At 45.3% G+C, this 570,289-nt stretch overlaps 7 protein-coding genes and 2 long non-coding RNA genes across 21 annotated transcripts; 5 read left to right on the forward strand and 4 right to left on the reverse strand.

Annotated features, from left to right (window-relative positions):
• Window positions 1–250: 250 nt before the first annotated feature.
• Window positions 251–38,453, forward strand: CRY2 (cryptochrome circadian regulator 2). The gene is made up of 12 exons (XM_074955339.1): window positions 251–456; window positions 7,131–7,239; window positions 12,579–12,721; window positions 17,075–17,259; window positions 28,009–28,097; window positions 31,533–31,673; window positions 32,278–32,589; window positions 33,429–33,580; window positions 33,741–33,943; window positions 34,463–34,552; window positions 35,668–35,809; window positions 36,371–38,453. The coding sequence occupies exons 1-11, from the start codon at window positions 272–274 to the stop codon at window positions 35,805–35,807; spliced, it is 1,749 nt and encodes a 582-aa protein (XP_074811440.1). The 5' UTR covers window positions 251–271; the 3' UTR covers window positions 35,808–35,809; window positions 36,371–38,453.
• Window positions 38,454–46,196: 7,743 nt separating this feature from the next.
• Window positions 46,197–93,633, forward strand: MAPK8IP1 (mitogen-activated protein kinase 8 interacting protein 1). Of its 3 annotated transcripts, XM_074955340.1 has the most exons (13): window positions 46,197–46,564; window positions 59,609–59,714; window positions 61,768–61,839; window positions 72,362–72,595; window positions 81,968–82,049; window positions 82,735–83,610; window positions 85,734–85,809; window positions 86,927–87,099; window positions 87,512–87,621; window positions 87,831–87,950; window positions 90,134–90,204; window positions 90,916–91,014; window positions 92,267–93,633. In XM_074955340.1, exons 1-13 carry the CDS (start codon window positions 46,479–46,481, stop codon window positions 92,337–92,339), a joined length of 2,178 nt encoding a protein of 725 aa, XP_074811441.1. In that variant the 5' UTR covers window positions 46,197–46,478; the 3' UTR covers window positions 92,340–93,633. The 3 variants fall into 3 exon arrangements, with proteins under 3 accessions (XP_074811441.1, XP_074811443.1, XP_074811442.1); XM_074955341.1 differs by lacking the exon at window positions 61,768–61,839 and having other exon boundaries at window positions 46,200–46,564; XM_074955342.1 differs by lacking the exons at window positions 59,609–59,714; window positions 61,768–61,839 and having other exon boundaries at window positions 46,199–46,564.
• A 389-nt stretch (window positions 93,634–94,022) lies between these two features.
• Window positions 94,023–97,522, reverse strand: FREY1 (Frey regulator of sperm-oocyte fusion 1). Its single transcript, XM_074955343.1, has 4 exons — window positions 96,858–97,522; window positions 96,030–96,193; window positions 95,345–95,418; window positions 94,023–94,307 (listed from the first exon to the last, which is right to left on the reverse strand). Exons 2-4 carry the CDS (start codon window positions 96,092–96,094, stop codon window positions 94,171–94,173), a joined length of 276 nt encoding a protein of 91 aa, XP_074811444.1. The 5' UTR covers window positions 96,095–96,193; window positions 96,858–97,522; the 3' UTR covers window positions 94,023–94,170.
• A 946-nt stretch (window positions 97,523–98,468) lies between these two features.
• On the reverse strand, window positions 98,469–107,411 carry PEX16 (peroxisomal biogenesis factor 16). 2 transcript variants are annotated; one of them, XM_074955354.1, is made up of 11 exons: window positions 107,210–107,411; window positions 106,285–106,320; window positions 105,035–105,111; window positions 103,977–104,110; window positions 103,427–103,530; window positions 102,666–102,746; window positions 101,941–102,093; window positions 101,556–101,628; window positions 101,024–101,143; window positions 100,286–100,350; window positions 98,606–98,986 (listed from the first exon to the last, which is right to left on the reverse strand). In XM_074955354.1, the coding sequence occupies exons 1-11, from the start codon at window positions 107,337–107,339 to the stop codon at window positions 98,928–98,930; spliced, it is 1,032 nt and encodes a 343-aa protein (XP_074811455.1). In that variant the 5' UTR covers window positions 107,340–107,411; the 3' UTR covers window positions 98,606–98,927. The 2 variants fall into 2 exon arrangements, with proteins under 2 accessions (XP_074811456.1, XP_074811455.1); XM_074955355.1 differs by lacking the exon at window positions 101,941–102,093 and having other exon boundaries at window positions 98,469–98,986.
• Window positions 107,412–107,515: 104 nt separating this feature from the next.
• On the forward strand, window positions 107,516–160,455 carry LARGE2 (LARGE xylosyl- and glucuronyltransferase 2). 3 transcript variants are annotated; one of them, XM_074955345.1, is made up of 17 exons: window positions 107,516–107,655; window positions 116,021–116,228; window positions 138,097–138,277; window positions 139,633–139,904; window positions 140,665–140,747; window positions 141,317–141,440; window positions 143,382–143,553; window positions 143,777–143,881; window positions 144,922–145,034; window positions 145,385–145,597; window positions 145,831–145,986; window positions 146,221–146,384; window positions 147,516–147,794; window positions 148,348–148,494; window positions 148,820–149,015; window positions 149,204–149,352; window positions 159,888–160,455. In XM_074955345.1, exons 3-17 carry the CDS (start codon window positions 138,178–138,180, stop codon window positions 159,916–159,918), a joined length of 2,304 nt encoding a protein of 767 aa, XP_074811446.1. In that variant the 5' UTR covers window positions 107,516–107,655; window positions 116,021–116,228; window positions 138,097–138,177; the 3' UTR covers window positions 159,919–160,455. The 3 variants fall into 3 exon arrangements, with proteins under 3 accessions (XP_074811446.1, XP_074811445.1, XP_074811447.1); XM_074955344.1 differs by lacking the exon at window positions 159,888–160,455 and having other exon boundaries at window positions 107,517–107,655; window positions 149,204–151,129; XM_074955346.1 differs by lacking the exon at window positions 159,888–160,455 and having other exon boundaries at window positions 107,517–107,655; window positions 145,472–145,597; window positions 149,204–151,129.
• Window positions 160,456–161,793: 1,338 nt separating this feature from the next.
• PHF21A (PHD finger protein 21A) lies at window positions 161,794–398,412 on the reverse strand. Of its 7 annotated transcripts, none has more exons than XM_074955348.1 (18): window positions 397,994–398,411; window positions 348,783–348,826; window positions 328,025–328,179; window positions 322,894–322,926; window positions 320,468–320,533; window positions 201,416–201,598; window positions 191,755–192,006; window positions 189,029–189,112; window positions 187,326–187,622; window positions 185,219–185,317; window positions 182,895–182,946; window positions 181,524–181,603; window positions 181,016–181,076; window positions 177,293–177,456; window positions 166,897–167,052; window positions 165,151–165,226; window positions 164,737–164,840; window positions 161,794–162,559 (listed from the first exon to the last, which is right to left on the reverse strand). In XM_074955348.1, the coding sequence occupies exons 3-18, from the start codon at window positions 328,076–328,078 to the stop codon at window positions 162,305–162,307; spliced, it is 2,016 nt and encodes a 671-aa protein (XP_074811449.1). In that variant the 5' UTR covers window positions 328,079–328,179; window positions 348,783–348,826; window positions 397,994–398,411; the 3' UTR covers window positions 161,794–162,304. The 7 variants fall into 7 exon arrangements, with proteins under 7 accessions (XP_074811449.1, XP_074811453.1, XP_074811448.1 ...); XM_074955352.1 differs by lacking the exon at window positions 177,293–177,456 and adding an exon at window positions 177,513–177,535; XM_074955347.1 differs by having other exon boundaries at window positions 189,029–189,115; window positions 397,994–398,410.
• Window positions 193,532–200,100, forward strand: LOC141989091 (uncharacterized). The gene is made up of 4 exons (XR_012639913.1): window positions 193,532–193,675; window positions 194,070–194,132; window positions 197,284–197,364; window positions 198,131–200,100. It is a non-coding gene; the product is annotated as an uncharacterized LOC141989091 (long non-coding RNA).
• A 31,078-nt stretch (window positions 398,413–429,490) lies between the features above and the next one.
• LOC141990060 (uncharacterized) lies at window positions 429,491–454,088 on the reverse strand. Its single transcript, XR_012640066.1, has 3 exons — window positions 453,958–454,088; window positions 451,531–451,685; window positions 429,491–429,948 (listed from the first exon to the last, which is right to left on the reverse strand). It is a non-coding gene; the product is annotated as an uncharacterized LOC141990060 (long non-coding RNA).
• Window positions 454,089–486,844: 32,756 nt separating this feature from the next.
• CREB3L1 (cAMP responsive element binding protein 3 like 1) lies at window positions 486,845–557,965 on the forward strand. 2 transcript variants are annotated; one of them, XM_074957020.1, is made up of 12 exons: window positions 486,845–487,170; window positions 530,911–531,139; window positions 535,702–535,862; window positions 537,738–537,816; window positions 540,927–541,084; window positions 542,505–542,654; window positions 543,394–543,452; window positions 546,992–547,060; window positions 550,128–550,227; window positions 554,195–554,315; window positions 554,850–555,114; window positions 555,935–557,965. In XM_074957020.1, exons 1-12 carry the CDS (start codon window positions 487,063–487,065, stop codon window positions 555,969–555,971), a joined length of 1,536 nt encoding a protein of 511 aa, XP_074813121.1. In that variant the 5' UTR covers window positions 486,845–487,062; the 3' UTR covers window positions 555,972–557,965. The 2 variants fall into 2 exon arrangements, with proteins under 2 accessions (XP_074813121.1, XP_074813122.1); XM_074957021.1 differs by having other exon boundaries at window positions 554,195–554,309.
• Window positions 557,966–570,289: the final 12,324 nt, after the last annotated feature.

Raw genomic sequence — 570,289 nt, forward strand, 5'->3', positions numbered from 1 at the left:
AGTAACAGACACCGGTCCTGCGCGGGACCAGCCCCGCCCCAACCGGCCCCCGTAGGCCTGTTCTCCCCCCTCGCCCTCTTCCTCCTGACCCATCGGCGCAACCCACGACTCGCCGCAGCCACGCCCCCTCGGCACGCGGCAGGAACGTGCCGCTGAGGGTTTGCCCAATGGACTCCCCGGCCAATGACGGGCGATGTGGGCGGGGCGCCGGAGGCGGCCCGGGCGAGCGGGTGGGGCGGGAGTCAGGGTCGGGAGAAGCCGCGCGGCGGAGATGGCGGCTGCTGGCTCGAGTCCGCTCGGCCTGGCCCGCTCCGTCCACTGGTTCCGCCGGGGGCTCCGGCTCCACGACAACCCGGCGCTGCAGGCCGCGCTGCGGGACGCCAGCTCCGTCCGATGTATCTACATCCTGGACCCCTGGTTCGCCGCCTCCTCCGCCGTAGGCATCAACCGCTGGCGGTAAGCGGGCGGGGGCGGGCGCCCCGGCTCGCGGGCTGCCTCCCGCCCTGGCCTCCCTTCCTTCCCGGCTCCCGAGGGGGAGACGGAGGCTCCCGGGCTGGGCGCCCCGGGCAGCGGCCCCAGGGGGGCGGGGAGTCCGATGCATTAGCGACGCGGCTGGTGCCTCCAAGAGGAGCCCCTCCCCTGCGGCACGTGTGCTGCCCGTACCCGCGAGGGTGGGCTCGGGAGGGGCTGGTAGCGGCCCCCACCCCCAGACCCGCCAGTCTTCCCGCTGCCGTTTGGGGAACGGTTCCCGATTTTGTTGCCCCTTCCCGGCTACGTTGAGTCTCGACTGCTGCTGCCTTTGCTAGGCTGCAGGGCCCTGGTCCCCAGGGCACGGGCGTTAGGTAAGAGAGGCCTGGCTGCGTGTACTTTTGGTCGCTGTCTTCTGCTGCTCTGGGATCGGTGCGTCTGGGTTGCCGGTCACCAGTCTGCCCGGGTGCCCTGCGCGAGTGAGTAGTGAGACACATCTTAGCCCCCTTACATGGATATTTGGGTCATTCTGAGACCAGAACCGGTGAAAACAGCACAGGCTTCCCTTTAACGTCGTCACATGTCAGCAAGAAGCGTGATCTGCTTCTTGTTATGTCAGTGAACTGGGGATGGTTGCGCAATGTGCTGTTTAACACATGGGCTGAGTATATTTTGTTCTGGGTATGTACTTCATTGCTGTAGAGACCAAGCTGTGCTTACCTTTTACGTCATTCTGCTTCAGTAGGGGTGGACTCTTCCCAAACTTTAGTGGTCCACAAACAACGTGTGTTACAGCAGCAGAGAAGTGCACCACCTCATGTGTTTCATCTCCGTGGTTATATATTCTACCTGATGGTAGTTAGAACAAGCAGTGGGGTGCTGACAAGCAGTGGGGTACTTGCAATAGTAAACAAGCCTTTTCTCTACTCTGAGTCATGATGTCTCTGAATAGGAAGTGAAAAGAGGAATTCTTCACCTTAGGCACTTATGAGTTTTGTGTATGGTGGTTTTAAGTGCTGTCTTAGTTTTCTCTAAGTCATTGGCCATTTACTGTGTTTTGTGTTTTGACCGGTTTTGTGATCCATTCTGAAATGAGGGCAGTTGAAACAGTATATAAATGTCTACTTTTCCACATAATTGAAGGGCATGCCCTGTGCTCCCCACTATACAAACTACAGACCAACTTCTAAAGACTGTTTATAGTCTGAAAAAACTGGAAAAGCTTGGATCATGCCGGGAAGCCTACATATGGACGTAATCTTGTTGTTGATGTCTGGCTCAGCTTTTGAAAGGTGTTGGTATGTAATGCCAGTGCTGCACCTCTTTTAATTAGAAATCCATTCCTGTTCCACTGGTCTGGAAATGCTTCAAATTTGTAGCTGGCCTTAGACCCGGCATATAGAATCCTAGGTGTTAGAGATGGGAAAGACCTCTTATGTCATAGCTAGTTAATCATCAGGGGCCAGTGCAGGATTCTTTTAATGCTTAATCTGTGAGAAACTGGGTGCCCTCAAACATCACTCAGCTGTGTTAAAAAGCAGCTGGTAAAGGACAGATCTTGGCCCTGAAAAACTGTCTTCCAATATTCTGTGCTCCAGTGGAGAATAATGGTAAAAGTATCAGCCCCAAATTAATTCGCCCTTCCGTTGAAAGTAGCATTTATCACATACTTTAAAGATATGTTGCTTTAAGGATGGGTGGGGGAGGGAGAGAGTTTCTTCCTAAGTGCTAGAAGATTTTTGAGGTATTACTTTATTTGTGTGGGTCTAGCTGATCTTGCTACTCCAAATGTTTCTGCACAGTAAAAATTCTGTATGCTACCCCTAAGCCTGGACTTTCAATTCTTCTAACTTTGCTCAAAACCAGTTCCGTGCAGAAGTTACCTTGTTCATGTCACCAGCTCAGTTGCAGCCTTTGGAATCTCATTTCTGACCATGTGAGAAGGTGCTATGGGTTTTAGAAAAATCTCATAACATACAGGATGCCAGATTATGTAAAGCAGCTGTGGCTGGTGCATGTTTCACTTTGGGAAACTCCTTTTTCCCAGTTACTCTGTACAAGTCCCTGAAATCTCAGAGCTATATGACAGCAATAATCAACACCCTGTCTCTAGCTTTCAGCCATTCTGTGTGCGTGCACTTATACACAAACCCTTATCCTCTTCCTGTCGTTCCCCCCCCCCCCCCCCCGAGTCTTAGGGAAATATACTTTGCCTGCCTCTTGGAGGACAGGGACTGGGGTGGACAGATTTTTGTTGTGGGGGGCAGGGGTTCCTCAGTTATGGAACTGAAGGAATGTGCTGGGTGTGCAGTGTCTGTGCAGGGAGGGAGCAGGATTTTTAACCTAGTAGGCATCCAAGTTGTGTTCTCCTAACATTATATAATACTGATCTTACAGTCTTGGCTGCCTGCATATTTGGACAGCTAAGTGGGGATTTACCTTAACAATGCTGCTGTGCGCCCAAGCAGGAGTTCTACACCAAGGCAAGAGCAGGCATAACCTAATCTTCTTTGCACCCCTTCAGAATTTGTGTCCAGTTGCAAGGTTTTAATGAGGGAACAGTCGCTTGGTTAAAAATCCTCTGCATGCTCTTTGGAAAGTATTTGGGAAATTGTAGGACTAACTCATCAGTCACTTATGTTGTGCATCACCACTTAGTCTTTGAGTGGCAAGATTATTGCTAAATTCTGGATTCTGGTAATGGTTTTTAAAAGCACTACATAGCACAACTCAAAAGTTCTAAAAGTACCAAAACAACTAGAAATGCAGAAATCCGGGTATTCAAAATTTTCTGTGAAGTTTATTCTGGCTTAACTTTAGTTTTTAGGGCTGCAATCTAGTCACAAAACAGGAGCAGCTTGGGTAGAAGGGAGGATTACGCTGCTGCACCAGTGACTCACTCCTGGTCTGGGGGGACCACAGCTCTGTGTGAGAGGGGTTAGTTAATCTCTGACCCATTCAATCCTTGGTTTTTCCACTGACACAGTGAATTGGGAGCAACTGTGGTGGTTCTGCTTCTACTGCAGAAGTGCCTATAGGATCCAGTCAGGGCCCCATTGACCTAGGCACTATTCTTAGTGATACGGGCATCGTTCACAATGAAATGAACAGGCTGCTTGTGATCCTTTTCACATGGGCCATCAAACAGCCATTGGTAGGTGAGACTTCGTCACTTCCAACTTAAACTGAAGTAGAAAGACTCCCTATCCCATTAATGTCCCCCACTCCAAGCTGTCTGGTCCCCTGGATCAAGGATTCCCAAACTTTTTTCCCTGAGGCCCACCAGTGCCGTTGCAATAGGCACTGCGGCCCACTACTAACACTTCTTGAGGAAAATTATTAATTTTAATTATTACCTACATATAAACTATAACACTGTAAATAACCAGTGTACATGTTTCCTTTTCATTTTAGTGTAAACAATTGTAATGATAGAAATCTCTAGCAGTATGCACTGAAATAAATGCTTCAGGATCTTTGAAACAAAACAGTTGTAGTGAAACTACAATTTTAAAAAACGTTGAGGGCAAAATGTGGTGGTCAAAAAGGGAAAAAAGTTTTGTGTAAAACTCAACAATAAGCAACAACAATGTTAACAAAATTGTTTAAAAAGTGTGTGGTGTTGATTCTAAAACAAAATAGTTGTCCAACTTTGAACACTATATTTTCAATTTTTTTAGAAATCTGAATTTATGTGCTGTGTAAGTAAAGACCCCACCCTACTCTCTACTAGTTAGAAAATAATCATATATAAAAATATAAAATAAGTTATAATATAACACACTAATGCAACAGGTATTCATCCAATCCGGTAAATGAGAATCCAAGCTTCGTGTGTGTCGTCACATGTTCTTACCACTTTATTTTTTTTGGCCGGTTCATTTTGTGTAGTTGTAGATGGTTCAGGACTTTCATTTTCTTCTCCTCTAGTGCACCCTTCTCATTTTTGAAAAATAAAGTGATCCATGTCAGATTGCAGTACTGCTTGCCATTTTTTTTAGAGTTGTAAATGGCGGACTGCATATATGCTGCTAGGGTATCTTGCAGTGAAATGCACCGTTGTACTCTTGAGAATTAAACTTGTTGCAGCTTCTTTTTTTTTTAAATAGTTTTTTTCTATATTCTGTCTAACATATACAGCTCAAAACATTACGTTTATATAGCTTGTACTTAAATTACACAGGTCACATGGAGTTAAAGAATGCAGTTGTGCCAGAGGATCACCTGAAGCTGTGTCATGATCCATCTTTGGGCACCTCTGCCCTGGATAACCTATTATGAGAATACATTTTAAGTTACACAGGAATTTATTAGGAATCCCATGTTCTCCCTACAGTTACATCCCCAGAGCCACAGTTCTCAATGTATGAGATCATTACACCTGATTGTTAGGCAGAAAGGTGCTGTGTAAATATATAATATTAATCGGGGACTCAGATTGCCTCTGTATAGGAGAGGTTTGTATTTTGCTTACTTTTCTGCCACTTGCGTTCACTGGTGACCTATATTAGGAGTCGGACCACAGAGCTGCATCATAAGGCAGATATGTTAACCCATGTTTTACTTAACTCTGTGAAACTGGTCATGTTGGAAATTACATATTGTCTTAGTGCCCATACATGTGTTACGAATTTAATACCTGCATTTATTATTAACCCCCTCAATACCTTACTGAGGTAGGTGGGGTAAGTATTTCCATTTTACAGATGGGGAAACCAAGAAAGAGGGGAACTGGGATGCTCAAGATAGCACAGTGAGTAAGCAGCAGAGCTGAGTGTGGAACCCTGGAACTCCTGTTCTTGAGTCCAGTGCCCCTTTCTTTAAACACTGTCTTCCTGCTTCACAGGAAATGCATAGACAAGTCCCTACCACAAAGAGCTTGCAGTTTAAATGATGTACTAGATAGACAAGTGAGGATCCAACAGACCCCAGCAGATCAGAGGAGGAGTGAGGAAGTTCCTGGCTTATGCGATATAATTGTTTAGCCATACGCCCACTGTCAGGCCTAGGTGTATGAAGGCTTCTTAAATGATCTGCCGCATTACCCACAAAACACTAGTGCCTGCAAAGTGGGCTTTTAGGAGTAAATTGAATGAGGTGAGGTAGACATTTGGCAAATAAATTTTGGAAGGAATTCCAAGTGTCATGGCATTGAGAAGCTGCCAGTGAACAGATGAAAAGTTTATTAAGGCTGGCAGCATCACAAAAAACCCATTGATTATGCAAAAGCAGAACACAGCAGAGATGTAGATGGGGAGTTGCTTTTTGTAGGGCCTTGAAAACAACATAAAGAAACTTGAAGTTGATATGCAGCACAGAGGGAGCAGTGAAGTAGGGTGGCTTGATTTAAATCATGATTTAATTGAGGAAGCTGGGAAACTTGATTTAAGTAATTTTAATCTTGTTTTGCATTTGTTCTTAGTTTTTTTTCTTAAGTTTGATTCTCATTGGCTGTTGACTGTAAAACATGTTGATTTCCTACTATGTATAGCCTTTACACTAAATTAGGTACTACTGTTTGGTAACCAGGAGGTTACATTGTATCTATGCACATTAATTTAAGTAGTTGTATAACTTACTTTTTATTCAGATTTTTATTTTTTGTCAGAAAATGGTGACTCTCATATTTCCTATTTATTTGATTGATTTTTACTTGTGATTTGTATCAAGCTGGAAATTTAGAATTCAATTTAAAAATGCACAAAAACAGCATTTTAAAATAATTTTATTTAACTAATAGAACAACCTTAACTGTGCTGGATACACAAGAATGAAAAGTGTATCCCATCATGTTTTGTATTTAAAACTGGCCTATTAAACAAAGGAAGCATTACTTATAGTTAGTGATGTGTGTGAAACATAAGGTCAAAACACTGTGAGAGACCATTTTTGGCAGCAGCTTTTGGGGCTGAGTCAGGAGTGAAGTTAGTATCCCAGGTAAGAAAGGAGATGCAGTGTGGACAAGTGACCTAGTTGTCAAGGTCACAGTGGAATACAAATTTATAGCACAGTTGCAGCTGTCCTAGGTACTGATGCTGCATCTCTGAAGTCTTGGCTGTATGTTTGGCCTCTGTTACTGATGGGATAGAAATGTTTGTGTCACTTTGTGCTGTGCATGGCCTGTACCTACCCAGAACTGTCATCTTTGGGGTAATCCGTGGCTTTCTGTGGAACACTGCTTTGAAATAGGAGCCTGGAGGAGAGAGGCCATATTATTTCACATCTAAAATCTCTCCAGCAGAGGATTATTCTCTACAATATATTCTGCCAGATGCTCTATTGTCTGAAGTTCTCCACATAGATATTACCGTGTCTGGGAAGTATCAGTTTGAAGGACGCTCTAACTGCCAGATGGGCATTAAAAGCCCAGAGAGTAACTATCATAAGTAGATGGGATTACAAGAGCAAGGAGGACCTGGAGAGCTCTTGCACATCTTGCATTTGTCTGTGCAGTGTTGGTGTGGTTGGTAGGGAATTGGCTGGCACAGCAGTCTCTCTGTTCTGTGTCTGCCAACTGTTGGACTGAGCAGAATTCTTGGAAGTCATATTTCCTGGCTTAACATTTAGCTCACGGAGTTGAATTGAATCTTAGGTTTACTGGCTGTGTGATCTTAGCACTAGTCCTTGAGCTATACTGCTAACTAGGTTTTTCTCCTCCACAGATTCCTACTCCAGTCCCTGGAAGACTTGGACAACAGTTTAAGAAAACTCGGCTCCTGCTTGTTTGTGGTACGAGGGCAGCCAACAGATGTCTTCCCAAGACTTTTCAAAGTAAGAGGCTAAACGTGTCTTCTGACATAAGATCCCATTTTGGGATTCTCGTTTTTACTCCTTATGTCCTTGTACCCTAGTCACTGATGGTCCTCAGGTTGCTCTACAGCCCTGTTTTAAATCAGCATGCATGATGCCTTCATTTAAATAATTGATTCTAATCTTGTTCTACATATTTGTTACTGTAGCTCTTTTCCTAGAGAGGTTCAATCTTATTGGTTGGTATAACTGTTAAAATATGTTGACTTGCAAAAAAGTAGCCTTTAAATGGAATTTGGTTTGTTTTTTTTTGCTAACCAGGAAGATAACTATACACATTTATTTAAGCAATAATTTAGTATAACATATATTTATTCAGATTGTTTTGCTTTTTTTATTGTGTTAAAAATAGTAAATGTCTCATACTTATTTACTGTATAATTTTTATTTGGGATTTGTGTCTAGCTCCATTTGGATGGAAATTGAAAATTAATGTACAAAAATACCATTTTAAAATTTGTTTTTATACAATATAGTTTTATTTAATGTGCTGGATTTTTTTTTTCAGTTTATCAAACATGTTATGTATTTAAAACTTCTTTATTAAACAAAGGAAGTATTAACCTGCTCTGGCTTCTATGAGTTAGCCTTTCAGAAGTTATTTAGGCAACTAAAGTTGCAGATAGGTAATTAGTGGAATTTATAACAATGCTTAAGCAGGTTAGGTGTCTGACTCGCATTGAAATGAGCCAGAATTAAGTGCCTAACATTCTTAGGTGCTTTGTAAATCCCACTAGGCACCTAACTACTTTTAAAAATCTGGCCTCATGTCCATCATGTGTTTTTAATTAGTAGATCTCCTCCTCTCCTGCTTGTTTTATCTTTGACTGGAAAAAGAAAACAAGCATTCTTGCTTTCTCAACTCTGAATCTGTATCTCAGCTTTGAATGAACTAGTCCAAATGAGAAAATAGTTTCTCTGCACCTGCTAACTGAATTGAGACCAAAAGTCATTAAGGTAAAAGCTTTTCTGCACAACAGAAACCAAAACTACTTATGTGTGGAAAAGTGTAAATAGCAGCTTTTGTTCTATAGTAAAGACCAAAAATAATGTAGATAATGTAATAAATGATATTGTGACATATTTATATGGCCTGAGTGGACTTCAGAAGTTAAAGATGTTCCCCATGATTCAATATATAATTTAAAAAGCAGCATCTTTAATTCATTAAAATTTGAGGACCTTTTGATGCAGCATTTTTTAGTTATACGATTTTAATAGATTATAATAAATTTAGGTCTTAACATAGGTGGTTGTAATTTCATAGTTTAAACAGACTTTTTTAAAGAAAAATGTATTAATTTTAAATAAAAAATCATTGATTTGTATCTGCCCTGCTTCTCAAAGCTTGCCATAGATGATGAGGATAAGGGAAGAATATGCAGTTCAAGTGAGTCTGAATGAGCTTTGTCAGGGCACAGTAAGCAGTCATAGCTGTCCACTTGGCAAGAGAGGCAGGGGGAATCCAATTACCAGGGTCAGAAGGTTTGTTGCTATTCTTTCTGGAACTGTGTTTTAGCACGTTACAAAAATATCCTCTATACTGCTTTTAGCCTTTCCTGAATCCAGGTTATTTTTATCTAGTAGGCTGCAAATAAATTCTGGCTATTTACAGTCCATGTCCTCTCCTTATTTTAGTTAAGGACTATATATAATTCCAGGATTATTAAAAATAAAGGAAACCTACTGACTTGTTTCATGGAACTCAGCCAGCTGCTTTATATTTTAAATTTAAAGAGCAGTAGTTGTAATTGACTTGCCCAAAGAGGAGTCAGCCTAAACTTCACTGTAGCCCATGGTTCCTAGTTAGGTTTGGTTGTTAGACACTGTCAGGTATTTTAGGCATAAAGTACTGCATATGAATACAAATGTTCATGAAGCTTTTTAAACTTGAGCTTAAAGAGTTTTGTTGGGATTTAGATCTTTTTCTGTAGAGCTAGTGTCCCAAACAGTGCAGTACTGAGCTGGCATATAATAGAAGGACATATGGTTACATTTGGTTTCTTTGAGGGGTGTTCTTAGATGGTCTTAAAATTAGAGATTGTCTAGTGGTGTGTTTTGTAAGGGTAATTAGAGCATGGGGGTGAATGCCTGTTTATAAATAGTGCAAATGACAACCGCTGGGGTAGAAAGGAAGATGCAGTGGGTTTAGAAAGAGGGCAGGTGAAGCTTGCAGAGCATGCTCTTGAGCCTTGTCTGCAATAGCAGACTTCATACCTGTAGTTTATTTCAAGCATGCAGCTCCAACAGCAGTAGCAACCAAGGAAGCAGTATAAACAAGGCTCAAGGGTTCATGCCATGTTGTCTAATGCTACTCAGAGCAGGGGTAGATGGCACAATAGTATGCAACAGCAGTGTCTATTCTACTGCTGGTAGAGATGCACTTGTGGAGAACTAGGCTACAAAGGATGTTTGCTTCAATGGGAGATGGCATGTGCAGCTTGCTCTGCTGCTTTGTCACTGCCACAAGGTGTATTAAGAAAAAAAAATTCCCTCTTTCCTCTTAACCAGTCATTTGGAGTTTAACCTTCTGTACTGAACCAAACTCTATGGTCACTGCCACTCTGTGATAGGTCACAGATAATTAAAAGCCCCCACTGTGCTTGTGTGCTGTAGAGTGTTAAGTCTGTAGTTTATTTTTGTATGTGTGGATTTGGCTTCAGTCTGTACCATATTCAGAAACCAAAGGTAGTGGTTGATTGCATGTACTTAAATTGTCTTCTGGAGTTGAATATTTTGGGGAAAATAGTCCTGCCAGGCATTCAAGGCAGCAAAATGGCTTGTGGTGACTTTTTTTAATAGAAATACTGTGTAATATAAATCTTAAATGCTTCCTTGCTACTCACTCACATGGAGGATGAAAACTGCATTTGAAACTTCTAACTTACTTTTTGTGTATTTTGAAATTTATCAGACAGTTTCTCGGTTTCTAGTCATTTATGTTCTGTTGCCTTTTACTAGCCCGATGCCATGGTTTTCAGCTTTCCAACACTATAAAGAAATATCTGAATTTTGAGAGGTTTTTAACTTTTATCATGATAAAATGTGTTCCTTCCTTCTCTATGCATGGATGTTCTTTTAAACCAAACCTGTATTTTGTGTGTGACCCGGTGGCATTGTCCCTTGTTAATCTATCATATAATTAAAACTAATACGACAAATCAAATTCCAGTATGGGGAGAGGACTGGCTTTGAAAGACATCTAAACACTTGGGTAGTAGGTTTTGTTAATGCTGTCCTTCCTAGTTTGGGGAAAGGCAAATGATAGCCAGGCAATGTGAAGCTAGAAGGGGTGGATATTGACTTTGAAATACTCTGCCCCATTGCATATATAAGACTGGGGTTTATAATGTTATCCCTGAAAACCTGCTTTTGCCTCTATTTTTGATGAGAGGACTGACTTTAGAATTGAGTTTCCAGGGGGAGCGGGAAACATGGGAGACAAGTGGGGAGTTGTTTCCCGCTATGAACTTTCCCAGTACCACCCCCCACCTCAGCATCATTGTGTCTCTGTAATTTATGCAAAATGGCAAAACTTCTGCTGTCGCATTTTGCTTGTGTTACTGGCTGCGCTAAACCCTCAGTTCCTGTTCAGGAAAAGGCAAAGCCTCCCGCACAGCTATTCAGAGGAGACTGGGCCTCTGGGGTAGTGGGGAGAGGGTGTCCCATGCCTTTTCAGTTGGAAAATGTGACCCCATGTTAATTGTGTCACTTCCTATTTGTGCCTTTTTAAAGCCCCTCCCCCATCCCCCCTTGGCTCTCTGGGTGTGCTCAGCAGAGTGTTTGCCGCAGCCCATAGATGTGGTTAGCTCTGTGTTTGACAGTGACTTCAGGAGTGTCACTGTGGAAACCATTAACTCCCTTCTCATAGCACTCATTTGCTGAGAAAACTAGGCCATGGATTTAGAGAGCAAATCATGTTCTGCAAAGGGCTGAAAGAGACAGCGCAGCTGCCCAGCTCTTCTCAGGCCTTTGTGTTTCAGAACCAAGTCCATGTAGTCTACAATGTGTTCTAGAGGGTATTATCTGATATCTTGCCAGGTTCGTAGCTTGGATAAGGCAAAAGCAGTACTGCTATTTGGAGGATGAATGCCCCAGGTCTGGATTCCAGCATCTTCCTGTAGAAAATCACTTTGCAAAGTGTTGCTGGTTGCTTGACAGTCATGCCGACAGAGTGGGGGCCAGGCCAAATTCAAGTGACATTGCTGACTGAGAAGCAACTGGGACAAATTTGAGTGGCATTGCAATCTGGCACACAGCGTCGCAGTGCCACTCAAATTTGAGCCGGCTGCATTTCAGTCCTTGGACCACCACTGAAAGTTGCCCCTTCCATTGAAATCTGAAATGGCACCCGTGCTGATCTGTAGCAAAGTCTCCTTCAAATACTGCCTTCCTTCAGTCCACACCCATTCTTTCAGGCCCCACTTCTGATGCAATATAGTGCTGCAGCTGGCAGAGATCAGCAACTTCAGGCACCAGGAGCTGAGTTGGAGGTGAACAGGAGCTGCTGCCTGGCCTAGCACCTGCAAATCCGAAAGCGTGAGAATCTCTAGGAAGGAGGGTAGAGGAGAAGGGACTTGCCCCCAGAGGGGATGTCTGAGGTCTGGCCTGTATTTTTGAAATACAAAGTTGACAGCCATACTAGTTCTCCTTAGGGTCATTCCTTATTCTGGTTTCCTCTCTCCCTCACTTCTGGCTTCCAGGGTTGGACAGAAGTTCTCTTGTGTGGTGGCCTTCAAGGGATCTTGGAAAACTTTACTTCAGAACCTACATTTTTGGCTTAAACTTCTTGATAGTTTCTCTGTATAAAAACATAAGTTATAAGCAGTTTGCATTGAAAATTTCCCCTGCACTTTGTAGCCTTAATATTTCAGTATTGGAGTGGTGTCAGAGAACTGGGAAATGAACCATGCCATTACAGTCTTACTGGCAATGCAGACAAAGGGAGAATATGTATTGCGGGAGGAGGGAGGAATGAGGTTCTTAAAGTTCTGCAATCTTGGAGTTCAGTAACATGGATGAGCGTTAGTATAATGCTAAGATTCTTACCCTGACCTTTCATAGTGGTGATAAAACAGAATACGCCACTGATTCTCTATTCCATGTCTGTTGTTACCACATCTGTCCACAGGGCTCCCTCCATGGTTTCTCTCATCACGTCCTAGCTTCCTGTAAAGCAAAAGATTCCAGGACTTCATTGGCATCACCTTAAGGAACCTTGGTCACTCTCTTCAGTGATCATGCTAGCTGCTGGGAGGTCTGGTATCTGTAATGACAACTTTGTTTTGTGTTCTTCACAGGAATGGGGAGTGACCCGTCTCACCTTTGAGTATGACTCCGAACCATTTGGGAAGGAGAGAGATGCAGCTATCATCAAACTAGCAAAGGAAGCTGGCGTGGAGGTGGTGATAGAAAACTCTCACACACTCTATGACCTGGACAGGTAAGAGGTAGAGGAGAGGCAGTTATACTGCTTAGACAGGGCTGATACTGTGCTGTCTGAGGAGGACTGTAGGAGAGTTCTAGTCTGGGGAAGGTTTCAGTCTCCTGATCCACATAACTTGGCAATTATTTAAAGCATGATTTGCATGTGAGCGCAGATGGGGGGTTGTAGGGATTATATTTCACTGAGTCATTCCTTTTACAAGAGAATCTCAAAGTGCTCATGGTGATGAGAATGTTGGGATAGATGTTGCCTCAGTCCCATTGAACTGTTTTCTTATGTGGTCATTGAGTACTTCTGGTGTGTCCTGCTCTCTGCAGCCCTGCCTGTGATGCTCCCTTATTGTGCCCTTTCTGACTGAAGAGCCTGAGATAGGTTACCCTTTAGATATGTTTCCGTTAATACTTAGAAATTGAAGGCTTTTTGTTTCTTTGGGCTGGCCTGCACAAACTCGCCAAGCAGGAATTGATTGTAGAAAAATAATCATGTTCAGCATAAATGGTGTAACCCATTTTTAGAACTGACAATCCCCAGTGAACACTAACTACAGTCAGATTGAATTCAAATTGAAAAGATAAGAGCTTAAATGTTGGCTCAGTGTGGCCCAAGTCCTTGTCTCTCAATTGCTCTGTCTGACAGTTCCCTTCTGGTTGATGGTAGATCATTTTCTTCCTCCAGTTGGGTCTCCCTGCTTTCTGTTCCCTGGGATCTAAATCCTTCATAGTCCAGACTTGCTGATGGCCATTGTGAGAGTTTCTCCCTAATTCCAGGCCAGGCAGGTCTGGCCTTAAAATAAGTAAATTAATAAATAAATAAATAAAAATCTATAAAGTGTTCTGTTAGGGAGCATTATGATCTTGTTTGACCCCCTATAATAGCACAGGCCATAAATTTTAACCTGGCAGCTCCTGCATCAAACAAATAACAAGTGGCTGAGCTAGAATATTCCACTGAATGCATCCGATGAAGTGAGCTGTAGCTCACGAAAGCTTATGCTCAAATAGATTGGTTAGTCTCTAAGGTGCCACAAGTACTCCTTTTCTTTTTTGCGAATACAGACTAACACGGCTGCGACTCTGAAACCTGAGCTAGAATAGATGTGATTTTTTTGTTTTTTTTTTAAAGACATAATCTTGATTTGAGGACACCAAGTGATGGAGAATTTCACATCCCTTGGCAACATATTATAACCCTCAATGTCAAAATTGCATTTTATTCCAATTTGAATTTTTCTGACTTGAGCCTTCAGCCTTCGGAGTTTAAGCTTGCCTGCTTGATTAAAGCCTTCTGGTATCAGATATCTTCTTCCTATGTAGGTACTTACAGTTTGATCAAGGCACCTCTTAACCTTTGATAGTCTTATATAATGTTTGCCTTGGTGCTGTGTGGAGGAATGGAATAGTCTGTCCTTTGTACACTGTCTGTACATTGCAGTTACTTTCCAGTTTCCTCTCTGAACCTGAAGAAACCCAGTGAGGGTCCCATTGTACTAGGCACTGTACATATAAATAATGCACAGTCCATACCTTAGAGAGCTCATCCAGCATTAGTATCACAGTAGTTGAATAAATTGACATGGGGAGACTGAACAGTAGACAGCTTCATTTGCTCAAGCTAGCTATCCAGTTGTCCAAGCAGTCACAGATGGCTTGCCAACCTATCCAAACCTGTGTTGCCAGTTGAGCAGCATGATCCTCAAGCGTTGGCTGAGGACATCCTCACAAACAGCAAATGCTTGAACGTGTCCTTTTCCATCATACACAAGAAGGGTTCCTGTGTGCAAGCCAGCCAGTGGAATGATGCCACTAAAGAAGGTGAACCCAGCAAAATGGCTTTTGTGGGTGATTGACTCAGAAGCAAAGTCTGTGGGGCTATAGTACTCAAATCTGCTGCTGTAAAAAGAGATCTGGGAAAGCCCTTGCATGGGCTACGACAAACTGCCTATGATAACCTATTCACCAAACTGTCATAAATGTGCTTCTTCAGGCCTGTTTTGCCCTCCTCCCTGAGGCAAAGTAGCACTGTGGACAAGGGACAGTGCCAGACACTAATAGCCTCTGGAGGCCCCAACCATTGTGCTAGGTGCTGTAAAAATATATACAAGATGACATCCATGCCTCATCTATTAGGAAGGCTTCTGTTCCTAAGCCTGCCCCAGTAACTTGCTTGGTTGAGAGAAGAGAAGGCACAGAAGGTTTTCATCCTTGTTTAAATTCTAGTGAAAGGAGGGCTCATCACAAAAGCCACAGTTTGGTCCAAATTGCAGTTTCTGGTCAAGGCAGACCCTGTGACTAGAGGATTGCTACTGTCATGATTAAAGGGCGTTGCCAGAGCTGTGGGTGGGAATCCTAGGACTGGATAGTAATGGGGACTGCAGACTGAGTGCATCAACACATATATGAAAGAGGACTGGGTAGTGTGATAAGGCATGGCTGAGGTACCTCTGTAGAGCAGGAGTTGGCGAAGAGGGGAAACTTGCACAGCATTATCAGATTAGTACTCCTGAGAGTGACAAACTGTACTCTGGCACAAACTTGTTGAAGGAGCAGTTGCTGTACTTGCAATTGGGAGCATGAGGCGTTGACATCAGTGATGTAGATGTACTGGGAAGCTTCTTGCAACGTATTGGAGGGACAGATGTGAAGGTTTCAGGTTTCTTTTTCTCCTGCCTCTTTCCAGTGTGGAGTCCCAGGGGGCAAGTGGCATAGTGCAAAAAATGGGGAAGACTGTAGGAGATGAGGGTGTATTCATAAGGGTGGAAGTTTCTGAATTACTTTTTGAAGAGTGCAGGGAAGCAAACAGCTTCCTTCAAGCTGCACAGGGCTTGTTTGGGTGACTTTGCTATATACCAGCAAAAGCTTCCTCCTTTTCAGTGTTTCCTACCCTGTGTCTTACATTTCTTTATCTACATGAAGGAATGTGGTGGGAGTCTCTGTTGAAAATCTTTCTTTAACATGACCATGCTCTGTTTTTAAAAGGCTCCCTGTCCCTCCCAGTGTGCACGAGAGGTCCTGGCATTTATGACCTAGATCTGAGCAGCAGCAGCAGCTATGATAGATTTGTTAGAGAGCAGCCTCCTTCCTTCTGGCTTTTGTATAGAGCTGGGAAGACCTGTCACACAGTATCACATGTGACCAGCTGCTCTGTGAAGGCCCCAGGCGAGCATGGAGCTCCTCCCCTCTACACGTGCAGCTGACGAGGCGGAGGGGGAGGAAGGGAGGCACATGGCATCTCCTGAAACACTAGGCTCCAAGCTCAGTCCTTGCATAAGTTGTTGACTGTCGGGATGGGGAGGGGTGGAGCTTCTGCAAGTGCTCTTGTAGGAGTGCTGGCTCGGCTGTTTCAGCTTTACGTAAACCTGGCACTGTGAGCTCTCCCTGTTTTCCTGTTAACTCTTCTGCTCCTGGCAGTGTGCTGGGGACAGTGCTGAGGAAAAATGCCCCTGTTTCTACTCATGGAGACTCTGCCAAGCGGTCTTCTCCAAATTCTTTTTAGCTCTGGGGAGGGAGACAGCTGTTCTGGGAAGCATCACATATTATTCCCCAGTAGAGACTTGGGCAGGCTGTGGGCACTTAGGAAGGTAGAAGGGAGCTGTGGCTACCTTGCAGCCTGTGCTCTTGGTTTGAGCTGAAATGGGTTAGAACACTAAAAAATAAATGAGATACTGAGTATGTAACAGAATTGCTTGTGATCAGATGGGGTGGGGGAGGGATGGAGATTTTTCTACTCCCAGGAAAGGAGAGGAGTGAGGCACACTGGGCTTTCTTTCCTCTGAGGGGGTAGAGGAGGGGAGAGTGACAGATGGACTGAGGCTTGGTTTTTTTTTTGCTTTTTAGTGTGGAGGAAACAGGAACAAGCACAGGCTGGGATTTCTCTAGTGCAGGGTGGGGGCTGGATGCAGGCTGGGATTTCTCAAAGATGGGTGGGGAGCACATGAAATAATGGAAGCTTGGATTTTGCTGATCTAGAGAGTGAGGGGTGGGACAAATAAACTAGTATTTTTCATCTGGGGGAGCAATAGAAAAGAGGGTGACTGTTGTAGGTTGGTTTTCTCACTTTGGGTGGGGGCACAGATTGTCGCAGGCTTGGGTTTTTCTGGGAGCAGGCCATGGCGTGGGGACTGGTGTAGGCTGAGATGTCTTTTCCTGGAAATGGGGTTAGCCTGGAGTTTCTTTAATACCTCGCTGAGGGGACAGATCCAAATGGAGGAGGGTGAATCTGTCTGGGATTTCTCTATCCAGAGAAAAGAGTGTCCCTGAGTCCAAGGGGGCTAGTGCTTGAGTGGTCTTCCCCACCTCTCCCATGAGAATAAAGCTGTTTTCCAACTCTTGTCTCCTGGGCCTGTGTGTCTAGAATAATCGAGCTGAATGGCCACAAACCACCTCTCACATACAAGCGTTTCCAGACCATCATTAGCCGCATGGAGCTTCCCAAGAAGCCAGTGAACAGCATAACAAGCCAGCAGATGGAGAAGTGCAAGTCAGAGATCCAGGAGAATCATGATGACACGTATGGAGTCCCATCTCTGGAGGAGCTGGGTATGTGTCTAGGGCTGAGGGGGCTTAACTGCCAACCAAACACACTCTGTTAGAATGTTTCTGCTGGCAGGAATGCTTCCAAAATGCTTTCACTGTTTTCATCTGATCTGGGCAGGCTACAGCCTTGGGAGCAGCACACTCAATGAGTCATGGAATTTGGGAAAATGAGCCACTGATTGTCCATCTGTCTGTGTTATGCTTGATTCTAAGTGCAAACTCCCCTCCTTCCTTCCCACATCTTTGTTGATACTTCTCAGGTGTGAGCTGCAATCCTTTGCCTGCTTTTTCAGCCCTGGGGCCCTCACAGTGCTGCTCAGTCCTGACCCACTGCATCCTCTGCTATTCTGGTCCCTGACAGGCTGCTTGTGACAGATCCGGGAGTGTTAATCATGCTAAGCTGAGACTATTACACTTGCTTCTCTGTGACTAAAAAGGATTAATTTGGAGACTCGCAGAGACAAAAGTTTTTGTTGAAACTGCTACCATCCACCCTTAGGTACCCATTGGTGTTGAGGGAATCGTTGTTTGCTTCCAAGCTGTGTAAGTGCTTGGATTTGATTTGGAGGAGAGAAATTGATGGTAGAGAGGGGAGGGAGAGAATATGTATGAATAGTTCCTGTCAGACCGTCTGGAGTAGTTCACAAGCATGCGTGCCAACCTCAGGACAGACTTTCAAGAAGCAGGGTACTCACTCAAATAGGTTGAGAGTTCTGTACTTAAATTTCACCAGCCAAGCAACAAGTGTGATCTCCTCAAGCATTATAGCAGCTTAACCATGAAGTCAGACAGTCCTCTTAGGTACTGTCTATCCTGCCACCCAGGCAAACTTGCCTTTGTCATAGATGATCCTTTACACCAAAAATCACAACAGTATTCAAGTTACTCCCAGGCCTAAAGGTCCAGTTGCTTTTCTCAGGTCAATTACTTCTTAGGTCTCACACCAATGACAACACTTGTAGCCAATCCTATAATTTATTAACTAAGAAAAAGGAATGGGTTATTTACACAGTTAAAGTAGGTAAACCTATACACACATGAGTTCCAGCAATGAGACTGAGGCTCAGGAGTCGCAAGTGGCTCTTTGCAACACATGGTATTAAAACACTGATTTAATTAACAACCAATCAGGGTGCTTTTATTATGCTAATCAATTGTAATTGACAAAATAATACTTGGTCAGTCATTTTGCCGTGAGAATTTTTAATATATAGTAAATAATGAATTCACACTACTGTGGCTCTTTTGCATAATGTTAATCTCAAATTTGGCTCCTGAACCACTGACGTCAGAGTATCACTGAGTTAGTCTTTGGGTATGTCTACACTACGAAATTAAGTCGAATTTATAGAAGTCAGTTTTGTAGAAAGCGTTTTTATACAGTCGATTGTGTGTCCCCACACAAATGCTCTAAGTGCATGTAGTCGGCAGAGTGTATCCACAGTATCGAGGCAACCATCAGCTTCAGGAGCGTTGCACTGTGGGTAGCTATCCCATGGTTCCCGCAGTCTCCGCCACCCATTTGAATTCTGGGTAGAAATCCCAGTGCCTGATGGGGCTAAAACATTGTCGTGGGTGGTTCTGGGTACATATCGTCAGGCCCCCCTTCCCTCCCTCCTTCCATGAAAGCAAGGGCAGACAATCATTTTGCACCTTTTTTCTTGAGTTACCTGTGCAGATGCCATACCACGGCAAGCATGGAGCCCGCTCAGCTAACCGTCACCGTATGTCTCCTGGGTGCTGGCAGACGCAGTACTGCATTGCTACACAGCAGCAGTTTATTGCCTTTTGGCAGCAGACAGTGCAGTATGACTGGTAGCCGTCATCGACGTAGTCCTGGGTGCTCTTTTAACCGACCTCGATGAGGTCAGGGGCACCTGGGCAAACATGGGAGTGACTCAGCCAGGTCATTTCCCTTTTAAGTTTCGTCTCATGGCGATTGAGTTCTACCGGCAGTGCACTGTCTTTTAATCAGCAGCCAGAAGATGATGGCCAGGAGTCATACTGCACCGTCTTCTGCCGAGCACCCAGGAGATGACGATGGCTAGCAGTCGTACTGCACAGTCTGCTGCCAGCAAGATGTATAAAGATAGATGAAGTGGCTCAAAACAAGAAATAGACCAGATTTGTTTTGTATTCATTTTCTCCTCCCTCCCTCCGTGAAATCAACGGCCTGCTAAACCCAGTTTTGAGTTCTATCCTTCTGGTTTTGAGTTCTGTCCTTGAGGGGGCCATTCTGTTTCTCGCAAAGCCACCCCCTTTGTTGATTTTAATTCCCTGTAAGCCAACCCTGTAAGCCATGTCGTCAGTCGCCCCTTCCTCCGTCAAGGCAACGGCAGACAATTGTTCCGCACCTTTTTTCTGTACAGACGCCATACCACGGCAAGCATGGAGCCCACTCAGATCACTTTGGCAATTAGGAGCACATTAAACACCACATGCATTATCCAGCAGTATATGCAGCACCAGAACCTGGCAAAGCGAACCGGGCGAGTAGGCGACGTCAGCACGGTGACGAGAGTGATGAGGACATGGACACAGACTTCTCTCAAAGCACAGGCCCTGGCAATGTGGGCATCATGGTGCTAATGGGGCAGGTTCATGCGGTGGAACGCTGATTCTGTGCCCGGGAAACAAGCACAGACTGGTGGGACCGCATAGTGTTGCAGGTCTGAGACGATTCCCAGCGGCTGCGAAACTTTTGCATGCTTAAGGGTACTTTCATGGAACTTTGTGACTTGCTTTCCCCTGCCCTGAGGCGCAAGAATACCAAGATGAGAGCAGCCCTCACAGTTGAGAAGCGAGTGGCAATAGCCCTGTGGAAGCTTGCAATGCCAGACAGCTACCGGTCAGTCAGGAATCAATTTGGAGTGGGCAAATCTACTGTGGGGCTGCTGTGATGCAAGTAGCCAACGCAATCAAAGATCTGCTGATATCAAGGGTAGTGACCCTGGGAAATGTGCAGGTCATAGTGGATGGCTTTGCTGCAATGGGATTCCCTAACTGTGGTGGGGCCATAGACAGAACCCATATCCTTATTTTGGCACCGGAGCACCAAGCCAGCGAGTACATAAACCGCAAGGGGTACTTTTCAGTAGTGCTGCAAGCACTGGTGGATCACAAGGGACGTTTCACCAACATCAACGTGGGATGGCCGGGAAAGGTACATGACGCTCGCATTTTCAGGAACTCTGGTCTGTTTCAAAAGCTGCAGGAAGGGACTTTCTTCCCAGACCAGAAAATAACTGTTGGGGATGTTGAAATACCTATAGTTATCCTTGGGGACCCAGCCTACCCCTTAATGCTATGGCTCATGAAGCCATACACAGGCAGCCTGGACAGTAGTCAGGAGCTGTTCAACTACAGGCTGAGCAAGTGCAGAATGGTGGTAGAATGTGCATTTGGACGTTTAAAAGCGCGCTGGCGCAGTTTACTGACTCAGACCTCAGCGAACCCAGTATTCCCACTGTTATTACTGCTTGCTGTGCGCTCCACAGTATCTGTGAGAGTAAGGGGGAGACGTTTATGGCGGGGTGGGAGGTTGAGGCAAATCGCCTGGCTGCTGGTTACGCACAGCCAGACACCAGGGTGGTTAGAAGAGCACAGGAAGGCGCGGTGCGCATCAGAGAAGCTTTGAAAACCAGTTTGATGACTGGCCAGGCTACAGTGTGAAAGTTCTGTTTGTTTCTCCTTGATGAAACCCCACCGCCCCTTGGTTCACTCTACTTCCATGTAAGCTAACCAACTTCCCCTCCTCCCTTCAGTCACCGCTTGCAGAGGCAATAAAGTCATTGTTGCTTCACATTCATGCATTCTTTATTAATTCATCACACAAATAGGGGGATAACTACCAAGGCAGCCCAGTAGGGGTGGTGGAGGAGGGAAGGACAAGGCCACACAGCACTTTAAAAGTTTAAAACTTTAAAACTTATTGAGTGCCAGCCTTCTGTTGCTTGGACAATCCTCTGGGGTGCAGTGGCTGGGTGGCCGGAGGCCCCCCCCCACCGCATTCTTGAGCGTCTGGGTGAGGAGGCTATGGAACTTGGGGAGGAGGGCGGTTGGTTACACAGGGGCTGTAGCGGTGGTCTGTGCTCCAGCTGCCTTTCCTGCAGCTCAACCATACGCTGGAGTGTATTAGTTTGATCCTCCAGCAGCCTCAGCATTGAATCCTGCCTCCTCTCATCATGCTGCCACCATCTTTCAGCTTCAGCCCTCTCTTCAGCCCACCACCTCTCCTCCTGGTCATTTTGTGCTTTCCTGCACTCTGACGTTGTCTGCTTCCACGCATTCGTGTCTGCTCTGTCAGTGTGGGAGGACAGCATGAGCTCAAAGAACATTTCAGCGCGAGTGCGTTTTTTCCACCTTCTAATCTTCGCTAGCCTCTGGGAAGGAGAAGATCCTGTGATCCTTGAAACACATGCAGCTGGTGGAGGGGAAAAAAAGGGACAGTTTTATTTAAAAAGACACATTTTATAGAACAATGGGTACACTTTCACAGTAAACCTTGCTGTTAACATTACATACATAGCACATGTGCTTTTGTTCCAAGGTCACATTTTGCCTCCCCCCAGCGCGTGGCTAGCCCCTCTGCCCTTCTCCCTCCCCATGGCTAACAGCGGGGAACATTTCTGTTCAGCCACAGGCAAACAGCCCAGCAGGAACGGACACCTCTGAATGTTCCCTTAAGTAAAGCACCCTATTTCAACCAGGTGACCATGAATGATATCACTCTCCTGAGGTAACACAGAGAGATAAAGAACAGATGTTTGAACGCCAGCAAACATACACTGCAGTGCTTTGTTCTACAATGATTCCTGAGTATGTGCTACTGGCCTGGAGTGGTAAAGTGTCCTACCATGGTGGATGGAATAAGGCTGCCCTCCCCAGAAACCTTTTGCAAAGGCTTTGGGAGTACATCCAGGAGAGCTGCGAATGCCAGGGCAAATTAATCATTAAACATGCTTGCTTTTAAACCATGTGTAGTATTTTAAAAGGTACACTCACCAGAGGTCCCTTCTCCACCCAGCAGGTCCAGGAGGCAGCCTTGAGTGGGTTCAGGGGATACTGGCTCCAGGTCCAGGGTGAGAAACAGTTCCTGGCTGTCGGGAAAACTGGTTTCTCCGCTTGCTTTCTGTGAGCTGTCTACAAACCTCATCATCTTCCTCGTCCCCAAAAGCTGCTTCTGTGTTGCCTCCATCTCCATTGAAGGAGTCAAACAACACGGCTGGGGTAGTGGTAGCTGAACCCCCTAAAATGGCATGCAGCTCTTCATCATAGAAGCAGCATATTTTTGGGCTCTGACCTGGAGCGGCCGTTCGCCTCTCTGGTTTTCTGGTAGGCTTGCCTCAGCTCTTTAAGTTTCATGCGGCACTGCTTCGGGTTCCTGTTATGGCCTCTGTCCTTCATGCCCTGGGAGATTTTGACAAATCTTGTGGCATTTCGAAAACTGGAATGTAGTTCTGATAGCACGGATTCCTCTCCCCATACAGCGATCAGATCCCGTACCTCCCGTTCGGTCCATGCTGGAGCTCTTTTACGATTCTGGGATTCCATCATGATCACCTCTGCTGATGAGCTCTGCATGGTCACCTGCAGCTTGCCACGCTGGCCAAACAGGAAATTGAAATTCAAAAGTTCACGAGCCTTTTCCTGTCTACCTGGCCAGTGCATCTGAGTTGAGAGTGCTGTCCAGAGCGGTCACAATGGAGCACTGTGGGATATCTCCCGGAGGCCAATACTGTCTAATTGTGTCCACAGTACCCCAAATTCAACCCAGCAAGGCCGATTTCAGCGCTAATCCCCTTGTCGGGGGTGGAGTAATGAAATAGATTTTAAGAGCCCTTTAAGTCGGAAAAAGGGCTTTGTTGGATGGACAGGTGCAGGGTTAAATTGATTTAATGCTGCTAAATTCGACCAACTCCTAGTGTAGACTGGGGCTTTGATTCCAAAAGGTGATAGAAAATGTTGATATGCAAGCTTTTATGTCCTCTAAAGCTAACCCAAGCCTAGCAGCTTAGGGATCCCTTGCTTATGCTTAAAAATATTTTCCTCTCCAAATTTCAAGCAGCATAATGATCCAGTTCCTTCTGATCAGGGATTTGTATTCTCTTCCCTTAGAGCCCAAACTGATGGGACTGTTTGTGCCATCTCCTCTTCGTCGTTTGGGGTGGTGGTGGGAAGAAAGTCTTTTGTCCTTTGTTTCAAATGGTTCATTTGGTTTCAATGCAGGCCCAGCACTTTACATTAATTTAATGCTTCTTTCCTGTTTCTTGTGTTACACAGCAAGAGGTTTACAATGAAAACACTCAATATAACTTTATACTGAGAGGTACAGATGTTGTAAGTCAGATCAGTACATGCAGCATCCTATAAACATTTCATCAAGTCTAACCACTAAACGCATTCGTATAAACTTAACATCTATTTTAACAATGCTAACGCTCAGATAAGCCAGGCTGGTTTCTAGCTATGAATTTGTCAGTGCTCAGTGAGGCCTAGTGGCCTTGGCATGAGCTGCCACCTGTTCTGCCAGCTTCACAGTTCCATGCTTGTCAGCTTCAGTCTCATCAGCTGCTGATGGCTCTACTCAAAAAAGAATGCCCAAGGCAGAGGATGATGCACAAATCCCCACCCCAGATCAAGGATCTGAACCTAAACGTAAGCAAAGGGCAAGGTTATTGATTACGTTTGGAGTATTGTTCATATGTAGATAACAGTGCAGCTGTCAGCCTTCCAGTAGTATCTGGGTACTGTGGGACAATGCCTCCGTAGGCTGGGAAGGGGAGAGCTGTGTGAAAAGTTTGTAGGACTCGGCAGAAGCCCTTATGTATGAAAATAATGGGGGATTTGGCTCTTGAGGATAGTCACATTCTTCATTTTGATCTGAATCTGAACTCCCCAATGGTTTTGTAAACAGGGAGCAGCATAGGAAAACTGCATTGCTGCTGCCCATACTGTACTTGTTCTGGGGATTAATATGACATAGGTGCTCAGTGCTGTTTAGTCCTGTATCTTCACTAGTACTAGATTGAGAAACTAAGAGTCTCCCTTGATTTGCTGGCTATGTGATGGGATACTTCTGGGTTGGCTGGAAGATATTTCCTAGATTAGCAAATCTGATAGAGCAGAGGTGCCTGTTGTAATAATTGGGCCTCCAGATTTACCCTAATTGTGAGCTCAACTGTAAAAAGTGTGAGTGTGCGTTCATAAGATGTCATGCTAACATATAACAACAAATGGTGGTCGGAAAAGGTGCAAAAGCCAGACAGACTGAATTAGTCCAAACAAAAAGGCCTACTGATACAACTCAAGAACTGTGCTAAGATCATGCTTGGTACACAAGAAAAGTGTGGAACCAGAAAACTAATAATCCAGAATTGGTATATTGGCTATTGGACCTAACTGGTGGACTAAACAATGAGGGGGTAGGCTGTTCCACCCATCACTCCTTTTTGGGTTCCTAAAGAATGAGACTTTGGGAAGGAAAATTGGCTACTGGAGCGTGTTTCATCATCATGGCTGCTACTCCCACCTGGGCATCGTGATCCTGAGAGATGTCCTGATGAGGGAGGGACTGAGATGACACAGCCACTTCCTCCAGCTGAATCCCAAACACCAGCCGGGATGTGAGACTTTGTCTCCACCACACTCCCCCATCTGTCCTTTTCCTTTCCTACCTTCTTTTTCTTATCACTCTCCTTCATCCTTCTCTCTTACAAGAGTCTGGCTTAGCCAGCGAAGACTGTATTTTGTAATGCTGCTGTAAGCCTGTGACCAGAAAGAGCCAACTAAATGCAATGTCTTAAACAGCCTAATGCTGGTACAACTTTGCCAGGTCTTGGAGTGGCTGATAAGACCGGGTGCCGTGTCTGTATTTTTATCGGCAGTGAGGGTGCAAGAGTCTACATAAGATATAGAAGCTGCATTTTCTATCTTTGCTATTCTTTTCTCTCTTGTTTTGTGTAAGTTTGTGTTTAGTCTTCTAGAAAACAGGATCTGACTTTAACAGCAGCAGCTTTGGTCCATCTCCCCAAAAGGACAGTTATTACCATCTTTAGTACAATCTAAAACACTGTCAAACAAGGAGAGTTTTTAGAAGGAAAATCCCCCAGCTCAAGTGAACAAGGGATGTTAAAATGAAAACCTTACTCAATACTTACTTTTCAAATGCTTTAACTGTTTGTTTTTTCCTTTTTTCTCTTGTATCTTTAATAAAAGGTTAGAGGGATTTCTAATAGTGTGTTTGCCATGGTGCTAAGCAGGGTGTGGTTTCTGTACAACAAATCCCTAAACTTGTTTAAAATTCTTTAATGTTGGAGAGTGACTGGGTTATGAAATCATAGAAATGTAGGGCTGGAAGGGACTTTGAGAAGTCAAGTCCAGCCCTCTGTGCTGTGGCAGGACCAAGTAAAGCTAGACTGTCCCTGACAGGTGTTCGTCCAACCTGTTCTTAAAAACATCCAGTGATAAGGATTCCCCAGCCCCCCTTGGAAGCCTAGTCCAGAGCTTAATTACCCTTATAGTTAGAAAGTTTTTCCTAACATGTAACCTAATTCTCCCTTGCTGCAGATTAAGCCCATTACTACTTGAACTACCTTCAGTGGACATGGAGAATAATTGATCACAGTCCTCTTTTATAACAGCCCTTAACATATATGAAGACTGTTTTCAGTCTCCTTTTCTCAAGGCTAAAAGTGCCCAGTTTCTTAACCTTTCCTCATAGGTCAGGTTTTCTATATCTCTGATCATTTTTCGTCGTTCTCTTCTAGAGTCTTTCCAGTTTGTGCACATCTTTCCTAAAGTATGGCACCCAGAATTGAACACAGTACTGCAGCTGAGGCCTAACCAGTGCCAAATAGAGCAGGAAAGTTACTTCCAATGTCTTACATATAGCACTCCTCTTACTACACCCCACAATGATATTAGCCTTTTTCATGGCAGCATCACATTGACTCATATTCAGTTTGTGATCCACTATAATCCCACAATCCTTTCAGCAGTGCCACCACCTAGCCAATTATTTTCCAGTTTGTGCATTTGATTTTTTCCTGCCTAAGTGAAGTACTTTGCACTTGTCTTTATTGAATGTCATTTTGTTGATTTCAGGGCAATTTGCAAAAAAAGGGTTGCTGTGAATTCTCCTGCTGTCTTCCAAAGTGCTTGCAAGCCTTCCCAGCTTGGTGGTGTCTGCAAATTTTATAAGCATACTCCCCACTCCATTATCCGAGTCATTAATGAAAACATTGAATAATGACGGACTGCTGTGGGATCCCACTAGATGTGCTCTCGCAGTTTGACAGTGAACCACTGATAACTGCTCTTCAAGTATGGTCTTTCAACCAGCTGTGAACCCACCTTATAGTAATTTCATCTAGACCATATTTCCTTACTTCGTTTATGACAATATCTTATGGGACTGTCAAAAGTCTTACAAAAATAAAGATACATCACATCCGCTGCTTCCGTGCTATCCACTAAGCAAGTAACCCTGTCTAAGAAGGAAATTAGGTTGGTTTGGCATGATTTGTTCTTGACAACTTCATGCTACCTATTCCTTATAATGGTAGTATCCTCTAGGTGCTTACAAATTGATTGTTTAATAATTTGTTCCAGTATCTTTCCACGTAACAAAGTTCGGCTGACTGACCTATAATTCCTCAAGTCCTCTTTGTTCCTCTTTTTAAAGACAGGTAACTATGTTTGCCCTTCTCCAGTCTTCGGGGACCTCACCCGTCCTGCAGGAGTTCTGAAAGATAATTGCTAATGGTTCTGAGATTGCTTCAGCTAGTTCCTTTAAGTACCAAGATGAATTTCATCAGGTCCTGCCAACTTGAATGCATCTAACTTATCTCAATATTCTTTAACCTGTTCTTCCCTATTCTGGCTTACGTTTCTTTCCCCTTGTTGTTAATATTAATTGTGTTGAGTTATATGTTCACCATTAATCTTTTTAGTGAAGACTAAAGCAAAATAGGCATTAAACTGTTCAGCTTTCTTGATGTCAGCAATTGTTTGCTCTCCTTCCCTGCTAAGTAGAGGACCTACGCTTGGTCTGTCTCTTGCTCTTTACTGTATTTAAAGAACTTCATCTTGTTGCATTTTATGATCCTTGCTAGATTTAACTCGTTGTATGCCTTAGCTTTTGTAATTATGATTATGTCAACACCTTCAACTGTTTGGACCCATATAATCCGTCTGAATTAATACAGCATGCCCCCTGCTGGCTGTTTGGTTTATCATTGATACTGAGCCTGATGGAGGATGCAGTAGATCAGTGGTCTCCAAACTGGGGTGCACGCACCCCCGCAAAGGGTGTGCAGGAGCACCGCTGGATGGCACTGCGCCGTTTTTTTCTTCAGCGGTAGCGCTGCACGTCCACGGCTGGTGTTCCCCTCCGGCGGCACGTCTGTGACAGGTCTTCCGGTCTTTACCCTGGCATGCATGAGCCAAAAAGTTTGGAGACCACTGCAGTAGATGACCACCGTACATTGTTAGGGTTTGTGTATGAATGATGGTGGGGTGCCCCAAGAATGCTGACTGAGGAACTTAATTTGGGGACAGGCTTCTGTACTGAGGTGTCAGAGCAGTCATGCTTGCTTTGCTGTAGAAGGATCAGAGCATCAACAATAAACCAAATGTTCAGAGAACTCAGGAGCTGTCTTTTTCAAGTCTGATACTGTTGCTGCTGGAGCCCTGCTGGGCTCTTTGCATAGTGTTGGCTTCCAGCCTTACCACCCTGTTTGTTCCTCTCAGGTTTCCCCACGGATGGTCTTGCCCCAGCAGTTTGGAAAGGAGGGGAGACAGAGGCCTTGGCCCGGCTGGATAAGCATTTGGAAAGAAAGGTAACCAACCCACTTTCACTCAGAAAATGGTACTTTCTGCATGCTGAGGCCTCTGGCTAAGAAATATTAATGCTGGTTGTCACCCTTGTTTCTGCTGCTTGTAGCAGCAGGCGCAGCTTTGTGTAGATGGGAATGCCTCTGTAGGACCCAGGCTGTGTGGGGCATAGGGAATGTGCCCTCCCCGCTTCTAGGCTTCAGAGGACCCAAACCGTAGTGGAAGTTCACTGATATATGTGCATTTAGGGGTGGAATTCACTCACTAAGCAATGCTGGTGTTGCTGTGCCCTTGGAGCATGAAGGGTGTTGAGCCCCGTTCTCTCTGGGGTAGCAAAGATGAAGAGAGCCTTCCACCAAGATACAGTGCTGGCTGCAGACTGCCTTCCACCTCCTTTTTAATCTTCACTTGGAGACATTTGTGCAGGTGCACTAACAGGACAAGTGCAAACAGCCGGGCTTTTCCCAGGCAGGGCATGTGAGGACTGTTAATACAACATGCCACGTTATACCTTGAGCCACTCATTGTAATATCTAGACACTTTTTGTTGACCCAGTTCTCTTTATTGCTTCACACAATGTAAATAAATTGAAACAATAAGAACAGGAGTATTAGGTGTTACTAATAACAATACAAGACAAAATTACTCAGACAGAGATGACTGAGTTCTCTTTAATGCTAGCCTTTCTTGATGGAAAGTTGTGAACTGCACAATCATCCCCAATGCAGCATGGCAGGATGCAAGTAAAACTTCAGCGTAATACGCAGGTAGTGCTGAATCTCAGCTTTATGTAATTGCAGGCTGCCATGTTCAATGATAGTCTTTCCTCCTGGAGTCACCTGCTGCATATGTCAGGGCGACAGTTAAGATCTCTCTTCATGCAGCTCAGAGTTGGATGTACCTGAAGTACTAGGATGTACCTTTGGGAGGTCCTAGGCCCAGACCTACGCTGCAGACAAGAGCTAATAGCTCCCTCCTAGATCAGCATGACTAGATCAAATCCCCTTTGAATGGGAAGTGATTTGTGGGCCTCTCACTGCTGTGGGAGTGCTGGAATGATCAGCTTGAAACATCGCCAACAAATGGATGAAGCCAGTTCAGTAGGGATACTGTCAGAGAAATGGAGGACTTGTGGCACCTTCAAGACTAACAAATTTATTTGAGCATAAGCTTTCGTGAGCTACAGCTCACTTCATCGGATGCATTCAGTGGAAAATACAGTGAGGAGATTTATATACGCAGAACATGAAACAATGGGTGTTACCATACGCATTGTAACGAGAGTGATCAGGTAAGGTGAGCTATTACCAGCCCCGGGGGGGGGAACCTTTTGTAGTGATGATCTCCCTGAGGGTTACCAAAAGAAACTACAGCATTTGCTCAGGAAACTCCCTGAAAAAGCACAAGAACAAATCCGCACAGACACACCCCTGGAACCCCAACCAGGGGTATTCTATCTGCTAACCAAGATCCATAAACCTAGAAATCCTGGGTGCCCCATCATCTCAGGCATTGGCACCCTGACAGCAGGATTGTCTGGCAATGTGGACTCCCTCCTCAGGCCCTGCACTACCAGCACTCCCAGCTATCTTCGAGACACCACTGACTTCCTGAGGAAACTACAATCCATCGGTGATCTTCCTGATAACACCATCCTGGCCACTATGGATGTAGAAGCCCTCTACACCAACATTCCACACAAAGATGGACTACAAGCTGTCAGGAACAGTATCCCCGATAATGTCACAGCAAACCTGGTGGCTGAACTTTGTGACTTTGTCCTCACCCCTAACTAGTTCACATTTGGGGACAATGTATACCTTCAAATCAGCGTCACTGCCTTGGGTACCCACATGGCCCCACAGTATGCCAACATTTTTATGGCTGACTTAGAATAACGCTTCCTCAGCTCTCATCCCCTAATGGCCCTACTCTACTTGTGCTACATTGATGACATCTTCATCATCTGGACCCATGGAAAAGCCACCCTTGAGGAATTCCACCATGATTTCAACAATTTACATTCCCACCATCAACCTCAGCCTGGACCAGTCCACACAAGAGATCCACTTCCTGGACGCTACGGTGCGAATAAGCGATGGTCACACAGCCATCACTCTATACTGGAAACCTATTGACCTCTATGCTTATCTACATGCCTCCAGCTTTCATCCAGACCGTACCACACGATCCATTGTCTACAGCCAAGCTGTTCGATACAACCGCGTTTGCTCCAACCCCTCAGACAGAGGCAAACCCCTACAAGATCTCTATCAAGCGTTCTTACAACTACAATACCTTCCTGCTGAAGTGAAGAAACAGATTGACAGAGCCAGAAGAGTACCCAGAAGTTACCTACTACAGGACAGGCCCAACAAAGAAAATAACAGAACGTCACTAGCCATCATCTTCAGCCCCCAACTGAGGACGACCCATCACTCTCACAGAACTTGGGAGACAGGCCAGTCCTTGCTTACAGACAGCCCCCCAACCTGAAGCTAATACTCACCAGCAACCACACACCAAAAAACACTAATCCAGGAACCTATCCTTGCAAGAAAGCCTGTTGCCAACTGTGTCCACATATCTATTCAGGGGACACCATCATAGGGCCTAATCACATCAGCCACATTATCAGAGCCTCATTCACCTGCACATCTACCAATGTGCTCTATGCCATTGTGCCAGCAATGCTCCTCTGCCATGTACATTGGCCAAACTGGACAGTCTTTATGTAAAAGAATAAATGGACACAAATCGGACATCAAGAATTATAACGTTCAAAAACCAGTCGGAGAACACTTCAATCTCTTTGGTCACTCGATTAGACCTAAAAGTGGCAATTCTTCAACAAAAAAAACTTCAAAAACAGACTCTAAGGAGAGACTGCTGCATTGGAATTAATTTGCAAACTGGATACAATTAACTTAGGCTTGAATGAATAAAGACTGGGAGTGGATGGGTCATTACACAAAGTAAAACTGTTTCCCATGTTTATCTCCCTCCCCCGCCCCCCCCAACTGCTGGAAATGGCCCACCTTGATTATCACTACAAAAGGTCCCCGCCCCTCCTGCTCTCCTGCTGGTAATAGCTCACCTTACCTGATCACTCTCCTTACAGTGTGTATGGTAACACCCATTGTTTCATGTTCTCTGTGTATATAAATCTCCCCACTGTATTTTCCATTGAACGTATCCAATGAAGTGAGCTGTAGCTCACAAAAGCTTATGCTCAAATAAATTGGTTAGTCTCTAAGGTGCCACAAGTACTCCTTTTCTTTTTGCGGATACAGACTAACACGGCTGCTACTCTGAAACCTGTCAGAGAAATGTAAGGGGCTTTAATGAACCTACTGGAGATAGTTGTGTCCCTGCCCAGCAGGCTGCTCCTTGGACTGCTGCATTTCTGAAACCCATTCTCTTTCCCAAATGCTCTTAGGCTTGGGTTGCAAATTATGAAAGGCCAAGGATGAACGCTAACTCGCTGCTGGCGAGCCCCACTGGGCTCAGTCCCTATCTGCGTTTCGGCTGCTTGTCCTGCCGCTTGTTCTACTACCGCCTCTGGGAGCTGTATAAAAAGGTGAGAAAAGGGGGATGGGAGGGTGGGGGGTTCCTCCAGAGCCAGCAGGCCTGGGACCAGGCTGGTTCCTAGGACGGGTTGTGTTAATTCCCTTGCAGTTCTGTCCTATTCCATTGTTTCTGGCCCAAGAAGCTGTAGGTTGACATTCCCCCCTCCCCCCTGCCTCTAACTCTTCTGGCTATGAAGCAGTGCTTAGCTCTTTAAATATAGTTGCCCCTACTGGGGGAAACTTACAAAAATGGCAAGACTCTTGTAGACATAGCTACTTTTAAAATATAGTAATTATCTGGATTCTCAAGCCTGAGCCCTCATAATCATTAGCTCTAGGTTGGCTCTAGTGCCTGTCCTCTTGTTCTGGAGAGATCAGTTCCTTCAGAATATCAGACTAGATTAAAGAGAGGTGCTTTCTGCCCCAATGAGTCTGGTGTCTGGTAAAGGGCTGTTCAGAGGATAGCTCCACAGCTCCAAATGTTGCTAGCAGTCTTGGTCTCTGAGTGGGAATTGCCTGTAGTGATGGGGCAGAGGGAGGGTTGAGCTGAGCTGCCCAGGTACAGGAGCTGGGAAAGGCTAATATCTCTTTGTCCCTGTTTCTCCTCTTCCACAGGTGAAGCGTAACAATACACCACCGCTCTCACTATATGGGCAGCTTCTCTGGCGGGAATTTTTCTACACGGCAGCCACCAACAATCCCAAATTTGACCGCATGGAGGGGAACCCAATCTGCATCCAGATCCCCTGGGACAGGAATCCTGAAGCCTTGGCAAAATGGGCAGAGGGCAAAACAGGCTTCCCTTGGATTGATGCTATCATGACCCAACTGAAACAAGAAGGCTGGATCCACCACCTGGCTAGGCATGCAGTGGCCTGCTTCCTGACCAGGGGTGACCTCTGGATCAGCTGGGAGTCTGGAGTCAGGGTAAGTCTGGCATTTCCAGAATTAGGAAACAGAGCATGGGGAGGGCAAAATCCTGTTGGCACATTCTGCTGGGATGGCAGTACTGTCATGGCAATCATTTGGCATGTAGAGTAGTGTGGAAGAGAGGATGATCTAGCTGGCTTTGCTTCATCACAAGCCTGGCTGTTTCTGCCTAGTTCAATTAAGTCCTAAAAGTGATGATGAGAGAGTCTGCAGTTACCTAAGTAAATGTAAATGGGACCCATTGGTTAATATGGGCTGTTGTCTAAAAAGTGCCCCCAGCCCAAGTGGAGGCAGAGCCATCCCTGCCCTAACGGGCTGAAAACACTAATAGACAGTGGAAATTGGAATACACAACTCCTAGGAACTAAACTGGACAGGAATTCAGTGGGTTATTAGTAATATCCTGCTTCCACTCAGAGTGGGGGATGGATAATGTGAGACTTAGAAGGAAAAGCCCTTATTCACTTTTGATTGTTCTGCTGCACAGAACTGCTGTGCTCCTTCAGGGTCTATTCTGCATACTTACATTACACTTCCAAGGCTAGGATTGATGTCCAAATCTTGCAGTAAAACCGTACAGCAAAGTCCAAAGCAGCAGGAGCTAACTGGTAGTGTTCGAAAACATGACCAGACAAGGCTTCTCATTGGAAATGATTAAGATGTAAGGAACTATGGTAGATTAATTGATCAGGTGTCTGCTTTTTGTTCCAGTTACCGAGATCTGTTTCCTGACTGCCTCAACTTCATACTTAGCATCTATCTTCTAGTGTTGCCTGTTGCTGGGTCTTTCCCTTCGAGGTTGGTTCCCTCACCAACTTTCCCTCTTATTACTGCAGGTGTTTGATGAGCTACTGCTGGATGCAGATTTCAGTGTGAACGCCGGCAGCTGGATGTGGCTTTCATGCAGTGCTTTTTTCCAGCAGTTCTTCCACTGCTACTGCCCCGTCGGTTTTGGGCGCCGCACAGATCCCAGTGGTGACTATGTTAGGTGAGTAATGTGGATGGGTGCTTCTCAGACATCCTAGCATGGCAGTGACACACAGCTTCACAGTCTGCCTGCCTGGGTAGCTGACTTGTTGCTTATCCCATACTTGTGAACTCTTTGTGGCTGTACTCTGAATAAGGTGTCATCTCTTTATGTGCTGCAGGCGGTATTTGCCCAAGTTAAAGGGCTTCCCCTCACGGTACATCTACGAGCCATGGAATGCCCCTGAGTCGGTGCAGAAGGCAGCCAAGTGCATCATTGGGGTGGACTACCCCAAACCCATGGTGAACCATGCAGAGACCAGCCGGCTAAACATTGAACGCATGAAACAGATCTACCAGCAGCTGTCACGCTACAGGGGCCTCTGTAAGTACGAGGTGCTGTGAGACACTTGCTGCAGTTTGCACTTTAACCCTGTATCAGCTGAAGTAGAGAAGATGGTTGGGATGGGAGGGGAATTCACAATACAGCAAATGGCAGCTGTGCTCCTGACCAGCCCTTTGCAGGAGGAAGTGGCTTCTGCCAAAAGTTTCTCTAAGGGTACATGCATTCCCTGGGAATGCAGACAAGACCGTGAGCACTTCAGTATGGCAAGCTGTGAAGGTTGGGAGTAGCTGTCAGGTAACTGAAATTGGGAAGGTGTCTACTGGAGATGAGAAACCCTGTGCTTCACTCCTAAAGCCCGTGCATAAGATCCCAATGAGAAGGGATCATGGGGGCCAGGACCTGTGTCCCCAGCAAGCACTGAGCCAACTGAGCTTTAAACCTAGCTCGTCTTTCATTGACACGTGCACCACTACGTGTTCGCACTTCGGCTGGTCTGAGCTCCCTATGAAAAGCAAGAGCCTGTTCCTCAGTGGAAGTCAGTGATCATTCTCTTCCCAGGTTTGTTGGCCTCTGTCCCTTCCTGTGTGGAAGATCTCAGTAGCCCGGTCACAGACACAACGTCAGGCCAGGGCAGCAGCACCAGTACAGGTGAGCAGGAGTTGTTGGTAAATTACCTAGACAAGTTAATGGGCACTTGGAGCCCATAACTGGATAGAACGTTACTTCAGCAAGGAACAGGTGTGTGGGGGTAAAATGGTATAGATCGGGGTGGGCAATTTTCGCAGGGGGGCCACTCCACGAATTTTGGCAAGTAGTTAAGGGCCACACATTTCTACTGTATTAATGGAGGGGGTGCAGGGGTCTGGGAGGGAGTTTGGGTGCAGGAGGGAGCTCTGGGCTGGTGCAGAATGTTGGGGTGCATGAGGGGGTGCAAGGTGCAGACACTGGCCGGAAGGCGCTTACCACAGGCGGCTGCTGGCTGGCAGTGCAGCAGGGTGCTCAGGCAGGCTGCCTGCATGCCGTGGCCCCCACACTGTTCCCAGAAGTGTCTGTGGCCAGCTGCTGCTGGCACGTCTCTGCACACCCCTTGCAGGGAGGGGGGCAGCGCATGGAGCCGCCTCTCCCACCTCTGTGCAGAGATGTGCCAGCAGCAGCTGGCCGCTTCTGGGGGCAGCCTGGGGCCACAGCAGGCAGGCAGCATGCCTGAGCACCCCACTGTGTCGCGGGACGTTTAGAGGCCCGGACTCGGAGATCACGAGGGAGCAGAGGAGGCCGGACAGAAATGTTAGACTGGCCGGATCTGGCCCATGGGCTGTGTTTTGCCTGGTATAGATCTTATTCACTTTAATTTAGACTTGCTGGGAGTTCCCAAGAGAGCTCTTCCTAAAAGGCCCACAAAACTCTAGTACATGATGCCAGAAAGAATCACTGATTACAGTTCTATGGAACCTGTCTGGACATGGAGGGGTGGGGAGTTGGAAATAATTTTTCTATAAAACCTAGCTCTTTACTAGAGTAGGAAGACTCTGGTGATTGTCCTGGGCTGGAGTTGCTGAGATTCAGTATCCTGTCTATGCTAACATTTGTGTGTCCAAAAAAAAAAAAAAAAGTGGGGGGAGGTTGTGGCTGCACTTCCCGTTGCTTTGGCATTGTAGGCTCTCCTTTTCCCCTGCTGTCTCGGCACATAGATGCCTAAAGCAGTAAATGTGAGAAGCCACAGGGCCAGAGGAAACTTTGCAGTGACTCTCCTCTCCCAATTGTAGTGCAGAGGCTGTTGCATTGTGGCCAGACCTCTCCAAAGCGTAAACATGAGGGAGTAGAGGAGCTGTGCACTGAAGAGTTGTACAAACGAGCCAAAGTGATGGGTCTGCACATTTCAGAGATCCCCAGCAAGAACTTGTGAACGTGAGTAGCCCCATGATCTTGCTCTGGGATAATTGGAGGACTGTGGCCTTCCTCAGTCTTGTTTCTTGACGTTGGTGCCCAACTTTAAATGCTGTTAGTAGTTTAAAAATCTAAAACTGTCTTACTGTGGTTTTGATGGCCCCACAATTCTACCAAGTAACTTCTAGTGGGTCTCCTGTCTCTTATAGTCATGTCACTATATTGCTTGGCAAGGTTTTAGCTTAGCTGGCCATCAGAGGGCAGCAGCATTGTTAATTTAGCAAACACAGACTGCTTTTAACCTATGGACCTGTTCTGCAGGGTGTTGCTCCCTTCTCACAGGAACCAGCTGTCCCACATAATCAGACTTCACAGCCTGGTCCCAATCTGCTTCAAATGTTGCAGGCTGGGGGGGAGAGCAGCACATCTTTGTGGGGGCAAGATGCTGTTCCTCATACTCCACTTGAAATGCTCCCGACAGTCCTGTTGGAGAGAAGCTGACTGTGTTCTGTTCTAGCTCTAGTTCTGTAAAGGGGACTGATACCTAAATGCTCCTTTCTCTCTCTTTTTTTTTCCCTGCAGCCAGAGATGGGAGAATCACAAGGGAAGAGTTGGGGTGCTGGAGTGTTCGCCACAGCAGTGGAGGGGTGCTGCTTCCAGAGGGGTCAGAGCTTTTGACCAACAGCTGAAAATGTGGGGTGTCAGTGTGAATGTGTAATTCTGGTGGATGCCACACAGATATTGCATCACTTGTGCTTGAGTACATTTTGGCTCACTGGCATACAGAAGCCCTGGGACCTAAACCTGTCTCTTCTCGGCCAAACCTGGAATCTGCCCAGATTGGAAGAGAAGTTTTTTTTTCCATTCACTCCCAGGTGTATCTTTCCTTCCCATTTGTCTCATGCACTGGTCCATTTGCTGCCTAATTACAGGGAGCAGTATCTGCATGTCAGAAAAAAATATTCACCCTTCCTATTAAGTGGCAGGTAGTGAAATGTCTGTCACCCCCAAAACAGGCCAATTCTCCTGTCTGCATGACTCTCCAAGCATCAAGGGGGTGTCTGTTTGAACAACTCCAGTCTCAAAGCATGTTGAAATATCCACCTGTATGAGACAGTCAGCAAAGTAGGGGGATTGGGAAAAAGATGAAGCTGTAGTAATGGGACATCAGTATGGCAGTAACCATGACGACCCTTCATGGACCAGGAGCCCTTTAAGATTCATTGAGCAAATAACATTCATACTGGTGCCTAATCATGACCCTGGCCAGTCTCCAAATGGGGGAAGATGTCTAGAATAGGCAGTTGAAAGCAGGCTTTTGCTTCTAGGGGTCATCTTGGGGGGGAAATTTCAAGAGAAGGCTGACTCTTCTGAGAATAAGCCTATAACTTGACCATAAGTGAAGCTTTCTCCCAGAAATTTGCTCCTCTAAGTAGCAGAGAAAGCTACACCTGGTGGGGAAAACCATTCTGGCCATACTGGGCTCTGGACTCTACCCTTCTTGCACTTTTTCCTTAAGAAGACCTTTCAAACAAAAAGTGAGCAATGTCCAGTGTGGAACCTGTGCAGTGTCTGATGTGGAGTGAATGTACCATTAGAATGATGCTGCGCTGTTGGGCAACTTCTATAAGCGAGTCTTCCTTGGGCTCCATAGCCCATTCTTTGTGGGTGTCCGCTCCCCTTCCTGTAGGTTGCAGTGCATTTGCACCTGTGTTTTTGGTTTCTGCATTGTGTAACCCTGTGACCATGTACCCTGCACAACATCCTTTTCCCCCCACACCTGCATTCAGTGCTTTGTATTCTAACCTGACAGCTTTGTAGGACATACAGGCTGTTAACCATACATCCCCTGGTCTTGTTCTGTATTTCATGCTCTGTTTCAATAGGGTGTTCGCAGGCCCTCAGGCTGCATCCCCAGATGATGCGTGGAATAGAGTAGAGGAGCCTCTGTTCCTGCAGCCTTCATAAGGAATTGTCTCCAGTAGCTGTTCTTGGCACTACGTGGTTATTCAGTCTGAAACCCCTACTTGGCACAGACCTAGCCCCTAGCCAAAACAGCTGGTTAGGTTCACATATAGCTTCACCTACTAATAACCTGCTCCCTTACCATGACAGTGGAAGACCATAGTTTCCCATCTTGAATAGATTTGGATTCAATTTTGGGACCCAGACTTTGAAGTCATAAATGATGCTGGGGTTACAACTAGAAACTGATTCAGGGGCATCTGAAAGGTTTACAATATGGGGAGGTGGGACAGTTGTTTAAGAACCAAGAGTTAGTTTATTAAACAGCGGCTAAATAATCTTTCCCTCCTACTAACAACACTAGGGCATTGACCCCCCATTTCCTTTTCCAGTGGAATCTATTGACCAGATTTTCCAAGCAAACACTAAGTCACCCCTCCTGACCTTGTTTTGGTGTCTATTTTTCCAGACTAATGTTCTCTAGAGAGGATTTAGAAATAATGCAGTAATTCAGCATAGCTGGGGTTTTGTCTCCAAATCTTTACCCCGAGGGGCCCCTATAGTCTAGTAGCTGTAGGGGCTAGGGGAAGGAGACACCACTGTCCTCTGCTGCAGAGAGAAGGGGAAAGAAATGCACTTTGTACACTTAGAATTTAGAAATTGTGACTTCTGTCATATGGAAGATTTCATGCTTATACAACCATTTATCTGTAAATATGACATTGTTTTATAAATGTCTTTAACCCTCTACTTGCTGTGTTTTCACTTATTTCAAGTGAGTCAGGTGTAGGTTGGAGGGACTTTCTGTACTGGGGCAAAAAGTCTTCAAGTAGCCTGTTGCAAAGCTTTGTGGATGTCAGGGGAGGGGAATATGTGCAATTCTCCTCTCCATAATCCTCAGTATTTGTATTCTGGCAGCTGTTGCACCCACAGTTGGCTAGGTGCGGTCCATACAAGACATACAACCTGCATTAAAGAGCTCTCAATCTGAGAAAACATAAATGTGAAGGGAGGAGAGAGCCAAAGTACACGGTTTATTTTAGGTCTTGATGAGAGTGTAGTGACTTTCAGACAGTCTTAGAGGGTATTGCATGTAGAGAGAGTGGCATGGGAAGAATAGAGACTACGCACTTCAACTGATGGGGTGGGGTGAGACCACCATCATTGGAGCAGAGAGGATGAGTGACACTAGTGTTCACAAACCTGACCATTCACCAGCTCTGCTGGGCTGGACATTGTGAATGCCAGACTCTCGCCTCCCAAAACAAGCCCTCTACTCTCACCCATGGTGAGAGATCCTGTGGTGGTCAGACGAAAAGCTACAAAGACCTACTGAAAGCGTATCTCATGAAAACTGATGTGGACATTGCAAGCTGGGAGGACCAAGCCACCAACTGACCTCAGTGGTGCCACATCCTCCATCAGGCAGTGGCCTGCTTTGAGGAGAAGCACCTTGCCCTCGAAGCTGAAAAAAGAGAGAAGGAAAGAGAAACAACCCACAGGCAGCTGACCCACCAGGAAAAGTTGGTACCTACTGTGGACGGATCTGTGGTTCCAGGATCAGACTCCTGAGTCATCTCAGGACCCATATGTAAATCTGTGGTAGAGATCCTCAAATTGAGGGATTGCCGATGGTGATGACAGTTCTGCCTATATTTTTAATTAAGGTGGGAGATGAGGGTCTTGTCGAATTTTAGCTGTGTGGGTGGAGAAACTGTTAAATCCTAGATGTTACGGAGGAAGTGGTGGAATGTGGACACTGCCTGGGAGGGACAAATGAGTGCTGGGGGCGGTCCCCTCCTACCCCAAAGCCTGGGGAGGAGATGGAGCAGTGGGGAAGGGGTATGGGATGGGGAAGAGAAGGGGCGGGGGGGAAGAAGGGGCTGAGGGAAAGAGGCAGTGGGGAGGCAGAGGGTGGGGTGGGGAGGAGATGGGGCAGGGGCATGGGATGGAGGAAGCGGGGGCAGGGGAGAAGAGGCATGCAGATGAAAGGGGTGGGGTGTGGAGGAGATGGGGAGGGGCATGGGGGAAGCAGGGGAAGGAAGGGGCATGGGATGGGGAGGAGATGGAGCAGTGTGGAAGGGGCATGGGATGGGGAAGCGGGGGTGGGAGGGGAAGAGGCCGTGGGGATGAAGGTGGTGGGGTGGGCAGGAGATGGGGAAGCTGGAGCCCCCTTGGCAGAAGCATGTGGCATCCCCTTGGAAGAAGCTGGGGCTCCCCTGTTACGCAAGCCCATCAAACCCTCACCCTGACCAGCCCCACCTCCCCTGCATCTGTACCACCCTGATGAGCCCCCCCCGACACCCTCCTCACTGAACCCCAACCACTTGCACCTGGACCCCCACCCAAATGAACCCCACCTCTCCTGCATCTAGACCCCCACAACCATGCTGAGCCCCAAACACCTTCACCTGGATCCCCTGCAGATGCCCATTGCCCCTGCACCTGGTACCCCACAATGAGCTTCTGTGCATCCAGATCTCCCACTGAGCTGCCCGCACCCAGATTGCCCCACAGAGAACTCTCTTACCCCCATCTAGATCCCCCCCACTAAGTTCCTCTGCACTTGGATCCTGCTGCCGGGCTGAGCCTGCTCACCCACACCTGGTGTGCCTGGCACAGGGGGGCAGGGCCCCAGGGTGTTTCTGGCACAGGCCTGGCCCTTGTACTGTGTCAGGGTCAGGTGCAACCTCACTGCTGAGTCCCTGTCCCCGGGTGGGGTAGGGGGAGGCTGCAGGGTAATCTCCCACCTCCATGCAACCAGTGGCCTGTACTCCCTACTACCATGTTGGAGCCTCCACATTTATTTATTGACAAATAAAATTTGCTGAATTTTAAAATATTGTGCGCAGAATTTTTAATTTTTTGGTGCAGAATCCCCTCAGGAATATGGGGTGCTGTGCAGCTGTGATGGTGGGACTGTGAGGAAGGTGGTGCGCAGTGGGGAGGTCTATGGGCGGGGGGTGCTGGGCGAGTGGTGTGGTGTGCAGGGTGCTGTGCAGTTGTGGTGGGAGGCCAGCAGGGGAGGTTTGTAGGAGCAGTGGAGGCTGGCATAGAGATCTGTAGTGGAGGTCTCTGGGACAGGGGGCACTGGGCATAAGGGTGGGGCACTGGGCAGGGGGGCAGTGTGGTGTGGGCCCGCCCTCAAGGGGAAGGGGCATGCTGGCAGCACAGGGCAGGGCAGTGTGCGTCTGGCAGCTGCAGGTTCATAAAAAGTGCTCTCCTGCTGGGCTGCGCAGAGCAGGGCTGCTCCCACTGCGCTGTGCCTCATTACCCCTGGCCTGCCCTTCACTCTGGAGACTGACCATCCCGCCCCCCTGCACCTTGCCCCATGGTGGCCCACAAATATGTTTGGTGCTGGGCCCACAAAAAGTTAATCCGGCCCTGTTCACAGCCATCAAAAGGCCTGTTGCGATTTATCCAGTCATTAGTGCCTCTCCCTTTAACAATACAAGGCAGTAGAAGGAAACTGGGCTTTTTTGAGGAGGAGAGGTGCTGTAATGCAAACACCTCAAATAACCCCATTTCTAGATTACTGCCGCTACTCCATACCCCCATGAGGCACACCAAATTTCAAAGCAATGTGATTTTAGAGCACTTACAGGGGTCAAGCTTTAAAGCCTATAAAATAGTGGGAATGGAAACGGTCTAGCTGTTTTTCCTGTGTTGTTGCATGTGCAGTGTAAAAATGTACACCGTCTTAAAAATTGTTCCCAGTTTGGGTCCCCCAAATATTTAGTGGATGGCAAGTACTACCTGGGGTAAAATTTGACAGATTGAGACCATTTTTGGCCTGCGTTACATCAATAGTTTGATCTCTAGATCTGTGCAAAGAAAAGAAAAAATTCTAGAAACTTTTTTTTTTTTTAAATTGCTCCATCCAGTGACTGGGAGGGGATTTCCTCAAACCAAGAGCATCAGTTTTGTCTCGCCATGAGCTAATTCTAGTCACTACAGGTCTACAGGAGTTGCCCTTACCTTCAGGCCCAATCTTTAATCTTATCTTCCCAAGCAGCAACCCGTTCTGTAAGTGGGCAGCTGCCTTGGCTCTGGCTATTCTCAAGCACCAAGATGCAGTGAAGAATTGCTTTGACTGTGGCTTCAGAAGAGACTGGCTTCAAGATGACAGGTTTCAGAGTAGCAGCCGTGTTAGTCTGTATTTATCCGATGAAGTGAGCTGTAGCTCATGAAAGCTTATGCTCAAATAAATTTGTTAGTCTCTAAGGTGCCACAAGTACTCCTTTTCTTTCTGGCTTCAAGATGTGAAGGTAGGAAATCTGTACTGGGTGTGAAAAAAGGGGAGGGAACCAGACAAAAGCTGTTAAGATAGGGCAGGGTGAAAGATGCAGTGTTGCGGTGGATGGTGTGAGTACGGTGAGTGAAAATTACCAGAAGCACTGAGTGCGAATCGGAGTGTTAATTAAATATAGCTGTGAGCATTCTAGTCCAGAGGTCAGGGTTAAAATTGCGTGGCTGTATTTTAGGTCTGTCATTTTCTGTGAATTTTGAAGTCAGGCTGACCTATGACTTTTTGTCTTAAATAGTAATCTCCCCCCAGATGACAGACAGGCCTACACTCCCTTGCTTTTGCAGATTTTTCTATAGGTTTCTATTAGAACAAGTATACCTACTGGGATGCATTAATCTCTGAGCTGTTGCTTTGGTATTCAGTTAGTTTCTCTGGAGTTTCTCTTTCTTAGGGAGACAGTGGCTGAAACTGTTGAGTTTGAAAGCAAAGCTCCTGAACCAATGCACCAGAACAAATTAATGTAAAATCTAAATGGTGTGTGATAGGGAAGAATTATATAGAGAGAAGAGTGTGTGAAAGCTGATGTGAGCACAATAGTGGGAACAGGTCTTGTTTAACTAGTATTCCATCTACTACCTCAGGAGCCGCCTCTGTAGCAGGAAACATTGAAACAGGGACCACTATTAATTTTGCAGCAAGAAACTTTGTCAGTTTTAGTTCAGTTCTGGTCACTCATATATATATATATATATATATATATATATATATATATATATATAATATAAGCTTAAAAGGCAGAAATAGGAGGGGTCCAGAGATGAGTGATGAAAATGATTAGAGGCAGAAAGTGAAACATTTAGTACTGTCTAGAGAGAAGATGAGAGGATATGACAGAGATATACAGAAGGTGGCATGATATAAAACAGGGGCGGCAACCTTTCAGAAGTGGTGTGCCGACTCGTCATTTGTTCACTCTAATTTAAGGTTTCGCGTGCCAGTAATGCATTTTAACGTTTTTAGAAGGTCTGTTTCTACAAGTCTATAATATATAACTAAAATATTGTTGTATGTAAAGTAAATAAGGTTTTTAAAATGTTTAAGATGCTTCATTTAAAATTAAATTAAAATGCAGAGCCCTCCGGACCGGTGGCCAGGGCCCGGGCAGAGTGAGTGCCACTGAAAATCAGCTTGCGTGTCTCCTTTGGCACACATGCCATAGGTTGCCTACCCGGTATAAAGATTAGCATATAGTACAAGTGTGAGCACCCTAAGACCATGGGATCAAAAACTCAAAGCTGGCAAAAGGAAAAACCCTTCCATACAATGCATGAGAGACATGTGGAACTCAGTGAGCCTAGGAGGAGTGTTTTAAAGCAAGACTCGATGTTGATATGGATAATGTGAACATCCATGGCTACAACAGAGAATTAAATATATCTTACTTTCTGTTTCAGGCTATATCCCAAATTGTATCTCCATAACTGTCCCCCACGGTGCTCCTTGCATCTTTCCTGCTTCAGAGCCTAGTCAGGCATTTTCTGAGACACATTTCTAAGTATATTTATCACTATCTGGTTCAAGTACTTGACTAGCCCAGGGGACTGGTGGTGATAGAAATATTACCCACAAGGTGGGTGAGGATTGTAATAACTTTTATTAGACCAACTTCTGTTTATGAAAGAGAGATGCTTTTGAGCTTACACAGAGCTCTTCATAGGAATAAAAAGACAATTCCAGTGCCCTAATGTACCCTATAGTATCCTAATGTCCTATAGAGTGCCTCATAAGGGCAGAGGCTAAGTGGGAGCCTCTATCTGATTCCACCTTGAACCGCACATTTGCCAATTTTCACACAGCAAATAAGCACCCGAACTTTCACAATAAGCCAAAAATCAAGCTAATACCATTTCAAAACAAGGCAATCCCTAAGAACCCCAACACTCTATGTGACTAGATCCCCTTGGCGTGCAGTCTGGGACTGTGGTGGGCCTGCTGTGCACTCCGACTCTCCCCCCCTTGCCCCTGCTTGCCGGGAGTAGATCCAAAAAAAGAAGCTACAAGCCAAAAACTAGTCAACAAACAACTCACAAGCCAATTAAGCCAAAAATGAGCCCAATTTCTGCATTTTTTGGGGTTTGGCATGTCTGCTTGAACAGCAAATCTCCTCTACTGAAAACATGATTAATCAATACCATAGCTGTGGTTCCGGCTGTATCACTGTGAGCAGGTAGTCTCTACCCATTTTGTAAACAGGCAGGTCCCTGTGTGAATGTACTGGCTCTCTTGGGAGGAGAATGGACTCACTGGGCCCACTTAATCAATTTGAATATCAGATCGGAAATGGTGATCCCTTTGCTCTGAAGCAGTTCTCAGAACCTGACCCATGAAGGCTGGAATATGTTACAAGTGAGGCTCTCTGCACCTTTGCTCAGGTTGGGAGTAGGAGGTCTGTTTAGGATTTTCAAAGGAAAAAAAGTCTAGTTCTCTAAATATCCTAATCTTTCTTCAGGAGGAAACAGTCTGTTTGTGGAGGCAAAGTTAAAAGACAACACAATAATGAAGCTGTATAATTTCATAACTCATTCCATCTCGCCAAAGTTGGTCAGTGATGAACCAAAGCAAAGGCCCATGACTCCAAACCAGTCCATGAATGTTATCCTTTTTGAACTCATATCTGGCAGGAGATCAAAACCCCTGGGACCATTCTGGGACTCTCAACTCTGAAGAAACAGATGATACTCTGAATTTTAGCCATGAAGTAAATTGTCTTCAAATCTTGGAAAGGAGCTATGATACCTACTGTTCCGCAGAGATTGAAATGGCCAGTTCAGTGCCATCTACTTATAGTATCCCAGGGCACAGCTGTCACACATACATATAGTAAATTGATAATAGTGGGTATGGCTACACTTAGCAGCATGTTAAAAGTCCCACTGGAGGATTAGAAATACTACCTCAAGCAACCAAAACTGTGTAAGTTGTATGCTTCTGAACACCGTGCAGCTTAATGGGATACCTAGGAGTAGATTGGGGAGGACATGCTAAACCTGGTACTGTGGCTTCATGTATGTTATTTCCTTAAGCAGCGCTACAAATGTTCTGGGAATGATTTAAATACCATTTCAGTGCAGAATCAGCATGGGATTCTTTCTGGACCTGGTGAGATGGTTAAAGTAGAGGAGGTAGTTTTGGCCTGCTGTTTAAAGGGCAGCGAGTGGACGGAGTGGGTTGGTAGATCCTGCCATTCATAGAAATGGTGCCACCTCTTTAACTCAGTTAAAATGGTTTGAAATCTGGCTTTAATCCTCCCCTTGCTTTGACCATAACGCAGACATGGTGGCCTTGGCCGTGGGCCTGAGATGCAGGACAGAACAATCCCTGGGGAAAGTAGTGCTGCAGGAGAGGAAACTCCTTATCATCAATTTCTGAAAGGACCCTTGGAAAAATATTTGCATTCTAAACTGGAGAAAGGACCCACCATCCCCATTTGGGGTTAGGGTGCTGATGAACTGCTGATGGGGCATTGCCTCGGCGGTGGGGGAGGGCATGGGAAATTAAAATACCCACCCTCTCCAGAGCCCTTGGAGGCTGCTGCCTAGTACCTTTAGCACCAGCCTGCCCCCTCTCTGCTGGCCCAGGCCCAGGCCCAGGCTGTATTTGCTGGACTCCCCTCAGCTGCTTGGCTGCCAAATGGCATGGGTTGGGGCAGGGTTCTGCTGCCCTGCCTGCAATCCTAAACGCTGTGCTGAGACATCCCTGTGGGGCTGGGGGGGAGGGGGGACCTGCTGCTACCCTGGGGGTCTCCAAGGTGGAAAGGAGGTGCCTGGCTTTGTGGGGGAGGGTCAGTAGTTCCTTGTTCCCCTCTCACTCCTTAGATCCTCAATGTTAGACATGGCCCCTGCTTTTTCTGTCAATGAGCTATCATTACTTCAAAGGAGCCACCTCCCCAGGAGCCTTTCACAGAGAGTATCAGAGCACTTCATCCCATGTCAACCTCCCTTCCTCAGCTCCGGCTACCCCTCTTCCTCACCCTCTGCCAGTCCCCCACACCCATCTCCCTGCCAATCCCCCTCTTTGCCCTCTGCCAGTCCAATCCCCTCCCACCCCTCCCTGCCAGCTCTGCTCGCTCCTGCTTCAGCCTTCACCCCGCCACCTCCCGTCTGTCCCGGGCGCTCCCCGAGGAGCAGGACGCTCCCGGCAGCTGCCCCACCCCGTGGGACCCCTGGGCACCCTCCACCTGCTGCAGCTCGCCCGGCGGGAGGGGAAGCCAGGCTGCAGCACCCAGCTCGGGGGCATTTCTCCCTGCAGTTGCCACCCCCGGGGGCTTCCTCGGCTTTGGCTTTCAGAAGCGCCCTTCCCTGCCAGCCCCGGTGCCCCCCAAGTGAATTCCTGCCTGGCGGCCCTGCTCTCCCCTCCCCTGCCAGCATCAGCAGCATCCATCTCCCCTCCCTCCCTCCGCCTGCATGGAGAGAGAGAATGGCGGAGAGAGAGAAAGGAGCCACGTCCCCGGCCGGATCGTCTCCGTTCCTGGGGCTGCACCTGGCCTCGCCCCCCAATTTCAGGTACCGGAGCCTCCCCCACCCCAAACCCCTCAGTCCCTTTCCCGGGGGGCGGGGGGGGGGGGTTCGCTGCCGATCGCGTTGGCCCTGCCCCTTCCCCCACCTATCCCCGTTCTGCAGAGCCGGGCTGGGCACAGGCTGCTGCTGCATCCTCTGCTCCCCCCGCTTGCGGGCTACTTCCCTCCGAGGCTGGGAACCAGGCGGCGGTGCCCGCTCCCCACCGAGGCTGGGCGAGGGAAGGGGTAGGCCCCCCCTTTCCTCTCATCCGAGCGGGCACGCACAGGCTGCATTGCCCTGGGCGGGGGCCGGGGTGGAACAATGCCCGCCTGGGGCTTCAGCCGGCCAGGTCCCCTCGCCCCGCCGCAGGCTCGAGGCAGTGTCACCCTCCCCCCAGGCCAGGGGGTCAAACCCGCTGTCCCCGCCCGCAGCTGCGAAGGAGCTGCCTGCCCGGGAAGAGGTGGTGGTGTCTGCCGCGGGAGGTGCTCTGCTCTCTGGAGGGGGCGGGGGTATGGGGAACGGTGCCTCCGGGGGGCTTGTGCCTGTCTCCCTGCAGCCCAGTGGGGAGGGCTGGGCTCTGGGCCCTGTTTTCCCTGCTGGCTTTGTCCCTCCACAGCCTCCTCTAGCACCCTCCTGTCCCCCAGAACCCTCTCTTCATATCCCCCTCAGATGTCTCACATACGCTTCCCCCAAATACCCCCACCTCCTACCCAACTCTTCACACCTCACACACCTACCTCCAGTCCTCTCACCCCCCCAAATCCTTCCTACTTCCCACCCAAGCTCCAACGCCTCCCCCATCTTCTCCCCTTCTCCCCCCCTCCATACACACCCCTCTCAAAAGCCTTCCTCCAACCCCCCAAAACACCCTTCCTCCCCAGGAAATACTTCCTTCCTCTCAAACAACCCCTTTCTTATGTCCCCTCAGAGACCCCTACCCCAGGTACAGACCTGAAACAGAAAACAAACCCAGATGGGTGCTGCAGATTTAGAACTGATCCTCTCAGAAATACTGAGCACCCCCATCGATCTGGGACAAGGAGCCCTTTAATCTGAAGGCTGTGAAACTGTTCACAGTATGGCCTGACAGCCCCAGGCAGAAGCAGGGACAGGAGCGGAGGTGGATTGAAGAACCTACAGCTGCCTAGCTCAGATAAGGGTACAGGTGGGCTTGGAGGGCAGGATGCTTGCCAATGACTTTCGGAGAGCAGGATTCGGAAAGCAGTGCACTGGGGGCAGGGGCAGCGCCTGGCATTTGGCCATATATAGGCCCTGTCACTATTTTTTCCTCTGATTTGGTGGGCTTGATGTCATTTGTTTTTCTGAAATTCTGAGCAGTTGTTCTCTGATTGTCAGATGTGTGTGTCTTGAATGGTGGGGCACTAAGCCTAGAATTGGGTCTGAGCTGGGCAGGGAGGTGAGACCTGTTCTGAGTTGTTTATGCTGAGAGATTCTGGGGGGCAGGAGAGATGCTCTACACCTGAGATCAGAGGTAAATGTTTTACATTTGACTCTGTCAGGGGTCCAGGGATCTGACAGTTGAGGAAAGACATTATCTGCCATCGTTTTGGAGGGGAAGCTGATGTGGTGTTTGTGCATTGTGAGGCTGGGTGATTTACCTGTAAGGGCCCTGCCCCTGCCTGTGCAGACTGTCATTTGATTCTGGAGTTTCCTCTGCTAAACAGTTTTGTGGGGCTCTGTAAACAGCAGTCCACTCTCTTCCTTTTAGTTCTAATGCTGCCTGTTTGATTTGTTTGAAACCATTGCATGCAACATGGCTGCATAAACCATGCAAATTAAGCAATTAAAGCTGCCTCTGGAAAGGTCCACCATGGAGAAGAGGCTCAGCCACAGAGCTGGGTAATGTGAGCCGAGCAGCAGAGCTCAGCTCAGCCTGGTCCCGTGACAGTCTCAGGCTTGCTGTGTGCTGCTGTCCTAGATACAACGTTTGTCTCCTGGGCTCTGTCCTCTCCAATGTAAACAGCAACACCCAGGGAAGGAAGAGCAAGGTGCCAGCTCTTTCTCTTGTCCAGGTCTCCAGAAGTGGAGTCCAAATTCTCAGGAAGCAGCTTTTAATGGGAAAGGGAGCAGGGAATAGTCATACCTTGTATGGGGAGGTGTCAGAGCCCTGAGATTTAATGGAGAGAACTCAGAGGTCTCTGAAGTTAGGGCAAATCATTCCAGGAGTCTGGAGTTTGGGATGAGGATCTTGGGATTGAAGGAAACAGTTTTGAGGTCTCTGAATTTGGGGGTGAATTTTGAAGACCCAGAGATAATATTGAAATATTTAGGGGTGTGAGGGGGAGTTGGACACCCCCCACACACACTTGCTTCCATGCCAGGGTGTGTTATCTGGCAGGTGTAAGCATTGGGGAGTGTGAAGCTGTGTAAACAGAGAGTATCTGGGGTGACAGAGTCCAAAAGTCACTGGCAAGCATCCTGCCCCCCAAACCCATCCTTTCTACTGTAGCCAACTCAGCTCCAGCACCTGTGAGAGGAGAGACCTCCCACTCTTGGGTTGCCTTAGGGCTTCCATTGTTCTGGGCTGAAAAGGGCAGCAGAGACTTCAGTCAAGGGTGAAATGAGGTGCTGAATGAACCATGAGGACATGTGAACGCTGTGTTCCTGGCGCAAGGGGAATCCCACCCACATTTGCTGCTGCTATTCCTACCCCTTCTGAATGGCAACACACAGGCTCCCAGCAAAGGACAGCAGTGCCATGAGGTGCTGTGTCCCCTTTAACATGGAAGAGAATCAGCACTGCCAGATAGCCCCCAAATGGAGGCGATGAGTGGGGACGAGAAGTTTGGATCAGTTATCTAATATGAAGGCCTCACACCATCTGAAAAGGGTCTGGGAAGCAACAGTGTGGGGAGAGTGTGGGATGAGGCCCTTCTTTTCTAGGGCAGCCTCCTTGGGTGGTCACCTTGTCTCAGTGAGGGGAATTCTAGATGTTAGAGATGGAAAAGTCCCATTAGGTTCCATCTAGTCCATTTGTCCCCTGGGCCAAAGGCTGGATTGGTCCCTACAATCTAGTCTCCAGGGTTGTGCCCCCATCAGCTTTAAATATCCCAAGCAATGAGGCTCCCTTCCCTTTCTTTGGGAGGCAATCCCATAGCCTCACGTACCGCACTGCCAAGAACCTCCTGAGATTCAGCCCAAGTTTTTCTTTGCACTGTCTCATCCTCTAATTCCTACTTCTACCCTGTAATAGGGTGGCTTGCCCCCTTAAGGGCTAGAGCCCTGGGGGCCAGTCAACCCTAGTTACTAAGGAGACACCCGACCAGGCAGCAGGATACCTTTCTTTGAAGTGTTAATGTCAGAAATTTTTCCTGCCACTCATTGGACTTTCTAACTCTAAATTACCTGTCAGCTGGAGGAAGAGGCCTCTGTGTGGCTGCTAATAGTTCTGTAGTCTGGTTGTGGCCATGTCAGGGATGACCAGTTGTGCAGGCCAGAGTAGAGTGTGTCAGGGCTGTCTGAGCCAGGGTGAGGGCCCAGCAGGATGAGTTTCACAGAAGGTTTTTCACTAGAGCTGTTTGCCAGCCCTCTGGGGAAGGATTGTCCACTGCTCATCCTTGAGCTGGGACAGGAGTCAGGCTGTTCCAGCTGTGTTAGTGTTTCCTAGTCTGTGCCCAGGGAGGAGGGGATAGGGATGGGGACAAGTGAGAGATGCTTCACCTGAAATTCTGTTCCTAAAGGAGCTCTCGATAGTTGATGTAGGAGCTTCACTTTTAAAGCAGCCATGGGGTGCAAAGCATTATGCAAAGCTTGCAGCTGCTAGTGGCCCCAGGCCCAGTTCTACACAATCCTACACCTTGTGTAGTCATTGACACCACCGGGTAAGCATTCTGACTTGGTGGTGTTTTACACTTACTTTACACTGGTGTAAATGACTACATAAGGTGCAGAGCACCAATGAATCTGTACCCTGTCCGTAGCAGTGACCAGGTCTGAGAAGGAAGAAAGTGTGTGTGTGTGGGGGGGGGGGAGAGCTCCCTTTAGCAGCCTGCGGACAAATCACTCTGTACTGAGTCTGAGAAGAACTTGGAAGGTAACCAGTATTCGGAAGGGAGCCATCCAGAGAAAACCTGGAAGAGATGCTGCAGGAAGTGGTGTTAGGATGTAACAGAAGGGGGTGGTGAGTGGCAGAGATGTTTTGGGGGCATCTTTTGGCCCTGAGGCACACCCATTTCCAGCTTTTCTAATGAAGAGCCATAGCATCAGTCTAGATGCTGGACAGCAGGGCTCCTGGGAAAGCTACCCCCTAGAGGAGCTATTTGCATGGTTCAGGGAAGTTGAGTGACAATACCTGAATCCCTCTGGGAGTCTGACTATAACAAAGGGAGCTGGGCAGCATTCCTATTAGAAGGGCTTCTAAAGAGAGGGCAGTCTCTAGGAAAAGGGAATGAACCTCTTTGTATTTCCCCAGGAAGCTCAGGGGAGTCTAGGCTGAGGTGGAAATCAAGCCCTGCGCTGCAGGTTGGTTTGTCTGTTGTATGTGTTGGGGTGGCTGAGTAGTCAGCTCAGAGGCAATGGGCAGGGCATTTGTTTTAATGTTATACAAAATTAGGCTTCTCTGAGGATGTTTCTCTTTGGGTTAAGCAAAAGACCCTCTGATTCCTGTGGGGGGGAACAGGAACTGGAGTCCAGCCACAAAGGTGTTTCCCTCTAAACTAGTGCTGTACTGAATGCCCCAGTACGGTGCTGACTTGCAGATGGAATATCAGAACAAAGTCCTGACTGCTTCTGTTCATCAAAGATCTCTTTGCAATTTCGTAAGTCAGGGTGCTAGCCTTGCTATCCTGGCCAAATTCCAGCTCAGGTGATTCTGTTCTGTGATCCTACATTCCCTCCACAGGTTAGGATGGACACAGAATTATTCTTCACTTCCTTTCCTGAACTGTTGCATACATGGCTGTGTCTGTTAATCAGCTGCCAGCTCCTACCCTAGAGGTGGCTGCATTGAAGTGGCAGGTAAAGTGACTTCTGTATGTTAGTGCCCTGGAGAAACATAAGTTATTAAAATGCAACTTTTACCACTGGCTTTGGCAACTGGGGACTGCAGCTTTTTGCTGATAGAGGCAAGATGTGTCACCTGCAAAGACACATTTGTGATTTGCCTTGCCTATGTTAAGTCACCTGGGTAGGAAACTCTTGCTACACATAGTGTCACAGGTAACAAGGAGACTGGCCTGCTGGGTAATAAGGAGATCTCTCCATGCTCTGGGACCTGGTGCATTTTGCAGGAAGTGACCTGGCTGTCTGCTTGTTGCTCATGCAGCATGTGAGCTGTTGCTAGGAAGAGTTTGAGCACCTAGAGGGGATTCTAATGACTTCTTCCAAGCCAGTGTGGATCCCTGCAGGAGCAGGAATGAAGAAGAACAGCTGGTGTCCAGTTTTTAATGCAAAAGCACCATGGACAGCTCTGTCAATGCACCTCCATTTTGAGTTGCAGCATTCCTTGCTATTCTACCTTGGGCCTTTCAAGGAGTGAAGGCTAATTTCATAACACACACATACCTACTAAAGTGAGGCATGGTTGGACAAGAGCAGCTAGGGACGTGACAACTGAATCTTTTGCTGACAAGATTTGGGTGGGTGCAGTCTTGGTCCGTGAAATAATACAAAGAATTATGACTCTGATGATGGTAAAATTAATGGAAAGGAACATGTTTTAATATGTAAAAGCGGCAAAGAGTCCTGTGGCACCTTCTAGACTAACAGACGTATTGGAGCATAGGCTTTTGTGGGTGAATACCCACTTCATCAGACCCACAAAAGCTTATGCTCCAATACGTCTGTTAGTCTAGAAGGTGCCACAGGACTCTTTGCCGCTTTTACAGATCCAGACTAACACGGATACCCCTCTGATGTTTTAATATGGCAATTTACCATGCTGCCCACATCAGCCTGCATAAGCGCTCATCTTGTGGAGTGGGACGGTGTCATGGACTGCCTTATATTCTCCCTCCTCCTCCCCTCTCCAAAGAATGGTGGGTAGATGGGACAACTATGAAAGAGTTACCTTATAAAGCCAGCAGCCATCATGCGTACTACCCTCATGCACTGCACAAAGTCTAGATCTACTTCCTTGTTCTCTTCAGAATGAGGAGGCAGAGAGACTGTGTGACCTAGTGCAGTGTTTCTCCATGGCCGGTCTGTGGACCAGCACCAGTCCTTGAGATCTCCCAGACACAGTTTAGGAAGGCAGCAAGCCAGTCCCTGGTATCAAAAAGGATGAGAAACACTGGTCTAGTGGACTGAGCCTGCGCGGACTTTGGGTCCTATTCCTGGTTCTGAAAGGGAGTGTGGTTTAGCAGGCTGAGCATGGGACTGGGAGACAGGACTGTCATGGGCTTTGTTCCTGGCTCTGCCACTGGCTTGCTGTTGTGACCTTGGACAAGTCCCTTCTACTCTCTCTGCCTCAGTTTCACAACCTGTAACATGCAGATGATATTTCCTTTCTTTTAAGGGGGCTGTATGTGTGAGCACCAGAGAGGTGAAACATGCTATGTAAATGTTAATCATTATTATTATTATTGTTAGCATGGCTTGAAAAATCCCCTCACCTAGGGTGAATAGGAAGCTTCTCCAGGTGAATGCCTTCAACTTATACAGAATCTGAACTTTCATTAAAAAACAAATTTTTTAGCTTGTATGGTTGTGAGGAAAATCTTCAAGTCACCTAGGTATAATTGATGCAACTACATCTGCCTGAGCCTGCAGACTGATGACTCCATTGCTTCTGCCAGTGCTCACAGTGAAAACTGACCAGAGCCTTATTGGGTCTGACAGCAGTTATTCAGATTTTTACAGACAGCAGTGAAACTGATCGAAATGAGGGTTGTTTCATTCTGCTATTGCTTGGGGAAGCTCTGAGCAGCAGCAGAGGCAAGTATAGGAGCTAGTCACTGAGGAGGAGGATCAAAAATGGAGGTGGGCAAATGGAGACCTACACTTGCAGCAGCCAGGAAGTTTCTGAGTGGGAGGGGCAGGGGGAAATAGGTAGAGAGAGCTCTTTCTCCCTTCCATCAGCTGAGGGACTTAAAATGTATCAGACACCTACTAGCTGATATAAAAGATGGAGCCTGTGAGCCCTTGATAATCTTTATCAATGATCTGCCAGAAAATATAAAATCATTGCTGATAAAGTTTGCAGATGACACAAAAATTGGTGGAGTAGTAAATGATAAGGACAGGTCAGTTACAGAGCACTCTGGATCACTTGTTGTTCAAGTGAGTCCAATTTACCATGAGTTTTAATATAGTCAAATGTATTTCTAGGAACCAGGACTGTAAATCATAGTTGTAAGAAGGGTAACTATAAGTTGGAAAACAGAGTCTGGAAAGGATTTTGGGGTGATGGTGGATAGTCAAGTGATCATGAGCTTCCAGTGTGGTGCTGTGGCACAGCAAATGCAATCTTTGGATATATTATGCAAAAGAATAGTGGTAGAAATATGGAGGTGTTATTACCTCTGTATGTGGCATTGGAATGACCAATACTGGAGTACTGTGTCCAGTTCTGGTGTCCACACTTTAACAATGACGCTGACAAACTAGAAAGGGTTCAGACAAGAATGATTGGAGATCTGGAAAACCTGCCTTACAGAGAGTGAGAGTAAAGAAGCTCCCCTCTAATTAGCTTTAACTTAAAGAGAAAGCTAAGAGGTTACTTGATCATGGTCTACAAGTACCTACTTGGGGAAAAGACTGCTTATAGCAGAAGGCTCTTTAATCTAACAGACAAAGGTATAATTACATCCAATGGCTGGAAGCTGAGGCTAGGCAAATTCAGACTAGAAATAAGGTGCACATTTTTAACAGTGTGGTAAACTGTTCCCATGGTGAATTACCCTATGGATGAGGTAGATTCTCCATCTTTTGAAATCTCTAAATCATGACTGAATCTCTTTCTAAACCATCTGCTCTAGTTTGACCACAAGTTATGAATCTGATGCAGCAGGAATCACTTGGTGAAGTTACATGACCTGTGTTATGCAGGAGGTCAGACTCTAGAAGAACATAATGGTCCCTTGTGGTCTTAAAATCTATGACAAGCAGAATCCAGGGACAGCTCCATGGCAGAGGTTCCAGCACCTCCCATTTCCCAGCAGCTGGAATGGAGTTGATTTTTACTGGACGGTGAGCTGTCCACATCTTCCCATCGATCTTTAGCTTAGCATGTTTAGTCCTCTGACTCCTAAGGCTTGGAATGTTACCGGACACCTCAGTGTGAGGGAGTGGGCGGGAGAGAGAGGGAGAGATGGGAAAACAAATTAGAGAGAAATTGAAGGGGAGGATATAGAGAAGAAAATATAGGGAAAGGAAGAGAGAGGAGGAAAAGAGGAAATAGACACCAAAAACAATACAGGAAAAGATGCCTCGTGATTTATTATAGGAAAGAAAGAAGATGGGGGAAGTGGAATTAAAGCCAGGAAGATTACATAAGTTACACTTTTTAAAGGATATTAAATAGAAAGTTCATTGGTGACACTTTACATTTCAGTGCAGCACCCACTAAAAAGTACACATAGTTAATTTGTTTAACTCACAAGGGGTGTGGTTTGGGGGTGTTACAACACAGGGACTCTGCCCTGTCTGGTAAGATTAGTCCTTGGGGCTAGTATGTTTTGGGTATGTGTTTCAAGCCCTGATCATTGCACTCCCTGTGTCAGGGCTCAAGAGCAGCAAGAGGTCTGTCTATTATGATGCTGTCATTGGGCAGATCTCGCTTGTTCCTGTTAAACTTGTGGAATTGAATGCTTGATTACCAGAGTAGCTGTTGATGTTGTTCTAACTCCCCTCCACTCTCTTAAAAGCTTGAAATGAACCCAACCTTAGCACCTGACCCAGGGGAGCTGGCTGTGCTCACTGCTGTCCTGGACCACAACATTGCCAGACCCTGGGCAGAGAGACTGTACCCAGAATGGGCCAGCAGAGGGATGTGGGGGTGGGGGGGAGAAGATTTAGATCATTTCTGAAAGCACATGAAACATGAGCAGCCCCACCTTGTCCTTGGCAGGAACTTTCATGTGTGTCTAAATACTGTGCTGCCCCTTTAAATTGCTTTTTGTAGATGAAATGATGGTTCTCTCATTGACAAGTAAAAGCCGCAAACTGCCCATTTCCACCTGGAACTGTGGTCCATGCAGTGGCTGACTAGACCAAGTAGGGGCCTTGCAAGGGCAGGAGAAGGTGTCTCTGCAGAGCTGGTATCAGTGATGTGGTAACTCAATGCCCCCTACCATGTCTGCTGGTGATAAGGACGGGGCGGGGGGAGGGGGAGCAGGAGCTGCTATTGAGCAGGAGCCTGGCTGGCTGGCTGAGAGACTCAGCGGCCCAGGCAGAGCACAGGGCCTGGCACCATCTCAGCTCAGTGGGTTATTTTTTTTTCCAAGACAGCTGATTCAATCTATTTTTAATGAGCTCCCCTAGATTGCGCAGTGGGGAGGCAGAAAGTGGCGCAGGAAGCAACGGACTCTGAGCTGGGGCAAGCGGAGGGGCAGCACACACAGAGTTCAGCTCCTTTGAGCCTGGCTCCTCTCCCTGGGGAGAACTTCCTTGGACTGTGGCCCTGAAACAACAAGAAAGGGGTTCCTCTTAAATGCAGCTGGCCTTGAGAATGGAGTCGAGCACAGAAGAGGAGAGCTGGCTGGAGGATCAGTGGGAGAAATGGTAGGGAACTGTGGGAAGGGAGGGCTGGGAAGCAGTCAAGCACCTCTGGGTGCATCCCCTCCTTCTGCATGTGATGCTTGCAGAGCAGGAGTGAACTTGGTAGATACTTGGCCCATAGTTTATTTGCTGCATATGGGGCTGCATGGTAGCTGGGTACAGAGGAGACCAGAGCAGCCAAGACTGCTGGGTCCTCCCCATCAGAGCAGTCATAGGCTCACACGCAGGGAGCCCCTCAGTGCCTGAGGCAGGAGCAGTTGCTGGAAATGTGTTTATTTTAGCAGCAGGTGGAGGGGGTGAGAGCAGGGGAACCTCCTTAGGAAAGAGGAGTGTTAACGCAGGTGATTCATGGAGAGGGAGGGCTGACAGGGATTGGAGATCTTGGTGCCCCCAGGTGATTCGTCCAAGCTCTGGCCTGGCATATCTGCTTCCCGTGGCTGGCTATAAACCTGTGGGCTCCCCAGTGCTTACTGCAGCAAGCAGCCCTCGGATAAAGTTCTAGCCTGCATGGCTGCGCCTTGTCCCAGAGAGAGAGCTGAGCGCTATCTGCTCTCCAGCCATCCCACTGGGAGAGCCTGGAGCTGCCACCCCAAGAGGTCAGTTCTGCAGCATTTGGAGTGCGGGCAGCCATAGCTTTTTGAGAGGCCTTTCTGAGAAGTCGTGGATCTTGTAAGGGCCCCGTTTTGCTCAGCTATATGGGGGTCTCTCTCTGTCTGCCTGTGTCCCAGGGCCCTGACTCTCAGCAGTGCATGAGAGAATGAGCATTAGTGGCAGAACCTGTCTGACCCTGTGTAACTGGAGAGGGAATCGATTCATGCTTTGATGGTTCATTGCTAGACCTTCTCTCCCCACTTCCTACAGAAAAGCAGTCTGAGGGGGAAGCAGCTGGGGAACATGGGGTCTGGTTTCCCCCTCACTTGGCACCTTGTGTCAAAGTGTGTGTCAGTGTGTGTCAAACTCCCCCAAATCAGAATGCCAGCATTTCACGCTCATTTTGTCCCAGTGTAATAAGTGACACCAGGTGGCTGTAAGCCAGAGGAGGCTCAGGCCTGTGAAGAGAAAGCCGAGAGGGGGTGTTTGTTGAGAGCAGCTGACGAAGCAGTGCAAATGCCGACCCCTGCAATAAAGATCAGCCGAAGGGAGCACTCTGCTGCAGGCTCTCTTTCCCCCAGGTCCTGTCTGCTCTGTGCAGATAGTAAAAGTCCCAGAGGTTTGCCCCAATGCCCTTGCCCAAAATGGCCTCTTCCCCACTGCTGGACGCTGTCAGGAGGCTGCATGCGAGAGGGACCCTCGGAGGGGAGCTAGATCCTTAGAAATATCTAGGAGACAAGATTACCCTCCCTACCCGTTTTCTTCTCTGTCTCTCTAGGAGCGGACAGGTTGACGTGCTCTTCTCTAGATGTAATGTCATCTATTCCCTTGAGGTTCTTACCAGCAGGAGGGAAGGATGTTTCTTGCTGCTGCCTTGGTGTCTCAGGAGGATTCAGCAAGGACATGATTAGGGGGTAGGGTGGGGCGGGTTCCTGCTTTCTGGCACAATAACTCTGCTGTCTTGGCATCCAGGACCGATGGGGATCTAAACAAACCTGAAGAGTGAGATAGGCCAAGGGTCTTTGAAAGGTCATTCTGAGAAGCAGTGGATTATGTAAATTATTCCACCTGCCCTTCCTCACTTGTATCACCTGGAACCCTGACCCATTCCCCTTCCTGCTCTTCCAGATCCCAGCGTGACCTTACCTCTGTTCCTCTATTGGGGCCTTCTCTTCTCCATGGACCATGTTAGCCATTGCGGTTTTCTGGACAAAATCTCTGCTCCAGCTAGATTCGGACACTGGTGATGAAAATGCTCTTCTGTATGAGTAGAGAAAATAGCCTGCAACCTTATCTACACACAAAACTTGCACTAGTTTAACTAAACTGGCTTAAAAACTGATTTAAATTTAAACAGGTGCAAACCCCTGTGTAGCCACTCTGATTTCAGTTTAAGAGTAGCGTATTTTGGTTTACCATAATCTGTTTTTAAACATATTATTCTGAACAAAAAGAAGCCACTTGTAAACTGAAATAACAGTCTCTACAACAAAGTTCCACTAAATCAGTTTAAAACCACATCTCTAGTTAAAATGGTGCAAATTTGTATGTAGACGAGACTAGAGACTGTTCAGTTTACAGACATGCTAAATGAGAGATGTATGAGGGAGGTATATAAAATAACTAATGTTTGGACATGGGAAATTGGGTGCTCCTATTCACATGCTCTCCGAATACAAGAACAAGGGGGTGTGCAGTGAAACTGCTAAAAGGAAATGCATTTGTAAACAAGGCACAATTAGCCCGTGGAAATCACTACCACAAAGTACCACTGAAAGCCAAGAGCTTAGATGGATTCAAAAAAGAATTGAGTATTTTTATGGATAATGATAGACAGTAAATGTAAAAAAGGAAAATATATACATCTCCTGTGTTTTAGAGCATAAACCAGCCACTAACTGCCAGGGGTTGTTTCACATAATGTGTTGATTCACATAATTGTCCACTCTGGGGATTTCTTGTACCTTCCTCTGAAGCATCTGCCATTGACTCCTGTCAGAGTAGGTTACGTGATTAGATGGATCCTAGTCCATCTCAGTTGGGCTGACACTTCCTGTGTTCCTAATATAGGATCTTGTTCCTAAAAGGTTAATTCTCTGGTTCCACTCAGCTATGCGTTGTTGGTGGGAATAGGGGCAGGAGAATGCAGATTCTTCCTGCCCCCTCTACTTCCTTCCCCAGCCCTTTCCTACTTTGGGACCCCTTGTATTTTCCTTTGTGTGCAGTAGCTGGTATTCTTTGAGCCCAGGACAAGCAGCAATAGGTACAGTAGCATTCTTCTCCCTGGAAGCCACAAGGCCCTGCCTGGAGAGCATCAGACCCCAGCACAGCACTATCCAGACCAGTACACATGCTGATCTTCCCAGAAGGGGTTTGTCCACTGTCTCCCCACCAACACACTTTGAGAGACAGCTTTCTGGGCCTTGTTGATGAAGAGCAATGCTGAAGACACCTCGACAGCAGGCATCCAGCAGGGTCACCACAGACTGTATCCAAACCTGGCACTGTGGGAGGAGCAGAGCTGGTGGGGAGCTCTACCCCTATTCAAGAGGTAGATCTCACATGTCTTCCCAATATAGACTGGAGAAACTACCCCCAATCCCTCTTTTCTAGCCCAGGTACAATGCTCCCACTGGTATGCACCCCATTTAACAATGCATCTTGTAAGTTTCACGCTCCTTCCCACCTTTCCTGATGGGCCCAGTGCTGGGAGCCTGATGCTGCCCAGACAGCTCTGTGGGCATTTCCTAGCAGTAACTGCATGGTCTTTGCCTCCACCAGGCTCACCCATGACATCAGCCTTGAGGAGTTTGAGGATGAAGACCTCTCTGAAATCACCGATGAGTGTGGAATCAGCCTGCACTGTAAGGACAGCCTGGCCTCCCGGGTAAGGATGCCAATAGCCCTTGGGGATGTGGTGGAGTGGGGAGCCAGGGACCTGGGCAGGAGGGACAAAGTTGTCTGATTTAATTCAGAATACACTGGTGTGGCTCGTGGAAATTGCAGGTCCCACCTTGTGGCCTGGCTGCTTGGATCAATATGGAGCCTGGCAGCTGGGCTCTGCAGTATCCATCAGCTGCATCTGTATGAATGATAAGGCGGCATCAGGCCATGCTGTCAAATTCTGTGGACCACACTGTGACCAGCATGGATCCTTTTAACCCCAGCCCAATGGAAGTCTCTCCCCATCTGACCCTGGCACAGAACCTATTAACTTCCCACCTTCCGTCTTGATGGCCTTCTTGTCCCTTTTGATGCCAGTGCAAAACTCCATTATCCCTACTCGCACCCTGACGAGCTATCTCCCCATCTGACACTGGCACAGATTCTATTACTCCCAGCCCAAGGGAGAGCTCTTTCAGTCTGACCCCATTGCAGGCCCTGGTACCTAAGGAACTGCGTGTGAAACCATCTCAGGTAAATCTGTAAGTTTCCTGCTGATGTCCTTATGATTCCAAGGCACCAAGTTCTGGCAGTTCCTGTCAGCAACACCATGACTGGGCCACCATTAGAGTGGTTCTCTCTCACTGTGGGAGGGGGCTGAAGTGAAAGGTGAAAGCCCTTTGAGCAATTGGAAGCAGGCCAGGGGATTTGCTATGTCTGTGCCTTTTCTCTGTTTTATTCATGGAGCAAGGTACTAATGAGCTAGCCTTCTGCAGCTAGAATAAATCCCTCAGAGAACAAGCGAAAGACATGCCCCTGTCCCCAGGGAGCTCCATGCTGATCCAGGCAGGAGCTCAGGGGAGGAGCATTTCTGGAGAAGATCTTAGGGGGATTTGAATGAGGAGAGAGAATTGGACAGACAATGGAAGATAGGACATGCCATACCAGATGAGACCAGTGGTTCTTGTAGTACAGTATCCTGTCTCTGATAATGGCTAGTACCAGACATTTCAGAGGAAGGTGCAAGAAACCTTGAAATGGACAATCAAAGAGGCCCCTGTTCCTGGGGGAAGCTTCTTCTCTACCTCATCAGTTAGTGGCTGGTTCGACTGAAGCAGGAGGATTTATATTCCTTGTATGTTTCTAACCTTAGCTAATGTAACTCTGGGTGTTCCCATTATCCATTTAAATGCTGAATCCTTTTTGAATCTGATGAAGTTCCAAGCATAAAGGGCACACCGCAAGTGAAGAAGCAAATCCAAGACAGCGAAAGGGCTAGGGTGAGTGTAGGGTAGTGGCAGAAATGTAGGTTCTGGGTGAAGTGTGATGTTCTGTAAGGCATTGTAGGTGGGTGAGAAGCTGGAATCTGATGGGATAGGGAGCAGTTGGAATGTTTTTGCCCAGCCTGATTTCCAGTTTCATAGTGGGCTGTCATACCTCCTTGAGGAGGTGTGGGTACACAGACAGTCAGCTCTGGATCTCTGTTTGTCTGGCAATACAGCAAACTTATCAAATCTGAGGGCAAAGTTGCCTGAAAATCAGCCAAGTTTTTCTGTGGGCCAGTGGAAGCAATAGCAGAAGGTATATCAACCCCCTCCTTGACTAAGGGTCATTCCTGCCATTAAGATCCCAGTGGCTCCTGGATACCCAGGCAGCAGCTGTGGCTAAGAGCACTCTTTCTTGGGCATACTCTGTATAAAGAGTGCACAGATCTTTTGCCCGTGGCATCCTGAGGTGATACTGCTGCAGTGCACTGCGCATGGGCTGCCCCTTGGGAGCATGTGGGACCTGGTGTTGCTGGTGACAGATAAAACGGTAAGGCAAGACTTGGGAATTTCCCCCTTTGTTTGTATGTTAGAACTAAAAATTTTATCAGCTCCCTAGCACCAGCAGGCTAGGTGCTCTATAAATGTTGTGTTAACCCTCTTCTTGCTGCTGGAATCTAGTGATGTGTCAGCTGTGCGATAATGAGTTTAACTTCAGCAAGGAGTTTTAAGTTGCAACATTCAGTGCTGCATGTCCTGTTGACTTGCACAGATTCTCTCTCTCAAGTGCAGGTGAATGAAGGGAAAGAGGACGCAGATTGGAAATGTGTGATAAAAGGGACGCTGACTACAGTGAAGAGACAGGTGAAATAAAAATGGTTGCTCTGAAACCTGTGGATGTGTAACATGTAAATCCCTCACCAGCCTTAAACATTCTGGGGAATACTGAGGAGACCTGAAAAAGGTTCAAACTGCCATTTGAACTGACTGTGAGCCACAGAGGCTAATAAAATGGAGGATGAGTGAAAAATTGCATGGGTTGAGCAGTAACAGAAACATGGGATGTTTACGATGTCTTCCATATTAAAGAAGAAAGCTTTGATGAAGTAATATACAGGTGTGAGAATCGTTGTGTCTTTAGAAAAAAATGTTCCATATGAAAAATGAATTTTCTGGATAAGGAGCCACAAAGAAGGGGAAATGTTAAGAATTCACCCCAGACTTAAAATGAAAAAGCCAATTTTGTGAATTTAGATTATCAGGACTCCTGCATTACGGACTGAAGGGTTTTGGGGTCCAACAGTAAAGAGGTACGTGAAAGGAAAGAAGGACATAGACCTGATACTTGGAAAGGCAGGGATCAAGACTTTCTAAAGTACCCAAAGTTTTTGGGTAGCCAACCTGAGACACCTTAATGAGGCCTGTTTTACAGAGGATGGGTGTCTTCTGAAAATCAAGCCACTTCAAGGTGTTTCAAATTGGGAACCCAAAAATGCAGGGCACTTTAGAGAATCTTGACACCAATGCAGTTCTTGGCTATTGTGCATCTGCCATGCAGTGAAATAACTAGAAATGTAAAGACAGACCAGCAAGGCTCAGTGCACCTGGTAGGTAGGTAGACAGGTAGGTAGGAAGGAAAAGCTTTCAAAAATAAAAGGGTAAGAGGAAACCAAACAAGGAAGGATGTAAGCAATGTAGCAGCTGAAGTTAGCATAGAGAGGATATCCAGTATTGAGAAAATATCCAGGATATTAAAAGGGGTGCAGATAGTGACACCTGTGAGTAAGAAGAAAAGGAGTACTTGTGGCACCTTAGAGACTAACCAATTTATTTGAGCATAAGCTTTCGTGAGCTACAGCACATCCGATGAAGTGAGCTGTAGCTCACGAAAGCTTATGCTCAAATAAATTGGTTAGTCTCTAAAGTGCCACAAGTACTCCTTTTCTTTTTGTGAATACAGACTAACATGGCTGCTACTCTGAAACCTGTGAGTAAGGGTGCCCAACATTTGCCATTATAAGACCCTATTTGCAGTCGGTTATAACTTTGCTAAACTTTAACCATCTGGGTTAAAATTTCTCATGTTGGATATCAGTCTCAGGTTGAAATTTTCCAAAAAATGTCAGCAAAGACAGTTCACTGGTTTCTTGGAACAAGATTAGGGAAAAATACATTGTTTTGCCCATTTATAAAAAATTCTTACAACCATTTTGTTGAGGAGATCTAGTGCCTCTATACTTTGATCCAGAGACCTGAAATTTGGCATGAGGAATGTGGCTTTTGTTGTCCCCATGAAGATCCACCCAAATTTGGCCAAGTTGTAAGCCTCTGGAAATCAGTTAGCACAAACTCAATAGAGACATGCTAGAGTTTGGCAGCTAAATTCTCTGGAGATTCTGTGCATCCTGAGAATGATCCAGCCCCTCAATGCTCATGTATGCCAACTGTCTCATGCATGTTCCAGCCCAGGACTACAGGGGCTGAGCAGCACTTTCCCTGCAGCCAGGGGCCGTGGTGTCTCAGGACTTGAGAAGTGAGAGCAGAGAGACACTTTTCTGTGCTCTCAGTGCTTCCTTCACTGGTACCAAGGCAGCATGGATGATGATGAGGAAAGAGCCTGATGTGAATGCAGAAGAATGAGATGCTGGAGGTGGGGAGGGAGGCAGGAGTATAAACTGGGATGTAGAGCAAAGAGAGGGTCCAAGGGAGAGACTAGGGACAAGGGGCCGAGATGGTGTGGAGGCACTGGGACACTGACTTGGGATCCTGTGCACTGAAGGAGGCAGGGGACCTGTGGAAATAAATAGTATATGATCATGTAATTAAAGTCTGTGTCATCAGACATATGCACCAGGGGGCCAAATTTAGGTTGCACTGACAATTCCTAACTTCTGAGTGCTGTGCTTGACTTTGCAGCCATAACATTTTCTCAGTGTAGTGTTTTGTATGTCATGTAATGTATACACACATGTAAAATCTGTAATAACCACTTTGCAAAAACGTGCAGGTTAAAAGTGGAGTTTGAGGATTCCTCTAGGGCAGTGTTTTTCAACCAACAGCCCAATCAGCACAGAGCTGCGGCCCATGTGACATCCTCAGGGCCATACAGATAGTATTGGATGCTGCCCACAATGGTAAATAGGTGGAGAATGAGAATGAGTTATTCATAAATACAACTAAGAAAGGAACCTTGCACATGGAAGAATGGCTACTAAAAATATGCACAAATGGCCTACTTGGAATGTACAAAATCACCCCAGGAGCATAAGTGAAAGCAATGATAGAAATGGCAATAGAGAGGTTTAAAGGAAGTGTACAGCTTGAAAAGTCAAAGGTGACATAGAGCTGTCAGCTCCAGTTCCAGTCCTGGGGGAGTTCAGAGGCAAGGCAGTAAAACAAGAGTTTGTAGTAGCTCGTTGAAGAAAGCAACCAGGCGTTTATTTCTGCACATGAGATGCTTGGCTTGACCAAGGGTGTATGCCACAGGGAATCAGAATAACAGATATTAATCTTGAACCATATATGAAAGCACTAGCTGCATCAAATGAAGATGTGATCCCAGATGTGATCCTGGTGACATAGATAGTTACAGGTGGTCAGGAGTCTGTTTTACGTGCCAGCAGATGAGTTCCTACAGAAACCAGAGAAAAAGTTGCAAAACATGACAGACGGCATCATTCATAGAGCAGGAGAATCAACAGTCAGGATTCACTCCTTAGTAACTGTTGAGTGAAAGGGGAGGCAGACTCAGAACTTGGTGCTGACCCAAGGAGCTGAACAAGAACATCACAAGGGGAGGTTACATTTGCCACAAGGAGAAAAACATTTGCTGAGATGGCAGGAGCCAAATTCTTTAGCAAATTGGATGCATCAGCAGGGTTTTGGCAGATACTCTGGACATAAAGCTTTGAGATTTACACTTTCAATGCACCATTTGGCTGCCTTGTGAGGTTGCCTTTCAGAACATATTTGGCACCAGGAAGTATTTCTCTGCACAGTGTCCCAGATGCAGGAATGTCTCTCAGGAGAAAAAATGTACATTTATGCTATCATAATTTGGGGCAGCTCCACAACTGAACTTCAGGGACAACTGCAGAAGTGATTGGAAACCACAAGAAGAAACAACCAACAGGGTCGAAGTGTCCATTTTGAGTTACTGAAATCACCTACTGAGCAGAGAAGTGGACCACAAAAAGTGACAGATTCTCAAGATTCAAGCACTAGTGAATATGCAGAGACCCAAAGATAAAGGCATTCTGAGTCTGCAAGGCATCTTGACTTAGAACTGTAAGTTTTTACCCACCTATGCAGCTCAAACAACTCACCTAAGATAATGCCGTCACATAGATACAGAATGGATCTGGATGTTGGAGTATGACAGAGTTAAAGGATTCATAATATGTACTGACTTCAGCACTAGTGCTGTAATGCTTCAACACACAGAGTTCAAACACTCAACAGATGTTTCAAAAGGAGCCATGGGACTGAATGTCTGCCTGTCACATATGCTGCAAGAGCTGTGACAGTGTCAGAGAATTTGCAAATCAAAAGATGCTAGGCCTTGTGTATGGCTGTACAAAGTCTCATGTCTTTCTATGGCTGTACCTTTCAAACCTGAAATGGACCATAAAGCAATGACTGTGATACATAAAAGGAGGTGGAGAAGCACAGTCAAGAATATAGCAATTACTGGCATTGTCAAATAGCGGCATATGCACTATCAAGACCACATGCTCCACTTGCTGACCCATGAGGTGACCTGGAACAAGCCATGACAATCCATGTGAACCTGATGATAAAAGCCTCATGTGGTATCACTAAGAATATGGGATGAATTAGAAAGAGGAAAACAGACTAAGGATGAAATACTATGAGGAGTAATACAAGCTATAGGTAATGGATGGAGAAATCCACACCTCTCTCACCCTCCCATTCCCAATATACAGGTGAGCCTGCAAAGAAAGGTACAGATATAGTCATTTCCACAAGTCATTCCCCCAGTGGTGGGAGGGAAAAGTTGGAAAAAATAGAGGAAGTACTCCTGGGAATGACTAAACCAAGAAGAACGGGAGAAGTCATATTCTGTCCATAGAGAACAGTGACGTTGACAAAATGGTGAGTGTGTGTGAAACCTGATGAAAGTACAGAGATGTACAACAGAGAGAACAGAGGACACAGTCTGAATTAGATTTGTTTGTTCTGGAAAAAAACATGATGACCTTATTGTAGACTATTTTAGCAACTTTCCCAAAGCTCGACACTTAAATGTATCACAACTTCAAGGCAATCCGGCTCAGGCCCATTAAATCAATGTCTGTGTAGCAGGGGATTCCATAAAATGTCATGGTCTGAAGTAGTGGACAGGGGACCACACCTCAAGAATAGGGAATTCGTGTTGAAATTCAGAAGTTTCTGCAAACATAGGGATGGATTAGCAGATTGTAGAGTATAGTGAAGGACTGGCTCAGAAAAGCAATTGATGCAAGAGCAGAGCCATTTTTAGCTCTGCTCAGCTACAGAGCAGCACCTCTGCAATGTGAAAAACTACCAGCAAAACTTCTGTATAATAGACATGGCCTATTACCAGACACAAGGCATAACCAAAGGATGGCAAATAACTGATTTTCAGCAAAGAGGTCAGACAAGTTAAAACCGATAGAAAATTATTAAAGAGGAGGAAGACCCTTACCATAGTTCTTTTGTTTTTAAATACTCAAAGACTATGTTTGAATTTTAAAATATAGTGGCCACTAAAGACTGCAGTGATTAAAGGTATGTCATCTTATTCATATTTCATGATCAACAGAAAGTGAAAGCATTTTGCTCAGATGTCTTCTAAAGTATCTGAGAATGTGGCTGAGAGAGCAAACGAGCAGCCAGCAGAGTGAGAGCAGATACACTGGCTGTACAATAACCAGCATGGATCAGTCCTGTTCTGGACTGCAGGAAAAAGACTGAACAAGCCACTGAAGACATGGAAGGACATTTTGCTTTATGGTACTTCTGGAAGACTCTTGAAATTGTCAAAAAGATTGTCTGAGACCTGTTGATAGCATAACAATATGTAAAAAAGTTGATAATCCCTCTAGTTGTTAGAATTTGTTCAAGCAGGAAATTTAGCACAAAACTGTAAAGGGCAGGCCTCCTACAAAGGGTTAAGCTTCAGCAAGGAGTATTATAATTGCCATCCCTCCTGCAGAATACTGTCCAGAGCCACATGGCCTGTTGACTCATGCACAGAGATGGGGAACCAGTTGCAGAGGCTGAGGCAGGAAATATAGCCAGGCTAGAGTACAGTAACAGAAATTCCGTTTACTGCATATGGGTTTTGATTTGTTTGTTAAATAAATATATTGCCCTAAACCTGCCTCAGTCATCGCTGAATACCAGGTCCCTCTGTCTCGGAGACGGGCATCTCTGGGTCTAAGTGGTGGCCCAGTGTTTGAAAAATTTTGGGCAAACTATGCATCCGATGAAGTGAGCTGTAGCTCACGAAAGCTTATGCTCAAATAAATTGGTTAGTCTCTAAGGTGCCACAAGTACTCCTTTTCTTTTTGCTTCAACTAAGGTTGCCAATCCTCCCAGTTTTGCCAGGAGTCTCCCGGAATCAGGCTCTATCTCCTGGAGACTACTGAAGCCAATCTGGGAGATTTTATGTGCTAAAAATCTGGCGGTGCAGTGGAGCTAAAGCAGGCTCCCTATCTGCATCACTCTGCACCACTCCCAGAAGCAGATTGCATGTCCCTGCAGCCCCGGGAGGGGGGAGGGGCGGTGGGTCTCCGCGGCACTGCCCACACCCCGAACGCCACCTCCGCAGCTCCCATTGGCTGGGAATTGAGGCCAATGGGAGCTGCAGGGGCGGTGTCTGCAGGCAGGGGCAGTGCTTGGAGACCCCCTGCACCCCTGCCTAGGAGCTGCTGTCAGAGGGATGTGCCAGTCGCTTTCAGGAGCTGCCCAAGGTAAGTGCCACCTGGACGGAGCCTGCATCCTTCACACTCTCCCACACCCCAACCCCCTGCCCCAGCCAGGGTGGGGGAAAGCGAGCGACAGAGGGAGGGGTGTTGGAGTGAGCAGGGACAGGGCCTCAAAGAAGGGGTGGGACAGGAGCGGGGCCTCGGGGAAGGGGTGGGGCAAGGATGTTTGGGTTTGTGCAATGAGACAGTTGGCAACCCTAGCTTCAAGGTGGCCACTAATTTTGGGTGCCTCGGTGTTCAGGTGCGGAGCTTGAGCCACACGGGTCTGATTTTCAGAAGTGCTGAGCAGCTACAGCTGCCCTTGACTTCAGCCGCAGTTGAAAGTGTTGCCCTTTTGTTTCTATCATAATGTCTTCGAGAAGCAAAACTCTACTCCCCTGTGTCCCACCATTCTTCTCCTTATGATAACGTAGTTCTTAGAAATGCCCTGCAGGTGGCAGCGGAGGCCAGGAGCAACAGGTCTAAGGGGATACTGGAGTATCTCAGCAGGCCCAGGATAGGGCTGGTTAGTACTGCCAGCAGCATTCACAGCGCCACTGTGCTAGTACAGCAGATGCTGAGGTGGTGAGTACAGCGTGCAGTTGCCTTTCTCAGGCTGCTGGGGATTACACAGGGGGAGGGATCAGGGGCAAAGCCTGGCTTAATATATTAGAAGGAATTACAGCTCTGCCATTTTGGAGCTGCTCAGCATTTCCTGCATAAATCCCATTTTATATAAAAATAAGCTGGAAAAATTGGCGCAGCTGCAGGCTTTGTCCCTGTTTTTTCCAGTATACCCCAGCCCCTTCCAAATTGCAGGGCCAGAGGTCACAGCTACCATCCTTATGGCCTGGAAGAAGCAAGCAACAGCCCAGGACTGGGGGATGTGGACACCTACTCACAAGGTTGCAGCATAGGGGCGTTTACTGTTTTACAGACCAGTTAGCTATGGGACCTGTCTTTGTGCAGCACCCTACTAATTTACACTACTCCACTTCACTTGCAAGAACCCCTCTCTCTGAGGTTGCAAGCAGCAGCATCACCTGTCTGTCTCCCCTGCTGCCTTAGGCCCCAAGCCAGTAGTGATCACCATGACTGCACAGAGTCCCACGGACATCAGCGGGGCACCACACAGGTGCATCTGTCTGTGTGGATCCAGTTGCAGAATTGGGGCCTTAGTCTTGATGGACACTGGCTCTCTCATATGTGCTTGCTCACACACCCATATGCTCTTGGTTGGACTCAGTGTTCTCATGATCCATGCTGCTCCTCACCAGTTCAGAGGCGAATCCCTCTGTACGTGGGAGTGAGGTAGTGGAAAGGCCAAGCCTAGAGTACAGTTCAAGGATCAGTGATGCTCTCCTGTTTGCAGTGTTATGGGGAGGAATCTTGAATGGCTGGGGGAGCAGAGTACTCCCAGTGACTCTTGGTATAGTTTGTGCCAATGCTGTACTTGACCTTGTAGATTAGGACTGAAACTTTGCATGTAGGCTGGTTTTCAGTGGGAGGCCAGAGTGATGTGCTGTCTGCAGGTGCTCACATACTCCCTGCCAGGACCTGATTACAGGAGACTGGGTTTCTCTGGTAACAGCTACGAGTACCAACAGCACAGACACTGGGGCCAAAGGCTCATTTTAGGTGTGTGTGATGGCAGCAGCTACTGCAGCCAGAATTTTATGGGCGGCAGTATTTGGATCCTGACAGAGATGTGAAAGGCAAAAGGGATTGATATATGAAGAAAGATGGAGTTGATGTTCATGGGGAGATGGAAGCAGATCAAAATATCCACTGCCACCATCATGCCTCCTTGTATCCCATGCAGCTGCTCTGAGGATGTCAGGTCTGCCTACAGCCTTGGAGTCCTGCTGGATTCACGGCTGGCACTCTTTGTGTAAAATGCTCTCTCCTACTTCTGCCTGTTCGGGAGACTTCAGCCCATCCTGCTGGCCACAGGGACCCACCAATGTCTGACCTCAAGGCTTGATTATTGCAACACACACTATAGGAATTAAACCATTTATCTTTGAACCACTTGGTTCAAAATGCAGCCACCTGCTTACCCAGCAGCACAGGCCACTGAGAACTCATCATTTCAGTGCCCTAACCCTACACAGAATCATAGAATATTAGGGTTGGAAGAGACCTCAGGAGGTCATCTAGTCCAATCCCCTACACTGACGCCCCATTGGATGCTGAGTTCAGTTCAAGGTTTCAATCCAGTTCAGACTAGCCCTCACCTCCTGAGATCATGCTTGTACGTGGCAGCTATGGTCCTCTGGAGAGTGGAATTGTCTATCCCAAGGGTGAGACGTGCAGTTGCAGGGGTCAGAGCTCTTTCTGCAGCTGTGGGACTTGCTCCTGGAAGGGATCAGAAGAACCATGAGTCTTGGTGCCTTCTGCGCAGAACGAACTTGGCATCTGCTAAAATAAAGGATGATTAAAAAGAGAATCCAACCAACTGGGACAGAGAAACCAAGACAGACTGTATTTATAGTTCTGGGGTGTTCTAAGGCACTCTGCTGCCCTGATGATTGGCACCAATGTTGATACCAAGAAAGAAAACAAGAACAAGCTCAATCTGTCCAATTTGACTATATAACAACCAGGAGAGCGGGAAGCTGATAGTTTACACGTGCTTTGAAGGGTGTTAGCATCCAGGAAGGAGAGTGTCACAGGGTGACTGGCCCCAGTAAATGAAGTATATCCAGTGCCCCCGTGCCAGTACAGGTGCTCCCACGGCCAGTTAAGATGGTGGGGCAGCACCTGGGGGCTATAATGGACTGAGGGAATACCCAGTGATGAAGGGAGATCTAGCAAAAGAGAGACCTGGCAGGGGGTGGAGTCCCAATGAGTCAGAGCAGACTGGCTAAGTCAAGAAGGGCAGGGGAGAGCAATCAGGGGACTGGAGGAGTCCTGGAAAGAAGCAGGTGTTTCCTGGGAGAAGGCTGAAGTCAGGAGAGCAGTGAGAGGGGTGTGCTAGCTGGCATCCCCAAGCCAGAGCCAGAAGGCTGACGGCAGAGGAGCGGCAGAGGAACTGTTTAGCTGTTGGCATCTCCTGGGCCAGAGAGCTGGACCCAGAGGAACCATGGGAAGGCCGGGGGAGTGAGGGATGCTCCCAGCAGAGAGGCTGGGGGGGTTCATGCTGGGAAGCGGGGGGTTGCACTCCAGTTGGAAGGGCTGGAGTGGCTGTCCTGGTACGAGGACAGGAGAGGACTGCCCTGGAGAGCTGGGGTGTGGTAAGGGATGCTGGGACTGTGCTGGAGACCCATGGTTTGGGGAAGGAGGTGAGGACTGCATGTTGCTGGGGGAGATGTGCACTGTGGCTGTGGGACTTTCTGTACATGGGACTTCCGTACTAAATGAACCTCACAGGGGCAATGTTTATACTTGGGAAGACTGGGCAGCTTCATTTCTGGGGACTCAGAAGGAGGGAAACTGAGGCAGGTGCACTTATTGTGCTGTGGCCTACAGCATGAGGGTGCTCAGGGCAGGGCTGCCCTTCTGACAGAGAGGAACTATTTCTATATCAATGTATGCACAATAGATGTAGGTATCTACCCTGGGCCAAGCTACTCGTACTAATATTTAAAGTCCAATTCTTATCACGTACAACCCCATCGGTTTCAGCAAAGAGACAATGGAGAAATTCTACCACTTACAGTCCAAGAGCTGGAAACAAGCTCTGCTGCATCCCGTGCAGATTTGGGCTCTTTAACAGGATAAGTAAAGGTATAGCTGGCAGAATGGGGTGAAATGGAGAAGGGAAACTCTCAGGAGATACGCCCTGGCAGTGAAATGCATGAGTCTGTGGAACAGTCTCCCAGGGGAAGGGCTGGCAGTGCGATCACCTGGGACTTTTAAAGCTAGACTGGGACAGTCTTGGAGAATTGACTGTAGGAACCCGTCCTGCCTGGGCCCTGGGAGGAGGAGCTGCTGCTGGACTAACAGGATCTTTCTGCTGCCTGTGATTCTGTGGAGTGACTGAGGGACTGCATTTCAAACTGTGTTTCTGGTGTAACCTAATGTGTTTCTCATGGTATGAGCCAGTGCAATCTTAGTGCCCCGTGTCCCTCCCTCCCTGCCGATGGCACTTACAATGTCGCCGCTTGTTATGAACCAGAGAATAGCCATGTTGCTGCAATTGTAGCTGCAGTGTCTGGGCAGGGAGCTGAAGCGGTTGTATTAATAAAGAAGCTGTGTCGGTGCCCCGTGCCTGCGGTGCGGGAACATGGAAACCTTTGCTTTTAGCTGCTCTTGGAGACTTGGATATTTTTTCCTGTCCCCTTGAAAATAAAAGGCAGCTCAGCACAGCCTTGCTGCTGCTGCAGCCCAGCTCTGGCTCCCTCCCTCCTTCCCTCAGGGGCTGATGTGATGCGACGCGACTGCCCGACCTTCCCTCCCAGTCTCATGATTCTGTCTCTTAATCCTCCCAGAGCCATGTGAGCCTGCAGCCCAATAGCTGCCTGGGGGTGGGCAGCGGGGAGGCGAGCCGGCTCCAGGCAGAGATGCTTCAGCTGGACCTGATCGATGCTGCCGGGGAGACCTCTGCCGAAGAGGAAACCGCCCCAGAGCCGCTCAAGAAGGAGCCCCCGCCAGTAACCATGGACACCTACAGACCCAAGCGGCCCACAACTCTCAACCTCTTCCCACAGGTGCCTCGGACCCAGGTACGTCTGGATTGGAGCATGTCCAGGGGACGAGGGGCCTAGCACCTAGGGTGGCGATGGGTGCATTTCAAATCCCCCTCTCTCTTTGCCTGTCCCCTGGGTTCCTAGGGAGGATTCCCAACCTCCCGATGGCCCCAGATGCCAGTTATCTCCTTGGGGCCTCAAGCGAGCTCGGCAGTGGCAGTAGCAATTGGGGAGGTGAGAGCTGCTGGGTGGTATTGGGCCAAGCTCCAGCCTATGTAACTCAGCCTCTGGTGCGGGGTGAGGAGGGGGTTAATCCCTTTTCCAGAGGCTTTTGTTTGGGATGACACAGCTCGGCTGGTGAATGGAAGCGGCTGAAACCATGAGAGTGACGGGGAGGCAGAAAGTGGGCGTGGGGGGGTTGAAATCTTCTCCCTTGCTTTTGGGTTGGAGCCGTTGAATGGCAGGGGAGTCACGTGTCCCTCTCCTCTGAGATCACTTGTTAACACCCAGATAATTAGGTGAGGCTTGGAGGGTTATGGTGTCCCCTGCCGAGATTCCCAGTGAGCAATCCAAGGAGGCAGCACCAGGATGCTGGCCTGGCAGAGATGCTGAGCCAGGGCCTTCTGCCCTGAGTACTGCGGGGTTGTCCAGGGTCACGTTGTCCTACTGACCCCTAGAAATCATTGTCTGGAGGGCGGGAGGCAGTGATGGGTCTGGGTGAGTCACCACAGGACAATGACAGAGGCCTGGTGGGGCACTGGTCAGGCAGGGAGTGGAGGGGCAGGAGCAAAGAGTCAGCCTCCAGGGGGGATGAGGAGTCTGAAAGGAGGTAGATAGGGGCATAGCCATGGCAGGTCAGTCTGGTGGTGGAGAAGCGATTGTGGGGTTTGGGGGCTGGATTTCAGGTGGAGCAGCTTTGGGAGGCCACAGGGGAGAGCTTCAGTAAATGAGTCACGAAGTGACAAATTTATGAATGAGCCATTGAGCAGAGTGTGCTGGGCCAGAGGCGGGAGGGGAAGTCATCCAGGAGGACATGCAGGGAAAAGCAGTGTGATGGGTACTGGAAAGCTTCGGGCTATAGCAAGGGGCTGGATGGTTCAGCTGGAGGCTGTAGTCAGTCTATCTCAGCCGTCTGCTCTCAGAGGAAAAGGCAGGTCAGCCTGGTCAGGATGCGGATGGGAGAGCTCCTAAGTCTGAACATGCAGGGGCTGCTGCAGGTAGTGCGGGTGACTTGGTAGGGGATGCTTGCTGACCCCCATGTCCCAGCACAGTCAGTGCTAGAGGGTACGGTGCTGGTGCTCTCTTCTGAGTAAGATAGGAGCCCAATGTCCTGACTGGTGGTGCTTCGGGTGATTCCATTCTGTTGCCCTAAATTCCCCCTGCAGTTTCAGCTAGACAGAAGATGCTTCTTCACTTTCTCTCCTAAGCAACTGTGCAGCATTGCTGTTCTATCTGCAAGGGGGCTGCATTTCAGTGTTGTGTGCAGTGGCAGGAATCCCTTCGCTCGGCTGTCTCCTGCAGAGTTTGCAAAGCAGTGCTTGGTGCGATACATACAAAAGGCTATTTTTATCATTCTCTGTTATTGAGAGGTGGCTTCTCTTGTCAAGTAAGAGGATTTTCATCCTGGTGACGTTCAGCTGAGGAGAAAGAAATGAGAGGCAGGTGTTTCTGTGTATGACAGATGGGGAGGAGTTGGTGGGTATGGCGTTGGATTGCATCAACCTAAAACTGGCAGCCGATTTAAAATTTCCAATTGAGACACTGGGAAGAGGGGAACATGGGAGAGGAGAATGGGGCCAAGGATAGAGCCCCCCAGCCATAGGGTGGGACAGTTAGGAGCTATCAATGATGGCAGAGGCTGACATGAGATGGCATGGGTCTCAGGAAGGTGAGAAACTTTTGCAGGGCAGGTGATGCCAGTGTGGGCAGAAGTGTTGGAAATTGGGGGGAGGAGGGGCTATGCAGGAGGGAGGGAGGCTTGGAGGAAGTAGGAAGAGGAGGTTTGGCAGCCAGAGAATTACAGCAGCTGCCTGCCATTCTGGAGAGAGAGCAAGTAACAAACCCTTGGCAGAGAGGAAGGGGAGCCAAGGTAGAGATGGAGCAAGCAGAGGGCATCAGAGGGGGAGCGAGGAGATGAAGTCTGGTCTTAGCAGATCAGAGGAGAGGGCTAGGTCTCTGGAGGGGAATGCCCTGCTGTCCTGTTAGCTTAGGGCTGGAGGTTCTGTTCTGTCCTCTGAATCAGGAAGTGTGATCCAGGAAGCAAGTCCCTGGCGAAATTCCAGGGCAATGGCTTTGGGGAGAGACACAGTGGGGATGTCTGAGGGGGGGTGTCTGTCTGATTTTCTGTGCTTTGGGGAGAACGGACAGGTGCGGAGGAGGGTCGGAACCAGAGGGGTGGGAGAGTATGGGGAAAGATGGGTTGGGTGCAGAAGCTGAGTGGGTTGGTGGGAATGTGCAGTGGGAGAAGATGGTGCATGGGGGTGGAAGGGAGAGTGGGAGGAGGATGGATAGGACTGGGGGTTAGGATGGGTGTGTGCAGTGGGGCAGGGGTTGGCTGGGTTGGGGAGTGTCCATGTGGCTGAAAGGCCCTATCGAGCTGGCTGACCTCGCTGGCTGCTGAATCCTTTATGATGCTGTTTCTCTTCATTGTGCTGCAAAGAGTCACCAGGGCTGAGTCATCTCCCCCAGAATATGGGTTGAAACTTGCCCCAGTTATGTTCCTGTTCCCCCTCTTCATTGGTACCTATAGGCAGCTGTGCCTGGTGCCCCCAGTGAGGCTGTGGAGACTGTACTGTTGGGGAGCCTTTGTCCAGGAAGGGTCTTCACACCTAGCTGGGGGTTGGGGTCTGCCTCCTGGGCTTTTCACTGAGGGAAGACTAACTGGAGCCATCTGGGGCTGGATCTCTGGGGGCTGGAAACCTCTTCTCATTTTGGTCTTGTGCAGGAGCAATGTTGGTCTCAGACCTGCCTGGCCAGCATGCTCCCCACCCCCCTTGGGACAGAACTAGGGGAGAGGGGGGTCTCCAGGCCAGTCACGTTTTCAAGCAGACTCCTTTCCAAGCAGCTCTTGCTGTCTTTTAAATCAACTGCTCGTGGTCCTGTGCACGTGGAGCTGCCAGATGGACAGACAAGTGCAGAGCCCGAGGTGCCTGGCAGTGACAGCTGGGGCCTGCTGTAATCCTTTCAGGCCCTGAGTCCGCAGAACAGGCTTGGGAGAGTAGGAATCTGAGCGTCACATACTGGTTAATGCTGCTGGTGCAGGGCAGCCTGGATAGGCACTGACATGGTGGGGCATTGCTGGCTTCTTGTGATGGCAAAAGGAAAATAAATGTAGAGAGAGCACTCTAGTGAAGAGGGGGTGAAATGTTGGTGCCAGACAGGAGGGCTGCTGGATGGAAGAGAGAAACAGCTGAATGGCAGGGGAGCCTCTTTTTTGTGGAGCGTCTGCCTCTAACGCCAGGATAATACTTCTTCTCAGCTTCTGCTGTTATGTAGAGTAGAGCAAGTGGAAGAGTCCTCCAAACAGAGTGCAGCGAGAGTTACTGTTGGAAGGAGAGATTTCTTCTTTACTTTCACTTCCTCCTCCTTGGATTTGCCATTATAACCTCTTTGTAAGGGGGCAGCAGCCAGCCTTTGCCCTGAAAATACTATATTATCAGATTAGCGACTCTAGTCGATGCTTCAGGTCTTCCCCTGGATTTGGATGGGGCTGGGGGCTGCAGTATCACTCAGAGACTCGGTAGCTTGATTGGGTCAGGAATCCAAACACAAGTTCTGAGTAGTTCTAGTCTGGAAAGGGACTAGGGGTCATTCTACATTGCAATCACAGAGTGTGATTGCAGCTCATGTAGACACACCCAAGCTAGCTTTTATCTTACTAACTTGGATCCTGGAGCAGTGAAGCCATGGTAGCGCAGGCTTCAGCATAGGCTAGCTACCCGAATAATTGTCCAGGTGGCTTGTATAGCCTATGCTGAAGCCCGTGGTGCCACAGCTTCACTGGTCTAGGACCCAAGCTAGCTAGAGTATGTCTACTGCAATCGCAGGGTGTGACTGCAGGTTCGGTATAGACATACCCTCTGTACCAATGGCCCTTTCTTTCCCCACAGCCCTGCTCCCCTGCACATGTATGTGTATTAGAGTCAGAATTGCTCACTTCAGAGACTAACACACATTCTTACTGCTCTTTCCTCTTGTTAGCCCTGCAGAACCTCCCTGGCTCCGAGAGGGTGGGAGAGTCGATCCCCTATGCATCAGCAGCATTTTTGTTCTGTTCTGGTGGCAGAACCTGTATTATGAGTTGCTGTGTGTGACATGGAGAGAGCCCCACTTGGCTCCCAGATCCCAAGAGGAGTGTGTGGCATAGGCAGTTAGGAAGAAAGCCGTTCTTTGCAGTCTCGGCCCATGTGATCTGGAGTCGCTATCATGGAATCCAATTATGTCATTTATTTAGAGTCACTTTTGGGAGCCGAACTGCCCCTGGAGCCATTCCAGATAAGGGATTGCTATTGTAAAAGCACATGGCTTCACTGTCAATGATGAGTGGCTGCAGGTCCCAGTGAGAGAGTTACACTGGGGAGCCAGAAGGCCTGCAGGCAAATAGCACTGTTCACAACCTCCTCAGCTGCTGTCCATCCTTCAAGCGGCACGAGGCTGTCCTCTCTCTTCATTTCCTCCTTGTCATAGGTTTGATGGGTATGGCCAGCAGCACTCCTCCTGCAGCCTGGTACCCTCCTGCAGCTGGTCTTCTCTCCTTTTTTTGAGCAGAGCTGATCTCTTGATGTGGGAAGGCTCTTACTGTGACTCATGTTGCAAACAGGGCAGGAGCTGAAACTGGGCCCCTTGGTGCAGTGTCTCTACCTCTGGGCCTGAAGTGGATCCTGCTAATGGTGAGGCTGGGCAAATTCAGCCTCTGGCAGCCTCTGCTTTTCCCTACGTCCCCAACGATCTTCCTCCAAGCGGGTCTCTCACAGATGCTCGTGGTCCCTGTTGACTTGCCTATGGCTCTCCTTTGCAGTGCTGCCCCTCCCTGGGACACCACCCACTCTGTCTAGTCTGCGGTGCTGTAGGCATGGACTTGGTCCTGTCTGAAAAGAGTTTGTCTGTCTTAGATCCCCATTACCATAGGATCTGAGCACCCCACACTCCTTAGTGTGTTTACCCTCACCATGCCCAAGGGTGATGGGAAAGCACTCTTCTCCCCCACTGTACTGGTACTAGAGAGATGTGACTTCCCCAGTGCTACACAGGAAGCCTGTGGAGGAGTCAGGCATTGAACACAGCTCTCCCAAGTTCTAGGCGAGTGTCCTAACCACTAGGCCATCCTTTGGGACTGTTGGACACTTGGATGAGGAACTAGGAGGAAGGGGCACTGACTGGCTTCTCTGAAGTCATGTCAGGTGGTGACAGCAGCAAGATGAGCGGGGTAGGGGCCGGAGGTTGGGAACTACATTTAATCCCTTTCCTTATAGCATCTGGCAATAGCTTCCTTTGTGTCCCATTTGGGGCTGATGGCTCTCAACTGATGCCCAGTTCTGCTGCTTCCAGACCCTTCCCCTCACAGTCAAGCTCCCTCTTCCATTTGGGTAGGAAAAGGGGGTTGTGTTTCCTGTTTAAAATCAGTGTTCCTCCCCTGCTCCCACTGTAGAGACTACAGCCAGGATCTGCTCAGAGCCCTCCTTTAGCATCCCCACCATTAGGGCAGGAAGGAGGCAAAGCCTCATGTCTTCTTCCAAAGGCAGGGGCTAAGACCGTCCGCTGGCTTCAGTCGTAGGCATCCCCCACAAACTCAGTTGCACTCACCACCTTATGGCCCCAGGAACCAGCCTGCTGCTGCTGTTTGGGGAACTGTCCTACCACTTTTCAAGCTGCTACTTCCCTCTCCATGGGAATCCTCCCAGATAGATGCTCCAGCTCACTAGAGCACATGAGGGCATTCCCATTTACACTGCTCTGTTCTGCGGTGTGGGATGGACTCCCAGAGCACCTTGTTTGTTAGTGTCGTGGAGTGGCTGGCATCGCCCTAACTACCACCCAGCCCAGGTGCCCATACTTTTCCCCCTCCATGGCCTGCTGTCCCCTCCTTCTCTCTGTGGCTAAGTACTGGGCACATCTGGGTGTGTGCTGGGCCCCAATGAGCTGACATAAGCTCTGGTGTATGACGGAGTGCAGGGCCCCTCAGATCTCCCTTTGGTGCTGCCCAACAGTGCTCAGTGATGGGGGTGCTTCTGACTCCATTTCCCATCATTCTGGGGGAGGATGCTCTGGGGAAGCCTTGCTGTGGGGCTGAGCTCAGATGCAGATACCCTGAGATCTGAGGCACTCCAAGGGTCAGGGGAGGGAGGGAAATCAATCTGCTGGCTGCTGGGACCAAACACCTGCTTGATCAGACTCTGTGGGGGCACGAGAGTATCTGGTCATCCCCCATTCAAGCCCTTTGTGGCTCTCTCTCCATTTCCACGATAGTAACCTCAATACATCCTATCCCTGGGCCACAGTGCAAGCTGCCTGCATTCTCCATGCTGGGTTTGCTGCATCCGATGCCTACCACGAGGGGCCCTGCACATTCTTATAGTCCCCTGGCCAGCTCATGCGCTGACGGAGAGGGGGCTGGGCGCTGCTACCTCCTCTGCAGCCAGGGCTGCCCCTCTGGGCACAGTGTGCAGAGCCCTGGCAGAGGTGGTCACTATGGCAGCCTGGCTGGCTGCGATCCCGTTCTGACAAGTGACTGGGAGCTGCAATGAGGCAAATGGGGACACTTAGTTCTTTGCACTGGCATGAGCAGGGCTTTTGGGGGCTATGTTGGCAGCCTGCACCAGCCCTTCTGGTGCGGGGGTTCTCCCCCTTCCTGGGCAGAGGGAGGGAACTGGTAGTCTCTCTATACAGCATGTGCCTTCTCAGAGGCTGCCCTTGGCTCTGCACTTGGAAAGGGGAACAAGGTGACTATTAGGCAGCTCAGACTCTCGGAGCTAGAAATTCCCTAGCAGATCTGAATCCCTCTCTTTGGGGAAGGCATAGGAGTGTTAGGAGGATCTGCAAACCCTGCTGACAGCAGAGAAAATCCAAAGGGCCCCAGAGACATGACACACACGCTGGAAACAGCTAAGTGAGACTCAGCCTGGGGCAATATACATCCTGCAGCTGGGGAAAAATAACCCACAAGCTCGATCCTCAATGGGAGGGGAACCCAGAGAGCAGATTACTTCCCCCTAGGCTGAGAGAGACTCTGCAGGGATGGGGGGTTGGGGGGGAGGGAGCAAACAGGACAGGAGTTTACAGTGAGATGGTTGCAAAACATCAGTGATATTTTGGGGGCTGGGTATGCAAAATCCTCAGTCCCAGACTGGGGACTTTGGAGAGATCTCACCTCAGATCCCGCACTCAGTGCTGGGGCCCTCAGTCCCAGACAGCTCACATCCTGGGACTGGAGGGGTCAATTTATGAGGAGAGATTAATAAGGCTCTGTTTAGGCTGGCTCGGTGATCACTAAACATGAAGGGGGAAGGTGATGTTTGCAGATGTCTGAAGGATGTAAACCCCAAGGAGGGGAAGGAATCTTTAGGGCAGTATACTGAGGTGTAACTAGAGGGGTGGGATGAGACTAATAGGGGATATTTTGATTTAACCTCAGGAGATGTCTTGTGTCTGAGACATGGATGAGTCTACAGAGGACGGGGTGGGGGACACAATGCTAGATTGGGACAGAGCCCTAGAGAATGTGATGGAGGGATTAGATGGGCCCAGGGTTAGACGGGCCATGGATCTGCTCTAGCACAGAAGGGAGAGGGATACCAGACGGAATGGTCCATCTCCCTGTTGTGGACCCTGTTCACTGGGAATATGTCCACACTGCAGCTGGGAGCAAGCCTCCTAACTGGGCAGACAGACTCATGGGTCCTAAAAATAGCAGTGTGGACACACGTTACCGACAGAGGCTTGGGCTAGCCACCCAAGCTTGGACCTAGGTTACAGGGTAGCTTGAGCTCTAGTGGCTAGCCCGAGCTTCTGTCGGTGCTGCACCATGCACACTGCTGTTTTTAGCATGCTAGCTCAGGCCCTGCTAGTGTGCTTCTGTCAGCCCAGGCTGGCAGGCTTGCTCCTACCTGCAGTGTAGACCTACCCCAGTGCCCACCCCTCAGAATTTGTCAGCTAATTCCTGGAAGCAGCTGGTGGGGGTTGTGGGATCTTGCTGCACTCATGGTTTCTCTAACTTTGCCAGGAACACTCAGGAGTAGCACCTGCGGGATGCTTGATGCCCCATACCAGCTTGATTCTCTGAATGGCATCTCACCGAGGCCATGTCTGAACTGGGAAAATGCATCAAGTCCCCCTTAGGATTAACTATGACCAGCTAACGTTTTTTAAACACGCCTGCCTTATCCACAGTAAGGGCAAAATTGGGTTGAACATCACATTAGTTAAGACATCATAGTTATGGTGTTTTCTAAAAAGATGCAGTTTCCCAGTGCAGACAAGGCCAGAAAGAGCAGGTCCTGGGGCAGGAACCGAACAGAGTGACCTTTGTGGCCCTCATGCCCAGGGTGGCATAGGCAGTGGGACAGCTATGTTGCCCATGGGGGAAATGTTGGTCCTGGTGGTAACACATCATTTTTCTCTTTCCTGGCATTGCTGTGTTGGGAGCAGATCATATGTACACAGTGCTGGCTGTGCCCTGCAGCGGTGTGGGACACAGCAGAGGCCCAGGAGCAGAGGAACAACCAGTGTGTGTCCATGCTGCCTGCCATGCTCACAAGTATTTCTCTTGGCGCTCTGTGCCCAGTGACACTGAAGGGCCTGTACTTCCTGTGCCACATACCCAGTGTCTAGAGCTTCTCACGCCAAGCATTGCCAGGTGCATGATCTGGCCCCTGCTGCTCCCCAGCCAGGGAGTTAATGTGTCTCTCATTGGTGGTTCTAGTGTGCTAGAATTCATTAGCTCCTCTGGTAACATGGACAGTGAAGATCAGAAAGTGAATGTTGGGGGGGAAAGAGCATGCAGGTGAGAGGCCACGCGCACAATGTGTAGATGACAAATCCTAGGTAGGTGCAAGGTTTGCTCAGGATTTTCCTGCCAAAGGAAAACAAAATCTGTGTGGGTCCTTGGGGTGGTGCCCTGAGTGCCACTCTAGGGTTGGGGTACAAAAATTCAGATCAGGTTCTTTCTCATCGTTTGTGGCTCATTCCCTCCTGTGCCTTGGGTTAGCTCCCAAGCTACTGCCCAGGCTTTCCCAGCAGCAGCTGCAGATCTGGGATTAGCTTGTGGATCCCCCAATGCACATGGACAATATGTTGGCTGATGTGGAGGGAAGCTGGGGCAGTGGAGTGGTGGGCTGGGGGAGGGACAGGGCATCTTTGTGCCATGCACTGTTTACTGTTCCAGCTACAAGGCAGCTTTGTTCTTCTCTGCAGGACACTCTGAATAACAACTCTCTAGGGAAAAAGCACAGTTGGCAGGAGCGGGTGTCCCGGTCGTCATCCCCCCTGAAAACTGGTGAGTCCCAGGTTCTCAGCAGGAGGCTGCTTCTCTCACTCTTTCCCCTTCTGTCTCCTGGCAGTTCCTCCAGTGCCTGGATCTCAGAGGAGCAACCACAGTGCTGCATCCTCCCAGTGCCCCTTCCCTCTGGCCTGTGTCCAGTGAGGTGGGTGCTGTGCTTATCCACAGGCTGATGGAGGCACATTCGGTCAGCTGGGAGTTGATTCCCCTCTGCCTGCCCCCTTTTACTGCGTACCTGTCCCCAGCTGGTAAGGTCCTTCCTTTCCTGGTGTCCTGGGAGCTGGTAGCATTCCAGCTTGGACCAAAAGTGAGAGATGGGTTGTCCTCAGATGTTTTTGTAGCAACCCTGGAGCATGAATAGCGCTTCTGGGGGTAGCATTCAGGAGGCAGAGCTCAGGATAAGCTTCTGTTCCTACTGTGGCCTATGGATATGCAGGAAGATAATCTGAATATTGTCCAGCTGGCATGGGATATAGGCTCAGCAGGGAACTCTTCTTGGGCCCATAACCTCAGTCCCAGCCCCTGGGTAGGGTGGGGGGCCTGGCAGCAGCTGTCATTGCTGATGTTTTGGGTGTGTCCTCACTGTGTATCCCAGCACAGAGTGCTCCTAGGCTGCTTGTGCTCTGGATTTGATGGGTGGATGTTGCTCTCTTTTTCTCTCTCTCTCTTGCCCACCCCCCAGGTGAGCAGACCCCTCCCCATGACCACGTTTGCCTAAGTGATGAGGTCAATCACCAAAATAGCACAACCTCCACCAAAGATCGGGGCACGTCCACGGAGAGCCCGTGCCGGCGCACGGCTGCCACACAGATTGCCCCTGCCTGTGTTGTCTCCTCCCGGGTGCCTGAGAAGCACCAGGCTGCCAGCCGGCTCCCACCCCACAACCCCAGTGTGGTGGTGGTGACAAGGGGGCCGGAAGCCCACCGGGACCGCATCCGCTACCAGACGGACGTGAGGCTAGAAGCCACCGAGGAGATCTACCTGACACCTGTGCAGAAGAACTCGGACCCACTGGAGCCTGAGAAGCCCTTCCTGTCGCAGTCCAGTGAGAACCGCATGTCCATCAGTTCTGACATTGACACCTCCAGCTACCCCCCACTGACGGGGAAGCCCAACCCCTCCATCAGCGAGGAGGACGAGGTGCTGGACTACATGTCCTCGCCCGAGAAGATGAGCCTGCCCAGGACCTCATGCAGCAGCAGCAGCAACGGTGGCTACCGGCATGGGCACAGCCTCCAGAGGGCGTCCGTGAGCTCAGACACCAGTGCCCTCTCTTACGACTCAGTCAAGTACACGCTGGTGGTAGATGAGAACGTGCAGCTGGAACTCGTCAGCCTGAAGCAGTGCTACTCGGGCTACAGCGACGAGAGTGACTCAGCAACCGTCTACGACAACTGCGTCTCCTCACCCTATGAGTCGGCCATCGGCGAGGAGTATGAGGAGGATGCGCTGAAGCGGGATTCAGTCTGCCTGTCTGAGGACTCCACCCCCGAGGCTGACATCCACTTCTCCAAGAAGTTCCTCAACGTCTTCATGAGTGGCCGGTCGCGTTCCTCTAGTGAGTCCTGGGCTGAGTGGGGAAGGAGTGGTACGAGATGGGGCTCAGCGTAGATTGGGCTCCTCCAGTGAGTGCTGAGGGTGGGGGTGGCAGAGGGCTTTGTAACTGTATTGTAAAGTGATCCCGGTTCCCCCCGACTTCTCCCCCCAGCCTGTGGTAACGGACTTTTAGTGTCCAGTCAGTACATCTGACTGGATACTGCCAGGTCTGCTTTTTGACTGGACTTCCCAGTCGAAAACTGGACACTTGGCAACCCTACCCATGACTCACAAATTGCAGCAACCTCTAGTCACTCAGTCCAAGACTCCTTTCGTCTTAGGTGGGGGCTTGTAATTAACTTATTCTTAGTTATGTTAATAGAAGGATGGGTTCACAGTCATCAGGAGGCCTGTTGTGATTTGCCCACCCAGTCATTAGTGCCTCGCTGTTTAACAGTACAAGGCAGCAGAAGGAAACCCGTGGTTTTTTGGGGGAGACCTGTAATTTGGGAACCCCCCGTCAAATGGCCTCAAATGTGGTTCACTAACGCTACCCTGCACCCTGATGAGGCACACCAAATTTCAAAGCAATGCGAGTAACCATTCAGATTTTAGAGCACTTACAAGAGTGGAGTTTTAAAGCCTATAAAATGGTGGGACTGGAAACAATCTAGCTGTTTTTCTACATTGACGCACGCATAGTGTAAAAAATGTACATTGTCTTGAATACCATTCTCAGTTTGGATCCCCCAGGGCACCATGCAGTACCTTGGAGTGAAACTCGACAGACTCCCATTTTGATCCCTAGATGTGTGCAAAAAAAAAAAAAAAAAAAAAAAAAAAAAATTAAAAAGCTACCTGCACAGTATATCCTGCTTCAAATAGGATATGCAGCCATGTCTCTCTCCGTGTCCCCTAGAAATACCCCTTTGGTCTCTATCAGGTCCTCCTGCCTATGTCCTCAGCTGGTGAACCATCTGTGGTTTGCTGGCTGAGAATAGTATACTAGGAAAAGGGTGGGGCTTGTGTAAGCCCCCACTGGCCACCAGTAATGTCCCCCTAGCTTGAATTTCCCCCCCTTGGCTGTGCTGCTCATATTATCCCTCCCCCAGAAATACACCCTGTCTACCCTAATGCCCTGTTCATATCCTCTGCCTTCCTGGAGTTCGCTGGACACAAGTGCCGTTCTGATGAACCACAGCTGGTTTGTCAAACAGGGACTTGGAAGCAGGAAGCCTCTACTGGTTCTCCAGCTCTCGGGGACATTAATGGAGACCAGGGTCATTTCTGGGGGGTAGGGCTGGGGTGAGGAATGAGATTACTCCCACCTCATTTCTGGTCTTTGAGATGCCTGAGGAAATTGCCCACCTTTACCCCACTACAGTTCTGCTGTCCAGTTCACTCTCTGGGACTCTGAGTCTGAGTCCAACTGGGACCAAGCCCACTTTATGGAGGCCAAACTCTGGTCACTTAATTCTCCTGTGACCTATTCTGCTCCTGTGAGTTCTGTGCGGGCGCCCTGGGCAGAGTCCGCCTGCCAGCCAGCAGTTCCTGCGTGACTGGTTCCATAGCGCTCCCCACCTGCCCCATGCAGAAGCTACAAAGGGTTTCCCTTCTCCACTTGACAGTTGCTCTATGGCACCTATGCAAAAGCAGCTCGTGAGTCTCAGTCCTTTTGTACACAAAGCCACCAGCTCATCTGTCTCTGATTTGGCCTCCTTGAGCAGCCCGAGATGGAATGGGCCCAGGAGAATTGAACTCTCAGTATCGCCCAGAGGGGTCGCTGCAAGGCTGGGGTGTGCTGTGAGGAAGTTGGCTTTGCTTCCTGGGCTGTGCCTGTTTCTAGAGGCCTTTGGGAGCAAATGCCTTTCACTAGTGTCACATTGAAGGGCTTTCTGGAGCTTTGTGCAAGGCTGAGTTCTCTGGTCCTCAGCTGGGCGTGAGGAGAGATGCAGTTCTACCAGACAGCCCGCTCCCGCAGCTGGCATTGACATGCCAGTCCTGAACGCCCCCCCCCCCCCACGATACCACATAAGGAAACCCTGAAGTACATGTCAGGGCACAGCTGCTCCAAGAGTGGGTCCTGAGAACAGTCTCCCTCATTCATCCCCCTAGAGACTGTAACGTTCCCCTTTGCAAACACAGGTGCAGAATCGTTTGGGCTGTTCTCCTGTACGATCAATGGGGAGGAGCAGGAACAGACTCACCGCGCTGTCTTTAGGTGAGTGTAGACACACCCTACACACCCCAGTCCAGTCAGCCTTTCCTCCCAGAATGCTTGTTCTGCCTCTAGCCCAGAAGATGGGGGAAGGGAGGACTTCCTCACAACAGCTGCTGCTCTGTGCCTGGCTGTACTGAGCCCAGTCCAAACCTCTGCTTCCCTCTCACCAGCACGCTTCTGGGGGGAGGGGGAGCACTAGTGGCCGAACTCTTGTAATTGGCCTGGTATGGTTAGTGTGTGTTTAAATCGCTTTGTTGTTTTTATTATGTTTTCTCTGTAATGCTTTTAGTGTAAGAATAAATGGGCTTGCTTAGAAAGAGCTGTGTGGTAACTTGTAGCTGCTGGCGATGCACTGCTCACAGCCCTCGGGGAGAGACAGCAACGCACAGGCGCTGGCCGTTAGACAGACTGGCTTGCTGGGGATATCACAGTGTGCGGCCGGGAGCTGTGCGGCCTTAAAATCCCTGGGCAGAAGGGAGTGGGACAAGGGCCCTGCCTAGAGACCGGTGATGGCAGGGGTGAAAGTAAGCCGGTGGGGCTGGTATGGCGTCCCCGTAAAAAGCGGCCGTTAGTACTGGCCCTTACACAGCCGACGTTAACGTGCTGCTGCGGCGGCGCTTTAAGCAGGGTCCTTTGCTGCGGCAGTGCTTAACGTCGCTGCCCTTTTTGCGCCCCCGTCAGCTGCCCTGCTGGGTTTCCATACCGGCCGGGCCGCTGACAGGGTGGGCAAAAGGAGCAGCTGCCCCAGGGCCGGCAATTTAAAAGGGCCCGGGGCTCCAACCGCCGCTGCTGCTACTGCGGATGGGCTGGCTGGGGGATGCTGACCCCAGTCCCGCCCCTTCTGACCGAGGCCCTGCCCCTTCCAGGGGTCGGAGCAGGCCCCAGCACTGGTAAGTGTTGAATGTTACTTTCACCCCTGGGGTGATGGCTGGAGAGCTGACTGGGCATTCTGGAGTGGACCATGGATGGGGGTTGGGGGGAGATACAGTAGCAATTACCCTGAAACTGTGGCACAGAGGATTCTCCGTCTCTCCCTGTCCCTAGCTGCTAGGCAGTGTTATAGCTGCTAGGCAACCAGTGCTCCTGGTTGGAAAAGTGCTGCTGACTCCCCCCTCAGGTTTGTGCCTCGTCATGCGGATGAGCTGGAGTTGGAGGTGGACGACCCTCTGCTGGTGGAGGTGCAGGCAGAAGATTATTGGTATGAGGCCTACAACATGAGGACAGGCGACCGGGGCATCTTCCCTGCTTACTATGCGATTGAGGTCACCAAGGATCCTGACCACATTACAGGTACTGGGCCCCCCTCTACAGCTCGCATGTTGCCTCCCAATCCTGACCTACAGCATGCCCCTTGCTATTCCAGCCTATGGCCTCTCCTGAGCAGAGGCTGCCAGTCTTGCTGGGGTGGAGAGAGGATTATGTTGTGCACAAACTTCAGCTAAGAAGCAAGTAGAGACCTAGCCAATTCTGTTCATAGCTCTGTGTCCCAGGACCTCTGCCTGTTCAGAACTTTAGGAAGGGTGCATCCCAAGGCCTGGGATGCTATGGGTGTGTACATGTTGTGTGGACGCACACTGATGCCATGGTGGGGTGTGGGGGGGTGCATGTGCTTGCCCTGATGCTGTGTGTGGGAGGAGGACATTATGCACTGATATGGGGAGGGGATTGCACATTCTCATCTGCTTTGTGCTTTATCTTCCAGCCCTGACCAAGAACAGTGACTGGATGGATCAGTTCCGGGTGAAGTTCCTTGGCTCAGTCCAGGTTCCATATCACAAAGGCAACGATGTGCTGTGTGCGGCTATGCAGAAGGTACAGCAGCCCTCAAGTCCTGGTCTCCCAAGGGGGCAAAGAACCTGTATTCCTGCCTGCAGAGCAAAGTGCTTTCTGAGAAGATCTGGAAGCAAGGCGACCATTTCCCTGGGGATGGGAGGGGGCTGAGACCTCATTTGGCGGAACGAGGGTGGTAAGTACTCATGTGGTTTGGGTTTGTCATAGTCTGTCCCTTTGTCTCCTCCCAGATCGCCACCACCCGCCGCCTCACTGTGCACTTTAACCCACCCTCCAGCTGCATCCTGGAGATCAATGTGCGAGGAGTCAAGATTGCTGTGAAATCTGATGATTCCAAGGAGCAGAACAAGGTAACAAACCCCCTGACCCTCAGCTCTGCTCACATACATGTCCGGGCTATCCCTGCTCCACCTGATCACATTCCTAATGCACAGCATATCGCCCTTCAATCACAGCTCCACATTAGCTCATGCCCACTAAAATAAGGACAATATTCTTACAGAAGCAATGAGATATCCCTGATTTGCACCTCTCCCTGATTGGCTGTTCCTGGACCCCAGAAATGCACCCTGAGGGGTTGGAATGTGCATAGTAGGACCCACCCCTCCCAAACACAACGGGATCTTCCCTCCCAGGGCCCTAGCATCAAATCCAGCCTCCCAGCCCCTTAGGGGAGCAGGATCCCCCTGCACACCAGGCCCTAACACTGAGGTCCACCCTCCCAGCCACTGGGTGCACTACTTCACTGGAATGTTAGTGAGCTGAGCCGCTTTGATAATTTGTGAGCTGTTTCTAAACCCTTCTGCTGCTATTTTGAGTGCTGCTCTTGGATCTGAACAGCAAAGCTCTTTAGATGGACATTGGAGGCTTCTGATTAGCGTTCTGCATAAGTACCCTATGCAGAGCCTACAAGAGGCAGGTGCAGAGCCACATGGGGCCTTTAGGCAAAACCATTCAGAAACCCTTCCCCAGGGGTGATGCAATTTCCCTGCTGGAGTAATTCAATGGTGCCAGGTACTAGCAGCTTGGATTTTACTCAGATTGTATTTCAGGGACACTATTAACTTGATTATTTTTAAAACTAATATTTAAAAATTCCAATTTCTGAAAGGACCCCTTTAAACAGTTGGGCCTGAGTGATGGATTTAATTCCTGTTGTTATTATTTTGCATTCCCATTGTGCCTAGGAGCCCTATTCAGGGACCAGGAACCCTTTATGCTAGGCGCTGTACAAAGAGAACAAAAAGATGGTCTCTGCCCCAAAGAGTTTACAGGCTAAGTATAAGATGAGACCTCAGTTGGACACAGACAGGGGAATACAGGGAAACAATGAGACAACATTCGTTGGCATGATAGGCAGTGGTCTCAGCACACCAGGAGCATAACTGTTGTCAGGTTTTTAGTAGGTGTCACAGCAGAGGAGCTTTAAGGTACATAATGACTTGTTAGTTTTGCGGGTGTTCACAAGGAGCTCCTCCCAGTCAGGTGGGGCAGCATGGGAGAAAGTGCAAAGGTGCTTGTTTGAAAATGTAACAGGCGGGCAATGCAGCATTCTGAATGGATGTGAGCAGGGCAAGGTTGCATTTGTCAAGGCCAGCATGAGAGCCTGGAGGAGAGTTTTAGCAGTGGGGATGGATGGGAAAGGCCATAGCTTAGATATGTTAAATTATTTTCTGCTCCCTGGCTGGGGTTTATAAAGGTCTTTTCAGCAAGGGAAAAACTGACTATACAGGGCAAACAGTGACACTGATGCTAAAAGTGCTCTCAAATGCACAAAGGAAACACAAAGGAACTGAGCAAGAGCTCTGTGTAAGCTCAAAGCTTGTATCTCGACTCTAACCAGAAGTTGGTCCAGTGTAAGATATGACCTCACCCACCTTGTCTGTCAAAAGAAACACACGCGCACACACACACACAAGAAAATGCTATGCCCGCTGTGAACGCTAATAGCTGTCAGTGATGGGAATCATGAGCCTAACCTGTAACAAGAGTAGCTATAGTCCTTCCCAGAAGAGATGTGATTTCACACGTAGACAGTGCCTCTTGCAAGCTCATGCCAGGGAGAGGTTCAAGCTACGAGCTAGAGCCAGGAATTGTGCCTGCAAATGCTGAGCAAGCTTCCCTCAGCTCTCACAAGGCACCTCAGCCCTCGCTCACAACACCCCCTGAAATTCCAGTCCCAGGCTCCACGCACAGCCCTGCTCATGCACCTCAGTCCTGATATGTTATCCCCGTCCTGGACCCACCCCCACTCCCCGCAGCCCTGGCCATGCCTCCCCAGTCCTGACCTGCAGCACCTCACTATATTACAGTCCAGACCTCTGCAAAGCAGTCACCAATTGTGTCCATTTGTATGGAGGTTTATGATGGCAACAAATGGGGTCAGGCCAAGAGACACTTTCATGTGGAACCTGATTCTGGATCTCCACGGGTGAGATGGGCAGTGTGTTACCCTCCTCTGCCCCATAGAGGCAGCACCGTATCACCCTAGCAGTGCAGGCTGAGTCTGACAGCTCTTTTCTCTGTCCCACAGGGTAATAAATGTAGCCACTTTTTCCAGCTGAAGAACATTTCCTTCTGTGGATACCATCCAAAAAACAACAAGTGAGTGCCCAAGGGGTCAAGGGCCTCCATGATCCTGATCCTGGGGGAGAGGCCCCTTTTCCTTTTCAGCCTGCTCTCTACTTATAGACTTAGTTGTGTTCCCTGGGAGCAAGGGTGGGAGAGGGGGGCTTTCCAGCTGTCATAATCTTTCTCTTTCTCCTCCTCCTCCTTCCTATGGGTTTCCCTTCCCTGTAAATGCCACCCACTTTTCCCCGCAGTTGCAGGCATGGACCAGCCCTGGGAGTTGGATGCTTTCTGCCCCAGGGTGTTGTGAGGGTTAAAAGGTATTTGCAGTGGGTTCCAAAGATGGGGCTAGGAAGGTGCAGTGAGTGATTATCGGACCAAAGCTGAGTCACTGGACAGTGGAAGGGTTTTTCCGGTTGGGAATTTTCCCCGTTTCACCGTGCCCAGGGCTGGGCATTTGCACAAGCGCCACAAGTGACTCTTTGGAGTCCTTCTTTCTTGGTGCTCCCCAACCCAATTTTGTCCCCCTGCCACCGGAAGTAGAGTGGCTCGATCCCAGTTTCCATGCCCTTCCTACCCCTCCCCACTTCCCAAAGGGTAAGTCAGGCCTTGCTGTGAATAATTCCTGTCTCCTGGGCTGTTGCTCTAATGGGGCATACAGCCTGGGCAGTGGGCAGACCCCTTCCTCCGCAGCGCAGCCCTGTGCATGGCCTCTGCTCCAGCCTCACCTGCTCTCTTCTCTCCCAGATATTTTGGGTTTATCACCAAGCACCCAGCTGACCACAGATTTGCCTGTCACGTCTTCGTCTCAGAGGAGTCAACCAAGCCGCTTGCGGAGTCTGTAGGGTGAGTCCGGGGGGGGCTATTGCCTTGCCTTGAATTGTGGTGCTCTCACCTGCCATGGGCTAAGACTGGAGCCGCCCAGCTGAGCTGGGAGTGGGGAGCTCTGGTTGGGGCGGCCGGAGAGAGTGAGGATTAGGGTACTTAAACTCTCAAGTATTTTCCATGGCAGTTTGGTGCTGTGTAGAGAAGATCTGGGGGCTGACGTCCTCTAGAAATAGGGGCCAGTTAGAGCAAGACTGCTGTGCTGTGGCTTTGTGACTTGGACACTGGACCGAGAGCCAACAACTGATTTCATAGGAGGCCCCAACCAGCTGAGGCATTGTATGGTGATAACTGTTGCCTTGGGCTGGGCTGAAGCAGGTGCCCTGGAGGTGAAAGGCTCTGGATCCCAGTCCCCTGAGCCACCCCAGAATGGAGCAATTGCCAAGAAAGGTTTGGAACTGCTGCTGTGTGCCACTCTGTGTCCCCGAGTGCCACATAAATGCTCTCAATAGCGACACCACGTGGCTGACCTGAGTCCTTCTAGCTACTCAGTGGTGAGGCCTATGGATCTGTGTCCCTGCCATTTCCCCACTGCTGTGCCATGTCAGGTGAATGGTTCAAGGATGGATTTGGCCTCTGTGCCTCCATTCACATACCACTGCTGCAGGGGGAGGAGCAAAGGATGGAGGGTTTGCAGGACTGCCAGGAGCTGAGACCTTTGTCCTCTTATTGCCCAAGAGCTTTACAGCCCCCTGGAATCCTGGGAGTGCCCAGCAAGAATAGGCTGCTTCCGTAACCCTCTATGACAGGAACGGGGGCCAGCAACAAGCCTGTGCTTGGTTAAAGGGAACCAAACCCCAACAGCATTGAAACAAACCCCAGGGCCTCTTGGGGACAAGATGTGCAAACTTCACAGAGGAGTAGACTGGGATGTATAGGAGACTGAGGGATTGCCCCCAAAAGGAAAGACCGAAGACTGGCACTGGAGACATTCCGGGGGGGCTGACAGAACCGTGGGAGATAGACAGTAGCAGCCAATCGTGCCCTAGGCCCCAGGGGATAGACTAGAAAGCACCTAATGGAGTCTTTCCAGCTCGTTTCTAGAACTCTATGAAAACAAATCCCTGAATTCTGATAGGGGCTGAAGGCCCGTTCAGAATCCCCGACCAAAGGGGGGATGTGCATGCAAGGTACACACGGCTTGGATGGGGGAGCTGCCAGTGCACTGAGTGGCAACCGCACCTCAGCCTGCTCTCTGATCTGTCTGTTGCAGGAGGGCTTTCCAGCAGTTCTACAAGGAATATGTAGAGTACACCTGCCCCACAGAGGACATCTACCTGGAGTAGGGACTGGGCCAGGTGCCCTTCTGTACAGACAGGACCAGCGAACTCGCCCATTCCCCATCATGCATGGACAAGCTGCTTTGACACTGGAGGAGGAACAGAGCTGGGATGGCTCCCTTGGTGCATGGAGGACTGCCTCTTTTCAGGACTCTCCTTCCTTGGGCTGGGGATTGGGGGATGCGACGGGGAGAGATGAAAAATGGGGTTTATTGTAAAATACTCCTTTAGTTTATTATATTGAAGAAGACACACAGCTGTGGACTCTGAAGGGGGAACAGGCAGCCTGGGGCAGGAATGCAGCTGTGGCACTGGAGCTGGCCTAGGACAGAGCAGCCCTGTCACTGTGTAAGTGAGAGGGCTGGCCTGGTGTGATGAGCGAGCACTCATCCTCCCAGCTCCTGGCCTGGCTTGCAGCTTTAGCCAGCTTTCTACAGCTCCCTCAGGCTGATTTTTAACTCCAGGGCAGCATTGGCCTCGCACTGTGAAGCCCCATCAGCTGCTGAGAACTGGAGCTGATAGGAACAGGTCAGCCCAAGTCCTGACTGAGAGGGAAGGGGGTAACTCCACCCCACCCCCTGAGGGGCAGGGTGGCATGGGCATGGCAGAGAGAGGCAACTGCTAAAAGCCTTGGAACCACTTGAGGGGTACCACATGGAAGATAGTCTCATCCCAGGAGGGAAGAGCAGCCTGGTTTGTAGCCTCCCTGCCATTCCCACCCAGACAGCCTGAGAGAACCCCCTGCTTTCCAGGGGTGAATATTAGCCTGGGCTGAGACTATGGGGCCCTATTTCTCCTCCCTGTAGAGGAGTGAGTTTGAGGAGGAGGAGCGGGGAGCAGAAGAGTCAATGCCCTCTCATCCTGTATGGGTGGGAGGGGAACAGTTCCTCCGGGGGCCCCTGTCCTTCAGTCTCCAGGTGGGGGGAACTCCTCTGCTCCTCACCCCACCAGCTGCAGGTGCCAGTGGCTGTGGGCTACTTGCATACTGGGATGCAAGTTTGAAAGTGAGAGGCAGTGGGTCTAGTCCATCCACAGTGGGATGAGCACAACAAGAATTCCTTCCCAGCCTCCACGATGGCAGTGGCCCCACTGAGGGGGAGAGGCACCAGGAACCTGAGAGACAAGCTGGGACCCTGAGACAAGAGAGGGAGCAGCAAGGGGCTCAGGACTGCAGTGAGGTGTGCTAATATCTAGGGGATGACACTTCTCCCCTCCAGTCAAGGTCTCTGGCCTTCAGCTGGATCTGCTGTGGTGGTAAAACTATTAAACATAAAATTTCATGGAGCTGCTCTACATGTCTGTGTGTCACACCAGAGCACTGGGCAAGGCCTGCAGCTCCTCTGTCACAGCCTTGTTACATGGGCATCCTGCCCATTTTCTCCTTCCCAGGGGCCTCTTCAGAGAGCCCCACCCAGCACCTCAAGCCCAAGGGAGATTTAGCATCATGGCAGAGCAGCTTACCTGGCAGCCGGGGGGCTGCATAGAATGGCTTTCTATGGACGAGTGACCTCAGTTCTCTCTGCCTGGGATCCCCACCTCTACACTCAGGTGGAGACAGGCAGCCTTCATTAGAGGGGAGAAGTAATTTTAGGGGCTTCATCTTCAGCTACACCATCTTCAGCAGCTGAAGAAACATCCATGGGACGAAGGGAACTAGTCTGGAGCAGGGGCAGCCCTCTGCCTTCACCTTCCGCCCCACCCCAACAGGTATCACTGAGCAGCCCCTCAGTCTGTCTTGCTGTACAGCGCACCTTTATAAAGCAACTAGTGCACAGGGCCAGAGCTGGAGTCCTTAGGGCTCATGGAGACCCCCCACTGCAACAAGTCCCTGGGCAGCTCACAGGACATTGTCATAATAATACTCTGCCAAGTCTGGCTCATCCCGCTTGCTCTTGTGTGCTTGGTGCAGGCCTGCTGGCTGCTTCCGGGGTGCTCGAGTCTGGAACTGGGGGTACTTCGGTTTAATACCATAATCTATGGAAGGACAGAGAGCTGGTGATGGAGAGGGAGAGAAACACAGGGCCCAAAACAGCCTGTGTTGTGGGGAAAATGCCTGCAGCCACTAATGAACCAAGTTTGGATCCAGCACTCACACGTACACCCCCCACTCTGGAGGTGGTGTGTGCTTTTGGGAACTACGAAAAGTAAGCCTGGGCTGTAGCAGCACCTAGAGCAGTGCAGCCATCACCCTGCAGTAGCAGCAACTTCTGCGCCATGCACAATGAACAGCACGTGCCTGTTAAGTGTCCATGCACAGGGAGGGAAAATCACTGCAAATGAGGTGCAATTGGCACTGGCTGGCTTCTCAGGGGCTTTCCCCACAGCCTGGCCAGCTGAACTGTGGCATGGGGTGGGGCAGTCGGGACTCATGGCCAGCTGGCTATACAGAGACAGGCTGCTAAGGAGGGGGCTTGGCTGCTGGGTGAGCCATAGCTGCAGGTAATGGGAGATCCTGCTGGCTAAGTGAGGCTGTCTCTCACTTGAATTAGCCTTTAAAATAGTAATTGCCTACCAATCCAGGGCTTGCAGTGACATTAGGCCTGCTTTCCTCAGCTGAAACTTGCTCCTATATTCTAGTGTTTGGGGAAATAATCCTTCCTTGGCCTCTGGGGAGGGTGAGCTGAGGCTTTGAAGTGGATCCCTTATGCAGTAAACCAGGCTCTTCCATGCTCACTGCAGGGGGAAGGGGGAAAGCCTGCTTGCCCCTGGAAGCAGGAGCCTTGCACAGGGCAAATCTTGAGAATCAGGCTTACAACCTTAAGTGGCAGCGCCTGGCCCCCCACAGACCTGTGACTGGGAAACAGTGAGGTGTGTGCCCCTGAGGAAGCCACTGCCTTGCCCCAACCCCACCTCATCGTAACCCTTCCTCTTGCATTCCCTGGCTGTGGGGACTTGGCTTTGATGGTGCAGGAGGCAGTGCACCTGCTGTGCACCTGCTGTGCACTGGGGAGGCTGAAGGGGAACTGTCCATGCCCCCCATGACAGCATGTTAGAGCAGAGTAAGTTGGTACCGTCCACCAGGCCGAAGTGCTGCTGTGGGAGCTCCAGGGGAGCAGAGAAATCCTCAGGGACTAAGTCGCTGAGCCTGCAATAGAAATGCATGGTCAGGGGAGCAGGAAGCTCCCAGGGCGGATGCATTCACTAGTCTCCTCCCAGCAGCAGGCCTGGGGCTGCTGGCGCATTTCCAGTTCAAGCTCAACCTGGGTTCTAGCCACAGGTCTTAGGGTGCTGGGCATAAAAGACAGCAGCAGAGCTGGAATGAGATGGTGGGTAATTGCATTTGGCCTAGGAGGCACTTAGCCTACTGTTAGAGCTTAAATGGTGGAGCTCCAGGAAACAGGCTGACTTGGCCAGGTTACATGCATTTGACGGTTGTCCTTAATGTGGACAGGGTGACTTGTGCATTGGCTTCCCTCAGTAAGGACAGGTGCATTTTACAGCTTGCAGAGGCAGGCTCTGAAGGGAAAGGTGCCCCCTGCTGGAATGGAGGTGGGGGAAGGTTTAAGGTGCAGCAACTAGGCTCTTCTGCATGGTTCAAACAGGGCAATTCCCACTGCTTTGGCCTAAGCTCTGATCCCCACCCTTCAGGATCCAGCTCCCAGCTCAGCTCATGCCTGAGTCTCCTGCATGTGTTCTAGGGCAGGCACCTGGGGGCAGAGGAAGGAGTGGGCACAAACTTTGCAGGGGCCATGTTACCTTTGGGGAAGTGGCACAGGGAGCACAGCCCCCAGTAGGAGTGTCAGCAGCAGGTGCAGCTTCATGAAGCCCAGCCCAACTATACTGTGTCCTTGCAGAAGCAGGCTGGACTCCGCCTATCCTCCTTTTCTTTCATTGGTGGAACATAATGACATCATGAGTCCCTACAGTGACATCACAAAAGGAGCAAACACATGAAGTATCACTTGCATTGGTAGCAGGAGTGCTGGGTAACACATCAGGAGATGCTAGCAGAGGCAAGGCCTGGAGCTAGAGCAGCAGAGAAGCATGGCCCCGAGTAGCAAGCTGGGGATAATGCAGGTGTTAGGGCAACAACGTAGGTGTCTGGACAATATTAGCCCCTTTGAATGTAATTGTGATGGCAAGATAGCCATCTACCCCCTTCAGCCTCCTCAATGCACCTACCACCTCACATCACAGCAGCCCACAGAGGCTTTGAGAGCCTCTCTCCAAACTGGGTGGGGCCCAGCACAGAGCCAGCCCCATAAGCTAATTTAAAAAGGGTATCTGCAGGATACCTGCAGGAGCAGCTTAGGCCACTACTCGTCACATGCAGCCCAGGATCCGGAAGCTCTTCCTGACACAGAGTGATCCGTTACCTCCACTCCTGACCTAAGCATCCTCCTGGACTCTCCTCAGGCTGCCGCTCTAACTGGAGTGTGACATTAGCAGTCACAAACACACAGCTCATGCTGTGTAGTCTCCACTGGATCCCCCATCATTTTGATAGCGTTCAGAATTGCCCTCCTCATGTTTAACTCTCTAAATGTTTGCCTCAAAGCCTTTGGCTCTTCCCGCAAGCCTCACCACTTCCTGCAATCTGCATCTTCTCTGCAGTTTCCCGATCTCCATCCATCTCATTGCAGATGTCTGCCTACGCTGGGTGAAGTCCTCCTTTCTCTCCCTTCACTAGGCGCCTCTGGACTGAATGAAGCATATTCCCCAGCTCATGGCTCCATGCTGCTGCAGCCTGGACCATATGCTGTCACTGCCTGCTGCCGGGTAGTACTTGAAGTATACTGCATGAATGATACCATCCAAACTGGCTGTCCTGTGCTGGAGTGGCCATGAGGCCCACGTTTTCTCTCGCTGGTTGATCTGATAGCCCTGCAGGGAATACAGCAACTTCTGCTCCATTACAGGCTCTACTCCAAGCACTCCAGTGAGAAGTCCCTCTGTACGTGTTGCACACCCACCACTGTAGTATCTGGGGCCCCCAAGCCAGTTTATGTAGGGGCATTATCATCACCCTATTCTGTGCCCCCCTCTGTGAAACGACTTCTTGCTGAGGTGTCATTCTGGGTGTTGATAACCAGCGGGGAACTGCTCAGGGACTCCTGTTCAGTGAAAGTTGCCACAAAGGGAAGAGCTGGTGAGACTAGAAGATGGTTACGATACACTGAGCTCAGTGAGAGAAATATGGGAGCTGCTCAGACTGCAACAAGCCCACGGTTCCTCTGTTGTAAAGGTATTCCCTGGAGAGAGAGAACAAAGGGGCATTGGCAAGGCAGGCCTGGAAGAGCAGCAGGGTGGCTGGGCATGACTGAGACTGCATCATCAGAGCTGAGCATGGGAAACCCGGGCCTAGAACACACCTCACACTCCAGGGCCAAATGTTCTGTAGCTCCGTGAATGAGAGTCTGCCCCACCCCTGGCTGCTCCATGCATAGTTCTGGCAAAACAGTGCTGTGTTTCCCTCTACCATTCCTCAGCCAGCAAAGAGACTAACCACCCCCATTTCTTTAGTTGCTATAGGGCTCAGCTGGGCCCTGGCCATTAAGCTTTGCACATAGGTAAATGTTTGTTGAACTGATTTGTCTGCACTCCCCGCATTGGCCAGCCACAGCCTCCTTGGCATTGCTTTCCAGCCCCCACTCGGGCTGGCAGCGGCTCAGCAAGCCCTTTTAGCGTACATTAGCTGCTAGAAAAGCAATGTACAAACTGTGGCATGCAATACCCACAGGATAGCTGTATGAAATTAAACAGCCTGAACCAACCACCAGAAGTCCCAGCTGTGGGCAAGGCAGACGCCAACTGAGGAGCACGTGGGCATGATGGAGCCCTGCATTCTCCAGGGGAAAGAGCACTGAAGGGAGTGCTTGAGAGATAGATGGTGGCCACGGCAATAAGTGAGAGTCCCTGCAACAGGGAACTGCAGAGGTGGGCCTTGCTGCAAGAGCTAGCTATGGTGGAGTCAGCTGCCAAGCAGCCTGAGATACCCCCAAACCAGTAGCTGCGGGGAGGAAAGAATGTTCCTGCCTTGCAGAGCTCCCCAGCAAACATCTGTGTTACTGGACTAGCTGCCCTGTATGGGAAGAACACCCCTGAATGAGCCTGAGAAAGCAGGGGTTATCCTGGGGGGAAGGGAGCTGTAGCCCAGGGCAGAGAACTCAGACTGGGGGGAGAAATCCTGGGAGGAAAGAGGCTCTTAGTCTGCCTCTTCAGCACAGCCAGCTTCCTCAGCAGGAAGAAGCCTCCAATAGTTTGGGCAAGGAGGGAAAGGCCTTGTTAACACAAGCTGGGCACAGGATCTGTCCCTGCATCCAGAGCAGACAGACTGTCCCAAAAGCACTGGTGCCACTGTCTGACTTTATTACTGTGCAGCCATACAAAAGCTAAATGCTTAAAAAAAGAGGTCCTGGACCAGCACTGAAGCCACCGTATTGTACAGGCTAGGGGGCGGCAAAGGTCTCTCACCCCATATAGTGTCCATTGTTCACAGCTATGTAAAAAAAGTTACAAGCCCCCCTGGAGAATGGGAGTCTCTAATCAATGGTTTAACTGAAAAATAGATACGACAGAAACATCCCTCCACAGAGACATCCTGTCACCACTCTGAGTCAGCCCCGGTCACAGCAGCAAAGGGGCACTTCCCCATCAGCCCCAGTTATAGAAATAGATTTTCTGCCAAGCTGGCAGGTAATTCATCATTGGTCCTGAAATGAGAGAACGAGAGACCAGGTGAGCCACAGTGGGGAACAACAGTTTAAAGATGTACACTATGAGCATGGATTTCCCACATACATCTCTGCTGATGCTCCTTAATCCCAGCCCACAGCCTCCTGTTATGCCATTCCTAGCTTTTCCCCAAGCAAAATCACCGACTGTGCCCTGCTGGGTGGTGGCGCTGATGTGCCCACTGGGAGTAGAGCAGGACAAGACTCATATGACCAGCGACAGGCCTTGAAACTTGGACAACAGAGGCAACAGGTGAGGCACTGACACCTGTGCACTGGCAAAGAGGTTTCCCCTCTGCCCCAGGACTGCAGCTCCCCAGGCTGGAAGAAACCTGTGGATAGGAGAGCACCAGCCAAACTATAGGGAAGGGGCAGTAACCCAACTCAGCACCAAAGATCAGCTGCAAAGACACAGTCTCCCTCACTTCCTGGCTAAACTCATGTAGCGTTGCTATGCAGTGTTACACTGCTCCCGTGGTCCGCTCCAGAGAGGGCTGTGTTTCAGCAGGAGGTGGAAGAAGAGGGAAGACTCTGGTTTGTAGATTGTAAAGTGCTTTGCGATCCTTTTGGAAGAGGTGCTAGAGAAATCATAGAATCATAGAATATTGGAAGGGACCTCAGGAGGTCATCTAGTCCAACCCCCTGCTCAAAGCAGGACCAATCCCCAATTTTTGCCCCATATTCATAAATGGCCTCCTCAAGGATTGAACTCACAACCCTGGGTTTAGCAGGCCAAAGCTCAAACCACTGAGCTATCCCTCCCTTCCACCCAATGCAAGATTGTTTCCATTCTTTAATTCACAGTCCATCCAAAACTACCTTGGAGTAACTGTCCCTGGAGAGGGTTACTGCTCACTCTGTGTTCTGCTTTACACAGCTCAGTGCTTATGAGGTGGGTGAAGATGGGACGAAGGGGCATCAGCAGAGCTGTGTATGGGGAGCATAGCAGGATCAGCACAGCAGAGTGCACTGGAGGTCAGGACTGAGGTGCACTGGCAGAACTGTGCAGGGAACCCAGGACTGAAATCCAGCCAACTCTGACTGGGGCAGGTGGGGGGTATTTGAATGATTAAAATCGTGGCGCTTAAGTCTCTACAATATTTAACCCCTTGCTGTTTGGATTTAAACCAGCACATGAGTGTTAATGGTAGGTATTCTGGTGGCAAATATCCCAGGGGTTTTTCCTCACTCCTTTGCCAGTCAGACTCTAGCCTGTGACATAAGCCCCAACTCCAGCCCCTCCCAGTGGAAATGCAGCCACTACAGCTGCCTACTTACGTGTGACTAACCCGACTCCAGGGACATAATCAGCCAGCAGGCGGAGCAGGAAGAGGATCCGGCCCCTAGGGGAACACAAAGAGTGTGGATGAAGCCAGTGCAATGACCTCATGTTCCAGTCTGCCGAACGCGCTAGAAGAGGCCTCCTCATTTGGTAATGAGAACTGGATTTCTCTCAGCTCAGCTGCTTTGCTGCCCTTGAATATCCTGCACCCCCAAACTGCCAGCTCCCCACAACTTCCCATGTTAGGATTTTAATGCAAACAACAGTGATGCAGGTGAAGCAGGTCAGAGTGAAAGACGCTTGAGATCTTCAATACAGCCTGAGCCCACTCTGGCTTCCTAGCTAGGTAGAGGCACCAAAGCACCTTAATGAAGGCCCAAAGTATAATTGTGTTAAAAAAAGAATTAGATAAGTTCATGGAGGACAGGTCCATCAATGGCTATTAGCCAGGATGGGCAGGGACACAAATCCCTGCTCTTCATGTCCCTAAACCTCCGACTGACAGCAGAGACTGGATGATGGGGATGGATCACTCAAAATTACCTCTGTTCATTCCCTCTGAAGCACCTGGCATTGGCCACTGTTGGAAGACATGATACTGGGCTAGATGGACTTTTGGTCTGACCCAGTATGGCCACTGTTATATTCTTAGAGCACCTTGCTCATCAAATATCCTGTTGGGGGATGGCTCCTTTATAGGGGGTACATTCAGAACAGCCAGCAGGCCCCCTTACTCTGAGTATCGGTCATAAAAAGGAGATCTCAGCAGGTAGTACAGCAGCAGGATGGTTCGGCGTCTCAGCTCCAAGCGTTCTCGCTTATTCAGGTCTTTCATATCACTCAGTAAACTTAGGCTGGAAAGAGAAGGGCAGGGAGTTAACTCAGAGATCCATGGCCAGAGCAGGGGAGTTTTAGCATCTAGTCCCTGCTGCTCTCAGCTTCACGTGAAGTGGAGCACTGAGCAGGCCTCCCTGCTCCTCTTCAGAGGAAAGGCTAACCACCGAACTAGGGACAGCGCAGCGTGAAGGTGCTGCAGGGGTGGATCCTGAGAATCTTGGTGTGGGACTTTTTGCTGTCACAAATAACTGCTCCCACCTGCAGCTCCACCCCCTGTCCCCCACTGCTGCTTCTACCTGAAGGGCTTACGCAGCACGGAACAGCAGGACACCAGTGGGATCAAATGGGGACAATCGAGAAAAACAGGACTGGGAGTTCAACCCCAAAACACCCAACGCTGAAGCCGTAGGTGGCCTCCCTCCAACTGACCTTGTGATATCCAGGATTCCCGAGAGAAGCCAGGGCTTCCATGATCTCTGGCCCCATATGCCTAAACTCAACACTGGGAACAGAAGAGTCAAGGAAAGGAGAGAACAGACATGGTTGGGAGCAGCTGGGTAGGCAAAATGACCCTCCAGGCAGCCCTACAAGATTAAGCTCTAACACGTTAGTACTGTAAGTGCCCCATGGAAGAGGCTGGTATGACCTGCTCTTCTAGTCCAAATGGCTGAGCGCACACAGGGCCCCTGGCTAGAGCGCCTTCTGTGTCTGTTCATTCATGAACAGCTGCATGGAAGGCTGCGCACTGAGGCTGCAGTACTCCGGTGGGGTACAAGGCACACTACAGCCACTAACAAAAGCCAAGTCAGGATACAGTGGAACAGAGGCCGAGTGATGTAGACAGATTCTGCAATGGTTTCCTGAAGCCCCAGAGAGGTGGGAGCCTGGTTCATCTCCTCTGCTCGTCGGTTCTGTTTTCCCTCCCTCTCTTGGGGAGACCCCCAGTGCCTGGATTGCAAGGCTGGGGCTGAAACAGAGTTGCAGACAAGATTTCTAATGCAAACTGTGCCTTTCTCAAGCATCCAGCGCACAAACACTGGCCTTTCAGTGACGCCCAGGGGAGGGGTTGGAATAGGAGAACTCTGAGGACTACAGTCACATGGCAGAGGCTGCAGCTCTGGCTTTCCCCAAGCATGGAGAAGAAGCTGGTTATAGCCAACACAGAGGGAGCTCCCCTAGGAGCTGGGGCAGATAGTCAGAGAAGGCTTCCCTGGTATCTGGCTACTTCAAAGCACGGGGAGCTGAATAGTCATGCTGAAGACTTATCCCATGACACAGGTAAGCCTAGGCTGAAATAATCCTGAGGCCAGGCCCAGCACAAGCACCGATCCTGTTGCTCTCGGGGGGAGGTGCGGGGGGGAAGAGAGAGAGAAACAGGCCAGTGGTGGGAACAGCCCCCGCTTGGGTAAGCCAGCGAGCTCCCACAGGTTACACTCCAACACTCCAAAAGAATCTGTAGCCTGGCCACAGAGTCAAGGCAGACACAGCTAGTGTCGGGGTTTATGCCGGGGCACAAGCTGACCAGGGAGAGGTACTTACTGCTTTCGAGGGACCTCACAACGCGGCTGGAGCGCCTCCCAACATATGTCTGTTCCTTTCCTGCTGAGCTGCCCTCCTTGTCTGCCAGGAAAGAGGCATGACAGCGAGATCAAGGATGTAACTCTGAGTTAAACTTCCCTGCAGCTCTCTGTTAACACTGCTCTGAGGTGGCATAGGAGCACCTTCTCCCAGGACAAAGTTCTCATTGTAGCCCCTTCTCCTCCCTCTAGAGTACTAACTTCAGGAGGCCAGGGAGTCCGAGTGCTTTATGTCCGACGGCTTTACGTTTCAGCTGTTAAGTCTAGCTTTTCTGAAACTGCTAACACTGAGCACAGCCAAGCAAAGTGCAGGAAGGTACATGGTTCCACATGCAGCCTGCTACTCCAATCCTGCCACCCCTTCCCACAGCTCTGCTAATGCACCTCTAGCCAGTCTTGCAGCCTTCTTTTCTATTCCAGATTTAGGCCCATTATCCCACTAGGGCTGACAGTCTAAGGGAGCAGTACCGTTAAGTTAACCAAGGTGTGTGTAGGTGCATGCTGTGGAGAAGGCTGGGACTGGAGAGTAGCACCGTTCCAGCTGCTTGGCTTATGGAATTCTTACAGCTTCCCTGCTGCCCAAACCACTCGGCTACTGAGGACTTTCAAGCAGGGCTAACTGGATGACATTCCCACTCCACTGTGCCCCACAAAGTCTCCAAACTACCCCAAATGTCTGGTAAGCAGCAAGAAGCTGAGGCAATCCTAGTGCAATGGACTCACCTTCTGATTGGAGCTGCTGCTGCTCCCTGTCCAGTGGCATGATGGGAGGAGATGTCTGGATACCAGCTTTGTACCATAGCAAGAGCAGGAGGCGCAGGATGGCTCTATGGGGCACAGACAAGCCAGGAGGTGTAAGCATCAGGCACACACTACAGAAACCCAGCTTCATGGTGAGGCAGCAGCCATAGGAGACAGGGAACACACAACCTCTGCTTTGCATTGAGCGAATGGGGCCAACAGCCACTCTGCACATGGCAACAGGACCCAACACTGCTCATCATTGGCCGTCCCTTCTTCACCCTTACTCTGAACACTGCCTTACCACAGCCAGGAGCACCACCACAAAGATGAGAATCTCCAGCAGCAGGAAATCTAATGTCCTGTGCAGCCCCAAACGTGCACAGCCTCATGGAACAGGCTTGCACCATCTTCTTCCATGAGCTCAGATCTGCTGGATGCTCTCTAGGTAACATCTCACTCATTAGCCCGTGGTAACAAGCCCTCCCTTTCTGTACAAACACACCCTCCTCCCTCCACCTGGAGCACTCACTTAGCCAGCTGGATGAGGATTATGATGCTCCATCGGCCCATCTCACTCCACACCTTGGCAGCCCCCATCTCCGCAAACACTTCCACACACTCGAGCACACTCAGCCATGTCAGCAACTTCTGCTGGGGTAGTGACTGAAAACACAAAGAGGGGGAGAGAGTGAGAAGCAGCAGACTCTGGCTGTGTGTCACTCAGGGTGTAAGTCCAGCCCAGTCTGAAAGTTCTACTTCCAGGGTGAACCGAGGAAGGGTTAGATGGGGGCTCCTGGGAGTAAATGGCAGATATCCTTTCAGACGCTGTGTAGCCCACTGATGAAGAGGACTGGCTGAGATCCCACTCATTTCACATGTGGCCTTCAGCAGTGAAAAGCCAGTTAGGCTCATCCAGTTCAACATTCTTGTTCACTAGACAGCTGAGATCCTGGCTATAGACTTGCATTCTTCAGCTGGCACGGGGCCTGACACATCCAAGCCCACAGAATAGGCAGGTTATCAGAACAGAGGCCTTTCTAATGGAACCTCTAACACAGTGATCGCTGAAGGCTGGCTTGGGGTATGGAGAGATTCTTACAAGAAAGAAGCAGTCAGGGTTGGGCTTGGATTTTTTTGTTTTGTTTTACTGTACATAGAATGGCATAAGGGGCCTGATTCTGTGTTGCACCAGTCAGGAGATGCAGTCCAGGAGAGGGGAAGGGCAAAGGTGGCTTTATACCTCCTTTGTGAATCCCAGATTGTGAGCTTCTCAGTGACTGGTGTGGTCCAGAGCATAAGTTAGAGGCTGCTCTAATTTATTGCAGCCTTACATGGGCTGCCTACGGACTTCTGCACAGCCCAGAATTGCCAAAGTGCAGAGCGCTCTGGTCGCTCCTCCATGCCAGGGCTGGCAAGCCGGGACAGCACAGCACTAGTGCATGCCACATATTCAGAGGGCTGTTCTGGCCTCTTTATGCCACCAGAGGGGAATAGTGTAAAGGGGCTGCAGCAGGGACTGGAATCTGGCCCAGTAGGTTCTACAGAAATGCATGTGCCAATTCCGCCCCCTGTGCACAAGAGCCTCACCACAGGCAGGGTCCGCTGTAGCTCCTTTCGGAGGATCCAGTCATTTAACAGCACCAGGAGATTGGAGGCAGAGTACACTGGGAAAGAAGAGAGTGAGTCACATGGGATTTGTGCTGGAAATGGCCCAACTTGATTATCATACACATTGTAAGGAGAGTGATCACTTTAGATAAGCTATTACCAGCAGGAGAGTGGGGTGGGGGGAGGTATTTTTTCATGCTGTGTGTGTGTATATAAAAAGATCTTCTACACTTTCCACAGAATGCATCCGATGAAGTGAGCTGTAGCTCACGAAAGCTTATGCTCAAATAAATTGGTTAGTCTCTAAGGTGCCACAAGTACTCCTTTTCTTTTCACATGGGAAAGAGATCCAGCCACTGACTGAACCCTCTCCTCACCCAGTCATAGGATATGGCAGAAGCTGAGTGCTCAGGAGAAAAATCTTTCCACTGAGGCAAATGAATGGGTGGGACTAGGGTTGCCAACCCTCCAGGATTGTCCTGGAGTTTCCAGGAATTAAAGAGTAATCTTTAATTTAAAAAAGTCATGTGATGAAACCTCCAGGAATTCATCCAACCAAAGCTGGCAACCCTAGATGGGACGGACAGACTCCTGATAGCTCAGAGAGGCAATGCAGCCAACAGCAAAGTTAAGTGAATGATGATTTTTAGCGAGGACTATGTTCCAGGAATTTGACCCCAGACAGAGTGGGAGATAGTGGGAGATAGACTGAGCTTGCTGTGGGGCAGGGTCTCTGGCCAACTCCAAGTTAGTAACGTAGCCACTCTTTCTGGTTTTATTCAAACAGCAGCTGGTAGAGAGCTTCAGATCACCAGGTTCCTACAACACAGTGAAAAGAGTACTCACCTGTTAGTAAGTTCAGGAAGGCAAAGTTAACAAATTTAACAAAACCAATGGCCAAATAGCAGCCACTAGCATCAGAGGGAACAGGGAGCCCCATGAAAGCCTAGACTAGCAGCTGGCAAAGAAACAAACATTCCCATCAGACCCAAGGGAACACCTCGCCTCACCTCACCCTGCCCCAACTGAAGCGACACTTGCAGGAGCATTAGGGAACAACAGCCACTGAATAATCCCAGCCATGCAGCAGCAGCACTCCAGTTTCAGACCTGCACCTTTTTCCCTGGTACAATGCTCAGCCCTCCCTCCCCAAAGTCTGCCGGTTATCTACACAACATTTGCAGATGGCACCGTTCTGGTGCCGCATATCAGTTCACCAGCATACGTACCAAGCTCAGAAAGTTCATGGGAATCAGAAAAGCGACCTGGGAAATAAAGGAGCGATGTTAGAGGAGGGTCTGTCATGCTGCTGAAAACCACCACAATCACTGCTTCAGAGAGAAACAATTACTTTAATCAATGCTGATAGGGAATTCTTAGCTAAAGGGTTTCAAGTATCCATCAAGGATGTCTCTCAAGGAGCCCAGAGATTAACATTCTCCTGCCCTCAAAATAATAAATAATAATAATATCAGGTTACTTCCTCCCCTTCCCATTGCTCTGCCTCTTTCTGGCCAAGTACTAGATGAAGTTTTATTATTTTTTCTTCAACCTTCCAATATCTGTGCAAGTCCAGCAGGTGAGGGTGGGTGTCCTGCAGGCTGATGCTCCCTCATTTCTTGGCATGTTACAGGCCAAAGGTGATGTGCCAAAATATTTTAACCATGCGTTCAGGTTTGTTTGTTTTTTTTACTTTGTTAAACGACCAACCACAGTGTAGGCTACACCTGGAGCACAGGCTTCATTATCTTCTCCACCACATGCCTGAGTTCAGAGCAGGCTGATCCTGCTGGCCCAGCAGCGTGTGAATCGCAGGGATACACGTCCATCTTTATCTGAACCGTAGTAACTCGAGGCAATGCAGATGGACCTGATTTACAATGGTTATGATGTAGTGGGGCCCTGTCAATGCAACTCGTGACAAATCAACAAAAAAACTCCACTGTGTAATGGGCGGGACTGGCTAACAGAGGCGGTGGGGCAGATACTCCCAGAGTTCTCGTCCGACGGAGTCTGGACACCTGGGGTCCCGCCCGCCCGGGGAGCGGGGTCTCTGGGCGGGGCAGGACGCCTGGGTTCCTGCCCCAGCTACCCGTAGAGGCGGTCGTTAAGCGCCCGGACTCCTGGGTCCCCCCAGCTCGCTCGCCCCGGTACCTGGCAGCAGGTAGGAGAGGCCCCGCACGGTGCCCTCCAGCTGCGCAGTGGCGGCCGGGTGCTGCCTCACGTACTCCTGGTAGCGGTGACAGAGGCGCCGCAGCCTCCCGAGGGGCCCGGCGGCGGCCATGGCTCCCTGGGAACACTTAGTTCCACCGCCGCCCGGCGCACGCTTCCGGGTAGGAAACTCTGCGCCTGCGCACTGAGCTGCTCACACGCCGGACTCTCCCCTCTGCGCTTGCGCACCGAGGGCAGTCAAGCGCAATCTGCCAAGACCCGCTAACCTCTTGAATCGAGCGCGGAGCAGCAAGGAGGATGAATCGAGCGCGGAGCGGCTGGGTCCGTAGCCGGGACGGGGCGGAGGTGATTTAAAGGGCTGCGCGGGAGCGAGCGCGGCGGCGGCAGCCGGGCCACCTACACCGACGGCGGGGGCGCGCTGGCCTCAGGTACGGGGCGGTGCCCGGGGAGAAAGACCCCTGCAGGGCGGCCCCGCGGGGCAGAGAGTCCGGGTGCCCGAGGGGGGCTTCCCGCCTTCCCGGCCCCCGCCAGCGCTGAGGGGGTGGCCGGGCGCCCCCTGCTCCCCTCCCGTTCAGGCCACTCTTCTCTTGCGGCGCCCCCGGAGCCTTCCTCCTGCTCCCGCCGGGCTCGGGGCCGTTGCCGGGCGGGGCTCCCCGTCGGGCTCGGCTCTGCACAGCGCTGAACAGCGAGGCGCCCCGCCAACCCTTCGGGGTGTGAGGCAGCGCCGGGCTCTGCCCCGTCCCGCGCCCTGCGAGCCGCCCCGCAGGAACCGGGGACCGCCCTCCCGCGCCAGCCCCGCTGCCCTGCGGTTCCCGCCTCGCTCCGTCGGCCCCGGGAGCGAGTGGGCGGAGCGGGGAAAGCAGGAGGCAGGTTTCCCTTGAACACCCTGAACAGCCCGTAACAGAGATGCAGGTTCGGGCAGTGATGGCCGGACCAAACCTTGCCCCTTGAGGTTGCTGGATTTACTCTAGGCTGGGTGGGTACTGTCCCACCTTGTGGCTGTTCAGTGCCCATTGTGAGATGAGTTGGTAGGTCTCATTCATTTCCCAGCAGGAAGATGTCCACGTTGTTTTGATGCAGCTTTAACTGGCCTCTTTGTTGTCAGACTCAGTAGAGAAGCTAAGTATTAATAAGTCATGGAGTCTGAGCTCCTCTTTTCACCCTTCATTTCTCTTTTCCCAGAGGCGGGAGTCAGATTCTCTAGGGCAGGTGTGAGGTCTGATGGCATGATTTGTGAAGTGCTCTGTGCCTTATGAGAGCACTCTAATCATAATACTGCAGAGCGGTAGGGCGGTGCTGGGGTGCTTGCTTTCCTACTGTCTATATGTTACAAATATATGGGGGCTCTTCATTTTTAGGGCTATCAGTTTGGCACCTTTTCAGCAGCCCTAAACTCTTACACATCCTGCGTGTATGAGGAGGATGAGTGTAAAGGCAAAAATAGTCAGTGTGGGGGTGGAGAGTGAGTAAAAGCTTCTGAAATCATTGTAGAAAAGACTTAATGAAGTTAAGAGGGATGGAATTGAAGAACATGGGTGGGATTAAAAATGTGTGATGCGGCCATTACCCTTTAAGGCTTGTGGTAAAGCTGGGGAGAGGGGTGGGACCTGGAAGTGGGGAGGTCTTTCACATAAATGAATAGGTTTGAAACCTCCAGTACAACTCTGCAGGGAACCTTAATTTAGGGCTGTGAGCCCTGCTGATGGGCTAACCAGCTGTCAGTGGAAGGCAGAGAGGCTTTGAGTATCTCTAGAAGGAGGGGACACTAGCTGGAATTTCCTGGAAGTCTAGGGCATTTGTGCCATCATACGTTGGATGTGACTGTTGCTTTTCATAACCAGTGAGGGGAAGGGAAGGAAGAGCCCCATTTACACTAACACAATCCACAGGTCCCTGGTATTTGGGGGAATCTGTCTCTGGTACCCACCTCTGAAATTAATGTGGGAAAGTTAATTTCATTCCCTACAGTGAAATATGGATGTGTAAACATCAGCTAAAATCTGACCCCGGAGGAGAGCTGTGAGATTTCACATCAAAGAACTAAAATCCCTTTGTTCAGACCAAATAAACTTTGGGGCCTCAAAGAATGCTCCATGATATACAGTAGAACCTGAGAGTTACGAACACCTCGGGAGTGGAGCTTGTTCATAACTCTGAACAAAACATTATGGTTCTTCCAAAAGTTTACAACTGAACATTGACTTAATACACCTTTGAAACTTTATTATGCAGAAGAAAAATGCTACTTTTAACCATCTTAATTTAAACAAAACAAGCACAGAAACAGTTACCATACCTTGTCAAATCTTTTTAAACTTTCCTTTTATTTTTTTAGTAGTTTACGTTGAACACAGTCCTGAACGGTATTTACCCTTTTTTGGTCTCTGCTGCCTGATTGCGTACTTCTGGTTCCCAATGAGACGTAAGGTTGACCAGTCAGTTTGTAACTCTTGTGTTCATAACTTTGAGGTTCTACCATACCTTTGTAAACTCTGTGGGGTCTCCATGCCCTGCCCCACCATCTGCTCCCCACAAGGTCCTTGGGCAGGCCCTGGTGTGTTGTGAGGGGACCCTGGTATACACTGGGGACTCACCTGCAGACTTGGTGCGATTTTTTCCTTTCCTCCACTTGTTTTTGAACTGGCAGATGCTGTGTGACTATATGGCAAGAAAACATGTGCAGGTCACACACAGACAGGAGATTGGAAGCTAGGACTTCTCAGTGTGTTGCAGTTGGCTTATCTGCCAAGGAATATGGGATGTGTTACAGTTCCTGCTCCCTTTAAAAGTACAGTGTAGAAGGATCTCACAAGGATCAGAAGCCCTACTGCTAGGGCATATTTAAAACTAGTTTGGGACAAAGCCCTGGAGAATAGACAGCAGCGGACAGTCTTGCCCCAGTTTGGAGTAGATGGGATCTAATAGTCATTTTCCATCTCCTAATCATAGGAGTTGGGCCCAGTTTCTCATTACGTGCAGCAGCGCCTCTGGGTTCTCCTGTACAGAACATTTGGAGATGGGGTATTGCGCATAAGGAACATCTAGTGTCAGAAGAGACGTGCATTAAAAATAATTCAACTTATGTTTGAGAGGTGCTGAGCACGACTTCATGTCAGGAACGTGCTGACCCTGGCTCTGGGGACATGCAGCAACAGCATTCAAGCCACCGTGATCTCCACTGCAGACTATCTGAGCTGCTGTAACATAATTTTTCAATGAAATACCCAGGCCCTGCCAGACAGCAGCTTGAGATCTGTCTCCCCAACAGCTTGTCTTCAATCAGATGGTTGGAATCCTCTGGCTTCTCTTGGGCATATGACCAGACTGTGCTAATCTGTCACTAAGCAGGGGACATTGTGACAGAGGATTTACCCAGGGTGCAAACCTCCCTGCTCTCCTTTTTGGCTAAATCACTTCTGTTCTCCACCCCAGCCTGTCCAGGAAAGTGACTCAGCATGTCAGCCAGTCTGGCCCCCTAGTGCTTTCATAATGAAGATGGAAAAGGTGAAAGCTCTATGGACATCGCTACTCAAAGCAAGTGAAATTACCCTGCCTGGGAGGTTAGGCTCTCAGGCTTCCTTAGTTTATGAGACTTATTGGGGGATAAGAATTCCTGGCTCCTGTCTTTGCTAGGCTCAGATAAAGTCACTCAGAGACCCTCAGGTTCTGAAACCACTGGGGCTTTTATTTACAAGTTTGTGCACCCACCACCTTCTCACTGTACAATATACACAGCTCTGGGTTCCTTGTGTCTGAACCCAGGAGGGAAGGGCTTTCTCCCTGCCTGCACTCCCTCACCCTCCTCCATCCCACCAGCCTGCTTCTTCTTCTCAGATGCTTATATAGCCCTGGGACAATTGGGCTGGCAGCTCTCTCTCATTCACCAGTTAGGGCAGGTTCTTTCCAGCCAGCTCCACTTTATTCACTTAAATGGGGCTGGTGTGGCAGGGGCTGGTTCTGCAATCTTCCTGCTCAGCACCCTGTCGTATGGGATATGTGGGAAATGGCCCATGGTTGGGGTAAGGGTGAGGGGTTCCACTGTGCAAATCAGAGTTCAGGCTTCTCAGCAATTTACTGTTAAAAATCATCTGGGGAATGGACATGGTAGGGTCAGGTGGTTAGTCAGCAGTAAGGAGGAGAGTGCAGACTCAGCACTAGTCTTGGTATGACAATAAAACCAAAAGTAAGCTGACTGTGCAAGTCCAATCAGTGCTCTATCCTCTCAGTTCCTCCAACTTGCTCTGCTGCCAGTAACTTGCACTCTAGCTGGCTAAAGTCTGTCAGATTAGACTGTACTTGGGGAGACTGACTCCTGTAGAGTTGGGCACAGAACCTTATAGTTACCTCAGCAATGCTGCTCCTAGACCAGAAGCGCCTGAAATGACATTAAGTATCAGAGGGGTAGCTGTGCTTGTCTGGATCTGTCAAAGCGGCAAAGAATCCTGTGGCACCTTATAGACGAACAGACATATTGGAGCATAAGCTTTCATGGGGGAATACGAAAGAAGGGGTATTCACCCACGAAAGCTTATGCTCCAATACGTCTGTTCGTCTATAAGGTGCCACAGGATTCTTGAAATGACATTGTGGCACAACTTCCAGGAGCCTGAAAGGAGGCTTCCAGGAGCCCTTTGGCATATGCAATTCTACAGCACCCACCAGGGGGTTAGACAGCTATAGAAAGTGGTGTTTAGGTAGTGAAACATTTAGGTGTGCATTTAAATGTTAATGGAAATACATCGGGGGGGGGGGGACCCAGACTTTGTGGGTTTATCTATGCTGGGAGGAACTGCCTCCTTAATGCTTGTAACACGTGGAGAAGTGGCCAATTTAAATTGTACCAATTTATATCTAGGGTGCAGGCACTCCCTGTAGCGTATTAGCAGAGGTGTGATATTCCTGTGAGGCCTGAGGGTACGCTCTCTTCAGTTGCTACGCCGGGTGTTTGGCTGTTCAGTTAGTAGTGAGATGATCTCCCAGTAGTGTGGGACTATGCCTCTCCACACTAGTTTTCTGATTGTCCGATTGGGGCGGCTGAAGAAAGGGGCCCTGAGTCTTGTATGGATCTGCTTCCTGGCTTAGCTATGCCACTTGCTGTGTCACTGACATTCTTTATTTATTCCACCACTTTGTGAGTTCACCGCACACCCCCGGGAATAAATTACAAGCCGCAGATAATCTGTGGACAGACGGACATACGGAGCGTACTTTAGTTCATGACACATGAGCCCTACCTAAAATGGGAGGCCTGATTCACTGTGGCATCTCGTGGGGAGCAAGGCCTGATAGGTAACTTTCTAACCCAGATCTAAATGAAGAAGCCAGTCTGAGCTAGACCCAGGAATCTGTGCTGAGAAGTGCTTTGGACAGCAATGCTGGTGACATGAACAAGCCTGTCAGAACCTGCATGGTCCTTCTGGGGTCTGGAAAGCATCCCTTTGGCAGTCTTTTGCAGTTCATAGGGGGCAGTTCAGTGCTGGGTAACATACAATAATCCAGTTTGAAATGCTGCTGCCTGCCCCATCTTTACTCTTAGTGGGAGCTAGATGACAAAAGCACCAGACCCATTGCATGGCGCGCACACCCCGAGTGACTTTAGAAATGGGAGGGAAGCCCAGGGGTTTGGCTGAAACATGCTGAGGATGCTGTGGGGTTGGAATATTCCACAAACTGAATTGGGACTCTCCCTGCTGACCCAAACACTACACCTTTTTCTGTTAGCATGCATTAGTACTAGAGCTGGGTAGACTGTTACAAGCCTCTCTCCCCATCTGGTAGCATGGAACATGCAGTCATTCAAGGTGTATGAACCAACAGCCTCCTGGAGAGGGCTGGTAGCAAGGTCTGGCTTTGATGAACTTTGGAATGCTGTAAGACTGGCCTGTTCTCCCAGGTTTATTCACCATGATGAGGAGATGGAGTTTAATGGAAGGGAGCCATCTTGGGGCTTGGGCACATGGTAGGGCTATTTAAGGCTTGGTTTGTTTTGTTAAAGGGGACCTCCAAAATCTGCTAGTGAGAAACTAGGTTTGTGCCTTTGTTAGTTTATGGTGGATGAAGGGGGCCTGAGAGCCTCCTCACCATTCCCTCCAAAAAACTATTTGCACTTTCCCTTAGAAACAATAACGTCAAGTGTGGTCTTCCCTTTCTTTACTGGAAGTCTCCGTGAGGGGCTGAGTGAGGTGAAATAGGAGCTTTTTCCAGCTCTCGACTGAAAAGGATGGAGGGAGGTGTTTGACTCTTCACTAGTGAAAGCTTTCTTTTCCAACTGTTTGGGTTGGTAAAAACATGCCCAAAACAATCTTTAAAAATTCCACAGCCTGGTTCCTTTGTCTGGTTTCTTTTGCATGATACTGTTAGTTCTCCAGTTGGTCATAGTCTTTTAGGAGAAGTAGGGAAGATGAGACCTGAATTTACAATGTAAAAATATGTAACCTGTCCAGGTTAAATATTTACATAAATTCTGTACTTGGTAAAGAGCCCCCAAAGGGTACAAAAGGGATGCTTTTTCTGTGTAGGTCTATGTAATGAGCCTAGAGTTTGCTCAGGGAAGGTGGTCAATCCTTGCATCTCCTGAAGGGCAGAAAAATTAGTCTGACAAGGCTTCCAATTTCATTAACTCAGGATCAACTCTGCTGGCATGAAGACCTTCCCTTCCTATACTCCCCCTCAACTTTGTGGGAGGTGCTTCTCCTGCTAGGGAGGAAAAATTTCAACTAAGGGAACATCTTATCTCCTCCTGGCTTCACTGTTGCAGCTCTGCCAGCAGGAATCCTCACAGCAGGGTTGTGACAACTGCACCACAACTTTATTAATTAATCATTCGTTCACCCTGAAGTCTCATTTGGAAGATGAAGAATTGGGTTGGAGATTGAAGGCAGTGTCCTCCGTGGCTCACTGCCTGAGCTTCTGACATCAGTGGGGTCCAAAGTCTCAGTGATAAGAAAAAAAGAAAAGTACTGTGTCTCTTCTCTACTGCACCTGCCAGAGAATCCTGGGCCTCTCCTGGTCAGGGAAATAGCCAACTGGCTGGTTCCAGGCCTACTGGGACTGTGAAAACTTCCCCACACAGCCCTGCCAAAGCATCTCAGTCATGCTCTGCAGCGCGCTCTGCTATTCCATAGCTCCTGTTCTTCTAGAAGGAGGGAATGGTGTCTAGCTGTTAGAACAGGGGTGGCGGGAGATGACTTGGAATCAGAACCCTAGGATTCTCTTTAAGGCTGGGCTTCAAATTTCTTGTGTGGCTGTGGGCAAATTACTTCACCAGGCTGTGCGTCCATTTCGCTGTCTGTGATGATACTTTGCTATCTCATAGTGGCATGTGAGGAATAAATTTTGCAAAGTGTTGCCATGAGGTGCTCACGTGAAATGCACAAGAGAAGGGAAATACAATAGAAAATATTTTCTCCTATTTTGGGGCCCAGTATGAATGCATTTTGTGTGACTCTAGTGTGAGAAGTCAGAGGCTAAAGGAGCCTGAAAGGGGATGTCGAATCTTGGGAACCATAGAATACAGCTGGAGGTCAGAGCCCTGCATCTGTCTCCAGTCAAGAAGCTAGGCAGCAGTCTGACTGTGGCTTGGAGAAAGGAGATGTGCCATCCTTCATGCCATACTGTCCATCCATTCATACTGCAGTGTTTGCACATGGCAGCTCACTCTCTCCTCTAGTACCTCTGGGGCTAAGCAAGTGAATCTGTGTGACCTAGGAGCCTCAGGGAGGGGGAGGTACTGCTGAAACAGATCTCAGCCTGGGGGATGTGGGTGTCACCTAAACTGGATGGAAAAGACCTTTTAAGGAACCAATGTCTGCTTAATCCCAGAATGTTACGATTCCTTCCTCCATGTAATTCCTGCCCTACTGCTGCTTAATATTGGAATGTCCCTGTATAGATACTCCTGACTTTCTCATCTGTGTCACTGGGGCTCAGGTTGCTAATTTGGGATGCTCACCAGGCAGAGAAATGGTTAAATGTTGTTCAGTGCCGTTTCTGTCCATTTCTTATACATACGCTGTATGAAGGGAAAAGCCAGGGAGTCCTGCACTAGGGAGAACTCACAACAGGCAACAACTGTCTTAATCACACTCTGGTATCCCCAAAGTTTCTGGTCCAGTTTGACATAGTACACTTAGCATTTACTGTATAGAGATCAAAGCACTTCACTGGGGTGGAAGACGTTTCCTTATCCCCGTGTTACAGATGGGGAAACTGATGCACTGATAGGGGAAGGGATTCTCTCAAGGCCACATAGAGTCAGTGGCAGAGTAAGAAACAGAACCCAGGAGTCCTGGTTCCACCCCAGTGCTCTCTCCACAGGACCATGCTGCTTCATAACAACCTCAACCTTTAGACCAGCAGTATTGGGAGACCAAATGTTGCTGGTCAACTGAGAGTTTGGTTAAGACCGATTTGACCAGAGATACAAGGATCCTGAAGGGATAAACTTTCATCGGGATGCAGTACTTGGAGCTTGGGGGTGTGTGCAGCTCTGAGTTGCAGCTCTGAGCCTATTTACTATAGTGGCCTAATGCCTAGATTTGGAGAGTCTGCTCAAGTGAGATTGTCCCCTTGCTGGGACTCATAGGGGACTGAGCTGGTGAAGGTGCAGGGTCCTTTATGCATGTGTCCCTAGACTCCTTCTGCAGGATGGCTTCACACTGAGGAGTTTCCACCTCACCCGCTGCACCTCTGGGGCTGTTCCTGGGGCCTAGCCCTGATCTCTCTCCCAGTCTCCTTTTGTTTTGTAACCTGATAATTAATTAATTTAGCAGTTTTTGTCTTTTGGGTTTCCAGGTGATGGTGAGATGGGACGACCCCAAATTTAGCTGGAACCAGAAGTCTCTGTGATACTGGTGCTACCCCTGCTCTCTGCCCGCAGAAGCCATGAACCTGTAATTGGGGAAGCTTCTCCTCAACCAATGTGTTACCACCAGATCTCCAGTACAGGAGCCAGCTGCTCCTAGTGTCCCTGATAGCCCTGTCACCTCAGCATCCTCCAAAGGTTGGTTTTCTTGCTCCTCTTATAGAGAAGTTAAAGATACTCAGTTTCCTGCTATCCCAGTCTCTTCTTGCGCAGACCAGTGAGGTTAGGGTAGAAGGTAAGATGGGGAAGGACGTTGGGATTTCTGGCTCCCTCTCTGTTCAATGGCGCATTCTACTCAGTCACTTATTGCCAGGCACCACTCCTCATCGCTGGTTAGGGGGTGTGCTAAGTCCACAGGACAGCCCCTGAGATTCCTGTTAGCCTCCCACAGCACCTGCCTTGTAAAAGGAGAAGGAAGAACATTTGTCCTTTTTTGTCCACCTAAACCCTGGTGAGCAAAGGATCTTCCTTTGTGTCTGTTACAGAGAGATGTCCCTTTAATGCACATTTGGAGATTCCCCTCCTCAAATCCTCTTGTTTCCAGAGAACCTTTGATCTCTAAATTTCAAGCTCAGCTGGACACAGTGGCAGAGTCCTGGGCTGCTTCACTTGAGAATTAAAGTATTGGAAGGGAAAAGTCCATTTTAGGGTGGAGGACCAGAAGGGACCCCTCAGCAATTTATTTGAGCAGACTGGGGACCTGCTCCTTGTGGCTCTTGGCCCTGTTTGGCATGAATCCCTCTCCTTCTGTGCACCAAGCATTTTTGGGGGCTGCCATTCTTCTCTGCTGCCTCCCCCGCCCCTCATTAGTGCATGGCCTGGCTTGTCTAAACCTTGATCGGATTTGTCAAGGCTCCTTCCCTTTTCTTCCTGTTCATTGAAGATTGAAACAAAGGAAATGGGAGAAGAAAGGGCCTAAGAATAGGCGGGAGGGAAATGAGTGACAGGCTGCCCCCTGCACCCACCCCTTCCAGCTCTCATGGGGCAAAGCTAAAGCCAGTACACTTCATTTCAGAAGGCCGTGCCTTCCCCCTGCCACTAGCCTGAGTCAGGGCTTCTGCATTCTGTCCCCAGCTCTGCTGCTAGCTGACTTCATGGTTCACCTGCTCCCTTGGTCATGTCCCTATGGAACTGCTGCCTGCACTGGCTGTGTGCTGCCGCCAAGGCTATTCCCTCCACTACTGACCTCATAACCCGGACAGTTCTCGTCTAAATGGCCAGGCTGCAGCATTGCCTACTAAAATACCCACACCAGTGGGAGGAGGCTCCTTCTCCCCCAGCAGGGACCCTGTGGCGTGGGGACTCAAATGAATCTCACATATAAGTGGGCTGTTATTTTTACTGCTTTATTTTTAACATGCCCTGTGCTGAGATGTTTCCCTCATTACCTGCACTAGCAAAGTGCTGCTCCTGCCAGCCAGCCAGCCCCTAATGAACCCAATGCAGAGCTCTGACGGCTCCTGGCATCTGTACAGGACATTAAGCAGCAGGACTTTCCGGCTCCTCCCCATCCTGAGCCAGATAAGGACTCTGAACAAGGGCCTTTTGTGCAGCCAGGTCTGTGAGGAGGAGGCTAACCTGGTTTGGGGGAAACAGCATTGATAGTTTGGCAGCTGATAGTCAAGGTCAGACTTTCCTGTGAGGCAGGAGACTTCAGTGTGAAGGGAGACATGCTGGTCTCAGCACTTTTCTGGTTGATGTTAATCCCAACCCTGGCATTCTCCTCAAGCCCTTCAAACTTCCTTCCCCCACCTTGTCTCTTGATCTCTTCTGCCCTCTGCTCACAGCCTCAGTATTAGTCTGCCAGGAGAAATTAAAAAACATGAAGTCCCAGCATAGTGATGCAGCCATTACAGTGTGAAATGCGTCCTCATCTGTCCATTCCTAATTGTCAGTCTCTAGGAAGCTTTTTCCTGGGGCTCAGCCTATATTTTCCTTTCATCCCCTTCTTTCTCATTCTCCCCAATTGTAACCCCCAAATAATCAGCACTCTCGGGGCTTTAATTAGAGAGCTCTGTAAAATGTTTAGGCTATGAAGTGTGTGGATTTGGTGTTACTAATCTCTCTCCTTGCTTGGTAATCATTCATGCCCTTCAGGTATTTGCATTCTCTTACCATGTCCCTCTCCTCAGGGAGGTCACTTAGCCAAACTCCAAAGCTTCACTTATTTCCCCACATCTCTGTCCATTCCCTGGGCACAGAGTCAGTGGGAGAGGGAACTCCCAGTTCCCACCCCCACTCCCAGCATACACACTGTCCAGAGGGGTGATCTAGATAAGCCACGCAGGTGTGGGGAGTTTGTTCTTTTAATTCCCTGGGTGGGCTTGCAGGGCAAGTTAGTTTTCTGTGACTACTCCTCACTGATGATCTTCTTGGTACAGAAGAACCCAGACAGATTTTGCTATTTTCAGGTGCATTATACAGAGGGACTGTCCTTGCCTGCTCCACGATGCAATGCCTCTGTTGCTGCAGCCCAGACAGGTCAAGTTCCACTGCAGGGTTATTGACCAGCAAAACCTTTGTGTTAAAGTGACTGTAGTGAAAGTTTATGCCTTTGAAGTCAAATAAATAATGTTCAGTCAAAGCAAGCACATGTTTCCCCTTCTGTATTTTACAGGGTAATTGCTGGGTTGGTGGGCTCTGCACAGGTATAAATAAGCCATGCAGTTCAGTTGGGTTGCAAAGTGCTTGAGCTAGAAAGCTCCGGTCATTGCCAGTGAGTCCATCACATGCTTGCAATTTGATGACCTTCATATAATGCTCATCTCCCCCCATGTTATTTATCTCTCTTGCAGAGACCCCATCCCCTGGTATTCCAGTGCAGTGCATGTCCCAGAGTGTGCAGACTATCTTGTGTTCCAGCATCAGTTACTGCACTCTTTTTACACTACTCACCTGCTCTGGGCACTGTGGTTAGATTGGAGGCAGGTGTAAGCTGCAGGGGGAGAGGTGTCTGGCTCAGTGGTGCCCTCCCCAGGCTAGCAGTAAATTCAAGCTACCCAAACCTTGGGTTTCATATGGAAAATAAAATCCCTTCTCCTCACAAATGTCAGTAGTAGGAAGGGGAAGGCAGATATCTTCTCTCCCTGGTGCCCCCTGCCAGACAGATACAGTGCAGAGTGGGAGGCTTGAGCCAGCCCTGGTGTTACCAGTCTGTGCTGTCTCCTTTGGGCAGCGAGGGCTTATGTGTAGTAAGAAGGAGAGACATGGTTCTTCCTCCTCCTGAAATTGCCCTTCAAAGAGTTATCATAGCAAAAGCTAGTGGGGCAAGGGAATTAATCTATCAACCAAGTTGGAAGGCAGAATCTCCTGAGCATGAGCTTGAATTCCCCATGATGCCGTTCGGTTCCAACTGCATGGCAGGCTTTCAGATAGGGGTCTAGTCAGCAGAACACTGGCCTGGGAGACTGGAGACCTGGGGTTCTGTTCCTAGCTCTGCCACCAACCTGCTGGATGACGCTGGGCAAGTCACCACCCCTCTGTGCCTCTCTTCCCACCCTTCAGCTGTCTTGTCTATTTAGATGGTAAACTCTCCAAGGCAGGGCCTGTGTTTCACTATGCACTGGTCTGTACTCCAAAGTTACATCAGCATAGCTGTGTCTCAAAAGTGTGAAAACTTTTACACTCCTAAGCAACGCAGTTAAACTGATCTAATCCTTGGTGTAGACAGCACTAAATTGATGGAATAATTCTTTGTCCTAGCTGTAATGCTGCCTGCAGTGACTTAAGAGCATGAGTACCAACTCAGGGCAGACTGTTAAGAACCACAACTCAAATTGGTTGTGACTTTTATACTTAGATTTCACCTACCAATTATCAAGTGTAAACTCCTCAGGCACCAGAACAGCCTGAACATGGAGTCAGACAGTCTCCTTGGGTACTCTATCTTGCCATCCAGGTGAACATATCCTTGTGACAGATGGGCCCTTACACCAAGAATCACACCAATATTCAAGTTACTCCCACTCCCAAAGGACCAGTCACTTACCCAGGTCAATTGCACTTAGATTTCATACCAAAGACAATGTTTGTAGCCAAGCCTATAATAAACTATATAAATATTTGTTAAGTAGGAAAAAGAAACAAGAGTTTTTTACAAGGTTCAAGCAGGGAAACATGTACACAAATGAGTTATTATCTTAAATTTTAAAAAGTAATAAAGAAGGTTGCTTATTACAGAAGCTTCATGTCCTTTAGGGCTAACCCAGGCTAAGCAGTGGGGTTCTCTTGCTTGTGGCACTGTATCCCTAAACCTGGTGTAGTTCTGTTCAGGGCCCAGATGCTGCAGGGCATTGCTTTTAGCTGCCTCTTTCAGATCACAGGCCTACAGCAGTGTTGCAAAATATGCAGTCTTGGCTGGCTAGGCTACACTCTCACTAGAGAGAAGTGGAGAGATAGGAAAGAGAAGAAATAAGATAGGGAAGGAAAAGGACACGGGGAGGTGGTAAGGGGAGATGTCTCACATCCCATGTGGGGGTTGGGATTCAGCCAGAGCTGGTGGAGGTGGAAATGTTGTCGGATCTTTCATCACATGACATAATCTTTAATTCCTGAAGACTCCAGGACAGTCCTGGAGGGTTGGCAACCCTAATGCCGTTTGGCTCCCTTTTTGGCTCTGTCTGGTCAGGATGTCCCTCAGGATTAGGATCACAAAGGCCCAGGGTCCCAAGAGACAGTGAGGATGGCAGTGGCAGCCATGATGGTGAAGCTTGTTCCAGCAGCCAGTTTTTCTCCCCAGAGTTTTTCTTCGAGGACTCCAGAAGGGATGTGATGGACCAAATAGCTCATCCCCTCATTATTTTGCTCACCAGTTAGGCCTAGTATTCAACACGCTGATTTTTGGTGCACTGGTTTATGGTTCCACACTTTTTTTTTTTTTTTTTGGTTTACAAAGCATGATCTTAACACAGTCCTTGAGTTATATCAATAGGCCCTTTTGTTTGGACTAATTCAGTCTTTGTCTCACTTTTGCACCTTTCCTTGTCAACATTTGTTGTTTGAGATTGTGACAGTTTATAAACTTTCACGCCTTACAGTTGAGCAGGTCTGGATGCAGCAGATGCAGGCCTGGATCAGAGGTACCCATAGTTGCCTGCTTGCAAGAGTTGTAATCCACTGAATGGGATGGATTCCTGGCTTCAGCGTAGGCTTTCAAAGCCTTGGATGGGCTGGAAGCAGCAGTTCACATCTCAGATGGTTCAGATCAGTCTTGTATCCTTGTCACTGTAGCTAACCTGGCTTCACGTGCTTTGCTGTATGTGTGGTGTTCAGATGGGGCCTTGAAAGCAGAGACCCCGTGAACTGTGCAGAAGCATGAAACATCCCAGGGCATTTCTGTAAGAGTTGGATTTGTTTGCCCCAGTGTCCTTGGCCAAAATCCCTTCTGGCCCACAATGTGGTGCAAGATGTTGTCCACCTGTGTTCTTCTGCTCCAGAAATGGCTACATTTCAATAGAGTTGTGTGAAGAGCTGTGAGATCCTTTGGGATCTCTCAGGTATATTTGTAACCTGCTTTTCACTATAATGAATAGGAGGGAAGATGTTGGACTTCTGGGAACAGGTGATTGGCTGGGAAATTTGTAACATTACCTAATGACTCTTCCATAGGGCCCTTCCCCTTCCGAGGGCCACCACAAGTTATTACCAGCTCCCTTTAGGTCTCCTAAATCCAAGAGTTTTCTAACAGTGTATCCCATTAAACAAGTCAGACACGTTTTTTGAGTCAAGGGACCTAGTTGCTTAGCTAATGCCTACTTTTCACTGTCAGTTAATGGGCGAGTTGTCTCTTCCAATACATAGCCTGGGGATTTAGGTATTTGAACCACCAATCCTGGCTGCTTTTCCGCTTCGTCTCCTGATTCAACAGGCTCATCCTCTTCATCCAGGAGTTTGAACACCAAGCTCCCTTCTTGATCCTTCACCATTGTACCATCAGTTTTGTATTTAGCTCTATATCTCTGTTTTTAATCACTTGTGGATGCCTTACGGGTATATCAATGTTATGGTATATAGGCTGACTTGCTGCTTCACTCCCACGCTTTTTGCCAGACCGTAATGACACACACACCCTTTTGCCATTCTTTTCCTCTTTCACACATTCATATGGAGGTGGAGTGGCACTTGGCTTTACATATTCCTCCTCCTTGTCTTGTGCTTTTGCCCTCTGCCACTCCTTCACAACATTTTCCCAAGCCTCATCATTTGAGGGATTATGATGAAAAGCCATGCTACAAATAGTTTTCCTAGCCACCAAAGCAGACTCCAGTTTATTAGTCACTTCAGTGCATTTCTTATGATTCTCTTTTCCAGGTGGCTTTGTAGCTTGTTCAGTTAAAACTGACACAGCCCCTTTATATCATTTTGCCTCCAATTTATACTTCTGTTTTTCCTGCATTTGTGCATCCATATCACATTCCAATTCCTGACAAGTTTGAGTTAAAGCAACCATCTGCTGGACATTAGGTACATTTTGCGTTTTGCAAATCTCTTTTCATCCCTTCTTTTTGTAATCTCAGCTTCTTCCGCTCCTGTTGCAAACTTTCCTTCTCCTGTTTTCAAATCTCATGTTCCTCTGCAAACTTATTCACAGCCTGATACATAATCCAAACAGCAGCATTTGTCCAAATGCTGTCCAAACATTGTCATTTGTTCCTTTTTAGGAGTAGGAGTGCCACATGTCTGATACTTTAACAGCATTTCATCCAAACACCCTTCCTTGTCTGGGACAGGAACAGTGTTAGGCAACCATGGATCAGAGCCAAGATCTTCACATTCCTGTCTCAGTAAGCACCTCTCAACCATACCCAGGGGCTTCAGGGCATCCCCCTTGCCCCCGGTACGATGACCCTTCCCTGTCTGCGTTTGCAAAACATCATCGACTCCAGGAACAACCAATACAAACCCCCTCACCAGTATATTTCCCTCTCTTCATACTGTAACCAAATCTGGCCCCCGAGCTATAATTAATGTCAGAACTGATTCAGAACAATATTCAAATTAGTCAGTTAACACCAATGATTCAAGATACCAAGCTCTTAATGGGCAACCAGATCATACACAGTTTGATTCATTTTAAAGACCTTTTCACTTAAACACAACAGTAAACCATCCTCTGCTACCAAACGTTGACAAGAGGGGATGCTACTACCCCGAAATGGATGTTTAGTGGCTCCCAGTGGTGCAGATTACTGTCATACCAGTGGAAAAGGTCCACAGTAATTATCTTCAATACACAGCCGTTTATTGAGAAGGAATTACACAAGTGGTAAAGGGTTATATTAAGCACATAATTCCTACGTTAGACATTAAGAGCTATGCATTCCTCTTAACGAGTCTCTCTTTCACAAATATACACAAACAGGCCCTGTACAAGCCTCACGCAGTTCCTGCTTGGCAAATGGAGGTGGTTACCAATTTTATAGATGGCTTCTTTCTTCCTGGTCTGTTTTTCTCAGCCCTCTGGTCTGTCTTGGCTTCCCTCGAGGCAAGGCCTTGGTTGCCTTGAGACCTCTCTGGTTCATAGTCCTACTTGAGCCCGCGGAGCAGAATTTTGGCTACTCTGTCTAGCAGTGTTGTTTCTTCAGTCATTAATTAAGGAGTCGCAACCATAGTAATTTACTTTGCTTGATTCTTATACTTTTTCCTCAAAGGAGTTACATGTCTTAAAAGCATGCCCAGTGGGCATGTCGTTACTAATTTTTACCTGATTAGTATTTTACAACGGGCTGGGAGGGTGGTACTGAACGAAGATCACCCCACGTTTATTCACTCAGCAATCATTTGCTCTATCTCTCTGCGTGACGGTCCTGCTGTAAGGTCACTATAACCAGGTCGACCTGTGCTCCAGGCTGGAACTTTATACATGTGATATTTACTTTTGCATGGGCCCATATTTGCCGACCAATAGGTTCAATATCGATCATACATGCAGACTTTGCCAGTTCTTTATCAAATTTGCTTCTGCTTAAAGGGAACCTGCTCCCAGGATCCTCTACAGCCAATCAGCCACGTTTGTCATGTCAAGTTATGCTCACACCATTCATTCAGTATGGCCACACCAATTTGGCACCATCCCAACACCAGGTGTCCTGGTGGCTCCAGAAGATAGGTACCTTGCCTTTGCATCGAATTGGTTCTCCCTTCTCCAGGCTGGTGCTGTTGTTGTGTCCCTCATTGCTGCAGTGCCTTGGTGAAGGATGGTACCTGTGTTGTGCAGTCCTTCCCCTGCTCTGCAAAGTGGCTGTTTACTATTAGTCAGTTGCCCAAGGCAGGTGGGGAGCAATGCTGCTTTCTGAGCTCCAGACAGCAGGGAGGGAGAGGGCTCAACACTTTCTTGCTTAAGCCCATGGAGGAGCTGGATGTTGGTGCTGGTGTTCGGAGATCTCATGTAGGCCAGGTCTGTACTAGGAGGGACTGCTGGTGGAACTATACTGGCAAAAGTGTTCATGCAGCTTATACCGCCAAAAAGTGCTTTTGCTGGTACACTGGTCCAGCAAGCGAAAAACCTACACCTCCAAAAGCCCTTTTTTGCTGGTATAACTGTGGCACACTAGGGCTTTTGCTGCAGAAATGTCACCAAAAAATCACACCCCTAACTGACATTGCTATACTAGCAAAAGTCTCTAGTGTAGACCTGGCCTTGGGCTCTGACAGGTGTGACACACAGGCTCTTTCAAGGTCTGCTCAGATATGGCTTGTTACCAGACTAAATTATCCCAGGTGTATCATTTACCACGCCAGAAAGGATCCCTGCTGAACTGTGTGTGTGAAACTGCCACAAGGTGCCTGGAGACCAGCCAAGGAGCAGCTGCTGCTGCTGTTACTGGACTGGCTCTGACAGGTGGGACTGGTGTCAGCCGGTGTCTGATGCATGTCTTTGTGCTGCTGGCTTCTTCTGTGGCATGGGAGGAAGCTGATTTTATGCTCCTGCCTTCCAGGTTGTTGCACTTGAGTTCAGCCCAGCACATCGTTTCTTGCTGCCAGTGTATCCCCACAAACCAGTCTGTCTGAAGGGTGAAATTGGGTGAATACTCCTAGTTTCTCCATAGGTGAGGCAGATGTGGATGGGGTGTGTGTTCCATCAGCCAGGGGACTCTTCCTTTTCCCCTCTCTTGCTGGACTGCAGGTAGAGGTAGGGCTGTTCAGTGTGTCCCATCAGAGGGTGTATCCTGTCAGAGAGAAGAGGGAAAGCATTAACTCAGACATGGCATAGCTGTGACACTGACATTTAGACGGAAAATCTCTCTCCAAGTGTGGTGAGTCTATACAATGATGGGGACAACAACTCTGCTATTGTCCCAGTGGCTTAGATGGACTCTTCACCCTCTAAATTTCCATAGTACCTGTACCTATGGCTGCAGTGTTATGGAAAAGCCTGAGATTCTGGCAGCATTACTGATGACTAGATTCTAATATCTGTACTCCATAGACTTATGAAGCAAGCTGCTATACAACATGAGTGTGTGGGGAAATCTGTCCCTCTTCCTTATCTGAGCACTATAATTCTGTCTGAGAATAGAGGATGTGTTATTTTTCTATTAATTTATGGAATATGTACTTAGGTGCTGGAGTCTTAGAACTGTGTGTAATAATGAGCCAACTGGCTGGAGAGGGGTTTGACACATGGGCATGACTAAGAAAAATGTGATACAGGCTGTCTGCAGACTCAGGAAAACATCACTGCATCAGTTACATTACATTAAACTTTTCAGGGGTTTCTTTGCAGCCAGGGAGATCAGACTATTTTTTTTTTAATGAAGACTCATATTCTGGAGCACTGTTCTATGACTGTGGAATACATTGGCTATTCTGCCAGAGGTTGTTATCTTTCTGATGAGATGTTGAAGCAAGATCCTGCCACCTGGTAAAGGTCCCACTTGTCATAAAACCAGGGGACAGTAATCCTGAGCGTAGAGGTGTTAATTCTGCTTTCCTGGCTGAATTCCATTCTCCCTCTGTAAATTCCTTCTGCAGTTTCACTTTTGTTCTTCCCCACTTCCTTTGCTCCTCTGAACTGCTGTGTAGTTTTCAGCTGCTGTCCTACTCCCTCCCAGACGTGTTTGCATTTCAGCAGTATGTGAAATGATCCCTATGTTACCTCTGTCACTGTGGTGGTGTGATGAGATTTAAAGGTAACCTGTAAAAGGGAAAAAACTAATGGGGCCTTTTAAAAATTTATTTAAAATTTTGATGGAGAAAGAAGCCAGGGAGGAATTTAAAAAATTGCGGACCTTCTCCCTCCCTCCACTTCCCCTGCATGGGGTTCTTGCCTTAGCAATTTAGGCCTTCCACTCACCAAAACTAGTGTGATATCCCATGAGGCAAGGCAGTAAATGCTGGACACCTCCCAGGGAAAAGATTTTTGTGTGGCTGTCAAACCGTGGCAGGCCAGGACATTTTTAATAAGGCACGCAACAATTTTTAGCGAACAAGTTTTGCACTAAACTTTCCATCCTGACGAAGGCGTCACACCATTCAGTCTGTTCTGTCATGGATAATTCAGTTCTACACTTGGATGCCTTAAGTGGCACAACCATTTTAGTGACATTCCACAAAAGGGCATCCTCCATGCAGCAGGACCTCACATGTACAATGTGTGTGAGGTCACACTATGCAGAGGATGCAATTTTGTTCTACAATGTGGGGGGGGGGCTGGATGGAATCCCCCAGTGACTGGATCTGACCTGTGGGATGCCAGTTGGGCCATGGGTTTTTTAATGAATTCTGTGGCATCTAGTGCATGTGTTGCATACATAGGTGACACACCATTGCTGTCCAAACCTATTGATAACATACACCTAATTCCAACAACGGAGAGAGATTCACTTTCTCTAAAATGTTAAACACATCCTGCCACCCTACTGCTTTCAATGAATGGGAGATGGCTAACGCTATGAAGAGTCTAAGACAGCCCCACCTCCTCACAGTCTGCCACTGTCAGGGAAGAACAGATTTAACATTTCTAATAGTAGAAAATGAGCAAGACACTTCCCCCCGCCCCTTTTTTTTTATGTTGTAATGGTTAGAGGAGGAGATGTCTCAAGCCCTGAATCTCCTTTGCTGGTCCCCTTAATGGCTGCTGTTACCACCTGCAGTTGCAAACATGTTGAGGAAGTTCTGACACATACCCCTCCTGTGTAGTGTCCAGCTGTGTGTTATGATGGGAGATAAGGGATTAGCAGCAGCCTCAGAAGAGCTGCTGGGGAAAAACATTGAACCTAGGAGCTAGGATGGTCTTGTTACTAACTGAACGGCTTCTTTAATCGTTTTTGGATAGATTTGTTATAAGGAAGTGACCTCAAATCCTAGTATGGTGCTGCCACTTTGTGTATGAGATTCTTATTGAGGAGACCAATATATAGTCCTCTTGCTGTGCTCTTGTACAACACCCTGGCATGCACCTTTGGGGGGGAAATGGCACAAATCAAGGAAGAAATTCCCTGCACCGGCATTCCATAAACTAATTGTTCACCTGACAATAGTCTGAATAGGGAAAGGGCAGCCAGGCTGGGGCCCTGAATGGGTCCTATTGTAATGGCCCTGCATGGGCTGAGCTGCTCATGCAAAGGTAAGCCCTTAGGCTAGGGGAAGGGAAAAGGCTCTTCCTGGGAGCAGCCAGTACCAGAACTGCTCAAGCAGGCAGGGGGTGACTTTAAAGAAAGCAGCAGGAATGAATCAGTTGTTAACCAAAGAATGGGGAGATTGCTGGGCTGGGAGCTGCAGAAGAGTAATATAGATGGCTCCTGTGGTGAGCAGAGTTCTGTGCTCTGGGAAAGCCAGAACAACACCTCGCTATAAGCCGCACTCATTGCTCTGCACCCTTCTAATAGAGAGGGGTGGCGGAGAAAGGCATTAGTGGGAAACCTCTCATCTTACCACTGGCAGCATGTGTCTGCACAGAGCAAGGGAGCCAGCGAGGAGCATTTGGCTGGAGAGGGAAGGGGGGAGGGAGCCCTGCTAAAATGGTGAGGGAAGCATAAAGACAGCCAGAAGAATACAACAAGTGGTGTGTGTAGATACTAGCATGCATGAACCCGTCTGTGGCACATGTGCCCTCATGCACATACCTTCATGTGTGCAAAGGCCCCTGTGGGAGCCTGCATGTGGAGGCCTGAGTGTACCAGGTGCGTGCAGGCAGAGACATAGGCATTTTTATTTCAGGGTCAGCCAGACTGGCTCTAGCAGTGGGCAATACCTAATTCTCACCTTTCCCGGAATCCTTTCCTACTCCTGTTGTTCATTCACTGCTGCTGCTCCTGTGAGGCCCTGGCGATTGCTTCCTGTCCAGGTCACACACCTGCAGCTGGAGCTGTGATCTCCCTGATTGTTATCTCAGCTGCAGAGCTACAAATGTCATAAAATGCCCCAGCTCTGATTATGCCCCAGGCAATCTTCCATCACACAGCTGTAAATTCCATCTGCCCTAGAGCAGTTTCTTCCAGCTGGTTAATTCCAGCAGCAGGGGAGCTCTGGTTCTTTTGTTATAGGACTGAGTCAAAAGAAAGGCCCTTACAGGCCTGGGAGTGGAGTTGGGTCCCTTGCTCACTAAGGGCAGGAGCTCAGTATTCTACAGAGGCCAAGTGGACTGTGTGTGTATGGGTCGGGGAAGGGACAGAGTCCTCTGTCTGACCTAATGGCAGAACTTGCCTACCCAGACTAGTGCTTGGAGCACTCTACTGAACTCTGGAAGAAGCCATATTCACTCAGCTGGAAGCCAGGACTCATGAGGCTGAATGATGAGTGTAGTGAAGGAGGGAGGGTAACTTTGCCCCATCCCAGTTTTTCAGCTGGACTCTTGCTCTGCTTGCAATCCCTGTTGTCCTTCTTTTCTGCTGGGCAGTGAGCTTCTCACATGCAGACTGACCAGTGATGACGCAAGGCTTGCTGTCCTGGTTTTGCACCTGCTACCTAAGCTCTGGAGGCTGAAGGCAGGAGCTTTGCTGGTATGGGATGGATACTGCCATAGCTAATGCTAGGGAGTAACTAGTCCTCTGGCCCCCCAGCCAATGAGATGGGGAGGTTCCAATATAGGTAGCCAATAGGGGCTTCTGGGCTGAGCTGCCCTAGTCAGCCCATACAAGCTGCTCGGTCAAGGCAGAGGTCTCTCATATAGGCATCCTAGCTTCACCAACTGCTGCAGAGGTGCTGGGAGGTGGGGTGGGAGTTGTGCTCTCTCTCAATTGAAAGGAGCAGGAGTGAGCGGGGGCCCTTCTGTGGTGTCTCTTTCCATGGGAGGATCTCAAAGATCCTCACACATATTAAATATGGAAACTTCACAACCCCCCTGGCTGTTATAGCCAGTTATGTGTGAGTAAACTGGTATCCAGAGGTGAAGTAGCTCACCCTGGGACCCAAACTGGGCCAGTGGCAGAGCCAGGAGTCCTGAATCTCAGCGCCTTATTCTGACCACTATTCCAGGGAGGGGGCTAAAAGGCCAGACAGCCAACTCACTTGTCCATGTTTTAACCTCTAGATAACACTTCCTTCTCAAAGGTGGGGGGGAGCCGAGATAGTCTGACTCCTCTTTATGGTGAGGGTAATGCTCAGCTGGAGGCCAGTTTGAGACTGGAATGAACTCCCACAGGACCTAGAGACCATCACAAACCTCACCACCTTTTGCTCCAAATTCAAGGTGCCTTTTGTTGACCTTGCCTTCTCTAACATAAATACAGAACAACAGGGATACTAAAGAAAATAAACCCTTCCAAAACAAAACACTCCATTATAGATGCATCTCCCCCAAGGATAGGATGAGAGAACAAACTACACATGACAGGCTCATGCTCCACATAGCACTTAATGCACTACTGGAAGGTGCTCAGATACTGTGGTGATGAGTGCAACATAGGAACCTATACGGCAAAGACTTCAGGCTCTCTGCTCTAATCAGTAGCTAATGCGCCCTGTGCCCCCATATGTTGCTGAAGACCTGCGGCAAGGAAAGAGGCCCTGCTGGTGTCTGCAAGGTAGAGTGCTGCTCCTTTCTCAGCCCAGAAAGATGCAGCAGCTCATGTATGATGTGAGGGTAGGACAGCCCTAGCCCTCTCCCTCGTGCCCAGGAATGGGCTGCACATAAAGAAGCTATTGAGGAGCAATTGCATGTTTGAATGGGGATTTCATAAGGACAAGAAAGAGCCGGTTGGGCTGGAGGTAAATGTCTTTCCTGGGGCAGTGTCTGTGCACATGTGGAGGCCCAGCCCGGCAGGTATGCATTGCACTTGGAGATTATATCTTTCTGGCTGGCAGGTCTGTGCTTGCTGGCTATGGTTTTACTAGTGCCTCTTACTTTTGGGGGTGGGTGGCAATTTACTTTGACTGTCACTCCCCTTCCTACCACACCCTGTGCATCCTCCCAGCTGCTCTTCTGAAATGCAAAGTGGGGAGAGGGGCAGGTAGTGTTCGTGCATCCTGGAGAGAGATGCAAGCCTGCCTTTCTTTCTGTAACCCTTGAGGCGGAGCGGGAGAGAAGTTGCAGGTACAGGCAGCCTCCGCATAGCTAGCATTCTGTTCCAAGCCTGGGCTATTCAGATGGGCCCCTCTTTCCTCTGCTGCACCAGGAAAACCCTGATCACTTCATGTTCCCCATGCAGTTTTGTGTGGCAGGTTTCCCCACTGTATTCCTGGGCTCTCCGGGAGCTATTCTGCCTTCCTAGGGGTGTTTGGGGCGTGCTGCTTTTTGCGCATTCAATTTAGAATATAGAACTGGAGGCTCTACAGGAGCTTAAGACTCTGCCCTGCACCCTCTTCCCCCGTCTTCCCTGTCTCCCCATGCTCCACACCCGAGCTCAGCCCCCCCCCCCCCCCGAGGCACTGCAGGTGCTCCTCTGCCTGGTTCCCCTGTGCCCCTTCCAGCTGCGGGTCTCGAAGCCCTTTGTAAATGCTCATTTAATGAACCTCCCCCTTCCCATGAGAAGTGGGTAACATGAGCCCTATAGTGCGGAAGGGGAAATGGAGGTAACAGCGACAGAGCTGGGAACAGAGCTTAGGCAGCCTGATGCCCCCAGTCCCCTGCTCTAGCCACTAGCCCGCGCTGCCTTTCCGAGCCTGGTGCAGCCTGGCCCGGGCGCCGATCAGCGCGCCAGCGGGACTCCGGCGCAGGCGGTGCCGTCTCAGATAACCTGGCCCGGCCCCGGTGGGCTGCGCTCCCCGCTCATTGGATCTTCGGGGCTGTCCCAGCCTTCTCCTCTGCAAACATTTGCTCCAGCCAGGTGTTTGGGGGGGTGATTTTTCCCTGCCCGCTCCCCCTGCGGAGAGGGAGGAGACGTTTGAGTCAAGGCGGTGGGTGGGGCTTGGAAGGCAGAGAACTACCTTTGGGCAAGTCCGGCTGCGCAGCAGGGCTCGTGAAGCAGAAAGTGAACTTAATCTCTTGCTTGGTTTGTTCTCTTCCCGCCCCCATTAGGGCGGGAGAGCCTGGGCTGCAGGAACCGGGGGGGGGGGGGGGGGGAGTGGCTGGTCTGAAAGGGAGGAGTGGGAAAGGAAGCCCCAGAAAGGAGTCGCAGCCGCCCCAGACTGCACGCTAGGCTGGGAGCCGCTCTGGGATGACGAGAGGGGAAAGCCAGGTAAGGAGATCTGTGCCAGTGGGGAGCCGCAGCAGGGGTGTGTGTGTGGGGGCTCTGTGGGAGGAGGCGATGGTGATGTGACGATGGGGGTTGGGGGGGGGGAGAGTGTGAGAGCGAGCGGAGAATGGGGCATGGCATGGCGTGGCGTCGGGGGAGGGAATTAGTGGAGGCGATGGAGTGATAGTGGTTGCCTGTGGAGGGAGCTGTGTGAGCCGGGAACATTTCTGGCTAGAAGGGTAACTTGGAAGAGAAGTTGCAGGACTCTTCTTTGCCATGCTCCGTGGTTGGACCCTGTGCTGTCTGTCCCCAGGGTCTCTCTCTAGCAGACTCCCCTCCCCACCCCACCTTCCATTTCACCTTCACGATAAAGACAGCCAGCTGGAGATCACTGAGTGGGAATGGGAGTAGGTAAAGCTTCTCTCCTTAGTCTGGCCAGCCTCCCACTTGGCCTCATCCCCTGGGTGTCTCATAGCTCTTTCTCCTCTGCCACCAGTCTCCGCTGTGCCTTTCTGGTACACTTGCCAAACTGTTAATCCCAACTGGGACTACATTTGTTTCTTTGAACAGCCCCATTTATCAGACCATTAAGGACACAGCCACATAGTCTGCATCTGCCTGCTTGCTGTCACTGACCATTAAACTTGGTGAGCACTGATCTGCCATCTGGTGCCTAACACAATGGAGCTTGGGTGAAGCATCCCCCTGGTCCCAGGCCAGACAAAAGAGAAGGAAGGGAGAATCATGGCATTGGAACAGAACACAGTAAAGGTGACCAAAGGGCAGCCCACAGACCTGTAGTATGTAGGAATTAGGTTGTATATCTTTAAATAGTTTGTGAGCCCTCTAGTGGTCCTCACTGTCTCCTGTGTTTCACATCCTTGGGGTGTGTGTGTGTGTGTGTGTAAACACAGAATCCTAGGAATGTAGGGCTGGAATGGAGCTCAAGAGGTCATCTAGTGATTCTAGTCCAGCCCCCTGCCAAATAGATATAGACTATCCCTGACCAGTGTTTGTCCAACCTGTTCTTAAAAACTTCCAATGATGAGGATTCCACAACCTCCCTTGGAAGTCTAGTCCAGACCTTAGCTACCCCATGGTTAAATTTCCCCCCTAATTATCTAACCTAAATTTCTCTTGCTGCAGATTAAGCCCGTTACTTCTTGCCCTACCCTCAGTGGACATGAGGAACAATTTACTTCAGCTCTCTTAGCAACACTTCTTAACATATTTGAAGACTATCAGTTTCACCTCCCCCACATACCCACTTTATTTAACCTTTCCTCATAGTCAGGTTTTCTAAACTTTTCATCATTTTTGTTATTCTACAATGGGCTGCCTCTGATTTGTCCACAGGAAAAATGTGGCACCCAGAGCTGTACACAGCACTCCAGCTGCGGCCTCACCAGCACCAAGTAGAGCAGGACAGTTACCTCCTGTGTGTTACATGGTGACACTCCTGTTAATACACCCCAGAATATGGTTATTCGATCTCTATTGTGCCTGTGTAGTTCTTTCATATTGTGTTACGTAGAGAGCAAAAGACACAATAAGGCCAGACGAGGCCCTCAGAGATCTGCAGTGCAGCTGGTGTCCCTCTCTGTGTTTTGAGGGTACAGCCTCCTAGAAACTACAGGTCTGAGCATGTCATGCACCCTCTTGCTCTGAGTGGTTGGCTGCAGGGCACTCTGGGGAGCCTAGTCTCTGTGGGCTACACATGAGGACATCTGCAATCTGCTCTATTATATGCCCAGTAGATTCAGCCCTTGGTCTGCTTGCACAGTCGTTGGCAAGGCAGAGTCTGATGTCCTTGGAAGAGAACCTAGAGCAGTGGTGGACAGCCTGCGGGCTGCACACGGCCTGTCAGGGTAATCCGCTGGCGGGACGCAAGACAGTATTTACATTGACCATCCACAGGCACGGCTGGTTGCAGTTTGCCGTTCCAATCCAATGGGAGCTGCAGGAAGCAGCACAGGCCGCAGGGACATGCTGGCCGCTGCTTCCTGCAGCTCCCATTGGCTGGGAATTGGCCGGAGAAGCCACCAAGATGTTGGCTACCCTTGAGGCAGAGGCAGACTTGCTGTAGCCAAGTCGCCGTGCTCCAAGTGGTTCTGTGGAAAGCTCCTCATTGCATATGCTTGTGCCTAGTGGATATGTGATTGCCTCCCCAATGCCTGGAGGAATGGGCGACCTGCAGGAAAGGCCTTCAGCCTTCACACTGATCACCTGCTATCTGTTGGGTTTAATTGTTTGGGCTGTGTCGCTGGGTGCCCATCACTGTCCAGTGGAAGGAAGGAAAACAGCCCACTGCCCCACAGGAACTAAAGGCTCATCTGAAGCATCTGCACATCAATAGGCTTGGGTCTTTGCATAGGAAGGAAGTTCCCAATCCAGGCCCATTTAGTCGACTGGCAGGAGGGAGGCTACTGTTTGAATGGTCTCCAGATGTTGTGTAGAGAGGGCAGGGATCAGTTCTCAGTTATTTGCCAGCAAAGACAGAGATGAAAAGTGGGCTGGGCCTGTGAGAGGGTCTGGTTGGGCCAGCCTAATTGGGGGAGAGGGGTCAGCTTGGGCTTGTGTAGACAGGACCTGGAGGGGAGTATGGCAGGGGGGCCTGGCCAGGCCTGTGGGATCTGAGCCTTTCTTGCATATTTCATCTTTGCTCTGGAATTGAAATGTCTATTCTAAAAGCAAAAGGTCTCTGCCCCTTGTTGCTGTGAGGAACTGGGGGGCTGAACCTGTTCTCCTTCATGGAGTGAACAACTGTCTCTTTGCTGCTCTCCTTTCCTCTTCTTGGATGAGAGGAGCATCCTCGGCAGCAGCTCCATGCCTCTCTGGGGAGTGTCCAGAGCTGGAAGCTTTTATGCTGGAGGAGGCTGGGATCTTAGGCAGCCATCGCACAGGTGTCAATGACCACACAAAGTGCAAGGCAGAGGAGAACTTGGTCCCTGGGGTTCTGTAGGGAAAATGTTGGGAGGAGTAATGAGCGTTGACGTTTCAGTGCTCTAGGGATCAAGCAGGGAAATGAGGGAAAGAAGAGGAACCAGCCACAGGTAGCTGTGGTGTTTGTCATGACGTTTGACCTGTGGCCCTTGAGCCTAAGCAGAGGCCCCATCTAGTAGGTAACTGTCCCACAAGTCTGAAGAATGAAGCATGCATCATTGGAGGCAGCAAGGCTTGGAGATTAGCTGAGCGAACAGTCGGGAGCTAAAATGGGGGGAGAGGTGGGAGAGTCACATGAGAATCTCTGCCTCCTTCTAATACCTGCCAGTCATGGGTCAGAGGCGGGAGGGGGAGGGGGGCATGTGCTGCCAGAAGATCACTGGTGGAGGCAGGGAGTGTGTGTTGGGGGGAGGAAATTCCCTCTTTTATGGTCTCCCTGCTAGCAGCTGAATTTTCATTGTTTGGCTCCTTTTGATGTGTCCGTCCTCTCTCCTGAAGTGGGGATGTCTCTTGGCTTTTCTCCATTTTTTTTTCTTCTCTTGACTAACTCTCTCATTCCCATGTTTCTCATGACTGATTTGCTTCCTGAGTAATACCTCTGTAGTGATGCCAGTGCTACTGGGGAGGCAGGGTAGTTTGATGCAATACATGGCCAATCTTTTATTTCTGACTATCCCAATCGTGACTCCCCTGAGGGCTTGGGCAGGGCTGGCGTGCAGCAACTGTCTGTAGCGCTTCCAGTTGCAAAGGTAACATTAAAAACATGACTTGAGTATAACTGATGCTGTGACATTTGCTTAAGACTTCAGACAGCCCGAAACAATAGCTCTGAGAGGCATGAACTCAAGGGACTGTTAACTCTGAAACCCAACAATGACCATTTAACTCACCATTGTCAGCTGTTCCACTGTTGAGCAAAGCACTGAAAAAGGGATTCGCCAGATGTATTGTGATTTGCACAGTATACTGAGCGTGGTGCCCCATTTTGCTCTCTCAAGTGGGTGGAGCTTTCCCCAAACCTCTGGTTTCCCCCGGCTTGAAGCTGTTGTAAGGTGGGTCACTGTCACATTTTGACCTAGCGAGTGCCTGTTTATCTGTGCCTCTGCCCTGGCACAGGCACTAAGGTAAATGCAGCTCACTGACCAGGGGGAGGACTCTGGGGTGCTGGGGGTTAAAGTGTGCTGTGGTCACCTCTGCAGAGGGCTGATGTGATGAATGTGATGCCCCCCTCCCCCAATTCATTTCACTCTAGTCCCCAGAGAACATTTCTCTGCATCACCTACCTCCTCTCCCCACAGTGCAGCCCCGAGCTTCTCTGTGCACGAGGCCAGGGGCTCCCTTTGGATCATGGCAGCGCAGTGAGAAGCTGTCTGGGTGGTGCAGTGAGCTGTTAAGGGCTCTGCTCTCTTCCCCACAAGGGCTGAACAGGCTGCTCCCCACAGGATTTCTAGACCTGGGGACAGGACACTCAGGGAACTGAAGCTGGATCCACTGCTTGGGCCTGGAACACAGCTCCCTGGGCTTGGACAAGCCTTCTCTGGCTCAGGAACGTAAAGGGGCTGCATGTCCCTTTAAGGTAGGAGCAATTGGCCTGTGACTCCCAGTCAAGCAGTCAGGATCTTTACTCCACATAATGCCAAACTTTGTTAGAGCAGGTAATCATCCACAGCCAGCAAGGGGAGGAGGGAGGCGGGAGGCGTCTGGCTGTGAGTCCAGTCCCTATGTGGCCAGCTGGGAGCCAACCCAGGGATTGTCATGGTTTTGTTCCTCAGGAGCAGGTCAGCTAGGTGGAGGAGGAGGTTGGGAAGGGAGCCAGAGTGCTGAGTTTTGCTTCTCTCTGGTTGGGTAAGGATCCCAGGGCAGTGTGGCCTCGGGTGCCTTGTCCTTGAGTCCGGTATCTCGGGAACAGTTCTGGCCCCTCCAGACGGAGTGGGGGAGGGGAAATTTGTTCTTTAACTCAAGGGCAGGTTTAATTAAACATCAGGTGACCTGGCAGTGGCTCAGAGCTCTATGAGAGCAACTTACTAAACACCATCTTGTGCTCAACAGCTGGCTGGAGGCCAAGCCTTGGGCCTGGGATCCTGTGGGAGCCACAGGTTTAGGTCTCTGTGCTGCCTGCTGAGATTACTGAGGTGCAGTTGCTGGAAGTGCCCCAGCAGTAGGGCATTGGTTTACCGCTTTCTGTAGGGACCAGTCTGTGTGACTGCAAAGCTGGGAGGCAGTTTCTCTCTGGTCAGATCTAGCCACTTTCCAGTGACAGCTGTGGCCAAGAGGAGTGACACAAGGGGTGTAAGACATCATCCCACCTCTTCCTGCACACCTTTCTCAGGCCACCTCCTCACTGGCTTTGCAAGGTTGTTAGGGTGAGTGGATTCTCACTGGTGTCCCCATGTAGTAGCCCAATTTGTGGCATTCCAAGTGCCCACCGGAGTGGGGTTCTGTAGGGCAGTGCACCCCCTCTTCCCTGGCAGACTCCCAGCTTGGGTCCCTGGAATTCTGATGCCAGGTGTTGGGACTAGCCTGCTCTGCACATGCCCACTGACAGCTTCTCTCCAGAGTTTCGGGGCTCCCCCTTGTTTCCTGGAGGGTCCCTGGAGGCCTCTCCAGCACAGCATGGACACTGGGCCATTCTGTGTCTGGAGGGATTTCAAGCTGTGGAATGTTACCTGTCAATCTCTAAGTTGGCCTGGGGGTCTGAGATCCCTCTCCCTGTGCCCTGTTGGAGCGGTTCATCCTAGCTGGTGGCCCCCAGGTCAAACTCGTGGGAGCGTGTGGCAGAGTATTTCCAGGGGAGGGTCCTCTGCTTTGAACTGCCATCAGCGTGCTGAGCAGCCTGAGGAAGAGGAGGGAGCATAGCCTAGTGATTAGAAGAGGGCACCGGGTCAGGAGTCAGATCTCAACTTGGCCAGCAACTCACTGCCTGTGCCTTCCCCTGTGAGTGCCTTCCCCGCTGTGTGCCATGGGGCTGATGATACTGATGAACTGCTTGGGCGCTGAGAGGTTGAAAATTTGTTGAGGTGCATTCATGGGGTGCTGGGAGCTGGAGCTGGATGTGGTCTGCAGGCTGGCTTCTCCTTAGCTAGGTCAGATTGTTGACAGCTTTGGGGTAGCATCTTTGGGTCTCTGCTTAGTAATTGGTACTCACTCAGCTCCTGCAGGGACAGCCACAGTCTAATAATAATCAGGGACCAGGCAGGGTGCTGCATTGAACAGTAACAAGGGGTAAAGCCAGCAATGCTGGAGCCTTCATCAGTGGGTACAGGAGGCAGCGTCTCCAGACTCCCCAAGTCAGCTTCACAGTTATCCCTGAGTGGGGCGAAGGGTGCCCTCTCAGCATGCCTGGGAGAGCTCTGCTGGAGCTGAGCTGCCATCGTGGTTACACAACTGCTTCATCCAGAGACTCTGAGCTAGTGCCATCCTCTGTGCTCAGATGTTGGACTGAGTTGGGCAGAGCCCTGCAGGCTTGTGCCTTGGCTGTGTCACTTCCACGTGCTTCTCCTCCGTTGCAGGCTCTAGGATGCTGGGGCCAGCTAGGCTGAACCTGCCCACGTGATCCTCACTGCTTCCAGACCTCGCCCTGCCTGCCCACCATGCTGCGCTCCTGGCGTGGAAAGCTGAAGCTGCTGCTCGCCACTGTAACACTGGTGATCCTTCTCTCGTGGCTCTGTGTCTTTGTGGGCAGTTCAGAATGTGAGTGTGGCCTGGCTCTGGGTTGAGGTACTGCCCAGGACAGGGGAATGAGCGACAGCAGACAGCTGCCAGCCAGGGTTCTTGGCTTCTTCTGGTTCTGCCACTAACTCGTTGTGGGCCCAGTCCCTCTGCCTCAATTTCCTCATCTGCTGTAACATGGGGTGATGCCCCTGCCCTGTCTCTGGGGGGGCTTGTGGACAAGTACATTACTGTATATAAAGCATTATGGGTGGAGATGTAGCTAGGAGAGGGGCTTAGAGATGAACATGGGGGCTGGGATCCAAAAAGGTTGCAAGGCTGAGCATCACAGGTGCTTAACTTCTAGATTTGTAGAAAATCACAGGAACAACACTGTGATCTACAAAGCCTGGGCTAGGCGCCTAGGCTCCCTATGCAAGGACTGGGGAGAGCTGGGTGCCTCGCAATGGGATCCACAAAAGCCAGTATGCTAGGCTGGGAGCCACCTCAGCTAATCAGTGGGAGATGCTGATGAGAGAGGTGCACTAAGCTCCAACCTCCCAGCCCAGGCACTTATCTCTGTGGGCTGCGGGGAGGTCCTGTCTCAGCTAGCGATCCAAACCGGGGGAAGATAGGTGCTCCTGTGCCTCACTGGTGTGTGGGGCCAGATCCGATAGGCCTGCTCAGAGGCTACCTAATTCCACTTAAAACAGCGAGGGGGAGGGAGTGGAGGAGGCGCTCCCTCATAACCTGGTTGAGTGCTCATCTGGAATGTGGGAGACCCCTGGTTCAAAACCCCGCTCTGCCTGAAGAGGAGAAGGGATTTGGACAGGGATCTGCCACTTCTCGGCTGAATGCTCTAACCAGTGAGATATAAGTGATTCTCACTCTCTCTGTCCCAATTAATGTTTAATTGAAGTGGAATAACTTCAATAGCAGAGATTGAGGGAGACGCACATCAGAATATTGCCCACCCCACGCAAGCTGTTGACTGGAGTTAGGCAACCTCTGAGCCTCCACTGGATTGGGCTGTGCATGTGATGCAGGTGGCCCAGTGCCTGGTTTGTGAATAGTAAGGGCTTAGGTGGGAGACAGGTGTCTGGAGCCTAGAGGAAGGCAGCTATGCACATGCCTCTGTGGGGATTTGGGGCATTCTTTCTTCACAAATGGTTGTCCCCAGCCACCAGTGCCACTCCCATGTTATCCCCCTCCCTCCCCATGCCCTACACTCACTGTGACTTTGGGGTGCTCTCTCCCCATGCATGGCCAACTGTTATCTCTTCTCCCTCCCCTTTTCCATGGTCAGGGGGCAGTGCATGGTGTGCTGTCCCACCCGTGACTCCTACCATGTCCCGGGGTGTGAACTCACAGTGATTTGGGGGGCTCTCTCTCCACAGATGGCCGTTCCCTCCTATTGTCTCCTTGCCTTGGGGACCGGCCGAGCCAGGACCTGGAGCGAGAGGCCTTGGCATCTCAGGTGCGCAAGGTGGAAGAGGAAAACCTGCAACTGCGCCTGCAGCTCAGCCAGTCTCGGGCGCAAGCTGGGGCTGTGGAGGGGAGTGATGGCAGCCAGCAGTGGGCAGCCTCCTTTGAGGATGGGGATGCCCCAGGGGATGACAGGAGCAACCGCACAGGCTGCCCCAAGCAGCAGATGGTGCAGAAGTGTGAGGTGAGCGACTGTAGCTGGCTTCATGGCGCTGTCCTTGGGGAGGGCAGGCACCCTGAGGGGCCTGCACATATGGCCAATGACACTGGGTGCTGAGGGTCCCCATGGCCTAGGGTGATGGCCTGGCCTAGCAGCGAGTCCCTAGATTCAACCGCCTCTGTATAGCTGCCCGATTGCACTGGCCGTGCCAGGGCCTCCCCCTTGTGTCTGCTTTGTTCATGCCTCAGATACGTGGGCATTTTATTTGCAGTTAAGAGTGTGATGCTGACAGCCAAAAGAATGACCCCTTCTTACCTCCCACTGGGAGATGTTAGTGCCCCTCCTCAGTGCCTCAAAGTGTGTGAGCATACAGGTGGTGAGGCAGCACCAGGACTCCTGGGTTCTCTTCCCAGCTCTGCCACTGACCTGTTGTGTGATCTGGGGCAAGTCCTTCCTCGCTCTCTGCCTCAGTTTACCCACCTATCACCTGTGGGTAATGACCCTGACCTGTGTCCCTAGGGGACTGGGTTGCTGAGGCTGTTTCTGTATGAGATATGCTGTGTGAGGTGAGATGGGCAGATAGGAGAACTGCCTGACCAGAACGTTATGCAGCAGCTATCGCCATCTGCCTTGGGAGGAGAGGACTCTAATCAGTGCCAAGATCTTGGGGTGGGGAATGATACTACGAAGTGTTACTGACCCAGAGGCTGCTGCATGCTGGACAACCCTTGCCCCAGGGGTGCTGCTTTGGGCAGGGCTCATGGTGCCTTCTGTCTCTGGGCAGCTCCTGCACGTAGCGATTGTGTGTGCTGGTCACAATGCGAGCCGAGACGTGGTCACCCTGGTGAAATCCATCCTCTTCCACAGGTAACCCAGACAGCAGTGTGGGGGGAGCCTCTGCTATGCTATGCTAATTTATAGAGGTTCTTACACAGCACTTACCCTGTCTTCAGGGGCTGGTGGGCTTCCATCTCCATTTCAGACCCATTTGCTTTGGGGGTTCAGGTAAAATGGGGATCAGATATGAACCAGTCCTGCAGCTTGGCTCCCCAGACATAGGGCAGTGTGGGAAGGGGAGGTGCGCAGCTGGGAAGCCCAGGCTGTGGTGGTGGAGAACTTAACCTGTCCCTCTTCCTGTCCCTCTTAACCAGTCACAACTCCCAGGATCCTGTGTTACTGTGACCAGTGTTTGAGGGTCCCATGCGAAGGGGCTGTGCTGTCTGGGTAGGGATTGAGTGAGGTGCGGGGTGGTGAAGGCTCTCTGGGTCCCACCTGTCATCTGCTGGGGGGTGTGGATGGGTCTGTCCCAGGTGGACCCTGGCTCAGGATGGGGCAACTTCTCCCAGATGCCACCCGCTTTGGTGGTGGAGGAAGCTGTCCTGGGCTCAGTGGCTCAGGAAGGATCTCTGACAGCTGCTTGTGTTTCCTCCTGGCAGGAAGAACCCTCTCCATTTCCACCTCATCACGGACTCGGTGGCTCAACAGATCCTGCAGACTCTCTTCCAGTCCTGGATAGTGCCCTCCGTCTACGTTAGCTTCTACAACGCAGACGATTTGAAGGCAGGAGCCCCAGATCCCCTTCTCCCCTCACCGTCCCTCTTCCCCCCACTTTCTCGGCTTCTCTTTCCAGTCTCGGTTTTCCAGTGAAGTGATCAGCCACTCAGGGAGGCAGGGGTGGTGGTGAGGAGAGTTCGCCAGACTATTAACTCTCTTGCTGCTGGCCCCTCTCTCATCTGCTCTCCTCCTGGTGTCTGTTACCATTTGACTGATAAGGGGGCACTTGGTTGGCTTGGGAGTTGTGAAGGGGCCTTTCTCCTCCACTTTGGCTCTGGTCTGTAGTAGCTGAAAGCTGCTCCCTTCTGCGAGTTCCCAGGTGGCTCCTGTATGAAGGAGCTGGCGAGTCTCAGACCCATTCCTAGCAAGCGCATGTCAAAATGACACAACCACTAGCCCAGGTGACACTAACTAGTCCCCTGGTTGGCAGCCTCCTCAGAGAGCCAGATGTAACTGGGCCATGCACTCTCACCTAGAGAGGGCCCCACCAAAGCAAGATGGGACTCATTGGCTTGGATATGAAACAGCCAGAGTCAAAACCATCCACAGAAGCAACGGGGCATGCTATAGGGCAGTGGGAAGCCTAGGCATCAGAGTTCAGTCTGGTCACAAAATCTGAGAGCAGCTGTACAAGTCATGCCCAGATGATGGGGAACAGGGAGGAACTGTGGACAGCACAGAGAAATATCCCAAAGGGCCCAAAGGAGAACAGGCACATGGGCAGGAGTCAAGTGAGACTCAGCCTCAGGAAACACTGCTAATACATCAGGGGAAACCCAGATCCTCGATGAGAGGGGCTGGGAGAGCCTGGGGAGAGTGGGGCTCTGATGGGACAGAGCTGCACAAAGGCCACTGTATCTGGGGGCTGTGTACTTGAGGGCTTGTGTCCCAAAGCTGGGAGGGGATAGCTGCTCTTTGTAAGGCTCTGGGTACCTCAGTCCCTGGGGTCTCTCCTCATGGAGCAGGGAGGAGACACTCAGCAGGTGACATTGGTCCTGAGGGGCCCAGAGCAGACACACAGACTGGAGGGAGTACAGGGAAGGGCAACAAGAATGAACGGGGTTGTGGGGAGCCATTAAAGAATGGCATCCGTCCAATTTGGCTAGTGACTGTAAGGAGGGGCGGGAGAATGTGGTGGCTGGGGATATCTGGATGTGTAAACCCCAAGTCGGGGAGGGGGAGATTTTTCAGGCTGATACATAAGGTGCAGTGTGGGGCGGGGCAGAAGAAATCTTGGCTGAGTATCAGGATGGAGACACTTGCTGGGGGGAGGAGCCCATTGCTCAGATGTTGATCACTAACTGGAACAGACTGGAGAATGAGCTGTAGGGGTCAGTCCTCTGTAGGGGTCAGCCCTGGGAGAGTGACTGGCTGCTCTCCTGGGCCTTTTCCATCTTTGCTGCCTGTGGAGACATTGAGTGAGTGGGTGGTAGGGGTGAGGATAAGATCCGTGGAAGTCTCTGATTCCCATCTGCCTTAAACACTTCAAATGGAAAATACTTTAGCACTAAGCTTGGAATCTGTGCGCCCCCTGGTGGCAGCTGCCATAGTGGATGTAATCTGTGGAACAGGCTCTGTGCGAAGGCCTGAACAGCTGGAATATTGTACAGTGCATCAGTAAAATCCCCCTATGTTCTATCCCCTGAGATCCAGGGAGTGTGCCTCCCACCCACACGTGGAATGCAGTCTCCTTGCCTTGCTAGGACTCACTCATGCCTCCTCATTAGCCCCCTGAGGGCTTTGAAGCTCTGTAGCACAGTTATGCTGCTTCGTTAGCCTCTGGGGCAGTGGGGGTTGGATTTGGGGAAGAGCCATGCCATTTTACACCTCTGTTTCCGGGGGAAGTGTTGGATTTGTGGTACAGACTGGGTGCCGTGTGTCTAGTCCCGGGGAGATTTGAGAATGGCTATATCCTGGCCCTGAGGGCTTCTTCCCTCCCTGTTGCAGGCAGAGGTGTCGTGGATTCCCAACAAGCATTACTCTGGGATTTACGGGCTGATGAAGCTGACGCTCACTAAGGCGCTGCCCTCCAACCTCTCCAAGGTCATTGTCCTGGACACAGACATCACCTTTGCCACCGACATCGCTGAGCTGTGGGCTGTCTTCGGGAAGTTCTCCGGTGAGGGGGAGTTGTGGAGAGGAGGAGCCTTGGGACCAGCCCACTGCCCTGGCTCCTCTGAAAACCTGCGACCCCTTGGCACTGGGTGGAGTTTAGGAGTCTGTTCTGCTTGGCTCTCCCTGTCTGTCCTTATCAGCCACTTGTGGGCAGCGGGGGAGGAGGGGGCATGAATTTGTGGTGGGCACATACTCCTCTGGTGAGGTGGATCTGTCTCGCTTTCCAGACAAGCAGGTGATTGGGCTGGTGGAGAACCAGAGTGACTGGTACCTGGGAAACCTCTGGAAGAACCACAAGCCATGGCCAGCGCTTGGACGTGGCTTCAACACAGGTGAGCCCAGAGCATGCACAGGTCAGCTCCTGTTGGGCAGGGGTTTATCCTGTCTCTGCCAGTGGTGAGGTTGGTGCAGGGCAAGGCCGCCAGAATATCTGGGGGGACAGGGCTGGGATGAGGAAGCGCCTCCTTCTGCTCATTCCTGTTAGTGTTGCTGGTAGTGAGGAGCTGTTGCTGTGACTCCCATCCTGTCCCAGAGAAAAGCTGCTGCTGTCCTCTGTGACTTGGGGAGCAAACTGTCAGCTCAGGCCCTGCCAGCAAATCCACTGGGAATTGAACTGTGCGTGGCCTTGGCCACAAGAGGCTGATGGCAGGTCTCCCCAGTGGCTCTGCCTATGCCTCTCAGTCATGACTGGCCACCATTTCCTGCTGTTCCAGCACAGAGGCTCTCTTACAGTCTGCCACTCTTTGATTTTATAATAGGAATAAGTGGTCCCAGGGAGCTGCACTGAGACCCTCTAAACTCACTCAATGTATCTCTCGAGTCTGAACTAGAGCCATATGCGCCAGCCTTGCTCCTTGGCTGCCAGTGAGGTACTGCACTCTGCTGCTTCCCCAAGGGTGGTTTCTTAGGGTCACTCAGTGGCACCCCCCGGAGGTGACTGCTCCCCTAGGCCCTTCCTTTAGTGAGTGTGAGTGGCCTGGGCAGCTCTGTCAATCAGAAAGCTTGTGGGGTGAGCCCCCCCCACACTCCCTGTACTCTGGGAATCCTCTCAGAGGTGAGTTCCCAGGCCTCCTCCAGCAGTAGACACTGTTGTTGAGAGGGGTGTGGGACACAGGGATGCCATGTCCAGGCTAGCCAGCAAGCCTAGAATCCAGTCCCTGGCTGGGACACCCAGCAAAGGGCCTTGCTGTTAGAGAACTTGCTATGGGGATGGCATCCCAGACCATTGACCTAGTATGCTCCAGAAGGGACTGGCTGGAGCTGAGCTCAGGGGTGGCATAAGGTTGGATCGACTGCATCAAACACAGTGCTGGGCTGGCTGGTACCTGTGTGATGTGGGGACACCTATGACCTCTCTTTCCCCGCTTCCCAGGGGTGATCCTGCTGCTGCTGGAGCGCCTGCGCCGGATTGGCTGGGAGCAGATGTGGCGGCTGAGGGCGGAGCAGGAGCTCATGAGCATGCTGTCCACCTCGCTGGCAGATCAGGTATGGAGCCAAGCTGAGCCCCAGCCTGCAGGCTCTTCTTTGACCCCGGTTCCTACTCTTGGGCAAACTATAGATGTAGGAAGCTGCAGGTGGGGGAGTAAATGCTGGGGCCATGGGATGCTGCTAACACTACAGACAACACTGGCTGTGAGTGGGTACCCTGGGACCCATGCTTGAGATCTGTAACCTTCCACTCCATCAGCTCAGTCTTGGTCCTGACCTGTAGCATTCCTTGCATTTCAGTCCTGGACACCACCTGAGCAGGGTCTGGTTACCGTGCCCACCTGTAGGGTGGTTGTATGATATGGATGATACAGAGATCCCTAGTCTGACCTCTCTTGTCCCCTCAGGGTTTCCCCTCCAACTCTTGGGGGCGGGAAGGAAGGTCCTCCAGAGGTGTCCAGTTCTCCATGTGCTCACCGGTGATTCTCTTCCAGGACATCTTTAATGCAGTGATTAAGCAGAGCCCAGTGCTGGTGTACAAGCTCCCCTGCTTCTGGAATGTGCAGCTGTCTGACCATACCCTCTCAGAGCAGTGTTACTCAGATGTCTCTGATCTTAAGGTGGGTCTCCCGGCCCCTGGCTGGGGCCTTTCCCCCCCATTCCCAGGAGGAGCTGCACTGGGCCCAGGAGCCTCACATCTCCACAGCTGCAGGCACTGAACCCTCCTGGCCTGGAGGATGGGGTGTTGGGTCCTGTGGTGTAGGTTGCACCCCAGGCCTGGTGGATGGGTGGTGGTAGAACCTAAGGGGTGGGGGAATACTGTGTCCCTGATGCTCCAGCCCATCTTTTTCAGGTGATCCACTGGAACTCGCCCAAGAAGCTGCGGGTGAAGAACAAGCATGTGGAGTTCTTCCGGAACCTCTACCTGACCTTCCTAGAGTACGATGGGAACCTGCTGCGCAGGGAGCTCTTTGGTTGTGCCAGCCTGCTAAGCCCACCCAGAAACCAAGTGAGCCCTTGCTGGTGGCTAGCCCCACCCCTGATCCTCACCTGTCCTTAACATGTGGGAATGGGACATTCCATCCATGCCATCTCCTGGGACTCTGTGAGGGCTCTGTCCAGTCTAGGTGAAAGCATCCCATGTGTTCTAGCTGCAGCACCTGCCAGCTCCTGCCTCACCCCTGCCCCTGGGTGTTTTCTAGCACCAGTCTGGCTCCTGCCCCACTTCATTCTTATGTTCTAGCTGCAGCAAGCCCTGGAGGACCTCGATGAGGATGACCCCTGCTATGATTTCCGCCGGCAGCACCTTATGCTGCACCGCATCCACCTGTTCTTCCTGCAGTATGAGGTCCTGGCCTCACCTGACCCTGCTGATGTCACCCTGGTGGCCCAGCTCTCCATGGACAGGTACCTGGAAGGGGCTGGGATGGAAGGAGGGGCGGCTCCCACTGCTGAGGACTGAGGAGCTGTGGGCTCTGTAAGCAAGTTCATCAGCCCTGGAACTTTTGTACGCAGACAGATGCTGTCAAACTGACCCAAGGTTAGATCTGCACTAATAGAAACATTACGTCTGTCAGGGGGTGCAGGGCACTCTCCTTGTAGAGACTGGGGCTGAAATGGGAGTCTTGCCACAAATGAAATGTTTGTATTTTGATTCTGGGATTGCAAAATCACTCTTCACCCCAGAATCATGACCCAGAACTTGAACCTTATATTTTAAAAAAAATGTTTCTAGCCCTCACGGCTGCAAAGAAAACCTTGTAGCCATGAACCTAGTGTTCCTGATGCAGCAGCATCTGCCTGAGTTTGCAGAGAGCCTGAAACACCAGCTGCAAGAGGTATGAACTACTCCTTCATCTTAGTGGGGTGTTAACTGTGAAATCTAAACATGAAATTACCAGGGTTAACAGTGTTAATTATTCAATTGATGACCACAGTAGCAGAAATAGGCAGTGAATGTGCTTATCCCACAATTCCAGACTCCCTCCCAACATGCCAAAAGCCCTATAGATAGCTGTTTAACTCTCCAACTCCCCTAATTTCTATAGTGCAGTTACATGCTAACACACACATCTGTGGTATGTCAAAACCAAAAAGGTGGACAGAGTAAAATAAATTGAATTCAATATTAAAACCACCACCACAAGGGACTGCCACACTGATGCGATGAGTCATTTTCATGCTTAATTAAATAAAAACCTGCACTGTGGAACATGTCTGGAGCTGCCACAGCATTTCCAGCAAAGGCCACAGAATGTAAGGAACTTGCTATAGAATCCAGGTTGTTTGCTGTGGAGTATGTGGCAGGGCCTTGGACGTTACATTCTGTGGTAGCTTGTGGAGGGGAGGAAAAAAGCAGGGGGCAGTGGCAGTAGGGCAAGATTGAGTGGCATCAGCACTGCAGAGTGGCAGGCTTGCTCAGTCTCTTCTGCTTGGCTGTGTCCACTGCTGTTTCCTGCCTGCTCAGATATCTGGAGCTCTCCCCATGTGTCGGGGTCTGGCACGGCCAGTCTCATGCCGGTTCCTTTCGGCTTACAGGTTACAGATGCTGGAGGCAATCTGCAAACACTGGGCAGGCCCCATCAGCCTGGCGCTGTACATGTCGGACGCAGAGGCCCAGCAGTTCCTGCGCTATGCCCAGGGCTCGGAGGTGTTGAGCAACCGCAGGAACGTCGCCTACCACATTGTGTACAAGGAGGGGCAGTTCTACCCTGTCAACCTACTGCGCAACGTTGCGCTGACCAACGCACAGACACCCTATGTCTTTCTGACGGACATCGACTTCCTGCCCATGTATGGGCTCTACGATTACCTCAGGTGTGGCCCCCTCCATCCAGCCCAAGCTAGTCGTTCACCCCCAGGGGCCCTGGTGGGCTGGTTCCTTCCAGGTTGTCACCTAAGGTTCAGTCTAGTTCAACTGTGTCCCAAACAATGGGGCTCCCAGCCCTTCCCTCGGGAGGTGTTTCCCCAGCTTGGGAGCTCTTGCTGTCAGGAAGTTTCTCATTCTGTAGGCACAGGCTGGGCTCGAGTCCTCTGGGAGGGTCCTGCTATCACATGGGAGAGAGAACCCTTGGTTGGGGAAGGAGATGCCCTTTCTGTACCACTGGTGGGTGGGGGTGCTGCATCCTTTCCCTGCATGGTGGATCCCAAGGGCCTTTAGACTCTCCTGCCACCAACCTCACACTTAGCAAAGATAGGATCCTCTAGAGCCTGCCGATGCCCTTGCAGCGTCTGCTAAGGGGGCCCAGGAACACAGCTGTGCGTAGGGCTTCTAGCTCCTACTGGGTGACCAGTGGTATGCACTGCAGTCACCTCTTGCTGGCTCCACACGTCCTAGCGAGGCCTCACGCTCTCCCCTACCCTGCTGCAGGAACTCCATCCGGCAGCTGGAGCTGCCCCAGCGGAAGGCAGCGCTCATCGTGCCAGCGTTTGAGACTCTGCACTACCGTCTTACCTTCCCCAAGTCCAAAGCAGAGCTGCTCTCCATGCTGGACATGGGCTCCCTCTACACCTTCAGGTAGGTGCTGGAGCTGCTCTCCTCCACCCCGCAGGGCCCAGACCACAGGCAGCAGGAGGCTCTCTGGTCCCACCCCATTCCTAGGCGCTGTGGTGCAGCCCAGACCCAAGCACCTCTCGCGTTGTCCCCCACCCCCTCAGTCTGTGCCTGTGTCTGGATCTGTGTTCTGAAGCTGCTGCCCTATAGGTAATGAGAGGAGTGTGCGTCTCCCTGTAGCCCCAGGGTTCACTGCACCGCTGGCCTCCCTTTGCAGTTTGTCTCTGGGACCTGAGGGGCCTCGGTGTGTCACATCTATTTGGTGCCTTATTTCTTTCTCTCTCTGAAGGTACCATGTGTGGCCAAAGGGCCATGCCCCAACTGACTATGCCAAGTGGCGAACAGCCACGGTGCCGTACCGTGTGGAGTGGCAGCCGGACTTTGAGCCTTACGTTGTAGTGAGGCGTGACTGCCCCCAGTATGACCAGAGATTCGTGGGCTTTGGTTGGAACAAGGTGTCCCATATCATGGAGCTTGATGCCCAGGTGAGTGAGGAGCCAGTGGAATTTCCTGGGCCCAGACTCTTTGTCCCTAGGGACCCCATACTGCTCTCTCCCAGCACAAGGCTTCCTTTGGACTAAGCTTTGCTGCCCCTGAGTAGGTGATCTGGCCCCCATGGGTGTGGGCAGAGCCCTGCTTTGTGCCTGCTTGCTGACCACCTGCTTCTTTCCAGGAGTACGAGCTGCTGGTCCTGCCCAATGCCTTCATGATCCACATGCCTCACGCCCCCAGCTTTGACATCTCCAAGTTCCGCTTGAGCGCTGGCTACCGGGGCTGCCTGCAGACACTGCGGGAGGAGTTCCACCAGGACCTGTCGCGTAGGTATGGCGCTGCCGCACTCAAATACCTCACTGCCGAGAGGAGCCTGTGATGCTGAGGGACAGCGTGGCAGTGGGCTGGAGGGGGAAGGGGACAGACCACTTCCTTCCTACGTGACTCACTGCCTGAAAGGGATCAAACCTGCAGCACTGTTTCCCCAGCACAGGAACAGTAGCTCCCACTAGGGATGGAATGGAACGAGTCAAGAGAAAGGGGCTTTTAGTTCTTAAACTGCTCCTGAGTGGCTGAGGGTTTCCTCACAGAAAACTGAAAGCCTCACCCAGAGACAGGCCAACATTGCTAATCTCCCAGCAAGTGGGCTACCTGGAGCCTATTTCCCACTTCAAGGGCTGGGGTGGGAGGCACCTACCGTTCATTTTCCAGAGGTTTGGCCAAAATGTGAATGACACCAGTGATGAGGCTCCCACGCAGTCCCCTGGGGCACTTGTTTCCCAGCCTCACTAGTGTCCTTGCTAGAAAGCTTTACCTGACGTTCTGCAAGATGCTCCCTTGCTTGGTTTCATCAGGTCCTCCCATTTGCACCCTCTGTGCTTTGCCTCCTTCGGGGCCCTGCACAGTTACCACTGTCGGTGTAGCTTAGCCCTGCAAGACAGGCTGAACTTTAGTTCTTAATTTCTTCTGATGAACCTCTTTCTTTCTGTTTCCTCCTTTCCTGTGCCTAGAGGGAGCTGAAGCACCCCCATGTTTCCCCAAGGGGAAAGTGGCTTACAGAATTGGTCTCTTAGGGTATGCCTACACTGCTGTGAAAACAGGTGACCTGGAGCAGCGTGCAGGGCTATAAAACTGCAGTGTAGACGTTAGGGCTCAGGCTGGAGCTGAGGCTCTGTGACCCTTCCTGCTTGTTTGCAGGTGGTTGTATGCGCACAAGTGTGCCCATCTTTTGCTGGCTGAGGGTCTGTACACAAAAACACCTGCCAGCTAAGATCCCTGCATAGGTACTGCCTCTGGCCAGCCTATACCACTAACCTTCATGGCCATCTTCCCACAGAGGATGGGAAGTCCTGTCCCTCTTCCCCACGCAGTCTGGGCGGAATCTCAGGCTGCTGCCCCTTGGTGTCGCATCCCTGGATTCTCCCGCACATGGCTAATGAGGGTTGGTGCGGCAGGTCTGGGGCCCACAGCATGTTTGGTTCTGGTCTGTGCCTTGGAGCTGAGCCACTATTGGATCTATTGCCAAATCATGGTGCCTGTTATGATAAAACCATCCAGTCCCTGCCGCTCTGGCACTAGGTAAAACTGTCCCCTGGTAGGCCACCACCTGCTTAGAGAAACCTCTCTAGGGGTCATTTCCAAGTCTCAGAGGGAAAGATCCTGAATCTCAGTAATACTGACATTGACAATCAGGGACATGGTTGACATTGTAGCTGGGTGCTATGGGCAGAGACCTGTGCTGGGAGCAGCTTTGGCCAGGCGCTGTTCCACAGTCATCACACGCTGGAGCATAGAGGCACAGTTGCTTTCCTCACTCTCTATTTAAGTTATTTAAGATGATTTCTCACAGGGTATAAATGATTAGGAGGGTCTGGGGTTTTTAGCCTCTCTCTTCCTTGCTGATGGTTCTGAAGTATCTTCAGGACTGTCAGTGCTGGACTCTCTGCTCTTCGCTTCCTGGTAATCAGAGCCGCTACTGTGCTGGGAGCAAAACATTCCGGCCAGGGTGGGGCAGGCCCGGGGCCACTGTTCTACACTCTTTGTATGGAAAGGGCACAAGTGTCTCCTCTATTTTTTAATTAAAGCTTTTTTAAAATTCTTTTTCAAATCCTTGGAGAGCCATGTGGTTATTTTGTCACAGTCTGTCTGATGCTGGGGGTGGGGCAGGGCTTATAGGCAGGTAGGAAATTAGGGCAAGTTCACTTCCCCAGGAGCGAGGGTTGTGTGTGGAGCTGATACTGTGTCACAAGGTTGTGAAGGGATGGCAACTACAGTGTGTACAGCGTGGGGGGTGGCAGTGACAAGATGATGTAGAAATGTCAGCTCCACCAAGCAAGAGAGAACTCATCCCCTACCCAGAACCGGACCCTCTGGTATTTACTGACACCAGGAAGATCAGGCCATTGTCTACCAAACTGTTGTGGCAGTGGGTGGCTGCAGTTATGCTCGCAAAAAGTGACTGGACAAAGGGCATTGCAGGATTCCATGGGGGTTGGCCCTTGCTAACTTAAGGTCAAACAGATAAAAAGATGTATTGTTTTCTCTGCCAGTGGGCCCCTACCCAGCTCTAACAGGCAAGCTAGGCTCTTTCTATCTCACAAGTCATCCCCTTTAACAAACATGCTACAGGGCAAATTCTACCCTCAGTGTCACTTCTGCAGCCCTGTTGCCTTCCTCAAGTGCAACCACTCAGAACCTAGTATCCAGTTCTATTGCTGGTGCACAAGAGGGAATGGAGTGCAGCTCTGTGTGCTGAGCTGGTGCTATGGGGCTAACAGCACTAAGGCCATGTTTAGTCCCTAGAGGTAGCAGCTGAGACATTCAGAGAGCACTCTGAAGGGTAAGAGAGGCCCATTTGTACAGTTACATCAGACCAAACCCACACTTTGAGCCTATTTGTGAATTGGCTGGGAAGCTTTTCCTGTACTATTAACAAGGGTTCCGTCTTCCTGCCATCTTCACAACAAAAGATAAGACCAGCAGTAACCACCTGCCCATAGCAGCATGTGCCTAGACTAGAGCTTAACTAAAATCAAGCTAATGTTGTTACCTAGCATCTGTGCTAGGAGAAATAGTGATGTTAGGTCAGGTTGAGCTAGCGCTGGTTAGTTAAGCCTGCCTATACTTGATCAATTTTCTTAGGCCAGGTCTAGACTAGAAATTTTTGCTAGTGTAAAGGCCTGCTACAGGTGGGAGCATTTTGGTGACATTTCTCTAGCCCCAAAAGCCCTAGTCAAGATGCAGTTCTATCCTGGCTTAAAAGTGATAGCTTATTTTGTTTGGGGAGGTGAATAAACTATACTGCCAAAAACACTTTTTTGCCAATATAAGCTGTGTCTATGTTAAGAGAGTTTGCCACTACAGCTGTACCAGGAAATCTTTTCTAGTATAGACCTGGCCTTAGTCAAGCCAAACCACACCCTGTGGCCCATACGTTGAAAAAAGACTTAAGAGCCACTGACCCAAAGTAAAATTGGGTCCAGTCTGAGTTCCTAGTGCTCCTTCTGGGTTTGTGATCTTGATGGAACCACTGACGTGTGTGGTGAACATCCTGCAACATCAAAGCATCAGGAGTTATGGCCCTGCTTTGTTCTCACCCCTGAACACAAACAATGAACAAAATTGCAGCTTTGGTGCATAAGGGGGAGCTAGTGAAAGCAGAAATGAGATCTGGCTGCATAGGCTAGTGGCCCTTTTGCCTTGTGGAAAGTATAGCTGTTTGACAAAGCTATGCTTTCAACCTCTACCTGAACATATTCACCCACTGATGGAAATGAAGCCTGAGCTCCCAGTAGACTGAGATTAGTTCTGGGCTCTGTATCACTTTCTCATGAGCTCTTACAGTAGAAAGCTCTTCCAGGCCCAGGTGCCCCATGTAGTGATGGGAAATGCTTCCCTCACCTGGTAAACATGGCTACAGAGACAAGTGATTTTATTGTGTTTTATTTAGTAAAATGTTAAAATAAATAAATACAAATTGATCAGATGCTCTGTATCCCTCTCCCCCTCCCTCCCCTCACTTTAATTTGCTAAAATCTAAACACAGTTGTACCAAAACTGAAACCACAAGGGACTTGAAGGCTACAGAGAGAAGGCAGCAAAGAGACTGCAATTCACTATTAGCATCAGGCTAAAAAAAATAGAGATATTTAAAAAAAACAAACCAGCTCACGAGTCAGTATTATTCTCATTATGCAATTCTGTGAAAATAAAGTGGTACCATTCAAAAAAGGGTATTTTACACCAAGGCCTGCAATGATATGGGATTCTTAGGGATGGGAGGGACCACAAGAGATGTTGGGTTTGTCTGGCATGAATGACAAATGAGACAGAGGTGAGGAGAGGTTGGATGGTATCTGGATATTAAGGTTCTTCATTCCTGTGCATGACTAAATATGTCACACACAGCTGTGGAAATCTATTCAACCAAAGACAAAACTAGCTACTTTTTCTGGTAGTGCCCTGGAGCACTAAGGACTTATGCTGCTGATCTTTTACATGCACTTGCACTGAAGATGCTAGTTTCAAGTGTAACCACTCAATCCTGCCACAGGTATATGGGATGTTGGGGCCACTGCCTTGTTACAGAAATTAAGGACCCCTCAAAAACAGCTGCTTTCCTGTTTCTTTATCTAGAACCCAGTGCCCAAATTATTATTAGCCTCTTTGATATTTTCCCCTTCTACAGTGACTTGGAATTAGCTCACAGGTAGGTGTAACACAGCCAGGGGCTGAAGGCACAGGCAGGGGGTGTGGGATCTGTTACTAAAGAGCATTTCAAGAAAATCAGGTGGGTGGGAGAGGATAAGATGGCTCAGGTGATGGGAACTAAGCTATGGAGTCCTTCACCTCTAGCTCAATGGCTTCAATATGAACCATGACAATTTTAAAGCTGGTTAGGGCCTATAAGTGGAGACAAGGCACTTGTGGTGAGATAAACTAGGCAAGATCAACACTATACCCCCACCTGTAACTGACCCTGCCTAGGTTACCTCCATGTAAAACTACAGGTGCCTCGTCTTCCCTAGTTTTTTCCAGCATGACAACACACACACATTAATTAGCCCGTTGTAAAAACATGTTTTTGTCAGTGAAGCCATAGCCTGAATGTGGGAGCTCATAGCAGACTCTCCAGCAGCACATGCCTGGATGAGGCTGGTGGGTTCAGGCTGGGAAGCAGGCATTGTTCTTAGAAGATTACATTTTAAATCGCCCTAAGGAGCCCTGGCTGCCTGTCTACAGGGAGTGACCCAGAGGCAAAGTAAATTTTGAAAGGGAAAGGTCCATGTTAAATTCTGCTCTCAGCCTTAGAGTCAGTCAACTATTTCAAGACAATGATCATTAAAATGAGGAACCATATGAAAACGTGTTTCAGAATTACAGACTAGCCCAGAGCAAGCAATAACATGTAGCCTGCTGCTCTGTTCATCTATTACTGTTAATATACCCATTCGCTCAGTGGTGTCAGTTCCTGATGACCAAAGAATGAGAGAAACACTTGGCCCTTATACAGCAAGTGTAGAATTACTACCCCATTACTATTTAATAGAGGGGGAAACGGAGACACATAAGGGGTTTGTTTTTTTCAAAAGTGGCAGCTGATTTTTTTGGGTGCCCAACTTAGACGCCTTCATTTTGATTTTCAGAGGTACTGAGCCCTGGCAGCTTCACATGCTATAACTGGAACTGTGGGTGCTCAGTACAGGACTTCTGAAAAATCTGGCCCTTGCTCTTACACTGGCTAACTAAAAATCAGAGGCAACTGTTGAAAAATTTCCCCTAGAGACTTACCCAAGGCCACACAAGAAACGCATAGCAGAGCTGGGATTATAACTCAGGAGTTACTGGGCCCTAGCCTTGTGCTCAACCCACTGTGCAACTCTGCTTGTTTAGTGAAAATAGAATCTCTTTTCTGGCTCAGAGGCACCAGCCAATTCTTCATTTTTTCCCGCAACACGGCTAAAGGAAGCTTTCTGAATGCCAGAGAACAAAGGAGTAGGAAGTGGCTGAGTTTATGCTGCCTGCATTGTAATAAGTAAATAAAAGTAATTTCAAAACAAAGCAAAAACCAAAAGTGATAAAAACACTGCTAAAATGACAGGAGACTGGCATCAACATAACAACCTGGACCAGTTAGCAGCCTTTTCTTGCCCTTTGTCCACTTTGGGTCTCTGTTTTTGAAGTACCACTACACATTTGGGCACTACAGAACTAGTAAAAATAGTAACAACGGAGCAATTGTTCCCTTACCTGCGCACTGAATTTGTGTGAGAAGTATCCCCAGTCTGGTACCAATGCGCTGCTTCTTAACTTAGATCGATGCTCCAAGAGATTCTGGCAATGGGCCCACCCAAGATACGTGGGTGCTTCCTAAAACACTTGCCTTTTGTCTTTTGAAGTGCTTGCCTAAATTAAGGGAATTCCTCTTGTGGAAAAAGAAACCAAGTCACAGGAGAGGTCAAGATAGGAAAAGAGAGTATCTGCCCCTCTGGGTCCTAGGCCCAGCCCCTTTACCTTCAACCCTATAACTGCAGCACTGCTCCCCCTCGTTTCTGTGCTCCTTTGGGATATTTTCCTATGCTTTTCTTTTACCTTTCCCCACCCCCGTGTCATTTCTCCTTTCCCTCCCATCTATTCTCCCTTTCCTCTTCCTACCCATGCTCTTCCCCTCTGTTCCTCCCCTTACTCTCTCTGCACCACACATTGACTCTCACGCCCTTACATGCCCCTGCTCTGAGAAAAAGGCTCCCTTTTGTTTCCGCTGTGCCCATCCAGTGTTCCCCTCCAGAACAGGGAGGTGAGGAGAAGCACAGATGCTGGTCGAGGCAGGTCAGTAGCTCCTGTACATGGTGGCAGTATGGCTGAACATATGTGCCTTCAGGCTGATCATTCGCTGCACTGCCCAGAATCACAGGCTGTGTTTACACTAGCACTTTTTCCTCTAAAAATATCCTACTGTTGCTACCACTGCTCCAACTTCACCCATTAAAGCACCAGTGTAGACCAGCTGCCTGTCATTTAACCTTAGCAATGTAGGTTCAGGCAACATAGCAGTTAGAAAACCAGAGAGTCATCAGAACCTTGCCTACATTAGAGCTCCTGCTGTTGCTGCCTTTAGTGGAACTTTAGTGGTGGGGAAACATAGGGGGAAAAAGGCCTGTCGTTTTATTGATCTATTAATACCATGCACACCAATGCAATGTATAAATAATTATACTTTATTGTGTAGTTTCCAAATATGTGCTCATATATGCTCATCCTGTACAGGACACAAAACTACAGTCCTTGTCCCAGTATACAAGATGAAATGGGAAAGATGGGATACACTGGATAGCCCACAGGAGGGAATACCAGAGAAGGATTTAGGAAGTATCATCACATCCCCTCTTGCGGATGTTATCAAAGGAGTAAGCCTTTATATGAGGGATCTGAATGAAAAGGGTGGAAGCTTGGAGATATATAGGAGCAGGAGTTCCAGAGCTAATTCCTTGGGCATTTCCTGTTCTACATCTGATGGCCAACAGTATGGATCTGAGGCAACATGCTGAAGCTGCTCAGCCAAGGTGCATTTACAGATTTAGCTTTCTGTTGCAGAGGCCTTAAGAGACATCATGTCTTCTAAATAGAGAAGACTGCAGAGCCCACTTCTGGCTGGTGATACAGCTTGTGAATGGCCTTGGGTACGGCAGTTTGCTGATCAAGTGAGCCCAGGACTCCTTGATAATGCCAAGCAAGTCAGGTGCAGGGGAAGACATTTATCCTTTCTCTCTGGGTTGAAAAAGCCATCTATGCAAATCCTCTTCTGTACAGAAAAATCCAGGAGGAAGCAGTCTTGGCACTAAGCCTTCTGTGGCAACCTGGCAAGCCTGAACTTGCCTTGAATCCTCAGTGTTCAAGAACCCCTTAAAGCCTGATTGCTAGACTGTAATTGCTATTTCCAGCAGGACAAGGAGAGGGGAAGAAGGGACTGAGGGAGCTTTATAGTGGATGTGGCTAGGGAATCCCCCTTTTGGTGGGAAGAATGTAGTACGATCATAAGGGCGGGGGAGCAGCAGAGCTCATCGTGGCTGGGCTGCTGAGGGAGTATTTAGCATGTTCCCCCACATGGATGTGGGAGGCAGAGCCAAGAGGCTGGTGGTAAAATTATTTATGGTGCAGGAACAAGGAACCGCTGCCCTTGAGGCTCCTCTTGCTATGATGGAGCACAGAGAAGAGGCTGCTCTAACTGTAGTTCAGGCATGCTGGACTTCTTAGTAGACCACATGTAGTGCCAAGGATTGAGTCTTATCAAACTAGCCCTGGTCTGGGTCCTGGAAGGTGGCCAAAGGAGAGTTGGGCCCACTGCTCACCTCAGACCCCATATCAGCCAAAATTCTTGTCTGTGCCCTGAACAGGGATGGGGATAGAGCTGACAGATAAAGTGCCTAGTGGCAGGTGCAACAAAACATCCTACCCTATGCCTGGTCATGTCATCACTACTCTTCTGTCCTTTGAGAAGGCTGGACCAGGGAAGCCTCCAGCAAAAACAGTTTCGGTTTTGGCATCTGAATATTCCGTATTTTAAAAACGGGTTTAATTTTCACGCTGTATTAAGCTGGTGTGAGAGCAAATCAGACATGGTTCAGCCTTGCTAGGGAGTATACCTGCAGTGCAAATTCATTGATGATGTTTTGCTACATCTGTATTATAAGGACACCTCCATTTATTCCAAGTACCTCAGGCAGCCACAAGAGAAGGATTTCACTCTGGGCCTTTGTGAATGCTGGCCGGGCTCGGAGTACAAGGGCTGGGCCTGGAACAGTCCCTGGAAGAAGCTGATTTGAAGTTGAGGAGGTCAGGATTAATCTTCAAATCTCCAGACAGTTTGGATATGGATTTGCTTTCTGAAGCCTTGTCGTACTGTCAATAAAATACATCACTGACTTCCTGTCAACAACTAAACTAATAGATCTGCCCACAAAATCTCCACAACCTTTTAACTCTAGGTAGGCAGATGTAAATTATCATTACCAACAGAGTCATATTTGCAACTACAGGCGAATAAGATTCTTGAGTTGCTCATATAACAGACCCTGTTACCCAGGATTCTCCAGGTGCAAAGCATTTTATCCTACCACTGATAATTACCTGCCAGTGATGCACTCACAGAACCATTAAGTTTCCTACACTGTCCACCAATAAACCACACCAGTACTACTTTGTGACTGTCTGTTTTGTACAGCACTGAGCACACTGCTGGCTCTAAACAAATAATAACTCATCATCATACTAAGTATTCTGTCAAGTATTCTGTCTGCATGACATCCCACAAATGTACCTTCCAGACATTTTAAGAATAGATTGCAAGGATAAGGGAAAAGCTATTTCTAAAATTCACTTCTTCTTTTTCTGAGCAGTGAGAGAGGCAGCATGACTTAGTGAACTGAGCATTGGGCTGGGAGCCGGAAATGCATCGGCTACCAACTCCCTTTGTGGCCTCATTTTAGCTCCCTGCCTCAGTTTTCCAATCTTTAAATGGGAATAAGTCGTCACCTACTCCTGGCAGTGATATAAGGATTAGCTAAATGTCCATATGCTGCTTAGGAAATACAAAATACTAAGTATTATTATATGTCGCTTTCCATATGGCCTCAGTTCAGAGAAATTTAGAACTGGAGAGGTTTCAACACCATCAGACCATACCAAATATGACAGGAAAGAAAAGGCAGCAGATATTAGAGAAAGATAAAAGCTAACTACCAAACAGTTGTAATTTCTGCATTGTTTGGGACTCCTTTGAGCAGCTAAATCTATATATATATTATTTTCTATTTAGTAAATCATAGAATATCAGGGTTGGAAGGGACCTCAGGAGATCATCTAGTCCAACCCCCTGCTCAAAGCAGGACTAATCCCCAATTTTTTGCCTCAGATCCCTAAATGATTGAATTTACAACCCTGGGTTTAGCAGGCCAATGCTCAAACCACTGAGCTATCTCCCCCCCTGTCAATTCCCTCACTGCCCAGTGTTTCCAGCTGGACAGCAGTGGCTCCTGTTTACTTAATGTCTGTGCAGCAGCATTGCTAATGTCAGCACAGCTCATGGAATGGTACTTGTCTATTAACTGATGTTGCTGCAGAGCCAATAGGGGAAGCATACCAAAAAGAGTCAGAGAGAAGGAAACAATCTACCAGAGACAAAAACTCTAACCTAAGACCATTTCTCTGCCAGGTCATAGTGGAACTTACGGTAGGCTTTTGTAGTCTGGAGGATTTTTTCTAACAAAAATTTTAACATGAATAGAAATTAGACCTAAGTAAATTGATGTACCTCTTCAGAGCCTAGAGACAAGCAGACACCTTCAGAAAGGGGCAGTGGGTGTGTTTACAGGGGTGGCATGGAAAGGACAAGGTATTAACATCTCCTGGTGCTGCACTGCCTTTCAAAACAAGTAAGACTACCACTGAATTCCAGCCTCAGCCCCTTCCAGTAACTGGCAGAGGAGAAATCAAACCAGTGCTCAGCCTTCAAATGCACTGTGACCCCCAATGGCACAATGCTCCAAACAGCACTGTGAAGGTAACACTGGGGGAATCACAGGAATATGGGAATTGCCATGCCAGTAAGACTGGGGGTCCATCTAGTCCAGTAGCCTGTCTCTGACATAGTATCTTCAGAGAGAGGTGGAAGAAACCCCTCTACAGTGGCTGGCATATGCCCTAAAGAAAGAGGGCATATATCCCTAGTTTATTTTCTCTCATTGTCCCTATAAATATTGGATCCTTTTAAAAATCCTACTAAGCAACTGGCCCCAATGAGTTACACAGGTTAATTGTGTTGTTACAAAAAAAGTATTTCCTTTGATCAGTTTTAAATTTGTTTCAAGGGCTGTGTTCCTGCTTTGCCACTCCTGCTAACTGATCTTTGCTGCTTAACTGGCTTCAGACCAGAACACAGACATTTGAAGATAAAGTCTAGTTTATCATAGGGCAAGCTGAGAAGAGCACACAAGAATTCCTCCTCCAAATCTACTGACAAGTGTAAGAACTGAGGATCAACTCCTGGGCTCAGAACTGAAAAAAGTGTGTGTTCACTTCACTGGAAAAGGGGAAGTGTCCCTGAGGAACAAAGTGTTAGTGAAAACAGACACTAAAGGAGAGCGAAGAAAACAGCGCCAAGGATCTCCAAGGAGCATATGCAGCTATGGCTGCAGTGATATTCTCAGGCTATGCCAGGGTCAGGGTATTCACTCTGCTTTGCCCAGAACATAGTAGGCAAAATGCAAAGCTTTTCAGTGTTGCATTGCCATCCCCAGAGCAGGTCTACCTGGCTATTAAAATACATGCACCCTCATCACCACACAAGGAGCTCTGCCTGAGTTCATCTGCATAGTGGGCCAAACATTGCTCTCACTGAAGCCAGAGGGAGTTTGGCCATTGATTTCAACGGGAACAGGCTTTGGCCCAATACATTCATATGCATTAGCACAACTGATAGCCACTGCATGTCCAGCACACTTAACTGACAGAAACAATCCCTATAATAATGGAACTCACCAGACATGCTCTGCTACCCACAGTCACACTATAATATGAAAGAGATGGAATTCTGAAATAAGGTGATATGACAAAAGGAGATTTCAGGTGTAACAAATCCACTGTCTTTCATCCCCATTAATTCTACACCTGTGGTCTAATCAGTCCATATTTAAATATTACAAAAGCATAAAGGCTTTAACAATCAAGCTGCCAGTGCTCTTTTCTGGGCTACTAACACACAAAAGAATGGGTAGATGTGATAAAAGGAGACAACACAGAGAGCTCCTCCCGATGGAGAGTGAGTTGCAGCACTTAGATTTCAGCCAGTGGCATGTATGATATAACCTATGGAAACCTGCCCCATGGGATTTTAAAACACAAACACAGCAGAATGTCATCATAATAGGCAAAGTCTGTGTCAAAAAATTCTAAGCACACAGCATTTTCTCCAGTTCTGACACCTTTTTAATAGAAATCACTTGTTTAGGAAACAAATAGCACTTTTATAATTTTTACAATGTTTCTTACCTTGATCTTATTTTAAGTAACACTAGGAAGACCTCAATATCTTTTATTTTCCTTTTTAATTTTAAAAAAGTTGTTTTTTCCCAGATACAAAGATTTTGCCCTTGCATAAAAAAACAGTGCCCAAAACGATGACACAAGGACTCACAAAGACTCACTGTATCTCACTGACACTATTACTTCTAATCTATACCATGCAAGGTCCCATCTACCTCTTTAATTAGACTGTCAGCCTGAATAACAGCTTTTCTATTCCTTATTTATTTTTTGTTACCAAAAGAAAGAGAGGAAATGAAAGAAAAGGACATTTCTCTGTTCAGTGCACACATCTGGGTCATGTGCTGCTTTGTTCAGGATATTTTTGTTGTTTTATAAATATAGAAAAGGGTTGGAACCTCATTTTCAAGTAAAATCATTGATGCACATTTTCCCTTGAGACACCCCCTTTCAATGCTTCAACTCAACCATTTTGGTCCCCTCTCCCAACAAAGGCTTCCTGGATCAACTTGAAGATCCAAACCAATCCAATTCTCCAATGCATTTCATTTGTCTAGTGTGAAGAAACAGGGTTAACCCAAAGCTGCCAGGACAGAAAATCCCCAGCCTGCACATGTGCTCGTTACTCGGTGAAAAATCCATCCCCATTTTGTTTTGTACATCTCCTGTCTAACCAATAGTAAATACTGCTTATTTGATATACTTGTCCCCTCTGGGCACTGGGATTTGTTAATTTATACTTCTGTTTTTTGGTTTAATAGTGCTGAGAGTTTAGAAACAGGAAAAGCCCACAGGCTCTTTGGACTTATTTTTTCCCTACCTAAACAAACTGTTCTGCAAATAAGGATTTGAAACCTGCTCTCCTCCCTCATCCCTGCTCCTCACCCCAAACAAAAATAAAACAAACCTATAGTGGCTGTGGAGGCTGCTGCAGGCACACACTGGTGTAAAATATAGAGAGAGTAAATATATTATTTCACTTGGCATGGTGCTGGCAAAGAACCCCCAGCTGGCACTATTCATGTAACATGATCCAAACTTTGCATGTACACACAGAATAAGAAGGATCAATTGGCAAACTCCGGTGCCGCCTGGCACAAGCATCTTCACGCTCTCTCTGGAACCAAAGAACTAAAGAATTCTGCACTTTCCAGAAGAAATCCGGTTTTGCTTTTCTAGAGTTTCATTATTTTGCTGCTCCTCCTCGCCGCCACCTCCCTTGGCTCCTTCTTACTCCACTGTGTTATTTAGTCTCATCGCCTTTGTTACAGTTCACCATGCAGCTCTGGGAAGGGGCTGGGGCTGGGGTGGAGGCGGCAGCATTAGCATTGTTAGTCGAGTCCATGCCATTGGAGATGGCTACTGAATTGACCTCAGAGTTTATGGATTTTGAAAGGTCAATGCCTTGGATGAGGCGGACCAGCTGTTTTACCTTCTCCAAGGAGCTGTGCATCTCCTTCTGTTTTGCCAGAATGGTATTCTTCATTTCCATACATTTCTGCAGCAAATTAGAACAACAAAAAGCTCAACCATTACACCCATAAGGATAATTAGCGGAATGGAAGAGGCTAAGGAAAGGAATTTAGATGTCCATCAATCGAAATATAGGCATCTAGCAAGGAGGAGAGTTCCAGAAACGGCTGCACCTGGAAGTTCACTTTCCCAGCTTGGAGGAACCTCAAAGCTGCACACACAAATTACTTAATATTTACAGACAGATAAGTTAAATTGCCAGCAGGTAACTACCACCTGCTCTGCCTCCATTTAAGTCATTTCCCTTATAGATTAGGAAATCACCAGAGATGCCTCCATCCTATTGTGTTTCTTCTGGAGGAAAATATGGGGTTAATGTCCAGCTGAAACTAGCAAGTTTTTATTATTTTCTATTAGTATTTCATTTCTGAAATTCCTCCGACTCAGATCTGAAAATGCAGGCATCCTGTAGGAGCTGACTTTGTGGAGAGCATATATGTCCTGCTTATGGGATAGAGCCTTGCTTTCACATACAGTTTTGCCTATATTAGCAGAACCATCATTCCCTCCCCATAAATAAAAAGGGGGACTTGAAGAGAAAGATGCAGTGCCCTCTTCATTTAAAAATCTCATTTTGTGGCCATTTTTTTCTTGCATGTTACAAAAAAAATCAAGACGCTCTGACAACAGGCAAGGCAAATTAGCTTAACCACTTTATGTCAGGAGCCCATGGTTGAAACTCTCTAAAAGAAAAAGGAGAAGGCAGCCAATACCTTCTCTACAGATGTGGTTCAATTTAATGATGTATAAACCACATAGGCCCCAACAGATGTCCTGCAGGAAGATGGTATCTTTTTTAAAAAAGTTTTGAAGCCTTTTGTCTACATTGATCTTCAAACCCTCCTGGTCTGAGTCCAACTTTTAACATATATATGACAGCAGCAGAAAAACCACCACCATAACTGGAACTAATTGGCCCCATGTTGGCAGTGTGAGTTAAGAGGTAAATAATGAGTCATCCATGGAGAGTGAACTGCCTTCTTCACCTATAGATAGTCCTTCTAGGTCAGGGCTGAAGCACATCAGTGAGTGGGTGCTGCCCATACACGTCGCTTGAGAACACATGCACTGCTGCTTGCCAGGCCAGGCCAGCCTAGCCTTCTGGTGATAAAGAGAACATTCTAGTCCCCATAGCTGTTAATCCAGCACCTTTCACCACTATGATATTTACTTTCTTAAAAGGATACATGTAGCCTTTTCATATATATTACTTATCTGAGTTATTCTACTGTGTTCAGTATTAGATGTCTTTGGACATCAGACACCTTATAAATACTTTTTTAAAATAGAAAAAAAAAACAAATCCCAAAGTGTGTGAGGGTGAGTACAGTGAAATACACTAGAACTGTATGATGTCATAAATGTTGGCTATGGAACAGAACTTAGCATTTCCAGTTCTCTGATATTATCATGGGACCTCCTGAGGGGCTCATGTTTGTTTATATGTGGTGACTTAGGAGTCCAGCATGTGTGTTATGGTGAGAGAAAGTTACATGCTAACACATAGGTTCTAGTTATTATGGTTACAAAACAAGGTGGAAAACATGGTTTCTGGTTAGGGGGAAAAAGTGTGGCAAGGTGTAATTAACATTAGGCGGGGCACCCAAAGTTTGCCCAAATGAAGACTGTCTTGGAAACTCGTCAGGAACCTGAGGGCCAAACCTGTGAGTAACATGGAGACCACGGCAGTTGCTTTCATTTTAGATATGACGGGGCCGTGCACCAAGGCTGTAAGTCCCACCATGCAATTTGGCCTACTGAGTGAGAATAAAATGAAGCATCAGATATTAGGACCTGTAGCTACTTAGGTTGCTCCTCTGTAATAAAAATAAGAGTCATAGAGTCCATATAAATCTCCATGGGTTGTGTTTGTCAACTGTTGGTATTATGGGTTACTGTACATCTGCAAGATACAGCTAGCATAAGTTCATTTAGCTGTACTTTAAACATCCAAAATATCCAAAGGGCAGGAGAAAGAGCAAAGCTCAAATGGAAGCTTACCCAACTCCTACTGACTTATATGGAAATTGGATCAGGCCTACAGTAGCAGTCTCCAGACTTATGCTCCGCCAGCTTGCATGGTGCTAGTATGAAAGGACTACAGAGAACAAGTGTAGCATTACAGCTGAGAAAAATACTTACTGTTATGGAATTGCTGAGCTGTTTGACCTTCTGCTCTAGTTGTTCTCTTTCTTGTTTTAAATCTGAACTCCATTTAAGTAGCTTCTGTTTCTCCTCTTCTTTTGCTGTAAAAGGGAATAATAATCCTCTCAGTGATGAATATTTAAAGAGTCCCTGTTATGCCCTTCAGATGGAGTCTCTAAGCTACTTCACACAATGGACACATTGGATCATACTGAAATTGTACCTGCATAAAGTGAAGAGTCACATGAAGCTTTCACAAAGTAGTTGGACTGCCCTTTTCACATTATTACTTGGGTTATCAAGGGTTTTCCCCCTTAATTTCCTTTTTAAAACAAGTCCTACCCAATACCATTCCCAAAATAACATTTTACAAACATGAAAGCAATGCAAAGGTGTTCTCTCTTTTCCTACCTGCTTTGTATGCAATATATGAATGAACAATTGCTAAAGTCCCTGGCCATGGGATTGCTTCTTCCTTCTTCAGCATCTGAAAGAAAAGAGTGTGTACATTTAACTGGCACACATTTTACCTCTGGGAAAGGAAGAAAGAAAAAGGGAAGAGACAAAAAGAGAGGGTGAGACAAAAGAATTTATTTCATGGCTATCATTAGACACAACCTGTTAACATAATGCCTTGCAATCCTGTTCCGAGGTTCAACAGAGGGAATTATTTGCATCTATATTATAGCCTCCACAACAGAGGCTGATTTATCACAAATGTCAGCATTTTCTCACTCCCTCATAACCACAAACATCTTCTGCTCATGACACGTAACAGGTTAAAGAGGAATTAAAAGACAACGTATCTGATCTCAAACTTGCCAGGGGACTGGAACATGGCTTCATGGCTCAGACAAACTGCTGATCTAAGTTGTTCCTAGAAGAAATCCTCTGATGGCACAGAACAGCCTCTGCACCACACATATGAACTTCACACTTTCGAACAGATAAGACATGACACTTTCCCATCTCCACCTGCTCTCAGGATCACATTACTGGTGTTGCCAAACCCTCCTCATAAGGATAAGCATCATACTTATCTTTAAGAGGATAAACAGATTCCCTCTTAATATACCTTATTTAGGGAGGAAGAATGAAGCTTGGTAGCTCACCAGAGGAATGACCCAGGGGACTGAGGCTGGAGTCACGCTAAAGCAAAATGTCTCTGACACTTGTAAATTTATTTTCTGGTAACTTTTCAGTAAAACAAACCGGTGGGGGTGGGCGGGTGGGAGGTGTGTGAGAGAAAGGACGGCTATGCCCCCTCCTCCTTCAGCTACAACCATGTTGAGTAATTTAATCTACTGGGATTTTTTGTTTGGTTTTTTGTTGTTGCATTATGTAACATGCATGTGGAAATGCCAGGTTGTTTTCTTATGTTATCATCTGGTTAACAGAGGCTCACATGGACTACTAAGGCACTCTCTTAGGTCAGACAGTATTTTAATAGCTTTTGGCTGCTGGCTTAACAGCAATCCATTGTAATTCTTGAAGTTCCAAAATAGGGGAAATGAAAACAGCAATTTATTTCTTTATCTTGTAATCTTTATGCCATTAATGGATGAAATATCATCTCATTATTCCAATCCATTTGTATACTTTTACAGAGAGATTTTGAGGGAAGAAGGTCCAAGTCATTCATCGATAGTCATTATTCTGATACCGAATGTATCACGAAAGAGAACAGGAATGACAACCTCTCTAATGTTTGGGTTTTACCAGGAAGCACTGGCTCAGTATTTTCTCTCTCTATTTAGGGTAGGCTTGTGCAAATATCCTATTCACTTTGGACAAAGAACTACCACCTTTCAGAGAAATTCTGAGTAAAAAAATCTACAGGAAAATCCTTATGGGTCATAGAGAACCTTTCCCAAAAGTTTGTGTGCTTTGCCCCAGAAAAGCAGAGTTAAAACACAAGGGTAACACAAAAGGACCCTGAGCCTGGGAGCACAAAAGTAAGACTTAAAGGCTTAGTATTTGTGAGCATTCGAACAGTGGCAATTTGATGAAATTCACACAAGCCTAATTACAGATCAAATAGATTTGCTCAATGTCAGGCTGTTCCAATCTAACTAAGCCAAGTGATCAGGTTATTTTCTTTAACTCGGAAAATCTTTGTAGTGCACTGTGTGTAACTCCCTGTCTTTCAAACAATACCTGGTCTTGACATTTGGGACAGATCCACATGCCCTTGGGAATGGTTTTCAGAGGTGGGTCCAGACAGTCCAGGTGATACACACGTGAACATGTGTCACACATCAGCAACTGCCCGCTTTTCCTGCAAACACTGCAAAAATCCTCATGGATATCGCCCTATAAAATTGAGGGAAGGGGGTGAGAAAGAAGAAGGCAAAAAGTGAACTTTGACCTTTGACATCTACATCCTAGTTGAATGTAAACTCTTCCGCACAAGCTACAGCTATGGGATTCCATATGGCTAAGTTCTTTTTAGGAGGTGTAACCGGAAAACCGCGAAGATGACAGAAGTACAACTCCCTCTGCCCTCCCCAGGTCAGAGGCCCTAGTGAACATTTGTTACCACAGCCTCTAGTAACAATCCCTACCCCACCATCCATCTTAGTTAGGAAGATTTTCAGTGGTTTTAGCCTGCACTGGTAAGATACCCACTTTCCTTGGTCCTTCTAATCTTTGGATGTAAGCACAGCTCCATGTGGGGAGCATACAAATGAGGTTGCCTCGTGTCCACAGTCTTTCCTAAAAAACCCACAGAGGGCAATATTGAACTTTAAAACAACACCAGCAAGTATTTAGAGCACATATGTGACATCTTTTCAAACTGTTACACTGAAAGAGAAAAGTGCTCTGATTTGTAAATTAAAAAGAATGGACCCAATTCATCCCTGAGGTAACTCCTTTAACTTCACTGAAGTTACATCAGGATACATTTAGCCCATTATATTTTAACAATCCATTGCCCCAGCGTCACAATGACTACTGATTTCTACTTCATCATTAGCCCAGGGCTGTGAGGAGCAGAACGAGGGGATATCAAGAGTTCACACAACCAAGAGGGAAAAATGTTATTTTCAGCCATAAGAGGCTTTCACAAGGAACTGAAAAGTTAGTAGATAGTGTCCTTTTAAAAATCTATGTTTTACTGTTTTTGCATTATTAGTGGAGGCACTTCCTTTCCCCAACTATTCACGCCCCAAAGACCCTCCCCCACAATGCAAAATTCATGGCAAGGTTAGGTTTGTTTTTCTCTCTTTATTCCCCTCTCTCTTTCCTCCCATCATTCCCATCTCATGCTTTTGTGATTTTTAATAAGTAGATGTTTGAACAGAAGAACACACAAGGAAAACACCCAAACTCTACCCTTTATCCACCTGCGGGCTGCTCTGGCAACTTGCCACACCTAAGACCCAATGTCTCAAGCCCTCGGCACACGCAATTTCCATTGACTTCAATGATGTTTCGTACACACAACGCTTATAGGATCTTAACCCTAATTTGTCTAAAATGAAGCAAATTGTAGCTGCATGCCTCTTTAGTATGAAATATTGGGGCATGCAATGTTCCATTTTGACTTGAGTAGCCTGTTCACATGTTGGAGGAGTTTTGCCATTTTAGAATCATGCTAGACTTTGCCTCGCTCCTATATAGTATGTGGCTGGGCAAGAAAAAGTGGATTTTTTCTTTATTAGCGATAATTAGGGCCCTACCAAATTCACAATCCATTTTGGTTAATTTCACAGTCATAGGATTTTAAAAATCATAGATTTCATGATTTCAGCTATTTAATCTGAAATTTCATGGTGTTGTAATTGTAGGGATCCTGACCCAAAAAGTAATTGTGGGTGGAGGGGGGTTGCAAGGCTATTATGGATGGGAGGGGGTTGCAAGGCTATTATGGATGGGAGGGGGTTGCAGTACTGCTACCCTTACTTCTGCGCTGGTGCTGGCGGCAGTGCTGCCTTCAGAGCCAGGCAGGTGGAAAGTGGTGGCTGCTGGCTGGGAGCCCAACCCTGAAGGCAGAGCCACTGCTAGCACCAGCACAGAAGTGAGGAAGGTATGGTATGGCCACCCTTACTTCTGCGCTGCTCCCTGCAGAGCTGAGCCCTCAGCCAACAGCCGCCACTCTCCAGCTGCCCAGCTCTGAAGGCAGCGCAGAAGTAAGGGTGACAATACCACAACCCTCCTAAAATATCCTTGTGACCTCCGCTGCAACTCCCTTTTGGGTCAGGACTCCCAATTTGAGAACCGCTGGTCTGCCCTATGAAATCTGTATAGTATAGGGTAAAAGCACAAAAAAGACCAGAGTTCACGGGGAGAGACCAGATTTCACGATCTATGACACATTTTTCATGGCTGTGAATTTGGTAGGGCCCTAGGGATAATGTATTAAATGTATGCAGCAAGAGATACACCATATTTTCAAAGAAAATCACACACAAATACAGTCTGCTGAGGTTTAACTTTCAGACTCCATGACAGATAAGTCTCACTCTATTGGGAGCTGCTTTTCGTCTCTTAACTCCCAAGGCTAACACTGCTGTCCTGTTTTCTAAAGGGTCAATCTTTCTTGAAGCTCAGTGTCATGTTTTGATTCCATAACTTCCATGAATCAAATGAGTGTTGGGTTCTGAGATCATTTAATCTTTAATACTAAAGAGAGTTCTTAAATGTTAATTGAAGAAGCAAATTAGTGAGATTTCATGCCTCCCTTGAAATGAAATTTGTGTTGCTGGGAAGAGCTTCCTTTTCCTCTTTCCTGCATTGTGTGAATGCATAGAAGGAAAAGAAGGCAGACAGGAAACAAGATAAAGGCAAAGAGAAAATCCTCTGCAATCCAGTCTTCAAAGGAAACTCATCCTAGAGCCTTTTGAAGTTCTATGTTAATGCATGTCCCAATCTTGTGAGGCACTGAACATCCTCAACTACCACTGAACACAATGGCAATTGAGAGCACTCTGCATGTTGCTGGGGCGATCAGTATCTTTCAGGATGAGACCCATTAAACACTGGGGCATCTGATATCCTGGAGAATCAGATCTAAGCAGGTGATTTCCTTAATCTCTCAGGCACGTATCAGTTGCTTAACAATTCAGGTTTAGAACTTCTAAATTCAATGGAATGTTGAGTGATGATTCATGTAACAAGATGGGTTAATGTGCAAGGTATTAATTTTCTAGTACTACTCCATATGTACCAACTGGAATGGATACACACACACACAAATCCATAGCTCTATTTTCATCTTATCAAGACAATAACGCAATAGTGCAGAGCATTTTGTCGGAATTAATAACTGGCGGTGGATGGTTCCTGAACTTCCCCTCAACCAGGATTTAATTCCTAGGAACTATCCCATGTCTTATTTGTTGTTAATAAATATATGTATAATATGGGCCAGATTGTTGTGATATGTCCCCTCTACATTGCTACACTCTGGCTACAGGCTTCTGAAACAGCTCTGAGTGGCCATAAGCAGCCAAGTGTAATGCATGCTGGAGGCTGAGAAGGCCTGAAGCTGGCCCCAGAATAGGGGAAGCACAAAAGGTAACAAAGTCACTTTTGGCCTCACCTCCTCTGTTCCTACTGTAGCCTAGACAGAACAAAAAATCAACCCTAAGCTCTTCAGGGCAGAGACTGGGTCTTTTTTATGTTTGTACAGTATCTGGTACAATGGGGCCCCGGAATTTAGGTATCACTGTCAAAAAAAATAAATATAACAACCAGCACTATATGTACATGTGTGTGTGTAATCTCTATATTTAGATATATCTATATCTATCTATCTAGACAGAAGATAGATATTACATCATAAAAAGCCTGTGGGGAAAAAAGAGTAGGTGACCATGTATTTAAAGACAGCATCATTATGCCTATGCACAAAAGGGCTGAATTAAGGTTGTACTGGCAACCTTAATTCTTACGTCCCCTAACATTTGAGGGCTTGCCTTTGCAAATTGAATGAACATTGTTGTTTGGATGTAATTTCCCAAGTTTTTAAAAAACGTAAAAACTGAAAGATATAATTGTCATCCTGTGGTACCATACTGACTCCCACACGTGGGTCATCACCATGATTGGGATATTTAGATCCACAGCACAGCCCTCTATCACTTCAGCTAACAGTAACTGGTAGCAATAGATGGCTGTTTTCTTCTAAGCAGACCTGACACTAGAGTGGCATGGAGACACATGCGTTGCCAGTGGATTTTAGAGCTATTTACTAGACATCATAGGAATGTCGAGACTCCAGAATAATGGGATTAATTCCAGGTTCTTTAGGAGAGTGCACTCAAGTGATTACAGATCTCTCTGTCCCTTCCGCTCCTTTCTCCTTCTGCCTCAATCTTGCTCCAGCCCATCTTGCCCTCCCCCAGCCCAGCTTCTGCCTCTCTCTCCTACCTCTTGTTCCTACTCCCATGACCCTCATCGTTGCCCCTCCTTCCCCCGCTCTTGTGCCTGTACCCTCTCTCCTGGCTCCTGCTCCTAACTCTGTTCCTTCCTAGGCTCTTATCCATCCTCCCAGGCAGAGGTCCTGCCCTTGTCTCCACCCTCTGCATCTCTTCCCCTCCAGCACCCTATTCCTTACCCTGCTGCACTCAAGTCAGTTTGTCTCCTTCCTCTCCTCCAACCTGCCTGTGTGCCAGCAGAGATAGCATGAACAGCACAGGAGAGTCTCACTGCCCTCAGTTCTGGTGCCTGGTATCACAGGTACTCCTGGAACCTGGGAGCAGCAATCGCAGTAAAAGTCCTGCTTAGCCTCGGGATGGAGCATGACTAGTCACTCTACATGTGCAGTCTAGTCAGCTTGTAGAAGATGTGAGGGGATGGGAGCATGCTCAGTGGAGCTGGATTCATCAGAGAATTTTGCTGCCAAACTGTAACAAGCCTCTACTGAGAATGTGCAAACAGATTTTTCACAGGCATATAGTGTGGCCAAATTTGGGGGGATTTTCACACAGATGTCAAAAGGCAAATCCCTGACTCAAAGGCCATACCCATGCTAAATTTCAAGACCCTGCTCCAAAACATGGATGCAACAAAACAGTTATCAAAATTTTTTTTAACTTGGGCAAAACAAGTTATTTTCCTTAATTTTGTTTTGTTAAATAGCTGAACTGTTTTATGTGAAACTTTCAAAAAAAATTCAACTTGAGTTAGACACCCATCATGGAAAGTTTCAGCCCAAGTGGTTTAAATTTGGCAAAACTGTCAGCAACTGAAAACAGAGTCTTAAAATGGAAAGCATTGGGCAACCTGCACCACTTATAATAAATATAGATCTTTATAAGCTAGCACCATTCTCCGAGTATCCAAGTATATCTTGTGTTGAATATCTAATTAGTAGGGCCCTACCAAATTCATGGCTGTGAAAACACATCATGAACCATGAAATCTGATCTACCCTGTGAAATCAGGCATGGAGCCAAGGGCTCCTACCCTGCGCAGAGCTCCAGCTCCTAGTCCAAGCTGGGGATGGGGAGGGATGAGACTTCTTCTTCCCCTGCAGGAGCGACTCCCGGGGTGGGTCAGACCCATCTCTGGAAATTTCCCCCTGCTGTAGGAAGCTTGGCGGTTCAAGCTGTCACCGCCCCCCTCCACGCGGAGAGGCTGCGGCTTGCGCTGTCACCTCCCAACGTGGAGAGTCTGAGGCTGCAACTGTCACACACACCCTTGTGCAAGAGGCTGCGGCTCCAGCTATCATCCCCTGCATGGAGAGACTGTGGCTCCAGCTGTCACCTCCCACCCACTCAGGCAGGAGACTGCCAGGAAAACCAGACCTATGGTAACCCACTCTCCATACCCCGTGACTCTCACTTCTGCGCTGCTGCTAGCGCTGGCTTTAGAGCTAGGCACTCAGCCAGCAGCCTTCCTCTCTGATTGCCCAGCTCTGAAGGCAGCGCCCCTGCCAGCAGCAGGGCGGAAGTAGGGTGGCAATCCCATAACCCACCTACAATAGCCTTGTGACCCTTGCACCCTGACCGCCTTTTGGGACAGTACCCCCACAGTTACAAGCATGTAAAATTTCAGATGTAAACATGAAACAATAATTTTACCCCCTGGCCGTGAAATTGACCAAAACAGACCATGAATTTGGTAGGGCCCTACTAATTAGATTGTACGCTCCTTGATTAAAAGGGCCATATCTTTCTCTTCATATATAACACCAATATATTACTGGTGCTTAAATAATTAATATTTTGTATTTCTATAGTCAAGAATTTTGAAGTGTTTTACAAACGTTAAGTCTCAGCACCCATGTGAACTAAGGAAGTACCATTATCCCATTTTACAGAAGGGGAAACTGAGTCACAAAAATGATTTGACTTTCTCAAGGATACACTGTGAGTTTGTGGAAGACTATGAATAGAACACAGATCTCCTTACTTTCAGCGCTGTTTTTACATGAAAACACCATTTTTCCTTATAGTAGTTATTAGGGCTGTCAAGCGATTAAAAAAATTAATCGCAATTAATCACACTGTTAAACAATAATAGAATACCATTTATTTACATATTTTTGGATGTTTACTACATTTTTAAATATATTCATTTCAATTATAACAGAATACAAAGTGTACAGTGCTCACTTTATATTTATTTTTATTACAAATATTTGCACTGTAAAAAGCAAAGGAAATAGTATTTTTCAATTCACCTAATATAAGTGCTCTCATACAATCTCTTTACATTAAATTTGAACTTACAAATGTAGAATTATGTACAAAAAAACCACACACCTGCATTCAAAAATAAAACAATGCAAAACTTTCGAGCCTGCAAGTCCACTCCGTCCTATTTCTTGTTCAGCCAATCACTCAGACAAACAAACTTGTTTATATTTACAGGAGATAAGGCTGCCCGCTTCTTGTTTATGTCACCTGAAAGTGAGAACTCAAAACTGAGATGTTCTCATGGCATTGTTATATCCAGCATTGCAAGATATTTATGTGCCAGATGTGCTAAAGAGTCATATGTCCCTTCATGCTACAACCACTATTCCAGAGGACATGCGTCCATGCTGATGACGGGTTCTGCTTGATAACAACCCAAAACAGTGCGGACCGACGCATGTTCATTTTCATCATCATGAGTCAGATGCCATCAGTAGAAGACTGATTTTCTTTTTTGGTGGTTTGGGTTCTGTAGTTTCCACATCAGAGTGTTGCTCTTTTAAGATTTCTGAAAGCATGCTCCACACCTCACCCCTCTCAGATTTTGGAAGGCACTTCAGATTCTTAAACCTTTGGTTGAGTGCTGTAGCTATTTTTAGAAATCTCACATTGGTACCTTCTTTGCATTTTGTCAAATCTGCTGTGAAAGTGTTCTTAAAATAAACAGCATGTGCTGAGTCATCATCCAAGACTGCTATAACATGAAATATTTGGCAGAATGTGGGTAAAATAGAGCCAGAGACATATAATTCTCCACCAAGGAGTTCAGTCACAAATTTAATTAACATATTATTTTCTTTAATGAGTATCATCAGCATAGAAGCATAGTGTCCTCTGAAATAGTGGCCGAAGCTGGAAGGGCCATACAAATGTTTAGCAGATCTGGCAAGTAAATACCTTGCAATGTCCGCTAAAAAAGTCCCATGCGAACACCTGTTCTCACTTTCTGTTGACAATGTAAATAAGACGTGGGCAGCATTATCTCCCATAAATGTAAACAAACTTGTTTGTCTTAGCAATTTGCTGAACGAGAAGTAGAACTGAGTGGACTTGTAGGCTCTAAAGTTTTGCATTGTTTTGTTTTTGAGTGCAGTTATGTAACAAAAAAAAAATCTACATTTGTAAGTCGCACTTTCACAATAAAGAGATTGCACTACGGTACTTGTGCGAGGTTAATTGAAAAATACTGTTTCTTTTATCATTTTTACAGTGAAAATATGTGTAATAAAAAATAATACAGAGTGAGCAGTGTACGTTTTGTATTCTATGTTGCAATTGAAATCAGTATATTTGAAAATGTAGAAAAACATCCAAAAATATTTAATAAATTTCAATCGGTATTCTATTGTTTAACAATGTGATTAAAACTGAGATTAATCACAATTAATTTTTTTATCACTATTTTTTGAGTTAATTGCATGAGTTAACTGCGATTAATTGATTGCCCTAGTAATTATAGTTACTAAGAAATATGCCATGCAACAACCATATATTGAATAGCTGTCACTATTCTGGTGAGTGTAAATGTGAAAGTACAGATTTTTAACAAATTCATGGAGGTGTTTTTAAGATAAAGGACTCGCGATACATTTATCGTGATTTTTGATACATCTTCTGCTCCTAGAATTCATAGGTCGTAGATATTTCAAAAGGCATCTATCACTGTGGTATCTGTTTCCTTTTAAAATCAAAGTTGTCTAGCTCAATTGTTGGAAAATGAGTCTTTGGAACTGCATCCTTTTTAAAAATTAAAACAGCAATATTAATGTTTTAATGTTGCCTTTGTGCACAAACGGGGTAACCTGTCTGTAAGTGTTTTAGTATACAGATTTGTATTACTCCAGGGGGAATGCTGTGCTAACTTGCTGACACAGTACATCACGCTGAACTGAGAGATAATTTTAACAAGTTATCCAAGTGTATGCATATGTGTTATATATTTTAACCACCTATTGTGTCAACTTGCATGTTTCCTCTAGAGTCTTTGTATTTTTAAAAACTATCATTTAATTTAAAAAGTATGTTAAATCACAGAGAACTGAGCTTCAATATTAAGCAATTTCACCTAAGGCAAGAAATTCAGAATCAGGCTGGGAACACTAGAATAATACGCTGTCCTTATCTTAGCCTGTGGTAAGTAGAATTATGTACAAAATGAGTAGAATTGCAATACATGTGATAACACACCACACTGTTCTGAGAACCATTGTGCTCTGGTCACAAAGCATGGTAAAAAAAAAATCACTGAAATCAGAGCTGGAAGAGACCTAGTATGTTACCCAGTCCATCTCTTGGAGCCAGCACAGGCTTGTTCTCTACAGCATAATTTCCAGTGGTTTGTACATTTTCGTCCCAAACGATGGAGATGCTGCACCTTTCCTTCAGAAGTCTGTTCCACAGACTCATTCACCTGACTGTCAGGAATTTTTTCTTGATATTCAAATACTGTTCCACTCTGAAAAGTGACTATTTAAAAAGGGCCCCAGCTTATTCCACAGATGTGCTCCCTGTGTATCGAGGTCACATTTCCCAACTTTAGTGACTAAAGTATGTTTTGACTGTTAGCCCTGCAGAGCTGGTAGAGTTCAGAGGGAGGGAGCTGAATTCTATTCCATCTTGTGCACAGTCAGTAGAATTGGCTACTCACAGTTCCAGGCAGTTACATCAGTGCATAAGAGGCAATGGGGCAGCACAGGAATTACTGAGGACCAATGTTGGACTTTAGAACCTTTATTACAGCTGATGATGTATGAAAAGGAAAGAGTCCACCATGACTCTCAAATCCCAAGGGTAGTTTGCAGCACTGGCAATTGAAAAAAAAAAAAAAGCATCTTTTTACATATAAACTGAGCCCATATGACAGGAGTACCTGAAAGACAAACTTTTACAGAGTAACTTTTCAGAGTAGAAGTGCACTTTGACTGCTGAGCATTCTTGTGTATTTAGTTGTCTCACTCCCCTATTCCCAGTATAGTCCTACTACAGTATTTCCTTTATATTGAGATCTTTAAGCAGACCCAGGTGAAGTTACATTGGCCTACTCTTATTTCTTGCAGTCACCTTTTTCAGAGAAATTGTACTTTATTGTGATAGTGTCACTTAGGGTAATGAAGGATAGATCAGTGGCCTGGGAGGAAACTCAACTTTACTTCATTTATTTGCTTTCTAGGGTTTAGATCTGACCTTCACAATTCTGTCACCATATTTTTTGCAAGGAACAAGAAGAATGAGACAATCTGAAGACTCTCAGAAAATTATTCAAAAGAGGCTGTGCTGTGAAGGGGAAATCTTTGCATTTTGACAGATAAAATATTTTTATCTCCTGCTTTAGAAATGATAACAGAATAACCAGATTTTATTCAAGAAAAGTCTCATGAGTGGGGAGTGCAGAGGCAGTGTACTCAATCACACCAGGACACGAGAACCTCTTGTGATCAGTGCTCTGAACACGGTTCCCAGCTATCTGGGCGATCCGAGAAGTTCCTTCTCTTCCTCCTCTTGTTACAGAAACACCAGCAACTTACTGCTACTATGGTCTCTCTAAATAATAGGACCCATTCTCCCCTTCCCAGTTCCTCACTGGAATACAGATTTAATTCAGTCACACAAGATCTCAGACACTACACACTGAGAAAACATACTCATCTAAGCATGCCCAATGTATCCCAACATTCCAGTCAGTGACTGAATGTCACAGGAAATATCTGCAGTACTATAACACAGGCACAAGAAGGTAAAAGTGAAAGGTTGGGGAGTAAAAGAACATTGGCCTGTTTCACTGCACTGAACCATGACAAACAGTGTTCAAGGAATGAATGCTAAAGAAACAAAATCTGAAGCCGTTTCCAGTGTGGCTCATTCTACACATCTTTCCAAAAGCCAACCCGTCCCCAAGAATTACTTACGTCTGTGGAGCTGGGGCTAGGCAGGGACACAGGCTGAACAGATGCGGGGAAAGTAAATGTGGTCTCTGTCTTTTCATTTTCAGGGGAGTCAGGATGACTGGATAGAGGGGATGTTGGGGTCAGAGCCCCAAATCCCAGCACCGTGTTGTATTTAGGTGGACGACCTACACATTAACAAAAGGGAACAAAAAGAAGGGGGGGGGGAAATGATCTTACATACCTTTGGCCAGTGGTCCTCATTGGCTAGCATGAAAAAGGAAATGATGTAGCACAGAGAGGAAGTTAATATAGGAGTCACAAGTGGAAGAAGAGAAGCAAAGAGATTTTAACATTTTTTTTTTAGAAACGTACAAGTGGAATTTTTCAAGAAATGAATGCTTGAAGAAAAATGCATATCAGAGGAATGTGAAAACAGGCTCTGCTAAGGGTCAAAGAGTCACGCTGCCAAGTGCAGAGTGGGGCCTTTTTTCATTCCTAGCAATGAGACTGTCCAGGTATCAGGAAATTGTGCTGGCACCAAACCCACAGACAAGCTGCAATGATTTCTGTTAGTTCAATTTGTCTACTGTTATTCCACCTCTCCCTATCTATCCTATGCCAGCATATACCTACCCAAAAGTCCTTCTTTCAGAGCCAGCATTCACCATTTCAAGTCTCCTTTTCTTCCCTACATCTCCTATAGGTCAGCACCTCCCATCTCAGACCTATGCCCACTATCTCAACGGCAGGTACTACTGTACTTCCCATGACCCCAAGCACCTTCCAAACTAACTCTACCAAGCTGAAGTTTCCCAATTCTTAGATTCTTTCCTAAGCTTCTATAGTCAAGCACCCACTGCCCCAATCATATATATCTATTGTAGACTCCTTTAGAAAAGAACTAAGTGCAAAATCTGCTAAGAACAGCCTTCATACAACTGAGATATTAGCTATGTACTGTATGACTATGTAAAACTGTATGTGCTTAGCACTCTCCCCATCTTTCCACATCCCAAGTTACTTTATGGATCTGGAAAGATCATAAGGAATAAAAATCTAGGAATAATTACCCAGCTCTTATCATTAGGGCCCTATCAAATTCATGGTCCATTTTGGTCATTTTCACAACCACAGGATTTTAAAATGGTAAATTTCATTTCAGCTATTTAAACCTTAAATTTCATGGTGTTGTAATTGTAGGGGTCCTGACCCAAAAAGGAGTTTTTTTTGGGGGGGGGGGGTTGTGGTACTGCCACCCTTACTTCTGCGCTGCTGCCTGCAGAGCTGGGCCCTCAGTTAGCAGCTGCCACACTCTGGCCACCCAGCTCTGAAGGCAAAAGCACAGAAGTAAGGGTGGTATGGTATGGTATGGCCACCCTTACTTCTGCGCTGCTGCTAGTGGGGTGCCGCCTTCAGAGCTGGGCACCCAGCCACCAGCCGCCGCTCACTGGCAACCCAGCTCTGAAGGCAGCGCAGAAGTAAGGGTGGCAATACCGCGCCCCCCCTAAAATAATCTTGTGACCCTCCCTACAACTCCCTTTTGGGTCAGAACCTCCAATTTGAGAAATGCTGGTCTCCCCCATGAAATCTGTATAGTATAGGTTAAAAGCACACAAAAAGATTTCATAGTGGGAGACCAGATTTCATGGTCTGTGATGCATTTTTCATGACCGTGAATTTTGTAGGGCCCTACTTATAACAGTATTTACAGACTGTCAGGCTATACCCAGTACATGCTGCACCTTGCACTTGAGTTCTAGATACTTTCCAGAAAGATGTACATCCTTGGAAAGAATCTCTGATGGTGATGTCCACAGCTGAAATTTCTGACATGGCCTACAGCATCTAGAAATAAACCAAAGCCCTAAAGGGCACAGGGGTGCACAAACTAGCCTCCTAATATACTGCTATATTAATTCAAATAATAAAACTACTGTAGGCCCCAAATCTTGTCCATCCCATTTGAAAATATGTTACTAATCTGGTGCTGATGAGGGGTGTACACTCACAACAGAGAGTGAAAATAAGGACAGGAAGACAGCATTGTGCAAAAACAGTCTAAGAAAATACCATGTATACATATATGTAATCTTTTGCATTTAAAAATCTATAAGTAATTCTTCACACAATGTTATATAATGGATTTAAAAGTCATTGAAAACATTACTATATGAAGGAACATAGCCTTATGTACAGTGCACATATATTATTTCACACACACACACTCTCACTCACTCACTCGTTTTCTTGTCTTTCTTTTTTGAAAACATATTTAAAGTAATGGAAGGTGGCACTGGAAACTGATGTCCTTTATTTACTCAGAGACAGCATGCCAGCAGAAGTGCAAATTTATCTATACTGCCCCACCTATGTGCTTCCATCCTGCACTGAAGAGGCTGCCTCAAGGAGAGCAAAGGTCATTCGAATACCTGACCTCTTGGCCAAGAATACCAACTTTGGAAATGATCACTACTAGTTATTATCATGGTTTGTGTCATGTAGGCACCTGTTCAATATAGACTGGACTGGGATCATCAGCTCATCTAGCCCACCAAACAATTAAAGATTTTCAGTCACTACTATCCTCGGACAGATTCAGATCAATAACTTGGAGGTGAAATGTTACGTATTCCATCACTAATATCCTGAGCCATCTAGTCTGTTACACACACACACACACACACACACACACACACACACACACACACACACACACACACACACACACACACACACACACACACACACACACACACACACACACACACACTGCTTCATACACAGTCTCAGGTTCATCACCCCACATATAAAATACACAGACCTCCGACTTTAATCACAAACTATACAGCATTCTTGCTCTTTTCTTGGGTGGTCATGATGTTAGATTGCTTGGTCATTTGTTTTTGGACAGCAAACCAAAGAGCAGAGAAGCTGTGTTGGAAACCATTAAGAGCCATTAAAGGCGAGCATCAGAAGTTAGGGAAAGATTTTCTTTTCAGATCTGCTTGGCAGATCTCAGCTCTGATATTCAGCACCACACACAGAAAGAGAACAAAACAGTTAAGCTCCATTGTAATGTTCCAAGAGATAAATTTTATCCTTAAAAGTAAGAGTTTTAAAATGTGATCTGCTCTGCACAAGAACTGCTGCTCTGCAGGTGAATTCCACTAAATAACATTTAGTAGCTATAAGAAAGACCCTCCTTTTTCGCAGGACAGGTGGCATTTTAAGGTTCCAAGACGGTAGTTGTTTCTGAAGAGTGCCTAAGGTAAGTGGGTAGCTTTCCCCGTGAAAGTGAAAATGCTTTGGGGATCCTTCCCTTAGAAAAGCAACACACTGTGGGGAATGAGCTCTTCACACTCTGAATTTCCCTTCCTGTAAGATTAAATACACTTTCCCCATAATGTTCTGCTTTCCTGGCAGTAACACTGCAGTTTAGGCAGTATTAAGAGCACCTTGGCAGCAACTCTCTTCCATTAAATGGTGTTCCAACACCTTACCTTACACTCTGTTCTGTATATTGTCTCACTTCTGTAGAGTGAGACTGAAATGCTGCCTTGAGCTGCCCCATAAAGCCAGCTACGCTAACCCCAGAAATGTTGGTTGTTTACCATTGGAATTTATTGTGCAAATTCAGTATCACAAAATCCTTCACTTTCACTTTCTTTCCATCCTCAAGGGGACTGCTGATGGCAGACAGAGAAATAATCATACAGCAAGATGGCATTGTTGAAAATGACTCACCTCTTTTACGTGTCCCAGGATGCATTGTGCTGTTCAGGTATGTGACTGCACTCTTCTTACGCTTTAAAGAGGAGGAAAACAACTTTAGCTGGCTAATATTTTGTAATAATTAAATCTGTAAGAGCTCAGGCAGAGCAGTACAGTACAAACTGGGCTTAATGTCTGTCCTGTTCTTGGGAACGTATCTTTGGAAATGTTAGCCTTCCATTCTGCTTCTGACATCTGGACTACTGCAGGCCAGTGCACAAGCTGACCTCCTAATGGCAGGACCAATACTCACTGCCATTTAATGCCAGGTTTATAATGCAGGTGGTGTGGAGGGGGAGAGAAGTATTAAGCAGAAATAACTGTATTTACTATATAAAACCCTGAGGATCACATCACTACATTGGTCTCTCAAACTATAATGACAGCCTGTTTAGCTGGGCTTCAGAGATCTCAGTAGGCAGCAACATGGCAGCAGTACAGAATGAAATTGCCAGCTTCCCCCCCAGTAAGAGACTGATACCTCAGGCTCAAAAACGGCTCCACTGTACACTGGATTTGCTGTTGTTCTTCTTTTCCTCTCTTGTCTCTTACTTTGGATTTCTTGTGAAAAGAAAGGTTCAGGTTAGAAACCATGGATTCAGAAAGCATATAACAATGTCTGCGTTATATAGTCTGCAAGCAAGTTCTAACTGTGAGGCTCTCCATGGGAAGCCAACAAAGCTGAAGACAGCCATCTCTACTACACTCCTGGGTTTGAAAACGAATACATAATGGTAAAAATAAATACACTGCCAGCTTGGTTTATGAAATGGTTGGCTGCCCCTCCCAAATGAGAGCATCTGAACACAAATATTTTATAGTGAAGTTCAACATAATTGGGAACCTAAATACAGTAGCATGGGAGGAAACCTCATTGCTATTTAAGGCAAATATAGTTAGGCTTTGAAGGATTTGATTTTTAATCAGTAAATGTCAAAAACATCTATACTACACACAAATTGACAAAAAGGAAATTTCCATTGATAATCAAAATTTATAGATAGCCAAAGTAAGAAAAATGCTGTTTGAAAACTTATTAGAGTTTGACTAAAGGATATTTACTTTGTATACTTTGATGTGATGTTGAGAATTTGTGTTTTAATGGTTATAAAGCTTTAAATTTTTGAATCTCAACTTCTACTGTCATTAATTACTAGCTGTCTGACCCACAATTTTCCACAATTGTGAAAATTCAAATAGATAAAAATGGAAAAAAATTGCTTAGAACCCATAATTTTGTGCAACTATGAAAATTTAAATAAATAAAAATAGAAAAAAATGCTTTAAAATAAGCATTTATATTATTTGTTGAAATTATAAAAATAAAAATTGATTTCTGCTGAGCCTAAATTTAGTACAGTGATGTGCAAGTCCTTGAATTTCTGCAGATTTAGGCTTGATTTCATTGTAGGTCAGGACTAAAGAAATTATCAGAACTACTGAAATCCAGTAACCCAGCATGTTCACCAATTTACAGAATTGAGAAATCCAGAGAAGGGGTTAAGGTACACTGACCTATTAGGTAACTTCTTCACACATAAGGGCTACACAACAGTCAATTAGTTTTTTCATAATTTCCTCTCAGACAGCAGAGCATGCACTGCCTCCCCAACCATTGATCTCAGATAACTAAGCAATTGCTTTGTTTCCATGTAACAAGGGAAAAGGGGCTGAGGGGGCAGGGACAAGTTGCACCCAGTGCTATATGAGCATAGCCCAACTGTGATCTTTTCCTTGGTGCAAGGAAAAAAAAAGAGTGCACTTCACACAAGAACATTTGGGACTTTTACTCCCAATCTAGAATTGCTGAGGAACAGGAGAGCTCAGGAACATTCTCAGTTACTTTTCTTACCTTCCAGATGGTCATGTGTAACCAGTCCCAAAGATACCATGAAGGCAAGTTTCTGTGTCAGAGAGAGAGAACAGAGTTCATTCTAGTTACAGTCATTATCAGGAGCAATTTCATTTAGCCCAAAGTCAGTTGGTAGCCAACCAAATAAGGAAAATATTACTAATTCTTTGTTCTTATATAGCACTTTTCATCTGTAGATCTCAAATTGCTTTCCAAAGGAGAGACACTAGCCCTATTTTACAGATGTGGAGAAAAAGTCAGAGACAGGGAGAAGCAACTTCCACAATGTCATACAAGAAGTCACTGGCAGACTGAACAAACTCAAGGTCTCAACTCCCAAACCATCACTGGCCCTTAGTAGATGCCAGCACAATTCAATTGCCAACTAAACATTGCTGGTTACACAGCAACAAAATCCTCATTGTTTGATTCCCAAAGTATTTAACATTGTGAGCCACCAGGTAGGGGCTCTGGAAACCACTGGTACTCTGAGGACCACAGTTCAAGAACTACTACTCTAACACCACCAAAAGAAGGTTTCAACAACTCTGCCAATTTTGGCAGTCAGAATCAATTCAAATAGTTGGTGCTATAAGGTGGCAAAGATAACCCAATAAATCTGGGGCTATTCCTTGGATCCTCAGCTGTACTTAGATCTATAGGGTCAGCCCTCACTGAGAAAGGTAGAGCTTCTCCTTGAGCATCTCATAGGGCCTCTTTTTGTACCAACCTGCCTTTGGATCTGAGCCCTGTCCAGGAGCTTGAATTGAAACTAGGTGAACGATAGTGAAAAGGATAGCAACAGACCTCTGTCCTTGATCTTACTTAGTTTCCAGGCCCTCTCAAGGTGTGTGGTCTGGTGGATCTGGACTTCAGCTTGTCCCATGGGAGAAAAGAAGGACTGGGTACCAATTCAGAAGCAGCACCTGAAAGGTGCTGTTTGAGAGGCCTTTAGTGCCTTTTCTATGAGGAAAGACTGGAGAAAGAATTCAGTCTTATGAACACAGGAAAGAGGAAGGGGTGCAAAATAATACAGAAATTGACCACCACCATGACAAGTGACTCACCCCAAGGAACCTCAGACACCAGGAGTTAGGATTGACAACATCTTTCCACAGCAAGATGAGCACCATTTGAACCCGTTTTATCTTTTTGTTTTAAAGTTTTGGCCATGTCTTTGTTATAGCAATGGACTTAACATGGCACTGATAGAACAGGAAATAATAGGTCCAGTAATAATGCCCCATGATACAATCCTACATATTTCAACTAGTAATAGATTCACTCGTAAATAGCTTTTCAAGATTAACCAGAAAGACTGTTTAGAAAGAATTTGGCTAAGAGGGCAAAAACAACAAATGATGGAGCAAAGAATCGGAAGGACACAGATTAACAACCACACTGCTACTGCAGTTGAAAGGAATCGACAACATTCAGAGCCATGGCTCCTATTATCACTTCAGTTCTAAACATGCACTTCTCTAACGATCACAGCTTTTTAGAGGGTCCTTATTATGGTGCAGTTGCACCCAAGAATAGAAATCTGTACTGGCAATACTCAAAGATGAAACCGATGGCCACTATGAACCTAGCTACACTACAAAATACAGATGAGTTAGGGAACCTGGTTGCAACATGATTAGATACCCACTACACAACACATTTTAACTGTAACCAGGCCCAATGTTTTGTAGTGTAGACAGGAACTAAGAAATGCCCATTCAGAAAAAGGGATCAGACCATCTGGACTTAAGTTGGGATAAGTTTATAACCTGTCTGTCTTACGATCAAAAGAAGTACCAACAGCAGAGGCTCTATGGCAAAAACGTTCCTTTCTTTCCTGTTTACTAGAATAAAGTTGTCAGGACAGTAAAAGCTTTTCAAGCAAGATAAAGATAACTCTCTAGTCTAGGGAATGATTCTACAAGTCTGAGATCTCAAAGGTATGGAAATCAAAAGATGTACTGTATGCTGGGTGAACTGTTTGAAGGGTATTCTGAACATTTAGGAGTAAAAAGCTCAAGAGTCCACAATTCTGCCAGTCCTGAACAATTTTATGCGCTATTTACATTTAGATTTATTATTCCCCATCCTTATTTCTCAGTCCTCTCCAGCAAGAATACTGAAAGGAAAGCAAATGAGTCTTCAAAAGGGAACAGGATAAAAAAGAGATTGTGTGTGAGAAAGAGTGTGTCTGTGTAGGGTGAGGGGGAAATGAGGAAACAAATAGATATGCTATATTCCATCCTGGTTTATGGCGTTTTTTGAAAGATAGAATGCCTCCTTTTTCTCCTAGGGAGAGAACACCGAATTTGCTCTGATACCTGTGGATTTTCTTCTCGTTTTGGCTTGGGTGCAGCTGGTGGAGTAATGGTACGACTCTCTGTTTGCTTCTCCTCTGCTTCCACATGGGGTTTAATAGTCTGAAAAGAAACAAGTACAACTCAATACTAAGAGAGCATTTTTTAGTTAGAGAAAAACTAAGTGAAATGAGTAATTTCAGTTTAGTAGAACAACGGAAAAACAGTTGTAGAACAAACTGGCAGTACCCCAAAAAGACATTTGCTCCAGGAATGTGAGGGAAGTTTAAATAATGTGTCCTGCTTTGGCAAAGAAACAGAACAGGCCCAAACCCAAGAACGTGCAGCATCACAGCAACTCAGGCAACCCAATCAAACAACCACACAAGTGATAAAGGTCATCCTGCAGTTAACATTTTTGGTAGAAATATTTATAAAGCTGCATGAAAAGTGGATTGATTAAAGACCAGCTGAAGCCTTATGGAAAATCATTCTATGAAAAGCCCCTGTTCAGAACCCATTCTGAATGGTATATACATTCTCCATTTCTTTCCCTTCATTTGTCATTATGAGTAACATTTGCCTGAAAACTGGCACTGTGACTCCTGAGAGCTCAGATATTCCTGTGGCTTATTTCCTCCCTGAAGTCAGAATCCTTGGCTCTCAACATCACAATCACCAGCATGGTGACCCTCAGTCTGTGGCACGGCTGTGATGTCACAAACTCAAGAGTGAGGAGATGAATGAAGTCTTTAAACCATGATTTGAGGACTTCAATAGCTCAGACACAGGTGAGAAGTTTATCGCAGGAGTGGGTGGGTGAGATTCTGTGGCCTGCATTGTGCAGGTCAGACTAGATGATCATAATGGTCCTTTCTGACCTTAATATCTATGAATCTATGAATGCTGAAGAGAGACAAATTTTGTTTTGTGTAAATATCCTTAATCATAAAGATTAAGAAAATCATACCAAAAGACTGTACACAGATAATTAAATCATTGTTACTTGTCTCGGAATGTTTTTCAAAGTTTTCCTGACTGTCAGCAGTTCTTTAAATAATAAACAAATAGTGTTGACATCAAAGAAATATCAGCATCAAAGATGCAACATTGTGGACATGCAGCACAGGGATTCATCTAGCTCATAGGTAACAGGCATGCACTGTTGCAGAGCACAGTTTGTAAATCTGCCTTAAAAGATACGCAACAACCTACCCCTGTGAATTTAGTGAAGTGATAGTGCATCTTTTATGCACAAAATTGTCCATAGTGGACAACTCCAAGGTACATTAATTGACAAGGAAGTGTCTGAAGTGAAACCAAAGATTTCACATGAACTGAATTGGAAAAGTCTATAGTTATGACCCAATTAAATCATTTTATTTGAAGTTGCGTATTATTTTTTAGGACTCCTTCCCCATTTGCTCTTTCCTGAAGTGAGATTTAATAACTAAATATCTAGAAACTCTATTTTTGAGGCATTTCTTCCATCCATTCAAGCTCAGGTCACTCATGGGAGTCTTAACCAACCTCAAGAAGCTGACTGGCCATTCTGTTTCCCTGCAATTTAAAGGGGGATTCAGAGGAGAATACAAATCAACAGGCTCCAGCATCAAAGCAAATGCGGCCGGATTCTCTTACTAAACAGGCCTTGTTAAATATTTTGAATAGTTTTTATTCCTCTACTCTCCATTGTTTATAATTTAAAGAAGTTTAGAAATAAAAAAATATTTTGTTCCTGTGTTTCTAAAGGACTGGACATGAACATGGCTTTTGGTTTACTGTGACCTAATATTGTCTGTGTGTCAGCATCATCAGAGATATCAGCACACCTCAGATGAACATTTGCTGCTGATCCAGTAGGGGGAGCACCAAATTACTAAAGAACTGTAATGATTCCGACGGACCTTTGAAAGAACACCAAACTTTCTGTCCAATGAACTGGAGTTGTCTCTCTTAATCCTGTCTCCAAAGTCATTATATTATTAATATTAGGTCACTATTAGTGGGACTCTGATATTTCATTTTCCATTGAAAATTCCCCCCATGGCTGTTAGTCCTCTCCATCTTGGCAGCATTAACCCACAAAAGTAGAACTGAAGCATTTAGTCGATGCATTGCCCATCTGTACCTGTTTTTCAAGGTTTGGTTTGCTGATCTGTAGAGTCTGAGGTCCAGCGAGCCTGGTACCTGGGGCTGCTATCACAATGCTGGTGAGCTGTGCCATAGGGAAAGTTTTGGCTATGGTTGCTGTCTGCCCATTAACAACACGAACTGGGTGTATGGAGTTCTGTGAGGTGGGTAAAGAGCTGGGTGTGAACTTTGTTGTCAGCATCACAGGCCTTTGAATAAGCTGAGGAGCTGCAAGCATCGGAGGTGGTGCTGGGGCAATAGGAATGTTATTCTGGGCAACTGGTTTGGGTCGAACCTACAAGGAAAAAAACCCAGACACATAGAAATATATTTAAAATGAATTTATTGAATATATTTCTCTGTTTTAAATCTTTTGATTCAGCTTGTCTAAATTCTGCAGAACTATCTATCATTTCTTACAGAACACATTTTTATAATAGTGTCATAAATGTGCAATGACAATAAAGAACCACATTTTCAATTTGCTTGCATAAAACCCATCCATAACACTTGCACACACTGCACACATTTGCATGCCCAAATACTCATCTGCATGTTTAACTGTTTTGTATGTACAAATCTACTTTTTGGTTTTGTGAGGACAACAGATGCCCATGCAATATTTGCAGGAGCAACTTAGGCAATCGGTTTTGAAAGTATGTTTCAAAAGCTTTACACAGCTTTCAATATTGTAGCACTTTTTACATTGGCCAAGAGATCAATATCTAAACAGCTGACCCAAGAGCTAAGAGAAAGTCTTCAGAGATGTCCAATAAGTCACCATGGCCTGTGTTGACTTCATGCATTATGCAGATACATTGTGCAACCTTTTACACCAGGAAACTGGTTCTGCTAAACTATGAACAAACTGTCCCCTCACTGAAAATATCAAAGCCTCTACTGGTAAATACAGCCATATTGCCACTTGCTCTTTTCTTTCTCTGATGCTATAATAAAGCATAATATTTGAGAAGATATCCATAGGTATGAAGCTAGGAAACATCTCTACAAAATTCAGGGGATCCAACATATTTTCTGGGCCTGTACCATCATTATCTTTAGCTATACATACCCGGCATATTCCCCATTACACAAATATCTCATAGTTACAGAAAACACAAGTAGAAACAAAATCCATTAGGTCATCTAATCTATCTCCCTACCGATAAAAGATTGTTTCCCATCATATATTTTCTGGTATCTTGTCCATTTTACCTTTAATGTCTCAAAATACAGGGTGTAGCCTTCATTTATGCCTGGAAACTATGTCACAGATTAACAGATTTTACTGTCCCAATGTCTTGTTCTGATCATCAGCCTAAATTTTTCCTTTCTTAATTTCATCCCCAGTACTCCCAGTTATACCCCCTTGCTCATTCTCTAAGAAGCTTCATCAAAAAATGCAAAGAAGCAACCAGTGTCTTTTCTAAAAACAGTGCAAAGTAAAACAATTTAATGCTGTATTGCTCAGCTGCAAATGGTATAAAGAATGAAAAGACTTCAGCTATTTCTCTTCTCCTGCTCTTGAATACTGAGCAATGATGATTGCAGAGATTTTGCAGCCTTCGGTGACTGATTCTGCTCCTACACTTTCTGTAGTTTCATTTCACACATCTTGAAGGTAAGAAATGAAAAGAAAACATCCCTTATTTACTTTATGGCCAACTTCCCTCCTATTTTTCTTGTTCTTGGTACACTCACCTGTGGAAGAAAATTTGGACGAGGAGTGAGTCTGGGAGGAGGGATGAACTGTGGCACTTTGATGGGCTGAGGTGTAGCCTGAACCTGCTATACAAACATTAGAGAGAGTTCAACAAGAGGAAAATAGCTTTGAAGGAATTCATCAAAACCAAGCACACTGATAGTATTTTCAGTCCTGATGCTCCTCAGTTTAGGCTGGTTTCCCCCACTGTAAATAAATTCCCACAGCAACAGTTTCTGTTTTAGAATTACATTAAAGAAAGAGCTGGCCTTACCCTTTGGTTCCTGAACATCCTGTAAATTGCAAATTGAAGCTAACCATCCCTTTGTTTCATCTAAAAGTATGTAATACTAGGCTCTGCCTCTAAAACAATTTCATTTGAACGTAATGAACTTTCACAATTGTTTTACAAGTCAAAACTGCCTTCACAAAAGATAGAAAGTAAAACCAGATTTGGCTGCCCCACCAGATAGACCTTCACATGGTAAAAGCACTTCTGTCTTCTCATGTGGAATGATATGCAATGTCTCTAGTAGTTAGAACAAGGTCTGGGAGCCAGAACCCATCTTCTATTTCTAGCATTGTAAATGACACAGTACTTGACCCTGAATTAATAACTTTGGCCTGAATTTTCAAAAGTGGCTTTTAATTTTGAATATATGGCTTGAGGCACCTCAGCCGTGATTTTTAGAGGGGCTAAGCTAAGCACTTCCAACTCTAACTGAAATCAGTGGAAGCTACTGTGGCCCAACACTCTGAAAAGTTGATCCTAGTTGTCTTCAGTGGAGCACCCAAAATTGAGACACGCAAATTTAGTTTACACTTGAAAATGTTGGCTCTTTCTTCTCTGTAGCTCTGTTCAACAATGTAAAATAGCAATACTAATACTTCACCAGCATGCTGTAAGTCTTAATTATATGGGAAAATGTTTTGAGATCCTTGATAGAAACACTATAGAAACACATACAATTAGTAAACCTGCGAGTCTTTCATGGAGGTCACGAAAGTCACAGATTCTGTGACTTTCTGGGACATCTGTGACTTCGGCAGTGGGTGGGGCGGCTGACCCCAGGGCCACCTGAGCAGCTGGGATGGCCCCGGGGCCACCCGCATTGGCTGATGCTCCGGTGGCCCTGGGGCAGGCCACCCTGGCAGCTGCTACTGTGGTCCCAGGCAGCTGGTCCCAGGTGCTGCCCTGGAGCAGCAGTCTGGGAGCAGCAGCAGTGCCCTGGGCCACCTCCCAGCAGCAGCACCAGTGCTCCAGGCCACCCCCGCCCTGAGCAACAGCAGCAGTGGGGCCTCAAGCCGCCACCACCGCCACCCTCCTTGCCCTGGAGGTGCGGTGGTGGGATCCTAGGCCGCCCCCGACCTGGAGCAGCAGTGGTGTGGCTATGGGCCATCCCCTGCCCAGAGACGCAATGGGGGTGGCGGCGGTGGGGCTCAGGGCTGCACTTCCCCCACCCCAGGAGCTGCAGCGACCGCCAGAGCACGTTTCCCCCAGAGCGGCAGCATCCACTGGAGCGCCGTCCATCGCCCAGCACCTAAGATTTAGTTAGGAGTATTTTTAGTAAAAGTCATGGACAGGTCACTGGCAGTGACTTCTTGTTTATTGCCCGTGACCTGTCCGTGACTTTTACTAAAAATACCCATGACTAAATTGTAGCCTTAATCATTAGTGACAATTAAAAGAAGGGTCAGCTCTGTGGACCAGGTAAGTTATTCAGCAAGGACTAAGCCTGAGCAGATATTTATCAATCCTTCTGGGAGATAATCACAACAGTGGGGATGGTGAAAAAAGACTCCACCTAAAGAGGTTTCTCCACCACAAATACAACTATTTGCCTCATTCAGAAGCAAAACACTGGCTATTTACATCCATCAAAGCTGTATTATCTTATAAAGGAAAATTTACGATATAAATTGGCCTGACTGTTGATGAAGCCCTGGATCAGCCTTTAGCCACAAAGTAAAACTTCCCTGTAATGGCTCTGTTCAATTGCCTGGTCTCTAGTCGCAGAAACCCAAATGCCCACATTGCTATTGTTTACATTTTTAAACAAAATTCTGTGCAGCTGATCAGTTACACAGCAGCTGCTAAGCACTCTCTGAAAGCCTGATATAATCAAAAGTGAGACACTTTCCAAAATGTGGGCTTATGATGGCTGGATCCTGGTAAGAGGATGTGGTAAATGAAGACCTGATAGGATGGGAGGTGTATCCTAACCCTATGTAAATTCAGTGAGCAAAGAAAACAAGAGAAGTTTGACACATTAGATAAGATGAGGATCTATACCAACCAAATAAATAAAGTCCACAAAGCTTCCAAAACCAGAACTACAGAACAATATTTTTTCACAACAGAGCTCTGCAGATGAGGTAACAAGAACTTCATACTAGTAACAGTATCTTTCCAAAGACCCAGCTTCTAGGGCAAGCTTTACACAGAGTGACTACAATAATGACTTAATTCAATAAAAATATTAACATACATAAATAATAAATATTTTTCCCTTAGGCTTTCAAAGCATTTCAACTAATTAAACCTCACAATATCAATGAGGTACTGCATGTTCCTATGTGTAAGAGTTCATTTTTCCTTCTGTGGGGCAAAACCAGCCTGTTTATAAGTAGTATTTTAAGTAGTCCCCCTTGGTGAATACACACAGCTCAACAGGTGCACACAGTCCCACATTCACACACACACAGACTATTTCTTCTGGCTTACCAAAGTAACTGTGTTTTTTGCCACTATTTGGACTGCCTCTGCTCCTGGACCAGTAACTTTATTTGTTGTCTGGAGGTTGACTGGCGTATTCTGTGCATCGGTGCTGAGGACCGCTTTCTGACTGTTGATTGCAGTAACCATGGCAATGGTAGGTCTTTGACCCACAACAGAGGCAGGCATGGTTGCAGTTGCTGCTTTCAAGACGAGAGGTAGTGTCTTAGTGGTGATCATAGACGTTGTAGTCACAGTTTTCTAAGGGAAACAGAAAACACAGCTTAAGAGTTTAGAACGTTACATATTGGACAGGATGTTGCTTATACTTGAGCTCAGTCAGTCAGAAATTATAGGTAAAAATGGGAGAAAAAACAGCATTGATTCTGTCTGCTCTCTAATATACACACACTTTACCCTATGCCTGCAAAAACTGGAGAAATGGAAAAAATTCTTAATCTGACAAAGCCCTGAGATAAATCTTTACTAAAACTTGCAATCATACAGAAAGTATTGTGAACAATGCAAATATAGTATGCATGTACAATGGGAAAACACATTGTGAGATTAATCAGGTGTTAGTAGAGGCATAGCACCTACTTCTCTTACATCTTTTAGCTTTGTATTATTGCCACATGAATATTGTCATGAGTGTCAGTTTCAGTTTCAATCCTTTAAATGTGAAAATTTATGGAGCACATCTAGTAAAGATACAGTCCCAGCATCTCTCTCATCAGCAGAGATCCAAACCTTTAGAGGAAAGTTTTCTATTTTTCAGATAATTTAGTTATCCAAAATGATCATTTTATTAGAGGAAGGAGGAGGAAACATTTCAACATTGACATCTTTAAGGACAAAGCTAGACCTCAATTTTGGATATCCATTTTTTTGTTTTTAGTTATATGTACAGTAATTTAGCAATCTGGACTCTTCCCTTCCCTGAGAAGGGCAGGAGGCCAACTAGCTAACTGCGGCTACAGAAGGAAACTAGAAAAATAATAAGCTTGGTGGAAAAATCCTCCATCACTATTTCTGTGTTACAAGGAAACTGATATGGGAGGCAGCCAGTTTTTAGTTTCAGCCTCAGGCTGGATACATCCTGGAGTTTTAAGTGTTGACTTTTAGTTTGTCCAACAGGCAGTAACCAATTAAATTTCACTTGTTCATACTGGAATTTTCCTTGTCCTAGGTTGCTGGACAATGTGATTTCTCTTGGCCTCACCTGAAGACAGCAATTTTGGAGCCTCTAGTCCCAGCACAAATATGAAATGCCTAAATCTACTACAGCTGCAAATATCAATTCTCAAGATTAATATGTTAAGTCCCAGATTTTTAAATATATTTCGGTATTGCTGTGCTTACAGCTGCAACACCTAACTGGTTTAGGAACCTACATCTCATTTTCAAAAGTAATTTAGGCAATTTATCTAAAACCCATTGACGTTAAATAGGAGTTTGTCTCCTAAGTGCCTAAATCCCATTAGAAAATGAGATTTAGGCTCCTAAATCAGTTAGGCTTTGCAACACTGAGCAAAGCAATGCTTAAGTACCTTTAAAAATCTGGGTTAAAGAGACTGACTACCCCTGCAATATTTTCCTTTAAATTTTACTGTTTACTGAAATGTTTGTTAAGGAGAGATGGGAAAGGAGAAATAATCACGCAGAAGAGAACAAGGCAACTATTTCCACATGATGCCAGATCAAAATATACATTTTTAAAAAAATAAAGACAAATGGCAGCTAAAGGAACTGGTGAATGAACTTGCTTTCTTCTTCATCAGATCTACTATACTGATGTCACTGCATCTTTCCAGACTTCTTGGTGGAATGATCAGATGTTCCCAGTACAAAATGAGAACCATGGCCTGCATCTCTCTGATGCAAGTGCTACTATGCCCTAGAACAGAAGAAATGTTGGGCCAGGTATCAGGTGACACTTTTTTCTGGTGCTAACATGCCTGCTTTATGTCAGCTTATTTTAATTTCACCATTCTTTCCCCTCCTTAAAAAACAAATCCATGTGTAATTTCAATTGTTTTCCCAGGTAACTTTTTCAGTATATTTATTACATTATTTGGGAATTTATTTTGCCTTAATTACCAGTATTCTTCTAATTTCCTACTGTTTAGACGATATACTCTAGTTTTTGAACCCCTCACATGTGAACTATTTTCACGAGCAGTGAATTTGACCCTTTATAAATTTTATCAATCCCATTTATAACGTTGTCTTCTGTATCACAAGAATAAGAATAACTCCCTTAACCTTTCTTTATATCTTCGATTCATGAGTTTCTTTATTGACCTCTGCTGTACTCTCTCCAGGACAAGCAACCTCCTTCCTGTTGTGCAGTGGCATTGAACAAAGTGTTCCAGTGAGATATAACAGTAAGAGGATCATTTTCATTAATACTACATTCACCCACATACATTTTAAAGAAAAATGTAATCAATCATGTAATACAAGACATGACTCTATCAAGGGCTTCTAGTGAGATCGTATATAACGAAAGCAAACCTCTAATCAGCAGAGCCCAGATAATGAATTTCCCTCTGTCACGTTGCTGCATGTTAATTATTTTTTGGCAGCTAAAGATGGAATATTTCTATGTGAATATCTCTATATTTCAGTTTATGTATTAATACTGATGTAACATCAGCAGTAAGACCATAAAATTTCACATCCATAGCAATGTGATTTTTTAAAAACAGGTTTGCTGCTTTTTACAAATCATACAATATTGGATTATAGTAAAATGTTACCATTAGGGCAGTATATTTACCTCTAATTAGGTTGTCTCTAGTCCTAACTTGAATTGCAATTGAACTTTCACCTAAAAAATTCATTCTGCTGAAGTGCCTTGGAAGATATGTTAGTTACAAAACTTTAAAAAATCAGGAAACTTTAAAAAGAGGCAAATATTTTACTTTTCCTAATAGGTACATAGGCTTTTCTCTTCTAGGAGAGAAGGCACGTTTTGTTAGTCAGTAGAAACACGGCAGAGTGTGAATGGTAGCGAGCAGAGGTTCTCCAGATTTATATCAGTGTAACTGAGATTAGAATAGTTTTTAGGATGCAACACTGTTCATTCATTCTGTTCCAATGGCAGTGTCCCTTGCCCTTCAGCTTATTGATGTTGTCCAAGTGCCATTGTTCTTATTCATAGAATCCAACCCCAAAAGGGACCATTATAACCTCCTGTGCAACAAAGTCTGACCTCCTGTGCAACAAAGACCATAGAACTTCCCCAAGATAATTCCTAGAGCAGAGCTTCTAGAAAAAACATCCAATCTTGATTTAAAAATGGCCAATGATGGAGCATTCACTACAACCCTTAGTAAATTGTTCCAGTGGTTAATTACCCTCACTGCTAAAAATGTACATCTTATTTCTAGTCTGAATTTGTCTAGCTTCAACTTCTAGCCATTGTATCAAGTTATAACTTTCTCTGCTGTCTTGAAGAGCCCACTACCAAATATTTGTTCTCCATGTAGGGCACTTAAGGACTGTGATCAAGACACCCCTTAACTTTCTTTGTTAAACTAAATAGATTGAGCTCCTTGAATCTATCGCTGTAAGGCAGGTTTTCTAATCCTTCAACATCCTTCCAATCCTGGCTCTTCTCTGAACCCTCTCCAATTTATCAACATCCTTCTTGAATTCTAGACACTAGAACTGGGCACAGTAAGCCAGCAGTGGTCACACCAACACAAAATACAGAGGTAAAATAATGTCTCTGCTCCTACTTGAGATTCACCATGACAGATATGACAGTATCTTCCAATAACCTGGGAAAACCTTATTCAGGTCCCACGGAGGGACGGGGTCCCGGACATGGGGTAGAGGCACTTCAGGCCCTTGAGGAACCTGACCTTCATGTCCTGAGTGAAAATCGACCTGCCCTGGAGCGGTGGATGGAAGGCTGAAATAGCAGCCAAGTGGACCTTAATGGAAGAAAGAGACAGGCCGTGGAGCTTGAGGATACAGAAGATAGTCCAGGATTAACTGCAGTGAGGCTTGCTCAGGCTGAATACCTTTATTCGAGGTCAAGCATGTGAACTACTCCCATTTGGCCAGGTACAGGGCTTTCTGCTGCACAACACGACCTGTTGGACACCAGTCGAGCATCTTGCTCCTCTGCATTTAACCATGCAGCAGCCAAGCTGTCAGGTACAGAGCTGTGAGGTTTGGGTGCAGATAACTGCCATGGTTCTGGGACAGCAGGTCCGGCTGGAGGAGCAGCAGCTGTAATGGGGTGGCCACCAAAAGGTCCAGCAGCGTGCCGAACCAGTGCTGGTGCAGCCAAGCCGGTGCTATGAGAATCACCTTTGCCCTGTGCTGCTTGATCTTCATGAGGACTCTATGGATTAACAGCAGTGGAGTGAAGGCATACATGAGGGCCCCCAACCACGGGAGCAGAAAGGTGTCTGACAGGGAACCCCTGTTGATCCCCTGAATCGAGTAGAAAATGTGGCACTTCCTGTTCTGCCTGGAGGCAAACAAGTCCACTCGGGGAGTCCCCCACCTCTGGAAGATGATGCTGACCACCTCCGGATGGAGCAAACCATTCGCATCCCTGGCCCCGGGGAGGTGTGCAGCTAAGGGATGAATGGCATGCTGAACACAAAAGTTCCACAGCCTGAGAGCTTCTTGGCAAAGGACTGACGATCGGGATCCGCCTTGCTTGTCAATATAGAACATTGTGGCAGTGTTGTCTGTCAGGATCTGAACCAACCTGCCCTTTATATGAGGAAAGAAAGCTTGGCAGGCCAAGCAAACCGCTCTGAGCTCTGACATTTATGTGTAGGAAGCAATTGTTACTCAACCAACAACCTTGCATGCTGAGATTTCCCAGATGGGCTCCCCACCCCAGACAGGGTGACAAGATGACAAGAACAAAATATCGGGACACATGGGGTGGCAGCCACAGACTCAAGCCCGCCACCAGGGCTGGCTCTAGGTTTTTTGCTGCCCCAAGGGGAAAAAAAAAAAAAAAGCCGGAGTGCCGCCGAAGCAGAATATCGGGACAAATGGCGTCCCGACCGTACATCGGTCAGGACGCGGGACAAACAACTAAATATCGGGACGTCTGCTCACCCTAACCCCAGATCTGAGGCATTGTAGACTAGGGTAACCGAAGGGGCCAGAGCCGCAAAGGGGACTCCCTCCAACACTGATATGAGATTCAAACACCATGTGAGTGATGACAGTATGTGGTTCGGTACCTAGACTACAAGGTCTATGTTGTGTCTGTTGGGGATACAGACCAACCCCAGCTAAGCCTGTAGGGGCCTGAGGCGAATCCATGCGTACCGGACCACGTAAGTACAGGCTGCCATGTGACCCAACAACCTCAGGCATGTGTGAGCGATGGTGAGAGGGTGGCCTCGCATGCATGAGATCAGGTCTGTCATGGCTCGGAATCGGGCTCCAGAGAGGAAGGCTCTGGACCAAGTAGAGTCGAGGACTGCTCCAATGAACTCTATGCGCTGCACCAGAACTAAAGTTGATTTTTTTCTCGTTTATTAATGGACCTAGATCATGACAGGTGGAGCGAACCAGACTGAGGTGCAGCTGCACCTGATTCCAGGATTGGCCTTTGATGAACCAGTCACTGAGGTACAGATAAGTCTGAATACCCCAATGCCTTAGGTAAATGGCCACTGATGGCATGCATTTTGTAAACACTTTCGGGGCTGACAAGAGACCAAAGGGTAGTGCTGAGAACTGAAAACAGCACTGGCCCAGCATAAAACGGAGGAACTTTCTGTGTCCTTGGAAGATGGAGATATGGAAATATGCATCCTTTAAGTTGAGGGCAGCATACCAGTCTCCCAGATCCAGGGAGGGAATAATGGAGGCCAAGGAAACCATGTGGAACTTCAACTTTTTGAGATGCTTGTTGAGGTGTCGCAGGTCTAGGATGGGTCGCAGGCCCCCTTTTGCCTTCAGGATTAGGAAATAATGGAAGTATAACCCTTTTCCCCGCATTTCCCAAGGGACCTCCTCTACTGCCCCCATTTTGAGGAGGCGGTCTACCTCCTGGGAGAGGAGTTGCTCATGAGAAGGGTCCTTGAAGAGGAACGGGAAAGGGGGACGGAGGGAGGGGAGGCTAAGAACTGTAGGGTGTAGCTTGAAGATATTACGTTGAGCACCCAACAGTCCGAGGTTATTTGCGACCAGGTTGACTGGAAGGGCCGCGACGGCTGAGGAAAAAATAGGAGGGTGGATCTTGGAATATGACTGGGGTGCAATCCTTGAGCACACCCTCAGAATGCCTGTCTTTGGCTCCCATGGTGTCTTGAAGGGCTGGGCTAAGCAAGCGAATGGGAGGACGAGGGGCATTGTCATTTAAACCCCTTGTCTCTGTCCTTTCTCCTATAAGTGCCCTTCTGGGGAGGCTCCCAGGACCTAGGAGGAGAGAGAGGAGAGAACTGCTTCCTAGCCTGCTGTGGAGCATGAAGGCCCAGGGAGTGGAGGGTGGCATGGGAGTTTAAGGTCATGCAGCCTTGCATCCATGAGCTCAGAGAAGAGCCCCTGCTCCCTCATACGGGAGGTCCTGGAGAGTGGGCTGCATCTCCTCGGATAAACCCAAGGACTGCAGCCAAGAGCTGCGCCTCATCACCACTGCAGAGGGAACAATGCTGGTCACCAAGCCCCTTGCGTCCTAGGCCATCTCGAGGGTGCCCCTCACCATTGATTTGCCCTCCTCCACTATTGTGGCCAACTCCTGGGTGCGGTCCTGTGGGAGGGCCTCCTCGAACTTGCCAAGGGAGTTCCACAGATTAAAACTGTACCTGCTCAACAGGGCCTGGTGGTTCGACACCCGAAATTGCAGATTGGCCATCGAATAAATCTTTCTGTTAAAAAGGTCCAGTCTCTTGGAGTCTTTATTCTTAGGTGTGCTGCTCACCTGTCCCTGCCTGTCCCTCTTGTTGACTGTGGACACAACCAGAAACCCAGCAGGTGGGTGCGTATAGAGGTATTCACACCCCTCTGTGGGGACATAATACTTCTTTTCTGCACTTTTGGAACTGGGCAGAATGGAAGAGGTCTGCCACAACTCCTTAGTGATCCCGAGGACCCTTGGGTGGACTGGCAGCATGATGCGGGCCGAGGCAGTGGAAGATATGACATTGAAAAGGTCACCCACTTGCCGCCAACTCCTTAATTTTCAGGTTTAAGTTGTCAGCCACTCTCTTAAGGAGAGCGTGGTGCTCTTTAAAGTCATTGGGGGGAGACTATCAGTCTGGGAGAGCCCTGCCACCGCTTTATCCAGCAACAAAGACAATGAGAGCATTGCAGGTGGAGGGGTGGGTTCCCCTTCCCCTTCTGGGGACGGCTCCCTAGGCATTGGCGCCTGTTGTGCTGTCCCCATGTCAGATTCCGCACTGTGCTCCGAACCCAGTGCTAGGAGTCGTTTGTCCGAGGCGGTTAGGGGGGAGTGGTGGGAGTATGCAACCGGCATCATTCGTATACCCCAAGGATTCCAACAAGGCCATTAAGCCGGCCACTGGCCCTGCTGCCATGCCGCCACCGCAGATGTTGTGCAGATCTCTGGTGCCGACTGAAAGCCATACTTCCTTGGTGAGGGACTGAATTCTGGCTCCGACTCGGACCAATCCCCTTCCAGTGACCAAGGTGGGGCTCTGGAGGCCTGCGTCTGCTGGCTGACCCTTGCTGAAGACCGATGCCTAGAGGATGGGGATCAGCATCTGTCCATTGAGCGGTACTGGAACAGCGGAGACCAGTGCTGCGATGGTGAGCGGTCCCACGCTGGTGGGGATCGATGCCTGGGAGATCATCTAGGTGATAGGGATCTGCGCCGGGGTGATCTCTGGTGAGAGGCTGGCCGATACTGAGAGAACGGAGATCAGTGCCTCGATTCCAGTGTTCCATGCCTTGTAAAAGGAGGGCATGGTGCTGGAGAACTGGGTCTTCTGGCTGGAGACTGAGGTTGCAGGGCTGGGGTCCTAGGTCATGGAGATGCTTTTCAGGCACCACCAAGGGGGAATGGTACCAGGCGGAGTGCTCCACACCAATGCTGCGGTGCTGGAAGCGGAGTCCGATCGTGAGGCTTCCGACGCAGGACGAAGTGCAGCCTCCATGAGAAGGGCTTTCAAACGGATATTCCACTCCTTCTGGGTTTTGAGACAAAAGTTCTTGCAAATCCTACACTTGTTTTTTATATTGAATTCTCCCAAGCACTTCAAACAGCTGCTGTGGGGGTCACTAACAGACATCGGCCTGTTGCATGACGAACACGGTTTGAAGCCTGGGGAATGGGGCATGCCCTACTCTGGGGCAAAGTCCCAGTGAGGACTTTCAGAGTAACAGCCGTGTTAGTCTGTATTCGCAAAAAGAAAAGGAATACTTGTGGCACCTTAGAGACTAACCAATTTATTTGAGCATGAGCTTTCGTGAGCTACAGCTCACTTCATCGGATGCATACTGTGGAAAGTGTAGATCTTATATATAATAAGATCTTCTACACTTTCCACAGTATGCATCCGATGAAGTGAGCTGTAGCTCGCGAAAGTTTATGCTCAAATAAATTGGTTAGTCTCTAAGGTGCCACGAGTACTCCTTTTCTTTTAGCGAGGACTTTAGCAACTAAACTAACATTTAAGTTAATGGCTAACTAACTACCTAAGAACTATATACAAAGATGACAGACAATGGGCTATTAAGAACCGCTAACACTCTTGCAATGCAAGATAAGGTGCTCTGACCAACTATCAGGGATGGTAAGAAGGAACTGAGAGGGCACAGGGTCAGTAGTGCCTAATATACCGATGCATGAACATGGCACTCCAATGTGCCACTGCCGACCCTATGGATACCGCTAAGGCAAAAATCTCCGACGACGGTGCACATAGGCATGCACACACCTAGAATGGATCGACATGAGCAAGCACTCGAAGAAGAATTATTACTCTGATTCATCAAAACACTAAAGCATATACTTAACTTCAAGTACTTCAGTATTTTATTGAACTGAGACTTATGTGATCACAGAACACCTAGTTCTAAGTATAAGTTTTACATGAAGAGTAGACCTTGAAGGTTAAAAAAAAGAATCGTATACTTCAGGGAACTCCAAGAGTGAATTCTACCATACTCCTATGTAAACATGACCTGCTCTACAGTGCATTGTGTTTTAACCTCTGCTCTTCTGTGCAACTGTACTAGAAAACTGTTCCACTGTATGGGGTGAGTCATACTGATATAATAGACCTTAACTGCTTCTTCAGACTCACTATGTATAGATGCCTTATGGGCTACAATTCTTGCCCTTGCATACTAGAAGAAATACTGGTTAACATTTACTTTTAGAAAGGTGGTACTTCCTCCATTCCTGAACTTGGAGGTTCTGAACCCGCTTTTAACAGAAATAACAAAAATCATAAACTGCAATTTATTTTGACTTTGGTTAGAAGTGACAGCAAAAGAAGGGACCAGGAACAGAACCCCACTTGTATGTGAACAAAGGGGCAAATCCATTTGCGCAGAGGGCCACCACAAGGCCTACACACCATTTAAGTCCCACTTGAACTCTGTTTCAAGGACTTAAATTAGCCTTTATGCTCATCCCTCTGCACAGAGATGAATTTCACCCTAAATAAACAACATGCCCTGCATATCACAGAAAGGCTTCCAGTGTTTTTACCTGTGATCCAATCAGGTTTGGAGAGGGTGCAGTAGACTGCTGCTGCTGAAGTTGTTGTAGTGGTTGCTGTTGTGGATTTTGTAGTTTGTTTTCTGACTGTACCAATGGCTGTATTTGAAACTTATTATCTGGCTGTTCCTGCTTTACAATCAGATTCTTCCGCAGCTGTTCCACCACTCTCTTCTACCAGATGAACAGAAACACAAACAGAAATGGTTATAGAATTTAGTTGCACATATATATAAGTAAATAAAATAAATAAATAAATAAATAAGAGGATAATGCTTTAGGACCTTTTTTACTGGATTATGGAGGCAAAACGCAAAGGATTCATATTGTCACTCTGGTAAGAGAAATGCGTCATATGTTTAGAAATAAAAGAAATCCTGACCCCACCACTGCCTAAAATAAATCCTTTTCTCCCACACGGCTTAAGAAGAAAGAGTAAAGTGTTTACTGAAAAAGTCTTGTTCAGAAGTTCCAGCAGGATTTCTTTTTTTAGGATTTGGGAACCAGCGTGGTCTAGTAGATGGAACACTGGATTGGGACTCATGAGACGGGGGTTTTATTCCCAACTCTGCCATTGGCCTAATGGGTGACTTGCCTCCATGCTTTTGGAACAAGTTTAGCAGGGGTGTTGCCCTAGTGATAGAGATGGGCTTTTTGCTGTCCCTATGAAAACCACCAAAATCTGGCCAATTCATAAGCTTCTGAAAATCGCAGTTGGCACATGATCAATACAGACTTATTAAGAGTCTCAGAGTTGACACTGATTGCTCCTCTGTCCCAGTCTCATCCTGCACTGAGAACTGGATGAGACATGGATCCCTCAGAAGAAGCAGGCAAGCCTTCTTAACTAGTCTGCTAGCTCCTGATTGGTCACTTTCTCCAGGCCCATCTCGGCCTCTGGAGGACTAAATCTTGTTGGTAGCCTGGTCTGCACAGGTTTACTTTTAGCTGGGAGTGTCAGGGCACTGACACTTCCAGCAGGAGTGCAGAGAAGGCCTGATAGACCCCATCACACACCTCCCCCTGCAGAACGAGCTTTGGGCCCAATCTCCCCCTTCTGCAATAACCCCACTATCTTGGGGAAAGGAAACTGCACCTTGGTGATGTGAACTCCTTTGGTTTTGCACATGAAAGGCACATTGTTGCAGCACCAAATACCACTGAGTAACACCAGGATTATTGTCCTTCATCGTCTGCAACCATTTAATTGATGCATGATCCATTATTAGGTCAAAGGGAACACCTAAAAGATAATAATGTTAAGGCCCTACAGCCAATCTGATGGCCAAGCACTCCTGCTTGATGGTGGAGTATCTAATCTCTCCTCACTGCAGTTTCCAATTTAGGTATAATACTGGATGTTCCACACCTTGAAAACTATATGACAACACTGTTCCCAAAGCAACTGGGGAAGTCTGAATTTGCAGTAAAAACGAGCATGAGTAGTCCAGGCACCGAAGGAAGTTGACATAGGATAATGAGGTTACCTACCTGTAACTGAAGGTTCTTTGAGATGTGTGGTCCCTATCTGTATTCCACTGAGCATTATGCCCATGCACCATGCGCCCGGAGCCGGACCTTTTGAAAGTAGTACTGTTCAGCTGTCCGTGTATGCGCCATGGTCTTGCCTGAGGTGATAAAGGGACGGTTGGGCCACCGGCGTCTCCAGTTCCTTCTCTACCACAGAGCTGTTGAATCCGCAGCAGAGGGAAGGAGGAGGATAGGTTTGCAATACAAATAGGGACCACACATCTCAAAGAACCTCCAGTTATGGGTAAGTAATCTCGTTTTCTTCTTCAAGCCATGGTCCCTATGCTATTCCACTGAGGGTGAGTAACAAATAACCAAGCGTCCATTGCAGAATCATGCACTAGAGTGTAGTGTGTGGAAAAGGTGTGTACTGAACTTCATGTGGCTGCCTTGCATATATCTGTGAAGGGCACATTGTGGAGTGCGGCTGTAGTTGATGCTTGTGATCTCATGGAATGGGCCCGAATCCCTCGAGGTGGGGATCATCCTGATAACTGATAGCAGTGCATAATGCACCCCGAGACCCACTTGGAGATTCTCTGGGTGGAAATGACTTGCCCTTTCATTCTCTCCACCATGGCAATGAAAAACCCAAGGGATTTCCTGTACAGCTTTGTCTGCTCAACGTAAAAAGCCAATGCCCTTCGAATGAGTGAAGCCTTCTTTTCTCATTCGAGGCTTGAGTAAGAAGGTAGGTAATTGAGGTGGAATTGGGAAGCCACCCTGGGTAGGAACTTGGGGTGAAGGCATAAAGAGATCTTGTCTTTATGGAAAGTAGTAAAGGAGGGGTTAGCCATCATGGCTCCCAGTTTGCCAATCAGCCTAGCCATAACCCATGGACGGCCATAACCCATGGACGGTGCAGAGTACTTCTGAGACTTGGAGGAAGACTTACTGCCATTGTTATGTGCATCCTTCCTTGGTTCATGGCTAAGCCCCAGTGTGGGGTTCTTAGCACTGGTACCAACGAAGCCTGATGGAGGTTCTGCGGCAGAAGGGGCACGCTTCGCCTATTCAGGCTGATGTACTGGGGGGGAAAAGGGGAGGGGGTTCCCCATCCAAGATCTAATACTGCTCCCATGGCAGCCTCCATAAGGTCTTTCCTGAAACGGAGACTCTGGTTCTCCCAAGTATGGGCAGGAGAGGCACATACTTCACCTGGACGCAATATGGGCTTCCCCCAAGCAGTACAAACAGCGCTGGTGCTCGTTGCTGATGGAAAACTAGTGAGGGCAGGAAGGACAGCCAGCGTTTGAAACCCAGCGTCTTCAGCATAATCCAGTACCCAGGCCCACATTACGGAGGTGGAAGTGGGGGTGTAAGGTTGGGGGAAACACTGTCGAAGTGGCGTCCCAAGTTCTAAATCAGGTACGAAAGGAAGAATCGAAGAAAAACCAAAAAATAAATGCAGAACAGATAAGAAATTTAAACTACAAACAGCACTAACGATAGTTTTGAAAGTTTTGGAAAGTTCATCACGAGGATGATAGGAGTAGAAGCTCCGACTTGGATCATGTGGCCTTGAGAAGGAACTGGAGACGCTGGCAGCCTGTCGCACCGTTTATCACCACTGGTGAGACAAGGCAGACTAGGGCACATGCTCAGACCACAGAACAGTACTACTTTCAAAAGCTTTGGCTCCAGGCACATGGTGCATGTGCTTAACCCTCAGCGGAATACAGACAGGGACCATCACTTGAAGAAGAAAGTCTTTATTTTGGTAAAGGGCTTGTTACATTCAGTTATCCACTGGATTGCTCTGGTTGCAGTGGCTTTCATGAGATCTGCCAAAAGAGCTGCAAAATGGGACATGAACCTTCAGTAACAGCTTGTCAATCCCAAGAAAACCTGTACCTGTTTCTTGGGTGTGAGAACACAGGCCGTCAGTCTTATCTTGTAGGGGTTGAATCCATCCATTTCCTATGAGACAGCCTACGCCTGAGACCACCACTGCTTCAGGAAAACCCAGGCAACCAAAAAAGGCCTGATAGATCCCATCACAGGCCCCTGTCTTTGTATGCATTATGACGGTCTTAATTAAATGATTTCACACTATATTTTCCACAGACCCCTATCTCATTCAGAGTACAGAATGGACAGTGCTCAGTGAGTGTATTGTTACTCAATATTCTTTTTATCCTCCTCATTCAAAGTGTGGCTTCAGGTCTTATCTATTATACATCATCCAACCCATGGGCAGCGGGTCACATAGGCAGGGGGAGGCGTTGCCGCCCCAAACAACCAGGCATGACCCCACCCCCTGCTGTGACGCTGCAGCTCCAGTAGTCCTCCTGGCTCCCAATCCAGCCCCCCAGTACTCTGGGTCTGGGGCCGTGCCTTCCCACGCTCCGGAGCTGGGGAGGCTTGGCCACGTGCTGCCCTCCCTCCCACGCTCCAGGACTGGGGCTGCACGCTGCCCGCCCTCCTGAGCTGTGGAGGATGGGGCCACGCACCGCTTGCCTTCCTGCTCCCCCGGGTTGAGAGGATGGGGCCGTGCGCTGCCCACCCTCCCAGTGTGCCTTTGGGGCTGGGGTGCTAGCTGTGGAACTGGGCCAGCGGCTGTGGGGGGGAGGGGGGCAGCGGCTCTGATGGAGGTGGGGCTTGGCTCCAGCGGGGCCTTGGCCGGAAAGGGCAGGGCTGGGGTTTAGCCTCCCCCAGCCAGCGGTTCACGTGCCACCCATGATCCAACCCCTGTACTGAATGCAAAACTATTAATTTCCTCATGGGCATTTCCAAGGTGCATTCACTGTACTATCCAAGTATTTCACAAACATCAATGAATTTATTTTCAAAACACCCTTATGCAGAGGAGGTGGCATTATTACCCCCATTTTACAAATTGGGAACAGAGGCATAGAGAAATAAGGTAAAAAATGTCTACTAATTTGGGTGGGACACCTAGGGCCTGATTTTTCAGACTACTTAGCATTTTTAATCATTGTATGCATTCAAAATACAGCCCCAGTCAAGGAGTACTCAGAAGTTCTGCAAATATTGCCCCTGTTGTTTGGGCACCCAGAAAATTCATTATACATCTTTCAACATCTAAAACAAATGAGGATGGGATTGTACAGACAACAGCTTCGTGCACTACACAACCCTGATTCATTCCCAGAATATACAGTATTCTGTGGACTGAACGAGACAGTGGAAAAAATAGTATGTGATCATGTAATTAAATACTGGATACCTCAAAAAACTCACAGTTAAACAGTAAGCGAATCTCAGTTTTAACTACAGTAGAACTCCTGCTCTACTTAAGGGGTCCAAATGAAGGCTGCACAGGCACCCTTAATTCTGACATTTCCTAACTTCTGATTCCTTGACTTTGCAACTTCAACATTTTTTCATGTATTTTTAAAAAATTTAATTATTACCACCACCACCACCACCACAAAGAAGGTCTAGTGGGGGGGGGGGGAGAAATCATGGCACAGGCATTTTTTGCAGGGGGAGGGTAAAGATTTCCTACTACTTTATAGATTTTATGAAAGGCAAGGATGACTTAATATAAAAGTTCCCTCTCCTGATAGCTTTTCTTCATCCTCAGAGGATCACTTTACAGGCTGAAGGACTGATTAGCTGCCTCACATGGGCAACCTGGGCTCAAGGATAAGCTCAGCTTCACACTCGCACCTTAGGGCAGGCTAGGGTTGGGAACAACATGAATGGGATACTTTCAGTCTTTTGGGTGGCACAGGAAAAGGCTATCTTGCTTTCCACATACCCCCTCCCACGGTCAATTTAGGGCAGATTCAAAGTCTCAGGAGAAACAAGTAAATCCCTCTTGACTATGAGGTCATACGCTCCAATCCAACTCTACAGTGTGCCCGCCTCAAGAGCAATGAAATAAATGGGAAGAATGGTGGCCTAGTAGAAAGGGCTCAGCTAAAATTGGAATGGAGTAGATAAATTTTAATGGAATTAAATTCCATTGGATATGCAATGCCATCAAAATCAAATCGCTTTGTGAAACTGAATTGATTTTGCTGGAATTTTGTTTTTTAAAACCAAGAAAGAAAAGTTCTAACAATGTCAAAAATATCCTGTTTTGATATTTTTGGAATGAATCATTTTGATTTTTTGATTTGAAACTAATTTTTACTTTCTGTTATGGTATACTATAATACAAAATTCTAAAAAGTAAAAATTGAAATAAAACATTTTGAATTACCTGAAACAATTTTTTGGAAGGGGAGAAGGGGGAAATTTTCCTTTGTGGAGAACTTTGAAATTTTTGGTTTTTGCACCAATTTGGAACTAAGCTAAATTTTGCAAACTGAAATTCTTTTGCAAAACAGAACTTCTGTCCTCTACACAACTCTAGCTGTAATAATCCATGCTTTTGATTCCAAATTCCCTGCCTAAGGGAAATTAAGACTACGCTCGCACCTACTAACCTCCCAGAGAAAGAAAGCAGTCGGTGTGGGATGCCAAATTGGAGGGTTTCATATCTGTAACTTTAAAAAGTAGATCAGAGAGACTGCCCACTAGAAAGGAAATTCAACTCTTGTTAAGTACACAATGAAACTTGTGAATTCACATTATTGACCTTTTTGCAAATGACTGAATTCAGCAACTATCAAGTGTATCAAGCAAAAGCTATTTGGCTGCTAAAAATGCTCTTTGATATTCTGAGGAGAGTCAGCTGACAACTCTCTCCACAGTTGTATGCCAGATACTTGAGATTAAAAGAAAAGCAGATCCAAAGTCACAGAAAAATTGGGAGTTTGAAAATGACCAAAGTGAAAATTAACAACTTCCTATTGTATTCACAAAAGTGCCAAAAACTGCCAAGGACTAACAATGCCTGAATCTGTTTCTTCCTACTGCACACAGTAAAGACAGTAGTGTAAAAATATTTTTTTAATTCAAGAATTTTATATGGAGACTTAACTGGTCTGTGTCTGTCAGCCCATTCATAATTTAACAATTTAACAATAATCTAAAATTGCTTTCTGAAAACATCAACCATGGTAACAAGCTAAAGTGCCATGTCAGCAAGCAGAGACAGGAACTGAGAGAACAAATTTCCAGAAAGTAACCCGAATTGAGGGGGAGGAGAGGAGAACACAGCAGAGGACAAAATATAAACGCAAATTTGTAATACCTGCCAAAAATGAACTCCACATAAAAACTGCACAGGAAACTAAAGAATTACTGTACCCGACACAAACAGGTCCATAAGAAGCCATCCATAAGAAATTCAGTGATAATGGTGTTCTTCTACTGATTTCCTAACTCAAGGAAACCAGCAGCAACCATGCAAGAACTCGTTCCCACAGTGTTCTTTACAACAGAAGGGAACAGTAGGAAAAGGAGAAAAAAAAGGCAGTCAGGCTTGAGTACTCCTAAACCATACAGTTACAGCAAGGTGACAGCCAATCAGAAAGGGATTTCGGAGAGTAGGAGTCAAGTGAGTCACATCACATTCACAACTGATCCTCCCCCAGGTCCTGAAACAAAGCCCAGGAGATCTGGGGAGGAAAAAAAGGAGCGAAACACTTGCAAACTTTCATTATTACCCTGCAGGAAAAAGATGACTGCATACTTGGCACAGGACAGATAGCATAAGCAGAAAAAACTTGTTTTGTTGGAAGTCTACTCTGGCTTTTTAGAGCATGCTGAGAGCTGCTTGATAGCCTCATTTTCTACCATCCATAATTATTATAAGGATATTCAGTTGGGAGGAACCACCAGTAAAACTGAAGTTTGTAGGAGAGACCAATAACTTCTGTCAGTTAAATTCCTTCTGTCAATAAAAATACACCTGCATTGAAGCTACAAAATTACTCCACAGCCAGAGAGCCACAGGACAGTGTGTTCATTATTCATTACCAAGGACAGCTGTGAATTGTACATACACAAATAATTTAGTTTCACCTGCAAAATCAGACAGTTTATTACACAACTCCTAAGGCACCTGTCCATATTAGAGCTCACAGCCATGTCTGAAACAGTTTTCAAACTTTGCTACAATGGGGCCAATTTGTACTACACTGAAAACAATTACATTCTATGCAGTCAGATCCGTGAGGGCAAATCTTTGCACACTCATGGAGCCTATTGAAGTCAGTGGTGATCTACCAGCCAGGTGCAAGTGTAATGCTGACAGATACCAGTCATCAACAGGCGGGATCAAACCTAGGACTCCTGAAGCTCAGGTGTATGAGCCATTACTGCATGAGCTAAAAGCCACATGCCTTTTCAGGGCCGCCCAGAGGATTCAGGGGGCCTGGAGTCTTTGGCAGCGGGGGTTCTTCTGCTCCGGGTCTTCGCCGAAGACATGGAGCGGAAGGACCCCCCACCGCCGAATTGCCGCTGAAGACCCAGAGTGGAAGAAGCGGCGGCAGGTCCTTCACTCTGGGTGTGTTCGGCAGCACTGAAAGACACCCCCCCCCCCCGCTGCCAAACTGCCACCAAAAACTCTTGTGGGGACCCCTGAAAACTCTCATGGGGGCCCCTGAGGGGCCCAGGGCCTGGGGCAAATTGCCCCACTTGCCCCCCCCTCTGGGCGGCTCTGTGTCTTTTAGCTAAGGCTGTAACAGACTCATCCATCTCTAGCTGGGCTAGGTGACAACAGAGGGGGACACAGAGCCACACCAAGCAGGCCTGGGTTACACAAGGGTCCACCCACACAGCTCTGTTTGCAGGACTGGGGACTATATTCAACAATTGCAGTGGAACCTTGCTAGAGCTGGATTTGACAGCATAGTGGTTTGAAAAAAATCCCTGTCCACTCTGGGGCATTAAATCATGCTAGAAGTGTGGTAAAAAAATAGTTCTCAAACATGATGTTGCCAGGACTATGCTTAATCAGCTTTGAATCAGTTTGTGCTCCAGTACATACAAGTCTTCAGGGTAAATTTGCAATGACCACATGTTTCCTATTAAAATCAACACGAATTACATATCTAAAACCCTGCACAACCCTTTGAAAATATCTCCTTAAGGTCTGGAAGCCTAGACATTTGCAACTCTTTTGTCCCCGTTCTTACCTCTTTATTAACAGTTTCTTCACATTTTTAAACTCAGATAAACTATCAAACACAATTTGATAGCTTTTTCTGCATCAGACACACATAAGGAAAGGTTTCAAATATGTCCAAGTTCCCCTGTAGTTGCTTTTTCTCAATACTGGACATTTATGAAAAGTTGCCTGCCTCTCATCATTTTAAAATTGGTTGACTCCATCTGAAGCCAACCACCCCTTTCCACCCATAAGAAAAGGGAAAATAATGGCTAGTCTACACTAGAAGCATTACAGCGGTGCAGCTGCATTGTATCTGGTGAAGACACTATATGCTTATTCATACCCCTGAGTGACATAAGTTATACCAACATAACCTGTAGTGTAGACAAGCACTTCCTTCACTTTATTTCTTTACTGTATTCTATCCAAAGAAGACCTGCCAGTCCTCTGCAGTGGCTACTATCAGACCACTTCAAAACCCATTTGTCAAACACTGCTTATTAAGTCTACTGCATAATTTCAGGGCTCCTAGACCCTTGATGTCATCAGGAGGTTTCACTAAGCCCTGTTCATACTGAAGAGTTCAAAGAGTCCTTGGCATCTTACCTGAGTGTTTCTTACACATTGTAATTGTTACCAATATTGATACATTCAGTGATGCTATTGTCTCATTCATGTAGCAAGCCTGTTCCAAGAATTTTCAGGTCTCAGGCTGCAGAATTTTTCCTGGCTTCCATGATGCATAGGCCAGAATTTTCTGGGCCACTATGGCCCTCCAGAAACACAAAAATATATTTTTTAAAACTGGGTCCACTCATTGTCCTCATCCAGATAATTCGGATGCAAAGGTTTTCATAAGATGCCTGTCAGGAATGCTCTCTGAAGCAGAACTATATTTTCCTCACTTTTAAAGTGCAACTTTATTAGATAAGGGTTATTTAAATTTTTAACCAATATTACACACACACACACACACACACACACACACACACACACACACAGTTCAAGGGATTTAACAACTTTTGCACCATGTCCCAAAATTCCCTTTGGTGATTTTGTATTTTCTTTTTAGAACACCCACCAAAAACTATTCCTATAAAAAAAGACATCCCATTTTTATTGTTTAAACATCAGAAACAGAGACGGAGAATATTACAAGGCTATCCATTTTATAGCTTTTTCTACCATGGAAACAAAGCTAGCTCTGTTTCAATGTACCAGTTGCCTGCTAGCGAGTTGCTGTAACTTTCCACCACATTCAGGAAGTGGACTATTAAGTCTACTCTACTACATTTTCACAATGCACTAGGAACATTCTCTATGATTTAAGATTTGCCAACTGCTGAGAATGAAACAGCAAGAGAAAACAACAATTTCAAATAATACCTGAACTCTTGTCTGGGAAAAAAAAAAAGTATTTGCTGGCTATGCCAGAATTTATTAAAGACAATCTCCTCTTCCTCCATTCCCTTCAAAACAATCCTGCTGTTACCGAATGGGAAATAGAATAGCTATGCTTTTAAATAAAACAGAAAGATACCAAAATGTACACTGTAGACAACAGAGCCGATTAAGGAACACTGCCACATATTTATTCTTTAAACTGGAAAATATTTACTAAAGCCATAATTTAGGAGTAGCAAAGCTAAATGCACATATATTTAATAAGGAGGACAAATGTACAACTATCAATAGTAAAAAACAGTAATACAGTAAAAAATGAAGAACTGTATCAGTGAATATGACTGAGGATACAGAGATATAATGCAGGACTCTAGGCCAGAGGGGACAGAAATTATTCCACTGACAGAATGATTCAAGGTTTATAGAAATCTCTGAAATATTTGAATGGCTAGTCTGCACTTTTAGGAAACAATGCAGCAACTACTGTGTTGGTTTTAGCCTATAACCTTTTGTTAACAAAACTCAAGCCCACTCATTTAGAAAGCACTTGATTCTCTGAATACATATTTAGCAGGAAGTCAAGATTCCATGTATTATAGTATTGATTAAACCAGTGCTTATAGTTTATAGATTAATACCACTGCCGCCTTGTGCCTGCATACCTTGAACAGGACCTTGTGTACCAAGGGGAGCGGGGGAAAAGCATACATCAAGCCCCCTCCCCACGGGATCGCAAATGCATCTGTGGCCCTGGAATGAGCAGAGCCACGGGTGCTGGGCATTGGCCCTGGTGGCAAACAGGTCTACCTGGGGAAACCCCCACCTGCAGAAGAGCAAAAGCACAACGTCCGCTCTGAGCGTCCACTCGTGCATGCGATACGACCTGATGAGGTAGTCCGCCAGCTCGTTTTGCACCCCCGGGAGATATGATGCCTTGAGGTGAATGGCGTGGGCTATACAAAAGTACCAGAGGAGGAGAGCCTCATGACAGAGTGGCGAGGAACGGGCCCCGCCCTGCTTGTTTATATAAAACATGGCAGTAGCGTTTTCTGTCAGAACGGTCACGCTGTGATCACTCAGAGTGGCGTGAAAGGTCTGGCAGGCTAGACGAACAGCCCTGAGCTCCCTCACATTGATATGGAGCGACTGCTCTGCTCCAGACTACAAGCCCTGAGTCCTGAGGTCCCCCAGGTGAGCCCCCCCATACGTGGTCTGACGTGTCCATCACCAGCATCATGTCCAGTTGTGGGGCTGCAAAGAGGATGCCTTCGCAAGGCTGGGACTGCCACCACAGCAGGGAGTCCAGCATGTCCCTTGGGGCTGTCACTACCAAGTCCAGGGGCCCCTGCCTGGGCGGTACACCCGAGTGAGCCACGCCTGCAGAGTCCTGAGTCTCAGTCTGGCATCCCTGACCACGTGCGTGCACGCTGCCATGTGGCCCAGCAGCCGCAGGCAGCACCTGGCCGTTGTCGTTGGAAACTGGCGAAGGGAGGCCACCGCTTGCTGGATAGCCCGGAATTAGGATACTGGAAGGCTTACCCTGGCCTGCACCACGTCCAGGACCGCCCCTATGAATTCCACTTTGTGCATGGACACGAGTGTGGACTTGGGGACGTTGACCAGGAGCCCCAGCTCGCGGAACAATCTCCGGGCCACCTCCACATGGCCCCGCACTTCAGCTTCAGATCGACCTGCCAGGAGCCAGTCGTTGAGGTATGGGTAAACCCAGATCCTCTGTCTCCGTAAGAAGGCTGCCACCACCGCCATGCATTTTGTGAACACCCACAGGTCTGCGGCTAGACCGAATAGGAGAACTGCAAACTGGTAATGTTTTTGGCCCACGGTGAAGCGAAGGAACCTCCGATGTGCTGGGTGGATGGCGATATGGAAGTACGCATCCTTCATGTCGAGGTCAGCATACCAGCCTCCCAGATCCAGGGAAGGGATGATGGTGCCCAGAGAGACTATGCGGAACCTGGCCTTGACCAGGAACTTGTTGAGCCTGTGCAGGTCTAAAATGGGACGAAGGCCCCCTCTGGCCTTGGGGATGAGGAAGTACCGGGAGTAGAAACCTTTCCCCCTTAGTCCATGCGGCACCGCCTCTACCAACCCCGCCTCCAGCAGCGAGCGAACCTCCTTCTCTAGGAGACGCTCATGAGAGGGGTCCCTGAAGAGGGATGGGGAAGGGGGGTGGGAGGGAGGGAGGAAAGAGAATTGCAGCGAGTACCCGTTCCATACGATGCGTAAGACCCAACGGTCCAACATAATGCTGGACCACGCACGGGAGAAACGGGTCAGGCGGTTCAGGAAACAAGGGGACGGATCCGGTGGCTGGTCTGGTACACTGTCCTCAAGCGCACCTTCAAAAGCCTGGCTTAGTGCCCGGCTGGGATCTGTGCTGACCTTGGTTCTGACCTAGTGCATTGTTGTTGTTATTATTGCGCCGTCGCCTGTTATCCCTGCCTCGCCTACGGTAAGGTTCATGCCCTTGACAAGGCTGGTACTGGCACTGAGGGGGAGGCTGTGGCTTAAAGGGCTTCCTTTGCGTTACCGGGGTGTGCATACCCAGTGACTTAAGTGTAGCCTTTGAGTCCCCGAGGCTATGCACCCTCGCGTCTGTCTGGTCCGAAAAGAGCCTGGACCCTTCAAAGGGGAGGTCCTGAACGTACTGTGGACCTCAGACGGCAGGCCTGACTCCTGTAGCCACGCTGAGCGCCTCATGACCACCCCCGACGCGATTGTTCTGGCCGCCGCTTCTGCTGAATCCAGGGAGGCCTGGAGAGAGGTCTTAGCTACTGCCTTGCCCTCGTCCACCGGGGCCGTAAACGCCTGTTGGGAACCTTGCGGGAGGCTGTCCTTAAACTTCCCCACTGCTGACCAGGAGTTAAAATTATGCCTGTTGAGGATGGCCTGCTGGTTAGCAATCCTCAACTGAAGGCCCCCTGACAAGTACACCTTTCTGCCAAAAAGGTCCAGGCGTTTTGCCTCCTTGGCCTTAGGTGCCAGGGCTTGTTGTCCATGGCGCTCCCTTTCGTTCACTGCCAAGACCACCAGGGAGCACGGACTTGGGTGGCAGAACAAGAATTCATAGCCTTTTGATGGGGCAAAGTACTTGCGCTCCACACCTTTGGAACGCTGGAGGCCGGGGTCTGCCATATAGTATTATAATTCGATTGGACGGTCTTAATGAGCAGGAGCGCTATTCTAGATGGACCTTTGGGGCTCAAAATGTCCATCACGGGGTCCTCCTGCTCAACTGTCAACCTTCCCACTCTTATCGGTGCTCGAAGCCTTGGAAGACGCTGGCTTCCAAAGTGGGGAACATCCGCGCCTTCCTTTTGACTGTGCCGTGGGCTGCACCGGGGAGGACGAGCAGTGCTGGGGCCTAGTCTGGAGCCAACAGCTTTCAGTGTTTAGCCGGTGCCGTGTCTCCCGATGGCTCCGGGGCACTACGCACCGAGGAAGCCGGAGCTGATGTCGGATGCTCCGGGCCAGTGGCTGCAATGCGGCTTCCATCAACAACTGCTTCAAATGAAAGTCTCTTTCTTTCTTTGTTCTTGGCTTGAACGCCTTGCAAATCTTACACCGCTCAGTATGATGTTCTTCCCCCAGGCAACGTAGACAACGTGGGGGTCACTAACTGGCATAGGCTTGCGGCATGTGGCACAAGCCTTAAACCTGTGGGCCTGCGGCATGTCCCGCAGCCCAGGGTGGGTGCTGGAAGCCTCCAAGCACCTAATCACTTAAGTGTCCACAACAAAGGTATGCTAACTAACTGATAACAGCTATCTATGAGAAAGACTAAGGGACGGCTCTCATCCAAGAGAGAGGTTGTTCCAAAGCCGCCATGGACAGTAAGAAGGCACTGGAGGGGGTCGGGCGGCAGGGGTATATATGCACGGCGCAGTGGCGCCACTCAGGGGGCTGCGCCGGCCCAACGGGAACCGCTAAGGGGAAAAGTTTCCGACGCTCGTGCAAGCAACGCGCACACACCTAATGTGGAATGGATGTGAACACTCGAAGAAGAACTTTTGGTTCAAATGGTTGTTCTAAGAGACGCATACAAGAACTGATCTGGAGAGACAAGGGGATGCAGACCTGAGTTGTCTGTCTGTCAAGAAATGCGCCATCAATCCAAAACGCAACCCTACACCAACTGTTGCTGCTGTTTCTTTGAAAGGGCATGTCTGATGTACTGTCTGAGAGGCTCAATTATTTCAGAAATGGAGTGTCTTAACCTAAGTCAGCATTTTTCATGTGACTTTGAGGTAAAATTGTCAAATAAGTTGTCCTGATAGTTGGCTGCATGCAGTAATAAGGCCAGGGCCCTGCCTTTATGTTTAATTGCTGGAGGAGCAATGCCAGCCAGAACCAGAAGGTTCAAAACTGGAGTTGTCCTGGATGCTTTCATATCATCACTGTTGTAAGTCACTGAATCCAATTTGCCATAATAACGATCACAGTCCCATGCTGTCATACAGTATTTGACAGGTGCAATAATTAGGGCATTGATAGATGGTTGCCAAACTGGTTTCACAAACTGAATTAAGGACAAATTGAAGGAGAACAAAACAAAAAATCCTTGGAGTAATTTTTCCAACAGCTAATTTGAAACTGTGTAGCAGGAGATTTGGTGAGTGAGGTAATATCTTTTATTGGACCAACTTTTGTTGGTGAGAGAAACAAGCTTTGAGCGACATAGAGCTCTTCTTTGAGGCTGGGAAAGGAACTCAGATGTCACAGCTAAATACTAGATTGAACAGATAGTTAAGCATAAGTAGTTAGCACATATACTTTTGGTCCCTTAGAATAGCTTGTCTCTTTCACCAACAGAAGTTGGACCAATAAAAGATATTACCTCACCCTCCTTGTCTCTCTAATATCCTGGGACTGAAATGGCTACAACAATGTTGCATATAACAGCAGATTTGCCAGTCTGCATGAAACTGTTGGACAGTGGTGGATTAGCCACTGGGCCAAAGGGGCCCTTGTCCAGGGGCCCTGGAAAAATGGGTATCCCTCTGCCTCAACCCGCTCCGCCTGACGATACCATGCCCCGGCAGGAGGCAAGCCCCTGACCTCACCCTGCTCCCCGGCAGGAGTCAGAGGCAAGCCCCTGCAACCCAGCCCCATTTCCCTGGCAGGAGTGCACGGGGAGCGTGGGGGGTGGGGAGGCGGTGGGGACTGCAGGTGGAAGGGGTGGGGAGGGGCCCCATCCAGGGCCCCCCAAAACCCTAATCCGCTTCTGCTGTTGGAGGCACAAACAAAATGGTGGCTGTTCCAGAGAAGGAGCATACATGCTGAAGGACCCCTGTAAAATATGCAGATCTTACTTTACTAAAGAAACTGAGCTGTAAGTACTATACACATGGAATACACACATGTATATAAAAAAATTCTATGATGTGGTAGTCAAAGCCATGACGATGTTTACATTATACACCTCCCTGCAAGCTAAAAGGCTAAAGGATTTGAATTTTGAGAACCTCCGTTTTATTGCATTGTTCCACTCTCACTAAAGTCAGGAAAGTATCATTCCCTGCATTTTCCTGAAGGTGTAACTGAGAGGTTAAACAAGGTCATTTCTGGCAGAGCTGATAATGCAGTCCTGCCTCTAATATTGTATTGCAGACCTATTTCACAGCCACAGTCTCAGTGATTGCGAGAATTAATGTGCCAAATTTATGTGCTTGGCTGTGCTGTCTATGTCCACTAAATGGCTTTCTTCTGCAGCCTGTGGATTCTCAACATTCCTCTGAAGTTTAGCAAATAGTTATGTAAAACACTGGCAAAGTGTGTGTTCTATCTAAAGTGCCACAAGTACTCCTTTTCTTTTTATCTCACTCTAGTGGCTGATCCATGTAGAGCAATGGTTTACAAAGCGATGGTGTAGAGCAAGGCCGATCTGCCGCTTGTTCAGAGAAAGCCTGGCGGGCTGGGCTGGTTTGTTCACCTGCCGCGTCCGCGGGTTCGGCCAATCGCGGCTCCCACTGGCCACGGTTTGCTGCTCCAAGCCAATGGGGGCTGCAGGAAGGGCAGCCAGCACATCCCTCAGTCTGCACCGCTTCCCGCAGCCCCCATGGAGCCCCCATAAATTCATGGAGGATAGGTCCATCAATGGGATGGGCAGGAATGGTGCCCCTAGCCTCCGTTTGCCAGAAGCTGGGATTGGGCGACAGGGTTCACTTGGGATCACAGAATATCAGAGCTGGAAGGGACCTCAAGAGGTCATGTAGTCCAACCCGCTGCTCAAAGCAGGACCAACCCTCAATTTTTGTCCCAGATCCCTAAATGGTCCTCTCAAGGACTGAACTCACCACCTTGGATTTAGTAGGCCAATGCTCAAACCACTGAGCTACTTGATGATTACCTGTTCTGTTCATTCCTTCTGAAGCACCTGGCATTGGCCACTGTCGGAAGACAGTATACTGGGCTAGACAGACCTTTGATCTGATCCAGTATGGCCATTCTTATATTATGTTCTTATCATGCATATGCACCAGGGAGATGAATTAAGTTTGAACAGGCAATTTTAATTCTGGCATTTCTTAAATTTTGAGTTCTTGGTTTTGCATCTTTAACATTCTTTTAACACATTATAAAGTGGGGTATATATGATTCTACATTCAACTGCTTAGAAATCTTCATTAACATTTAACCTGTGTAATCTTATTACCGAATATTGAGATGAGGTCATGTGAATAGCACTTCTGTCATTATTATGTGCTGCTAAAATGAAAAAGACTGGAGCTCGTATGTTATGTGAATGATGACACTCCACTATATTTTACAGTTAGATTATTTACTCAAAACTCCAGCTGCACAATTCAGGAATTTACAAGAAGTTCCTGGGTTAACATTCTTTGTTTTTAGACAGAATGTGAAATTTCTTTCCTTTGGAAAAGAAACAAAAATTTAAATTCTAAAATATTTTGCAAAACCACTAGAAATTCTTTATAAGATCAGCAGGTCATTTAAACCCTCAGACTACTGTAGGTCTTTCATTCTTAATCAAAATGTGCTTATCAATTTTTTTTATTTAGTTTAAAAATAGAGGTAGTCACAAAAGTGACTGTGAAGATAGCATCTTGGTGCTGCCCGTATCTGCTCTGTATTTGTCTTTCTGCTTACATTACTTGCAAAACCAAGTCTTTATCATTGCCACACCACTGAACCAATTCGTCTGTGGAAGATCAAGCAACATCAACAGAATTAAACAGCTAGTGCTGACTCAATCGTTATTGTTGCTGGTGGTAATGAGTGGAGACCGAATCTGCAGTCCTGATAAGTTTTGCTTCTGATCCACAAATTGAGCAAATTTAGAAACTCTATCTACTTTACATATAAAATATTTATTAAGTGGAGGGAATTCAGATAAGAGCAACTAAAATTACTAAGGGTTGGAGGGATTCACGAGGAAAAATTAAAACACCTTAATATGAGTAGCTTGGTCAGTATACAAATATGACATTAAGCATGGGGGTGGGGGAGTGGGAAGAATTCCTGAAAAATAGGACATGGGTATAATTAAATGGGATGAAACTAAACAAAACAAATAGCCTTACCATCAGGAAAAATTCCTAACCGTATAATGTTTAAAAAAATGTAAATATTCTCCCTGTACAACAGCAAGGCAGGTGGCAAACTAAAACTGTTGACTACTATCAAAACATTCTTATTTTACTATTACTTTGTCCTCCCACTCCTTCCCCCTCTCCTCCCATTTCTCAGTTTCACCTACCTGTCACATTTTTCATAAAACCAACCTGCAATCTCTTTGAAGCAAGGACTGTTTTGTTACTAGTGTGTAAAGTGCCTGGTATAGTGCCTAATCCCTGACTGGAACACTTATAAATAACAATATTAAAAATACAAAAGCAGTTGATATTCCATGACTTGAGTATTTAAAAGCAGTTTGGACAAAGCACTAGAAAATATTCTGTGGAAAACTATATTGCACTGGTCCTAAAAGAGATGTGACTTCATGGGTCTAAACTAAATCTAATTTATATGATTGTATGATTCAAAGATGAATAAACTAAAGCCTATTCTGTGCATAAAGAAGGTTTTGATATTTTCAAGATATTATTGCAATATTATAGTTAAAGTGGTGTCAGTGGTTCCAATGAACCTGGTTTTACAAAGGTGTATAACATGGCCCTATAAAATGTGTTATGGGCTGGAGCTTGGTATATAAAGTCTTAGCTCAAGATTTATCATTATTTATTCTAATGCATGGGAACCCACAGGGAAGCAGCTAATATACATGCATGGTAGCCACTGGTCTAAGCTAAACATCACTAAACAACTATTTCTTCCTCTCTCATTTGTGATTTAACTCATATTATGTACAACTACCCATATGTGTCAAGTGACAGCTTTAAAACTGAGGTGATAATGTGAGTTATACAGGAACAGTGAAGCAATTTAAATTAGTTAACTTCCTGTTTAACAAATAAACCTTAAATGAAGCAACCTACTTTATAATCTGGTGAACCTTAACACTTCTGAATAACGCAAGTGGAAGGGATTATAAATCAAATCATTATACTATGTACTACTATATACAGTGACCCAGTCCCTTGAATGTGAAATGAAACCACTTTCACCTTGAGCAGTACACTGGTGCAACCTATAGCCACTTCTCATGACTGAATCACACATTCTCCCCAGCAGTTGTGAGGGGAAAAGTACATACAGTTCATATTTATGCATTTCATGCACAGTCAAAGGCAAAAGTATTAATTGCAAGATCCCTAGTTTCATTTTACAGTAAAAGTAATAAATAGATATAGAAATAAAAGGATTGGTCTCCATAACATGTTGTACAATGATCTACAATAAATTAACCCTGATGTTCTTGTCAATATCACTTAGCATTTAACATCTAAAAATGCTTTACAGACATCAAACACTGATTGAAAAGTCTGAGACTATTTAGATTAGAGAGAGGATGAATAAGAAGGGATATAATAAAGGACTACAGAATAACATGATATAGAGGATGTAAATGAGGCACTCCTATTTACTCTCTCTCAGTACAAAAACAAAGGAAATATTCAATTAAATTGAACAGGAACAAATTTAAAACTTATAAAAAGGACATTCTCTTTTACACAGTGCATAATAAACTTGTTACCAAGATCACCCCAGTTCTGTCCTGTTGAATTTTCATCAGTACTCTGGGGATAACAAGAAATAGAGGAAAGGTGTGAAGGTCTCATCAGGGATTAAACAAGTTGCTGAAACAGTATAGGACATGTTTATCATTGTTTACACTTACAGCTAAATAGCATTCAGCACCGGTTCAGCTGAACAGCTTGCTGACAGCCATATTAGTAATGGTTCTACTTCACAGTGTAGACACGTGTCAGACCACAGGATCATGATCTGGCTCATCACCAAGTTTAATTTTCATTCATTCGAACTGTAGCATGAATAAGTATATTATATCCAAGGAAACTCAAGCTACATTGTTGTTTTTCTCTTCAGTATTAAATGTGTCAGAAGACGGTGCATCATCAAAAATTTATCTAATATGGCAAAGGAAAAAATTTTGCATTACAAAACAAAATTAAACTTAAATCACCTCTTTCCCGTTCCAGTGGTGGTCACTGCAAGTCTCAACTGCCCTCCTTTAATCATACCACGGATCAGGGCAGGATCAGTCAAAAATGCATCTCTGAAAGCAACAAAGCCATCAGTTCTGCTTCTGCTCCATGGGCCTAGTGTATATCACATTGTGTTAATTTATCTCAGTACGAAGTGGGGTTATGTTTTAGACTTGATAAGAACAAGTCAGGATTTTCACTGTTGTTGCCATCACTCTTTTCAATCCCGTGTGGATATGGCAAAAACTCTAAAATCAACATAGCTTTGCTTACCCTTCAGATATTTCAGAGGCAGGAAAAGGTGCACATACTCAAACACCCCATTACCAAGATTTGGTCAAGTCATCCAATCTCCCTTAACATCTCCCTTCTATTTCATGATTACATTTTCAAAACTAAAGTGTTCTAGCATTATTTTAAAGCAAAAAGACATCTATGTTCCAGAAGTCATGGCCAGAGGACCCTCTAAACATGATGAATTAAGTAGACATACATAATGACTAACAAAATACTAGGATCAGGCCACAGCATGTAACCTCAAACCATGTTTAGCTCATGGGAGGTGGATACTGTGACTGTGCTTGCCCCTGCTGAAGTGCAATCTATCAGGTGGTTGGGGCACCGTGCCTTGAAAGAGGTAATCACTTCCTCCACAGCAGGAAATAAACAGTCATGATAACAGTGATCTGAAGAGTAGGGATGAAGAAGCCACTTGTGGAACATGCAGGCCTTTTGGGTGTTGATGGACACCTGAGAGGAAACTGCACTCTGTTTCATCAAGACACTACCCAATGAGGATAAAGTACCTTTGGTAAAAGAAAAATGGACAAACTGATTGGAAAGTGGAGGCAATATAAAAGAATTATGTTTTACATGTAGCGTATCTTGGTGGCTGAAGGTATGTTATTCCTAACAGAGATCACACACATAAGGGAATGTAAACATTCCTATCATTAAGTTCATACCTATACTTCACATGGTGTTTGTTTGACAGTTATACTGTCATAATTTTAGACGGTTAAACCTCTGCTCCTGGGTTTATAAAAGATCAGAGCACTTGTCACTCTCAGTGCAGGTAGAATGAGATAGAGTGGTTGTGCAGTTCATTTTCTTTATAATTACACTCCATTAACCTTCCACATGAGAGCTCCCCTATGCTTTCTACCAGCAGCACTAACTGGCTGTGTTTGATAAGGCTCAACAGCGTCTGCAAGTCCAGCATGTGTAACAAAAGGAACGCTTTAATACCGCAGACTTAAGCAAAAATCATATGTAGCTCTATTATACACACACACCCATCCCCTCGTAAACTATGGAATACACGATCTTGACCCTACATGCCAAATGCAATTCTACAAAACAGAAAAATTGTTTACTATATTAAACTGAATATTACTATGCTTTTCCTTCATTGCAGAGTCTTCCCAAGAAAAACTTGTTTAGAGTATTAAAGCATATGGAGCAATATAAAAAAGGTGACATTACATTATAATTAGATCATATTAGTGTCTGCAACTAGAGTACAGCAAAAGGGAAATTACTTTCTAAAATTAAATCTCTCCATGTACTTCTCAGCATCTTTTTTTAAAGAAACCAGCATGGTTAACAAACAACACTAGATCTATCTATAGCCTTCTCAACAGTGACCACATAAATGATAGGTCTTTCTGAAATAGAGACTTATCCTATTAATAATGTATTCTCTGGGAGTTTTTAATTCAGTGCCAGGAATGCTGTTTTCCATGTGCACAAAAGTAGATTAGCGTTTGTGTACACTGAGCAGTGCTGCTGGCACATGCTTTTGCAGATAAAGCGGAAACCAATTTGGGAAGGAGGGACTATGGGCAATTAATCTGGAATAGAATCTGAATTATTTGAAAAACCAAATAGTGCTATCAAACCTGCTCTTAACAATGGCATTTTATAATATCCACTGGCATCTTTAAAGAAATGTTTTTAAAATACTTTCAAATAATTTGGAACCAACAAGTTGTGTACACAGCTGGTATATGTAAGTGGGTAATAATATTCTTGTAATTAACCTGCTTCTCCCTCACCAGTCTCCCTCTACTGTTTCTTACACTGTGCTACTCTACTGTCTGTTACACTGCTACTGGCACCTGTATCCATCTTCATAGACAGAAACATAATCAGGCAATATTTCTTTTTAAAGATAAATTTTGGTAACCTTTAGCTAAGTTTTTTTTTTTATTGCTAGGTTTTTTGTTTTTGTGGGTTTTTTTAAATCTTGGTAACTTTGGAGTGCCTGAAACAGGACATGCTAGCCCTTTAAAACAGGCAATGAGCCCAGCACTGCCTTTGATCTTAGTATCAGCCAAGAAGCAGTAGAATCCAGGCAGATTTCACAAGGCTGATGGGAATTGTAAAGGCCTCAAACAATGCATGTTGGGAAAGGGGACAGTAATATAAAGATCTCACTTTACTGAGAGGAAAACTGAGACAGAACTGCTTTATGAGAAGAGAGGTAAGACTCCTTAGAGAGTACACTCAGCACTCTGAACATCAGATTCCTCTAATATCTCGAATCGGGCACCCAAAATGACTAGCTGCTTTTGAAGATCTTGCACTTCCTTTCTCAGATTGTACTGAATTTAATAATGCCAATTCAGACTTTAGTACAACCTAGCCTAACCTAACCTTATAGTCAAAGTCTTTATGGCATAGCAAGCTCAATCAAAGGTCACATTGTAATCCAATACTCTGGTTCCAAAACTGAGAGGTTACAGAGCACTTACTGCTGGACTGCTGAGAGCTGACCAGTTGCAAGGTGCTGGTTCTCTTCCTCATTTATAGTTTCTGAATAGCTTTTACAAGAAGCTAGAAATATATAAATACGTTTGTAAGATTACTTTCTGGGGTAAACAATGACTGTAGTTGCAGGGATGTTATTTTATCACAAATGGAGGATATGTAGAATCTGTATGATCACAAATAGGAGGGGGTGCTCATGTCAGATACAATCTTTCTATTAAACAGTGGTTCACCCAGAGAACGTATCTAATACATACGAAGCAAAATGTCTTAAGACTTTGGGTAACATTTTCAAAAGCATCTAAGTGACTTAGGAGACTTCAGGCTTATCAACACAGTGCGGTAATGTACTCTACCATGGTGTGATTTCTAATGCACGCTATGAGTTGCATGTTAACTGATCCATATATGCTGCTGCTGCATTGTAATGTGATGTTGTTTGAAACAGTACTGCATTGAAGCGTACTAGAGAACCTTTAGGCCACACCAGGAGGGTTTCCATGGACCAATTAACACACAAGATATTAGTGCGTTTTAGAAATAATACCCTCATAGGATGCATAACCCCATTGTGTAGACAAGACCCATTTTTAAAAGTGAGATTTATCCATTATCTGCACTACAGATTTCTACCAGTATATCGATGTCGGTCAGTGATGTGAAGAGGGGGTGGGGGGATTACTGACCGACAGCTGTGTTGATTCTTGAGGAGATTCAGTTATGCCACAAAAGTGCAATTTAATCAGTATAGCTTGTTTCACTTGTAGGAGGTGGTTTTACTATACCAATATAGAGCAAAGCTTTGTCTGTTTGGTATCCATTCTAGGAGCACTTTGATGATATACTCCTATGCTAATGAAGTGCTCCGAGAATAGATATAGCCTTAAGCTCCTAAATCATTTAGGTACTTTTGAAAATTTCATCCATTGTCTCTTAATGCTACATTGCAACTAAATCCTTTGGAGATGTAAGGATGCTTAGGATTTCTTGAGTGTTTTGGAGGGCTAATATATCACTTTTTCAGAAGACGATCATATTTTAGAATTGCATTGCACTTTTATTTCTGCAAGCAGAGAGATTTTGAATTTGCATACATCTTAATTTCACTTGATACTGCTACAACTTTTTACTCTCTCAGAGCATGTATTAGAGTCATGTCTGAAAACTCCTGAGTCCATGATTTCTAAGACTTCATCATTGAAGTTACTTTTAGAGCAAAGGATTTCAAAGGTGTTGAGTACCAAAATCTCTGAAAATTATGAGTCACTGTAAAATGCAGTTGGAAAACTATGTACTGACAGTTGGAGCAAGCACGCCTCTCTCAAGAACATCACGCTGCAGCTGAAGGGGTCAATCTCTTATCATCAGAGATATGTTGCTGCTTCTTAAATTTTCTATGACATTTCTCCTATTTCCAACACTTTTTACTGTATTACAAAAAACTCACAAGGAATTTTCTTCTATAATTGCTTAACTTTATGCTTTACAGGTAACCTGCAATGAAAAAAATTTGTTTGCACATTGTTTTGATTGTTTGATATATAAAGAAGGCTTAATGGGGTTTTTGGTTTTATATGTTATTTAAACACACATGCATAATGTGTTTGTTTTTCAGATTAGAAATATCATGTCTTTTTCTAATCTTTCTTGCAGGAGAACTCCTTGGAGGACCAGAGAAATTATGACATCACAAGTGACAAGAGTGAAAGTTGTGCAGCTGAGAAAGGGCAAGGATTTTTAGTCAGATTGTCTAGGACGTGCGCGTGTGTGTACGCGTGTTAAGAACTACTTAATTCAAACTCCTCGACAAAAACATTTTGGAGAGAAACTCTCACTATACAGATTTAAAATAAGGTCTGAAAAAGCCCTCAATTCAATTCTCTAGTTCTCCAAAGAGTTCTGCACCAAAATGAAAGACAAGACATGGCATTCCTATTATTCTACTGTAAAAAACAGTGGACAATAAAAACTCATAAAATTAGCTTTTAAGGCCTTCCTTATACATCATAAAGAAACAAAAAGAGACAAAGTATGTGTGGGGGTCCAGGCCAGCATTAAAAACAAAGTTAAAATTTAATTTGCACTTAATGCTGGTGTAAGAATTGGGCAAAACTCACTGTACCTTTTCAAACTGTTGTTTTGGCTGTATGTTTATGCTGGCTGCCTGTTGTGGAGCACATCAACACACTGCTGGGTAAACATGTTTCATGCTGCAAACCAGTTCCAGCAGCTCAACCTGCTCTTACAGACAACAGATAATCTTAGTTAAACTCAGAATTGTTACTTCGTTGGACCTAAATCCAATGACAATTCAACTGTGAATGTGCGGAGAAGCATTAGTCCCAGGTTTAGCATACAAGGGATACTGAGGAGAATGAAAACACAATTTGTCTTCCTCCAGAGCATTCTAAAAACATTAGCTATCAATCGTCTGTCTTAGGTATTTCAAACACACCTGTCTTGGTACCCAACTGCTGAAAAACATGAAATAGTTCTCCTCCCTAGATTTTGTTTGTGTTTTTGAGTGAGTGAGTGGGTGTCTTAAAGACTGGCAACACTCATAGCTGGGTTTCCACATCTGTCATTAACCTAGAGTTAAAGAACCTCTGGAGCCAAGTCTTTCGAATCAGTCAAACTATAAAATCTGCTTTGTATTTGTTCAAGATGCAAACATTCCCATCTTATCTTACCACTGAACTGGAGTGGAATAGGAGGAAAGGATTCAGGGCTTTTGGAAAAATCAGTCATCTATCTAATCTATCTCAACTACAGCAGCAAGGTGCTAAAGCGCAGCTGAATAATTGAGACCAGTTACTTTAAAGCTACAAAAAGAGAAATGTTATCATCAAAATCTCTCAAAAACTGGTCATGAATGGAAATAAAAGTGTCAGTGTTGCTAAGTGTGAAAGATGTCCTATCAACATGAACAGATAGAATGGTGCAAAAATACATTCTGGGATTTTGCCCTTTCTACATACTATTTTATCATTAGCAGAGTGGGGATTTTCATGGAACTTGTTTGAAGGACTACGTAACATGCCTATTACCAGCACTCTTCATCTAAAATGAGTTTCTTGGTCTACACTGGGGATATAGTCAAACTGTCACTGGTTGTGTGGACCTGGGAAAGAAAAGAAAACAAGCTACAAAAAAACCCAGAGAAAATAGAAAAGGAGGAGAAATAGGTACAAGGGAGCAAAGAACATTTATGATCAATGTATAAGCATTTCTGAAAAGAAAGGCATATAAGAAAGGCCCTACCAAATTTATGGTCCATTTTGATCAATTTCACAGTCATAGGATTTTAAAAATCATAAATTTTATCATTTCAGCTATTTAAATCTGAAATTTTACGGTGTGGTAATTGTAGGGACCCTGACCCAGAAAGGAGTTGTGGGGTGATTGCAAGGTTATTGTAGGGGGTGTTGAGGTACTGCTACCCTTACTTCTGGGTTGCTGCTGGTGGTGCTGCCTTCAGAGCTGGGCAGCTGGAGAGTGGTGGCTGCTGGCCGGGAGCCCAGCTCTGAAGGTACAGTCACCACCAGTAGCAGCAGAAGTTAGGATGGCATGGGATGGCATTGCCACCCTTACTTCTGTGCTGCTACCTGCAGAACTGGGCCCTCATTTATCAGCTGCCACTCTCTGGCCGCCCAGCTCTGAAAGCAGCAGTGCAGAAGTAAGGATGGCATGGTATGGTATTGCCACCCTTACTTCTGTTCTGCTGCTGGCATGGCGCTGCCTTCAGAGCTGGGCACCTGACCAATAGCTGCCATTCTCTGGCCACCCAGCTCTGAAGGCAGCACAGAAGTAAGGATGACAATACTGCGACCCCCCCCCCTTAAAATAAACTTGCAACCCCCCTGCAACTCCCTTTTGGGTCAGGACCCCCAGTTTGAGAAACACTGGTCTCCCCAGTGAAATCTGTATAGTATAGTGTAAAAGCACAAAAGACCAGATTTCACAGGGGGAGACTAGATTTCACAGTACATGAAGCATTTTTCGTGGCCATGAATTTGGTAGGGCCCTACATATAAGTATGACACGCACAAAAGCATTTCATAGACTCATAGACTTTAAGGTCAGAAGGGACTGTTATGATCATCTAGTCTGACCTCCTGCACAATGCAGGCCACAGAATCTCACCCACTCACTCTTGTAACAAACCACTGACCTATGTCTGAGCTATTGAAGTCCTCAACTTGTGGCTTAAAGACTTCAAGGTGCAGACAATCCTCCAGCAAGTGACCTGTGCCTCACGCTGCAGAGGAAGGCAAAAAAACCCCAGGGCCTCTGCCAATCTGCCCTGCAGGAAAATTCCTTCCCGACCCCAAATATGGCAATCAGCTAAACCCTGAGCATGTGGGCAAGACTCACCAGCCAGACATCCAGGAAAGAATTCTCTGTAGTAACTCAGATGCCACCCTATCTAGTGTCCCATCACAGGCCATTGGGCATATTTACCACTAATAGTCAAAGATCAATTAATTGCCAAAATTAGGCTATCCCATCATACCATCCCCTCCATAAACTTATCAAACTTAGTCTTGAAGCCAGATATGTCTTTTGTCTCCACTGCTCCCCTTGGAAGACTATTCCAGAAATTTAATCCTCTGATGGTTAGAAACCTTTGTCTAATTTCAAGTCTAAACTTCCTGATGGCCAGTTTATATCCATTTGTTCTCGTGTGTCCACATTGGTACTGAGCTTAAATAATTCCTCTCCCTCCCTGGTATCCCTCTGATATATTTATAGAGAGCAATCATATCTCCCCTCAGCCTTCTTTTGGTTAGGCTAAACAAGCCAAGCTCTTTCAGTCTCCTTTCATAAGACAGGTTTTCCATTCCTCGGATCATCCTAGTAATCCTTCTCTGTACCTGTTCCAGTTTGAATTCATCCTTCTTAAATATGGGAGACCAGAACTGCACACAATATTCCAGGCGAGGTCTCACCAGTGCCTTGTATAACAGTACTAAAACTTCCTTATCTCTACTGGAAATACCTCGCCTGATGCATACCAAGACCGCATTAGCTTTTTTCATGGCCATATCACATTGGCGGCTCATAGTCATCCTGTGATCAACCAATACTACGAGGTCCTTCTCCTCTTCTGTTACTACCAAGTGATGCATCCCCAGTTTATATCAAAAATTCTTGTTATTAAGGCCTAAATGCATGACCTTGCACTTTTCACTATTAAATTTCATCCTATTACTATTACTCCAGTTTACAAGGTCATCCAGATCTTCCTCTACGATATCCCGGTCCCTCTCTGTATTGGCAATACCTCCCAGCTTCATGTCATCCGCAAACTTTATTAGCACATTCCCGCTTTTTGTGCCAAGGTCAGTAATAAAAAGATTAAATAAGATTGGTCCCAAAACCAATCCCTGAGGAACTCCACTAGTTACCTCCTTCCAGCCTGACAGTTCACCTTTCAGTGTGACCCGTTGTAGTCTCCCCTTTAACTAGTTCCTTATGCACCTTTCAATTTGCATATTGATCCCCATCTTTTCCAATTTAGCTAATAATTCCCCATGTGGAACTGTATCAAATGCCTTACTGAAATCAAGGTAAATTAGATCCACTGCATTTCCTTTGTCTAAAAAAATCTGTTACTTTCTCAAAGAAGGAGATCAGGTTGGTTTGGCACGATCTACCTTTTGTAAAACCATGTTGTATTTTGTCCCAATTACCACTGACCTCAATGTCCTTAAATACTTCTTCAAAATTTTTTCCAAGACTTTGCTTACTACAGATGTCAACCTAACAGGCCTGTAGTTACCCAGATCACTTTTTTTCCCTTTCTTAAAAATAGGAACTATGTTAGTAATTCTCCAGTCATACGGTACAATCCCTGAGTTTACAGATTCATTTAAAATTTTTGCTAATGGGCTTGCAATTTCATGTGCCAGTTCCTTTAATATTCTTGGATGAAGATTACCTGGGCCCCCCGATTTAGTCCCATTAAGCTGTTCGAGTTTGGCTTTTACCTCGGATGTGGTAATATCTATCTCCATATCCTCATTTCCATTTGTCGTCCTACCATTATCCCTAAGCTCCTCATTAGCCTCATTAAAGACTGAGGCAAAGTATTTGTTTAGATATTGGGCCATGCCTAAATTATCCTTAACCTCCACTCCATCCTCAGTGTTTAGCGGTCCCACTTTCTTTGTTTTCTTCTTATTTATATGGCTATAGAACCTTTTACTATTGGTTTTAATTCCCTTTGCAAGGTCCAACTCTACATGGCTTTTGGTCTTTCTCACTTTATCCCTACGTGTTCTGACCTCAATCAGGTTGCTTTCCTTACTGATCCCTCCCATCTTCCACTCCTTGTAGGCTTTCTGCTTTTTCTTAGTCTCCTCTCTGAGATGCGTGCTCATCCAGCTTGGTCTAAAACTCCTGCCTATGAGTTTTTTCCCTTTCTTGGGATGCAGGCTTCTGATAGCTTCTGCAACTTTGACTTGAAGTAATTCGAGGCCTCCTCCGCCTTTAGATCCACACGTTCTTCAGTCCAATCCACTTCCCTAACTAGTTTCCTTAATTTTTTTAAGTTAGCCCTTTTGAATTAAAAAACCCTAGTCACAGATCTATTTTTGTTTATCCTTCCATTTAGTTTGAACTGAATTAGCTCATGATCACTCGAACGGTAGTGTACTCCAGTCATGACTACTATTCCACCATGTTTCTGTTATCCCTATAAAATCTGGTTTCACTTCCTGCACCAATAGCTCTAGTTCCCCCATTTTGTTACCTAGGCTTCTCACATTAGTGTACAAATATCTTAATTTTTGCTGTTTGGCTTCTCTCACATTCTTTACCTGATTAGGCACAGACATTCTACCACCAGTATCACCTATTAGACTGATATCTACATTACCCTTCCTCATGTCCATTATCCTACTCACAGCTGTATCCTTTCTTACTTTGTTTTCTTCCCTCTCAATGTTAAAATCCGGCATGGAGATTACCTGGACATCTCCCAACCATCTCCCCCAAATTCCTAGTTTAAAGCTCTCTTAATCAGTTGTGCCAGCCTCCATCCTAGAAGTCTATTTCCTTCCCTACTCAGGTGAAGTCCATCCCAAGAGAACAGTCCTCTGTCCATGAATGCTTCCCAGTGGCCATACATCCCAAAGACCTCCTTATAGCACCACTGCCTGAGCCATCTGTTGATAGTCATAATCTTATCACACCTTTGTTGTCCTTCTTTAGGAACAGGCAGAATCCCACTGAAGATCAGCTGAGCCTCAATTTCCTTAAGCGTCTTCCCCAGCCTGGCATAGTCTCCCTTGATACGTTCCAGCGAGAATCTAGCTGTATCATTTGTTCCCACATGAAGGGCAATCAGTGGATTGTTTCCCGCTCCCGTTAGGACCCTCTTCAGCCTCAGGTTCACATCCCATATCTTAGGACCTGGCAGACAGCACACCCTTCTGTTCTCTGGATCAGCTCTGGTTACAGGCCTGTTTATTCTTCTCATTAAGGAGTGCCCAATCACGTAGACCTGCTTTTTCCTGGTGATAGATTCTCCGGTCTATCCCCTGTTCCCTCTGGCTGCAAGTCCCCTCGATTCCTATTGTCCCTTGCAATCCTCTGCAATCCATCCCGTATCCTCCTGGGGCTCATATTTGGTGGTTTCTCCATTGACTCTTGCCCTCTTCCTATAGGAGGACTAGCTGCTCTTCTCTTCTTCCTTGCCCTCTCACCTTCAGTGACCACCTGCTGTGCCCCTTCTTCATTTTCCAACTCCGCAAACCCGTTCCTGAGCTCTATTTCTTCTTCACTAGCCCGTCTTTCCTCTGCCTGGTTCTCTTGGTCACATGCTTCCACTGTCCACTTTCCTCACCCAGCAGTCTCTCCTCAGAGTTCTTTGGTCCTCCTTCCATCTGCAAGTCTGAGGTTTTCCCTTCAGCCTACTCATATCTTTGCTCCATCATCCACTCGAACCCCCTTCTAAACTCAGCCAGAGTTTCCACCTGCATCTCCAATCCTCGGATCTTTTCTTCCATCAGCTCTATCAGGCGGCACTTCATGCAAACGAAACTCTTTTCAGGTACCCCCTCCAGGATTATGTTACATGCTGCAGCTTTCACATCCAGTCTTCTTCATTGTGTCTTCTACTGCTTGGGTCACTACCACTGCTGCCTTTGTATATGTCATAGCCTAGTCCTGTTAGTCCAGGAAACACAGACCAAACCAAAGCACCACCACCCACAGCAAAACAAACCCCAAACGATCACTAAAACACTGCCAGACCATCACACACTCCCTTCACTAGCCTGTCTGTTCCTCTGCCTGGCTCTCTTAGTCTTCCCCCCAAACTCCCTTGCAAACTCCACTGTTTACAGCTCTGTTTGCTGGCTTCTATGCCGCTGCGTGACTGGCTGGCTACCTTTATAGGACGCCTAGTCAGAGAAGCCCCGCCCCCACTCAGGGCTCAGCTTCTCTCCCAGCACTCTGCCCCTACCAGCCTAAATACCTTCTCCTCCAACAGAACTCCCACTCAAAGTCCCGTTTACAGCTCTGTTTGCTGTCTCTCATTGATGTGATGCTGTCTCTCCTGCCTCTCATTGATGTGATGAGAGCAATCCTGTCTCTTATTGATGTGACGCTTGTGACCCGCAAGTAGCCCAAGTGGATGCTGGAAGTGCAGGGCAGTATCACTACAAAATGCTCTAACCAGGATTGCTTCAACAAGCATAACTATCCTACTACATATCAGAGGGGTAGCCGTGTTAGTCTGTATCCACAAAAGCAATGAAGAGTCCAGTAGCACCTTAAAGACTAACAGATTTATTTGGGCATAAACTTACGTGGGTAAAAAACCCACTTCTTCAGATGCATGGAGTGAAAATTACAGAAACAGGCATAAATATATATTGGCACATGAAGAGAAGGGAATTACCTTACAAGTGGAGAACCAATTTGAAGGCCAATTTAGTTAGGGTGGATGTGGTACACTCCCAATAATTGATGAGGAGGTGTCAATACCAAGAGAGAGAAAATTTCTTTTGTAGTGAACCAACCACTCCCAGTCCCTGTTCAAGCCCAAAGTGATGGTGTTAAGTTTGCAAATGAATTGTAGCTCAGCAGCTTTTCTTTGAAGTCTGTTTTTGAAGGTTTTTTTTGTTGAAGTATGGCTACTTTTAAATCCGTTATTGAGTGTCCAGGGAAATTGAAGTGTTTGCCTACTGGCTTTTGTATGTTACCATTCCTGATGTCTGATTTGTGTCCATTTATCCTTTTACATAGAGACTGTCTGGTTTGGCCAATGTAAATGGCAGAGCAGCGTTGCTGGCACATGATGGCAAATATCACATTAGTAAATGTGCAGGTGAATGAGCCTCTAATGGTGTGGCTGCTGTGGTTGGGTCCTATGATGGTGTCACTAGAGCAGATATGGGGACAGAGAAGGCAACGGGGCTTGTTACAGGGACTGGTTCCTGGGTTAGTGTTTCTTGTGGTGTGGTGTGTAGTTGCTGGCGAGTATTTGCTTCAGGTTGGGGGACTATCTGTAAGCAAGGATTGGCCTGCCTCCCAAGGCCTGTGAGAGTGCAGGATTGTTTTCCAGGATAGGTTGTAGATCGTTGATGATGCACTGGAGAGGTTTTAGCTGGGGGCTGTACGTGATGGCCAGTGGTTCTCTGTTGTTTTCCTTGTTGGGCTTGTCCTGTAGTAGGTGACTTCTGGGTGCCTGTCTTGCTCTGTCAATCTGTTTCCTCATTTCCCCGGGTGGGTACTGTAGTTTTAAGAATGCTTGATAGAAATCCTGTAGGTGTTTGTCTCTGTCTGAGTGATTGGAGCAAATGCGGTTGTACGTTAGGGCTTGGCTGTAGACAACGGATCGTGTGATGTGTCCTGGATGGAAGCTGGAGGCATGTAGGTAAGTACAGCAGTCAGTAGGTTTCTGGTATAGGGTGGTATTTATGTGACCATCACTTATTTGTACTGTAGTGTCCAGGAAGTGGATCTTTTGTGTGGACTGGTCCAGGCTGAGGTTGATGGTGGTGTGGAAATTTTTGAAATCCAGGTGGAAATCTTCAAGGAGGTTTTTTACCCACGAAAGCTTATGCCCAAATAAATCTGTTAGTCTTTAAGGTGCCACTGGACTCCTTGTCGTTTTTATCCTACTACATATTACACACACAGACACGTAGACCAGGTGCCTGTCACGTAATTATATTTTAAGCTCTACAGGGCATAGACCCAGTCTTCAAAAATCTGTCTGCAAAGCATCTAGCACACTTTAGAACTATACAAACAGTAAAACTAATAATTCATCAGACATTCTTATTCTGGTCCACACTGTGAATATATTTATTATGTGCAAGACAAACAATAAAGGATTATATCCTTCTGTTTGAGTTCCCCAAATTTTCCTATTCCAGTTTAGCAGAGCAATGATAAAGGTAAGCTTTTTCCCCAAATCCTGAATACCTTTGTTCAGCTTCTAGATTTCAGTCTGCACCAGGGGTTCCATTTTTTGCGTAGGGGGCAGAGACTGATTTTCTTCATCTTGGCCAAAGAAGACCACAAACCTGGCCAGTGACCCACATTGCTTGAGAAATTGCACCAATAGCAGAAGCTATAAAGGCAACCGCTTTTAGGCCAGCAACAGTATATTCAGAATGAACAGACTGCACTAAAAGATTTTTCTCCCACACACAAAACCAAACTGTTCCTGTGCCCCTTAGCTCTGACGGAGCCTGCCTCTTAGTTGATGAGCAAGTTGTTATTTAGAAAAGAATTTTCTTAGCCCATACTGGAAATTCACTCTCAAGCACAATCAGCTGTATTGGTCAGTATTCAGTGGATTTCAGAGATTCTTTGGCATGGAGACCAGATGCTAACATATTCTGAAATACTGCTGAACACATGGCTGAAACATACTTAGGGAGGGGAAAAAGGTATATATTTCTGTAAACGTATCTATTAGATACATACACTTCTGAATGATCAGTGCTGATTATTCCTGGTTGTTATAGTTGAAGATTCACATCAGTGTTTTTTTTTTTTATTTGTTAGTAGCGTAGGAGTCTAGTTATGAGTAAAAATATTAAGACATAGATATGTGCTACATAACTGGTTCTTTCAGCCACTCGCAGAGCAGCTTACCTGGAACAACTTAAGCAGTTCAACCATCCTCCCCCTTCTCCTGGGCACACATTAGTTAGCAGTGCAGTCCGAGACAGAGAGAGAGAGAGAGTGTGTGTGTGTGTGTATATATATATATATATATATATATATATATATATAAATTTATTTTAAAGACAGAAAAGAAGAAAGCATGAACAACTTTAACCGAACATTTTTCATGATGCTTACCTTTTTTCTATTACACAGTTGCCAGACTTTCAAGAGAAAACTGGATACATTATAATAACTGTGACAACAGGCCATGAGAGAATAAAACCAATAAGAAACCTTTCCGTTCAGTTCTTCACAAGGCTGTCACTTGTACTAGAAAAATGTCACTTTGATGCCCTGTTTGCATTCCAATTCTAACAACAAGGAGAAGGATGGAGGTCTCTGGTTTCTATGACAACCCAGATGGGCCACAATACAAGATACTTACAAATGTTCAATTGCAGGGATGCCAAATCAAATTAAGCCAGAGTTTGCACTACTTCATAAAAACTAAAATGAAAAAAAAACCCACCACAACAAAAAATACAAATGTCAAAAAAGGATGACATTTCAGCCACAGGCTCAAAGATTTAGGAAACAAAGGATAGAGAAAGAAGTCACATTTCTCTATAAAAATAAATAAAGTCAACACCAAAAAACTGAAATCCTAATTTACGTGAGTAAATGTTTTCATTAAAAACTAGACTACTGGAAAATTACTAGCAGACATCAAGAGTGAAAAACAGGACCCAAAAATAACATGGATTTTATTAACTTACTTAAATCACTATAAACAGGCACATTTGTCATCACGCTGTATTTTCATGACTAGTTTAGCTCTATGAGTTACTTCTCGATCTTTTTCTCAGTGTCTGCCTCTGCATTAGTCCTCCTTGACCCTTCTGCAGAAGGCACATATAACGACATTAATTTCAACTGAAGAAGTTAGATTAACAATAGCGTAGAAGTGAAATGCTTTGGTAACACTAACAGAGATGCTGCAAAAACATTAATGTAGGTTTTTAAATGTATTAACTGGCCAACTGTTAAAGCCGGATACAGTTATTTCTCATCAATGGCAGAAACTTCACTACAGAACAGAATGGTGACTGAGTGTTCTGGAAACACAGATAGCTGTCACAGGCAAGCTTGTTTAGCTTACATTAGTCAATGTCCCTTAAGCAAGAATTTTAAGTGTTTTTTCTATTGTTTTCAAATGTGGAGTTCAACATATACAGTTCCCCCAGTTAAGGATTCCTTAATGAATATAGGTTTTAAATGCACAATACATTATTTTGCAACTTGATATATTTGCAACGTCTGACATATTATAGAGATTATTTCCCCCATCAGTCATTGCCCCTGTTAAATTTATTCTGCTTCTTCTTTCAATCCAAACACAAGGTAGTGGACAGTCTTTGTTAAATGTAGGATAGCTAACATGGTTCATAGCAAGATTGATCACTACATAGTTTTAGGAGGTTTATCTTCTTTGGGGAGAGGAGAAGAGGGAGGGGACGGAAAGGATTAACAGCTGTGCCTAGTCAAAATAATCCAAAATTAGAGGGACTGTAGCATTTAAAATTGGAACAGAGTACCTTAAAATCTGGGCCTGTGCAAATGCCTTTAAAATGTTCTATTAAAATCTGCAGACACTTGCCCTTCATAATATATTCCGCTTTTGAGTGTTGCTATTCCGTACTATTCCTCCAAGCACTCTCAGAACTATCCTGGAAAGATGCAATCTTTATCTAACACCCATGTTATTTCAACCTTAAACATGTATCATTATGCAAATACACCTCCCTAAAATAAAAATTATTTATATGTTAAGTTTCATCTGCAATTGATTCTTTTAGAAAAGCACTTCCAATATCTACCTAAAAAAAGAGAAGATAAATTATTTCAGATTTACAAAGATTGGAAGAATGGAGTATTAAAAAGGAACATGGTCAAACAGACCCATAACATGTTTAACTGTACTTTGCCTTAAGGCTTTTGTTTCTTCTTAATTTTACATATTTGTATTTTTAAAAGTTTACTTTTCTGTCAATAAGAAATTAAAAGAAAAGTTAGTGAAACATTGTCATACCACCTGTACAGAAAGACAAGGAAACATGATCTGCAACAACAGTTAATGCTAATTTTAGAATTGTGCCAGCACCATCACTAATGATGGTGCATAAACAAGAAAGTCAACCAAAAGAGCTCTGCCAATTTCACCTCCACAAAAAACACAGCAAATACATCAAGATTTGCCACATGGAAAAGGATAGCACTGGTGGAAAATAAATACTTTTCAAGTTTCTAAGAGGCTTTTTACAAACAATCAAAAGGGGGAAAAATGATATTAGAAGCTATAAAAAAAAAGTAGTTGACAGCATGCTTTTAAATGTCCAACCATTTCAAGTTGTTGCCTCTAAAATACATCCTTTTACTGGAAAAGATATTCTTCAGAGATTCTATTCTTTGCTCTCTTATTAAACTGACATTAATATTTTCAGGTATAGCATACCTACACAACATGGAGTAAGTAATTATCTCTTAAAGGCAGATAAATACTGTGTTGCAATTGTTTTGCTACATCTTGTCATGAAGAATCAAACTTTGTTGTTCAAACCTTTAGTGTACTGCACCAGATTACTTTCTCATCACCACAGTAATTGGTTTGGTCTCTCTCACCATTGTCTTTTTTCCCCCTAAAATGAGTTTAAATTAAAACCTACTTCAAACTGATATGCATATGATCATATTGCATACAGGAAAATATGTATCCTCAGAAACATTCCTCTGCAAGTGTTTCTCTATTAGTTATAAATGAATGAGGATAGAAACAGCCTTTGTATTGCAAAACTTGAATGCCAACAAACTAGCAACTACAAAACGAGCATTAAAGACAGCATCAGCACCAATCAGGTTTTCCCACATGCACCAAAAAGCTTACTGTGTGCTGCACAATTAAGTCTCCACAGTTCAAAGTACTGACTGCCACACTAGTCTAGAAGTAATCTCACTATTCAAAAGTGTGTGCATCTGATTTGACTCAAATCACTTCCAACAGGATATGGAAATTGGTTTGGGGAAAAGGGGGGTTTGTAGGCCATCAGTGCACCTTGAAATTATTAACTGATGGTCTCTGAAAAATAACAACTTGTTAAAAAAAAAAGCTATGTACAAATAATACACTTTAATTATTTAAATGCCCACAATGGCTTGTAAAAACACCTGTTTTCCTTTTTGAAAACTGCGTGATTTTTAAAAACATTCTATATAGACTATAAATAATACATATCACAAGGAGAAATAAAAAAACAACTGAGAAGTTACTTTTCTATTTCACATGTCTGGTGTCTGAACAGCCAAAATGCCCAACAACTGGGTTTGTTGTTAATCCTATTTGTTGTAAATTACATTGTTATAAATAAAATATATACAAAAATTTTCAAACCAGTGACAAGAGGCGTGTTTCAAGAGGTAAATGCCAACTTTAAATTTTAAACAGCTTTCTAGGGTATTTATAAATAAAAACTAGTAGAAGGTTAGAGATTAAACAAATAATTATTATATTCTAAAATAGAAGTCTCTAATACTCAGTATTATAAACCTGTTCTTACTTTTGAGTTTTTAATGCCCAGGATCAGTGAGTCAATCTTCTTCTCACAAAAGAAGAAAGACTGCACCAGCGGAATATTTGCCTATCTGAGGGCTCAACACCTTTTTATTTGCCTTGTACTTATCACTGTGTGACTGTCAGACCTATAGGATGGTTACTTTGGATTACCTATTGTGACCTCAGAGCTAAGAATCCCAAATGAATTTATTTCCATGAACTGTTGCCTTCCTGAGATGACATGGAAAAAGTGTCGCTTAATGAATTAATGCCATCTAGTGGGACTGAGGGGATTTCAGTTTAAACTAGTTTACAGCCACCTATTACCAATTGGCTAAAACTTACTGGTAAAAATTGGGTACAGTAGTTATTATTTACACTACTGGGAGTGTGTTCTGATTAGACATTTAATTAAAGAATGGGGAAGTTCCTATTCACAGAAGAAAATATCGTTATTTTAATTCCTGACAGATCTCTCAACCCTCTGAAAATGTTCTAAATTTGCACTTGCAATGAAAGCTCTGAAATATTTCAATCATGGTGTAAGGATATTTCATTCATGTCAATCTTCAAACTATAAACAGTCAATAAAATTACTGCTAGCCTTAACTCCACATTCAATGTTAGATCTCTCCTGCATGACATTGCTTAGTGTTAAAACACAATACATTACTTTATTTACAAAGGTTCTAACTGAAAACAAAATCTCCAATCCAACTCCTGCTGCTTTGCACTGCTCCAGCAGTTTAAAGCAGTTGGAAACCAAGTATAATCAGCAACCCAAAGATTCCCTCAATGCAGGGAAACCCCAAAGGGCACAGAAACTCATACACCACTTACTGCAGGAACTTAGCATAAGGACTCTGCCCAGAGCTTCCATACACCCTCACTTTCCATACCTCCCCAACTGCTGTAATGGGCTGGGAGAAACCAGATGAAAGACACAGCAGCCCTCAGGTTGCTTTAACTAACAATGGATATCAGCCTGGTCTCCAGTCAGTCCTAGGATCAAAAGAGCAGAAAAGATCATTTAAAGCAATCTTTGCTCCTCTCCACATTTCTCTAGTCCTGTGTGAACTGCAAATTGACTTGATCAAATACTCTGGCTCATTGTTTGATTTTAAAAAAAGCATTCATCCATCTCTTTATTTCCATTTTCTTCTCTTTCCCCCTCTCTCCATCACCATCTTATTTATCCCCATCTTTCTTTCATTGGATTATGGACAACTAAAAAAAATGAACCAAAGCTGATTACCATATCCATAATCACGAGACAAAAAAAATTACGAAAACATTACTTAAATATAAAATAGCCAAATTCTGTACTGGTGTAACTCTGTTATCTTCAATAGATTGAAGCCAACAGAGAATCTGGCCCACAATTATACAGGTAATACAAATATTACAGCTATAAAAGAATCACTAACGCTCCCACTATTTCCCTCCCATAACGACCTCTCAAGTGTTCTAAATTTCAAGGTACATTCCATTTTTTGCGTGAATCAACCTACCTGCCATGCATCACCACCAAGCTGAAGTTGGGAAGGAACAGAGCATACACTGTGTGTCTAATAAAATACTCTGTACCCTTGGGGAAGGTGCACTAAACTACAAGCCAAGAGACCATGGATGCTAAGTTTACCTCTTCCACTTACTATTGTTTATGTTTCTGGGCACTTCATTATTACTGAACATAGTCTCTCACCCCTTACTCTAGGAGGGAAGTAAGTATTACTCCTCCCATTTTACAAATGAGTTTATCGAGAGATTGCACAAGGGCACGTTTGGCAAACCTGAAAATAGAGCACAGGTTTCCAACCAGACAGAAACAAGTGTCATCCATACAGCCCCACTGCTTTTCCGATTTTTGCACCAAATACAAGTACTTGACTGTACTGTCCGAAACTGCTGCTCTAAACACTGGACCACATGGGGGTTGCCAGGTGTCCAGTTTTTGACTGGAATGCCCAGTCAAAAAGGGACTCTGGCGACTCTGGTCAGCATCACTGACCGGGCCATTAAAAGCCCAATCAGCGACACAGAGGAGCTAAGGCAGGATCCCTGCCTGCCCTGGCTCCCTGTGGCTCCCGGAAGCAGCCAGCATGTCTGGCTCCTAGGTGGAGGGGCCAGGGGGCTCTGTGTACTGCCCCGAGCACCGGGAACTGAGACCAATGGGAATGGTGGGGGCAGCACCTGCGGGAGTTGGAAGAGTGCAGAGCCCCCTGGCCCCTCAGCCTAGGAGCTGGACATGCCTTAGCCCTGCTGTGCAGCCAACCAGGAGCCACCTGAGGTAAGCGCCACCTGGCCACAGCCCGCACCCCCTCCCACACCCCAACCCCCTGCCCCAGGTCGAAACCCCATCCTGCACCCTAACTCCCTCCCAGACCATTCACCCCAAGCCTCTGCCCCCTTCCACATGCCAACCCCCGCTCCAGCCCTGAACCCCCTCCTGTACCCGAAACCCCTCATCCCTGGCCCCACCCCAGATTCCACCCCCCCCAGCCTGAGCGCACACCCCCTCCTGCATCCCAACCCCCTACCCCAGCCCTGAGCCCCCTCCCGCACTCTGAACCCCTCTGCCCCAGCCCGGAGCCACCTCCCGCACCCTGAACACCTCATTTCTGGCCCCACCCCAGAGCCTGCACCCCCAGCCAGAGCCCTCACCCCCTCTCACACCCCAACCCCCTGGTGAAGCCCAGTGAAAGTGAGTGAGGGTGGGGGAAATCGAGCGACGGAGGGAGGGGGCGGATGGAGTGAGCAGAGGTGGGGCCTCAGATAAGGGGCTGGGCCTGGGGAGGGGCAGGGCAAGGGTGTTTGGTTTTGTGCGATTAGAAAGTTGGCAACCCTAGGCCACACTCCCTTCCAAAGTAAGAAACAAAACCCAGGAATCCTGATACTCAAAACTCTACTGCTGTCGAGCAAATCATCGAATCATAGAATATCAGGGTTGGAAGGGACCTCAGGAGGTCATCTAGTCTAACCCCCTGCTCAAAGCAGGACCAATCCCCAACTAAATCATCCCAACCAGGGCTTTGTCAAGCCTGACCTTAAAAACCTCTAAGGAAGGAGATTCCACCACCTCCCTAGGTAACGCATTCCAGTGTTTCACCACCCTCCTAGTGAAAAAGTTTTTCCTAATATCCAACCTAAACCTCCCCTGCTGCAACTTGAGACCATTACTCCTTGTTCTGTCATCAGCTACCACTGAGAACAGTCTAGATCCATCCTCTTTGGAACCCCCTTTCAGGTAGGTGAAAGCAGCTATCAAATCCCCCCTTATTCTTCTCTTCCGCAGACTAAACAATCCCAGTTCCCTCAGCCTCGCCTCATAAGTCATGTGTTCCAGTCCCCTAATCATTTTTGCTGCCCTCCGCTGGACTCTTTCCAATTTTTCCATATCCTTCTTGTAGTGTGGGGCCCAAAACTGGACACAGTACTCCAGATGAGGCCTCATCAATGTCGAATAGAGGGGAACGATCACGTCCCTCGATCAGCTGGCAATGCCCCTACATATACATCCCAAAATGCCATTGGCCTTCTTGGCAACAAGGGCACACCGTTAACTCATATCCAGCTTCTCGTCCACTGTCACCCCTAGGTCCTTTTCCGCAGAACTGCTGCCTAGCCATTCGGTCCCTAGTCTATAGTGGTGCATGGGGTTCTTCCGTCCTAAGTGCAGGACTCTGCACTTGTCCTTGTTGAACCTCATCAGATTTCTTTTGGCCTTATCCTCTAATTTGTCTAGGGCCCTCTATATCCTATCCCTACCCTCCAGCGTATCTATCTCTCCTCCCAGTTTAGTGTCATCTGAAAACTTGCTGAGGGTGCAATCCACACCATCCTCCAGATCATTTATGAAGATATTGAACAAAACCAGCCTGAGGACCGACCCTTGGGGCAGTCCACTTGATACTGGCTGCCAACTAGACATGGAGCCATTGATCACCACCCGTTGAGCCCGACAATCTAGCCAACTTTCTATCCACCTTATAGTCCATAGCTGCTGTCTAAGCCACTAGCAAAGCAATTAACACTTTGCCCCATACTTGCTGTTCCACATGGAGGATAGCACTAAACTGAGGAACTGAAGGTCCTTGATTCAAATTCTACTCCTAAACTACATGTGGGGTGTCTATATATGTGTGTTATGATTGTGGTTGCCCATGGTAGAATTTGTTTTCCAATTTTCTTTTCAAAGAGCTAGCTTATTTAATTCATACCATCTCATTGTACAAATCAACATATTGCTAGTTCTCATTGGGGATCACTAATTCAGTTTTGTACCACTGAACATTCTTAGCTTCATTTCTTCTTTGCCTTTTTTTTTTTTTGGCAAATCTCTAAAAATAGTTAACAATGTCAACAAAAAGAGGATTTTTCCCACTAAAGTCACAATTTATTAATCCTGTGCTGCTTGATTGCAGAAGACTGTGTTTCTTTAACACATCAGAGCACAAAATGAGGAACACTATTGCAATGTAAGCTGCATTCAGTTGTCAAATGCTATTCAACTGAGTCTCATTGCATATTTCCTTATTAAACATTCTTTTTCCCAGCTGCCTCACAAAAAGAAAAATGTGGTGTTATTTGGGTAAGTCAATATGCTAATTCTATTTAAAATCTTCCTTTTTTGTTTTCTCTCGCTACAGAGAAAAAACAAAAAATATACTTCACAAAAGAAGATCGTTTCAAGTACACTTGTAAGAACTGCATTATCAGCTCTGCTCAATGGGCCATCTAGTCTAGTATTCTGCTTGCAGCAGTGGCCTATGCTCAGTAATGCAGGGAAAAGCAATGCCTCACACACAAGTTTGTACAGGTTATTTGGCAAAAATTCCTCTTCCCAAATACTGCAAGAAATTACTGGGTAAAATGTTATGGCTTTTATATGTAGGATGTCAGACTAGATTGTCATAATGGTCCCTTCTGGCCTTACAATCTGTTGTCCCTTGTCAATTTGGACTGAGCTTCTATCATGGTGTATACCATATTTATTAAAAGAAAAGGAGTATTTGTGGCACCTTAGAGACTAACAAATTTATTTGAGCATAAGCTCACAAAAGCTTGTGCTCAAATAAATTTGTTAGTCTCTAAGGTGCCACAAGTACTCCTGTTCTTTTTGCAGATACAGACTAACACAGATGCTACTCTGAAACCATATTTATTAATATTTCATTTGATCTTCTTTTAAAACGGTCTTTGGACTAATTTTCTTACCAAAATCAATTCTATAAAATTACAACTATAAAAGGTTTGGTCGTGATTCCATTTAAGTCTGCGGCAAAACCTCCACAGACTTCAATAGAGATTAAAAAATTAGGCTAATATTGTAAACTGTATCATTTACAATAATAATATTTGCAAAGAAATTAATGGTAATAAGACATCAAACCATATGGGTCTAATCTTGTAGTCAATTCAGACAAAACTGACATTTATTCCAATGAAATGTTTGCATGGGTAAACACTGCAAGAGGAGATCACAAAGAGAAGAAATCTGCACCACTACATTCAGTTGCTGGAGAAATTACTGTGATGCCACAAAATACACACACACACACACACCTTCAAGTAGATAATACAAAAGAGAAATGTTAAGCACAAATTATGGCTTAATACAATGCATTTATTTGTATCTCTGCAAGTTCTTGCATGCATGTACACCTGTCTCTTAAGGAGACAACACTCCCCAGCCTGGTTCAAGATGCTGGCAAAAGATATACCACATCTCATGACAACTGCAAAATTAATGCAGGCCACTAGCATAAGCAGCAAGAACACACAAATAATTTTCATTAAAGCAGGATCTTAGTTTAAGTTGTAATGAATAATGGGAGGAATGTATGAAAATAATACAGAAACAGATTTTCAAAAGTACTCATCATCTAGCAGTTCTTATTTGAAAATCTGGCCATTTCATTTCAACGCCTAACAGGAATTGAATTGTTTTGAAAATCCAGTCCCAAAAGTGGATACTGAGCACTTTTGAAAATTTGGCCCATGGTCTATAAAGCAGAATGGTTTCTAAAAAGAATTTTTTAAAAGAATTTTTTATGCACCTTCATCAGGTCTTTAATGGGCTCAAATTAAATATTAATATCTTCTCATCATTGCAAAGGCTCTGTGAGTTGCAGACTACATTGTCCAAACTTTTGCAGCTCTCATTTTAAACACAGAAGGAAGGAGCTAGTTTTAACACTTTCCAGATGACAGAAATAAGCATCAGCGTTTTAAATTGCCACTAGAAGCACTTTCTGATACTCTCAGAACTTGCGTTTCAAATAAAGTTACATCAAATCAAATCAACTGAATATTACTCATTTTATCATTCAAGAACAAGTGTGATGAAACCATGTTATAACTAAATAAGCAAAATTCATAATTCATACTATATCAGAAAGCAAGCTGCATTTTAAGTCCCTCCAACAGAAAAAGGAAATGGAAAGAGATACAAACATAGTGAAATGACTGAATCGCTTTCTGAAATAAATAGCACACTTTAGAATCACCCTTAACTAAAAAATGAAATGTCTACTTGGTCAGTTTAAATTGAACATTTAAGGCAATATGAATATCTGACATAATGACACTAAAATCTTGTATCAATAACAGACTGCCTACAATAAAACAAGAGCATGGTTTTGGCAACCTCCTGCTTCCTGCACACCTCTCTCCTCATATGCCCAGGCAAAGAAGACGGCCAACATGGATAGTGCATTACGGACAGAACTGAGCATGTGCCAAGAAAACTGATGAACACATACAGGGAAAAGCTCTCAGACATCATTAGTGCACTGTGTGGCTCCTAAAGGAAACCACGGCTTTGCAGTTATACCTACATTACCAGGTGCATATGCATTAAATGGCATTTCCAGTGATATGCTAACTACATACAGGATTCATTTAATCCACCACTGACAGATTATTCAACTGCCTTTGGAAAATGTTTAATACCACATAGCAATACTATTACTAATATTCAGCAAATTATCTTTCATATGGTTTAAAAACATTAATTGATTAATCCTCACAAAGTCCTTGTGACATAGGGAAGTAGGCAAGTATCTTTTATTCCTTAATTTTACAGATGGGGAAACTGTAACAGAGAAATTAATAAGAAAATTACAAACTTGGATACTCAAAGTTAGGCAGTAAAATCCATAATTAGGCCTCTAGACAGAAGTGGCCCCATTTTCAAAGGTGTTGAAGTTAATGGAAGCTGTGGGTGCTCAGCACTTCTAAAAATCAGACTACTTTTAAGTAGGAGTCGAATCCAAGTTTAATAATTTTGGCTTAATTTTTTGTTTTTAATTTATTTTAAATGATTTTCCCAAGGCCACAGATTGGGAGTGAACATCAGAGCCTGGATTACTGAGGAGTTCCTGGCCCCTAACCTCTGTTCTCTGGTCTAGCACATGCTCCCCACCTCTCTGTGCTAAATTTTAATGAATTTAAGCTGTGTCCCAATATGCATGTTAATTACACACACACACACACGTACGTACGTTGGGGCACTGGTACAAAAGTAATAAGAATTCGAAACTAGCTACTGAATCAACACCACTTCCTGTAACACTTAGATGAGCCACCTCTAAGGAATGCCTAAGGATTGGCCTGGGCTCATTTTGCTGCTTGTCAAATCTGACAGGATGACAGCCTGAGGTGAAGCCCAAACCCCTCTGTGAAGACACTTTTATACATGAACCTATTTTATACATCACTGCTCTTCTTTGGTTATTCTGGTATTTACTACAGGAAAATGATCAAAATGCCCTGTGCTCTATTGGTCTGGGTTAGATGCCTACCAATGAATGTATAGTTACTCTTAACTTGACTTCCACTCCCTGCTGGGGCACCAGTGGTATCACTTCTTTATTTCTTTGCCAGTTAACAAAGTTCTCGGATATGACATTTCATTTGCACATTTTGAATCTATAATAAGATCTTGTGACATTGCTTTGGGACAGTAATAACATTTTCCATGGGGCTCCTATTCTCTTGCTGCAAACCAAGATTTCATTACAACAGCGACCATAAAACAAGAAACTTGTGTCTTACATTTATCCATGGGATAATCTAGTGGCAAAGGGAAGTAAATGTGTTCCTGTAACTGTCATATGTAAGTGCATTCATACCCACAATACATATCTATTTCTCTATTGATCAGATTCATCCTTTATACAGTCAACAGATTTGCCTCACTGGCAGAAACTCCACTGAGGAGGAGTGGGAAGGTAACGGAGTTGCCACAGTATAAAGCAGACACCACCTCTCCACTGTGTGTGGTGGTGATGGTGCCAAAGGGGGCCAGTGTAGCCTATATAATGGATTGCATTGGCTGGGAAGGGGGCAATGGAATGCTGACCAGAAGATGCTCTGATCCGAAGCATCCCCTGGAGTCCCAGCCAAAATTAAAACATTGTTGTAGCTGTTTGCATTTAACTGTGCATACAGGTGGTTTTGTTTGGTTGGTTGGTTTGTTTTCTTTAAGGATAACCCCCCCCCCCCCCCCCCGAGCTATTCAGCTTGCAGAACTTACAAGCTCCACCAGCTTCTCCAGTTAAGCTTGTAAATTCATTGACTCAGTAAGTGTACAACATATCTAGCTGGACACATATGCACTGCATATCTTTGAATAATGCCTTCACAGCTGCATAGGATCCACTGGCACAATGGAGGACAGGATCTGGGCTGGGGCATGCTGCACTGGGAATACCAAAAACTAACACTGAAACATTAAACTTTAGACAGGAAGATTTCAGAAAAATGAAGCTGTTCAAAAAGCCTTTACAGTCAAAAGTTTGAAAATTAAAACCTGAAGACTTAACAAGGAGGCTACCTAAGCAAACATAATAGAATCACAGAACTATGTATGCCCCTAAACAAAAAAAGGAAGCAAACAGGCAAGAAATATACCAATTTGACTAACTGGCAAGATTCAAGAAGTTACAGAGGCAAACAGGTATCCTTCAGAAAAGAAATTCAACCCTAGTGAAGACAGTAGCAAGAAGTGTCTATTGTCATTGTTAGGTGAAATGAAAGACTGACATTTTGAGACCTGAGCGGACATCTGAAGAGCAAAGGAGTTCTTTAAATGTTTCATAAACAGAAAGCCTACCAAAAAGTCACTAACTCTGCTACACATCTGAAGAGCAAAGGAGTTCTTTAAATGCACATCTGAAGAGCAAAGGAGTTCTTTAAATGTTTCATAAACAGAAAGCCTACCAAAAAGTCACTAACTCTGCTACACAATGAGGGAGTAAATATAACAATTAAGAATAAAATGATTTCTTTGTATCAGTCTTCACCACAGAAAACACTCCTATGCTACAACTACTTCTTTCAGGTACAATAATAAATATGATTATTGAGATGCCAAAAGAGGAGGGGGATTGGAACAAATTGATAAAATTATGGATCAACAAGTCATCAGGAGTGAATGGTATATAAATAAGAGGTCTGAAGGAATTTAGCTTCCTAACAAAAATATGCACTCTCAACATTATACCTGGAGATTGGAGAGCAGCAAACGTTATACCTATCTTTAAAAAGATGCAAGGAGTGATTTTAGGAATTACAGACCAATGAGCCTTACTTCAATACCAGGACTACTGAATGATTACCCTAGAAAAGCCTGCTACAAATAAATAAATTAAAAATATAACTATGAAGCACCTATAGATGACTATGATGATATAGAAACATAGTTTTAAACTATGCCTTTCTAATCTACTAGAATTCTTTAAGCGAGTTAGCAAAAAATTGGGTAAAAGAATCAGTTGATACAACTTGTTTGGACTAAAGAAATTAAGTCATCATAGGGTGAGAGGTAAAGTATTGTCATGGATTAGAAACTGGTTCTGTGACAGAAAAAATGTAGGAATAAATGGTCAATGTTCAGCATAGCAAAAGATTAATCAAAGGCTAATCCAAGTTTCCATACTAGGACTAGTGCCGTTTAATATATTTATTAATCATCTGGAAAATGGAGTGAAGAGTGAGGCTGTAAAATGTAGTCAAAAGAAGAAAAAGAACTGGTTATCTTTTTGGACAGCTCAATTTTTGCTTAGTGGGAAAAGGTGATCAAAAGGAAAACAAATATTTAAGTTATATAAGGAATAGGATAGAAAACAATATAATATAAAATATAATATAATATAATACCATTATATAAATCAATGGTATACCCTCACCTGGAATACTGTTTTCAATTCTGATCACTCTATCTCAAACAACCAACCAAATAAAAAACACACCAGAAACAGAAGAGGTCCAGAAATGAGCAAAAATATTACTAAAGGCCTGGAAAGACTTTCATATGAAGAGAGACTGAAAAAACTGAGGCTGTCTTCTTTAGAAAAGAGAGGACATGATAAGGTATGTAAAACAACGAGGTATAGAGAAGTTAAGTAAGGTGCTTCTATTTATCCCTTCTTAAAAATCAATAAATAGGGAACATTCAAGTCAACAAAAGCCAACACATTTCAAATTGGGAAAAAATTGTTTTAAATGTGTGGAACTCACTGCCACAAGATATCACTGAGGCGAAAAACTTAGTAGGATTCAAAAAAGGGTTAGAGAGATTTATACAGATAATGAGAACATCCACACTTACTTTAGATAGGTCAGTTTTGTCACAAAGAGATAGGAACCCTCATGCTGTTCAGGACATAAGCCACTTTAGTGATTAAATCCCATTGAACTTTGTGGAAAAGTAGGGAAGATAACTAACCAGATTCCAACATCAGTAAATTACATTTTACCTAGCTAAAATGGCCCTGTAGTTTCACCTGGACAAAGTATTTTACACAGCAGTTGAGGACAGAAAAAAATCGAAGTGTTGCTATATACTGTTTAAAGACTGCACATCAATAATGGTTGAAATGATCCCTTTGTACAACATACAGTGTGCAATATGCAATGTATGACGTGCTTTAGGATTGCTGAAGGAAAGGTACTACATAAATGCAAGTTCTTTTTTGCAGATACCGCCTCACACGTTAAAGAAATAAGTCTAATTGACAAAACTCATCCTCCAGAATACGAGGAATTAAATATTTCACTTATTTCCTATGGCCTGTTTGTCTCTAAAAAAGTCTAATTAAAAAACTGTCCCCAAGTAGAGTGGCTGCCTGTCTTTATAATTCCATGTGAAAGTTAGGAACAGCATTACTTTCACATTAAAAATGTGAATTCACATGCTAAGCAGCACTCCTGTGTATTTAAATCTGAAATTTAAAAAAAAGGCACTGGCAATTGTTATTGTGTGACTTTCATATATAGCCAAAAGTATGTAAATGTTTGACATCCAATCATATGTGACTTAGTCATTTCAGGCAGCATCATGGACAATGCAGTGAAGGCCCAATACTTTACATATTTGGCTCACGTAAGGTCTTCTATAAGGTACCACTAATGACATTTTCCTTATGGAAAAAGAAACCCACATCATTCAAAATAGTTAACTGTTCAGAATTTTGGGAATTTGCTTGTGTCAGTTTATTTAATTTCTTTAGCAGAAGAGAAATGTGTGTCCTTTTCTTAAAAAATTAAAATGCTGGGAATACATACACACAATCATCATTCCTATCTGATGTGTTACAGCACAGCACCACAACCTAGCTACCAGTCTGCACAATTATAAATAGGCTGCCAATCCAGCAGCAGCTGTCTCCCTTCATTCTGCTTTCTCTCCCCGTTTTTATTAGATTTCTAACGTAATGCAGTGATTTCTGCATATTTTCGCTATGCCCTGTAATAGGTATGACATGCACAAGCACAATTACATTTGTTTTTAAGATTATTCATAGCAAACAAAATTCCATACTAATCTGCCACTGTTTGCCTTATTTTTATATGTACATATTAACAGGTCTGCACACTTGCATTTCTGTTTTAAATTAAAACCTCAGAATTATAATTTAGCACTCAGTCACAGCCAACCAAGAAATTGCCTTTAAAAAGGCAACTGAGCAACTTGTCCTTTCCAGACATAGGAAAAAGCACTATATATACCTGAACACTGAAACATGCAGGAAAAAATAATTACAAGATACTCTGCAACCTTTTACGCCTTTAACACATAAAGGCTGCAAACCAATCAGCTAAATGTGATGCATAAGATTTATCAAACATCAGTGTAATGAAGCCAAGTGCTAAAGAGTTTTCCAGTGCATATTTCATTCCCAAAGGACTGAAACACATAGCTATGATTAAACACCATTTGCTTCCTACTCTATATGTAGAAATATCATAAAAACTACCTTACTATAATTAGTATTCCAGGACATCCGTTTTAATGAATGATTTTTGTCTTGTTTTTATCCAGGTTTCAGCATATAATTCATAGTATGAAAATACTTAATAAGTAAAGTGGTCTATATTTTATTTTCTTGTTTGCCAGCACTTTAAGCTTTGCTTCTTGGCCTATTTGGAAATTTTACTCTCTGTGATTGTTGTGTATTTTTCTTGGCTATGGAAAGTTACCCTCACTGACAGATAAGCATTAGTTTCATTTCACCCTGAAAGCATAAACATGTTATGTTAGGACATGACTGTATCATTGAACAGGGTTACTACAAATAGGCAAACGCTGGAAGTTCAAGGACTCTCTCTGAAAGCATGGGTTGCAAATTTTCTAAAGGGCTTAAGGGGAAAGAGGAACAGTGGTTACAATCCTCTGATATTTCCTCTGATTTAGAATGCGCTTGAATTTCACTTTATTCTCCTCAGCTGTACAACTTCCAAGTTCAGTTGGTTTAGTGACAGTTTTCAGTAAAGGCACACTATTTCATTTTAATGTACACACACAATGTTATCCAGCCTGTAAACCGTGACAGATCTCAATGGGATCAACTACGTAAGGAATTGCCTCTTCCACCCACACTTCCCCTTGAACACTGAAATCAACATGTATAATGTAGCTACTGGTTCCCAGAATAAAACTCAGGGCACTGGAGACAAGGTGTTCTCAGTGAAATAACCCAGCTGCAGAACTCTGTCACAGATCAGCATGAACCTATGTGTTGCACTGTGCTCTAAAGGAGGCAAGACTCATTTGTTTGCTCTAGCTTGTCCTCAAAGTAAAGACGCTCTGGCCAGTGAGCTGGAAGAAGAAGGGGCAAACAAATGAGATGCAGGGCTTTTTTCTTACCTCTCAAGTGTATTGTCACAATCAGATCGTAAGGTATTTTCATTATTGTCCACCCACTTACTGAGTGACAGCACATTTCCCTAGAAATCTATTAGTAACCTTTCATGAATATAATGTAGCCTATACTGCCAGACATGTTTAAACAATTTATGAATCTGAAAGAGAGCCATTTTTATAGCATAGTTATTATCTGTTTGTGACAGCACGCATAATGTACTAGGAATTCTCCAGACATTCAAAGAGCATGGATGGTTCCTGCTCTGAGCAGTGCACTGTTTATGTGAACAAACAAATAGGTAGAAGTTAGCAGAAGAGGGACAATGAATATGGCTGTTTGTTTTTTAAATACAAGTCAACCAGATTCATTACAGGCAGCATGGCAGAAGTGGGTCTTTCAGAGTATGTCTAAACAGCAAAGAAAAGCCCAGAGCTGGCCCATGCCTGCTGACTTGGGCTTGCAGGGCTTGCGTTGTGGGGCTGTTTCATTGCCGTGAAGACTTCCTGCTTGGGCTAGAGCCCGACCTCTGGGATCCTCCCTCCCCTCAGGGTCCTAGAGCCTGGGCCCCAGGCCAAACACAGAAGTCTACACAGCAATGAAACAGCTCTGCAATCCCAGCCCCGCAAGCCCAAGTCAGCTGGCACAGGCCAGCCACAGATTTTTCTTTGCTGTATAGACATATCATATAAGGGACTTACATGTAGACAAGGTAGGGGCCCTGTGAACGAGCTCATGGAGATGTATTATGCGCAAGGGGTAGAATGGAAGAATGCATGGTGGCAACAAGAAAAGGAGTACTTGTGACACCTTTGAGACTAACCAATTTATTTGAGCATAAGCTTTCGTGAGCTACAGCTCACTTGGTAGCTCACGAAAGCTTATGCTCAAATAAATTGGTTAGTCTCTAAGGTGCCACAAGTACTCCTTTTCTTTTTGCGAATACAGACTAACACGGCTGTTACTCTGAAACCTGTCATGGTGGCAACAGTGCAAGAAACTGAAAAGAAGAACGAAGCTGGGAACATTAGAGAAGTAGAAGAGGTGGGGGAGCAGTGTAAAGCAACGCAAAACTCAGCAAAAGAAGGTAAGTAGGAATGGGCAGAACTACATAGAGCATTGAAGATAGTGACAAGAAGCTTAAATCTAATACAATAATAAATAGAAAGCCAGTGGCGGGAATCAAAGGGAGGAATGACAATTAAAACAACAGTACAGAAAGTTTACTTTAGCAGTTACATTTTGTATGAACTAAAGGACAGAAATGCATGTGTGTCCTAGAGGCCTGAGAGGAGGATACTGCGGTCGTCAAGACAGGATATAATGAAGGCATGAATGACAGTCTTGGCTATGGAAATGCAACAAAAGGGACATGATCTGGAGATGCTGAGGGGGAAGAAGTGGCAGGATTTGGACATGGCCTGGATGACTAGAAGAGGGAGTAGTCAAAAATAACCCCCAGTTTATGGCCCTGAAGTGCAGAGGTGTTGACAATGACAGAAAAAGAGACTAATGAAGAGGACTGGGAGGGAGGATAAGAGGCGAAATCCTGCATCACTGAAGTCAATCGCAAAATTCACATTGACTTCAATGGGATCAGGGTTTCACTCAAGGAATTCAGTTGTGACCATGTTAAGTTTATGATGATGACAAGACATCCAAAAGGAGATGTTATAGGTGTGACAGCATAGATGTCACACCGAATAACTGATCTGGAGATAATATTATAAAGAATTAGAATAAAAATGAAGTTAATAAACACATTCAGATTATTATGGCCCACTGCATAAGCCTCATTTAATGTCAATGAGTCCTAGTTTTGAAAATGGTTTTAGATCCTTTTGAAAATTTTACCTCTAGTGTCTTTCTTCAAATAGTAAAACGGACATAGAAAGATAAATTACCTTATGGACATTCCATGATTTTAAAAACAAAACATTTAAACAAGTTTGTTGGTACATCAACTTTTCCTATCAATCTTTGCAATCTACACATTACATGAGAACTAATAAAACTGATGAGAAGCTAAAGCTACCATTATCAAAGTTGAACATACTGCAAAAAGTAAGCAAAATACGTAGCAGTGAAAAGTGCATTTAATTTTTAAAATCCTTTGGTTTTAATATGCTAAGGGCTGTTGTTAACAATACCCGTTCAAGGAATGTTTTCTTTTTTAAATATGTGGGCTCAATTTCTGTGAGTCTTACTCAGTTTTTACTCACTTTTCAGCCACGCAAAATACTCATTGACTTCAGTGGGTCCTTGCCCAAATGCAGGATTTGACCCATAATTTTTAACCTGTGTCCTTTTAAAATGCCAATCTACTAAAATTCTAATAGTTTCCATTTCTGCTCTAAATTTCCACCTGCTCAGAGGCAACAAAATTGTTTAATACTGTGTCTACTTCCATAAACAAATGTCTGCATGCTCATACTAATTAGATAATTGAACTAGCAAACTATCTAGTTAACTTTCTAACTAGTTAACTATCTAACTTTAAAACCAAATTCTTAACTGCCCAGTTCTACTAAATCTGGCCTCTAAAATTCAAACATAAACATAATAGGTACATGCATTTCCATAATTCGTAAAGATTCATAAAGGCCTTTGGATTGAACACCAACTATAAATGTTGTGAACTTAAACAAATGTGTTAACTTTCCATTGTTTGATTGTATACCAGATTGATAGGATGCTATTACTCTTCATTGTTTAGAATCCTATCATATAAAACAGTTTTGCCCAGTGTAATAGGGTTTACAACCCCCATACTGAGCATAGGCAGAAGGGAGGGGTGAGTTTTCCCTGCTTCCAGGCAATCAGGCTGACAACATCCCAGCACAGCTGCCAGAACTGCCAATCATGGAGGCAGGCACCCACAGCTGTGACCAATAAGGAAAACAAGACGATCTATAATAGAGGGAAAACAGAGTGGGAGAGGAAGGCAGAAAGGCCTGGGATGGTAGAGATGCAAAAGAGGCAAATTGAAGGGGATCAGTTAGGAGAAAGCCAGGACCCATACAGAGACAGCACCAAGAGCAAGTGACAGTATGCACAAAGATAGGGCATGCTTCTGGGTTCCATCCTTGCCTACTTCTAGTGCTAACAAAAAGCAGATCTGAACAATGGAGAAAAGCTTACTATTTCATTATAAGGGGAGACTCATAGTCCATAACTGTTCTAATCATTCCTGATATTCCCTGTTATAAAATTTACCATGCACTAAGAACGTAAGATTATTCTATGGGGCCTTGATCCTGTTCCCATTCAAGTGAAAAGAAAACCTCCTATTTATTTTACTAGATCAGGATCAAACATTGGGATAGTAGGAAATGCATCCTGCTTTCAATAATTAATGAGCCTCAAATATACGCTTTCTGAAATTTATAGTTTAGGCAATCTTTTTTCTTAGATTGAAGTGTGTAAATATCTGGGTCTGTTTTCATAAATCCCTTTCATTTAGTGCTTTTATAAATCTTTATTTTTAAATACTGCTGAATGTAACAACGCATGCAGTTTTTTACAAGACCACACACTGATCATTTTTGTTGTTAATAACCAAGTTGGATATAAATGCTCTAGTACTAATATTTATGAAGTTCCAAGGACAGTGTCAAGTAATTTTGATTTAATTCATTTTACCTTCAACCATTTATGCTGCTTTTTAGGAAACTATGACAAGAAACTTCTCTAAGTAATTTTTTTCCTGTTTCCTCTGACCAGCATCCCCTCCCCCCACCTGGTATTTTGCATAGTAAGAAATTAAACTGACTATTTTTAAACAAACAATGGACGTTACTTACTGTAACTGGAGGGTCTTCTAGATGTGTGGTCCCTATGTGTATTCCACATGTGGATATACATGTGCATCTGAGTCTGGAAATTCTTCAAATCAGTGTCTGTTGGCCCACATGTGTACAATAGCTCCCCTCAGACTCCTGTCCAACAGTATAAGAGGAAGTGTGGGTTCACATCTTTCCAGTTCCTCCTCTTACTGCAAACCCAACAGGATCCAAAGCAGAGGGAGGGAGGGCGGGCGGAGAGTGGAATACAGATAGGGACCACATATCTCGAAGAACCTCTAGTTACAGTAAGTAACCTCCACTTCTTCAAGTGATGGTTCCTATGTGTACTCCACACAAGCAGTATTCAGGCTGGAGGTGGGTGCGAAGAAGCCAGTAGTAAAGATGCTTGCAATATTGCTGATCCCACTGCTGCATCTGCAGTATGAACTAGAGCGTAGTGTGTCATGAACGTGAGGTGGAGTGAACCTGGACTGGGATGCTTGACTTTTCCCCCCCTCCCTGTCCTGGGTTAGGAGATCAGGGAATGGGTGGATCCTGATTGGTGGGTGGGCAGACATTGTTTGAAGTTCCAGGAACCAGAACTGTTTGTCCCAGCAGGGTGCCAGGAGAACGATGTTGGCTCTGTCATGACATATCTTCCCCACAAAGTGCGGGAATGGGAAGAAAGGCATATCTGAAGCTGTTCATCCAAGACAACAGGAGAACATTGCACTGGGAGTCATGACCTATGGCTCCTCTGAAACAATATAGGGGGAGTTTTCTGTTCATTTGGGATGAAAAAAGGTCCCATAGCGGAGTACTCCCCTGTGTAAATATTTCACTTAGGGCTGTGTTGTAAATCTCCTACTCATTGCCTGCCGAGAAATTTCTACTTAGTTTGTCTGCAAGGGAGTTCTGAATACTGAGGAGGAATGTGACCTGTAATGTGACCCAGTTGCTCATGTACCAGTTCCAAAGTCTGATGGCTTCCAGACAGAGGGGAGGAAATCTTTCTCCTTCCTGTTTGTTTATGCAGACAACCATGGTAATATTGTCCATCATTATCTGTACATGGAGTGAGTGCAAAGCTGACTGTCCTCGTTTCCAGTATGTTTATATGCAGCCTGGCCTCTTGTGGGGTCAAGGTACCCTGAGCAATGTGGTTGTACAGGTAAGTACCCCACCTCCAGGGGGAAGCATCTATCACAATGATGACCTTGGGCGTAGGAGGGTCCACCACGTTCTTGTCCAGGTTTGACCACCAAGTGAGTGAGGACATAAGTCTGGTGAGAACCAACACTGTGGAGTCCTGGTTTGATTGATAGATTCAATGGAGCCAACCTTGCAGACACCGCCAAGTGGAGTCTGGCAGACGGTGTTGCGGAGGTACACGTAGCCATGTGGCTTAACAGTGAAAGACAACTGCACTCTGTAGTTTGCGGTCTACAGGTAAGCATGAAATAAGGTTGCTCATTGCATGAAACCTGTCTGTGGGGAGGAATGCTCTCGCAGAAACTGTGTCCAACTGCACCTCATTAAGTTTATTGTCCTGGGGGGTAACAAATGGATTTTTCTTCATTTATGCAAATGACAAGGGCTGCTACAAGTTGTATGAGAAACGTTGTCACTGACCATCTGACATCCTGACAAGACTGGCCTACAAGAAGCCAATCGTCTAGGTACGGAAACACCTTATAACCCTGGCGGCTCATCTGAGCAGCTGCCACAGAGAAAACCTTCATAAATACTCCGGGTGCAGTGGTGAGCCCAAAGGGAAGGACTTGAAACTGGAATTGTTCCAGGCCAACTGTAAAACACAGGAATTTCCTGTGGGATGGGTGAATGTCCTTCATATTGAGAGCAGAGAACCACATCCCTTCCTGAAGGGAGGGGATTATTGATGCCAACATAATCATCCAGAATTTCAGCCTTCAAATAAAGAGGTTGAGTTGCCAAAGATCCAGGAGGGGTCTCCACTCTCAATCTTTTTGGGGGATTAGGAAATATGGGGAATAGAACCCGCTCCAATGGTAACGAGGTGGGTCATGCTCTATTGCCCCTCAGTGTAAATGGGATTCTGCCTCATATTGAAGAATCACCTCACCTCGAACAGGAGCAGTTAACAGGAGAGTTTTGCAAGAGGTTTCTCCAGGTGAAGGAGGAACGACTACGTGACCCTTGGGGTGAGTTTGTTGTCTTTAGTGTGTGTATGTGTGTTTGTGGTGTGCTTCCTGATTGACTGAAGTATACAGCATGGTCTGTTTGTTTGGGGGACTGTGTGCTGAGCCTAGCAGCCGGCTAGGCAAGACTGAGAGTTATTTAATGAGGCTTTGACCCCCAAGCCCTTTAGCACCCCATCAACCCTTAACCAGGGGATGGGGCTACTCAGGGAGAACAGGGTTTTAAAAAGCCTGCTCCTAAGTGACCTGAGGCGCTAGGGAACAGGGGCGGCTAACAAGAGAGTTTTGTGAGGGAGTGGGGGGGGGAGGGGAGGGGAGTAGATACACTTCAATAACATTCTTTAAATTTAAGGCAATAAACAGTCCCTGCTAAAAACAAAAGAACAATAAAAGAGAGCTGCAGGAGTAAAAAGAGAATGCAGACAGAAGTCTAGCAACAGAGTGGGGGGATATCCAGTGTATTGCACTGAATGCAACATGTATGATTACCTGCCTTATGGGCAGGTGGCATATGTAGGCACTCGGTGCAAGGAGCTCCTGGCCCTCAGAGACCGCATACGGGCTTTGGAGACCAGAGTGGCTGAACTGTAGGTACATAGATGAGACTTTCCGGGACACAGTAGAACAGTCCCACCCCCGCTCTGACAGCCTCTGTGCTGTTGAGGAGGATGAAAGTCTCAGGGAAGAAGAACATCAAACTGTAGCAGAGGGAAATGATCCCATAGTTGGAACCCTTCTTCAAGGTGATGCCATGGTATCCTCTCACACTGAGGATGCTTCTCCGGGGGAAAGAACTCTAGTAATTAGGAAGATGAGGGATTTGATCATTAATAACAAATAGCTGGGTTTGATATGACCATGTGGTTCTCCTGGTGACTTGCTTGCCGAGTGAGAAGGTTGCAGATCTCTCGAGACATCTAGACAGGCTTATGTGTAGTGCTGGGGAGGAGCCGGTGATCGTGGTACATGCAGATACCAATGACATAGGGAAGGATAGAAGAGAGGTCCTGGAGGCCAAATTTAGGCTGCTAGGTAAGAGATTGAAGTCCAGGACCTCCATGGTAGCATTCTCTGAAATAATTACAATTCCATGTGTAGGACCAGTCAGACAGACCGAACTGCAGGGTCTCAATACATGGATGAGATGATCGTTTGGAAGGAGGAGTTTAGATTTATTAGGAACTGGAGAACCTTTTGGGAAAGGGGGCGCTTATACAGGAAGAATGGGCTCCACCTAAACCAAAATGGAACAGGATTGCTAGCACGTAAAATTAGGAAGGTCATAGAGCAGTTTTTAAAATAAGGGCTGGGGGAAAGTCAATGGGTGTGGAGGAGCATGTGGTTCAGACAGAGACATCCCTTGGGGAGGATCTATTAATGGAGATTCTCTAGATCCTAGTAAGGAGGAGAGGATGGAAGATGATAAAATACAGGTAGGATCTGATGAGAAATAGCCAAATGAAAAAAGAGTCCCACTCAATTATATCACATAATGGCAGACAGCTAAAAAGTGACAATTTTTTAAAGTGCTTATATACAAATGCTAGAAGGGTAAATACTAAGATGGGTGAACTTGAGCGCCTCATATTAAATGAGGATATTGATATAATAAAAATCACAAGAACTTGGTGGAATGAGGATAATCAATGGGACAAAGTAATACCCAGATACAAAAATATATCAGAAGGACAGAATAAGTCGTACTGATGAGGGAGTGGCACTATATGTGAAAGAAAGCATAGAGTGAAATGAAGTAAAAATTTTAAATGAAATGAACCAAACTGTACCACAGAATCTCAATAGATAGTAATTCCATGCTTGAATAATAAGAATATAGCAGTAGGAATATACTACGGACCACCTGACCAGGATGGTGATAGTTTCTGTGAAATGCTAAGGGAGATTAGAGAGGCTATAAAAATAAAAAAACCTTACTAATAACAGGGAATTTCAGCTATCCCCATATTGACTGGGTACATGTCACCTCAGGACAGGATGCAAAGATAAAGTTTCTTGACACCTTAAATGACTGATTTTTTGGAGGAGCTAGTCCTGGAACTCACAAGAGGAGAGGTAATTCTTGATTTAGTCCTAAGTGGGGCACAGGATCTGGTCCAAGAGGTGGTAATATAGCTCGGTAATAATGACTATAATATAATTAAATTTAACATCCCTGAGGGGTGGGGGAGAAAGACACCAAAGCAGCCCACCATGGTAGCATTTAATTTCAGAAAGGGGAACTACACAAAAATGAGGAAGTTAGTTAAACAGACATTAAAAAATACAGTGCCAAAAATTAAATCCCTGCAAGCTGCATGGAAACTTCTTAAAGACACCATAATAGAGGCTCAATTTAAATGTATATCCCAAATTAAAAAATATAGTAAGAGGACCAAAAAAGTGCCACCGTGGCTAAAAAAACAAAGTAAAAGAAGCAGTTAGAGTCAAAAAGGCATCCTTTAAAAAGTGGAAGTTAAAGTCTATTGAGGAAAATAGAAAGGAACATAAACTTGGGCAAGTGAAACATAAAAATATAATTAGGAAGGCCAAATAAGAATTTAAAGAACAGATAGCCAAAGACTCAACATTAACAGCAATAAAATGTTTTAAGTACATCAGAAGTAGGAAGCCTGCTAAACAGTGAGGGGGCAGGGGGGCACACTGGACGACTGAGATACTAAAGGAGCACTCAAGGAAGATAAGGCTATTGTGGAGAAACTAAATGAATTCTTTGCATTGGTCTTCATGGCTGAGGATATGAGGGAGCGTCCCAAACCAAAGCCACTCTTTTTAGGTGACAAATCTGAGGAACTGTCCCAGATGAAGGTGTCATTACAGGTGCTTTTGGAACAAAATGATAAATTAAACAGTAGTAAGTCACCAGGACCTGATGGTATTCACCCAAGAGTTCCGAAGGAACTCAAATGTGAAACTGCAGAACTACTAACTGTGGCATGTAACCTATTATTTATATTAGCTATCCTCCAGTCATCTGGTACAGAAGCTGATGTGACACCAATTTTTAAAAAAGGCTCCAGAGGTGATCCCAGCAATTACAGGCTTGTAAACCTAACTTCGGTACCAGACGAATTGGTTGAAACTATAGTAAAGAACAGAATTATCAGACACAGATGAACACGATTTGTTCGGGAAGAGTCAACACGGCTTTTATAAAGGGAAGTAGTGCCTCACCAATCTACTAGAATTCTTTGATGGGGTCAACAAGCATGTGGACAAGGGTGATCCAGTGGATATAGTATATTTAGATTTTCAGAAAGCCTTTGACAAGGTCCCTCACCAAAGGCTCTTAAGCAAAGTAAGCTGTCATGGGATAACAGGGAAGGTCCTCCCATGGATTGGTAACTGGTTAAAAGATAGGAAACAAAGGGTAGGAATAAATCATCAGTTTTCAGAATGGAGAGAGGTAAATAGTGGTGTCCCCCAGTTGTCTGTACTGGGACCAGTACTGTTCAACGTATTCATAAATGATCTGGAAAAAGGGGTAAATAGTGAGGTGGCAAAATTTGCAGATTATACAAAACTACTCAAGGTAGTTAAGTTCAAAGCAGACAGTGAAGAGTTACAAAGGGATCTCACAAAATTGGGTGACTGGGCAACAAAATGGCAGATGCAATTCTACGTTGATAAATGCAAACTAATGCACATTGGAAAACATAATCCCAACTATACATATAAAATTATGTGGTCTAAATTAGCTGTTAGCACTAATGAAAGAGATTTTGGAGTCATTGTGATAGTTCTCTGAAAACATCCACTCAATGTGCAACGGCAGTCAAAAAAAAACTAACAATGATTCCTAGGAATCATTAGGAAAAGGATAGATAATAAGAGAGAAAATATCATATTGCCTCTATATAAATCCATGGTATGCCCACATCTTGAATACTGCATGCAGATGTGGTTGCCCCATCTCAAAAAAGATATATTGGAATTGGAAAAGGTACAGAAAAGGGCAACAAAAATTATGAGGAATAGGGAACAGCTGCCATATGAGGAGAGATTAAGAAAACTGGAACTTTTAAGCTTGGAAAAGAGACGACTAAGGGGGGATATGACAGACGGCTATAAAATCATGACTGATGTGTAGAAAGTAAATTAGGAAGTGTTATTTTCTCCTTCTCATAACATAAGAACTAGGGATCACCAACTGAAATTAATAAGCAGCAGGTTACAAACAAACAAACAAAAGGAAGTATTTCTTCACATAATGCACAGTCAGCCTGTGGAACTCCTTGCCAGAGGATGTTGTGAAGGCCAAGACCAGAACAGGGTTCAAAAAAAGAACTAGATAAGTTCATGGAGGATAGATCCAACAATGGCTATTAGCCAGGATGGGCAGGGATGCAAAATCATGCTCTGAAGTGTCCCTAGCCTCTGTTTGCTAGAAGCTGGGAATGGGCAACAGGGGATAGATCACTTGATGATTACCTGTTCTGTTCATTCCCTCTGAAGCACCTGGCACTGACCACTGTCGGAAGACAAGATACTGGGCTAGATGGATCATTGGTCTCACCAAGTATGGCCGTTCTTATGTTTGTGAGAATGATCCCTGAAGAGGGACCTGAAAGAGGCTTTGTGAGGTGGGAAGGAGAAAGATTCTATGGAGTATGCCTGATGGATAATCTCCAAAACCCAACTGTCTATAGTGATCTTGTTCCAGTTGTGGGTGAGGAGTGTAAAACGGTCCCCAAAAGATTACCGGGGAAGAGGTGGATGTCAACAGTGGTGGTACGCAGATCTCTACCAATATGTCAAAAATGGTTCTTGGCCGATGGCTGAGAGAGACTAGAGCTTGTGGCAGCAGTGGGGGCCGAGACGCAAGGCCTCTGATTCCTCTGGCATTTGTGCGGAGGCTTGTCAGGGCAGTGATAATAAGCTGCATGGGGAGGAGGTGTCCTTAGTGTATAGGGCTGCCTCTGGTGTTTCCTCCCGGGGGCTGGAGTATAAATCCCAGAGAATGTAGAGTCCATCTCTAATCCTTTAGAGAGTGCAAGGACTCATCGGTTTTCTCATTAAAGAAGTGGAACTCAAGGAAGGAGAGGTCCTGGATAGTGTTTTGGACTTCCCTAGCACCCTGACACTTGTAGCCAAGAGTCCTTCCTCATGACTAAATCAGTGGCCAAATTTCTGGAAGCTGGGTCTGCAGTGTCCATTGCAGACTGGAGGGCTACTTTCGCCACTAGCGTCCCCTCATTTAAAAGGGACAGAAATTGGGCCCTGTCCTCCATGGGAAGCTTCTCTCTGAAATCCACAAGCCTGGAATAGTTATTAAAGTCGTATTTCACTAACAAAACTTGGTAGTTAGCAACAAACAATTTCAAGCCTACAGAGGAGACTACCTTTCTCCCCAGGAGGTCCAGTCTCTTAGAGCCTTTATGTGCCAAGTTGGCCCTTTGATAGTGTGACCAACCTCTTTCTGTAGCTGCCTGTACCACCAGTGAGTTGGGGTCAGGATAGGAAAATAAAAATTCAACACCTTTAGCAGGAAAAATGTATACCTCTTGGCTCTTTTTGGTGTAGAAGCACAGAATGCTGGAGTGTACCATACCACTCTGGTCAGTTCCAGTATGGCCTCATTGATCAGAAGGGCCACCTTGCTCAGTCACTGCAGTTGTAATATGTCCAGGAGCCAGTGTTGAGGGTCCTTGACCTCCTCCAAAGGAATCTGTAAGTCACTGGCAACTCGTTGTAACAATTCCTGGTTCCGGTGGTACTCATCCAGTGGAGAAGGCGAAGAAGGATTGACCGTGTCATCAAGGGATGATGAACAGGCTCTCGTTGGAACAGTCGGTACCTGTGGCTATGGTTCCAGCTCTTCCTCCATGTACACAGATGGAACCGGCTGGCGAGAGGTAGAGGAGTGGTATGACCTCTGAGAAGGGCCTGGATGCCTGCCATAAGGATCCCACAGACCCCAATAAGGCCAGAAAAGGGGATCGATCAGTTGCAGGGGTCCCCAAAGGAATTGGTACCAACGGTCCCAGTCTCGTACCAAGAGAAATGACAAGCCTAACCCTTAGACTGTCTGCTGGGGCTCAAATGTCTCCACGGAGATACCAGTATGGCTATCTCCTCTGACTCATCCAAGTCCAAGAACTGTTCCATTGGTAGCAAGTATGCCATTGGTATTGGGTCACTCCTGCCACATGGTTGGAGGTGGGACTGCTCCTGGAGCACTGAGATAGTCTCCTCCTCAGGAATAAGGACATCCCTCAGGAGGACAGGACCAGAAAGAAGTGGAGACTGTGGAAGAGGAAGGAATATATCCTCTGGTGTATATATATGTTTCCATAAGCCCTGATGTCTTCCAGAAGTCAAGTCTGGAGGACTCAGTGCATCTGGAGCAGCCAGCCAGTCTTTAGATGGTGGTACTGATAATGGGTCCAGACCCAGCCCTCATAGATGGAACTGATTGTTAGGATATAGATATTCAGGCCTGTCTGCAAAGGCCTGTACTTTAAGAATTTAGGTGTATTCTTATCACTTGGCTAGTTAGAGGTATAAAAGAAAGAATCAAAATCACTGTCTGCCAGTGTAAGGTCCTTCTCTTACTGTGACAGTCTGAGGCCCTGTTCTTAGGCTAAGGCCTTTGGCTAAGCGACAGAGGCAGCCATAAGCTGGGAAGCGACTGGTCACATCCTCACATTCCAAAGTAGTCACATTGAAAGAAGGTGCTATTGCGCTGTTAGGAATACAATCCTGTCCTGATAGTGCCTATCACCTCCAGAGAAAGGGAAGTGCCTAGAAGATGTAAAAGGAAATTGAGGTTGATAGTTTTCTGTCTGGTAAGAACTCACTTATCAATAGACACAGCTGGGAAACTCTTATGTCTTTATAGATGTAGTTGTGAAATCACCACTTCTGTATTGTTTTGTCATTATAGTTCCCACTTTGCTATTGTTTATTGGCCTGGTCTCTGTCTGGTTCTGTGATTGTTTCTGTCTGCTGTATAATTAATTTTGCTGGGTGTAAACTAACTAAGGTGGTGAGATATAATTGGTTAGCTAATGATGTTACAATATGTTTAGGATTGGTTAGTTAAATTTCAGTAGAATGATTGGTTAAGGTATAGCTAAGAATATTACTATATAAAGTAGGGGCAAACAGGAAGTAAGTTGTGATTCGAAAATAAGGAAAAAGGAACTTGTATTTAAGCTTGCTGGAAGTTCACCCCAATAAACATCAAATTGTTTGCACCTTTGGACTTCGGGTATTGTTGCTCTCTGTTCATGCGAGAAGGACCAGGGAAGTGGGAGAGTGAAGGAATAAGCTCTCTAACATGTTGGTGCCGGGACTTGGATACATTGCATTGGATAGGTGAGTGGCAGCCTGTAAGTCCCCCTCCCCAACAGTCCGCGCAGCTGCTTGGAGGGGGTATGGTGAACTCTCATGATGGTAGTTGCAGGTTCTGGCAAGCTGGGGTAACGGATTTTTTGAACAAATGGATAAGGAAGAATCAGGGCCCATACCAGGTGCAGGGGTTCACCTGGGATGAGATTGAGAAGGAGATGGGAGAGGTTTTGGGAGACCCCAAGGGAAAGGAGTGTAGGAAAAAGGGAATGGTATTACAAGGTTTGTGTGCTGGGATGGCATACTGGGTAAAAAGGGAAGCTGATCTCCTCCAACACATTAAGGGTTTGGAGGAGATTGTGAATCAGCAACAGATTTTAACAGAAAAATCTGTGTTAGCAGTAGAGGTAGCGGATTTGAAGGCACGGGATGCTGCACGGACAGAGGAGTCTTGTGAGGCAATCCGGAGAGAGAGGGACAAACTGCTGGGGAGAGTAGGAGACTTAGAGGAGGAATTGTATCATTGTAAACATGGGGGCAATGGAGTTGGGGACCCCAAACCATCCGCCCCCCTAATAGAACTGAAGGAGACACCTCCACCACCCTACCCTGAAAAAACACTGTACCCACCACTGCCGGTGGATGTTGTAAGCCGGCGATCCACAGTTACAGCCCCTGCGAGAGAGGCTACCTGGGAGGAGGCAGGAATAGTGGCCCCGGTTGCGGGGTGGGGGGGACCATGCCCCACAAGTAGTAGAACAGGCAGAAATCCGCCTCTTGTCCCTGAAGGACCGGGGGGCAGTACTGGGCCGTTTGGGAAAGGTACCCCGGAATGATTGGGATCAGTTTGTGCTGTGGCTAGTGGAGGTGGGCAGGGAGGGTCTAACTCGTGAGGACCAGGTGATCTTATGGCGTAGTCTTTTGGGACGAGGTACCTTGGGAATCGATGTGGCAGGAGTGGCACACACATTTCTAATCCCTGGACAGGTGACTTGTTTGGGGTGTACTCTCGTACTGCGGGGATGAATAAGATGAAGCGAATCCCTGGGGAAACAGGGCGGGATACACTTAATCGCATACAGGCATGGGCACGGTGCTGGGTGGATCCCCTGGACGGTCCATGGGTGATGCCCCAGGCAGGGGCACCGGGACCTGGTGGGGGTGTGGAGCAGGGTAGGGGTGTGGAATTGCTGGAGAAATGGTTGGAGCTGAGCAATCCGCAGTTCGTGGGGCATTTAAGGCTGCAACACCCTGAACTTGCTCCCAATCAGCTACCCCAGTTTCTGGAACAGGCAGATGTGTGGAGGCAGATGCATCAGGGGGAAGAGCCAGTCCATGCTATTACTGCGGCGGATCAATACAAGGTGGAGAGGAGTGGATCAGTCTGGAGAGGAGGAGGTAGAGGGAGAGTTCGTGGCTTTGGGGGGCTAGTCAGGGACGAGCGGGCAGCTATAGAGCAACAGATCCAGAGACTGCAGGCTAAACTGACTACCCACGATCTTATCAGATCAGGGGGAAAGTGGTCCTGGAGGCCAAGGGACTGGGACTGCCTGAAATGCCAGACACACAATTTTGCGTGGAGACAGGAATGTGTTCGGTGCCAGGACCCCCGGTCCCCCCATGAACCAGTGGGAGGGACAGAGGTGGGTGCTGCAACTTAGGGGTGCCCTGGGAGGCGTCCTGTCCATGTTCTCAGTTTAGGACGGGATGCATCTGGTCGCCCCACGCTCCAGGGGGCAATCGAAGGGAGTCCCATGAGGGCCCCATGTCTCCCTTGATAGACACTGGAGCAGCCATCAGTTTAACCACATGGGGGCAGGGGAGACCCTCAGAAGGGACTGTGACAATTGTAGGGGCAACGGGAGGGGAGACGCAATTGTAGGGGCAACGGGAGGTGGGGGACAAATCAAAGGAATCTGGGGGGAAGGGGAGATTATGTGGGGTTGTAAAGATATGCTTAATCTGTTGGGGGCAGGAGATTTACACAAACTGGGACTTGTACTGGATTTAGCCAATTGGGTGTGTTTACTGGGGCAAACGCAGGACGGTCAGGGCTATACCATTCCCATGGGGATAGTCACTATGACCATTAAAGCGGCACATGCTCTCCCACCACCGCCTGGCTGGGTGGGAACACATCCCTGTGTGGGCGAAGGATAACCTGGATTGTGGTAGGGGCAGCATGGAGGTACTGATGGAGGGAGGGGACCCTCCCCCACAGAAACAGTACCCTATTCCTCGGGAGGCATTGGCAGAGGTGGGGGCAACTATTGGGGAATTGGAACAGAGGGGACTGATTAGGGCAGTTGCATCCCCTTGTAATGCTGCTGTGTGGCCAGTGAGAAAGCCAAATGGTACTTGGCGCCTCACTGTGGATTACAGGGCACTAAATGCTCTGGCCAATTCGCCAGCCTCAATGGTGGCAGCATACCCTGAAATGTTGGCCTGTACTGGACCCCAATTCTGAATTTTCACTGTTTTGGACATAGTTAATGGGTTTTGGTCTCTGCCACTAGCTACCTCATGTCAGTATACAACTGCATTCACATGGGAGGGCAGACAATTCTGCTGGACAGTCCTACCCCAGGGATATAGGGACTCCCCTGCAATTTTTCACAGATACATGAGACAGGCTCTGGAGGGGGTGGATTCAGCAAGGTGCATACAATATGTAGACAACCTGTTGCTAATGTCAGGGACAGAGGAAGAAGACAGGGAACTAACTGAGCAGGTCCTGCAAGCTTTGGCAAGAGCAGAATTGAAGGTCAATGGGAAAAAGGCTCAGCTGGGACAGACAAGAGTGACCTACTTAGGAGTGGAAGTGTCTCAGATGGGAAGGGAAATCGATAAGGGATGGGTGCAACTGATCCAGTCCCTGCCACTGCCTACGGATGTTAAAAGCTTGCAAAGGTTTCTGGTCTAACTGGATTTTGCAGGGCTTCTGTGGCCAATTATGCAGAAATAGCCCAGCCTCTATTTGACCTAACCCGAGCCTCAACTTGGGAATGGTCAGAAGAGTGTACTGAGGCAGTGAGAGTGCTAAAGGAAAACCTGGCCAGTGCTCCAGTGCTGGCCTCCCCGGATGGGGAGAAATTCTTTTATCTGTATCCTTTGGTATCGGACACTACCGTTGGTTGTGCATTAACACAGGATTATGGAGCAAAGGACCGACCTGTGGCCTTTGCCTCTCGACTTTTGAGTGCTGTGGAATTGAAGTATGGATGGTGTGAAAAGGTACTGTTGTGCTCCTACTGGGGGGCAGGATAATTTAAATACCTTACGGGAATGCAGAAAGTAATAGTCCAATCTCATCATGACCCCCTGCAGCTGTTAAACATGCACACTATCTTACAGGGACAAGTGAGTGGGCAGCGTATTGCTAAATGGTTGCTGGCTCTACAGGCAGAAAACATTAAAGCAGAGGTGTTAAAGGAACCCATAGTCTGGGTAGCTGGATTACATCTGGCTGGCACCCCACACCAATGTGAAGCCAGCCCAGGTAAAACCCAACATCAGGTGTTTCGGGCGGCTAACCCCAATCAGGTAAAGGAGGGGACACTGGTATGGTTTTTGGATGGAAGTTGTAGGTATCAAGGGGGACGGAAAACTGCAGGCTTAGCTGTTGTGGGAATCAGAGGCAACGAGACAGTCAGCACCATTGGTTTCTCACTAGAAGCAAAGTCAGCTCAGGAGGCAGAACTGGCAGCCTTGCTAACAGCTTTAAATGAAGTGGATCCCAAATTTGAGCCAGAATGTTGGGTGGTGGTAGATTCAGATTATGCATTTCGTGGTGCCACATTAATGCTGAGATGGTGGGCAGATAATCATTTCAGGGCAACAGATGGCTCCACAATCAAGCATGCTACCTGGTGGAAGCGAGTGGAGGAGCTGAGTCACTCTGTTTTACATGGATCAATGTGGTAAAGGTAAAGGCACACAAGAAAACAGGACCCCTAAGCAAAGGAAATAATCTGGCTGATGTAGAGGCCAAGTGGGCTGCAACAGAGGCACCCCCATGGCCCTGGGAGCCAGAGGAGAGTGTGCCTGTAGCAGTGTTAACAAGAAGCGGAGTGGATACAGATCGGGGAGGGCGAATTTGAGAGTTGCAGGAATCTGACCCAGGACTGGAAGGCATCATGAAACTTGGGGACAGGCATGTGCCAAAGGTGGAACTAACGGAAGGGATTTGGTGTGTCTTAACAACCAAGCGACCAGTAATGTTGTGCCCTCAGGGAAGTTGGACGGCTTTCTTAAGCTGGGTGCATGGAAGCTTGGCAGGGGGACACCCCGGGTTTGAGGAGGCACTGGGAACTTTAAAAAGGTTGTGCTGGTGGCCAGGAATGGCAGCTGATTTAAAATCACATCTGGAACGTTGTTGGGCTGTGCCAGGCACAGCCCACCTCACAAGGTGCTAAGGGGAGAATTAATGAGACAAGCCCCAAGGGGACCATGGGAAAGAATACAGATTGACTACACAGGACCCCTACCACCAGATCACAGGAAAAACCGATTCATGGTGGTGGTAGTGGATGCTTTCAGCCGGTGGGTAGAAGCTTTCCCCACAAAGTATCAAACTGCCCGGGTAACTACTGCAATACTGGTAAATGAGGTATTCACTCGCTGGGGGGTCCCAAAGGTGATTGACTCAGACCAAGGAGCTGCTTTTCGGTCAGATCTGTTAGGGGAGCTATCAGCCCTCACTGGAATCACACAGTTGTTCCATATTGCTTATCACCCCCAGGCTGCGGGGCAGGCGGAACGCATGAACCGCACCATTAAAAGTGAGCTAAGAAAAGGAGTGGAAATTGGAGGAAAAAATCGACCACAGTTACTGCCCTTTGTCTTAATGAGAATAAGGGCCCGAGAATCAAAGGGCACAGGATTTTCTCCATATGAAGCTCTCATGGGAAGGCCTATGGAACGGTGGGAAAATCTACTTACCCCAGTACCTGGGGAAGTCACTACACACGGCTTAACACAAGAGTGGATTTTAACTTTAATCGAACATGTAAAACAAGTACAGCAGGCGGTGGCCTGGCGAGACGAGCAAGGAGCAGCAAGAGTCAAAGCCTGGTATGACCTGCCTGGGGAGCGTAATCTACCCATGGTGGGAGACCTAGTGATGTACAAGATTCCAGGTCAACACCATCCATTCCCAGCTCCTAAACAGAAGGGCCCCTATCTTGTCCTTGGCCAATTAGGGCCCAGTCTGCTACTACTGGGTACAGAGAATGGAGGACGGGAGTGGGTTCACTTGCACGCAAATAAAAAGGTACAAACAGGGGATTGGGAAAGGGGACGTGTACATTTTGTTATGTGTGTATTACACGTTAATTCAAAAAGGAGAAAAGGATGAAAATTCCCTGGCCCTGGATGGAACAATTACTAGTGCTAATCACAATTGTCACATTTACAAATTCTATTCAGATCCCACGATGTGAAGTGTCAAAAGGAGGAAACACATGGACGGCTACACATGCAACCTGTGGTAATAAAGCTAATGAAGACTATGAGAATCTCCCCATAGAAATATGTACCACTAATACTCCAACAGGAATTTGGCAGTGTCGGTATATGGTTTATGGATTACATGGGGGAATCCCAACCAGGTGGAGAATATCAAATTTATCAGGAAATATCGCATGGTACTCCCTGGGTGCTGCCATGATTAACGATAGTGGAAAACACAGTTACCCAGCTATGTGGTTTGTTACAGAGGGTCCAAAGAATATAACCCTCTGGTCTCCTGGAGCAAATGAACCCTCTTGGGAAAATAGGGCCCCACATTTAGGGTGTGATGTTACCATATGTAACCACAATGGTACTTCCATGGAAGATAATCCCCGAAGGTGTGATTGTTATGTACATATTACTTTAGGCGTAAAATCCCCTTTGGGACGCTGGGAGTACAATGAGTTAAACATTTTACAGAATGTAACCCTGCAGGTGATATGGATGCCAAGTTGGAAGAATCCAAATTTAAAGTGGCCACAGCCTGGAGCCAAGAATATTCCCCGACAAGCAAATGTCTGGGAGCCATTGTGGGAGCAGGTGCAGCCAGCACTTTTTAACGTGTCCTTTCACTCTATTACATGGGTGGTACGCCCCAAGGAATGGTGGGTGGACCAAATCCATCCTAATTGTAGTATGTACATAAAAGGATTGAAACAACAATTCAATGCATGGGTGAGGGGACACACCTGGAATCGTCGTCGGAAAAGGGGATTGTGGGCAGCGGGGAACACTATGCTGGGAACATGGAATCTGGGGGACGAGTGGGTAACCAAACAATTAGTAAACCAAAATGTGAAATTTCAACAACAAATTAATGAATTAATGGCACAGCAACTATCAGCAGTTGCCACAGGGTGGAGGACAGCAGTAGAGGTAAACTTGCAGTTAACTCATTGGGCAGGGGACCTGGTGACATGGGTAGAGGATGGCTTCAGAAGACGAACATGGGGAGAAGTGTGCGTAGGTATTCAAAATGCTCAGTTAATAATGTTAATGGATATTATGAGAAATGCTTGGTCAGAACAATGGCCTTCAGTATTAAATCGGGAGGCTAGCCCGTATTTATCCACAATTGCAAAAACCCATCTACCTGGAAAATAACATCCCCGACCTGTGGGGACAGTTCTTGTGTAATTGTTATTATGATACCATGGGAAGGAAATGCAAATAAGGTGGTTCCCTTGAACCCTATGGGAGTTAGTAGGGAAGGGGGAGCATGTTGGGAGCCACGAATAGGTGGGGGGGGGTGGAATGGGGTAAATTGGACTGTCATCACATTAAGCAATTCTATATCCAGAGGAGGAATATGGATGTGCCCCTCTCCTATGACTATGGAGGAGCAGGATCAATGGCCTATTGCGAAGGGGGAGCATTTAGGGGTAATGTATATGGGGTATGGTGTATTCTGTTGGGAATGTATGCAATCCTGCAATATAACACTAGAAGGCAAAATCCTTCCAGTATATGACAAAATTATGAACTTCTATACACTGCCACCTGGACTATGGTGCACCAATGGATCAGTGGACTTAATCGTTGTAAACCAGCACCTACTACCCCATACCGTGCCAAGTACTTGAATTGGTTTGGACAATACCAAATTTCACTGTGGATATTCAATGGACACACAATATGGACAAAAGTACACAAAGATTACAAGAGCAACTTGCTGCAGCGCCAACAGTTGGACACACTTACAATACACACTACAGGATGGCGCTGACAAAATTTTAACCTTATCAAAGGAGGAGAAGCAGTGTTTTTGGTGGTGGCCAGGATGTTGGACCATACTGCAGTGGTCAGGACTCTCGGTGTTGCTGTGGATTATCATAGCAGCTGGTGTATTGTTTGTTAACTATATGTGTGTTACATTGCATATGGAAACGATCAAGGGGGGCACAACCCCCTAGAGAACAGCCCCCCCCCTATTTATAACCTATAAGTAATGTAGTAAGCCCCCCCCCCCCCCCAAAGTGTACTAGACAACCCGGACCCAACCTTTTCGGGCCCACTATACTGGGAAGTCTGGAACACTAATTGGAATAGGTGTAGTATGCCCGTACGAGAGAAGGTGCAGGGCATGGTACTACACAAGGGGCAGTGGGACAGATGGAGCATCGACACCTTCCACCTTGATGCCTGGCCCTATCAGGAAATGTGTCGCCATATGTCCTATGCTTTTCCAGGGATACCTGGGCAGGAGGATCCCAAAAGAAAAAGAAAAAAAAGGGGTGGAGTGTTAGGATATAGATATTCAGGCCTGTCTGCAAAGGCCTGTACTTTAAGAATTTAGGTGTATTCTTATCACTTGGCTAGTTAGAGGTATAAAAGAAAGAATCAAAATCACTGTCTGCCAGTGTAAGGTCTTTCTCCTACTGTGACAGTCTGAGGCCCTGTTCTTAGGCTAAGGCCTTTGGCTAAGCGACAGAGGCAGCCATAAGCTGGGAAGCAACCGGTCACATCCTCACATTCCAAAGTAGTCACATTGAAAGAAGGTGCTATTGCGCTGTTAGGAATACAATCCTGTCCTGATAGTGCCTATCACCTCCAGAGAAAGGGAAGTGCCTAGAAGATGTAAAAGGAAATTGAGGTTGATAGTTTTCTGTCTGGTAAGAACTCACTTATCAATAGACACAGCTGGGAAACTCTTATGTCTTTATAGATGTAGTTGTGAAATCACCACTTCTGTATTATTTTATCATTATAGTTCCCACTTTGCTATTGTTTATTGGCCTGGTCTCTGTCTGGTTCTGTGATTGTTTCTGTCTGCTGTATAATTAATTTTGCTGGGTGTAAACTAATTAAGGTGGTGGGATATAATTGGTTAGCTAATCATGTTACAATATGTTAGGATTGGTTAGTTAAATTTCAGTAGAATGATTGGTTAAGGTATAGCTAAGAATATTACTATATAAATTAGGGGCAAACAAGAAGTAAGTTGTGATTCGAAAATAAGGAAAAAGGAACTTGTATTTAAGCTTGCTGGAAGTTCACCCTAACAAACATCGAATTGTTTGCACCTTCGGACTTCGGCTATTATTGCTCTCTGTTCATGCGAGAAGGACCAGGGAAGTGGGAGAGTGAAGGAATAAGCTCTCTAACACTGGTGAACATCTGTCCTTAAGCTTCGGTATCAAGGGTGACCAACTGAACAGGTGGATCTTTCTTTTTATCCACCTGGCCCTCTAATCTGGGGATCTTCAGAGGGGCTGGTTCCTTAGGTTCCGTACACGATGTTTCACCCGACCTGGACAGGCTCAGGGAAGAAGCGTGTTTCTTATGGACAGTCCTCAAAAAGGCTCTGTCCTTGCTCCAGAAGAAGAGTCCTTGGTCTTAGATGTTGAAGGCTCCACTCCAAGGTAAAATGTTGGAGTGGCACTACTGGTCAGTTGAGGCCAATTATAGAGAGGGGTCTCCTTGGCCGGATCAGAGATGGGCCTCGTAACCTTCTCCATTTCGTGCTCCTCTAGGCTAAGCTCCTGGGCTTCTCAAGTTCTGGGTGGGAAGGAACAACAGATACTGCACTTCACAGAGATCTGTCTCATCCAGACAACATAGGCAGTGTGGATGTTCATCACTGATGGAGAAGGATCGAGGGCAGGAGACACAATTCTAAAAATCCCAGGACTCTGGGCACAGTCCCAGAGCTGGGGAAGTGTTCCCCAACCAGGGGAAGGAAATACTGTTAACCATAACTTGAACTACTAAATACAAAGCTAAAATACATAAGTATTTACAAATATTTTCTCTCTTTGCAGGTTATACAATTGAGAGAAGGCGGCTACGATTCCAACTCAGGCCATTTGGCAGTACGAAGGAATTGCAGAAGCACTGATCTGCACTGCCTTGTATACCCTCAGTCAGGAGCACGAGGGGAGCTACTGTGCACATGCAGGCCAATTGACACTGCTTTGAAGAATTTCAGGTACGTACCCACGTATAGAATACACACATGGACCAGTACTTGAAGAACTTAGCTGAACCAATATTATGAAAAGAAGCTTTAGTTTCTGCAGCACAAGCACTGAAAATGTTAGTACAACTGATAGACAATAGGGTTTAATAGTTATTGATGCTGCAAAGCCAGTAGAGGGAGCCCAGAACAGCACTGTTTGTGAGATAGATGCCTGACTGTTTCTGTATGTTGTGAGAAAGAGAGAGACTTAACTTTCCTGTTGCATATACCAATACTCAGGAAGGTCAGAACTTTAGGCTTTTAAACCTTAACGGTGTCCCTTCACTTTCTAGGGCTTTATCACTTTCAGGTTCACAGGACTCTGGAAAGCACAACAATTCTTGAAGGAATGCAGTACACAAGTTAGCCATTTTACATAATGTGTGCAATTAGTTATCTAATTTTTCCGATTTACTAAAGATATAATCAACAAACTGAAGTATCTAAAAGGATTCACAGGTGATACCCATCCAAAGCTTAACAAAAGAAAAAGTGGAAAATACACAGAGCTTCAAGTCATTAAAATCAGCAACAGGATGTTATGTTTAGTGCACTGAATGGACAGAATGTAACAGAGCCACCCCATTTCCTACTTCTACTTTTCTCACTGCCTTTCTCTTCCTTCTTTGTCACATGCATATTGAAAAGCATTGCCTTGTTATAGGCAACTAAAATCTATCCCAAGGTCCCCCTTGTTTTCTTAGTTCTCCTGGGCTTCCCCTATATCAAAGACAAAAGAGATTCCAAGAGAAACAATCACCAGGAAAAACAGTGAAGGATCATAAAATATCAGTGAAAGAAGGGACAACTGTAAAACCTAAAAATGTCTAGGGTCCTTGAAAACAGTTGTCAGGTTGAAGAGTATCAAATGTGGATCTGTCTCCACTTCCTATTTCCTTATTCTCATATCACTTTCACATAGCGAATGAGAAGCACACAGGCATGTCCAGACTCCCAATTTGTTAGTCTCTAAGGTGCCACAAGTCCTCCTTTTCTTTTTGCGAATACAGACTAACACGGCTGCTATTCTGAAATTTGTAGACAGACATTTTGGCCTTTTCAACACTAGTTGCATGCTTATGGGTCTATCTACACAGCCAAATCAACCACATAGGGATGAAGATGGGTGATCATTATTGCAATGTATTAAACCAAGTGTGTTTAAAACACAATTTGTTTTGCCCTGTATATAAGACAACCAAACTGGGTTATAATAGTGTATAATCCCTTCCTTTTATAAAGAACGTGCTCTCTTCAGAGCACTACACAAACATTTGTACAAAGGTAAATTAATTTTGTGTATATTTGTTTGGGTGCTGGAGCAACTTTTTTTGAATTCCAACAGTCCCCCTGCTTGCTTGAGTCCTCATTTTATATACAAATGGCTTCTCCCAACTTAATTTCTTCTGGATAAGCCAATCAGCGCAAAGTCAGGGCTTCTCTAAACAGGAAGTTGGGCTGAAAAAGCTAGGATATTAATTTAAAGCGCAATAGATATTCTACATTAAATCCCTGTGTGGACATGCTTTATTATACAGTAAATGTGTCTTTGTGCACTTTTGCTTAGTCCACTTTGAAGTTAATTAAGATAAACTACACAAAGGCATTCAGTGTGGAATAAGCATGTCCACATTGGCAGTTAGTGTGGAATAGCTATTGCACTTTAAATTCACATCCTAATTTATTTGTAGTTCAACTTCAATCTTTAAATGTAAACTCCAACACAGGGAATTCCACTTGCAAGCTTCCACGGGCAGCCACTGCAGATTCTGGAGCACTGGTTTAGTGGGCTCTCAGTGTGAAACTTGCTTAATAATGCAGAATGCAGCAGCCCATCTTCAGTTCCTGAATGATCTCAATGGATAGAGCCATAGAGAGCACAGTACAGAAGTCTGAACTTAATTGACAAAGACCTAGATGAGTGGGCAAGGTCACTTTGTCAGAGAGAAAGGTTGTGCCCTTATTACCAGATGCAGCTGAAAAAAAAAGGTCTCTTGGCCAGTCACTACTTGGTCCTTCAAGAACAGTCCAGACTCTAATGAACACACCTAAAATTCTATATCTGTTTTACAAATAGCTGTTGCAGTCCCTCAATTATAGGTACTAATATAAATTCCACTCAAATGATCTCCCTCCTTTCTGGATTAAGTTACAGACAGCCCATCCAAGCTTTCACTGAATACAGACAGATGTATATAGCTATGCATTACCAAACAATTCCCCAGACCCAGTAGCATTAACACAATGCAAAGGGCCAAAAGACCCATTTTTTAAAAAACCTGACCCACTTTCAAAAGTCAGTAGCTTTTTCCGCCAGGTGAAGTATGAATATTTAAATCAAAAGATGAGTCAGAATTGAATGTTTTCTCCTTGACTATGTATTGTACCTCTCTAGCGGTGCTCTGATATGAAAAGATCCTGCTGCCATACACTAGCACTGACATTGTTTCACTTAGTCTCAAAGGACCATTCTCTAATAATTTCATCTGCTCTGTGACATTAAGTTGTGGAGGAGGAGGGGAGGGGTCTTCTGTGTGGAAAAAACAACAATGAAAGATGGATCTCTGTTAGAACTTAAAAATTTACACTTCATGATTTATATGAGGCATATTATAATTTAACTGGCAGTAAAAAAGTGGACTGGGGAAGTCTGGGTTTGTGGTTAACAGTTATAAATTTGTTTCTACCTTTGTCATAGAGTAACAAAGCTTTACAGATGAGCTTTATGTTTTAGGCAAGGATAAACCTATCATAACATTTTCTGGAATCCTGTTCCAACCTGAGCACTGTTGCTAAAACAGATTGATTGTGGTAACTATTTATACAGCATACTCCAAGAAAATAACCCAGAAACACTGCAGTCTACAAAACAAACCCACAAAAATATCCTACAGGGAGTTATTCTTTCTATCAAGATCATGTCATAACAAGCCTTGGTTAAACTGAATAGAAGGCTAACTCCCGTTTGCCAGCTTCTGATCAATTTTCTCTGAACTGATGGTACTGTGCAAGAAACCAAATAGAATTAAAAATCCCCTAATTTTATAATCTAAAGGTGGGTTAACTGAAAAATATGCACTGTTATAACTTTACCTCCAGTCTTGTTTAATGTTCTAATTAGTTTATGATAATCTCTAATTCCCTTTTACTTGTTCTACAACAGCTCTCCCTCTATTTACACTAGCCAAGCGACATGACTCCTAACCACTATCTTGCACAATTGCCTAGTGAACGAGCATTTATTTCCCATGTGTATTTTTCCTTGAAAATAAAGAGGGACTAGAATATCTCTAGGGAAAAAAATCATAGCTAGAGTTTTAAGAATGTACTTCCAGCTAACAGACAATCTGGAATAAAAATTAAAAGATGGTTTTGGACAATGATTATCTACAGCCATGGTCCGTGTCACTAGTGGGCCTTTCTGATAACACTGTATACATGTGCACATGTATGATATCATCAAATCACCTCACTTACTTAGTAATAAATAAAACTTAGCCCTTTCCATCCCTACACACTTTGTAAACATTAATGAATGAACCCTCACAATGACTTTGAAGAGCAAAGTATTATTATTCCCATTTTTTCCATGAGAAAAATCAGATATAGCGCTGAAGTAGAAAGCATAAAAATACCAAGTGAATAATGGAAAAATTTAAATTAGAATTCAGAGGAGTTCCTAGTTCCCAGCTTTTACCACTCTGCCGTCTCATTTAGCAGAATGGACTGCCAAGTTCCCAGGACATAGAGAATATGGTGAAAAAAGGGAAATGATAAAATAAGAGGAAAAAGATATTGACTAAGTAAATATCACAAGCTTCAGCAGCAAAAAGCTGTATTTTCTCCCCATACCTCACTATCAGTGCTTCCCACTCGCCTCCTCCAGGCCAGCTGCTGGGCCTGCAGGCAACTGGGCTATTTTAGCATTTTAATTTGATATAAGAAACAGAATTGTGGACAACGAAATACTTCCCTTTTTAAAGTACAATTTCAAGCAGCCTCATTGCCATTGAAATGCTGCTAAGAATCACAGCTGGGCTAGAAGGAAAGTCTGACATTTTTCTTTGAATTTTGGCCACTTAAAAAGCATTGGCAGTTAAACTTGCAAGGGTGTATCTTCATTGCAGAGTTGGATCAGGTGATCAGTACTTGTGTCTGAGCACTCACGCTGAGCCTAGCACAGGTGTGAGAAGCCACACTGCAAAGCCACACCCATGTTACTGTGTCCTCACTGGTGCTGCACTCGCCTATGTCGGTCAGACTTCTGCACCATATCCCTTGGTTCTTTCGTACTGCGGTAAGCTGAGGGGCTCTATGATTCTGTCCGAGTGGATTGTGGGAGAATCTGTCTGTCCTTCTGGGCACACAGAGTGAATTGTGGGAAGACACTGAAGGACCATCAGCATTCGACTAATGCCTATATCCGCACTGCAAAGTGAATAGGCTACTAGCGTGAGTGAAAATGGAACCCTGGCTCTAACCTACATCCCCAGCAATGCAAGCTGGCAGAGGCTGAAAGCACCATTTAACTCAGGGGACAGGTTTTCGTGTGTGAATGGGAGGCTTGGGTATTGCCCTTAAGTTAAGAAGCCAAGATATAGAGGACACAACCCAAGAGAACAATCACATTTCTCTAGCACTGACTTTTACAGACAGTTTGGCTTCTGGGAATTTTAACTATGACATGAAAAGTTGCTGATTCCTCAAGATTGGTTAATTTTTTAAATGTTTGTTTTAAAACATGAAATGTAAAATTAAGAGACCCCTACTATAACAGTAAGCCACATCAGCTTGTGTGTTTCTGAGCCATACAGGGATTCTCAGATAGTTGAAAGCACTTAAAACATACCAAGGATATGTACCAACGGCCAAGGAATACTTGTCTATTATGGCTTGTTGCCAGAGGTGAAAGTAAGCCGGTACGGTCCAGTATGCCGGACCGACTTCCCCAGGCTGGCGATTTAAAGGGCCCAGGGCTCCCCGCAGCAGCCGGAGCCCCAGGCCCTTTAAATCGCCACCTGAGCCCAGCTGCCGGAGCCCTGGGGTAGTGGCAGCAGGGCTCTGGCAGTGATTTAAAGGGCCGGGGACTCCCGGCCACTGCTGCCACAGTGGAACCCCAGGCCCTTTAAATCTCTGCCTGAGCCCCGGGGTAGCAATGGCAGCCGGGAGCCCCTGGGGTTCTGTCAGCGATTTAAAGGACCCAGAGCTCCACTGCGGTAGCGGCGGCCGGAGCCCCGGGCCCTTTAAATCACTCCTGAGCCCCAGGGCTCCCAGCCACCTCTGCAGCTGGTAGCTCCGGGGGCGATTTAAAGGGTCTGGGGCTCCAAGCCACCGCTACTGCAGCTGGAGCCCCGGTGCCTTTAAATCTTGATTTAAAGGGCCTGGGTATTTAAAGGCCCAGCCTCTTCTGGTTGAGGCCACACCCCCTGCTCAGGACTCCGGCGTACCGGTAAGTCCTTTAAGTTACTTTCACCCCTGCTTGTTGCAGAAGGAAATAAAGCAATACATTTTGCTCTCCAAAGATAAGAGATGCCTTTCTATGGTTTACTGTTCTAAGCAAAATCTTTAATTTTTGTACACACTGGCATTTAGCATGCTTGATTACCAAGCCAAACACTGCCCCATCTTTGTTTTCTGTTTTTATCTGATTTTTCCCCCTTCTGTATGTGTGTGCATATGAGTATACGTTCTTCAGTAAATTCATACACATCACTGAACAGCAAGTGTAGAAATCCAGACCCACAGCAGGGATTTAATTCACTGTACAGAGGACAGAGCCATCTCTGGAGCCACCTTTCCTATGGATATGGAGCATCTACAAGGCTAATATTCAAGGAAAACCATTAGTAAATACTCTTAGTTTTCCACCTACCACCAATTAAAAAAATTAATAAAGAAAATACAGGCTTCACAGATAGCACCAGGTTAAGTAATACCAGGAGAGGCGTCTTCTCAAATACTGGTACTGAAATACTGATTTTAAATTTTTTGTTCAGGGCTTGGATCAAGCTTTACAGATGGACAAATGCAAAGCTGACTAATGACTAAGACTGCATCTACACAAAGGATAGTAGGGTAGTTCCTCTGCAGTTAGCAATGGTTGGGAGCACCGGTGTAATCTAGGCATTGTCTCCTCTTGTCAAAGCAGGATTAGATGACAACACAGTTTTTAAAAATGGCTGCTCATTTACAGTATCACTCCTATTGTTTTTAGCACCAATGGAGTTGCACCAGGACTAAAGAAACAGTAGGAAAATTTCAGAACATCCTCAACATGGAAAAGACTTTAGGAAGGGGTTCTTGAATGTACTGGTGGGGAATTCACTCCCAGGTAAAGAAAACAGGATCCCCAAATAATAAGTGAGATTACTCTCAGACTGATGGTACATAAACTGAGTGCAGACTGGATCTTTGCATAGTGGAAATGAAGAAACTGAATCACATGGTATCAATATGCATCCAGGAAGTGCACATGGACTACGCTTTAGTAGAGGCCATTTGTTATTAGTTGAATATCACTAACTGCACTTTATAAACTAATACTAATTAGGGCTGTCGATTAATCACAGTTAACTCACACGACTAACTCAAAAAATTAATCGCGATTAATGGCCGTTTTAAACACACTATTAAACAATAGAATACCAATTGACATTTATTAAATATTTTTGATGTTTTTCTGTATTTTCATATATATTGTATTGTGTTGTAATTGAAATCAAAGTGTATATTATTTTTTATTATAAATATTTGCACTGTAAAAATGATAAACAAAAGAAATAGTATTTTTTCAATTCACCCCATACAAGTACTGTAGTGAATTTTCTTTGCCGTGAAAGTGCAACTTACAAATGTAGACTTTTTTCGTTACATAACTGCACTGAAAAACTGAAGTTTTACATTGTTTTGAGCCTACACGTCCACTCACTCCTACTTCTTGTTCAGCCAATTGCTAAGACAAGCAAGTTTGTTTACACTTACAGGAGATAATGCTTTGCGCTTCTTATTTACAATGTCACCAGACAGTGAGAACTGGCATTTGGCAAGATATTTACGTGCCAGATATGCTAAGCATTCGAATGTTCCTTCATGCTTTGGCAACCATTCCAGAGGACATGCTTCCATGCTGATGACGCTCGTTAAAAAAAAATGCATTAATTAAATCTGTGACTCAATTCCTTGGGGGAGAATTGTATGTCCCCTGCTCTGTTTTACCCACATTCTGCCATATATTTTATGTTATAGCAGTCCGGTTGATGACCCAGCACATGTTGTTCGTTTTAACAACACTTTCACTGCAGATTTGACAAAATGCAAAGAAGATACCAATGAGAGATTTCTAAAGCTAGCTATTTCACTCGACCCAAAAGTTTAAGAATCTGAAGTGCCTTCCAAAATCTGAGAGGGACGAGGTGTGGGGCATGCTTTCAGAAGTCTTAAAAGAGCAACACTCCGATGTGGAAACTACAGAACCTGAACCACCAAAAAAGAAAATCAACCTTCTGCTGGTGCCACTGACTCAGATAATGAAAATGAACATACGTTGATCCGCACTGCTTTGGATTGTTATCAAGCAGAATCCATCATCAGCATGGACGCATGTCCTCTGGAATGGTGGTTGAATGATGAAGGAATTATGAATCTTTAGGGCATCTGGCACGTAAATATCTTGCGACGCCAGCTACAACATTGCCATGAGAATGCCTGTTCTCACTTTCAGGTGACATTGTAAACAAGAAGAGGGCAGCATTATCTCCTGCAAATGTAACCACACTTGATTGGCTGAACAAGAAATAGGACTGAGTGGACTTGCAGACTCTAAAATTTTACACTGTTTTATTTTTGAATGCAGTTTTTTTGTACATAATTCTATATTTTTAAATTCAACTTTCATGATAGAGAGGTTGCACTACAGTACTTGTATTGGGTAAATTGAAAAATACTATTTCTTTTGGTTTTTTTACAGTACAAATACGTGTAATCAAAAATAAATATACAGTGAGCATTGTATACTTTGTATTGTGTTGTAATTGAAATCAATATATTTGAAAATGTAGAAAACATCCAAAATATTTAAATAAATGGTATTGTATTATTAATAGTGCAATTAATCGTGATTCATTTTTTTTTAATCGCTTACCAGCCCTAATACTAATGCTATGTGACATGCACAATGGGTAGACCTATGACCATGTCTTGAACTGTTCAGTCTTTTCTACATTTCTATCAAATGTTTCTACAGCAGCACACTCCTTGTAGAGTACACACCATGCAGTGTACTCTACATCACAAAGGATCAGAGTAGTGGTAGGAATGGACAAAAAGCAAACAGAGTCCTAAAAGTTCATGTACACACTCAAAAGGGATCTGAGACAGGTGACCAGAAAAATTAGAAAAGAAAACACAGGACCTGATCCAGAACAAAGTACCCACACACTTCTGAAGCACACGATAGCTATGTTGTAATAATCCTGATTCTTATGTCATTGGGCCAGGTTCACATCTGAGACTTTACATTCTACAGGAGTTAATTTGACTTAAAAGATGAAGTCAATCTGCTATGTAGTTCTCGCAGGGAGAACTAAGAAGACTGGGCCCCACAGTTGCCCAGAATTGTGTTTAAAAATTCTGAGACAACAGTTATTGTATTAGGATGTTTCCTATTTCCTCCATGTTGAAAAAGGAGTCTTCCTTTCCCCAATGTCATAGGAGTCTTTGGGAGACTCTCCCATATCCAAACATCGTCCACAGGATTAGAGAATGAAGGGGCATCTTGCCCGCTTTCATAATCAGTACTTTTTCTTTTTAAATGTTCAGGGGTTTTGCTTTTTAAAATCAGGCTTCTTTTTCACTCTGGCTGACCACCAGAACAGAACTGTCACCTAATGACAGCCCCAATACCTCTGGGTAACTGCTTCTTTAAAACTCTTCCTGGCTGACACACTGCTCCATACTAGCATACTGGAGGTAATTCGCTGAGCATGCTCTGTGAAGTTTCTCTGACATTCATCCCTAGATTACCATAACCATATAAAGCAAATGAGCTAGGAAGAGGAAGAGACTTCATTATTGGGAAGATTAGAAAGATTCAAAGAACATTATAAAGCCCTATCCTGGGATGATGCTTGATGTACCATATCTATCTCTGACAGAGCCTTAATGTGTCTATCTTTTTATATTTTGTAAAACTTGTATAGTTTGTTCTGACACATATTAAGCAGAATGCTCAATCTAGCACTGCACAGTTGTTAGAGAAGGACAATTCTGCCCCAGAGTATGAAGGAGGTCTTTAGAGAGTCTGATACAGAGTGTAATTTTGACTAAATCAGGCCTCTAATTTCTGTCACTGATTCAGCTCCACTCTGAAAAGTGACTATAAAAGTATGGCCCACCTTACTCAACAGATCTTCCCCATATGTATTTCATGTCTCCTGCCTATTTTAGTGATAAAAATTAGCTTTAATTACTTTTTACTACTGTTAGCCCTGCAGAGCTGTTGAAACAGAGAGAGAGCGCTAAATTCTATTCTGACTCATACATAATTAACAGATTTGTTAACCAAGTTCCCACTGTAGGGCAAATTCAGTCCTTGGTCACATCTGTGTGACCCCATTGATGACAATGGCATACCTGCCAAATCCAGTCTCTTTCTCTGTAGATATGGTTTTTAACCCTTTCCGCTAAGAAAATCTACCTCCCCTCCCACAAGTTTGGCTTATGCACAAGTGTAATCGTATTTCATATGAAATTAGAGAGTAATGTGTATTGTTAAGAAACAACTCTGGCCGTAAATGTTTCAAAGATACCTTCTTACTTCCTGATTTACAAGTTAGCTTAACTAAATCCAACATCTCAAACTCTAACAAAATAAATGCTCAGAAAAAATATTTATTTCAAATGTGTACCTTCTACAGATTTACCACTTTAGTTTGAAATTTACTATGAGAAATGGTTAGAGCTACTTTGGAATTTTTCTGGTTGCTCCTTCTTAACAACAAGCAAACCTCTGCAAAAAAATTAATTTCCTTATCACTGTGTTTCCAGTGTACAAGCTTAAGATGTCATTACCTTTACCAGTTCCTCAAAGAAAAACAGTAGAGAACTGGTTCAAATGGCTTGACCTTCTTTGCTTCCTTTTGACTTTTCTGTATTAAATGAAAACTAAACAAGTAGTAGTATTACCACCTCCCCTTCAATCTTTCTACAACTTGTCAATATGAAAGAAAGTAGGAATATTAGAAATATAGCATAATTTTTTTATAAAAATTACTTGCATTTATAAGTTTCCTAATAAACCATAAGATCTCTTTGCTTCATATGTTCTCAAACATACACCAATTCCCTCTCTCATTTAGATACATAGTACATAAAAAACCTACATTAAAGGAACAGTATTTAAGTTGCAAATTCAAGTACTCAAAATTTGGGAAGTGCCAGATCTACACTGCCTGTGCAACTTTAATTCTGTGTACTTATGCATCCATCCTGTGTGCTGAACAAGAGGGGGTCCTGTGGAAAAAATGAATGTGATCATGTAATTAAAGACTAAAGACTAACATAATGCTATTTACTCACAAGGGGGAAGAAATAAGATTTCATAGCAACCACAAAACTAGCATTTCTTAACTTTCCAGTGCTTGACACTGAAATCTAAATAATGTTATTTAATTTAGTTTTTTGTATGTAATTTCTGTGTGTTTCTTTAAATGGAAAAAGGTTAAAAGAGAAGAAAAGAAGGATGTAGAATAACCCCCTCATGCTTGATAAGCAGGGTTTGAACCCTGACCCTTCAGCACTGCTGCACACACTTCTACCACTAGAGCTAAAGGGCAACCTACATTAACACTGAGCAGGAGAAGACGACTTATCCCAGAGTGGCAGTGATAAGGGCAAACATATGGGTACATTCCAGTCTAGCATTCTCCCACACACACTCTCTCCACATCACCAGGAGTTGGGGGCACTCCCGCCCCGAGAAAGGAGGATGGGCTGCTCAGGCCTTGTACTGGGTCTAAATGGATGCATGAGGTAGACATAAACCCAGGCCAGTTTTACCTCCCCACGCCACAAGAGGTGGTTCTTACACCATTTGATGCCTCTGCAGTGAAGGGCATGGGCCACTGGAGCCACAAACCAAGTCCAACGGGTGGACCCAGCATGGCTCTCCTGACTCCTGCACTCTCTTCACTCCTACTCTAGTACAGTGTGTTGTGACACTGCTGCTTCTTCTCCTCCTGTGCAGGGGAGAAGGACAGCTGTGGCTGCATCAACCCAACCTTAGAATGTTCCTGAGACAAGGTAGGTAAGGTCATATCTTTTATTGGACCAACTTCTGTTGGTGTGAGAGAGAGATGCTTTCAAGAGACACAGGGCTCTTCTTCAGGTCTGGGAAAGGTACTCCGAGAGTCACAGCTAAGTGCAAGATGAAACAGATATCTATAAATAGTTAGCACATATTCTAAAGAGAGGTTTCAGAGTAGCGGCTGTGTTAGTCTGTATTTGCAAAAAGAAAAGGAGTACTTGTGGCACCTTAGAGACTAACCAATTTATTTGAGCATAAGCTTTCATGAGCTACAGCTTACTTCATCAGATGCATTCAGTGGAAAATACAGTGAGGAGATTTATATACATAGAGAACATGAAACAATGGGTGTTACCATACACACTGTAACGAGAGTGATCACTTAAGATAAGTTATTACCAGCAGGAAGGCGTGGGGGGGGGGGAGGGGGGGAGGAGACAGGACCTTTTGTAGTGATAATCAAGGTGGGCCATTTCCAGCAATTAACAAGAACATCTGAGGAACAGTTGGGGGGGGGGGGGGAGGGAAACATGGGGAAATAGTTTTATTTTGTGTAATGACACATCCACTCCCAGTCTCTATTCAAGCCTAAGTTAAGTTAATTGTATCCAGTTTGCAAATTAATTCCAATTCAGCAGTCTCTCCTTGGAGTCTGTTTTTGAAGTCTTTTTGTTGAAGAATTGCAACTTTTAGGTCTGTAATCGAGTGACCAGAGAGATTAAAAAGTGTTCTCCGACTGGTTTTTGAATGTTATAATTCTTGAGGTCTGATTTGCGTCCATTTATTCTTTTACGTAGAGACTGTCCAGTTTGACCAATGTACATGGCAGAGGGGCATTGCTGGCACATGATGGCATATATCACATTGGTAGATGTGCAGGTGAACGAGCCTCTGATACTGTGGATGATGTGATTAGGCCCTATGATGGTGTCCCCTGAATAGATATGTGGACACAGTTGGCAACGGGCTTTGTTGCAAGGATAGGTTTCTGAGTTAGTGGTTCTGTTGTGTGGTTGCTGGTGAGTATTTGTTTCAGGTTGGGGGGCTGTCTGTAAGCAAGGACTGGCCTGTCTCCCAAGATCTGTGAGAGTGATGGGTCGTCCTTCAGGATAGGTTGTAGATCCTTGATGATGCATTGGAGAGGTTTTAGTTGGGGGATGAAGATGTTGGCTAGTGGCGTTCTGTTATTTTCTTTGTTGGGCCTGTCCTGTAGTAGGTGACTTCTGGCTACTCTCCTGGCTTTGTCAATCTGTTTCTTCACTTCAGCAGGTGGGTATTGTAGTTGTAAGAATGCTTGATAGAGATCTTGTAGGTGTTTGTCTCTGTCTGAGGGGTTGGAGCAAATGCGGTTGTATCGTAGAGCTTGGCTGTAGACGATGGATCGTGTGGTGTGGTCTGGGTGAAAGCTGGAGGCATGTAGGTAGGAATAGCGGTCAGTGGATTTCCGGTATAGGGTGGAGTTTATGTGACCATCGCTTATTAGCACCATAGTGTCCAGGAAGTGGATCTCTTGTGTGGACTGGTCCAGGCTGGGGTCGATGGTGGGATGGAAATTGTTGAAATCATGGAGGAATTCCTCCAGGGCTTCTTTTCCATGGGTCCAGATGATGATGATGTCATCAATGTAGCACAAGTAGAATAGGGGCATTAGGGGACGAGAGCTGAGGAAGCGTTGTTCTAAGTCAGCCATAAAAATGTTGGCATACTGTGGGGCCATGCGGGTACCCATAGCAGTGCCGCTGATTTGAATAAAAAAAAAGGAATGCTTTAAATTTCTGTACTGTGCTGAAAATTCTTTTGATTTGAATCAGAGGCACTGCTATGGGTACCCGCATGGCCCCACTGTGGAAATTATGGTAATTGAAAAAGCATCATATGTAAAGCCAAAGTTAGATAAGTGATTGGCACTAAACCTGTTCTAAGCAGCTCCACTAAATGTTTGTGAGTGTAATTTCTCTTCTAATTCAAAATTCATGTTTCAAAGGCCAGTATTTCTCTTGGCATGAATGTGCAGTTTGTTATGACCTCTTCAATATGAGAGGCTAAGTTACAATTAGATAAACAAATGCTTCCTCCTCCGGTACACAGACAAAAGGAACCAACTGTGAATGGGCAGAGTCCCTACCCAGTCCTCAGAGCACTGCAGACCCTGAGTTAATATTTAAACTAATCCCCATGCTTACGGTCTAGCTTTACTGGTAACACAACAACATAAACCTCAGGCTCCACCTTCCTCCCCAGAGTCAGCTGTTAATAGGGTGTCCCTGCAGGGCTTCCTCTTTACTAGCTTCCTGTTCCTTCTGGCTCAAAGATACACTCCCATCCCTATTCTGGTCAAAGTTAATTGAATCTGTCTTTCAGCATGATGCACCAGTTATTGCCCTGAATCTTAATGTAGAAGTTTAGGAAATGAGCCTGGGTTGGTTATTCAAGGAAGCACTGCATTGCAGTACAAGGGCTTAGAGTCTTCCCCCATGTTATACCACTCCTCGGGGGAAACATAACTTTATAAACTTATAACACCCATTTCCAAAACACATTAATACCAGGGGATACTACGGATATATCTATACTGCAACTGGGAGGTGTGACTGCAATACAAGTAGAGGTATCTGAGCTAACTCATTAAAAACAGCAGTGTAACCACAGTGGCACAGGCTAACCACACCAATACATACCCAGGGTCCTGGGCAGGACTGTATTGCCGCAACACTGCTATTTTTAATCAACTAGCTCGGGTATATCTACACAGGTTGCAATCTCACCTCCCTATTGGAAGCACAGACTTACCCTAGATGACTGATTAAAATGGCCATTCTGCATCAACTACAAGAACTAACTGCAGTGAACATCTGAATAAAAGAATAATCTTATTGAACCATAACATACCAAACAGGAAGACTGATACCTCTGAAAAACAGAAAAACAAATAAGTTATCACTCTTGCTAAGTAAATTATTTGAACCACGGTACTGTAGCAGCCTTCTTTTTGGTTAATATTTGAAGTATGCTTTTGGTGTTTATTAATAAGTGGTTTAATTTAAAATATATAAAAAAGTATTCAATAATTTCTTTAAAACAAATATATAAATAACAGAGAAAGAAAGTAACTCCATCGAAGGAGGACAGAAAAATAGAATGTGTGAAATTAACCTGTAGTGATGAGGGACATAGCAAAGCCCTGTGCACTAAGTAAGCTCTACATGGGGGACGTGCTAGGGACTGGAGGTAGAGTAGTAACAGAAACTGCCTGAACACCTCACATGCACCGTGGATAGTCTTTAGGCCAGCCATGGAGTAGAAAACAAAATCGAAGTGGACCAGGCAGGGCCCACATTTTCACAGATCTAGTCATCTTAGTAACATGTAAGTGTCACAGAGGATGTGTGGCCACTACTCCAGCCTTTGTGCTGGACTGCAACCATGTGGGGGCTATCCCGCAGTCCTGTACCAAGATCAGGGTTCGATTTAAACTGTTGAAACTATGTCTCATTTCTCCCATGCAGAATTTGATTACTGGGATTTTATGTAAGTGAAATGAATTTCACCTTTCAAAAGAGAAGAATCTACCTCAAGTGATAGTTGATATGGTTAGAGATTTTTTTGGTTAGTTACATGCAAAACAAACTGCATAAGCTAGAACTAGTGACATGAATCCCCATCTCAGCATTTTCTAGCCTTAATCAGTGTTTTGCATGAGCACAACATAAATATTTTAAAGACAAATAAAGGATGTGATGAATTTTTGGAGATATCTCACCTACTAAAATGTTTCTGAAAGCTAAAGCTTGGAATGATTGTTTATATATCAGTGAAACTGGTCTCTAATAAGGAAATGGTAAGAAGAGACGCTAACACTGTCTGCTTAGTGCCACAATCCTTTCATTACTTTTTTAAAAAAAAAGTCTTCCTGCAGAGAAAAATATAGTAAAGAAAAGCTAATAAAATAACAGTCCTTTAAACTGTTATTAAAAGTTGGGGGGAGAGTGGTAGACTCATCTTTCATATGCAAGGTTTCAAAACAGGTCAGTGACTTGTGTAAACCAATTTTGTTTAGATCTGCACCCATGGTGACTCCAGAATAAATACATCAAAAGTTTACTTCTGTGTATTTCACACTGACTGCTGGCATACAGTCCATGCTGTTCTTGAATAAAATAAAATATCTACAACACTATCCCACTCTTGACACACCATCAGAAACAGGGAGATGGGGGAGGAATAATTACTCCTCGCCTTTTATAAATGCAACACAAATATTATTTTGTTCATTTGCATTATAGTAGCACTTAGATGCTTTCCCTGAGCTAATGCCTTATTTTAACACATAAACAGTAAGCATCAGTCCTAGTCCAAAGAGCATATAAACACTATTTTAAAGCTAATTAAAAAAAAATAAAAATATCAAGATAAAAAAAGCAAGTCAGAGCTATACTGATTGAGGAAGTGGCCCTCAATTTTAAGAAAATTATGTTCTTACTTGAAGAATACAGACAATAGAAAAATTTATTTTGGTATCAGAATTAAATTTGCTGTATTGAGATTAAATACGGCATTTCATTTGCTAAGAATAACAGGCAGAATTTATCCAGGTGCATCTTTTACCTTGGGGCTGCCATAACTGTTGCTTTGGCTATTATTGTTCCTAGGGTCCTGGCAATAACCACAGACTAGCCAAAATATAGGGACATCCTGGCCCAACCACCTTTCCCTCCATCATCCCCTTGCCCAACTACAAAAAAACAAAAAACACACAACTAGCTCTGCATTTAGCTGGAAAACCCTCTATGCCTATATGTCTGGTTTGTTTAGCCAGTGCAAAGACACCACAGAGCGTCAGCGAGTCAGGCCCAGTATGTTTTAAAAGTTTATTACATGAACAGTCTAAAATTTATGTCCTCAGCTATTCATTTCTTTGCTTTTAAGTGCTTGCGTTTTGATCTTGAGGTGATAATGGAGTAAAGCAATTTTTTAAATGGTTTGCTAAGCAAAGTGATTTGTTGGGGAAATTTCTCATGTGTGGGCTTTTGGTTTTTTAACTTACATGTAATATTTTCATTGTGTAGGTAAATGAAGGCACTTTTCTTTAAAATTTTAAATATATGGGGTGAAGGAGTCTTCGGTTTATTACATTTAAAGTAGTGAAGGGCACTATCCAAGATATCAGTGGCTCTCATCTCATTCCGGGTCTTATCTACAGCCCAATGAAGTCAATGGAAAGATTCGCATTGATTTTGATGTTCGTTGATGGCCTGATCCAAAGCTCTTCTGACAGGATAAGGACACGCATGTTACCACACCCCTAAGATAACGACACAGGCATACACACTCTGTAGAAACAGAGACAGGTTTCAGAGTGGTAGCTGTATTAGTCTGTATCAGCAAAAAAAACGAGGAGTACTTGTGGCATCTCAGAGACTAACAAATTTATTTGGGCACAAGCTTTCGTGGGCTAAAACCCACTTCACCGGATGCATGCAGTGGAAAATACAGTAGGAAGATATATATACACACAGAGAACATGAAAACAGTTGGTATGGCAACGCCCATTTCTGATCTGCTTCTGAAATAGAGATCCAAGACTTGGTAAAGTCAAAACTGCTCCGTTTAAGCACTGAAGTTTACTTAACTGGGAAACAATTTTCTAAAGAACAAGGCCACTAAAGAATGGTAAACCAGGTGCCAGCTTTTTCCAAGTCTGTCAGCATCAACTGAGCACTGACAAACACATAGCTGGAAACCAAACGAGCTCACCGGTACATTAGTTTTGTTCAAAATAGGTATTAGTTTTATAAGAATGTATTTAGACCAGAGGTTCTCAAACCATGGTCCATGGACCACCATTGAGTGGTCCGCGAGCTCCATTCAGGTGGTCCGCAGATAGTTCCCTCTAAGGTGTGCGCCTGGGCAGCCACACACAAGAGAATGAAGGGCCACCCACCTGATCAGTGGAGCTGCACAGGTGTGGCTCCAATTAGGTGCTTGGACCCTAGAGAAGACACACATGAAGGTGAGGTGGTGGCATTGGGGGGGGAATAAGGGGTAGATGGGAGGGGGCAGTGGGGTGAGAAGCAGGGGTGTGGGGAATTTGGGATGTGCAGGGCAGTGGCGGCCAAAAGAGGTGACTTTCCCCAGCTCCAGGGCTGCAGCTGCCAGGGAGAGACGGCCCTCCCTTCCCAGCCCCAGCTCAGGGCTGCCGCAGCAGGGGAGAGAGGGCACATCCATCACACTGGAAAGATAAGACTACCGAGATTAAAATATGAATTGTGCGCTTTTATTTGTAGAACAAAAATACGTTAAGTAAGGTTTTTTTATATATCGCTTTTATCCAAAGCGCTTTACAATAGTTAGCTAACAGTACAAACAACATTTGGAAAGATCATTAAGTGGTTCACCAAAAAGAAAAGGAGTAATTGTGACACCTTAGAGACTAACACATTTATTTGAGCATAAGCTTTCGTGAACTACAGCTCACTTCATCGGATGCATTCAGTGGAAAATACAGTGAGGAGATTTATATACACAAAGAACATGAAAAAATGGGTGTTATCCTACACACTGTAAGAAGAGTGATCACTTAAGATGAGCTATTACCAGCAGGAGAGCGGGGGGAGAACGGGGGGGGGGAGAGGGGAACGAGTTTTGTAGTGATAATCAAGGTGGGCCATTTCCAGCAATTAACAAGAACGTCTGAGGAACAGTGGGGGGGGGGGAGGGGAACATGGGGAAATAGTTTTATTTTGTGTAATGACACATCCACTCCCAGTCTCTATTCAAGCCTAAGTTAATTGTATCCAGTTTGCAAATTAATTCCAATTCAGCAGTCTCTCCTTGGAGTCTGTTTTTGAAGTCTTTTTGTTGTAATATTGCGACTTTTAAGTCTGTAATTGAGTGACCAGAGAGATTAAAGTGTTCTCCGATTGGTTTATGAATGTTATAATTCTTGAGGTCTGATTTGTGTCCATTTATTCTTTTACGTAGAGACTGTCCAGTTTGACCAATGTACATGGCAGAGGGGCATTGCTGGCACATGATGGCATATATCACATTGGTAGATGTGCAGGTGAAAGAGCCTCTGATAGTGTGGCTGATGTGATTAAGCCCTATGATGGTGTCCCCTGAATAGATATGTGGACACAGTTGGCAACGGGCTTTGTTGCAAGGATAGGTTTCTGGGTTAGTGGTTCTGTTGTGTGGTGTGTGGATGCTGGTGAGTATTTGTTTCAGGTTGGGGGGCTGTCTGTAAGCAAGGACTGGCCTGTCTCCCAAGATCTGTGAGAGAGAGTGATGGGTCGTCCTTCAGGATAGGTTGTAGATCCTTGATGATGCGTTGGAGAGGTTTTAGTTGGCGGCTGAAGGTGATGGCTAGTGGCGTTCTGTTATTTTCTTTGTTGGGCCTGTCCTGTAGTAGGTGACTTCTGGCTACTCTTCTGGCTCTGTCAGTTTGTTTCTTCACTTCAGCAGGTGGGTATTGTAGTTGTAAGAATGCTTGATAGAGATCTTGTAGGTGTTTGTGTCTGTCTGAGGGGTTGGAGCAAATGAGGTTGTATCGTAGAGCTTGGCTGTAGAAAATGGATTGTGTGGTGTGGTCTGGGTGAAAGCTGGAGGCATGTAGGTAGGAATAGCGGTCAGTAGGTTTCCGGTATAGGGTGGTGTTTATGTGACCATCTCTTATTAGCACCGAAGTGTCCAGGAAGTGGATCTCTTGTGTGGACTAGTCCAGGCTGAGGTTGATGGTGGGATGGAAATTGTTGAAATCATGGTGGAATTCCTCAAGGGTGGCTTTTCCATGGGTCCAGATGATGAAGATGTCATCAATATAGCGCAAGTAGAGTAGGGGCATTAGGGGACAAGAGGAAGCATTGTTCTAAGTCAGCTATAAAAATGTTGGCATACTGTGGGGCCATGCGGGTACGCATAGCAGTGCCGCTGATTTGAAGGTATACATTGTCCCCAAATGTGAAATAGTTATGGGTGAGAACAAAGTCACAAAGTTCAGCCACCAGGTTTGCTGTGACATTATTGGGGATACTGCTCCTGATGGCTTGTAGTCCATCTTTGCGTGGAATGTTGGTGTAGAGGGCTTCTACATCCATAGTGGCCAGGATGGTGTTTTCAGGAAGATCACTGATGGATTGTAGTTTCCTCAGGAGGTCCATGGTGTCTCGAAGATAGCTAGGAGTGCTGGTAGCGTAGGGCCTGAGGAGGGAGTCTAAATAGCCAGACAATCCTGCTGTCAGGGTGCCAATGCCTGAGATGATGGGGTATCCAGGATTTCCAGGTTTATGGATCTTGGGTAGCAGATAGAAAAACCCCAGGTCGGAGTTCCAGGGGTGTGTCTGTGCGGATTTGTTCTTGTGCTTTTTCAGGAGTTTCTTGAGCAAATGGTATAGTTTCTTTTGGTAACCCTCACTGGGATCAGAGGGTAATGGTTTGTAGAAAGTGGTGTTGGAGAGCTGCCGAGCAGCCTCTTGTTCATATTCCGACCTATTCATGATGACGACAGCACCTTCTTTGTCAGCCTTTTTGATTATGATGTCAGAGTTGTTTCTGAGGCTGTGGATGGCATTGTGTTCTGCACGGCTGAGGTTATGGAGCAAGTGATGCTGCTTTTCCACAATTTCAGCCCGTGCACATCGGCAGAAGCACTCTATATGTAGAAGTCCAGTCTGTTGTTTCGACCTTCAGGAGGAGTCCACCTAGAATCCCTCTTTTTGTAGTCTTGGTAGGAAGGTCTCTGTGGATTAGTATGTTGTTCAGAGGTGTGTTGGAAATATTCCTTGAGTCAGAGACGTCGAAAATAGGATTCTAGGTCACCACAGAACTGTATCATGTTCGTGGGGGTGGAGGGGCAGAAGGAGAGGCCCCGAGATAGGACAGATTCTTCTGCTGGGCTAAGAGTATAGTTGGATAGATTAACAATATTGCTGGGTGGGAGACCCTCAGCAATTTTCAAGTGGTCCATGAAAAAAAATGTTTGAGAACCACTGATTTAGGCTATGAAATGCTATGGCTATGTTGCATGCATTAATCTCATTTGTAATATTTTCTTATAGCATGGAAAACATATATAAGTTTTGCTTTTTAACTTAGAAAATGTTTGTTCTGAACTTATGAACTCAAGCATGGGAATCCTCTCCACCCCAACTCCCCATTCAAGAAGGCTACTGAGATAAAATGGGCCATTAAGGAACATCAAGATACAAAGGTGAATTGGTGAATGGTACTGTCACACCTTACAAACGTTACATGCAAGGGAGCTCATCTCATGGGCTATGTCTACACTGGCAATTGAACAACAAAATTTTGTCTTTCAGAGGTGTTAAAAATACCAACAACCCTCAAAGACAAAAGTTTTGCCATGACAAGTGCAAGGGTGAACAGCGCGTTGTCGGCAGCAGCGCTCTCCTGCCAACAATGCAAACGCTGCTCATTGGGGGTAGAAGTTTTTTGTCAGCAGGAGAGCCGACAAACAGCAGCTACACGCATGACTTTTAGCGACACAGCTGTGCTAAAAGCTGCTGCTAAAAGCAGTGTAGTGTAGACATAGCCATGGACTGGAAGGCTAAATGTAAAAGATAACAGGGTCACATGAAAATTTTTCATCTCTTTGCTATCTGAACTCTCACAGGGCCAAAGACACTAAACTAAGGCAGAGATTTCCCAAGAATTACCTCTGGGTCTGCCCTGAAAGACACTACCACATTGCCATCATCTTTAGGAACCACAGATGGTAACTTACGTGTGTGTGTGTATGTTTACTTGCTTTCACCTGTAAATAACTCTCTCTTGTTTCTTTTTCCTAGTTAATAACCTTTAGTTAGTTTATTACAGGATTTGCTACAGGTGTTGTCTTTGGTGTGAGATCTAGGGTACAAACTGATGTGAGGCATGTGGCTTGTCCCCTGGGACTGCAAGGAAGCTAATTTTGTGATCTTTGGTATAGGTGACCAATTATCAATCAGTCCAGCTTGCCTGGGTGTCAAGATAAACTGGAGAACCCAAGGGGACTGTCTGAGACTCTGTGGTAAGACTGTTAAAGTGATCTAGGAGTTCACATTTGTTAGTGGGTTGTTGAAATCTAATTATAGAACATACCACCACTTTGAGGTTTCAGCCTTGCTTTTGACAGTCTTCCCTGAGGTTCGCATTCTCAGTTGTGTGCCCCTCCTGGCAGCTTGACACAGGCAACAACCATGTATCTGGTATTTAATGGACTCTAGAGGGACTATTTTCTTCATAAGATATTAAGATGCAACTCTGCCTAAGCCTGCTGAAGGAACTCTAACACCTGGAATATAGTGCAGGATTCTGCTCTCCATTCTTTTGGAGTGGATAGTTTCAATGCTTTAAAGTGTTCCAATAATTCTGCCTGATAAACCTAGTTGTCTGAGGTATCTCCTTTCATGAACCATACTCTGCATGCGCAGAATTCATGTCCGGCATAGAATTTTTCTTCCCTGCAGAAAATATATTCTGCCCAAAAAGTGCTGCAGTTCTACCTTTTGTCCACCAGAGGCTGCTCTGGTGCCAGAACAGCCAGCTGACTGGCAGTAAGAGATAGCTGCAGGCTGCATTCATCACAGCAGCCTGCCCGTGGAGCCATGTTAGGAGGCAAAGTGGAGCACATGGGGCTGCTGGGGACTCACAGACTGGGATTCAAAGGGCTAATGGGGGGACAGATGCTGTGCCAAAAAGACTAATAAGATTGTTGAATGCATAAAAAGGAAAATGTTAAGAAAGAATAGAGAGGTTATTTTACCTCTGTGTTTGGCTCTGGTATGACTGCTGCTGGAATACTGTGTCCAGTTCTGGTGTCCACAATCCTCTAGAAGGGTGTTGATGAAATGGAGAAGGTTCAGAGAAGAGCCACAAGAATGATAGAAACATTAGAAAACATGTCTTACAGTGAAACAACAAGGAGTCCGGTGGCACCTTAAAGACTAAGTCCTTGTTGTTTTTGTGGATACAGACTAACACGACTACCCCCGACACTTGTCTTATAGTGAAAGACTCCAGGAACTCAATCAATTTATCTTAACAAACAGAAGCTTAAGAGATGATTTGACCACAGTTCATAGTTACCTATGTGGGAAACAAATATTTGATAACAGGCTCTTCATTGTAGCAGAGAAAGGTATAACACGATTCAATGGCTGAAAGTTGAAGCTAGACAAATTCAGGCTGGAAATAAGGCATACATTTTTAACAGTTGCAGCCCTGCAGATTTCAGCTACTGGAACATCTTTGAGTTGGGCGACTGATGTAGACTGATCTACTAGAGGAGTGCCTCTCAACCTTTCCAGACTACTGTACCCCTTTCAGGAGACTGATTTGTCTTGCGTACCCCCAAGTTACACCTCATTTAAAAACTACTTGCTTACAAAATCCGACATAAAAATACATAAGTGTCACAGCACACAATTACTGAAAAATTGCTTACTTTCTCATTTTTACATATAATTATAAAATAAATCAATTGGAATTTCAATTTCAGTGTGTAATATGTGGAGCAGTATAAACAAGTCATTGTCTGTATGAAATTTTAGTGCTTTTTGTGTAGCCTGTTGTAAAACTAGGCAAATATCTAGATGAGTTTATGTACCCCCTGGAAGACCTCTGCATGCCCCCAAGCATACAAGTACCCCTGGTTGAGAGCCACTGTACTAAAGCACACAGTCACTCTAAAGGGAAGTGTAACATGAGCAAAACTATAATAGGCAATTATACATCCAGATATTCATCAAGAAAGTTCCTGAGTGGGTATAGGAGTTCCCTTAGATCTACCTGGAACAGAAACAAAGAGTCTAGGAGTCTTCATGAATGGCCTACTCCTGTCCAAGTAAAGTCTAACACCCCCTTAATGTTCAGTGTATGCAAGCGGACTTCTGTGTAGACTGATGCAGCTTAGGGAAAAAACAAAAGGTGAGCAGTTTGTTTGATATGAAACTAAGACGACACTTTAGGTAACAAATTTGGATGAGGTCATAAAGATACCTTCACCTTCGAAAAACACAGTAAAAGGAGAATCTGCCATTAGAGCTCCCATCTCCCCAACCCTTGGAGCAGAGGTGATCCACCAAGAAGGCTGTCTTCAGAGAGAGATGTAGCAGCAAACACCTATCTAATGGCTCAAAGGGCTATTTCATCAAATGGTTAAGAACGAGGTTGAGATCCCAAAGAGGGGTAGGGGCTCTAATCTGTGGGAAAAGATTGATAAAGCCCTTTTAGGAATCTTGCAGTGGTCAGACGAGCAAATACTGAGAAACCTACTGGCACATGGAATACTGTTATTGCCACTAAATGAACCTTAGTGGAATTTATAGAAAGGCTGGAATTCTATAATTCCAACAGGAAGTCCAGGATCGAGGAAAGAGATGAGTGGGTCAGAGAAAAGATGGCATCAGTTATACCAAAGATTTTATCTTCTCCATTTCTGAAGGTAAGTAAGCAGATTCCTTTCAGCTATTTAATAGGATCTTTTGTACTTACAACAAACATGTGGTCCCCAGTCCTGAGAACGACTGAGGAACCAAGCTTGCAACTTGCAGGACATTCAGATTACAGCGAAGTGTCTGACCGCACCCTGAGACAGCAATCAAGGTGTGATCAGGAGCCACCACAGAAGGCAAGAGGATGATGAAGCAAGGAAACCAAACTTGCTTTGGCCAAGTTGGTGCAATCAGAATGACTTTGGCTTGGTCCTGTCTGATCTTGATAAGGACCTTTAAGAGCAATGGAATTGGAGGATATGCATAAAATATTTTATATATATGGAAATTCCAAGCTAGGAATATCTTGATGAGGGCACAAGAGTTTAACTCCCATTCATAATTTATGGAGAAATATTTATTCAAGGTGTCCTCTATGGTGTTTTGTATCCCCAGGATGTAAGAAGCCAAATTGATTATACAATTGGCTATGTACCGGTTCCAAAGGTTTATTGCTTCAGCACAGAATGAGGAGGAACCTGCTCCACCTTGACAACTGTCATAGTACATGCACATTATGTTGTCTGTCAAGATCCTGATGAACCTGGTTCTGAGGAGGGGAAGAAAGCACATGCAAGCATTTCTGACTGCCCTTAATTCCAACAGATTGATGAGGAGGCACTATTCCTGTTGTGACCATGTACCCTGAACTGTATAAGGATCCCCCATCCCAAAAGGAAAGCGTCCGATGTTAATAGGACTGTGGGAGGATTCTGGTTGAACAGGATTCCTGCACAAACTTTGATGGATTCACCCACCAGGTGAGTGACTGTAGGACCCAGCTGGGTACAGATACCTGCTTGTTCATACTGTGTATATTGGGTACATAAGCAGTCCTGAGTCATCCCTGGAGACACTGAAGATGAACCTGGCATTTTGTGTCACAAAAGTGGAAGCCGCCATGTGCTCCAGCAGTTGCAGACATATCCATAGTGGAACTTGCTGGCTGAGCTGACTCTTTGTATAAGGCTCCTTAGAGCAGGTGCCTGTTGAAAAAGAGATAAGCTCTGTCCATTATCAAATCCAGAAGTTCTCCTATAAAGACAATTTGTTGACTAGGGGGTCAAAAATCGATTTCTCGAGATTTATCTACAGGCTTAGACTTTGGAATAGTGAATTTGTTTGAACTGCCGACCGTATCTCCTGATATGACCAACCCTTGATGAACCAATCATTGAGGTCGGGAAAAACAGTTATTCCTAGATGAGGGTGGTAGGCAGCTACAACCACCATGAGTTTTGAGAATACCCTGGGGTAGATGACAGGCCAGAGTAGGACCCGGTACTGGTAACGATTGTGAAAGCAAATCAAAGAAATCTTTTGTGGCAAGGATGTCTCTCTATTTGGAAGTAGGCATCTTTGAGGTTGAGGGTTGCAAACCAGTCCCCTGATTCCATGGAGGGAATTATAGCTGCTAGGTACATCATCCTGAATTTCAGACATTTGACATACTTGTTCAGTTGTTGGAAACCTAGACTGGCCTTCAGCCCGTTTTTCTTGGGTATCACAAAATATCTTGACTAGAACCCCTTTCTCCTGGGTTGAAGAGGGACTGGTTCTATGGCTTCTAGACTTAGTAGTGATGAGATCTTCTGTGTAAGCAACTGATTGTGAGAGGGGTCCCTGAACAGGGACGGAAAAGGGGACTGGAAGAGCGGAAAGGAAGTAAGTTGGATAGTATCACCTGAAGAAGTGGCCTCCAATACCCATTTGTCTGATGGTATAGCCTCCCATGCTTCATGAAATAGAGGCGGTGCCCAAATTGAAGATGAGGGGTTGTGTCATGCAGCTAAGAGAACCTAGTTATTATATGGTCTGGACTCTTGACCAAACCATCAAAACTGGTGTCTGGACAATGCTGAAGGCTGGGAAGACTCAGTTGAGGTAGTTGCAGCCTTTTTCTTTGAAAATCTTGACCTCTTAGTTGGTGGTTCTGATGACCCACGGAAGACAGAAAATTGAGCAGGATCGAATCTCTGTGTCAACTGAGACTGGCTAAATTTTTGCTTATTTGCAGGTGTGTATAACCATAGACAGTCTTTTAGGGTGTGAAGTGAGTTGTCCATGGAATCTGCAAAAATACTTCTGGTCATCGAAAGGTAAATCCTCTGTGGTTGATTGGGTTTCTGCAGGAAGTACAGACAGCTGAAACCAGGAAACTTGCTTCGCCAAGGTAATAGACCAGGCTGAAGTGTCTGCTTCATCTAGTGAAACCTGCAGTGAAATCTTTCCCAAAAGCTGACCATATTTTATTATGGCGCTAAACTGTTCTTGATGTTCCCGTGGTACATGATTAATAAAAACCTTAAATTTCTCATAGTTCACGTAGTCGTATTTTGACATCATTACCTGGTGATTAGCTATGCTGAACTGAAGTGCTGCTGATGAATAGATCTTATGACGAAAGAACCCAGGTCTTTCTGATCTTTCTTATAAGGTGTGGCCTTCTGGGTATGCTATCTGCGCCTTTCATTGACTGTCTCCACGACCAGAGAGTTTAATGCTGGGTGAGAGAATAAAAACTCAGCATCCCTGGCCAGAGCCAGAACTGTTTCTACTAGTGTCTGTTGACCCACACTGCATTGTGCATTGGCCGCATGGTGCGTCCAAGGCTTTGAGAGTCTGCATGGGTCGATGCTGCTCCAGGTCCCTTTTACCACCAAGTGATGGAGCCTGCAGCAGAGGAAATGGAAGGCAGTATTGGAATCCAAATAGGGACCACACATCTCAAAGAACTCCAGTTACAGTAAGTCACCTCCTCTTAGTCTTCGAATGATGTTCCCTATATAGATTCCAGACGTGGGAAAGTAACAAGCAGTGCTCAGCATGGAGGCAGGTGCGAGGGTTTGAAAGAAGTCACTATCTGTAGGACAGCCCAGCCGACTGCCACATCCACCACCGCCGCACTGGCAATGGCATAGTGAGCGGAAAAGGTGTAGATGGAGGACCATGGGTCAGCCCTACAAATGTCCTGCCATGGTACGTCCATGAGGAAAGCCGCCATGGCAGCATATGTCCGCATGGAGTGGGCCATGACTCCCTGGGGGGAGGGACATGAGAGAGAGAGAGAGCGTAGCATTCCTCAATACAATAGGAGATCCATTTAAAGAGGCAGCGCGAGGAGAGAGTGCAGCCCCAGCAGTGCCCTTCGATGGCAAGGAAGAGCAAGGGCGAGACATGGAAGATGTGGAAATAAAAGGCCAGTGCCCGGCAGACACGGAGAGAGAGTATAACATGCATGCTTTGAGGAAGGTGTGAGGTTTATGGGGGAAGATTGCAAGGTGTATGCACTGGTTGAGGTGGAACGGGGAGGCTATCTTGGGGAGAAATTTGGGGTGCAAGTGCAGAGAGACCTTGTCTTTGTGGAAGACAGTAAAGGACTGGTCGGCCACCAGCTCGCTAACCCATCATGCTGAGGTGACAGCCACCAAAAAGATTACCTTCATGGAGAGATGGGCGAGAGAGCAGGTCGCAAGTGGTCTGAAGGATGGTTTAGTGAGGGCAGAGAGGATGAGATTCAGGTCCCAAGAGGGAGTAGACGTCCGCATGGACAGGAAGGTGTTGAGAAGGCCGCAAAAGAAGTGGTTGGTAGTTCCATGAGTGAAGACAGAAAACCCATCCACGGGGGGGAGGAACATATGAAGCACTATCAGGTGGATGCGGACAAAGACATGGGCAAAGCCCGACTGTCAAAAGTGAAGGAGATCATCTCCATTCCCATTCTCCTGGACTAAGTCCAGAGAGTAGTGGTGCGCCCAGGCAGTGAAGCGTCACCATTTAGCGTGGTAGCAGGCTCTAGTTGATGGCCGTCTGCTGTGAGTGAAGATGTCATGCACGGGCAGAGCACGCCCTGTCTACACGCAAACCCCATCCAAATACCAGGTCATGAGGTGGACCTGATCCCAGTTGGGGTGCTGCAAGTGGCCATGTGCCTGCGTGAGGAGATCTGAGAGGGCATGAAGGCAGACTGGGGGGCAAGTGGAAAGGTGGAGGAAATCGGAGAAACAATACTAGTGAGGCCACAAGGGGACTGTGAGAATGACTGTTGCACGATCCCACCTCACCTTGGGCAGAACTTACAGGAGCAGGGGAATGGGCGGGAAGGTGTAGTGGACTTCGATGGTCCAGGGAAGGAGAGGGCATCGCCCTGTGAGCCTGGCCCAAGGGCTCCTCTGGAGCAGAAGAGGGATAGTTTCTGGTTCTCAGCTGTCATGAAGAGGTCCCATCACAGCATGCCCCACTGGCAAAAGACTGAATGAAGCATGGGGTCATGGAGCTCCCACTTGTGATTTGCGTATAGAGACCTGCTGAGCACGGTGGCCAGAGAGTTGTTGGTGCCTGGGAGGTGCACGGCATGGAAAGTGACCCCGTGCCTGAGGCACCAGTTCCAGAGGAGGACGGTCTCCATGCTTGTTGATATATACAACCATTGTCATGTTGTTGGACAGCAGCTGAATGTGGCGGGACGTGAGAAACGCCCGGCAGGCAAGGCAGGCAGCCCGCAGTTCCAGAATATTGATACGCATCCATGCTTCCCTGGGCGACCAGAGGCTCTGAGCTGTGTGGCCCTCCAAATGGGAGCCCCACCCCAAAAGTGAGGCATCTGTGGTGAGAGTGGTGTGGGGGGAGCGAAAAGGGTGCCGGCCAGGATCTCGATGGTTGCACCACCAGGTGAAGGAAGCCAGGACGAAGGTGGGGATCAGGACTGGCTTGCCCAGGTGGTCCGACTGTAGACCAACCGGAGCCACAGCTGGAGGCAGCGCATATGCAGGCAGGCATACAGTGGGACCAAGGTGCAGGCTGCCATGTGGCCAAAGAGGAAGAGGCACTGCCAATGCATGTAAACAGATGGAGGCATAGTTACAGAATGAGGGCTGTGAATCAGTCTGATGGGAGAAAGGCATGGGCCATTAGAGAGAGTCAAGGCATGCCCCTATGAAGGTGAGCGTGCGGGCAGGGACGAGAACTGACTTGTCCTCGTTGATGCAGATCCCCAGGCTAGCAAGGAGGTTGTGGAGGGTCTGGACAGGGGCGAGGAGGAAGTCGCCAATAGGTACGAGGAGCCAGACATCCAGTTAGGGAAACATGGAGTGGCCTAGATCAGTGGTTTGAAAGTTTTCAAACTGCAGGTCACGACCCAGTACTGGGTCGCAGAATGTAAGGCACTGGGTCGCGGTGGCTCTGGTCAGTACCATCAACTGGGCCGTTAAAAGTCCTGTCGGCAGTGCTGCCCGGCTAAGGCAGGCTGGTCCCTACCTGTTCTGATACCACGCTTCATCCCAGAAGTGGCCAGCAGGAGGTCTGGCTCCTAGGTGGGAGGGGCCATGGGGCTCCGCGTGCTGCCCCAGTCCAGAGCACTGGCTCCACTGGGGGGTAGGGGTGGTGCCTGCGGGCGAGAGCCGCATGCCTCCGCCTAGGAGCTGGACCTGCTGCTGGCCGCTTCCAGGGTGCAGCACGGTCCACGGTGCCAGGACAGGCAGGAAGCCTGCCTTAGCACCCCACTGCGCCACTGACCGGGAGACACTTGAGGTAACCCAGGCCCCAATCCCATGCCCCAGCCCTGAGCCCCCGCGCCAAAACCCCTCATACCCGGCTATACCCCAGAGCCTGCACCCCCGGCCCAGAGCCCTGACCCGCTCTCGCACCCCTACCCCAGCCATGATCCCCAGCTCCACTGGGTCATCGGCATCAATTTTCTTCAACTGGGTTGTCAGAAAAAAAGTTTTAAAACCACTGGCCTAGATGGTGCGTGTAGGCCGCAACAACTGCAAAGACCTTTGTGAAGACATGGGAAGCAGTGGCAATCCCAAAGGAGAGGACCTGAACTGGCAGTGGGAGTCCCCCAATGTGAAACGAAGGAACTTGCAATGAGCGGGGTGGATATGTATATGAAAATATGTATCCTTCATATCGAGAGCCACAAACCAGGCTCCAGGGGGGAAGGATGGGATAACAAGGAGGAGTGTGACCATCCGTGAGCGGAACTTGTGTATGGATTTGTTCACCAATCAGAGATCCAGAATGAGGCAGCAGCCACCCACCCACCCCTTTGGCACAAGGAAATAAGGGAAGTAGAAACCACAGCCATGGTCGTGTCATGGGACGCGTTCTATGACACCCTTCCAGAGGAAGCTATTTGCTGCTTCTCAGAGGAGATCACATTGGGAAGGATCCCCAGAGCCACTATGGGGCAGGCAATGAGGAGGAAATGAGAGGAACTCTATCAGGTACCCCTGGTGAACAACGTCCAAGCACCCACTTGTGGGCAAACAGGGCAGCACAATCCCCTAAAAAGATCTGAGGATTCATGGGAGGGGTGAAGAGAGGTTCACAGATCTCAGGGGGGAGAGTCAAAAGGACTGCCTGGACTTCCCATCGTTGTGGGAAGGTGGAGGTGATGGAGGTGGCAGTGGAAGAGTATCAAGGTCGCTGTGTGTGTGGGTGTCAGTGAGATGGCTCTTACGGCAAATCGAGGGTAGGGCTGGGAGGCAGAGTGAGGTCAGGGTCAGAAGGATGACCGCTGCTGTCTGTGGGTTGGGGTCAGGGTGTAGATGCCAAGAGACTGAAGGGTGGCACGGGAGTCCTTAAGAGAATGGAGGGACTTCTCCGTTTTATCGCTGAAGTGTTTGTGACTGTTGAAGGGGAGGTCCTCAAGGGTGGTCTGGACCCCCTTGGGAAAGCTGAAGGATTGAAGCTGAGATGTCAGTGTCATCAACCACAGCTTGGAGTCCACTTTGGCAACTACCTTGCCCTCGTCCAGTAGGGCCTGAAAACACTGCTGTTGCTCTGTCAGGAGAAAGGCCTGGATCTCCGCCAACTTGGAGTAAGAGAGAAAGTCGTACTTTTGACAAGATGGCCTACTAGTTAGCAATGAGGAACTGTAGGCCTGCGGAGTAGAAGACCTTGAGCCCCAGCAGGTCAAGTTTCTTCGCTGCCCAATCTGGAGGGGTAGCCTTGAGGTGATGTTGAGTGTGCTCAGTCACTGTGTGAATCAAGAGTGAGTTGGAGTGTGAGTTTAGTAAATAGGAAGTTCGTACCCTTACATGACATGAAGTAGTGGCGTTCTGCCAGCTTCAGGGTAGGGACACAGGAAGCTGGGGTATGCCACACCGCTTGAGCTGGTTGCAAGATGGCTTCATGGATAGAGAGGGCAGTGTGAGAATGCCCAGAAGGCTGAAGATGTCCAGGAACTGGTTCTGAAAGTCCTAAACATTTTCCACTGGCAGCTTGAGATCTGCAGCCATGCACTGAAGTAGGTCCTGGTACTGACTATGGTTGTCAGGAGGATGGAGGAGGAAGGGAACGTGGGATGAACACATCGTTCAGGGATGAGGAAGCTTCAGTAGGGACTGGTGGTGCTGGAAGTGCAAACAGTGTAGAAATGTCCTGGGATTCATCGTAGACGGAAGGAGGGGCGATGCGGGTAGGAGATGGCCAGTGATGTGGCAGCGACGGTACCCCCATGGTCCCAGTAAGGATCCCCAGTGGGCCAGGCATACGGGTCACCAGGCATCAGTAGCCCCCGGGGGTAGAGGAAACATGCCTCAGCAGAAGGGCCATATGCCAGAGGGTAGGGCTGGCGCCGACGGTCTGGGCTATAGGAGTGCGTAGGGGAGAATGCAGGATCTGGTTCAGAGGACCACTCAGAATCAGAGGAGGGTCTAGCAGAAGTGAGGCTGTCGGCACTGCCAGCAGCAGATGGAGCGGAACAGGGAGGTCCAGGAGCAGGAGAGGTACCGGCGGTGAGAGGCAGAGCAGAGCATGATGCTGCCAGAGCAGGAGAGATTCATCCACTGGAGATAGAAGGTTCAAAGCAGCTGGAGACCTGGAGCACCAAGGGGAGCCAGCATATGGCAGCATTAGCTCAGCTGGAGGCATCAGAGGGTACAAATATTCCGGCATGCATGGGACTGGGTGTAAAAGTCCAGATGGCCCCAGCAGTGTCGACGGTGCCGGAGGTGAAGGCAGTGGACCAGTTACCGCAGCTGGAGGCAGTGCTGGCAAGTCACGGCTTGGCTTGGACTTGTGCTCCATACGATATTTCTTAGGTGGCGGAGCAGCTGAGTCAACACACGATTTCTCACCCGAACTGGTGTGGCTCAGGGAGGCAACTCTGCATTTAGAGGCGGTCCCCATCAGGGAGCTGCCCTTATGCCCATGTTTCATATATGCACGGTGGGGCCTCAGCTGTTGCATAGATACTGCTGGTGCTGCAAAGGAAGGGCCTGGGGGAGCACTCACCATCAGAGACGGGCATCGCTCTGGATGATCCGTCAGTACCAGATCCAGTTGCACACACGGGCACATAGCCTCCTCTACCAGGTGTTTGCGAAGGCAAAGTTCCCTAGCTTTCCAAGTCTGAGGTGGGAGTGAGCAGCAGATGGAGCAACGGAAGATGATGTGAGCTTTGCTGAGACAATAGAGACAGCGTTGGTGCTGGTCACGCAGAGTAAAGCACAGCTTTTGAAGTTATCTTGCCAGGGCATAGTTCTCGGGACAGGGGAGTGCCCCACAAGGGGGGAAAAAAAAGGTCCAACAGGTGAGACCTAACTGACTAAAAATTGGTAGACTACTATATACAGAAGTTTGGAAGGAACAGATAAGAGTTCTCTTAGCAAGCTAAGAGCACTGAGGAACAGGGGTTCCAACGCTGGCCATGTGGCATTAAGAGGGAACTGGAGTGGTGTCGACCTGCACAGCCTCTTAAAACTCTGGACGCACCATGCGACCGATGCACAACGCAAATGCGGGTCAACCGACACTACTACGAACAGTTCCGGCTCTGGTGCATGGTGCGCATGCGCACCCACGTCTAGAATCCATATAAGGACCATCACTCAAAGCAGTAGTGCTGGTGACCATGGTCTTGACAATAATGGGACACTGACAGATGAGGAAGGTGTCTGTATAGGAGAGTACTCTGAACCTGGGTCTGAAACTGGTCTGAAGGCTTGCTCTGTCATTAACGTGTATACTTAATTTCCCTGTTTTTACAGACCCTTCCCTTAAAGGATGAGCAGATTTTACACTTGCTAGAAATGTGAGGGTTTCCCAAACAACAAATGCAATAGGAGTGCCCATCACGAACAGGAACTGCTTCTCGGCATCTTTTAAACCCTGAGCAGCCCGACATCCCTGACACAAGAAAAAAAAGTTACTCAAGTCCCTCAATAGGGGAAAAGAAAAAACAAAAGAAAAGGAAACAAACATAAGAACGGCCATACTGGGTCAGACCAAAGGTCCATCCAGCCCAGCTTCCTGTCTTCTGACAGTGGCCAATGCCAGGTGCCCTACAGGGAACAGAACAGGCAATCATCAAGTGATTCATTCCCTATCACCCATTCCCAGCTTCTGGCAAATGGAGGCTAGGGACACCATCCCTGCCCATCCTGGCTAATAGTCAGATGGACCAATCCTCCATGAAGTTATCTAGTTCTTTTTTGAACCCTGTTATAGTCTTGGCCTTCACATTCTCTGGCATGGAGTTCCAGGGGTTGATTGTGCATTGTGTGAAGAAATACCTCCTTTTGTTTGTTTTAAACCTGCGGCCTATTAATTTCATTTGGTGACCCCTAGTTTGTGTGTTATAAGGAGTAAATAACATTTCCTTATGTACTTTCTCCACACCAGTCATGATTTTATAGACCTCTATCATATCCCCCCTTAATCATCTCTTTTCCAAGCTGAGAAGTCCCAGTCTTATTAATCTCTCCTCATACAGAAGCCATTCCATACCCCTAATAATTTCTGTTGCCCTTTTCTGAGCCTTTTCAAATTCCAATATAATGTTTTTGAGATGGGGTGACCACATCTGCATACAGTATTCAAGATGTGGGTGTACCATGGATTTATATAGAGGCAATATGATATTTTCTACCTTATTATCTATCCCTTTTTTAATGATTCCCAACATTCTGTTTGCTTTTTTGACTGCTGCTGCACATTGAGTGGATGTTTTCAGAGAACTATCCACAAGGACTCCAAGATCTCTTTCTTGAGTGGTAACAGCTAATTTAGACCCCATCATTTTATATGTATAGTTGGGAATATATTTTCCAATGTGCATTACTTTGCATTTATCAACATTCCAACTATAAGGTATTAAACCTACTCTCACTATAAAGCAAAATACTAATAAAAGAAACAAACAGGCACACACTAGACTCCATCTCAAGCCGAAGCCAGCTGAGGAGGAGCTTAGGGCTGTTCACCCACACAGCCCTATATAGTCTCGGTAAGGGACACAAGGATATGTAGGGCGCAGGTGTGCTGAACAGACGTGGCTACCAAAAATCTCCAATCAAAGGGACAGGAACGCATACATACCTAAACTGGAGCACCCACAGGGACGCTATTCAAAGAAGAAAAGTGATTTTTTAAGTTTTTAACTTTAAACCCAGCTAAACCTGAACAGAATTTAATGAGACAAAGAAAAAGCACTTGTCTAACCCCAGGGCTTTTTCCTGCCCAAACTTCAGATGCCTACTGCAAACAGTGGAGATCGTCAGAGTCTTGAAAAAACTGCAGGAATCCTTTACAATGGAAAAAGTGTTCAGCAACTAAATATTGGGGACACTACCTGCTACCTCAGTAATATACATAGACACAGTGTCTATTGTACATAGATTTACATAAAGACAGGAGGGACCACTGGGATCATCTGCTCTGGACATCCTGCAAAACACGGGCCATAGAACTTCCCTGAATTAACTCCTGTTTGAACTAGAACATAGCTTTTAGAAAAACATCCAATCTTGATTTTAAAATTGCCAGTGAGACAGAATCCACCACAGCCACTGCTAAATTGTTACAATGGTTAATTACCCTCACTGTTAAAAAATGTACATCTTATTTCCAGTCTGAATTTGTTAGCTTCGACTTCCAGCCACTGGATCAGGTTATACCTTTTTCTGGTAAGATGAAAAGCCCATATCTAATATTTGTTCCCCATGTAGGTAAACAAACTGGTAAAATAATCTCTTAACTTTCCTTTTGTTAAGATTAATAGATTGAGCTCCTTGAGTCTATCACTATAAGGCAGGGGTTCTCAAACTGGGGGGGTCAGGACCCCTCAGGGGGTCATGAGGTTATGATGTGGGGGGTTGCGAGCTGTCAGCCTCCACCCAAAACTTCGCTTTGCCTCGAGCATTTATAATGGTGTTAAATATATTTAAAAGTGTTTTTAATTCATAAGGGGGGGGGGGTCTCTCAGAGGCTTGCTATGTGAAAGGGGTCACCAGTACAAAAGTTTGAGAATCACTGCTAGAAGGCATGTTTTTCAATCCTTTAATCATTGTCACTGCTTTACTCTAAACCCTCTCTAACTTTTCAACATCCGTCTTGAACTGTGAACACCAGAACTGGACACTGTGTTTGGTACTGGTGTGACCCCCTACCGGAGTAAGGTAGTATAGCCTCTCTACATCTATTTAAGATTTCCCTGTTTATACATCCAAAGATCCTATTAGATCAGATGAATGGGGTTCTGCTGTAACTGGGACTGGGGCCAGATCGGATAATCAAAAATTCAGATAATCTGGAGAATGGGAAAGTGCAAAGCTACAGCACCATCTAGCAGCCACAGGAGAGATCATCTGCTTCTGCACCTATGTGTGCTGGTTGTTTAGTAAATAGAGAGACACAGATAATGAAGGGTTGGATAAACAGGGTTCAACTGTAGTCCTTTTGGCCACAGCCCTTTTGGCTTCTCACTGGGAGAAGCAAACTAGCACAGTTGATCCACTGACCTCTGGGGTATTGGCCCAACACAATTCCATGGGACCATTCTGTAAAGAATTAACCTAGCCACAAAAATTAAAACTCTACAAAAAGTCCCTGCCAGAACCTCACACTCCTTACTGTCAAGTCCAACCCATCACCCATCTAATTATGGTTGAGAGAGAAAAATGGAACCTTGCAGTATACCCTTAAGATAACAACTTGGACTCTTCCAAAGGAGTGGGGGAGGAGGAAAGCAAGTTCCAAAGGCTTGAGGCTCCTAACAGAGAACACCTGCCACCTTGACAGCTGTCCACTCTCTACTTTACCAATGGAGCTCCAATTATGGCGCTGTTGCTGACTGCAAATGGAGCAATGTGATGGTGGGAGAGAAGTGGTCTCTTAGTTCAGAGGTGCTAGCCTTTTAGAGCTTTGTATATCAAAACCAACATCTTAAATGCCAAGATGCTTAATACTACTGACATCACAATTTCTAACTAGTTTTACTGAGTACTAGGAATGGAAATGTCAAACACAAACAAGCATCCCGGATCTAGCTGCAAAACAAGGGATTCTGCTGTTTGGTATATGTTTCTTTGTTCTTTTTGTAAGAAGGAATGTCATGAGGCAGAACATTGGGTTGCTCCCGTCACTGTACTCAGTGATATGCAGGAAGGTGAGGAAGACAGGAAACATCTCTTGAAGTAAAGATTTCCATAAGATGTTTTGATAGTGAATTCCCATGTTTAGATCTCATATCCTGGTACAACACGAAGCACAACTGAAATAAAGTGAATGTTTCAATCTTTGCCAGGTCTTTTTCCGTTCTCACCCCAGTCAGCCTTCTATCAAATTGCCCAGCTTGCCCAGTAGATGACCAATTGAGGGCAAATATTCAAGTATCTTACACTGCATTTTCACTTAGCTTGGGGTCTTGTATCTAAAGGACAGTCATCTTTTCCTCTTGGTGATAAGTTTAAAAATGTAAGGATGACAAAGCATTAAAAGCAAAGAGATTGTTGTACAACAGACCAATCTTTGTATACTTGCCAAATGTACCATTATGAGCAGGCCCACCTCGCTTTTATATCCAGTTCCAGGCCCGACAGTCCCAGTTAACTTTGGAAACAATTGCTTGAGACAACAACAAAGCCTCCAACCAGTAGAGGAGAGTAGGGAGGTAAGATCAGCCTGGGAAGGACAATTGGTTGTCTTCTCACTCAAGCAGAATGATATTTGGGCTTTGAAGAGTCATTAATCCCTTATGTGTCCAAACAACATTCATTCTGATACTCCTCACCAATGTCTCCCATATCCTAAACAGGTGTAACAGATTGCTGCATTTATGTGAAAAATAAAGGAGAGCTACTGGAGAATGCTTCAGCATCAACTGTGTTGAGTGAGACCAGCATAAGCAGCACCAGAAATGCCACCCACAACAGTACTGCCTCCAGGTACACTGAGATTCCTGTGGTTTGGGTAATTGTGTTAACATGATCATAGCTCCCATGACACAGAGGGATCCAAGCAGTCCAGACATTAGAGTGGCGCTTCAGTTTGCCAAGGTTGGGGCAGTGGTGCAGAGGCCTTCAATGGGATTGAAGAAATGTACTCAGAACTGTCAGACAATATTTTCTGCTGTTTCCTCTTTGGGTTATCATGCTCACATACCCAAGCAGACATCACTCAAAGCATAGGCAACCTGAGGTTCCCTCTGAATGTGCCTTGGCCATGAGTAGGGAGACCAATCGCACCACGGTGCAAAGTGAGAACAGTACTAAGGAGAAGGTGGTGCAATGTCCAGGAAGGAGTCAACAGAGGAGTTGGTATTCAAAAAGGATAGCATATAGAGGCATCAAAGGCAATGAATTGTCAATGTGTCCCTGGGATACTGGCACATCATGTCATGCAGGATCACAAACCACAGTGCAGACAATAGTTAGCTTAATGATAACTAAGTTAAGTGATTTCATGGCTGCCCACTAAGCAGGCAATGTTAACATAGCATCTGTTTTTAAATCCCAGAAACATATAAACAAAGACTTCTCTATTTCGAACACCAGGATCCAACCTGGAGAATCTGGGGATGTCTTTCAATAAGATCCTTTACCCTCAAAAAGGATGGGAAAGGATGCAGAGAAGCATCTTTCTTTACGATTGCCTGGCTACTACTGATACACCATAATGTACTGTCATCCTTTTCATATAGGCCTTTTACTGTGTGATTTTTGGATAGCTAAGCCTTTAGATTTAGAAGACACAAATAGCTGTAGCTCTGAAGTGGATATTTGGCAGCTGATTCTCCTCCCCTTCCAACTGGTAAGTGTTTCCTATGATATTTTCACCTCTCTCATCATTGACGAGATGACATCCTCACAAACAGTAGATTCTGCTTAACAGAAACCCAGATATTAACAACCTCCTGTTAATAGCAGTACTTCGCTGGGAACCAATCCCATTAGCTTTAATGGGAATGGGATTTCAATATTGGCAATAGAATGCCACTTATTAAGAACATATTTTGGGGGAAAAGGCCCCAACTATAGGCAGGTTTGCAAGGCTGCAGCCAGGGAAGGAAGTGCTGGGATGTATCTTACCTGGCTGTACCCCTGCAAATCCGCCTATGGACAGGGATCACACAGGAGGCAAGGGGCTAGGATGGGAGGCTGTGGGCAGGGGAATAATGGGGAGGGGGGCTGTAGCAGCGCAGATGCTGGAACTACACAGTATTTCTCCCTGTGCTCTCCAAGCTGCACCCTGCCAGAGAGCTGCACTCAGGGAAGGAAGCACTGGGATAAGCTGACCCTGATCCCCTGAGAGCACAGGGAGAGGTACTGTGCAGCTCCATGGGCCCCAAGCACCCACAATCCCTGTAGAAAGCCCTGGTATCAGGACACAGCCGCCCTCCATGCTGCTGCCCTGCCTGCAGCCAGGTTTGCAGCCAGGGAAGACACATGCCAGCCCTTCCTTCACTGGCTGCAGCCTTGCAAACCTGCCTTCTATTAATTGGGAACTACCAGATAATGGTAACTTTTTGCTGGCAACTGAGGGGTTGCTAATAAACAGAATCTACTGCACCTCCCAATAAAAAAAAAAAAAAAAAAACACAACCTGTTTTCCTCCATTACATATTGACTCATACACTTTAAGGCCAGAAGGCACCATCTAGTCTGATCTCCTGCACATTGCAGGCTACAGAACCTCGCCCACCCTCTCCTGTAACAGACCCCTAACCTCTGGCTGAGTTACTGAAGTCCTCAAATCATGATTTAAAGACTTCATGTTATAGGGAATCCACCATTTTACTCTAGTTTAAACCAGCAAGTGACCCATGCCTCATACTGCAGGGGAAGGCAAAAAACCCCAGGGTCTCTGCCAAGGTCTCTGACCTGGGAGAAAATTCCTTCCCAATCCCAAATATGGCAATCAATCAGTTAGATCCTGAGTATGTCAGCAAGACTCACCAGCCAGACACCCGTGAAAGAATTCTCTGTAGTAACTCAGAGCCCTCCCTATCTAGTGCCCCATCTTCAGTCGTTGGGAATATTTGCAACTAACAGTCGCAGATGGGCCACATGTTATTGTGGGCAATCTCATCATATCATCCCCTCCATAAACTTATCACGCTCAGTTTTGAAGCCTCTACTGCTCCCCTTGGAAGGCTGTTCCAGAACTTCACTCCTCTGATTGTTGATTAAGAGGGTTCTGTTTACTCACTGAGGCAGGTGAGTCATTATCCCACCCGCATATAAAGGAAGTAGGAATGTCTGTCTAAAAAGAAAGGCACTTGGGTTGAACAGTCATCAAGGAGGAAGCCTAGAAGTAGCCAACTTTGGGGAGACAGTTTAAGCTGGCCTTTGTCTTATATCTTACTGCTGTGTTCTTTATTATTAAAGCCAAACCGCAGAAAAGTGAAATGGGACTTTTCATGCTGTGTGGACTGTGTTTATAAAGTTAGGAAAGGTGTCTGCTTACAGTTACTTAGTAATAGGTGTTTTTATCTTTTTATATTATGCATTCAAAGAGGGGAAGATCCATGCTTAATAGTAGCAGTCCCAGATCACCAAAATAAACCAACAGCCTCTCGCACTTTTTTTTAAATGTCACAATTATATTCATTACCATAAATTCAAATGGCACATCTGTACATTTCTTCCACTGGCAATAGAAAAGGTGCTCAAACATGCACTTGGAGTGGGTTTGGTGGTGTGGGGTTTTGTTTTTTTAATTGATTGACTGAGAGTGGAGTGGCATGAGTTTTCAGAGATTCTGAGCATCCACAGCTCCCATGGATTTCAAAGGATATTCTAAAGTATTCAGCATATCTGAAAGCTTAGCTCTTATGTAGGTTCCTAATTATGAATTTAAATACCTAAAATATAGGCATCCAAGTTCATGAACTTTAGCCTAGATGTACCTCTACTACACTGGAGAAATCCTGGTTAAGATGTTACCGAATCATGTTAGCCTGCAATGCCAGGATCACCTGCTGTGCAAGGGCACTACATCAATGAGAGAAGTTTTTGGGCTTGTCAAAATTTACAAACCTGTCTTTCAGAAATGCTTCTGCATAGTTTATGTATGTTTTTTGATTGCTTGTACCAGTTTCTCCTCCTCCTATGTTCTATGGCCTTTTTTGAGCTTTCCTTCCCCCAACAAAATCCTTTTGCCTGCATACACAGTGTAGATCACAAAACGTGTTTTGAGTGAAGTGTGCTAGTATTAGGCATTCTGTTTAGACCTTTACGTGGGTTTCATGAAAATTCCACTCTACTACTTGTGATTAGTATGCAGGAAGGGCGGAGTCCCAGGATATATTTATGCACCCTTCGGTTTTACTATACTCTTCAGGTTGATATGATCCCTGTAATAAATTTGACAGCTTATTCATGATACATTTCTGAAGACTTCAGTTATGGCAGTTTTCCTTTGTTGCTTAAGTGATTTGTTTGCATTTACTCAAATGCTACTTATTGCTATAATTGTGGCTAATTATTCATCATTACTACTTTTATAAAAAAACCCACCACCCTTTTCTCTCATTACACACAATTAAGTAGCAAAACTGGAAGGAACTTGGTGGATTATAAACAAACAGAATGTACATTGGTAATCTGAGTTATCCAAAAAGGCCGCCTACAGTTGCTTTAAATTCTAAAAACAGTGAATAAACTTGCTAGTCCTTAAGAGACAAAGCAAAATGGCTTGCTTTTGCAGTGTGTTCTCTCTAGGATTCAGTAATCACCTGTTCTTCACAGTAAAACATGTTTGTGAGTAGACTTCCTTCTGAAGGAAAAATAAATAAAACAGCCTGACATCAGTGCAAAGAGAACTACCTTTTGTGTCTTAATATAATTCTGTGTAGCACTTACATACCAAAGTGATAAGTGCATCAAAAACTTAGATATCTTCTGACACTGGATACCTGTTTCCAGCTATATCAACAAAAAGGCTCTGTTTCTCTTTAAGTTTCTGCAAAGGAATCCTCTCAATTCCTTCAACGTCAGTGCATTGTTAAGGAAAACACACTAAAGTGCAACACAAATAAGAAAACAAATTCTGTGAAACCTGGATGAATCATTTAATTTTATTGCAGTTTAAATTACAGAAAAAGTACCCTCTCCACTTTGTTCTTGTTTGAAAACAAGGCCATGTAATGAGATTTCTGCTGCCAAAATTAGTATGTGGTAGAGCCCATATTAAAATTACCTGTTAAATGGTTATTAGAGACTTGGTCAAGATGGTAAGATGGGGAAGGAAAGTGAAAGAGCACCAAAAAAGGCCAGAGAGCATCGAAATGTGTTCAAGGGAGCCAAGAACAACATTCACAAAATATGAAGTAGCATTTCTGAAAAGGAAGTTATGCTTTTAGGCCCATCAAATTTACATATTTCACCAATTATGTCCTTGTACATCAGGTAATCCAACTTGACACCGGCACTGCAAGGCAATGTTACTGGACAACACCTTCGAAAAAATTCTGGTTAAATAGGCATGCTTTAATTTTCTAATGTATTAGGCATGGAATAATGTGTTCAAACTTGGGAGGAAAGGTGGTCTTGTGGTTAAGGCACTGGAATACTAATTTGAAAATTGGTGGTAAACTCCTGGCTCTGCCACTGACTTTCTCTGTGACCTTGATTAAGTCACTTAACTACTGGCACAATTCCATATTTTCACACAAGTAAGGTGAACTCTTCCTTGCCACTGAAAACAAAGTAATGTGGGGCACATTCAGTAATGACATATCTGTGACAGGGTGATGCCATTTGTATTTGATTGGGGAGGGCATGGAAGAGGAGAACAGATGTCTGTTGCAAGTCTTCATCCTGCATGCCTTCTTTCATGCCAGCCCTGCTCCATCTCAGTCTTTCATGAGAGCTATAGGTTCTCCAACTTTGAAAATCTACAACATGTATGTTGGTAGCTTTCCTGATACTTCAATTGCTAATTCTAAACTGTTATACTTTAAAGAGTACACTTCCAGACCAGGGATTTAGCTCCAGGTTCCCACTATGGTTATCAGGAAATCATGGCTAAACCCCCCATGAAACAGAAATGTTACCACTTAGTGGTGAAAGATTAGTACAGTTTAACCATCTATTTTATGGTACAAAAATCTTAAAATCAACTGGGGTGAAAATGAAAGTAAACATGTAAAAGGAAGTTTTAAGGGGACATAATCAAATCTGGTCCCAAACTTAGACTTGATAAAAAGTGCTTGTGCAAAACCTAAGAAATGCTGCCTTTTTTAAAATTCCAACTCATTTTTTTAAACACACACATTCTTCTCCAACTGAAACACTGTAGCTCTGAAATCACTAAACTTAAAACAAAAGCCAAACTGACCCCACTTATTTTCATTGTCCCAGATGAGAAACTAAATAATTAACAATGAAAGTTTAAAAATTCACTTTACTTTTAAAATTAAAATTATCAGGAAAAAAGAACAGTTTAAAAATATTTAAAATTTACACTCCCCCTCTAAATGAAATTTACGTTCAAGAAAAGTTTGTTCCCTTTCATGTAACTCAGTGAAACCTACAGCATGCACAGCTTCATTACCTCCCAAGTGAAACAAATCAAAGCATTTACTTTCACCACTCTTTACATTTTCAACAACGATATGAATTTTTAGCTTGCCTTTTTCTGTACAGCTTAATTCTGCATCAACTAACCAGTTTCTCTTTTTTACGTTTATGCCTACACATGACACAGACGACTTGCTTTCTCCTTGTAGATTGCCAGACCTCTTCAGTTTCACAAACTTCTGAACAGAGCTCTCATTATTAATTCTCAGCAAGAAGCCTTAACCACTATGAATCACTGCAGTGACAGACAGCAAATTCCAGCATATTAGCACTACTCCCACAATGCTTCAGAATGCGAGAGAAAAGTTCTACAGCAACTGGAAGCCTTGGCTTAACTGCCACAGATTTGGCACTTGCACTAGAAGCCTTTGTGCATCTTCAGTAAAGAAGAGAGCAAAGAATAATTTATAAAATTTCAGCAACAATACTGTACTTAATTCAATTTTTACAACTGTAGGTTCTCATTCGGTCCTCAAGCATAAGAGGAGGGACAACTGGAAAAGCAGAATGTTATACACCTCACTTCAGTGAAAGTTGATTAAACAATGGCAAAGGTGTCCACAAATTAAAAGCTGAATCATCATCATCCCACAGCTGTGGTTTAAAGAAGATATCCCATGAACCTACCTAGGGGGAAATGAGGGCTAAGTCTCCAATTCTTGGGACAGCAGAATCTGGGAAACCTGACTCCCTTCTAGTCAAAAGCGCTAGCACAGTCTCTCTCTGAACTAAGCATGTGCTACAACACAGTCCCTTAGCCAGAGGAAGTGAGTGAGGCATTACAGTAAAAAGTGCTTTAGAAATGTATATAAAAGATGTGAGGAAACAGGAGTACACACCAATTTTGCTCATAAAACCACTTTAGAAGTTAGCCTACTGGATGCAGATCTCCCCCATATACAAAGATCAAACCAGTATTTTCTCAGTTACATTTGTTATAAAGGAAAAATAATAAAAATGAGAACAAAAGTAAACACTCCATCGAAAGCATGGTCTCTGACTCTTAAACTGCATCCCTATGCCTTGCAAAATCACAGCTGTGCCTGCAGAGACTTTCAAATACTCAAAAGGGCCCCCCTCCACAAACACTACAGCTACATACACAAGAAGCATGTCTTCTCTTCATGTAAAAATGCATGTTCAGTTTAAACACAGCTTCATATAATCCCCATTTTAGCAGCCATGCTATTTTAAAAGGGTCATTTTTGGGGACACTAGCAGCTCATGGACCCAGTGGTAGAGATGATAAAGCAGTTTACATCCTGTTTTAATATTTTGATAATCACAAGAACATCACTGTTCAATATTTAGCAAAAACAAACAACAGGTATGTAAAGTAGGAAACTGGTTTACAATTTTAACACTTCACACTTTCTGTGTCACAAATGAGGTCCCTTTTCATGACTACTGGCAGCCAACAATTCAGAAACTGAGTTAATCAAAGCTTTTTTAAAACAACTCATGCTTTATCACATGACAAAAAATGCTTCACCATGTGAAATTTCAAGTTGCTATGCTGAGCAAAAAGGGTGTAGCTTCTCCTTAGATGAATGTCCACATAAACCAGGGGTGGGCAAACTTTGTGGCCCGAGGGACACTTCTGGGTATGGAAATTATATGGCGGGGCATGAATGCTCACGAAATTGGGGTTGGTGTGCAGGAGTGGATGAGGGCTCTGGGATGGGGCCAGAAATGAGGAGTTCAGGGTGTGGGAGGGGACTCCAGGCTGGGGCAGGGGAGTGGGGGGGAGGGGAGGGCTCCAGCTGGAGGTGCGGCCTCTGGGGTGGGGCTGGGGTGAGGGATTTGGGATGTAGGAGGGTGCTCCAAGCTGGGACCGAGGGGTTTGGAGGGCAGGAGGGGGATTAGGGCTGGGGCAGAGGGTTGGGGACGGGTTCGGGGAGGGGTTCAGAGGTGAAGGCTCCAGGTTGCGTTTACCTCAAGCAGCTCCTGGAAGCAGCAGCATGTCCCCTCTCCGGCTCCTACACAGAGGCACAGCCAGGCAGCTCTGCGCGCTGCCCCGTCCACAGGCGCCGCCCCTGCAGCTCCCATTTGCAGCATTTCCCGGCCAATGGGAGCTGTGGGGGCAGCATGCGGAGCCCTCTGGCAGCCCCCTCAATGCCACTTGTCTGGGAGCTGCGCGGAGCTGTGGTGCGTGGAGCAGCCCCTGACCCCGCTCCCTGGCTGGAGGGCAGGAGTGGGGAAAGTCCCAGACCCCGCTCCCCAGCAGGAGCTCAAGGGAAGGATTAAAATCGGCTGGCAGGCCGGATGTGGCCCACAGTTTTCCCACCCTTGCCATAAACAATGACTGAAGAAAAAACAGAGCCGAAAGCAACTAACATATTCTCAACTGCAGGCCAGATCTTCTGTTCAGGTTTTTATAACTGTAACGTTAAAGAATATCAGATCAGAGTTATAAAACCACCATAAGACAGACGTCTATGTTTTTCTAAGCTTTGAAGTTCCTTCTCCCCATTTCTAGTACCTTACCTCCTGTCCCTGCCTGAACACAAACTGATAAGTCAGTCCTCTGGCATGACAGCAAACTAACCCTGAAACTATCAGGGGCCCTCTGACCTAACTGGCCGGAGTGGGGCCGAGCCGCATGGTGCGGCCCCAATCCAGTGCCCCAGCTGGAGCGGGGAGCAGCTTAAAACAGCTCGCAGGCAGCAGTTTTCCCACCCCTGATTTAGGCCATAGTGACCAAGAGCTGGCTTGATGCAGTTATATTTTCATAGTAATACTGCAAACATGAACTAACAAAACAGGTTTTTGATTTAGTTTTTTTTTTTTTAAATAATGCATAGGTCAGTAGAACTATGTATTCCATCACAATAAAATTTGAATTCTAATAGTTACCCATATGGCTTTGCAAGTCCTCTAGACATTCTATAGAGTAATCATCTGTCTGCCAATGACAAATATTTTCAGTCTACATATGGAGCAATCCCCACCAGGTGGCTAATGCCACTAGCAGTCAGTTGTGGATCAGTCCATTAGAAACCAAGTGCCAATGAAGACGAACATTTGCCCTAGCAAAGATTAACAGACTGGCTTACTATGGACTGAGAGGTCTCCAGTGTTCAAGGGCATGAATCCAGAAGCCCTTACTCAGTTTCTCAGTCCATAATGTGAAATAGACTTCAAAGAGTTTTGCCTGAGTAAGGACTTCTTGGTTTAGAATAAAATGAGTGAATTTTAGACTATAACTCCGGTCTCAAGTTCAAATTACTGTAACAAATTCCAGTGTCTTCCCACTTCTGTTTCATATAAGGTAAATATAGTTTAAACAGAACACTTTCTTGACACATTTATCAATCCAGGCCATCAGATATACTAGTCCGTTTGTTCAAGCTCCATTTATTTGTCTTTATTTTTTGTTGTGCTAGAGAAATTAAATAAAACCCCAAAACATCTGACTGCCCATACTTACATCCACACAAAGAAATTTAGCAGCTCTCTTGGAAGATGAGAGCAGACATTTCTTTAGAACATGGTGTTAAAAATATCCATTTCCCTACCTGTTTCTCACTCAAAGCTGTGATTTTGGCTTGGAGTTCATGAAGCTGTTTCTTCAAATCAGCATTCTGATAAGAAAGAAAAAAAAATTTCTGAGAAAGAAATTCCATTTCTTAACACAATAGTAGCAGGACTTCTTGCATAGAGTACTACAAATAATAAAGCACCTCTGGACATACCACCAATCAAATTATTCAAATGGACAAGTACAGATTTATTCAAAAGTCATCTGGTGCAACAATCATTAGTGGATTTTTCCAGTGTTCAAAAATAAGTTTGGGGGGGAAGGAAGAGGTGGAACTCAGTTTGGAAGGAGTTAGTTAAAACATCCCTGGGTGCTTCACAATATGCTGTAATAAGGTTAATTTGTATATCACTGTATTTTCAGGTCAGAGAAGCCAGAAGAAATCTGTTTATCTTATGGATTTCTACAGTACGCAATACATGCTACTTAAAGTATTGTCTCACCTCCACTACTTATTCAGTGACAGACATTTGACTGTCAAGGACATCAATGACCATATCTATTAGTAGGAATTAAACATCATGCACACCAAATGAGAGGTGGAATATATCTACTACATCCTCTTCCCCCTTTTCGGTACAATAGTATATGTCTTTTTACACCTTTGCTTATATTTAGAAAAGTTGCAACAGCCTTAACAATGCACCACTCATGTTAGCAATTTGCCTACAAGGACATTTTCTCAAGTTTAAGATTCTGAGAGCCATAAACAGCTCACTGTACAGGATGTGACAGGGAACTCAATTTTTATTTACTAAATCTAATAAAAATACAAAGAAAAAAAACCAAAACAAAACAAAAACACACACACACACAGAAGATATGCTTAACAGCTTCAAAATCTTGTTTGGCATGAGTCTCCCAGCATTTCTCTTCTTACATTTTCTCCTCATGCAATCTCTTTCTATGTCAAGTCATAGCTCACCTAGACAGTAGACTGTTGGTAAGGGACCACATATTATTTCTGCAAAATGGCATGCACACCTTCAGCGCTATGTAAAAACATGAAACTAACAAACCTCTATTACTACTACAGGGGCTACCATTCTCAGAGTAACTTCCACACCTTCACATTCCTCCACACAACTTTAAAATGCATCCTAATCCTGACCTACAATTCCTTCTAGTCCTAGGATACCATAAAGCTCCAAAAGCTATTCCAAATCTTTACTCTCAGCCCTCCCTTGCTGTTCCAATCTGGGCCCCATCACAGCTCATTCCTGACCTGCAGCATCTATGGCAATAAAACAGAAATGTCTTGCTCCAGTGTCTACTCACCAAGCACATACTCAGATAATGCAAATGATAGAAGATAGCAGAAGTGCATTTACTGGGCTCAATTCAGACACAGCAAAAAAAGGTTTAGTAATTTAAAGCAGTGAGGGGAAAATATTTGCACCACTAGGTGAAGCACTGACTTAGTTTCTCAAAGTAATTTTAGGGTTAGCAAAAAGAGCCAGGTTAACTGCCCTGGAAACTAAAGTCCTCTATTTGCAGAGCAGAAGCAGCCTGCAAGCTTCCTCCCAAACCCATTCCTTTACTAACACACCTTAAATCCTGACCTTAAAAGCTATTGCTAGAAACAGGAGGAGGATAATTTGATCATTAGCTCTCTGATGAGATGACAGAGAAATTCTGCCACCTTCTACACTCTACATTACTCTACCCTGGTGTACATTTTTCTCTCATTCTTACTACTTGCCTTCATGCCCCTTTCATGTACCCAAGAAAAACCACCTCCCCACTTCTTTTTGTGCCTTTTCCACCATGTTTCCTTCCACAGTGCCCCTATTGCTGAAACTCTTTCACTCTATTCAAATCCCTCATTGCAACTCAGTTTAGTCCATCAGTGTACATCAACTCATTTAAACAAACCAAATAAATGCAACTGTATGTGCTAAGATACCATTTTCTTCTACTTGACCAATGAACTGTGTCTTAATTTTCCAGGTTTCTTGGAACTGGGTCCCCATCTTCTTTATTATTTGTACAGACTGTTACCAATGCTTAAAAGAGTCAATTAGTGCCAAGTGTGGTGGAAGCATTTATGATGTGGAAAGGTATCCACCAGCTACTGAACTGAGACCAGCAACTCATTTTAAACAGGCCAAACAACAATTAGATAATAATTTGCAGTTATTACTGACTTAGGTTGAATTTAAAACATTGGCAACATGGAACTGAAAGGCTCCTTATTCTACTATTAATCCCTCAGCTATCCAATACTCCCTATTTATTTTTAAAATGTATAACTTGCAAAGAAAAAGAAAAGCATTACTTTACCGTGGCAGTAGATGATGAGCAAATAAACAATGGCAAACAAGAGGTCATGGACTTAGTGTATTTCTTATACCTTAACTCCCAGAGTAATAAAAGCAGTATAAAACAAAATACATATTTTACCTGTGGATCTTGCTTCATTTGGGCAACCAGTTTCTAGAAAGAGAGAGAGAGAGAGACATATTCATCAATACATTACAGAGTTCAATCAAGGTTGTGTTTATTGGACAGTTTATGTAATAGCCCTGATTAGAAGTTGGAATTTAAACAAGACATCCTGTACTTTAAAAAAAAAAAAAAATAGCAAGACTTAGCTCATCATGAAATTATTTTATAATTCACAGAAACCTTGTCATTAATATAATGAGACATCCCTATTAATTCTATAGTCAGCCTATCACCTTTCATATTTAGCTGAAGGATGCTACTACATTCCTTTTTTTTTTTTTTTTTTTTTTTGCAGGAACTGCTTAAAAAAGATTCCCTTTAAGGAAAATTTAAGCCAGCTGGGTAACCTAATCAAATAGCTGTGTGTCCTCTAAAACTGCTGTCTTCTTTGCCCACAGCCATAGGGAATACTGAACAGAGTGAACTACTTCAGGTACAATAGTTGTTTGTATAAATCAAATGCAGCACATTTTAGGCAGTAAGGAACTGCTTGTGTGTTGGTTTGGTTGGTACCACATGGGAGATCCATGTTCAGAAGAGACTTTTCCACTTTCATCCCTTGAATTGGCAGTGACTGAGATCATCACGGATGAAATACCCCCCACATCCAAGGGGAAGTAGACAGATGGTTACACCATTCACTGCTGTTCCTCCTCCAGTTCCTTCAGGCAGTTGCAGAAGGGTGTTGCCTATATAGCTAAGCAGGAAGGAGGTTATCAGGATTTTACTAAGGAAAACCAGAAGCCCAGAATGATGAGGCAAGATAAACGCAACAACCCAAATTCCTATTTTAGCGGTGGCCATTTCACCACATCAAATCATTCATCTGTGAATCTGAAGGGGACATGGTAAAGTCCACACTTGCTTCCCTATCCCCTTATAAGAAAAGAAAAAGTGAGGAAAAAATCCAGAACATAAACAGATACATTAGTACACTGCATTTCACTCACATCAATATTGCTTGAAAAATTATGTGAATTAGCGTTTCTTAGAGATTTCAGACTATTTCTAATTACAAATTTATTTGTATTTGTTATTAATTTTAAAGTCTCCTTTGGTAACCTAAAAAAGACACTGATTGCAGACATGCCACTTTAGTCATGCAGAGAAGCTAGTATCTTCCCAAAGGTTTATATTCTTGGCCCATTTTCATCAGCTCCTCCGTGCTCACTACCTCAGATAAAGTTATGTTAAAATAACTTTGCTAGTTTTTATATAAATTTTATTTAAAATATGGAGACAGATTATCTTCTCACAACTTTTCATAAAACACCTTGCAAAAGTCAGTTTGACTATAAACTCGCTTTCGTACAGCATTAAAATAGCAGCAAATGTTAGTAAGTTAGGATCACAATATTACACCATCCTCCAAGTAGGCAGAAGTTCAATGTGAGAGAGAACAATAGAAACTGGGCTTAAGTTGTTTAAAATATTTCTCTTCTCCTTGTCCTACAGATGGGGAGAAGGGAAGGGGTACTCCAGGCTCTCCCGTTAATCTGCCCCAAGAGTACTCAGGGAGACCAATTCTTCTGTGAGGACAGCCAAATGCAACTCCCTTTGAAGCCCTTTAACAATAACAAATGAATTTAAAAGGGCAAGGTGCTTTAGAATGAAACCAAGTACTGCCTTCCACACAGCAGCTGAAAGCACTACTTCATAGAATCAGAGAAGCACAGAAATGTAGGGCTGGAAGGGACCTTGAGAAGTCATCAAGTCCTGCCCTGTAGGCTGTGGCAGGACCAAATAAACCTAGACCATCCCTGGCAGGTGTTCGTCCAAACCTGTTTTTAAACAGCCTGCCTTGGAAGCCTACAGTTAGAAAGTTTTTCTTAATAGCTATCCTAAATCTCCCTTGCTGCAGATTCAGCCCATTACTTCTAGTCCTACCTTCAGTGAACATGGAGAACAGTTGATCACCATGTCCTTTCTGTAACAGCCCTTCACACATCTGAAAACTTATCAGATCCCCACTCGGTCTTCTTTTCTCAAGACTAAACACGCTCAGTTTTTGCCCCTCATAGGACAGGTTTTCTAAATCTTTTACCATTTTTGTGGCTCTCCTCTGGACTCTCTCCAATTTGTCCACATCTTTCCTGAAGCACGGTGCCCAGAACTGGACACAGTACTCCAGCTGAGGCCTCGCCAGTGCCGAGTAGAGCAGGACAATTATAGCCCATGTCTTACATATGACAATCCAATTAATACACCCCAGACTGATATTAGCCTTTTTTGCAGCTGCATCATGTTGTTGACTTCAGTAAGATTCCTTATCCCTTCCAGCCCAGAGTGAAGGACAGAACTGAGTCTTGAACCTGGAGCATCTTTCCATTTGCAAGAAGTTATGATTCCCACTAGTGGCAGCCCTGTCCAGGACTTATTTCTGTAAGACTTTTGATCATTAGTACAGTGGGTGGTGCAGTAAAGGAGGGGAGAGTCAGTCCTAATGAGTTTAAAAGGCTACAATCATAAATATAAAATGGGGAGATGCAATGAAGGGAAAAAACACCCAGCACATTAAAGTGAGTTTATTTTAATACTGTCTCCTTAATACAGTCACAATATTCATTTTCATATAACAGAGTACTATAGCTGCCACAGGTAAGGTGCAGAATAAAGAGGTTGGAAAGTTGTACAATATGAAAAAATTTGACAACCACTAATTCAATATATTTCTAGATACACATACACATCCCCATCAGCAACATGGGTACAGGGAACGAGGAAAAGGAGGATTTTGTACAGTTAACTTAAATTTACTGAAGCCATCTGAAAGAGAAATCTGGGGAGTCAAAAAATTGATGAACAAAGATGATACGATGAAGGACAATTCTCTCAGTGACACATAGTGCCGGCTTCTGAAATATATATTGGTAATATTTTATATTTCTATGCAGGATTTTTCTTAAATAAAAATTATATCACATAACTTACTTTTCCAATATACTGCCTAATGTCACTCTCCATTTGAGCTGTACAGCAGCTCAACATAAACAACAATGAAGTTTCCTGAACTCCATCTTTACTTTGTTACTGAAACACCTATATGCTCCTGAAAAAGTTAACTTTTAAAATTAAGAAAGCATTCAGAACCTCAATACAAACCTTTATGAACTCCACATGGAAGATAAGGACCTTCAAATTCCTGAGAAGCACTGTTATGGAGCATCCGCCCCACGCTTGCATGTAAGGGGTTAATGGCGCCGTAGGGACGCTGTGGGAAAAGCAGCTAATCGGAGAGGGGCTGCAAGGAGCAGCCAATCAGAGCCTGACAGGCCCATATAAGAAGAGCTGCAGGACAAAGCAGGTTCAGTTGCTCCTTGGAGCTCAAGGAGGAAGATCTGGCTGCCTTGCAAGCGGAAGGAACGCCAGCACTCTGGACAGAGGAGTGCGACTACCAGGGACCTGGGAAGCTACAGAGAGCTCCTGGCTCATGGCTAAGACTGATATGCTGAGGCCCTGAAGAGTGGGTGAAGAAGGTGCTGGAGCTGTGGAAAAGTGGCCCAGGGAAATGTACTGAGAGGTTTGAGGGGATGCAGCATGTGGCTGGCATCTAAAGGGTCCCTGGGCCAGAACCTGGAATAGTGGGCAGGCCCAGGTCCCCCCCACAGTGATGCACTGGATGGACAGTTGGACTGGCCCCCAGAAGGGGGAGCACAGTGTGTGGCATAGCCAGAGGGCTGTGTCATGAAGACGCCGCCGTGGTCCTTGGAGTGACAAAGGACACCGCCGTGGTCCTTGGAGTGACGGTGGGCAAGGAACACCGGGAGTGGACATACTGACCTGCTGAGCTGATCCTCATGACGACCAGCAGGAGGCGCTAGTATGGGAGTGGAGCCCCATCACAAGCACATAATACTAATCTGTAATTCTGGAAGCTGGTATCTGGCTTTCTTTAAATGATCCACCCCCCTCCCAGTAAAAGGCCTCAGGGTCTAGCAGAATGCATATAAAGATAGAATACAGGAAAGGCCTGAATTCTGTTCCACGCTCTTCCATGTTTTGGTCTTAACACTTCATAAACTTTATTCAGTTAGAGCTCACAACATTCCTGTGAGCTAGACAAATATAATTATCCTCATTCTACTAATCTAGCCATTCAAGTATTATGCTCATCGTGGTAGCTGACAAAAACAGAAGTGAAGAGACTTGCTCACAGCAAGTCAGTGTCAGAGCCAAGTTTATAGTTCAACTCTTCAATAAACTTCATCACAGAATCCCACACACATCTCATTTTACTCTTGTAACAGAAGTAGCAATTCTCACATGCCCCTCAGAGATACTCACACAGTTAGTTGATTTTTTAATTATTTTTATTAATTAATATTAATTTATTAATTAATATTAATATTAATATTAATTTAGTATTTTGAAAAGATAACATTTAAAGAAAAGGTAACTCCATAGTTATGGTTGTGACCTTACCTCATATTTGAAGAATCATTTTGACACACCTTCACTTACGTTTCTCAAAGCTATACCAATCTAACTAAAATTACTCATTTGCGATAAAATGGAATGGCTAACTGATTTTTATTGCCATTTAGCATCTGACAGACAAAGCTTAAGCATCCTAATACTACAAAATAAAGATTCTTCTTGAGCTCAGGTGAAAGGAGGTTGTTTCTGCAGTCAAAAAACTTGGGTTTTATTTAAAATACCCCTCGAGTGGCTTTCCCCCTGGTGTCTAAGTCCCAGCTGTATCAGCATTCAGCTTGTTCTCACTGGAACACATCTCTCTCCATGATTCCAGGATTTCTTCCCTATCCCTCAAGTTGGCAGTGTGTGTCTTTGGACCACAGAAAGACCTCTCAGCCAAAATTCACTGAAAATGCACTCTTTAGATTGTTTCATCAATGCTAAAGCATGTCATTTTAAAAAAAGAAAAAATTCAGACCAATGGATTTATGAAGTATTTACTGGCATAAAGAAGACACTGATGGGTAAACAGAAAGTTTAAAAAGTGTAAAGTTCTACAGCAATTTCAAAAAACTTAACAGGCTATTGCTATACCTGACCTCTTAGGACTAACCATTACTTGCACTAAAATGTAGGAGAAGAAAACCAAGAAATAAAGAATACAACTTACCTGGTGAACCTGAATTTCTACTTTCAGAGCCTCCTGTAGAGTCTGCAACTCCATTCTCTACCTTCTCCACTCTTTCTAGCTGTCTCTTTACTAATTCCACAGTGCCTTCAGTCTCTGGCTTCAGAAAATGAAAGTTCCTTTTCTCCAAACTTTTGCTGTAGAATAAATTTTTTATTTTATGGTTAGCAGAAGCCAGAAATTAGGCAGTTTTTAAGAAGTAGTTATACTATAATAAAAAGCATGAATACTGAAATCAACTAGACCATCTTTCATAATAGCATCTTAGTCTAATTTGCAAATGATCCTTGCAAACATAAGGAACCTAACAGCTTCCTAAAGAAGGCTTTCCTTCTAATCTTTTAACCTGACTTGGAAACTTTCTGAACGCCTGAAAATTGACATTCTTGTTCCCTGTGTTAAAGTTTGCAGGCAGACACGTTTGCCTACAAACGCTCTAATAACTTACATATTAAACTAGAACACAATGTATATTCACAGTGCTGCACATATGGGATTAAAACATATCTTCCCATGACAATCTGTCAATCTTAATAATCTACACACACCTCATGTACACATGGGAATAGCCCCGATTCAGTACTCTGTTGCACTGCACCAGTGTTAATGAGAACAAGATGAGTACGGCATTAACTAAGCTCACTAGAGTTTCAAGCAGAGGTAAACCCAGGTTACCTCAATTGATGAAAAACACACACAAAGAGGTGGGCAATTTCCATAAAGGGCTGGGAGAGCTCAGTTAGGGGGAGAGCTGCAGAAAGGGCTCTGATTGGAGGAGGGCAGCAGGGGAGAAGCAGGCTCCTACCCTTTTCTACCTTTAGGGGTCAGCACCAGCACAACTCCACTGGTTACAGGCCACCAATTACTGAATCAGGGTTATTCCCATGCGTAGGCAAAGCCACAGTCTCAAATGAATAGGATATTCATATTCTCTTCCTGTCTGACACAGGCTGGCTGGCCCTCTAAATGGAGATTGGCTCAGCCTGGCCTGTGATGGATCGACTACCACTCCCCACAGATAACCCTGATCATCTGGTATCAGGTGACTCCCTTCAATTATCACACCCAGACAGGGAGGGAAGAGTTGGGCAATTTCCATAAAGGGCTGGGAGAGCTCAGTTGAAGAGAAAGCTGCAGAAAGGAGATTGCCTCTTATGAGGGCTCTGATTGAAGGAGGGCAGCAGGGGAGAAGCAGGCTCCTGTAGCAGAACCAGAAAAAGGCCAATCCCCAGGCAGATGACTTGGAAGTAGATTGGAAGTACAGACCCAGACTGGGGGAAAGACTCCAGGAAAGAAGCCCTGAGGGTCATCAGCTCACTTAGGAGCCGAGACTCCAGGAGGAAAGTCCTGAGGGTCAGCTCTCAAAGCAGGGCAGAAGGGTAGCCCAGGAAGAGCAGAAGACCCTTTTGTTTTTATGTTTTCTTTAGACTAGAGACTGCTACTTGACAGAACATCCGTAGGCAGGCCACTCATCTGGTATTAAAATGGACAGTCCAGCTTTTCTAGGGTTTGTCCTCTTCCAGTACTCAGATGTGATTTTGCTGGTATCAGACATCGGACACCATTTTGAAGAGCATGCTGCTCCACCCCCACCACCGTGACCTTGCACACAAGGTCTTAAACAACATCCCCACGTAGCGTGACCTCATGCACTTGCATCCAAGATCACGCTGCATGGGGGGAGCCATTTTTAAGAGACTGCCACCCCACTCCCACGTGACATGACCTCACACATACTGTGTGTCCAAGGTATGGTGGCGGGGGTAGGCACTTGCCATTCCCGGAAGTACTGGAATGTCCAGCATTTAGGGTTGCCAACCCACCATGATTGCCCTGGTGTCTCCAGGAATTACATATTAATCTTTAATTAGAGATTGTGTCATGTGATGAAACCTCCAGGAATACCTCCACCCAAAATTGGCAACCCTACCAGTATTCCAGGAATTCATGAGTGGCCCCCCAATGTCTCCCTGAAAGAAGGTAAGCCTGTCACTTGTGAGACTATTGTGGGGACTAAGAGGGAAACAGAGGAAGACCCAGACAGCAGGCCAAAAGGAACAAGGGGAGTGTGGTGCTGCTGCTGCACTGTCCTAAAATATCTCGTTGTGGTGATGCACGCTGTTAAACAGGTGACTCTGTCCACCCCAGATGTGGATGCATTTCAGTGCAAGTCTATGACCCAAAATTTGTAAAGAATGGAAGGAGCTATATATTAAGATAATTAGTGTTTTCCAAATAAAATAACCCAAAGCAGTTTTGCAGAAGCATAATGAGCTGTGAATATATTAATGTTGAAACCCTTTGCAGTGACTGAGCAGAACTTGGTGACATTAAAAAAAAACAAAACTACTACTTACCATCTTCAAAGCACTTTACAAACACGAATTAATCCTCACAGTAACTGTGAAGTAGGTAAACATTACCCATATTTTTAGGGGGGGGGGGGGGAATGAAATACAGAGGGGAGGTTACTTCCAAAACAATGCAAAGTATCTAGTTCTGAGCCAGGATTAGGAGTCCTTGATCATCTTCTCATGCTTAGACACAATGAAGGACTCTCAATCTTAAAATTACATGTTTTTTGTGGGTTTTTTTTTTTAAGTTTTAAAAAATATTTACTCTAAAATCTTCAGAACTCATTATGTATCCAATCTCTGTAGCCATTATTGATGCATCAGGTGTTACACACTACAGAATGCTAGGATATTAATATAGCTAGGATATTTTTAATTTTTTTTTTAAAGTAGAAAACCTTCATAATGGAATTTTTTTAAAGGGATACTGCCAATTTAGCTTAGATCATACATTTTAGCTTTCAAAAACACCCAAGAACTATTAACAGGGTGATATTTTTTAAATAAAAAATTTGAACTTTTTAATTTAAACTGGATATTCTAATTAAATTAAATACAGGTCTATTTTAAAAAATAAACCTATTTAAAGTTAAATTTGAAATTATGACAGCCTATGTTAAGGCCTAAATTTACTATAATACATTAATGAATGCAGTGTTGTAGCAGCCATGTCAGGACCAAGATATTAGAGAGACAAGATGGGTGAGGTAACAGCTTCTATTGGAAGAATAGCACTGTGTAAGCTCGAAAGCTTGTATCTCACCAACAGAATTTGGTCCGAAAGAAGCTATTACCTCACCCACTTTGTCTCTCTATAATCTATTAAGACCATTTAAAATTAAATTAAAAAATAATATTCAAGTGGTACATGTTTATGGCTGAAGTTTTGAAGAAAGTCAAACCACTGAACTAGTGGTAGTCATGGTACTTGGGACCAGAGTTTGTTGAAGTGCTAAACCAGTCTAAGACAGCAGTAGCCTCTTCCGAAAGCGCAGGGAAAATATTTTCTTCATGCCAGTTTAACTAGTTCAGTTCAATGACTAGTTCATTTGAAGTTAAGACACCAATTAGAAGCTGAAAAGCATGAAAGCTTGTTTTCCGCTTCCAATCCATGAATAAAAATAGGATATGATGGAATGAGATTTACTAGCTCTAAAATCCAGAAGACATGGTGACACTAAACAATCAGTTCAATTCACTAACTATAGATAATGCTTTGTTCAATAAATCAGTTTAGTTTTAAATGCACAATTTTTTGATTTTTTTTCTTATCAAAATGTTTATTTATTCAGCACATTTAAGGCAGAACTTTTAATGAATTAAAAAAATTAAGTTTTAGTGCATTTTTAGTTGCATTAGAATTTCCATCCAAATACAGCTTGACACAATCTCTCTCTCTCTTTCTCACACACACACACACACACACACACTCTAGTAAACAAGAAATGCATTATTCACCACTTTCTAACAATCATAAAGGTAAAAATTAGGAATCTGAATAAATGTACGTTAAACTCTAAAGTTGCTTAAATAAACTTGTGTAAATATACTGTAGCATCCTAGTTTTCAAAAAGCAGCACCAAATTTAGTGTAACAGCTACATTTAATTGCAAATCAGCATGTTGTAATGGTGAGCAACCAGTGAAAATTAACCTCTCTTGAAGAAAATAACTGCAGTACAAATGCAAAGCAAGATTAAAATCTGATTTCAATCAAAGTTTCCTGCTTGCTGTTCTAAATCATTATTAAAATCTGTGATTTAAATCACTTTGATTTAAATCAATCCATGCTGATTATTAATAAAGTTAATGAGTCTTATTTTAACATTCTCTGTCTATGGCAGGGGTTCTCAAACTTCATTGTACTGCAACCCACTCCTGACAACAAAAATTATTACACAACCCCAGGAGTCAGGACCGAAGCCTGAGCCCAGCTTCTCCAGATGGCAGGGCCAAAGCCAGAGCCCTATTGTCCCAGGTAAGGGGGCCAAAGCCAAAGCCCAAGAGCTTCAGCCCCAGGCAGGGGTCTGTAACCTGAGCCCCGTTACTCAGGGCTGAAGTCCCTGGGCTTTGGTTTCGGTCCCAGAAGGTGGGGCTGGGACTCGGGCTTTGGCCACAGCCCCAGGCCCCAACAAGTCTGAGCCAGTCCTAGTGACCCCATTAAAATGGGGTCCCGACCCAGATTTTGAGAACCACTGGCCTATGGTAAACAAACCAGGGTTGGGAAGAAAATGAAACTGATTAAGAACAAAGTGAAATTTACTAGTCTAGTTTTGCTGTCCAAACTGAAGCAAATCACAAAAAGTACTCAGTATATAAATGGTGAAAATATAAGTATTAGATTTTAATTTATTCATTTTTTAAGTTTAACAGTCAGTTATAGGTAAAGTGTTTTTAAAAAAAAACGGGGGCAGGGGGAGGCTCTGATCATATCTCCTAGAACTGTGAATGGAAGGACCATCCATGTGTGGCTCTCCCAGCATCTGATATTGAAGAGAGGGGCAGCTGCCTCTACAGCACCACACCCATACAGAGATTCTTCCACAGGTTTGTGATTCATATGGGCAAGTAGGTGGAAATTAGATGAGGAACTACACATTATTTGCCAGCTCTTGTGCTACAAACCTTAAATGAGAAAATACACCTCGAAGCTCTCTTACCCTTTCCTCAAGGCCCCACCAGGGTTCCAGAAGGACCTGTGTCCTGGTAAATTGCTGCTGATGCAATGCCAATCGAAACGCAGTACTTGGGAGCTAAGTGTGGGGGTGAATGCTGAGGTAAGGCGCCTCAGAGGCACAGGGTCTTCCACAGGCCTCAGGGAATCGACCAGATTTGAGAGCAGGCCCCACAGTCTGTGATTAGGCCAATCCCACATATCCCCAACTGCATGACATGAGGGAAACCTCTGCATGGGATTCCTCATGGAGATCTGCTCTCCCCAAACCCTTTATTGTGGGTATGACCACTGGAGAAAGAGATCTGAGCCATAATTTCTTTCATCAGCGTCTCTTTAAACAACAAGAAAACCTACAAATAGCTAGTATCCTGCAATAAAATATTAATCCTTTGAGTTACAGAAGTGCAAACAGTTCACTTATATTCTACCCTATTTTACGTATTACATTTTTTCATCTAGAAAAGAATATTTTTTCTTTTTAAACCAAGAAAAAATAGTTCCACTTTTTAGATTGCTTGCCAACCTTCTGTCCAAGAGGAATTTTTTTACAAATGAGAAAGGGACTAATACTGAGAATGTTGAGGCCTTTAACTCTAGTGGCTTATCCGTTATTGTAGCTAGCACATATTATAGTTGCATCCGATGAAGTGAGCTGTAGCTCACGAAAGCTTATGCTTAAATAAATTTGTTAGTCTCTAAGATGCCACAAGTACTCCTTTTCTTTTTGCGAATACAGACTAACACAGCTGCTACTCTGAAACCTGATATTATGGTTATGTGATTCTAATAGAGTATTAAACACTGCAGATTTACACCAGTTTAAAACAAAAAAGGTGAAAAGTAGAGGAAAAATTGAGAGACTATGCTATCAAACAATACTCTACAGAAAAAGTAAAATCAGGTTTTACACACATGCTTTAAATTGAGTGTAAAAAAATAACAGAGCACTGGAAATATAAAGACATTATAACTACCATTAATGAGGGGCTGACAGTTCCAATTTTCATTTGTCAAATGTGTTAGTGGGGCATGAAAAGCAAAGTTCAGTTATTCTGAAAATACCCTTAACCTATGTGTTCAAATTTTTTTATAAAAGGTTAAAATGTGTGTTAGTATATGCAGTAACGTGCATATGTGCAGCTAAAACGTCTGGGTCATACTAAATCCAAATTTTCAGATTCAAGCATTTGCAGTCCACTGTATTCCTTCTGAAATAAGCAATACATGCGTATGCATTACTGGCAATTAGTGCACGTCACAGGTGCACTGTGGCAGGCATGAGGTCAAAGACAAAGCCAACCAAGAATTCCATCAGTCTCTCACTAATGCACAGCTTCACAGAGTCTGTTGCAATTTGAGGGGGGGTGGGGGGGTTCCGTTTTCCCCCCAAAATAAATACACGAACACCTATAATTTGGGGGGGATTTTAAGCATCTCCTTAAATTTCAAAGGGCTTTGGATCAGATTCCATATAAAAGGAGTTCTAGGTAAGCCCAACATTCACCTCACAGGGCAAGAGAAACTAGCAAGGAAAATTAACATCTTCCTCTTACCTTTCTTCCTCTTAACTTCACTAAACTCTGGACCTTTCTCCCGCTTTCCCTCATCTCACAACCCCAGTTACTCTTTAAAAAGAACTGATTTTGGTCCAACAGTCCTTTCAATTCACTTTCAATGCCAAAGCGAAACTGGGAGTGTTAAGCAGCTTGTTTTATAAAGAGAAGAAAAAAAAATAACCAGAACTGGTTAAGGGCACAAACCAGTTCTGAAAAGGTCAGCCAGACCCCCAGGAAGCAGTTTAAAACAGCCACTTTTTTCCTCTTGAACCATCCTAGCTGCTGTATTGGTCAGATAGTAGCATTATTATTTTTTCCTCAAAGAAATGGAATGAGGATCCCTGAAGCAGTTCCCAATTCTTCTTTTTTAAAAGTACAATTAAAAATACATATAAAATGCTACACAGTATAAATGCTTTGCATTATTAGTAATGAAAATAATACTTATATATAGGACTCCCAATTAACCGCAGTAAACTCATGCGATTAACTCAAAAAAATTAACTGTGATTAAAAAAATTAATCGTGATTAATCTCACTGTTAAACAATAGAATGCTAATTTAAATTTATTAAATATTTTTGGATTTTTTTCTACATTTTCAAATATATTGATTTCTATTATAACACAGAATACAAAGTGTACAGTGCTCACTTTACAAATATTTGACACTGTCAAAATGATAAAAGAAATAGTATTTTTCAGTTCACCTCATACACGTACTATAGTGCAATCTCTTTATAATGAAAGAGAAACTTACAAATGTAGATTTTTTTTTTGTTGCACTGTTTTGTTTTTGAAGGAGTTATGTAAAACTTTGGCGCCTACAGGTCCACTCAGTCCTACTTCTTGTGCAGCCAACTGCTAAGACAAACAAGTTTCTTTACATTTACAGGAGATAATGCTGCCCACTTCTTATTTACAATGTCACCAGAAAGTGAGAACAGGTGTTCACATGGCACTTTTGTAGCCTCTGTTGCAAGGTATTTACATGCCAGATCTGCTAAGCACTCATATGCCCCTTCATGCTTCGGCCACCATTCCAAGGACATTTTTCCATGCTGATAATGCTCGTTAAAAAAAATAAATGTGTTAATTAAATTTGTGACTGAACTGCTTGGAGCAGTATTGTATGTCTCCTGTTCTGTTTTACCCACATTCTGCCATATATTTCATATTATAACGGTATTGGATGATGACCCAGCACATGTTCGTTTTAATAACACTTTAAACAGCAGATTTGACAAAATGCAAAGAATGTACCAATGTGAGATTTCTAAGGACAGATACGGCACTAGACCCAAGGTTTAAGAATCTGAAGTGCCTTCCAAAATCTGGAAGGGACGAAGTGTGGAGAATGCTTTCAGAAGTCTTAAAAGAGCAACATTCAGATGCAGATACTACAGAACCCGAACCACCAAAAAAGAAAATCAACCTTCTGCTGGTGGCATCTGACTCAGATGATGAAAATAAACATGCGTTGGTCCGCTCTGCTTTGGATCGGTATCAAGCAGAACTAGTCATCATAGAATCACAGAACTGGAAGGGACCTCAAGAGGTCATCTAGTCTAGTCCTCTGCATTCAAGGCAGGATTAAGTATTATCTAGACAATCCCTCACAGGTGTTTGTCCAACCTGCTCTTAAAAATCCCCAATGATAGAGATTCCACAACCTCCCTAGGCAACTTATTCCAGTGCTTAACCACTCTGACAGTTAGGAAGTTTTTCCTAATGTCCAACCTAAACCACCCTTGTTGCACTTTAAGCCCATTGCTTCTTGTCCTATCCTCAGATACATCCTCCTTGTGACAACCTTTTCTGTACTTGAAAATGGTTATGTCCCCTCTCAGTCTTCTCTTTTCCAGACTAAACAAACCCAATTTTTTCAATCTTTCCTCATAGGTCGTTTCCTAGACCTTTAATCATTTTTGTTGCTTTTCTTTGGACTTTCCCCAATTTGTCCACATCTTTCCTGAAATGTGGCACCCAGAAACAGACACAATATTCCAGTTGAGGCCTAATCAGTGCGGAGTAGAGCAGAAGAATTACTTCTTGTGTCTTGCTTACAATACTGCTGCTAATACATCCCAGAACGATGTTTACTTTTTTTGAAACAGCATTACACTGTTGACTCATATTTAGCTTGTGATCCATTATGACCCCCAGATCCCTTTCCACAGTAATCCTTCCTAGGCAGTCATTTCCCATTTGGATGTTTGCAACTGATTGTTCCTTCCTAAGTGGAGTACTTTGCATTTGTCCTTATTAAATTTTACCCTATTTATTTCAGACCATTTCTCCAGTTTGTCCACATCATTTTGAATTTTAATCCTATCCTACAAAGCACTTACAACCCCTCCCAGGTTGGTACTGCAAACTTTATAAGTGTACTCTCGATTCCATTATCTAAATCACTGAAGATCTTGAATAGAACTGGACCCAGAACCGATCCCTGTGGGACCCCCTTGTTGGGTCCCCACGTTGTCCTTATTTCCCTTTTTATAGATTGGCCTTCTCCAGTCTTCTTGAATGTCTCCCATCTTCCATGACTTTTCAAAGATAATTGCTAATGGCTCAGATGTCTCCTCAGTCAGCTCCTTGAGTATTCTAGGATGCATTTCATCAGGCCGTGCTGATCTGAAGACATCTAACTTGTCTAAGTAATTTTTGACTTGTTCTTTCCCTATTTTAGACTCTGATCCTACCTCATTTTCACTGGCATTCACTATTTTAGACATCCAATTGCCACTAACCTTCTTGGTGAAAACCAAAACAAAGAAGTCATTAAGCACCTCTGCCATTGCCACATTTTATGTTATCAGCATGTACGCGTGTCCTCTGGAATGGTGGTTTAAGCATGAAGGGATATATGAATTTTTAGCGCATCTGGCACATAAATATCTTGCAACGCCAGCTACAAAAGTGCCATGCGAACCTCTGTTCTCACTTTCAGGTGACGTTGTAAACAAAAAGGAGGCACCATTATCTCCTGCAAATTGTAACCAAACTTGTTTGTCTGAGCGATTGGCTGAAGTAGGACTGAGTGGACTTGTAGGCTCTAAAGTTTTACTTTTGAACACAGTAATTTTTTGTACATAATTCTACATTTGTAAGTTCAACTTTCAGTACTTGTATTAGGTGAATTGAAATATACTATTTCTTTTGTTTTTTTTACAGTGCAAATATTTGTAATAAAAAATATAAAGTGAGCGCTGTACATTTTGTATTCTGTTTTGTAATTGAAATAGATATATTTGAAAATGTAGAAAACATCCAAAAATATTTAAATAAATGATATTCTACTATTGTTTAACAGTGCAATTAATTTTTTTAATCACTTGACAGCCCTTTTATAGCATTTAATCTGTGGATCTCTTAAGTGCTTTACAAAGAACGTAAGTATCATTATCCCCATTTTACAGATAGGGAATCTGATACAGAGTTGACTCAATTTGCCTAATAGTCTAGCCAGTTCTGAAATGCTAGTAAGCACCCAAACAGTCCGAAAGGAACACAAGAGTTTTGTTTAAGTTCAGCCAACAACATTTATCAAACAGTTGTACTTCAAACAAAATTCCGTATTTTCTCTTCTCGCGCTGTTGCACTCAGCCACACTTCAGAACCAGTGGGGTACTGGTGGGGATCATATCTTCCCATCTGTTTCTGAGCAGAGGACAAAAAGCAGGTAGGTCTAAGCAGTGGGGTAAAGCCCCAAAAGAGAGTGCCAATGGCAATTACTCCTACCTACACTGGCTCTGCAGGAATCCAAGCTCCACACTGTGAAAGAAGGTTGAACGAGAGATGCAGCTTTTTCTATAATACTATTCACCTCATAAACTAACATTGACCAGGTTCCAAAAAGGGATCCACAGGAACCAACAGCAAAGGATTTTCTCACATCAAGACTAATGCAGGAGCCATGCTGTCTTTGGGCCACAGTGAACAGACACAGGGCCTCCCACTGGAATATCCAGTATGTTTTTGAACTATCCATCCCCAAGATTTACAAGGATTTGAGGCTCCCAAATCTCCTATTACTTTCACAGGGGATGCAGTATAGACTTTTGACAGAAGTAGTGAAAAGGAACCCCAAAGGAAGATTTACCTTACAATAACTGGTGTTCTTCAAGATGTGTGGTGCGCCCGCACTGTGCGCTTTCAATAGCAGTGTCCGTTGGTCTGCACCTGCACCATGCATCTCCTCATGCTTTCATCCAAGGGCATAAACGGTGGCACAGACCAACTGCCCCCAGTTTGACTCTACCACGAATCAGGATAACCCAATTACAGGGGAGGAGGGCAGGTTGTGAATACTCACAGGGACCACACATCTTGAAGAACTCCTGTTACTATAAGATAAGTAGCCTTTTCTTTCTTTTCAAATGGTTGTCCCTTGTGGGTATTCACTGTGGGGGACTCCCAAAAGGTGAGAGAAAGTATGCTGTACCCGAACCCGAGTGGGGAATCACTGAGCCAAAAGGAGGCATCTGTGCTGAAGTTTGGATCAGTGCATAATCTCTGGTGAAAATGTGCACAGAGCCCCAGGTGGTGCCTTCGCAAATCTCCAAGAGGGGCAATTCCCTGTGAGGAAACTACTGATATCACTTTAGATCTTGCAGATCCTGACACTTTGAGGAGGAGGGATTTTAATAATGTCATAGAGGGAGATGCAAGAGGGTATCCACTTAGAAAGTCTGAAAGAGAGAGCTAAGAGTATAGCACAAACTTCCTCCTAGCTGGACTTTACAAAAACTAGACAAGCCATTTACAACACACACTTTGCTTCTCTACAAAAGAAAAAGGACACTAAACTTTCTAAACTACTACATGCCAAAAGAGGCCACAACAGTGGTTCCCTTAACCCACCCAGCAATATTGTTAATCTATCCAACTATACTCCTAGCCCAGCAGAAGAATCTGTCCTATCTCGGGGCCTCTCCTTCTGCCCCTCCACCCCCACGAACATAGTACAGTTCTGTGGTGACCTAGAATCCTATTTTCAACGTCTCCGACTCAAGGAATATTTCCAACATACCTCTGAACAACATACTAATCCACAGAGACCTTCCTACCAAGACTACAAAAAGAAGGATTCTGGGTGGACTCCTCCTGAAGGTTGAAACAACAGACTGGACTTCTACATAGAGTGCTTCCGCCAACATGCCCAGGCTGAAATTGTGGAAAAGCAGCATCACTTGCCCCATAACCTCAGCTGTACAGAACACAATGCCATCCACAGCCTCAGAAACAACTCTGACATCATAATCAAAAAGGCTGACAAAGGAGGTGCTGTCATCATCATGAATAGGTCGGAATATGAACAAGATCCAAAATCACTTTCTACAAGCCATTACCCTCTGATCCCAGTGAGGGTTGCCAAAAGAAACTACACCATTTGCTCAAGAAACTCCCTGAAAAAGCACAAGAACAAATCCGCACAGACATGCCCCTGGAACGCCAACCTGGGGTATTCTATCTACCAAGATCCATAAACCTGGAAATCCTGGACGCCCCATCATCTCAGGCATTGGCACCCTGACAGCGGGATTGTCTGGCTATTTAGACTCCCTCCTCAGGCCCTATGCTACCAGCACTCCTAGCTATCTTCGAGACACCACTGATTTCTTGAGGAAACTACAATCCATCAGTGATCTTCCTGAAAACACCATCCTGGCCACTATGGATGTAGAAGCCCTCTACACCAACATTCCACACAAAGATGGACTACAAGCCGTCAGGAACAGTATCCCCAATAATGTCACAGCAAACCTGGTGGCTGAACTTTGTGACTTTGTCCTCACCCATAACTATTTCACACTTGGGGACAATGTATACCTTCAAATCAGCGGCACTGCTATGGGTACCCGCATGGCCCCACAGTATGCCAACATTTTTATAGCTGACTTAGAACAATGCTTCCTCTCGTCCCCTAATGCCTCTACTCTACTTGCGCTATATTGATGACATCTTCATCATCTGGACCCATGGAAAAGCCACCCTTGAGGAATTCCACCATGATTTCAACAATTTCTATCCCACCATCAACCTCAGCCTGGACCAGTCCACACAAGAGATCCACTTCCTGGACACTACGGTGCTAATAAGCAATAGTCACATAAACTCCACCCTATACCGGAAACCTACTGACCACTATTCCTACCTACATGCCTCCAGCTTTCATCCAGACCACACCACACGATCCATCATCTACAGCCAAGCTCTATTATACAACCACATTTGCTCCAACCCCTCAGACAGACACAAACACCTACAAGATCTCTATCAAGCATTCTTACAACTACAATACCTACCTGCTGAAGTGAAGAAACAGATTGACAGAGCCAGGAGAGTGCCCAGAAGTCACCTACTACAGGACAGGCCCAACAAAGAAAATAACAGAAAGCCACAAGCCATCACCTTCAGCCCCCAACTAAAACCTCTCCAACACATCATCAAGGATCTACAACCTATCCTGAAGGACGACCCATCACTCTCACAGATCTTGGGAGACAGCCCCCCAACTTGAAGCAAATACTCACCAGCAACCACACACCACGCAACAGAACCACTAACCCAGGAACCCATCCTTGCAACAAAGCCCGTTGCCAACTGTGTCCACATATCTATTCAGGGGACATCATCAGAGGGCCTAATCACATCAGCTACACTATCAGAGGCTCGTTCACCTGCACATCTACCAATGTGATATATGCCATCATGTGCCAGCAATGGCCCTCTGCCATGTACATTGCTCAAACTGGACATCACATGTCATCACAGAATCAGAAGTGTAGGACTGGAAGGGACTTCAGTAGGTCATCTAGTCCAGCCCCCTGCACTCAAGGCAGGGCTATGTAATAACTAGACTATTTCTGACATTTGTCTAACCTGTTCTTTAAAACCTCCAATGACAGAGATTCCACAACCTCCCAAAGCAATTTGTTTCAGTGCTTAATCACCGTGACAGGGAGTTTTTCTTAATGTCCAACCTAAACCGCCCCTACTGCAATTTAAGCCCACTGCTTCTTGTCCAAGCCTCACATATTAAGGAGAACAATTTTTCACTCTCCGCTTTGTAACAATCTTTTATGAACTTACTTGATAAGTTATATCCCCTCTCAGTCTTTTCTTCTCCAGACTAAACAAACCCAATTTTTTCAATCTTTCCTCATAGGTCATGTTTTCCAGACCTTTAATCATTTTTGTTGCTCTCCTCTGGACTTTCTCCAATCTCTCCTAAAATGTGGTGCCCAGAAATGGACACAGTACTCCAGCTGAGACCTTATCAGCATGGAAAAGAGTGAAAGAACTACTTCTCATGTCTTGCTTACAACACTCCTGCTGATACATCCCAGAATGATATTCGCTTTTTGTGGAACAGTGTTACACTGACTCATATTTAGCTTATGATCCACTATAATCCCCAGATCCCTTTCCACAGTACTCCTTCCTAGGCAGTCATTTCCCTTTTTGTTTGTGTGCAACTGATTGTTCCCTCCTAAGTCGAGTACTTTGCATTTGTCCTTATTGAATTTCATCCTATTTACTTCAGACCATTTCTCCAGTTTGTCCACATCATTCTGAATTTTAATCCTATCCTCCAAAAATCACTTGCAACCCCTCCCAGGTTGGCATCATCTGCAAAATTTGTAAGTGTACTCTCTATGCCATTATCTAAATCTTTTATGAAGATATTGAACAGAACAGAATCCAGGACCGATCCCTGCAGGACCCCACTTGATACACCCTTCCAGCTTGACTGTGAACCACTGACAGCTACTCTCTGGGAACAATCTCCCAACCAGTTATGCACCCACCTTACAGTAGCTCCAGCTAGGCTGTACTTCCCTAGTTTGTTTATGAGAAGGTCATGCGAGACAGAATTAAAAGCCTTACTAAAGTCAAGATATACCAGGTCTACCGCTTCTCTCCTATCCACCAGGCTTGTGAGCTTTCATTGACAGGATTTGACACAATTTAATCTTGACAAATCCATGCTGACTGTTACTTGTCACCTTATTATCTTCTAGGTGTTTGCAAATTGATTGCTTTATTATTTGCTCTATTATCTTTCCAGGTACTGAAGTTAAGCTGACTGGTCTGTAATTCCCTGGGTTGTCCTTGTTCTCCTTTTTATAGATTGGCACCATATTTCCCCTCTTCTAGTCCTCTGGAATCTCTCCCATCATCCAGGACTTTTCAAAGATAATTGCTAATGGCTCGATATCTCATCAGTCAGCTCCTTGAGTATTCTAGGTTGTCAGGGCTTGATGAAATACATCTTGAAGACATCTCACTTGTCTAAGTAATTTTTAACTTGTTCTTTCCCTATTTTTAGCCTCAGATCCTACCTCATTTTCCACGGGCATTCACTATGTTAGATGTCCAATTGCTACTATCCTTTCTGGTGTAAAATTAAACAAAAAAAAGGCATTTAGCAACTTCTGCTGTTTCCACATTTTCCATTATTGTGTTTCTCCTCCCCCCACCCAAATGAGTAATGGGCTTACCCGGTCCTTGGTTTTCCTCTTGCTTCTAATGTATTTGTAGAATGTTTTCTTGTTACCCTTTATGTCTCTAGCTAGTTTAATCAATGTTTCTCAGTCCACTCTTGGGGCAGGGCACAGGCGTACGCCAGACTACTCTGGCAGGTTCTGTGATAGCCTCATTAATTGGGAGAGTTCTACTTTAGATGAGTCCATAGGCCGAAGTATGTCTAGGATCTTGAGAGTTAAATCCTGGACCTCCTCCAGAGAACTTTGGAGAAAGTGTTTGCAATCCTTCAGAGAAGGTCCTAGTACTGGTTAAAATTGTCTGGAGAAGAGGGAGAGGCTGGTGATACTGTTTCATCTGGAAAGGACAAAGAGTACTACTGGTACTGTTGGTATTCCATCAACTGCTGCCATGAAGACTGTGCTTCTTTTGCTTGGTGGTGACCATTCCTGGGTGCAGAACTCAGGATCCTAACATTCAGATGCCCAGAAGTATATTCCAGGGGGTCCAATAAGGTTGATGCAATGGATATAGTGGAACAGAAGTGGCTCCCATGGTGGGCACCACTGGTCCCTGGGCCAGAATTGCTGTTAACAAGGGCAGGGAGGTAGAGTTGATCTGGAAGCCCTGCCTGGACTGTTAATCCTCCATCAGCTAACTGGAGAGCCGGTCGGTACCAGATCACATTCGTCCAATGAAGAGGCCTCCTCATGTTTCATCGTTGGGGTATCATGGAATTTGGTTCCATCTGATCAGAAGCAGGAGCAGTAGGTGGGAAAGAAACTGAGCCTCCAGTTCCTGGCTAAGCCTTGGTACTGGCAAATGTTGGGTAGACTGATGGAGCAGGGACCTCCTGCAATAGTTTCAACTCTGTGAAAATCAGGAACTCCAGGTTTGCATAGATAGCCAAATCCTCCAGGAAAGCATATCAAGGACCTGCCTGAGGTGAACTGTCCAGGGTCCTGGGCTTTGTCAGGGCCATCAATTCTGTCTTAGAGACTGAAGTCTGCGCATGGTCAGTAGTGTTGGAGAAGGGGAGAACAGTCCCTCCTATCTATATGAGGCACAGGAGTTGTTGATGGTCTGTCCATGTGGAGATTTGGGCACTGTGAGCTCCTGGTACCATCAATGTCTTCTTTGCTGTACAAGGTTCAAGTGCTTTCATCCCGGGATACAGATCTCTGGCAGTACCAGGGAAAGGGACAAAGCAGGCATATTTTTGGAGGACTTATGCAGGAATTTGTCCCTCTTCTTGTGGGAAAGTTTGCCATGGTCCGTATTGTGTTTCTGTTTCATGGAGTTCTTGTGTTTGGGGGAGAACTGAAAACCACCAGTACCAAAAACCAGCAATGTGCTGCCTGGTGGTTCCGGATGAGAGGAAGCAGAATGGGAGGGGGTCCCAGATCTTAACAGGGCCTTGTGTAAAGCTCCACAATGTGCTTGTGGAGCCTGAAATCACAAGCTTGTCTGATACATGGAGGAAAGGCATGGCAGATACTGCACTTTGAGGGAGACATGCGATTCCCTAAGGCAGCACAAATTTCATGAAGATGATCACTAGGAAAATCCAGGGGCATGCCAGGCAAGCTTTGGCACTTGTGCATAATTGATGCACTGAAGAAAAAGAGAACTAGAAAGAGAAGACCCCCCACCCCATCCCCAACTAACAAGCACTAAACTTTGCTAACTAACTAGGAATACTTTTTATAGTATTTACAGACAACTAAAATGAACACCAAAGAAAAGAAACTGACACAGGAGGTTCCATCCCCAACCATGGGTGACAGAAAAAGAAATGGGGGTCAGGCGGTCCATACCAGGGTTTATGCCCTCAGAGGGAAGCACTAGGAAGCACAGCTTCAGATGAGCTGGCATAGCTATTGAAGAATTTCTGGTCCTGAGCATACAGAGCATGTGCACACCCACAGTGAACACCCACAGGGATCAGCTCTTGAAGAAGAACTGACAGTTTCCTTTCCTTTCCTTGCTGACGAGGTCGGGAAGCTCTGAAAGCTCCAGATGAGGCCCACTATAGTTTGGAAACGAGCGTCAGGCAGGAGGGCTCAAGCCTGCACGGAGTCCAGAACTGCCCCGATGAATTCTATTCTCTGGGTCGGTTCTAGTGTCAACTTTGCCACATTGAGAAGGAGGCCTAACCAACGAAACGTGACCATGACCAAGCGAAGATGGGACTGTACCTGTTCTCTGGTGCGCCCCCAGATAAGCCAGTCGTTGAGGTAAGGGTATACCTGCACCCGCCATCGACGAAGGAAGGCCACCACGACTGCCATACATTTGGTGAACACTCGGGGGGGGCCATAGAGAGACCGAAGGGAAGGGCCGTGAACTCATTGTGTTCACGGTTGACCGCAAAGTGGAGGAAGCGTCTGTGCGCCGGTTGAATCTCTATGTGGAAATACGCGTCCTTCATGTCAAGGGCAGCGTACCAGGATCCAGGGAAGGTATAATGGTGCCCAAGGAGACCGTGCAGAACTTCAACTTTACCATGAACTTGTTGAGTCCAAGCAGGTCCAGAATGAGCCAAAGCCCGCCCTTTGCCTTGGGGATTAGGAGATATCGGGAGTAGAGCTCCCTACCCCTTAGCTCCCTTGGAACCTCCTTGATCGTCCCCATGGTGAGGAGCGTCTGAACCTCCTGAATAAGGAGTTGCTCGTGAGAAGGGTCCCTGAAGAGGGACAGGGAAGGAGCGTGGGAGGAAGAAAACTGGAGAGAGTATCCCGCTTCCACCGTGTGGAGGATGCAGTGGTCCGTGGTTACGTGAGACCAAGCATGGTGGAAACGGGATATACGATTCAAGAAAGGTGGGGTAGGATCCTGAACAAGGTCCGGTATATCGTCCTCGGGTGTCCCTTCAAAAGGCCTGATTTGAGCAGGACAAAGGCTTGGTTGGGCCCTGGCCTTGTCCTGATGGGGGGTTGGAGGGCTTCCTCCTCCCCCCATTATGTCCCCACCGCCTACAGAAATCCTGCCTTGGCCGAGGAGGATACAGGCACTCTTGTGACTGCTGAGGCTTTAAGCAGTTCCACTGGGTAGCCAGTGTGTGCGTGCCCAGGGACTTCATTATTGCCCTTGAGTCTTTAAGGCTTTGTAGCCTCGAATCTGTCTTTTCCAAAAACAGGCCCTCTCCATTAAATGGGAGATTCTGCAGTGTCTGCTGAAGTTCGATGGTAGGCCAGAGGCTTGCAGCCAGGAGATACACCTCATGGCGATCCCTGAGGACAAAGTACGGGCGGTGGAGTCTGCAGCATCCAGCAAGGCCTGCAGCAAGGTCCGTGCCACTGTTTTGCCCTTTTCCACCAAAGCCCCAAACTCCTCTCTGGACTTAGGAGGTACTAAATCCTTAAATTTCAGTATGGAGTTAAAATTGTTAAAATCAGCACCTGCTGATTAGCGATCCTGAGCTGAAGTCCCCCCGCGAGGAATAAACCTTGCACCCAAATAAATCAAGGCACTTGGCATCCTTTGATTTAGGTGCTGGGGCCTGCTGGCCATGCCATTCTTTTTCGCTCACTGACACCACCATAAGTGAACAGGGCTGTAGGTGTGTGAACAGATAGTCATACCCCTTTGAGAGGACAAAGTATTTCCGCTCCACTCCCTTAGCAGTCGGGGGAATGGATGTATGAGTTTGCCAGATTGTTCTGGCGGTGGTTTGGATGGTCCAAATAAGGGTAGGGCCACCCTTGATGGAGCTTCGGCGGACAGAATATCCACCATAGGGTCCTCCACCTCTACCACCTCCTCCGCCTGTGGGTTCATATTCCACGCCACCCTGCGCAGGAGGTCCTGGTGGGCGCGGAGGTCTATCGGAGGGGGACCCAAGTCTGGAGTTCCTGCCACTGCCTCGTCTGGTAAGGAGGAGGCGGCAGCAGCGGCCATGGGGCGAAAGAGGGTCACCTAGGGCCTCTTGTGGTGCCGGGCCCAGCTGTCCTGTGCCCATGACCTCAGTGCCCAGGCCAGGAACCGGTGTTGGAGGAGGTCCTGAAGCAGGCAGAGAAGCAGTCATGGTCTCCATGCCTCCCAGGGCAGGCCGACTGGCAGTAGCCTCTGGCACTCGCGGCTCGGACAGGGCTGATCGAGAAGCTCCAGACAGAGCACCCTGGGCCTGGTGGTATGCCCAGGGGGTCCAGAACGGCCACTGAGCAGCCCCTTGAGCGGGACCTTGCTCCTGTGCCTGCCAATGTCCAGTCCCTGACTCCAGGTGGCTGTGGTTCAAACGTCGGCACTCCGAGAAACGCGACCCTGCCTCTGATCCTGAAGAACAAGAGGAAGAACGTGAGGGCCACGGTGGTGCTGAGCGGATCTGCACTGAGTCATGTCGACGAGGCGATGGGGAGCAGTGGCGCAACACTGGGGAGCGGTGCCGGGACCTGGACTGGTACCGGGACCTGGACCTGGGCCAAGATGATGACCAGCGTTAAGAGCAGCGCCAGGTCTGGGATCTGCTCCTCGACGGTGACCGGTGGGCAGAGAGGTGCCAGGAGTCAGAGAGGTGCCGCGAGTACGACCAGCTCCACAAAGGAGGTGTCAGGACTGCAAGCAGCGACGGGAGCAGGAACGGTGCAGAGAATGGGATCGGTGCCACGGCTCGACCGACGGTGCCAACAGGTGGATGAGTGCCATCTTGCCCCAGGACAGTGCTGCACGGACAGGCGCCGGCGCCTTGGCTTGAGGCTGAGGGGATGCCGATATCATCGTGGCAATAAGATCCCTTGCAGCTGCAAAGATATCTGGGATGAACGGCAACTGGACCTCAACCATGCTGCGTGTCAGGGAGTCCAGGGGCACCGGACTCAACAGCTTGGCCCTCAGGGCCGGAGTCAACGGTGCCGAAGCTGTAGGTGCTCCCCTGTGGGACGCGTCTCCGCAGGTGGTTCCAGGGAAGCTGGTCTCTGTAGAGGTGGGCTAGCCTTTTCCAGCTTCCAGTGCCGCTTCTGGCAAGGAGAGTGGGAGCAGTGCCAGGCCGATGATGTAGGTTGCGGTGCTGGGGAGTGCCAGTGCCGCGGTCTCTGTCAGAGTCCAACTGCGGTGCCGCTCCCACAGCTGCCGCCGGGGCGCTGCGCACTGAGGCGCTCTAACTTGGATTCCAACTCCTGATCAACCCCCTGGCGCCCCAAAACAGATCCCGATACCTGGAACTAAGCCTCAGCCCAATTCCTGACTGTCTGGTTCTGACCCTGAATTTGACTCTTGACCTTCATATTGGCTCTGACCCCTGTATTCAGTTCTGAGATCCCAAACTCCTGCCACCAGTCCCACTTACCCTCACCCAGGATCCTGACAAAATCATTTTAAGCACTATTGTCTTTACATTTTAACTAGTTATTTAAATCAGATGCCTACTGGACCTGTAAAACTACTGGAATTTTAGGCCCCAATCCTTCAAACTGCACAGTGATCCTTGCACGCACAAGCATTTCACTGGCACGATTGGGACCTTAGTTAGCAACATCTAACTTTTAGTCAGTTTTTTAACATTGTTCCTGTATGCAAAACTGGACAGGATTTTGGCTCCAGTGAAACATCAACACTTCTTGCTTCATTTATGGATGCTAGCTCTTAATAAAAGTATAGTGTACATTCTGGATTATTGCTTATCTAGCATCAAGAAAGCTTTACTTGTCTAGCAAAAGGTACTTACCCGTTCTGGAAAACAGATTTTCCCCTTCAGTTCTCTAGCCCCCCCTACAACAAAACAAAAACAAGTCAATAATCAGATAACATTTAAGTTGAGTTTGGAACAAAAAGAAGGGGGGGGGGGAGTAAATCTGCAAATGATTTCTTTTGATTTCTTTTTGTAAAAGATGTAGTAGACAAATATGAAATTGACCTGAGAAGGGAGGGGGTGGCGGGTGGGAGAGAAAAACAGTTTGATATAGCAAGGGAAGAACTGAGAGTGCTTATAATTCTATTATTTCCCAGTTACTGTAAACCAGATTGAAGTGCAAGCAGTGAAGTGAGGGTCCCCTTTTGCCAATACTGGAATGGAAATTTTTTAGAAAGGAGCACTTTATCTAAAGGAAAAACAACTGACCATCATTCTTTCTTGCACGTCTATGTAACACAACAAATTATAGCAAAGCTTGGGCCAAACTGTGTTTAGGGCCTTACCCCATCCACACCTTGATTAGAACAGCTCTGCTCCCAGATATTTACTATGATGGTTACAAAGTGCATTCTCATTTGTATTTAGGCTCAGCCAACTTTGTCACAGACTAAAAATCCAAACACACATTTTACCACTTTACTCGAAAAATCTGGGTGTTAATACAAACCTTATCTTAGGCACTGATTCTAAAATGTGATCAATGATATCCCACTGCAGAGCTTAGGCTCTGGGCCTCTATCCTACAACTAGATGCATTAGTGCAGACTTGTGATCATGTGAACTCCCACCAAAGTCAATGGGATTCAACGCAAATGCAGGAGACAGACTGCACTTGCTAATCTATTTACAGACCTGAGGAGGAATCTATACAGGAAATTTAATGCCTACTGTTAAGTAGTGAACATGGATATCCTCTTAGTGTCAGAATTTTTAGATTGTGTGTTTAGAACTATTTTTTTTCCTTAGTATGGCACTTTGGTAAAAATTAAATTTTAAGTTCTGAGGAAAGTTATAACAATTTCTAAATGTTGATTAGGTGGAGTTTTTTTGAGAAGTTGATTTCCGTGTAAGGGTACACAAAGAATCCTATACAACAGTATTTTGGATGTAAGCAGTGCAAGGTCTGAAATATCCAGACCACTGACAGCTATTTAGAGATCAGCCTTAATTCACAAATTATAGTGGTTTCTCAATCATTCAAACCCCACACTTGATTGCATTTTTCCCCCTTCATCAGCAGCCCCTTCATAGGCTCTAAAGCCCACACAATGAGGTCATTTAATCACCACAAAACACAACATGCCTGCTTTCAGCAACAACATACTAAGGTTGTGACTATATTTGAGTGCTATAAAAGGCTGTGGCTCTGGAAAGCTAAGCAAAGAAGCTTTCACAACACATCTACAATTACAGCCTTAGAGTGAGCAAGTCTCAATTTTTATTAAGAAAAATAATCAACATCCATTTGTAGCAAGTTCAAGAAAACACATTAATTTATTTTTCTCTATTTTAAAGAAGGAATCACCCATTTTAGAGACAGAGTATGACCAAGTGCTGTGTTTGTCCTCCATACTGGGACCCCAATTCCATCAAGTCAAAACCCTACCCCCTTCCAGTCTAGTAAATATGGAAAGGGCAGAATAGTTTCAACCCAGACACTCTTCTGTAACCACTTGGGCCAGGGGGAGGACAGGATGAGGAGGGCTGTAATCCTGAGAACCCATGGACTCACAGGACTGTGAATCCCAAACTCCAGAGTTCTAATTCAGGATCTGTGACTTGCTATGTGCCTTGGACAAGTCACTTAAATATGACCTAAAGAGGTGAAAAACAGACTTGTACCCTCTTTGCTTCTTCACATAATATATTACATTAAAAAAGTGTTAAAAGAATGTTAACACTTGAAAAGTCAAGCACTCGAGAGTTATGAAATGCCAGAATTAAGATTGCCTGTGCAACTTTAATTCTGCCCTAGTGTCCATATATACATTATGATGCAGTATTTAATTACATGATCACATACTATTTTTCCCACAGGAACTCTGCCTCATTCAGTGCAGAGGATGGTTGGCACTTAGGGAATGAGGCATCTGTTCAATATATCTTTTTACCCTCATCATTTGTGCGGCCCCAGGCCTTATTTACTGCACACCAACCAAGCCCTACAGTGAGTAAAGAATTATTAGTTTTCTCACAGATACTATGGAGAGGAGCACCATAGAAAATCGTAATCTTAAAAAGCATTATGATTTTTTTCTCTGCAACAACCCTGTGAAGTAGGAGATTTACCACAAACATTAAAGCCAAAATTTGCAAAAGTCTCCAATAACATTGAGTGCCCAAGTAAATGGGCTCTCAATTTAAGACATCTGGGATTTAATTTTTCAGAGTAAATAGTATTTTTATAATCTTATTTACAAATATTACCTAAATAATCCTCATAATACTCCTATGCGGTAGGTAGATTTTACTGCCCTCCTTTACAAATGGGAAAACAAACAAAACTAAAAGGCAATGTAACTTGCTCAAGGCCACACGCTGAGTTAGTAGCAGAGCCAGGATTAGGATTTAGGACATACTGACTCCTAATTCTAATATATATGACCATGTAATTAAATACTATTATAACGTATATGCACAAGACGACAGAATTAAGATTTTTTAATTCTGGCATTTCCTAATTTTTGGGTATTGGACTTTGCAGTCTTAACATTAACATTATTTTTACATAGTTGTTTAGCAAGTCATTTCCTAGAGATATGTAATTCTGTGACATGCAACTGTAATGGTGATTTTAGACAGCTCATCTTTTGCCCTATCTAATCAGATTTTTGTGAGTCCAAGGCACCTCTATGACTCCAGGCCTATCCCCTTCCCAAATTTAGATCCTTGCTGCAAATCATGGAGGCATTAGAGTGCTTTACAAAAGAAGAAAAATAATTTATATACTCAAAAATGTCAGGCAACCTAAATATACGGGTCACTACTGTTCCTCTTATAACAAAGGCATGAAAAGAGGAGAGTTTTGCTTTGTTTGTTTGTTTTTAAAGCGAATGGGAGAAGATAATGTTGATAAAACTTGATAATGTTTAACTTCAGAAATATTAAATCTTGTCTTTTCCATTTTGCTCTATATTTTCCTTGAAGGATCCAAAGATATGAACTGCAAGCTCTCTCATCCCTAAACAAGCAACGTCAAGTCTCATGATATTTGATGTTTTTCTGAAAGCCTGAGCTTCTGGAGCCATGTGTTTGTCAGAATCTCCACTTTCATTTAAAAAAAAAAAAAAAAAAAGCTTCATGTTTCCAGAGAAATGTTAGGGCGCACTTGAAAGCGAGACCCAATAAGATCAAAAACCAAAAGGCAAATTGAACCTCCAATTTTTTTTTTTTCAATTTTATCATGTTTAGGCCAGTATCATGGTTTTTGGGGTCTGACTCTTGACTGCTGAGCACGTGAAGTTGCCACTACTGCTAAACAGAAGTCTTTAAGTTAAAGCATTTCTTCCAATTGTTTGAGTTGAACAACTGTCAGTAAAAAACAAAGCTTTTAATGGTCCTACTTAGGGCTGTTGATTAATCACAGTTAACTCACACGATTAACTCAAAAAAATTAATCACAATTAAAAAAATTAATCGTGATTAATCACCGTATTAATCACACTGTTAAATAGAATACCAATTGAAATTAAATATTTGAGGTTTTTCTACATTTTCAAGTATATTGATTTCAATTACAAACACAGAATACTAAGTGTACACTGCTCACTTTCTCTTATTCTTTATTACAAATATTTGCACTGTAAAAATGATAAACAAAAGAAATCATATTTTTCATTTCACCTCATACAAGTACTCTAGTGCAACCTCTTTATCATGAAAATGCAACTTATACATGTAGATTTTTTTTTGTTACATAACTGCATTCAAAAACAAAACAAAACAATGTAAAACTTTAGTACCTACAAGTCCACCCAGTCCTACTTCTTGTTCAGCCATGCTGACAACACTAGATGAAAAAAAAATGGTGCTTTAATTAAATTCGTGATTGAACACCTTGGGGGAGAACTGTAGGTCTACGGCTCGGATTTACCCACTTCATGTTACAGCAGTCTCGAATGATGACCCAACATATATTGTTTGTTTTAAATATACTTTCACTGCAGATTTGACAAAATGCAAAAAAGGTACCAATGTGAGATTTCTAAAGATACTTACAGCACTCAACCCAAAGTTCCAAAATCTGAGATGGAAGAGGTGTGGAGCATGCTTTCAGAAGTCTTAAAAGAGCAACACTCCGATGTGGAAACTACAGAACCCAAACCAACAAAAAAGAAAATCAACCGTCTACTGGTGACATCTGATTCAGAGAATGAAAATGAACATGCGTTGGTCAGCACTGCTTTGGATTGTTATCAAGCAGAACCCCTCATCAGCATGGACGCATGTCCTCTGGAATGGTGGCTGAAGCATGATTGGACATGGAATATTTAGCGCATCTGGCATTTAAATATCTTGCAGTGCCGGCTACAACAGTGCCATGAGAACACCTGTTTTCACTTTCAGGTGACACTGTAAACAAGAAGCAGGCAAAATTATCTCCCGTAAATGTAAACAAACTTGTTTGTCTGAGCGATTGGCTGAACAAGAAATTGGACTCAGTGGACTTGTACGCTCTAAAGTTTTACATTGTTTTGTTTTTGAATGCAGATATCTTTTTGGATAGAAGTCTACATTTGTAAGTTCAACTTTCATGATAAAGAGATTGCACTACAGTTCTTGTATTAAGTGAACTGAAAAATACTATTTCTTTTATTTTTACAGAGCAAATAAATATAAAGTGAGCACTGTACATTTTGTATTCGGTGTTGAAACTGAAATCAATATATTTGAAAAATGTAGAAAATATCCAAAAATATTTCAATAAATGGTATTCTATTAACAATGCGATTAATCGTGATTCATTTTTTTAATCGCGCGATTAATCGTGATTCATTTTTTTAATCGCGCCACAGCCCTAGTCCTCATAAAAATCATTTCCTGCATATTGATCAGGTTTTACTTGATCAGTATCTGCAAAACCATAATCCTACAATTTCCTAGCATATTCCAGGAAAAGCAGGGGACACAACATGTTTCTAAATTTTAATTTTCCTGAACAAAAGAAAGCCTAAAAAGAGCATGAGTTTTTCTTTATATATAGAAACAAAAAAAGGTACACACCACCCACCCCTTTCCAGGTCAACTTTAATTTCTCTGTCCAGTTTCTAAAATGAGAATACTTGCTTACCTCTCACAGGCATGTTGTAAAAATTAAGACCCCAATCCTAAAACATTTCTACCTGTGATTAATTATAAGCATGAGTAGCTCCCACAGACTTCAACAGGACAACACATGTGCTTAAAGTTAAACACAGACAAGTGTTCGCAGGACTGGAACCTAAATATTTAATATTTGTATAGCACTTTTTAGACAGCACTTTTAATCTTCATACTAAGTGTATTGTATAACAAAGTTTTCTATTATGGAGCTCAGATATTTATTGTAAGCTTTAAGTTATAAAATGTAAATTACTTTATTGTAACCAAAAAAACCCTATGATTAGAAAGAAGGATGGGATATGAAAGAAAAGTCATGTTTAGCCCAGAGTTTCCTATCAGTTATTTTTTCAGTCCCTAGAAACAGGATGTTTCTAAACAGGATTTGAAACTAGTATTGACAGAGCCTTTGACTATACATGATGATTTAGTGCTCTATCTACACTACAGATAGACCCATATTAAACAAAATCAAGTCCTAACTTATGTTTGACACAGAGCTAACACAATTCAGTGAATGCAGCAACATTTTTCCCAGCACAGCAGCGCTTTAACAGTGTTGGCCTATCCACACACCTCACTACAAAACTGTGTTTAAGTCAATGCATTTCAGAAAATTTTGAGCAGATATCCCATACTGCCTCAGCTGTTCCTGCCACAGTTAGAGGATCATGACCATTTCCTCACATGAGCATAAGAACAGCCATACTGGGTTAGACCAAAGGTCCATCTAGCCCAGTGTCCTATCTTGCAACAGTGGCTACACCCAGGTGCCCCAGAGGGAATGAACAGAATAGGTAATCATCTGTGATCCATCCCATCAGCCATTCCCAGCTTCTGGCAAACAGAGGCTAGGGACACCATCCCTGCCTATCCTGGCTAATAGCCATTGATGGACCTATCCTCCATGAACTTACCTAGTTCTTTTTTGAACCCTGTTATAATCTTGGCCTTCACAACATCCTCTGGCAAGGCATTCCACAGGTTGACTGTGCATTGTGTGAAAAAATAAATACTTTGTTTCTTTTAAACCTGCTGCCTATTAATTTCATTAGGTGGCCCCTAGTTCTTGTGTTATGAGATTGAGTAAATAACACTTCCTTATTTACTTTCTCCACACATCATGATTTTATAGACTTCTATCATATCCCCCCTTAGTCATCTCTTTTCCAAGCTGAAAAGTCCCAGTCTTATTAATCTCTCCTCATACAGAAGCCATTCCATACCCCTAATTATTTTTGTTGCCCTTTTCTGAACCTTTTCCAAATCCAATATATATTTTTTGAGATGGGACGACCACATCTTCACGCAGTATTCAAGTTGTGAGCGTACCATGGATTTATATAGAGGCAATATGATATTTTCTATCTTATTATCTATCCTTTTCTTATGATTCCCAACATTACGTTCGCTTTTTTGACTGCCGCTGCACACTGAGTGAATGTTTTCAGAGAACTATCCACAATGACTCCAAGATCTCTTTCTTGAGTGGTAACAGCTAATTTAGACCCCATCATTTTATATTTATAGTAGGGATGTTTTCCAGTGTGAATTACTTTGCATTTATCAATATCTAATTTCATCTGCCATTTTGTTGCCCAGTCACCTAGTTTTAAGAGATCCTTTTTATAGCTCTTCACAGTCTGCCTGGGACTTAACTATCTTGAGTAATTTTGTATCATCTGCAAATTTTGCCACCTCACTGTTTACCCCTTTTTCCAGATCCAGATTTACTTCTCTCCATTCTGAAAACTGACCATTTATTCCTACCATGAGAAAACCTTCCCTCTTATCCCATGACTGCTTACTTGGTGACGGACCTTGTCAAAGGCTTTCTGAAAATCTAAATGCACTGTATCCACTGGCTCCCCCATGGTGCAATGCACCTTGGGAAGTCTTCATGCACAGACTTGACAGGTGAGACTGACTAACCCAGTTACACAGACACTAAGGCCATCCCATCTACACAGCAGAATAACGGTTAGAAACTAATTACGCTCCTTTTCATGACAAAGCTGAAACATGGTATAACTACACAGCTAGGAAATACCTGTGAACCATGTTGTATGTGGACTCAGTTGTAAACTGAGTAAAAATTAGATTGGCCCTGTAACATGGGTCTCATAAAAAATGTCTTGTCCATATTAATCAGGAAAACTGTGATAGAAGTATACCACCAGCAATCCTATTAGTTCTTCCTCTGTGACATCTCCCAAGATCTGTCCATACCCCTTCAACATAGCCATCTCTCTCATTCATCCCCTCATTATTTCCTGTTTTGATAACTGTAACATATTCCTCTCTGGCCACCCACACAATCCCCTCAGTCCAAATAAAATGCCACTGCTAAACTTATCTTCCTTGACCAGTTTGATGACATTACTGAATCCTTCTATTGACTTCCCATATGATATATTACACCAAGTTTAGGCTTCTTGTCACCACATTAAAAACTCTACTTCTCCCTACCTATCATCCCTTCTCAAGCTTTGGTTCCCCACCCCATGCTCCCAAACTTGTCTACCCATTAGCCAGATTTTCATTCAATCACCTCTATACCTTCTTTTATCCAGCCCCCATGCATGTTATACCTTCCTTGAGCTCATCTGCAAGCCCCCTACCTTGTTCATATTTAAGAACATCTTAAAGACACACTTCTACTGCACTTATAGTGAATCTTGTTGTTTCCAGAGAAAGCTAGTAGTGACCCATAAATTTATGTAGGGGAAGCCCCTACATTTAAGAGTGGAAAATGTTAGGTGGGGATCCCCCTGACCTCTCTGTCTTCACATTATCAGCTACTCAGAGCAGCAGCCATCCTTCTTAAATGGAAAGCATGTATCCCAAATAATGATAATTGCACGCTATGAAAATGATTAAGTATGGATTTTTAATATGATTTGCCAGTCAAAAATAAAAAAACTTACTTGCCTCAGGAAGGTAAGATTTTTGCAAGGATTAACAAAAAAAAAATTGATTGTAATTTGTAACGCATTCACTATCCCCTTATTACAGGGCTCATGTTTCAATAACTCAGAGAGAAGCACTAGTATTAAAAAACTCATCAGCAACAACAAAGATCAAACCAGTTATCTGCATGACAGTGTAAGGCAGTGGTCTCCAACCTTTTCAAGCACAAAATCACTTTTTGAATTTAAGTGCAACCCAGGATCTACCTCAAAGAAAGTGTAGAAACAACAGTAATCACATAAGCCCACCATGCCCCACCTGTTCTATTTGGCCCCGCCCCGCTCACTCCAACCCGCCTCCCTACGTCGCTTGCTCTGCCCCATCCTCCCTCACTTTCACTGGGCTGGGACAGGGGGTCAGGGTGCAGGAGGGGGTGCAGGCTCTGGGCTGTGGAGAAGAGGTTACAGTGTGGAGGGGCTCCGGGCTGAGCCTGGGGCAGGGAGTTGCAGTGCAGGAGGGGGATCCAGGTGCAGGCTCTGGGAGGGAGTTGGAGTGCAGGAGAAGGCTCGGGGAGAGGGTGTAGGCTCTGGGCGGGGGCTGGGGCAGGGGGTTGAGGTGCAGCAGGAGGTGCAGGTAGGTGCAGGAGGTGCAGGGCAGCACACGGAGAGCCCCTCCCCTCCCTCTCTCCCCGTAAGGAGCTGCTGTCAGACACGCTGGCTGCTTCCGGGAGCGGCGCGGGGACAGGGCAGGCAAGGAGCCTGCCTTAGCCCAGCTGTGCCACCGGACTGTTGATCGACCGTGGAGCCTCTGACAAACTCAGTCTCAGTGACTGAGAGCGACTGTCAGAGGGTCCACGAATCGACCAGTCGATTGTGATCTACCTGTTGGTGACCACTGATGTAAGGGGTCCGCTCTTTTTTTTTTTTTTTTTTGGGGGGGGGGGGGGATTTGTGCGAATGACTCTTATTAACATGAGTGGAAGATCTACCTATAAATCCTAGTGCAATGAAATAAGAGTTAGCCTTATCAAATGTGTGTGTAGAACTCCTTTCTATTTTGCCCACTGAGGCTGGAAAGTGATTCCTATTAACATTACTAAGTGAATTATGCCACATCAATGGGAGAACACTCAAATCAACAGAGTTTCCAAAGCACACAGAATTCAGTCTATGGGCCCAGTTCTATCCTTGCCTGTATACACACAGCTTTGACTGCATCAGGAGCACCACATATGCATTGGAGTGCTGAATTTGGCCCTAAGCTTCCAAAGGAGGCCACACAGAGATCTTTATCACTGACATCCAAACATTTCCCATGTGTCAGCATCCGGTGAAGGTCCGTACAATTGTTCAAGAGTGTTTTCCTGTCTGCCTGCAGCTTATTAAGGGTCATACAAACAAAAAAACAAAAACAAAAACAAAAAAGGAAACAGGTCTTTTTGTGGTGCTTTTGTCCAAACCTTTCTTTGATGGACACTCAAGCAGTGTCAACAAGCAAGCAAAAGAACTCCCTCTTGAATTTTTCTTCCAAGCTTCCCATCACCTCATCTCTGCCCTCATAACCAAACTGTCTCTTCTTCCGATGAATATGAGTTTCCTTGAAGGACAGGCTCAACTAAGTTTTCCGCCATTTCTTTGGCAGCACTGATGGCATATTCAAATCCATTGTCTCTGTAGGCCACAACAAAATCAAGGCAGCTTCTCATCAAAACAGTAGCAGTCACGATGTCCATTGACTCAGTTTGTAATGCCTTTCATACAACATTTACTTGGAACAGGATATCATGCCAAACCACAATTGAGTCCAGAAATTTTAAATCAGTGATTCGGTTGGCCAGGCTTTGCGCCTCGTCTTGGATTCTGGCCTTGGCTTTACTCAACTGAACCCGTTCCATCAGGGCGTCGTAAACCTCAGTTCACTTGGTACCTCACCGGCCTTATGCTATCAATACGGCTCTCCAGCAAGCGTCACTTAGCAGCTTCATGGTCAGATCTGTAACACTGTCCATGAGGATCTTCCACCTGATAGTTGATGCTGAAAACAGAACGGATATCCTTTGCAGTACTCCGAAGAGAGATACTGAATCTAAAGACAATTACACTGTGTCTGACACAACCAGCTTGAGGGAATGGCAGCCACAAGGCACAAAGAAAGCTCTTGGATTCAGCGCAAGGATCCTTGCCTGGACGCCACTGTTTCTTCCCTTTATGTTCACACCGTTGTCATAGCCTTGGCTGCGGCAGTTCTGAAGCTTTATTTTATTCTTATTCAAAATGTTCATAAACAGTTCTGCTAGGCCTTTTCCAGGAGAGTCATTCACAGACGGGAAACAGATGAACTGTTCCTTTACTTGGATACAGTCATCCTCGTTTTCAACAAATCTTACTGTAAATGACATCTTTTCCCTGTGATTAATGTCGGGAGTGCAGTCCATTATTATGGCGTAGTACTTCGCTTTGCCAAGCCGTATCAAGGAAGCACCTTCCTTGTCATAAGGTCAATCAATTTGTTTTGAATGGTTTTGCGGCAGTAATGGCCCATAGTTTCTTTACGAACTACTCAATATAGGTGCTGACACATGACCGTCATATTTCCCAAGGAGCTCTATCAAACTGAGGAACTTACCATTACGTTCAGTGAACAACTTAACCGATGAGCCTCAGAAAGCTAAATTATTCTTTGCAAAGAAGAGGGTAATTTACATCAGACACTCAAGCACGTTTCTCCAATGCTGGGTTTTTACATTAATAATGCACTGAGGTTTTCTGCATCTATTCAGCTCGAGCCTGGACTCGACCTCCATCCATCTCGAGTAGGCCGTAAAATGGCTGGGTGACGTTTCATGTTACTTCAGAGCATCAACTAAGTTATGCCATTAATTGTACCCGGAAAGCGCAAGCAACAATTTGGCATTCTTGTCAAATATTTTGCAACAAAAACAGAACACTCTGTCAGTTGATTTCAAGTGAACTAGCCAATGCTGATTCAGTTTCTCACCATTCTCAAGCACTCTTTCACAGTGTCACTTTGAGAAGTGTCGCTTCTGCTCCTTTACTGGAAAGGTCATATCCTCTATTATGCCTGGCCCGTTTAAAATTTTGCAATCAATATTGGCAGAGTTTAGGATCACCAGCCATAAAGCAGTGTTTTTTCACACCCTTGAGCAGGAAAGTTGCAGCACTGTAAAGTGCCAGTGTAGACAAGCCCTCTTAAAAGGCCTAGCACATTTCTCAACAAACCAGACAATGTGACTGGGCTAAAGATATTTACATTTCAAAGGCAAAAAGTTAATCAATGGTGAATTAAATGAATGCTGATAATTTAAGCCATTTTAAAAAAAAACAAACAAACAAAACAAACAAACATTTAGATATTTCCACTTTCTTCCCCACATCTAGTTGAGATGAAACAGTACTCTACTGGCATATGAAAACAACTGGGTCTGAACAATGAACCACAAGAACCAAGAAACATAACAGTTACCACTTTAAAAAAAGATCTGATGGAAGTCTACTTTTTATTCTCTTCCTTTTTCCTCTTTAAAACTATACTAGAGGGTTGAACACTTTATTACTTCTGTAGACCAAGTGCATTGTACATACTAGGGGCTCCTTGAACTGCTCCATTCCCCCATATGCTTTCTGTGTGCCACGTTCTCCTATCCCCCTCTCTATTTCAGGAACTCACTGCAACCTCCCCCACCTTATACCTGGGAGTCTGTGGACTTGTCTTCACTACCAGGGAGATGGATGCTGCTGCAATCGACCAGCAGGTGTTGATTTAGCGGGTCTAGTGAAGAATCGACAGCAGAGTGCTCTCCGGTCAACCCCAGTACTCCAGCTCCCCAAGAAGGTTAAGTAAGTCGACGGGAGAGCAAGAGTTCTCATGGCAGGAGCTCTATGTCCCCCCATTCTCCCTCTGTCATGTGCCAAGGTCCTGTGCCCTCACACCTCCTCCCACATCTCTCCCTGACTCCATACCATTGTCCCCTATTCACACACACCCACCCACCCCCCCCCAGGACTCCATGTGCCCTTCATTCTTCCTACCCAACATTCGTGGCCTCATGTGCCCCTATTTCTTTTCTTTGTGTCTAGGAGATAAGTCATTCAAGGCTATCAATGTTTTTAAATTGTACTGGGAGAAAGGGCAGAGCTGAAATGGGGGTACCATTATGCTGGAAGATGTTAACTGCTGCCATCAACTGGTTCTTTGATCTACAGACAAATCACAGACAATTGAAACAACTGACTTTGCTAACCAGATGTAAGGGGCTCTGTGTGTCCCCCTAGTCCTCCTTTCTGGTTTTCGATTTTTACCAAAAATCAATAGGGTTCTGTCCACCATCTAGAACGTTCCCTGAAATTTTTGAATTGATTGGATGCGACATTCAGGTTATTGTGTTACAGACACAAAAACGTTATCGAGTTGAGGGTTAGACCTCACTTCGCTCAGCCACCTGCTTGTTTTTAAAGCTATACCACAAAATACCTAGGCTGCGCAACATGGCAAATTGATATTGTTGTGAGAATCTGAATTTTTAACTGAGCAACGTTGTTGTTTTAATGTAGTCCTTGCATTTAATTTTAATTTCTCATGCTTATTAATATTAGCATATAAATAGCCCTAATTAGGATCTGAAGTTCACACTTTGCTAACAGTAAGGGGAAGTAGAAAGTTCACACTTTTGCTGCTGTTTGGCTGGAAAATATTTTCTGCAAAACCAGATTAAGAGGGCAGCAGCGTATCTGTTTACATGTACCAAGATACAAGACTGTCAAGGGACGTAACAAACTTTTAGAGCTTGTCTACACCACCACGCGGGGTCAATCTAAGATATACAACTTCAGCTACGTGAATAGCGTAGCTGAACAAGACATACTTAGATCTACTTATTGCGGAGTCTTCACACGTTAAGTCGTCAGCTGACGCTTTCCCGTCTACTCCGCTTGCACTCCTCGTTCTGGCAGAGTACCAGAGTCAACGGGAGAGCACTCAACAGTCGATTTATCGTGTCTATACTAGACGCTATAAATCAACCCCCGCTGGATCGATCACTGCCCGTCAATCCGGCGGGTAGTGTAGACAAGCCCTTAGTTTTAGAATTTGAGGAATGTTGTAGAATACAGCAAAAATTGCTGGTAGACCCTAACATCACAATATTTTCTATTATTGTCAACTATGACTTTCTTCTGTCCCTGGGTTTTGGGGAAGGACTTTGCTATATGCATTTTAATGAGGCATTAAACCACCTCTCTCACACAAACTGCTCCTTCAGCAGCTTCAGAACAGCAATCTCTACCCTATTTGATTGCAAAGAACAAGCACTGTCACCACAAAAAGGGGGAAGAATTTTTGTGTCTAAAAAAGTAATTGTCTTCTGACCATTCTCAGAAGTGTGTTCAATTTAACTTAGCTTACTATACAGCCAGTTTTTTCCTACTTAAAAAAGCTATTCTCCTGATTGAAGCCAGACTTTCCCATTTTAAGAAATTCTTACAACTGGAGTTGATTGAATTTTTCCCTTTTTAAAAAAAATGTTGAAATTCAAAAAATTTCAACTTTTTTTTAAAAAAGGGAAAAATTCAATTTACTGTTTTTTTACCAGCTCCACTGACCACTAAGTGTTGCTTCAAAGCTTAAATAACCACCATGTGAATTACCTTGAAGTCCTCCCTTTTTCTCTGAGTGGGAAAAGATAATTAGTTTGTTTATCTGTAGTTTTCTTTTCTAACTTCTGCTCTATCAGTTCAGTACTGATGGGTTTCTGCCTTCATCCCACACTGCAGAGGTAGAAATTCCTCTTGTGTTGTTTTAGTTTTGGGGCAGTCTGGGTGAGGGGGTATTGTTTTGTGTGTGTTTTCTTGTCAGCACCTCTTGCTGGCACACTAAGTACTGCACTCATTTGATTCTCAAGCATTTTGCCATCACTGAAGAGCTAGAGAATAAAATTAAGAAACAAAGAGAATATACAGGGAGACATTTTTTTCCTACACAGAACAAAGTAACCGAACTGAAAGCAGAAAACATTTAATTTCTCTTTATCCACATCCCATCTTATGACAAAAAATAAGTTCTCTCCGTGCTAAGAGAAGAAATTTCAGGTTAATCAGCCTCTCCATTAATCAGCCCAGAGTGGGTTTTGACAGAACAACAGGCACCAATTCTTTGGAGATAAGTTTACATAAGCTCTTATATGGCACCACCTTGGCAATTAGAAGGAAAGGAGAAGAGACATAAGGCAGCACTGCCTATCCAAGAAAAAAGTGTCCACCCTTTGGGAGAAAAGCTTTATTGTCTGATAGGTTGACCTAAGGGAAGAACAGTTACTCCATTACCTGATTGGGGGGGGGGGGGAAAGAGGGGGAAACCTGTGGATTTAGCTCCCATTCTCTTGCGTCCAGCTGGTACCAGCTAACCCAACTGTTCTGGCTGCTACTGGTTCCCTGGATGTATGTGGTTTTCATAGACTGACCCTGTTGCTCCAAGGAACAGTAGGAGCTCTCTGGTTTCATTCTTCAGCACTTTGCTTTTTTTTTCTTCCTTATTAGTCCAGATACATGACTGGTTTTGTTGTTGCTTTCCCCCAGTGTTGTAAATTCTGGAGGAATTTTTGGAAGCGGGCTAAATATCATGCTCTTTCCTGCTGCAATGGGGGGCATGCTTCAGTGTTCACATCACACTCCCCGTCAGTACCTGGCCCAAGCCAGGGAAGTTAAAGATCCAACCAGCAGACTAACTTCGGTGATGAATCCTGGTCACGTGCCACCTTAGGCACATCACGCATACACTACGACGACGACTGCCTGCAATTCCAAAAACTGGATGCCATGTTGGGATTTCCAGAATAAACTGTTTGCCATGCATCATGAGGGTGTCTCTCTGTGCCCCCATCCAACAGTCTGATCTCCACCGTTAATCAGATCATTGTTCAGATCAGTCAGAGGCTTGCTCTTAAATGCTGTAGGAATTTCTACCCCAAAAAAGGGATAACTCTTCTTTCATCAGTGCGGCTAATTCCCACTTCTAGTAACACCAATGAAAGAGAAAATTCTGTAAGGAGTGAAGAGGTAGCCATTACCCATGGCACAGTCTACGCAGATGCAGGTTTTGGATGAGGTAGAGTGTGGGGGAGGGGAATTTCTTGTTTTTTTTCCCACCACAAAGAATCTTTAATAGAAACCTGAAAACCTCTCATTTACTAGCACAGAAATCATGTCCTCTAAGGAGATGTGTTTTGCCATACTATCCAGAATTTGACAGGTGGAGATGACAGGAAGGATAGAGGACAGTAGAACTAGATATACTATGAGGGTCCTCCTGAATTATTTTGAGTCAATGTGTCTGATGTGGTACTGGTCTGGAAGGAAGACTAAAAAACTTTTCGTTCAGTAGGGATGGGTTTCTGGAACTGTAAAAGATTCACTGTCTGCAGGAGAAGCCAGCTGAGAGGCAATCTCACTGATGCCTGGAAAACAGTTTCTGGTGCTGATGGAGTAAGAGGAGCAAAGGAATAGGACTTTTAGAACTGTTGAAAGTTGTAATGAAAGGATTTTAAGTTCCCCTGTAAACTCAAGAAGAGGGCTGGTCAGGCATGATCTTCTTCAGGTCCAAAGAATCCTTAAACGTTTTCTTTAGTGATCCTCCAAAAAATATCACCTATTCAAAGAGTGCCTAGATAAGGTCCCTCCTGGAGATGGTGTCTAGTCCCAAACAACATGCTGCAGCAAACTATCACAGAGGAGAGATCCGAGGGGGGAAAAAAAAAATGGTTACTAACCTTCCATAACTGTTGTTCTTCGAGATACTCTGGAATCCATATGAGCAATAAATGCTTGCCCCGAGTACCGCCGCCGGAAAGATTTTCCCTCAGCGGTATCCGTCAGGTTGGTTCCAGTGTCCCCTGGAGTCACGCACTCATAGCGGCGATGTAAAGGGGCCTGCCGACCTGCTGGCACCTCAGTTCCTTTTTGACAGAGGGAAACTCTGACAGAGGGAAAGGTGGGGGTGGGGTTTGGAATGGACATGTGCAACACATCTTCAAGAACAACAGTTACGGAAGGTTAGTAACTGTTTCTTCTTCTTCGAGTCCAGTGAAGGGCCCCACACTTCAGGAATTTTTTCCCCTTAAAACTGACCAAAGTCCTTCCTCCTGGAAGGCATCTCACTGGGTTGCTGAAGCTAGGTAGCTAGAGAGGCAGGAAAGCCCTAAAAAGCGAGATTCTGTCTCTGAAAAAAGCTCAAAGTGCTCCAGTAATCTTATTAGCACAGCTGCTGGGAGTAGGGGAGAGACTGCAGGTGCTGAGGTCAGGAGTGAGGAGGCTCCTTTGATTCTAGGGCTAGGCCTGCTACAAATACTGCTAAGAAGTGCTGTGGCTGGGAGAAAAGCCACCCTTCCCTAAACCTTTTGTTAAAGACCATCTCCCTACCATAACTGTTGGTAGGCTGAAAGAAGCAAGAAAAGCAGACAATATCTTGCCTCTAAAACAGAGGAGGACTTAAGAAGAGCTGTGGCCTTCCATTGCAGTGGCAGAAGCTGAGGAGAGTGCAGTATCTAAATGTGCCAGTAGGGGGAGCTGGCAACCAAGTGAAATTACAAGATGAGTCTCTTAAGTTCCAAAGCCTGGGACAAAAGCAGAAAACCCAGCAGCAGAAGATAAAATACCCACCCAGGAGAAGTGTTTGTCACATATTCATAACCGAAAAATGACTGAAGGGATGTGCTCACTTTTCCAGAAAATTCAGCTTTGGGCACAAACTACAATACAGAAGTATTTCAGAAAATTACAAGCAAATGAAAAAGATTAATAGTGAAAACTTTTGAGGCCCTAACTTCAGCAGGCACTAACTATGAATAGATTAAAGTTTTTCTTAAACTCCAACTAACATTTTGGTGCAGAGCAATTAAAATGTACTGTAGAATTAACAGTAATCAATTATTTCTTTAAAAGGAAAACATCTGATTTTAAATCAGATGTTTTTAATTAAATACATTTTTGTTTTTAAACATAAGCCTACTTAAAATCATGTTTGAAAATACGACAACCTATGTTAAAGCCTAAAACTTATTATCTATTAAAATCATTTAAATTAAATTAAAAAATAATATGAAGCTGTACCTGTTCATTGCCAAGTTTTAAAGTCAAACCACTGAACTGGTGGAAGTCACTGACGAAGCACCTGGAAGAAGAGGTTACTTACCTGTAACTGGAGGTTCTTTGAGATGTGCGGTCCCTATGTGTATTCCACTGAGGGGTTATACACATGCCATATGTGTATAACCTACCAGTGGAATACAATAGGGACCAACTCTCAAAGAAAAGCCAGAGAGTTTGTTGAATGCTAAGCCAGCTTGTGACACTAGTAGCCCCTTCTGCAGATGCAGAGAGAATATTTTCTTCATTCCAGTTTATTCAACTAGATCAATTCAGTGACTAATTCATTCAAAGTTAAGAAACCAACCAGGAGCTGAAAAAGCACTAAAGCTTGTTTTCTTCTTCTTCTTCTTCTTCTTCTAATCTATGGATAAAAACTAGAGGATGAAATCTACCAGTTCTAAATCTTGAAGAACATGGTGACCAGAAACAGTAAGTTCAATTCCCTAATTATAGATACTATTTCTTTTGTTTAACATATCAGTTGTTTTAAATGAAAAACATGTTTTGATAAACTTTTTCTTCTTATATATCCAGCCTATTTAAGGTAATTTTATTTAGTTAATAAATAAAATGCTGGTTTTGCATATTTCTAATTGAATTCTAATTTCCATCCAAATGCAGCCTGACACAAATCACAAGTAAAAAAATCATCTAGTAAATAACAAATGTGTCTTTCACCATTTTCTGAAATAAAAATGGTAAAAAAATGTATTAATCTGAATAAGTGTATGTTAAGATATCTAACTCCTTAAATATATGTGTACAGACAAATTACTGTCCTAGTTAGCAAAAAGAATCAAATTTAATGTAAGGTCTGAATTTAGTTGCAAATAGATACGTTTTAATGGTTACCAGCCAATAAGACTCAACTTTTCCTTAGGAAAATAACTAAAAAGTACAAATGCAAAACAAGATTGAAATAACTGATTTTAATCAGGGTTTCCGGCTTACTGATTTAAATCATGATTAAAATCATGATTTAAAAATCACTCCACTCTGGGAAGCATTATGAAAATTAAATTCAAAACAAGAAAATGAACTTTAAAATGATGTCCGACATAGTTACCTTTGTTTATTGTAAATGTTGTTCTTTTACAACCAAAACCATTTTTCATTACAGAAGATTTCCGTTAACCTAATACAAAATCCCAAGAGCCTAGATTTTCCCTAAGTCTTTTTATCATAGTGGTAGGTGATCCCATTAGGCACCTTATTTTACTTCCACCTTATAAATAATATTAACTGTACACCATTTCCATAGAAATAAAGCACAGTGAAAACCATTTAATGGAATACTGCGTAAAGGAATAAATCTGTGTTTAAAATGTATTTTCTGCTTCAAATGAAATGGACAGTGTTACAGAAGGCATTCTTAGATTAATACATAATAAAAAAAAAAAACTATCTTTGCACTAAATAGTAAAACAGACCTGTTAAAACAAACTTTTTATGCATAAAGGGCAAAAAGTCATGTGACTGGCCAAATCTCTCCATACGAGACTCCCAGTGAAGCCAATGGCAGTTCCATGCTCTGCAGGATCAGATCCAAATGCAATAAGGAATAGATTTTCAGTGATCCATAGATGGGGATTAGCTGCACAATTTCTGTAGACATTTTCCTATGAAAATAGGCCAAAAAAATTACACCCCTAAGGGTGTATATTTTATTTAACAAACACAAACAAGTTCACAGTTCAGATCACTGGTGACTATATAATGCAAGGGATCTTATGGAGCTGATTATTTAATGTTTTTAAAGTGCTTTCAACACGAAAAACAGTACTTTTTGTTTATATCTTCTCATTGTGTTCATGAAACATTATCTGAATGAGTTAGCCATGCAAAGGGAAGTATATTAAACACCTAAATATACTAAAATTACATTCTCTATTGGGCCTCAGTAAATTCAAGTTCTACCTGAACTGACTTCTTTGTTTTCATTAAACCAGGCTGTCTCCCTTTAAAGTTGTCCTACAAAGCAGGGAAAGAGTGAGGGAGAAATGGGTTTGGGCCCCCTACTAGGGCTGGTTGTACAGTCAGGCGACCAGGGCAGTCGCTCTGGGTACCAATTTCCAGAGGCTATCAGACTGCTGTGCCATTCAGCGATTTTTTTGGCAAGGAAACCAAAAACATTTTCCACCCTGGCTAGCAGAACGGCTTGGACCACTCCTGCTGCAGGCCCCTTTATTGATGTATAAAGAAGGACTGAATAGTTCCTTGCTTGTGGGTTTTGTTTTGCTTTAAGTCTTGGAATAATCAGGAATGCCTCCTCTATCTTTCCCTGTTTAGTTGGTTAGGCGGTGGGGGGGGGGGCGCGCGGGTTTGTTTAGTTGTTTTTTGATAACCCAGACACGTGCACCGGGGACTCTTTCAGACTTCAAATGAAGTGCACAGGCTGTTGAATCATTGAAAAAAGCTTTTCTTCCAACTGTCTGTCAGGCATTTGAGTTTAAAAACATACCAAAAAAAAACACCCCTAAGTTTCACTTCCCCTCCTATTTAACCATGTTATTTTTGCTTAGTATCTGTGATATTATAAGAATACCAATCCTCTCTCTTTTTCCTGGAAGACACTGTAAGCAACTAGAGAAGACATGTATTTCTAATGTTTTAAAAAAAAAAAAAAAAAGAAAGAAAGAAAAAGAAAGAAACAAGCAGAAAAGCCATCTCACACCTTCTTTATACGTCAAAGCAGCAAAAATAGCACAAACCATTTTGCAGGTCACCTTTAAAGTTAACACACTAACAGAAACTTGGGCCAGTTCTTTGACTGGCATCAACTGGCGTAGCTCCACTGAATCACTACAGCTACAATGATTTAAACCTGCTGAGGATCTTAGCCCTTGCATTTTATATCTTTATTTTAGCAGGTGCATTGAAAATTAAACTGTGTAATGAACAGACAACATTTGAGGATATGAACTGAGGATTCAAGTAAGCAGCTGAATCTCATGTTTGTTTTGGTTACTGCTACAAGTATTTCCAAGTTAAAAATAATACAAGAGTTTAATTTACCTTTGTTAGGATAATTTTCAAAAAGGAAAACAGGTTATTAGATAGCTAAATGCATGGGAAATAGGATATACAGCCCTTCACCTTTAAAATGCTGGTTCTTATTTGATCCAGATGTATCTAACTGATCTACATAGGTCATTGTCCCCTACAATTCAGTAGCCTTCGTGAAATGATTTCCTACTTGAAGAATTGTTCACATGACAAAGAAAACACAAACAATAAGCAATATGTCTCCTTGCTTTTAAAATTTCAAAATAGGCCAAGATCTGAATGTGCATGAAGAATGAACTCCCTTGTCACCTCCTAGAAGTGAGACCTAAAGAAAAAAAAAAAGGGATAGAGGCAGTTTGGTTTCACGCACTTAGGTTTTTATTTTTATAAAAACCTACACATATTTAAAAGAAAATAAGCTTTCATTGATACTGTTGGCTCTTGGGTTCTATGAAGCCAATAAAAGGAGATTAGAACCACTGTTGCTCCTCCATTGCCATCAGAGTTGCCACATTTTCTATACTCGAATTAATGCAACATCTGTTCTGAATACCATCTCCTAACATTTACTAAGGAATATTTTCATTCCACATTTGTATCTGGCTTGCTTTTTAGTTGAACATTTTATTTTATTTCACTGGCCATTATTTCTTTATACTATGTTATCAATTTGGCATTCCTAACCTCCCCTAAGCACAAAGGCCCACTCAAAACAAGATCACCTTTTTCGATCAACAATTAAAATATGCGGTGCATATAGATTATACAAAGGAAATAAACACCACAACAAAGGTGTTCATGGATTTTTAGTTTTATGGACTGATTAATTATTATAGAATGCCTAGACGCATCAACGTTTTTTATAAGAACACAGTCTGGATTTTTATTTTTTTAAATGTACATAAAAGTCAAATGAATAAAATGAGGTAAAACAATAGTCTCAAACTTTGAGCAAAAATAGGGTGATTAAATTTAACTCCCCCTCTCCCAAAAATAATTTAAAAAGCATGGGTAAGAGTGGGTTTTATTATATTCTCAGAACTGCTGCAGTGAAGACAAATTCAACCACTTGCATTTAGCATGCATGCTGCACACACTCCATGTACGTCACAGAGAACATACTTGCTCAGCTATCTGCATTCCTAAGGCCTCCAACATAACTGCCACTAGGCCTCAGTGAGTCAAGTAGGCTCTCTCTGCATTTGACCCTGTTCCAGATAATCTGTACGCCATCCCTGCTAATGATTTTCCCTTAAATTTAGGGCTACCAGGCCATCAGCTTTTTGTCTGCCTTTTTTTTTTTTAAGCCCTTCAGTCTCTTCATTTAAAAAGAAAAACTCAATTTATTGCACAACATTTTGGCCCTATTTTTTCCTTTGATCGGTTTTCCTTCTCTCTTATAGCAGCTTTCCTCCAGCTAGTATACCACCAATGGCTGCCTCTTTTGCTTGTTAAATACAATCAGACTTACTCTGCCAGACTGCGTTATTGCTTTCATGGCAGCCCTGAGAGGTTAAGGGGGCAGCGCTGTTACAGCTCCTTCCTGTTGTACCCTGTGAGCAAGTGATTATCCCCCACTTGCTTTAAGATACATTCTAAAAGTATGGCGCAGGGTCAAAAATCATCCCCCTTCCTGAGGTTTGATTTTATTAAACTATCAATAAGACAAAGCCCTAAAATGAGCTGCTCCCAGGGTTCCTCTCTTCCTCAGACCTAGGATCTCTCTTTCATAGTAGCCCAGTTCTGAAGCATACCTCCTCCCTTTTTATTCTCTCCAGCTAGAAGGCTATCCCACATGGCTTAATATTGTTGGTCTGACTGCAACATCTGCTAACTTCAGCTCTTGTCTTCAGGACAAACAAAAGACCCATTGTAGTCCAGTAGGCATTTTGTCCACACAGTCACAGGTCTTATTCCTGTGTTCACCCAGAAATGAAGCAATGAGGTTGAGTGCCAATACACATTTTCTAATAGCTCTGCTCTGAATGGAATGCTGGGTACAGTGCAAGCTATAACAGTGAGTCTCAAGAGATTGCCAAGGGACTTTGTGTCAGCATACAGAATGGAAGGCTAAGGACTAGGAGAAGCCTTAGAATTTCATGGAGGATAGGTCCATCAATGGATATTAGCCAAGATGGTCAAGGATGCAAGCCCATGCTCTGGGTGTGCCTAAGCCTCTGACTGCCAGATGCTGGTACCAGATGACAGGGAATCAATCACTTGATGATTGCTCTGTTCATTCCCTTTGAAGCCTCTGGCATTGGCCACTGTCGGAAGACACGATACTGGACTCGATGGATCATCAGTCTGACCCAGTATGACCATTCTTATGTTCAAGTCTCCAGGCTAAAGGAAATTAGATACATTCTGGAGATCAAAGAAGCAGCTGTCTTCACACACACTTTTCCTTCCTTCCTTCCTTCCAGGTTTATATTTTTTAAATGTGAATAAAAATCCAATGAATAAAATCTAGACAAACTTTGAGCTAAGTAGGGGAATGAAACTGAGCCGCCACCACCACCCCCCAAAACAGTGTAAGCGAGAATGAGTTTTATTACCTCCTCAGAACTGCTACACAGAAGATATCAAATACAATCACTTGTTTTTTGTACATATACAATGGTAACGACCTTCCCTTAGTGATTCTGCTAAGGAAGGGTGGCCTTAATGATTTCCCAGAGAATGCACTGAATCAGCACACAACTTGATCTCCCCAGCCACCACCACCCACTTTTACTGCTAATATTAAACATTTGAACTGTGATAGCAGCTACAGGCTCCAATCAGAATAGAAGCCTCATTATGCTGGATACTGTACAAAGCAGGTTAAAAGAAAGAAGCCACAAAGAGCTCACAATCTAAGACAAATGACATTTGAAGTATGGAAAAAAATGGAACAGTCAATTATATAAAATCTTGTATATACATTGTGAAGTCCTGCCATCTATTACTATGGAGAGCTGGTATTCTCCTTTGAACTCCTACCACACCTTCCTCATTAAATATGGTCCTTTTCTTGAATTTAAATTTGCTAACAACTTGAGCAGCTTCTTCCCTCTTCATTTTCTGAAAACAGGTGTTTTCTAGAGATCAGAATACCAAGGCCTATCCCAATCCCTGGCCTTCCAAGATCTGCTTGCCCTAGCTAAGGGAAAATGAAGGAGAAGGAGGAAGAGACCACTCCCCTACCCCACAGCAGCCCTTCCTGGCTCAAGAGATGTATGCACTAGCAAGAGTGAATCAAGTCTGAAATCTACAGATGTGATTGCCTTAGTTATATATAGCTCTAAAACTGACTTATCAGTAAAACTTAATGGCACTAAAACTGACTTCTGAGGATAGCCATCCTTATCACCATTTTAAAAAGGGGCAATATCATGGTTAGCGGCCCCCAAAATTAACCTATCATTAAGATGTGCAATTTTCAGTATCACATGAGATTTGAGAAAAAAATCAGAAAGGGATTAAACAATTCAAATCTCAGCTGGGCTACTCAAACAAAACGGCGGGTGTTGGTTTTATGGTGGGTGGCACTAGCATATATGCATATTATGCCAATCCTTCACCCACCTACAAGTTCCAGTCTTGTGGACAAGCAGGGTGTTGAAACTTATCCACTCCTAAAAGGGAGGGAACATAGACAAAAGGATCTAGGAGTCAAGAGTCCTGGATATCACCAGTTTGTGATTAACTCACTGTATAAACTTGGGCAAAAGATCACTTAAGTGCCTCATTTTCTCCAACTATAAAATGGAGATAATGGTGCTTCCTTAAATTTACAGGGGTTCTGCATAGATGAATTCTATTCAAACATCTTAAAGAACTTTGCAAACATGAATAAAAGTATTTCATTAACCCCTGAAATAGTCTGTCCAGGTCAGGACAGAAAGCTCCAAGAGGATTTAAAACAAAAAAATAACCAACTTTGGCTTATCAGACACTAAAGATAAAATAAAAAGTAACTTCAGACTGCCACTCAATAGTGTCTGAAATATCAGTCCTACTCTTGCAAAGTCAGAATGAAAGTTCTAATACAAACCCTTTGTATGAGAGCATCTTTTATAAATTGAAAACTTCTGGCAGTCAACTGGTTCCTACTGCAGTTACACAGTTTACTGGAAACTGTTCAAATTCCACAAAAGATGAATATTAATGTACAAGAAACATATATTCACAACTTGCCAAACATTAAAAATATGCATTCACACAAACTTAAGTACATATACTGATCAAACAACTAGTTTGAACTATAATTTTGTGTTAAAATATATATTAACAGATTATTAAATGAACAAAAGTCAGGAAATTCTAAATAACCTGAACCACTGACATGTAAAAATCTATACTACATGGTGTGAAATTTTACGCCAAAATATATATGCATAAAATGACCAGCTTATGATTGCTATGAAAATGATAACTTTGAATTTTCTGGACTGTACACTCTACTTGCTTTTTTTAGGGAGCAAGGAAATGTCACAAGATGAAAGATGATAAAAGTTTCAAACACCCTGCGTATTGTGCAGTCTAAGAGTGCTTAAATGGCATGATGCCCTAACAGGTCCTGTCATCTTGAGGGTAGCAGTCCACAAAGAGCCAAGCTAAGTCAGTGCCAGGAGGTGTAAAGTACACCCGCCTGCACCAGATAAACCTGTTATATCCTGAGTGATTCATCCTTTCAGTAACTGCAGCCCAGAAGTAATTTTTTTCCCTAAAAATTATAAGCACCCAAAAAACAAGACATTTATAATGAAAGTGCTACCTCAACCATAAGGAGAGGTTACTTATCAGTAAACTTGTTCTTCAGGAGTGTCATCTCTACATATTATAGGATTGGTGTCTCCTGGCCTTGACCTGGCTGCTCGCCCCTCCCCAACCACCCTTTAGTTGCTTCCTTAAATCTGAGAGTCTTGACTGGAGTCTCCAAAGTGGAGAAGGTGGGCAGGGAATATGAATATGCAGAGGCCTCACTGAAGAACAGTTAATGGTAAATAACCTCTCTCCTCTGCATATTCCCATTTGTGGGAGAGGAGTGAGCAGTACAACCCCCTCAGAAGGTGGGCTGAGGCATTCTATGTAAACAGTATGCAAAACCACCAGACAAGCAACAGCTCTTTTACCTGTCATCCAGAGAGCATTAGAAGTGATCACAAATTCGCTCTCCCAGATGACCTCAATGGGGGGACGAAATGTTGCTTCAAACACAGAGCTTCAAGCACACATCTATACAAATCTATGAAAAATACAATAAGGAAGCATGCAATGGCTGCTAACTTCAGATTAGTTGAATACCTTCTGATATCTTCAAGTAAATTAACATCTTCCAAGACATAACAAGGGTGTAAAAAAGACTTGGGGAAACAGAGACTGGATAATGGTCTGTACAGAATGGAAAAGAAAACTGGAAGTGGGGATGAGATCATTGACCAAATCACATTTGCCATATGAACTACAGTTTAGAGAGGACTGGTCACTTGGCCTGTATCTCACTATGTCTGTGGTCTGTAGCAATGGCTATGAGGAATGCCATCTTCCTAGGTGTATGGTATAAAGCAGCAGATCTCAACAAGAGGTCCGAGGGGCCCTGGGGGGGCCGCAAGCAGGTTTCAGGGGGTCTTCCAAAATAAACCAGAGAGCAGGGCCGGCGGTAGATTCACTGGTGCCCAGGGCAGAAAGCCTAAGCCTGAGCCCCACCACCCAGGGCTGAAGCGAGCAACTTAGCTTCACGAGGTCCGCTGCTGTGTGGGGCCCCAGGCAATTGCCATGCTTAGTACTAATGCCAGCCCTGATTTTTAATCTACTGGATATGCAGAAAAACAGTTGTGGCAAAGGCAGGCCTTGGAATTTTTATAGCATGTTGGGGGGGAGGGGAGGGGGGCTCAGAAAGAAAAAGGTTGAGAACCTCTTGTATAAAGCAATGGTTCTAAAACTACGGGGCGGGCCTCCCAAGGGAGGCACAGGAATATATCAAGGAAGGCACAAGCTGTACTTTAAAAAAAAAAAAAAAGAGTTCTGGGCTGTCAGCCCCCGGCGGCTGGGGCTCCTGAAGAAGGGCCATGCACATTCAGGAAGCAGGGATAAAGGGGACAGCTGGAGCCCCACCATCCCAGCGCTGACAGCTGGAGCTCCACGGTCCAGACTCAGGCTCTCCTCCCCACCCCGCCCATCCCTTACCATGAGGCAGCTCAGACTCAGGCGCTCCTCTCCCCTCCCCCCAATCCCAAGGGTGGCAGCAGCAGCACAGAAGTAAGGGTGGCAATGAGGCGCAAAGTCCGCTCTGAAAAGCGAGCTTGACAAGTATCACTTTTCACATTGCCTCCTTTCTGCGCTGCTGCTGGCGAGGCGCTGCCTTCAGAGGTGGGCACCGGGCCAGCAGTTGCTGCCCTCTGCTTTGCCTTCAGAGCTGGGTGGTGGTACATGTACTTGGGGAGGGAGGCATAAATGACAACAGAAAAATGGGGGGGGGGGGGGAGAAAATCGATCAAATAAATTTGAGAACCCTGGTATTAAAGGACACTGACAAACAGCAGACCAAAAGTCCCAAGGGTGTTGTGACACAAGACTCCCACCCCAAAGCAAAAGAGAAATGTGCATTGGAATGAACATCCCCTGAGAAGCTGAATGCATACATCCACCTTGTGGTGTCCACAGCACAGCCAAGTGTATCGCTAAGAAGAAATACTGTTTCCTTTGAAGCAGCCATCAAGGCAAAGCAATTAACCTCACGCATCCCTCTGGGATGCAACCTTTCCATAAACTAGGTTATTTTAAGGTGAGTAAAGACTTTTGCTCTGAGCATGTGAAGGAAGAAGCTGAAATCACAATCCACAACGCCTGGTAGGATCTCAAAACAGTTCTTAATGTTCAAAGTATAATAGACTGCAACATTAAAAGAGGTTTGTTTGGTCAAAAGTTCCTCCTTTTCAATAGGATCCATTAGAGTTCCAAAAAACATACCTTTATTCAGGCTATCACCCAGTTGCACTGTTACGGAATCTATTTGTGGACCAGTTTAGATATAGCCATGAATGCCCTGAGGTTCGAGACAGATGAGGTCAGGATAGCAGGGTGGTTTTTTTTTTTAGTGGGTTGGGGGGTGGGGGTTAAAGTTTGCTGCTTAAAAGGAAGAATCTCGTGGATGTTTGTGGATAGTTGGACTAATAGTAGGCTGGAGTTTGTCACTTTAAAAAGGCAATATAACATGTATGTCACCTTCTAGGAACCATTTCTTGTGCTGTGGGGGCCGATGAATAGCACTACAGGGCACTAATTTCTTGGCGTTGTCGGTGTCAGTCTTGGTTAAGAATTCCAAAATTACAAATTAAGTGTTTTCCCATTGGGCACTGTTGTTACCTGAATAATCAGGCTCAATTTAAAAAAAAAAAAAAAAACAAAAACAAAAACTTCCAAGGCACTTGCACCTGAAACAGATAGTCTGCTACACCCAAATGGAGCGTACAAATCCAAGGTCTTCCTGGTACTGCAGCAGAACTGATTCCCGAACTGAAGCATTGGAGATATGGCATCAGAAGGCTCAATCAGATCTGAACCGAGACCTTCAGTGGCAAGGCAGAGTGGTCCAAGGACTGGCTGCCAAAACGAATTTTTATTTTAAAAGGTGTTGTTCCCTGAAAGCTAAGGGGACATTACTGTGCAGTCAATTGCACATAAAAAGGAGAAGCATGCTGGTTTAAGATGGTTAAAAGCAGCATTTTTCTTCTGCACAGTAAAGTTTCAAACCTGTATTCAATCAAGTTCAGTTGTAAACTTTTGAAAGAACAACCATAGCGTTTTATTCAGTTACGAACAACTTCCATTCCCTAGGTGTTCACAACTCGGAGATTCTACTGTATTACAACTCCAGGAACAATGAAACTACCACACAGGATTTAAACTAGTTGGTCCATCTGATCCAATATCCCTTGTCTGACAGTGGTCAACATAAAATTCTTCAAAAAGCATAAACGTTCCCCCACACAAAAATTATTCACAAACATGCTCATAGTTATAATGTCATCCAACCCAAGCACTGGTTGCCTTATGTCATGAAGCATATGGGTTTACATCCCTTAAAATGTTTATCTGGTATCATTCGCTGAATCTATGTCAGTGAATGATAAAGGACCAGAATCTGGGAAAGCTCTTTACAGCTCATCTTCAGAAAGAAAATACTAACACTGGTGTTTGGAATCTAGGTGCCTCCAGGCAATAATGGCATTTGATAGTTAAAAAGTCAGAGCATCAGCACCAGAAGAGAAGTCTGTCATTTTTAGAGCCACTATATAGTGCAACAATGAGTGAGACCCAGTAGATACTGAAGCCACTTCAATCTGGGTCTTGGGACAGTTTCCAAGGTTTCAGTGCCAAGTTGTCTCAGAGCTCAGAAAACCTAGTTAGGAAACCTAGTTGAAAGGTTTCAGAGCCAACATAGGCCATTCCAGGTCCTGCTCAGGACCCCAGACTGAAAACATGAACAGTTCTACTGATTTCATCTGGAGGGACTCCAACAAAAGGAATGCCTAGAGGTCCATTCAACTATCTCTGTAGGGCCTAGAAGTAAACCATTAGTAGACACCACTGCTGAGTAGTGTATATGTGAAACTAAATGTCTGATGCTGAAAAGACTCCAGGATAGGAGACCCAAATTTAAGAATGCTGACTCAGTAGAACCCCAGAGAATCAAGGGACTATGGTGCCATCTATAAAAACCAATAGTCAATGATGCCAGGTTCTCAGCACCAGACTCAGTCAATCTAGAAAGGTCTGGGGACCTATAAGACACTTATGCTAGATGTAGAACCTCCATGTGTGAAATTCTCCTGAACCTATAGCACTGGACTGCTAAGCATAGAGTTGATGGAAAAAAATCAAGGGTGCGGGTCTTTCAGCACCTTGACATTCACACACCTTTAGTAAAGAGCACTACAGGGACAGTCCCTGGCGTTGGCGCTGGACCCAGTTGATCTGGATAAACCCAAGGACCTGAGTATTTCTGTTAATGGGCACCAAACCACACTGAAAAATGGTTTATCCAAGATAACAGTGCTGGATATTTGGCTCTGAACTACATTGAACAAGATGGATCCAAAGATCCTACTGTCATGTGAGTTGGGTAAAGAATCACCTCAACTAATGGTTTTCCAAATTCACTGGTAGAACCAGGGATCTGAATGACACTTATACCGTGCACTGATCCACCAGAGTCTATTGTGACAGATGCAGATGACCCAGAATGCTGCGTGGACATTACATGGGCAAGAACCACTTGATGAAGTTGTTAGAGAGTCCATGGTATTATACCCTAGGCACTGGATTCTGACAACCTGGGGATCTTAGTGCCACTTCTAGTGGACAAACCATTTCTGGCTCACTAGTCGACAGCATGAGGACCTGGACACCAAATAACGTCATCCTGGAAGGATCCTGGGACCTCAGTAACATGTGAACAATACCAGAACTTCAGCACTGGTCTCAGTTAACTGGTTAAGACCAGGGACCTAGTCAATGCTTAAGCACAGCACAGAGACACTTGGACTAGCAGATCTTCATAGATGATGCTGGACTTACACATTGCCAGACTTAGTCCACTGGACCTGAGGAGCTTCCCTCATCAATAGGAGGATATGAGGCAGCCCTCCTGCTCCATGCAGGTCCAGAAATGCTTGTACCCAACAGATCCCATTTTTTCTTTGTTCTTTTAAATTAAACTTAAAAACTAAAACTAAACAGCCCTGAAAGGGCAGAAGAAAAGGAAAGATCAACAAAGCAAGCCTCAAGAATACTGCATACAATATGAGCTTCCTCCACCTTTGGCTGTTAAGAAGGAACTGAAGGGCAGTTGGGGCCCCTTTTACACCCTCTGAATCCTCCACAAAGGGAAGAGGAGAGAAGACACCCAATGGACACTTATCAAGAATATTCCACAGCTCAACCCCAGGAACCATCAATCCTATAAGTGGAAATATACAGATGTCACGAGAAGAAGAAACACAGTACTACTACAGTGATTACTGTAATACAGACTGAATTTATACTATTTGTGTAAGTTCCCAGCAACACATACAAAACCGTAACTGCAACGCAACTCAGGCGTCAGCCGTTTACAATACATTAAGAACATATACCACGAATGGCCAAACCACAGCTCATGAGCCGCACTCAGCTCTTTTTACAGTTAAAGTGCAGCTCACAGAGCCCCCTCACATCCTCCCCCCATTCTCCACCTACCAGACTGGTGGGGGGAGGCTCAGGGCTCCTGCCCTCCAATGGGGTGGTGGGGCGGTGTCTCGGGACTTCAGCTCCACAGGATGCGTCTGCTGGGGCTTCAGCAGGAGGGGGGCTGAAGCCCGGAGCCTGGGCAGGAGCCTCCCACGGGACCGAAGCCCTGAGGGCCCCCCCACCAAAGCTGAAGCTCCGAGACCCACCCTCCCTGCAGGGCGGAAGCCCCAAGCCCTGGCAGGTGCACCCCAGCTCTTGAACTTCTGAAGAATGTCATATGCAGCTCGGAGGGTCAGTAAGTTTGGCCACCCCGACATATATTCATATCTGTATGACGCAATGCATCACTAAAGCATTGCAGTTGGTATTCTCTCAGTCTGTGAAGAAACTGCAAGTGTAACAATTTCAACAGAACTACAGTAGAATCTCAGAGTATTGAGCACCAGAGTTACAAACTGACCAATCAACCATACACATCATTTGGAACTGGAAGTACGCAATCAGGCAGCAGCAAAGACCCAAAAAAGGCAAATAAAGTACAGAACTGTGTTAAATGTAAACTATTAAATAAAGGGAACATTTAAAACAAAAGAAGATTTGACAGGAAAGGAAACTGTTTCTGTGCTTGTTTAATTTAAATTAAGATGGTTAAAAGCAGCATTTTTCTTCTGCACAGTAAAGTTTCAAACCTGTATTCAATCAAGTTCAGTTGTAAACTTTTGAAAGAACAACCATAGCGTTTTATTCAGTTACGAACAACTTCCATTCCCTAGGTGTTCACAACTCGGAGATTCTACTGTATTACAACTCCAGGAACAATGAAACTACCACACAGGATTTAAACTAGTTGGTCCATCTGATCCAATATCCCTTGTCTGACAGTGGTCAACATAAAATTCTTCAAAAAGCATAAACGTTCCCCCACACAAAAATTATTCACAAACATGCTCATAGTTATAATGTCATCCAACCCAAGCACTGGTTGCCTTATGTCATGAAGCATATGGGTTTACATCCCTTAAAATGTTTATCTGGTATAACTGAGAATATTCTTGCTATTCAGGTTATCTAAGCCTCGCTTGAATCTTATTAAGTTCCTTGCCTCAATAATATTGTGGCAGGGAGTTTCACAGATTAATTACTGATTGTATAAAATTATTTTCTTTTACTAACTTTAAATTTGTTACCTTTCAATTTCAACGGGTGTGCCTTTGTTCTTGTACCACGAAGGAGGATAACATAAGTATACCTGATTTACCATCTTTGTACCATTCATTGTTTTATAAAACTGTATCATGCCCACCATAAGAGAAAATTTTCTCAAAAATTTATATGCCAAGTAGTGCTGTCAAGTTATTAAAAAATATGTATCGTGATTAATCACACTGTTAATAAGAGAATGCCATTCATTTAAATAATTTTGGATGTTTTCTACATTTTCAAATATATTGATTTCAATTATAAACACAGAATACAAAGTGTACAGTGCTCACTTTGTATTTATTTTATAAATATTTGCATTGTACAAAATAAAAGAAATCATATTTTTCAATGTACCTACTACATGTAATGTAGTGCAATCACTTTATCATGAAAGTTAATTCTACATTTGTAAGTTCATGTACAATAAAAACCTGCATTCAAAAATAAAACTATGTAAAACTTTAGAGCCTACAAGTCCTTGTTCAGCCAATCGCTCAGACAAAACAAGTTCGTTTATGTTTTCAGAAGATAATGCTACCTGCTTCTTGTTTACAATGTCACTTGAAAGCGAGAACAGGCGTTCGCATGGCACTGTTGTAGCCGGTGTCACAAGATATTTACATGCCCGATGCGCTAAAGATTCATGTGTCCTTTCATGCTTCAGGCACCCTTTCTGAGGACATGCGTCCATGCTGATGATGGGTTCTGCTCGCTAATGACCGAAAACAGTGCGGACTGACACATGTTCATTTTCATCATCTGAGTCAGATGCCACCAGCAGAAGGCTGATTTTCTTTTTTTTAATAGTTTGGTTTCTGCAGGTTCTGCATCAGAGTGTTGCTCTTTTAAGACTTCTAAAAAGCATGCTCCACAGCTGATCCCTCTCAGATTTTGGGAGACACTTCAGATTCTTAAATTTTGGGTCGAGTGTTGTAGCTTATCTTTAGAAATTTCACATTGGTATCTTCTTTACATTTTGTCAAATTTGCAGTGAAAGTGTTCTTAAAATGAACATGTGCTGGGTCATCATTTGAGACTGCTATAACATGAAATATATGGCAGAATACAGGTAAAACGGAACGGGAGACATAGAATTCTCCCCCAAGGAGTTCAGTCACTAATTTAATTAACCCACTTTTTTTTTTAAAATGAGTGTCATCAGCATGGAAACATATCCTCTGGAACAATGGCTGAAGCATGAAGAGGCATATGAATGTTTAGCGCAGGGGGCATATAAATATATTGCAATGCCAGCTACAAAAAGCCATGCAACTGCCTGTTCTCACTTTCAGGTGACATTGTAAACAACAAGTTGGCAGCATTATCTCCATAAATGTAAACAAACTTGTTTCTCTTAGTGGTTGGCTGAACAAGAAGTAGGACTGAGTGGACTTGTAGGCACTAAAGTTTTATATTGTTTTTTTTTAGTGCAATTGTGTAAAAAAACCCTACATTTGTAAGTTGCACTTTTATGATAAAGACATTGCACTACAGTACTTGTATGAGGTGAATTGAAAAATACTATTTCTTTTATCATTTTTACAGTGCAAGTATTTGTAATCAAAAATAATGTAAAAAGTAAGCACTGTACACTTTGTATTCTGCACTGTAACTGAAATAGACATTTGAAAATGAAGAAAAACATCCACAAATATTCAATTTCAGTTGGTATTCTATTGTTTAACAGTGCGATTAATTGCGATTTTTTTTGAGCTTATCCCGTGAGTTAACTGCGATTAATCGACAGCCCTAATGCCAAGTAATCATCAGAAAATGGCAAAACCACAAACTGACACCCTATATTATAGGTATACTATGTATGTGTCTACATCATCCAATACGGGCACATATACAATATGGCAGTTGCCTTTCTCAGATGGACATACTAAACACTATGTAACACATTTTGATATATTATATTCTGTACACTAAAACTCAGTTTAAAAGGAATTAAACTTCAAGTGTAACAGCACCCGGCCCTACTCCCGAGCACGAACCCTAAAAAAGGCATAAAATTATGGGACAACTCTTCACCATACTCTAATGCTCATGCAAACTATTTCCACTTAGAGTAACAGACTCACATCCCAGGGAACTTTCTTCTTCCTCCAACTGATAAATAAACACTACATACAACAAACTAATTTCCTCTCACAGTATAATACAAAACCTTATTTACAATCTTATGCTAGCCCTATAATCACATAACACACTGCACATTTTAATCTGTACACACCAACTATTTGCTGATAATATCAAGGTCATAATGAAAGTGTTGTATTATTCTGTGATAGACGTCAATATATTGTTTATACTGTTTCCCTATCAATCTAATGTTCTTTGGGGCAGGGGCCATCTTTTTGTTCTGTGTTTGTATGACACTGAGCACTGGGGTCCTGGTCCATGACTAGTATCCAGAGATATAGTAATGCAAATTACAACATAATGTGCAAAAATATATTTTTCATTTTTAGTTGACTCTGTGCATCTTTCATCTTGACTTTTGCTCTAACAAGTTATTTAAAAATACATTTATCCCAATTCAATTACTGCACATCGTCCAACCAGTACAATGAACAAAATGAGAACTAATAGCATATGATCATGTAATTAAAGATCATAATTCATACTCCCAAGGGAGAAGAGTTAAGATTGTACATGGAATTATAGCTTTGCCATTTCTTGACTTTGTAAAGTGAAGCATTCAGAAGTTCTCAATGTAGCATTTTTATATGGCAGAGAATAAGGCTAACTTTATTAAGTGTATCATAAACACAGCAGGACACTTACTACACACTGCCTCATTCAGTGCTCATCTTGTCAGATATGTTGTGATGATGTCAAGCTTTATTCAGAAATTAGAAAGCGAAAACCCTTCACTTTAATTCTGCCCCTAAAACAATAAAAATAAAATTAAAAAACTCTGTCCCCTTGTGTATACACACAGATATGTATTCCTGTAACTGGATACTGTGAAAAGTACATAGTAAACTATGCTTCAAACTACCTAGTAGATAAAACACAGAATAATAGGGAAGACTCACTGACACAGTCCATCTGATTGTGAAATTAAATTAGCTTTATATGTAACTGCACCATTCTCTGAACTGAACTAAAGGAAGGCTGTGTTGGTTGTCCAAGTGTAGCTACGTTACCATTATCCTTATGTAAGGAACAGTACTTGATCATGCAATGAAAGATTGCATCATAATGCACTCATACAAGAGACCAGTTAAGGTTGTACATGCAACCTTAATTTCTACATGTCCTAACTAGCTTATTAGCCTTAACTATAATGGGGCTGGTGCTTCCCTATGATCTATGTAACCTGAATGTTACTTGGTTCTTCGGTGTCAAATCCTACATTTAGTACTCCTTTCTTTGTGCACCAAACAACCTCCCTTTCCTCATTCAAATCCCTGCCTGAAAGCACATTTCACTCCCATGTCGTTCCAGTGATAACTCACCAAATATAAGTTAAAGAAAAAAAAAATCTGCAGGACTTCAAGAATGAACAAGCATCCAATATATCTGTATGTCTGAACTGTAAAGTCTGTGTCTTATAAGACTATAAACTCCTCTGGGGCAGGGACTGTTTGTTTGTACAGTAATACTCAGTAACTACATAATAATTTGAGGATGTTCCTGTTCAGAAGGTAACCATATTCAAAGCTATAAGAAACGACAGGAGGCAGAATTCTGCTGAATTAAGCAAAAAATCAAGGAGGCCTGTGTTCTAGTTCCAGGTCTGCAACTGATTTACTCTGATCTCAGCCCCCTAATCTATAACATGGGGATAATAATACTTAGCTGCCTACTTCCCTCACAAAATAAAATAATGGGCCACATTCTCAAGTGGTATAAATCAGACTAACTCAATTGACCTGAATGGAGCTAAGCCTATTTACATCAGCTGTCAGTCTGACCCAAACTTTATCAAGTCTTTTGAAAATTATATATATAAGCCAACAAGGAACATCCTAAAGTTTTGTTATACTACTTTACTGTGCTCTCTGTACTCTCCTTCCCTCCCCTATGCTCTAACTATTGCTCTCAAAATTACCAGACCCCATATGCCCACAAGCATACTTACCCACCTCAATTTGGGCCTTCCCTCTACACTCTATCATCCCATCAACCCCAGATCTCCCTACTACTATTCCTCCTTGGATGGACGTTAAGGAAGGTTTAGCTCTCTCCTCCTCCATACAAGTAATTCATCCTTTTAATGCAGTATCTAGGATTGGATGGGGAAGGCATCAAAAGCTGGGGTGGCCACATTTATTGTGGACATACAGACTGGGAGTTCTGAGAGCAGTAACTAGCTAGAAGGAAGGATTTAAGTAGAGTTACAAACACTAGAGTTAAAAACTGATCAGTCAGTCACACATCTTATTTGGAACCAGAAGTACACAATCAGGCAGCAGAGACCAAATATAAATAAAAAAGCAAATACTGTGTAATATTGTGTTAAATGTAAAACTACTAAAAAAAACACAAAGGGAAAGTTTTTTTAAAATTGACCAAGTTAAGGAAACTGTTTCTGTGCGTGCTTTGTTTAAATTAAGACGGTTAAAAACAGCATTTTTCTTCTGCACAGTAAAGTTTCAAAGCTGTATTAAGTCAATGTTCAGTTGTAAACTTTTTGAAGAACAACCATAACATTTTGTTCAGTTACGAACAACCTTCATTCCCAAGGTGTTCATAATGGTAGTTCTACTGTAACTGTACAGTTATTAATGCAAATCTTTTTTCTGATGGCCATTAGCAGCCAATATGAACAGAGAGACTGCAAACTATAACATTATAAAATATGTAATGGGAACACTTATTCCAATCAGATAAGAAATTGTGTTAGTGTACAATTTTAGTTTCTGTATAGTGAAAATAAATGGAATTCACAGCCAGGATGCAAGACTGCTGTACAACTGAGGTAGATATGGACATTTTTATTGTTTATTATTCATATGGCACAAGTGTTCAAAATGCCACTTTCCAGTTGTGCAATTCCCTGCTCTCTGATTATTATAGATACTTCATTTGAACAGTCATTGTATGGTCATTTATGACTAAAATTATCATGCAGATCTCTCTGTTCTGAATGGCTATTATCTCTTTATACAGACTGACTGACACACTCAAATTTTCAAGTTCTGTGCTACCAATGAAGTCACAGGAATCAGAAAAATTCCACATTTTACATGAAAAAAAGAAAACTACCAAAAAGTTTTAACGGGACCAATTTCACTTCTAAAATGATGTTTATGAACCAAAAAAAAAAAAAACTCCCCCCCCCCCCCCCCACACACACACAAACCACTGAAATATTTAATTTCTTCCTTCCACCTCTTTCTTTGCATCTTTCACTCCCTACAGTTCAAGACTTTTCTCTTACATTGTTTATACTGGAAGAATATCAACCCCTCAAAATTCAGATTTATCATTACACGTCAGGAAAAAAGTCACATAGGGGACTGGAAACTGCTGTGAAAGGGTCCCACAAAGAAAGCAAGGGCAAGCTCCCTCCCTACAATATAATAAGCTTTAGTCCCATAAAAAGTGACATGATTCTTACTGTCCACTGTTCCTAGAAACCCAAAGAGACAGGAAGGGGCAACAGTGCAGAGGACGTGAACACAAAAGTTAATAATGGTACTGTCAGTGTACATTTTTTAATGGAATACTTAACCTTGTTAGAGAGGTAAGGGAAAGACAGCAGAGTGTATGGAGAACATCCATCTTCCATCTCTAACCTCTCCTGACCCTTGGTCCATCCCTTCCATGGCCACAGAGATGGATCCCTGAGAACTAACTTCTGCCAGGCTTGGGTGAAGACAGACAATGAAGTGCTACCTATCCAACAACATCTTGTGGCCATAAGCAGAGATCTGACAGATTTTCATCCCTTTGCTTATGCAAGGGATCACATGAACCTCAATTCTTAAAAACACTGAGACGAAGTTACCCCTTATGTAGCATGCTGAAGTCACTAATTACACCAGGGATATATCTGGCTTACTGTAAACAAAATAGAACATTTATTTTGGGGACAAAAATCCTGATGACCTCCAATGAGGAGATGGGGAGAATGGGTAAAGGATTACAAAAGGGAAGGAAGAAGGGAAATTACAGGAGTTCAGAAACTGAAAAGAAAGGTCCAAAAGGGTCTTTTTTTTTTTTTTAATTTAAAGCATTTTCCTTTCAGCAATTTGACAGCAAATTTAGTTTGTGCTTAACAGCTTCTCTCTTCATTTACAATTTCAATATTAAATTTAAAATGTCAGTATAACAAACTTCCTATTAACACAGTAACAGTCTTATCATGAGCTAATCAACTCTGAGGCCAAGAAGATACTGTTATTACCCCCTAAAAAGGAACCACCTTCAATTTAACATTTAAAGTAACTGTCCAACATGTCTATGATTTGATTGGCTACAACTGTATTTCAATATAACAATTACAGTACTCATAAGGTGCTTTTCTCTTAAGCAACTACTCCAATAGTCTTTTTCTATAAAAATTCTATACCAGCAATCAGGCATTCATGAACAGCCTCTGTAACAACACGGCAAAAACTTCTCAAGTTTCAAGCTATGGCAAAATTGTTATATAAACAATAATGAGAAATATCTGAAGCAGGGAAAAGAGTTTTGTTTAATTTGAGTTTGCCATGTTTTACCAGATTTCAATTAGCTTCAATCAGCAGCCCTTAAAACTGAAACTTTAAGCTCTGATCCTGCAATGAGCCCCCCTGCCCTCGAGTAGAGTCCTAGTGAAGTCAATAGAACTCAGTGGGATAAAAAATTTCCACCTACATAGAATTCACTTCAGGACTCAAGCTCTGGTGACCCAAAGGATAAGTACTGCATGGACAGAAGCAGTTCATTATTCTAACTCATTTCAGCCTTAATCTGCAGACATCCTCTCCATGGGATAAAGGGGGAGTTCTGTTTGCCAGATCCTTTAATTTTTGGTCTCTCTGAAGAGAATGCCAACAAGAAGGCCAATTAATACCAAATATGATGGTTAATTTGTAAGACAAAACAGGAACAGGATTGGTATCACCATCTCAATTCACAGAGACCAAATAGTCGTGAAATTGTAAGAAATTTTGTTTATTATGGACTTTCACTGACTTGAATCCAGTTTAAGGCTTCATCATATCTCTCACTACCAGTCCCCTGAGCCCTCCAGGTTCTTTTTTTTTTTTTTTTTTTTAAGTTACAGAAAGATACGTTTACAATGCTGTTAAAAACTGACCATTTACCCTCTCTTGCTGGTACAACAACTTTGAATACAGACTATATCAATGCTATAGCTTGGGCACAACAAGGACTAATTTCTAGCTACTTCTTTACTTTGGCCAAATAAAGCAAAAAACCCTTTAATAATATCATCTAGCACTTATATAGTGCTTTTTGTAAGTAGATCTCGAAGTGCTTTCCAAACGAGGTCAGTATCATTATCCTAGTTTTACAGAGGGGGAACTGAGACACAGTGAGATTAAGTGACTTAACTAAGGCCACCCAAAGGCCAATAGTAGAGACAGGAATAGAACGCAGGCCTCCTGAGTCCCATTCCAGTGCTCCATCCATTAGACCACATTGCCTAGTGAAGTTTGACTCTTACCCTTATGCACTAGGTCCAATTATATTTTTGTTAACAGGGTGAAACTCTGGCCCCACTGAAGTCAATAGCAAAGCTTCCATTGACTTCATTGGGGCCAGGATTTCACTCCATGTCATGACACATGTATCCAACCCTGTTACAATACAAGATACGCTTACAGAGCAGCTTTTTTCACAACACAACTCTGTGTCACGTACGCCTGTACATCCACACTTACCACACTCTCTAACAGTATTTTTATCAGTGAATTCTGGGTAAACAGGACGTCTATCACATACTACCTCGGCAGGGTTAGAGTCCTTGGAAGAGACACCCATAGAGCAGCACCAGCAATATGTTCGACAATGCCATCTGAGATGTCCTACCACACAAAGAGCTAGGAAAGAGGTCCAGTCTACCCAGATACACAGGAACAATTAGGGGTTTCACCCTTACAGCACAACAATGGTCATCTTCCTGTAACCAGGTCATTGCACTATCTTACAGAGCAGGCTTCTGGCAAGGGTGACACATGGTTAGCTGACGCAGCTACTAACAGAGTATTAACTATGTTGTGTGTGGATATAGAACATATTTAGAGAAAGCTATGACTAACTAGTTATGCATACGTACAAGGCATTATTTAAACAAAAATTTCTATATTAAATTTCCTTTTTTGCAGATGAGTTTTAAAGACAACCACCAGAAATAAAATGCTTAATATACACAATACACCAGCTCTGAAAAAATAAACTTCATGCCTCAAAAGGAGCTAATTACCATCTAAATATTTAAAATATTTTGAAATGCATATGATGGGTAGAAGAGAGAATTACTATTTTGATAACTGTTATGCAAATATATATTGAAATAATGTGTACTGCGGATAAAATTCCCTCTCAGAGCTTCATAGGAAAGCTCCAACATTCCGCACAGGTATAAGGAGAGCACACAGTCAACTAGATGTGCTCCGCGAGCCAGAGAAAATTATTTTACCATAAGGACCTGTATGCAAACTAATTACTGCATATGCCCAGAAGCCACTTTCCAAGATTAAACATCTAAGGCCCCCATCCAGAAAAAACTTACACATGCCGAAGTTTAAGTATGTGAGTTTTCTTACTGATTACAATAGGACTACTCACATGTTTAAGTCAAGTACATATATAAGGTTTTGCAGGATTGGTGCATTAAATATTTAAATTTATTTCTTCAACCACTGATTTCAGATTTTTTGCTCTTGTATAACTTCACAACTACTTTGATTTTTAAAATAAACCACTAAGAAAAAGTTAATTATGTAACAAAACTGTGTTCTCTAAATACTTGTTTAGAGAGTTAAAACTGTTTACTTACTTAAAGCAAAAATTTAGGACACTTATAAATTAAATTTCTATATCAAATTTGGTGTGGAGGACCTTGGACAAGGAACAAATTTATCTCTGGTTTAACTCCACTGAAGCCTATCAAGGTATGCAAGGGATTAAATTGGCCCAATATATTTGTAAGGGTTAAAAAATTAATTAAAAGTGATTCTACAGTCCTTATTCAGGCAAGACATCCACTAACTTCAATGGGAACTCTCCCTATGTTAGGGAATGATAAGCAATGCTCAAAGACACTTGAAATCAAAATATCTGAATGTAATTTAATTCTTCTCTTACCTGCCAAAACCTGAATTCAGGGTTCTGTGTTTCCCTGGTAACAGCTAATGACATCACTAACCCCTAAAGCAGTGAAAGGAAGGCACTTCTCTGCTCCAGAGGTTAGTTATGGTATCACTGGACCTCAATAAACACAGAACACTGAAGTCATATCTTGGCAGGCAAAAAGCCTTTCGTTCTACTCATCTTTAACTATAGCAGTACAAGCGACACAGCTACAATGCTTTAATTTAGAAGAAGGAAACAATATTGGTAGCAGATGAGTAAAGACTTTTGGTGCCAACATCCATAACATTAGAATTACTCTGAAACACGTAAAAAAACTCTCAAGAATCACAATTAGTATCCTTTACAATCACAAATCAAGTAGTATATTAGTTCACTTAATAACATAATTATTCTGCATGCAGAAAGAAGTATTCCAACAACTACTGTTCTCTAAACAAACTACTCAACTGGAGGTTACAAGGAACTTGTAAATAAAGAATATTTCCTCTGCATAATATGAGCATCAAGGATTTCCAAACTGCTCAACTAAGGGCCACTTAAGCAGCTTGCTGGGAGCCTGAGGACCATATCTAGTTTACATAAAGTATAGCAGTGTTCACAAGCCATTACCATGAATATGAAAGTTTGGCTCATGAAAACTACAGATCCCAGCATGCAATGGTTCATCTTTATCTAGCAGGCTGCTTTAAATAAAAATAAAGCTCTGCATACTGGGACCTGTAGCCTCCATGATAACCTGCATTCTTATTTAAGATGAGGTCAGATGTAGACTATAATACATATCTCCAGGGGCCATATTTTGACCATCTCATTTTACAGCATCATATATACATACCACACCGAGATCCCAAAGTACATTACACGAAAGTCAACATTATTCATTATATTAATCAAATTTAAGATGAACACAGACTTCAACAACAACATCACTAAACTCACTAGTAACTCAAAAAAAGCAGTAACTGTATAGATTAAAATCTATAGAAAAGGTTCTGGCTTGCATACATTATTTTTTTAAACAACTTGTATTTTTATCAGGACTGTTACATTCAATAATATTAGAGAAGGTTTTCAAACAACACTTTTGATTTTCACTGGGAAAAGTATTTTTGTGAGGGGAGTATTTCCCTTGCCTACTACTTATTATTTGGAAATATATTACCCTTTTCCTCGATCACCAAAATGCACTGAAGCAGCAGCTTGCCCTTTCTCTAAAAAGGGAGTTGAGCTTAGCTGAAAATTAAATGGCTGTATTTAAGCATAGGCCTCTGAAAACATACACCGTATTCCAGTTCAATAGAGGGAAGGCCAGCTCCCCCTACCAGCCTGTTCTAAGAAGGCTTTATCATGGAAGGAAAATCATACTGTGTTCCAAGCCCATAAGTTATTATTTTGAGCTCTGAATTAAGATTATATATATCAATCACACACACACACACAGAAAGAGAGAGAGAGAGAGAGAGACAGACACACACACACACCCCGCAAAACCAGTGAAAAATGCAAGTACAGTCTGTACTAAGAGGCTCAGCACAGTTCTTGCATTTCCAGGCAGCCAGGCATTATCAGCACCTCCACAAACATGCAGCAGAGAAAGGGCCAAGAGATTCTAGAACATGAGAGAGACAGGCAATGGCACATTGCAACAAACAGACTGGCAATGCTGTTTAAGCCACCTGAAAGACATTCTACTGCACTTCCCCACATAGGCAACAGGCTACAAAAACAACTAAAGGCTTCGTCAATACAGCAATAATACTGTCCACAAGGCCAAAGACAGCTGTTGCCATGGTTACTATCAGCCAGTTTATCAGAAAATTATTATTACTTAGAAGTTTTGGTTAAAAGAGTTTAAAGCTCTGATAATTAACTAAAGAAATAAACTACTATTTTGTTTGCATTTACACTACTTTAGAGCTGCACATGGTTAACAATACTTGTATCCCCAGCGGGAAGTGGGGGAGGAATCAGTGCCTTTCTGCTGTTCCCTCTTCCCTTCAAGTCCTGAGAGTTTGTATTCTGGATGCAGTCAAAACAAGAACAAAACCCATCTTTTGGCTCTTGCGTTAGAGTTCTCTTTCACAGCCCTATAGAGTCCAAACATAGATTAGCTCATCATAGTACTAGTCTCCAACCTGTTAGACCATATCCTCTTCCTCACTCTGTTTTAACCATTCAGGCATCTGATAGTCTCCCATGAAAAAATATGCAACATCAGCTAAGGTTTTCAGAGCACATTCCTAATTACATGATGAGGAGAACAGCTTAAGAGCGCTTTCTCACTAAAAGAAGTTGGTCCAATAAAAGATATTACCTCACTCACCTTGTCCTTCTTTTAAGGCATATTCAATGCCAATTTTATAGTGAATGAACTTGGTAATGTGGCCTTTTATCCCTAAAGCACAGTAGTGTGGAAATGTAAAATTATTCAGGGAAAAAAAGGTGCTATTTTAAGAAATAATAATTTAAAATAAAATGTATGCCTATAATAAACTCACAAACAGAAATACACTCCTGACACACCATCTGATTTTTTTAAGAGAGCATCTATGTAAGAGTTTGAGAGAGAGTGGTTAATTTTTAAGTTACATGATCCAGTTTTTTGAGAAACACAGCCTCCACATATTACTTCTGACTAAAGAGTGGGTGTTTGCAATAGCAGATGAGAGGAAAAAAAAAAGTCTGAATGCAGAGGCTCTGGAATAGGTCAAGACATCAGGGTGTGGAGCTTCTAGGCAGAGATTACCACTGCTGTAGAGATTATAAACTCTGCAAGGGACCGTGCACTGGTTTGCATTAATATTAACAAATATAGAAACCAATACATCCTTGCTTTTGAAGCCTATAATGAATCATGTGTCACAGAACCATTTTTAATAAAAACGTTTAAAAACATAGAAATTTCAAGACTAAAAATATCCTTAAAGCTTTAAGTGTGACAATTTAAGGGGGACTATATGGGACCTAAAAGAGCTTTATACAGTTTTAAAACATAATTTGAAGGCCATAAAATTTTAGCGTTAAGGATACAAGTTCAACTCAAACTGTTGTCAATTTTAAAAACAAATAAATTAGTAGCAGATTCAGCTCCTGTCCCAAGTCTCCTTGCCAATTGTTATTGTAGTACTAACATATTCTACTATTTTAAGATATTTTTCTCTCCATTGTTGCCGTGTCAAAAACTCACACAGACAAAAGGTGAAACCAAATATACAAAGTGTTGTCAAATGTACAAAGAAAAAAAAGAATAAAATAGTTATAATAATCTATTACAAGTAACAATGGTAGGTAAAAAGAATCACATAGAAGAGACTTTTAAATTGGTGGAGTCCTTATAACATGACAAAATAAAAAGATTAGGGAAAAGAAAGAAATGTAAAAGTACTCCTAATATCCTCCATCCAAAATTAGGCCCACTTTCTACAGGCACAATCTGTACCTTCATAATTGAGACGAGCCAAATACCTCCTCTACACCAGACCAAACTTGACATATTAATCTTTTCACCACCTTTTACATGTAAGACATGTACAAAAACTATCTTCCAGTCCACCCTCCATTAACAAGTATTAACAAGACAGGACACAAACATCTTGCCTGTTGTAGTCAATACACACAAGAACCTGAACCACACTTGTTCCACCTTCTCAAATTATGGTTTGATCCTACAAACTTTTGTATAAGTAGAACGTATTAGCACAAACCCTGAGCCTAGTTTCTGGCACAAGTAACTTGGTGGGACAATCAGAACATGCACAGGGGCAGGAATCTTCCTTCCAGACCTTAAGAGTGGTAGAACTAGCCTCAGTAGATTCTTACACTGCCCCATGTGGGGGTAGGGGAAGACAAGATGCATATAATGATGGATCTTCTTGCATTTTCCCTCCTACATCAGGGCCTCTCCTCCTGCATGGTCGGGCTCAGGGAATGCCCCTCTGCACAGTGGAACTGCACCAGCTCCCTCTTCTACGGTGACTCCACACCTACAGAAAGAGAGACTAGATATGCCCCATGTCAGTAGAACTATTTGTAAAAGTAAAGGTTTGCATGGTAAAACCCACAGTACTCTCATGCCTGGCACAGAAAAATCTAAAAACAAGGTTAGCCTCTTTCCATCCACAGCTGTTTGACTCTATGGGTTCAGACATCTTAAATTATATATCCTTACAGCATTATACTCGGTTTGCCTTGACACTTAAGTCATGGTGGAAATAGTTAAAGATGGCGTCCACCTCTTAAATTCTGTAAAGAAGCTTTCGTCCATAGTCTGTGGCCATACCAAGTTGTAGAAAGTTTAAAAAGATATCTAATTATAGACATGTGCATGAAGATACATAGAACAACAGGGCACCAGGGCAGTTTATCTAATATGCAGTGCCCAAAACATACTAAATAAGATACCCCACAGAGTCCCTGTAAATGTTAAGATTTATGTAAGATTTAACCAGAAATACCAATAGTAAACAAATTCCAGTGATATTAATTCATTTCATTCAAGTAAAGTTATCCAGAAAACAAAGCACACCTAACACTCTGGAACAGTTAAATAGCTCCAATATTTTCATATTTAAGGACAGTTACTTCTCTATAAAACAAACTGCATGAACAATTACAATGATGACATACCTTCACTATTAGAACTTTCCTACAGTATACAGAACAACAAAACCTCCAAGGGCCCAATTAAAACAAAGTTTATATTTTTAAAACAAGAAACTGATCTGTTTTGTGCATATCCAATCAGTTCAATACTTTGCAAAAAAAAGTTTACAATTTCTATTTTCAAAACTTCTCAGTATATCACCCCCAAAATAGGAATATAGAGAGAGGATAAGAAACACCCAGGCCCTGTACTATGAATAGAAATGCAAGTTCAACACTAAGGGATGGGGGATACACTTCAAAAATCCTACATTAAAACTTTGACTTAATGTCAAAGTTGGATATCCAAAACTGAACATACAAATATTAAAAAAAAAAAAAAAAAAACACCCCACAACTGTAAAATCCATGACTTCCTACAACTCCTCTCCAAAAATTTTAAAAATAAAATGCTTTTATGTTTTCACTTCCAAAAGGAAAGAAAGTGAATACCAGCAACCCAGCAGACTTCTGCACCCTTATAAAAACAAACTGGCAAGAGTAGCCCAGTCCAGGATGCATAAATAACCCTACATGCACGAGGGAAAGAAAACAAAACCAGAAGAAAAGACTTCAAATATTAACCTTCCAAGGGGTAATTATTCACAGACAATAATAAAAATACTTTTTGAATTATGAAAAATACCTTGAGAGGCTCCCTTTAATTATGTATCAGTACACCAGGTTTGCTATTTCTTAATTGAAACTCAATAACCCAAATTTGGGAGTAAAATCAGATCCTTCATTGCCCAGATCAGTAGAGCTCGAGTATGTTCCAGGTATGATGTAGATTTCCAGCTGCTGGTGGGCATTTGCAGCACAAGCACCTCCTGCTGGACAATACCTTACAAAGATTTGCTTATACAAAAAGAGAACCTCAAAGGTGACAAAAGGAGAGGATATCTTTAACTTTCCAATCATGTAAGAGGATTGCTTAACATCCCTGCTATCAATTGCTCAAACTCCTAAAAGATATAAGCCCACACACACACACAAGAATCTAATTTTTTCAATCTCAATAAGACAAAGTTTAAAGTGAAAAACAATTTTAAGGGAAAATAAATTTTTAGAACTATCACAATATTTACTAAACTACAAAATTCTTTACTTCAGGAAAACTAGTAATTTCATTCAGCAATCAAAGAGTTTCCCAGGTTTGTTTGGTTTTTTTTAAGTGATGTTTCTACTAAAATGTGGGTGAATAACTACTTTAACTAGTATGGATTTATAAAACACTAGTTGTGCTGTGGGTGAAGTTTTTGGTTGGTTGGTTGGAGACCTTGCTCTTAAATACTAATCAAATAAATACACAGTAGTATATTAATGTTGGACATAGTTACCAACTCTCAGGACTTTTCACGTTTTACCTAAAACAGACCTTTCAAAAGTTTATAGGTTGGATGGGGGAGGGGGCGGTTTGTGTTTTGTATTATATCTTTACAGGAACACTGGCAAGTAGGTTAAGGCACAAAACTTAAAAACAATTGAAGCTTTTATTAAGCTTCTATAAAACCTATTACCATTTTTCTTCAATTAATTTTTATGACAACTAAGTTTATTTTGATATTTAAACATTCCCCTAAAATACAGAAAACCCAAACAGCACCAGCTTTGGGTTAGAGAATGAAGAAATCTCAAATATGAAACTTACTACAATCAAAAGTGAAACTAACCAATAGTTTTCATTGTCAAAGTTGAGTGAAAGGCAAAAAGCAAACCTACATTTTAAATAGCAGAAAGCACATTAGACACTTAAAATTCCAAGATATTAATAAAAGTGCCCCATTAATATAAGCATATGGGGTAACTGCCCTTTAGTTTTCCTTCTGAAACCAAGGTAATACATGTTTAATGTGATGATAAATTCATTCTAATAAAGAATGAACTTAGGCTGAGAAAATTCTCACACTCATCCAACTAACCAGTGTGCAAATGTAGCTATGTCACTCTCTATTAAAATGTTAAGATTGCAGGGCACAAGTTGCCCATATCAGATTTTTCCCTCACTCAGACCTACTGTACACAACATGACAATTACTGTCCCCAATAGGATTTTTTTTTAAACCCAGTCACTACTGTGATAAAAAAAGGAACAAAAGTTCATGTCAAGTTCAGTGCTTGGGCCTAAACAAGCATCAAGTAAAAGAACCTCTCATCTACAATTATAAATGAATAAAACTTGCAGGGGAGCACCATCACTTCAAATAAAAAAGTGGGGACATACTGAATACTCTACTTTGATATCTAAACAAAGAATATTCTAGCATGTGACTGAACTGTGATGACATTTACAAACCAAGGAAAACAAAAACCACCACTGCACTAGCAATCATGCCCCATTAAAAGAATTAGGAACTTGGAAATTACTCTGTTCAAGCACATTTGTACCCTAACCAGTGCATATTCATTTTGTGACACTCAAGTGAGTAGAAGTTGAATAAAGGACTCCATGTGTGGATCCAATATAAATTCATCTAAAAAATCTAACAGTGCAGTCCTGCAAGCACCCACCACGCTGCAAATGTGGTCAGAGAAAAAGAAATCCTATCAACAGTGAAGCTCAGAATAATAAAGAAGCAAACAGAAAAAAAAGCGGTGAGAGGAGCGTGCACAACGGGACTAGACCAAATGGCAGAGTCCCACACACAGCCCCACTCCTCCTACACAGAGAGAGAGAGAGAGAAATGGAAGAGAAAAGGTACATGTCTCTAATCATCACAAATATGTGCCAAAGTAGGAGTGTGAAATCCCAGAGGTGTCCTTCCACTGAGCTTTGTACCTGTGCAAGAAGGGCAGACCCAGAACGAGGGGGGCAGGAGATGCTTCTGAATTACAACTTGCAGAAACGGAATTTTCCCAGTGCTGCTCTGGCCACAAAGGCAAATTAAAGCAAAAAAAAAAAAAAAAAAAAAAAAAAACCAACCCTGCAATAGCAGCTTTACTACAAATTCTCAATAATCAAAGCAGCATCGTTTCAAAGATAATAAAACTTCCCTCTCAGCATCACAGGGAACAAATCAAACCAACAGCAAAGGGCCTGGAAATAATCATTCTGAAGAAAACCAGAGAGGAGGGGATAAACCTCCCTCCCCCACCCCATCCCCAGTGCAATGTGTCATCTCCTTCCCCCTGCTCCTCACCACAACCCCAATGTGTCGCCCACCTCCATCTCTCGCTCCCCCTCCTCAGAAACTTATTTCAGTGCATGCAGGGGCGGGAGAAAGGACATGACCCCCTAGGGCTCTATCCCCTTGGGGGTCGGAGGCCTGGGATGGGGGGGTTACACTAAGTTGTTGCTCCTTAGCTCCAAGTTGGCTGAAGCGTCCTATGTAGACTGCTCCTCCCCCCCCCCCCCCCAGCTATCCTCCTCCACCCTCCCCCAACCAACTCCCTGAGACACAGACAGAAAAGCACGGGGGAGGCGAGGGATAGAGCTACTCATAGAAGAGAGCAGAAGGAGAGAATAGGGAGGAGGAGGAGGAGAATCCAAAAGGTGGGATACTACACCCTGCTGGTGGTGCTGCTGCTGGTGGCTGGCTGGGGTCCCCCTGGCAGGACCTCTCTCTGAGGGGGAGGGCTCTTCTTCATAGGGGGAAGGTGCTGCGGCTCCTCTGGGCCTCCCTGTCCCCCTCTTCTGGGCTCCTCTCTCTCCTCCTCTCACTTTCTTTAATCTAAGCTGGGAGTGGAAGATGGTAGGTTGCTCTCTTCTCCTCCTCCTCTTCTCTCTCTCCTCTGGGAGGTCCTTTTCCTTCCCCCTCTCCCCAGGGGGCTCCGCCTGCCGGGGGGAGCAGGGGGCGGACGGGAAGAAAGGAACGAAGCAGAAGAGGCGCAGGAGAAGAGAAACTGTGACACAAAAACAAGCCGAGAAGCTGAACTCTTCTTCAATCCCATTCACCCGGCCCGGCCGCAGCACCCGCTCGCCGGGATCACTCCGCCGCCGGCCTCCCTGCCTGCCTGGGGCGCGCGCCCGAGCTACCGCTGCGCGCGCCCGACACGCTCTCTCACAGCTACTCCGGCTCTGAAGCGGGGAAGGGGAGGAGGAGGAGGAGACGGGGGAGGAAACAGAGACTGGGGGCGAGGCGAGTTCCCACCTCCCTGGACCCCATGCCGCCTCCCGGGGAGTGAGGGAGGAGAGGTCGCCAGCCTCCGCCGGGGGGGGAGGGAGGGTTCGCTGGCTCCTCCTGAGGGGACTACTTGACGTGTTGGTGCGGCGAATTTATTTCCCTTTGCCTAAGGAACGGGCTGTGCGACGGCTCCCATTGCCTAGGGAAAAAACCCGGATGTAAAGTGAGTGAAACTAAAGTAGAGTGAAGTAGGGCACCAAACTCTAGTGGAGCAGCAGCGGGGGAGGGAGGGAGCATGCACCGGGGCAGGCAGCAGCAGGAGAGCAGCACAAGCATCCTCACCCCAATGCGCAAGGGGTTCTGCGTAGGAAAGCCGATGCACCAAGACAAGGGGAGAAACATAAGCATCCTCACCCAATGCAAAGGATTCTGCACAGGAAGCTGATGCACCAGGGCACTAGCAGAAGCACAAGCATCCTCACCCCCAATGCAAGGGATTCTACACAGGAAGTTGATGCACCATGGCAGGAGGAGAAACATAAATACTCACCCCAATGCAAGGGGCTTTACACAGGCAGTTGATGCACTAAGGCAGCAGCAACAACACAACCATCTTCACCCTACTGTAAAGGATTTTGCATAGGAAATCGATACAGGGCAACAGGAAAAAACAAGAATCATCACCCCAATGCATGGGGCTTTGCACAGGAAGTTGATGCAACAGGGCAGCAGGAGAAACACAAGAATAATCACCCCCAGTGCAAAGGGCTCTGCACAGGAAGCTGATGCATCAGGGAAAAAGAAGACAAGGAGAAACACCAGCATTTTCATCCCAATTCAAGGGGTAATGCACCAAGGCAGGAGGAAGAAAGGACAAATTCATACATCCTTATTCCCAAAGCAAATTATAACCTCCCAGGAGCAACCATCCTCCTTCCACAACAAACTGCTAGCTCTTTGCCATATTATTTTTAGAATTAGTAGAGACATTTACTTAGGATGCAGGGAGGAGTTCATTGCTGCTTCACTGCTGCTCTTCTCTTTCCCCTTAATGCACTTGTTTTTGTTTTTCTAAGTTATTTATTTATTTTCTATTCTTTCTGAGTGATGCTGCCATTTGGTTTCATGCTTTGTTGAGTAACAGAAAACAGAAGTAATATATAAACTACTGTTTTTCAAAAATAGTGGAAAGCTAAAATTTCAGGAGAAATCAAAACAGGCAAAGTTAGTTCTATTAATGTTGTAATAAGAGTTATATGTGAGACAACTAAGGAAGGAATTTGGGAAATGAGGAGGGTTTTTAATAGCAATATAATCAAAATATAAAGAAGTGTAATTCTGTTTATACATCCAAAGCATTTAATGTGTATATTTAAAATAAGTATGAAGAGGGGCAGAGAAAATCTTTTTGTTCTGTTTGTACAGCACCTAGCACAATAGGGCCCAAATCCATGACTAGGTCTCTTAGGTGTCACAAGAATACAAAGAATAATCATTTGCTTGTAGAGTATTAGTCTTTATGCATATAATTTATAATATATTAACACAGATAACACATACCTTTCTCACATGTATCTGTGGACTGTAAAACGATAATGTGTTTCTCAAAAACATTTTGGCCTTACCTTGCCCATCTGAGTCATCACTGCTGAATCAGTGGGACTGTTCATTTGCTAAACACTACAGGATTCTCAGAAATGTTTACAGAAAGTCAATTTTTAGTTTTCAGAGTAGCAGCCATGTTAGTCTGTATCCGTAAAAAGAAAAGGAGTACTTGTGGCACCTTAGAGACTAAAATTTATTAGAGCATAAGCTTTCGTGAGCTACAGCTCACTTCATCGGATGTAATTCAAAAGTGGTTTTATTTTTTAAGCAGTGGCCATGTTGTCTTATTTATTTAACATTGTCACAATTTGTGAAAAAAGTAAGTGTGTGTATAATCTCTACAGATATTTCAGGAAGCCAGGATGAACTCATTATTATGTTGTGAAACTAAATCCATAAAGCAGTCATGATGAGTAACTCAGGGACCCATTGTAATTGGGTAGTAATATACAATTTTATCACCTCAAGAATTCTTATGTGTTCAAAGTGAGTGGGGATTTACCAGAATGCTTACTATCAGAACTGTCTAAAAAAATTGGGCTACCGTGGTATTGTTTATTTAATTAACTGCTAATTTTCCAGTGCTTTTCAGTCAGTTTCTGGTGTTGCCAACTAATGATTTAATCATGAGTCTCGCGACATTTCTTAAAGCCCTCGCTTCTCAAGTTATGTGATGATGAGAGATTATCAGCTTTTGTTTATTTTTAAATATGTTTCTAGCCTGTGGGGTTGTGGATACAAGCTGGAACACCTAACCTTAACCTAAAGGCTCAAACAGGAGGCAAATAAAAAGACCCCCAATTTTTTAAAATCATGTGATTTTGAGGGGTCTTCTCATGATTTTTGAATGGTTGGGGTTGGCAATACTAAAAGATAATTACACTGGGAGGGGGATCGATCTAAGTTACGCAACTTCAGCTACGTGAATAACGTAGCTGAAGTTGACGTACTTAGATCGACTTACCGTGGTGTCTCCACCGCGGTGAGTCGACTGCTGCTGCTCCCCCTTCGACTCTGCCTGCACCTCTCGCAGCACTGGAGTACAGGAGTCAATGGGAGAGCGCTCGGGAGTCGATTTATCGTGTCTAGAGTAGACACGATAAATCGATCCCCGTTGGATCGATTGCTGCCCACCGATCCGGCGGGTAGTGAAGACATACCTATAGAACATACCAAGCAGTGTTTTGTTGGTTTACAGTAGATATTGGCATTGCTTGGATGTCTTGAGAATCAACAGGTGAAGCCAAATGCTTTTAACTGCCACAAACGTCTTGATAGCCATTGCAGTATATGACCTAGATTATTATATAGTGACTGGAACTTATTAATTGTATAATATCTTTATTAAACTCTGTCCATTTTAAAGAAATATTTGTATTTTACTTTATACACTTCTCTCTTCAGTTTATGCTATCTATAACAAACAAATACAGCACCTAACATTCAGATGGGTTGACCATATTGGAATCTGCTCTTAACCTCTCTTAAATTCAGCTACCTCAATTTACTTGGCCTGGGCGGGGACTTTTAAAGGGGCATAAGGTATGATCTACACCTAAAACTTAGGTCAACCTAGGTGTGTTGCTCAGGGGTGTGAAGAATTCACACCACTCAGAGATGTAGTTAAGGTGAGCTAAGCCCCAGCATAGACACTGCTAGGTCAGTGGAAAAATTCTGTCAACCTAGCTGCTGCCTCTTGGAGTGGTGGATTAAGTACAACAACAGAAAAACCCCTTCTATCGCTCTCACAAGTGTCTATACTATGGCACTACAGAGGCATAGCTGTAGAGTAGTTACCTAACACTCAGTGACTTGCATTGACATCAGCACAAGTTGTGGGTGTTCAGACCCTGTAGATCAGAGCAAGTGTCTTTAGTTAATGTGTATACTTAATTACTATCTTTAGTTATTGTGGAAAAGCTTTGGTAAAAAGGTGAGTCAGTGTACTCTAAAAATAGGCTTGGGCTCATTTTGACTCTTGCGTTTGGTTCTGTTTAGAACTCCGTATGAAGGGCACCACATTTTATCTATTTTTTGTGAATTAAAAGAAACCTAGTGATGGTGAAATATGTGGTTAGTGGGTTTACTCTGTTGTGTTGTTATATGCAGTTTGAATAAGTTATACTGTGTAGAAATGGATGAGGGTCTAGTAATTAGTTTATCCTTGTAAATTAAGGAAATTGGACAACGTCCACCAAAGAACATTTACATGTACTTGAAAATTACCCATAGGGAGAAAATAAATATTGTGTGGCATTGAGGTCATACGTATTCAATACCTTAATGAATATCTAGAAATAATGACTTTCATCTCCTTAATAGTCTGTGTGAGGAGACCCTATGTTACCATTCTACATTCATAACCCCAACCTTCTAAACATAGAACATACTCCATCTAGCCCAGTATCCTGTCTTCTGACAGTGGCCAATGCCAGGTGCCCCAGAGGGAATGAACAGAACAGGTAATCCTCAGATACCGATTATCAGAAGTATAACTGGTTGTATTAACAAAAAGAAAAGGAGTACTTGTGGCACCTTAGAGACTAACACATTTATTTGAGCATAAGCTTTCGTGAGCTACAGCTCACTTCATCGGATGCATCCAATGAAGTGAGCTGTAGCTCACGAAAGCTTATGCTCAAATAAATGTCATCTCTAAGGTGCCACAAGTACTCCTTTTCTTTTTGTGGATACAGACTAACACGGCTGCTACTCTGAAACCTGGTTGTATTAAGAATTTGCAATGTCATTCCTGCTTTTAAATCTGTGATTTAAAAATTAAAATGATCTCATCAACCTCATAACTAGATATGTAAATGAAACTATAAACAATAGAATCTGTCATGGATGTCTGAGCATGATTCCCAGGAGCACTAATGGTGGCTTCATGCATGTAGTAAGAGCTGATTATACCCCAGGTATCCAGATAAGGCTTTACACAAACTGATTATTATTAAATGTTGTGCCCACATACATGTATCTGGTGTGTCTCCTTCACGGTGGCAGCATAACCACCCCAGAAAGCATTTATATGAAACTTTAAAAGAGCACTTGGTGGCTATTTTCTCAGTTAGTGTACAAGAAAAGTTATTCCCACACACACACCAAAGTAAAGTGTTGTTGCAGTTTGTTAAAATTCAAATTTCAATCCATACAAATATTACACTTTCTCTGGTAAATGTCAAAGATATAATGTAATCAGTCAAATTCCCTTCCAAGTATGTTTCCTAAAAGCTCTGCAATATATGGGCTTGATCGAAAGCCCATAGAAGTCAATGGAAAGATTATCTTTGATCTCGCTGAAGTTTGGATCAAAACATATATGAACAACTGCTCCCAATTACGTTGCTTTTCATATTTGAGTGTCTTCCAATCAGTTTGGCTGAAACCAAGAAGATTGGAAGGCAACATCATCATTAAGAAGATGAAACATTAATATGGAAATATCTCTGAAAATCAATTTATCAACATTTACTTTTAAAAAATTATAAAAATTACATCATCTCATGCCACTGTCACTCTCCCTCCCTCTTCCTAGGGAATAATGGCATAGTGCTGATGCTTGGGACATTTAGAGCAAGATTGGAGAAAGCACTATTTAGTATACTGTAGAGAGCAGTCTTGCAATGAACCTCATTAAAGGAGTTGACAATAGAGGTTCCCAAACTGGAGAACTAGCTTTTAGTCTCTGTAGAACTGGCTGGTCATGCGGCACTTTCCTCCTAATTTCCAGTGGCTAAACTGCATTAAAAGAAGCTAGAATAGAGACAAACACTTACAAGATCTCTATCAACCATTCTTAAAATTACAATACCCACCTGCTGAAGTGAAAAAACAGATTGACAGAGCCAAAAGTGTACCCAGAAGTCACCTACTACAGGACAGGCCCAACAAAGAAAGTAACAGAACGCCACTAGCCGTCACCGTCAGCCCCCATCCTCTCCAGCGCATCATCAAAGATTTACAACCTATCTTGAAAAATGATCCCTCACTCTCACAGATCTTGGGAGACAGACCAGTCCTCGCTTAGAGACAGCCCCCCAGCCTGAAGCAAATACTCACCAGCAACCACACACCACACAACAAAAACACTAACCCAGGAACCTATCCTTGCAACAAAGCCCGATGCCAACTCTGTCCACATATTTATTCAAGTGACACCGTCATCGGACCTAATCACATAAGCCACGCTATCAGGGGCTCGTTCACCTGCACATCTACCAATGTGATATATGCCATCGTGCTAGCAATGCCCCTCTGCCATGTACATTGGCCAAACTGGACAGTCTCTACGCAAAAGAATAAATGGACACAAATCTGACATCAGGAATCATAACATTCAAAAACCGGTAGGAGAACACTTCAACCTCTCTGGCCACTCAGTAAAAGATTTAAGGGTGGCAATTTTGCAACAGAAAAGCTTCAAAAACAGACTCCAACAAGAAACTGCTGAGCTTGAATTAATATGCAAACTCGATACCATTAACTTGGGTTTGAATAGAGACTGGGAGTGGCTGGGTCATTACACATATTGAATCTATTTCCTTAAGTTAAATATCCTCACACCTTCTTGTCAACTGTCTAAATGGGCCATCCATGAGTTGGTTGAGTTCAGGATCCTGACACAGGGAAGAAAGGTAAGCAGCAGGATACGGACCCTGGACTTCAGGAAAGCAGACTTCGACTCCCTCAGGGAACGGATGGGTAGGATCCCCTGGGGGACTAACATGAAGGGGAAAGGAGTCCAGGAGAGCTGGCTGTATTTCAAGCAATCCCTGTTGAGGTTACAGGGACAAACCATCCCGATGAGTCGAAAGAATAGTAAATATGGCAGGCGACCAGCTTGGCTTAACGGCGAAATCCTAGCGGATCTTAAACATAAAAAAGAAGCTTACAAGAAGTGGAAGGTTGGACATATGACCAGGGAAGAGTATAAAAATATTGCTGGGGCATGTAGGAATGAAATCAGGAGGGCCAAATCGCACCTGGAGCTGCAGCTAGCAAGAGGTGTCAAGAGTAACAAGAAGGGTTTCTTCAGGTATGTTGGCAACAAGAAGAAAGCCAAGGAAAGTGTGGGCCCCTTACTGAATGAGGGAGGCAACCTAGTGACAGAGGATGTGGAAAAAGCTAATGTACTCAATGCTTTTTTTGCCTCTGTCTTCACTAACAAGGTCAGCTCCCAGACTGCTGCGCTGGGCATCACAGCATGGGGAGTAGATGGCCAGCCCTCTGTGGAGAAAGAGGTGGTTAGGGACTATTTAGAAAAGCTGGACGTGCACAAGTCCATGGGGCCGGACGAGTTGCATCCAAGAGTGCTAAAAGAATTGGCAGCTGTGATTGCAGAGCCATTGGCCATTATCTTTGAAAACTCGTGGCGAATGGGGGAAGTCCCAGATGACTGGAAAAAGGCTAATGTAGTGCCAATCTTTAAAAAAGGGAAGAAGGAGGATCCTGGGAACTACAGGCCAGTCAGCCTCACCTCAGTCCCCGGAAAAATCATGGAGCAGGTCCTCAAAGAATCAATCCTGAAGCACTTACACGAGAGGAAAGTGATCAGGAACAGTCAGCATGGATTCACCAAGGGAAGGTCATGCCTGACTAATCTAATCGCCTTCTATGATGAGATTACTGGTTCTGTGGATGAAGGGAAAGCAATGGATGTATTGTTTCTTGACTTTAGCAAAGCTTTTGACACGGTCTCCCACAGTATTCTTGTCAGCAAGTTAAAGAAGTATGGGCTGGATGAATGCACTATAAGGTGGGTAGAAAGTTGGCTAGATTGTCGGGCTCAACGGGTAGTGATCAATGGCTCCATGTCTAGTTGGCAGCCGGTGTCAAGTGGAGTGCCCCAGGGGTCGGTCCTGGGGCCGGTTTTGTTCAATATCTTCATAAATGATCTGGAGGATGGTGTGGATTGCACTCTGAGCAAATTTGTGGATGATACTAAACTAGGAGGAGTGGTAGATACGCTGGAGGGCAGGGATAGGATACAGAGGGACCTATACAAATTGGAGGATTGGGCCAAAAGAAATCTGATGAGGTTCAATAAGGATAAGAGCAGGGTCCTGCACTTAGGATGGAAGAACCCAATGCACCGCTACAGACTAGGGACCGAATGGCTAGGCAGCAGTTCTGCGGAAAAGGACCTAGGGGTGACAGTGGACGAGAAGCTGGATATGAGTCAGCAGTGTGCCCTTGTTGCCAAGAAGGCCAATGGCATTTTGGGATGTATAAGTAGGGGCATAGCGAGCAGATCGAGGGACGTGATCGTTCCTCTCTATTCGACATTGGTGAGGCCTCATCTGGAGTACTGTGTCCAGTTTTGGGCCCCACACTACAAGAAGGATGTGGATAAATTGGAGAGAGTCCAGCGAAGGGCAACAAAAATGATTAGGGGTCTGGAACACATGACTTATGAGGAGAGGCTGAGGGGACTGGGATTGTTTAGTCTGCAGAAGAGAAGAATGAGGGGGGATTTGATAGCTGCTTTCAACTACCTGAGAGGTGGTTCCAGAGAGGATGGTTCTAGACTATTCTCAGTGGAAGAAGAGGACAGAACAAGGAGTAATGGTCTCAAGTTGCAGTGGGGGAGGTTTAGGTTGGATATTAGGAAAAACTTTTTCACTAGGAGGGTGGTGAAACACTGGAATGCGTTACCTAGGGAGGTGGTAGAATCTCCTTCCTTAGAAGTTTTTAAGGTCAGGCTTGACAAAGCCCTGGCTGGGATGATTTAATTGGGGATTGGTCCTGCTTTGAGCAGGGGGTTGGACTAGATGACCTCCTGAGGTCCCTTCCAACCCTGATATTCTATGATTCTATGATCTTGATTATCACTCCAAAAGTTTTTTTCTCCTGCTGATAATAGCTCATTTTAACTAATTAGCCTCTCACAGTTTATATGGTAACTTCCAACTTATCTATATGTGTGTGTATATATCTATCTATCTATCTATCTATATATATATCTTATTGTATGTTCCATTCTATGCATCCAATGAAGTGGGCTGAAGCCCACGAAAGCTTATGCTCTAATACATTGGTTTGTCTCTAATGTGCCATAAGTACTCCTGTTCTTTTTTTAGAATACATTAAACACACTCCTAATGTCATTTTTCTATATCAGCTGACAGGGATGTTACGTGATTATGAATGGGAGGGGACATGGTCTACATAACCATGACTGGGAAGGGCAGCATTCACAAGACAAAAAGTTTGGGAACATCTAGACTTTTCCATCTCTATCTTTTGTGTGTGAGATTATCTCACAAGGATTCCCAGTTAGAGGCTGGGTCATCCACCTCCACTGCACACTCCTATATTCTTGTGTTTCTGAGGATCTATGTGTGACTAAGAGGGATCAGAGTGGAGCCAGGAGGTACCCCCGGCAACTAGCAGTATAGTATTCTTGCTAAAAAGGTAATACAGCCTGAGGCTGAGCTACCTTTGGTTTGTCCCTCCCCTTGCAGGGGTAGTGGCAGGTAGAGGAAGTCCTACCAGTGCAATTCCAATGGAATAATGTGCCTGTGCATGTGGATTCACGGTATCTGGGAAGACCAATGGGACATGTGGGCCATTTCTGCAGGAGGGATATCTCAATCTTAAAGAAATGATTTTAAGAAAATTCCATGAGGTTTCTCACCCTAAACCTTGTCTTGCAGATTTTTCTGAGAAAGCCTCTGTAGCGGGGTGGTCACCCCGCTCCTGCCGGGAAGGGGTTAAAGCAGCCCAGGAGAGGGCTGTGAATGGGGAAAGTAGGCTGATGGGGAAAGCAGCGACAGCTGTAGTCAGTGCAATCAGGGCCCAGCTGGCTCTCATAAGAGGGTTGAGGGCTAGAAGTAAAGACAGACTCTTTCTTGAGAGAAGGACCTGGCTGCCTAGGAAGCTGAGAAGGGTACCCAGGGTGGAGCAGTGTTGGAGAAGGGCAGAGGGAGCTGGGGAGTTCCAGCCTAGTAAAGCCCCAGACTGCAAGCCTTGTCAAAGGCCTACAAAAAGGTACTGGGGCTGCAAAGGGGCAGCCCCTAGATAAGCAGAGGCAGCTGGTCCAACCCCCTTGCCAATTATGAGTGGCTTACAAACTGCAGTCTGCCACAGGGAGCGGGGGCTAGATGATGACTGGCAGTAGCCACTGAGGTAAGATGGGGGTTCCCCTGGGTGGAGAGACCCCAATTATGGGTTGTTTCTGGGGGGCAGAACCCAGATGTAGGGCGGGCACCAGGGTCCGGGGGGGGACATGGGGGCCAGCGGCAGGCAAGACACCGGCCTGCAGAGGGTGCTCTGTGCTGATTCCCTAGATGACCAGGAGGAGGCGCTGTACTGGTGAGTCTTGCCCCACTACAGCCTCTCAGAAGCCCCTCTCTCAATCTGTTAGTGGTTCAGTTACAGTAGGTGCCATTTATTTTCTTACAGGAGGTGTTGGAATGCTTAGTAAAGCAGTGAAATTGGCTGAATATTCTAGGAGAATATGTACTAACACAGTGTTAGATATTAAGGCCAGAAGGGATCATTATGATCATCTGGCCTGACCTGTGTGACACAGGCCATAGAATTTCACCCCGTCATTCTGTATCAAGTCTGCAACTTCTGGGTCACCTAGGGAATATCTTTCACCATATAAACAAATCCTTAATACATATGGAAATACACAGACATATGGTGCTTCCAGTACCTTCCAACAAATAGCAAAGGACTAACCAGATCTAGGCAGTGTCATCTGCCCTTAGGAATCAAGATGATATTTTTAGGAAGATCTGAGCAATCATAAGGGAGACACTGCCTAGGACTCTTAGCTTATGCTGGATAAGCCTGCATACAACCCCATACACTGTTTACAATTACAATTAAATATAGCCTATTTGCCAAGTTTTGAAATATTTCAGGGAATAACTATTCATTTTTTAAGCCTGAGGTATGACAAACCATATGAACAATTGCCACTATCCTTATGGAGAAAGGGGGCACTCAACACCCAATTTTTGAGTGTGTTAAACAACAAAATATCAGACAATTCAACTAATTTTGTAGCATTTGTTATCACAGTACATGTTGCTACTGGTAGTAGGGAGGCTAACTGATGATCATGGTACATTCCATATCCTGCAAACAGCATTCTTCCAGATCCCATCAATAAACTGATCTGATCGTTCTCCTCTACATTTAAAAAGTTCAGCCGGGGCGAGAGAGAGAGGGGAAACACAATGATTGCGAATAAAATCATTTCTTGAGTTTTGAAGAGCTCACAAAAGTGAAAATGACATCTTTTATACAAGATCACATCAGCACATTATAAGCCACATAAACAAGCAGAAGGCCACATCAGTAAACCAGACACATGTCACTAACAGTCAGATTCTGTACACAGGCAGATAACCATCTCAACAAACAAACAACAGGAATAGACATATCAACAAGTAAACAACACACATGGGAAAATTACCCCATCTACAAATAATAAAATACATACACAGGAAAGGACAACACCAACATACAGGTTTCAGAGTAACAGCCGTGTTAGTGTGTATTCGCAAAAAAAAAGGAGTCAAATAAGAAAAGCTTATGCTCAAATAAATTGGTTAGTCTCTAAGGTGCCACAAGTCCTCCTTTTCTTTTCACCAACATACAGTACAGCACATTCTATTACTATTCCATTTGTTAAGCACTAGCAATATGCTTGACTCTATACAAAATGCAAATAAAAACATAAACCCTGCCTTGGAGCTTACAATTTAAAATAAAGATACAGAGAAAACAAGATGTACTGGAAAATTCAGAGGATGGTGATAACTTAATATTTTTAACTAGTTTAAATATTAAAGTTGACCAAAGTCTCCAAAAAGTATGCCTAAAGTTAGGCTCCTAAATTCTACAACTGGCTGCCTAACTAAGTGGCTTGATTTTCAAATGTTCTGAACAACTAAAAATCAGGCCACTTTTATTTAAGTGCCTAACTGTGGTCTTCAGCACCTAAGTTCAGGCTCCCAGTTTTGAAAACCTTGGCCATTAATTTTATCTCAATCTCTGCATCTTTCCTTCTCTGAGCCCTGGTCTACACTTGGGGGGGGAACTCTATCTAAGTTACGCAACTTCAGCTACGTGAATCACATAGCTGAAGTCAACGTACTTAGATTGACTTACCGTGGTGTCTTCACCACGGTGAGTTGACTACCACCGCTCTCCCGTCAACTCCGCCTGCGCCTCTCATGGAGTACAGGGAGAGTGCTCGGGGGTCGATTAATTGAGTCTAGACTAGACGTGCTAAATTGATCCCCGCTGGATCGATCGCTGCCTGCCGATCTGGCGGGTAGTGTAGACATACCCTGATATAATGTTTGGGCAAGAAGAAAGTTGATGCAGTTTAGCATATGAAAGCCTCATGGAAGAAGTATGTCAGATTTACTTTTTTATACGTCATCCATCACCTTGGTATCTGGGATTGAAAGGTCATTCCATTGACAAGAATCAGCACAGAAGATGGGCAGAGACAGGAATGGGAGAAGGAAACCAAAGGTGCAGTGACATTAGCATTACTGATTAAATGACAGAAGTTAAGGGAATCATGATAAACAAAATCTAAGATGTAAAATGGGACACTGCTGTGCAGGTCCTTGAAGTCTAAATATAATCTACTGGGGAAAAGGGGTGGTCAGCTCACTGGAGGGATTCAAAGAGAGGAATGACATGGTCTGATATATGGGTGAAGAAGATAATTTTAGTAGTTGCATTTTGGACAGATTGGAAAGAAGCAAAGTGGAAATCAGGGATGTCAGAGAAAAGGTGATATAACTAAATACATATAGGGAGTAAATCCATTAAGTAAGAATGTGTCTTTTTACTTATTTTATAGTGCAGTTCTATTATGAAACTTGACTAATATGGGGCTAGTCATAATATATGCATATATATAAGTATGACTACCCATATAATTTCATTTATTTTTACTATATTCCATTAAAAGCCTATATTATAAGAATATTATTAAAATTGCAAAGTCAATCACGCAGTACTTAGTAAATGCAGCAGTTAAGCATGTTTTTGGGTGTTCAGAAATAATAATCAATAATAGTAATGTAGACACATCCATGTTTTGCAACTGAAAAAGATGTCTAGATCATCTTAACACCTTTATTAACCTCTTGCATCTAGCTTTCCCAACCAAAAACAAATTGCTGCTGACTAGAGGGTAGATAGGAACTAAGAAACCTGTTTCTTCCAAAATGTTGTAAGGCACTCAGATTTGATTCTATTAGATCCACTAATGATTACTTTGGATATATTGCAGTGAATAGAATGAAAGTCTTGAATGATTTCAATACACTGCAAAGTGCAAACTCCATTTCCAGTTATAGGGCTAAATCCTGCTCACCTTATTCACATGAGTGAAGTCAGTCAGACTATTTGCATGAGTAAATGGAGTAAGATTTGGTCAGTAGTGAAGTTGGGTTTTGGAAAAAAAAAATCAGCACAAAAAGTTTCTGCTCTGTTTATATTTGCCTGCGCTATATAATTTGGCTTCATTCTATGACTCCCTAGTTACATGGTATCGATACCTCATGAAAATTAGAAGTATACTTCACTGCACTAATATTCTCTTTATATTTATGGAAATGGAAGACAACTTTTTTTTATTAAAAAGTAGTAACTCACACTAAAAAATATGGATAGTGCTGTTTGAAGGCCTTGCGTAATTTGTTACCCATTAACTCTTACGAACTCAACTGATGTCAACGTACTTCCAGTCTCCAAAACAATATTTCCTGGAATTAAGGGACAAGCTGCATCAGAAAATGTTGATTGCTTTTATGACAGAAGTTCCCAAGTTCTGATCTGTGAAACCACTGGTGTTCTGTGGAGCACTTGCTGGTGTTTTGCAAAGAGCTATCTTGTTGGTGGTGCTAGATCATCCTGATTTGCATCTGCTTTTATGCCAGCCTGAGCATCCAGGCTCTTCATTGCAAAGAATCTCGAAACAAGGAGGAATCAAACTAGCTGCCTCCACTAGAGCATTGCTTCAGAGAAGACCAGTAGGGGGAATTAGGAGCTACTGGCAGGGACTGGAGCTGCCAGCTGTGAGCATGAAATATGTGTCCAAGGGAGAAGGGAACTGGCAGTGAGTCAGCATATCCAAGGGAGAAAGGAATTAAGTGGCAGGGAAGCCTGCAGGAGGAGAAGGGGACTAGGTAGCAGAGAAGTGTATACAGAGGAACAGGAAGAGAGAAAGAGGAACAAAATGGATGCGAGGAGCGGTGAAATGAAGAGCAAATGTGTGGATCAACTCTTCTAAATGGAAGACAAATGACTAATTGCATTGATGGCAATTAATAACTGTCAAATTTTCCTAATACTACTTTTCCATGAAAACAATTGCTTTAGTGACAACAGAAGTGTTGTCAGATCATGAATGGGAAATAGGGATGAAGAACGGGTGATGGGAATAATAGAGGGAGAGGTTGTCCAACACATGACTTTATTAAAATGTAGTCTCACACTCTGAAAAAGTCTGAGGATCTCTGCTGTCTTGTATATGACAACATATCCAAAAGTGCCATCTTCTCAAGGTTACATTTACAAGAATCCCAACGAAATAGTACATGAATTAGTTAACATTTGTAAACTGCTTTGCAGATGTACACATTTTGGAAGAGAAAGTACAGGACATATGTTTTATCCTAATTACTGTTAACATCGAACGTTTTACAAAAGGCAGATTGTGCCTGACCAACATGATCTCCTTCTTTGAAAAGATAACTGATTTTTTTTAGACAAAGGAAATGCAGTATATCTAATCTAACCTGGATTTCAGTAAGGCCTCTGATACATTTTCACATGGGGAAACTATTAGTTAAATTGGAGAAGATGGGGATTAATATGAGCATTGAAAGGTTGATAATGAACTGGTTAAAAGGGAAACTACACCAGGTCATACAGAAAGGTGAACTGTCAGGCTGGAGGGAGGTTACTAGTGGAGTTCATCAGTGATCGGTCTTGGAACCAATCTTATTTAACATTTTTTATTACTGACCTTGGCACAAAAAGTGGAAGTGTGCTAACAAAATTTGTAGATGATACAAAGTTGGAAGGTATTGCCCATATGGAAGAGGACCGGAATGTCATACAAGAAGAACTGGAGTAATAGAAATGGGATGAAATTTAATAGAGCAAGGTCATGCATTTAGGGATGAACAAGAAGAATTTTCTATATGCTGGGGCAATATCAATTGGAAGTGACAGAGGAAGAGAGAGACCTAGATGTATTGGTTGATCACAGGATGACTATGAGCCACCTATGTGATGTGGCCATGATAAAGGCTAATGTATTCCTAGGATACAACAGGTGAGGTATTTCCATTAGAGACAGTAAAGTGTTAGTATCATTATACAAGGCACTGGTAAGACTTCATCTGGAATACTGTGTGTAGTTCTGGTCTTCCATGTTTAAGAAAGACGAATTCAAACTGGAACAGGTGCAGAGAAGGATCATCCTCATAGCCTAAGGAATGGAAAACCTACCTTATGAGAGGAGACTCAAAGAGCTTGGCTTGTTTAGCCTAACCAAAAGAAAGCTGAGGGGAAATGTGATTGCTCTCTATAAATATATCATAGAGATAAATACCAGGGAGGGAGAAGAGTTACTTAAGTTAAGCGCCAGTGTTGACACAAGAACAAATGGATATAAAGTGGCCATCAACAAGTGTAGGCTTGATATTATAAGAAGAAGGTTTCTAACCATCAGAGGAGTGAAGTTCTGGAACAACATTCCAAGGGGAGCAGTGGGGGCAAAAAAAATCTAACTTGTTTCAAGACTGAGCTTCATAAGTTTATGAAGGAAATGGTATGTTGAGGCTGCCCATCTATGACTGGTAGCAGCAAATATGTCCAATGGCTGGTGATGGGGCACTACATGGAGAGGGCTCTGAGTTACTACAGGGAATTCTTTCCCAGGTGTCTGGCTGGAAAGTACCCACATGCTCAGGATCTAACAGATTGCCATATTTGAGGTCAGGAAGGAATTTTTCCCCTGGTCAGACTGGCAGAGACCCTGGTGGGTTTTTGACTTCCTCTGCAGCATGGGGCACAGGTCACTTGCAGGTTTAAACTAGTGTAAATAATGAATTCTCTGTAACTTGAAGTCTTTAAATCATGATTTGAGGACTTCAGTATCTCAGACAGAGGTTAGGGGTCTCTTACAGGTGCGGGTGGGGTTCTGTGGCCTGCAATGTGCAAGAGGTCAGACTAGATGATCATGATGGTCCCTTTTGACCTTAAAGTCTATGAGTATATGAGTCTATATAAAATATTAAAGTGCTAGGTATTGCTAAAATATAATTATCGAGAGTACACAAAATGAAAGGGACAATTACAGAGACACATGAGCCAGTCTAATTTGCTATACCAGCTATTAAAAATGATTGAGAAGTTACCCCTCTGCAAATACCCTTTGTTATCTTGAACATGTGACCCTAGGCAATGAAAGCAAGCAGATGTCACATTCCTTCAACAGGAATGTAGGCTTGGGCAGATGGAAGTATGCAATAAAATAGTCTTCCTGAGACAAAATAACACAAGTTAAAACAATCATAAAATTATGGTGATACAGATTACATAATATTATGATTTGATAAATATATAATTTTTTAATTCCTAGGCACATAACTTTTTCTATTGTAAAGGTGGAGATTGTCACATAGTGTCTGCACAAGATACTTGCCTTTCTTCCACAGTTACAGCAGAGAGCAGAATCTAGCATGACAAGAGTGGGTCAGGCAGTAATTATATCAATGGATATTTCAGGGGCATTCATTCAAGAGTTAAAAAATCCTTGGAGTTCCTTCCTGACAGAGAAGATAAGTCTTTGGTAGAAATATTAGCCTTGATGGATAAATCAAAACCCCATAAACTCTGTTTGCCTGCATGGAGATAAAATAACTACCATACACAGTTGGGGAAAATGAGAGGAAAATATCTAAAGCTCTCAGAGTGCCACAATATCACTCCCTCCTCCGTCTCAATTCTATTTTTGACCATAACTGGAAAAAAATTAATTATTCCCAAGAAACAAATGTTTCCCTACTATTTGTAAAGAGCTTAGGGATAGGAACTGTTGCGCATCACTCCCTCTCTACTGTGGAGTCCTTGGAGGGGATCGAATAGCTTGTGTTTATTCATCTTTACTAGCATAACCGGCTGTCAGCGGATTATCTTCTTCTGGCATCGAGATGGCTCCTTTTCACCATAGGCAGCTGCAGAAACAGCAGAGATTTTTGCTGATTTTTGGTTTCCTAGGTCACTATGTCTGCTTTTGGCTGGCTAGAGTGAGCTGTTTGTGGAGGAACTCCCTAGGAGGCCAAGCTGTATACTGAGTCTCTGATTCATATATGAAGAAGGTGGTGGTTTAATTCTTTAAAAAGAATCAAACAATTTCTTCCCTCAGTACTGGAACAAAAATATACAATATTATCACTTTGCCTACTCTTGAATAAGATGGAATTCCATTATCACCCCAAAAATGTATTTAATGTCAGAGATGTCTTAGGTGGGATTGACGAATTTGATTAGACTGGGAATACTTGAGGTGTGCCGGGTTGCAATAGAATTATCTAATATGAGGATTGCCTGAGAGGAGGCAGTCTATTATTATTTATGTCCAAAAGCCCCAGTCCGATCAGAGCCTCATTGTGTTAGGCACTGTACAAACACATATCACAAGATTTTCTAGTCTGCTAAAGCTGCTTTGCCTCTTGGAATTCACCATGGGGTGAAGTAATTCTGCAGTGCTTCTTACCTGGGCCTACACAGAACAACTGAACACCTAGCTATTTATCAACTACCTATCATCTTAATATCTAAGCAATGGGCTGGACTGGAAATATTGAGCAAAGAACAAGAGATCATCCAATCCATCTCCCAAGAGCCAAGGCAGGAACGTTCCCCAAGACACATTTCTAGTATTTTCTCCCCATCTAGTTTAAAAGTCCCAAGTGATGGGGCTCCCACAACTTCTCCTGGGAGACTGGTCTACAGCATCATACATCACAGTGTCAGGAAGATTTTCCTGAGATTCAGCCAAATTTTTCCCTTTCTTAATTTCATGCCATTTTGCCTAGTTATATACCTGTGTGTCACACCACTTGATCTTGCAAGTCCTTACATGGTGAACAGCAAGGAATGTAAATTTGTTTCACTCCAGCACACGTGGAGGCTACTTGGGGTAAGTGTGTTTAAGCAGTAAGTGTCATCCTCTGTTTTGGAAAAGTGTGTGAGGTCCCTTATGCAGCTGTTCCCTTATTCTTAAGAGCTAAAGGCTTAAAAAGAAAAGAGGTGGAGTATGGCTGGAGAATGGGCATTTCAAAAACGACATGAGTTTTAGGCCTTGTCTAAACACAAAGTTATAATAGTTTTAACTCATTTTAGACACTTCTTTAGTTCAATCAGTGCAATTCCCTTGTGTGGACCCTTATAAATCACTTTCAGAGTGCCTTTAAATTAATATAAAAATTTATTTATACTGATTCAAAAGGGTTCACATAAGAGGGTTGCACCAATTCAACTGAATTAGTTTCTAAAACAATTTTATTAAATTGATACAACTTTTGTGTAAAGAAAAGGTCTAAGTTTGATCCTCAATATATCTGTAAGGCACTTAAATATTCACTCCCTTCTTAGGCCTCACTTCTGCTGCAAGGCCTGAGGAACTTGGCAGCTGCACAGCAGCATCTCATTAATGAAGGATTGAAGTACCCTGTGCTCTCTGTCCAGCTCATCGCTTTTTACCTTATGTTAATACTCACAGGACTCCTCATCTGTACTGGACAGGAAAAGGGCCTACATAATTCTTCTCTTTTGAAATATGTGTTGATTCTTAGCATGTTCCTCTTTATTAATCTCTTAGGAAAGACAGACATATGTAGCTCTTCTTATCATTCTTCGACAGTCATCCCTTCCAGTTTCCTGATTATTTTTGTTATTCTTCTCTGAATAGCTTCCAGCTTGTTAATATTTTTTTGGCAACATAGGCCTAGATTTGCAAAAGGACATAGGCACCTCCATCTCAGGTTTAGGCACCTAGGTCACAGTTTTGGCTCCAGTGAAATCCACAAAACTCCTGCCAAACCCTGTAGAGGCCTAAGTTTTCAAAGTAAAAATTCCCTAGGTGCCTATGGTTCTACCTTTGAGCACGCACACTGCTGCATCTCTCTAGGCATCTGGATGCCTATCTCCCAAGTAAGCCCCAGAGTGATTCACCAATTGGGAAAGATAGGAATTTGTGGGCATAAGTTGCATACAGAACTTGATCCGGTAGGCATGGTCAGGGGCTGCCCAGCTCATCAGGTTCCATTCAGAATCTGACTGGAGGATGTGTCCCGTTATAACTTTTAGCCTAACGGTTAGTGCACTCATCTGGAACATGGGAGACCTAGTTTCAATTTGCCCCTCTGCTTCATGGGACAAAAGGATTTGAACAAGTGTTTTCTGCCACTGAGCTATGGGATATTCTGATGTGGGGCTCCCTCTATCTCTCCTGTTTAAACTATTCCACTGTGGCTAAATAATGAGAGAGGGTTGAAGAAGTGGGTCTGGATTCAGGGTCCCCCAACTCCCACATAAGGGCCCTAACCACTGGACTACAGAGTCACTCTCTTGCTTAGAGGATGGTGGAAATGTTTGGGAACAAGTCTGAGAGTGGGTGTGCTTTCCTGTTTTCTCTGTTTCTTTCTGTTGGGCAAGTGGGGTTTGGTTTTTTTGTGTTTTGTGGTTGTGGGTATAATTTCAGGGTTTATTTTGTTTTAGCAGGCTTTTGTCTGCTCTCTGGGCTTACATGGCCAGCTAAAGGGGACAGAGGCCTCAGATTGTTATGAATCCTGAGGGTTTAACTCATAGTCATGCATTGTGGATTTTGCCTCCAGATTCAGCCTCTGTGGAGTAGGGTATTCTAGCTCTGGGGAAGGTGACCGGATTTTAAAATGTGAGAACTGCTTTCTGCATGAACAACACTATTGTGTTTCAGAGTAGCAGCTGTGTTAGTCTGTATTCACAAAAAGAACAGGAGTACTTGTGGCACCTTAGAGACTAACCAATTTATTTGAACATAAGCTTTCGTGAGCTAGAGCTCACTTCATCAGATGCATTCAGTGAAAAATACAGTAGGGAGATTTATATACATAGAGAACATGAAACAATGGGTGTTACTATACACACTGTAACGAGAGTGATCACTTAAGGTGAGCTATTACCAGCAGGAGAGCCGGGGTGGGGGGGGAACCTTTTGTAGTGATAATCAAGGTGGGCCATTTCCAGCAGTTGACAAGAAAGTCTGAGGAACAGTGGGAGGTGGGGAATAAACATGGGGAAATAGTTTTTCTTTGTGTAATGACCCATCCACTCCAGTCTTTATTCAAGCCTAAGTTAATTGTATGCAGTTTGCAAATTAATTCCAATTCAGCAGTCTCTCATTGGAGTCTGCTTTTGAAGCTTTTTTGTTGCAACTTTTAGGTCTGTAATCAAGTGACCAAAGAGATTGAAGTGTTCTCCAACTGGTTTTTGAATGTTATAATTCTTGAGGTCTGATTTGTGTCCATTTATTCTTTTACATAGAGACTGTCCAGTTTGACCAAAGTACATGGCAGAGGGCCATTGCTGGCACATGATGGCATATATCACATTGGTAGATGTGCAGGTGAACGAGCCTCTGATAGTGTGGCTGATGTGATTAGGCCCTATGATGATGTCCCCTGAATAGATATGTGGACACAGTTGGCAATGGGTTTTGTTGCAAGGATAGGTTCCTGGGTTAGTGGTTCTGTTGTGTGGTGTGTGGTTGCTGGTGAGTATTTGCTTCAGGTTGGGGGGCTGTCTGTAAGCAAGGACTGGCCTGTCTCCCAAGATCTATGAGAGTGATAGGTCGTCCTTCAGGATAGGTTGTAGATCCTTGATGATGCATTGGAGATTCAGTTGGGGGCTGAAGGTGATGGCTAGTGGCATTCTGTTATTTTCTTTGTTGGGCCTGTCCTGTAATAGGTGACTTCTGGGTACCTTCCTGGCTCTGTCAATCTGTTTCTTCACTTCAGCAGGTGGGTATTGTAAGTTCTAAGAATGCTTGATAGAGATCTTGTAGGTGTTTGTGTCTGTCTGAGGGGTTGGAGCAAATGCGGTTGTATTGTAGAGCTTGGCTGTAGACGATGGATTGTGTGGTGTGGTCTGGATGAAAGCTGGAGGCATGTAGGTAGGAATAGCGGTCACTAGGTTTCTGGTATAGGGTGGAGTTTATGTGACCATTGCTTATTAGCACCATAGTGTCCAGGAAGTGTATCTCTTGTGTGGACTGGTCCAGGCTGGGGTTGATGGTGGGATGGAAATTGTTGAAATCATGGTGGAATTCCTCCAGGGCTTGTTTTCCATGGGTCCAGATGATGAAGATGTCATCAATGAAGCACAAGTAGAGTAGGGGCATTAGGGGACGAGAGCTGAGGAAGCATTGTTCCAAGTCAGCCATAAAAATGTTGGCATACTGTGGGATCATGCGGTACCCATAGCTGTGACGCTGATTTGAAGAAGCCCTTGATGTTGGCATACTGTGGGGCATTTTTATGGCTGACTTAGAACAACGCTTCCTCAGCTCTTGTCCCCTAATGCCCCTACTCTATTTGCGCTATATTGATGACATCTTCATCATCTGGACCCATGGAAAAGAAGCCCTTGAGGAATTCCACCATGATTTCAACAATTTCCATCCCACCATCAACCTCAGCCTGGTCCAGTCCACACAAGAGATCCACTTCCTGGACACTACAGTGCTAATAAACGATGGTCACATAAACACCACCCTATACCGGAAACCTACTGACCGCTATTCCTACCTACATGCCTCCAGCTTTCACCCTGACCACACCACACGATCCATTGTCTACAGCCAAGCTCTGCGATACAACTGCATTTGCTCCAACCCCTCAGACAGAGACAAACACCTACAAGATCTCTATCAAGCATTCTTACAACTACAATACCCACCTGCGGAAGTGAAGAAACAGATTGATAGAGCCAGAAGAGTTCCCAGAAGTCACCTACTACAGGGCAGGCCTAACAAAGAAAATAACGGAACGCCACTAGCCGTCACCTTCAGCCCCCAACTAAAACCCCTCCAACGCATTATTAAGGATCTACAACCTATCCTGAAGGATGACCCAACACTCTCACAAATCTTGGGAGACAGGCCAGTCCTTGCCTACAGCCCCCCAACCTGAAGCAAATACTCACCAGCAACCACATACCACACAACAGAACCACTAACCCAGGAACCTATCCTTGTAACAAAGCCCGTTGCCAACTGTGCCCACATATCTATTCAGGGGACACCATCACAGGGCCTAATAACATCAGCCACACTATCAGAGGCTCGTTCACCTGCACATGCACCAATGTGATATATGCCATCATGTGCCAGCAATGCCCCTCTGCCATGTACATTGGTCAAACTGGACAGTCTCTACGTAAAAGAATAAATGGACACAAATCAGATGTCAAGAATTATAACATTCATAAACCAGTCAGAGAACACTTCAATCTCTCTGGTCACGCGATTACAGACATGAAAGTTGCGATATTACAACAAAAAAAACTTCAAATCCAGACTCCAGCGAGAAACTGTTGAATTGGAATTCATTTGCAAATTGGATACAATTAACTTAGGCTTGAATAGAGACTGGGAGTGGCTAAGTCATTATTGCAAGGTAACCTATTTCCCCTTGTTTTTTCCAACCCCCCCCACCCCAGACGTTCTTGTTGAACCCTGGATTTGTGCTGGAAATGGCCCACCTTGATTATCATACACATTGTAAGGAGAGTGATCACTTTAGATAAGCTATTACCAGCAGGAGAGTGGGGTGGGGGGAGGTATTTTTTCATGCTTTGTGTGTATAAAAGATCTTCTACACTTTCCACAGTATGCATCCGATGAAGTGAGCTGTAGCTCACGAAAGCTTATGCTCAAATAAATTGGTTAGTCTCTAAGGTGCCACAAGTACTCCTTTTCTTTTTGCGAATACAGACTAACATGACTGTTACTCTGAAACCACAAGAGGAGAGGCAATTCTTGATTTAGTCCTAAGTGGAGCCCAGGATCAGGTCCAAGAGGTGAATATAGCTGTACTGCTTGATAATAGTGACCATAATATAACTAACTTTAACATCCCTGTGGCAGGGAAAACTCCACAGAGGCCCAACACTGTCGCATTTAATTTCAGAAAGGGGAACTACACAAAAATGAGGAGGTTAGTGAAACAGAAATTAAAAGGTACAGCGCCAAAAGTAAAATCCCTGCAAGCCGCATGGAAACTTTTTAAAGACACCATAATAGAGGCTCAACTTAAATGTATACCCCAATTTAAAAAACATATTAAGAGAATCAAAAAAGAGCCACTGTGGTTAAACAACAAAGTAAAAAGCAGTGAGACGCAAAAAGGCATCCTTTTAAAAAGTGGAAGATAAATCCTAATGAGGAAAATAGAAAACAGCATAAACTCTGGCAAATGAAGTGTAAAAATATAATTAGACCAAAATAGAATTTGAAGAACAGCTAGCCATAGACTCCAAAACTAATAGCAACATTGTTTGTTTTTTTAAATGCATCAGAAGCAGAAAGCCTGCTAAACAACCAGTGGGGCCACTGGACGATCGAGATGGTAAAGGAGCACTTAAAGACGATAAGGCCATTGCGGAGAAACTAAATGAATTCTTTGCATCGGTCTTCACTATTGAGGATGTGAGGGAGATTCCCAAATCTGAGCCATTCTTTTCTGGGTGATGGAACTGTCCCAAACTGAGGTGTCATTAGAGGAGGCTTTGGAACAAATTGATAAACTAAACAGGAATAAGTCTCCAGGACCTGATGGTATTCACCCAAAAGTTCTGAAGGAACTCAAATGTGAAATCACAGGACTACTAACTGTCATGTGTAACCTATCATTAAATCAGCTTCTGTACCAAATGACTGGAGGATAGCTAATGTGACACCAATTTTTAAAAAGGGCTCCAGAGGTGACCCTGGCGACTACAGGCCAGTAAGCCTCACTTCAGTACCGGGCAAATTGGTTGAAACCGTCTTAAAGAACAAAATTGTCAGACACATAAATGAACATAATTTGTTGGAAATAGTCAACATGGCTTTTGTAAAGGGAAATCATGCCTCACCAATCTATTAGAATTCTTTGAGGGGGGGTAAACAAGCATGCGGACAAAGGAGATCCAGTGGACATAGTGTATTTAGATTTTCAGAAAGCCTTTGACAAGGTCCCTCACCAAAGGCTCTTAAGCAAAATAAGCAGTCATGGGATAAGAGGGAAGGTTCTCTCATGGATTGGTAACTATTTTAAAATATAGGAAACAAAGGGGGTAGGAACAAATGGTCAGTTTTCAGAATGGAGAGAGGTAAATAGTGGTGTCCCCCAGGGATCTGTACTGGGCTCAGTCCTATTTAACATATTCATAAACTATCTGGAAAAAGGGGTAAACAGTGAGGTGGCAAAATTTGCAGATGATACAAAACTACTCAAGATAGTTAAGTCCCAGGCAGACTGCAAAGAGCTACAAAAGGATCTCTCAAAACTGGTGACTGGGCAACAAAATGGCAGATGAAATTTAATGTTGATAAATGCAAAATAATGCACATTGGAAAACATCATCCTAACTATACATATAAAATGATGGGGTCTAAATTAGCTGTTACCACTCAAGAAAGATCTTGGAGTCCTTGTGGATAGTTCTTTGAAATCATCCACTCAATGTGCAGCATCAGTCAAAAAAGCAAACAAAATCTTGGGAATCGTCAAGAAAAGGATAGATAATAAGACAGAAAATATCATATTGCCTCTATATAAATCCATGGTACACCCACACCTTGAATATTGTGTGCAGATGTGGTTGCACACCCATCTTAAAAAAAGATATATTGGAACTGGAAAAGGTTCAGAAAAAGGCAACAAAAATTATTAGGGGTATAGAACAGCTTCCGTATGAGGAGAGATTAATAAGACTAGGATATTTCAGCTTGGAAAAGAGGCGACTAAGGGGGGATATGATAGAGGTCTATAAAATCATGAGTGGTATAGTGAAAGTAAATAAGGAAGTGTTACTTACTCCTTCTCATAATACAAGAACAAGGGGCCACCAAATGAAATTAATAGGTAGGAGGTTTAAAACAAATACAGTGTTGGCTTTTTTTTTAATGCAACGCACTGTCAACCTCTGGAACTCCTTGTCAGAGGGTGTTGTGAAGGCCAATACTATAACAGGGTTCAAAAGGGAGCTAGATAGGTCCATCAATGGCTATTAGCCATAATGGGCAGGAAAGGTGTCCCTAGCCTCTGTTTGCCAGAAGCTGAGATTGGGTGACAGGGCATGGATCACTTAGAATCATAGAATATCAGGGTTGGAAGGGACCTCAGGAGGTCATCTAGTCCAACCCCCTGCTCAAAGCAGGATCAATCCCCAATTTTTGCCCCAGATCCCTCAATGGCCCCCTCAAGGATTGAACTCACAACCCTAGGTTTAAGCAGGCTAATGCTCTAACCACTGAGCTATCCCTACCCCCACTTGATGATAACCGGTCTGTTCATTCCCTTTGGGGCCACTGTCAGAGGACAGGATACTGGGCTTGATGGACCTTTGGTATGACCCAGTATGGCCGTTCTTATGTTCCTGTAATTCAGTTAATCTATTAAGTCTACTTAAGGTGAATGGTGTTTTGAGCACCCACTTTCTATTCTGTAGGGGAATCAGATAGGGTTGTACCCTGTTTAGGTTATTGCATGTTTTTTCCATCAAACCTTGGTTACGCATGCTGTGCAAATGCCTTTCTGGCCTTTCTTTCCCTTTTCCAGCTTGTACTCTCGTGGTGATCTCTGTATATGCTGATAATATGACTGTGTTAATTACTCATGATTACAATATCCAGGTTTTGACTGAATGTCAGCGCACACTATTCAGTAGGCTTCCTTAGCTTGCATAAATTGGGGGAAGACTGAAACACTCCAGCTGGGGGCTTGGGTGATCTCCTATCCCCCGACTTTGCCATGAGGGCTATTGTGGTGCCGAATTGGCTTTAAGGCACTGGGAACTATGCTGGGATAGGATGATATTTTGTGTTGGGATTAGAAGGGAGTTATGGAAAAGTTGGAGGGGAGGTTGCAAAGGCGCAAATGATGTGTGTGCCTCAACTCTCCTTCTAAGGGCAGGTGTTAGTTATTAATATTCTCCATGTTGTGCATAAGTTCAGAAAATTCTTATGGACTTCTTCTGGGATGGCCATCATTGGCTGAGGCAGAGTATTTTGTGTCTGCCCATTGTGGAAGGGGGTCTAGATCTCCTTGATCTTTTGAGCAGAGTCCCTACTGTTCAGTTAGTCTCTGCGGCAACTGTTTTTTGGGAATGAGCGTGTTCCTTGGAAGCAACTGGCCTTTGCTTTTCTTTGGCAAGTAGGGAGTTTGGGTTTTGATCGGGAACTTTTTCTTTTGGACCCTAGATGCCTCGATTTTTGAGGTGTTACCAGTTTTTATCAAAGCCGTTTTAAGGCCTGGAGATATTTTAAGCTGAGGACACAAGATAGGCAGCTGAAGTTCCCAGAGCTGCTTGCTGAACCCCTTGTTTATAACCCTGCCACGAGGATTCCTAGTCTTGTTTCTAATAGTCTTGTCTCTTCCCTCACTGCAACACATATGAACCAGTTTTGTTACTTAATTTATTTTACTAATTTTACATGGGTCTCAGCTGATATCTTAGCTGTCAAGCTTGATTTTCATTATATTTGCTGGGTTTCTTGATTTTTATCAGAGGTGGAATCAGCCCTTCCTAGGGGCAGAATTGCCAATCTGCATGGTTATCTCCTTGAGTGAACCATTCCTGATTCTACTAATGCTTCTATTCTCTAGCTTGATGTCAAGTATCAGGGTAGCTGTGTTAGTCTGTATCCACAAAAACAACAAGGAGTCCGGTGGCACCTTAAAGAGTAACAGATTTATTTGGGCATAAGCTTTCATGGGTAAAAAACCCACTTCTTCATGCCCAAATAAATCTGTTACTCTTTAAGGTGCCACCGGACTCCTTGTTGTTTTCTAGCTGTTACTCCTGCTATGGATTGGGATGTTGACAAGTCTGGCAGCTTGCTTGCCCTCAGTGGGTCTTTTTGAATTTACCTTTAATAGCTTAGGCTATAATCATTGTATATGCCTGTGGTAAAGATTCATCATTTTTGGATGCTTGTTGATTATCCCAATGTGGAATGGAGACGACAGCTTCTAGAGGCAGACTCCAGCCTGGTGAACTGTGTACGAGCCTCTGATTGCAAAGAGGATGGATGATCTCTAATGGAGAATTCTTCATGGGGTTATTTCCACAAATGCGTTTGTGCATTGTTTGACTCCGCAGGTGTCTGTGTCATTTACTTTTTGTGACATGGAGGACAAATGCATTTGTTTTGCATATGTTTCTTGTTCCAGGTTACAGCCATTATTAGTATTTTTTTTTTAACCTCCAGGTATTTTTTGGTTAATGTCTCTTGATTTTTTCTTCTACTGTATTTATTTTTACTGTTAAGTACAGATTCACAAATACATCTATGGTATGTCTTGGAAACTTTATTTTGGGTCAAGCAAAGATGACCCTTTGGGGAGGGGGGAAAAAAATTTAGGTGCCGTTGACACTCAGCATTGCAATGCTTAGATACCTTTTTGTTTCACACCCATATTGCTCATAATACTGTAACATAATATTCCAGGTGCATTACGGTGCTCACAGACCTCTACAGAGAGAGACTATGACCTCCCCGGTCCATGACATGATTTCTTTGGATATTATTATTTATTGGTGTCACAGTAGCACCCAAAGGCCCCAATCATAACTAGAGCTCATTGTATTAGATGCTGTAGAAAAATAAGACCTTGCCCCTTTCCCAAAGATCTTACAATCTAAAAAAAGACACATGAAAAGAAAGAAATTGATAAAACATACCAGTACAGAGTGCAGGGCAATGTTGGATAAGTATTTCATTAGCTTTTTTATATTTATATATAAAAGTTATCCTCAACTGCCCGCTTCCAAATGACTGTTAGTTTTCTTTTCAATTTTAATTTTTACCCAGCCTAATTTCTATTTTTATTTAACACAACCTATTTTCCCCTCTATTTCACTGTTGCCCCTTGATTTCCCATGTTGTTTTATTTATATTCAGTTATTTTAAGAATAAAAATGCAAAATTCCTCTTTGCCAAAGTTCAACCAAAACTCTCAGGCATAGCCTCCCACATCGAGAGTACAACCCACACTCTTAATTAAAGGGCTCTCTGTGCATCTGTCTGTCAGCAGAGGAACACTCTCTACAATACAAAATTAGGTCAAATTTATAGAAGTCGGTTTTTTAGAAATCGTTTTTATAGTTGATTGTGTGTGTCCCCACACAAAATGCTCTAAGTGCATTAACTCGGCAGAGTGCTTCCACAATACCGAGGCTAGCGTTGACTTCTGGAGTGTTGCACTCTGGGTAGCTATCCCACACTTCCCGCAGTCTCCGCCGCCTGCTCAGGGTTTAGCTGATCATCATATTTGGGGTCGGGAAGGAATTTTCCTCCAGGGCAGATTGAAAGAGGCCCTGGAGGTTTTTCGCCTTCCTCTGTAGCATGGGGCACGGGTCACTTGCTGGAGGATTCTCTGCTCCTTGAAGTCTTTAAAGTATGATTTAAGGACTTCAATAGCACAGATATAGGTGTGAGGTTTTTTGCAGGAGTGGTGGGTGAAATTCTGTGGCCTGCGTTGTGCAGGAGGTCGGACTAGATGATCATAATGGTCCCTTCTGACCTAAATATCTATGAATTCTGGGTTGAGATCCCAATGCCTAATGGGGCAAAAACATTGTCGCGGGTGATTCTGGGTACGTGTCGTCAGGCCCTCCCTCCCTCCCTCCATGAAAGCAACGGCAGACAATTGTTTCGTGCCTTTTTTCCTGAGTTACCTGTGCAGACACCATACCATGGCAAGCATGGAGCCCGCTCAGCTCACGGTCACTGTACGTCTCCTGGGTGCTGGCAGACACGGTACTGCATTGCTACACAGCAGCAACCCATTGCCTTGTGGCAGCAGATGGTGCAATAGGCCTGATAACCATTATCGTCATATCCAAGGTGCTCCTGGCTGCCTCGGTAAGGTCGGTCAGGAGCGCCTGGGCAGACATGGGCGCAGGGACTAAAATAGGAGTGACTCGACCAGGTCATTCTGTTTAGTCCTGCCGACAGTCCTATTGTACCGTCTTATGGCGAGCAGCCAGGAGATGAGGATGGCTTGCAGTCCTACTGCATCATTTGCTGCCAGCCAAAGATCTAAAAGATAGATGGAGTGGATCAAAACAAGAAATACACCAGATTTGTTTTGTATTCATTTGCTCCCCCTCCCTTCTGTGAAATCAACGGCCAACAATCATTTCAGTGAGGTCTGTCAGAGGCACCTTGAAAAGTTTAACAGAGATTCAGTCCTGCCTGAAATACTGGGGGGAGGGATAGCTCAGGGGGTTGAGCATTGGCCTGCTAAACCCAGGGTTTTGAGTTCAATCCTTAAGGGGGCCATTCTGTGTGACAGTTGTTTTTGTTTCTCCTTGATGTAAAGCCACCCCCTTTGTTGATTTTTAATTCCCTGTAAGCCAACCCTGTAAGCCATGTCATCAGTCGCCCCTCCCTCCGTCAGGGCAATGGCAGACAATCGTTCCGCGCCTTTTTTCTGTGCAGACGCCATACCATGGCAAGCATGGAGCCTGCTCAGATCACTTTGGCAATTAGGAGCACATTAAACACCACGCGCATTATCCAGCAGTACCTGTAGCACCAGAACCTGGCAAAGCAAAACTGGGCAAGTAGGTGATGTCAGCGCGGTGACGAGAGTGATGAGGACGTGGACACAGACTTCTCTCAAAGCACGGCCCTGGCAATGTGGGCATCATGGTGCTAATAGGGCAGGTTCATGCGGTGGAATGCCGATTCTGGGCCCAGGAAACAAGCACAGATTGGTGGGACCACATAGTGTTGCAGGTCTGGGACGATTCCCAGGGGCTGCAAAACTTTTGCATGCATAAGGGCACTTTCATGGAACTCTGACTTGCTTTCCCCTGCCCTGAGGTGCAAGAATACCAAGATGAGAGCAGCCCTCACAGTTGAGAAGCGAGTGGCAATAGCCCTGTGGAAGCTTGCAATGCCAGACAGCTACCGGTCAGTCAGGAATCAATTTGGAGTGGGCAAATCTACTGTGAGGGCTGCTGTGATGCAAGTAGCCAACACAATCAAAGATCTGCTGATATCAAGGGTAGTGACCCTGGGAAATGTGCAGGTCATAGTGGATGGCTTTGCTGCAAAGGGATTCCCTAACTGTGGTGGGGCCATAGACGGAACCCATATCCCTATCTTGGCACTGGAGCACCAAGCCGGCGAGTACATAAACCGCAAGGGGTACTTTTCAATAGTGCTGCAAGCACTGGTGGATCACAAGGGACGTTTCACCAACATCAATGTGGGATGGCCGGGAAAGGTACATGACGCTTGCATCTTCAGGAACTCTGGTCTGTTTCAAAAGCTGCAGGAAGGGACTTTCTTCCCAGACCAGAAAATAACCATTGGGGACGTTGAAATGCCTATAGTTATCCTTGGGGACCCAGCCTACCCCTTAATGCCATGGCTCATGAAGCCATATACAGGCAGCCTGGACAATAGTCAGGAGCTGTTCAACTACAGGCTGAGCAAGTGCAGAATGGTGGTAGAATGTGCATTTGGACATTTAAAAGCACGCTGGCGCAGTTTACTGACTTGGTTAGAGCTTAGTGAAACCAATATTCCCGCTGTTATTATTGCTTGCTGTGCGCTCCACAATATTTGTGAGAGTAAGGGGGAGATGTTTATGGCGGGGTGGGAGGTTGAGGCAAATCACCTGGCTGCTGGTTACACGTAGCCAGACACCAGGGCGGTTAGAAGAGCACAGGAGGGCACGGTGTGCACCAGAGAAGCTTTGAAAACCAGTTTCGTGACTGGCCAGGCTATGGTGTGAAAGTTCTGTTTGTTTCTCCTTGATGGAAACGCCCCCCGACCCCTTGGTTCGCTCTACTTCCCTGTAAGCTAACCACCCTCCCCTCCTCCCTTCAATCACCCCTTGCAGAGGCAATAAAGTCATTGTTGCTTCACATTCATGCATTCTTTATTAATTCATCACACAAATATAGGGGGATAACTGCCAAGGTAGCCTGGGAGGGGTGGTGGAGGAGGGAAGGACAAGGACACACAGCACTTTAAAAGTTTAAAACTTATTGAATGCCAGGCTTATGTTGCTTGGGCAATTCTCTGGGGTGGAGTGGCTGGGTGGCCAGAGGCCCCCCCACTGCTTTCTTGGGCGTCTGGGTGAGGAGGCTATGGAACTTGGGGAGGAGGGAGGTTGGTTACACAAGGACTGTAGCGGCAGCCTTTCCTGCAGCTCAACCATACGCTGCAGCATATTAGTTTGATCCTCCAGCAGCCTCAGCATTGAATCCTGCCTCCTCTCATCACGCTGCCATCACCTTTCAGCTTCAGCCCTCTCTTCAGCCTGCCACCTCTCCTCCCGGTCATTTTGTGCTTTCCTGCACTCTGACATTGTCTGCCTCCATGCATTCGTCTGTGCTCTGTCAGTGTGGGAGGACAGCATGAGCTCAGAGAACATTTCTTTGCGAGTGCATTTCTTTTTTTCCACCTTCTAATCTTCGCTAGCCTCTGGGAAGGAGAAGATCCTGTGATCCCTGAAACACATGTAGCTGGTGGAGGAAAAAAAAGGGACAGTGGTATTTAAAAAGACACTTTTATAGAACAATGGGTACACTCTTTCACAGTAAACCTTGCTGTTAACATTACATACATAGCACATGTGCTTTCATTACAAGGTCGCATTTTACCTCTCCCCACCATGTGGCTAGCCCCTCATCCCTCCCTGTGGCTAACAGTGGGGAACATTTTCTGTTCAGCCACAGGCAAACAGCCACACTGGCCAAACAGGAAATGAAATTCAAAAGTTTGCGGGCCTTTTCCTGTCTACCTGGCCAGTGCATCTGAGTTGAGAGCTCTGTCCAGAGCGGTCACAATGGAGCACTCTGGGATAGCTCCCACAGGCCAATACTATCTAATTGCGTCCACAGTACCCTAAATTTGACCCGGCAAGGCCGATTTCAGCGCTAATCCCCTTGTCAGGGGTGGAGTAGAGAAATCTATTTTAAGAGCCCTTTAAATCGAAAAAAAGGGCTTTGTTGTGTGGACAGGTGCAGGGTTAAATCAATTTAACGCTGCTAAATTTGTCCTCAACTCCTAGTGTAGACCAGGGCTAAGGTTGCAAAGGAAGTTTCCATATCTGTGAAGGTGCAGCAACTGGAAGAAGTCCCTGACCTTCCAGGAGGTGGTGAGAACTCTTACCTCATGTGGTTGATCCCAAGAGTGTGTGGATGGTTGGGGTTGGATAGTGAGGCCTAAGTTAAGGTTCTGAGGGGGTGAGAAATAAGGCCTACAAAATATTAGCCAACTGACAATAGACAGATTCAGAGCATAGGTGATTGTCTATTTATTTTTTTAAAATAAGTATTCAGTGTTGTATATATTTTGCTGATCTCCCTCTCCCTGACTCTCCATATGTTACTTGTCTTTGGTGGGGGAAAAAGTAAAACTAATAAGTCATATACCTATTGTTTCCCTTTTTGTTTACAGTATTGTTGCAGCTGTGTTGGTCCCAGGATATTAGAGAGACAAGGTGGGTGAGGTATCATCTTTTGTTGGACCAACTTTTGCTGGTGAGAGAGACAAGTTTCACCTGAAGAAGATCTCTGTGTAGCTTGAAAAAGATATTACCTCACCCAGCGTGTCTTTAATATAATTTCCCTGACAACTGTACATACAATTTGTATCCTGTACCCCCTCCCTTTGTCTGCTTTTTGTCTTACACTGCAAGCATTTCAGGGCAAGGACCATGTCTAGTGTGTTAATAACCTGAAGCACTATGGGGACCTGATCTGACTAGGGCCTTTTTGGTGCTACCTCAAAACATACAAATACATAATATTTTACATTTTTAAATAAAGGCTAGGAGAGTCGCGATTCTAACTCAGGCCTGGCTTATACCTAAATCATAGGTCAACCTGGCTACCTCACTCAGGGCTATGAAAACTTCATCTAATCCCCCCACCCCATTGTAGATGCAGCTAAGTCGATGGAAGAATTGTTAGATCAACCTAGTCACCATCTCTCAAGTGGGTGGATTTACTATAGTCATGGGAAAAACTTCTGTTACTGTAGTAAGTGTCTATGATACAGTGCTACCATGGAATAGCTGCAACTGTAGCATTTGTAGTGTAGAGACACACCCTCATTCACTGCAGTAAAAGATAGGTAGGAACACACTTATCTTCTCAGGTGGATATCAGTCTGTTTCTCCCTCTCTTTTTGTTTTTCAATTTTTCCCTGATTCTATTGGTTCATTCTTCTGCTATAATTTGTTTTCCTCAACTGAGTCAAATCATTTTCCTTACAGAGTTCTTCTCTGATAGTCTACACTGAATGCTCATGACCTGTTCCCTTTCCTCCTGGTCTGTTCCCAATCCTGTTCTTTCTCCAGGGTATCGTGCTGCTGTAACTACACTCTTCAGACCTTTCTCTTGTCAACTACCCAGTTTGACTTGCCACTATCCCTAGAAGTCATAAGTGCTGTCATACGCAACTGTTACCCTCCCATAATGCTATCCCCAACTACATTTTCCTGTCAGACTTCAGCTTCTCACTTCCCAATGATCATTCTTGCATTTTATTTCTCAGCTGTCCAGTCCCCGACTGGCACTCCTGCCATTTTCAAATATCACTAATAGTGGTAATTCCCAGCTACCCACTCCACTTCCCTACTTACTGCCCGCTCCCCAACTGTCAATTCCACTGCACGCTCTCTGTCACTCCCGATTGCCCATATCCCAACACTCATTCTCTATTATTCCCAGTTGACCAAATATAATTCACTGTCACATGCTGCCTCCCCCATATATCACCTGTAACTGTCAATATCTGGCAGCTCTTCCACCTCTGAAATGTCAATCCCCCAGCTCCAGTTGTTCCCTCCAACTGTCACTTCCTGTCACCCACACTGGCACTCCATACTCCCCAGTTGCCACCTGCCTACTGTCACTCCCTACCATTTCTCAGCAACTGTCATTCCAACTGATATTCCCTCTTACCCCCAACTGTTACTCCTTGTCAACCTAGCTGTAACTACCCAACTCGCACAAATTGTCACTCTCCACAACTGTCACTCACTTTCATCATCCACACCCCAAGCTGAGATTCCCCATACATTGAGCCACGAAGGACATCCCACTCCTGTGCTCAGTCTGGCGAGGTCCAGGAAATGGCCCAACCTTCCCATTCATCCTTCAGCCCATGTTCCCTCTTTCTCCCTGGCCTTGCCTTTACTGCTATAAAAGCTGCTTTTTTTCTTTTTTTTTTTTTGCCTGAGGGTACCTAATGCACATGAGCTACCCCAAGGTAAAAACAGTGAAGACAAGGCTCTTTAGTTTTACCTCATGGTAAAATTAGGCAAGGTCAACCCCAGGTAGGGGGACAGTGTAGACAATAAGGATCAGAGGAGAGAGGGGTAAACGGGGAGGGGGAGGAAGCTGATGGGTACAGGGCAGAAGAGGGGAAATGCGAAAACCTTGGGGCAGTAGAGGTGGAAGGAAGCAGAAGAAAACAGGAAATTGGGGTTGGGAGGATGCCTGGGAAGATATGGACAATGGGCTAGAGGCAGGAGTAGAGAGGGAAAATAGGGTGTGAGGAAAAGATAGGAGTAGAGGATGGGGCTCCAGAGGAGATCAGGAGAGATGGAGGGGAAGGAATGAGAAAAGAGGAAACAGCAGACATGTTATGGGAGAGGAGAGACTAGAGGGAGAGAGTAATTAAAGGTGAAGTTCAAATTGGAAGCAAGGAAGGAAAACACATTAGAGAAGGTAGAAGAGAAAAATATAGGAAAAGGAGATATGAAAAAAACAGTCCCAGAAGAGATGAGGGAGACTACAGGAGAAAATTGGGGGTGGGGGGGTGGGGGGGAGAGAGAGACAGGGAAGGAGAAAATTGGGAGGCAAGAAAACAGGAGAGAAATTAACAAATAAGACTTCAGTGATTCTAAAACTATATTATGAAGAAATGGTTAATTGTTTAAATTCTGCAGAAAAGATAAATCAAAACAGGAGATAAACGGGGAAGGAGAACAGCAAGGTAGGCAGTGTTTTTTATAATCGTTCTATTAAAAAGTCTGATGCTGAATGTTTACCAGAATTTTGTAAAATGTGTTTGATATAAACAAACCACACACACGCTTTTAAAATATTGAAACAAGGCTTAGCCAAAACAAGGCTAAGCCATCTCCCCCTGTCCCAACCCTCATTGTAAAATCTTTGGAACGCTCTAGGCTCCCTCACCTGCAAAAGAGGCATCATCCAAAACATTACATTTTTTGTTTGACTGGCAGTCTTGAGGAAAGAAGATCCCTCCATGTGTAAACCCCATTTCTTACCATAACCTGTCTCAGGCAGCAATAAATCTTCCAGCCATTCACTGCAGTGAGAGAGATGGTAGATAGGAACTCACTCATCTTTTCAGGCGTATTTCACAGTCTGCTTTCCTTTCTCTATTCTCACTTTTTCCCTGGTTCTGGTCTTTTTTTTTTTTGCTTTCCCTTTCTTCAGCTAACTTTCACTTCTGGTCACTGCTCTCATACAGTTTACTCCGTTTCCTACTCTCCATTCTTCTTTGGATTTTACTAATTTTATTCCCATCCTGGTGGGTGCCCTGCTGCTATCACTGACCCTTTATCTAGGTCTCTCCCTTTCTCTTCAGCTGCCCAACTCTAATTGCCATCTTCCAACTACCAGTCTACCACTATCTATCTGGTTAAGCAGTTATGTCGCACCCATCACCATATCTGAATGCATTGCCCAAATATCATTCATGATCCGCATCCCATGGAACCTTCTCTTTCCAATATTCCACCCTTTCTGTTTAAATGTCATCTAAGACATTTCCTTTGCTGTTTTGAACAGCAGTAGAGAGGGAAGAAAATATCCCTTTATGTATAACCTCATTGCACATCTCCAGTCACTTACAGTTCTTACCCAAATTCTCTGATCTCTGGTCCCCTCCTTCGTAATTCAAAAGGTCTTTTATCTCTACTGACCTCCACCTCTGATCCAAATTATTTTTAATCTGAGCTAACTAATCTCTGATCTAAAGTGCAGAATTCTTGATTTCTCACTCCTTCTTCTCCCATCATTCCATATAGGCTATTTCCCCATCCTGGAATGACCTGCCATATCTTCTCCCCCCGGCTCCACCCCCACATCCTTGATTTCTGATTGTTTGACAGTCAGAAAGCCAGTCAGCAACCACACAACAATGACAAAGCATTGCTATTTCAGTCTCGTAAACATCATCATGTTTACATGTTCAGGAAGACCGAAGCTCTATTTAATATAATAGACATGTGAGCAAGGAAAAAAAACTTGACTGAAGCCGGCTAAGAGATTAACATATTCCTGGGACAACTAAATTGCTGGAACCCCCCCTTTTTACTCTTCCCAGGGGCTAAGGATGAAGGGCTAAAGGCAACATGCCCTCTTTGAACCATCCTTTCCTAGATAGATCCTGGGTATGTGGTATATAACCACATGTAGATACTAGGGCTGTTAAGCGATTAAAAAAATTAATCATGACTAAGCGTGCGATTAAAAAAGATTAATATATTGATTTCAATTACAACACAATACAAAATGAACGGTGCTCACTTTATATTTTTATTACAAATATTTGCACTGTAAAAAACAAAAGAAATAGCGCTACAGTACTTGTATTAGGCGAATTGAAAAATACTCTCTCTTTAACATCAAAGTTGGACTAAAAATGTAGAATTATGTACAAAAAAACCCTGAATTCAAAAACAAAACAATGTAAAACTTTAGCTCCTACAAATCCACTCAGTCCTACTTCTTGTTCAGCCAATCACTCAGACAAATAAGTTTGTTTATATTTTCAGGAGATAATGCTGCTGTCATAAATATAAAGGGAAGGGTAACCACCTTTCTGTATACGGTGTTATAAAATCCCTCCTGGCCAGAGGCAACATCCTGTTACCTGTAAAGGATTAAGAAGCTCAGCTAACCTGGCTGGCATCTGACCCAAAGGACCAATAAGGGAACAAGATACTTTCAAATCTTGGAGGGTGGGAAAGGCTTTTGTTTTGTGCTCTTTGTTTACATGTTTGTTCTCTCTTGGGACTGAGAGAGGCCAGACAGAAATCCATCTTCTCCAAACCATCCTAATCCAAGTCTCCAGTATTGCAACCAGTAAAGGTAAACCAGGCAAGGCGGATTAGTTTATCTTTTGTTTTATGTAAATTTTCCCTGTCTTAAGGGGGAGGTTTATTCCTGTTTTCTGTAACTTTAAGGTTTTGCCCAGAGGGGAAACTGTGTTTTGAATCTGAATACCCTGTAAAGTATTTTCCATCCTGATTTTACAGAGGTGATTCTTTTACCTTTTCTTTAATTAAAATTCTTCTTTTAAGAACCTGATTGATTTTTCATTGTTCTTAAGATCCAAGGGTTATGTCTGTATTCACCTGTACCAATTGGTGAGGATTATTATCAAGCCTTCCCCAGGAAAGGGGGTGTAGGGCTTGGGGGGATATTTTGGGGAAAGATGTCTCCAAGTGGTCTCTTTCCCTGTTCTTTGTTTAAAACGCTTGGTGGTGGCAGCATACTGTTCAAGGCCAAGGCAAAGCTTGTACCTTGGGAAGTTTTTAACCGAAGTTGGTAAGAATAAGCTTAGGGGGTCTTTCATGCAGGTCCCCACATCTGGACCCTAGTGCTCAGAGTGGGGAAGGAACCCTGACAGCTGCCCACTTCTTATTTACAATGTCACCAGAAAGTGAGAACAGGCATTTGCATGGCACTTTTGTAGCTGGCATTGGAAGGTATTTATGTGCCAGATATGCTAAAAACATTTTTATGCCCCTTCATGCTTCAGCCACCATTCCAGAGGACATGCTTCCATGCTGATGACGCTCGTTTAAAAAAATGCATTAATTCAATTTGTGACTGAACTCCTTGGGGGAGAATTGTATGTCTCCAGTTCTGTTTTATTGGCATTCTGCCATATATTTCATGTTATAGCAGTCTTGGATGATGACTCAGCACATGTTGTTCATTTTAAGAACACTGTCACTGCAGATTTGACAAAACACAAAGAAGGTACCAATGTGAGATTTCTAAAGATAGCTACAGCACTTGACCCTAGTTTAAGAATCTGAAGTGCCTTCCAAAATCTGAGAGGGATGAGATGTGGAGCATGCTTTCAGAAGTCTTAAAAGACCGATACTGTGATGCAGAAACTACAGAACCCGAACCAACAAAAAAGAAAATCAACCTTCTGCTGGTGGCATCTGACTCAGATTATGAAAATGAACATGCGTCAGTCTGCATTGCTTTGGATTGTGATCGAGCAGAACCTGTCTTCAGCATGGACATGTCTTTTGGAATGGTGGCCGAAGCATGAAGAGGCATAAGAATGTTTTTAGCATATCTGGCACGTAAATACCTTGCAAGGCCGGCTACAAAAGTGTCCTGCGAACGCCTGTTCTCACTTTCTGGTGACATTGTAAATAAGAAGTGGGCAGCATTATCTCCTGCAAATGTAAACAAACTTGTTTGTCTTAGCGATTGGCTGCACAAGAAGTAGGACTGAGTGGATTTGTAGGCGCTAAAGTTTTTGCATTGTTTTGTTTTTGAGTGCAGTTATGTAACACAAAAAAATCTACATTTGTAAGTTGCATTTTCACGATAAAGAGATTGCACTACAGTACTTGTATGAGGTGAACTGAAATACTATTACAGTGCAAATATTTGTAATCAATATAATATATATATAAAGTGAGCAGTGTACCCTTTGTATTCCATTGTAATTGAAATCAATATATTTGAAAATGTGAAGAAAAAATCCAAAAATATTTAATAAATTTCAATTGGTATTTTATTAACTGTGCGATTAAAACTGATTTCATTATGATTAATTTTTTTGAGTTAACCATGAGTTAACTGCAATTAATCAACAGTCCTCCTAGATACCAAATTGCCTCCCCATTTATGATCTATCAGACAGGGGAAACTAAGTCAAGGCTGTACTCTAATAGCCCAACTGACTGTTGCCCTGCTCCTTGAATAGTCATTTTCACCCATGCAAAGTGAAATGCAAAGTGGGGATAAAATTCTATTATTCTGATTTGGTAACATTTTGCACTCACTTTGCATTGGTATACATTACTGTCCAAAGAGAACTGGGTTGCAACTGCTCGGTTTTACTCTTTAAAAAAAAAAAAAAAAAAACCAAACCCCAAGATATTGAAATCTTTGTTTTTAACTTCTAAATGTTTCATATTTCTGCTGCTGTGGTAGTGACTTCATGATGACTGTCTAGGAAATGCTTATGCCACACTCATCACCATGACATTTGAATATGTATTTTGGAGCCACTGCTTAGTGATTCCTACCTGCTTAACATCTTGTGTAATCTGGCCATGGGAAGGAGGGTAGGATTTAATGCAGCTTGGTATTTACAATTGCAACTACCTTCTTACAGATAGGGATGCCTCCTCAGAGAGCAAAGATATGTTAGCTTCATCAGACACCCAAAAGAGACGGTAAAATCTATCTAAAGGATTTGGTACCGACCTCTAGGGCACCATGAACCCTAAGGTATGTCTACACAGCAAGTGGAGGTGTGATTGTAGCATAGGTAGGCATCCCTGTGATAGCTTTAATCTAGTTAGTACAGGGAGCTAACAACAGTAGTGTAGACATGGTGGCACAGGCTTCAGCATGGCCTAGCAACCTGTGCCCTAGGATCCCCAGTGGGCTTGTAATCAGGTGGCTGGCCCATGCGAAAGGCGATTCCACCACATCCACATTACTCTTGTTACCTATGCTAGCTAGACTAAAGTTAGAGTGGGTAGTCTCCCTGTGCCACAATCACACCTTCCCTTGCAGTGTAGACACATCCGAATTTATCCATCTATCGCAGCTCTCCTGAAGGTAGCTCGTTGCTTCCTCTTCCCCTTCTCTTCATCCAGTTCTTGTGGCACAAGTATACTTCCAGCATCATGTAGTGACATAGGATATCAGTTTAAACCCTGAAAGGGATTCCATAGTCTGAAATGCTGCATTTCAGACAGACAGCAGGGAATAGCAAAACTGTATGGAAATGAGGAGATCTAGATTCAAGTCCTATTTTTACCATCAACTTGCTTTGTGTGATATCCACTTCACTGGATTTCTCTATTTTTCCCTTATGTAAATAAAGGGAAAAGTGACACTTAGGCACTATCGTAAAATCTAGGGATGCAAATTACTGTATCAATGATTACTGTTTTGTTCTTCAAAACATGCCATTTCCCTTATCCCCTTCGTAATGCTGGATTATGTTATGGAAACAAAAGTATTAGATTTCCTAAAAAGAAGGATTTCCTTAGTTAGGCAGATGCTTTAACACATAGGTTTGTAGGATCAAGCTGCTGAGATACTATGGTGATGGGAGCTATAAAGTGTCTTGTTGTAGAGATGTGACTCATAAACAGACAGTCACCTGGCTATTAGACGCACGTCACATACTAAGGTAACAGCAAATGCTTGTCTAATGTAATGTCTGATGTCTAATGACAATTTGTAAATTGTCATTAGTCTATGATAGTAGATATATTTTCATGCAATGATGCTCAAACTGCACTGGGGATTTCATAATATAGAAATGGTACATAAATTAGAATCACTGAGGAATGATGGGTATATTAGTATAAACCAGTGTGCCACAACTCCATCACATGACACACTGCTAGTGCTCAGAGATTTCAATGCTGTGAATGGCTGCAATAGAACTAGGTATGAAACTCTGATAGGTCCCTTTAGTTGAGGTTCCACAAATGACACTACCACCTGGCTTTTGACACTGTCTGCAGCCAAGGACTTGTCTGTTATGGACTCATGGTTTTAGACGCCTTAAAAACCATTGCTGGACCTAGATTTCAAATAGGGGATGTGCCCTGAAGAAAACTGATCACAGCCTCATCAGAAATCGCTCCATAGTGAAAGCTCACCTAGTCTTCAATGTCGCAGAAGCACCAGCAAACTCAGACCATGGACTAGTTGTTGCTCAGCTCTCAATGCATCTTTCAACTCCTCACAAGCCAGATGTCCACTAACACTACAATGTTCAGCATCTTTCTGAGGATCCTGTTGAGCCATGAAATACACACACAGGGTGTTGAGGATCACCTACATAACCTCAAACTATGTGGAGATTGCCTGGAGTGGTATATGCTATATCACATGCCAGCACTGGAATAATTGGCTTTAGACAGTTATGCAAGAAACCATGGCTTTCTGAAGAGGTGTTTGATATATTAGCAAAAAGGCAGATGTATGTAAGCAGGGAGATGTCCAAGAATGTAAACATCTCAATGGTATTTTCCAGGCCATGGCAAAACATGACATGAGATCTATGTCAACTGCCTGGCTGACGAAGCAGAGGATGGCCTAAACAACAACAATCTGTGTCCTGCTGCAGAGTCATCATGCACCTGTCTGGCAACCATAAACAAACTTCTAACATCCGCATTATGAAACCAGATGGATCTCCCTACTCATCGACGAATGAGCTCCTGAACAGATAGAAGACAAATTCTGAAAGCATGCTGAACCATGGACTTGCAGATGTCTGTATAGAGCTATGAGATCTGGCAAATTGAACAGTTGCAGATCCAGGGATGAACGCTGATACGTCATCACTCAGGGAAGTACAAGAGGCCATCCAAAATGGTCCATTACACAATGGACATGCTGTTGGACCTGATGGTATTCCACCTGAGCTGTTCAAAGGTGCCTTGGAACCAGCAAGCATCAGCCTGCATCAACTGTTCTTGTAAGTGTGGGCATTACGCAAAGCACCATCAATGGAAAGACAGCATCATCGTGTCCCTGTACCAAGGGCAATGTCAAGTGTGGCAACTACAGGCCAGTTTCACTTATCGGACTCTGGAAAGGTCTGCTTATGTTCTGCTGGGTAGGATGCAGCTGCTCGTTAACAGACATTGTCCACAGCAATCAGGTTTCTCTGCAGGGCAGTCAATAATGGACACTATCCGTACCCTCAGCTTCTGGCTGAACTGCACAGAGAATTTAACTTCCTGCTTTGTGTGGCATATATCGACATCAAAGTGGCTTTTAATTCAGTTGAGATGTCAGCACTTCAGCTCACACTGAAAGGAATGGGGTTCCAAACACTCTGCTAAATCTGGTGCACAATCTTCACACCAGTACTGGTGCAAGGGTGTGCATTAGTTCATGCCTTTTGCCATGTTTCTACACTAGTTAAGCTGTGCAGCAGGAATGCATTCTCATTCTGGCACTATTCTGTCCCGGTATCAAGTGGATATAAGAACTTGCTGATGCACAAGTCAGAATCAGGGTTGGTCAAACAGTCTTGGTTGGTAAAAACTATGTTGACAATGCTGCCTGGCTTGTGGAGAAGTCTGAGAATTTTTAGCCCTGCTTTCCAAGGTCTCCCAGATACTGCCTGTACTGTGGGGTTGAACATCTCATGAGAAGACCAAGGTCCAGAACCTCAGAATCTGGAGCTGGGCCACCAGAAGCCCAAGGGTAGGTGGGACCTGTTTATGTCACAATATTCCCATCTATAAACATGGGATAGTGTTGCTTGCCTTTCTTTTTTAATAACTTTTGAGGTCTAGCAATGGAAAAATGCTATATAAGAGCTAATAGGCTCTGTGGCCTTTTTTGTGATGAACACAACCATGTGGCTTAATGGCTCAAAACGAGAGTAAGGTAAGGTAAAAGGATTACACACACTATTAATCTTAAGGCAAGCATTTGCTTCCAGAATTTATCAGTATAAAAACCAGTGCATTGGATCAATTTAAATGCACTATCAAGCACTTAACCTGAAGTAATTTAATTGCAATATTAAAATGCTTGCTGTGTCAACTAGTGTTCATGATATAATGTATATGTTACAGATAAACTAATCCCATGTGAGACATCCTATAAAATAAACAGAATTATTACAATTCAAAACAGTTTTTCATAAACATTTTGGGTTAGAGTTTTAAAAAAGCCATCATTTAGGGCTTGTCAACACTTAAAATGCTGTAACAGTGCAGCTGCGCCGCCGTAGCACTTCAGTGAAGACACTAACTAGGCCAATAGGAGTGCTTCTCCAGTCAACATAAGTAATCCACCTTCCTGAGAGGTGGTAAATAGGTTGATGAGAAAATTCTCCTGTTGACATAGCGAGTACTGGGGGGTTGGTCAGTTTAAGTGTGTCATTCAGGGATGTAGATTTTTTACATCCCTGAATAACATAATTATCCCAACCTAATTTCCTAGTGTAGAGCAGGCCTGAGTAACCAGCTAACCAGTCTTAAGGCTTCCTGGATTAAACTAATCCACCCTTTGGATTAAAAACATTTGCTGTATCATAACACCCTACGGTACATTGATTAAAACTTCAAAGAGGCACATTATTATCACAGTGAAATTCGGTACAACCTGAGATACACACCTTCCACAAGTAAAAGCACTTTGATATAAAAATATATAAAACATCCATGAATACCCAATCTGGATCAGAGATTGTTTTTCTGAAAATTCTGTGCACATTGGTTACTTCCATCATTCTTGGAAACACAGCTTCATTGGATTATAAAGGGTCAAATTAACCTTTGCTCTCAGGACAAAAGGCTAGGTGCTACTTTGGTACAAATAAATAATAAGAACACTGTTTCTGATTCTTTTCTGCAAGCATCGTGAAAATCAACTAGGGACATTTGAATCATGATTGTAGATGAAATATATGACTCAGAGATGACTTTTTGCAGGATGGCATGTCTTTATTCCTGGCTTCTGTATAGTGCTTAAGAAGCAATATTTTTGTTTGTCGTCGTCGTCTACATGGTAGCTAGTTTTAAGAAGGAATTCACTGCTTATTAGAGCTGGCTGAAAAATTTCTGACAGAACTGTTTTCCATTGGAAAATGCTGATTTGATAAAATTGAAATGTTTTTTGGGGGGAACGTATCAATTATGTCAACATTTTTCAAAAATGATCAATATTTTTCATTTTTAATATCAAGCACTTTATCAAAACAAAGTCACATTGTTTAATTTCAACTTTTTTGTTTCAACTTTGCTATTATATAAAAGCCAAAATGATCAATTCAAAACAAAGCACTTCCACCTTTCCAAAATGAAATGAATCAATAGGATTGTTTTGACAGCTCTGAAATGAAATTTTTCAGCAACTGTTTCATGAGAAATTTCAATTTTCTATTCGAATTCAGCAATTCAAAATGTTGAAATTTCTCATGGAATGGAAATTCTGAGTTTTTCTGGTGCACCGTAAGCAACAGCACCTGGTGATGGCAGAGGGAAACACCTTATTGGGCATGCATAGAGTGCCCTGTGCTGCCTCATGGCTGTTACAAAATGTTTGCATTGTTATGACTGAAGATGAGCTTCTACGAGCTGCAAAGTAGAAAACCTATAGCTGTAATGAAATCCGTTATTTGCATGTGTGTTCTCTGCATCCTCTCTATTCCTAGGCGCATAAAGATCCCTGAGTTTGGACTTCTGTATTGGTGTACTGTGTATTTTGTAACTTACTTTCATTTTTTATAGCTTTGGGCATGTTTTAAATGTGAGGCCCAGTTCTATCTTGCAATGCAGCCCCTTTAAATTGCTTTGGCAGTTTAAGTTGGACCATGACAAATACAGGAATATCTCCTGTACAACAGAGCTCCCTGGCTTGAATACAGCTTTTGGGGTGGCCCAGAGCCAGCCCCCTTCTCAGTTCCTAGCGTAGAGGCTGTGATGTGAACAAAAGGAGACAAGGTAGGAGCAGGAGGAGGCATTCCAGAGGAGGGGGAGTGGCTCAAGTCCTCTGCACTGGGGCCAGGCCTGTCAAGATAAATTTGGGGCCCTAATACATCATGTTCTTTGGGTCCCCACTCCCTCCCATTTCATTTACACAGATGTTTTGGTTGACTACAAGCTCAGGGCCCTGATATAACTTTCCCTCTTTTCCCACCCCTCTTCACCCCTGGCTGTGGCCATTCTCTGCTTCCCATGGCACATGTGGCTCTAAGGAAAAAAAGCATTAATTAGAGCTGCCCTAAGGTCCTCTAACTCTCACTGAGCATAGTCAGACCCCACAGCTGCCCCAGAAGATGGGGAGTGTGCGTTCTATGCACTGGAACAGAAGAATGCAGAACTGGAGCCAAAAGTTACAATGCAAAAAATCAACAGATCCACAGATCTAGGCATGTCTTATACAAACCATTGCAATGTTGCTTGGAACAGATCCAGTCAAGAACTTAGCTTATGAGGACTTATCTATACCTCAAAATAAAGGATCTTTGAGAGGATCATTCATAACTGGGTGACAAAATGACACATGAAATTCAGTGTTGATAAATGCAAGTAATACACCTTGGAAATAATCCCAACTACTTGTACAAAATGATGGGATCTAAATTAGATGTTACCACACAAAGAAAGGGATTTGGGAGTCATTGTGGATAGTTCTCTGAAAACATCTGCTCAGTGTCCAGCAGTAGTCATAAAAGGTAATGATGTTAGGAACCATTAGGAAAATAAGACAGAAAATATGTCACTATATAGATCCACACACACTATATAGATCCACACCCACACCTTGAATACTGCATGCAGTTCAGGCTTCCCCATCTCAAAAAAGATACATTAGAATTGGAAAAAAGAGAAGAGCAAAAAAAATGATTAGGGGTCTGGGTCTCACATAACACAAGAACCAGGGTCACCCAATGACCCTAACAGGCAGCAGGTTTAAAACAGACATATGGAAGTACGTCTTCACAAAATGCACAGTCAACCTGTTGAACTCATTGCCAGGAGATGTTTGAAGGCCAAAAGTATAATTGGGTTCAAAAAAGAATTAGATAAGTTCATGGAGGACATCAATGACTATTAGCCAAGGTGGTCAGGGATGCAACTGCATGGTCTGGGTGTCCCCAAACCTCTAACTGCCAGAAGCTGGGACTAGACAACACTGGATGGATTGCTCAAAACTTTGCCCTGTTCTGTTCAAGCACCGGGCATTGGCCACTGTTGGAAGACAGGATACTGGGTTAGATGGACTATTGGTCTGACCCAGTATGGTTGTTCTTATGTTCTTAACAGCCCCTGACATGTTGTGTGACCTTATGCAAATTACTTCACTCACCCTTTGTCCGTCTTGTCCATTTAGACCAGTGATACTCAGACCTCAGTGGTTCAGGAGCCAAGTTAGGAATAATCATTACCCAAACAAGCCACAGCAGTGTGAATTCAAAATGACTGACCAAATATTTTATCAACTTTAATTGGTTAATAACATAGTAAAAGAATCCTGATTGGCTAATTAAATCACACAGTTTTTTAATGTCATGTGCTGGAGACACCTTAAAGAGCTATTTGTAGCTTGCAAGCCTCAGTCTGAGTATCACTGATTTAGACTATAAGCTGTTCAGGGCAGGGAGTGTCCCCTACTATGTTTATGATCACTGACTAGCACAACAGGGCACTGATCTTGTTTGAAGCCTTTAGGTGCTAACCTAAAACAATACCCATGCATTACAGAAGCTATATACACTAAAGGGTGAATCCCACAGCATTGTAAGTTTCCTGCATACAGAATTGTTTACAACACTATGATCAGCATCTCCACAATGCCTACTCAGCAACTTGTAAGAGATGTGCAGTGCAGTAAGCCCCTGTAATGGGTTAGTGGTAGTCCCTCCCCCTTTGGGTCAATGAGAGGCCACTCCACCTCATTACCTCGGAGGGCACTGCCCACAGTCAGGGAATTAGCAAAGTCTAGAGTGAGGCTCTTGGGGGGAGTGGACTCACAAACTGAAGTGGCTCCAGCTTTCAGGCCAGACAGGCTATAAGCAGTCTGTGGGCTCTGGCCCTCAGGCAGAGCAATAAAGGTTCAGAGGCTCAGGCCCTTCACCCGGGGAAGAGCACCAAACAGTCTGGAAGCTCAGGCCCTTTGGCAGGGCAGAGCACCAAACAGTCTACAGAGCGCAGGCCCTCAGGCAGGGCACAGCAGTTAAAGTTTAGGGCTCCAGCCCTCAGGTAGGGCAGAGCAATGAATAGTTTAGGATTCTGGCTCTCAGGCAGGGAAACACACCACATACTCAGGCATCCTGGCTCTGGTGGTTGGCCAACAAACGTAGGCCTGTTGGCCTAAAGATGGCAAGGCTGCCAACCCAGGGGTGCAGTGGCAGAGGGTAGGGGGACATGTGCCCAACCTGCTCCACCGGGTCCCAACCCGGGGCCCTAACCCGGGGCCCTAACAGAGGCAGATGGTTCCGCCACTGGGTCAGTGGGGATCCTGGCTGCAACATACTGACCAGCTTTCAGGCAGTAATGCAGCCAGACTGGAGTTGGCTGTCCCTGGGCCATTTCCTACCCTCCCCTTGGGATGTACATGGATCTATGGGTGTCCCTTGTTTCCAGATGTCCAGTGGCAGTCCTGGTGACTACTCAGTGTCTCGGTCGGCTGGCGGTTCCAGAGTCTCTAGCCAGCCCTCAGCTCGGCGGGGTTTCTCTTCAGGCTCCAGCCTCAGAAGCAGGTGGAAGGCCTCTGTCTCCTTCAGCAGCTGCAGCCCAACTGAGCTCCAGGACCAGCCCTTTATACTTCCTGTTCTCTCTCTTAAGTTCCAGTGGGAGGGGTGGGCATGGCCTGGCTCTGCTCGCCTGGGCTCAGAAAGTGGTCCCTCCCACTCTGGCTCAGTGGGAGGCAGCACTCTGTTTCGCTACAGCCACACTTAGGAGGTAGGGTGTGGTTGCACCTGTAGCATGTCAGATGCTAGTGTTGCCTGAGAGAATTTCCTTATTTTAATATCCATGGCAGGCGGATGATATGGTCAGAAATAGTAATAGGCTATTATGGAAAGCAATAAAGTGTCCAAAACTCTAGATCTGAACATCCCCAAACATAGGTACCAGCTTCTTATTAGGTGAACCAAAACCCTGGATCCACAATTCCTAACTTTAAGTGGTATTAGGATCTAGATGTGATTTCCTTAAACTAAGTTGCAAAGGCCCTCGAAGATCCAGTTGGTTGTCTGATTATTTTGCTCCTTAATAAACATGATGGATTTAAATTGAAAAGTATCCATTTTTCATTCATGCTGTCTGAAATGATATTTTTTCCTGTGAATTCATAGAATATCAGGGGTGGAAGAGACCTCAGGAGGTCATCTAGTCCAACCCCCTGGCTTCTGCTCAAAGCAGGACCAATCCCCAACTAAATCACCCCAGACAGGACTTTGTCAAGCCTGACCTTAAAAACCTCTAAGGAAGGAGATTCCACCACCTCCCTAGGAAATCCATTCCAGTGCTTCACCACCCTCCTAGTGAAAAAGTTTTTCCTAATATCAAACCTAAACCTCCCGCCCTGCAACTTGAGCCCATTACTCCTTGTTCTGTCATCTGCTACCACTGAGAACAGTCTAGATCCATCCTCTTTGCTTTCAACTACCTGAAAGGGAGTTCCAGCTATCAAATCCCCCCTCATTCTTCTCTTCTGCAGACTAAACAATCCCAGTTCCCTCAGCCTCTCCTCATAAGTCATGTGTTCCAGTCCCCTAATCATTTTTGTTGCCCTCTGCTGGATGGTTTCCAATTTTTCCACATCCTTCTTGTAGTGTGGGGCCCAAAACTGGACACAGTACTCCAGATGAGGCCTCATCAATGTCAAATAGAGGGGAACGATCACATCCCTCGATCTGCTGGCAATGCCCCTACTTAAACAGCCCAAAATGCCGTTTGCCTTCTTGGCAACAAGGGCACACTGTTGACTCATATCCAGCTTCTCGTCCACTGTAACCCCTAGGTCCTTTTCCGCAGAACTGCTGCCTAGCTACTCGGTCCCTAGTCTGTAGCAGTGCATGGGATTCTTCCTTCCTAAGTGCAGGACTCTGAACTTGTCCTTGTTGAACCTCATCAGATTTCTTTTGGCCCAATCCTCTAATTTCTCTAGGTCCCTCTGTATCCTATCCCTCCAGCATATCTACCACTCCTCCCAGTTTAGTGTCATCTGAAAACTTGTTGAGGGTGCAGTCCACGCCATCCTCCAGATCATTAATGAAGATATTGAACAAAACTGGCACGAGGACTGACCCTTGGGGCACTCCGATTGATACCAGCTGCCAGCTAGACATGGAGCCATTGATCACTACCCATAGGTATGGAGGTGACCATACTGGTTAAAATTTGTCTGATTAGTTGCCTCATACTGTCAATGAGTTCACAATGAGGACCTCCCATCTTTGTTAAAGAACTGTAGTAAACTCGAACATCTGTTTGTTATGATTGGCTACAATTGGGTATGTTACAGGTACATCATTGGCTTGTAATTTCTCAGGCTGTACATTCCATTTATTGGGAGTACTAATGGTATCAGATTGTGTATTTTCTCTTATAATGCTTAGTATTTCTATCCACATTTATTTTCTTGGACACTCCCACCATAAACAATATATAAAAATGCTCTACTCACTTAACAGCTTCTCCAACATATCTCAAAATCAATTTATTTAAGTTTCTGCTCAACTTTGGTGAAACAACATTAGTCTACATATTTTATAACGATTTTCTTTTATGCTTATGTTTAGCTAGAAGCCCTTTCCATATTTCCAGGGTGACTTGCATGCAACCTGTGAGCCAAACGCACGCTATGGAGTTTGATTTTCCACTTCTTCAATACGGTGCTATAGTGTGCACAAACTACAGGTCTCAGCATGTAGTGAAATGAGAAGCAACATCTCAATATTAAAGATTAGGTGGCTGCAATCCTCTGTATATAGACAGGGTGTGGCCTTTGAGCTCCCCTCCTTTTCTGTGTTTATATAGCCCTAACACCATGTAAATGGGCCCCTCCGTAGTTCCTGAGCTGTTAAGTCAGCTCTCAGTTGGGCAAAACATGGGTTTCCCCAGTCCTATTTGTTCTAGGTTCTCATGTTTCTTCCTTCCATATTACAAGTTCCTATAATTTCTTGACTATAGAATTCTCTTTCTGGCTAGTCCTGCGAACTCCTTATACATTTTGGAATCTCACTAGAGCAGGGCTGGCCAACCTGAGCCTGAGAAGGAGCCAGAATTTACCAAAGTACATTGCCAAAGAGCCACAGTAATACGTCAGCAGCCCCGCCGATCAGCGCCTCCCACTCCCTCCCCGCACCTCCTGATCAGCTGTTTCATGGCGTGCAGGAGACTCTGGAAGGGAGGGGAGGAGCAAGGGTATGGCAGGCTATGGGGAGGAGGCAGGGGTTGAGCAGTGAACGCCCCCTGGCCCATTGGAAAGTTGGCAACTGTAGCTCCAGCTCCAGAGTTGGTGCCTATGCAAGGAGCTGCATATTAACTTCTGAAGAGCCGCTTGTGGCTCCGGAGTCACAGGTTGGCCACCCCTGCACTAGAGCATGGAGGTAACCTAGAGGCACCATAAACAGTGGGTTTTTGCTTGAGGATTTTGTTTGATTCTTGTTTTATAATATTACATGGTTTTTAAGGTTCTATAATAAAAATGTTATATAATTTGGATTATATAATGAAAACCCTGCTAACCTGACCCCTCCATAGGCCAGCTCTGGGTTCCAGCAGGAGTCAGTGGCTGACATGACATGCCCTGCATAATACAGGTTGGGAATGTCACTCAGACAAGAAGCCAGCAATTCATAGCAAGGTAGAACATCTCACAATCTTAAAAAGAAAGTTAAAAAAGCCAATCCGCAAGCCCACTACCTTCTCTTCCTTCAGATTTCTCTTCAAGACTTGCACTGCTATGATGCCTACAAGAAATCGGCTAACAAGTAATGATTACTAGTTTGAGGAGAAGAGGGGGGGGGGGGCATGTCAGCTGATTTTATTTATTTTACAAGAAAAAAATGTTTCAGCTGACTTAGAACCATCAAGTTGTGCACACCTCAATTCATGTAAAACTTATTATCATAAGCTTTGTGTTATCGCATCCTTCACTCACTTGTTGCATTTTGTTTCAAAGTCTTTAGCCTTGCCATGTGTTTTTGCAGCATCCAGCATGATGGGGCCCATCTATATTGATCAGAGGTGGGCAAACTACGGCCTGTGGGCCACATCCAGCTCTCGGGACCCTCCTACCCGGCCCCTGAGCTCCTGGCCCAGGAAGCTTGCCCCCGGGCCTTCCCCTGCTGTTCCCCCTCCCCTGCAGCCTCAGCACACCAGGCCATGCTCTGGGCAGCTGGGCAGCGCAGTTGCAGAGGGCACAGTGCTCTAGGTGGCACAGCTGTAGCGCTGCCAGTCACCGGTGCTCTAGGCAGCTTGATAAGGGGGCAGGAGGAGGAGTTGTGGATAGGGGTCATGGGAGTCAGGGCGGGGAACAGGGGGGTTGGATGGGGGGCAGTCAGGAATGAGAAGGAAGGGTTGGATGGGGTGGCAGGGAGCAGTCAGGGGTGGGGGGTCCGGGTGTGGTCAGGGAGCAGGGGGTGGTGCATGGGGCATGAGTCCCAGTGGGGGGCTGTCCGGGAATGGGGGGGGTGGTCAGATAGGAGGCGGGGGCCGGGCCACACCTGGCTGTTTGGGGAGACACAGCCTCCCCTAACCGGCCCTCCATACAATTTTGGAAACCCAATGTGGCCCTCAGACCAGAAAGTTTGCCAGCCCCTGATCTAGATACTCACATGAATCTCATCGCTGTAGTATCTGAGCACCTCACAATCATTAGTTAATTTTATCCTCACAACATCCCTGGGAGGTAAGACAATATTATACTCATTTTACAAATGGGAGACTGAGGCACAAAATAGATCAAGTCAGGATCACACAGGAAGTTGGACACAGGAGCTCCTGTGTCCAAGTCCAGTGCCCTGCTATTCTGAAGTCCATCCTTCTTCCCTGAGTCTGAGATCTCTGGACACTGCTGCGATATAGGCCTTGTGTGCACTAGAAAGCTGTACCATTCCAAGTACACCAATGTACTTAAAGTGGTACAACCCCCCTTATGTGGAAGCTTTTATATGGATATAAGGGTGCTTTATACTGGTATAGATGTTCTTGTATGGCAATGGAAATAAACTATATTGGTATAAGGTACCTTTATAACTGCCTCCACACTAGGGCTTACACTAGTATAATTATATCAGTAAAAAAAACCACACCCATAACAAATATAATTATACTAATTACACTTGAAAGTTTTGACAAGCCCCTCTAAGCTGAACAGGCCTGTGAACTTTTGAGGGTTATTTATCACTGTATTGCAATGATAAGTAGGGATCCAAGCATGTTAGAAAAAGACTGGGTTTTGCAATGGTCATGTTGATTGGGTTATGGCAAACTTAGTTCTCACTCCTCAGTTCACAGGTCCCATTTGTAGGTTTATGAACCCCAGCAGGAAAATTATTCTCGTGCCTTGTCTAACTGGACCATTTAAATGGCCCAATTCTAAAATGGTTGTGACACCTTTATATGGATATTAGAACACGGATATCACAACTTTTTTCTCCCTAACTTGGCAGTAGTTTACTTGTAAGATGTTTCACATCATTGACTGTAACCTTCTTTTCACTGCTCTAGGATTTTTGGCTGAATATTTACACCTAAGCTTTTTATGCCATCACTTGGTGGCTTTTTGAATTCCATGTAATGTTTTATATGTTGGGTATGTTTGGAATCAGTCTAAGAGCACAACAGAAGGTACTCAAGCTGTTTATTCTATATAGCAATCTCTTTTGGGCAGAATCATATTTGCATTTGTTCTTTTATAGCAAATCATATTAGAAGTTAACCTTGTACACTGGGGCCAGATCATAACTGGTCACTGCAAGGGGAAAGAAGCAGCAAGGAACCTTCACTCCCTCAATTCCCCTGTTGTGGGGCTGCTGGGCCCTTTCAAGGGAATCTGGGCCCAGGCTACCAGTGAGAGCTAATTTAAGGGGAACAAGCCCATTTGGGTAGTTAGTTGAATAATGAACATGTGGGCCAAATAAAAGGCCATCAGGATTCAGTTTCAAGGTGGTGTTCAGAGAAAGAGAGGGGGGAAAAAGAAAAAGATAGGAAAGAGCTTTCCTAAGGGAGAGGTGCACCTAAAGATCACAGATCCTGGCAAGAAGGGCTGTGCAACCCCTGAGCCCAAGGGGACAGGCTTTATTTCAAGTTTGTTTGGATTTAGTAAAGTGGAGCCCCAGCAGGGGAATTTTACCTTATCCTTTTGGACTGTATGGAGTTCTTAAGGGGTCCTGAGCGAAGGGAAACTGAGGCAGGGAGTTGCTGTAGCACCACACTAGATCAGCAGAGGGTGCCACAGATCAGGCACACTGGACAACACTTCCACTGCAGTCATTCATGATCACAGACCTAAGTGCAAGGACAGTGTGGAGGTTAGCAGAGCGGGATGGCTGTGGAGAGGAGTGGACCCTGTGTCCCCATAAGGTGTACAGCCATATGTGCATTACCCTGGCTTGCTAGGGAGGTCACACTGTCATGGGTGTGAGTCATACACAGGTGGCACTCAAATCAGGTTATTACACCACATATGTCAACATGGTCAGTATCTGCCTATAAATTTCCTTCTGTATACAGGACCTTCGGGTTAAAGTGATGCTCCATAGATTAAGCTGTCCAGGTTCCTATTTACAGAGCTCTGTGATCATACCCACATATATGGTGATCCTTTCAGCTCTCACAAGCTGTGTCTGACTGGGATGGGTCAGTACTTCAAATGCAACACCTGGGTGCTTCCAAAAATAATGTTGGTGATTCAGTAGGTAGTACATTTTTCTTTCAGTCAATGCTGAGCCACTGCTTCAACACATTGCTAAGGAATGCTGTGATGTTGAAGAGGCCATTTTTCACATGATGAACATAAAACTGTAGCCATTAAAGATTTAATTTGAAAGGAGTGAATGTGTTTAATTCCTACATTCCGGCCAAATTCCATTCTACCTTTGTAAATTCCACCTGCAGTTTCAACTGGATCCTGGTGTCTTCTTCCTGTCCTAAGCTGTTCTATAGTGTTGATGTGCAGTGATAAATAGCTGCCTCACACCAGTGAGCACTGTAGCTCCGCTGTAGTGTTGTGAGCCCTAGTTAACTCATGTTTACAGATTAAATGTGATGTGCAAGTGTACTGCATTTATTTATTAACATTGCATTTTATGCTTTATAAAGGCTTCAGTGGGACTGAGTCTTCTACTGTAGGTAATGAACCCAACCTCAATACAAATAAAAAACAAAAACAGCCTCAACCTGAAGTAGAGCTGTGTAGCTTGAAAGCTTCTCACCAACAGAAGTTGGTCCAATAAAGATAATTACCTCACCTGCTTTGTCTCTCTAACAAAAACTCACTGCACATGCGTTCTTCAGGGAGTTAATTTTTCCTCTTTTCTCATAATCCTTCTGCTTTTAAGGCCCAAGTAAAAGTAGTGTTCTCAAACAACTACTCCTGTTACTGCAGAGTCTGTTGCAGGCAAGCAGAAGGGAAGCTTTTTCTAGTAGGGCCTCCTGTTCGCTCCCTGGCTTGAGCCACTGGAGGGAAGAGATAGTGTGTGTGTACACACTTTGCTTTGTATAAGAAGGGGAAGGGGTAGAACTCCACCCAGTTTCCCAGGAGAGGGCCATTTGCAGAGAAGGTGTTTCTGGAAGGGGAGGATGAGGTTTTATGCAGACAGAGAGCAGGCGCCGGGCTGCGTGGTAAGTCCCAATCGGAAAGGCGTGTACATCTTTTAGGAACAGCGCCCCCTGCTGTATCTGGTAAGCAGCAACGTGTTGGGAGCGCCCAGCTCACACCATGAGAAACCTACACGTCCTGCGGCGTTCCCCCGCCGCAGAGCAGCATTCCCTCGCCTCTGGCGCCCTCCGCTGGCAATGTGCGAGATCACGCGGGGACAGCGGAGGAGACGGCTTTGAGCCATTTTGTATGCTAAGCCATACAACGGGACAACAGCGGAACTTCCGAAGGAGAGGACGGGGGTAGAAGGGCTCCCTCTCCTGCCCCGCTCTGTGGTGGTGCTGATGGGGGGGACGACAAAGAGGCCAGGTCCTTTGTGGAGGGAAAACAAGAGGCCCCGCGCGTCTAGCCCCCCAGCCACAAACGCGCCGAGAGGTTTGGTTTGAATGTTGGCGAACGTACCGTCGTCTGGGGGGAGGGATTGGAAAGTACGCGCCGCACCAGCCCCTACTCCCCGGCCGCTCCCCGCCCGCACGGAACGGGCTCCTCTGGCCTCGGCTTTAAAACACGCTTAAAACTCAACAACTGCAAACTTCCCTTGTAAGCAGAACAGCCCGAGGTTTGAACCGGCTGCAGCGGCATCTGCTCAGCGCGTAGCAGGCAGCCCAGCCCAACAGGAAGTCCTTCCTCCTGCTTTGTTTTAAAGTGTGACTCCATTGCTGGCTCCGTGCAGGCCGGGGATCGGAGCCAGGAGAATGTCTTCAGCTGAGCCAGGAGGATCTGTTCCCCCACGGTCAGCTAGCTTAAAGCTCAGCCTTGAGAAGCTAGCAGCCAAATCCACCCCCAACCCCCCCAAGCGAGCCTCAGCCAACCCCCGCCCCCGATATGTGGGTTATTCCCAGGGAGGGAAGTTTCTCTGAAATACTTGGGGTTGGGGGGATGTTGTTCCCCAATCCCTACCTCCTGCAGAAGAGGCAAGAGATCCCAGCCCACTAAATCCGTGAATCCCCCTGGCCTCTGCACTGCTCTCCAGCTCCTAGTGGTCCCTGGACAGGAAGGTTTCTGTATGGCCCAAGGTGCCAGGATCTTTCCAGTCTACTCACTGATACCGAGAAACCCTCCTCAAGGGGAAGGGAAATGAGGGGCCCAAAGCACAGGAGGGGAACTATGCAAGTTACTGACCAGTTCTCTCTCTCAGGCGTATGGCCCCTTCGTGCTGCTCCGCTGGCACAAAGGGACTGTAAAGTGGGTAGATGATCTGCAATATAAATATTGAAACATTGTTTAACATATTTGAAGTATTTTTCAGGATAATTATTTTTTAAATGAAAGCTCAGCTCCTAGAGCACATATTCAATAGCAATAATATTAGACAATGCTAATACTGTAGACATAGGAACATAGTGTTGCCATCTGGATCAGACCTATGTTCCAGTCTCCTTTCTCCAATAGTGGCCGGCTTCAGAGGAAGGTGTAAGAACCCCACAATAGACAAATGTGGGATAATTTGCCCCAATATTAGATCTCACCCTGATCCCTAATGATGATTGGTTGAAGCCCTGAAGCATGAGATTTAATATCCCTTCCAAAAATTGTTAGCATTAACTATAACAACTCTGAATATTCTTGTTATTCATATATGTCCAATCCCTTCTTGAATCTTGCTAAAATGTCTTTAGCAAGACAAAAATAATCAGCAATTATTGCAATTTAGTTACAAATGGTTATGGTCAAAAACGTAAATGGAAATTAAATTTTGCACCTACCATATACTGAAGACATGAATATGTATAAAGGTAGAAAGTTTTATTTTTATTAGGCTTTTTCAGAAGATTCATCCCCCCAGGTTTAAACTAAGAGGACCCAAAGGATATTAAAAAGTAATTTTAAAAAAGTAATTTTAAATGCCTCTAACTTGTAATATATATTTAGTAGAATCACAAACATTCACAAAAATTCCATCTAGACCTCTTCAGCAAGTGGGGTGAGTAAGGGAATAAGTCCCTACTTTAACTTTTTTCAGAGTAGCCGCCGTGTTAGTCTGTATCCGCAGAAAGAAAAGGAGTACTTGTGGCACCTTAGAGACTAACATTTATTTGAGCATAAGCATCGGATGCTTTCCAATGAAGTGAGCTGTAGCTCACAAAAGCTTATGCTCAAATAAATGTGTTAGTCTAAGGTGCCACAAGTACTCCTTTTCTTTTTACTTTATTTTTCAAACACAAAGTAACCATAGAGTAGGGATCTGCAACCTTTGGCACATGGCCTGCCAGAGTAAGCCCCCTGGCAGGCCGGGCCGGTTTGTTTACCTGCCGCATCCTCAGGTATGGCCGATCGCAGCTCCCACTGTGTGAGATTCACTGCTCCAGGACAATGGGGGCTGTGGGAAGTGGCAGCCAGCACATCCCTCAGCCTGCACCATTTCCTGCAGCCCCCATTGGCCTAGAGTGGCAAACTGCAATCAGTGGGAGCTGCGATCGGCCGAGCCTGTGAACGCAGCAAGTAAACAAACCGGCCCGGCCTGCCAGGGGGCTTACCCTGGTGGGCCATGTGCCAAAGGTTGCCGATGCCTGCCATAGAGCATACATGAACACCACACCCATAATAGAGAACGGATATAAGAATAATGAGAAAAGACTGTATTGCTACAGTCTCCGAATTGCTACACTCTTTGCAGCTAGCCTCGGTTAAGACTGTTAGCTAAAAAAAGACAGGTTCAAGGATTATAAAACTTGCCTTACAGTGATAGGCAAGGACCTCAATCTATTTAATTTAACAAAGAGGGCTTGTCTATATTTATAGCACTGCAGTGGCTGGTGCAGCTGTGCCACTGTAGTGTTTAGCAAAGACACTACCTATGCCAACGGGTTCTCCCATTGGCCTAAATATTCCACCTCCACAAGAGGTGGAAGCTATGTTGACAGGAGAAGCCTTCCCGTTGACAGTGCTGTCTACAACAGGGATTAGGTCAGTATCATTACATCTCTCAGAAGTGTGGATTTTCCTACATGGGGAACAAATATTTAATAATGGCCCAGGGTCTTCAATCTAGCAGAGAAAGGCACAACACAATCCAACGGCTGGAAGTTGAAACTAGAGTGGTTCTCAACCTGTGGCCCAATCAGCCCACAGCTGCAGCCCATGTGACATTCTCAGGGCCATACAGGTAGTATTGGATGTGGCCCACATAACACACCATGGGCACATAGGCAGCTCACAGTAGTGAATAGGTTGAGAACCACAGAGCTAGACAAATTCAGATTGGAAATAAGGTTTATATTTTAATGGTAAGAGTAATTAACCACTGGAACAATTTATCAAGGGTCGTGGTGGATTCACCATCACTGACGATGTTTAAATCAAGATTGGATGTTTTTCTAAAAGCTCTGCTCTAGGCATTAATTTTGGGGAAATTCTATAACCTGTGCTATAGAGGAAATTAGACTAGATGATCACAGTGGTTCCTTCTGGCCTTAGAATTTATGAATCAGGTCTTGGTGAGAGACAAGTTGTGCAGAGAACAATTTAAAACCATGAAAGGTTGCCAACTATGTTAAATGTACTTCAGTCTTAACATTTATGTGGATTTCTTGTCATTCACACAATCATTTTAAAAACTATAGTATAAAGATAAGTATATTGTTGTGAGACCACTGCATACAATTCTACAGGTTTTGGAAAAAATAATAACTTTCTGAAATAGGTACATGGTTAGAGATGTAGAGTGAAGGGATACTTCTAGTTGAAGTTGCACAAAAGTGTCCATTCCATATACTTAGAGCGTGGTTGGCCTTTTGGTTTGAAAGTCAGTACTTTTGTTTTTAAGCCAGGAGTGAAATTTTAAGAGTTTGATGTGACTCATCATGGAAAAGGCAAAAAAAAAGGAAAGGCAGAAGGTTTAAGGTGATGCGGGACTATCTGGCCTCTAACGTTGGCTGGAGTGAACTGGATGCTTCATGGCTGAGAGACGCTCCAAGAGCATCCAGTTTCTTTATAGGCTGGAGTGAGAGATTGTCTCTCCCGAGACAGGAGCTTCATCATATTTGCTCTGTCTAGCCAGCAGAGGGCAGTTTCTCCATATACTTCTGCACTAGGCTGCAATTCCTTCATTGTTGCCTCCCTTTAATTTCAGTATCCATCACAGTCACAAGCGTGTTGGTTTCTCTTGCTGAAAGTGAGAGAGTGCTAGGCCCACACAGAAAAACAGAAAGGGAGAAAAGTCAAGGCAAGATGATGAAGGTGCATTATCCCTAGTTTTTTGCATGGTAGATGTATAAACTAATGAATGATGACACTCTGGAAGAGGCCAGTCATGTTTTCTTACCTACCCTTTCCCATGTTACAGCAACAAAGGGACTTGCATTAAAATTAAAAGGCAGTAGATTGAAACTAGAAAAAAAAAAAGAGTTCTGCTTTTTGATACAATTGTTGAACTCCCTGTTCAAAGCAATGACTCACCAGTGCAGCACCTTCTGCTGGTCATCTTGGAAATTAGTTCTTTTCCAGCATACGGAGCACCCTCTGCAGGCCGGTGTCTCGCCTGCTGCTAGCCCCATGTCCTTCCCAGACCCTGGTGCCCCTTACCTCAGGGTTCTACCCCAGCAGTACCCCCACACACTGGGTCTCTGCTCCCAGGGGAACCCCCAACTCTCTAAGCCCACCTTGCTTCAGTGGCTACTGCCAGTCATCATCAAGCCCCTGCTCACTGGGGCAGACTGCAGTGTGTAATGGCCACTCATCATTGGCAAGGGGTTAGGACCTGCTTCCTTTGCCTATCCCCCCAGCTGTACCTCTGCAGCCCCAGTACCTCTATAGGCCTTCAACAAGGCCTGCAGCTTGGGGTTTTACCAGGCTGGAGCTCCCTAGCCCTATTCCAGTTAAGGAGCCTTCCTCTCAGGCAGCTAGCCCTTCTCCCTCCAGGGCTAGAGAGACTTCTTCAGCTTCTGGCCCCCAGCCCTCTTATCAGGGCCAGCTGGGCCCTAATTGAGCTTGCCACAGCTGTGGCTGCTTCCCCAATCAGCTTAGCTTGGTTGCTTTTAACCCGTTATCCAGGAGTGGGGCAGTTGCCCCACTATGCTCCCTTTTGTATGATATTATAGAGGTAAATAGGGTAATGCCCTTCAGAAAGGATTGAACACATGGATAAATATAGAAACTCCCGTTACTCTAGCTAATGGTAAACTTACAAAGGTTATCAGTTGTCATCATGTGGAACATTAGATGTTCACCATCTGGGACTAGAAGAAATGTCCCTATCTGCTCTATCATATTCGTGGTCATTGCTATTAGAGTAGTGACTGGAGCCCTGGCAGTCAAGGTGTGAAGACCCAGTGGCATCAAGAGTGGTAGAGCACGGAATACACGGTCAGGCTACTCCTGGAAACTGCAGTAGGTGGAAGGCTTTTCTGGGGCCTTTTATAGGATGCCCTCAGAAGAATGCTTCCATTAATGCAAGTCTGTCTTGTGGGGAGGGGAGACTTATGGGCCCCACTGGCACACTAGATGGACCACTACATTTTTCACAGTGTGGCAGAAGTTGAGATATCAGAGTGGATGGGGTTATTGATCTCTCCTGATAGGGCAGGATAACAGACTTAAATAGACTACTTGGTATCTTCCTCTGGTCTCTTGGGAGGAGTCATATTTTGGGGGTGTCCATTTACCTGCGTTTTATGGTGACACCTGCAAATTCAGGGTTTTTTTTACTCATTCACCCTCTAAACATTTTCATTTCCTGTAACATAAATATTTTGTGGCTGATTTGCAACCTTGTTGGCCTGAAGTTGCCCATCTTCCAGATCCCATCCTGGGAGCAGGGAGAGTATAGTTGGGGATCACTGCAGACCTTGGGGAGACTTGACTTCCTACTCTCACCCTGAAAAACACACCTGCTGCCCCGACCTTTGGCCTGTTGGTTCGGGTCTTGTTTCCTTCCCTCATGGCTACCTACAATGAAGTTCTGTACCCATTTAGGTTCAATACTTGTTTGCTTCTCTCACACTCAGATGCTGCAGCATTTTCAACAGCCCACAGGCAATGCTTTGTATAGAGGAAACCATTTAGCTTTTCTCTCCTATTAACCAGTCCCCTTTCTTTTCACTATAGTAATCAGAAAAGAAGGACTGGACCAGGGGGTCCACAAGAACAGAGAAGATGCAAGGGGGAGAAATGGAGAGAACACAACTTTGCAGTCCTCTCCACCCCTTGGATGCTCTGTCACCCTTGTTTTCTTTCTGAAAGGCTGACAGTATACAAGATAGTGGACCAGGTGGATCACTGGTCTCTCCCAGCACCACAGGAAGCAGGTTTCAGAACTAGATGAGGCCATTGATTGGTCTCAGTTGGCAAGTTGTAATGCTATTTTTGTAAAGAGACAGGAAACAAAGGGTATAAATAAACATCTAACTTCCAGCTTAAAAGAGAAAAATTGAAAGGAAAGGATAAATTTCTCTTCCAGAAACAGAGAATATAAAGAAACCTCCTTAGGGAATTTCCTGTATTACTTTCGGTACAGCATATAGCTTGTGAAAAATCTTGTGACAATCTGATTGCAAAGATGTCAGGGTGTGACAAGGACATCCTATCACTGCTTACTACTTTCCAAAAGCTAAAAGACAATCCTCAGTTGTCTAGCTAACTGAAATGAACTTCTCATACTGCCACCCTCACTCCTTCTCTAGTTTCTAGGGATGACAGATACTGCCTCGAGGCCTTTTATTTTAAACACCTCCAACAGTTTATACATATTTACAAGTCTGGTGGGTGGAATGAGATGTCACAAATAAGTTGAAAAATCAGTTATCCAAGAAACTCTGATACTCATTGGCCCATATCTAAAATATATGGAGATTAAATTGACTTGATTTGATTCGATCTGGCAAAAACTACACTGGGATGTACAAACAGATGTAGTACATGTTAAGACTAGAGTGAAAATAAAAGTCTCCTTTGTGAACAATACTGGTGAGGCCTCACCTGGAATACCATGCATGTACAGCAGAAGAGCTCAATTGCTGAGAAAGCCCAGGGAAGATGAGGTATATGTAGTGAAAATTGGAATCCCAAGTGAAGGGGTGGCTGAAAACTCCCCAGGGCCCTGTAAATTGACTGAGGCACTACATGAAGAGTTGAGAGTTTCAGGCAGTTCACATCTCATCCCTGCAGACTTTGCCTTCAGCATAGTACCTGCATATGGGCCATAGATCATGTCAAAATTCAACATTTATGTAGCACATGGCATATATTAATATAGGTCCAGCGATACCAGATGGACTATTGTGGAATGATAAAAAAGACAAAAGATGTTGTTTTTCACTCTCTCCCCTCCCTGTGAAGATGAGTCATGCAAGCGGATTCCTCCCATCAGCTGAGTTTGCAGCTCAAAGCACAAGGGAGGAGGGGGATAAAAACCCCTAACAAGAAGGAACTGGATCTCTGTGCTACTTGGACTTGTGGGGCAGGGTGGGTTGGGGGCAAAGTTTCGTAGTCATAAGCAGAGATCTCCAATGCTTAGCCTGGGTTAGTCCTAAAGGACAGATAGAGCTTGCATGTTGTAGAAGCTTCTATTACTTTTTGAAACTTAATATTGTAACTCATTTGTGTATGTATGTTTCCCTGCTTTAACCTTGTAAATAACTCTTTTGTTTCCTCTTCCTATTTAATAAATCTTCATATAGTTCATTATGGAATTGGCTATAAGAGTTGTCTTTGGGGTGAATCTAAAGTGAAGTTGACCTGGGGTAAGTGACTGGTCCTTTGGAACTGGGAGTAAGCTGAATATTGCCATGATCCTTGGGACCATCTGTCACAAAGGTATGCTCACTTGGGTGTCAAGAGAGATCGGAGTACCCAAGGGGACTGTCTGACTCCATATTCAGGCTGTTCTAGTGCCTGAGGCATTTACACTTGATAATTGGCTGGTGACATCTAAGTACAGAAGTCACAGCCTGTTCGGGGTTTTTTCCCTGGTTCCTAACAATCTGCCCTCAGGTTGGTATTCACACACTTAAGTCACGGCAGACAGCTTTACAAGAACTCTAAAAGAGGAGGCTGCTCACTTGCAAAGTCAGGAAATTCAGTGCCAATAAACATTCTTTCTAAGACATCCTTTGCCAGCATAATGAATGACTCCCATGGAATAAATGGAATATCACAAACCCAGGAGATTTATTACACCCCTTCCAAGGGCAAGAAATTCCTCAGGAACATTCCACTTGTCTTTTGTGCTTATGAAGGGGGAAAAAAATCTGTCTGATGCCTCTGGATCCCACCCCTTCAGGGCTCCTGTCATTAATAAAGCAGTGCAGCTGGAGCCAGATTTGTCAGACCAGTACTGAAGGGCAAGCTCAGCCTTGCCTGCAGCAGGAGCATTAGGCAAACCGGGAAGATTTTCAACCCTGTCTCTGGTAAAAGATTAATAAATCATGGCACTGAGTTTACCCATAAAAACACCGTGCACTGTGCTGAGTGACAATCAGTATGCTACAGCAACAGCTGTCAGAGTATCTCTTCTGATTTGCTAGCAACTTTGGCTTCTCTTGCCTCTGTATGATGCAAGGGTTTGCAACGCTTTTTGGGAGCTCAGCCCTGCTCCTGGGGACTCTGTGCCTGAAGCTACTGCTGTCATTCATCTCTCGCTAGGCTTTGCTTGGAAGCTTTTATCCAGATGTGCATAAGAGGATGTGTATACAGGGGGGAGGGCAGGAGTTTTTTTGAAAGTTCTGTTGTGTTATCTGAGCTTAATTAAGCTTCTCCGGAGGCAGTGACGCACTGATTGACCCCAAGACCAAACAGGGGCCAAACTATCAGAGCTTGTCATACGAGCTGAGTTTGGAATTTGTAATTTTTACTTCTGGGTCTCATCTCTTTGGCTCATATGTCAGATATTGATACCCAGTGAAACAAACATTCCACTCAGCACATGCTGGTAAATGGATATGGCCTATTTAATCCAGCTGGGGGAAGCTTGGAGTTCTCTTGTGCTAGTAGATCATGGCCAGTTCCCCGTCACCATTTTAAAGTTTCACTGAATTCTGGATCTCCTGGTAAAAGTAGCTATGAAATCACTACTTGCCCCATGCAGTCAAGGATCTCCTGGTTGTAGGAAATGAATAGAAAGACACCTGTACAAACTATTATAAATAATGTCTTTCAATGTGTGTGTGTGTGTGAAGTCCCTTTTCATCTTACAGGATTCTAAAGCATTTCACAAGAGATATAAGAGAATGAGTTCACTCATTAGTAAATAGAAGGCATTTCTCAGGTGAAAAAGACCAGTTGTTTAACAGCACATGGTAATACTAAACAACAATTTAGGGGAAAAGATCCAGTTGAAACTTCCAGAGGAATGTAGGAAGGCAGAATGTAATTACTCAAATGGGATTCTGGCCAGGACACCAACACTACCACCCTGACTCTTAGGGAAAGTGCCATGGGATTTTTAATAGCCACAGGTGATCAGGATCTCTGTTTTGTATCTCAGCCAAAAGAAAGAACCTCCCACAGCATAGGCACATTGGTGTCAAACTGACTCAGAGTGCTACCTACTGAAACACCTGCAGTTCTTGGTTTTGCTTTGGCAGTCTCCTACCCAAGAATTAACCTGGATTGATGCTTTTGACTTATGAAATTTGACATGATCAAAGCTCACCGTGTGGTAGCTTAGGAATAGTCAGAGTACGGAAAAGCTACAGAAAGGTAACAAGTTCAGAAAAGGATAAAAGTGATATGCACATGGGAGGACACGTAAATATGTGAGCACATGCCCATTCAGGTAGATGGAAGAGCAACTATTGGCCAAGCAGCAGGTGTCTATAAAGAAGACAGGTTTCAAAAACTGTTCATGTCGGTGGGAGCCTTGTCTTCGCTGTGTCTCCAATCAGTTTTAAAATCAGTTTAGCTGAACTGATTTTAAAACCACTTAGAATTTTTTTGGGGGGAGGGGAGAATTTCCTCAGTGTACACCAAGACAGAGAGGTGTCAGTGAACACAGGTCTGTGATGTTATTGAAGCTGTTGCATTTCTTCCCATCAGCACATTATTCCAGTAATATATCCTGGCCTTTTCCCTCCCTTCCAAGACAGGAAGTCCCACTGCTTTCCTTCTCCATTGCCCAGATAAAGTGCTTTCTCCCTACCCTTTTTCTGAGGAATGTATTGGATCCTGATGTGACCAGGATGCCTATAAGAAACTCAATGACACCGTCATGCTTAGTGAGTAACTTGGCTCTATTTTACGCATCCAATTTTCTTATAATTATTAGCACAACTATATATTTATTGCTCTCTTATCCCAAATTTTTTATTCGTCTGTCTTTATACCATGAACAGTTCAGTGCAGGATTCATATCTCCTGTGTTTAAAAAATGGCTTGTACCCTGTGGACACTAGCGGAAATAAGAAGTTTTACATAGTGCTTGATGTGAAGTACTTAGCTTTGCTATCCGGGATTATTTGGGGACTGGAGGAGTAAGGGATATAGTGGCGCGGGACTTGCCATTGTCTGTAAGTGAAATGGTGTCCATCAGTTAGGAGAACTGAATAAAACTCTGTTGAGGATTACAACTAATGCTGCTCCAGACTAGCTGGCAGAAGCAGGTGTTGCTGAGGGAAGAAAAGGTCCTTTGCTTTCCAAAGGGTCCCCTCTCCAGAACCCACAGCCTTTGCTAGTTTGAGAAAACTACCGGTACTCCCTGGCACTCGCTGCCTTTCTGCTTCTGCCTTGCTCTTTCTCTAATTCTGTCTGGTTTTCCTTTCTCCTTTTCCTCTCTCCCCATCCACACCCACAATTTAACCATTTAGATGTAAAAATAAAAAACAACCCACTAGACAGAGGGTTTTCTAAAGCAGTGTAATTTTAAAAGTAAGCCTTTGAGGTCAGAGTGTAATTGCAACATTGGGGCTATGTGACACAAGACAAAAATAATCCACCAGGCAGCTGGTGAAGTAGAAGAGTATAGCAACCTGCAGGGAGGGGCAATGGAGAATGAACTCAAGAGAACGATCAGATGGGACAAAAGACTAGGCAGAGCTTTCAGCTGGAAACACCTTTAGTCTCATCTGGCACCTGGCACCAGGACTAACTTCTGTGTAAAATAAAGCAAGATCTTTTGTAAGTTATTGTTGGTCACAGGAACACAAGAACTGCCATACTGCAGCAGTCCAATGGTCCACCTGGTCCAATATCCTGTTTTTATCACTGGCTGATACCAGCTGTGTCAGAGGAGGGGTGGGGGAGTCTAATAGATATTTATGCACTATCCTGCTTATGAGGGAAGTGTCCTGAAATTTAAGGGATGAGGCCAGGATTTCCAAAAGTGTCTGTTTTTGGAGACATCTTAAAGAGACCTGATTTTCAGAAGGAGTGGAGCACCTGCTTGCTTAAAATCAAGACCCTTTAAGGTGTCTCAAGAAGGGAACCCAAAAATTGAGGCATCCAAACTCATAAGTTACCTTTGAAAATCTTGGCTTGATAATTTATGTGATTTTTCTTGTAGCTGGTATAATTGGGGATTCTCTTGTTCATATCAACATCTGATCCTTAGTTTGTACCTCAGTGATAACTTGTGGCAGGGAGTTCTACAGGCTAACTATTCATAGTTTAAAAAAGTATTTCCTTTGCGCAGTTTTAAATGTATGAATGTGCCTTTTCAGTCCCTTAATTTCCTCAGCTGTCTACTGGTTCTGATAATACAGAAAAGGACAAATGAGAGAGTCCAATTAATCCCTGTTATAACAGCCACCTTTACTGGCTTTGAAAATTATTAATAGTCTGTAAAGAGTGAAAATGAAAGGTAGTGGCAACCCCATAACCTGAGAATAACAATAATAATTAGATTGGACAAAACACTAAATGTACAGCAGAGGACAATGTTGTCCTTACCCTGGGAGATGGACCAGATGGGATCTAAAATGGCTTTTCATCTCTGACTTCTCTAAGTTTTTCTCAAATTTGTTCTCAAATCATGGTACCAAAATCAATCTTGTTTTACTTTGAAGGGAGTTAAATAAATAAAAGAAAAAATAAGGCCATACATTCATTACTAATGGTTTTGGGTGTAAAGTTTGTATTTAAAATACTAGTATTTGTCCTTTCATTTCAAGTTTTTTGTATCCATCTCCCCCCAAACTTCGGGTGTCTTGATCCATTTTTTCATTTCAGTATTTCTTCTTATCCAAGCATCATTTGCACATGAAAGGGAATTATTTTTAATCAGATGCCAAAATTTGTTACAAGGGTCTTTGCTTTGTGACCTTCAATTCTGATTTCAGGAGGAGACAGTGGGTTTTGATTTCCTCCAATTGCGGCTGTCCCTGGGTCAACCCTTCCCAAAGCAAATGACACTGATTCAGGAGGGCCTTCTGCCTCCCCTTTATTTAAATGCTGGTTAGCAAGCTTGGTCAGCATCATTCACAGTCATAAACCACGCTCAGAGGGCAAGCAATTTAGGGTTTGGAGTCATTGTGGACCAGCCGTTGTGGTACAACTGCTTTTCATCTGTGGCTTTCCCTACACTCATGGTATTTACTAGACTAGACTAGAGTCATGGAGAGCCCAGAGAGATTCTGATTTGGATTTGAGTGCAGATAGATCTATAAAGAACAGAGTTTTGTAATAAATTAGATTTTCCAGGTTCCATATACTTGTCAGGAAAACATTGTATTTTCTAAGTATATTTTAAAAAATCAGGAGTGACTGTATCTATATGAAAATATAGAACATTTGTTGTATTTAAAGTTATTATCAAACTGATATCTTTTCATGAATTTATTATATGTGTAGTGGCACAATATATATAAAGCCCTACCACAAGGGCTTTACTTAAGGTTGATTTTAAATCTGTCTAGGGTACAAAAAAAATTATACAACACATCTAGAGAAAAAATGAAAACATGAAATTGAGGGCTAAGTCAGAAAATAAATCACAAACCTGTCAGTCAGTGTCACTAAAAAGATTTGGGGTGGTCTGTGTCTGCCTGTCCTTTAGAGTTTGAATGGGGAGGTGCATGTGTGTCTGTCCTTTCCCATCATTTCCAGTTGCTCCTTATTTCATTACTGCCGCCAGTGTATGGAATCCTAAAGGATGCATATGCTAAATCACCCCATGGCCATTTTAGTGCATTTAGGAAAGACCTACGTTGCAATCTGCAGAGACTGCTAACATGGCGTCCCTTGCCACCATGAATCTTGGTAAGGGGCTCCAGAGTACTTTAGGTGTTCAATCCCAGAAAAATGATGTCCTCTCATGACCTCTTTCATCTCTGGTCTGGGGAGGGGTAACTTCAAATACTGGTTTTTTCCTCTGCATGCATCCGATGAAGTGAACTGTAGCTCACGAAAGCTTATGCTCAAATAAATGTGTTAGTCTCTAAGGTGCCACAAGTACTCCTCGTTCTTTTTGTGGATACAGACTAACATGGCTGCTACTCTGAAACTCTTCAAATACTGTGTCTCTCTTCACCGGGAAGCTTGGGCTCCAAGGCTGGGTAAAGTACTTCTCCCTTCTCTTGGAGGCCACAAGCAAGCTGGATCCTCCCCATGCTTCTGCTGTGCTGTCTCTGAGCAGCACTGTTGATTGGCCCAACACACCTGGAGCTGTAGGATGAGCTGTTTTTCACAGGGGGAGGGGAGAAGCATCCCTTTTTTCTGTAGTGGGAGCTCCTTATTTCATTACTACTCCCCTGGGGCTGAAATGACTCCAGTGTATGGAATCCTAAAAGGATGCTTCTGCTGTAGTAGAAGCTGCTGATCTGCTGCATCCACAAAGTGCAGCCCAGGAGCTCTCAGCTGCCTCATGGAGTATACCAGTATTGCCAACCCTAAAATTCAAAAAGCGTGTCAGACCTCAAAAAATCATGAGATTGAGATTTATACAATTATAATTTTTGGTTTCTTTTTGGCTTCTGGTGTTGTAGCCTTTAGGAGTCACATTCTAAGGCTGTTCTTTGCAACCACAAGTCTAGAAACTTTTTTTAAATGAAAACTGAGATTTTCATTGAATCCCATGACTCCAAGAGCTGGGGCTTTAAGAAAAGCACTAGATAAAGCAAGACTCATGATAAAATCATGAGACTTGACAACACTGATACCCCCATGGACTCCTCCATGGAGTCATGAGCACAGGCATGTATGTGGGGAGGTTCACAAACTCTCCCAACACCAGTCCCTTTTGTGGTGAGAGGGAGACCCTGCTGCACATCTATGTAGGGTGCGTCAGGTTGCAGCCCCTCTTCAAGCTCCTTCAGAACCTCTTACTGAGGTTCTGCACTTTTCTTTGCACCTCACACCCCATCCGTGGCCACACAAAGTTGTGGGACTGCCTCATCAACCTCCTCCTGGCGCTGCCCAAAATGATCCATCACCCCAGGAAGAGGCAGTTGGACGCAGGGTGCTCTGCTAGTATGGGGCCTATTTCTACTCCCTTATTTGAACACGTCGCTGAGCAGAGCTCCTCTGGGCTGTATCCCCTGACTCCTTAGACACCTTTGAGGGTCAGTAGGCACGTTCTGGGGTTTTCTGCTTGATGTCCCCCTCTGGTTGCCTGATTTTCAACCTTTGGCCTCACTCCTTTTCTTTCATTTGTTGTCCCCAGTATCAAGTTGTGGCCTGGGTCCAATGGCACCCCCCCCTCAGTTGAGGGGGTGAGCCTGTAGCTTTGGGTGTGCCTAAACCCACTTGTCCCAGTACTTGCAAAGAGTATTGTTAGCCTCACGCCATGTAAACTTGAATGTTGCGTTTCCCCCCCAGTAAGTCAATTGATATCACAACAACTGCACACTCCTGACCCTGAGGTTAAACAAAGCAGTTAAGGTGCTGAGAGAGTTTTTTCCTTACTATTGTTGTCTCAGGTGTATTTTGTGCTTCATGTTGTTTCTATTTTGTCACAGACCTTAGAGGCCATTGTCATGGATTTGGTTCATGCCAGGTTGAGAGCTATATTGTACACCACAATATCAAAGGGCCCACTGGCAACTGATCCATTTGCAGATTTAAGAGAGCCGCCCTTGGGTTTTCACCTGGAAAATGCAACTTAGGTGGGAGCTCTGTGAATATATCAGGAAACAAGGCTTCATCCACCTTAGTGTTTGATAACTGTTAGGCTAGCTCATTTAAATCATCTGGCTGACCAGTCTGGATGGGGCCAAACTGTGTTTAAAATAGTTATCCTGAAACAGTTTCAGTCTGGTTCAGCTAACCTGGTTTCAGCCCTACAGAGCTGTAAACTAGCCCTATTAGTCTTCCGGCATGAGGCAGGGATTAGGGTTGATGTTAACAATGACATTTGCAAGTGTGCCTGATAAAGTCTGTTGCCATGGAGATGCCTATTAGAGTCTGCATTGAGCTGCATCTTCCCTGAAGTTATGAATCAGGTTTAGCTTTATTTAAAACCAACCATAACAAATGATAAAGAGGGAAGGGAGGCATTATAATTTCACTGCACAGTCCTTTGCTGAATGAGTCACAGGTATTCAAGCTTCTAATCAGCCCACCTGACGTCAAACCTCTCCATCAGAGAAGAGCTCTGACTGGAAATGTCAACTTGTCTGAATGGAAAGGCCAGAAGGTAAATCTTTTCCTGTACTCTCTGACTGACTGAAAAAGGACAATTAAAATTCAGCCAGTGCACTGGAAACATCTTAATGGCAATCAGATTAAATCCACCCCTCACATCACACACCTTCCTACAGCTACATCCACATGGGAGCAAGTCCCTGTGGTTTACAGGGTATTTCTAATGCGGTATCAAAGCAACAGAACTCTGGGAGAGTGAGGTGCTGGCTGACCAAGGGCAGTAGAGAAAATAAGCTCTGAATGTAACTAAAATGAGCTCTCCAATAAACACTGACAAAACATGACATGTCCTGCTCAGAAATAATTCCTCTACATCCTTTGTGCACATCATAAGGGTATTGGTGCTTTTGGTCCAGGTATGCCCTCTCAAAGGAATATACCTGATAAAGGGTCAAAGAGAAGAATGAGGAGCAGCCGACCCTTGGACATAGGTGGACCCTCTTTTGTTTAAAGCTCTTGATCCAGATCAGATGTGGTATGGGAGAGTTCTTATGGGGCCACCTAGGGACCTCTAGCCCTAGGCATGCTCCTTTGATTACTGTTAGGTTAGGACACCTAGGGCACCCTCTCTTCCCTTGGCCCATGGTCAGGGTGATGAAGGTGACTCCATATGCAGATACCATGGGAACATGCATGCACAGAAAGGAAGGAAGAAAGAGAAAGAAAGAAGGAAACCAAGAGCAAAAGCCCACACTCCTGAAAGTGAGTGGAGGATTGTAAATTCAGTGTTTATTGTAAATGCATCCAATGAAGTGAGCTGTAGCTCACGAAAGCTTATGCTCAAATAAATTGGTTAGTCTCTAAGGTGCCATTAGTACTCCTTTTCATTCTCAGAACTCCCCTGTCCAGATGCTATAAGACAACTACAGTAGAAACCCAGAGTTACGAACACCTCAGGAATGGAGGTTGTTCGTAACTTTTTAATGTTTGTAGCTCTGAACAAAATGCTATGGTGGTTCTTTCAAAAGTTTACAACTGAACATTGACTTAATACAGCTTTGAAACTTGACTATGCAGAAGGAAAATGCTGCTTTTAACCATCTTAATTTAAATGAAACAAGCACAGAAACAGTTTCCTTTCCTTGTCAAATCTTTTTTTAAACTTTCCCTTTATTGTTTTATTAGTTTACATTTAACATAGTAATGAACACTAGTTGCTTTTTTTTTTTTTTTAACTCTTATCTCTGCTGCTGCCTGACTGCGTACTTCCAGTTCCAAATGAGGTGTGTGTGTGATTGGTCAGTTCGTAACTCTGATGTTCATAACTCTGAGGTTCTACTGTAGCTTGAAATGTTTCTTAAACCCTAAATGTAATTTTTTTCCTCGTGGATGATCCTGGCAACTTGCCTCAGACATTACATTGGGGTTTATTTTTCTTTGAGAGATGAGTCTGTAATAAAGGTTTCCTCCACCATGTCTATCTTTCCCCCTAGTGAAAGTCTTTAATTACCCTCTGAGGGGCGAGGCAGCCGAAACTAAAACAATGTCATTTGAACTGGGATGAAACATGACTGGATTGCTAGTCTGTACTTTTCTCTTGTACAGTTCTGTATATGAATCCAGATTTTTTTTTACTCTTTAAGGGTCTGGGAAAGCTGTTCTTCTATACATAGACAAGGATGCCTGTGCTAGAATCTGCTCGGTTCAGATCGGGGTAGACTCTGTCCCACATGATCATGGTCATGACTTGCATGTGCATCTTCCATTATGAGCGGCGAGTTTAAATGTCAGCACAGCCAAGAGGTCAGCAGGGGTGACCCATCAGAGCTTCACCTAGGTACTGAAGTTTTTAATGTTGATGCTAGGGCCAAGAGGACACACAGTGTGTCAAAGCAAAGCTCAGCTTGTTCTCTTCCCCAAGGTGTTCAGCTTTCTCCTGCTCAGACCCCAACTGTTTCCTGCTTCTTTACATTCTATTTCCATGTATCTTGTTCTTCCTCAGGGCCAAATTAAGGCAAACCAGGTTCCCAGGAACACCCCACATGGAGCTCCTTGCCTCAGCCCCCACGCTATGATCCCATCCCTCACTCTGGTGGTGGTAGAAGGGGCCACTCACTCCAGAGCCATGTGCTAGGCTGTTTGGGGGCCTGCCACCACTCTGCTTTTGGCTGTGCCACCCCCTTTCTGGACCACCACTTTCTGCCTTCAGGAAGATGGAGGTTTGTCCCAGAGGAGGGATCTCAGCCCCTTGCTCCCCACCTCCCAACATAGGACCAGTGTGTGTGGGAGGGGCTGCCAATACCATCCCATCAGAACCATGATGGGATAGCTACAGTGAGTGCATCACACTTGCACCTGGTCTACACCAGAAAATTAAGTTGGTTTAACTATGTCACTCAAGGGTGTGAAAAATCCACACCCCTGAGTGACGTAGTTAAGCTGACCTAACCCGCGGTGTAGACAGCACTAGGTCGATGGAAGAATTCTTTTGTCAATCTAGCTACCACCTGATGGGGAGATGGATTATCTACACTGAGCAGAGAACCCCTCCCATTGGCATAGGTTCTGTCTACACTGAAGTACTAGAGTGGTGCAGGTGCAGCTGTGCTGTTGTAGCATTTGAAGTGTAGACAAGCTCTCAGTCCTGGTTTCCTTTTCATAATTCTTTAGTTCCCTGTCTTTCTTGTCCCTCGCTCACTCAGTCTTTGGAGGGCTGATTTAGTCCTGTGTGAGGGCCCTGAGTTTATCCCATTAAAAATAATAAATTTAATGTGAACCTCTGTGGCTTCCCCTTCATTCTCTGCATAGCATCAGGGTGCTCACTGAAACCACAGCATTCATGGAGCTCAGCCATATACAAAAATGCAATTAATATTCTATTCACTTTTCCCTGTTCTTCCTGCTGATCTGAGCAAAAGGGAAAATAAGCATAATTTGTGCATAGACATTCTTCTGACACACATACATGCTTCTAACACACACAAACACACCTGTACACCTAGCACACTGTAGGAGCTCAATAACTAAAAAGAGCACGTGTACACTCACAGACACAGAAAAGGAAACTTACACAGTGACAGCTCTGCATATTTGCATGCACGACACACACATGACACAACTTGTTCCTTGTCTGAAGTGCTGCCATATAGCCTTGGTATAGTGTTATAGCCCCTAAGGATTTATGAACACTCTAATTTCATAACTCTTTCTTCTTCTTCTGGTTGTAGCAGAAAGGTGAGATATGGGCAATTCTTTAATCTTTGCCCTTCCCCAGTGTTTCCAGGTGGATAGGAACAGGTGTTCTGTGTACCTGGCAGGAGGACAGAATGGACAAGAAAGCAGGAAATGGAAAGCAGTTGAATCCGGTTGCGGGGAAAACTGTGTGTGTTTAAACCAGAAGTTAAAAGAAAATGAGAAAGTGTGCAGATTTCTTAGATGAGGCAGGACTGGGGGATAAAGAGGGGGAGAGAAAGGTTCAAGCACCTTCAGATCTCACCTTTTTTTTGCTGCAAGCCCTCTCAGTAGTTGCTCAGCCTCCACCTTGCCTTATTCACACTTGTCAAATCAACCTCACAAACAAAAACAATCACAGTGGTAGAGAAATCCAGAAAGATTAGGATCCTTTTTATTATGAAGACCCCTTTGCTAATTCCAATAAGCAGCAAGGATTCTGGTCTTGTCCACATAGTTATGGAACCAAATTATAACAGGCCAGGAGGAACTCTCTGGTGTCAATTTTGGAGCTTGTTCAGTCTTAACACAGTATAAGACAGCGGTGGGCAAACTACACTCCGGGGGCTGCATCCGGCCCTCCAGATGTTTTAATCTGGCCCTTGAGCTCCAGCCAGGGACCGGGGTCCAGGGTTTGCCCCGCTCTGCGAGGCTCCCAGATGCAGCAGCATGTCCCTGCTCCAGCTCCTATGCGTGGGGCAGCCAGAGGGCTCTGCACGCTGCCCCCGCCCCAAGCGCTGCCCCGGTGTAGATAAATCTCTGCATTAAGCATCTTCATATAACTTTCATATGACTTTGTATTATGCCTTTATTTTCATACAACTTTGTATCAGATTCTTACATAGAAAACTTTGTATTGAGCCTTGGTATAGTGTTATAGCCCCTAAGGATAGGTAAAGTAGAAAAAAAAATGTCTTTCTGCTAGGAGTAGAATAAGATCTTCCCTCCCCACACCCCCCTTTTAATCAATTGCCCTGTTGAATGAACAAGGTGTGAATGAGTAAGGCGTGGAAGGCAAGCACCTCCAGACAGCTGCAACAGTTGGAGAGGGGATGGAAGCCAGACCAAAGAACAATAAAACTTCTTTAGTGGGCACACTAAAGAAGAGCAGACATATTGACGGCCTTGGGGATTAGAAGGAAGCACCTTCTTTTGAAACACCCTCTTTGTAGCATTAAGACAACACCCAGAAGGAAGCAGCACAAAGGACACCGACACAGATTTTGTATCTGGGATAGATTTGCATAAGAGGGAAGCTGCTATAAATGTGAGGTGTCTTGCAGAGGACCCCAGGTCTCATCTTGTCAACATCGGAGCATCAATCCGGATCGGCAGAAGCCTGGCTCCACCCCTCCCCCATCTAACTCACCTGGCCAGTGAAGGGGTGCAACTAGTTGGTAACAACAACAAGACAGAGTGTGCTTGTGTGTATGTGAGTGCATGAGTGTAATATATATCATATGCATATGATACAGTGTTGATTGATACATGTGTAACCCTTCTGCCCACCAGAGTTGGCAGCAACAAGGGCCAGGTTCAGTATCTAAGGGTTCTGTTTCAATAACACAATGCAAAACCGACTTGAGTCCCCACCCAGTGACCTGGGACAATTACATACCACCCTCCTGGGCACCTCTGAGAGGCAATACTTCCCCTCTCGCAAGCACAGAGTCTGAGTGTAGCAAAAAAACAACCTTTTAATAAAGGAGGGAAACAATGCAGCATTATGTTGGGGAAACACCACAACTAGGGTTCATAAACACAAACCATAAACCAGAAGACCCACCCCCAAGCAGATTGGGCTGTGTTCTTTCCCTTTGGTTCTTGAGTCCAGCAACCCAAAAATCACCCAAAGTCCAGTGCAGTCCCAGAGTTCAAAAGTTCATCTGCAGAGTTTACCTCCCAGCCTGGGTAGAAAAGGGACACCTTATGTGCTCTACTGCTCGTGTCAACAGCTGACTGCCCTGCGAGCTGCTCCACTCCACCAACCATCCTAAGAGTCACTCATCTCCAGCAGGCATCCTGCTAGCCACTCACCAATATATCTTCAGACCCCCACCCTACTTAACAGCACTCAGTGATTTCAGCTCATAGTAGGGGAGCCTCAGTACTGATGCAATATTAGCCCAAAGTGAATTCAGCTCAGCAGCCTGTAACTAGACTCCTAATAGAATCAAAATTAGCTCTGATATTACACAGTGAAATTGGTGTTTAGAATCTTCACAAGAGATCCACACCACTAGCTATACATATCTCTCTCTCTCAACTCACTAGGTTCTAGAACCCATGTCCCTTGCATAGCAAGTGCTACTTAGTTGAGGGCAAGTCCCTCCATCATAAAATGCCAGGTACAGTTCTACTGTTCTTGGTTCACATAACCAGGATAACAACACTTTATTACTCCTGCCCCAATAACAAAGAGACTGGGGATCCCACAGGAGCCAAAGTGACCATTTTGGCAAGCAGTCCCATCATGCTGGGGGGGTGGGTGTGCTCATGCAAACGAGATCAGCCCTTGAAGTCCTTTTCCACAACTAACCACCAGATGTCAGGGTAGAGCTCAACCTGACTCTGCTTACACATGTATTACCAATAAATGTGGTGCTTTGCCTTATTCCCCCTGAAAGATCTTGTGCAGTATTTTAAGTACAACACCTGCAGTTCCCATTGGCCGGGAAGTGCGGCCAATGGGAACTGCAGGGACGACACCTGCAGACAGGGCAGCATGGAGAGCCGCCTGGCCACGCCTCTGCTGCTTGAGGTAAGCGCCGCCTGGAGCCTGCACCCCTGACCTCCTCCTGCGCCCCTTCCCCAGCTCTGATCCCACCTCCTGCCCTCCAAACCCCTCGGTCTCAGCCCTGAGCACCCTCCTGCACCCTGAACTCCTCATTTCTGAGCCTGCACCCCAACTCCCAATTTTGTGAGCATTCATGGCCCACCATACAATTTCCATACCCAGATGTAGCCCTTGGGTCAAAAAGTTTGCCCACTCCTGGTATAAGGCCTCCTGGGTCTAAAACCCAGGCCTACAGGGTTACCAGGCTGAAGACATCTACATGGTGCCACCTAGTGGTAGCTGTAATCATCTTGCATTCTATGGTCCCATGACCTTCTATGGACACAGACCATGGTAAATCCAGATCTGACAGGTAGTAGCCTCATGGCGCCTGACACTATATAAAGCAAAGGGCATGTGAGGAAGTGTCCAGGTAACAGTGTGGATCTTTTATTGCTGCCATCAGTGTTTCTGCTCCTGACTTGGACCTTGGCTTGACGTGGACTTTGCCTCCTGACCTGGACCCTGAAACCTGACTTGGACTCTGACCTTTGGTATTGACTGTAGCCTAGAACCTGACTGTGAACTCCTCCATTACCCCCAGCCTCAGGTTTGCCCCTGCTCTGACCTTTGGTCCCTTTTTGGAATGCTGACACACATCAATGCTTGTTTTCCATCTCAGGATCCTGCAGCAACCAGAGGTCAAAGAAACAGGTGGTGTTTCTGTCTTCAGACCCTCCAAGAAGGATAGCCAGGGAGCCAAAGGAAAACGTACATTTGTCAAAATCCTTCACAGCCTATAAACAGGTGGCACCTTGAATAAAATCTCCTCTGGGGAAGGTAGGTTCTATGCTATGGAATGAAATAGAAAATTAAAACTATAGCATTCAATAGGATGTTTCTATAAACCCAGAGAAAGGAGACCGTTCTCTGTTAAATTCAATAGGTTTTTAGAGTAACTTCTATCAGTAGACCCCTTATTGGTTTAATTTCCTTTAATTGCTTAGGTTTCCATAAAGGAAGACTTCTGCCATTTTATCTGAACTTATCCATATAGGACTGTTTTGTCTTTACCTTTGTCTGGCTATGAGATATTGCAGAAATACGGCATTTTGTGCGTGGGGTTTTTTAAATTGGTCTATGACCCTATTAAATAAAAGATTCAGCCTTCCTGGACCATGATGTGGCGGAATAGGGTGAGTATAAAGGGGTAACTTGAATATAATGCTTGGGAGCTCTGAGAGCTGTGACCTAGACAGATTGTCATGTTACCATGTGACATCCTCCCTCACCCCCAATTATCTTGTTTATGTCTTTCTGTATAATACAAAACTCCCGGGTTGAACTCAGGTTGCAGAAATACCTCCCCCATTTGGCACAAAGAGTTTGATAGTGCACACCCATTGAAGTCAATGGTAACATTTATATTGGGATCCAGCCTGCATCCATTGAGGTCAAAGTGAGAAGGATGTTATGTGGCCTTTTCAAAACCCTATGGTTGTGGCTATGGTAGCTCTCTCCTGGATACAGCATAGTGATGTCACAGCACAAGCACTAGTGAGGAATCAGAGTAACAGCCGTGTTAGTCTGTATTCGCAAAAAGAAAAGGAGTACTTGTGGCACCTTAGAGACTAACCAATTTATTTGAGCATAAGCTTTCGTGAGCTACAGCTCACTTCATCGGATGCATACTGTGGAAAGTTTAGAAGATCTAGTGAGGAAGGTTCCATATGATCATTCATCACCTGTTTATATACAACACTGTCGACAGGAGAATATGAGCTTAGAACATTTATGTTTTAGAAAAAAAGTGTAAATACAAAGCAGGATCTTTGAGCTGGCAGACTTCTTTTTCTGAGATATTTTTAATCTCCAGGATGGGGAAGTCCCTGTTTGAATTTGCCAAAGTGTTTTTCCTTTGCATTTCAGACAAACAAGTCACGTTTACTTTGCTTGACCTTTCCTGACGACACACCTACCGAGTTAATGCAAACGCTAGCTCTACCTCACACCCTCCCCTATTGTGTGTAAAGGGTGATCAGAGCTCAGATTTGAATTACATCAGCTCAGATTTGAATTACAGAGCTCAGGTTTAATTTTTTTTTTAAATTGTGGGGTGAATTTTAGTGCTTACAAAAATGACACTAGTATTAGTAGGGCCCTACCAAATTCACAGCTATGAAAAACACATCATGGACTGTGAAATCTGGTCTCCCCCCATGAAATCTGATCTTTTGTGTGCTTTTACCCTATACTATACAGATTTCACGGGGGAGACCAGTGTTTCTCAAATTGGGGATCCTGACCCAAAAGACAGTTGAGGGGGGTCACAAAGTTATTTTAGGGGGTCATGGTATTGCCACCCTTACTTCTGCGCTGCCTTCAGAGCTGGGTGGCTGGAGTGTGGCAGCTGTTGGCCCGCCAGCAGCAGTGCAGAAGTAAGGGTGCAATACCATACCATGCCATTCTTTACTTCTGCGCTGCTGCCTTCAGAGCTGGGCAGCCAGAGAGTGGTGGCTGCTGACTGAGGGCCCAGCTCTGCAGGCAGCAGTGCAGAAGTAAGGGTGGCAGTACCATACCATGCCATCCTTACTTCTGTGGTGGTGCTGGTGGTGGCTCTGCCTTCAGAGCTGGGATCCCGGCCAGCAGCCGCTGCTCTCCAGCTCGCCCAGCTCTGAAGGCAGCACCATTGCCAGCGGCAGTGCAGAAGTAAGGGTAGCAGTACCACAATGCCCCAGCCTCTCCCCCCCACTCCTTTTTTGGTCAATTTGCTAAAATTACAACACTGTGAAATTTCAGATTTATTAAAAATCATGAAATTTACAATTTTTTAAATCCTATGACTGTGAAATTGACCAAAATGGACCTTGAATTTGGTAGGGCCCTAAGTATTAGGCTAGTGAGGGCAGGTACTGTGCAAGCTTCCTCTATTATAGTTCTACCAATGCGCCTCAGTCCTGACCCTAGCACTCACTGCTGTTTCAGCCCTCAGTTCTGCTACCACCACCATCCCCAGTTCCACTGATGCACATCACCCCTGAACAACCCTAATCCTTAGGGGAAGGGGCAGGAGGAAGAGAGTCCTCTGCTTTGAAAGCTAGGAGGAGAAAAGGGCTCCACTCTTTCCTTCCTGAGGAAGCTGGAAATATCTTCTCTCCTCTTGCAGTGGTAGGAGTTTCTCTATGGCTCCTCCCACCTTCCTCACAGGGGCACTCACTTGCTCCCAGAAGACTGACACATCTATTTCCTCAGCACTTCGGGGGCTGCCTAAAAGAATGAGGAGCAGTCCAGTCACAATCACAGTTTCCTCTGCCTAGACGCTGGTAGAGCGAACTAAGCACCAATCAGTGTGTTTCTCCAGGATACCTGGCAGGATAGGCACTGCATGAGCAGACCTCTACCACCATCAAGAAGGGGCTCTTTCATCAAAGTGTAATGTAGCTATACTGGCCTATGTCCAGCAGGGGCGCCATTTCATATTTGGGGGGAGAGGCGCAACTTTAAGCGTGATTCCAAGGGCTACTTAGGCACCTGAAAACTCTAGGGTTTTGGGGTTTTTTTGCAGATAACCTAGAAATTCTTTGACAGGAGCACTGTATTTAATTCCTATATATAAAAAAGAGGATTTTATAAATATTAGACCCACTCAGCTCTAATACTAACATGTTCTCACATCTTGTGTCAAGTCACGTAAGGGACACTGGTTAGGTTTACAATTTTAATGTATATTCTTTGTTACTAACTCTTGAATACAACAATTGAAACAATTGTAAAAAAATCTAGATTACTTCCTATCTCTTTTTTGCAGTTCATCAAGCTTGGAATTGATCATTTAACTTTGGAAACATCATACTAGGGCAAGGCCCCATGAGTTTATACTGCACCTGCCTGGGGCTCTGGAGGTGTTACCTTACTACAAATAATAGACTAGAAACTAACCTTAAACAGGAGTGAACCTGACACATTCAAGTCACTTTCACAGTATTGCCAATCCCAAATGTGCAAAAATCATGAATCAGGCTCACCAAAAATCATGAGATTGGCTTTAAAATAATGAGATTATGTAAAAATAACAGATTTGGGGTTCTTTTTATTTGCCTTTTGCTTTTTGAGCCTTTAGGTTGCACTGAGGTCACATTTTGAAGCTTTCTCCACAGCCATGAGGACTAAAAACTTCATTTTTCTTAAAGAATGAAGGTTGAAATCATCACATATCCACTTGACTCCAGGAGCTGGGGCTTTAAGGAAAACAATTATCATGAGATTCATGACAAAATCATGAGAGTTGGCATCGCTGCTTTTATTTCTGCTTAAAGATGAGTTACTTTCCAGAAGGCTCCTAAACACAACACTACAGCGACTGAGTTGCAGTTCTCACAGGAGAATATTTAAAACCAAACACCAAGAAAATTCTATATTTTAAAGTTGAGAAAAAAACTGAGACTTCTGAGGTATATCAGGGCCACTGCAGGCAGGAAAGGAAAATAAACAGGCACAGGAGCTCTGGGCAGCTCTTCCTCTAGAAAGAAAGTTGGAGGGTCAAATCTTCTAGTCCTTAATCAACTAAAACTTCTATTGCCATCAGTGCCTCCACTCATAGATATAAACATCACAGTGACCATGTGATAACATGTGTGGTCAATAACCATACACTTCATACTTAAATATCTGAGCCATCTTATCCAGAGTTTACACATTTTATATGTTTCAGATGGGTAGCCGTGTTAGTCTGTATCAGCAAAAGCAACGAGGAGTCCTTGTGGCATCTTAGAGACTAACAAATTTATTTGGGAACAAGCTTTTGTGGGCTATAACCCATTTCATCAGATGCCTGGAGTGGAAAATACATCTTATATGCACTGGCTCAGGGACTGGCATATTCTGAACAGTGCTGAGCACACATGGTTCCCAGTGAATAATGCAAATCATGACAATAATCGTCAACTGTGTGGACTCCGTGGATACAGTTTCTTTTCTTTGTTCTGGAATTGGCCTGAATACAGCTGAAACCCTAGGAATTTGAGGCATAAACAGATCTGATACTTATATGACACTTTCTCATTCCTTCCTTTTCTCAAACTCGGAACAAAAAATGACTGAACAAAATGGTTGTCAGTTAAAATGTAAAATTGCACAGTAGCCATTGCTGTACAACCCAGCATGGGGCAGAACCTGCCACCCCTTGGGAGTTAAGTGATCTCTTCTCATCTGACTCTCATTCTCCAGCCTTCCTAACCTCTATACTGCTTTTCGTTCTGGCAGCCATGATACCCATCCTGGGCATGTGCCAGCAATGCCCCTCTGCCATGTACATTGGCCAAATCGGACAGTCTCTACGCAAAAGAATAAATGGACACAAATCTGACATCAGGAATCCTAACATTCAAAAACCGGTAGGAGAACACTTCAACCTCTCTGGCCACTCAGTAAAAGATTTAAGGGTGGCAATTTTGTAACAGAGAAGCTTCAAAAACAGACTCCAGCGAGAAACTGCTGAGCTTGAATTAATATGCAAACTCAATACCATTAACTTGGGTTTGAATAGAGACTGGGAGTGGCTGGGTCATTACACATATTGAATCTATTTCCTTAAGTTAAGTATCCTCACACCTTCTTGTCAACTGTCTAAATGGGCCATCTTGATTATCACTCCAAAAGTTTTTTTCTCCTGCTGATAATGGCTCATCTTAATTAATTAACCTCTTACTCCACCTTTTCATGTTCTCTGTATGTGTATATATCTATCTTCTTACTATATGTTCCATTCTATTCATCCGATGAAGTGGGCTGTAGCCCACGAAAGCTTATGCTCAAATAAATGTGTTTGTCTCTAAGGTGCCACAAGTACTCCTCGTTCTTTTTGCGGATACAGATGAACACGGCTGCTACTCTGCATCCTGGGACCGTTTGCTGGAGTCTCAGAGAACTGGCCACCTTGATTTTGCTCCCATTTATCAGAGTCCTCTTTTTTTTGCAATATGCAGCAGAGAGAGAGGCTGGTCTGCTGGATAAGGGGCTAGCTCTGAAAGACCTGAATTCTACTCCCTCCATGGATTTCCTGTCTGGCACCAGGCCAGTGCTTTAAGGACAGAATTTCAAAGGTTTGTAGGCACCCAAAGATACAGCTAGGCATCTAGTGGGGTTTACAAATCACCTAACCTTCTAAGTGCATTTGAAAATCTCACTAGGTGCCTAAATATCTTTGAAAATCTAGCCTTTAGTCTGTGTGTGCCTCAGTGCACCATCTGTACAATGGGGATAACAGCACTGCTCTACCTCACCTAGGGGCTGGGAGGAGAAATAGATTAGACATTGTGAGGCGCAGCCTCAGATACTATGGTGATGGGGCCACATAAGTACCACAGGTAGAGTGGGAACTTCTCTATACATTGGTAGCCCTTCCCTGGGTTTGGCTCTTTCTTTTCGCCTATGTCCCCAAATCTCCCCCTTTTCTGAATGTAACGGAGGCTCGGTGCTTTGCTGCCCCTCACAGTCTCTCTAAAACAACCCCTTCTCCCTCCACAGAGCAATTCCTCTTTTACAGGCTAAACTTCCATATCCTTAATTTAATCACCAGCTCTTTCTTATCTTAATCACCTTGTCTCTGTTTGTAAATAAAATACAAGGAGTACTTGTGGCACCTTAGAGACTAACCAATTTATTTGAGCATAAGCTTTCGTGAGCTACAGCTCACTTCATCGGATGCATACTGTGGAAAGTGTAGAAGATCTTATTATATACACACAAAGCATGAAAAAATACCTCCTCCCACCCCACTCTCCAGCTGGTAATAGCTTATCTAAAGTGATCACTCTCCTTACAATGTGTATGATAATCAAGTTGGGCCATTTCCAGCACAAATCCAGGTTTTCTCCCCCCCCCCTCAAACTCACTTTCCTGCTGGTAATAGCTTATCTAATAGCTTATCAAGAATTATAACATTCATAAACCAGTCGGAGAACACTTCAGTCTCTCTGGTCACGCTATTACAGACATGAAAGTCGCTATTTTACAACAAAAAAACTTCAAATCCAGACTCCAGCGAGAAACTGCTGAATTGGAATTCATTTGCAAATTGGATACAATTAACTTAAGCTTGAATAGAGACTGGGAGTGGCTTAGTCATTGTGCAAGGTAGCCTATTTCCCCTTGTTTTTTCCTACTCCCCCCCCCCCCAACGTTCTTGTTAAACCCTGGATTTGTGCTGGAAATGGCCCACCTTGATTATCATGCACATTGTAAGGAGAGTGATCACTTTAGATAAGCTATTACCAGCAGGAGAGTGAGTTTGTGTGTGGGGGTGGGGTGGGGTGTGAGAAAACCTGGATTTGTGCTGGAAATGGCCCAACTTGATTATCATACACATTGTAAGGAGAGTGATCACTTTAGATAAGCTATTCCCAGCAGGAGAGTGGGGTGGGAGGAGGTATTTTTTCATGCTTTATGTGTATATAATAAGATCTTCTACACTTTCCACAGTATGCATCCGATGAAGTGAGCTGTAGCTCATGAAAGCTTATGCTCAAATAAATTGGTTAGTCTCTAAGGTGCCACAAGTACTCCTTTTCTTTTTGCGAATACAGACTAACACGGCTGTTACTCTGAAATAAAATACAGACTCCCTGCCACAGGGGCACCTCTCCTCTGCAGAACTTACACTTTCACACTAATGCTGTACTGTAGTTAAGAGCTCTACCTGGAAGCTTGCACACTTCCTGTATGAACTCGGGGGGGGGGGGGGGGCTTCTGCCCTCCCCTCCCCCACCCTAATTGGCACAGTTGTCCAGCCCTCCATCCTCCAAGATGGGTCTGTTACCCCTGAGATGGGTCTGTTACCAGGGCCTATGGGCTGAGAGGGTGTAAGGTTCTTGTTTTGTTCCCAGTGTCTCCTTGCAGTGGGTATGAAGTGCATCACTGTGGAAATTGCAAGGTTCCTCCCTCTTTCCCATGTTAAACAATTAGTCCCAAATACCATCCATCCCCGATGTGAGTGAGAAGCTGAGAGTCTCTGGAACCATAGCCCAACTCTCTGCAGGCTGTGTCTGTGTCTATGATTTGCATTTACACTAAGGCCGCTTTACACCTCATGGACAGCAGAAAGAGCTTGGTAAAGTGAGAGCAAATGTAATTTAAGTGGCGTTAGGCCTTAGTTTACACTATGTGTGCAGGGGGGTTGCATGTGGGGGCTCGTGTGAGGGGCAGCCTCAGGTTGGTCTCTAGGGCTGTAGCATGAGCCCTGAGACACCTGGGAGGAATCAAGAAAAGAGGGTGCATATGAAGCTTCAGTTGTAGATGGAATCTCAAAGTCTGACGCCAACTCAGACCTTCCAGGTGTCGCCAAAGTGCATATCCCCTTCTGGGGAGTTTGCCCTTTCTCAGTTCCTCTTGTCATTGGAAGTCACCAGCCAGGTTTCTTTTGGGAGAAATGTACCTTGATTCTCTCTGCAGAATTTGTTTCCCTGACACTGATAAAGGGAGATCAGGATTCCTCAGGCTACTCTGGCTGAGCCATGAGGGTAGGGATGGAGAGATACCAGCGTTTCTTCAACAGGGTTATTCTAAGAGGTTTTCCTGAGTGTTCATCAAAGTGTAGATCAGAGAGGACAGGGATAAATCCTATTTATTTGAAGCCATATAAACTTCCTGAAGCTCTTAAATGGTGCCTGACTCTTTAATTACAGAACTGCAAGATGGGCTGCTGCAAACAGGCCCACCTGCACTGACTTTTGCTGAGGGTAATTGGCAGTAAGATCTACTTACATGCTTTCATTTTACCTTCAAAAATGGAACTCTCTAAAGACATATCTTCTATTTGGCTTTCCTCCCCAAGGATACTTCAGTACCTACTGATACAGTCACTGGATTTCTGTCTGCAGAAGCCAGTGATGACACTGGACCTGCTAAAGGAAAGGTTTCTTTTTCAGTTCATCAAACTGTATCCATAGGGCTAGCTTCAGCATTTTACTTTACTAAGCCCTAACACAAGGAACTTACAGGCCTGAATCCTGTAAGGCATTAGCTTAAGCAGTTGACTTAAAACTTCACGGCCTATGAACTTTAGCACAGATAAGTGGCCCAACACTGACCCTCAGTTTTGGGGAATTGGAAACATTGTACTTGGGAGCAGGGGAGGGTCAGAACAAAATGATACCAAGTAATCACATGAACACTGAGCTGATGGTAGGCGTGGATATTTTAGGATAAAATGTTGGCAGATGCTTAGCCATGAACTTGCCTTGGCAATGAATTGATGTATATGATAATTAGTTGAAATCATTAATATATATATATTAATCTATCAGGTAGGGATACCCCAACATAATTAGGGTGAGGAGGTTAAATATGGAGAAAGGAGGCTGAGTATTGGTATGAATATTCATGACAGCCCCTATTCCCTATAATAGGCCAGACCACCATGTAAAAGGGAGATTCGTTTGGCATGCCAGAGACAAAGCAGGACCTTTGTCTCTTACCATCAGATCCCCAAGGAAGGATGTGAGTATGTGTGAGGAATGGTACAAGAGACTGCTTTAATACTGTATTTTTGCTTTCTTTTTACATTTTTGAAGTTTGTGTCTTTGCTAATTGTGCTAATAGAAGTGGTTAAAGCTTTGCTTTGCCTTCAGTGTGGGTGTCATCATTGTGCACACTGGCTTCCCACCCATATATAGAATCATAGAATATCAGGGTTGGAAGAGACCTCAGGAGGTCATCTAGTCCAACCCCCTGCTCAAAGCTGGACCAACCCCAACTAAATCATCCCAGCCAGGGCTTTGTCAAGCCGAGCCTTAAAAACCTCTAAGGATGGAGATTCCACCAGCTCCCTAGGTAACCCATTCCAGTGCTTCACCACCCTCCTAGCAAAATAGTTTTTCCTAATATCCAAACTAGGCCTCCTCCACTGCAACTTGAAACCATTGCTCCTTGTTCTGTCATCTGCCACCACTGAGAACAGCTGAGCTCCATCCTCTTTGGAACCCCCCTTCAGGTAGTTGAAGGCTGCTATCAAATCCCCCCTCACTCTTCTCTTCTGCAGACTAAGCCCAGTTCCCTCAGCCTCTCCTCATAAGTCATGTGCCCCAGCCCCATAATCATTTTTGTTGCCCTCCACTAGACTGTCTCCAATTTGTCCACATCCTTTCTGTAGTGGGGGGACCAAAACTGGACACAATACTCCAGATGTGGCCTCACCAGTGCCGAATAGAGGGGAATAATCACTTTCCTCGATCTGCTGGCAATGCTCCTACTAATGCAGCCCAATATGCCATTAGCCTTATTGGCAACAAGGGCACACTGTTGACTCACATCCAGCTTCTTATCCACTGAAATCCCCAGGTCCTTTTCTGCAGAACTGCCGCTTAGCCAGTCGGTCCCCAGCCTGTAGCAGTGCATGGGATTCTTCTGACCTAAGTGCAGGACTCTGTACTTGTCCTTGTTGAACTTCATCAGATTTATTTTGGCCCAATCCTCCAATTTGTCTAGGTCACTCTGGACCCTATCCCTACCCTCCAGCATATATACCTCTCCCCCCAGTTTAGTGTCGTCTGCGAACTTGCTGAGGGTGCAATCCATCCCACCATCCAGATCATTAATGAAGATGATGAACAAAACCGGCCCCAGGACTGACGCCTGGGGCACTCTGCTTGATACCGGCTGCCAACTAGACATCAAGCCGTTGATCACTACCTATTGAGCCCGACGATCTAGCCAGCTTTCTATCCACCTTATAGTCCATTCATCCAATCCATATTTCTCGACCACCGCTTTCCCCATATCCACAGAGCCAGTTATCTCATCATAGAAGGCAATCAAGTTGGTCAGGCATGACTTGTCTTGGTGAATTCATGTTGACTGTTCCTGGTCACCTTCCTCTCCTCCATATTGAACTTGATAACTTTGCTTTTGTTGTGCTTGATTCTGGACCTAGAACCCTACAGTCCCCCAGCTCTTTAAATTGGTAATTAATTGGAAATCAATAACCACTAAAGAATTGGGCAACAAAACTGAAATTATGGTCCTCAGATGCAGGACATCTTAATCAATTTACTTCATGCCAGGAAAACATCTTCATATGTTCTAGGTCAGGAGTGGCCAAACCATGGCTCATGAGCCACATACAGCTCTTTTACAGTTAAGGTGCAGCTTGCAGAGCCCCCCCCCCATCTCCTCCCCCATTCTCCACCTACCAGACTAGGGGGAGCATGGGATCTCTGCCATGCAATGGGGTGGTGCAGTAGAGGCTTCTGCCAAGTGTGGAGGGGTATCTCAGGGCTTCAGCCCTGTGGGCCATGCCTGCCAGTGCTTGGGGCTTCAGCAGGAGCGGGGCTGAAGCTCCGAGCCCTGGCAGGTACCTACCACAGGGCTGAAGCCCCAACAGGTATGCCCCCACTCTTGAACTTCTGAAGATTGTTGCATGCAGCTCAGAGAGTCAGTAGGTTTGGCCACCCCTGTTCTAGGTACTGAAGGGAATACCTAGAACATAGGGTGTTGGAAATTCACTAGGTGGCACTTTTTCTTCTAAGTCAGTAGTGTACCAACACCATACAATGGTAGGGAACATTGTGCTGTAGTAAGTGGTGTAACTCAGTGGGGGTGATCTTCCCTGGGAGTACTGAGCGCAGTACCCTAGTGTGGTGCTGCAGAAGTTGTCTTCAGTAGGAGATAGAAGACTATGGTTCTGATCACATGTGGTCATTAAGAATCCCATGTCACTTCTTGTCAGAGTCATCAGGATGTCCAGGAGAAATTCTAGAATGTGCAGGGGACACACATTCACATAGGGCAGCTGCCAAATGCTGAGCGGCCAGCCCTGGCCTGTCTGCCACCCCTGCCTGTAATGGTCTTTCACAGCCTTCTCCCTCTTACATCTCCCCACACTGTCTCTTCTGTCTGTGGTTGCCCCCGGAGCTGCATGGGGCCCGATGACTGTTCAGATCTGCCGTGAGTTCTGTTCCCTGCCCTTGGCCGTTCTCCAGTCTCCTTCGCTCCGAGCTGTCAGTGCAAGAGCAAGGGAGGAGCAATGCATTGCACCAGAGCTTCCTTAAGAGGCTGTCCCGGGGGGGGGGGGAGTTACGCCTCGCCCCCTCTTTAATATTCATGAGATGGGGGGCGGGATGTTCAGACCGGCCAGGCGGCTGAGCCTGGGGATCCTGTGCGGAGTGTGAAAGTGACAGCTGGGCAGAGGGGAGTCCCGGAGGAGTACACCGCCCCTCCTTCCTCCTGCACGGTGCCGCGGGGTTCGGCTCCTGCCCAGCCCCAACCTCTCCTCCCCGTCCTCAGCCGCCGCGGGGCCCCCAGCTGCCCCCGCCGCCCCAGGGAGCCCCTCTGCCCCGCGCCCTATGGAGTGCAGCCGGCCCGTGGGAGGAGGAGCTATGCCCAGTGGGTGCCCGGGGCCCTGCCATCGGCTGCGCCGGGCAGCGCTGGAGTAACCCGCGAGCCTTGGATCGGCGGAGGGAGCGAGGGACGCCCCGGATCCGGCCCGCCGTGCTGGCGGGAAGGCGGCTCTGCCCCTCACCTAACCCTGCTCCGGCGGGGCGCTGCCCGGCACCATGGACAGTATCCTGGAGCCCTTCCCCTCCGAGCGCCTCTTCCCCGGGGGCGGCTCCGGCTTCCTGGACCTGGGCGACCTGAACGACGCGGATTTCCTCAGCAATGTGGTAAGGGAGCCGGGAGCGGGCGGGGGCTGCTAACTCCGGGCTGCCTGGGCTCGTCCCGGGGTGTCCCGGGCTTCCCCCCGCCGCCAAACGGCTCCTACAGCTCGGGGAATTCCTGCCTGGCCGCCGGGCAGGGAAGCGTGGGCCTGGGCAGCGCAGCGCCCGTTTCCCTGACCCTGTCTCCAGCACTGAGCCCCCGCAAGGCCAATGCTGCCCCTGGCCCTGCAAACCTCAGCCGGCCTGAGACCCCTCTCACTGAGAGACCCCTACAGCTGTACTGCCTCCTCCCCCCCGCCCCCCCCCCCCCACACAGGCAGACACTCCTGGGACCTCCCCTAGGGGATCAGCCTCCCCTTTGGCAAGATCCATGCCAGTTTTTTAAACCATGTCTAATGGGGATTCCGCAGCGGGTCCTGGCACTTTGTTCCGTTGCTTAACTAACTCTTCCCACTCTAACGGTACTGGAGACACTAAAGTGAGGGGCAGCAGGCCCTTCTGTTGGAAACTGCTACTTTCATTTGCTAATAGCTTTTTGTAAAATGACATTTTGGGGGTGAAACATCTGTTGCTTGGCTTACATAGTAGTGATTTGGGGGTGGAGAGGGGCGGGAGTGAACTAGAGGAAAATCTATTCAGCTGATTCCCAGTGTGTAAAAACAGTGTATTCGCCTTTAAGAAAATTGTCCAGACTTTGTGCACTCATGTAACTCACATGTACAATTGGTCCATTTTAAAACTTCAAACTAGGATGTTGTTCCAAATGAGGAATGTGAGTTTTGTGTTTGTGAGCAAATTTAGCTTTGAACTAGTATGAATATTGCTGTCCCTGTGCCAAGTCGTAGTTGACATCTGCGGCCCTTCAGGTCACCTTCCCAGTGGAGGATAAATAGGTGACACAGAATTTGGGTATATTCTAAGTATAACTTGTTTTATTTACACATACATCAGTCCTGGAACAGAGGAGGTCACAAACAGCATGCAGCTAATCCCTTCTTTCAATAATCTCACCCCAACCTCCCTTCTGCCCCCCTTACCCCCCCATTTTAAGGGTGCACGTCTGTCTCTGATTGGAGTCAATCCTTGAGGCAAAGGGTATGTCTACATGGCAGTCAGGGGGTGATGGCAGCACATGTAGACATGTTTGAGCTAGCTTTGATCTAGTTAGCTCAGTCAATAGCAGTGAATCCTAACAGCAAGGGCTATACAACCCCTCCCAGGACTCTGGTGACATATTCAAGTGGCTAACCTGTACTGCTGCAGCTTCACTGTACATTATTTGAGCTAATTAGATCAAATCTAGCACCTCTATGTTTACACGTGCAGAAGTCACACTTTTAATTGCAGTGTAGACATACCCTTAGGTAGAGAGCAAAATCTTCTACAGCTTGCACTGCTCCCCCTACCGAGAACATTTGCATGGCAAAACTAACACACACAGCAGGTCTTCTCAAGACTGAACATTTGCTCATACGCTAAGGCCTGGTCTACTTACATTTGAAAGTTTGACTGGTGTAACTATTTCAGGTCTGGGTATGATTTTTTTCCCAGAAATAGTAATACTGGTAAAACCCCTAGTATGGATGTAGTTATACTAGTATAAAAGTCCCTTACACCAAATTAGCTTATTCTTATATAAGAATAATCTATACGCACTCTCATGTCTCTATAACTGGATCTGCACTAGGGAAGTTGTGTAAATTAGACAAGGCTTAAGAAAAATAACTTGGAAGACTGTACATACCAGCACCACCTAGTGATACCTGCCATGACACTATATTTAAAAATGTGTACTGACCATATGCAGTATGTTACTTTCCTAACTGATTAAATTCCATGTCTGCTCTAACAGTAACTGCAAAACTGGCATGAGGGGTCTCCATATTCATTATTTCTCAGTGACTCTTGATTTATTGTGCTCAGTTGACAAGTAAAAGATTTTTTTTCTTTTGCACCGCAAACTCCCCCCGGGGATCTGAGACTCTTTGTTCTTGCGCATGATCAACAATAAAGATGTTGTAATCTTAATTCAGATAACAAATCTGTTGATGATACCGGAGCCAGAATGTTCTGTTATCTAATTCACCCTCCGTGTAGTGGCGCTGCAGGTATAACAGCCATAAAAAGGAGTAAAGATGAACTTTAGTAAATCCAGCAAATTTTACTGTGATAATGATGGGAAGGGGAATCTGTTGAGTAAGAAGGTCTTATTTTTACGTACTCGCTTGTCAATGTATTGCACTTAACATCAAAGCACTATCGTTGCATGATAATTCTTAAAACCATCAATGACTTCACTTCAGAGAGAGATGAGGTTCAACATGGAGACCCTTCCATGTATTGTTCAGCAAATGTGGTTTTCTCTAAAGAGGTTGGACACTGTTAGGATATTGTGTTCACCAACAACCCCTTCCTGAAACAGTAACCTTCCTTAGTTAATCATCTTGTCACTTAAGCAGTAGTTTATACCCCTTTATTCTAAGGATGTTACAAGCTGAAATAATGGGATCATAGGTCTAGGTGCATCTTGGAATTAAAAAAATAATGTGATTGAAAAGGGATGCTTGAAAGAGAACAGTGTTATTGGTTGGAGTATGACTGATATCTAGTTTAAAAAGCATAAACAGGGCTGGGCTTAATCAGTGTTTGGATGGGTGAACTCCAAGGGGGAAGGTGTCCATGGAAAATGCTCCTTTTGTTCACCAAGATGAGTATATTACTAATGACAGCAAAAACAGATTATCCTTCGGCTTGCTAGGTCACCTACTGCTTTTGAACACAGAGGAGTTTGTTCAATGTTTTCACTGGAAATGACTGTTTATTAATAAAGCTAATCCTTCATGTGATGTTTGCTCATTGAATTAACCTTTCTGAATTCTGCACTGTCCACACCAGGCTTTCGCATTTTTCATTATTCTTGTCAGAATGCACCTACTCACTCCCTGGTTTTATCAGAGCAATGGCTCAGAGAGCTCTCACTCTCTCTCTCAACCCTTCTCATTATCAAGCTTCTCAGCTCTATGATTCTGGACCTTCAGGCTCCAGCACTCTATTTCTCACTCTGTGCTTGTCAATGAGTCCCGATGAGTTCAGACTCTGGGTGAGACTTCTCCCCCTTCAGGAAGTATGCACCCAGTAAGCATTTGTTTTTAAAAGGCTGCCTTGTGACAGTTAGAATACAGAGTCTGAAGGGAGCATGGAACAGCCAAGCTAAGACAGTCTGTACTGGCAGAAGCAACTGTCCCAGTATTCCACGCTCCCCTCCTATTTCCTTTGGTCTCTCTCACTGTGTGGGACTAGACTGCAATCAGAGGTGTGATTGCAGAATATGTAGACATACCAGAGCTAGTTTTAATCTAGCTAGCTTGGTTGCCAATAGTAGTGACACTGCAGCAGGATGGACTTCATCATGGATTAGCTTCTGAGTAAGTACCCAGGGACTTGTGTACGCTTGTACATCCCACACTGCAGCCCATATTGCTGTTGGTACCCAAGCTTGCAAGACTAAAGATAGCATGGGTGTGTTTACACATGCTGCAATCACATACCTCAATTGCAGAGCAGACATACTCTGTATCTGCACCCGCATTCTAAAAATCCAGTCTGTTCACACCTCAGTTTCCTTGTCTCCAGGACCTGCTCTAGGCACCAGCAAAGCAAGCATGTGCTTGGGGCGGCACAATTCCAGGGGCGGCATTCCGGCCCTCCTTTTTTTTTGTTTTTGTTTGGGCAGTTGCGCTCTTGGAGCTTGGGATGGCAAATATTTTGCTTGGGGCAGCAAAAAACCTAGAGCTGGTCCTGCTTGTCTCCAGCCACACTGTATTCATGTTTCAGCTTCCTTGGTTGCCATTCATTAAAACTTGTGTTTGATAATTGAGGCTTCCATTGTCTATGCATATGCAGACAGACTTTGATAGTGCATCCACTCCAGCCTCCTGCTGGCTGTGCAGGGCTCTGCAGAGTCCTGCCTCAGTTTCCCTTTCACTCAGGCTCCTCAATAACTCCCCAAATCTTGTGTCCAAGAAAAACACCCCTTCTTGTGGGTCTTGTTATTAAAATACAACAAAGTCTCTTCTACCCGAGTCTCACACAGAGCACAACCCCTCTCCCCTGGAGTACGTCTGTCTTCAAGTTTCCAAGCTGGGCACAGCATCTTTCCCAGGCTCTGTTTAGCCTCTTCCCTCAGCCCAGCCTGCTCTCCCTGCTCTTCTGAACATCCACTCTCAGGCCTTCTTACCTGGAACCTACCCCTTCTCTTTATGACTGCAGGAAATCTCAGGCCTTTCAACCTGGAGTTATTCCACATGCTCACCGTGTCCAAGAGGCCTCCAGGCCCAAAACCCTTCCCCCAGTCAAGGGTCTCCTGCAGGAGCCTCCTACTTTCTGCTGTGGCCTTTACCATAGCTTCCTTTAGCATCACCCTTACCTCCCTGAGCTGAGAGAGGTCAATGGATAACCTTCCTTCCCCTGTTGCTATCTTCCCCTTTATAAGACCCAGACACCATGCTTTAAACCCACCTGGGCAGCTGGTAATCAGTTATAGGTTCACTGTACCCGCTGTTCCCTCTTAAAGGGGCCAGTCGGCCTGTGGTAATGCATTACAATATGAATTCTTACTGTGTGACAGCCTGCACTATTTGATAAATAATATGATATAATGGAATGGGAAAAGTTACATGTATTTCTGGACTGTTTCTTGAGGGACATTGTGTAAACTGGTTCTATTTTTTACTATTTTTATGTTCATACTGCTATTTTCTATATCTTTAGTGTGGTGTCTTTTGTGTTTCTGCATATTTGTCTTGTAATCAGATAATGCGGGCCACCAAAAATGAACTAATTAGTAAATTGTATGTAGAAAACAGAGCTATACTAAGGACAGTGCCAAGAGAAACTGGAAAGGATCTTTCCTAACAAATGTAAATATAGTCTGTTCCTTGGGGGTGAAATTTACCCCTCTGCAAGGCCAGTGCAAGGCCTATGTACCAAAGCTATTTTGAGGTTTTAACTAGTGCATAGGCCTTGTTCTGCCCTTGGCACAGGGGTGAGTTTCATCTTGTATGAGCCCCATTCTTTCCTCCCTCGTCCCCCACAGCTGGACCTAAAGGCTTAGCCAGGAAATCTCATCAGTTTCTATTTCTCTTGTTGGATTCCAGAGCTGATTGGAAGGGATGCCAGCCAGGGGAGTGCCCAGGAATTTAAATTTCACTGGGTTTTGGAGGCGCATGTTCTGTGCCTCAGCCCTGAGGCTGGAGGAGTTCTGTGCCTTGGGTGCCCCTGCTTGCCCCACTTTCTGCACGCCCCTGAAACCAGATGTTATGAGAGGTACACAGCTGTCTCTAGGGCTGTTACCAGTCATGCACACTTTTGAAAGTGTCATAGCTTCCTATTCCACAAGCTAGTAAATTTAGTTAATTTGTATCATTCTTAGAGTTACATATCTTTAGCTTCTTAGTCTGTTTTGGTGTGGTGAGAGCATTGGGCAGGTCAATAAAAATATATGATCTTTATCCTGCTTAGAATTGGGCTTGTCAAGAATAGTTCTGTGAGCCCACTGGAAATGTAGTAGATATGGATAGACCTTGGCTGAAGAAATGCATTTTAATAAAAACGTTCCCAGATTTTCCTTGTTTTCCTGATTTTCCTTTGGCTCAGTCACTTAGCTCCTCTTCTTGGACATTCCCTTGCAGCTGATCTTGAATCTAGAGACGTCTGAGAAGCATCAGTGGAATAGGGCAGTTAACCCAGCACCGGCAGCCCTCAATGGAACACAATAGTACAGTTCCTTATATGATCAGAAATAAAAAGGAAGAAAGTAAAAACACTTCCTCCACTGTTGTTATTTTCTAAGATATTTGTATGGCCCCAGTTACTGTAGTCTCTGAGTACCTCACAATCTTTAATGTATTTATCCTCACAATACCTCTGTGAGGTAGGGAAATGCTATTGTTCCCATTTTACAGATGGGTGAGTGGCACAGAGAAGCTAACTGACGTGCCCATGGTCATATAGGAAGGCTATGGCCTTATAGGGAATTGCACCCAGGTCTTGCAAGTTCTGGGCTTGTTACCCACACTCCCTAGGGCGCCCCACCTTTACCCTTCTATGGGTTCAAGGGGTAACCAAGTTAATTTAGGCATCCCCGCCCTTTTCCAGTTCCTAGGGCTCCAGGCAAAAGGCATCCACCAATACCCATTTCCTAGGGCTCAGAGCCACCCTTTCCCAGTTCCTAGGGCTCCGGGCATATTCTTCTGAGGGTTTGCAGGGCCTTTTACCAGTGAAAGTGCCTTACACAGTAATATTCTTAACCTCTATTTATTAACAGTTACCAAAACAGAATGCACACACTAAGCATACAGTGCTCACCACTGCCAATAAGGCAGACAAACTTTTCCTGGTGGCCAGTCAGGATCAGGTTGTCTGGAGCTCCTCCAGTTTCTGCCTGATATGGTTGGCAGGGTGTTGAGTCTGGCAGCTCTGATCTTGGGTTGTGTCCTGGAGTTAGGTTCCAAAGAACTTCCTTTTGGACCCCAATTTATATAGTGAAACTTGAGTCCTGCTTACCGAATCATTTTAAACTAACGTACTACAAAATAATTCTTTGACCAATCCTAACATATTGCAAAACAATTCTTTAACCAATCATACTCCACCACCTTAATTGATTTAAATCTTGTGAAATTAGTTATGTAACAGACAAGAACCAGACAGAAATCATATAGATAAACAATAGAGAAGTAGGAACCATGAAGGCAAAACAATAAAGACGTATAGATTTCACAGTCGCAACTATTAATAAGTGATTCCTTGCCAGACAGAATGCTGTCAAACAGTTTTCTTAAGATGTTTAAAGATCTGTTGCTTTATCTGGTGATGGTGAGTACTGTTAGGACAGGAGCTTCTTCTTAACAGCCCAGTAGTTCATTGTTTTAAAGTAGTTTAGATGGAACGCAAGGATGTGAATTTCTGCTTTGTAGCTCATGGCTGCCGCTGTCCTAATGTGGCTGCAAAAAAAGGCCTCGGATTTCACAGGCTAGCAGTCTAACCACCAGACTATCCTTCTCCTCTGTGGCATAAAGTGCCTCCTGAGCCTACAACAATGTCACTGTGTAGCCTTAAACTGAAAATCAGCGTTTATTTTTTGGCAGTGGAGAGTTATGACCTTTCTTTGGAAGGTCTTGTCATCTGTTGAGTGGTGGAGGGTTGTGTATACCTAACACATTTTGAAGGAAACTAAGAACTCTCTGTCAGGAACACTTGAGAAACATTATCCTGGAAACAGCATCCTCTCCTACTAGACAACTTCTGGCACATGGGTTGGGATCAGCTGGTCAGTCTCATCCCAGCCACCATCCTCATGTCGTGAGGAGATCCCTGTAATCATGGTGGCATGCCACCGTTAATGGTTATGGTAGTGCCTGACTGCCACTGTTCAGAGGCAGACACCAAGAGAGGGCCTTGGGCCATGTCTGCAGAGAGCTGGACATCAGAAAAAGGAATAAGAGAGAGAGACAGAAATGGGCATCTGAGTGGGGAGAAACAGGAAGGGATTTTGTGAAAATGTTTGCAAAGTAAATATATTAAGCAACGCGCAGAGGATGGAAGCTTCTTGTTACATGTGTGCTGAGGTCACTGGTTACACAGGCTGATCCAGAAGAGCACGTCATCAGCAGAAATTGTGAATCAGAAACTGCAAGATAGTAGCTCTGCAGCTGTTGGGGAAGGTGTCTGAATTACTGTACCTAGAAATGCACTTTGGACAGATCTGTCAGAAAATTGCTGTCTCCTGAGACATGCCCAGCAGTCAGTGCTGCTGGCGGTTTTGGTGGAGGCAGGAGGACCTTGCTGCAATAGATCAGATGAGAGCATCAGAATATGGAAAACCTCCCAGATTGTAAATCAACTCATTTTACCCCACCCCCAAGGGCCCTGCTAGGAACATGGCTTGATTCACTTAGATTCAATGGATGACTCATCTTCTGGGAAACATATGTGAGGGATTCTTGCCCCCTTCCTTTCTCCAGTAGATGAAAGCCTGGTTGCTAAATAGCAAGATAAGCTGCTGGTGCTGGTCTGTCTTCACTACACACACCACATGCCTGAAGGAAGGAAGGAAATAACATGCTTCAAATGCCTATTTTCCTTTTTGATTCTCAGCTTCAATGGTCATGGTGCTTGGGGTTTTCCCCCTCAGGCTCTGGCCTTGGTGCTGAATACACCTGAAGGCTGGTCTTTGATGCAGCCTCAAATTGCTGTTTTGTTTTTGGTCGGGGGAGAGGGGATCCTCTGGGAATACTATTGGGTGGGTAAGAAAATACCCAACTGGCATTTTTACAGAGAGTTGATAAGTCAGGATACTTTATTATACTTGGGGGAATTTCAGAGTTTAATGGTGCTCCTGGGTAGGAGACACTTTCAGGTTCTCAGGCGTGCTAGGACACCTGAATTATTATTATTTTATTTATTTGTATTACCATAGTACCTAGGAGCCCTGGGCATGGACCAGGCCCCCATTGTTCTAGGTGCTGTACAAACACAGAGCAAAAATACAGTCCCTGTTCCAGGGAATTTACAATCTAACTATAAGTCAAAAGACAACATGGATACAGACAGACCAATAGGGGAGTACTAGTAAACAATACAGCCCAATATTGTCTCATGGAGGTCTCTGCACACCAACAGCTATTGTCAAATTTTATGTGGGCATCACAGCAAAGGAGAGTTTTGAGGAGAGATTTGAAGGTGGATAATATGGTAGAGTCTGTGATGTTTGCAGGGATTGCCGCTGAAGCATGTGGGCAGCATAGATGAAAGTGCTTGTTTGAAAATTTAACAAGTGAGCAGTGGAGGCTGGCATTATGGGCCTATCAGAGGTGTGCATCAACACTTGATAGTGAATGAGAGAAGCTAGGTAGGGTGGGGATTGACTGTGAAGGGCCTTGACAGTGAATACAAGCAACTTATGTTTGAAGCAATGGAGAGGGAGAGGTAGTGGAGGGAGTCAAAGAGATAGATGACATACTCATGAATAGTGAGTGGGTTCTAAATACCCATAGGGTATTGTGGTGTTATACACAGACACCAGGTTGGTTACGATACCTATTTACCCATGGCATATCTTGGTGGTGGTACTCTGAAAGACTGGAACAGGATCCATTTGTAGTAGCAGATTGGTTTCAGAGAGTGGAAAAAGGAATAATGAATAGATTTCTCTCCAAAACAGCTCTTCAAGTAGAGTCCTGGGGAGAGTGACTTTATAATAATAGTCCAACTTTGGCTATAAAGCTTGCCCTATGAATCATGTGTTGTCTCGGAGAAGGGTATAACTCTGGGCTCCACATGATCGCTTCATGTTTCCAAACCATCTCTTTATATGTAGGGAATCCTTATAATACCAGTGGAGATGAGGGAATTTAATTTCATCTATGAAGTTTGTCCCAGGGTAACAGCATGACAGGTTTTCCCTCACAGCAAGGTGATGAGGATTGTGTTTTGGTATAAAGGTGATTGTAATTCTTCTCAAGATTTATTTATTTTGGTGCAACTTAGAAAATAGATTATCCAATTATTAAAATCTGTGCATTCTGCCCACACTACTTGGATTGCAACAACTCAGGCCCACTAGCTGACTCTACTATTGGTAAGTCCACTTCAGGAACCAAGATGGAACTAAAAAAATCCTAATTATACCCTTTGCTGTCGTGATGATGTTGAAGAACAGATAGCTGATGGGAGGAAAGGTCATTTCCAACTGTGATCTCAGTTATAATAAGCTAAGAAGAGTCATATCTAGTCATTCCTTGGATAACAGACTTTCTAGGAAAACCCAGGCACTGCAAGAAGTGGTGATGGGGACTCACTAGTAGCCATTCTTCCTTGAGAGATAGCACTGGATTAGTTCCCAAGCACTGCAGTGGAGGTACCATCTTTTCGATCAGGGGTAAAATGGAGGTTCTGAATTACCTATTGCCATTAAAGATCCCATGGCACTTTTTGTAGGAGTCAGGGTTGTTAGTCCTGGTCTCCAGGCCAAATTCAGCCTTGGGTAATTATATTGTACCAACCTAAGCTCCCACTGCAATTTCAATTAAATACAATATTTTTTTTTGCTCACTGACCTAAATTTTTGGATAATGTTTGTACATGTTATTTACTATTAATATTAATAATAATAATAATATAATATGTAGTTTTTCTGTGTGCAGTTAAACAGCAGCTGCTTCCTACCCCAGAGGTAGCTGCACTGGTGGGTGAAGTGACTCCTATATATATATATATATATATATATATATATATATATAGTGATAGACCCAGGCGAGTTGGGTACAGCAGAGTAGCCTTATTGGGATCCAGGAAGGTACAGCAGAGTAGCAGAAGGCAGATATACCGGCCACTGGATTAACAGTTTTCTGTTCCCTGACTGACCAGAGCAGGGGCTGCTCCAGGCTAATGAGAGCACCTGACTCCAATTAACCTGCAAAGAGTCAGGTGAGGCCATTAAGCTAATGTGACCACCTGACTCTAATTAAGGCCCCTCTGATAATATAAAAGGGCTCACTCCAGTCAGGCAGAGAGGAGCCGGAGGAGAGGAAGTGTGGCTGAAGGGCTGGTTAATGAAGACACCCTCAAGTCATTAGTAAGGGAGCTGTAAAGTAAGGGTGAAGAAGGGAGAAGCAGGCGAGCTGTGGGGAAGTGGCCCAGGGAAATGTAGCAACTCTGGCAGTAAAAGGTTGGCTGCCAAGAGCTGCTACCATTAGGGTCCCTGGGCCGGAACCCGGAGTAGAAGGTGGACCTGGGTTCCCCCCAACCCACCACTACAGAAACACCTCCTGGGAGGGGAAAACAGGCCCCTGTCAAGACAGGAGGCTAAACTGTTTTGGTATGAGGCCGTAGGAGCAACAGAGACCGTGGGAATTCTCTCACCAACCTCCATTGCTGGCTTATGATGAAAAGGGTGCAGTAGACTGTATCCCTGGCCCTAGAGAGAGAAGGGCTATGTGGAGGATTGCAGTGAGCCTCTGAAGCTAGCATAAACCGCCTGGAAGTGTGGGACCCATGCGGACAAGGTCAAGAGTGGGATACGTGATTGTTCACAGCTTGGTGGAACAAAGAGGTTTAAAAAAAAAGTGCACTAGGGTTTTTGTTGTTGGGTTTTTGTTTGCACCACAATGGAGGAGGTGGTGAAAGTGCTGGTGCAAGCCACGGCGACCCAGCAGAAGGCAACCCGGGTTCAGGTGATGGCGCAATGGGAGTGCATGAGGCTACAGTAGGAAACCAACCAATTATTAATGAGCCAGGTGACCCAAGATCGAGCCCTCCTGGTGAGGTAATGGACCAGCTAAAGATCCTCACCACCCAGCCCGGGGGTCCGATGGGACCCGAACTCTGCCAAAGATGACAGCAGAGGATGACGTAGAGGCATATCTCCTCTCATTTGAAAGGTCTGCTCAGCGTGAGGCATGGCACCAGGAGCAGTGGGCCAGCATTCTCACCCCTTTTTTGTGCGGAGAGGCCCAGAAGGCCTACTTTGATCTGCCCACCGAGGACACTGCTGACTATTCCCGGCTGAGGGCAGAGATCCTAGCACGATCAGGGGTGACAGCAGCAGTACGGGCCCAGAGGTTCCAGGAGTGGAAATACAGGGAGAATAAAACTCTGAGGTCCCAACTATTCGACCTCATACGCCTCGCTCGGAAGTGGCTACGTCCCAAGGCATGCAGCCCAGAGGAGATTTTGGAGACTTTGGTAATGGACCATTACATGCGGGGACTGCCGCCAGATCTCTGCAAATGGGTATGCCAGAATGATCTGTCCACCTATGATGAAATGATCACATTGGTGGAAAGATGGATGACAGCTAGGGAATTAACCCAATTCCCCAAGGAAGGCCCCTCACGAAGCAAACACTCGACCCTGACCCTGGAGTGTTGGGCGGCCAAATCCCCAGGGAGTCCTACGTGGAAGAAGAGGGGGACCGAAAACCAGCAGGGAACCCAGAAGGAAGGAAAAGGCCTGAGTTGGGGGGACCCTAGGACTAAATCCCCTAACCCACGTGATAGGGGAGTGACTAGAAGTTATTATAAGTGTTACGGGTGCGGGGAGTTGGGGCACATAGAGTTCCAGTTCCCCAAAGTCTTAGAGCCCATGCAGTGTAACCTGGGGGACAGGGCAGACCCATACAGCCTACTCAGTATTGTAGGGGTTGCAGTCACCCCACATAAATATACAAGGCAGGTAAAGCTGAATGGGGTAGAAACCATGGCACTCGTAGACTCGGGGAGTGCTATAACCCTAATTTTGGGTAAATTAGTGAAGCGTAGCCAGTTAATGCAAGCTAAGCATACGGGGGTAACCTGTGTCCATGGGACTGTTAGTTACTACCCCATCATACCAGTGAAAATTGAAATTCAGGGAAATGTCACCGGGCTGAAAGCAGGGGTAGTCCCAAACCTCCCATACCCTGTGCTCATAGGTAGAGATTTCCCCGGGTTTGGAAACTTGCTCCCACCAGAGGAATTGGAGGGAGAGGAGCTCCGCGAACTTCAGGAGGCTTCCATGGCAGAATGTCACCTCCCATTTTTTCGCGGAAATGTCCCAGGAGCTATTCCCTGTTCCGGGGAAAGGCAGGAAGACCAAGAGAGAAAGAAGACCGGCCAAGGCCTTGGATACCCGAATCCTGATACAAGGACAGAGGGCTGCCTGTGTAGGCAGACATACCCTGGCAACCGAAGGGGAGGGCCCCGAAACGGAGGAGGGATCAGAGACTGCTTCCAAACCCAACCTCACGGAGCCAGCTGAGAGGGCAGAGACAGATCCCTCAGAGTTTGGGCTGATAAGCCCTGGGAGAGAGACTTTTGGACGGGACCAGGTGGAAGACCCAAGGTACGAGAATGCCAGGAAGGAGGTGGCTGAGATAGATGGGGTACCTATAGAGGGAAAAGCCCGGGGGCCAGAGCCTTATTTTCTGATCAAGAGGAATCTCCTATACTGGGTTGTGCAAATGCAGGAGCAAGTGGTACACCAGCTCCTAGTACCCCAGAAACACCAGAAGGCAATATTAAGCCTTACTCACAGTCACCTTTTTGGAGGGCACCTGGGAGTGGAGAAAACCCAGGTGCGAATCTTACGCAGGTTCTTCTGGCCGGGGGTACATAAAGACGTCCTGCGGTACTGTGCCTCTTGCCCTGAATGCCAGCTGCACAGCCCTCGTCCACATCTAAGAGCTCCTCTGATACCCCTGCCGATCATCAACGTTCCATTCGAGCGGATCGCCATGGATCTTGTGGGACCACTAAAGAATATGTCCCGAGGCTACCAGTATGTTCTTGTCATCCTAGACTATGCAACCAGGTACCCAGAAGCTGTCCCCTTACGAAACACAGCTTCCAAAAGCATTGCCAAAGAATTAGTGGCAATCTTTGCCCGGGTAAGGCTACCAAAAGAAATACTCACAGACCAGGGAACACCATTCATGTCCAAGTTGATGAAGGACCTGTGTTCCCTGCTCCATGTCCAGACCCTGCAGACCTCGATTTACCATCCACAAACCGATGGTCTGGTGGAAAGATTTAACTGGACCCTCAAGGCCATGATAAGAAAGCTGGTAAGCAAGGATGGGAAAGATTGGGACAACCTACTACCGTACATCATGTTCGCCATCTGTGAGGTCCCCCAAGCTTCCACTGGATTCTCCCCCTTTGAGCTGTTGTATGGACACAACCCCCAAGGCATCCTGGACATAGACAAGGAAATTTGGGAGGAGGAACCCAGTGAAGGGAAGAATGTAATAGATCATGTGCTATGGATGAGGGACCGGACAGCCCGGGTCACTCCCATAGTGAGGGAGCACCTAGAGAAGGCCCAAGAGGCCCAGAGAACCTACTACAACCATCAAGCCAAGGTTCGTCAGTTTCAACCCAGTGACCAAGTAATGGTACTGGTACCCGTGGCCAACAGTAAGCTGTTGGCCCAGTGGCAAGGGCCCTACGAAATAGTTGAACCCGTAGGAGAAGTAAATTACAAGGTGTGACAACCAGGATGTCGAAAACTAGAGCAGATATACCACGTCAACCTTCTGAAACCCTGGCATGTGCAAGAGGCATGCACAGTGGTTCGAGAAGAGCTGTACCCAGGGAACAAAATCCTGAACAGGTGAGGGTGTCTCCTGATCTAATGACGGCCCAGAAGAAAGAGGTAACTGAGATGATCGCCCAATATCAAGACGTATTCTTGACAAAGCTGGGTTGCACAACTGGGACATATCACCACATCATCACGAACCCTGGGGCCAGAGTAACTATGAGGCCCTACCGAGTGCCAGCAGCCAAAAGGGAGGAAATAAAAGCGGAAGTCAGGAAAATGCTGGAGTTGGGGATCATCAAAGAATCCCACAGTCAGTGGTCCAGCCCAATAGTGTTGGTGCCCAAAACTGATGGCACCATGAGGTTCTGCAATGACTTCTGTCGACTAAACGAGATATCCCAGTTTGATGCCTACCCTATACCCTGCATACATGAACTAGTGGACCATCTGGGGAATGCCCTGTACTTTACAACCCTATACTTGACAAAGGGGTACTGGCAGATTCCCCTAGCCAAAGATGCAAAGGAAAAGACGGCGTTTTCTACACCAGAGGGTCTCTTCCAATATACGGTCCTCCCTTTTGGACTACATGGGGCCCCAGCTACCTTTCAGCACCTCATGGACAATTTATTATGCCCCCATGCCAGTTATACTGCGGCCTACTTGGGTGACGTGGTGATTCATACCCCAAACTGGGAGACCCACTTGGAAAAAGTGGGGGCGGTCCTTGATACCTTCAGGCGAGCTGGCCTTACGGTGAACCCTGTTAAGTGCGCCGTAGGGTTCACGGAGGCCAAATATCTTGGCTACGTGGTAGGAAAAGGTCTGGTAAAACCCCAACTGAATAAGTTAGAGGTCATCCAAAATTGGCCATGGCCGAGTCCTAAGAAGCAGGTCCAAGCATTCCTAGGAGTGGTGGGGTATTACCGGCGTTTCATCCCCTGTTTTGCCACAAGGGTAAGTCCCCTAATGGACTTAGTGAAGGCCCATGGTCCTGATCCAGTCAGAGAGTCTGATGCAGCAGAGAGGGCATTCGTGGACCTACGGACTGTCCTCTGAAGTAACCCCATATTGATAGCCCTGGATTTCACCAAGGAATTCATCCTACAGACAGATGCAGCCAAGGTGGGGTTAGGGGCCGTCCTGTCGCAGATGGTCGGGAAGGAAGAACACCCAATTCTCTACTTCAGTAGGAAACTCCTTCCGAGGGAACAAAAATACGCAGTGGTAGAGAGAGAGAGTGTCTCGCCATAAAATGGGCAATGGAAACGTTGCGTTATTACCTGCTGGGGCGCAGATTTATCCTTGTGACTGACCATGCCCCTCTTCAATGGATGCAATGGAACAAGGAGAAGAACACAAGGGTAACCAGGTAGTTCTTATCCCTCCAACCTTTCCAGTTCTGAATACAGCACAGAGCAGGGAGTCGCCATGGCAACGCCCATGGCTTATCACACATACACTGTCTGGTGTCCCAAGCTGCCCAACCCCTTGGTGTTGAGCAGAGGGGAGGGATATGTGATAGACAGCAGAGTAGCAGAAGGCAGATATACTGGCCACTAGATTAAGTTTTCTGTTCCCTGACTGACCAGAGCAGGGGCTGCTCCAGGCTAATGAGAGCACCTGATTCAAATTAACCTGCAAAGAGTCAGGTGAGGCCATTAAGCTAATGTGACCACCTGACTCTAAGGTCCCTCTGATAATATAAAAGGGCTCACTCCAGTCAGGCAGAGAGGAAGTGTGGCTGAAGGGCTGGTTAATGAAGACACTCTCAAGTCATTGGTAAGGGAGCCGTAAGGGAAGGGAGAAGTAGGTGAGCTGTGGGGAAGTGGCCCAGGGAAATGTAGCAACTCTGGCAGTAAAAGGTTGGCTGCCAAGAGCTGCTACCATTAGGGTCCCTGGGCCGGAACCCAGAGCAGAAGGTGGACCTGGGTTCCCCCCAACCCACCACTACAGAAACACCTCCTGGGAGGGGAAAACAGGCCCCTGTCAGGACAGGAGCTAAACTGTTTTGGTATGAGGCTGTAGGAGCAACAGAGACTGTGGGAGTTCTCTCACCAACCTCCTTGCTGGCTTATGATGAAAAGGGTGCAGTAGACTGTATCCCTGGCCCTAGAGAGAGAAGGGCTACATGGAGGGTTGCAGTGAGCCTCTGAAGCTAGCATAAACCACCTGGAAGCACGGGACCCATGCGGACAAGGTTGGAGCTCTGCCACAATATGTATTGTTTGTATGCACTTTGATATTCCTTGGGTGAATGGTATAGAAACTATATATGATTTGTTTTAAGCTTGTGTGATGGAAGAGAGCTAGTGACTCTCAGGATCTCCTTTTTTGTTCCTTCCTGTATGGGAAGCTCAGATAAGGACTTGTAAAAATATGACTGAATGATTAGGTGCTTTCTTGGCTTAGTATGTCTGCCATTGCACGGTTTGTATTTGCTCTCAGAGCAGGAAAAGCTAGAGCAGGGAATGGAAACCTTAGTGCAATGCCAGAATAGGAGGTGACTGCAGGTAATGCACTGAAAGGCAGGCTGTGTGTTTCAATTCAGTTGCTTTCCATATGCCCACCATGCAATGTTTATATCTATTTAGTTATTTCTGGCTGCTCCAGAAACAAGTTTCTGTTTCTCTCCTGCTGCAAAGAGGAAGTTTGAAATATCCTTTCTCCCATTCATGATGCTCATGAACCCACCTGACTATCCTTTTTTCTTTATGGTCTCCCATATTTCCTTACCCTCTCTCTCCTTTTTTCTCCTTCCTCCTTTTCTCACCCTTTCTGTTGCTAAATCTCTCATTATCTGTTTGCCTTCATAATCCTCTGGACTTTTTCTGGCCTGGTCAGTGTCAAAGTGGAAAGGTGATTGAAGTAGGCCTTCTCTGTAGACCAGACAAGGTCACATGGAGGGTTTGAATGCATTTGCTGTATCAAGGGGTAGCTGTGTTAGTCTGAATCCACAAAAACAACAAGGAGTCTGGTGGAACCTTAAAGATGAACAGATTTATTTTGGCATAAGCTTTTGTGGGTAAAACGCCACCTCTTCAGAAGTGCTATGATACACACTGTCCAATAACCTCTCCCTGTTCATTTCTCTCTCTCTGGACTGTGATGAACCCTATGTCTTCTAAGGTTGCATGAGTCGCACTATCTCAAACACTTATGACACTTGTATTAGCTAAGCCTGACTTAAACTTGGTCTTTTTCCTAGAATAAATAGAAAGTAACCCCTTTAGTTAGATGACCAAGCTCCTGTTCAACTGCAGTGTTATCATTCACTTGGTGGCAGAGGCAGCACTATACATGCATTTTGTATCCGTTACGAGGTATATTACATAGGAGGGAGGTGGCTAGTAACTTCTCTGTCAGCACCAAAGAAGAATGTATCAGGGTTCCTTCTGCAGTCTGAGATTCCTTACTCTGATGCCCACTGGAATTCTAGCAGGGTGAGCTTCCTCCCTGCAGTGCCAACTAGCAGGATACATTTACTCACTTGGTACCCACTGGAATTCATTTCTAGCAGGATAAGCTTCCTCACTGCAAAGCCACTGGAATTCTAGCAGGGTGAGCTTCCTACTTATGTCAACATGTCCCCACCAGCCAATTTGCAGAGAGTCCATGAGCCTCCTCTTGGCTTTCCACTGTTAGTAATACTTCCTCTCCTGGTAGAGCTTTTTCTGAAAGAAAGGTTGTATGGAGAGTTTGAGTGCACATACTATGACACATGAGAGAGGCTGTTCTGAGGCATGAGCAGAGCTGAATAAAGACAAGGTCAATGTTTGTGGGTGCATTTCATTGTTAGTTAAGTTTTGCATGTTAGAATGGCTTAATGTAGAATCTAGGTGGTAAATTAATGACAGCCAAAGGAGAGAGGGAGGGAGGACAGCAAGTGCTTTCGGCTGAGCTAGCTGCCCCAGGGAAGGAACTGAAAGACAGGCAGTTTAGTTGAAGGGAAATGAGCTATGACATTTTTAAAGAAGGTTGATGGAACACTTTTTTCAAAGCCCTTTTCAGTCTCTTTATCTCAAAGTTCTTGGCATAGTAATGAGAGAATCTCTGAACTCTGTCTGTTGTTCCCATGCAAATATGGGGACATGGGAGTTGGGGAGGTGTTGTGAAGCCACAAATATTTACTTGCCAATTGAGCTGCACTGGTAAAGGTGAATAGGCCATTAGCCCAAGGAGCCAGGATACCTGTTTTCTATTCCCAGCTCTGTTAGTTACTTGGTGTGTGATCTTGGGTAGGTTAATTGAGGAGGCTGATAATACTTATTCATATTTGTGCAGTGATTTGCAATCTATGGGTGAAATGGGCTACGTAAATGTTGGGCATTATAGACTGTGGTTGGTTTCTGCCAGGTGCATAAGACCTCAAATATTCTGCAGGCTGCATTTCATGTTCCTATCCAAGTAATACCTTGGTATTACTACTTGATTCTTGCAAACAGCACCAAGTTAGTGTCATCTGCATATTTAATTCACATGCTGTTGCCACCAGCACCCTTTTGGGCTAACTCTACTCCCTGCACTATCCCAGGGACACCTCTCCCTGCCTCCATTTATCCCTAGCTTACACACCTATAGCCAATGTCAGACCACCTAATGGTGCTACCATGCAACTCAACTTGAGTTAAATTTACAGGTCAGATTTTAGGAGGTCCACCATTGTATCATATACTTTACTTCTACAGCACTCTGCATGAAGGACCTGATCCAAAGCCCATTGTAGTCAGTGAAGTTTTTGTATTGGCTTCAGTGAATCAGGCACTGAATGAATACAGCTGAACTGAAGGAGTCATAAGGTCCTTATTCCATACTTTTGAATTCTATAGGTCTGATTCTGCTTTCAGTCCAGATTTAATCAGATAGCTTCAGGATTTACACAAGTGTAACAATGCTGTATTGCTACTCTTGCTTTCTATATTCCAGACTGAAAATAAAAAGATTTGTTCCTTATGAACCCAACAGATGAACTGAAGTGGGATTCACAAGAGGACCTGGACACTGCAACACTGATCAACATGGCACCTAACTTCTAGGCACCTAGAAAACCACAGGAACAACTATTGATTCACAAAGCCAAGTTAGGCACCTAGACTCAGTATACAATGAATGTGGGGAGAGAGGCACCTTAGAATGAGACGCAGAAAAGCCAGCATCCTAATTGGGGGGGCTGCCTAAGCTACCCAGTGGGAGATATCAACAACATACTGTGTCCTAAGCTCTGCCCTTCTCACAGAGCTAAGCCCCTATCTCTGTTTAGTGATCCACAAATGGGAGCCAGTCAGGAAGCTTAGGCGCCTAAGGCGTTTCTTGCAGGAATGAGTTAGGTCTCCTCTGGCTATTTTGTATGGAGCAAGGCAGGTGCCTAACTTCTAGCCCAGTGGTTAGAACACTCACCTGGGATGTGGGAGATGCAAGTTCAATTTCCCCCTCTCTGCCAGAGGGTGAGAGAATTTGAACAGTGGCCTCCCACCTCTTAGGCAAGTGCTATAACCAGTGAGCTATTGACTAGACTGATGTGGGGTTCCCTCAGTCTCCCCTGTGAAAGTTGTTCCATGGTGGGTAAATAATGAAAGAGAGGTAGGAGCTGGAGAACTGGGTCCTGGAGTCTCCCATCTGCCAGGTGGGTGCCTTAACACTGGACTACAGAGTCATTTTCATCTTTCTCTGGCCCAGCGACTGTTCTGCTGTGGATAAAGACTTAAATAGTCATTGAGTCTCCTGCGAGGTGGGAGACCCCTGTTCAAATCCGTCTCCTCCTCTAGCCGGGACTGAACCTGGATTTCCCACATCCAAGGCAGGTGTTCTTACCACTGGGCTAAAAGTAATGCGGTGGGAGGGGCACCTCTTCCAACCGGACTTTTGAGTGGGACCTAATTCAGTAGGTGGCCTCTGAGCACACCTACTGAATCTGGCCCTGCAATGACATAGGTGGACAAATGCCTGTCTTCCCCCAGTTTGTGAATTGCCCTGGGGCTTAGGCAAGAGAGAGGCATCCAAACACCTATAGGGAGGCAGCCGAGTGCCTGCTCAGAGGTAGAGACATAGGTATTGAGGGAACTTGTACTCTGAAAATGTAGGTACTGAGTGAGTTTAGGAGCCTACAGGATTTGATAGGAGTCTTGTGGATTGCAGTGGAGCCCAAACTGGGACTCGGGTGCCTAAGTACCTTTGTGAATCTGGGCTTGAGTCCCGTCCCTACTCCATCCCCAAGAGAACAAACAGACCCAGAGTCAGTGTCAAAACTTAACCTGTTCCTGGGCTTTGCAACTCAATAACACAACATAAACCTCTACCCAAGCTTGCTCCTTAGGTATGGCTGTCCCTAGGATTGCACCCTGGGCAAAGTTCCTTCTGTCCCCAAAAGACACTCCCTCCTCCATTATATCCAGGAAGGATTTAACATGCTGCATCTGTCCCAGGGAGCCAGCAGTACTTCAGCCGCTTTATGCAGGAAACTAACACCTGCTAACTGGGGGGGACAATAGAAGACCATTGTTGCTCTTACAGTCCCCAGACCTGCTTGTTGCACATGGATGCATTGTCTTGTAGATGTTTGGAGATTTTTTTCCCTTAAACAGTAAGTGTTCCTTTGTGTTTAAAGTTAGATTTTCTGGATGGTGTTAGCACGGATTGCTCCTTCGTCCATTTGAAAGAATAGTATCATATTTGTTTTTCCCAGTCCTTTGGCACCTGTCCTGTTCTCTGTGAATGATGGAAAATAATTGTCACAGGTTCAGTATATTTATCAGTATTTATTAGCAAATTCCCTTATGATATCCCCCAGGCCTGTAAACATTTTAGTTTTTCCAAGTAGTCCCTTTACCTGCTTTTTATAAACCTGGTAAAATTTTTGCCCCCTTTCACTTATCCTGAGTGCCAGAAGGTGGTCTGAAGAACTTATGGGGTGTATCAGATTGCACTATTGATGCCGTTATGCACAAAGAAGGGTCTGATTTAACAGTATTTTAACTGTTAATTTTAATATGACCCAGAGTAGTGCCTAAAGGCCCCAAACTGAGATTGAGGCTCCATGGTGCTAGGTACTGTACAAACACATAGTAAGACAGTCCCTTTTCCAGAGAACTTACGGTCTAAATAGACAAAGAGTGGGAGGGGAAGAGGTACTGAGAGGTGAAGGGACTTGCACAAGATCACGCAGCTGGCCAGTGACAGAGCTGCAGATAGAGCCCAAGTCTCCTGTGCGCTGTCAGCTGTATTAGGCTGCCTTTCAATGCATAATGTGGTGATTATAGTTAAATATATGATCAATATTTTTATGCAACATCTCTTGAGGATACATTATTTTTCTGAGAGAAGAGGAAGGAGAAAAGGCGCAAGAGAGGAGGAGAATATGGGAAGAAAGAGGGGAAAATAGAGAGAACATAGAAGAAGGAGAGAAGAGGAGGAGACAGAGGTAGCTATTTATTCAGCACATTCTTCAGCCATCTGGACCTGTTGGCCTGGCCCCAGTTGGACAGGCTCTCAGGTTTATCCACAGCATGATGTAATCTCCACTGTCCAGCTTTGATTTTTTTCTCTGCTCTGCATAGCCTCTTAGCTGGCGCATGTCTGGGGTGGGCACTTTGATTTCCTGTTTCTATTTGTGGAGTTCTCCTGGCTGGTCCTCAGTAGTTGCTGGTGTGTTTTTGCATTTCTGCAAACTGAGAAACTGCACACCATTTTGCTGACAGCTTTGTCACCTTGGGAGCCAGATCCTTGCACAAAGTGTGTGCTGGCTTGAACAATATCTTGGTGTGGAAGTAGGATGATCCCTCTGGATAATGTTTGGAACGTTCTTGCTCAGCCCTGGAGCAGGTCTCCCTTAAGCACCAACAAAGATAGTGACTGTTGAGAATCTTGCATTCCGTTCAAGTTCTGCAGCTTGTGGACTTCCCCGGTTGGTACGAGGCAGAATTTACTTGATCCAACAGTCCTCCCCTCCCCCAGTGGAAGTGAAGGCAGGAACGTCTGTGAGGGGAGGGCTCCTGCCTCATACTGAGAATGAGGGGCGATCAGCAGGTTATCTCAAGTGCTTATATACGAATGCACAAAGCCTTGGAAACAAGCAGGGAGAAGTGGAGGTCCTGGTAATGTCAAGGAATTATGATGTGATTTGAATAACAGACTTGGTGGGATAACTCATATGACTGGAGTACTGTCATGGATGGTTATAAACTGTTCAGAAAGGACAGGCAGGGCAGAAAAGGTGGGGGAGTAGCACTGTATGTAAGGGAGCAGTATGAATGCTCAGAGCTCCAGTACAAAACTGCAGAAAAACCTGAGTGTCTATGGATTAGGTTTAGAAGTGTGAGCAACAAGAGTGGTGGGAGTCTGCTATAGACCACTGGACCAGGTGGATGAGGCTTTCTTCCGGCAACTCACAGAAGCTACTAGATCGCACGCCCTGGTTCTCATGGGTGACTTTAATTTTCCTGATATCTGCTGGGAGAGCAATACAGCGGTGCATAGACAATCCAGGAAGTTTTTGGAAAACGTAGGGGACAATTTCCTGGTGCAAGTGCTAGACAAGCCAACTGGGGGGGAGCTTTTCTTGATCTGCTGCTCATAAACCAGGAAGAATTAGTGGGGGAAGCAAAAGTGGATGGGAATCTGGGGGGCAGTGACCATGAGTTGGTCGAGTTCAGGATCCTGACACAGGGAAGAAAGGTAAGCAGCAGGATATGGACCCTGGACTTCAGGAAAGCAGACTTCGACTCCCTCAGGGAACAGATGGGTAGGATCCCCTGGGGGACTAACATGAAGGGGAAAGGAGTCCAGGAGAGCTGGCTGTATTTCAAGGAATCCCTGTTGAGGTTACAGGGACAAACCATCCCGATGAGTCGAAAGAATAGTAAATATGGCAGGTGACCAGCTTGGCTTAATGGTGAAATCCTAGCGGATCTTAAACATAAAAAAGAAGCTTACAAGAAGTGGAAGGTTGGACATATGACCAGGGATGAGTATAAATATATTGCTCGGGCATGTAGGAATGAAATCAGGAGGGCCAAATTGCACCTGGAGCTGCAGCTAGCAAGAGATGTCAAGAGTAACAAGAAGGGTTTCTTCAGGTATGTTGGCAACAAGAAGAAAGCCAAGGAAAGTGTGGGCCCCTTACTGAATGAGGGAGGCAACCTAGTGACAGAGGATGTGGAAAAAGCTAATGTACTCAATGCTTTTTTTGCCTCTGTCTTCACTAACAAGGTCAGCTCCCAGACTGCTGCGCTGGGCGTCACAGCATGGGGAGTAGATGGCCAGCCCTCTGTGGAGAAAGAGGTGGTTAGGGACTATTTAGAAAAGCTGGACGCGCACAAGTCCATGGGGCCGGACGAGTTGCATCCGAGAGTGCTAAAGGAATTGGCGGCTGTGATTGCAGAGCCACTGGCCATTATCTTTGAAAACTCGTGGCGAACGGGGGAAATCCCGGATGACTGGAAAAAGGCTAATGTAGTGCCCATCTTTAAAAAAGGGAAGAAGGAGGATCCTGGGAACTACAGGCCAGTCAGCCTCACCTCAGTCCCCGGAAAAATCATGGAGCAGGTCCTCAAAGAATCAATCCTGAAGCACTTACACGAGAGGAAAGTGATCAGGAACAGTCAGCATGGATTCACCAAGGGAAGGTCATGCTTGACTAATCTAATTGCCTTCTATGATGAGATTAGTGGTTCTGTGGATGAAGGGAAAGCAATGGATGTATTGTTTCTTGACTTTAGCAAAGCTTTTGACACGGTCTCCCACAGTATTCTTGTCAGCAAGTTAAAGAAGTATGGGCTGGATGAATGCACTATAAGGTGGGTAGAAAGTTGGCTAGATTGTCGGGCTCAACGGGTAGTGATCAATGGCTCCATGTCTAGTTGGCAGCCGGTGTCAAGTGGAGTGCCCAAGGGGTCGGTCCTGGGGCCGGTTTTGTTCAATATCTTCATAAATGATCTGGAGGATGGTGTGGATTGCACCCTCAGCAAATTTGCAGATGATACTAAACTAGGAGGAGTGGTAGATACGCTGGAGGGTAGGGATAGGATACAGAGGGACCTAGACAAATTGGAGGATTGGGCCAAAAGAAATCTGAGGTTCAATAAGGATAAGTGCAGGGTCCTGCACTTAGGATGGAAGAACCCAATGCACCACTACAGACTAGGGACCGAATGGCTAGGCAGCAGTTCTGTGGAAAAGGACCTAGGGGTGACAGTGGACGAGAAGCTGGATATGAGTCAGCAGTGTGCCCTTGTTGCCAAGAAGGCCAATGGCATTTTGGGATGTATAAGTAGGGGCATAGCGAGCAGATCGAGGGACGTGATCGTTCCCCTCTATTCGACATTGGTGAGGCCTCATCTGGAGTACTGTGTCCAGTTTTGGGCCCCACACTACAAGAAGGATGTGGATAAATTGGAGAGAGTCCAGCGAAGGGCAACAAAAATGATTAGGGGTCTGGAACACATGACTTATGAGGAGAGGCTGAGGGAACTGGGATTGTTTAGTCTGCAGAAGAGAAGAATGAGGGGGGATTTGATAGCTGCTTTCAACTACCTGAGAGGTGGTTCCAGAGAGGATGGTTCTAGACTATTCTCAGTGGTAGAAGAGGACAGGACAAGGAGTAATGGTCTCAAGTTGCAGTGGGGGAGGTTTAGGTTGGATATTAGGAAAAACTTTTTCACTAGGAGGGTGGCGAAACACTGGAATGTGTTACCTAGGGAGATGGTAGAATCTCCTTCCTTAGAAGTTTTTAAGGTCAGGCTTGACAAAGCCCTGGCTGGGGTGATTTAATTGGGGATTGGTCCTGCTTTGAGCAGGGGGTTGGACTAGATGACCTCCTGAGGTCCCTTCCAACCCTGATATTCTATGAAGAGGCTATGTGTGATCTCAGTCACCAATTCTAGTATGCTGGGGCCCAATAATCATAAAGTCATCACTGCTCTGGAAATCAGCCAGACTTGCAAGGGATGGTGGAAAAGGGAGAAGCCTGGATTAATGCATTGTTTGATACTGCCCACTGTGCTAAGTGTTTATCCTACCCTGTCCAGGAGAAGCTATCTGTGGTGAACTGCTAGCATCAGGGCCATCAGCCCTCAAGCCCCCTCATTTGGTACCACTCTTTGTATACACTATATCACAGAGTAATGTGGTGGTTTGATTTTCATTCATTTGCAGCAGTGTGGTCCAGTGGATAGGTCCTAGGTTTGGGTTTTCATCCTGACTTTGCCACTGACTATGTGTAACCTGGGGCAAATAATTTCTCTTCTCTGTGCTGCAGTTTCCTACTCTGCAAAATAGAGAAAATGATGCCCTCCCACACCCACCTCTTCAAAGTGCTTTGGGATCTTTAAGTGAAAAGGCCCATCTAGATGCACAGTGTTGTTGTTTCTGTTTTGAGTAAATTCAAGGAGAGGCAAATGGTACAGAGTTTATCCCTGTATCCTGTTTCAGATCTGAAGAAATGGAGCAACACCCAGAGGCGTGGGCATAGATGAGCTTGTGGATGCTTTGGGCTTGAAGAAAAGATTTCCCTCACGGAGTAATATAGCTGCAACCAGTGCCCAGCCCTGCCATGCTTATACTACAGTCCTGCTCAAGGACATGTTGACCTCAGCTCTGATTCAAAAGATGTAGACAGCATTGGGGTGAATCAGTAAGCAACAGTTTGACAGCACATGATGACTTCTTACCCATGACTCCTTCTCCTGGCCATGTCCTTTATTCTTGCTTTCTCCAGGGATTCAGGGCTGGGGTTGTTGAATACATGACCTGTTCAGCCTCTGTTGAGTGACACTTTGTCTAGTTAAGATGCCACATTGACTGACTGTGTCTAGAGGGAGCAGTGCCTTGCTCTCATTGCTGGATAATGTGCTGAAGGGTTGTCCTGTGCATGAGGGTAAGGCATGTTCTGCCTGGAGGCAGGAACTGATCCTTGCTGAGCGAGAGAGGAGCTGAGGAAAGATAACTGCCTCTGAAAATCAAGCACCTCTTCTGGGAGTGGGCCAAGGATTTTGAGTCACTGCTTTAGCTGGTGGCAACAGAGACAGTTTCATGCCTGGGCTCTTTTATGTCTGGGACAGAGAGAGAACCACCCCTTGCCACTCACAGGGCCACCAGAAACAGAAATAATAATAATTAATGGAGAGATTCACAAACTCACTGCCTGCTCCATAAATAAAACTTGAGAAACTCAAACTCTGCAAAAAAAACTAGAGAGAATAGAGGAAAGAGTTGGTGAGAATGAAAGCCAAAGCCTGCATGTCAGCTGCAGTGTGGGGAGCTCCTTCCAGCTGGCCCTAGTTCAAAGGAACAGTTTTTATTGTCCAAGAGCATTTCCAAAACTCCATTCAAACCCTACAGAAAATTAACCCAAGATGCAGGGTGAGATTTATCACCCAATTAATGAGGGTAGGACACCAGAATTAGACAGAGAGAGGCATGGAGGGAGGGGAAGATGTGTGTACCCTCTTTGAGAGGCAGAGGAGGAAAAATAAGGAACAAAGCAGGGGAGAATCAGTCCCCAGAGATTTAAATTAAGAGTGATCACATCAGAAGAATTCTTACAGAATAGTGAATGGGTGCCATGAACCTCCAGTTGAGATCCTGGAGTCACAAACTAATATACTGGAGCACAAACTTGACAAGTTGTGGAATTTAATAAATGAAAAGAGTTTCATACTTAGGAAAAGCCATCTGCTCTTTGGGGGCCAGAAGGGGAATATTTTGTTGGTCGTGCCTTTTTCCTGCAGATTAGTTATGGATTTGTCTGTCTCCTTTGGCACAAAACAATCCCAGACACACTGGGCCTGTCACTGCTTCCAGTTCTATATGGCTATATAACTATTTAACTATGTACTATCTGAAAGAATGTTGGAAAGCCAAACCACTGGGGACTTTGCTTTAATTTTCCAGGGCTCAAATAATCGTTACCTCTGCATTTTCCACATCACTGTTGACCATTTCACACCAAACTTTCTTGTTTTCCCAGAGGAGTTGCTTGGTTCCATCTGTGATCTATTTATCTTAAAATCCAAATACCAGTAATATATTAATTAATCTTTAAACCAATGGTAAAATTTACCTAAATGGCTAGATCCTACTGTCATTGAAATAAATGTCAAAACTCCCATTGACTTTAATGGAAGGAATATTGTATCCATAGTTAGCAAAAGAATCCACTAGGAGCGGTATCCCCCAGGCTGTTGCACTGGTTAAGAGGGCACTTGATTATGATCTACAGGTACCTACCTGAAAGAAGAGGTCTCTTTAATACCACAGACAAAGGCATAACAAGATTCACTGGCTGAAAACTGAGGATAGCCAACTTCAGACTAGAAGTACTGCACAATTTTTAAGTGAGGGTGATTCACCATTGGAACCGTTTACCCAGGGACTTGGTGAATTTTCCATAACTGGAAGTCTTTTAAAATAAAGATTAGATAGTTTTCCAAACTATATGCAGTAGCTCGACTACAAGTAATGGGCTGAATGAAATTCTATGGTGTATGTTATGCAGGAGGTCAGACTAGACCAGTGGTCCCCAAACTTTTTACCTCACGCCCCCCTTTACCTCTGTACATGCCCCGCCCCCCAAGCCAAATTTGGGAGCCGGGGCTGGGGGCGGGGACATGGTCGGGGCCAGGCTGGGGCCGCAGCGGGAGGCAGGTTGGGGGCCAGGAGTGGGGCATGAACCATGGCTGGGGGCTGAGGATGGGGGCTGGGCTGGGGCTGCGGCAGAGACAGGGTTTGGGCCTGAAGCTGGGGCTGGGAGTGGAGCCATGGCCAGGCCAGCTGCCAGGGTCACTAGGGTTGCCAACCCTCCTGGGTTGGCCGGAGGTCTACCAGAATCAGCATCAATCTCCTGGTGACTATTGAAAGCAATCTGGGAGATTTTAATAGGCCACTAAAAGTCCAGTCAGCAGGGCTAAAGCAGGCTCCCTGCCCAGCTCCGCGTGGCTCCCAGGAAGTGGCGTCATGTCCCTCCAGCTCCTAGGCACACAGGTGGCCATGGGGTCTCCACGCACTTCCCTGGCCCTGAGAGCTGACTCCGCAGCTCCCATTGGCCGGGAACTATGGCAAACAGGGGCAGCACGCAGAGCCACCTGGCCGCCCCTGAGCCTAGGAGCCGGAGAGACATGTTGGTTGCTTCCAGGAGCCGCCCAAGGTAAGCGCTGCCCGGCCGGAGCCTGCACCCCTCACCCTAGCCCTGAGACCCCTCCCATACCCAAACTCCCTCCCAGAGCCTGCACCCTCTCCTGCACCCCTGCCACAGCCCTGAGCCCCCTCCTGCACTCTGAACCCCTGGGCCCCAGCCTGGAGCCTCCTCCTGCACCCCCAGCAGGAATCCTCACCTCCTCCCACAACCCAAACCCCTGCCCCAGCCTGGAGCCCCCTCCCGCCCCAGCCCATGAAAGTGAGTGAGGGTGGGTGAGAGTGAGCGATGGAAGAAGGGGGAATGGAGTGAGCAGGGGGCGGGGCCTCAGAGAAGGGGCTTGGCAGGGGCAGGGCCTTGGGGAAGGGACAGGGCAAGGATGTTTGGGTTTGTGCAATTAGAAAGTTGGCAACTCTAGGGGCTGCAGCTGGGTGTGGAGCCATGGCAAGGCTGGGAGCCAGGGGCCGACAGCTGGGGCTGCAGCCAGGTGTGGTTCTGCGGCTGGGCCAGGAACCCTGGGGCTGAGGCTGGGGGGGCAGGGCTGGGAGTCGAGCTGCAGGCAGGAGCCGGGGCCAGAGCAGAGCTGGGGGCAGAGCAAGGCTGGGTGGTGCTCTCTCCCCGCCCCCCCCCCATGGAGGCTGGCCCAGGCCCTGCCACGTCCCTCCCTCCCCCCCGATATTCCTCCATGTCCCCCTAGATTTGGGGACCAGTGGACTAGATTATTATAATTGTCCTTTCTGGCCTTAGTTTCATAGATTTTTATCAGTTGTATCCTATTATAATTTGCAAACATACCTTGGATAACACACCCTGAAATCTGCAGGTTTCTGCAGACTCTGCAATTGGAATACATGTGCCTGACTTGGAACTTTCAAGGGTGGCTCTCCGGGGATTTGCCATTGTCAAAGGAAAATGTGATATTTATTCCCAGGAAAGTGAATGGGTCTCTGCTTTCAGGTGAATGAACTCCTTTTGTTTCTTTTTGCTAGTTAGGGATCTAAGGAGACCTTGCTGGGAAGGAACTTAGGACACAGCTGCTGTGCCCTGTCAGGTAGAAGTCCACCTTCTTGGGGATGATAATAGCAAGAGATATAATGCCTGGGGTGAGGGGAGAAAGTGGTGGGAAGGCGTTGACCCATGCTGCCTTGGCACCTCAACCTTGAACTTTTATTAGGCAGCCAATGCAACAGGACTCTCTCCAGCTGAGTAGAGGGACCAGTGCCCCGATCTGAGGGGAACAATGCCTTTTTCATGGAACTATGGATTTCCCCCATCCTCCTGCTCTCACCAGTTAGCACCACAGCATTGCTTGTGGTTGAGAATGGAATTAGCCTTGGGGTTTCCCCCCAGCTTGCCCCAGCAGTGAACAGCAACCTGACCTAGAGGAACCATCACCTTGCTGAGGCTAAGAAGGAAAGTCACTTTGTCCTGCTTTTTCCAGACTCTCACTTCTCCAGCTCTGATGCTGAGGTGAAAATGATACCCTGAAAGTACGAGTTAAAGTTAAATTTCCTATCTGTTTTTCAGGGCACAGACTTTCCATTGGGTTACTGGCAGCAGGTCAGAAATCTCCATTCCAAGCCGAGTCACTTTGAAAACAGCCTGTGCCCAGAAGTATGAACATTGCAGAGCTAGAGACACAGTCACCTCCCCCTCCAGCCTCACAGAGAGCTCCCCCCTTGCCATGATGCCTGTGCATATCACAGCCTTAAAGCCATAAACAATTTAGCAGCTGGTGAGACCCTGTTCAATCTGTTATTACATAAACATGCTGGGGGCAGCTCCCTCTCAGTCTGCCTGCCCATTGAAGAGTTTTCCAGCAGCATGGCTTGATTTCTCTCATGATTTTGGGTGAAAGCCTCTTGCCTGCGAATCACAAGTTCTCTCCTTTCTGGTCCAGACTTTCTTGGTCTGGGGTTGCCCTTCATGAAGGATCAGGGTTCAAAGCCATCAGTAGCATGTGGTGTTAACGCCTGAGCTTTCTGAACTGAATAGTGTAGTGCTATTTGCCACCTCAAAAGCCTGCTTCCTCCATTGCTCTTCTGGGATCTCCCCTTTGGCAGGATAGGGATTGTTTCTGATTTCACTCGTTGGGTATTGAGAGAAACGGTTTGAATGAGATAAATGAATCTAATGATACAGGAAAAACAAATTTGCCTCCCCAAACAGTCTCCCTCTATCTCCTAGGCCTGTGTTCATACTGCATTGTGTCCCTCCTTCCCCACACTGTGTGGAACAGGCTCATAGGAACATGGGAATTGCTGTACCAGATAAGATCATTGGTCCACCTAATCCAGAAGCCTAGCTCCAATATCAGCCAGTACCTAATGCTTCAGAGGAAGATGCAAAAAGTGACAATTATGGAATAAGCTGTTCTTAAGGGAAGTTTCTTCCTAACCCCATCAGCTAGTGGTTGGTTTATGCACAGAAGAGGGAAGCTGTATATCTTTATCTTATTTTTAATACTACCTAACTGTGGATGTTCTCATTATCCATACAAATGTCTAATCCTCTGAACCTTATTAAGATCTTGGCCTCATTGATATATTGTGGCAGTGAGTTCCACATGCTATTTTTCACTGAGTAAAAGAAATAATTCCTTTTATTTGTTTAAAATGTGTTGTCTTTCCGTTTCCTTCAAAGTCTCCACCTACCTGAATTATAATAAGTGAATAGGAGCTCCTGATTTACCTTTATTAGAACATCCATTATTTTGTACACCTCTAACATATCATCTCTTGTGTCTTCCCTAAGCAGTCCCAATTTTTTCAATCTCTCCTCATATGAAACTCTCTCCAGACCTCTAATTACTTATGTCTACACTGTCATTTGCTGTCTCTGGACTCTTCTTATTCTGCCCTATCCTTTTGGCAACAGGGTGGTAAGAACTGAACACAATATTTCAGATGACACCCTACTATTGATTCAGAACCTGGCAATTATTATTCTCCATATTATTGCCCATCCTTTACCTCAGGTATCCTAACATTTTGATTGCTGCTATTCATCAGGCAGAAGTTTTCCTTAAGTTCTCTGGGCAGAACTGCAGGGTTTGTCTGTAGGTTTGGGGGCTGGCTTCTTTTGCAGGCTGCATAGTGCACATCTGCATAAAATGTCATCACAACTGAACTCTGATTGCTGTTTGGCTGCTGTGTCTTTGAGAGCCCTTGGGAGGGAGCTTTTGGGGATATTTTTTTAAGGGAAAGTGTCTTGGAGGAGATGAAGATATAGTAGAGTTGGATTTGAAAGACAGGCACTTCCTATGAGCTGATGAATTGTTAATAAGGATAATCCCGATCCTTACATTCCTCTAGTTTTTCATTGCAAACCATCCCAAAGCACTCGACTAACTACACAGCCTCACCATCACAGAGCCACCTTGGGGTGGGATGCATGAGCCAACCAACACACTTTGTACAAGAGAGAGGGGAGGAGAAATTTTGGCAAAAGACATCAAGCTAAACCCCATATCTAATCAAAAGAGCTCTGGACTCTCCCATGGCCACAAACAGAACCGTGCTTTTTAAGATCTCATCACACACAGTAGCATAGAATTCACATTATCTGCCCCTAAAGACTGATGGCTCAGTTGACCCCCTTCTGCATTTACACTTGGGATTCTAGTGAGTCTGTTAAAAACCTTTTGTTGAGACTGTTAAGCTACCCCTAAGAGCTAGGGCATCTGCATTAACCCTAGTGAGGGGGCTGATGAGTGGTGTTGAGTATTACAAATGTGTTCCCTCTCAAAGCTGTTGCTGGCATTAAGTCTCTGCCAGGGCCCAGACTAGTAAGGGGATAGAGTATAATGAAGTATCTGTGGGGGTTTCTGTCGTCTTATTATGGGGTGCTGCACAGAGAAACACAAGTCATTCTGCAGAAGCTCTGCTCACAAGAGCTGATTGAGATAGGAATATACTATTGGCATTAATAGCCAAAAATAAAGAATGCTAGAATTTTTAATTAGCAGATGTCTTGAGTTCTCAAAGCTCAAGTCTTCACAGCTAAACCCTATAAAGGCAAGACTCCTGTATAACCAAAGTGGGGTTACACTCCTAACTTTAGGGGAGGGAACACTCCCATTTGTCTAAATGCTTCTCTTTGGAATAACAGGGTTGTGCTCCCTCAAGTGTGTGGGTCAAGTTCTGCTCTGACTTTATACCCCATTAGGCTACTATGAGTTGTAATCCAGGGCAGAATTCTGGCTTTTGTTGTGTATGTACTATATATGGAGTGAAGGTAGCAGGAAAGAGCAGGGATTCCTTCTTCTGTCCTTCAGGATGCTGATGACTGGAATGGAGACTTCCCTGTCTCTGTTCAGGACTCTGCAGACTCAGCTAGTTCCTTGCAGCCAGCAAACTAGACTTTCCAGCTATATTCACTGTACAAAGAGCATATGGGTCTTGTCTGCATTAGAGAAATTTGGCATAGGTTCGGTGCAAGTGTTCCCCATGGTGCACAGGTGATCATACTACTGTGATAGCAATCCTTTTGGTACCTTCAGGTTGGGGGGCTCTGTCCCACACCCACAGCATCACATACCTACCAGGATGCTTTTAGCCTCTTGGATACTCGCAGTTTCTGGGGTTCTGCTCCTTGCAGCAAAATCAACATGGCCAGTTGTCAAACACACTTACACAAAGCAAGCTAAGCCCAAATGTGAGGGAGATGTTGGTGGACCTAGATTTCCCTAAAAAAGAAAAAGAGTACTTGAGGCACCTTAGACTAACCAATTTATTTGAGCATAAGCTTTTGTGAGTAGCTCACAAAAGCTTATGCTCAAATTGGTTAGTCTAAGGTGCCACAAGTACTCTTTTTTTCTTTTTGCGAATACAGACTAACACGGCTGCTACTCTGAAACCTAGATTTCTCTGGGACTGTAATAGCAGGCAGTTTTAGTGCCTCTGTTGGGGATACTGGGAGATCCAATCAGAGTGTGATTTATACATTTTCCTTATTCCTTTTGCTTTTGGGACAAAAACATAAAGTTAAAAAACAAACCCAACCACCCCGAAGTGCCTGGTTGTCTCTCAAAATTCCTCCCCAATGAAGGATGTGAAAAGTTTAAGGTTAGCATTGCATGAGTGATTCTGGACACATGGTTTTGATGTGGTCTGTAGTGTGTGTGTGTGTGTGTGTACAATATTGTGCATTCCATCAGCTGATTTTTCCACTGGGGGTTGTGAGGGAGGCGGTGAATAGTAAACTTCTGTGTCTGCCGCAGATGGAGATGCAAACTGTGGAATGAGTGAGTACCAAAGTGCTAAGTCGACAGAGCTCCCAGACTGGAATTGTCACTTTTAGACACTCATTAAAAACAGCCAGAGAGAACTAGGCAAAAAGTCAGAAACATGAAGGGATGAGGTACTGAGACCAACACAAATCACACTGAGAATCAGAGTCTGATTCCTAGTTAGGTCTGATACATGGGGACTGGGTGCATCAGTAACCTGGAAGAATCTCATGTGAAGCATAATTTGAGATGGTTTGGGGATTCTGGTACCGGGTCTGTGAGCTCCAATGTTTGAGCAGCAAGCTGGGTCAGAACACAGAAAGCTTTGACACCAGAACTAAAAGGTGGTACTGGAATCCAGATAGCAAACTGGTATTTCATGGGTGGCCTGGGGCTGAGAGCAGGGGCTGCAGACAGGCAAGCACTGGGACCTTGTACAGATTGTATGTGTGTGACAAGTTCAAAACACTTGCAGGTGTGCTCTGGACTTGAATCCTTAAAAAACAAAACCACAAGAAAAAAACACCATAAAGCGAGAGTGTGTGGCAGCACTGAAGTCTGGTATAGGTCCAGCAGGGAAAGAATCTGAACTGGATTTCTATGCCTCCCGCCCACCCCAATCCCATGCCTGGATTAACTATTTCATGTTTGTACAGGACAAATGAGGAAAGGCTTGTACTGTATGATTATTATTTGTATGAATGTCCTCTGAATGCAGCCCCAGGGAAAGAGAACTAGAATTGGGTTCTGTGACCATCTGAGTGTAGCTTTGGAAGAAGGCGGCACTGATGTGGGTTTGTGTGAAGTGACATTTCTAACATTCTCTTGCATTGGGTCAAGTTAGTCAATGGGAGTTGGGAATTGAGTAACCCAGGGAGTGTTCTCTATGGATTGGGGCAGTCACCCTCCCGTCTTCCATATTTCCTTTATGATAGCAACACATGCTCCCAGATGCCCTGGGCTTCAGCCTGCCACACACGATCCAGGTTGATTTGTAATTGGTTTTAGGGAAGCAGTTGGAGACCAGGGATTGTTCTGTTTAGATCAACCATGTCTAGATCCCAGTGTCTGCCAGGAAACTCAGAGCTAGCCATGCCGGTTTGAAGAGTTGGGCTGCCAAGTTAGTTTTAGCAGTTTGCAGCTGGTTAGTGGATCTGTTGTATGAATCTGTGTGGCTCCATTCCCACTCCACCCCTACACAAACACAATGACTCAAAGGCACGGACTCATGGGCCTTGGGGAGGCCAAGGTCTCTTTGTATGAAAATGAGGCAATAGCTTGTCTGACCATGAAAATACTGTGCACCAACTACATCTCCCCAACAGGCTCTGAATTCAGGCTGCGGGCAACAGCAGTTCTCTGTAGCAATACCCCCATGCTGTGCGTGGGGACCTGCTGGGCTCGCCTGTTTTATCACACTATGATTCACAGCACAGACGGCTGGAACATGGAACTCTGAAGCAAAAGGGAGGAGAATTTCCTCCCCTTGGACACTTGCCCCACTTGCTTGCTGAAGGCTGGATTTCTTCATTTCCCCCCTTAATCCCACCCTGTGAAGGGTTGTGCCCCATTCTGGTCCTAGGTGGCTTGGGGGAAGTGGCACCCTATTTATAAGAGGTAGTGATGACTCAGTGAGGTGCTCAGCTACTACACTGGTGAACGTGATACAGAAACCCCGAGAGGTGCTTGTGCCCCATTCTGCTTTCCCCAGCTCACGCTCACCCCGGGCAGAGCACCCGCACAGGCCTATGCACTACCCGAGCCGCGGCATGAGATCCGGGGGGGTGGCACAAGCCCTGCGCGGGAGGGCGGGCGGGCTGCCCGCCGGGGGTCCCTCGCACCCTCTGACCCCAGCAGCCGGCGTGCCAAAGGCAAAGAGCGCTGGGAGACCGGCTGGCTGCGGTGACAGCGGCCCTGGGACCAAAGGGAACGCAGAGCGCCGGTCGCTCCCCGCCCCAAGCAGGCCCCGCAGGGCAGCAGCAGGAGCGCGTCCCCCAGCACAACCTCCGTTCTAACCCTGCACTCCTCTGGATCGGCACAGCTCATCCTCGCCGCACAGCTGCTCGGCGGGCAGGCGCTTCCCCATTGGCCCTCGGTCCCTCGCAGCTGTCCAATGGGCTGTCAGCTTCCTCACTGTGGTCTATAGAGGGCCTTTCGGGACGTAGGTTAACCCTTTGCCCGCCCCGGGGCTGGGGTGGGTTCCAGCAGGGCTCCTGCAGCTCGCTAGCCCTCCCTACCGCCCGTTTCCCCTTGCGTCCTGTTCTTGCCCTCCTTTCCTCTCCCCCTCCTCAGCTTTCCTTCGCCCCCTGGCACCAGCCTGCCGCCCCTCTCTTATAGGCACAAAGCCACAGAGCTGCGAGGTGGGAATGACCTGGGTGCTAGCCCCAGCGCACGATTGGTCGCCACAGTCTCTCCTTCTGTGTCTGGTCCAGTGTTAAACGTCTCAGGTGCAGGGTCTCCCGCCGTCCCTCTCGGTCTGAGTGGGAGGCTGAAGTGGCCCAACGCCCACAGGCAGAAGAAAGGTAGCCTGCCCATGTTCCAAGGGAGGCACTAGCCTAGAACTTGAGTTTGATTCCCTGGGCCATCACAGATTTCCTGTGTGATCTTCGGCTAGTCACTTAGGCTATGTCTACCCAGAACCTTGGTAGCAGTTTGCGGGGAGGGATGAGGCTCCCACCCCTTTGCTCTTCCTCTTCCCCCAGAGGACCCAACCCCTGGCCAGGCGGAAAGCTGGAGCTGGGCAGTGGTAAGAGCTGCCCGGGGAGCGTGGGTGCGAGCATATGTGGGCAGCCTTAGATCCTCCACCAGCCCTAGATCCTCCCCAGCCTGGGTCCCTACCCTCAGGGTATGCTGCCCAGGGCAAATGGAGGGTCTCGTAGTGAGGGGGGGGCTAAGGAAAGAGGCTGGTGACGCTGGCAGCAGCTGTGCTTCGTGGTGGGGGAGCTGATTAACATGTCTGACCGAGGCTTGCAGTTTGGGCGGGCAATGCAGCCCCATGCCCCCCAAACTATGCCCATGTTAAAAAGTGGGAGGGCCATGCTCCCCACCCCCCACCACGGTTCCAGTGCCCCTGCAGTGAGGCACTGCTTAAGTGAGTAAAGACTCACCAGAACCTTAGGATATGTATGGCTCTCTGCATGCCCAAGCAGTGCCTTCCCCCATCTACGTTGCTGTTTTTAGCAGGGTAGCATCCCAATGTCTCCCTGCTGCTGAAGCCTTTCCCCACTGCAGGGAGCTGCTAGAGCCTTTCGCCGCCCCAGGGAAAGCATCCAGTAGGGGCTAAGGCTCTGGCAGAGGGAAGGCAGTGAGGAAAGGCTCTGGTAGCTCCCTGCTGCCAGAGGCTTTCCACATTGCCTGCCCCCTGCCAGAGCCTTTCACGGCTACACACCAAAATGGATGCAGCCTGCTTTTCACTGTAGTGTCAAGCTATACGTACCCTCAAGACCACTGCCAGTGCAGAGAAAACTATAGCCTCCCTGTGCTTCAGTTCCCTTCCCCATCTATAAAATGCAGAATATAGCACTACCTTACCTCTCTGAGGGCTGTTGTGAGGTATATTACATTGTTGGGATCGCATATGTACCTAAGATGGGCATATGTTTAAGAAAAAAAATCGCTATTGAAAATATTTGTAAAATAAATAGAGTCAGTTGTTAGCTGGAAACTGATCTCTTCTAGTTTTATGTGGCCAAAGTGCAGAGGAATCACTAATATCCAAAAGAGATCCTGGGAAAGAGTAGTATGACATTTCTAACAACTGCCACTTCCTCTCTATGATATCTGGGGTAGCAGGTTATCCTGCCCCAGCAGGAGAGCCAGGGCTCAGTGAAGCCTAATGGAAGATGAAATTCAGCTGGGAGGAGCAGGTTGGGCCTGTATAAAGGGATGAAGCTGCCAGCAGATAGGGGTTATAGGGGAAGTAGTCTCTCCTTGAGAGAAGGATTGTTTGTTTGAGGCCACAGTAAACACTTTCCTCTGATTATCTGGAGTCTGCGTCATCCCTAGCAGGACATGTGGCACTTATCTCTAGAAATTGTAAATCCAGGCCCTTGGCACAGATATTTTATGGAAGGAGCTTTTGCAATGAAATATGCATTGTATTCATTGTCACTTTATGAAATGTCAGGGACAGGGGCCACAGCCAAGGAATAATAACACAATAGCACATCTAAGTTTCAAAATACTTTACAGGTTGGAAAGAAGTAAATACCACACCTCTTCTGTGAGGGATTGGACCCCCTGCATTGTTTGTGATAGTGTGAAACTCCCCTTCTCCCATGCCTATCTGTTAATTTTAATGACAAACTTTGGTACTTGCTCTAGAGCTGAACAGTCAGCCTGTGAGCCTTCTGAATGCGCGGTGTGTCAGGGATTTGGATGTTTTCTGAAGTCTTGCCGCTAAAAATGATCACAGAAAAACTTGTCATGTTTGGCAATCTCTGGGAAAGATTGAAGGCTGGAATAGCAGGTGGTGCTGCAGGTCAGAATTGTGGGCCTAGGGTCGCAGTGGGGCCAGCAAATCCCAATCAATTGGATTGAAGTGCTTCAGCTGGGCTGCATAGATATCCAGGACTGGAATAGCATGGAGAATTGTGGGTTAGCACTGAGGTGTATTGGCAGATCTGTGGGAAAGGACTGGAATAGCAGGGAGCTGCAGGTTAGGATGGAGGTGCATGTGGGGGAGGGGCTAGATTGGAATAGCTGGGTCTGCAGATCAGGACTGAAGTGCATTGGAATAGCTGTTTCGAGGTCCAGACTATGATAGCAGGAGGGATTGAAGGTCAGGATGGAGATGCATTGACTGCGTTGTGAGAGGAAGGCTTGCATAGCATCTGCCCACACTCTGCCTGTCTCTTGTTAGCACCGTGAGACCTTCACTTGCATAAGCATTAAAATTCATCACATTTTTAAGAGAGTGAAAGGACTGGCTGGAGCATGTGGACTCTTCTTTCTTGGAATGAATAGGAAATCTTTGCTGTGAAGCTGGAGTGCAGAGGCTTCATTCCTCAGTGAAAGCAGAGAAAGGAAATGCAGATGTCACAGCTGGAATGGGAGATTTATCTTGGCAAGCAGAGAGGAAAAATATTTTTAAAATAAAAGAGAAAACATAGAAGAATCCCCTCCGTATTTGCTATCCTGCCAACATGTGCAGTATCTCCAACCTGCAAAGGTCTTAAATTCCCGGATTTGGGCTACAGCTCAGCTGGACTGGCTCTTTGCTGGCTCCTCTTTGGAGTGAAACCACTGAGTTTCATAGCAGCAGTGACAAGGCTGTGAGAACTGAACTGAATCTGAAGGGGGAGTTTGTCCCAAAGCAGCTCAATGAAAGATGGGGAGGGGAGAGCCCACAATAGGGGAGCTGGCAGAGGAGAGAGATGAGGGTCCAAGCTCGGGTGCCTGTTGAGGTGGGGGAGATGGAGAACTCACCTTTGGATGTCTTAGGCTAGCTCCGAAGGTAACTCTTGTATACCAGGAAGGGGCTCTTTAAATGAGAGGCACAAACACATGGAGCTTGACATTCAAGCAACGCTGAGTGTGAGGTCTGGGTGAAAACATGTGGTGGAAACATGTTTGGACTATTCAATGCATGTCAGTCACCAGGCTTGGGAGGGTGCAGGAGCCAGTGTCTCAAAGACTCACACTCTCTCCTGGCTGATGAGTTGTCTTAACTTGAGCAGATTTTCCTGTGGTGTCAGAGATGCTTTTGGGATACTTGTGTTTGGAGATAGGCTGCTCCGTAGCTCCAGCACATACATGCATATCCCATCTCCATGAAACAGTGTTGAGGGGGAGGGGCTGCCAGAGACCGTGGTTTGGATCAGGAAATCCTGCACATCATCACCATGGGGCTGCTGTCCCTTGGCTGCGCCTTTCCTGACCGCTCGTTGGCAATACCGCTTTGGAAATATATCTTGTGATATTTCTTGGCTGCAGAGCATGGTCAAAGGGAGTTAGAAAGAAGGAGCGCATGAAAGGGAGGGGGAGATAGCAGGAGGGAATGATGTGAACAGAGACTGAGCTGTTAGCTTTGGATCCTATCTGGAAGAAGTTTTCTCCAAGTCAATTTCACGCCCCTCCCTTTGGACTGGGATGATGAAGATCACATTTCCTAGCTGGCTGGTCCCCTCCTTAAGCTGGGACCACTGATATGAAGGTGATTTCAAAAAATCATGAGGGAGATTCTAGCTATGTGAAGCTCACTGCAGAATCCTTCATCATATCACAGCTGAATCCCACCGGAGACTTGGCAGGTCTCACCTAGCAGGGAGAAGATGCTCCCAGAAGGAGATTCTAGACCAGGAAGATGCTGTGGGACTCTGAGCCTGTTCTGTGCATCTCCTTATTATCCCCATCTTCATTCATACCCAAGCCTTTGTGAATTCCTTCCTTAGGTCTCACTCTTAATTGTGTGTTTCTGACCTTTGCTCCAATGATCTCCTTACTGCCAGAGCATTAAGTACCAAGTCTAGTCTAGGGAGTTCTACAATGTGGTCCACAGAGGTTCTGCTCTTTAATATTGAGGTGTGGCCTGCAGAGACTACAGACCCCAATATGCAATGCTCCTTTCTGACTCAAGTGGTCACATTGTATACCGGCTTCTGTAGTTTCCCTAGGGCTTCTCCAAATTAAAGATGAGGGCAGTTGTAAATCTGCTGCCTTCTATGCAAATTTGATGCAGCTCTCCAGCTCTTGGCCAGATGCCAGAGGAGGGGGGATAGAGTTTGGGCATCCTGTGTTAGTTGGATATGTATTTATTAGATGCGTTTCAGAGGCATGCATCACCATAGGCTCTAGACCGCCCACTATCACAGGATCCAGGATGCCCATCACTGAAGGACCTGGACACACAGACTCTATTTTATCATTTGCCAGATGAACATGGATAAACTTACTGCTCAGAAATTTACCTCTGAGCTAATTTTATGGGTTGGCAGCATGGGAGACCAAAGCCCATCATGAGGGACACAATAGCACTTCTGTGACTGGGCAGTTCACTGCCCAGTCATCTCCAACATAGATATGTCTAATTGTAAAGTGGTGTTATCGCCTGCATTGGCTCTGCCTCCCCTTTATCTCTCCTTCCTTTCCCCCCTGCCCCATCCCCCCATTTCTTGTCTCTGAGCCCCTGCCAGCTTTTCTGGGTAAAAATAACAATTTACAAATCTGATTTTTCTGTGTGCACTTTTCATTTACGGGAGTCTGATCCCTGGTGCCATCTTTGATAATAACTGTAATAATCCCCAATCTCAGAGACTGGCCTACCTTAAACACAGCATTCTCTTATCTCTGCTACCCTCACTCAGAGACACCCTAGATTAGTCCTGAGCTGGTAAATGAGTGTTTGGTGAGAGATGAAAGGGAGCAGCACTGGTGAACAGGCAGTTAGAATGTTTACACCTGCTGAAGGATCAGAATCATCAGAATGGCCATACTGGGTCAGACCAAAGGTCCATCTAGCCCAGTATCCTGTCTACAGACAGTGGCCAATGCCAGGTTTGCATCCCCTGATGTTATTGCCTTTTGGATCTGCAGAGCAGGTATGGACCCCTTTCTCTCTCCCACCTCCAGTTCTCGCTGTACAAGTTAGCTAAGATCCCTGGAGGAAAAGTGGTACCTTGAAGCAGCCCTCTTGCATTTCTGTAATGACAGCTTTGACATCTGTAGCCACATTTTCAAAAGTGGCCACTCATCCTGAGTCCCTTTAATCTTTGGGTGCCCAAAAGAAAAAGTGCCCCAAATCATTGGCTGTTTTGAAAAATGGTGGTGTTTGAGCTGAATAGCTGTGAAATTAAGAAAAAAATCTCCCCTTCCCTCATTTATAACCTGTAAATAACCTTCCTCCAGTGGTGAGATGACCCTTTTGTTTTAAATCAAACAATGTCATGCCATCACACTTTCTCTGTTTATCCTCTGCTTGGGAGACCACAGTGTGATCAGGAATCCTTGTTCTAACTGGGGTTGGGAGGCAGATATGAGGATTTTATGTGAAATTACGGCATGATTCAGTGCAACTTCTCCCTGATTCTCTCCCTACCCTCATGCCTTTTGTTAACACAAAGTTATGGAGGCCATTTGAAACTCACAGGAAAGTCATTGATAATTCCCACAGCAGCTGTTCCTCCAGCCATGAGCACATAGGTAGGTTTGACTGTGGATTTGTTCTTTCATATATTTGCTCGCTGTGGAGGGAACCTGGTATGTCAGAACGCTGGATTCTTTCACTTTTCTACTTACATTCCCAGCCTTTATAATTACACTATCATCCTTTCTTACACTGAGTTTGCTTGTTTTGCTTAAAAAAGAAAAGACACAGGGCAGGTGCAGCAGCATCTGCATAAATGTATGCTCCTTAAAGCCAATGTTCCGAGTAGTGCAGCCCCCAGACACACAGGAAGAGGCAGAGATGCTACTTTTCCCCATGCTAATTAGATAACTCGGGTAAACCAGGTGTTTTCCACTGACTCAGTGGCTTTCTCCTCACAAAGGGTTATGTCCAGGGCAACTTTGAATTGTTTTCTGTTATTCATCCAAGCACAAAAATGCTTCTAGATACTGTACCTTGAAAATGGTCAAGTGGGTTTTACTAAACTACCAAACCAAATTTGCCTCTCCCAGAAAACAATGCCCAAATGTCCTGTGAGTGGCTGAAAACCAGGGCTTAGAATGAAGGTACCTCCTTCTCAGTCCTCTCCATACTGTCTGTAATCCCAAGGGAGGTTTGGATGGCTGCATGTCAGCCTGCACCTGGGGTGACTGGAAGGACAGGAGTGAGGGTGAGGGAAACAAAGGCACAGAAAAGCTAGTGTCAGGAGGAAAGCAGGAGTCTCAGACTCTAGAGCTGGAAGGGAAAATTGGTTCCTTAGTGCTCCTTGGTTGTCTGATTTTTCAGATCAAAGGCAGGGGCATGGGAGAGTGCGACCAACTGCAAACTGCTTCCCCCCGCCCCCTATGCTCTCTCCATCTTCTCCCTGGCAAGGCAGGGGGGCTGCCCAGCTGCAGCCCGCTCCTCTCCCCAACCCTCTCACTGCCAGGGCTCTGTTTGCAGAAAGATACTGTGCTAAAGTAAAACAAACACACCTTCCTGTTGGAACAGGAACTAGTGGAGTGTGGTATCCGGGATCCCCTGGCCAACTCCTCCCTCAGCTTTGCTTTTAGAGAATGAAAAGAATATACACACCTGTACCCCCTCAGGCTCCTCCTGGTACATGGCCTCCTTCCACTGGTACTCAGAGGGCTGTAATGTATGCCCCTCTCTCTCTCTCTCTCACACATATGCCATTGTTCTCAATATTTTGCTTGCAGTGCCCCCCACCCCACCCCACCCCAGATTCTCCACTCTTCAGCCACTCCTGGTCTGCCTAGCCTTCTCAGACTTTGGGTCAGCTCTAGCCAGATCTTTTAAGACCACCTATGTAATCTGTGTTTCTCTTTCTTCTCTCTGAGCCAAAAGCGTCACTCTGCCAATAAATGGGATCCTTTTTCAGCTGGCTATGGGTAAACATCATTTTTCTCATTGCCCCACCAATGTTTTGTTTTATCAAATGGATATGTTAGTGATCTGACTTCTCAATAGGAGTGCATGTCTCAGGGGAAACAGGTTCTGCATGGGATCAGATTTATTTGCTGTTAGTGGAATGATTGTTTGTTTGCTGTTAACAGGTGGCCATCTGTGGTGTTTAAATTTCATCAGGAAGTAAAATTTCACAGGCTTTAACTGGCCTTAGGACATTCTTATAGGGTCCCCAGAGGGGCTGTGAAATCCTAAAGGAAATTAAATACAACATGGGGCCTTCCTGTGATTTTGATCACATTAATGTTTTCTCACTGATAGAAATCAGTGGTTGGGTTTTGTTATCCTTGGTACCAGGGTGCCTACTGCTGCTTGGAGAACACATGGGAACATTTATGTCACTATGCACAGGCTCAGAAGAACACAACATTTTTATGTACTTATATTTTTTTACCACACATGTTTTCCTAGAGCTCGTTCTTCTACTAAATAGCATATGGTATAAACCCTACATAGACAGATAGATGGGTACATAAGGGAGACAGAGAGATAGCTAGTTGGGTATGTACAGGATAGATAGATAAAAAGGCAGATATATCATTGAGCATTTGAACTGTACCTTATTAATAGAAAGCTGATTTTATCTAGCTATCAGCACTGATCAGAATAAAGGGTGGAGATTGTTATTTTTCATCCAAATGATGTGGTTGCTGAAGTTTTGATCACAGTTCAGTGGAAGGCTCCCTAGCCCCTAACGGAGTTGACAATAATCTTCTCTTTCACTTGGTTCCTTCTCAGCATTTCTCCGAGAATCTGGATCATTTCTCTGAGAACATGGAGGATTTCTCTAATGAACTCTTCAGCAGTTTCTTTGATGATCCAATGTTGGCTGAAAAGAACCCTTTACTGGACATGGACTTGGACCCTCCTACTCCGGGCATCCAGGCAGAGCACAGCTACTCGCTCAGTGGAGATTCTGCTCCGCAGAGCCCCCTCATGCCTATCAAGACTGAAGATAATGCCAATGGTGAGCACAAGAAACCCATATGCAAATTGCTGTGTTTCCAAAAGATGTACTGCATGTCCTAGAAGAGCTGGTGTCTTTGAGCAGAGGTGGGGTCTGCTTGACCCAAGTCGGGCTCCTCTGCACTGGGGCACTCCTAACTGCTTTGACTTAGTACAGTTAGTCAACAGATAATTTGTCATTTTATGAATGTGGGCCACATTTTTTTCTTAAATTTGCTGCGCTCACAATATAATTATTCATTTCTATTGCTGAACGTTATTCATGCTGATGATTATGGTTTGGGTCGCTGCACGCTCTGTGCTCCTGGCAGACTGCAGGCAGCAGTTCCATAGGGTCCTGCTAGGTTGGGAGTGGATGCATTGGACTCAAGTCCCTTCCTGGAGCTCACCAGTGAGGTTTGGCCTGGATATAGGGAGCAAGAGTCTCCGCCTGCAGCCAGTGTTGGCTCATGTGGAAAACTAAGTGGCTTCCTTGTGAGTGGATCTCTTAGAGGAAGACAGAGAGGAACAGTTATTTCAAACCCTATTTTTAAAACAATTCATTTCAGGGTAATTCATGATGGCTGGATATTTTTAGAGCAATCCCAACAGAGTGTCCTGTAATTTGCGGGACTGTGTGGGTGTCCTGGCAGCTGATGGACACCAGGCTGCCTGAAAAAGCTGTGTCACTGACTCAGTATATACAGGAGAAGAAAGCCCTTCCTTTAGCAAGAGCAAGGTCTGGGATAGAGGTTTCCCCATCATAGCCAGGAACTATCCCTGCTCTGTGATAACAAACACCAAGAAAGGAGAGAAACTGCCATCTGCTGCCTCTTCTTTGCAAATTACACAGTCAACACCTTTAGGGTCATTACCCATAACTCAGAAAGTGCATCAGAGGATCACCAAGCAAGGGGCCTAACGTCAAGCCCGACAGCTTTTCCTTAACCTTCAAACACTCAGAAGCGTTTCCTGTCCCTGACTTTAACATTAACCCATCCCTGCAGGGGGCTCAGCAGGAGCAAGTATTCTTGGGCAATTAGCAAAAACCACGCTGGTAAGGACACACACTTGACACACATGCTCTTGACACACGCACACACTGAAAATAAATAAAATGAGAATAAAGATTATAATGATAGGGTGAGAAGCAAACAGGATGGAGATGCAGGGAGCAGTGAAACACAAAACAAAGATGTGCAGTTGTACTAAGCTAACTCAGGAGCTTGTATCTGTTACACTTGTCATCTCTTCCCCTCCATCCTCTTTCCATATATTGTCATGTCTCTGCTTAGACTGCAAGCTCTTTGGGGCTTTCCTATGTCTGTAGAGAGCCTAGCACATATTTGGGACACTGAGGGTGACAATCGCTCTTGTGCAGACTATGCACCAGTTAAACCCCACTTAAATCAATAGGACTGAAGTGGTGTGCCAGCCTTACATTACTAGTCAGAGGGTGAAATTCACCTCTGTGCAGTGAATGAGTACAAAATATCATTGTGGCACACATATGGCAACACACATAGTCACATGCAGGGGATAAAAAACTGCATTTCCAGGGTTATATCTGGCTCATATTTGAATTGATACACATTTTAATCCATCTGTGAATTGGGGCCAACTGCCCTATGCTGAAATTGTGTGGGTTAAACCTCCATTTTAATGTGTATTTATATTTGAACCCAAATCCAGATGTATCTCTGCATTGTACCTATTAGTGCTTCCCTTAAAACGCAATGCCACAAATAGTTTTCCTTTAACATCTGTGTGGGTTAAGTATACCCTTTCAGCCTGCAGCATTCTCAAGGGAACCTAGGCTGTCTCTAGTTTTGGAGCCGGCTGTTGCTTTTTACACATTGGTTTCTCCATGCTTCCCTGCTGTCCTCAAAAACTTCAGAATCCTGCCCATCCCAGGCAAGACACCCACTAATTCAGTTAGGTTGCGAGGTTCAGGTTGCTCATCAGTCTCATGACCTTGTTTTTCATTGGAATCCACTTGCCTAATAGGTTATGGGTACAAATATGGAACCTCTGGTTCCAGGTACCAGATTGCAGTTCTGCAGACCAGGGAGTGCAGGCATGATTTCATGCCAGGAGCCGACTACAGTTCTCTAGAGCAGAAGGTGTAGGTCTGATTACATGCAACTGGGTGAGCTGTTGATCTGTGAAGTCCAATTCCATGCCAACAAGCAGGCTGTGGTTCTATAGCACAGAGAGGAAAGAGAAATGAAGACACTAAATTTAACTATATTCCCCTTCTCCCCTCATTTCTCTTCACTCCCTTCCCTGTTTCCAGAGGAGCAATGAATTTCTCATATCTGTGTGTGATGGGTCCATATTTTTTTACTGCACACCCATTCCAAATATCTGACCATAAACAATGTATCTAGAAAAGCATGCTGAGTCAGAATCTCCTGGCACCACTCACACAGCAGTATCCAGACACATCTTCAGTGTTTCTAGATCATCTGTACCTTTGGGATCCACCAAGGCTGTGGAATGTAGATGCATCCATGGAAAATGCCTTCTCATCTGGCCCTTAACGACACCCTGTTGGCTGGTTCATCTCTGTAACCCAATAGCTCTTGTAATAAATCTTGCAGGGTGGGACAGACAGAGGGGCTTGGCATGGGGACAGGAGAAGGAAAGACAGCATGTGCTTGTTTGGGTGTTCACTGCTTGGCCTATTTGGACTAACAGAGCTGGGGGCTGCCCTCTCACCTAGTTTATTCTAGACAGAAAGAGCCCCTTGCTTGCCCTCTTCTGCTTTGATTAGTAACAAGTCCAGCAGCCACAGCTCTCGCAGGCAGAGGGGGCGCCGTTCCTCTCACAGAAAGGGACATGTAAAGCTTTCCAGTCCCGCTTTTACCATTGTAGCAGAACAGCTGGATGGAGGCGAAAGTTCATCCAAGGTTTCCGGGTGCAGTTACCTGTGGCCTTGTAACCCCTTCTCTCCCGCACTCTCCAAAATACAGGGCCCATCCACACTAGAGCTGCAACGGTGGCTTCTGTAACTGGTTATGGCTTGGCCTCCTTAACAGGTAATACAGTTCAGCTTGTGTCCACATAACAGCTTTGCTGCCATCACTATTGTGTTATGCGTTCACACCTACTAGGGTGCCTAATCATGTTTGCATTGGTGCATTCTGGGAAAATCTAGGTAGCTATCCCATATTGCCCTAGCAGGGAATAGGCATGGCAGATATACATACAGAGCAGCACCAGCAGGGCATATGGAAGTATACTCAGGGGCATCCTACTGCACAGAGAGCTGGAAGGAAGGAAGACAAGCCCAACCAGTTACACAGGCACAGTTAGGGAGTCCTGTCTGCACAGCAAAATAAGTGTGCCAGACTAGTTACAGGAAGACAGCCAGCATAGGCCACTGCCAAGGGTGACACACTGTTTACAGCTCTAATTACTGCCAGAGTTTTAACTACATTCTGTATGGGCACCAACCGGGGCTAAATTCTGTGCTGCCTCGTAGAAAGCATAGCCCAGGAGCAGTTTGGGCAAAGGTGACTTTAAGCCACCTTTGTGCCATCTGGATTCTGAGTGCACTCGGGGCTGATGTTGCCCCAACAGAAGTGGCTGCTCTGACTTATGGCAGCCTTCTTATGGCTGCCTACAGGCTACTCTACAGCGCAGGATGGCCACTCACTCCCTGACCCTGGCGTGTGCCCTACACTGGGAGCTGCACAGAGGAGCAGTTTATGGCTGCATACACAGGCCCTGTGCAGTTCCTACACCAGAGGAACTCTCTTCTGGGCTTTTGTGACCCCTTTGCAGTCCCTAGCTTCTGCCAGAGCAATGTCTAGGGACCAGGGTAGTGGCAGAGAATCTGGCCTCCTGATCAGAGCTAACCAGGCCATGGTTAGAACTAGCCAGCACGCAAACTGGTGATATACTGTGTTAAAGGCCGTAGTGTGGCAGGGCCAATGAGTGTCCAGTACTGAGATAAAAGAGGAAGGGAAGTGCATTAGGGAGGAGGATGTATGACTTGAACCAGGTGCAGACTAGCTTCCTGGCAGGCTGAGGTGTCTAAGGAGCAGGAAGGATGGGACCAAAACTCCAGAGTAGAGGCCAAGCGACTTCACCTTCTCTGAATTGACCATTATCTCTTTTTGTCTGAGATCCAGCTCCTGTGATCTCCTGTCCCCATAAATATTCATACCCCAAGCTCGCACACAGAGGGGGGCACTCAGGCCCATTAGGTGTTTCTCAGAGGGCTTTCCCTCTCCCTCTACACTAATGCTCTTCATGGTGGAGACTGCAGCCTGCTTCTGCCTGGGGGTTGGGAGCAGCATACATGCATTCCTCCACACCTGGAGAATGAATGTCAGCACCAGTAGTGTCCATGAGGAGAGAGATTAACTGACCCCTTAAATATTGAGGGTATACACATACTTGTGCAGCAGCAGTGCCTATCACAGATCTTAATGCAGAAGACACCTGTATCCCCCATACACATTGGAAAGGGACCCTTTGCCGATAAAGGCTTCTGATGTCTCTTGCCTTGTCCTGTTACTGCTGGTGTCCCAAGAAGCTTGGTGGAGTTTGATTCTCATGCTGTGCTTGTTTCAGATCTGGAGAGCGGAGTGTGGTCCCTTGGGCACAAGCTGTGCTCCATTATGGTGAAGCAGGAACAGAACCTGGCTCCAGAACTTCCTGAACCCCAGCTTGCAGCCAGTTTAGTGCCAGCGCTGAACCTCAACCCACTGCAGAGACTGCCGGCACCTGAAGAGGTGAGCCCGTTTTACCCAGAATATGTGCCTGGCTATATATCTGGTAATTGGAACTTCCCAACAACAAATTCTGACACTGTCTTGGCTCTGTGGGCCCCTTGCCTGAAGTTATAGAGTCCTCCTGGACAGAAGGCTGAAGGTGAAACAAAGCTGATGCCCAACCATTTCCTTATAGCTAGTAATTTCTCACTTGAAATGACAATTAGAACGGTTTTAGGCTCAGTATTAAACTCACTCCCCGTTTTAATTAAAAGAGCAAAAGGACCAAGGAGAACTTACTCCTCCTGTGTAGACACTGAAAGATTTACCCCTCTATAACACAGGAGACTTGAAATTATTAACAGTGTGGGTTAGATTCAAAACAATGTCCTTGAGGCACCTGGTGTGCAATTTACCAACTCCAGAGCCATCTAGTTGTTCACTAGCATTTCAACTTGATGGAAGGCCCTTTCCTTCCAGTCTGCTGATATTTCTTTAGCCCTTGGGGAGCCCATTTTGCTGGTGAGTGTTCAAAGGCACTTCCCCAGTGAGATAATTTTAGGGAAGGCAGAATTAACTAATGGGCTGAATATGAGCCTCATACTCCTGAGTCCCTCTCCCAGTCCTGCCACTGACTTGTCATGCGGCCTTGGGCACATCATAAAACCTCTCACTTTCCCAAGCTGAACAACAGGGATAACAACCCTTCTCTGAGGTTCCAGTTGTTGTTGTTTGTGAGGGCAGGTGGATGCCACACACTAAGTGTTCACAATTGTTATGAATATTTCCAAGAACTGAGGGACCAAAGCTCTTGCCCACTCCCGAGTCCTTAAGATGTCTGTTTCTCTAAAGAACACCCTTGGATACTGGCTGCCCTTGGTGACATGGGGATGACTGAGGGCTCCGTTTGGCCCTGGTTCCGGTGGGGGCTCTTCTGAGAGGGGAGGTTTGTCCAATCTTGCATGGTGCTGAACTGTCTTGTATCTTGTGGCCCATCAGATATAATAGATCCTTTCCTGGGTTCTCTTCCTTTTTTCACTCATGTTGGGCATCTTCCCTTTCAGACAATTCTAGTAAACAAATCAACTATTCAAGCTAAAAATGCACATAAACTTCCTCCATTATTTATGCAGCTTGAACTTGCCGTGCCCTCGAATGCAGATCTGTTTTGTGTGCCTGGCAGTTGTAGCAAGGTCCACACTCAGCTGTGTTTACTGTCTGGGGGAGTTTGCAATGTATCTGTTTAGTGTAAAAATCTCTCTTGCCTGTGGTGGAATGGGGGAAGGGAGGCTGGGAGCAGGGGGGGCAGTTCAGTCCAGCTGGGAACAACGTGCTGTTCATGTTAACTCTTAATCTATTTGATCAGAAACAGCTGTTCAGTGGCCCTGGTGAAAGTCCTAAGAGCACTAGAGGGGTTTTATTCCATTTCTCAAAGCCTGTATAAATTCTCCCAGCTCTGATTAAGGCAGATCTAAGAGAGGCATCCCTCTTGAATTGGGAGGTCAGTTTAAAGAGTGCTTTCTGGGCCTTGAGCTGGGCTAATGGCCAAGGAGGTAGTAGTCTTCATTCAGAGATGTTGCCTTATCATCTGCAGTGGCAGCATGGCTGTGTGTGGCTTCCCCTCCCTCAGCAAATACACTTGTTTGTATTTGGTGTTTCAGGCAACGATAGAGATTTTTGACGTGATTGTGTGCTGTGGGTTGTCAGTGTACCTGCTGCTAGACCAGCAAGCAGGCTGGCGGGCGGGCTTCAGGGCACTGGATAGAATGTGGCAAAGTAGAGAGTTGGTGAAGCAGTAGCTGCAATCAACATACTCTGCGAGGGCTGTTTCTGAAACGTGGGGAGGGAGGTGAAAAAGACACTCAGAGACAACTGTGTACTCTTGCTCTTTCACAGACTCCTGTAGAAATGACTCCAGCACCTGTGATCAAAGCTGAGCCCAAAGAAGTGAACCAGTTTCTAAATGTACCAGCAGGTAAGAAAATAGAATCAGCCAGCTGGTACTTAGCCCAGTCATGCATCCCCTCAATATTACACAGATCTGGCTGCAAAGCCTCGTCACTCCAAGCCATGCATATAGACACACAAAACAACTCTCATACACCGAGCCTTACACATAGAATAACAACAGGGCAGGCTGAGATGGGTTACCATGGATCCCCTATCTTCAGGCTGAATTACCCGTGTTCAGATACAAATGGAATTACAGCATGTACGAATGGCCACGTACAGAATTGTTTGCAACTCCTATGCACAAGAAACTACCTTACAGCTGAAAATATATATGAGAGACCTGAGCATTGAAAGCCTCACAGGGACCTTGGAGCTATCCAAAAACAACCATTCAAAAGCCAGGAAATTCGAAATTCAGTTTAATGCGAAAGGAACCCAAACATCTGAAGTCCGAAAATGCACAATTAAGGCTCCATTAAGAACTCTGACTGCCCCAGAGACACCCAGCCTAATCATGCTCCCACATACAATAGGGCCCACAGGAGTGGGGTCAGCCCTCTAACCCAGAGCTGAGGCACTTCTCAAGCACCTGGTGACCTGTTGTGATACCGAGCAACCAGAGCCACTTGGGTGCATTAAGTACCGTGGCAAGTGTGTGAGCCCCTGAAATGCTTTAATAATAATAATGCCTAACTCCCAAATAGCACTTTTCATCAAAGTGCACTACAAAGGAGGTCAATATCTTTATTCCCATTTTATAGATGAGGAAACTGAGGCACAGAGTGGTGCTCTTCCCCTGGAGACCTTATTGTGTTTGAGAGTGTGTGCTGGGAGGTGGTTTGGAGCAGTATAGCTGAGCCAGTGCATAACAGACTTTGCATGCTATTTTGGTTCTTATACCAGCCCATCATTGTGGTATCTGGATACCCTGTAAAGATCCTCAGCATTTTGGCAAACTCCAAAGATGGCAAAGCCAGTCCTCTGGAAGTTGGCTCGATTCAGGCATTGCTAATTGGGCACTGCGTGCCTTTTGAGACATGCTTTCTAGCATCTCTGATTTTGTCCTTGGCACTAGACCTCACCAAGGTCCATTAGAGAACTTATTTTGTAACCGAGATTGTAGGGATACGTTAGAAGGATTTTAAATTATGATGTCACCTATTTATGTCCTACATCTGCCTGAAATACCTGACTCAGATCTAGTAAAAACATTGTCCCTTGGCTGTCGGAGAGCAGTGACATCAGGAAGAGAGCCTGGCAGCCACAGCACAGCATTGTTGGGGCAGGAATGTTTGTATTTGTGTGTATTTAGCAATTCTAGCACTCATCCTAGGCCCTGGGCACTTCACCATACTTCCCAACATTTCAAGTGGCTAAAGCGGGACACAGCTGGTCACCACCAATCCTTGTGGAGCCATCTCCGCTGCAGCCGCTGAGTCCATGCTACGCTCACCCTCCACCTTCCAGCCTGCGCCACCACCCGGTGCAGTATCACTCCTGTCTTTGAGCAACCCCACAGCCACTGAACATGCCTGGGTTGGGGGTTGATCATACCCAGAAGCAGCTGTCTCTGCCTCTTCCCAACCCCCTGCCAATGGTATGCACCGTGTGTAACATGCTGCATACAGCTGCAGGTGGGTGGGTGCCACCGAACATGGGAAATGTTCTGTTTCAACCAAGACAGGGGTTTTGAGGATCAAATTGGACGGCCATGTGAAATCCAGGCCTGTTGGGCAGTCTGCTTCACACTAATTAAAACTAACAATGATGCTTACAAATATCACACCCCTATAGCACATCCAACAGGTTGCTTTTATGAATATCAGTAAAACTGGCCTCCTTGCTAACAGTGACCCTCGTCATATCCCGTCTCCTCGGCTTGCCTCATCCCCAAACGTCTATGAAAAATGGTGGGCTGTGTAGTATGGCCAGGTTATCAAACATAGGCTGAGGCAGACGGAACAGGGAGCTTATCCAAGGACTAGAACCCTGTGCAGGGTACCACAGCCAACAATTCCCTCTCCTTTAAGCCAAGCGCATGGCAGCATAAGCACCTCTGCTGACTATAGTAGGTAGTTCCAATTCAAGTATTTCTTTGGGAAGCAAGTTCTGGTCCCATCTCCCCCAGCAGGGAGCTCGTTCCAGTCCCCATTTATACCTCCTCCACTGGGGACCCAGCTCTCCCTCAGCCCAGGGATTTCCCTTCTCTCTCACCCACACAGTACGTGAGCCAGTGCTACTGGGAGTCAAGTTCTCGGGGTACTCCCTTGCACTCTGTTGTATCGGAACAGACTCCCTGTGCCCAGGTTGGAACGCTATTTAGCCTGGCTGTCCCTCCAGCTGTACAGAGGGGCGACGGGGTCAAATTTCAGTGGCGTTGCAACAGTACTGATTTAGTATGGGACCACTGCTGAAAAGTGGTCAGGCCACGCCTGCTCCATCCCCTCAGTTTTGCAGCCTATGGAACTCTGAGCAAGTGCAAGAGGGGGAAGCGTTCACCCCCAACTCCTCCTAATTGGAACCCCTGACTGCAGCTGCAGCTGTATCACATGGGGTGAGAGGCACTGCTGAAGTGTCCAACTTCCAAACCTTCCGGGGCTGAATTTTCAAGCGTCCACGATTCTGAATGTCCCAAACTAGACACAAAAATTGAAGCACCCAAAATCAGAGCTCCTGAGTGCTCTCAGGCCCCTTACAGAGCACATCATAGCAATGGACTCTTGAGGCGACAAAGGCCTGGATAAGGATGGCTAGCTTGCATCCTTCTTCTTGAGCATAGTTCAAAGAAAGCGATTTGGCCACAGGCAGTACCTGGGCACCAAAAACAGCCCTGGCTCCAATGAACGCCTCAAAGGCAAAGATGGAGAATGTGCTCTCTGTGTGTGGGTCATGGCACAATCTTGGATGGTTCTTCCATTTATTCCCCCCAAGCTACCAACATTATCTGTGTCTTTCCTGGGTTGAGCCTCAGCTAACTTGCCCTCCTCCAGCTCCCACTGTGCTATGGGCAGTGCTTTCTCCTTCCACCCCAATCTCATGGAAGCACTTTGCCCTGGTGCTGTCCATTGCCCCACACCTATCCCAGTAGGTTGATGATGTAGTGATAAATGTGCTCTCCTTACTTCCCATTAGATGACCTGGTGCAGATGCCTCCAACGCCCCCCAGCAGCCATGGCAGTGACAGTGATGGATCCCAGAGTCCACGGTCCCTGCCTCCCTCCAGCCCAGCCCGGCCAGCTGCTCGCTCTTCCAGTGCAATCTCCACCTCGCCTCTCCTCACAGCACCGCATGTAAGGAACTAGAAAGGAGACCTCAGAATGCCAGCAGGATACAAGCTCCGCCACAGCCTAGAGTGCAGGGTTCTTTGTGCTCACAGGAGCTGGGAGACTTTACCTGGCTGTTAGTTGTTAGTCTCACTGTTGGTAATTTCTGCTCAGGCCAAGGACTGGATAGCCAGAGGGGCGCTGCAAATCAGGAGTGAGGTCGATTGGCAGAGCTGGATGGGACCCCAGGCCTGAAGTGGTGGTGTGGGTGGGGGAGTGTTGCAGGCAGGGGTGAAAATAAGTTGGGACACTTACCAGTCCGGGGCCAGGGAGGGGCCTTGGGCAGAAGGGGCGGGGCTGGGGGGTCAGCATCCCCCAACCAGCCCTTCCAGGCTGCCTGGCCCTCGCCACCCGGGTCTCCTGTGTTGATTTAAAGGGCCTGGGGCTCCGGATGCCCCTGCTGCAGTAGCAGCAGCGGCCTCCGGAGCCCCTGGCCCTTTTAAATCGCTGGCCCCGGGGCAGCTGCTCCCTTTGCCCTCCCCACCCTGTTGGCGGTCGGGGGGGAGGCAAAAGGGGCAGGGACGTTAAAGCACTGCAGGGTCCTTTCTGTGGCAGCACTTTAATGTCTCTGCCCCTGTTGCCTCCCCTGTAGGCGGCCCTGCCGATACAGACCCTACCAGCAGGGCCGCCGACGGGGGGAAGGGGCAGCAATGTTAAAGGATGGTCCTTTGCCATGGCAGCGGTTTGAGGATCTTTAAAGCCCTGCCGCAGCAAAGGACCATCCTTAAATGCGGCAGCGCTTTAACATTGCTGCCCCTTCCCTCCCCCCATTTTCCCCCTCCCCCCCAGTCGGCGGCCCTGCCATACGGACCCTATCAGCAGGGCTGCCTACAGGGGAGGCAAAAGGGGCAGCATTTTAATGTGGGCTGGGTATGGGCCGGTGCGGTTCTTACCGGTACACCGTACTGGCCCGTACCAGCTCCCTTTCACCCCTGGTTGCAGGTCAGGATTGAGAGATATACCAGAGAGAGAGTGATGAAAAGAGGCTTGCATAGCACCTGCCTGTGACTGCTGTGCTCCAGCCAGTATTCGGTTAGCCCTTCACTTTCAGGACCACCAGATTCACTAAAGAACACTTAAGGGAGTTCCTGGCACAGGAATAACTGAGAAGTCACGTAGAAGGGACATGTGGTAACTGCTTATCATGAGCTCTACAACAAATGCCCATAGCCAACAACAGCTTGGGGAGCAGATGTATTAGTGAGAAGAGTGTGAAGCAGCTGGCTGGCTGTGTCACTGGGGACAGGTTCCCGGGGCTGCAGTGAAGACCATTGCCATGGGTTTATTTACAATGAGGGTCCCCTGTTGCGGTGGCTGCGGTGAGGACCCGTGGGGTGGGATTTGTTGCTGATGCTCTGTCTGCCACTGATAGGCTTGTGTATTTCAGAAATTACAAGGGACATCAGGCCCCCTGCTCTTGACCGAGGAGGAGAAACGCACCCTGATTGCAGAGGGCTACCCCATCCCTACCAAGCTGCCCCTCACCAAAGCAGAGGAGAAAGCACTGAAGAGGGTCAGGAGGAAAATCAAGAATAAGGTCTCTCATTTCATTACATCTTAAGCAAATAGTTTAAATGATTCAGAAACATCAAGTTGCGCAGATGTCATAGCCAGCCAGTGTAACCACACCATCCTATTGCTATTGTTACCCTCGCCTCTCCCCGTCCTTCCCACAATCACCTATTGCAGCTTGTCCAAAGTATGTTGTAAGCCCTTTGGGACAGGGACCATGTTCTCCTCTATTGTTTGTTCAGCACCCAGTACTAAGGAGTCCAAATCCTGAATGAAGCCACTGGGCACTACCATAATATATATATTCAATCATATAGTTGGGTACAGGCTGTGAGTTTCCCTGAGCCACTCAGATTAGCAGGAGCCCATGGGAGAGCTGGAGAGATCCTGCAGCATGTATTAGTCACCATTGGTGATTCAAAGATGGTTGAGGGTAAGATTCTTTCCAGCCAACCCCATCACGTAGCCACATGAGTCAGTAGGTTTCCGAGTGACCCCAGAGATGCCTGCAGGGGAGATGGGGTTCAGGCACATTGCAAAAGAGCTTTGTAACCTTCACATTGGGCAATTCTAAATGTCCCATTCTTGGCTTCCTAAGTGTTTTGTGGCCAGATGTGAAAGGCAAGTGCAATAGCCCATTCTGCCATTGGACAGAAGAAAGCGTGTGCAAAGGAAGCAGGCATGTAACAAAACTGGGGGGAGGGCAGAGAAGTGCCTTGAGGCTTATAGTGCTGACTCATGTTTGGTACTTCCTCACCTCCCAGATCTCTGCTCAGGAGAGTCGCAGGAAGAAGAAGGAATATGTGGAGTGTCTAGAGAAAAAGTAAGTGTCTTCTCCTCCCTTCTAAGCATCCAAACAAGGGTATTACTGGAGATGAGGGCCACTGGCCTGCACACTGTCACTACTCATCTTGTTTGTGCAGTGCTTGGGGCTCTAAAGCCCATCTGGCTGTCCACTCCACATGCCACTTCTGGGGGCTGGAATTCAGCTTAAGCATTTCCTCCACAGAAATAGCTGCATCAGCCCCAAAGCTCTCTCTCCCAATCCCAGTACTGTAGAGGGATGGTCTAAAACACTAATGCTAGCAAAAGCAATGGCACTGCAATGCCTGGGCTGGCTGCCCTTGATAGTATCTTGTTCCCAGGGCTGTTAAGTTAAAAAATATTCTTAAAGGATCTGAGATTTCAGCTGGCTCCTTTAATTAATTTCTGTGGCTCAGAGCACAGCCTAGTAGTGGTGACAAGCTGTTTGTCAGCGGTGAGTCCTCAGCATGCAGGCCTTTGGGGTTTTAGTTCTAAATGTGATTCTCTGTACAGGTGTCAGGTTATTTCATGAAATTTGTCTGGGGGTTCTTGACACACAGATTTGGTTTGTGCACAACCCCCCCACACCTCCTCCGCCTGCCCCCAGACAGCCTATCAGACCCTCACAGCACTAGATTATTCCTTAAAAAGCCCACTCCTTCTGCTTGCCTTATTCTGTTTGCCCCCAATATTCCAGGCTTTATGACCCGTTGTTCGGGTAGCGTGTTTGGTGAGATTAATGTTTCCAACGTAGAAGCTGCTCTGGTCTGTCTGATCACTAATCGGGGCTTTGGGGTGCCCTTTAAAATGGTGGGGGGAGGCACAGATTTTCCCCACCACGAAATGGCCCTCTTGTTTTCCTCTGAGGTGCAACCCCCACCAGCATCTGACAGCCCTAGTCGATGAGCTCCTATGCCCACCACCTCGAAATCTGAGTCAGTGGTCTTGTGACCCAGCATGCTGGGTCACAGTGCCACTGAGGTTTGGCCCAGGCAAAAAGTGGTCAGGCCATGGCTCAGGCCCCCCTCTAGCTTTGCAGCCTATGCTAATTACAATGTGGATCAAACCAAGTAAATGACTTGTCAAGTACATACCCAAATACAGATTCTTCTGACATCCTATATTCAAATTTTGGTAGTGGTAGTGTGACTACCACTATATTACATGTGCATCTGCTTGGATCAGAAATCCCACATTTGCATGAATATATGGAGTAACTGTATATCTCACTGCTTTTTGCATACGCTGTTATCTACTTTGCATATGGTGGATGCCATGGGAGCGTGGACATTTTGGAACATTAAATACAATTCCCTCATCCCTATATGTTAAGATGATGACTCAAGTGGCTGATAGCCAGGAAGATGCTAAGGCCAAGTTTGTTCCCCAAAGTCCCCTGCTTGAACTTTGGTTTTCTCCTTATGATGTGAGCTAGGGCAACAGGATCTGCTTCCGCTCATAGTTCCCAGTTTTTCTGTCTGAGTTGCAGTTACAAATTTAATGTACTGGGACACTATCAGGTTAGAAATAATCTATGCCATGGCCCTGCAATCAGATCCGTGCAAGAGGCTCCCCGCACTTGTGTGGAGCCCCAAATGGGCCTCTCAGACACAGAAGCCAGTCTGCAAGGATCCAATTTCATGACCAGTATTTTAAAATAGTGTCCTGTGTCATTAATAACACCTGAGATCATTACCATGGACAGATTCTTTAAAAGGCCTAATTAACTTTTCACTTTCCTCTCTAAGTGGAGAGAACTGCACAGTGAAAACAGATGAGTCAGTTTCAACTTCTGGCTCTTATGCCCTTATGTAATACATTAGCTGTGTGTGAGCGTGTCTCCCTCTGGTGGTTAGCCCATATTAAGGATAAAAGTCTACCTCTTACAGCTGATGGGATTGCTCCTCTAGTTTGAGTGGCAGGGTTGTGCACTTTCAGTCCTGAAGGTCCTAGGTTCATTCCCCACTCCTGGCCATAGTGTCTGTACATGGCTGTTTATTACTCTAGCCCTGTGCTGCCATATTTGGGCTACAGTGTAGGTTTACATTTTTAAGAAAAAAATGTTAATTGGAATTTCAAGAGTAACCAAAACATTTTTATTGACCTTAGTTAGCGCAAAACCTACATTTTGGGCCTAAAAGGTTCAACCTGGCAGTGTCCCTTTAAGCACAACTTTAATATTGAATGGGTAGTTCAGAAGCTGTACACGGTCATTTCACATGGTTGTATGTATTGGAAAGTCTTCTGTTTTATTATTGTCACTTCCGTGGCCACTATTCTTCCCCCAGCCCTGCAGAAATTTCCCTTCAGCTGTTCCCTGTACTTTGCTGGATGCTTTCGCCATAGTAGTTACAGAGAAGAACTTGGAGAAAAGAGAGAGCGTGTAGGTTCTCCATTGCCCTCCAATGGCTAGAGCTGGTCATGTGTTTGAGCCGGGGATTGTCTTTCCCTAATAGGGTGCAGCTAATGCAAATTCTCCTTTTAGTTCAGGGGGAAGAGAGGCCAGAATTGTTCTAGTGGAAGGTCTTCTGTTCATGTTTTCCGTGGCCCATGGATGTAATTTGCTGATGATGGAGACATTTATGTGGCCTTGCATTTGTTACAAATTGTCCTACATGTAACGTGGCTCTAGTGCAGAGGTAGGCAAACTACGGTCCACGGGCCACATCCGGCCTGCGGGACCCTCCTGCCCGGCCCCTGAGCTCCTGGCCTGGGAGGGTCATCCCCGGCCCCTCCCCCGCGGTTCCCCCTCCCCCGCAGACTTAGCGCACTGCCGGTGCAACACTCTGGGCGGCCGGGCAGCGCAGTTGCAGAGCTGCGGCCTGACCCGGTGCTCCAGGCAGCACGGTAAGGGGGCACGGGGGGTTGAATAGAGGGCAGGGGAGTTTGGGGGCTGTGGTCAGGGGTCGGGGTGTGGATAGGGGTCAGGGCAGTCAGAGGGCGGGGAGCAGGGGGATTGGATGGGGCAGGGGTCCCGGGGATGCAGTCAGGAATGGGAGGGGTTGGATGGGGCGGCAGGGGGCAGTCAGGGGATAGGGATCAGGGGGTGGTGGATGGGGCAGGAGTCCCAGGGGAGCGGTCAAGGGGCGAGAAGCAGGGGGGGTCAAATAGGAGGCGGGGGCCGGGCTACCCCTGGCTGTTTGGGGAGACACAGCTTCCCCTAACCGGCCCTCCATACAATTTTGGAAACCCAGTGTGGTCCTCAGGCCAAAAAGTTTGCCTGCCCCTGCTCTAGTGACTCTCCCAGACCCAGAGAGAGTCTCTTCCCAGGTGTGAGTCTTGCAGCCACTTGGCACCATGCGAGTGAAACACTGCAAAGGAATTAATGTGCATTGAAGGGATTCAGTCTTTGCTCTGATCCCTTGATTGTTAGCATCAGCTGAGAACATGTAGCTAGACAGCACATGATCATTTGACTCCGGGAGTTGGGAGTACATCTGCTGGAGGCTGAAGGCACAGGGCTGTTCAGGGGCTGGACTCTGACGGAGGATGGGGTCCAATGTTTGTCTCTTTTTTGCAGCGTTTGTAACTAACGGGATTTGGGTTTTATTCCTGCAGAGTTGAGACTTTCACATCTGAAAACAATGAACTGTGGAAAAAAGTGGAGACCTTAGAAAATGCAAACAGGTGAGAGAAGCCAACCCCGATCTCTTCTGGGGTGGGCTGCCAAGAAGGGAGGCCAGCGGAGTGCTTGGAAGGAAAGGAAAGGCAACCCTCCCCCAATTCCTGGCAGAATCTGGGCTGCTCAGCAGGGCCTGGTTCCCCTCCAATGGCAGCAGCAATTCAGCTGGGTTTGGTTAGTGAGTGTGGAATGTTTGCGTTGGGTCAGCCAGGCAGGGGCTGTCAGCAGAGAAAGGGAAGGAGCAAGGGAGCTTTCTGCCATCCCTTCCTCTCCTCTCCTCTCCCCACAGCCCAGAATCCTTCTCCGGATTCTGACTGTCACTCAAACCCCTCCAGTCTTCTTGTCTCAATGGAAGCTCCCATGCAGGAGGCCTCCGAAGGTATGACACCCATCTCTCAACCCCCTTGCTCTGCTCTCTGAAGCACAGAGGGCTATTAAGTATCAAGGCCTGGGAGAAGACAAGGGCATAAGATACCAGTTTGGGATTTCCCTAGAAAGAGCTATGTTTACAAGGTGACTGGACAGACTCTAGGAACTTTCTCCTCATCTGACATGGGCATAGGTCCCATCTAACCTAAAGCAGCTCTCTCCAAACCTGACACCAGGGCAGACCCTGTTATCCCCTGCAGCCTGAGGGAGCCCTCTTGGTGTCTGGCACCCATGCAGATCCCATTATGTGCCCCACCTCCCCCCAGCAAAGCCTGTGGGAGCTTCCTCCTTGTCTGACACTGGCACAACTGCTTGCCCAAGGGAGTAAGTCTCTCCTCTCAGCCCTAAAGCAGGCCCTTGGCTTCCTGGGCTGAAAATCTGGAGAGTGCATGGGGTCTCGGTGCTCAGAGCTGGCAGCCTCTCCACCCCAGGAATTTGTTTCCTTTGAATCAATAACATGGAAGGCACATGCACATGCCCTAGAAATAGGAAGCAGCACTTGGAATTGGAGTTAGCTTTGCCTCCTTTCACTGTGCATGTGTGGCAGAGCAAGAGCAGAGTCAGCAGGAAGGGACTGCCAGAAGTTTGGGGTGAGGAGGGAGGCTCTCCTTAACGTATTCCTATGCACATGTTCCCTTTGTTCTGATTTCACAACCTCCTAGACATGCACTTAGATACACTCCTCACAGCCACACAGGCTCTGGCAGCTGCACATGGGGATTCCTTCCATCCATGAGCCTTCGGTTCACGGGACAGGAACTGGCTGGTGACCCTATTAACCAAACCCATCTTCCCTCTTGACCCCACCACAATGACTGGAGCTCGCCAGGGGCTATTGTCCTCCCTGACCTTGCTCTGAGGCTCTTTGTCAGACTCTTTTTCTCTGATCCCCTGACCCTGAGGCTCTGACCCCAGCTTCCAGGTCAGACACTGCTCTTTAGAGACCGCGGAGATGTCAGGCAAATGCCTTCCCAGCAATCAGTGGTTAACTTTTTTCAGAGTAACAGCCATGTTAGTCTGTATTCGCAAAAAGAAAAGGAGTACTTGTGGCACCTTAGAGACTAACCAATTTATTTGAGCATAAGCTTTCGTGAGCTACAGCTCTGATGAAGTGAGCTGTAGCTCACGAAAGCTTATGCTCAAATAAATTGGTTAGTCTCTAAGGTGCCACAAGTACTCCTTTTCTTTTTGGTTAACTTTTGCAACCTCATAGATGGTTGGGGCCTGCCACCTGCTGGAAAGATTGTGAACTGCAGCCCATCTCTCCCTTCCCAGCAGAGCCCCTGAATTTCCTCCATCTGTGCTTTTGAGAAGCAGCCAGGAGCAGAAGCAGCATTGTCAATCCCAAGCATTCAAAAGTCATGAGTCAGGATCCCATATTCATGTGATTGGCTTAAAAATCACGAGTTATTACAAAATAAGAAACACTGAGTTCATTTTATTGGCCTTGTGAGCCTGCAGAGACACGTTTTCCACTTTCCTCCATGGCCATGCGGGCTGGAAACTAACTTTTAAAACATACGAAATCTAAGCTTCTCCTGGAATCACCTGACTCCAGGAGCTGGGGCTTTAAGAAAAACACCAACTAGCACAAGACTTGCAATAAGATTGCAAGAGTTGGCAATGCTGCAGAGGAGAAATTACTAGGCAATTTGTGACAAGGAAATCTGGGCCCCCTGGCTACACAGCCCAAGGCTCACTAATGCTCCTTGCAGCCCTGCCTCCATCCCCCCCCCCCCCCGGGGCAAATTCCTTTGCCGTGCCAGCTAACCAGTGCCCTTTAGTGGGCAGTACGTAATGTGCCCATAACTGGAGGGCCGTTACATGTGAGGTAATTTAAACAAGACAGTGAGCCTGTTATGTGTCAGCCAGGGCAACCAGAGGAGGAATTATTCACTCAGCTCTATATTTGACTTTGCCCACAACCCCCTGCAGTGTCTGCCAAGAGAGATGAAGTTGAAACAGATCACGTTTTATTTTTGCTTCCCTCTCAGCCTTATGCTCCAGGGGGTGTGGTTAGTGCTATGGGATGTGCCCCCCTCGGCAGGCCGTTAATCCAGTTTGGGCCAGACAGCCCTCATTTTCTAGGGTTTGTCCCCTGTCCGGTACTGAGACAAAACCAGATGTGAGTTTGTCTGGCATCACAGATGAGGGACGCCATTTTGAACAGTGTGCTGCCCTGCCCCTGCCAGCGTGAGCTCACCCACTCCGTGTCTGTGAGGTCACACCACCGGGGTGGAGTCATGCCATTCCCAGAAGTACTGGAATCTCCTGTATTGTGGGGTTGTGGCAGTGGCCATACTATGCACCCCACCCCGGGTATTGGATGTATCTGGACAGCCTGGGCTGGAGTCCAGGTCTGACTAAATCTGATTATGGGAGATCAGGGCAGAGGGGGTTTAGTTGGCACCAGGAGAAGAGGTGTCCTTCGCCCAGCTCCTTTCAGCTCCATTGCCTCCATCACTATCCCCTTCATTTCTCTGCTTCACAGGCCTATCTGGTGGGAGGACATGGACAAGTGAGGGAGCTCTCCTCATTCAGAGGAAAGCTGGGGTGGACATTGGAGAGTCCAGCTTCAGTCTCATATCCCTCCGTGATCTTTCCCTCTTCATTGCACTGTCTTGTGGTTGTGTTCTCTCCTAGGACTCTGCTCCAGCAATTACAGAAGCTCCAGGCCCTAGTGGCTGGGAAGGTCTCCAGACCATATAAAATGGCTTCCACACAGACTGGAACCTGCCTAATGGTATGTGCCTCAGGCCCTCCATTCTTTATTTGCCGTGATTCCTTTTGCACCTTTATCCATCACCCCATTCCCAGACAAGCCAGGGATTGTTCCCCGTAGCATGCTTCCTGCCTTGAATAACTAGGGGATACTATTCAGAGTAGCAGCCATGTTAGTCTGTATTCGCAAAAAGAAAAGGAGGACTTGAGGCACCTTAGAGACTAACAAATGTATTTGAGCATAAGCTTTCGTGAGCTACAGCTCACTTCATCGGATGCATCTCTAAGGTGCCACTAGTACTCCTTTTCTTTTAGTGGGTACTATGCCAGTGTCCAGCAAAAAGAGGGGATTTATTTAGACAAATTATTTCCTCAGAGCCCAGAAGAGCCTCTTCCCTGTTTCACTGCTTTATAGTCCCAAGCTTTGAGGCCAAATATAGGAATTGCCAGACTGGATTAGACCTGGGTCTAGTCCACTATTCCACTTCTGACAGTGGCCAGTGCTAGATGTTTCAGAAGAAGGTGTAAGAAACCATGCTGTAGGCAGTTCTGATGAAATAACCTGTCCTCAGGGAAGTTTATGCACTGAAGCAGGAGGGTTTATACCTGTAGTGTATTTTTTGTATCCCCTCTAATGTCAGTGTGGATGTTCTCATGAACCATAAATGCCTGATCCTTTTTAAGAATCCTACTAAGCTCTTAGCCTTGGATAGCTTGTGGCAGGAGTCCCACAAGTTAATTCTGCACTGTTTAAAAAGCATTCCTTTTTCCCTGTTCTAACTCTGTTGCCTTTCAGTTTCATTGAATTCCCCCTAGTTCTTTTATTATGAGAAAGGATAAACAGAAGTGTCTGATCTACCTTCTCTGCACCATTCATTATTTAACTCTCTTTTGCCCCTTATTTGTATCCTCTCTAAACTAAGCAATCCCATTCTTTTCAATCTCTCCATGCCTTCACTCATTCTCATTGCCCATCTCTGAACCCCCCTACAGCTGCAATTTCAGTTTTTGAGAGTGGGTGACCAGAACTGAGCATAGTGTCCCTGATGAAAGTATCTCATTATAATAGCATTCTAATATTTTCTATCTCATTCGTCATACAAACAGCCTTTTCTTTGCTTTTTGTCAACCACGGCACATCAAGCAAAAGCTGTAATTGAGCTCTGAGAGTGGTGCCCAGATCTTTTCTCCTGTATGGTTCTAGTTAATGCTTAATGCAGCAAGATGTATGAATAGTTCAAATTATTCCTTCCGATGTGCATTATCTTGTGTTTCTCAACAGTGAATTTGATCCAGTATTGTGCTGCCTATTCATTTAACTTCGTTAATCCCTCTGAAATACCTCAAAGTCTGCTCTAGCCTGGACTAACCACATCATTTTGTGCTACCTCCCTGTCTGGTCTTTTCACAGATAGTTGGTAGATCCATTCAACACCACGAATCCTAAAATGGTCACAAAGGCCACCTCACTATTAACCTTTGGCCATGGGGAAAATTGACTTATCTGTACTTTCTGGTTTTTTGCCTCTTGGCTAGTTCCTGGTCCATGACAGATCTTTACCTCTCATCTTGCAACATCTAGAGTCGTTTCCTTAATAGCTTCTTGCGCAGGACTTTGTCAAAAGTTCTTCTGAAAATCCAAATCAATGAAATCGGTTCTACTTTATCCACCCCTTTGCTGACAGAGCCATCAGATTCTAGTCGCTTGGGAGGCTACATTTTTCTTACAGAAGTTGTGCTGATTTCTTCCTAGTACATCAGGTGTTTCCAAATTTACTTTTAATCCTGATTCAGGACGCTTGAAACTGAAGTGAGCCTATAATTCCTAGCATCTCCCCTTTTTACAGTTAGATAAAACATTTGCTACTTGCCAGGGCACCCATGTAGGAGAAGATTTGAATGAGAGATTGCACACTTTTGTTAGCAGCTCAGCCACTTCATTTTAAAATTCCTTCAGAACCGTTGGATGTAAACTATGTATCTGGTCCTAGTACCTCATTGCTCCTTCATGTATCTGTTTCTTCCTGGACCTCCTCAATCTCTGACAACTCTTCATCTTTATTGCCTAGAAAGGGTAGGTCTGGGACATGTATCTCCCAGCTGTACTAAAGACTAATACAAAGAAATATATTAGCTTCTCAGCAATGTCTGATTTTCCTTAATTGCTGCCTTCACTCCATGGCAGTCCAGCAGATGTGCTAGTTCTCTCACAGGCTTCTGGTATATGTCAAGGACTTATTATTTGTTTTTCTATCTTTGGCTATTTGCTCTTGTATTCCCTTTTAGCCCTCCCAATTTCCATCTTCCATTTTGCCTCCCCTCGTTTATGCTCCTCTCTGCTGGCTTCATTAGGGTTGAATTTCCATTTTCTGAAGGATATCTTTTTTGGCGCAAATAATCTCTTAAACCTTTGGATTTACCTATTCTGGGTTGTTTTCCCCCCTCCCTCATTTTCCTGAGTCCTGAGTTGGTGAGGGGCCTGAGTGCCGTTTTGTGCATAAGTAGCCTCCATTCAGAGAGATTTCAGAGTAGCAGCCGTGTTAGTCTGTATCCTTGAAAAGGAGGACTTGTGGCACCTTAGAGACTAACAAATTTATTTGAGCATAAGCTTTCGTAAGCTACAGCTCACTTCATGAGTAGCCTTCATGTTGAGTTTAACTAATCTCATTTTCTCACTTTTGACTATAGGAGCTTTTGTTGGACCAGCGTCTCCTTTTTTTGAAATCCCCCTTTCTAAAGTATAGTGTTACCGTGCTAGAATTTGGTACCCTTCATAATACTGGGGTTACTTAGTCACTCAGCTATTGTTTCTTGATGAACCAACTTCTATGTGTTACTTAGGAGTGAATTAAAAATCTCTCCTCCTTTGTGCTCTAGAGCTAGCTGTTCCAAAAAGCACTCTCTTAAGGTGTCAAGAAATTGCTTCTCTAGCCTTTGTCCTGATGTGACACTTGACCAATTTATACGTGTGTAGTAGCAATCACTCATTATTATTGTTTTTTACTAGACCATGTTACCTCCTTGATCTTTCCAGCACTGTGCAATCAATATCTTTGGCCTGAGCTGGAGCCTGGTAGTATAACACTACTAGTCCATTTGTATTCTCGTGACATGGGATTTGTATCCATACGGATTCTCACTCTGAATTGTTATCGCCCTAGATTCTATAGAACCTCAAGTACACTGTTCCCCCCACCCACCCACCTCTTGTGAGCTAACCTGTCCTCCCTGTATAGTAATAGATCAGTATTACAATAGCCTATTGATTTTCATCATTCTACTATGTTTCAATAATTCTAGTTACATCAAGATCTTCTTCCACTGCCAGGCATGCTCATTCACCTATTTGTGCTTTTCATCTTCTCACATTTGTGTAGACACTGATAGTTTTTATTTTTGACCATTTGCCTGTTTTTATGTAACTCCTTAATCTGAATTCTGATAAATCAACAGGATGTCTGATCTCAGGCTGTCATTGGTCCAGTTCATCAATCATTTCGGTCCTATCCTTTACTGGATACAGAGACATCTTTATTTAACTGCCATCCCTAGCAAATGTATTTGACCTGAGTGTTTCTCAGCACCTGTTGGCTTTCCCCTAGCTCCTGCTTTAAACAATGCCCCCAAACTGTATTCATTGTCTGTGCCAATAGTATGGCTCCCCTCTTAGGAGTAGGCTCCTCTTTCCCAAACTGTTGCCCAGTGAATCTAACCTCCTTCTCTTTATACCATCTCCCACTCATGCAATGAGACTCTGAAGTTGTCTCTCTAGCTGGCCCTGCACATGGAGCTGGCAGTATTTCAGAGAAAGTGACAGTAGAGGACAGCAGACTTAATCCTTTCTCCTGATAATCTAAGATGAGCAAAGTGAGTGACCCAGCTGTCAATCTGACCACATGGTCTCCCACTGCTGGGGGTTTGTGTGCTGGGATCACAGCATTGTCTTGTGGCTGGCAGTGCTGATGGGTTTTTTAATGTCTCACCCCCAGGTACTGGTGCTGTGCTTTGTTCTGGTCCTGGGATCCATGATGCCATGTCTCCCAGAATTCTCCTCCACATCGCAGACAGTGAAAGCAGTTCCGGCACCAGACATTTATACAACCAGTAAGAGTGAGTCCGACATGACACATTCCTCTAATCCCCTGGAAGTGCTCCCAACCCCTCTCTTCTTGATAGATATATGGCAGGGAGAGCTGTCTCAAAGCAGTGCCCTGTCTGTGCCTGCCTCGGCCTTGCCAGGGAGAGCTGTCTCAACGCAACGCCCTGTCTGTACCTGCCTGGGCCTTGCCAGGGAGAGCTGTCTCAATGCAACGCCCTGTCTGTGCCTGCCTGGGCCCTGCCAGGGAGAGTTGTCTCACAGCAGTGCCCTTCTCCATTTGCCATTGTACCAAAACATGACAGATGCTAAAAGACAGGATGGGAGAAGAAAATCATGGACTCGTCTCCATTCCCCACAAAGAAGGCTCAATGTACTCCAGGGAGGCTGTGTATGTACGTAGGTGTTGGGCTCAAGCAGCTGAGGTGGGACAGGCTGTGTTGGCGTGTGTGGCTTGCAATGTGCTGGGGTGACTGTGTGCTGGACGGCTTGTGCCCCTGGGTTCTGCTCCTGTTCTCAGCATTTAATGGTGCTCTCTCCATTTACAGTTCAGTCCCGGAGCCTCCTGTTCTATGACGAGGGCGCTGGCTCCTTAGAGGAGGGCTACAGCTCCTTCCTCCCTGTGGAGCATCCTGTGGGCCAGGAGACTGACAAAGAGCAGTCTGAGGAGAGGAGACCTCAGGAGCACATACAGGGCCACCTGGCCAGGGCCCATGAGACAGCCAAGTACCTGAGCAAATCCCAGCTGCGAGGCCCGGACCAGAACCAAACTGATCCATCTCTGACCCACCTCAAAGACCAGTTCCAGGAGAGGTAAGCAGGCTGGAAACTCCTCTCCCTGCCCCACCTACTCCAGGGGCTTTGTCTCCAAACTCCAAAACAGCGGAGTCTGAGAGAGGGAGAGCATCAGAGTAGCCCTGTCCTCCCAGTAGGGGAGCTGTTTGACACAGGGCTCGGAGCTGGCAGGATAGATGGGCTCCTTTCCTGTTTCTGTCTCCTGGGAGTGCACTAATCCAGGCACTGTGGCTGCAGGGGACTGCTCCCTGCAGGGAGCACAGAACCATGCGAGGCTCCATGGATCAGAAGAGTGGGGACCACAAGTGGGTCTAGAATGTGGAGTTGCTCTGGCATAGTAACCAGTAGACATAAGGGGGCTGGATGGCTAAAGGGTTCCAACATTTGCAGGCTGGTCCATGCCAAGGAGCAATGGGCTGGGGCTGGGAGACTCCATCCTGATCAGTACTTAACAGTACCCACAGCAAAAGACTCCCCCTCCTATTTGGCCCTCTTTGTTCCCATTGTAGACAGTCTGAGCAGTGAGGCCATCACAGAAGGGGGCACAGAGATGGGACTGAAGTTTCCTCTCACTCCTCACCCTGCTGGGCAGAAGGGCGGATCAGCTAGATGCAGATCAGTGAGTGGATGGGGAATAAAGGGAGAGGATAAAAGGGATCCCAGAGGAGTTCTCTGCTCCCAAAACTGAAATTAACTCTCCTGGGATTGTGGAAAGAAGTGGGACCAGTGGGTGGGAAAGAAAAAGCTGCCCTCCCTTGGCTAGGGTTGGAACAGTGCCCATGGCTGGGACTAACTGGTAAACGCAGCAAATCTGATTGCTGTCTTTTCTTTCCTGCAGGGAGGCACGCTCCAGTGACGCAGCTGAATCTTTGTAGCAGTTGCTAGACCTCAACGCCTCGTCCCTCTGGATGCAGACTCCCCTCCTCGCTGAGTGATTGAGGGGACTTGGTGGGAGAGGACACTGCATTCAGACACTCCCATGCTGGTCTTGAGTTCAGCCTGTCACTTCCGCACAGCCCATGTTAGTGCTGATCTCTGGATGGGATTCACAGTGACTGCCAGAACCAGGGATTGTGTCTGGCCAAGCCCTTCTCTCCTCCCCGCGTGAGCATTGTTCGCCCTGTTGCTGGGTTGGAGGAGGAGGAGATCTGTATGTGACCCCAGAGGTATCCAACTCATTCCCCAAAGCCTCCAGATTCAGGGGGCAGTGCCCAATTCTGTACCCCTTGCTCATGTCAGATGCACCTGAAGGAAAGAGAACTGAGTTTATTGCCTATCTGAAAGGCTATGGGCATGGTAACTTTGGGGTTGGTCTCCTAGAGAATTTGGGAGTGAAATAATTTCCTCCCCTCACTCCATGGTTAATATGCTTCTGCCTCAGCTGAGAGAAGACCTACCTTGATCTAGTTGTCTCTTGATGGATTGCCCACGTAACTTCCATTCTGATCATCTGCAGAGATTGGCGCACCGATTTCATGGGGAAGACTCTGATAAATAGACTTAAAATTCAGTCCGCAGCTCCTGGGAAACCAGAGCTCCCTAAGACAGAGTGCAATCCTCCCTGCCCACTCCCCACAGACCCTTTCTTATGGAATGAAGTTCTCTGTTGTGTGATGATGGGTCTCAATATCCACAATAAATGGAATAAATGAGGGTCACCAAAGAGAGCTGTGGGTCTCCGCTCTCTAGATGCTGGCACCAAAGTTACCAAGCTCTTCACCCCTTTAACTCCAGACTTGCTGAATCTGGTGTTGAAACTGTCTCATCTCTAGCTCTGTGTCAGAGGCCTCATTCAAACCCAGCGAGGTTCCCCCCCAGAAAAATCTCCCTGTAGCTCCCAGATGCTAGTTTTGGTCCCTTCTCCCTACCTATAAAGGCCCTGCTGGAAGAGTTGCATGTTTCCTTGCTCCTCTTCCCTCAGCTACCCCTTGTTAAAATAATTGTTCCAGGCCCAGTGCCTGGAGCCGTCCCTGAGACCAGACCTGGTCTGGGTTGCCCTACTTTTGTAAATCGGAGTTACCATGTCCATGCCACTTCTCACTCTCCTCCAGACACTTCTTTGGCTCATTTTTCTCAACCTCCCCCAAAATAATAATAATAAAAAGAAGTCCCCTCTCAACACCTTGCTGCTGCCCTTCTCTCTTCCCCCGCCCTGAGACTGCAAATAGGAGGTGACTCCCAGAGGAGGAGGGATGGGAAGGCTCTTACTGACTTGTGCGCTTCAAGGCAAGGAGCAGGATGGCGCAGGAGGGCTACCCTCACTTCCCTCTCTTCTCCGTTTTGTTTTGTTTGTCTCTTGGAGCCACTTGGGACAGACCAGGACACAGCAAACCCCAGCCATGATTCCACGTGCACTCTGCCATGGGCATGGGAAGAGGAAGATCCTTCAGAACAACTCTGCTCCAGTCAAGGTCCACCCAGGACCCACTCACCAGATACCACCATACCTCCCTTCCTTGTGCCCCACTCCAAAGTACAGAACCACTGTCAGGTCTGAGTATACCCTCTTCCCCCACATCTCCTTACCCAACAATTCCACTATGCACCGCCCACACGGGCCTCCCATTCACACCGTTGTACAGAGACCAAGAGCAGAAATTGTTTGTACATAATGAACCTTATTTTGTATTATTGCCGATCCCTTAAGATATTGTATTTTGGAGACACTCTGATCTTATTTTCAGTATTGTATTTTATTAAGAGTTAGTGCGGGCTTGGCCTCTATGAATTTCCTCCCTTGTGGGGACTCTTTTTTTCCCCATATAGCCCAGCAGCTGCCTTTTTCCTTTGTTTTATTTTTTTAAAATCACTTTTTTCCTCCTGTCACTTGCTCTGCTCTCGCTTTAGAGAAGCAAAATTAAAAAAAAGATGCAGCATCAGCACTTTGTTTGGGCCTTTTTTTCAGTTGTTATCTTGCTAACTTGTACGTGCAGCATTGTCCCTAACGTCTAGTACTCCCACTCGCCCTACATGCACAGAATTCCCTAAGCAGTGGGACCCAGCCATCAGAGGTGGCATCTGAGCGTGAACTCAGGGGTTGTACCGTATGATTGGAGAATTGCTAACATAGTTCCTATTTTTAAGAAAGGGACAAAAAGTGATCCGGGTAATTATAGGCCTGTTAGTTTGACATCTGTAGTATGCAAGGTCTTGGAAAAAATTTTGAAGGAGAAGGTAGTTAAGGACATTGAAGTCAATGGTAAATGGGACAAAATACAACATGGTTTTACAAAAGGTAGATCGTGCCAAACCAACCTGATCTCCTTCTTTGAGAAAGTAACAGATTTTTTAGACAAAGGAAATGCAGTGGATCTAATTTACCTAGATTTTAGTAAGGCGTTTGATACCGTGCCACATGGGGAATTATTAGTTAAATTGGATAAGATGGGGATCAATAGGAAAATTGAAAGGTGAATAAGGAATTGGTTAAAGGGGAGACTACAACGGGTCCTACTGAAAGGTGAACTGTCAGGCTGGAAGGAGGTTACCAGTGGAGTTCCTCAAGGATCGGTTTTGGGACCAATCTTGTTTAATCTTTTTAATACTTACCTTGGCACAAAAAGTGGGAGTGTGCTAATAAAGTTTCCTGGTGATACAAAGCTGGGAGGTATTGCCAATTTAGAGAAGGACAGGGATATCCTACAGAAGGATCTGGATGACCTTGTAAACTGGAGTAATAGGAATAGGATGAAATTTAATAGTGAGAAGTGTAAGGTCATGCATTTAGGGAATAATAACAAGAATTTTAGTTATAAGCTAGGGATGCATCAATTAGAAGTAGCGGAGGAGGAAAAGGACCTTGAAGTATTGGTTGATCATAGGCTGACTATGAGTTGCCAATGTAATATGGCCATGAAAAAAGCTAATGCGGTCTTGGGATGCATCAGGAGAGGTATTTCCAGTAGGGATAAGGAGGTTTTAGTACCGTTATACAAGGCACTGGGGAGACCTCACCTGGAATACTGTGTGCAGTTCTGGTCTCCCATGTTTAAGAAGGATGAATTCAAACTGGAACAGGTACAGAGAAGGGCTACTAGGATGATCCGAGGAATGGAAAACTTGTCTTATGAAAGGAGACTCAAGGAGCTTGGCTTGTTTAGCCTAACTAAAAGAAGGTTGAGGGGAGATATGATTGCTCTCTATAAATATATCAGAGGGATAAATACTGGAGAGGGAGAGGAATTATTTAAGCTCAGTACCAATGTGGACACAAGAACAAATGGATATAAACTGGCCACCAGGAAATTTAGACTAGAAATTAGACGAAGGTTTCTAACCATCAGAGGAGTGAAGTTTTGGAATAGCCTTCCAAGGGAAGCAGTGGGGGCAAAAGATCTATCTGGCTTTAAGATTAAACTCGATAAGTTTATGGAGGAGATGGTATGATGGGATAACATGGTTTTGGTAATTAAATATTCATGGTAAATAGGCCCAATGGCCTGTGATGGATATTAGATGGGGTGGGATCCGAGTTACCCAGGAAAGAATTTTCTGTAGTATCTGGCTGATGAATCTTGCCCATGTGCTCAGGGTTTAGCTGATCACCATATTTGGGGTCAGGAAGGAATTTTCCTCCAGGGCAGATTGGAAGAGGCCCTGGAGGTTTTTCGCCTTCCTCTGTAGCATGGGGCACGGATCACTTGCTGGAGGATTCTCTGCTCCTTGAAGTCTTTAAACTACGATTTGAGGACTTCAATAGCACAGACATAGGTGTGAGATTTTTTGCAGGAGTGGTGGGTGAAATTCTGTGGCCTGCGTTGTGCAGGAGGTCAGACTAGATGATCATAACGGTCCCTTCTGACCTAAATATCTATGGAACTTGGCATTCTGTTTTCGCCTGAGTCAGTGACTTGTTTTGTAGCTATGGGCAAGTCACAACCACTGTTACTCCTGAGGACATTCTGTGCCAAAAAATGAAAACTTCTGCGCACAGTATTTTAAAATTCTGCAAGTTTTATTTGTCAATAAATAAATGCAGAGGCTCCAGCATGGCAGTGGGGAGCACAGAACACTGGCTGTATGAAGGTGGGAGATCACCCTTCAGCCCCCCCACCCCGGGACATGGACTCAGTGGTGAGGCTGCACCCAATCCTGACATAGCAAAAGGCCTGTGCCTGCTCCTCTGTGCAAGGCGCACTAGGTGTGGGAAGGCAGGCTCAACCAGGCAGAATCCAAGTGTCGGGGGATCCAGGTGTGGGGTGAGAGGATTCGGTGTGGGACAATCTGGGTGCAGGCAGCTCAGTGGGGGGTCTAGGTGTGGGGGGGATCTGGAGATACAGATGCTCGTTGGGGGGGTTCCAGGTGCAGGGACAATGGGACTCTGCAGGCGCTTCCAGGTGAAAGTGGTTGGAGCTCAGCGGAGGGGTCTGGGTGTCTCAGGAGGGGGGTCTGAGTGCTGGGGGAGTGGGGCTTGGTGGGGTGGGGGTCTGGTTGCAGCTACTTGGGGGGTTAGTGGCATGAGGGTCTGAATGTTGGGGGCTCAGGGTGGTGGGGGGTGAGGCTCATCAGGGTGGGGGGTTGAGTGCAGAGAGCTCAGTGGGGGGGTGGTCTGGGTGGAGGAGTGGGGGTCCAGAGGCAGGGGGTCGGGGTGCAGGGGGCTCCAGATGCAGGGGTTGAGATTCAATGAGGTGGGGTTTGGGTATGGAGGGCTAGAGGGGTTCTGGGTGTACAGGGTGAGGCTTGGCAGGGGTGTCTGTGTACGGGAGGTCCAGATGAAGGGGGGTTGGGCAAATGTGGGAGCAGCTCCCTGTACAGTGACCCCTGCCCCCGCAGTTGGAGCGATGGGGGGCAGGAAGCAGGGGAGGATGCTGAGCTTCCTGCAGCTGGGGGAAGTTCCTGGGGGTGAGTCTGACACAGACCCAGCCACACCTCGCAAGGGAAGAGGAAGTCTTGTCCTCTCCTGCCTCCAGCCTAGCTGGGACTAGTAGCTGATCCCGGCTCAGGGTAGCAGCCACTGGCTGATCCCCAGCTCTGCCGGCTGCCTGAAATGATGTGACTGCTCCTGCAGCTTCCCTTTGCTTCCCTGTGAGAAAGTCATTTTTTCTGCGGAGAAGCAAAGAAATTTGCGGGGGGCATGAATTCTGTGCATGTGCAGTGGCGCAGAATTCCCCCAGGAGTACACTGTGCCTCAGCTTTCACATCTGTAACACAGGGCTACTGCCTTCCTCCCATGGGTGGGTGAGGATTATGAACAAAAATCTGTAAAGTGCTAACAATGGGCCTAGAGCTGTTATGTCTATGGACAGGGGTATCGTTAGTAGATCCATAGGTAAGGTTTCGTTCCAGTTAAAGCAGCACTTAAATCTCTTTGCTAGCATCACGACAAAATGTCTGCACCTACTTTTAGGGTAAAGACTTGGGGCCTGTTTCTCTGTTATCCTGCACCTGTTGTAGCCATTTACAGCAGCGAAAGTGGTAGCATTTAACACCTACTTTGCATAACGTGCAGGGCAATGGAGAATCAGGCCCTTAGCTTTCTAGAAAGTTCCAAATGGCTCCATCCCAGATTGTGGGATTGAAGTGGCCCCTTCTTACGTTTCCATGCTTGTGGTCTGCCTTTTGTTCAGACCCCTCTGACTGGCTGCTTTCACAGCTGGAACTTTATGGAGATGGAAAAGGTGCGAATCTGAATTGACGTCACCCATTAAAACAACAGGGCTTGTTATTTCTGACCATTTTCTTTGTGGGGAGCTGAATGGACCCACTACCTGACTGGGGTGTGAGATGCTCTGTCTTTGGGTGAGCTTGCACCCGAGGATCTGATGTAGTGCCTGTGGCTGGTTATCCTCTGACATGGGGTCTCTCCAGAGTCCCTTTGCAGGGAGAGGTGGCTGCCCCGCTCTATTTCAGTCCACATCGTAAAGGAGAGAAAAGGAAGTCTGACTTTCCTTTTTGCCCTATGACCCATGTGGCTGCAGTTTGTATCCTGACCTGGGATGGGCTGCACTTGCCGGTCAGTCAGTGACATGCATTTAAAATAACGCACACTCTTTAGGTGATGTCTGGCAGGGTCTGTCACCAGGGAAAGAGGGTGAGGCAGAAAGATGTTGAGGGAGGGAATGTACTCAGGTCTGGCTTTTCCCTCTATGCATTTCTGGTGTGGGGGCTGCTCATCGTTTGCAGGCTTTAGATGGGTTTAAGTAGAGATTGGAGGATTTTTCTCTCTGGTACCTTTCCTAAACAAGCAACCAGCTAACTCTGTGATAGCGTGTAAGATTCCATCCCTCCCCATTGTGCCCCTTCCAGAGGTAGGTGTGTGTCTCCCTGTATCTCGTGATCTTTTAGCTCTCCAACAATGGAAACACCAGCAGGACAGGGACCACCTTTTTGTTTTCTCTGTGGAGCCTCCCTGAGCTCATCACACAAATAAGGACTCATCACATCTTCCTTTGCTATTCCCACACATTCAGGGCAAGTGACTCAAGAATGGTGCTCTTAAAAGGAAGCGTTCTGAACTTCTGAAGGCTCCAGCCCTTTAAAACTGATGTATGCTGAGAAGACCAGACCTCCTTGCTGACAGCAGCCAATTTCCCTTCATCTTCTTGAAACATCCTCTTGCTATCAAAATCCACAGGCTAAATTGTAGAGCTGTGAAAAATATTCATTTTAGGATCCTTTGATCATTGCTATAACTCCCAGACAATCACAGCTCTCACTTTAACTGCAATGACTGACTGGATCAGAACAACAAGAAAATTAACTAGCAAGAGAGTTAGCACAGGGAGAAGGTCCTAGGTCTACAAAGCTGGAACTTGGGCACCTAAACTCAGTGTGTAAGTTTTCAGAATCAAAGTTCCCTCGGTGCCTATGTTTCGGGACATGTACATACACCTGCCTCCCTCTAGGCGCTCAGATGCATCACTCCTGCCTAAGCCCCAGCGTGAGCCATGAACCAGGGACAGACAGGTGTTCGGCAACATATATCCTTGTGGGGGCCCAATCCGGTAGGTGTGCTCAGAGGCTGCCTACCAGAGCAGGTCCAATTCAAAATCTGAGTGGAGGTGGAGCCACTGCTGTCCACCTTGTAACTTTTAGCCCCGTGGTTGGAGCGCACATCTGGGATATGGGAGCCCCCTGTTCAATTCTCCCCGCTCTGCCAGAGCGGGAGAAAGGATTTGAACAGGGCGGTGTTGTAACCACTGAGCTATGGGATAGTCTGATGTGCGGCTTCCTCAGGCTCTTCTGTTGAAACTGTTCCACGGTAAATAATTAAAGCGTTATCAGAGCAGGGGGCCTGGGCCCCATGTCTCCTGCCTCCCAGGTGGGTACCCTAAGACTGCACTGCAGACTCACTCTCATGCTCTCTCTGAGTAGGGAGACTATTCATTTTGACCAGGACAGTTCCTTTTTTAAGCCCTGTCCCAGTTGTCCTCACTTTTTTTTTGGCAAAAGTGGGATTTGTCCCGTTTGCTCTTGTCAAACTGATCAAGTTGGCAAGAGTGAATGGGACAAATGTTCACTTTTGTCAAAAAAGTGGGGTGCCGTGCAAGGAACATTTAGGGGGGAGTGGAGATGCCAGCCCCTTGCCTTGGGAAGGCTGGGCTGGAGGGGGGGGGGGAGGAAGGGTTCCAGTGTGTGGGGGGCCGGCAAGGTTCCAGCGACAGCCTCGAGTGGGGGGCTGGTGTAGTGGCACAAACTGCTCCCTGGCAGAATTTCCTATGTAGGTTGTACTGAGCATGCTCGCATGGACTGAGTAAGCTCAGCGCGCTGCCCATCCTTACGTGGCAGCAACTGCTACTGGTGGGAAACGTGCAAGTTGCAGTTTGTGCCACTACTATATCGGCAGGGTTCGAGTGATCAATGACAGCCTGGCGGGGGGGCACCTTGGATGAGCTGCTGGGGCCAGCCCTGTGGTGAGGGGGCCTTGGGCCAGCCCGGCTCGGTGTCGCATTTTCCCTTTGGGAAATATGGTCACCCGATCTCTGACACAATGGCTCCTGCATCACTGCAAACAAATACTTCAATAGTAATTGGGCCAGAGAGGGAGGATGACTCCTTAGTCCAGTGGTCAGGGCCCCTACCTGGGAGCACAGAGACCCAGGGGCCAGTCCCCCTGCTCCCGTCACTCTTTCATTATTTTGCCACAGTGGAACAGGAGAGATTGAGGGAGGCCCCTCACCTCACATCTGGTGACCCCAGAACTCAGTGGTTAGAGCACTCTCCTGAGAGGTGGGAGACCCCGTCTCCATCCTTTCTCCCACTCAAGAAGTGTGTGTGGGTGTAGCGGGGGGATTGAACCTGGGTCTCTTACACCCCAGGTGTGTGTGGTAGGCACTGGGTTACAAGCTGGGCATCACATCTTCCTCCAGCTGTTTTGTGTGATGTGAGGCAGGCACCCAACTCATTCCTGCGATACACACCTTAGGTGCCTCAGCCATAGGCTGGCTCCCATTTGTGGATCACTAAGCCGAGATAGGCATCTCCTTGCAGCCCAGCCCCAGGCACCTACATCTGGAAGGGGCATACCCCTCTAACCAGCATCTCCCATTGGCTAGCTGAGGTGGCTCCCAGCCTACCATGTTGGCTTTTGTGGATCCCATCGTAAGGCACCCAGCTCTCCCCAGTTCTTGCATAGGAAACCTAGGCGCGTAGCCCAGGCATTGTGGATCACAGTGTTGTTCCTGTGATTTCCTAGGGCCCATGATGCTCAGCGTTGTAATGCCGAAGTCCCTTCATGGATTGCAGCGAGTCCCTTGTTTACAAGCCACCTCCAGTCTCACTTTATTGCTCAGCCCTACCAGCTCCAGCTGACCAGTGCTTCAAACTCTGCCACCACCAGGAACGTTCCAGACGTGAAAAGTGCAGTAACCAGATAGCATTTACAATTCTTAAAAGTCCCATACAAGCTCTCCTGTGTTTCTTAGTGTCAATCAATAGTGAAGGTCACCTTGCAGGCCCCCATTCCCTGGAGTTGAGCCCCAAAGGCCCACCTCAAGCCTAACTCTTCAGGCACCTGTTAAAAGCCCATGTTATTCTTCCCACCAGCTGGCCAAGACAAAGTTTGCAGGTGAGCAGCGCTGGAGTTCCTCCCCTCAGCATGACATCCCCCTGCTTCGCTGTCTGGCTGAGTCTCGCCCTAGGGTTCAGTGATAATAGGAAGTGACTCCGAATGCAAAGACCCAAGGACTTGGCTCCCTTAGCTAACCTGTTCTGTCCCAAATGCTTAGCCAAGTGGCAGGAAATGCCCAGATGGGCTCTGTACTGCAATGATGGGCTGTCCCCGCCCATTCCCTCTTGTCCCTGCCCCACAGAGATACAGCAGCCGCCAACCTGCAGAGACCCACCCTTGAATTAGAAAATGCCCTTGCTCAATAGGGAGAAGGGAGAGGTGAGATGAGCTCCCCAGGATTCCATTCCAGCCCCACCTCAGAGTCCATCCATTGCCTCAGCAGCAGCTGCTCGCTACCCCCAGTGACCATGCAGTTGGGGTGCCACACCACACATCAGAGCTGGTCCCAACTGAAGACCAAGATAGGGTTGCTCCCCTCAGTGGCAGAATCAGCTACTGTATGCAGCAGATTCCCTGAAAACTCCAGCCCCACACCCTGACTTGTCCTACTTCAGCTGAGGAGATGGGCAGGAGAGAGCTGCAGCTGGCACAGACCCTGCAGAGGCCCCTGGACTCCCCCATCTCTCCTTGGTCAGTCTTTGCCCTGGGTATTATATCACTTGCCCCTTCTCCACCCTCCCATCTTTTTCCTTCTGGTGCACAGGGGCTAGCCGTGGGCTCCAAATGCAGGCAAAGCTCCCAGTGGCTTGCCTGAAAAAGAACCACAAAATGCAGAGACAGTGAGGCCTTCCTACACAAAAACAGGATGACAGCAGCAATGGACAGGAAAGAAGAGGGAGGGGGAGAGAGAGATGTTTATCATCCTGCTCTTCTCTCCCGTGCCAGGATATTTATTAGCTGCAGCTCCTGGAACAATATCCTGCAGCTGGTACTCCAAGTTCTGGGAGCTGGTGCACCAGGTAACTCAGGAGATCTAGCAAACACAGGCCTCCCCCAAGCCCACTGCTTGTAGCCACAGCCTCAATACAGTCATCACCAGTAAGAGAAATATGTCACAGGCAGCCACCCCCAGCTAATGCTGACTCAGTTCTCCCAGGGAGAATGGAAATCACCCCCCCACAACCCCAGAATCATTGCAGAGGACTTGTCTAATTAGCCCAGGGTGTCAAGCACAGGTGTTAGAGGAAATGTCACAGCACAAACATCACTAATGAACTAGCTCCAGGAGTTAGTATATAGCTAAACTGGAAATGCCTACAGCACCTCCTGCTGCAAGAGGTTAGGGCTGCAGAGCTGTGAGCAGGCACACAACCAGCTCTTGCTTCCTAAACATCTGCTGAGATAGGCTGGGCTTGGAGTAACTGAGGCCAGCCCCCTCCCCCTCCACCAGTGTTCCTGCCCTGTTTCCTAAAGTGCCTCCTCTGGGAAAGGCCAGGAAAAGGAGCAATAAATGCCCTCACCTCTAGGACTCCTGCTCCTTTTCCTGTGGCCAGTGTTGAGAGTTGCACCCCAGAAGCCATTTGCAAGGGCACACATGAGGAAGTTATATTGGGCTTATAAAACTCAGACACAGTGCTGCATGTTACTTACTTCATCTATTAACTACCATACCTTGGTCCATCCCTCTCTCCTTACAAGCACTCCTGTAGCAAGCAGGGGCATTGGTGCTAACGTAACAGTCGGGGGTGGGGGAAACGAAAGGCATGGCTGGGGCTCACTTGGGCAGTCTGATGGGACTAGCCCCAGCTTGTTTTGGAAATGTCAGGAAAATTCCAGAAGCTGAGCACAGCGCTGAATCTGAGCCAGACCCTTCAAGGACAGGGATCTGGATCCTCTCAAATTGACTTTGGACCGGCATGATATGAGCTCTAGCTGCCTCTCTCCCAGCTGTTGCAGGAACGAATGGCTCATGACCTCACACACTACAACCATATCATTCCTCCCAAAGGAAAAACAGGTCACCCCACAATGGGCAACTTTGAAAGCTGGGGCAAAGGGTGGTAGCTCTGCCACCCCCTGCCCTGGGTGAAAATGCTGCTCTAACAGCCTGTAGCAGGGAATGTGCTACCATATGGTGAGTCTTTCTGGCTGGTGATGGAGCTGGGAGCTATCATCATGGTGAAGTTTACGAGGAACAAAATGTGGTGTATTGGGAACTGGTTCAAAATGACAAGCTATCATTTCCTGGCGAGGGAGCGCTGAGGAAAACCATGTGATCTGAGTCAGTCAGCAGCCAGCCAGTCTGGAAAGAGTCAAGTACAATGGTGGGGGGATGAGTTGCTCCTTGCTGCCTTACGGTGCAGCCTGTTTTCTCACTCTCTGTTTTGGGGTTCGTATGTGTTATTCTGAATTCAAAGAGAGAAAGTAGTGTTACAATGCAACCGTCCAGCAAAAGTATTTATGTTTTTACCTAACTTCTCTGTTGTCTGCCATGGAACACAACACAATCCATGCCTGATAAATTCAATCACTTCCTTTGATAAAATCCCAAGTGGAGGGGATAAAGGGAAGGTGTAATTGAGCTGGTGTCAGTGAGAGTTAGTTTCTTAGCAACATATTAACTCTACTTGGCTTGTGCATGACTCTCTCCTATATATTGAAAACCAACTGAAGGAGCATAAGCCTGGGTGCTCAGTGATCACTTAGAGCTTAAGATGCTTTCAAGACATCTGCTTTATTCTGTGTCTGGTTCCAGCTGACTGTGCATAAGAAGACTCTCTGGGAAGCTCAGCAATTAAAGCAGGGTTGGGCAAACTTTTTGGTCTGAGGGCCACATCGGGTTTCCAAAATTGTATGGAGGGCCAGTTAGGGGAGGCTGTGTCTCCCCAACGAGCCAGGGGTGGCCCGGCCCCCGCCTCCTATCCAACCCCCCTGCTTCTCGCCCCCTGGCGGCTCCCCTGGGACTCCTGCCCCATCCAACCTCTCCTGTCCCCTATCCCACGACTGCCCCCCGGGACTCCTGCCGCATCCACCACCCTCTGATCCCTGTCCCCTGACCACCCCTGGACCTCCCACCCCTGACTGCCGCCATCCACCACCCCCTCTCATTCCTGACTACCCCCACAGGACCCCTGCCCCATCCAACCCCCCTGTTCCCCGCCCTCTTGCAGCTCAGAAAATAAGTGCCTGTGAAAGAGGCAGGTTTTCCTGAAAAGGGGGGAGGTATATCTCAGGGTGGCTGACACTCTAACTAAAGTAAGTCCAGCTCCCCCGTGCAACAGAGGCTTCCCCTCCCAGTTGGATCAGTTAAGGTGAGGCTAAAAAGAGTTGGAGGGAGGGGGGAGAGACTGGGTGAGAGGGCCTGGAAGCTGGAGAAAGTGAAACCTTAAAATGTAAGGGGTGAGCTGAGAAACTGGTTCGTTTGGATGGACAATAAAGCTGCCTGAATGAGAATGGGGGTGTGGCAGTGAGGCGAAGTGCAGCTTGTTACAGCCTGCAGGCCAGACATTGTCTCCGTTTGTGTGGGTTTCCGTGTGCTGCTTTTGAGCTCTCCATGCCCTACTGCCTCACGCCTCTTTTCTTGTAGCATTTGGGATCAGTTATCATGTCTCCACAGTCCAAGCACTGCCCAGCCTTCATAAGCTTCATTCTGGACGGGGTGACTTCCCTTGCTTGGCAAATTCTGATTGCTTTGTCCAGGGTGAATTCTGGGGCTTCCAGTAGTCTCTCGCTGTTTTATATCTTTCCCAGATTCCAATCCCTATCTGGTCCCTTATCAGGGACTCTGCACCCCAGACTTGCAAGACTGGCTCTGCAGCCTTGGAGCAGTCACAAACTCCCCTGTGGTTCCACTTTGCTCTGCTTGAAAACCTCTCTCTTGCATTTCATTTTGGCATGGAGTGCACAGTACTGCTCAAATCTCTGTAATGCGCTTTCATAGTTCACTGACTATGCTTCACGTGCTTCAGAACCAGCTATTAGGAATATAAGGCAACCTTCTGACTATCTCCCTTTTTGCTGGCACCCATTGCTTGCAGATACAGAGTGGGGAGGGGCAGGGTGTAAACCTTCTCCTGTTGTTTTCTGTGTATCCAGAGAGTTAATTCTGGAGCAGTTCAGAGTCCCCATTCTTCCACTCAGGGTATTTCTTAGGTCCTTGCTACTCCTGCTCCCATGTGGGGTTCAGTGATCACTAAGTGCTTATGATGCTTGCAGAGAGCTGCTTTTCTCTGGGTCCGGTTCTAGCTGGCTGACTGTGCATAGCAACAGGAGCTTCCCAGCGCCCCATCTCGACTCTCTTCTCGGGGAAGTTCCGCCCTTAAAGGCACAGTCTCAAATACCACATAAGCAAAGGGTAATGCATGAAGTTGAGTAAACCCCGAGTCAAGGTCAAGACTCAGTAATACTGGACTCTTCCTGACTGATCTGAAAGATGATGGGTGAACAGCATAGATTATATCAACCTGGGAGGAGCCATGAACTCCAGTGAAGACAGAAAAGCACCTGAGAGGCAAATGAGAGATGCAGGCCCCAAACAGCAAGGTAAGACTCAGCCTGGGGAAATGCAGCTGGAGAAAAATAACCTGGGGTGCGGGGCAGAAAACAGAATAGTAGTTTGCAATGATATGGCCACGAAACACCGGTGAAATTCTTGAGCTGGGTACTCAAAGGCCTCAGTCCCAGAGCAGGAAGGGGTTAGTCATCCTCTGGGAAGACCTCACCTGGGATACCATGTTGAGCCCTGGGGACCTCTGTACCAGAAAAATGGCCTTTTCTTCCATTGTGCTGCAATACTGTGGGGAGCAATAAACCATAAAACAATCACACATCAATGCAAGCGGGAAACACACTGCACAACACACAATCGGCTCTCAGCCCGGCTGGCAAACAAAGAATGCACTGACTTTGTCAGGGACAGAGAATGTCTGCAACTTTTGGGTGTTAATTCCACCCAGAGAATGTAGCTTGGGAAAAGCTGATGATCAACTGGAGGGAATCCAGAGAAGAGGAACAAAATGTATTTGGGGGCTGGTGGAGCTGACTCATGCACAGAGAGAGAAGAGCTGCGTGTTGGGAGCTTGGCTATGTGACAAGTCACGACTACGTGGGTGGGGTGGGTGGAGCTGGGCTTGATCACTGTGCACAGCATCTGTAAGGTGTAAACCCCAAGCAAGGGAAGAACAAGGGGGAAATGTCACAAGTGACACTTAAGGCTGGACAAAGTTCTGGCAACTAGACTGGAGG

Source organism: Natator depressus, chromosome 6 (genome assembly GCF_965152275.1).
Source record: "Natator depressus isolate rNatDep1 chromosome 6, rNatDep2.hap1, whole genome shotgun sequence".
In the NCBI taxonomy this organism is placed as follows: domain Eukaryota; kingdom Metazoa; phylum Chordata; order Testudines; family Cheloniidae; genus Natator; species Natator depressus.

What these genes read in the sequence shown, in the direction of transcription:
- CREB3L1 (XM_074957020.1), top strand. Translation starts at nt 487,063, where the DNA reads ATGGACAGTATCCTGGAGCCCTTCCCCTCCGAGCGCCTCTTCCCCGGG. An exon ending in GACTGCCGGCACCTGAAGAG is followed by an intron (nt 535,863 to 537,737) that starts GTGAGCCCGTTT and finishes GCTCTTTCACAG; the next exon opens with ACTCCTGTAGAAATGACTCC. An exon ending in CTCTCCTCACAGCACCGCAT is followed by an intron (nt 541,085 to 542,504) that starts GTAAGGAACTAG and finishes TGTGTATTTCAG; the next exon opens with AAATTACAAGGGACATCAGG.
- FREY1 (XM_074955343.1), bottom strand. Translation starts at nt 96,094, where the DNA reads ATGAAGCTGCACCTGCTGCTGACACTCCTACTGGGGGCTGTGCTCCCT. An exon ending in CCTGTGCCACTTCCCCAAAG is followed by an intron (nt 95,419 to 96,029) that starts GTAACATGGCCC and finishes TTTCTATTGCAG; the next exon opens with GCTCAGCGACTTAGTCCCTG. An exon ending in GCACTTCGGCCTGGTGGACG is followed by an intron (nt 94,308 to 95,344) that starts GTACCAACTTAC and finishes GTCCTTCCATAG; the next exon opens with ATTATGGTATTAAACCGAAG.
- PHF21A (XM_074955347.1), bottom strand. Translation starts at nt 328,078, where the DNA reads ATGGAGTTGCAGACTCTACAGGAGGCTCTGAAAGTAGAAATTCAGGTT. An exon ending in TACACATGACCATCTGGAAG is followed by an intron (nt 181,604 to 182,894) that starts GTAAGAAAAGTA and finishes TCTTTTCACAAG; the next exon opens with AAATCCAAAGTAAGAGACAA. An exon ending in ATATATTGCATACAAAGCAG is followed by an intron (nt 164,841 to 165,150) that starts GTAGGAAAAGAG and finishes TCCCTTTTACAG; the next exon opens with CAAAAGAAGAGGAGAAACAG.
- LARGE2 (XM_074955344.1), top strand. Translation starts at nt 138,178, where the DNA reads ATGCTGCGCTCCTGGCGTGGAAAGCTGAAGCTGCTGCTCGCCACTGTA. An exon ending in AGATGGTGCAGAAGTGTGAG is followed by an intron (nt 139,905 to 140,664) that starts GTGAGCGACTGT and finishes GTCTCTGGGCAG; the next exon opens with CTCCTGCACGTAGCGATTGT. An exon ending in GGGCTCTACGATTACCTCAG is followed by an intron (nt 147,795 to 148,347) that starts GTGTGGCCCCCT and finishes ACCCTGCTGCAG; the next exon opens with GAACTCCATCCGGCAGCTGG.
- CRY2 (XM_074955339.1), top strand. Translation starts at nt 272, where the DNA reads ATGGCGGCTGCTGGCTCGAGTCCGCTCGGCCTGGCCCGCTCCGTCCAC. An exon ending in CCCATCTCTGGAGGAGCTGG is followed by an intron (nt 17,260 to 28,008) that starts GTATGTGTCTAG and finishes TGTTCCTCTCAG; the next exon opens with GTTTCCCCACGGATGGTCTT. An exon ending in GGGCAGCAGCACCAGTACAG is followed by an intron (nt 34,553 to 35,667) that starts GTGAGCAGGAGT and finishes TCCCAATTGTAG; the next exon opens with TGCAGAGGCTGTTGCATTGT.
- MAPK8IP1 (XM_074955340.1), top strand. Translation starts at nt 46,479, where the DNA reads ATGGCGGAGAGAGAGAAAGGAGCCACGTCCCCGGCCGGATCGTCTCCG. An exon ending in AGGACAGCCTGGCCTCCCGG is followed by an intron (nt 59,715 to 61,767) that starts GTAAGGATGCCA and finishes TCTCAAGTGCAG; the next exon opens with GTGAATGAAGGGAAAGAGGA. An exon ending in TGGCCGGTCGCGTTCCTCTA is followed by an intron (nt 83,611 to 85,733) that starts GTGAGTCCTGGG and finishes TTGCAAACACAG; the next exon opens with GTGCAGAATCGTTTGGGCTG.
- PEX16 (XM_074955354.1), bottom strand. Translation starts at nt 107,339, where the DNA reads ATGGCCGCCGCCGGGCCCCTCGGGAGGCTGCGGCGCCTCTGTCACCGC. An exon ending in TGTGAGGTCCCTCGAAAGCA is followed by an intron (nt 102,094 to 102,665) that starts GTAAGTACCTCT and finishes ACTCTGTTTCAG; the next exon opens with CCCCAGCCTTGCAATCCAGG. An exon ending in TTTTATGACCGATACTCAGA is followed by an intron (nt 100,351 to 101,023) that starts GTAAGGGGGCCT and finishes GTGTTCCCCTAG; the next exon opens with GGGCCGGATCCTCTTCCTGC.